This window comes from Hemitrygon akajei, chromosome 5 (assembly GCF_048418815.1).
Source record: "Hemitrygon akajei chromosome 5, sHemAka1.3, whole genome shotgun sequence".
In the NCBI taxonomy this organism is placed as follows: Eukaryota; Metazoa; Chordata; class Chondrichthyes; order Myliobatiformes; family Dasyatidae; genus Hemitrygon; species Hemitrygon akajei.
In genome coordinates this window covers 182,576,563-183,089,185 of record NC_133128.1, presented here as the reverse complement: position 1 = coordinate 183,089,185, position 512,623 = coordinate 182,576,563, and the positions used below count along the sequence as shown (strand labels likewise).

Genomic DNA, 512,623 nt, shown 5'->3' with positions numbered 1-512,623 from the left:
AATTTCTATACTTGTACCATGGAGAGCATTCTAGCTTTCTGCATCATCGTTTGGTATGGGGGAAGGGGCTACTGAACAGGATTGAAGTAAGCTGCAGAGTGTTGTAATATCAGTCAGCTCCATCATGGGCACTAGCCTCTGTAGTATACAGGGCATCTTCAAATAGTGCTGCCTCAGAAAGGGAGTGTCCATCATTAAAGACCCCCCCATCACCCAGGACATGTCCTCCTCCCATTGCTACCATCAGGAAGGAGATACAGATTCCTGAAAGTGGACACTCAATGATTCAGGAACTGCTTCTTCCCCTCTGTCATCCAATTTCTGAAAGGACTTTGAACTCATGAACACTACCTCACTACTGTTCCAATTCCTATTTTTTGCACTACATATTCAAATATTTTATATAATTGATGTAATACACAGCTTTTCCCTCTACTATTATGTATTGCATTGTAATACTGCCACAAAGTTAACAAGTTTTATGACATATGCCAATGATATTAAACCTGATTCTGATTCTGAAATGAAATAACCAATATGAATTCTAAAGAAGCTATTTCTAAAAATATTTATTTCTGGTTTGCAATCTGCTGCACTCCAAATAATTTTATCATTCAAAGTGATTCTACGCGAGGTTCAATAGGAACAATCCCATGACTTGACCAGTATGATGGAAATGGTCTGGCAACCTGTTCCAACAGTTAGGATTTGGACTTGTATCCATTCTAGTTAAAGTATTTTTTTTATCCTAGTGAAGCACAAGTGTTGCCTATTTCATCCTGTCCTACACCATTCATAAATACCAGACGGTCAGTTCAATTGGCCCCTAACTAGGTGGCACAGGAGTGGGGAAGTTGATAGTGAAGTGGGCAGACAAACTGGAATTAGTGTAAATTGGGTTTAATGATTAGCAGGAACGTTATGGGCTGAAGTGTCTACTTCTATGCAATCTGTTTCTAAGATTCTATGACTTAAGTCTTTGAGTAACTAGACTGACTGTTAAAGATATATGCTACAAGCAAATGCCCACCCCAGATATTCTCTCATCTAGGCCTCATATGGAGCCAGTGATCATTAATGGAGAATGTGTGGAGCAGGTTAAGACCTACAAGTATCTGGGAGTACAGTTAGACGAGAAGCTAGACTGGACTGCCAACACAGATGCCTTGTGCAGGAAGGCACAGAGTCGACTGTACTTCCTTAGAAGGTTGGCGTCATTCAATGTCTGTAGTGAGATGCTGAAGATGTTCTATAGGTCAGTTGTGGAGAGCGCCCTCTTCTTTGTGGTGGCGTGTTGGGGAGGAAGCATTAAGAAGAGGGACGCCTCACGTCTTAATAAGCTGGTAAGGAAGGCGGGCTCTGTCGTGGGCAAAGTACTGGAGAGTTTAACATTGGTAGCTGAGCAGGCTACGGTCAATTATGGAAAACTCTGAACATCCTCTACATAGCACCATCCAGAGACAGAGAAGCAGTTTCAGCGACAGGTTACTATCGATGCAATGCTCCTCAGACAGGATGAAGAGGTCAATACTCCCCAATGCCATTAGGCTTTACAATTCAACCGCCAGGACTTAAGAACTTTTTAAAAGCTATTATTAATGCTTTTTGAGATAGTGATTTAGATGCATATCATATTTTTTACTGAGTTAAGTATTGTATGTAATTAGTTTTGCTACAACAAGTGTATGGGACATTGGAAAAAAAGTTGAATTTCCCCATGGGGATGAATAAAGTATCTATCTATCTATCTATCTATCTATCTATCTATCTATCTATCTATCTATCTATCTATCTATCTATCTCCCACTCCTATTGGACAGAAGAAACAAAAGCCTGTAAGGGTGTACCTATGGACTCAATGACAGCTTCTAGCCTATGTTATCAGTCACTTGAATCGATCTTTTGTATGATAAAATGGACTCTTGACCTCACAGTTTACCTCATCATGCTTATACTTTATTTTGCATTGTTATTTTTTACCTCATTCTACCTTAATGCACCATATCTGATCAACATGAACTGTATGCAAGACAAGCATGGTACCTGTGACAATGATAAGCCAACACCAGATGGTCAGACAGCATCCATAGAGAGGCTACATTTTAAGATTGACAGCTATCATCGAATTTGGAAAATATTTGGCATGAAGTAAGTTTAATGTTTGGTAGCAAGTGAACATAGTCAGAGAGAGAAGATAATGATAGTGGAGTGGGAAACAAGATAGCATTTCATGTCAATGCCCCTTCATGATAAGTTTTAGATAAACACAAAAGTTCTTCATCATACTCATTTCATTCAACAAGAAGATATTGATTTGGGAACCTTTATGAAACACTTCTGGGTTCTCTCGGTGCAAGGATTAAAGTGACGAGGGACATCGAAGCATCAGAGTGAGTACTGGCTGCTTGCCTTTTGATCAGTTGCTCTGCACCGGGGAGGGGAGAGCCTGCCACTGTACAGAATGGTGTCCAGGTACTTTTCTGTGTTTTGGATTTGGACATTGGACTGTAGACTCTTCTTTTCAGTCTTACAGTTTTTATATTCTGCATTTTTTTCCCCGATCTTCTTGGTGGTTTTTTTTGCAAGGAGGGTGTTTTGGGGGTTGATGTGCTTTGTTCACTTTTTTTGTGTGAGATGAGGAATTTGGGTTAATATGCCTGATCTGTTATGCTTAGTATTTTTGTGCGGGAGGAGAGATTTGGGGGTTGATGTACCTGTTTTTGTTCACTGTTTTTAGCAGTGAGGTGGGATTTGGGGGTTGATGTACCTGTTCCATTTTTGTTCACTATTTTTAGCAGTGAGGTGGGATTTGGGGGTGGATGATTGTCCTGCCTTTCACGTTCATGGATACCTAGAGAACTGAAGACTTGTATACTTTGCTAACAAATGAACCTTTGAATCTGAACAACAGTTACTTTCCCGTTGTTAACAAGTCACTTCTTCAAATCTTTGTATTAGTTTATGCTCAGGAGATAAAACATTTGCCCTTATTTGCATTAAGAACACATTTGAGCATTATTTTAGAACTCTAATGTACCAATCTCATAGAAGTTTTAAACACAAGAAAGTCTCAGATGCTGGAAATCCAAAGCAACACACACAAAATGATGCTGGAGGATCACAGTAAGTCAGGCAGCATCCATGGAAGTTAATAAACAGTTGAAATTTCAGGCTGAGACATTTCTTCAGGACTGAGAAGGAAGGGGGGGAGACTCCAGAATAAAATGGTGGGAGGAGAGGAAGGAGGCGAGCTGGAAAGTGATAGGTGAAGCCAGGTGGATGGGAAAAGTCAAGGGCTGAAGAAGAAAGAATCTGATAGGAGAAGAAAGTGGACAATAGGAGAAAGGGAAGAAGGAGCTGACCCTGGAGCAAGTGATCAGCAGGTGAGAAGAGTTAAAAGACCAGAGTGGGAAAAAGAAGAAGAGGTGGGGGGGTGGAGAAATCAATATTCATGCCATCAGGTTGGAGGCTAGATGGAATATAAGGTGTTGCTCCTCCAACTTGATGGTGGCCTCCTTTTTTTTTTACAGACTGAAGTTTCTCTGGTGCATACTGATGCCACTCTCTGCTGTTACCCTGAAATAATGAAGTATACTTTCTATTTCCATCCTTCCCTTGAGTTTATTTATGGGATTAGACTAACAACCAACTGTAGTCTTTTGTAAATCCAGAATATCCTACTGCTATTTAATTACCTTTTCCTGCTGTCCACTTAGACTAAGGACTCCATCGTAGTCTTCTTAGCGTCTGTTCTGGTGTTTTTTTTCTCTCTCACAGAGTGCAGATATTGTGAATAACAGCAGCTCTTGTTGCTAATTGCACCTGAACTGAGCAGGTTGCCAACTGCATTTTCTTCCTTTTCCTTCAGCTGCTGATCTTTATCACCATAGCCGGTTTCATTTCAGGCATTTTTGCTTTTACCCTCTCCCCTCTCTCAAACCAGCATAAAACCCATTTCATCCTCATGAGCCATGCCATTTACTGCCACGTACAATGGATAATCATCCTCCACTTCTAGTTTCTAAAGCCCGATGCCACCAAACTCGATGGGCCGAATGGCCTATTTCTGCTCCTATATCGTATGGTCAAACAAAAGCAACTGCTCTTCCATTTTGCTTCCAATATCCTGGTCCACTTCTCAATCACCCATAACACCCTGCTTCTCCAAGGTGCATTTGTCCATGTGAATCTAGGAGATGCTACACTTGTCCTTGTACCTCCTCACCTCCTGCCAAACCAGAGATCCAAACGGTATTTTAGTGGGATCTAATAATAGCCAAGGTAGTAGAAAGAGTACAAAGCATTGAATACTATGTACTAAACCCAAATAAGAACAAGCAAGCCACTGTTTGAGACACTGAGTAGTGAAAGGGAAGGAGATCAAAAGGCAAATGTGGCATCTCCTGAGCAAGTATAGCAAAATAATGCCATAAGATATAGGAACAGAATTAGACCACTTGGCCCATTGATCTGCTCCATCATTTCATCATGGCTGATCTACTTCCCTCTCAGCCACAATTTCCTGCCTTCTTCTCAAATCCCTTTATGCCCTGAGTGATCAAGAATCTATCAACCTCTGCCTTAAGTATACCCAAGGGTTTGGACTCCACAGCTACCTGTAGCAACAAATTCCACAGATTCACTTCTCTGTGGTTAAAAGGAATTCCTCTTCATCTCTATTCTAAAAGGATGGCTGCTCTTTTCTGAGGCCGTGTCCTCTGGTCTTAGACCCTGCCACCACAGGAAACATCCTCTAAACATCAACTCTATTGAGGCCTTTCACCATTTGATAGGTTTCAATGCAGACACCCTCATTCTTCTGAATTCCAGAGAGTACAAGCCCAAAGCCATCAAACACTCCTCCTATGACAAGCCTTTCAATCACAGAATCATTTTCGTGAAACTCCTTTGAATCCTCTCCAATGTTAGCACATCCTTTCTTAGAAAAGGGGCCTAAAACTGCTCACAATACTCCAAGTGAGGCCGCACTGGTGCTTTATAAAGCCTCAGCATTATACCCTTGCTTTTCTATTCTAGTCCTCTCGAAATGATTGCTAACATTGCATTTGCCTTCCTCACCACCGGCTCAACTTGCAAATGAACCTTTAGGAAACCCTGCCGAGGATGTTGCGGAAAAGGCTTTTTATCTGCACGTAAGCTATTTTCTTTCTGTCATCGACTTGAAACATTAGCACTCCTTTTGCAAATACTGCCTGACCTGCTTGGCATTTATAACATTTATCTCGTTTCATGTCTCCAGCATCCACATTACACTCAGTGGCCACCTTATTAGGTATTTCCTGTACTTAATAAAGTGGCCAGTGAGTGTATGTTCATGGTCTTCTGCTGCTGTAGATAATCCACTTAAAGGTTCGATGTGTTGTGCATTCAGAGATGCTCTTCTGCACACCACTGTTGTAACACATACAGTGACTATTTGAGTTACCGTTGCCTTCCTATCAGTTTGAACCGATCTAGACATTCTCCCCTGACCTCTCTCATTAACAAGACATTTTCACCCACAGAACTGCCACTTACTGGATGTCTTTTTGTTCTTTGCCCCATCCTTTGTAAACTCTGGAGAATGTTGTGCATGAAAATCCTGAGAGATACTCAAACCACCCCATCTGGCACCACCAATCACTCGACAGTCAAAGTCACTTAGATCACATTTCTTCCCTATTCTGATGTTTGGTCTGAATAACAACTGAACCTCTTGACCACGTCTGCACGCTTTTATACATTGAGTTGCTGCCACATGATTGGCTAATTAGATATTTGCATTAACAAGCCAGTGTACTGGTGCACCTAATAAAGTGGTTATTGAATGTATATTGCACATATTTAATTTTTTTGTTAGTATTAAAACTCTTGCTAACACTTCTAAGCCTTTTCATACCTGATGGTATGTAAAGCTAAGATAAAAAATCAGCGAGATTTTTACAATAGAATACATTTGTATTCTAAAACTGTTTTGCAAATGTATACAGTACATTTAGTGCTAAGATAATTTCTTCATCTATTTTGTTATAATCTTTATAATTTAAAGATTTGTGAATTTTACAACATTGCTATATACTACAAAAAGAAATCCATGAAGATTAACTCAGGAATTATGCGTGTGTAGCAGTTAGCGTGACACTATAACAGCTCAGGGTGTCGGAGTTTGGAGTTCAATTCCGATGTCGTTTATAAGGAGTCTCTGTATGCCCTCCTTGTGGTATACCCAAGATCCTCCAGTTTATTCCCACAGTCCAAAAATATACCAGGCAGGTTAATTGACCGTTGTAAATTGTCTCATAATTAGGTTAGGGTTAATTGGGGTTGTTGGGGGTTGTGGTTCGAAGAGCTGGAAGGGCCGTAATGCTAAATTAACAAATTAATTTATTAAACATACTAAATATTCAATATTAAAATCTGAAACACAATGAGACAAAACAAGCAGAATAAATATTTCACAAGCTGGAAATTAATAGCAGTTTTTACTCTTGTTATTCTAGTGAATGATCATAAATATGCCTAAACTGTTTTAAGAATGTGTTATTTCATGTATTTAACAACCAAACTAGAATTTATCACTATAACTCTCCGGGTTTATGTTGGGTGGGCATCCGTCTGTCTCGAAGAACAATGAGTGGTGGTGATCTTCATCAGAAGCCTGGGCGGAAGGTTATGGGGATCCTGAGATGCCCAGTTGTCAAGATCCCCCTCACAGCCTCACCACTGTAGTCTAAAGGAAAGCTTATGAAGCAACACGTTTGGCCCAGCTTGGCTACAGGAGCTGCAAGAAGGCTGTTCAATGATGTCCAGCCGCCTTAGCGGCTCTACTGCTGATTTGCTATCTGGGTTTACTCCCATAGCCTTTGTCTCTCCCAAGAGTGCCCACAAAGCAGTGGGGCTATTTACCCACAGCTGGAGATCTGGTTCACGAGCACCAGATCATGTCCACACGCCGGTGGGCTTGCATGCTACATTGTGCAAGGGCCAGACCTCCTCACCATCTTCTGTAGTTCAGCCCGAGTCTGAAGGGAGTTCAGTTTCTGTGTGTCAACAGCGAGGAAGCACTACATGAGGCTTGCTGTAGGAGAGGCCACATACTGCCAGGGAAAGACTGACACATTCAGCTCTCCTTTTCACAAGACTGCTAGTCAGTGGTGGAAGCCGAAAGTGAGAATGACAAGCACTACGCACTACACTACCACACTAGACGTGTCACAACAACCATTTTCACACAGGTTTATGTATGGTCAAATTTAATATTGATTTGTTGATATGAAAAAAACTGAACATGAATTGCACAGCAAAACAGACAAAATGCTGGAGGAGCTCAGCAGGTCAGGTTGTATCTATGGAAGTGAATGAACGGTTGATGTTTTGAGCCAAGACTCTTCTTCAAGACCGAAAAGGAAGTGGACAAGTCTGATAAGAACATTCTTATTCTCTCTCAACTTTCTTTCCAGTGCTGCTTTTGATTTCCAGCATCTGCAGATTTTCTCATGCCTGTGACATTAATTGCATATTTTACTTGTGTCAATGTTCAGATTAATTGAATGGAACTGTTTTCAAATAGAAAATAAAAACAACTTTACTCCCTTTGTGCTATCTGTTCTGTTTAATTATCAAAACAGAAACGGTCTTAGGAACACATATATAGCTGAGGTGTCTATTACTTTTGTAGTAATTTTATGCATTGCGCTGTATTGCTGTCACAAAAAAAATTTTCATTTCGAGTGTAATGATAAACCTGATTCCTGTATGGGTCTCTATTGTGGACTGAGAGTGGGAAGGGGGCAAGGAAAGGGGAATCATGGTTGGGAAAAGGGGAAGGGAGAGGGGAGAGAGTAATGATCAATAAACCAGCTGTTTGGGATCAAATGACTGTGCCTGGTGTCTCAGGACTGGGTGTGTCTGTGCCCGCACCACCCCCCCCTGCCCCTGGCACTCCTTCTCTGCCACCTGTCCCACACCCCACCCTCAGTGTTCCACCCTCACCATTCCCAACATCTTTTGCTTCCACCAGATTTACAAACGCATTCTCTGCTCCACATAGACAAATATAATACTGTGCAATACTCTTAGGCACCTACTTATATATACATGTGTGTTTTGCACAATACTGTATATCCAAAAGAGCTTTTCTATGTAAGTGCTCAGTGTTTGTAGTGAAATTAAGTCAGTCTTTTTAAAAGTAAAATGTAAATTTTCTACTGATGAAGTCCTGATACACATTCTTGACCAGAAACATCAACTGTTTACTTCCTACCCTAGATGCTGCCTGACCTGCTGAGCTCCTCCAGCACTTTGTATGTTGCTCCAGATTTCCAGCATCTGCAGTCTCTCTTGTGTCTAACTGTTCAACTACTTCTTTGCAAATGCCAATTTAATTTCAAAGCAACACACACAAAATGCTGGAGGAACTCAACAGGTCAGGTAGCATCTGTGGAAATGTATAAACAGTTGATGTTTCGGGCCGAGACCCTTCTTCAAGTCTGGAAAGGAAGGGGCAAGATGCCAGGATGAAAAAGATTCTTCAGAAGAAGGGTCTCAGCCGGAAAAGCCTACTGTTCATTCATTTCTGTAAAAGCTTCTTGACCGAGTTCCTCTAATATTTTGTGTGTGTTGCCTTGAATTTCCAGCGCCTGCAGAATTTCTTGTGTTTGTGTGTTTGTCTGTTTACTGAGATATAGCATAGAATAGGTCCTTCCAGCCCTTCAAGCTGCGCTGCCTTGCATTCCTCCCGATTTAATCCTCGCCTAATCATGGGATAATTTACAATAACCCGTTAACGTTCCAACCACTATGTCTCTGGACCACGGGAGGAAACCCACGCGGTCGCGAGGAGAATATACAAACTCCTTCCACACAGTGGTGTGAATTGAACTTGGGTTGCTGGTACCGTAGAGTGTTGTGCTAATCACTATGCTACTGTGTTTTCCATATTAATTTATATTAATTTTCCCCATCCCCTCATTATTTATTGGTAACTGTGGGTATAATGTTTTGATAGTCTGAGAAGTCCGTTCCCTAGATGTATCACTTGGTTTCAGAAACCACAATTGCGGCTTCATCAGCACTCCCCACTAACTCACTGGTTTTCCCTACATCGTCAAAATCACTGAACACAAACATTACACAATGTAAAGAAGCGGAATGGCTTTGTTATGCACCATTCACTTTGAGCTAAAAGCGTGAAATTGTTTGGAAAATAGGAAGTCATCCGGAAGAGTAAAAATCTTAAGTGATTTCCCTGAAACTTTTCAAATCAGGTGGAAGGCAAAGTTTACAAAAAAGGATGATTCAACAATTGGTAATCTAAAATGTCAGAGAAATGAGGATGGTAGCATCACAAATTGAGTTTCTCTAAATGGAAGTGATGATGTTTTCCCCTATTGCTCAACCACCCTTTTTCTATATAAGGGGACTAGGTGCTGGCAGAAGCACAGATAAGCTTTAGGAACCATCAACACCTCTTGGAGGAAGAGAAGCTACGGTTTCTCTCAAGGGTTCATTCTGATTGTAAGTGGTTCATCTGGAGGTAAGGATGAATTTAACAACTCTGAAGACGTTATTAAGTGAAGTGATTCGATACTGTAGCTTGTCTTTGAAAAACACTGGCACAAGCACAGGGTTGGCCCATGACCTGCTGTGAAGTGCACTGCACTGCTCCAGCATGAACGAGGCTGCAATATGCCTAAAATAATACTAGATTTTTTTTATTTTTCAATAAGCTTCTTTAAAAATAAGTTTGTAACTACTTATTTCCTCTAGTTAACCTATTTATCATTCCTTATCCAATTCAACTGCATTGGTTTGATTCTGCTTGTTTGGAATATTGTTTTCAAAGTTGCTTACATTGGATATATCCCAAATGTTTTTTGTGCTGTACTTGTTAAACAGATTAGACTATTACCTCTTTTTAAAAATAAAGAGAATAGATACGGGAGTTCATGTTTCTGGCACTCAGACTGTTGGTGGGGTGATAAGCTTGATTCTGAGCAGTAACTCCAAGCATTTTGCTGAATAATTCCTTGATATCTTCAGCAGGTTGAAATCAGATGTCTCTCTTGTACCTTTTTGAACATTTGGTTTTTTTTTCCCCGCAGCAGAATAAAATGAAAGGCTTTGCCTCTGTCGCTGCCCTGCTGCTTTTGATGCTGGTACAAAATAGTTGCCAAAAGCCGATGCACGACACAGAAGAAATATCAAGGTAGGATATAATTTAGAAAATTAAAGTGCAAAAGCTAGTGCGTACAATGAACATTGCAAGACCATTATTCATTAAATTTAAGCACCCTATTAAATTGACGAATTTATGAAAAATTCATCCATTGTTCTGACAAACTGTATTTCATTGGCTCAAGCACCTGCTGAGGAAGTTGAGCATTTTTTATTATTACTTAAATTAAATGTAATATCCTTAACCAGAACTAACATTCTTATTATTTCATAAATGTCATGAGCCGCCGTGTAACAACAAAATGTCATGATTTATGCCAGTATATATTAAACCTGATGCTAATTCTGATTCAGCGTCTCATTGATATTTGTCATTCCAGCCACTGTTGTAATAGTTAGGGATTCCAAATGTCCTTTAGTCTTGTTCTGTATTCACTTATTCATAGGTAGTTGAGGCATAAAGAAAGGGGGGTGTCGGAACTGCTTTTCTTTGTGCCATTTATCTGTGTAAGTCATTGCAATCTCATTAACTAAGTTAAGCAAATCCAGCTTTCCCCTGCTCCCTCCAGCACTGGACTGGAGACTTGGAGATGTTGTTCATTGATTGCTAAATAAACCCAGTCAAAATTAAGTTTCTACTGATTGCACATGTTTAGAACTGTTTGAGAATGCTCCTCAAATCAAATTTTAGGTGAAAAAGCACTCATGGGTGTGATAAAGATTTTAAACATTAAATAATTGTCTAATTTTATAACTATGCCTTAATGATTTGAGTCATTTTCAGTGGGTTGGTCTACTAGAGGCTGTGAACTCCGTTTGAAATGCTTGTTTATAGTACTAAGAATCATTTCTGGTGTTTTAGTAAGCCTAAGCTCATTTCACAAATGCATTAAGGTACTGTGTGTTTTTTAATGTGAGGGATTAGTCAATTGTAGTGGTCCATGACACACTACACGTTTGCAACTAAATTTGAGCTTATCTTTGAACTGAAACTCACCCACTACGTCGAATGCATATTTTCTCCTGAATGTACACTGAGTGAGATCCGGAAAACAGAATTACATGAATAACCATTTAATTTGCTATTGCCGCTGTTGTGGTTATAGGAAGATTGTTAGGCATGTAGTATAAGTGACTTCATGCTTCATGGCCAATTAGGTAATGATACACAGCTTTATTTCTCAGCAGTACATTGCAGACATCAGAGAAACAACTGGATACATCCAATTCGCTGCAGGATGTGAAACGCCATTCTGAAGGCACTTTCACCAGTGATTACAGTAAATATATGGACAACAGACGAGCAAAAGATTTTGTACAGTGGCTGATGAAGGCAAAACGAAATGGGTAAAATATATTCCTTAAGCATTTCTTTGGACCTTTAGATAAATATCATTAGTAATGTTCAGCAACTTGCTGAGATCATTTCTGTGGGTGATATATTTCCTTCACTCTTTTCTTTCTCTTACTTCTAGATAATGTAAAGAATTATTCTTTAGCATTATGCTTCAGTTGCTGGGGTACACCTATTTGATATAAAGTCAATTGTTGAGAAACAGATTTAAATAATGATTTATGCAAAGTGAAGTAAAAAAACTCTCTCCAAATTTCTAATATTAGTAAAATAATAAAAGCTCAAAGAAATATATTCCTTTCAATAGATAAAACTATCTCTTACAATTCTTGCTTCCATCTCTCTCTGGAAATATGTAAGTGCTCAAATTCAGAGAGATCTTATTCAGTAAAAGCTCCGTTGAAATAGTGTAAGTAACCAAAATGCTTGTTTTATACTGTTTACTCATTCGAGGGGTGATTGATAAGTTCATGGCCTAAGGTAAAAGGTGTCAATTTTAGAAAACCTAGCACATTTATTTTTCAACATAGTCCCCTCCTATGTTTACACACTTAGACCAGCAGTTGTGGAGCATATGGATCTTGGACCTTCAGACAGCGTCCGCAGATGGGTGATTGATAAGTTTGTGGCCTAAAGTAGAAGGAGATGAGTTATACAGCTCTTGTTAGATGCACGTGCAGTTCAACTCTTTCAGTGATTATGCAGAAAGTTTAAAGTTAATAACTCATCTCCTCCTGCCTTAGGCCACAAACATATCAATCACCCCGTTGAGTTATTAACTTCCAACTTTCTGCATAATCACTCAAAGAGTTGAACCTCATGTGCATGTAACAAGAGCTGTATAACTCATCTCCTTCTACCCTAATCCACGAACTTATCAATCACCCCTGCTGTGGACACTTTCTGGAGGTCCAAGATCCGTATGCTCCACGACCGCTGGACTATGTGTGTAAATGTAGGAGGGGACTATGTTGAAAGATAAATGTGCTAGGTTTTCTAAAATTGACTCCTTCTACCTTAGGGCACAAACTTATCAATCACCCCTCATATGTTCTTGGAAAGTTCTTACAGAATTTCAGGATAATTTCAATCACTCATATGTGTCCTTCTTTAGCTTCATGGTAAATTATTTTCTCAATCAGTTATCTGAAGAAATATCTCCCTTACACTTCTGTTACTTCTACTACATTTTCAATGAGCATTCTCGGCGATTAAAACAATTACTGTTCTCAACAGTTTCAAAGACTTCATTCTATTCCTCAAAGAACATTAACAGCAGGTAATTACAACACAGAAGAAAACCAATCAGTTAGTAATGACCGTACAAGCAAATTAATTAAAGTTCATTAACTTTCCACCATAATTTAGATTCTTAACATGTAAACAATTGTCTTTCCTTTTGGTATCTGTACATTTTGGTTGAAGGTTTCTTCTTCTCAGAAGAAGATTTATGAACTGATGTTAGCCTCTCTATTTTCACCATGATGCTTTTTGATCTTTTCCGGATTTCTAGTAGTTCATATTCTCATTTTTGATACCCAGCATCTCCAGAATTTGTTTCGCTTTCAATCTTTTAATCCAATCCACTACCCAATCTTTGTGAATTTCAACTGAACACTGGGTTGTAGAGCTCAGAATTACAAGTCATAATCACTAGTCTCATGGCAGTTCTATTTAAAACGTTTACTTTCTTGTTCTCACATATAATACATTATGATTATCTGTGTGAAATTGCATCTAACACCTCCAGTCCCAGTTGTTAGTTGGTTTAAAATCTTTGAATCTTGTTGCTTAATAATCAATAGTAATTTTTAGGGTCCCATATCATTTTCCACTCAGAAAGGTTACAATTTGTGGTTTTCTTGTTCTTCAGCCTATTTTCTATTAGCTGTCATTATTTAAAACTAATGATTTTTTTACACTTTTTGTTCCATCCTAATAATCCAGTCAGCTAAAAATACTTACATTCTTGGTTATTAATAAAAAAACAATCTAGTCATACTGTATCTTCACTTGCTGTATAAATCAAGATTTAAGAAGAGCATTTAAATAACAAAATCTCAGATCATCTGCAAACATTTCACTTCATGAGAAAATACCTTTTCACAGTAATGTCGTAGCTATTAAAGACGTCAGTTTACGTTACGAATGTTGCATCTCTAGAACAGTCCTTAAATTCTGAAAGTTGTAAAGGTGCTACTTCCTGGGGTAAATGTTATGTGCTACTTATCAGTAATTTAATTTCTGTTCAATCAGTGACAAAACAAAGAGACATGCGGAAGGAACTTACACAAGTGATGTAGATTCACTTTCCGACTACTTCAAAGCAAAGCGCTTTGTAGATTCACTTGCAGGTTATGGAAAGCACCAAAATGGGTAAGTTATTAATCACTGAAACATTCAATATGTCGCTCTCAATTGTGATCATACTTGCTGTTTCAATGGGTGCAATTAAGCCTTCTGAACAAATCATATTTGCCGTGCGAGTGGATGCCACACAAATCTCTTGCATTCTTAATTTTAGTATTTTGTGTTGTTTTCAACTGGTATCATATCTTTGTCAAAATGTGCATGACATGTTAATGTTATTCTAAATACCAGTTCCACTCATATAGAGAAATTTTTCATGAAATTTTTCAGGGGCATTTCCAAGAGAAGCATTGAATCTACCTTCTCGGAAGAAAGTTACAAGAATGACTTGGATTCTTTCCTGGAGGTGAAGGCTGCAAAGGACTTTATTGACTGGCTAATGAAGGGACGTGGCAGAAGGGAGTAAGTAATCATTAAATGATTCACAACTGACCGTCAGAAACAGCATACTTTGTCACTGCTAAGCAACTGCTTTTTAAACAAAGCCCCATTAAATAGGTGTTCCTGATGCAGCTTCCTCTACTTCGGTTATACCCATGTAAATTGAGGGAACGCTTCCTCAAACAACTCCGCGCCATCCCCCAAAAGCGGGACTTCACGGTGGCCAAACGGTTTAATCCCCATTCCCATTCTGACGTGTCAATTCCTGGTCTCCTCTTGTGCCAAGATGAGGCCACCCTCGTCGTGGAGGAGCAACACCTCATATTCTATCTAGGCACCCTCCAACCTGATAACATTAATAGCAATTTCTCCTTCCGGTGAAGAAAATTTCCACTCTCCACCCCCAACTTCCTCTATTCCCCACTCTGACTTTTTACTTCTTATTGATTATTTCCCCCGGGTCCCCTTCTCCTTCCCTTTCTCCTATTCTCACTGTTGTCTCCTATCAGATTCTGTCTTCTCCATCCCTTCACCTTTCCCACCCACTTGGCTTCACCTCTCACCTCCCAGACAGCCTCTTTCCATTCCCCCCACCTTTTCATAGATGCTGTCTGACCTGCTGAGATCCTCCAGCATTCTGTGTGTGTGCGCTGTTAAATAGGAAAAATAAATTACTATGTAAAAGTAATAAGTTCTATTGATAATGCAAGTTCAGTTAGGTAAATTCAATGGTTAAAATTATGTCACTGCTAAACAGAAGGTAACATTTAATTATTATTACTGTTCACCCGAGTGCTCCGGTTTCCTCCCACAGTCTAAAGATATACTGATTGGTAGGTTAATTGATCTTTAGAAATTGCCCCACGAAGCTAGGACTGCTGGGTGGAATGGCTCGAAGGGCCGGAAGGTCCTATTCTGCACATTATCTCAATAAATAAATAATATAATGGTGATGGAGGAAAGGGTTTTTATTACATAACTGAAATTAAGTTGTCCTTGTAGTTATGTTATGATAGTGTTGCACAACTTTAACTAGAAGGCTAATTGTTGCTCAAATTACCATCTCATTTAATGACAATCCTGTAAAACTATACACTCTTAATTTTACGTTGATATTAGTGGTCTAACCCCCTTGCCATATTTTCAGATATCCAGAAGATGGTAAAGAAAATTTGAATGGAGTGATTTCTGAGGACTTGGACAGAAGGCATGCTGATGGAACCTTCACTAGTGAAATTAGTGTTGTCTTGGATACCATGGCTGCTAAGGAGTTTTTGAACTGGCTTTTAAAGTCCAATCCCATCCAGTCAAGGTAAGAAGCAACACCTGCTTCGTAAAAGTTCAAATCTGAAATGTTAAGTCTCCTTCCCTTTTCAACGCTGCCATGCTAAACTACTGCTACATACATTCATAGTCTGGAATTTTCTCCTTGTACTTTGCATACTGTGGAATGGGAAATAATGGATATGAAAAATTGCTCCTTTAGTTAGACTATTTTCATTTATAATAATAGATCTGGGAAAAGCCATTTAAATAAAAAAATCAAATTTGAATAGTTTCCAATTTAAGATTTCCAAGTAATACTTTTATTCAAAACTTTTCATTCATCTCTTCCCAAGCACATCTAGCCAGTTCAACAAATATACAAACTACGCCTGAACATGTCATGAAGTTTATATTGGTATCAACGTTTTTCATACCACATTAACTAACACAAGGAAAAAGTATCGAGTGTAAGGGAACATTGTCGAGGTGCTCTCATTGAAATTTATTTAAATTTTGCATATTTTGCTATGGGTATGCTGCCAGCTTACTCTCTAGATCAAGTTGAAGATTATCCCCAAAATTAAGTGAAACACAATATTATTCCATATCTTTAATGCAACAATGCTCTTAGAGTCAAAGAGTCATAGAAAAGTACAGCAGAGAAACAGGCTCTGCAGCCCTCTTAGTTTCACTCATTAAATATTTTGCTATATTGTGATTTTGTAATGTGTAATGTGGCGTTCATCATTAAGAACCACCCTCCCAGGACATGGCCTCTTCTCATTGTTACCATCAGGAAGGAGGTACAGAAGCCTTAAGGCAAACACTCAGTGATTCAGGGTAGCTTCTTCCCCTTTGCCACCTGATTTCTGAATAGACATTGAATCCATAAATGTTACCTCACTACTTTCTTTTTTATTTCTGTTTTTGCACTGCTTCTTCAATTTAACTATTTTATAGACTGTAGTTATATACTATGAACCACACACTGTAATTCAGAGTTTTTTTAAAATATTATCATGTATTGCATTGTACAGCTGCTGTAAAGTTTACAAATTTCATGACATATGCTGGTGATATTAAACCTGATTCTGATTCAAGTTAAACAGATCTCATCAGCAAACATGTTGGATATTAGATTTGCTACATATTCAGGTTCAAATAATTTTCTGTGGTGCCTTTGATCTTAAATGTCCATGATTTGCCTATATCCAATCTGGCCATCACATGTTTGCTATTTTAATGAGATGAGATCTAAAAAATATATTACAATTATTAATATCACATTCACTGTTTGATTTGATTATTCACAGATCTTTATGCAGCTTTATTTTCCAAATGTGACTTGTGCAAAGATGCTAACTGCTGCTCTCCCCCACAGGGACTCCGAAATCGAATTTTTCAGCGAGTTCAAGTAAAGAAGAGACTGATTTTGGTTTAGCATGTTTGTGTTGTAACATTGGCCATGCCTCGATAAAATATTTACAGCTTTTTGTTGTGCGAGTGACACAATGTTATATGAAGCCATATTACTTTGCATGCAAAAGAATTGACTTAAAGTGTAATGTGTGTTGAAGTAGGAACTTAGGTAAATAAACATTATTAAAAGGATAGTTAAAAGGAAAAGCATTACAACTATAAGATTCACCACAGCAATTCTGTTTCGTACAGTACACCAAACTACCTGTTCAGATCTATTTTAGGAAATTATTTTTCTAACAAGTAATTTGTATATATTTGAACAAATAATTGTAATCAATATCTATTTAAATCTTTTGGTTTAATTTAAGCTCCATTTTTTAAAAAATGGAGTCTAATATCCCAGTATAAGATTAGTATGTTTTCAGCAGATAACTAACGCAAAGCTTTTAAGGTAAAAACAGTAAGCATGAATAAAACTTTACATGATATTAAATTCACAGAATCTTCATTATGTTCAGGATGCAAAAGTATGAATTTTCAACTCTATATTTTTAATCAAAGGGCACAGTGCAGAACAACACATTAGTTTCTTTAATCCTAACAATATTCATGGTAGCTTAGTGGTTAGCACTATACTTTACAGTATTGATAACCTGGGTTCAATTCCCGCTGCTGCCTGTAAGGAGTTTGTATGTTCTCCCCGTGACCTTGTGGGTTTCCTCTGGGTGCTCCAGTTTCCTCAATAATCTAAAGACATACTGGTTGGACGGTTAATTGATCACTATATATTCCCCCACCATTAGGCTCAGATTAAATCGAGGGAATTGCTGAGCATGCAACTGAGAGAGAGAGAAAGAGAGAGAGTGCAACATAATTGCAAAGGTTTTAGATATATACATTTAGGGGGAACCAGAAGATTTCAGGAAAAGATGAAAGCTTTAGATTTAGAACAGAAAAAAACAGGGAAAAAAATCGTACACAATGTCAAAAGGCCTCTTGCTATTCTTCACTTCAATTGAACAAAAACAGAAAAGGAAGTAATTCTAAAAGAATAAAAATAAAGCTATGAAATGAGAGGCCCTTTGAGCCTATGTCCCAATGCGAGAGGTGGAAATGTGTAAGGCCGGCCAACAGGGCTCTGATAAAGCTGTGCAGGCCAATCCCCTGTACAGTGAATACAATGGCTTGCAGAAACATTGATGAACTCCAACAATACCACTCACTTTGGACAATGGAGACGGGAGGTCATTGATGGCCAATGCTCAACTGGGAGCTAAGTGCCCAAGAAGAAGAAGGATCTTTGAATTACACTTTAAATATAATGATATTTGATATCCATGCAAATGCATAAATATTCAGCCTTATGTCGATCAAGATCCTTCTAATAGTTGCACAATGCCTTTGGCTGGCTAAGAGGTAACCCTGTACAAACGTCAAATTGTACCCCTGAATCTTTGATGACACAGGATCCCCTCAACCCACCAGGATAATCCTTTACATTATGCAGACCCAAGAGATTCAGTAAATGCTGGAAACACAAATTATGTTGGAGGAACTCAGCAAATTGGGCAGTATCTATGGAAGAGAACAAGCAATCAACACTTTGGCTGAGATCCTTCATCTGGAGATCCTACTATATGTATTCAGGCTCTAAGAGTAGGGTTTGAACTCAGCAATAATTCTAGCGTGGATGAGCCAAGCTAAGGTAGTTGGGCTAGATTATCTTGGTCCTGTACCACAGCCTGGAATTGGCATTTGCAGTCCTCCCAAGAGCAGAATTACCTAGTCAGGATGTGGAGAGCTTAATATGTTGACCCTCTACCTCTGACGACCCAGTAGCATAACCTGAATGGCAATTGAGGCTCAGTGGGACAGTAAGATGGTCCCATCACCCAAAATAATCCTGGTAATCTCTGACGGTCTACAAATAAGGGGTGGGCTTTTGGTGATTGTAGATGTCATAACTTAAGTGCCAGGCCAGATTGAAGTGGTCATGGTATTGGGGTCAGAGGAGAGAGATGATCCAGTTCAGCGTGCTGCAATATGCCTGGATTTGTGAATTTCTATCAGATTCTTGATTGGTCAGGGCATGAAGGGATACGAGGAGAAGGCAGGAGACTGTGCTGAAAGCCATGATGAAATGGCAGAGCAGACTCAAATGGGCTAAATGGCCTAATTCTGCTCCTATATCAAATGCTGTTATGGTCTTAAAGTTTAGATATGAATCTCAAGGTTGTATAAAGTATACATACTTTGATGATAAATGTACATTGAACTTTGGACTTACAATTGGTTTTAATAATTTTGTATTGAATTCAGAGAAATTTAAAAACAATTCAAACAATAATGAAAAAAATTAAAATGCTTGACCCCGGTGCAACTGCAATATAGATTTGGGAAAAGAATACCAAATGTAGAGACTAAATGATGAGAACAAGCCACATAAATATAGCCTGTGCCTTTTTTGAGAGTGAAAGACTGAGAGATAATTTGATAGATGAAACTGAAATGCAAAGGAAGTTGAAAAGCTGAAAAGCTGAAAACCTAACCCAACATATCGATGTAGCTATAAAGAAGGCACAAAAGCAACTATATTTCTTTAGGAGCTTGAGGAGATTTGGTATGTCACAAAAACTCTTACAAATTTCTACAGATCTACCATGGAGAGCATTCCAGCTGGCTGCATCACTGTCTGGTATTGGCTGGGGTGGAGGTGGATGCCACTGCACAGGATCAAAGCAAGCTACAGAGAGTTGTAAACTTAGTCAGCTCCATCATGGGCACTAGCCTCCGTAGTATCCAGGACACCTTCAAGGAGTGATGCCTCAGAAAGGCAGTGTCTATCAGTCAGTATGCCATCACCCAGGACATGCCCTTTTCTCATTGATACCATGAGGAAGGAGGTACAGGAGCCTGAAGGGACACACTCAACGATTCAGGAACAGATTCTTCTCCTTTGCCATTCAATTTCTGGATATTGAACCCATGAACACTACTTTGCTAATTTTGTTATTTCTATTTTTTGCACTACTTATTCAATTCAACTATTTAATACATATATACTTATTGTAATTCGGCTTGTTTACTCTACTATCATGTATTGTATTGTACTGCTGGCACAAGGTTAATAAATTTCATGACATATGCTGGTGATATTAAACATGATTCTGACTCTGAGATATGAAGAATATTTTCTCTGATAAGTATAATCAAGAATCAGTGGGTCAGCCATCCAGGACTAAAACCAAGAAGCATTTTCCAGTCAAGAATTAGGAAAAAAATTGAAACTTTTGCATGTTTACTAAGGAACAGGGTTCTCAGAAGGCTAAATAGACTTAAGGTACAGAACAGTAGCTGGTGTGATTGGTAAAGGAGGATCAGGAGAATGATCCCTCTGCTTCAGATGATTATAATAAAAATTAGAATTTATTTTCTTTTATTTGAAAGTAGTACTAACAGCATTTTGGTACAGCACAATACAAAAGTCTTAGCCACATATATATATATAGCTAGGATGCATTACTCTTTTGCACAGTACTGTATTTGTCAACAAGGAGTGGATAATGAGTTTGCAAATCTGGCGGGAGCAAAGGTTGTTGGGAATAGTGAGGTTGGAGGACAGGGGCAGGTGGATGGTGCAAGAGCAAGACAAACTTACCCCGAGACACCAGGCGAGGTCATTTGATTGCAAACAATTGGTTTATTCATCATTACAGAATGTCTTTCTGATGCTTCCCGCTCCCTCTCCTCTCCCTTTCCCTTTTCCCAGCCACGATTCCTCTCTCCTTACCCCCTTCCTACTCTCAGTCCACAATAGAGACCTGTATCAGAATCAGGTTTATCATTATTCACATAAGTCGTGTTTCTGTAGCATCAGTACAGTGCAATACATAAACTTGTGTTAGTACTCGGCAAAGGTCTGATGCACCCTAGCTATATACATATGTCACAGAGTCATAGAAAAGTTCAGCACAGAAACAGGCCCTTTAGCCCATGTAGTCCATGCTGAAATTGCCTAATCTCATCGACTTGCACCAGGACCATCGCCCTCCATACACCTATGTACCTCTCTAAACTTCTCTTAAAAGTCTAAGACTTTTGCACAGTACTGTCTATATTTCTCAGAAACAATACCTTCTGCATTAGAGATGTATCTTATGGTACATTCTAACTGGCTGTTGATGAGCATGCAATCATCTTCAACCTTTGGTGAGAAGCATATGATTCACTTTGTCCTCCTCCCGATGTACTGAACACACAAAAACAAACAACTGTTCATGGACTTCAGGAAGGGAGAGTTGAGGGATCACACCCAAGTCCTCATCAACGGCTTAGCAGTGGGAAAAGTGAGCAGTTTCAGATTCCCGGGATGTCAACATTTCTGAAGATCTATCCTGGGCCCAACATACTGATGCAATTACAAAGTCAGCAGCCATATTTCATTAGAAGTTTGAGGAGATTTGGTATGTCAACAAAGACTCTCGCAAATTTCTACCGATGTACCATGGAGAGCATTTCAACTGGTTGCACCACTGTCTGATATGGAGGAGCCACTGCTCAGGATTACAAAAAGCTGCAGAGGGTTACAAATTCTGTCATGGGTACAAACCTCCCACCATCCAGAACATCTTCAAAAATGGATGCTTGAAAATGGCAACATCTTTCATTAAGGACCCCCATCACCCAGGACACGTTCTCTTCTTATTATTTCCATCAGACAGTAAGTACAGGAGCCTGAAGACACACACTCAATATCTTATGAACAGCTTCTTTCCCTCCACCATCAGATATCTGAATAGACAACAGCACTACTCTCTATTTGCACTACGTATTTGATTATATATGTGTGTATTTCTTATTGTAATTTATTGTATTTATTATGAATTGCACTGTACTGCTACCACAAAGCAACAAATTTCACATGTCAGTGATATTAAAGTTGTAGTCATGTAAAACACAGCAGAACCCAAATCAGAGGAAATGGCAAAAATTGTTTACTCCGTTTATATTGCCCTGAGGTCCTCCGTAGGTTGAGGTTGACCATGCTTGTCACGTCCCAGTTGGCTACGTGATACGCAAGCCAGGGCAGTACAATATGGAGAGCAAGCTGTTGCCCTCGTAGCAAGCTCCCCCTGTCCATGCGGCCGATGAATCCAAAGGAACTGCTGAGACCGATACAGTTCAGCACCAGCGGTGTCACAGGAGTTACCCGTCAGCATTGAACTCAGCATAGGACTGTCTTAGGGACTCCAGTTCCGAATTTTTCCTCAGGGGTTTACCATGAGTGAGGAAAGCTCTGGAAGCAGTGGAAGTTTGAGATCAGGGTTTCCCTTCCCCTTAATGAGCTGCCAACCACGGCTGATAAACCCCATTTGTCAGAAGCAACTGATTTTAAGGTGCCAGTAATCTGCCTTTGCCCTTTCTCCCGATAGTGGAAACGGCTTTGCTGGGCTTAGTAGCCAAGCCACACATGAAGGTCAGGAGCTGGACTTGGTTGTCAGAACTACTGAGACACATTCCATTGGGAGCATTTAATAGGTAGTGGGAGCTTGTCCCCATTACCATCCCTGGCAATAACAACCTTAAGGAACTTAAATATCCTCTTGTATATTGTTATACAATATAGTCTGTTATACTCAATAAAAGTATCCAATGTTTTACCAGATGGGCTTCTTTTAAAACTAAAAGTTTTTTTTTCTGAATATAATTTACTAACTTGGATTTGGTATAGTACTGTACAAGACTTAATTTAAAAATTTCTGGCTACACAAATTTAGAAATGGAATTAACAGCAAGGAAGTCAGGAATACAATTCAAGAAGATACACATTATTGGGAAAATGACAAATAAGTAAAGTTTAATGGAGAGAAGAGTACAGTGATTTGTTAGTAGTAAATACAAGGAGGAAAAAATATAAATAAAGTAATGCTCTTTTGAAGGAAATAATGGAACAGAGACCCTCTGGGTATAATTGTGTAGAGTTCTTGAAGGTGTAATACAGATGAAAACTGTTAAACACAGGGGTTCATTGGCTTTGCAATAGGAGCCATAGATTGCAGAACAAGGCATTTATGCTAGCCCTTTCAGACAATGAGCACTGCTTAATCTACAGATGGAGCACAGAAACCTTGCTTTGGAAAAAAACATGCGACAAAACATTCCATTGGAGTGTAAGATTTCTGTTAAGGTAATGAACTAGTAGAACGTGTATCATTCTGAAGGAGAGATTTATAGTGCTCAAATCTTGAAGGATTTTGATAGAGGATAGTAAAGTTAAAGTCAAGTCAAAGTTCATTTATTATCAAAGTATGTATTCAGTGCACAACTCTGAGATTCATCTTCCTCACAGACCCCCATGAAACAAAGCAGAACCATGGAACCCATTCCAAAAAAAACCCTACGCCCCCCCCACACAACAAAAAAAATCACGCAAATGGATACAAGAAAATGAGTGAAAACACAGAATACAAAGTCGAAAATCAGAAGGCATATTCTGTTCAGCGCAGTGTTCATTATCTGCAGTCTGGCCCGTTTCTAAATTGCCCAAACAAGCAACAAAAATAGGAGTGACCGGAAAAACTAGTGAAACACTCGGGTTCTGATGCCTGCGTTAAGTCTAGAGAAGACAATGTCTGGTCCTGCCAAACGTGTGAGATTGAGGTGCCAGCCCACCCCCAAACCCCCTATCTGTGTGGACTCTGTGCGAATCATTACCCTGTCACAAGTACCACAAAATAACAGGCGGTGCACTGCATACAATTAAATGATTTAGCTTTATAATTCTTAATTTGACTAATGGGTTAGTAAAGAAAACTGAAAAAAAGATAAGTGCCTATTTTAATGAGACAGTCTGATGTGCACAAGTTGGAGCTCATGGTTTCCCCTTCTCCGATCCTCCTTCGATCTCCCCAGGTTTCATCAGATCACGGCCCTGCTTCGGGTCGAGTCCTACGACCTCTTCTCTCCCGCGTCTTTCATCTCCTGCCAAACGAAAGACCCAGCTCACCCCAGTGTCAGGCACACAGAAAAACACGTTCCCTTCATTGGACGGCTCACATTCCAAAGCACCCATTATCTCTAACCATAACCCAAACACTGCTTCCACAGAAAGACCATTATGTTAGCAGTGAAACTTTTCCCAGGTGTTACACTAGAAACACATCATACATGAATTAGAGTCCATAATCTATAAACTGCATCAATTAAACCTTGCTCTGGCACCGTCCTCCAACAACATCAAGAGATTTTGTGTGTTATGTGTACTACTGTGCTTTACACCCTGGTTCAGAGAAACGTTGTCTTGTTTCTATATACATTATATGATTATGTACGTTAAATACTTGTATATAGTTAAATGCCAGTAAACCTGACTTGACTTGAAATAGTTGGGGGGGGGGGGAACCCATAGGTTACATGAGAAGATCAAGTGAATAAGGGGGATATCTTTCAGAGAGATGATACAGCTAAGGTGGATTGAGTGCCTCTTTACAGTATTTGTGTAACACACGAGTCTCTATTCACAAGATTAGTAGAACAAAAGAATTCAGAAGCCAATCTTTTGTAAATAAATTTTAATGGTATGTTTTGGAGAATTGTGATTACACCTACATTTAATTTCTACTCATTTTAAACAAAATTGTGTTTACGATGCACAAGAACAACTCTTGCGATAGCTGTTAACAGACTCTTGTCAATTGTATTGCTCAGATAAACGTCCTCTGATGTGATACAAGGCAGCGGGTTTTGGAAATACTCAGGCCATGCAGCACCTGGGAAATTAAAAGGCAAGAAAAGATTCAGTGAAGGAAATGCCTGCAAATTCAGGATTTCCTGTGCAAGAGTCCTTAATTTGCTGGCAGCTGCTCATGACTTCAGTGGAGTGTGTTGTGTTTCTAGTTGACCAGGTGCAGTAAAGAACCCTCCATTGACTTTATGGGATTAACTAAGACTGTCTTTAAGATTTTTTGATTGTTTGGCTTATTTAAATGGTTTTTATGTTTTAAATTTCTTGTGTTTGAATGTTCACAAATACTTCTGCAATTTAAAGCAATTAAACTGATTTTAACAGCTTTAACTACCTCTTAAGATTTGCTCCAGCACTTTCAGTGTCAATACTTATTCTACCTCCTGCTGCTTTCAACGATACAAACAAGGACCCATGGGTCCAGCAGTTAATTGACAATAAACTCAGAGCCCAGGTGTGTATCTTCTTCCAAGGGTGGTGACTGGCCCCAGCACTCCAGTGCAATTATGAAGAACACACAGCAGTGCCTCTACTTTGTAGAAGTTTGTGAAGATTTAGCATGACATCTAAAATTCTGACAAACTTCCGTAGATGTGTGGTGGACTGTAGATTGACTGGCTGCCTCACAGCTTGTATGGAAATATCAACGCCCTTGAATGGAAAATCCTACAAAAAGTCGTGGATAGGGCTCAGTCCATCAGGGATGAAGCTTTCACCTCCACTGAGCACGTCTACATGAAACGCAGAAGCAGGAAAGCAGCATCCATCATCAGGTACCCCCACCACCCAGGATAGGCTCTCTTCTCACTACTGCCATCAGGAAGAAGGTACAGGAGTCTCATGACTCACACCACCCGGTGCAGGAACAGTTATTACCCCTCTAACATCTGGCTCTTGAACTAGCGGGAATAACTTCACTTGCTCCATTATTAAAACGTTCCCACTTTCCAGGGCTCTTCATCTCATGCTCTTGATACTTCTTGCTTGCTTGTTTGTTTGTTTAATTATTTATTGTTTTTCTTTTGTATTTGCAGAGTTTTGTGTTTTTTGCGCACTGGTTGTTGTCCCTGTTGGGTGTGGTCTTTCATTGATTCTATTATGGTTATTGGATTTACTGAGTATGCCCGCAAGACAAGGGTCGCATATGGCGATATGTATGTACTTTGATAATAAATTTACATTTATTCTGTATTTCTGCGTTATTATCATCTGTAGGTTTGGTATACCTTTTGAAATGCCGAGGTGATGACTTCAATTACAAACAGCGGAGCAGAACACGGAAAAGCGCAGATGTATCTATGTCCTCATTGAACGTGACGGGGCAGCGCAGCTTGTAAATGTCGCTGTGACCTCACAATAGGTGCCCGTGGACTCTCCGCTCGGGGGTAGTTCAGCGGACGGCAGTCGGGGCAGAGACATGGCTCATGTTCCCCAGAGACACGCTGTCAGCTTCGTCCGGCCAATCGCTCGACTGAAAGTCGACAAACAGAGAACTTACTTCGCCGGCACCTATAAAATCAGCAAACTGGCTGCTAACGTGCCTGACCTGGTGGTTTACGAGGGTGTAGACCGGCCTATCCCTGATGTGGAACATTTCCACGGCGTGCTCCTCTTCGCTGATATTTCAGGTAAGAGGCGGCAGGTGGTCGGGAGCGGGGGGTCGCCCTGAAAGGCTGTTGAGTACCTGACGCTTTTTCTGCATTACTGCAGGGTTCACCAGCCTCACCGAGACCTACACGAGGAACAGTAAGAAAGGCAGTGGGGCCGACCATTTGACCCGGACTCTCAATGGCTACATATCAGACATCGTGGACCGTAAGATATCACGAGCTAGCTTGTGGGTGGAGCCCAATTCAGCGTTGATAAAAAAAATCTTCCGTATAAGCAGCGGGGGATTCTGCAGTTGCTTATATTTTCAGATGTGTGCATGCCATTGGAAAGATCAAATTGTCATCTTTCACTTAAAATGGACTTGGGGGTCCCTGTGGAGGATTCCCTAAAGCTTAGTTTGCGGATTGAGTCGGTGGTGGGGAAGACAAATGAGATGTTGGCATTCATTTCAATAGCTCTAGAATATAAGAACTAGGATGTAATACTGAGACTTTGAAACACTAGCGAGGCCTTACTTGGAGTATTATGAGCAGTTTTGGGCAGAAAGGATGTGCTGACGTTGGAGAGGGTTCGGGGAGGTGCAGTGATCACGGGATTTCAAGTTTTGTCATATGTGTTTGATGGCTCTGGTCTGTACTCTCTGGAATTCACAAGAACGAGGGGTGACCTCATTGAAAGGTCTCTATAGAGTGGATGTGGAGAGGACGTTTTTTTTCCTATTGCGGGAAAATCTAAGACTGGAGTTCACAGCCTCAGAATAGAGGGGGCATTCTTTTAGAATGGAGGTTTGGAATTTCTTTACCCAGAGGGTTGTGGATCTATTGAAGTTGTTGCCACAGCAGCTGTGGAGGCTGAGTCATTGGGCACATTTAAGGCAGAGTGTGATATATTCTTGATTAGTCAGGGCATGAAGGGATACGGGAGAATGCAGGTGATTGAGACTGAGAGGGAAAATGGATCAGCTATTATGAAATGGTGGAGCAGACTTGATGGACGAAATCACCTAATTCTGCTCCTATGTCTTATGCTCTGAAAAGAAAACTTAATCACCAATTATTCCCTCACATATATCACCTTACAAGATTTTACTGAGTTTTTCCAACATTTTCTAATTCTGTTTCAAAATTTGAAAGAGTCCTCTGCTCGACCTCATTTGAAGAGCCTGCCAGGTATTTAAGATCAACAATTAGTTTCAGCAACAACGTTTTCACCTAAATACTTGTCAACCTGCAAAGTACAGAGTGAACTTGGCAAGTTAGGCAGCATCTATAAAAGGAAATGTTTCAGGACTTCTCTATGGATACTGCCTGACTTGTTGAGTTGTTCCAGCGATTTGAGTGTGCTGCTCAAGATTTCTAGCACCTACAGAAACTCTTGTGTTTATGATTGCCAACTGAAGAAGTTTCTTTTCAGTTTGACTTGCCATAGTGCATTCAGGAATAGGCCAACTACTCTCTTCAACACCAAAGAAAACAGTTGCCTTTTTCTCTGCCACCATTTCAAACCCAACATGGCAGATTCATCCATTTATCACCAACCTTGTCGGTCGCATAACAAGGCAGCCCAGGGCTACCTTCACATGAGAAGTTCAGTCGATTGGATCGTCACTGATTGAAACATTGAATATGAGTGAGAACATGTTTGAAAGGGTGAGGCAACGGGAGTATACTGCCCCATAGTGAAGACAGGAGCAATTGCAGGCTGAGGGCAGAGCAGATGAGATTTGAGACATTGGTGACCTGGGTTTTTAATAATTGCAATTTTCTGAGCAACATTTTTTTCTAAGCGTAAGATGTAAGTATCACTGGCAAGGCCAGTATTTATCCTAATTGCTTTTGAGTAGATTGTGTTAAACCATTTGAGCAAACATTTTGGTGAAGGTACTCCCAGGTAGTGGGAATTCCTGGATTTGGATTCTGTTATGATGAAGGAACTGGTATTTTTCTATTAACATACCATGCAACTTTCAGATTAACTTGCATTGTGTGAGTGAGCACCTCGGGTGTTTATTTTTGTCGGTAGTGGTCACAGGCTTTGATGGTTCAGTTGAAACCTCGGTTTGTTGCTTGCCTGGATGAATTTAACTCGACAACACTCAGGAATGACCAATTTCTGAGAGATACCGTGGTAGTAAAGTGTTTTGTAGATAGGACCATAAGACATTAAGATATAGGAACAGAATTATGCTCCACCATTCTATCATAGCTGATTTATTACCCCATTCTCCTTCCTTCTCACATTTTTGCCTTGGTAGTTGATGAACAGTGGTGGATTTTATAGGACATAGAACTGTACAGCACAGGAACATCCTCAGGCCCTTCAGCCCACAATGCTGTGCTGAACTAAATAAATCAGGAATGAAATGCCCAGCCTAACTAATCCCTTAGGCTGACACAATATCCATCTCCTTCCATTTTCCTTCAATTTGTGTGGCATCTAAACATCTCGTTTATATATTTAAAAAAAATTCTTAATGCATCTGCCTCTACCACCACAGCAGGTAGTGCATTCTAGGCACCCATCACTCTCTGTCTAAAATAAAAACTTGCCCCTTGCATCTCCTTTAAAATTATACCCTTTCACCTTTAAATGAATGACTCTAGCATTAGATATTTCAACCCTGGGAGAAAGATGCTGTTTGTCCACTCTATCTATGCATCTCTAATCTTATAAACCTCTATCAGATCTCCTCTCGGCCTCTGCCGCTCCAGAGAAAACAATCCAAGTTTATCCAACCTCCCGTTGCAGCACCTGCCCTCTCATTCAGGTAAACCTCTTCCACACCTTCCACACCTTTCTGATGATGAAGTGACCAGAACTCTATGCAAAACTCCAGGTGCGGCATAACTAGAGTTTTGTAAAGCTGCATCCTAACTTTCTGATTAATAGACTCAATGCCTCGACGTATAAAAGGCAACTTGCAATATGCCACCTTAATTGCCCTCCCAACCTGTGCAGCCACTTTCATGGAGCTGTGAACTTGGAACCCATGATCTCTCTGCTCATTAACACTGTTAAAGGTCTTGCCTTAACAGAATACTTTTGCGCGGCACAACCGGCAAGTGTGTTTACAGACATTTTCAATCTCTCCCTCTCCCAGTGTAGAGTGCCTTCCTGCTTCAAAACATCCCCCATTGTCCCTGTACCTAAAAAGGCCAAGATAACACGTCTGAACGACTGGCGTCCTGTCACTCTCACCTCAATAATAAGCAAATGCTTTGAGAGGCTGGTCAAGGATTACATCTGCAGCTCGCTACCACCCAGACTGGACCCCCTGCAGTTCACCTATTGACACAACCCATCGACAGATGACGCAACAGCCACAACACTACATATCGTCCTTGCACATCTGGAGAAGAAAGATGCTTATGTGAGAATTTAACACCATAATTCTCTCCAGGCTTGACAAGAAGCTCAGAGACTTCTGCCTTCACCATGCCTTGTGTAGCTGGATCCTGGACTTACTGTCAGATTGCTGGCAGGTGGTAAGAGTGGGCTCCCTCACCTCTGCCCCTCCACACAGGTGCCACTCAGGGCTGTGTCCTAAGCCCCCTTCTTTACTCTCTGTATACCCATGACTGTTATCATCACCCACAGCTTCAGTCTGCTAATTAAATTTGCTGATAATACCACATAGATTGGCTTTATCTCAAATAATAATGAGACAGCCTACGGAGAAGAAGACATCATCCCTGATACAGTGGTGTCAAGAAAACATCCTCTCCCTCAATGTCGCAAAAACAAAGGAGCTGGTTATGGACTACAGGAGGAATGGACACAGGCTAGCCTCTATTGACATCAGTGGATCTGGGGGTTGAGAGTGTGAACAGCTTTAAATTTCTCAGTATTCACATCACCGAGGACCTCACTTGGTCTGTACATACTGGCTGTCTGGTGAAAAAAGCACAACAGTGCCTCTTTCACCTCAGACTGTTGATGTTTGGTATGAGTTCCTAAATCCTGACTGGCTGCATCACTGGCTGGTATGGGAACAGTACTTCCCTCAATTGCAGGACTCTGCAGAGAATGGTGTGGACAGCCCAGCACATCTATAGATGTGAACTTCCCACTATTCAGGACATTTACAGAGACAGATGCGTAAAAAGGACCAAAGGATTATTGGGACCTGAGTCACCACAACCACAAACTGTTCCAGCTGCTACCATCTGGGAAAAGGTACCACAGCATTAAAGCCAGGACGAACAGGCTTTGGAACAGCTTCTTCCACCTGGGCATCAGACTAATTAATTCATGCTGATACATTTCTATACATACATAAATATACATACATATTATAAATATGTACAAATTTATGTCTATAAATACATACTGTATTTCTATGCTATATTGACCTGTTGTACATACTATTTATTATAAATTGCACATTTAGACAGATGTAACAAAGATTTTTACTTGTGAAGGATGTAAGAAATAAAATTAATTCAATTCAATTTCTCTTTTCATTTGACCTACCAAGTTGCAACACTTCACATTTGGCTAGGTTAAACTCCATTTGCCATTTCTCTGCCCATGTCTGGTAATTGATCTATATTCTGCTGTGTTCCTTGCCAGTCTTCTATGCTATCCACAACACCACCACTCTTTGTATCATCTGCAAACTTACGAATCCACCCATCAACATTTTCATCCAGGTCATTTATATTGGTCACGGTATAGATCCCTGTGAAACACCACTAATCACAGACATTCAGATAGAATAGTTCCCTTTGACCACCATCCTCAGTCTTCTGTGGGCAAGCCAGTTCTGAATCCATGGATCCTATGCATCTTAATCTTCTGGATGAGCCATCCCATGAGGGAGCTTGTCAAACACCTTACTAAAATCCATGTAAGCAACGTCCACATCTCTACCTCCATCACTCACCCTTGTCATCTTGCCAAAAAACTTAAGTTAGTAAGACACAACTTGCCCTGCACAAAGCCACGCTGGCTCTCTCTAATTAGGCTGTGGTTTTCCAGATGCTCATAAACCCTACCCATAACAACCCTCTCCAGTACCAGAGATGTGGAACTCATTTGGTCTATTATTTCCAGGATTTTCCTTCGTTCCCTTCTTGAATAATGGAGTAACATTAGCTACTTGCCAGTCTTCTGGGATCTCTGGTCTCTCACCTATGGGTGGGTGGGTGGGGGTGGGGGGGGGAACACAGTTGTTGGTCATGGCTCCAGTAATCCCTTCACTTGCCTCTCTCAGTAACTTGGGATATATCACATTATATCCTGGGGACCTATCCACCTTAATGCTCTTTAAAAAAAAAACCAATGCTACCACCCTAGTGTATTAATACTCTCAGCACTGATCTCCCTGTCATCCTCATTCTTTTCCTTGGCAAATACAGATGTAAAGTATTTACTAAGGATCTCGCCCACATCATCTGTGTCCAAGCAAATATTCCCTCCTTTATTCTGAATGGTCCTACCCTCTCCCTAGTAATCCACTTGCTCCTGATGTATGTATAGAATGCCTTGAATTCTCTTTATTCCTATTTGAAGAAAGTTTAATTGCCCCTCCTGGCTTTTATAATTCCCTTCTTGAGTTCTTTTCAGGCCTCAAAATTCTCAACTCCTCTGTTTTATTCCCACTTCCTTTATATACATTTACTTTTCCATCTTGACTAGGTTCTTCACCTCCCTTGACATCAGAAGACCACTAAAGGACATCAATTTTCTTTATTTGAAGCCACTCCATGGTTGCTCTGGCAGTGTGTGTTGTGTACTTGCCCTGTTGAAAGATGAACTTCCTCCCCAGTTAAGCTTTCTATCAGAGGTTAGCAGGTCTTTATCCAGGATCTCTCTGTATTTAGCAACATTCATCTTCCTATCAATCGCAACCAGTTTTCTGTTCCCTGCTGCTGAAACACATCCCCATAGCATGATGCTACCTCCTGCATCCTCAGTAGGGATGGTGTTACAATGCAATATTAGATTTTACCACATGTGCCGCTTTGGGTTGAGGCTAAAATGTCTCATCCGACCACATTCTTCCACATTTTTACTGTGTCTTCTAAGTGATGCTTTGCAAAGTCTTTATGGGCAAGATTATGCTTTTTTTTTAAAGGCAGGGCTTCCTCCTTGACGCTCTTCCATTAATACTCTGTGTTCAAGGCTTTGGAGCTTGTGGAATGATGAAATTCATCTTCATTTGCGGCCACTGTCTTCTGTAGCAAACTCAGAGCCCCTCAACCTGCACGCTGGGAGTGACCACCTCAGTCAACATTTAATCATTGAGGGGTTGAGCCTCCCGAGTGGTTCTGACATCTACTTCCAGCTCCAGTTCCTAGACCTTGTCAGCCAGGAGCTGAAGTTGGGTGCACTTGCTGCAGATGCAGTCATCTCACAGGAGGAGCAATTCACCTCCGTAACCATGCTGCCTGTACTGTACTAAGCATTTACAGACAATAAAAAAAATTACCTTCTCTCTGAAACCTTTGAGTTTCACACTTAACTAGATCACTTGTTCAGCCTCTTCTCACTGAACTTGTTATGCCTTTGGCTCCAACTTCTCCAAACTACAAAGTGTTTGTAAGTTCCACAGTTAAAAATAAATGATAACAAATGACTCAGCATCTTTAGCTTCCACCTGTTCTCACCTAACCCTGTTCAGACAAAGCCTGACTACTTTAACACTGGCTGCTCCACTTACACTTCACTACTTTTTATTTGTTTAAATGAAACTCACTCCCAAAGAAACTTATTCTTTTTAAATGGCTGCCACCCTGCAATAACATCACTTTTTCACTTGTTACTTCCGAGTTATATCAAACAAGAAGTCTTGCTCTTTGGATGATGTGCTCCTTAGGAACTGTTGGAGACACATTCATCCAGATATCTCGAGAATATTCCATCACATTACTTGTATATCTTGGAGATACTGTGAATGGTTTGTAGAGGTGGTTAGTGAGTCATTATCACATGATACCCAGCCTTTCAACAGCTGTAATAGTCTTTGTATTTGTTTTTTTTTGTTATTGATAATACAGTGACATAACTGAAAATGGACTAGGGAGAGCCAGTGGATTTAATGTACCTGGGCTTTCAGAAAGCCTTTGATAAGGTCCCACATAGGCGATTAGTGGGCAGAATTAGAGCACATGGTATTGGGGGCAGGGTACTGACATGGATAGAAAATTGGTTGGCAGACTAGAAACAAAGAGTAGGGATTAACGTGTCTCTTTCAGAATGGCAGGCAGTGACTAGTGCAGTACTGCAAGGCTTGGTGCTGGGATCACAGCTATTTACAATATACATTAATGATTTAGATGAAGGGATTAAAATGACATTAGTGAATTTGCAGATGACACAGCTGGGTGGCAGTGTGAAATATGAGGAGGATGTTAGGAGAATGCAGGGTGACTTGGACAGATTGGGTGAGTGGGCAGATGCAGTTTAATGTGGATAACTGTGAGATTATCCACTTTGGTAGCAAGAACAGGAAGGCAGATTACTATCTGGTGTCAAGTTGGGAAAAGGGGAAGTACAACAAGATCTAGGTGTCCTTGTTCATCAGTCACTGAAAGTAAGCATACAAGTACAGCAGGCAGTGCAGAAAGCTAATGGCATGTTGGCCTTCATAACAAGGGAAGTTGAGTATAGGAACAAAGAGGTTCTTCTGCAGTTGTACAGGGCCCTGATGAGACCACAGTTGGAGTATTGTGTGTAGTTTTGGTCTCCAAATTTAAGGAAGGACATTCTTGCTATTGAGGGAGTGCAGCGTAGGTTCACGAGGTTAATTCCCGGGATGGCGGCACTGTCATATGTTGAAAGATTGAGGTGACTAGGCTTGTATACACTGGAATTTAGAATGATAAGAGGGGATCTGATTGAAACATATAAGATTATTAAGGGATTGGACACACTAGAGGCAGGAAACATGTTCCCGATGTTGGGGGAGTCCAGAACCAGAGGCCACAGTTTAAGAATAAGGGGTAGGCCATTTAGAACAGAGTTGAGGAAAAACTTCTTCAACCAGAGAGTTGTGGATCTATGGAATGCTCTGCCTCAGAAGGCAGTGGAGGCCAGTTCTCTGGATGCTTTCAAGAAAGAGTTAGATAGAGCTCTTAAAGATAGCAGAGTCAAGGGATATGGAGAGAAGGCAGGAATGGGGTATTGACTGTGGATGATCAGCCATGATCACATTGAATGGCGGTGCTGGCTCAAAGGGCTGAATGGCCTACTTCTGCACTTATTGTCTACTCGGCGGTTTTGATTATGGGAGATTAATAATTTAATTACAAGGTAGGTAGTCAGACTTGTGTAGAGATCATCAGTTCTGACAGCTAAGGCTTAAATGTTACGAACTGCATCTCATTTGGCACCTGAACATTGTCCAAGATTTCCCGCATGGTGTTATCAATTCTTTCACTTATGAAGAGTTGCAAATGGGACTGAACAGTGTGAGATCATCAATATATATATGTACCTCTGATCTTATGAAGGAAAGTTATTATTCAAGTAGCCATAGAACACTACAGCACAGTACAGGCCCTTCAGTCCTCCATGTTGTGCCGACCCATATAATCCTTAAAAAAAAAAGTACTATACCCACACTACCCCATAACCCTCCATTTTTCTTTTATCCATGTGCTTGTCCAAGAGGCTCTTAAATATCCATAATGTTTTAGCCTCCACCACCACCCCTGGCAAGTCATTCCAGGCACTCACAACCCTCTGTGTAAAAAAAACTTACCCCTGATGTCTCCTCTAAACTTCCCTCCCTTAATTTTGTACCTATGCGCTCTGGTGTTTGCTATTGGTGCCCTGGGAAACAGGTACTGACTATCCACCCTATCTATGCCTCTCATAATCTTGTAGACATCTATCGTCCCCTCTCATTCTTCTATGCTCCAAAGAGAAAAGTCCCAGCTCTGCTAACCTTGCTTCATATGACTTGTTCTCCAAACCGGGCAACATCCTGGTAAATCTCCTCTGCACCCTCTCCATAGCTTCCACATCCTTCCTATAATGAGGTGACCAGAATTGAACACAATATTCTAAGTGCGGTCTCACCAGAGATTTGTAGAGTTGCATCATGACCTCTCTACTCTTGAACACAATCCCCCTGTTAATGAAGCCTAGCATCCCATAGGCCTTCTTAACTACCCTCTCAACCTGTGCAGCGACCTTGAGGGATGTATGGATTTGAACCCCAAGGTCCCTTTGTTCATCCACACTCTTAAGTAACTGACCATTAATCCTATACTCAGTCTTCTGGTTTGTCCTTCCAAAGTGCTTCATCTCACACTTGTTTGGATTGAACTCCATCTGCCATTTCTCTGCCCAACTCTGCAGCCTGTCTATATCCTCTTATAACCTTCGACAACCTAGAGCTCCATCCACAACTCCTCCAATCTTCGTGTCATCCACAAATTTACTCAACCATCCTTCCACCTCTACATCCAGGTCAGTTATAAAAATCACAAGTAGCAGTAGCCCCAGGACAGATCTCTGTGGCACTCCACTAGTCACTGACCTCCAGGCAGAATACTTTCCTTCCACAACTACCCTCTGCTTTATTCCTTTAAGCCAATTTTTTAAACAAACAGCCAAGGTTCCACTTATCCCATGCCTCATGACTTTCTGGATGAGTCTCTCAAGAGGGACCTTGTGAATTGCTTTGCTAAAGTCCATGTAGACCACATCCGCTGCCCTACCCTGATCAATTTCTTTTGATACCCCTTCAAAAACTCAATCAGGCTAGTGAGGCATGATCTTCCCTTCACAAAGCTATGTTGACTATGGCTTTTACCTAGAATTTTCCCTGCGGAACTCTTTCACCGATGTGCTAATGGGATGATTGCCCTTGAACAAACACAACCATCTTTCTAGGTGCAAAGCATGACTCCAGTTAATGTAATGCTTTGCCTTCTAAATTGTGACTTCGGTTTTACTGGGAACTGTTCATGGCATACTTTGTCAAATACTTTCTTGATGTTGAGGGCAGCCTCTGTCACACTGCGTTGGGAGCTGGCACTTTTGACCATATTTGCAATGGACCAAGTATGTGATGAGATTGGGAGCTGTAATCCTCTAAACTCCAGAATGGACTGGAGCAAGCATCATGAAAATGAGCAAGTGCATCTTGATGGTTATGAGTAGCACAATAGAATACTTTCTTGATGTGGGCATATTCAGGCAGTGCAATACTGTCCTGTGGTGGACAGGAAGGCTCTATAATGTACAGTCAAAACTGCCCAACACATCACTGGAACCAGCCTACCTGCCATCAAGGACATGTTTACAGAAAGGTACCTAAAAAGGGCCAGGAACATCATGAAGGATTCCACACACCTTGCTCATGGACATTTTGTCCCACTGCATCAAACAGGAGGCGATATAGCATCCATACCAGGGCCACCAGACTCAATAAAAATTACCCATGTTGAGGACCTCTGGTTTCCTTCCCTTCAAGTGAGCAATCAGCTCTAGGGTCTTGCTGAGATTGAATGAGAGGTGGTTGTTGTGGCAAGAGCAAGGAGCTGATTATAGACTTCAGGAGGAGGAAACGGGAGGTCCATGAGTCAGTCCTCATCAAAGGAACAGAGACGGAGAGGGCTAGCAACTTCAAATTTCCTTGTGTTACTATTGCAGAGGATATGTCCTGGGCTCAGCAAGTGGAATTACAAAAAAAAGCATAGCAGCGCCACGACTTATGTAGAAGTTTGCAAAAATTTAGCATGGCAACTAAAACTTTGACAAACTTCTATAGATGTGTGTTAGAGAGTATATTGACTGGTTGTACCACAGCCTGGTATGGAAGCACCAATGCCTTTGAATGGAAGATCATACAAAAAGTAGTAAGTACAGTCCAGTCTATCACGGGTGAAGCCCTCCCACCATAGAGCACATCTACATGAAGCATTGTTGCAGGAAAGCGGCATCCATCATCAGGGACCCCACCATGCAAGTCATGCTGTCTTCTCACTGCTGCCATCAGGAAGAAGAAATGGGAATTTCAGTACTCACACCACCAGGTTCAGGAACATTTATTACTCCTCAGCCATCAGGCTCTTGAATCAGAGGGGTAACTTCACTCAACTCCACTCGCCCCAACACTGAAATATTCCCACGCCCTATGGATTCACTTTCAAGGGCTCTTCATGTCATGTTCTGTATATTATTTATTATTTTTGTTTCCTTTTATATTTGCAGTTGGCTGTCTTTTGTATGTTGCCTGTTTGTCCTGTCGGTTGCTGTCTTTCATTGATTCTATTACGTTTCCTGGATTTACAGAGTATGCCTGCAAGAAAACGAATCCCAGGGTTGTACATAGTGACATATGTGCTAGGATAATAAATTTACTTTGAACTCTGAACTTTGCTTTCCCCAAGCATTAAGAATGATCAGCACCTTTACCCACTAACTCCACCACTACTTTGTTATTTCCCGTCAGTCACCTTAGGTGCTGCCTAGCAAAACTTTATGAACATAGAATCAATATGTATATAAGCTATCTTATGTATTTATGTTTATTGTGTTCTTTACCTTCTGTGCTCTTTTTAGTGCTCCATCGCATCCAGAGCAAGTTATTTTGTTCCCCTTACACTTGTGCACAGGATGTAGCATCAATCAATCTTGAATCTTCAACGGTGAAGAGAAAGGGGAAGGCACTAAGTGTGCAATGTTCAATTTACCAGTAAAATACTCCCTGTTAATGGCTTAGTCTAGTGTGGTACTTAGCCTATTTATTGTTAATAAAAGACCCCTAGGTACATTCACCACATTGTCTGACAGCTTCCAGATTTTAATAACACTAGTCGGCTTGGCTAGTAGTGCCACTAGCTTTGAGTGTACCTCCAGCTGCAATTATCTGTATCTAGTGTTCTCAGACACATCCTCATCACCTGGAGTAAATTGTAAAGGCCCAAATAAATCAATCACTTAGCACTTGCTGTTGAATATGGATACAAAATGATTCACTCTGCTGGTTGGTTTGAACTGCTAGCTTCATTAAAAACGATTTTTAATCCCTCCAAATCTATGATAATGCAGGAGATCTAGCCTCTGCAACCCTTTTTCTAAAAAAAAATAGTGAGATACAGCACGGAATAGGCCTTGCTGGCCCTTCAAGCCGTGCTGCCTGGCAACCCTAGCTTGGGACAATTTACAATGACCAATTAACCCACCATCCGATACGTCTTTGGACTGGGAGAGGAAACCCGTGCAGTCACAAGGAGAATGTACAAACTCCTTACAGACGGCGGCAGAAATAGAACCCGGATCACAGGCGCTGTAAACCATTTTGCTGACTACTACGCTACCATTCCATAAGGAAGGAACACTGTGGTGATGTGGCCGTTTCATTTTAATTCTCACTTAAGTAATAATTACACATAATTCTTATTTCCCCCAATGTCTTTTAGATATTCTTCAAGCAGGAGGAGATATTGTAAACTATGCAGGTAAGAAATTGCAAATTATCATAAATTTGTAGCTTGTGGTTATTTTGGATGGCACCAGTTTTAGTGTGAGTATGATCATTTTGTTCCCTCACAGGTGATGCACTGCTGGCATTGTGGAGAGAAAGCAGGAAAGTTCTGAGTCAAATACTCACACTGGCTGTAAAATGTAGTCTGAATATCCAAGATAAATGTGACAATAGGGAAACTGAAGTGGGAGTGAAACTCCGAGTAAAAATAGGTAATTGCTAATTATTAAAACTTGCCACTTAATGTTAAATTCTAATTTTAATCGATTTATGCTATACGGTGAAAGTTGAACATTTGTTTATACTGATAGTGTATCTTTTACTAGTAAACCTGATTTATTACTAAGTATAATTTTGTGCTAATGTGATCAGTTGAATGATAAGAGAATAAATTTGAACATCATATCATTACTTAATCAGATGAATTGTTATGTTTTAGCGATGATTATTTAATGAACCACTAATAACTTGCTAATGCCTGTTTTTATGGGTGATGTGAAGATTTGCCTCTACCAAAGGAGGTGTAAGGCGCTTCTTCCCTCTTCTTGCCTGCAGGTCACCCTTAAGCAAGGGGTAGCATCTGCTTAGCTCCTCTTCCCACCCCCCACCCGATCAATGTCACATGAAGCCACGGGAGGAGGTGGTGCACGTCACAAGTCCTGGTTATGCGACAGCTGATGCCAGGCAGATAATCTCTGAAGAGTATTGATAATGGCTGGGGTTGCTCATCTTGTAAAGACACTGCCCAGAAGAAGGCAATAGCAAGCTATTTCTGTAGAAAATTTGCCAAGAACAGTCATGGTGATGGAAAGTCAAAAGATCACCCACGTCATATGACATGGCGCATAATGAATGAATACCTATTTTGTCAATGATGAGGTTTTTGACAAACCTTGTGACGTTTTAACTCATTCCTCTCTTCCATGCTGGACAAAGCTATTTGGAAGCCATGAATCTATATAGGGCACATTCATCAACATATTTCTCCATTCATTTTTGCTATTCAGTGATCCATAGTAAGTCCCCAAATGCATAGTGATTATTCACTTGCTAAAATCTATATTTTGTATCGTGTGGCCAAGTGGTTAAGGCATTGGACTAGTGATCTGAAGGTTATGAGTTTGAGCCACAGCCGAGGCAGCGTGTTGTGTCCTTGAGCAAGGCACTTAACCACACATTGCTACAGTCCACCCAGCTGACAATGGGTACCGGCAAAATGCTGGGGGTTAACCTTGCGATAGACTGGTGTCCTATCCGGGGGGGGGGGGGGTGAGTCTCGTACTCTCAGTCGCTTCACGCCACGGAAACCGGCATAAGCACTGGCCTGACGAGCCTATAAGGTTTGGGATAGACTTTAACTTTAAACTTTAAAATCTAATATAGCTAATATAGCTCTGCCTTCTTAATTGTCTTGTGGCTTCTACTGTATTCTTTCTAGTAGTTACCTTAAAGGCCTTTCTCTTAACGTATAACTTTTAGGCAGCTATAACACATTGAGCATATTGTACATTATGTGTTATTGTACTTGCTCTTATGCCAAGGTGAGGCTATCTTCTGGGTGGAGGAGCAACACCTTGCATTCTATTTGGGTGGCCACCAATATCAACTTCTCCTTCTGGTAAAAAAGTTCTCCCCTCCTTCCTCTATTCCCCACTCTGCCTTTTACCTCTTCTCACGTGTCTAACATCTCCCTCTGCGTCCCCTCCAACTTCCTCTTCTCCTATGGTCCACGCCTCTCCCCTGTCAGATTCCATCCTCTCTAACCCTTTACTTTTCCCACCCACCTGGCTTCACCTATCACCTTCTAGCTATCCCTCTTCCCCTCCCCCCACCTTTTTATTTTTGCATCTTCCCCCTTCCTTCACAGTCCTGAAGAAGGGTCTTGGCCCGAAATGTCAACTTTTTTCATTTCCATAGATACTACCTAACACGCTGAGTTCCTCCACTGTTTTGTTACTTCATTTTTTATGTATCATTACAGCAGCCTTATTTTAATGAAGATTTATTATTTCTTAGAATCTTTTTCTGTTTCTTTTAAAATTCCTTGTACTGTACTACATGACATAAAATAAGAAGCAAAAACACACAAAGCATGGGGGATCTAAATCCAAATAACTGGCAGATAGTAGGTGAAAAGAGAGAAACACATGACATATTTCTGTGGTGCCCACAGGACTACTTACTGAAAAACATATGTATCTGAGAACCCAGAGAGGAGGAGACCACTGTACTCAGTTTGGTAACAGGAGGTTACCTCCAGGACATTACCTCCAGGAGATGGACTCTGCCCTACAAAGTATATGAAAATGGTGTGGATATATGAGACTCTTTGTTATTGTGAATTCAAGGATGCCCTGTTGTTATTAATAGTAAAGGAGAGAAATGTGACATTATCACAATGTTAGCAAATTGTAAAGCATTGATGAAAAGTTTAAGTTCTTCAATCAGTGGACACTCTCTTTACAGGTATTTCGGCAGGGAAACTGTCCAAAGTGGTAATGGGAGATGAAGAATCTCGTTATTATGCATTAATTGGTCGAGCAATAGATGAAGTCCGGAAAGCTGAGGGACTTGCTTCAGCCAATACTGTTATTTTATCCCCAAATGCATGGGAACTGTGTGACAGAAACAATCTCGTCGTTGAAAAGATAGAAAATGAAAGAGCTGTAAGGGTAAATCCAATATTTTCATTTTTTGTTTGTCCTTGTTATTGACCTTGTTTACATTGGTCATTAATATTTGTAATATATTTGAAATAGATATTATTCTTCAATTGAATAAATTGTTCCTATTAACTTTTTAAAACTTGTATTGCAATGATTTCTGTTTTCCCATCCATTTTTGATGGTAGACTGGGTGAGGTGTTCCGTATTTACAGATATAATTTTTTTTATTGTAAATTGTTAAATATGATTTCTGAATTAAATGAATGTGATAATTGTTAGTCCCGTTTCCAATACTGACGTTTTCACTGTTGTATCTAAAAGTCTATTTTTTAAATTTTCACATTGATAAAGATTTGTATTATTTATACCTGTTAAACATAAGCTTAGCAATAATGATGTTGGCAATATAGAATCATAGAAAATTACAGCACAGGAATAGACTATTTGGCCCATCTAGTCCATGCTGATCCCTTTAAAATGACTACTCCCATTGACACAACAATTCTAACTTCATAGAAAAATCATTTATTGTTTATCACAAAACAAATTATACATTTATTTTAAAGAATATGTTTTGCAATGCAGGTGCGATACATTAAGAGAGATCCTCAATTTTCAGTTGAAAAGTATGTAAATAAACAAGGAACACATTTGGAATTTCAAGAAGTTGGTGTGAGTAAAAGTACGTTAATTTTATTGCTGAGTTTTCATCGTTGGCCACCTGTCACGTGGTCATAAAAAACTGACTTTAGATTCATTTTCAGACGCAATAAGGAAAACAGCGAGATTATTGCCAAATCCACAACTCGAAGCAGTTCTCCGTAAATATCTCCTGAAAACAGTTTTACTAAAGGTATGAAATATCAACATTTTTATTTATCAATGGATTTTTCATGTCTGATCCTCAATGTATTATCACCTTAAGGTGTTTGGCAACTGGTGGGTTCCTAATGTATACGTGTAGCTTGTGAAAAGTTGTTTCAGCTTTGTGTGAATATGAATATTGTTTGAAATTCTAATCTGTGTTTTTGATATGAATAATGCCATTGTGTTTACTTCAATTACAAACCTTCTGAGTATATTACTTCCTCTTCTTACTACCCATTATGTCACAGACATTTGAGGCAGCAATGAAGGCCCTCCATCTCTGGCAGGGTATTCAGGGCTTCCTTCATTGTGTCAGTAGCTTCCTCTCGGTTTTCACTACTGTCAGTCATGCAAGTCCTGGGTGGAGATTCAGGAATACTGTTGCACTCAGATGCGGAAGGATTCTTCATTGCTGTTTCTGTAACAATTTTGTTTTAGCAGTCAGGCTTGTTAACCCTGAGCTGAGCCCTTGAAACTGGTTGGCCAGTGGACCACTCTTAGTCTGGCCTCTACCCTTTGACCTATTTGGCGTGGGTGACCGTACTGAAGCACCAAAGAATTAAAGCCCTAACTCCAACCAACAAGCTCTATGGTCATTGAGGCACGCAAGCCTGCAAACCCCTAGAAAAAGCTTGTGGTCCTCTTGGAGATAGTACATGACACTTACTCCTACGCTAATCAGGATGTCACGTGACAGAATAATGGGCCTAGGTTTATATACAGTAATGTAGGTTTAAGATACTGCTGGTGAAGCCAAGTGACTTCTTATCAGTGACAAACAAAACTACTAAATACTTTACTAATAACACTTTATCCATTTCAGGACGTTTACTCAGCTCTGCGCTGAATTGAGGCTGTGTTTCTTGCTCTGGCTGCAGTGATGCCAGGCTTTCTGTCTTTAGTAAACCAGTTCTGAATGCTATTTACTTTCTTTTATTGTTTGCACAATTGTTTTGTCTCTCTCTCTCCACACTGGGTGTTTGTCAGTCTTCTCTTTTTAATGGGTACTGTTGGATCTCTTTGTTTTGTAGCTGCCTGTAAGCTGATGAATCTCAAGGTTGTATAATGTATACATACTTTGATAGTAAATATGCTTAGAACTTTAAATATTACAACTGCTAAACATCTGAGGTGTACTTAGCAATAGCACATGGCCATTGCTGTTATGAAACATGTCTGTTAACTAGAAAATAAGAATGCTTGCACTCTTTTGGTTTTGGTCTAGACATTGTTTGGGAACAGTTGCCTGAAAGCTGGCAAATTTGTCCTTGGGGCTTCAGCATAGGGAGCTTGTTGTTCCAGAGTGCAGTCAATGAAATACTCAACACTCACTTTGCTAACCCCAAAAAGTAGATATTTTACTTGTTAAGTTAATTTAAAGACTCTTGCACATAACCATAAAGATTGCCAGGATATTTTAATTCGTCAATGTTCAGGGAAAACAGTAGATGACTCAAAGTTTCAAAGTACATTTATTATCAAAGTATGTATGCAGTATTCAACCCTGAGACTTGAATTCCTCACAGACGGCCATGAAATGAAGAAAACTGTGGAGCACATGAAGCACAAGAAAAAACAAATCATACAAACAACGAAAAAATGAGCAAAAATCACAGAATATAAAACACAAAATTGAAAGCGTCCAGCCACATTCAGTTCAGCTCGGTATTTGTTATTTGCTGGCTGCCCTGATTCAAAATCACCCAAAATAGCAACAAAAGAAAAGAGTGACCAGACACACATCACAATATGAAGTACAGAATCCAATCCACAAACAGCATTGATGAAACCTTGCAAGAGACCCAGTACTCTGGCATCATTCTCCGATGAGTGAGTGAGAGAGAGACTGACTTCAAGCAGCAGGGAGCGGAAGTTATCTCTGTCCTCTGTCTAATGGGGACCCACTGCAGGGTTGAATAAGAAACAGAAAGTTTACTGCAGATGCTGTGGTCAAATCAACAAGTACAACATGCTGGAGGAACTCAGCAGGTCGAGCAGCATCCGTGGAAATGAGCAGTCAACGTTTCGGTCAACAAGCTGGCTTGACTGCTCGTTTCCACTGATGCTGCCTGACCTGCTGAGTTCCTCCAGCATGTCTGTAAAGGTTGAATAAGGACAGAGAATACAAATCTGAGCAATTGAAAGGAACCAGGAAGAATGGAACAAGGTCTGCAGTATGATTCAGATCAGTGATAGATTGTTGTTTCCCTCCTACGTCTCCTCTTCAGAATGAACTATTGCCTAGTCATAGGCAGAACACATTGGTAGATCTCAGCACTCTAGAAACGTTCTGTCCTCAAAGGAGACATCACTGACTGCTGCTGTGAGACTCTAATGTCAAGCTCCTGACATCACAACTGGCCCCTGTTTGACCAACTTCCAAAGGCAGTAACTATGGAGCAAATAAATCACTCACAAGTATAGGAAGCTTGTCTGTAGGAGGATCAGGTCATAGGTGCAAACTCCTGATGCTCAGACTTTGATAAAACATTGCATCTAGTCACTATCTGATTAAAACGAAACATTCATTTGTCATAGTTAGAGAAAAATACAGCACAGAGGCAGGACCTTTGACCCATCTAGTCTGTGCCGAGCTATTTAAGTTGCAAACTCTCATCGACCTGCACCGAGATCACACCACTCCATAACCCTGCCATCCACGTACCTATCCAAACTCCTCTTAAACATTGAAATTGAGCTGGCATGCACCATTTGTGCTGGGGGCTTGTTCCACACTCTGACGACCCTCTGACTGAAGAGGTTTCCCCTCATGTTTCCCTTAAGCTTTTCACTTTTTGCCCTTAACTCATGATCTCTATTTGTAGTCCCACCCAACTTCAGTGGAAAAAGCCTACTTGCATTTGCCCTATCTGTACTGCTCGTAATTTTGTATACCGGTACTTCTACCAAATTTCATCTCAATTTTCAACGTTCCAAGAATAAAGTCCTAATACATAGAATACAGCCAAAATGTTTATGAATCAAAAATGTATCTGTTTCCTTTTTAAATACATCCAAATTCTAGCCTCCACGACCACCTTTGGGAAACAATCTGGAAATTTGTCATTTCTGGAGAAGATCTTCCCATGCCATCCGATTTCTGATAACCATCAGATCTTTTTTGAGCTTCGTCAGCTGGGGGAAACATCTGAATATCTGCCCATCTTTTGAAACTTGCATGTTCAATATAATTGAGCTCTTATTTCTAAATTCTGAAGAAGTACAGATTGATTTATTCACAAAAATGGGACACTGATCTCATAAGGTGTTCATTTTCAGAAATGAGCATTTCCTACAACAAAGTATACCAAGAGCCATGTATCTGTTTTCTATCTATACTGTATTTTGTGTTGCGTGTTTATTATGGTGGTGAGTCACGTGGGTTGGGGCATGGTAGAAGAAAAGAGTTTAGTTACATGTTCATGCTTTGTCCTTGGGGGTATCAGTCTAGTTTTTGGTAGAACTTAATTATGTTGAAGAAAGCTTATGTACATTTTATATGCTGAGACTTTTTGATATCGCTAATTTTGGTTTCATTAGCCTTTATTGCTTCAAGATCGTTTGCTTTGCTAGCTTAATAAGAGATTAAACGTATTCTTTGACTTTGAAGCCTTGTTATTGGATTGGAGAGCGCACCGTATAGAATCGACCTCCTCACCCCTCCTGCCACTTAGGTTCTAAGCAGTGTTGGTTTGATTGAATAGCTGCTACAAATGATATTGCAAAGGATTGACAGCCTCTTGCTCTCAGACCACTCTGACTGATACTGAAGGCAATTCTGAGACCTTATCTCAGGGATCCCTGTCATTAGTCACTGGTCAGAATACGATCAAAACAAAACTTCCCTGTGGATCAACAGTTCGAGGTTTAATTATCAGGCACATCTTGTTAATAGTCACTTGTACTTGACAAGCCTATATATCAGTGGTCACATTTCAACAGGCTGTTTTGCAATCCTGCAGTCTTTGCTTTGGGAATGAGCTTATGGCTCCATTCATCTCTTCTACTATTAGCTATTCATGCCCGGAGAGCAACACGCACAAAAATGCTGGAGGAACTCAGCAGGCCAGGCAGCATCTTATGGAAAAGGGTATAGTTGACGTTTCAGACAGAGACCCTGCGGTTGTTTGGATCTCCAGCATCTGCTGATTTTCTCTTGTTTATGCCTGGAGAGAATGAGTCAATTAACTCTTTTAGCTGCAGCACATCTCCACCTAAGCTAGAGAGCATGCAGAAGGATGTTGGTGGAATTGGAGGGTTTGAGTCATAAGGGGAACTGGTTAGGTTGCCAAGCAGGAGAAAATCTGCAGATGCTAAAAATCCAAGCAACACACACAAAATGCTGGAGAAACTCAGCAGACTCTGGATAGGCTGGGTGTGGAGGAGATTAAGAGGTGATCTTATCGAGGTTTATAAAATTATGAGGGGCATGATGTGGGTATTTAGTCAGTCTTCCTCCCAGGCTATGCGAGTCTAAAATTTAGGCATAGCTTTTAGGTGAGAGGGGAGATATTTTCCGCATAAAGAATGATGGCTATACAAAACAGTTGTAAAGGCGGTGCTGGAACGAGGACAATTATGATGTTTAAACAATGTTTGAATGGGTACGTGGATGGGAAGGGTTAGATTAATGCATCTCAGGAAGATTTCTCATCACATATCCTAGATACAGGAACAGGATTCAACCATTTGGGCAATCGAGTCTGCTCCACCATTTCATCATAGTTCATCAATTTTTCCTCTCAGCCCCAGTCTCCTGCTTTCTCCCCGGATCCCTTCATGCCCTGACTAATCAGGAATCTATTAACCTCTACCTTAAATATACCTAATGACTTGGCCTCCTGATCATTGACGGAATGCCTAATTTGATAAAAGCCCAACAAAAATTACACAGAAGATATGTTATTGTCAGACATTGGTTTCAGTGGTACCAGATGAATGAATGTTACCCCTGAATATCCTCACTGATCTACAAATGGCTGCATTTTAAAGGTTCATTTTAATGTATGCAGTATACAACCTGAAATTCTTACTCTTCACAGCTATTGGATTTTCAGAAATAGATTCAGGGTAAAGTTTCATTGAGTTCCCCCCACTTAAAAACTGTTTCTCAATTAAAACCACTTTACTCCAGTAGCATGTTACTTTTAATGCAGTCATTCCAAGTTCTTTTCAATTCCATGAAGCAAGGCTCAAATATTTTATCTGAAGGCTCATGTAAATGGCATTCATCAAATAATCTATTTACCATGCTTTCCAAATAAAAGCTACCTAATATAAAAATGCTTTACATCACATTGCTGTGAGAATTTCTTTTTTTAAAATTTAGGTAAATTTAGCCCGCTGCTCCATTCTCTCTACACCTATAACTGTGGCTAGCCACAACTCGAGTACCATCCATAAATTTGCTGATGACTCAACTATTGTCAGCAAAATTTCAGTTGGTGATGAGAAGGCGTACAGGAGTGAGATGTGCCAGCCACTAGGGTGGTGTCACAGCAATAACACTGAACTCAACATCAGTAAGACAAAAGAACTGATTGTGGACTTCAGAAAGGGTTAAATGAGGGACACCCGCTAGTCTTCATAGTGGGATCTCAAGTGGAAAGAGTAGGAATTTCTAGCTCCTGGATGTCAGTATCTCTGTGGATCTATCCTGGGCCAAACATAGCAATGTAGTTACAAAGAAGGCATGGCAGTGGCTATATTTCATTAGGAGTTTGAGGAGATTTGCTATGTCACCAGGCACACTCAAATTTATACAGATGTACTGTGGAGAGTATTCTAACTGACTGCATCACCGTCTGGTATTGGGGGTGGGGGGAACTACTGCACGGGATCAAAATAAACTGAAAAGCACTGTAAACTTAAAGCAGCTCCATCGTGTGCACTAGCCTTTGTAGTATCTGGGACATCTTCAAGGAGCGATGCCTCAAAAAGGGCGGCATCTATCATTAAGAACCCCCGGCACCGAGGACATGCCCTGTTCTCATTGCTACCATCCGGGAAGAGGTACAGGAGCCTGACGGTACACATTCAATGATTCAGGAACAGCTTCTTCCCCTCTGCCATCCGGTTTCTGAATGAATATTGATCCCATGAACACTAGCTCACTAATTTTTATTTTTACTTCTGCACTATTTATTTAATTTAAAAAATGTTTAAAATATATTAACTGTAATTCACATTTTTCTAATGCTACGATTGATGTATTGCATTGTATTCCTGCTGCAATGACATTAAGTTTCACAACAAATACCGGTGATAGTGAACCTGATTCTGATTCTGACTTAGATCGATGATGCAGTCCCTTTGGAATATTTGTCCGAAATGCGACCAGCGACCGTGGTGTTTGTGAACCTGCAGTTTGTGGAGAGTGCAACCATGTATCATCAATGCCAATCCATTCAGGCTTGTTGTATTAGAATTAACAATGAATTCAGAAATTATCAGGGCAGAATAAATAAGGTCTTTATGTTTGACAAAGTAAGTGAAGTCAAAGTTTTGTTTGTTGTTTGTGAAAGTACATGTAGGAGTAGATGAATGAAGAACATATTTGCAGCAGCCTCACTGTTGTAAGAACATTAGAGACATCATTCCCAAGGAAAGCATTAGTTAAGCATTTTTCATTAAAAGAAAGGGGCGCAATCAGAACAAAAAGTTGAAAAATTGTAGAACAAAGTAACCACCAGATGGCACTAATACCTGCAACTTTCCTTAAAAGACTCTAATGGGTAATACTGCGATGTGTGTCCCTCACAACTTAATAAATAAAGCATACAGTGATATGATAGAGATAGACAATAATCCTCAGTTTGTCAAGATGCTTGTCCCATTTTTACCTGAAACAGTTTGTTGACAGCAGAAAATACCCTGAAGATGTGTAACTTTTCCCTTTGGATGTTCAGTGCTTACTGCCTATTACTTAACCCTGAGTTCCCTCTTCCTTCCCGTTCTCCTAGGGTCTGCTCTCCTCTCCTATCAGATACTTTCTTTTCCAGCCATTGACTTTGCCCACCCACCTGGCTTCACCTCTCATCTTCCAAAGTAAGCAGATGATCAAAGCTCGCCCAAAATTCTCTAGCAGCGAAGCTGTTCCGGCATGAAAAATTAAACAAATATCCAGCTCATCTGGTGCGTAGACACTGCTTGAGTAAATGAAAAGGCCTTCAGTACCTTTCACAATCACACCATCAAAGCAAACTAATTGGAATTCCTTTTGTGCATTGACTTTCTACGATAGCAACTGTGTTGTGATTTATAATTTGCATGTTAATACTTTACTCAGGACAGAGATGAGCAATGAGTGATTGTTGGGAGTGTTTAAAATCCGTATATATCTCAATAACCTCATAAATCTCAAAAGTATACTGTTCTCCACTGCAGGTCAGTTGTTGAAACTGTGTTTAAATTTGAGGGTAATATTTGTGTATCTAACAGCTGTGTCATTTTTTTTCAGGGATGTACTTTTCTTTGTATTTTTGGTCTTCCTGGTGACAAAGGGGAAGATGAATGTGGAAACGCTTTACAGTGCTCACACAATGTTCGTGAATTCTGTAATAAACTGAGATATGTCAGGTAAGGAATTAAATTGTTTAGATGTATTAGAAAAGATTCCAGCTGCAAATTTTGTTAATCCATGATAATCAATATAGGTGAGGTGGAGGCATAGTAACAGTGCGGTAGGTGGAGAGAAGTTGGAGATAAATCAGATTTAGGTACAGATTTATTTATCACGTGTACATCAAAACGTATAGTGCAATACACCTCAGGATGTGCTGGGGACAGCCCACGAGTGTCTCCACTAAAATAGCAGGCCCACAGTGTTCAGCAGAACAACGCAAGTGGCAACAACAACAAAAACAACACATCAGTGAAACATGTCTTTTTCCCACCTATAGTCAGGCCTTCACAGCCAGGACAGGCCACCTCCAGGCCTCCATTCCATGCCCTTCACTCTCAGACTCACATTCTCAGGCCTCCAATGTCCAGTCCCTGGCCTAGACTCACAGACGTGCAGATTTCAGGTCTGTAACCAGACAAACCAACCCAGGGACTTCAACCTGTGGACTCACCAACTTCAGACTTTGACCTTTGGGCATTTACCTCCAGATTACACTGGCCCCTCTAGATATCAATAGTGACTTTGTCCTTCAGGTCTCAGCCACAGGACTGATACCTTGACCCTTGGGCCTCACCCTCTGGACTTGCATGGACCTCTGACCCCAGGACTCACTGACCTGAGGGAACACCGGTGTGGTCCTCGTGCCTTCTGCCTGCATGGGCCTCCAACCCAGGATTTGCCAACCTGGTCTCCATCCTCAGAGCCTGACAACCCAACCTCCATTATCATTGTCCTTTGACTGCTCCGACCTGGACTACAAACACCGGCTCCTACCTCTGCCTCTTCATTTACTGTGCTTGACCTCTAACTCACCCTATCTCTGTCTCAAAACACTATCCTGACCCCAAACTTGCCAGGTTATCCACAAAAACATCCCTACAAACCTAAAAAGACAGCTATGTCTGAGCCAGGACCTTGACAGACAATGCAGCTCAGCGCCATGTTGATCGGAAGAATCAAACAAGTTCAGCAGTCAAAGGTGTGCTAGGGAACACGGAAGGGCTGTCAGGCTCGGTGCATTTACTTTCAGCATAGAATATGATTCAGCACTTGAAATGATGCCTCTGTTTCAGACATGACAGCAGGGTTTTAGAAATTTTAGGAATAACATTAGGATTTCAGGTGAGAGAGTTGAGAATACAGGAAGAGTACTCATTACAGAGAATATCATAGCTGTCCTTACAGAGAATATCCTGAAGGGATCATCCAATGAGGCTACATGGGTAGAACTTAGGAATAAGAGAGGGGTAGTAGCTCTACTGGGGGTGGTGGTGTGATGATACATCTCTACTGAGTGAGATATCAGGCACTCCTTCCCTCCGCTGGCCTGCAGGTGTAACGCCTGCTTATCCCCCTCATCAGGGTTACATGAAGCCAAGGGAGCAGGCAGTGGACGGTCGTATGAGCAGCTGGTGCATATCACAAGTCCTGCTTATGCGACCACTGACACATAGAACATAGAACAATACAGCGCAGTACAGGCCCTTCGGCCCACAATGTTGTGCCGACCCTTAAACCCTGCCTCCCATATAACCCCCCCCACCTTAAATTCCTCCATATACCTGTCTAGTAGTCTCTTAAGTTTCACTAGTGTTGTAACGTTCTCGCTCGGGTGTGACGTAACGCCGAGGTAAACGTTGAGATAAACCAGAATCAATGCAAACGAGGCCGCAGTAAGATTAACCATTTACTGTTCACTCTTCACATTAACGCATGGTGAAAACTGTTGAAAAACAATACAAGATTGGTACAGTGTTTGTTTCCTTCTAAATATCACATTTACATTGTGAATACTTGCAAAGGTAAAACTACAATAACTACATTACATTAAAGTGCAGCATACAGTCAGAATCTAGCTGCTCCATTGGCTGCTTTAGATACACTTCAATACAAACTATCCCGACTCTTTAACTGACGAAAAGGTAAACCTTACCGACCGTCGTTACTTTTAACAGAATCGGCGTTAACATTTTAACTCAAAATATCGATTATCTAATGACTTACAGCGTTGCTTTCACTGTGTCTTTGGTGCATAGAGAGACCCTAGTCGGCGTTATGGTGGCACATGTGAGTGACCCCCACCCTTGCGTGAATCTCAAACCGGTAATTTCCCACAAGACGCGGCGAACCCGGATGTGACGTCATCGCAGCCGCGATGTATTACAGACAAATCAATTGATTTAAACAATCCTAACTTTAACTAAAAAAATGCTAACAAATTACTACGCGAAAATATTATAAACTAAATAACAGCCATAAAGGCAGCACAAGTGTATCTGCCTCCACCACTGACTCAGGCAGTGCATTCCACGCACCAACCACTCTCTGAGTAAAAAAACCTTCCTCTAATATCCCCCTTGAACTTCCCTCCCCTTACCTTAAAGCCATGTCCTCTTGTATTGAGCAGTGGTGCCCTGGGGAAGAGGAAAAATCTGCATGGATGGGGGCAGAGGGACCTGATTTTGTGGAGAACAACTCTAAGATTATATTTTCTCATATTTCAGTGTAGCATCTATTGGTATAGCAAGTGGCCCTTTATTCTGTGGTGTAGTTGGTCATCCTCTACGTCATGAATATACAGGTAAACAGAAAATTCGTATAAAATATCTAAACCATGTGGTAGATTTTGTTTATATTTTCTTGTTTTAAATATTGTAATCCCACATCTATATGTAAAACAGATTATCCTATGTTTTAAAAAAAATCAAATTTACTGTATTGCACTAAAATATCCTGTGATTCTATCTGGACATGCATCAGGAAATATGAGTTGAAAAGTATAAATTGAGACAAAATTTATTGTCTCTTTTTCACTGTTTATTTACACACTCACACTCTTACTGGGTAGTGAGTAGTGAAGGGCAAAATTCCTTCATCCTGTTAATGCAGGGGTCGCCTGTAGACTCATTCTCTGCTCTGGGCACAGGAGTGGCAGATAGGATTTGCTCTAGAGAAGTGCGAGTTAATGCATTTGGGGAAGGCAAACAATGCAAAGGAATACGTGATAAATACATGACCTCCCAGTGGCCACACATTTCAATTCTACGTCCCATTCCCATTCTGATATGTCTATCCATAGCCCCCTCTACTGTCAAGATGAAGCCACACTCAGGTTGGAGGAACAACACCTTATATACCGGCTGGGTAGCCTCCAACCTGATGGCATGAACTTTGACTTCTCTAACTTGCGTTAATGCCCCTCCTTCCCTTCTTACCCCATCCCTGATTTGTTTTTATATTCTCCCCCTCCCCCTATTTTTCTCTCTCTGCCCATCACTCTGCCTGTTCTCCATCTCCCTCTGGTGCTCCTCTCCCCCTTTCTTTCTCCCGTCCCATGATCCTTTCCCTTCTCCAGCTCTGTATCCCTTCTGCCAATCACCTTCCCAGCTCTTGGTTTCACCCCACCCCCTCCGGTCTTCTCCTATAATTTCGCATTTCCCCCTCCCCCTCCTACTTCCAAATCTCTTAATATCTTTTCTTTCAGTTAGTCCTGACAAAGGGTCTCGGCCTGAAACGTCGACAGTGCTTTTTCCTAAAGATGCTGCCTGGCCTGCTGTGTTCCGCCAGCATTTTGTGTGTGTTACGTGATAAATGACACCTGTTGCACGCCACAGACCCCGAAGCGACATTAGGTTGTGTTGATGGATAGAGAGTTTAAAAGAAGCAAACAGGGTCAGTCAGCACATTTTGTGTGTCACAGTTTTCAAGAAGACGTCGGATTGCATGTGATTAGGTACTTGAACAGATCTAATAAAAAGAAGTTAGGTGTGAGTGGGCCAGTGTTAGTGGGGAGTTGAGGCTTTGGCAAGGAGAGGCAAAGGTCATAGGTAGTTTTTCTTTGTTATTTATTCTTTCTTTCTTGAATATTTATAGAAGTGGAAATGCCAGGCAAGGTAGTGGACTGCTCTTGTGCAGTGTGGGAGGGCAGGGAAACCTCCTTGTCTTCTACACCTGCACAAAGTGCAGCCAGCTGCAGCTAACAAACTGTGTTAAGACGTTAGAGCTGGAACTGGATGAACTCCAGACCATTTGAAAGGCTGAGGGGTTGATGGGCAGGGAGTGATACAGGGAGGTAATCACACCCAAGGTGCAGGACACCGGTAACTGGGTGACTGGCAGGAGGGGGAAAGGGGAAAGTCAGTCAATGCAAAGTACCTCTGTGTCCATTCCCCTCAACAATGGATATACTGCATTGGATACTGAGGGGGGAGGAGGGTGGAATGCCCTAGCAGAGGAAAGCCACAGCTGTCAAATCTTTGGTAATAAGTCTAGTTCTGGCTCAGAAGGGAAGGGAGAAGAGGTGAGCTATCGTAATAGGGGAATCCATTGGTTAGGGGAACAGAAAGGAGGCTCTTTGGATGCCAATGAGATTCCCATGTCGTATGCTGCCAGGGTAGGGGACATCTTGGAATCTCGGATTGAGTCCGCAGCATTCCTGGCGACGCATGTAAAATGCTGGAGTAACTCTGCAGGCCAGGCATCATCTATGGAAAAGAGTAAACAGTTGATGTTTCATGCTGAAACCCTTCATCAAGAGAAGGAATGTTATGTTGAAGTTATATAGAGGTATACAAAATTATGAGGGGTATAGACAGGGTAAATGCAAGCAGGCTTTTTCCACAGGTTGGGCGGAACTACAACCAGAGGTCATGCTTAAGGGAGAAAGGTGAAATGTTTAAGGGGAACATGAGAGGGAACCTCTTCACTCAGAGGGTGGTTAGAGTGTGAAATAAGCTGGCAATGCAAGTGGTGGATGTAGGGTCGATTTTGACATTTAAGAGAAATTTGGATAGGTACATGGATGAGAGGGGGTGAGGGGTTATAGTCTGGGTGCAGGATGATGGAATTAGGAAGATTAATGGCTCAGCACGTACTAGATGGACCAAAGGGCCTGTTTCTGCGCTGTACTGCTCAATGATTGTATGACTATGATACATTGGTGATACCGTGAAATACAGAGGGGTAAAGATGTCTGCAGTGTATGCTAAGAGTACGTGTTTTTCCAATTCAGACTCATGGGCACTAATATTGTACATAAAGGAATAGCACAGATATTCTATTAATTTTTTTTATTATTGGGGCAGGTGCAAGTCAGTGGGACTAGGCAGAAAAATGGTTCGGCACAGCCGAGAAAGGCCTGTTTCTGTGTTGTAATGTTCAATGGTTCTATGAGTGGTCTGCAGCTCAGACAAGAGAAAGAGGAGCACATCGTTTCCAGTGCAGAGGATGAGGTCTTGCAGATTTTGCTAAGGAGGACTTGGGTAACATTAAACTGGTGTATTGTCATGTGCTAAAATTTCATGCCATCCATACAAGTCATTTCATCAGATCAGTGCATTGACACTGTACAAGGGAAAACAATAAAATAATTAATTATGGCTTTGTATGGCAAATGCTCTGCATGAGACCACAGGAAACTGCAGAGAGTTGTAGATGGTATTCAGCATATCATGAAAACCAACTACCTCTATGGGCCTGTTTATTCTTCACACTGTCTAGGTAAAGCAGCCAGTATAATCACAGACAGCACACGAAACTCTGGAGGAACTCACCACAGTCTTGCCCAGATCTTCTCTCTCATACTGCCCTCCAATCAGGCAGAAGCTACAAAGCAGCTACCGCCAGGCTCAAGGACAGCTTCCAGTCTATTATATGACTATTTAATGGTCTCTTTGTATGTATGGTGGACTTCCAACCTCTCATACTGCTTTATTAAGATTTTGCACTTTATCGTCTGCTTCCCCTGCAATTGTGCCACTTTATTTTGCTTTTTGGTTATTGTGTTTCCCTTGTGTTACCCTGACGTACTGATGTGGTGAAATGATCTCCATTAATGGCTTACAAAACTAAGTTCTTCACTGTGCTTTGGTATGTGCAACACGTAAAAATTTGATTTATCAATTTACCAATTTGTATCACTTTTCATGAAAAAGTTATTGGTCGGAAAGTAAATATAGCAGCACGACTGATGATGACGTATCCTGGCGTGGTTTCCTGTGATGAGGAGACGCATTATCATGCAAAGATGCCATCTTCCTACTTTATTGAACTTCCCAAGCGAGCGATGAAAGGTGTGGCCAATCCAGGGACAGTTTACCAGTACCTGTCCAAGAAACATCAAAAGTAAGTAGTAATTTCTGGCCGCGCACCTGCGCTCCATCTGTCAGAAAAAGTGGGATCTTCTGGTGGCCACCCTCTTCAATTCTACTTCCCATCCCCATTCTGACATATCAGTCCGTGGCCGCCTCTACTGCCACAATGAAGCCACACTCAGGTTGGAGGGACAATACCTTATTCCGTCTGGGCAAGATGGCAAAAACATCGATTTTCTTGAACCTCCAGTAATTACTCCTCCCCCTTCACATTTCCCATTCCCATTTCCCTCTATCACCTCTTGTCATTGCCTGTTCATCACCTCCCTCTGGTGCTCCTCCCCTTTCCCTTTCTTCCACGGTCTTCTGTCCACTCCTATCCGATTCCCCCTTCTACAGCCCGTTATCCCTTCTACCTATCAGGTTTCCAGCCCATTACTTCATCCATTCCCTCTCCTGGTTTCGCCTCTCACCTAACACGTACTTCTTTCTCCTTTCCCCCCACCTTCTTGATCTAAATTCACATCTTTTTTTCCGGTCCTGATGAAGGGTCTCAGCCTGAAACAGCAATTGTTAACTGTTTTCCATAGATGCTGCCTTGCCCGCTGAGTTCCTCCAGCATTTTGTGTGTGTTGCTAATAATTTCTAGATTTAAGTATGAAGTTCATTAATTTAAAAGTTTAAAAAAAAATCTTCATTGTCTTGAGAACAATGAGAAAATCTTCATTGTCTTGGAGTCAAGTTAGGAAAAGGGGAAGTACAACGAGATCTAGGTGTTCTTGTACATCAGTCAATGAAAGCAAGCATGCAGGTACAGCAGGCAGTGAAGAAAGCTAATGGCATGCTGGCCTTTATAACAAGAGGAATTGAGTATAGGAGTAAAGAGGTCCTTCTGCAGCTGTACAGGGCCCTGGTGAGACCCCACCTGGAGTATTGTGTGCAGTTTTGGTCTCCAAATTTGAGGAAGGACATTCTTGCTATTGAGGGAGTGCAGCGTAGGTTCACAGGGTTAATTCCCGGAATGGCGGGACTGTCATATGTTGAAAGATTGGAGCGACTGGGCTTGCATACACTGGAATTTAGAAGGATGAGAGGGGATCTGATTGAAACATATAACATTATTAAGGGATTGAACAAGCTGGAGGCAGGAAGCATGTTCCCGCTGATGGGTGAGTCCAGAACTAGAGGCCACAGTTTAAGAATAAGGGGTAGGCCATTTAGAACTGAGATGCAGAAAGACTTTTTCACCCAGAGAGTGGTGGATATGTGGAATGCTTTGACCCAGAAGGCAGTGGAGGCCAAGTCTCTGGATGCATTCAAGAGAGAGTTAGATAGAGCTCTTATAGATAGCGGAGTCAAGGGATATGGGGAGAGGGCAGGAACGGGGTACTGATTGTGTATGATCTGCCATGATCACAGTGAATTGTGGTGCTGGCTAGAAGGGCCAAATGGCCTACTCCTGCACCTACTGTCTATTAACTGGAAAATGTATAACAGCTATCTTGCTCAGCTTCCCAGCCCTATTGACTTTCTGTTTTATATTCTGAGTTTTCACTCTTCTTTTGCCATTTGTGTGATTTGCTGTTTTTGAACATGTGGTTGATGTTTTTCATTGCATGGTTTCCTTTGTTTGATGGCTAGTTGTGGGAAGATGAATCTCAGGGTTGTATGCTACATACATACATGTTAGTAAATATACTTCGAACTTTGAATCCACTGAGTCCCTCCAGCAGATTGCTGCTCCATATTACAACATCTGTAGTCTCTTCTGTCTCTAGCAGCTCACTTCGTTTCCCCACATCTTCCTACAATATGACAATTACACAAATTTGTACTGTTAAACCCCTAGAACGTCATTGCTATGTAAGATCAATAATTTCAATGGATAGCTTTTGCTGGAGATTTACAGAAATTATATTAAGCCTGTTCTAAGTTACTCAGTAGCAAACCATGCACAAATTTAAAGACCTATTTGACCATGAGTTTGGCTAAGAATCCCTAAATATCTGTAATCTCCACTTTTCACTGGCTGATGGTCATTGAGGTGACCTCCCCAGTTGCATGGCCTCTGATTCTATTATGGTTATTATTCTATAGATTTATTGAGAATGCCCACCAGGAAATGTATCTCAGGGTTGTATATGATGACGTATATGTACTTTGAACTTTGACCTTTTTTGTCCTTTCCTATTTTCTGTCTCAGGTACACATGCTGCCAGATGCAACATCCAAGCATTTGCTATCTCTTGACTTAACACTTCCTATTAGTTATTACTGCACATATCTTAATTCAAACTCATCACTCCTAATCCACGTTGGTTTGTGATTTCCCAAAGCTTTGATTGTAAAATTTTCATCATCCTTGGCCGTGTGTTTTCCATATCTTTGTAGCTTCTGCTAATCCTAGGATTATTTGAAAGCATTGGACCCCTCTACTTTGCGCTTGTGTATCTATCAAATCCTTCTCTTTACATTGACCACTATATCATTTGGTTTATGACGTGCCATTTCTTTCACATCAATTCCCCAGCACATTCCCCTTACCCCTACAAGGTCTCACTCACTAGATACTTAATTAATGCCCTTTTGGATGTTATTATTCTATTTACCCTTAATAGCTTTGAAAAATAAATAACTTATGTCTTTTCTGCTCTATGCAAAACAAAGCAATCCAAGAAGTACAATAATACTACAGATACTGCAGCCGCCAAGGAGCTCCAATAAGCCAGGATAAATACTGTTTTTCCGTGCTGAGTGGAATTTAGACCATAAGATAAGAGGAGCAGAATTAGGCCATTTGACCCATCAAGTCTGCTCTGCCGTTTCATCATGGCTGATCCATTCTCCTCTCAGCCCCAGTCTCCTGCCTTTTCCTCGTATCTGTTCATGCCCTGACTAATCAAGATTCTGTCAACCTGTGCCTCAAGTATACACAGTGACTTGGCCTCCACAGCCACCCTTGGCAACTAATTCCACAGATTCACCACCCTCTGGCAAAAGGAATTCCTCCTCATCGCCTTTCTAAAAGGATACCCTTGAAGCTTCTCCTGTGACCATGGAGGTTTCCTCTGTGTTTTCAACCTCCTTTCCACATTCCAAGGAGGTGCAGATTGAGGCTAATGGGCAACTGAAATCAAAATGATTTGTCACTACATTCATGATAAAAAGAGATTACCGGTGGTAAGATTAGGGGTTAAGAAAAAAAAGCAGCAATGCAGAAGCTGGAAATTCTTCTGGCAGTTCCTGGCCTACAGTGCTTGAGAGTCAAAGCCTTTTATATATTGCTGGAGTGTTGTGTGCAGGCGTCAGTGGAACTGAAGAACCTAAAATAGCATTGGAATGAATTTGAAAACCTTTCAGAATTAGAAATGTTATTTTGTTATAATTATATGATAATGGCTGACTACTTGTTCATAGTGTAGACAGTGCTTTGTTTTGAAACCATATTTTGCCTCAAGAAAATACGATTAAAATTAACCCCTGTAATAATGTATAAAGTGGCCTAATAATATATGGTGTTGGACCAGAAATGTAATGGTTGAGAGTAAGATGCTACCTAACAACTCAATAATGAAATAAATATAAGGATTTGTGTACTTACAGCAGACAATACTGTTTTGGTGTTGTCACATGTAATAGAATTCCCCAGTCCATTTGAGATGACCATCCACTTCCACAACCTCATCCAGTCAGTACTGTTTAATTCTGAAAATGTGTCATGCCCCAGTCAACGTCTCTCACACTTCATCAATCTTCTCATGCACAACTTGGTATGCGTTGGAATTAGTGGGCATGCGTGGTAGTCATATCCTGGTATGATTCCTCTGCAATGATATGATCTGCAATTCTTTCCCAATGTCCTCCCTCATAGCGGGAAGAAAATGTCCTCCTTCCTCTCCGTAAGGTCATCGCAAAACTCAATTCACTTGTTCAGCTTTTTTTTTTGAATAAAGGAGTTTGTTCGTTTATCTGGGACCAGTTACACCTCTCCTTTAATACCTGCTGACTGATTAGTGGGTGTCAGGGTGGAGATGTCTCTACCAAAGGAGGTTTCAGGCACTCCTTCCCTCCGCTAGCCTGCTGGTCACCCTTAAGCAAGGTATAGCATCTGATTAGCCCCCCCCCCCCCCACCCCCAGTCAGGGTTATATGAAGCCATGGGAGCAGGTGGTGGACGGTCATATGAGCAGCAGATGCAGATCACGAGTCCTGGTTGTGCGACCGCTGACATCAGGCAGACAATCTGAGGAGTATTGATAATAGCTGGGGTCACGCATCTTGCAAAGACACTGCCCAGAAGAAGGCAACGGCAAACCACTTCTGTAGAAAAATTTGACAAGAACAATCATTGCTTTTATGGCACATAATGATAATAAGGCACTTGGATGCAAGTCATGCTGCAATGCAGCACTTGTAAAAGCTCAGTTGTACTCTTGTTATAAAGCAGTATCTTCTGTTACCAGTTCAGAAGTAGTCTTAAAGCAGAACATAGTTCATGTTACAAACGCTGCTCCAATTTTAACGCTCAAAATATCCATCAGCTGGGGACAGGGCATTGACCTGACACATTAACTCTCTCCCTTTCTCCATTGTTACTGCCTCACCTGTTGAGTACTTCTAACATTCCCTATTTTATCAAAGAAAAGTTGTGTAGCTTTAGTCAATACTAACAGACACTGCAATAATTAGAGCTAGTGCGCCTCCGATGTTTGCACGGTACTGCAGTAATTTTACATATTCTATTGTATTGCTGCCACAAAAACAAACAAAATTTAATGACATGTGAGTGATGATAAACCTGACTCTGATATGGGTCTCTATTGTGGATTGCGAATGGGAAGGGGGCAGGGAGAGGGGTATCATGGTTGGGAAAAGGGGAAGGGAGACGGGAGGGAGTGGGAAGCACCAGAGACATTCTGTATTCATCAGTAAACGAATCATTTGGAATCAAGAGACCTTGCCTGGTGTCTTAGGGCTGGGTATGCCTGTACCTGCGCCACCCTTAGCTCTGACACTCCTCCCCTGCCACCTGGCCTGCACCCCTTCTGTGGCACTCTATCCTCACAATTCCCAGCATCCTTTTCTCCCCGCCAGATTTACAAACTTCATATTGACAAATACAGTATCGTGCAAAAGACTGAGACACCTTAGCCATATATATGTGTCTAACATATTGCACAGTACTTTAGCTCAGGGTTTGGCTGAACCTCTAAATTGGATTAACTAATATAACAACTGAAATGAAACTTCCATTAGTGCTAGTGCTCATTCTGTTGCAGCTTTCTCCTTGTACTTCCTTAAAGTATGTATGACTTTGAAGTGATCTGCAAAATAAGTTTTTCACTGTATGTGACAATAGTAAACCAATAACGTGGCTTATTTATTAACTCTAATTAACCATTTTGAGCTTGTTACGTATTTTCTTCAGAATACTTGGAAAGCCTCGGATTTCTGTTGAAAAAGAAGATGATTATCCTCTTTTGGGTGAGTTTATGTTAAATTGGAGAGCAAGGGAAATATTAGAAGCAATTAATTGTATTTAAAATATTGACCTTCAGGAAAATGCTAATTATTCACTTGGACCCCTCTGCTATTTCTTTATTCCTACTGGCTTCATTTTGTTGATGATTGAGTCACTGGGCCTCATTCTCCTGCTCTTTATTACCTGGGCTTTACTCTTTATTCATGGAGGGTCATTCTCCTGTGTAATTATTTACTCCGATCTCACTCTGGACCTTTTTTTATTACTCTTAGGTCTGTCAGACTGTAAATTATTTACCAGACCTTGCTTTTTTACTGGAAATAATTTGGAAAATGTGTAGCTCGGGTGGTTGCTGGTTGCGTGGAGTTCTCTGATCTCTCTTACATGCAAATTTCTTTTAGTAAATTGTCAAGATTGGAGAGCAACTCATCTCAACCATTGCTTTCTCTTCTTACTCAAAATTATTCTTCACATATTTCCAACTTTAGGCATAATTTAGATAAGATGAGGATGTTTTGATTTGACTGAACAAATCTTGTTGTGACTTTGACTGAGCCACTTGGAGATTGGGGCTTAGTAAACGATCTTTATTCAGCGTGATGAGCAGGCGTCCTGTAAGAATTTCTCTTGTATGATTCCCAGAAGATTCTCATTGAATTGAAATTGCATTGATAGTAATTGAGGACTAACATAACAGCAGGTGATTAAATACATTGTCAACTTCAATATAAACAGAAAATGCTGGGAATACTCTGCACGTTTGGCTGGTCATTGCATCCACACTGGACTTTGAGGCGAGCAGTCCGGTTTGAAATCTGGTTGACTCCTTGTTCACTTTCCATCCATGCTGGGTTGAGCATCAAGCTAGAAACTCGGCCATGTAAAAAAAACTGACAGCAACAAATACTCTGTAGGTTAGGCCATATCTGGGGGAAGAGAAGGAGGCAAAATTTCAGGTCAACGACTCTTCGTCAGAACAGAGTTAGATAGATAGATAGATACTTTATTCATCCCCATGGGGAAATTCAACATTTTTTCCAATGTCCCATACACTTGTTGTAGCAAAACTAATTACATACAATAGTAAAAATATGATATGCATCTAAATCACTCTCTCAAAAAGCATTAATAATAGCTTTTTCTCCGAAGTGAAGTGTTGACTCTGTTTCTCTTCCCACAGCTCAATTGCCAAGCACAGCTTCAAACATTCAGATACCAGTGGATGGTGTGAAGGTTTCTGAGCACAAAACACTCAAAATATAGTTATGTATCACAGTATTGAGTGACGGCTTGCTGGATATACAAGCACCTCAAATACTGATTAACAGAACGATTATGTCTTGAACAATGCTTTAACTGACAGGATGGTCACAATCTCCACACTGATCTCATCCCAGAAGCTTCAATGTGGGCCAATTAACATAAATGTTCATGTGTTCTTTTGCCCTGAGTAATTTCAAATCCTGCAAACATAGAATGCTGCACACCCAACTGTTGGTTTCAATCTCTTTAACATATTGGTGAATGTTGCTTTGTTCAATAAAATATCTTTATCAATAGAAGCGATTGACTTGTCCGTTTCCAAAGTATAGCACTGTGCAAAAGTTTTTGGCGCATGTAAAAAAAAAATTCTGCACAGCAAAGATGTTTTAAAAAAAAATGAAAAGTTTCTAAATATTGAAACATTTACAACAAAGAGCAGAAAGCAGTAAAAAAAAATCTAAATCAAACCAATATTTGGTATGACTGCCCTTTGCCATTAAAGCAGCATCAATTCTCCTAAGTACACTATCATGCAGTTTTATAAGCAAATCTGCTGGTGGATTGTTCCACTCACCTTGGACAACTTGCTACAGTTTTTCTGCAGACTGTCTGTCTCACTCACTTCTCTCTCTCCAGTAACCCCGGACAGCTTTGATCGGGGCTTTGTGGAATTCATTCCATCTGAAACCACCTAAAAAAATTTAGGGTGCCTAAGACTTTTGTACAGTACTGTATGTCTCCTAATTGATCTTTGACACTGAACAGATTTTGTTTTGAACACTTGTTCTTGTTTGTATTAACAGCTGCCATCACATAGTTCCTAATTAAAATTGATATTCAATCTCTAACAAATCTCCTTTCTTTAAGGCCGAGAAAAAGAGATGAAGATTTTCCACAAGGCCCTGAAAAAATTTATTTCAGCTAAGGACAAGGAATCTCTTAACTGTTGTCAAGTGATTATGTATGAAGGCACAGTTGGGTTTGGAAAAAGCAGACTCCTAGTTGAAATCATCCGTACTTCACAAGCTCAAGAAATAAGGTTAGTGTCTTAATTGCAATCATTTATTACAAGCATCTGGGGGAGAATAAATGAATTACTCACAGATATTTTTTTTCAAATAAATCATATTAGTTTTGTCATAAAAAGAATTAGATTTAGAATTAGATTGAAGTTTTGGCCCCCTTATCTAAGAAAGAATGTGCTGACGTTGGAGAGGGTTCAAAGGACGTTCATGAAAATGATTCTGGAACTGAAAGGCTTGTCATACGGGGTGCGTTTGATGGTTCTGGGCGTTTACTCACTGGAATTCAGAATAATGAAGGGTGACCTCATTGTAGCCTATTGAAAGTTGAAAGGCCTCGATAGAGTGGATGTGGAGAGGATATTTCCTGTGGGGGCTTGGTGGGGGGGGTGGTGGGGAAGAATCACAGGACACCGTCTCAGAATAGAGGGGCATTCTTTTAGGATGGAAATGAGGAATAATTTCTTTAGCCAGTGGGTGGTGAATCTGTGGAATTTATTGCGACAGGCGGCTGTGAAGGCCAAGTCATTGGGTGTATTTAATGCAGAGGTTGATAGATTCTTGATTGGTCAGAGCTTGAAGGGATACAGGGATGAGCAGAAGATTGGGGCTGAGTTGGGAAATGGATCAGCCGTGATGAAATGGCAGCGCAGACTCAATTGGGCAAGTGACTTAATTCTGTTCCTATATCTTATGGTCTTATTTAGTCTTTTGCCAGTTTCTGATGGGCAGTTTATTGGGAAGTTTTAACTAAATCCTGGAATTTTAATTAGTTGAGGTAACTCCTTAAATCTGAGAGGTGGAGTTAGCCATCACACGTGCCTACTCTCAAACCCACACCCTAGGATTCTATTAATGAGTATATAGAAACTCATTAAAGTGAAATGTTCATTTTAATTAAAGTGAATTTTTAAAATTTATTTATGTATGTTTGGTGCAGGGTGTTACCATTTGAACTGGGGAAAATGGACATCACGGTACCCTATTATACTATTCAAACCATGATGGCTCTGCTGCTACATGTGAACCACTGTAAAAGTTATCCAGAACGAGAAAGAGTTTTACTCAGCAAGATAACAAAGCCAGAACTGGTTGAAGATTTATGTCTCTTAAATGATCTGCTTTTTGTAAAGGTACTGAAATAAGCAATCTCATCAGTGAACATTAACTTTAATATATTGTGGCCTTACAGCTTGTGTATCTGAAGACTGATCTTCATGCGCTGGTTCCTTGCAATTCAGTTTTTAACATCTCTCTGCCTTATTGCCCAATATGCTGCAGCAATGAAGGTCCTCCTCCTCTGTCTTCCCTTGGCTATCTTCTCTACTGTGCCCCAGGTGTGGTTCAGCATCTTAATTTCTACTTCTACGGTATGGCACCAAGTTGTCTTTGGTCTGCTGTGTTTCCCTTGGTCTTCGGGAGTCTATTGTCAAGCTGTCTAGATGATGGAGTAGGCCTCTCTGCTCATCACATGCCCAATCCATCTCCAAACTTTTCTTATGATGATTGTGGCCTTGGTGACACCATTGGAAGAGGGTGTGGTCGGAGATCTTTCTTGGACAGAAAATACAGAGGATCTTCCGGAAGCTCGTGGTGTGGAATCTCTCCATTCAGGTTCACGGGCACAAGCACGGCTTCGGCCTTAGATTCCCATGACGGGTTCAGTCGTGTCCTCCGGTGCTGTCTTGGTGAAGTTTGCACTTTCTCCTTGTGACTCCGCCAAGGTGTTCCCATTTTCACCAAAATACAATGGATGTGCTGGTCGGAATGTGATTTGGTTTCTGAAAACTAACCCTTGTGTTGTTGAGTAATAGGAGAATCGGAATGGAGCTGATGTCCACAAGAGAGAATAGATTAAAGGGAATGGGATAGATGAACTGTTCTGAGAGCCAGCACTGGACACAAAGGGATGAATAGCCTTCTTTAACTTAATTCAATAATATAACAGTGAAGAACCAAGAAACGTACACATTCTCTGAAATACTGAACCACAGACATTGAAGTTAATTATACAGAGGTTTGCTTTAATGTATGCAGCACTCTATGCCAATAAGAACCAATTATCTGACCTATAGGACATAGACCTAGAGATATGAAAGCCATTTCAGCATTTTTCTCTTCCCTCTAGTCAGCCGCAGCTCAGGCCCCATGTATTTCAGTATATTTAATCCCATATTATCTTAACAAAGCTGTCATTTTCCCATAAGAGAGATTTAGTTGCAACTCATATCTGAACTATAACTATTGAATCTAAACTCGGTGACCATGTTATCAGGTATTTTGTACCCCTAGTAAAGTGGCCTCTGAGTGTATGTGTTGCCGCTGAAGCCCATCCTCTTCAGGACTCAACGTATGCGTTCTGAGATGCTCTTCTGCACACCACTGATGCAGTGTGTGTTTGTGTGAGTTACTGTCACTTTCCTGTCAGCTTGAACCTGTCTGGCCATTCTCCTCTGATCTGTCTCTCTGTCTCTGTCTCCTCACCCAGAGAATCTCTGCTCACTGGGTTTTTTTGTTTTTTGCACCATTCCCTGTAAAACTCTAGAGACTGTTCTGTTTGAAAATCCCAATAGATCAGCAATTTCTGAGAATCTCAAACCACCCCGTCTGGCACCAGAAGTCATATTTCTTCCCTGGTCAGAGGTCTGGATCTGAACAACAACTGGACCATATCTGCTGGCGGTTTAGATAGATAGATAGATACTTTATTCATCCCCATGGGGAAATTCAACTTTTTTCCAATGTCCCATACACTTGTTGTAGCAAAACTAATTACATACAATACTTAACTCAGTAAAAAAAAATATGATATGCATCTAAATCACCATCTCAAAAAGCTTTAATAATAGCTTTAAAAAGTTCTTAAGTCCTGGCGGTAGAATTGTAAAGCCTAATGGCATTGGGGAGTATTGACCTCTTCATCCTGTCTGAGGAGCATTGCATCGATAGTAACCTGTCGCTGAAACTGCTTCTCTGTCTCTGGATGGTGCTATGTAGAGGATGTTCAGAATTATCCATAATTGACCGTAGCCTACTCAGCGCCCTTCGCTCAGCTACCGATGTTAAACTCTCCAGTACTTTGCCCACGACAGAGCCCGCCTTCCTTACCAGCTTATTAAGACGTGAGGCGTCCCTCTTCTTAATGCTTCCTCCCCAACACGCCACCACAAAGAAGAGGGCGCTCTCCACAATTGACCTATAGAACATCTTCAGCATCTCACTACAGACATTGAATGACGCCAACCTTCTTAGGAAGTACAGTCGACTCTGTGCCTTCCTGCACAAGGCATCTGTGTTGGCAGTCCAGTCTAGCTTCTCGTCTAACTGTACTCCCAGATACTTGTAGGTCTTAACCTGCTCCACACATTCTCCATTAATGATCACTGGCTCCATATGAGGCCTAGATCTCCTAAAGTCCACCACCATCTCCTTGGTCTTGGTGATATTGAGACGCAGGTAGTTTGAGTTGCACCATATCACAAAGTCCTGTATCAGTTTCCTATACTCCTCCTCCTGTCCATTCCTGACACACCCCACTATGGCCGTGTCATCAGCGAACTTCTGCACATGGCAGGACTCTGAGTTATATTGGAAGTCTGATGTGTACAGGGTGAACAGGACCAAGAGAGTACGGTTCCCTGCGGCGCCCCTGTGCTGCTGACCACCGTGTCAGACCTACAGTCTCCCAACCGCACATACTGAGGTCTATCTGTCAAGTAGTCCACTATCCAATCCACCATGTGAGAGTCTACTCCCATCTCCGTTAGTTTGTGCCTTAAGATCTTGGGCTGGATGGTGTTAAAGGCACTAGAGAAGTCAAGGAATGTAATCCTCACAGCACAACTGACCCCATCTAGGTGAGAGAGTGATTTGTGTAGCAGATACGTGATAGCATCCTCCACTCTCACCTTCTCCTTATACGCAAACTGAAGAGGATCCTGGGCGTGCCTGGTTTGTGGCCTCAGATTCTGTATTATCAGCCGCTCCATGGTCTTCATCACGTGCGACGTCAAGGCAACAGGTCTGAAGTCATTCAACTCCTTTGGTTGTGGTTTCTTCGGTACCGGGACAATACAGGATGTTTTCCACTGTCTGGGTACTCTTCTCTGCTCCAGGCTCATGTTGAAGATGCGCTGTAGTGGTTCTCCCAGCTCAGTCGCACAGGCCCTCAGTAATCGTGGGGAAACTCCATCCGGTCCAGCTGCCTTGCTGGTACAGATCTTCCTCAGTTGACCTTCCACCTGTGCAGCCGTAATCCTGGGCGTGGGCAAGGTCTCCTGTGAGTGGCTATTTTCCTGTGAGGGAAGTAAGCCTGGTGTGGATTTCTGCGGTGAGGATGAGATTGAGCTGTCGAACCTGTTGAAGAAGTTGTTCAGCTGGTTCGCTTTCTCCACATCTCCACTTATGTTATATACATTATGATTCTGGAAGAAGGTGGTGCTGGTGAACAAAGTGACCAAGGCTGACACCCTTCAGATAGTTCATGAAACTACTTTCGCTTCTTTGTTTTCTTAAAATGTGGCTGGCTACTGTTGGAGCCTGTGATCTATGTTTTAATGGGGTGCTTTCAGGCCGATTAAGCAATCCGGCTCTTTGCTGTCTCCGAGAGTGTTCGGTGAAGTTTTGAGTGGAAGTGGTGGCCTAGAAGCCAGGAAGCCTGGAGACTAGGCACGTGCCCACGGCTGACTCCATTTCTCGCTGATCGTGCCGATTAAAGCATCGAGGAGGATTGTATTCATCAAGGCGAGAGCAAAAGGCACACGTGTGTTTAGCTGCATTTATCAGCCTCTCACTCGCTGCTGCTGGAGAAAGATGTCTGTGTGTGATGGTCTCTCCCCCCCCCCCCCCCCCCCCACGTATGAATGGTCTCACCCCTTCCCCCTTTGATGCTGTTGCAGGATGGTGCTCGAGTCCTGGGTCTTGGGCAAGGTTTAGTTGATACGGTTTGTGGATTGGACCCTGCAGTTCCTGCTACAGTATGATTCCGGTTTCTGGTTGCTTTTTTTAATTGCTATTTTGTGTGACTTTGATTGGGGAGGACTGCCAATAATGAACGATACAGCACAAGATTTAACTGAACTGAATATGCCTGGACTGGTTAAGTGTTTTATATTCTATGCTTTTTGCTCTTTTTTGCTATTTTTCACACTGGGGAGGGCTTTGATGGTTTTCTTTGAATGGATTCCGTGGTTTTCTTTGTTTCATGGCTGTCTGTGGGAAGACAAATCTCAGGGTTGTATAATGCGTACATACATTGATAATAAACGTACTTTGAATTGAGTTGCTACCAGATGATTGGCTGACTAGATATTTCCATTAGCCAGCAGTTGTACCTAATAAAGCTGGCCACTGAGTGTATAACAAATTTCAGAGCATTGGTGCCAAGCAAAAAAATGCACATAAAATAAGTGATGAGCGCAAACATTGAAAATTTTGCAATTTGTATTTGGAGATGGGCTCATTATCTTCCATTAATCAAAATATATCTTGTTTACAAACTGTATAATGAATAGAAATTTGACCTTGGAGTTAATTTGATATTTGCTGAAAATAAAATTAACAATCATTTAATACTTCTAATTTTTTTCCTTTAGTCAAGCAGTCCAATTTGTCTTCTGGCTTTAGAGGGGGGAGATTGTTAATTGCATTTGTTAATCAAGGCAGTCTGTTCCTGATATTATCATATAACCCCTGCTGGAAGCTCTGATTTTTATCGTAACTGAGATATAGGCATTGGTAACAAGGTCAGCATTTCTTGTCTATCTTTATCTGCTGTGTGAAGACATTGACAAGCCTACTTTCCTTACCTGTCTAACATCTCCTTTATTGGCTGACAGCCACTTTTTAACTGATTCCACACCTGTGAGGAATTTTTATTTGCTTTGGCAAGTAACGCAACACAAAGTACAGGATGTTGATGCTATATTGAGGCAATCTGTCAGGTGAAGGTGCTTGTGCTGAGTTGTGAAGTAGTGCCTTCCAAAATTTTAATCCTCATCAAAATTTTAATTGATGAGGAAATATCGTGTCTAACTAAGAGTGATGTGCAAATTAAATAGTGTCTCTGTGCAGCAGCTGAATGTGTCCTTCTTAAATGATGTAGATTACAAGTTTGGAAAATGCTGCCAAGGAAGATGTGGAGAGCTGCCGTGGTAGTTTCCACACATACTCAATACTGTAGCCATGGCTTGTTCTTTCATCCATCTTGTAGAAAAGAGACAGAATATCATTAATTGTTTTGCAGCCCTCTTTGAAGAGCAGAGACTGATGTGTCAGGAGCAAATATCCAAAATAAAATGTAATCAGTGAATCCTGCATGGACCAGTTGAGTATCTTGGCTTTTCTTGGTGCCCACAAGAAAACAAATCTCAGGGTTGTATATGGTGACATATATGTACTTTGCTAATAAATTTACTTTGAACTTGGAATATTTTCATCCAGTATACATGTTACCTTCAGCTGTGCAGTACATATTACAATGGAAAGTGCTTCATCATGTTTCTTCCTACCATGAACATGTTGGTCCCACTTAGCAATGTTTATTTTGCATTTTGTCTAATATTTTCTAAAGTAGTCTTAAGTCTTTTCCTTTCTACATTAAAATCTACTCCTGTGTTCAATGTGCTCTAAAACTGTTTTAACTGTGTGTTAATACTTGGCCAATGAAAAATGAGAAATGTGCCAAATTGTTAGTTTAGCTGCTATACTGCTTTCTGCCAGTGAGTGTGAAAATACATGAGTTTGTTTAAAAAGTGCAAATGTTATAGAAAGTATTTTTTTAAAAACTGTGGTTTCTAACACTATTGCGACTATTCAATTCAAGTGTAAATCTTAGAGGGGATTAAACAAATAGGTGAGATCTCAATCCAGTGGAATAGCTTATTACTGAAGCTGCACTCTTCGGGGAAATAGGTCGGTCAGACTTACTTGATCTGGTGCCTTGTTAGTGTTATGCCATCATGAATGTAAAGCAAGCTTCTTTGGAAGTCAAGACAGATGTTATTGTGGTCCTGGGTGCCACAGTTGAAAGGGTATCATGGGAATCTACCATTCTAATTCCCAGAAACCATTAGGATTGCTGAGGGAATCTAACAAGTGAGCGTCAGTGGTTCCTTCAGGGAATTTTCTGAGTATTCCTATGAACACCATTGCCAGTCAACCAGGGCCTTAGTTGTATGTAAACTATCTTTATGGGGTATCATGGTAGTGTAGTAGTTAGCACAACACTATTACATATCGGGCTGTCGCAGTTTGGAATTCAATTCTGGCATCCTCTGTAAGAAAGTTTGTACGTTCTTCCCGTGTGTAAAGTGGGTTTCCTCTGGGTGATCTGGTTTTCTCCCACAGTCCAAAGACTTTACGGTTAGTGGGCTAATTGGTAAATTGTCCTGTGATTAGGCTAGGGGTTAAATCGCTGGTTGAGCAGATTGGTTCAGTGGGGCAGAAGGGCCTGTTCTGTGCTGTATCTCTAAATAATAAAAATAAATATAGTCCACATTCCTCTCCTATCAGACTCTTTCTTCTCCAGCCCTTGGCCTTCTGCACCCACCTGGTTTCACCCTTCACCTTCCAGCTAGCCTCCTTCCTCTTCCCCCCACCTTTTTATTCTGGCATCTTCCCCCTTCCTTCTCAGTCCCAATGAAGGGTCTCAACCCAAAATGTCAACTGTTTAATCATTTCTATCGATGCTGCCTGGCCTGTTGATTTCCTACAGCGTTTTATGTGTGTTGCTTTGGATTTCCAGCATCTGCAGACTTTCTTGTGTTAATAAATCATTTTGTTAGGCTACTAGTTCACATTCAGGTGGTGTGGTCTTGTACTAGGCTATCCCAGCTATCTAAGCCACGAGCTAATCAGGATCATCCTGCAAACCATCCAAATCTGACATTTATAATCAGCAGTGTTCCATCTCTTATATCTTGGTCACTTTGTAGATTTGCTTGCTGCTCGGCTCGTCACTGAACTGAGGCCGAGGCCGTGGGCCTGCTCTAGCTGCTCCAGGCTTCATGGCTGCAAGCTCCGTAGTGATGTTCTCCGCTGTGCGTTGAACTGAGGCTGGGCCTGCTCCAGCTGCTCTGAGCTTCATGCCTATGGACTCACTTACAATCCAACTGCTGTTTCTTTATTGTTTGCATGATTTCTGATTTTTTTTCTCTCTCTCTTTGTGCATTGGGTGTTTGTTGCTCTTTTTAATGATTTCTTATTGGGTTTCTTTCTTTGTGGCTGCCTGTAAGGAGGTGACTCTCAAAGTTGTATAATGTACACATACTTTGATAATAAATGGACTTTGAACAAAGGCACATGAAGTTTAATTTTGTCAGAATTGTTCCATAATTTGTCAGAGTCGAATTCATTATCACGGACATATGATATTGCATTTGTTTCATGAATACAGGCGATCCCTACATTACAGCAATTTTCTCATGGAATTGTGCTCATAGGAAATTCAGAAATCACTGCCAAACAATCACCTTTGATACATAATAAAAATCTTCACAAAATTTATGTGGAAAGCGAACTAAATAAAATATTTTTTTTTTCGACTCCAATAACACAATCACCACTCCCCGTAATGTGGGAGTCACACTTCCTTCCACCCAGGTACCACTTTCCAGTTGATTCAAGTTGTGCGGCACGTTGGGGCATGTGTTCGCATTCTCTGTGTTGTCTTTTGAGGCCCCTGAACTACTAACAATGCTGAACTGAACTGGATTAAACTGTACGAACATTCCTAGACTGTTTCAATGGTTTGATGTTTTATATTCTGTGTTTCTCGCTTGGTTTTTGCTGTTTGCGTGACTTGTTTTGTGCGTGAGGTGTTTGATGTCTGAACCAGTTCCATGGTGTTTCTGTGTTTTGCAGCTGTCTGCGGGAAGATGAATCTCAGGGTTGTATACTCCATGCGTACTTTGATAATATATCTTTGAATCTTTGAATTTAGCCAGACGGTCAAGGGAAAGAGGAAAAGATGTATGATGCTTCCCATAGTGCAGTGTCTATCCTGCATTCCATTTGGATATGAGTAATGGTATCAGGGCAGGGCTTGAATAGTACAATGTATTCATTTTGTTTTTCAGTTTCCAATTTCTGAAAGAGTCTCCCTCATGGACAGTAGGGCCAAGCACAGGGCATTTCGAAATTATGTGATTGCAGTGATCAAGCAGGTAATTGTATGATTAGCTTTCAAAAACCAATGCATTTCAGGCCACGTACCAAGTACACAGTAAATTCCTGAACTACTGAGTACTTTGGTTCCTGTCTGCTTAAGAATGTTTTTGATATAGTCATTGCTGCTGATATGCCATGGCTAGAATCAGGCCTTGATGGTTGCTTGAAGACATTAAATATTTTAAATGATGAATCAACACATTTAGAGGGAAATGCTTATATAAGATGTTACTCTAATTATAAAATTAAAGCAATATGTATATTTATATGGTGCAGGATTGGTCTATACTGAATGAGATGTGCCAAATGGTTGTCCTGTTTGTTCGTTCGTTATGTAGCATGTTGTATGACGTGGGTGATCTTGGTCTTTCCATGACCATGATTGTTCTTGGCAAATTTTTCAACGCAAGTGGTTTGCCATTGCCTTCTTGGCAGTGGTTTACAAGATGGGTGACATGAACCATTATCAATACTCTTCGGAGATTGTCCGCCTGGTATCAGTGGTCACATAACCAGGACTTGTGATATGCATCACCTGCTCCCGTGGCTTCACGTGACCCTGATCCGGTTGGGGGGGGGGGGGGGTCGCCAAGCAGGTGCTGCACCTTGTCCAGGGGGCGCCTTGCACAGCCTTTGATAGAGATGTATCTTCACCCCACCACAAATTTCTTTATGATGGTTTTTACACAGAGTTATTGATTATTAAACCAATTGATGTATTGTCAATAATTAAAAGTAAATGAAGTAGTTTAACCAGATGAGATTGCCAAAGGTTTTCTCTCTATTGTAGTCATAACTTCTAAATAATTGTTTCAAGGTGTGGACATTGGGATGAAAGTTGTGTTTATTACCTGACTGGTCATTCTGGAGTGGGTTGCCTTCTTGATATGAACGCACATTTATAGGATCGATTATATGCAGAATCTCAGGATATTGAAATAACGATAATTAAAGCCTAAAAGGAAGAGTTTATGTATAATACCTTTCCCAGTATATATACACAATAATTCTGTAGAAATAATATATAAAAATACTGCATAATCATTAAAATAAGTTTTAGAGATGCTCCAGTTCCAGTAGGTAAATACTTGAGCAAATTGAGTTTTACAAACTGGCAAAACCCTGGAGATAACTGAGAAAGAGAAAGATATATCAAAGAAATCAGATTATAATAGAGCATGCATGAGGCCTCTTTATTAATTATAATATGTAAGTATATAATATATATAAATTACTTATATAGAATATATTATATATACACACACACACACACACACACACACACACACACACACACACACACACACACACACACACGTATATAAATAAATTATTTGTAATCTTGTTTGCAAATATTTCAACTGGAGGTAATTTTCAAATGAATCACTGATCGCCTATTCCTGCTGTATTCTCTGTAGAATGTTACAAATGATACTGTGCTGCTGGTCATTGACCAAGTTCAATACATTGACACACCATCATGGGAGCTTATTTTGCAAATGCGTGCAAGTCTCCCTTTGTTCATGGTCATGGCACTGAGGCCATTCACAGTAGAGAAACCGCCATGCCAAGCTGCGATAATGGTAATGAGAAGCCAGAAGACTTCATATGTAAAGCTTTCAGGCTTGGATCCAACTATAATCCGTCCACTAGCTTGCCAAATCTTGGGGGTCGTTAGTATTCCACGAGAGCTGGAGATGTAAGTAAGGAATCTAACCGTGATATACTGTACAAGCTGAATTAATGAAAACATCTATGTGAAACTTTTTTAAAAATTAAAGGATCAGGCCTTGTTTTGCTATGCTAGTATCATATTTTGCTAATTATTGGTTCTAAAAAATGTTTGTTTCAATTGTTAATTGTTGACTGATTAGCTGCCCCAAAAATTTAAAAAGTGGTCAAATATTCTGTTCAGAAATTGATTTTGATGGTCCTTTACATTACGCAGTAAAGGACTCATTCAGAATGAAAAGTTGATAAGGAAATATGCTTCTGACTCTGTTGCCCTGTATTTAGTCTCCTTCAAGTCATAATACGTACATAGGTCATGCCGAATATCCTGGCAATTTCTGGTCACTGGCTCCCCGAGAAACTGATTTTTGGAAATGCAGTTCATGTAAAATAGGGACCAGTCACAGTTCATGAATCAAGATTTAATGGCGAGGTTGTATTCTGTACCTGTAATTTTAAAAGGTCATGGATTACTTGTGGATTAGTTGGAGAGTCAGGTGGAGTTAAGCTCATTTTCAATGACAAGGTAGATGACCGCATTTAGAAGTACTGAGTAGGGAAATGCTAAGACTATCTTCTCCTTGTTCTGATACTTACGTTAATTGTTTTCATGGTCCTCTGTCTGGAGAAGTGTTAAGAGCAGTGATAATTTGCCAGAGGAGAACGGGAAACGTTCTCCCAAGCATTTTACAGGAGCCACATCCCTCCCTCCAAATGTCCGGAAAATGATGCCTCTAGAAGTCAAGATTTTCAAAGAGCATCCATGCTTCTTGAAATGAATGGAAATTTTAATCAGATCTATTACTTTAAGATTTCCAGCCATTCCTGTTAATTTGAAGTCATTGTCACCCTGAACTGCCGTATTGATTATTTAGGAAGGTGGCTGCTAATAATTTTTTACACATCTCACTGTGCACACAGGAAATCACCGATCCTCTCTACCAGGAAGAGAGGATTTCATCTCGGTGAAGTAAAATTTCTTGGTTTCTTGAAAATTTACAGAGACAGAGATCAGACTTGAAGAATTGAGTGGTCTGCACAGGAACTGAGAGCCCTTCAGGAATCAGTAAGGGTATTACCTGCTGAATACATGGACGATATGTGGGCATCCACAGATGCTCCTTATGGTCGAGACCAATGCCACATTGAGTCATACAGTATAGAAACAAATCCGTGGTGGTATTTAAGTACCCGTCTCCGTGAATCCTGTTGTAAAGCATTCGCCAGTGGTTTTCTATGCTGTGGTAATCCAAGTTCTTATCAATATTAGCTAATTTCTAACTATTTTGAAAAATTTCATTAGCACCTCAAGCAGTGCATTGATGAATTCAATCCAGCCTGCCCCCATTTAATATTGCTCATTTTAGAATTTCAACTGTACCCTCCCTGAATTCTGCAGTTAAGATGTACTTCCCCTGAGAGGTATATGTTAAAGACCTCACCTATGTTATCGGGCTCCCCACACAGGTTGCCTCCTCGGTCCCCAAAGAGCTCTGTATTTGCCTTGGTTATCCTCTTGCCCCTAACAAGATCAACCAAAAAGCTCTTCAGTGGGTGTTCAGGACCACACACAACATCATTGGGACACAACTGCCAGATCTGGAAACCATCTACAGCTCGTGATGTCCATGGCGGGCTAGCAAAATTATGACGGACTCAGCCCTCCCCACTAATCACCTGGTCAATCTCCTACCATTTGGCAGGAGATACAGGAATATCTCTGCATGGACATCCAGACTGGAAAAACAGCTCTTTCCTCAGGGTTGTTGTGCAACTGAACAATGCCCCCACCCCCCACACACCCACCCATAGTCCATAGGTACTATGTGCAATCTCCAAGTACAATACATGAGCATAATTCTTGATTTTATTTAAATTTAATAACTTTATTTTATAACATGGACCTGCACAATACTTGTATGGGAAGCCACTGTTTCTTTCAATTTTAGAGTTTTTTTTCTCAATTCAGTTGTAACTTGGATGTCATTCTAAGTAACTCCGACTTTATTTTTAAAGTTAGTGATAGTGTTTTAGTTATTGAATTGCCAGTCTGCTACTTCACACTGAATGGAGTAGCACTGTAATTCATTGATCTCAGCAACAACAATGAAGCTCCAACTAACTTTAAAATTCTTTGGGATTCTTTTTTAATCGGAAGTGACATTTTGTACCCACACTGCACTGCTAATTTGTTGAAGCACCTCTACTTCTCAATACTCTTTTCCTGCATTTACTAATTTTAATCTTTATCCCTACCACATGCTTCCTGTTTTTCATTGTACTTCTCCCAAAATCTCACCCTGCCCTCAGTAATTTGGACATATTTTCCTTTCTTCATAATGAAAATAATTGGAGTATCGTTTTTTCACCAGTTTAGAATGACTTCCACTTGCTGCCTGTGAGGTGCTGCTCCCAGTCTATTTTTAACAGGATTTGTCTTTTAAGAGGAATTCTGCCTTTCCTCAATTCAGCACCTTGATTGCTGAGCCACCTCTATCCTTTACCATAACCATCTTGAAACTATAGACACTATTTCCAGAATGCTCTCCCATTGATATTACTCATACATGCCCAGCTGCATTCCTAAAGATTAGGCCCAAAGGTACTCCAGTGTAATGAAGGAATTGCCTATATACTTGCCTCAATGTTTGCCTACTTTTAGCTTCTATTCTTTAGAAATTCCATGTAGAGTCACCCTGGTCTTTACCTTCCAACCCGATTGAGGGATTGCTCCATCAAGCGCCTTTGTTCTTCCTTCCATAACAGCCAAGATCACTCAGTGGTCAGACAATTTAATTCCACTTCTCTACTCCCAGGATGAGATTAGACACGGTTTAAGAGGGAAAACACCTCATATTCTGTCTTGGTAGTCTTGAACCTGATGCCATCAACAATTTCTCTAATTTTCAGTAGCCGCTCCCCTTTGTTTCTTCTCCTCAACCCCCTCCCCCCCCCCAAAGCCGGTTTTGTTTCCCCTTCACCATTTCTCTTCAACTGCACCTTCCTCCTCCTTCCTTTTATTTCATAGTCCACTGTTTACTCATGTCAAATTCCATCTTGTTCAGATCTTTGTTTCTTCCACCTATCACCTCTCAGTTTCTCACATCATTCTATCTTCCCCCTCTCAATAGGATTCACTTAATTAACTCCCGCCACCTCATGCCTGCTTTCTTTCCAGTCCTGCTTGAAGGATCTTGGCCAGAGACATTGATTGTCCTTTTCCTTCCGTAGATGGCGCCTGACCTGTTGAGTTCCTCCAGCATTTTATGAGTCTCCACATTCAGTGGATCATCTTTCACAATTTCCACTTTCTGCAGCCAGATTCCACACCAGCTGCATATTCTTTTCCTTTCTCCCTTCAGCACCTTGAAGACATTGCTCCTTCTGTGACTGCCAGTTCCATTCTTCCACCATACTCTGCCTTGTGGTACTTTCCACGCAGCCAAAGGAGATTCAACAACAGTCCTTTCAGCTCTTCCTTTGAACTAGTCCCTATAAAGGGGTCAGAAATGGAAAGAGTAAGCAGCTTCAAACTTCTGGGTGTCAATATCACTGAGGCTCTATCCTGGGTCCAACGTATCGATGCAGCTACAAGGAAGGCTCGACTGCAGCTATTTCATTGGGAGTTGGAGATTTCGTATGTCACCAGAACCACTTGCAGATTTCTACAGACCTACCATGCTGCGTCACTGTCTGGTATGGGGGCGGTAGTCTACTACACAGGATTGATAAAAGCTGCAGAGACTTGTAAACTTAGTCAGCTCCATCCTGGGCAATAGACTCCGTAGTATCCAGGGACATTTTCAAGGAGCAATACCTCTAAAAGGTGGTGTCCATCATTAAGGATCCCCTTCACCCAGGTCATGCCTTGTTCTCATTGCTACCATCAGGTAGGAGGTACAGAAGCCTGAAGGCACACACTCAGCGATTCAGGAACAGCTTCTTCCCCTCTGCCATCAGATTTCTGAAAGAACATTGAACCCATGAACACTACATCACTACTTTTTATTATTATTTTTGAATTATTTAATTAACTATTTAATATTTATGCTTACCGTAATTCAGTTTTTTTTCTCTACGATTATAGGTATTGCATTGTCCTACTGACATATGCTGGTGATATTAATCCTGAATCTGATTCTGAAGAAAAATAATAGCGGAAGATTTAAGGACTTGTGATGTGCTCCATGTCCTATGGAATTTTAGAAGGACAGATAAGACACAATAATGTCACAGATAATGAACGGTGCTGAAGCTGTTGTATTCAGATTTGATGTATCAATAATAAGAAAAATCCATTGTCTCTCTTTATTTTCTGGTGACAGATTGCTGATGGAACGTAGCTACGGTGTGCCATACTACTGCGAAGAAATACTCAGAAGTCTCTATAACAGTGATCTGATAATTTTGGAACCATTAGAAGAGGAGGAGGAAGATGAGAGTGATACAGTACTTACTTACACCAGGAAAAAAATTATTCTAACACGTGATTCATCCATCTTTCAGTCATTTGAATCAAGTCCAAGAAAGGGAAAAAAAAGTAAATTCTGATGATAGAGAGATTAGAGTAATAGTACATTACAGTGCACATTGAAGCCAGCTGGGGCATTATTCCACAGCTGAGTATTCGATGAAAGGTCTCAGGCTGAGATGTCTTTTCCATAGATGCTGTCTGACCTGAGTTCCTCCAGCATTTCGTGTGTGTCACTTTGGATTTCTAGCACCTGCAGGTTTCCTCGTGTTTGTATTTGAAGTTGCCCAGTTCATTAATGCAGAATAAAATCTTTTGAAGAGAAGTGGTGCAGTGGAAGTATAACTTCTGCTTAATGCCGATTATTGGATTTGCATGAAATTTTGGGAATCTATTATGCAGATTGTGAACTTATTCGTTGGTCCTCTACCACATTTTCAGGAACTCCTGTTGGAGATTGAAATGCCTTTAGATGAAAGAATTTTAGGCTCCGGCAGTGATTTTCAGATAAGTTGGACAATGGCTAGAGGGGAAGGTAACTCACACCAGGCAACAGCCAGCAGGGCTATTGTGGTCTTCCCAGCTCCATTTTAAATATTAAAGTATATGTTTTTAACCTACCTTTTTGGTAATGTCTCCTGGCCACATTGCAGTCAGAAAATCCAGATAGAGCATGGCCAAATTCTGCTGACTTTGACACAGGCTATTTCAAGGAAAGGACTTTTAAACAGAGGGTATGGCAGAGAACATAGAAGCTGGGTGTGAAAGGAGAAGGAAGGATTGGAGGGGGTGAGCACGTAAAGTGCTGGAGGAGCTCAGCAGGTCAAGCAGCTTCAATAGAGGGAAATGAACTGTTGTTCTGAGATGAGACTCTTCATCAGGACTGGAAAGGATGGGGTTAGCAGTGGGGTGGGCAGAGGAAGAGGCACTGGAAGGGGTTGCTTGATGAATTATTACAAAGGGAAAGGTAGATAACTTGGATGTTCCAGGCAAATTGGCCTCAGTACTGTCATTGGGCTTGCATATGTACTAGAATTTTATATGTGATACTATCTGAAAGCTCTGAGCATGCCCATGTGCATATCTGAACCGGAAGGTTTGAGTACCATTGCCTTTAATGTTGAAATAAGTGTAAATCATTATTGCCCTTGGTGTTAAAATGGAAATAAGCTTCTCCACTTTGTGCTGTCACAATTTGATGCATTATGTGATTATTATAACTATTGTCAAAATGATGAAGCAAGGAGGTCTGAAAACTGACTAAATGGCAAATTAATACAGCAAAACCTTGATTAACTTGAGATTGTAAGGAAATCAGGGCAGGACAGTGGAAGTTCAGCCATGATTTTATTGTATGAATAGAGAATCTTTAAGGAGTAAAAATGTCTTTTCCTGTTCCACATTCATAATGTTCTTTTGTATGTCGGCTGTCAAATTTCTAAACGCTGCATGTCATGTAAACTGATAATGACAAGGTATACAGATTTATTTTTCTAAACTGTTAAATAGTGATTTTATAAAGCTTTTATTGATTTATAAAGATGAAATATCAGGCTTTCCGTTTTCTTAGATATCTTGCCAATTACTTTGTAGAAGCAGATTCTAAATTGACATTGTGTTTAGCACATAGTTTTGACATTAATTCCTGAAGGCCATAATTTGAATTTGCTTAATGGTGCTAACGAACTCACTTGCAGGTTTGACACACAGGTGCTGATTATCATCAATTCTCTTGAAAGAGAAAAAAAAAGACTTGCACATAACTTTGTATCTTGTGATGCCTCGAGTTGACCTGAAGTGTTTATCGCCCGTAAATTAAACTTTGTCACTTTCATCAACTTTGCCTCTAAGTCCACTAGCCTTTAAATTTACATGGGTCATCTCTGACACTTCACTCCCTTTTCTCAATTTCTCGGTCTCCATCTCCAGAGACAAACTGTCGAGCGACATCTTGTATAAACCTACCAATTCCCACGGTTCTCTTAACTATACCTCTTCACATCTTGTCTCCTATTCCCTTTTCTCAGTTCCTTCATCTCCACCTCATCTCTTCCCAAGATGCAGCTTTCCTTTGCAGGACCCCAGAGATGCCCTTCTTCCTCGAAGAATGGTGTTTCCCTTCCTCCACCATTGATGCTGCCCTCGCCCATGTCTCCTCTATTACCTGAATCTCTGCACTCACCCCATCATCCTGTCGCTTCAAAAGAGTTCATCTTGTCCTTACCTACCACCCCATGAGCCTCCATATTCAACACATCATTCTCCACAGCTTCCGCCATATTGAAAGGGATTCTACCACCAAACATATCTTTACCCACCCCCCTCTCTCTGATTTTCACAGGGATCACTCCCTTGAGAGTTCCCTTGTCCATTTGTCACTCCCCACCCAATCTCTCTCCCGGCACTTAGCCCTGCATGTGGCCATTCACCTGCACCTGCCCATTCACTTCCTTCCTCGCCCCCATTCAGGGCCCCAAGTAGTCCTTCCACATGAGGCAACACTTCACCTGCTGAGTCCATCAATGGTGTCTGGCGCTCCCAATGCAGTCTCCTCTACATTGGTGAGACCTGTCATAAATTGGGAGACTGCTTCGGTGAGCATTCCATCCACCTTAAGTTGAACTTCCTGATGGCTTAACCTTTTCATTCTGATTCTCATTCCTGTTCTGACATTTTGGCCCATGGCCTCCTCTTGTTTCCAGATAAGGCCACCCTCGGGATGGAGGAAGAACACCTTGTATTCCATCCGGGTAGCCTCTGACCTAATGGCATGAATATAAAAATTCCTCCCCCTCCATACTATTATTTCCCTCTGTGGCCTCTTATCTCTCTCACTTGCCTATCACATTACTCCTCTTTCCCTTTCTCCTTTGGTCCACTGTCCTTTCCCATCAGATTCCTTCCTCTCTATCCCTTTACTTTTCCTACCTGCCTGGCTTAACCTGTCAACTTCCAGCTGTCTTCGTTCCCCCCCTCAACCTTTTTATTCTGTTCTCTTACCCTTTCCTTTTTAGTTCTGAAGAAGGGCCTCGGCCAAAAGCGTCGGCTGTTTATTCATTTCCATAGATGCAGCCTGATCTGCTGAGTTCCTCCAGCACCTTGTGTGTGTGTAGCTTTGGATTTCCAGCATCTACAGAAGTTCTTGTGTTTAAGGTTTAATTGGTCCATGCGATAAGATACAGGCAGACTGTTTATGCACTGCAAGCAGAAGTCAGATATTGCTGGATGTCAGTTCACCTGGAGATCATTTACATCTCTTTGAAAGGACAGATCGGGTTGAAAGAATACAGTCTTTATAGCACAATCTATCTTTGGAATTACATTGGAGTGTTAGCCTAGTCAGGGATTCCCAATCTTTTTTATGCCATAAACCAATGCCTTTAAGGAAGGTGTTTGTGGGCACCAGGTTGGGAATGCCTGGTAGATTCTTGTGCTTTGGCCATTTCAAAGGCCATAGTACAGCCTATTGAACCACAGATGACACAAAAACAGTTGTGCTTTAACTCTACTGACCCTATTCATTAAGGAAGGAACTGTGGCTGGTGTGTATTCTGGGATATTTCAGGGTTGTAGATGCAGCATAGAGGTCCTGGCGGAGGAAGTGACTGAAAAAGTAATTTGGAGATAATGTTATTACAATAATTACAGCACAGGATGGGCAAACTAAAAGACTCTATTGCTCACATAAAGAGGTGAGTTCTTGGATTCCTGAAGTGTTTTAAGGACCGCTCGCAGTGAAGCGATTTGGAATCAAAGTCCAGGGGATTGAATTAATTTCTGTTTGATTAAACATTTAATTCATTTTCTGGGAATAATTTCTCTATTTAAAGGCAAATTGAAGACAAGTGGAATGGAGATACAAAAATGTCAAAAAGTGACAACACTGGAACACAATGCAAAATCTGACCATCAGCAGTTTATATGCACGCTTGGAGAAATGGTAAACCTACAGGAAATTACCATTCCACTGACACTTAAAGGTTTGTCTAAGATTAGTAGCTAGAAATAAAACAAGTGTTCTTATGGGTACAGATATAAAGAAAATGAACCTGTCTTGCTTTTTGATTGCTAAGTGAAACAAAAAGTAATCCATTCCAGTATTATGAAGCAGAATTATATTCCTATTTGCTGAAGTGCATAAAAATTTATTAGCCTCAGCCCAGATCACCAGGAGGCTTGCTTGCCACGGCATCTGACTGGCAACTGAAAGTCTATCTTGGCTAGCAAAGTTCTCTGACTTCATCGCATCATCGTCACTGAGGCCTGGAGTCACTTTGTCAGCAACCTCAGAGTAGATGGACATTGTAGAAATGACCGTTTCTTGGGAAGACCTGATTAAGGAAGTATTTGAGTGTAAGAAAGCCAGATACCAGGAGCAGTGTCAGAGACAGGAGTGGACGGCATGATAGGAGCCTTAGAGAGGAGAAGTGTAGACATTTTGCTGGCTGGTCGTTCTGCAGAACCTACTCTCTCCTTGGCATTACGGGGGCCATTGAGATGGCTCTGGCCCAATGGCCCAATACTACTTGGACACAAGCCTGTGCCTCATCAACTCTGGCTGGGTCACTTGAGCGAGGGTGTCTGAGAATATTTCTATTCTCACTGAGCACTCCAATTTGGTGATACAAATTTTCAGTCTTGAATCAGTTAAATGTTGTTGTCTTCTTGGAGATCCACTTCCTTCATTTCTCAGAGAAGGTAATAGAAAACTAGATACTTCTGAAGTGCAAGCCTTCCTCAAGGACATGATTGATCTTAGAGTGGCAAATTATCCTCTCTTTGAGGATTTTGTTTCCATGCTTAAAAGATCAAAGTTCAAAGTAAAATTTATTACCAGAGTATGTCTCCACATCCACCCCTGAGATTCCTTTTCTGTGGGCATACTTAGCAAATCTATAGAACAGTAACTGTAAACAGGATCAATAGACAACAAACTGTGCAAATGCAGATATAAATAAATAGTAATAAGTAACAAGCATGAAGTAACAAAATAAGAGTCCTTAAATGAGTGTAGTTTATCCCCTTTTGTTCTAGAGCCTGATGGTTGAGGGGTAGTAATTGTTCTTGAACCTGGTGATGCGAGTCCTGGGGCACCTGTACCTTCGACCTGATGGCAGCAGTGAGAAACGAACATGGCCTAGGGTGGGGGGGGGGGGCGCGGGGTGGGGTGATGGATGCTGCTTTTCTACAGCAGCGTTTCATGTAGATGTAAATGGTTGGGAGGGTTTTATCCATGATACACTAAGCTAGATCCACTACCTTTTGAGGGATTTTCCACTGAAAGGCATTGGAATTCCCATACCAGGTCATAGTGCAGCCAGTCAGCCCCCATCATCATCACACATCTATAGAAGTTTGCCAAAGTTTTTGATGACATGCCAAATCTCCACAGAGTACTGAGGAAATAGAGGTATTTATATGATGGCTTAAAAGTCTCACAGTTGAGCTTACACACTTTAATTTGTGTGACTCAGTGAAAAGTGTAACATTCCTAGGCTGGCGTATCTAGACAGCTAGGTTTCAGTATCCACGGTCAACTCTGACCAATGGAGACCCTCACCTAGTGATAAGCACGCTTCTTCCTCCAATTTTATACCCCCATCATCATCGTCGTCGTCATCATCCTAATGTGCCATGTCATATGACATGGGCAAGCATGGTCTTTTCATAACCATGATTGTTCTTGGCAAATTTTTATACAGAAGTGGTTTGCCATTGTCATCTTCTGGATAGAGTCTTTACAAGATGGGTGGCCCCAGCCATTCTCAATACTTTTCAGAGATTATTTGCCTGGTATCAGTGGTGGCATAACCAGCTCATAGGACCATCCACCGTGCTCCCATAGCTTCATGTGACCTTGATTGGGGGCTAAGCAGATGTTATACCTTTCCCAAGAGTAACCTGCAGGCTAGTGGAGCGAAGAAGCCTTTATTACAACTTTTAACATGCTGATTATTAAAGCCTTTGCTTACATCTTTATGCAAAAGTCATTACCTCACAGAAAACAATCCTGTTTCTAATTTGAGTGCACATTTTAGTCTAAAATATGTAATTGAAATATAATATATATGATCTGAGCATGTGCTGCCAAAGAGGGAGGATGTTTCCTGGTATGAACTTGTCACCAAAATGTCTTTTGTGTCAATTTTCAATTTTTACTGCAACTAGATTGGTTATGGGATTAAATTTGGAGCAATTTTAGGCTGTTTGTAGGATTCTTAATATTTTAATATTCTCCCCTTCAGTTTCTTCAAAGTTCAAAGTAAATTTTATTTTCAAAGTACATTTGTGGTGCCTTTAAAAAGTTGGAAGATTTCGTGTTTTGTTATTTTACATTAAGTCACGGGATTTAATTTGGCTTTTGTTTTGACACTGATCAACAGAAAAGACTCTTTCATGTCAAAGTAAAAACAAATTTCTACAAATTGGTCTAAATTTCATTACAATTATTAAACACAAAATAATTGATTGCATAATTACTCACCCCCTTCAAGTCAGTATCTAGCAGATGCACCTTTGGCGGGAAATACAGCTTGGAGTCTATGTGGATCGGTCTCTAACAGCTTTGCACATCTGGACACTGCAATTTTTCCCCATTCTACTTTACAAAACTGCTCAAGCACTGTCAGATTGCATGGGGATTGTGAGTGAACAGCCCTTTTCAAGTCCAGCCACGAATTTCCAAATGGATTGAGGTCTGGACTCTGACTTGGCCACTCTAGGACATTAACTCTGTTGTTTTTAAGCCATTCCTGTTTTTATATTTGGGATCATTGTCTTAGTGGAAAACAAATCTTCTCCCATGTCACAGTCCTTTTGCAGCCACCACCATGCTTCACGGTGGGGTCGGTATGTTTTTGATCATGTGCAGTGTTTGGCTTATGCCAAGCATAGCTTTTGGTCTGATGGCCAAAAAGCTCAACTTTGATTTTGTGAGACTATGGAACCTTCATCCATCTGAGTTCAGAGTCTCTCATATGCCTTCTGGCAAACTCTAGCCAAGATTTCACGTGAATCATTTCTGCTTTTTTTAACAGTAGCTTTCTTTTTGCTACCATCCCATAGAGCTGCGACTGGTGAAGCATCTGGGCAACAGTCTCTCCCATCTCAGTCACCAAAGTTTGTAACTCCTCCAGAGTTGTCATAGGTCTCTTGGTGGCCTCCCTCACTAGTCCCCTTCAGTTTTTGAGGATTGCCTGCTCTAGGAAGATTTACAACTGTGTCATATTCTTTCCACTTCTTGGTGATTGACTTAAACTGTTCTCCAAGGAATATTCAGTGACTTGGAATTTTTCTTGTATCCATCTCCTGACTTGTGCTTTTCAATAACTTTTTTTGCGGAGTTGCTTGGGTGTTCTTTTGTCTTCGTGATGTAGTTTTTGCCAGGATACTGACTCACCAGCAGTTGGACCTTACAGATACAGGTGTACTTTCACTACAATCGACTGAAACTCTTTGACTGCACACAGGTTTCAATATAGCTAGTACACCATAACTAATTATGTTACCTATAAAAACAATTGGCTTCACCAGTGATGATTTGGTGCATTGTATTAAAGGGGGTGCGTACTTATGCGATCAATTATTTTGTATTTTAAATTTGTAATTAATTCTAGCACGTTGTAGAGGTCTGTATTCACTTTGACATGAAAGAGTATTTTTCTGCTGATCGGTGTCAAAAAGAAGCCAAATTAAATCTGCTGTGATTCCACTTTCTAAAACAATAAAACATGAAAACTTCCGGATGGGGGTGGGGGAGAATACTTTTTATAGGCACTGTATGTCATCACATACAATCCTGAAATTTGTTTTCCTGTGAGTATGCTCAAAAAATCTATAAAACAATAATTATAACAGGATCGATGAGAGATCAACCAGTAATCAACTGGGGTTCTGCAGTACCCCAGGGTTCTGTGTGAGATAGTGATTTAAAAAAAACATTGTTTTTTTGAACTTTGAGCAACTAATGCTTGCAGTGGTGGGCAGTGACCAAGCAGTCCCATTAGCAATCTCATTAGAGGTCTCTCTGACCAGTATGGCAGTGAGCAGTAGGACTGCTGTTATTTGATTGAATCCTCTCCCTCACGAATTACTTCCCCTTGCACGATGCCAATTGACTTATGGGAGTGAACAAACTCTACCAGTGTAGTAGAGAATTGGATACAAATTGTCATTCCAAAGACAGTCCAAATAGGTGCAAGATGAAAAAGGAGGATTCTAGGCCGAGGCCTGTGAACAATTCTGAAAAGGTTATGAAGAAGAATCACAATCTTGTGAGTCATTTCACTGCATTACTGCAACAACAGACAGAAAAATGTCTACAATGAAGGCTACTTATCAAGGGGTTTCACATGGACTGGTGATCCAAGTTGTCCTATTCCTTTGTGCCTAGTCTGTGGCAAACAACTTACAGATGCAGCAATAGCTCCGACAAAACTGAAAAGCCACTTAACTACAAATCACAGCCAAAAGTGCTGACTAGAAAGAGCATAGCCTGGGTGGTGAGCATCTTTGATGATGTTGTTGCTTTCCTAGACAGCCACTATGCCATGGAGCCATTATGTTACATATAATGCATAATATCATAAAATTAAATGGGTTTTTCTTTTTGTTACAGGAATTGCATTAGCTCAACTTGACAGAATGAACACAACAGAACAGGTGATTGTTAAGTGTGCGTCTATCATTGGACACACTTTCACCACTAAAATGCTTCGGTACATTTTACCTGGAGGTGCTGAGCAAAAATTGAATCAATCACTTATATCGTTGGTGAAATCACGTACGTTAGAATGTGCATCAAGGATCAACAGTAGCTTTGGTGCACCAATCGAAAAAAATGAGGAAACCCATCTCGTCCAGTGTTTTTGTAACCACACAAAAGATTCCAAGGAGCAGCTACAGGAAGAGGATGATGAAATAGGTAAAGTTTTGGAGAATTACATGTACAATGTACTGTGTATGTTAATCAAAATGGCTTCTTTGGTTTGCTAGAGTAGGAATGCTTTTATGTTTGATAAGTGTTTTCTCTCGCAGTTGTTTAGCTTTGGACTTGCTGATATGGGGATTGTATTAATTTTTTAACCAATGGGGAATGTTATTTTGTCTTGTGAGTCTGGGAGCTTGGGGGTTTCGCAGTCTTTTCAGGGGAGGCGGGAAGGAGACGCCGAGGAAGGTGGGCGTGCGCTGCACTGCTCGGTCGATCACCGGGGTGGTCCCAGGTGTGAGGACGTGGAGGTCGGAGGAGAGTGACGAGGGATCGAATGGTTCGATGGTTGAGCTCCAATGATGTACACTAAATTGACTGAACTTTGATAAGTTGGCGCCTTTTACTTTATTTTCTTTTCCTTCATATATATTGTATTGCATAGTACTCTTTTAGTTTTAGTAAAATCTTTAAAGTGTATTCCATAACGGTATTTGGTGTGAGTTTGATATTGTGTGTGTACGTGCGGCATAAACTTGATTCTCACAACACCTGCGTGTACGGGAGGTGGGGTTGGTGAGTGGCTGGATCTCCTTTTCCCCTAGACATATACCAGCCTGTTGGGTAAGTGTTACATATAGTTGCCAATTTCTGTTTAGAGCATGCTTTATGAGAATAGGTTGAGTGAACTTGGCATTTTTTCCTTGGAGTGACAGAGGATGAGAGATGACCTGATAGAGGTGTATAAGATGATGAGGGGCATTGATTGTGTGGATAGTCAGAGGCTTTTTCCCAGGGCTGAAATGGCTAACATGAGGGGGCATAGTTTTAAGGTGCTTGGAAGTAGGTACAGGGGGGATGTCAGAGCTCAGTAGTAGGTGGAATGCACTGCCAGTGATGATGGTAGAGACAGATACAATAGGGTCTATTAAGAGACTCTTAGATGGGTACATGGAGCTTAGAAAAATAGAGGGCTATGCGGTAGGGTAACTCTAGGCAACTTCTGGAGTAGGTTACATGATCGGCACAACATTGTGGGCCGAAGGGCCTGTAACATGCTGTAGATTTCTGTGTTCTATTTGTAAAGCTCTTATCTGGTGTCCAGAATGAACCTTCTGACTTTCATTTTATCGGGATGCAGTGAGGAATAGGCCCTTTGAGTCACTCTACCCAGCAATCCCCTAGCCTAATCATGTGATAATTTACTTCTTGTAATTTATTTTTTTATTGAAGTTCATCAAACAAACATTTCCATAAGATGTATTTCAGACATTGTACATATACATCATATAATCATATATATCACAAAATCTCCACAAAGTATTTATTTGGGGTATACACTTATAGAAAAGAGTGGAAAGAAAAAACAAGCAAAAGGAAAGAACTATGTACAAGTAGGGAGTGATCTTATTTTTTTTTACAACAGATTCATTGATTTGTGAGAATAAAATCAGGCCTATGAGGTGTTATGTAGTTAAACCATTTTTCCCAGTATGAATCAAATTGTTCTAGATTATGATTAACAGATGCTGTTATCTTCTCCATTTTGTAAATGTCCATTGTAATTTCCATCCATGCATTTAAAGTTGGGCTCTCCTGTGATAACCATTTCCTAGTAAGAGTCTTTTTACCAGCCACCAACAGTATATTCATTAAATATTTATCTCTTTTCAGCCATTCTTGAGGTATATATCCAAAATATATGGTCTTACTCTCCTAAAGATGTCTTGTAGGGCATTGTGTATCCCCCTCCAATAGTTTTTGATAACAGGGCAGTCCCAAAAAATATGATAATGATTTGCATTTTGATTTCCACAATTTCTCCAGCATTTTTAAAGTTGGCCAAACCTTATGGCTCTTCTGAAGGGGGTGAGGACTATCTTTGGGAAACTCCCGGTCTCTTCCTGATATGTTTCTCTCGGCCTCCTCCCGTCTCCTGCCTTCTCGATTCTCGCACTATTTCCTAAGCCGAGTGAGACAATTCCTAAGCCAGGCTTTCTTTCGTTTTGGTCATGCTGACGGGCAACCCTCTGGCCTTCATGTCTGTAGTCGCCTCTTCCACTGTCTGGTACAACTGCGTTCTGTTGTCATAAAACACTTGAAGTTTAGCAGGGTATGGAGTTTGAAATCTTAATCTTATTTTGCTTTCGTACTCGCTTTACTTCAGAGTATTCTTTGCGTTTCTGGAGGACCGTGGGGGGGGGGGGGGGTAATCTTGGTCGAAATATATTAATTTATCCTCTAAAAACACTCTCTTCTTACCCCAGGCCCTTTGTAGAATCTCCGCCTTGGTGCTGTACCAAAGGAATTTAATTATAGTTGAGTGTGGCTTTCTATCTCTGGTAGGTTTCAGCACAAGCGCGCGGTGCGCTCTTTCAACTTCCAGCTCCATAGCCGGGGGAAGATCCAGCGTGTCCCGCAGTAACTTTCCAACAAACTCTGTCATAGATGGGCCCTCCACTCCTTCAAGAACGTTGTAGATTCTGATATTTTTCTGCCGTGATCTTCCCTCCAGATCAAGCAGTTTACCTTCTTGGTGATGTATGATTTTTATTGTCTTGCTCAGTATCCGTTCCACGTTTTGAATGTGATCTTCCACCTTCTCAATGCGAGTCTCTGCCACTGCTATTTTTTGATTAACGTTGGCGAGCTCTGCCTTAATATCACGGAGCTGCTGCTTTATATCTTTCTGGACCTCCATTATTTCTTTCAGGATTTCGAAGACATTCACCGCTTCGACTGAACGAGGCCCAGCGGCCGCCTCGCTAGCACGCGGTCGGGTCAGAGAGCCACCCGCTGCGCTCCTCTCGGCCGCAGGCTCCGCAATGTCGCTTTTTTTATTTCCATTTCTTCCCCCCATTCTTGCCCCTCTTTTCAGTTCAAATATTTTTCAAAAAATATTATATTTGACAGGTTAATGGGGCTTAATACGCGTTTTTCCGGAGGAGCTAGTGACTTAAGCTGCCATTCTCAATGATGACGTCACTGGAAAAACCCTCATGTGATCATTTACAATGACCAACTAGCCTATCGACTAGTATGTCTTTGGACTTTAGGAGGAAACCCACACGGTCACGGGGAAAACGCACAAACTCCTTACACCCAGCGGCAGGAATTGAACCCTGATCGTCTGTACTGTAAAATGTTGTGCTAACCACTACAGTTACTGTGCCATCCAGCTTTTAAGGCTGCATATGTTAGCCAAACCCTGATATATGATGGAATTGCTTTTCTTGAACAGTAAAATAAACCATCACATTCTTTAATGCCCAGAGGTAAAGTAATCTAAGGGATCACTTGGCAATATTTGATCTGGCATTTAAAAGTTTGGCATCAGGATATTATTTTAAACATTGTAATTGGAGCTTTATAATAGAGAATAGAAGAACCATTGCCTTAAAATTGTCGACATGTACATCCTCACTTCTAATTTCATGGTGGAAGCAAGGTCATTTTCTTGTGGGCATACTCAATAAATCCAGTAACCATAATAGAATCCATGAAAGACTGCACGGGCAGACAACCAGTGTGCAAAAGGCAACAAACAGAAAGAGAGAAAGGAAATAATAATAATTTAATAAAAAAGCAATAAATATCAAGAACCTGAGATGAAGAGTCCTTGAAGTGAGTGTGTAGGTTGTAGAAACTGATGGGGGCAAGTGAAGCTGGTTGAAGTTATCCCCTCTGGTTCAGGAGCCCTGATGGTTGAGGGTTAGTAACTGTTCCTGACCTGATGGTGTGAGCTCTGATGCTTCTCTACCGTTATCCAGATGGCAGTGGCAGAAAGAAAATATGGCCTGGATGGTGAGCGTCCCTGATGATGGATGCTGCTTTCTTGCGACAACACTCTGTGCAGATGTGCTCAATGGTGGGTGGTCTTTGCTTGTGATGGACTGGGCCATATCCACAATTTGTAGGATTTTCTGTCTAAAGGCATTGGTGTTTCCATACCAGGCCATGATGCAACCAGTCAATATACTCTCCCCCACACATCTCTGGAAGTTAGGCAAAGTTTTAGATGTCCTGCCAAATCTTAGCAAACTTCTAAGGAAGTTGAGGCGCTGCTATGCTGTCATCATAATCGCACTTGCGTGCTGGGCCCAGGACAGGTCCTATGAAATGATAACACTGAGGAATTTAAAGTCACTGACCCTCTCCACCTCTGATCCCCTGATGTGGACTGACTCACAGACCTTCAATTTGGGTGTTCTATTACCGAATTCAAAGAAGGTTTGCTGCTGATGTACAGTAAGTGAAATGGTATGCCACTCGACATTAGATTGGATAGTTTTCCTGTTATTGTGATGCTGGATATTGACGTGTGGCTTTCCCCTGCACTGACACTCAGGGTGCTGCTATTTGAGCAGCTCTTTCTTCTATTATATTTTTATTTCCTTTTTATTCAGGAAGCTCTTTGATTTAGTATAAGGAATTGTTATACTGTGTTCTGTGCAGATAAAATGTAATTTCTCATTTCCTAACTCTTTTTTAAATAAAATGTAAGGCTGGAAGGAAGCTATTCGGACAATCAAGTCGCTGCCAATTCTCAGCGTTCTTTTTTGACTCTTCCACCCACTGAAATGACTGTAATCCATTTTTTCTCAGATACTCACCAACTCTCCCCCAGTTCTCCTGCCACTCATCAACATTTGGGGTAATTTATAGCAATTATAATTTTAGTTAATTAACTTCAAACAGCCAAATTGTATGATCATCAGGAGAATATGCAAACGCCACAGCTGACATCCCAGGTCGGGATTTAACCCAGGTTGCTGGCTGTGTGAAGCAGCAGGGCAACCAATTCCATACAGTACTGTGCAAAATCTCAAGCACACAGAAACATAAAAAACCTACAGCACAATACAGGCCCTTCGGCCCACAAAGTTGTGCTGAACATGTCCCTACCTTAGAAATTGCTGGGCTTACCTGTAGCCCTCTATTTTACTAAGCTCCGTGTACCTATCTAAAAGTCTTTTAAAAGACCCTATCATGTAAAAAAATATGTAAAGTGAAGTTGCTTTCAAAAGTAATGAAAAGTTTCCAAATATCTAAAGGTTTGCTATAAAGAGCAGAAAACAGTAAGCAAAAAAAAACTAAATCCAATCAATATTTCGTGTGACCATCCTTTGCCTTTAAAACTGCATCATTTCTCTTAGGTACACTGTTGTGGAGTTTTATCAGAAAGTGAACTGGTAGGTTATTTCAAGGATCTTGGCAAACTTGCCGCAGTTCTTCTGCAGACTTTGGCTGTCTCGCTTCTGTGTCTCCGGGTAATCCAGACAGCCTCAATGATGTTGCGATCAGGGCTCTGTGGAGGCCATACATCCGAAACTATATGAAAATTCTTGGGTGTTTAAGACTTTTACTGTGTGTGTGTGTGTGTGTGTGTGTGTGTGTGTGTGTGTGTGTGTGTGTGTGTGTGTGTGTGTGTGTGTGTGTGTGTGTGTGTGTGTGTGTGTGTGTGTGTGTGTGTGTGTGTGTGTGTGTGTGTGTGTGTGTGTGTGTGTGTGTGTGTGTGTGTGTGTGTGTGTGTGTGTGTGTGTGTGTGTGTGTGTGTGTGTGTGTGTAGAAATAGTTTTTTCATCATTGTTTAGTAATTGGGGAAAAAAAAAGCACAAATTAATTCCAAAATAAAGAAATAATTCCAAAAGATTAGTGGACAAGATGACAGTGTACGATTCCATTAATTTGCATCAAATTATAAAAATTGGCGTTTCTGCTTTCAGATTTACGAGAGAAGGCTGCTGTCTGGAGCTGCAAAGTGATGCGATTCTGTATTGCTCTTGTGCATGAAACAGCTAACGACCTGTGGCTAAAAGACCAGAAAAAGTCACTTCACTTAAAGTGCACGAGATTTTTGGAGAACGCAACTCAAAAATGCAGCAGCTGTGGAGAGGGTGACTTTATTTATGAGCACCGATCTATGGTGAAGTTCAGTGTTGCTGAAAGTGAAAGCACCAATCAAAGACGAAGAGAATTATATACCACAATCAGTTACGGAAATATACGAAGCTATTCTCCAGAGAAGATTAGTGACCAGGGTAATCAAGTTCTATCCAATAAACCATTAAATATATAGGTAGAGGTAAATAGTGGAGTTGAGCACCTCCGCTCCAACCACCAAAAGTAGAACCTCCCGGTTCCCATTCTCATTGAAAGTGTTGGTCCACCGCCGCCTCTTGTGCCAAGGTCAGGGTGGAGGAGCGACACCTGATATTCGACCTGGATAGCCTCCAACCTGATGGCATGAATAACAATTTCTCCTTCCGGTAAAACAGTCTCACTCCCCCGCCCCTCTTCTGTTCACCACTCTGGCCTCTTATCTCTTCTCACCAGGCCATCACCTCCCCCGGTTTCCCTCCTCCCCTTTCCCCAATTGTCTCCTCTCCTGTCAGATTCCTCCCTCTCCTGCAATACACACAATGTGCTGGAGGAGCTCAGCTGGTCAGGCAGCATCCATGAATGAGAAATTAACAAGCAATGTTTTGGGCCGGGACCCTTCAACAAGACTGGAAAGGAAAGGGAAGAAGTTAGAGTAAGAAGGTGGGGAGGAGGGAGAAAGCAGAACCAGGTGGCAGGTGATAGGTAAAGCTGGGAGAGGGGAAGGGTGAAGCTAAAGGCTGGGAAGTTGGTCGGTGGAAGAGATAAAGGGCTGGAGAAAGGGGGAATCTGACAGGAGCGGACAGAAGGTCATAGAAGAAAGGGAAGGAAGAGGAGCACCAGAGGGAGGTGATGGGCAGGTAAGGGGATAAGGTGAGAGTGGGAATTGGGAACGGTGAAGGAGACGGGGGGGGGGGGGGGGGGCAGTTACCGCAAGTTTGAGAGCTCAGTGTTCAGGTTGGAGGCTAGCCCGATGGAATGTGAGATGTTGCTCCGCCAAACTGAGTGTGGCCTCATCACAGCAGTAGAGGAGAGGCCATGGGATCACACGCTGGAATGGTAATGGGAAGTAGAAGTGAAATGGGATGCCAGCTGGAGATCCTGTTTTTTCTGGCAGACAAAGCATAGGTACTCGGCAAAGTGGTCTTTCAATCTGCATCGGGTCTCCCTAGTATACAGAAGGCCACACCCGGAGCACTGGATAGAGTAGATGACCCCAACAGAATCGTAGGTGAAGTGTCACCTCACCTGCAAGGACTGGTTGGGTCCCTGAATGGTAGTGAGGGAGGAGGTGTAGGGGCAGGTGTGGTACTTGTTCTGCTTGCAAGGCGAAGTACCAAAGGGGAATTCAGTTGGGGGGGGGGGGAATGAGTGGACAAAAGGAGTCATGTAGGGAGTGATCCCTGCAGAAAGTGGGGAGCAGTGTATGATGTGCTTACTGGTGGGATTTCCATATCCCAACACCAAGCACACCTTCCCCTTCCTCCCACTATATATAAACAAAAAAAATCACGACATTGCAGTGATATTAAAGCTGATCCGTTTCTGATTCTGAATACTTCTGGAATTGAAAGAGCTGTGGAAAATCCCTGCGATGGAAACCATCTTGTCCAGGAAAAGGTGGGGTGATTGCCATTTCTAATGTATTTCTCCATCACTCCTGCTATAAGTCTTTCTTCTACATATTATCAAAGCTGTTATTCATGAATAATTGAATTAACTTTATTATTTACATCCTTCATATAAATGAGGATTAAAAATCTTTGCATTATGTCTCCATCAAAATGTGCAATTTATAGTAATTTAAAATAAATAGTACGTACAACAGTATAGTCAATATAATATAGAAATACAGTTGTGTCATCATGAATTAAGCAGTCTGATGGCCTGGTGCAGGAAGCTTTCCTGGAGTCTGTTGGTCTTGGCTTTTATGCCATGGTACCATTTCCTGAATGGTAGCAGCTGGAACAGTTTGTGGTTGAGGTGACTCGGATCCTAAATGATCCTATGGGCCCTTTTTACACACCTGTCTTTGTAAATGTCCTGAATAGTGGGAAGTTCACATCTACAGATATGCTGGGCTGTCCGCACCACTCTCTGCAGAGTCCTGCGATTGAGGGAGGTACAGTTCCCATACCAGGCAGTGATACAGCCAGTCTGGATTCTCTCCATTGTGCCCCTATAGAAAGTTCTTAGGACTTGGGGCCCACACCAAACTTCTTCAACTGTCTGAGTTGGAAGAGGCGCTGTTGTGCCTTTTTCACCACCCAGCTGGTATGTACAAAGCACGTGAGATCCTCAGTGATGTTTATGCTGAGGAATTTAAAGCTGTTCACCCACTCAACCCCAGATCCATTAATGCTAATAGGGACTAGTCTGTCTCTATTCCTCCTGTAATCCACAACCAGCTCCTTCGTTTTTGAGACATTGAGGGAGAGGTTGTTTTCTTGACACCACTGTGTCAGAGAGATGATTTCTTCTTTGTAGGCTGCCTCATTATTGTTTGAAATTAGGCCAATCAGTGTAGTGTTTGATGCACCATCAATAACTCTCTCTGAGACATAAAGGCGAGATATCGGCTTTTATTGACTGGAAGAAGGAACAAGCAGTGGTTGACCACCATACTACATCCTGGAGACTGAGAGGCCGGGCCCAGGCCTCAATCGCCTTTATACCGGGGTCTGTGGGAGGAGCCACAGGAGCAGTCATCAGGGGGCGTGTCCAGACAGGTATATGTAGTTCACCACAGTGTTGTCAGCAAATTTAATTAGCAGATTGGAGCTGTGGGTGGCAACACAGTCATGGGTACACAGAGAGTAAAGGAGGGAGCTTAGGATTCAGGCCTGAGGGGCACCTGTGTTGAGGGTCAGAGGGGCAGAGGTGAGGGAGCCCACTCTTACCACCTGCCGGTGATCTGACAAAAATTCCAGGATCCAGCTGCACAAGGCAAGGTGAAGGCCAAGGTCTCTGAGCTTCTTGTCGAGCCTGGAGGGAATTATGGTGCTGAATGCTGAACTGTAGTCCAAGAACAACATTCTCACATCCTTTGCTGTGCCAAATACTAATTACTTATTTTCAGTTACTGTATCACTATTAATTTTGGTAGTCCTTGTTTTTCAAATAGTGGTAAAATAATTTAAAAATAGTGCTGATATGTATATTCATTGCAAATTTCTTTTTGTATTCTATTTTTAATGCTCTTACTGTAGGCTGGTAATGAGTTGACTATTACTGTGAATTCAAGCGAACAGCAACATAACTCAATGCATGGGAATAATGATGAAAGAGGGCATTTCAATTAAATAAGCATGATTAGGGTAAATATGATTTTGGTATACACAAATGTAGAAGTTTGAATGTTCCTTCCAAGGGAATATGAAGGCAGTTACTATATGAAAATTCACTGTTCGCCAGGAAGCAATAATTTAAACTCACACCAGTATAAACTTAGATCGAAAATGTATTGACAGCATTTTTCAAACTAGAACAAACACAATAATACCATGTAATACAAATATATAAAACCCTATCCTAGGAAACAAATACTCGTGCAACTTCCAAAGGAAAAAAATGCCAAACTTTCTTCAACGTTGTGTTCTCACCAGTTAACTCAAGTTACCTGCACGTCTTCCGTGAGAACATTGTCTGCATGAGGATTTTCCAACATCAGTTTCTGCCCTTTCAAGTGGGTTCTGTGTTCTTCTCTGATTTCCTTTCTCCTTTGATTCCACCCTCTCCCCTTTTTAAAAAAAAATGGCTTCCCCATTCTTTTACCGTGCTCTCTCCAAAAGAAAGTGTTAACTAGACAAATCTTATTGGCTAGTCCAACAAGCCCAACTTAATTGTGTAATGTAATTAAAGGAACCCTTATTCAATTTTGAGAAAACCTGCAGAAAGTGTAAAATACTCAACAGCATAACTATATTAACAAAATAAAACATGGTCTTAAACCAGTGTATTACATATTATTCTAGAATGCTGTAACTGGCTGTGATACCATCTTTTGTAATTTTTGTCTGATCACTAGGATCTTCACTGGACTTTGCCTTCATGTAAATTCTATCTTACAGCTAAGTGTTACCATTTAGTCTATAGTTATCCAAACCAGCTGGAATTGTAATCTGCCTGCTAGAACAAAAAATACTTCATCTTATATATTAAATTCTCAGGTCTCTTCCACAATTTCATCCATTCGCTGATTTGTTCAGCCTACTAGAATAGAAGTCAGACATAACAAATCCAGAAGGCAAAGCTGAGGATGGATGTTGGAATTAAAACTGTGATTTGATGTTTTTTCAATGCCTTTGTAATTCAAAGACATTTAATAACAACTACATTTGAAATAAAAAAAATAAACTTTTTAAATCTATCATAAAATTCAGAAATTTAGGCAGGAAAGTGGGGTTGCGAGGGGAATGGATCAGCCATGATGAAATGATGGTGCATGCTCGATGGGCCGTATGGTCTAATTCTGCTCCTAGGCGTTATGATCTAAATAATTAAAAACATTAAAGCAAATATTATTTCCCTTTTTCCTCTCAATCAGTCGAGCTGAATTCTCCATTAAAATCAGAGTTTCAGATCTTACACCAGGTGTATCTGGTACAGTATCATAATGTAAATCAATCTTCCGGAGTATATTTCATTTGTTAATTTATTTGTCTTTTTAATTTACTTTATGTGTTGTGTATGAGTTATATATACGATGCTGTGCACTTTGGTCTGGAGGAACATTGTTTCATTTGGCAGCGTACATGTATATGATTGAATGACAATGAACTTGAACTTGCTGAAGAACTATGGCAAGACAACAGAATCAAGCACCAGAAGATGATGGCAGATTCAGAGCCTTGAATCTATCAGTAATCAGCAACTGTAAATATGCTTGGGATTTGAGCCAGTTTAAATTTCTGAATGTCTGCATTCCCTTCAGAAACGTTAGTTATTGCTGGCAGATCGGGCTTATTTTGTTCTTTTTGAGTTGAATATTCATGCACAGTTGGGCTGTTACCTTACTCTGGCACTTTGTATATTACTAAATCTAATATGGTACTTGCCTATCACTTCCTCCTCGTGCCCCTCCTCCCTCCCTTTCTCCTTTGGTCCACTCTTCTCGCCTACCAGATTCCTTCATCTCCAGCCCTTTACCTTTCCCACCCAGCTAGCTTCACCTATTACCTTCTAGCTATCCCTCTTCTCCTCACTCCAGCTTTTTATTCTGGTGTCTTCCCCCTTCCTTTCCAGTCCAGAAGAAGGGTCTCTGCCCAAAATGTTGACTGTTTCGTTCATTTCTATCGATGCTGCCTGACCTTCTGAGTTCCTCCAGCATTTGAGTGTGTTGCTTTGGATTTCCAGCATCTGCAGAACTTCCTGTTTTTGGCCAAATTTCTTGTTGGTCTTTAGGTACAACTCAGAATATGATCATGTACTTGCCCCAGAGATGTACTCCCTTTCAGGCCTTAAAATAGAAATTGCTAAAGTGATTGGAGGAAAGCTTGTCAAAAATTCAATATATTATTCATTTTGAAAATAATCTTATCCTGCTTGAATATTTCTGATGTTGAAATTTTATTTTAATAGGGCATTTTGTTTGAAATAATTTCAAAGTCGTTATCTTTTCTCTAGATCTTCCTTCAAAACTTACAAATACAAGTATTGTTAGCATAGACCATGGAGACACATCAATTAACCCTTCCTCCGTTAACATCTCCAAATATTTTGACCAAGGTAATGAATAAAAATAGTGTTAAGATAGAATAAAGGATACAATAGTTAAGATTGCTGTGAATTATGCCCTGAATGCAGGTCGGGTCCGGGTGCAGGTCGATGGGAGTAGGTAAAATGGTCCAGGATGGACTAATAGGGCCGAAGGGCCTGTTACTGAGCTATGTTTTTCTATGACTCTATGAATGCATGCTGATCTAAATTTGCAATATTTGCAGAATTCACATAAAAAAATTGTCAAAAAAGGCCATTATCCTTGTGCAGTGCATCTTCATGAATATTTGTTACAATGCCATTCTCTCAGGTTTCTATAAATTAGCTGTCAATAATTCTTGTTATTTCTTGTTTTAGATCATTAATCGTTCCCCAAACATCACAAGATTATTCATCTCTGCTGGTCCATTTTATAGCTTAAAATATTTAATTCTCTCAATAATTTTCATTTTATTCTGATGAAATAACTTTCATGTGAAGAGAGGCTCCTGTTGGTCAGAGTTGATCATGGATGTTGCGTCCTGTCTGTCTAGCTGTGCAAGCTGGGCCAGTACAATAGGAAAAGCAAGCTGTTGCCCATGTAGCAAGCTCCCCCCTCTCTATGCATCTGATGAACCCAAAGGAATGGCAGAGTCTGATGCACTTTGGTGCTAGCAGTGTCGCATGAGTTGCCAGTCACTGTTGAACTCAATATAGGACTGCCTTGGGGACTCCGGCTCTGCATTTTTCCCCTCAGGGTTTGACCAGTTTTAGCCTTTAATGTTCTGTGGTTCATTCCTGAAGCCTCCCCCACCAGTAGGTATAGCGGCAAGGCAACGGAGTTTGAGATCCATATTTTCCTTCTCATAGATGAGCTGCAAACCATAGCTTAGAATTCCCATCTGCCCAAAATGACTGGTTTCGAGATGCCACTAACCCACCTTTGCCCCTTCTCCTGTCAGTAGAAGTGGCTCTGCCTGGCTTAGTAGCTAAGTCGCACATGAAAGCCAGGAGCCGGACCTGGTTGTCAGAGACTATTTGAGGCGCATGCCATTGGGAGCATTTAATAGATAGTGGGAGCTTATCCCCACTACCACCCCCAGCTATAACAGCCTTAAGGAGCTAATGTAAAAAGAGTATTCAATAAATTATATACATTATGTAGTGTCATATTAATGAGATCTTGCTTTCATAGATCCCTTCTCCTGAAGGAGAAAGAGAATTAAATTCCTCCTACCTATTTGTTCCTTTATAAGGTTGTCAATCTCCACACTGTGTTACTGTTCTAAAATCATTGTCACATTCCAAAGCACCCATTATCTCTAACCATAACCCAAATACTGCTTCTATAGAAAGACCATTACGTTAGCAGTGGAACCTTTCCCAGGTGTTACACAATCTTTGAGAATAAATGAACCTTTGAATCTTTCAACCTTTGATTATGTCTTTGTGGAAGAAAATTACAAAAAAACATTTTTACTTTTCAGCTCCTATCATAACAAGCACAGAGGTACCAGCTGGCAGGTAAAACATAATGTGAAGGCATTTTAACAGTTTGAAAGTTATATTTCATTTTATGGATCAATAATCATTAAAATGCTTCCTTACAGTGGTGATTCAGAATTTATTGAAAGAATAGATAATTTGATCAAACATTGTGAAGGAAAAGAAAGCCTGTATGCCAATAATTGCGATTGTAATCCAATATTGGAAACTGTTTATTGTCCTCTTGTTCGCCACTGGATGGGGACTGGAAATGTGGCAAAGACATTTTTCTATCTGCTTGAAACGTCTGCAGCTGCTTTGTATGTATCGAATAACTTAATGGTAAGTTCTCACTGTATGCATTTTTAAGCAATGGGCAATTCAAGATGAATGTCTTAGCAAATAACTATTATCGAAATCTCAAATTGTTTGTGATTGGAGTTGTACCATCAATTGTTTGTGTGAGGGCAGCTTCATTTATCAGTCAGTAATCTCAAATCCATTCAGTATAAAACTGTTTGTTTGGAACCCTATGCACTGTGTAAACTTTCTTTCATTCATTCCTTCCGTCCCCGTGGCTGCATCGTGTGCCATCTATACAATGCATAGTAGTTACCAAGGTAGGCTACCAGACACCTTCCAAATATGTCATCTCTAATCACCAAGGACTAGAAGGCTTATCAGAATGTCACTTTCCCGGTCATATTCCATTCTTTTCCTTTGTCTCTGGATCTAATTCCTAAAATTCCATACCACCAGAACCGTGGGAGTACAGTACATTCAAAAAGAGGGTTTGCGGTAGTTCAAGAAGGTTGCTGGTGAGCCACCAACAATGGACAATTATAGATGGACTTTAGCTGTTGAGAAGAGAGGAGAACTCCACCATCAAAACCACACTTCATTGGACCCTTGAAAGCGGAGGAAACACGGGAGACCAAAGGCAGAAATGAGGACCCTGAACCACACCTAAAGAAGACAGTAAAGAAGATGGCCAAGGACAGTCAGAGGTGGAGGACCTTCATTGCTGCCTTAACTACCAGCAGCATAGCAGGCAGCAATTACTTTAACCATTAGACTTGCTAATGATGTCTACAACCCACAAGTGAATATTTTAGAAAGGCAAATTTACCTGCTAGTCTGATTGAAGTGCTATTAAAATACTGCAGTATGTGGGCTACAAATTACAATGGGAGATAGGAAACAGCATGTCAAAATGTGCAAGGTTGCAATGGGGAGGAAAGTGTTTCAATATGCAGGTAGATTGAAAAATCACGTTGGTGTTGGATCCCAAGAGAGAATTTGTAGAATGCCTATCAGATGGCTTTTTAGAGCAGATTGAGGTTGAGCAAGTTGGCGATTGAGGTCCAGGTACAATCTGCTAAAAGCCATCTCATGGACAAAGTGACTAAACTTAAATCAACAGAAGGTGCTCAACTGATATGACAGTGTTTGAATGCTAAATTAAGATAAAGGAACCTGGGCGATAACAGGGCTTCACTTTCAGAAGCACTCAATGCCTTCTACGCTTGCTTTGACTGGCGAAATGTGAAGAAGTTATTACGAACTCTCTCAGCCCCTGTGATTTCAGTTACTGAGGCCAGCGTGCAAGCAGCCTTCAGAAATGTGAACTCACAAAATATATCTGGCCCAGACACGGTACCTGGCCAAGTACTAAAGACTTCTGCTGATCAGCTGGCTGAGGTGGTTACCTTCCCCTCGGCCGTCTGAGGTACCCATCTGCTTCAAGAGGACCACGCATAGCAGTGCCTACAAAGAATGTGAAAACCTACCTCAGTAACTAGTGTGGGAAGAATGGGTGCCTGTCTGATTGGCTGCTAGTGACTAGTAGTGTTCCACAGGGGTCAGAATTGGGACCGCTTTTTTAAATAAATTTTTTAAATTGAATTTTCAAATAGGTTACAGAAAGAAAAAAAAATTATCAACCCCTCCCCCCCTAACATATCCCTGTAGAAGAGAAAAAAAAGAGAGAAGAAAAAAGAAAGAAAGAAAGAATGCCTGGATATCGAAAGATCCCCACATGCTCCATGGAGTTCATAATAGCTTTAGTATATATATTTATTTCTTTCCCCAGATAACCAATAATTTTATCTTCAAAGCACCTATATATTTAATCCTATCTTTTGTAAATAAGGGCACCAAATTTTCAGAAATATTTCGTATTTATCTCTTAAATTATAAGTAATTTTTTCAAGTGGAATGCAGCTGAAAATTTCAATCTTCCAACGATCTATACTTAAGTATGAATCCGATTTCCAAGTAACTGCAATAGCCTTTTTGGCTACTGCCAATGCAATTTTTATGAATTCTTTCTGATAGTTATTCAGTTTGGATTTCGGTTTTATCCCTTCAATATCGCCTAGTAAAAATAATGTTGGATTATGTGGAAGCTGTGTTCCAATAATTTGTTCCAATAAAACTCTTAAATTTGTCCAAAAAGGCTGCATTTTAAAACAAGACCAAGTAGAGTGTAAAAAAGTACCAATTTCTTGATTACATCGGAAACATTGATCAGATAAATTTGGGTTTAATTTATTTATTTTTTGGGGTGTAATATATAATTGATGTAAAAAATTATATTGCACTAATCTTAACCGGACATCTGTTGTATTTGTCATACTTTCAAGACATAGTCTTGACCAACTTGTTTCTTCAATTTTAATATTCAAATCAGTTTCCCATTTTTGTCTTGACTTATGAATTCCTTGTTTAATTGCCTGTTTTTGAATCAAACTATACATACAAGAAATAATTTTTTAAAATTTTTCCTTTTCGAATTAAATTTCTATTTCATTAGGTTTCGGCAATAACATTGTTTGACCAAATTTATCTCTTAAATAAGCCCTTAATTGGAAATAACAAAAAAGAGTGTTGTTTGATATTATGTATTTATTCTTTAATTGATCAAATGACATTAATCTACCTCCTTCAAAACAATCTCCTATATATCTAATCCCTTTTTGAAACCAATTATATAAAAGTTGGTTATCCATTGTAAAAGGAATAAGTTTATTTTGAATTAAAGGTCTCTTTGCTAATAAAGATTTCTTTATCTCATCATCAACATTTACCTTATTCCATAAATCAATCAAATGTTTTAATATAGGAGATTCTTTCTTTTCCTGTATCCATTTAGATTCCCACTTATATATAAAATCTCCTGGTATATTTTCTCCTATTTTATCTAGTTCTATTCTAATCCATGCCGGTTTATCTTCATCAAAAAAAGATGCAATAAATCTAAGTTGATTTGCTTTATAATAATTCTTAAAGTTTGGAAGTTGTAACCCTCCTAGGTCAAATTTCCATGTCAATTTTTCCAATGATATTCTTGACATCTTACCTTTCCAAAGGAACTTCCTCACATTTATTTAACTCTTGAAAAAACTTCTGCGTTAATTGTATTGGTAGTGTTTGGAATAAATATTGTAATCTAGGGAATATATTCATTTTTACAGCATTTACTCTGCCTACTAATTTTATTGGTATCATCATCCATTTATCAAGATCTTCTCGGAATTTTTTTAATAATGGTAAATAATTTAATTTATATAAATTCTTTATATCATTATCAACTCTTATACCTAAATATTTTATACCATTTATCGGCCACCTAAATTGAGTTATTAGTCGACGTTGACTATAATCTCCTTTAGTAAGGGGTAGAATTTCACTTTTATCCCAATTTATTTTGTAGCCTGATATTTTCCCATATTCTTCCAATCTAGAAGATAATTTACGCAGTGAATACAATGGGTTTGTTAAATAAAGCAAAGCATCGTCAGCAAATAAATTTATCTTATATTCCTCCTGGTTAACTCTGAAACCCATAATATCTAGGTCCGTTCTAATTAATTCAGCTAATGGTTCTATCGCCAACACAAATAAAGCAGGTGATAATGGACAACCTTGTCTAGTTGACCTTTTTAACTGAAATGATGTTGAAATTTGACCGTTTGTCACTACTTTAGCTTTGGGATTAGTATTTAAGGTTTTAATCCATTTTATAAAAGATACTCCTAATCCATATTTTTCCAATACCTTAAATAAAAAATCCCATTCCAATCTATCAAATGCTTTTTCTGCATCTAAGGCAACTGCCACACTCATTTCCTCCCTCTTTTGTGCCAAATGAATTGTGCTAAGTAACCAAATTACATTATCTGCCGATTGTCTATTTTTGATAAATCCTGTTTGATCCATATGTATTAATTTTGGTAAGTATTTAGATAATCTATTAGATAAAATTTTTGCTATTATTTTATAGTCGGAATTCGACAAAGAAATAGGTCTATATGATGTTGGCTTTAAAAGATCTCTATCTTTTTTTGGCAATACTATTAAAATAGCTGTCGAAAAAGATTCTGGAATTTTATGCGTTCTTTCCGCTTGGTATATTAACTCCATAAAAGGAGGAATTAGTAAATGTTTAAACTTTTTATAAAATTCGGGCGAAAAACCATCTTCTCCTGGGGATTTATTATTCTGAAGTGATCCTAGAGCTTCTTCGACCTCTTTTAATGTAAAAGGCATATCTAATCCCTTCTGTTCTTCCAAATTCAATTTTGGAAGAGTTATTTGTGATAAAAACCTTTCTATCTCGACATTATCATTTTGTGATTCTAATTGATACAGTTCAGAATAAAAATTCTTAATAGTTTCATTAATTTCTAAAGGTTTATAAGTAATTTTATTTACACTTGTTCTAATTGCATTTATCATTTTGGAAATCTGGTCTGTTTTTAACTGCCAAGAAAGAATCTTGTGTGATCTTTCACCTAGTTTGTAATATCTCTGTTTAGTTCTCATAATTGCTTTTTCTGTTTGGTATGTCTGAAGTGTATTATATTGTAACTTCTTGTTAGCAAGTTGTCTTCGTTTTTCTTCTGTCATACATCTTTGAGATTCTTTTTCTAATTTTGTAATCTCTTTTTCCAATTGATCTATTTCTACCATATATTCCTTCTTAATTTTAGAAGTATAACTTATTATCTGGCCTCTCAAGTATGCCTTCATTGCTTCCCATACTATAAATTTATCATCAACTGAATGTAAATTTGTATCTAAAAAAAACGGAATCTGCTTTTTCATGAAATCACAAAAATTTTGACATTTTAATAATATTGAATTAAATCTCCATCTGTAAATCGATTCCTCTTTATCCATCATTATCATTGTCATTGTCAAGGGGGAATGATCTGACAATATTCTTGCTTTATATTCTATATTTTTCACTTTGTCTTGAATATTCATTGATAATAGGAAAAAATATATCCTTGAATAAGTTTTATGTCTATTTGAATAAAATGAGTAATCTCTTTCTTTTGGATTAATTCTTCTCCATATATCAATCAAATTTAAATCTTTCATCAATGATAAAGTTAATTTTGTTACTTTTGATTTTGTAACAACCTTTGTTGATCTATCTAAAACTGGGTCTAGACAAAAATTAAAATCTTCACCTATTAATAATTTGTCATGTGCGTCAGCCAAATTCAAAAAGGCCTCTTGTATAAATTTTACATCATTTTCATTTGGTGCATAAATATTCATAAGAGTCCATAGTTCTGAAAAAATTTGGCAATGTATAATTACATATCTCCCCGCAGAATCAATTAATACATTTTGTATTTTAATTGGTAAAGTTTTATTAACCAAAATTGCAACTCCCCTCACCTTTGAATTAAATAAAGCTGCAATAACATTTCCGACCCAATCTCTCTTTAAATTCTGATGTTCTATCTCTGTTAAGTGTGTTTCTTGTAAAAAAGCTATATCTATTTTCATTTTCTTAATGTATGTTAAAATTCTTTTTCTTTTCACCAGTCCATTAAGCCCATTGACATTAAAACTTTAAAAATTCAGTAAATTAGTCATAATTTTTAACAGGGTATAGTAATACCTAACTTTTCAACTTTCGTAGTACCTTGGGGTATCTTTTTAAAATTCTCCATGTTGCTATGAGTCTCCCCCCGATTGTCCAGGCAAAGAAAGAAAGATAAAAGAAAAATAGATTATAAAGAAAAAAATAACAAAATACCCCCCTACTAATGTTGTGAATAAAAGAAAACTCATTACCCACCTCCGTTGTACGGGTCATGGCAATCACCATGATTACACACGTGAATCCCATAGCAATCGATCTGAAGTTCCCTCAGCTCCCCCATAACATAAAAAAGTATATATAAGAGAAGAAAAAATAATATCACTACTCTCGATTAATATTTCTCAAATTTTTACCTTTCTCCCCCTATATCATATAATTAAGAATATATTTAAATATTCTTCTGTCTTTAAATGTCCATCACCTCCATTCACTGCCCTTGTCTTCATCTTTAATCCGTTTCACTTTTAAATCTTTGGCTGTGGTTTGCAAATATTTGGGAGTTCTTGTGCAAATTCTTCCGCATCCCGATAATCAGTAAAAAAAAATCTTCTTTTTCCATCATCCAAAAAAATTATCAGGGTTGCCGGGTGGTGCAATATAAATTTATAACCCTTTTCCCATAAAACTTTTTTCGCTGGGTTAAATTCCTTCTTTCTCTTCAAAAGGTCATAACTTATATCAGGATAGAAAAGAACTGTTTTCCCTTCTATCATCAATGGCCCATTTCTCTTTCTGGCACGTTGGGCAGCCGCCTTCAGGATCTTTTCTTTATCTTGATATCTTAAACATTTTATCAAGATTGATTGTGGGTTTTGATCAACTTGAGGTCTTGGTCTTAAGGCTCAGTGAGCCCTTTCAATTTCAATTAGATAGATAGATAGATACTTTATTCAACCCAAGGGGAAATTCAACTTTTTTCCAATGTCCCATACACTTGTTGTAGCAAAACTAATTACATACAATACTTAACTCAGTAAAAAAAAATATGATATGCATCTAAATCACCATCTCAAAAAGCATTAATAATAGCTTTAAAAAGTTCTTAAGTCCTGGCGGTAGAATTGTAAAGCCTAATGGCATTGGGGAGTATTGACCTCTTCATCCTGTCTGAGGAGCATTGCATCGATAGTAACCTGTCGCTGAAACTGCTTCTCTGTCTCTGGATGGTGCTATGTAGAGGATGTTCAGAGTTATCCATAATTGACCGTAGCCTACTCAGCGCCCTTCGCTCAGCTACCGATGTTAAACTCTCCAGTACTTTGCCCACGACAGAGCCCGCCTTCCTTACCAGCTTATTAAGACGTGAGGCGTCCCTCTTCTTAATGCTTCCTCCCCAACACGCCACCACAAAGAAGAGGGCACTCTCCACAACTGACCTATAGAACATCTTCAGCATCTCACTACAGACATTGAATGACGCCAACCTTCTTAGGAAGTACATTTGACTCTGTGCCTTCCTGCACAAGGCATCTGTGTTGGCAGTCCAGTCTAGCTTCTCGTCTAACTGTACTCCCAGATACTTGTAGGTCTTAACCTGCTCCACACATTCTCCATTAATGATCACTGGCTCCATATGAGGCCTAGATCTCCTAAAGTCCACCACCATCTCCTTGGTCTTGGTGATATTGAGACGCAGGTAGTTTGAGTTGCACCATATCACAAAGTCCTGTATCAGTTTCCTATACTCCTCCTCCTGTCCATTCCTTCTTCCATTTCCAAAATTTCCAGAATCCATTTTTGAAAAAAAATTATTGGATCCTCTCCCTCTATACCTTCTTTAAGTCCAACAATCTTAATATTATTTTGTCTGCTAAAATTTTCAAGTACATCCACTTTTTCCAACAACCGTTTTCTTTCTGATGTTCAGGCAGAAATATTATCTTCCATTTTATTCACTCTTATCAATGGTGTCTCCCGTTATTTCTTCCAAGTTTTTAATTTTCTTGTCCATTTTGCCCTGTCTTTTCATCATATTATCAAACATAATCTTCATATTTTTAATATTTTTATTACTTTTAATGCTTTTAACTCATGCATTATTTGCACCAAAGATTTTTTTATGTCTCCAATATGAACTCCAACCTCTTCCTGTTGCTCTTCTTTGTCTCTTCATCTTCGTCTGATTTATCCAGAGAATCTGATTCCACCTCATATTCACTTTCACTTTCAGTTCCGATCATAGCCGGGATTTGTAGTTTGGGTTGCTCGTGTTTGCGCATGCACCTTCCTTCACGCATGCGCAATTCCTGTTGCTCTTTTTTTTTGGAAACGGTTGAGGTTGCCGCAGTTTCTTGTTCTGTATCGCCAGAGGTAAATTGCACTTGAGCCTGAGGCTCTTTCATGGTGGCTGGCCTTGATTCTTTTCCAACTTGTGTTGTCTTCAAAGTAGTAGTTTTCTTCTGCTTCTGTTTAGGAGACATATCTTAAGACAATCCTGAGTAGTTTATAAGTAATTTTTAAAAAGTATTTACTAACTTTTCTTCACTTGAACATTATTTTACTGTTTTTTTACGGGAGAGTTGGATTTCCACATCTCGATCCTACGTCATCAAGTGATGTCCCCCCGGGACCGCTTCTTTTCACGTTAAATGGATGACAGAATTGATGGCTTTGTGGCCACGTTTGTAGTTGGAGGGGCTGATGGTGTTGAGGAAGCAAGGAGATTGCAAAGGGACTTGGACATATTGGCAGAATGGGCAAAGAAGTGGCAGATGGAATATACTGTAGTGTAGGGAAATGTATGTCATGTTGTTTGGTATTTTCTCACCATTTAGAAAATATTTTATAGATGGGGAGAAAATTCAAAAATCAGAGGTGCAAATGGACCTGGGAATCCCCGTGGTGACTGCAAGTTCCAGTAAAGTTTCACTTTAAGATTGTGTCAGGCAAATACAATATTAGCATGCATTTCAAGAGGAGTAGAATATAAGAACAAGAATGTAATGCTGTGGCTTTAAAGGGTATTGGTAGGACCTCACTTGGAGTATTGTGAGCAGTTTTGGGCCCCTTATCTAGTAAAAGATGAGCTAGCATTGGAGAGGGTTGGAGAGGGTCTAGAGGAGGTTTACGACAATTATTCTAAGAATGATATGATCAACATTTGAGGAGCTTTTGATGGCTCTGGTGCTGTACTCGCAGGAGTTTAGAAGAATAAGGGGGAACTTCATTGAAACGTATCAAATATTGAAAGGCTTAGATAGAGTGGAGGTGGAGAGGAGGTTCCCTGTAGTGGGTCAATCTTGGACCAGTGGGCACAGCCTCAGAATAGAGGGCTGTCCATTTTGAACAGCTGAGAAGGATTTTCTTTAGTCAGAGGCTGGTGAATCTGTGGAAATCATTGGTACAGATGGCTGTGGAGTCCAAGTCATTGAATTTATTTATAGAGGTTGATGGATTCTTGATTACTCAGGGCATCAAAGGTTATGGGGAAAAGGCAGGAAAATGGGGTTGAGGGGGATAATAAATCAATCTTGATGGAATGTCAAAGCAGACCTGATGAACTGAGTAGCCCAATCCTGCTTCTGTGTCTTAATTCAACTAGAACCTGCCTGGTCTAATATTCTAGGCATTTTTTCAATAAAGGATTGTATCTGGTACACCTTAATGATTTTGCTGATTATCCTGCTATCTCTGGGGAATCTCTGAGCAATTATTCCAATATGCTTCATTTGGACCTTAAGACCATAAGATACAGGAGCAGAATTAGCCCATTTCCTCATGGCTGATTCAACTTCCCTCTCAGCCCCAGTCTCCTGCCTTCACCTCGTATCCCATCATGCCCTGAACAATCAAGAACCTGTCAACCTTTAGCTTGAATATACATAAAGGCCTGGCCTCCAAGGCTTTCTGTGCCAAAGAATTCCACAGATTCACCCCTTTTAGGCTCAAGAAATTCATCCTCAACTCCATTCTAAAAGGACGTCCCTCTATTCTGAGGCTGTCCCTCCGATCTTAGACTCTCCCACCAGAGGAAGCATCATCTCCACATCCACTCTATCAAGGCCTTTCACCATTCGATAGGTTTCAGAGGTCACCCATCATTTTTCTGAATACTAGTTAATACAGGTCCAAAACCATCAAACATACTTCATATGACAAGTCACTCAATTCTGGAATCATTTTCGTGAACCTACTTTGAACCCTGTCCAGTTTCAGCACATCCTTTCTAAGATTTTTTTTTTCTTTTGTGCCATACTCTGCCAGAGCCTCTGCGACCACTATTTTCAAAGCGGTTGTCTTGGAGGAAAGATTCTGTGAGTGGTCCCCCACGTCCTTCTCACAGCACAGTTTTTTTTTTACAAGGCCGAGTTGCGAGCTCGACGCTCAACCCGGCACAGATGGAAAGCGTGTCTGGGAGTGGCCCGACTGGATTCAAACTCGGGAACCTGAATTCACTAATGTACCTTTCTAAGATAAGGGACCAAAAACTGCACATGATACTCAATTAAGGTCTCATCGGTCATTATAAAGTCTCAACATTACATTATTGCTTTTATATTCCATTCCTTTGGAAATTAATGCTAATATTGCATTTGCCTTCTTCACCACAGACTCAACTTGCACTAGGCTGGAATCTTGCATGAGGTCTCCCAATTCAGCTTTTTGTATTTTTTTCTCCATTTGGAAAATAGTCAACCCTTTCATTTCTTCTGTCAAACTGCATGACCATACATTTCCTGACACTATATTTCATCTGCCATTTCTTTGCCCATTCTCCTAATCCATATATGTCAAACTCAAGGCCCGCGGTGGAATTATCTTTGGCCCGCGAGATAATATCTAATTCCTATTAAAGCTGGCCCCAGTAATCGAAGCGCCTATGGCGTATGATATGGCTAATGCTGAGTTTATTCAGGTACCAGGTTTTCAGGGTTTTTAGTGTTTATTCGGCAGTCTTGCTCGGCAGTCTTCTTCATAAGAAACGGAATTTGTAAAGTGAAACACTTTGTAGTTATAGCAGAGACTGAGACACATGAGAGCAGGCTGAAAAAACGGAGGCAACGAAAGCTGCGTTCGCACGCGTCCGACTGATCCGGCCCGCATGAAGCTGCATTTTGCTCAATCCGGCCCATGACCTAAAATGAGTTTGACACCCCTGTCCTAATCTAAGTACTTTTGTAGCCTCTACACTTCCTCAAAGCTACCTGCCTCTCCACCTATCTTCATATCATCTGCAAACTTTGCAACAATGCTATTAATTCCATCTTCCAAATCACTGACATGTAGCGTAAAAAGAATCAGTCCCAACACAGACCCTTGTAGAACATCATTAGTCACCGACATCACTGGCAGCCAACCAGAAAAGGCTCCTTTTATTCACACTCTTTGCCTTCTGCCAATCAGCCACTGTTTTATCCATGCTAGAATCTTTCCTGTAATACCATGGGCTTGTAGCTTGTTAAACAGCCTTGTATGGCACCTTGTCAAAGGCCTTCTGAAAATCCAAGTGCACAACATCAGCAAATCTCCCTTTGTCTATCCTGATTATTGCTTGAAAGAGTTCCAACAGATTTGTCAGGCAAGATTTCCCCTTGAGGAACCATGCTAACTATAGTCTATTTTATCATGTGCCTTCAAATACCCTGAGACCTCATCTTTAGTAATTGACTCCAGCATCTTCCAACCACTGAGGTCAGACTAACTGGCCTACAGTTTCCTTTCTTCTGCCTCTCTCCCTTCTTGAAGAATGGAGTGATATTTGCAATTTTCCAGTCTTCTGGAACCATTTCCAGAATCCAATGATTCTTGAAAAATTGTGGCTAGTACCTCCACAATCTCTTCAGCCACCTCTTTCAGAACCCTGGGGTGTACACCACCTGGTCCAAGAGACCTGCCCACCTTTGACCTTTCAGTTTCCCAAGAACCTTCTTTCTGGTTATGGTAACTTCACACAGTTCATGCCCCCTGACACCTGGAACTTCCACCATTCTGCTGGTGTCTTTCACAGTGAAGACTGATGCAAAATACTCATTTAGTTCATTCACCATTCTGTTCTCCCCCATTACTACCTCTCCAGCAACGTTTTCCAGCAGTCCGATACACACTCTTGCCTCACTTTTACACTTTATGTATCTGCAAAAGCTTTTAGTTGCCTCTTTAATATTATTGGCTAGCCAACTTTCATATTCTATCCTTGCTTTCTTAAAGACTTCAGTAGTTGCCTTCTGCTGGTTTTTAGAAGCTTCCCAATCCTCCAACTTCCCACTAATTTTTGCTGTATTATATATCCTCTCTTTGGCTTTGACTTCTCTTGTTAACCACGATTCTTTTAGAACACTTCTTCCTCTTTGGGATGTATATATCCTGTGCCTTCCAAATTGCTTCCAGAAATTCCAGCCATCGCTGCTGTGCTGTCATCTCTGCCGGTGTTCTTTTCCAATCAATTCTGGCCAACTCCTCTCTCATGCCTCTGTAATTCCCTTTCTACTCCACTGCAATACTGATACATCTGACCTTAGCTTCTCCTTCTCAAATTTCAGGGTTAATTTTGATCGTATTATAATCATTTTCCCCAAAGGGTTCTTTTTACCTTAAACTCTCTAATCAACTCTTTCATTGCACAACACCCAATCCAGAATAGCTGATCCCCTACTGGGCTCAACCATAAGCTGTTCTAAAAAGCCATCTCGTAGGCACTCTAGAAATTCCCCCTCCTGGAATCCAGCACCAACCTGATTTTCCCAATCTACCTGCATTTTGAAGACCCCATGACTATTGTAACATTGCTCATTTGGCATGCATTTTCTATCTCCAGTTGTAATTTGTAGGCCACATCCTTACCACTATTTGAGTGTCTGCTTTACAAAGGCAGAGTATTCCTATGAAACCTTTCTTAAGCCGAAATGGCGTAAACTGAAGAACCATTAATTTATTTGGGAAAAATTTTCGTAAAAGTGAAAATCCTCTTTGTAATGCGAAAACAGGTTACTAATGTAGGTCTTTTGTAAAAGCGAAGTGGCGTAAAGTGAACATTCGTAAAGTGGGGGACACCTGAAATTCCCATCAGGGTCGTTTTACCTGTGCGGTTCCTCAGCTGTATCCATAATGATTCAATATCTCCCAACCCTAGGTCACCTCTTTCTAATGATTTGATTTTGTTTTTTACGAACAGAGCAACACTGCCTCCTCTGCCTTTCTGCCTGTCCTTTCGATATAATGTGTATCATTGGATATTAAGCTCCCAGCTATAATCTTCCCTCAGCCATGATTCAATGATGGTTACAATATCAGTCCCGATGAAGGGTCTCGGCCCGAAACGTTAACTGCTCGTTTCCACGGATGCTGCCTGACCTGCTGAGCTCCTCCAGTGTGTTGAACGTGTTGCTTTGACCACAGCATCTGCAGTGTACTTTGTGGTTACAGTATCATGCCTGCTAAACTGCAGCTGTGCTGGAATTTCATCTACCTTATTCCATAGACTGCCCGCACTCAAATAAAATAACTTATCCTGTATTCACCCTTTTCGACTATGTCTGCCTTTTATGTTGCAAGGCATCCTGTTTACTGCAATTGTGCGTTTTCAACAGCCTCTCCTCACTACACATTGGCTCTGTTTGTAAACCAACTACCTTTTCTTCAGCTCTATTATCCACCTTTCCTACGATACTACTTGCATTAAAATATATGCAGCTCAGGACATTAATTGCACCATACTCAACCTTTTGATTCCTAACTTTGTCTCAAATGTTGCCAACATCTGCCTCCACAACATCTCCACTAACTGTTCCGGCACTCTGTTTCCCATCCCCCCGCAACTCTAGTTTAAAACCCACCATGCATTCCATTTTTTTGTTGCATTCCTCAATATCCGAACTACGTGTATACCATTCTACCAATAGTGATGTAATTTTCTAGATGCAAGGAGCCGACTGTTTACTGGAACTTGCAGTCACCATCCCTTTTTGCTTAACTGCCACTGAGCAAGAGTTGACTCTAATACCACTTTCTCCTGGATCTCATGGTCATTTGCTTTCCTGATCAATTAATGCAAATTGGTTGTGGTAAAGCTTGTTCAATGGCAGTAAAAATCAAACTGCTTATCAATAAATGTGTTATCTAATCAAATGCTTCAGATGAAAACTCCAGCCCCCAAAACCTTAACAATCATAAAAACAATGTTAAGACCTGGAGAGACGAAACAGAAACAATGAGAGGAAAAGCTCTCCTTGATGTTAATGTAATTGTCCAATGTAAGCAGTGGAAATTATACATGGCCAGATTTTTATAACATATGCTTCATCATTTTTGAAAGTTATGGATGTGCCTCTGAATTGGTTAGCATTACCTTCAATATTAGATCTGAAATCACATGTATGAAAAACAGCCAAGTCAGCTAATTCTGTCTATGATCCTCCCAAATCTCACACTTTCAACTCTGCTTCCATATTTGGCATTCGTACTGTGCAAGTTTCCCCAGTCAACATCACTAACTACTCATTTGGTTGTATTGCAAGCAAACTTAAAGGTTTAAAAAACACAAATTAATTCTCTATGCATTGAAGATTTGTGCATTTTTTATTTGTTTACACGTTTGGCTTAGCACATGTAATTGCATGCTGTAAAGAAAACTTGCATAGTATACAGTAAAATAATGGATATAATTTTCTCAATCTGCTGGCCCATATTTGAGTACATCTGTTGTGCTTTGAATTGTTGAAAATTGATGTTCTATTGATTCACTGGTTTCATACAAGGAAATAATTAAATTTTGAAATCAACGAAAGCCAGGAAAGTAAGTAGTGCAAGAAAGGGAGAGGTATGAGATTTCCCATGCCCAATATCCTGCAGTGCCCATAAGCTACGCCTAAAATCCAGGAAGTGCTTTGGAAAACAGTATTTTTCAGGATGGTGGTACTATGGCCATTTCCAGTAGATCTACCATTGGCATGAAGGATAGTTTTATTCCTGTTCCCACACACAATCTGTGGGAGTAAGGAGTGATTAATTCCAAAGGGTATAATCTTAAAATCATATTTACAGATTATGCATGCACGTAGTTAAGCAGAGAATTGTGCAATTTAAGCTCTCCTTAATAAGAAAAGTGGTTCTGAACAAAATAAAGTAAAAATACAGTAGCATTTAGCAAAAAATGCACATCAAAACTGGGTGACTGAGATCAACTGCTTTCAGAAATCATGCTTAGGACAAGTTCCAGAATCTGTCGTAATTGTGCAATTGCAAAAATAATTTGTAAAAATAAAGAAATCTATCAGCCTAAACAGCATACAAGGATGTACAACTGAAGTGTTGGATACTTACATTGATTTGCATGTCTCTCTTTACAGGCTCTGTCTTACATAACACAAGCTGAAAATATGCTTAGTCTATTGCAGAAAGGCAAACCACCCTTTGAATACGCCGACACTACAAAAAATGTTAAGATTTGTTCCTTTGAACGAGCCTGTGTATATATTCTCAAAGGAGAGGTAAGAGAAACAATTTTATTTCTGTATATTATTTATTGTGTACCGTCATTTGGAATTTGTAACAAAGTTCGCCAGGTTCCTTATTGTGTTATTGGTGGAACTTCAGGAGTGATTAAAATGTTTGCCTTTTTGTGGTTCTGCTGAAATTCAGGAGCTCTTTATTGACTCGCAATGTACAAGGATTGCTGAGAAGACCAGAATTTACAGCTCAATCCTGGTTACTGTCAGGAAGAAGCCACTTTTTTGGATGGCTGCGCTCCTTTGGGTGAAAGATTTCCCAAGTATTGTTGAGTGTGAAATTCAAATATTTCGGCCACATGTTGGTATGTGCCTTGGAGAGGACCCTATAATTGGAAATGTTCTGTTTACATTACCTATTGGCCTTGTCACTTTTCATGATTGAGGATTCCAAGATGAATCAGAATCAGGTTTAATATTATGGGAATATGTGTGAAATCTGTTGTTTTGTGGCAGCAGTACAATGCAATACATAAAATTGTAAATTATAGTGAGAAGAGTATGTGTGTTAGTCAAATTAAGTAAGTAGTGTAAAAGAGAGAAAGAAAGGAAATGGTAGTGAGGAATTGCTCAAGGGTTCAATGTCCATTCATGAATCTGATGGCAGAGGGCAAGAAGCTATTCCTGAATCTTTGAGTGTGTGCTTTCAGGCTCCTATGCCACCTCCCTGATGGTAGCTCATGCAGACATGGGATTTTGTGTTTACAGAGAAACTGAGAGTCAAACTGAAAATGATGAAATTGTCAGCATACACTGCCATTTCTAACCTTGTGAAGGAAAGAAAGTTAATCGATGAAGCAGCTGAAGTGGGTTGGATGCAGAGAAATTCAAAGGAACAGTGATTTACAAAGATGTTGCTGGGACTGGATGTTGCAGCAACTTTATTCCTGAGAGCATAGAAGATTGAGGGGAGATTTGATAGAGGTATTCAACATTATGAGGGATATAAGTAGGGTTAATGCAAGCAGGCTTTTTCCACTGAGGTTGGGTGGCACTACAACTAGAGGTCATGGGTTAAGTGAAAGGTTAAAAGTTCAGGGGGAACATGAGGGGAAAATACTTCACTCAGAAGGTCATGGCAGTGTGAAATGAGCTGCCAGCGCAAGTGGTGCATGCAAGCTCAATTTCAATGTTTAAGGGAAGTTTAGATAGGTACATGAATGGAAGGAGTATGAAGGGCTATGGCCCCAGTGCAGGTCGATGGGGTTTGGCATGGACTAGATGGACCAAAGAGCCTGTTTCTGTGCTGTACTTCTCTATGATCCTATGACTCTGAGAACAATATTCTTCATTTGTGCAAGGCAAGACTAAAACCAGTGCTGCATTTTTTCCCCCCTTTGGTTCAGTGACTTAATCTTTACCAGGAGTCTTCGATGCTACAATCAGTCAAGTCCAGGTCTGCCACACTCACTTCAGCTCTTTAGTCCCTGTTCGGAACAAAGCTGTAGCAAGATCATAGACTTCTTCCCCTGTGAATAATTTGCCATATAATCAAGCCTTTGGGTATTAAGAAATATCATGTAAAATATTGAGGGCCACAATTTCCTGCAAGGACTCAAATGTTGACAGAATAACATGTATGTATCTGTGTATGTTCTATGCACATACAAGTTATTGCCAGGTTTCTGTGAAGCTGATGGTTTCTTTGTGCCGGCTTGTACGTACTTTACTGTAAATTAGCTGGTTTGCTTTATTGCTCCCCCACAACACCTACCCAAATCCTTCTTCTCTTTCCTACCTCCTCCTCTTCTTACCATCAGCTTTGTAAGTCAATATTCAAGGATGGGGGTCAACTTGATCATAACACTATATTGGTAACAGTATGTGAAATGCCATTATTTAGAACAGGGGTTCCCAACCTTTTTTATGCCATGGGACCAATACCATTCAGCAAGGGTTCATGAACCCCAGGTTGGAAACCCCTGATTTAGAGGGACTTTACACACTCTCAAGATGGCAGTTATCCATTGTACTTACTGCCCGTTATGCCACTGGCATTTAGGGAGCCAATAAAAGTCATCCATCTCTGGCAGTGTTTAGGTCTTCCTTCGTCATGCTAGTAGTTTCCTCTTGGTTTTTTACTGCCGTCAGTCTCATAAGTCTTGGGTGGAGTCTCGGGAATATTATCGCACTCAGATGTAGAAGGATTCCTCACTGCAGTTTCTGTAACAATTTTGTTTTACCAGTCAGGGTTGTTAGCCCTGAGCTGAACCTGGAGGACCGGTGGACCGCTCTTAGTCTGGCCTCTACCCTTTGACCTGTTTGGCATAGGTAACCCTAAGCATAAAGCTCTGACTCCAGCTCACTGAGTCATTGAGGCAAGCAAGCCTCCAAACCCTATGACAAGGTTGGAGTCCTCCTGGAGGATTTCAAAGGTTCAAAGCTCTTCAAAGCTTCATCCATATAAAAACAGGAATTTTCATGCTATCATATGTAATGGTTTTCTTAACCAACATCAGTCATCATATTGTTTGAAAATGATCTTATGCATACAGGTAGTTTGTTATATGTAGCTTCTGTCTCAGCTTGATCTAGCTAGTTAATTAACTCAATTGTACTTGCTGGTTCACTTTCATTGATTTATTGATCTGTCTCAGGTACAATTTAAGACTGGTCATATGGATGAAGCTGAAAATCTTTTCAAGAAAGGCTTAATGCTGCTGAACAAGAAGTTTCCAAATTTCTGTATGGCACAGATAATTACATGTGCTATCGAACAATACAAATATTCCAAGAGGCCACGTGACAGAGATGTGTTATCAAACTTTGCTAAGTATAAATTATTTTAATATCTTTTGTTTAGTGCTTTTATTTTCCTGGTCTGAGAACATTAATGGACAAGTGCATTTGTAAATTTCAAATATTTATTTATTTATTGCGATATAGCACGGAATTTACCACACCGACCAGCATTCCTCCGATTTAACCCCAGCTTAATCACAGGACAATTTGCAATGACCAATTAACTTATCAACCAGTACATATTTGGACTGTGGGAGGAAATCCATACGGTCATGATTTGGATGCATGAACAGTGGCGGGAATTGAACCCAGGTCGCCTGTATTGTGCGCTACCATGCTGCCCCAAGATACAAATCTCAGTCCTCTTTGGAAGCTATTCAATATTTCCATTTATATTTGAGGAATACACTAGCTTAGCCAGTAGTAGAATATTCATTGATAGAATTTCCACTTTCACAATTGCTCTGGAATTCGACCAAATAATTTACAAGATCCATCATGAGATTGACGCCACGCAGAGATGATTAATATCATGCAGTAACTCAAAGTACCCAACATCTGCCAAACTGAAGAAAAAATTGGACTGATAAAACTAACTTCATTCAACGAAGAAAGACAGGTAGAGTAAATTAGCAGGAAGGTATGATTTGAGTATAACATCATTATCCAAAGAAACAAAGACACGCCTGGCATAAACTGTTTGATTTTGGGATTGAGTTGAAGAAGTGCCCTTACTATTAGTGACATCACCAGGAAAGCAAAATTAAATTTAGAGAGTCTGATGTCACTTGTCCATAATTGCAAGGCATTTGCCTTGGAATCCTTGGGGAATGTATGTCACTATTTAAAAGGTAGAAATTCATTCTTAAAGGAAAAGAATTTACCTGAATTTGCAAGAATGGATAATTATACATGATCTGAACCCCTGGGGGGGGGGGGGGGTGGGCATCAGAAAGGTGTTTTCCCTGCTGCTTCAATAATTTTTATCCTAATCTGCATTACACTTGTACTAAATTTTATTTCTAGAGTATCAGTGTTTGAACTTGCTGTATGTGACCTGATCAAAGAGTATCAGCCCCAGAATTGTGATGTGTGATCTTGTTTGACTAATGCAATTTTTTTTTAGATTAAGTGGAATGACAACAAATATCTATAAATATCATCACACTAAACCATAAGTTAAGGGTTGCTTTCATATGTGTTGAGATTTGTAAACACAGCTATCTAATGTTATGCCCAATGCTTATTCCAACGAACCGTAAGAAATTGGTCATTTTGTTTAGTTCAATTTCATAAGCCAATCAACGCCCTCCTTGCAAAGATAGGATGATGTAGTCTTTGTCCTCTTTCAAAAGTTTATTTGCCTCCTTACTACCGTGAATCATTTACGCATTTATCTAGCTAAGAAGTTATGGATTACTTGTTCTTTTCTCTTCCTGCATCTTCATATGCAAAGAAACATTTTCTCTTCTCTAAAGTGCACACTGGACATTATAGCAATACGCTGTAAAAGATGTTTTTACTCACAGCCCATGTAACTGACCACAATATAAAAGCTGAAGCTGTTGTCCCAGAAATCCCACCGTTTGCACTCGAGCTGCAATGTTTACATTCATTAATGATGTTATTTACAATCCTAACATATAGCCTGCAGTATGAGAAGTCTTGCTTACATGTCCTCTTGGCTCCAAAAAAGAATTTTTGGAATTGCAGCCTCATAAGTCTGTTTTGGTTTTCATTGCTTATTTGTATTTTTATTTTTGCTGTTTAAGATTACATATGTTGCAAGATAAATGTGTCATGAGCTTGATATTTCTTGAACTTCCAGTAATTTCCCCCCTTCACCATTCCCCATTCCTGCTTCCCCCTTTCACCTTATCTCCTTATCCACCTACCACCTCCCTCTGGTACTTCTACCCCTTCTCTTTCTTCCATGGTCTTCTATCCTTTCCTATCAGGTTGCCCCTTCTCCAACCCTTTATCTCTTTCAAGTCAAGTCACTTTTATTGTCATTTCAACCATAACTGCTGGTAGAGTACACAGTAAAAACGAAACAACGTTCCTCCAGGACCATGGTGCTACATGAAACAACACAGAACTACACTAGACTATGTGAAACAATACAAAGCTACATTAGACTTCAGACCTACACAGGACTACATAAAGTGCACAAAACAGTGCAAGGCAGTATAATAATTAATAAGAGACAATAGGCACAGTAAAGGGCAAATTATAATATAATAATAAATGATGTAAATGTAAACAATGTTTTAGCAGGAATTGAGAAAGAAATGAGCAGAAGTTGTGTGTGTGTGTGTGCGTGTGTGTGTAAGTTGGTGTCAGGCCAGACTCTGGGTATTGACGAGTCTGATGGCTTGGAGGAAGAAACTGTTGCACAGTCTGGTCGTGAGATCCCAAATGCTTCAGTACTTTTTCCCAGACAGCAGGAGGGAGAAGAGATTGTATGAGGGGTGCGTGGGGTCCTTCATAATGCTGTTAGCCTTGCGGATGCAGCGTGTGGTGTAAATGTCTGTAATGGCGGGAAGAGAGACCCCGATGATCTTCTCAGCTGACCTCACTATCCACTGCCGGGTCTTACGATCCGAGGCGGTGCAATTTCCGAACTAGGCAGTAATGCAGCTGCTCAGGGTAACAATCAACTTCCCAGCTCTTTACTCCTTCCCCCTCTCCCGGTTTCACCTATCACCTGCAACCCTGTCTTTCTTCCTACCCTCCCCCCACCTTCCCTTTCTTTCCAGTCCTGATGAAGGATCTCAGCCCAAAATATCAACTGCTTACTCTTTTCCAGAGATGCTGCCTGGCCTTTTGAGTATTTTGTATGTGTTGTAAGACTTCTATTCCCAATATCCTTTCTTGAGACATCCCTACTACTTGCTGGTATTTGAAATGAAGAAGCTGGATAAGGCACAGTTCATCGAGGGGAGGTCTATGCTGCTTCCAGATTTGGAAGAGGAAACATAATTGTTGAGAGGTCAAAACATGCATGATTATATCCTGTTGACTAAGAACATATCAGAACAAGTGCTATACCTGCCACTACACTCCCTCTCTCACCACCATTCAGGGCCCCAGACAGTCCTTCCAGGTGAGGCGACACTTCACCTGTGAGTTGGCTGGTGTGATATACTGCGTCCAGTGCTCCCGGTGCGGTCTTCTATATATTGGTGAGACCTGACGCAGACTGAGAGACCGTTTTGCTGAACACCTATGCTCTGTCCGCCAGAGAAAGCAGGATCTCCCAGTGGCCACACATTTTAATTCCACGTCCCATTCCCACTCTAATATGTCTATCCATGGCCTCCTCTACTGTCAAGGTGAAGCCACACTCAGGTTGGAGGAACAACACCTGATATTCCATCTGGGCAGTCTCCAACCTGATGGCATCAGCATTGATTTCTCTCCCTCTGGTGCTCCCATCCCCCTTTCTTTCTCCCTAGGCCTCCCGTCCCATGATCCTTTCCCTTCTCTAGCTGTGTATCCCTTTTGCCAATCACCTTTCCAGCTCTTAGCTTCACCCCTCCCCCTCCTGTCTTCTCCTATCATTTCGGATTCCCCCCCCCACCCCCCCACCTCCTACTTTCAAATCTCTTACTATCTTTTTTAGTTAGTCCTGACGAAGGGTCTCGGCCCGAAACGTCGACAGTGCTTCTCCCTATAGACGCTGCCTGGCCTGCTGTGTTCCACCAGCTTTTTGTGTGTGTTGTCAGAACTACATTTATTAGCCAGACAGCTCATGCTGAAGTTCTTAACTCTTGCTCTTCACACTGGAGGATGCTACCTGTGGAAGGTCCTGAAAGCTAATAAGTAAATAACTTGCACCCAAGAATGGCAGTTCTCATTATGGAAAAGTTACAACTACATTAGGCATTGATTCTTCTGTAAATGTGTATTTCAAATTATTAATTATTCCTTGTATAAATGAGGTATTAATCTAATAAAGCACAAAGATTTTTTGGACGCACTAAAGAGGAGGTCATGTGACCATCAGGCACTTGTGCACTTTTATCTATTCCTGCTGGAGGAGGGTGTATGCTTATGAATGGATTCCACCTCCCCCTCTCACCCAGTGGTGCCGGCGTCCTGGGCCTAGCACAGGTTTTAACCGATGTGTATTGTGGGTTCACGTTAAGATGAGTTTCTGGTAGGTCGTTGTTTTGGTATATTTTTGTGCAGGTTTGACCAGGGCAGACTGGACCTGCAGTCTACAGATAAGATACGGTGCTGGGTTAGGCTGAAATGAGCTGGAATGACTATGACTGGACTCTTTTTATAATCTTGTGATTTGGTGTTTTATATTCTGTTTTTTGCTCATTTTTTTCCATTTGCACAATTGCTTTTTTTAAATGTTTCGTGGCTCTCTGTGGGAGGATGAATCTGAGAATTCTATATGACATACATGCTTTAATAATAATTTACTTTGAAATTTTGGATTCTAAGTAATTGGAAGCATGCAACTATTTAGAATTTGTATGTTGGAGAAATGCCAAGACCAATTTGGTCTTGGTTTCTCTGGGTACGTAAGCATGACTTCTCATACTTCAGACTATATGGCAGGATTGTAAATAACATCATTAATGAATATCTTATGGCTTTATAAAGCCATCCCAAGCACTTCAGCTCGGTTGAGGACCCACTCTGAGGATATACAGGCGAAGGCACTGAAGTGCGTATACTCAGCGCAATGACAAGGCAAGGTTGCGCGCATGAATGCGCGTACGTAAACAGTGCGTCTACCGAGTGCTCGCTGACATCCATTTTCATTGGTAATTTTACTATAACTGACGATATTAGAATAAAACAAACTGATCAATGCATTCCGTTTCTTGTTAGTAATGTTTGAATTTGTTATTTGCCCTCCTTTTGCAGTGATGACATCTCGCCTGTGGTTTATCAGCAGATTCATTGCCTATCATATTTATGGCAGACATTCTGTCTTAAAAAGAACTTTCAGTGCAAATTGCCTGCAATGCTGACGATATTAATGGAAATTAACTGTGCTGAAGGTTATAACAATGAATTTAAGGTTTGTTTCATCTGTTAAGGTGGTCTTCTCAATATGCTAAAATATTAATTACAATTAATTATTGTGTATTTTTTCAATAACGTATGACTGATTTTTACTGTGAAGATCTCCAAATGTGAACTGTTACTGACAGTACAATCAGTTGTTACAAAACATTGTTAATCCCCTGTAATAAAAACAAAAGAGAAAGTCCCAACCCCTATAGCTGAACTGCAGGGGAACCAGCGATGATAGTGGAGCAAGGCCTCAGCTTGTTGTCATGAAGTCCCAAGCAGAATTTGCTTTCTGCTCTGCAGCATATTGAATGGCAGAACAGGAACATATTTCCCAGAGAGGTTAAGGAGGGCTTTTCCTCCATGATCTTAAGGCAAACAGCAAATTATGGTGGCAACAATTTCCTGGTTGCACAGCAGGTCATATTCTCTACTTTCTGATGAAGTTTTTTATTGACATAGTCATTGGAACTTTGTGAAAACAAGACCATAAGATATTGGAGGTAATATTAGGCCATTTAGCCCACCTAGTCTGATCTGCCATTTCATCAGGGCTGATCCAATTTTCCTCCCAGTCCCAATCTCCTGCCTTCTCCCCATATCACTTCATGCCCTGACTAATCAAGAATCTATCAACTTCTGCTTAAAATATACTTAATGACTTGACCTCCACAGCTGCCTATGGCAACAAGTTCCACAGATTCACCACTCTCTGGCTAAAGAAAGTCCTCCTCATCTCTATTCTAAAAGGACATCCCTCTATTCTGAGGATGTGTCCTCTGGTATTGGACTCTCCCACCATAGAAACATCCACTTTATCTAGGCCTTACAACGTTCAATAGGTTTTAATGTACCCCCTCATTCTTCTGAATTTGGAACTGAGGTAAGAAGAAATTTTCTCATCCATAGGGTAGAGAATCTTTGGAGTTTCGTAGAGGCTCAGTACAGGAATGTGTTGTTGAGGTTAAAAATTGACCAAGGTCCTACTCAAATGGTGGAGCAGAGATAAGTCCCAAGAACTTTTTCTGCCCTTGATCCTCTTTGAAACTTCATGAACTCCAAGAGGCATGAACATATTTTGATGCAATTTCCTGATATCAAGAAATCATCTCTTAAATACATGATATCTTATGATGCTGATGATGTGGTCAGGAAAATGTTGCTGGCAAAACTGGAGCTTGCCCCAGATGGTAATTGCAGTGAGGAAAGTATAAAAACTTAGACCTGTGCTAATTTTCAAAGACATTCTGAGTGCTGTTTAGTTTCTTGCTTCATGTTATGAGACTGCACACGGGGGAAATTCTTTCTGAAATTTCTCAGTAAGTCCATGTTGATGGGGTTTAATTTGTTGACCTATGGGCACTGTTAGAGGGTGGCAGACAGCAATGCCAAGCAGGAAACAACATCTTCCTGTAAATCTCATTCAGCTACATCTAAGCTTATAGATTCAATTTTAAAGGTAATAATTAGTTAGACTCATCCTTCCTTTCTACAGAGCCCTTTGGACCTTCTACTCCATTTAGATTGTTTAGACAGCAGGATGACATAAAGGCATCATATTCTCTTTCTGTATTTGGGGGCTAAAATCTATGGGTAATCACAAAGTCACAGTGTTCATTTTAAGTTCAGGTCAGTGGTTTTCCAGATACAGAAAAGAAATCCAACCAGTGGGCCCCTTTAAGTGGATCACTTCCACCTGTCTGATCTGCTCCTGGCAAAGTTATCCCTTGTTTATCTGCTGTAAGTAACGCTGACGGAAATGTTCCATGGGATCAAATGATGGGACATCTGGTACCGTATGACATCCATCTAATTTGCATGTGGGAGCTGATGAAAGGTGAGCCAAAGCAGAGCTGTCTCTGATCTGCATCCAGAAAAACCATTAAAATAAAAAAAATGGGCAGAAACCTCTTGGATGTGAACCCCATCCTAACTTTCTCAGAACTAACTTATCCACATATTGTCACATACGATTTTCAACAGTTTTATAATTATAATGTAATGGTTTATACTTACAAAGCAAATGAAATGTATGTTTAAAAGTATATTCTTTAGCCTGTATTTCTAATGGTTTAATTATTTAAACTGAGTGGAATTTAGACTTGGGATACAATCGTCCAAAAATCCACTGCTTTTAAAACTGATATTTCTCACTTCTACTGAAACTCATTTGCATGAACATTAAACCTGCCAATATGTGCAATCAGCAGCATTTAAAAATAAATTTGAAAATACGGCTTTGAAAAGTATTCCATAAATTATTTAGAAATGAAGTTTGTTTAATGCAGCTGAAATGATTTTATTGCAAGAGATTTTTCTTTCAGCAAAATGGTTTCCGTTTTAAAACATGTTCTCTGCTTCCTTCTGAGTTTCCAAAAAAACGTATTTACATATCATTAAAAGCTGAATCTGGCATCGCTACTCCTACAGAAATCATTTTAAAAGATAATTTCAAGAAAAAAAACTGCTTTAAAAATTTCCTCCTTGCATTTAAATTATAACCTGGTGAAAATTAATTTAAAAAAAACTGAAATTTGGTTTAAGGGAAAAAGTGCTAACATTTTTCATCATGATGTTAGTGCACTCTCTAAATAATAATGATTTTAAGTTGCTAGAAAGGTGTTTTAAAAAGTATGCAGAGCCACAGATAAAGAAAAATCATTAAAAGGCTTTGGAAGTGTTCCTATTTATATAAAATTATTCACATAAATGTGCTTGGATATTAAGTGAACTGAGGTATATGGGATTAGTTGGGAGTGTGCTCCTGAGGTAAAAGATTAGCCTTGATCTGATAAAGTGGGGAAAATGGGCATGAGGAGCTGAATATCCTACTCCTGCTTGTATTTTTGTTCTTTTTAAGTTCTTCTAACTAAAAAGAATTCTTGAAACCTCACCAAAGGCTTGCAGGTGGGGTTACAGCTAATGCACAACCGTGATGAACTCAGCTGATGAACAGGTGGTTGATACAGACGGCCTTCTTCCAAGGCAATGTTTTTAAGCTAGCTCATTAAAATTTTTAAATTCACTCATTTGGAATTTCTTAAACACATTTTTAGTGGTATCAATACATTTATTCTTCTTTTGAAATTCATTCTATTTTTGAAGCCAATGTGTAAGACCTTGACCCATACCATGAAATCCATTCAGCACTGATGACAATTTATGGTTGGGTTGTGCTAAATAAAAGCGATGCAACTGTGTAGAAGCTCCAGTCCCACTTTACTGATCAGTTTTTGTTCATTTGTATTCCATAGATAATTAATGCCTATATAGATGCTTTCCGCTGTTATCAGTTAATGGGCTTGAGAGAGAAGAGCACTAAAGTGCAAATTGTAGTTCTACAGAAGTGTTTATCTCTTAACAAAAACCAGGATGGAGTATTGGCAATTGGTCGTTTAGTATGTGCACTTTCAGAAATAAAGCTCTGTGTTGGACAACTTGCTGAATCTATTGAATATGGTACGTATAGTAATCACTGTTATTACTGATGATGATAGCATACAAAACTACTGACTCACTGTTGCTTACGTAAATTTCCTGGAAGTCTTACCATATTTCTTTTGATTTTTAAGGACACCAGGCACATAAAATTGCTGGAATATTAAATAAACCCAATTTGGATGTTTTCATAATTCCTATTCTGGCCAAAGCCTTTCTCTTTACAGGCAGGTAATCTTATTCTTCTTCAATAAGTTAAAAACTTTGCATGCCTAAACAGTTATTGAAAAATCAAATTCAAAATCAGTTAACATTTTTGTAATAAATCCTGATCACGTGTGTGTATATATTGGTCTGTTTATTTTTACTTAATTTTTATCTAACATCCTCTCTCCCCCCCCTTTCTCTTTATCTCACTCTTTTTCTCACACCCTCTCACTTTCCCTCTATCTCTCGTTTTCTCTCTCTCTCCCTTTCTCTCTCCCTTTCTCCTATTTTCTTTTCTTGTTCTTCCTCTTTCTCTCTCTCCCTTCCACTATCTCTCTTCCACCCTCTCTCTCTTCCACCCTCTCTCTCTCTTCCACCCTCTCCCTCTAACCCCTCCTTTTACCCCCTCCCCCCTCCCTCTTCCCCCTCCCTCTTCCCCCTCCCTCTTCCCCCTCCCTCTTCCCCCTCCCTCTTCCCCCCTCCCCCCCTCCCTCTTCCCCCCTCCCTCTTCCCCCCCCTCTTCCCCCCCCCTCTTCCCCCCCCCCTCTTCCCCCCCCCCTCTTCCCCCCTCCCTCTTCCCCCCTCCCGCTTCCCCCCTCTCCCCCACCCCCTGCCTCTCTTTCTCACTCACCCTATCTCTCTTGCTCTTAAGCTAGCCTGTCACAAACTGCTGGAGTAGGTGGTGATAAATTCTTGACTTGATAATGTTGCTGATGCTAAGAGTACTCTGCTTGGTTCTGTTCACTTCATTTCAAGGAAGGATGGGGCAGCTCTAATGAGGGTGGAGAAGAGTTTACCTGGATGTTATCTGGATTAGAGAATATGTCTTGTGAGGAGTGGATGAGCGGGCTAGGGCTTTTCTGTTTGGAGTGACGGAGGAAGAGAGGTGCCTTGATAGAGGAATATAGGATGATGAGAGGCATTGATTGAGTGGAAAATCAACACCTTTTTCCCAGAATAGCAGTAGTCAATACCAGAGGACATTCATTTAAGGTGAGCAGAGGAAAGTTTCAGGGAGATAGAAGAGACATTTATATTTTACATAGAGATTGTGGGTGTTTAGAATACACTGCCCAGCAGTGGTGGTAGAAGGTGATACAATAGGGACATTTAAAAGACACTTAGATGGTTATAAGAAAAAATAGGAGGGAAGGGTTAGATTGATCATGGAGTCAGTTTATATCGGTCAGTACATTGTGGGCCGAAGGGTATTCCTCTAAATTCAATAACCACCTTTGTGAATCTATGTAGTGTTTGAGCGGTATTGTCAAAGGAGCCAGGCAAATAAATGTGGTGCATTTTATAAATAGAGCATATTGCAGCAACTGTGCGCAGTGGTTAGCAGAATGAATGTTTAAGGTGTGGGATGGGGTACCAGCCAAGTGAGCAACTGTGTCCGAGATTGTGTTGACTTTTTGGAGTGTTGTTGAAACTGCACTCATTCAGGCAACCTTGAGAGTATTTCCCCACACTCTGACTTGAGCTGTTTAGGTCATTTTTGGAATGCTGGGAGTGAGAATGGGAATCATGGAGCCCAAACAACTCGGAAATTTTATTTTTGCGAAAATGCCTGCAACTCTGCAAAGACCTCCTGGCATTTACCTCCAGGTGAAGGGTGTCAACCTGAACTGTCAGTTGTCCATTTCCTCCCTAGGTCCTGCCTGACCTGCTGTTGTGTGTTGCTCGAGGTTCCTTCCAGAATTTGAGATCTACCTCTGCAGACGTGCAAAATGTGTAAATTCTGGATTCTGAATGGGAAACAACTTTCATGCCAATAGTACACTGGACTGGCCATGCGTTCTATCTCTGTTGTTATTGTTGAGTGCCATCGACTCATCGTCCAGTCATGGCAACCTTGTGGATAGTGTAGTTGTCCGTAAGGCGTGATAATCAATTACTACGTATTTGATTCCCAGAATTGACACTGTTGTTGATCATTCAATCCAAGAGTTAACTCAGTAGGGAAGAACTAGAAGATTCCTTATGTCTTTTAGGTATTTGTATAAAGCTAATACAGATCATCTTCACCTCTCCATTGATAGATGAAATGGTGATTGGTATTATAGTGTCTAAACTGGATGATTTATTCCATTTTGTTGGCTTAAATCTTCAAAGTGTGTAAGTATGGTCACGTGTATATCATAGTTGACAAGTGGAAAGTGTTTTACCCCTGTAAATTATTCTGGGTTTATTCTAGTTACACAAAACACTGGAGGAACTCAGCAGGCCAGGCAGCATCCATGGAAAAGGGTAAAATGTCAGCTTTTTGGGCTGAGATGCTTCTTCGGGAATGAGAAGGAAAGGGAAAGATGCCTGAACAAAAAGGTGGTGTGGAGGGGAAAGAAGCTAGCTGGAAGATGAAAGGTGAAGCCAGGTGGGTGGGAAAAGTTAAAGGGCTGGAGAAGAAAGAATCTAATAGGAGACGAGTGTGGACAATAGGAGAAAGAGAAGGAGGAGGGGACCCGGGGAAAAGTAATAGGCAGGAGAGAAGTGAAAGGTCAGAATGGAGAATAAAGGAAGATGGGGTTGGGGGAAAATTCCTTCACTGGAAGGAGAAATAATTATTCATGCAATCGGAATGGAGGGTACCCAGCGGGAATGTAAGGTGATGTTCCTCCACGTCACATTGCAATGAAAATAAGTGGTGTCATAGAGTGTGAAGATGGTTCTCTGGATTTACACCATAAGATATAGGAGCAGAAGTAGACCATTCAGCCCATTGGCTCTGCTCCGCCATTCAATCATGGGCTGATCCAATTCTTCCAGTCACCTCCACTCCCCTGCCTTCACCCCATACTCTTTGATGCCCTGGCTAATCAAGAATATATCTATCTCTGCCTTAAATGCGCCCAATGACTTGGCCTCCACAGCCACTCATAGAAACAAATTCCACAGATTTACCACCCTCTGACTAAAGTAATTTCTCCGCATCTTATTTCTAAATGGACGTCCTTCAATCCTGAAGCCGTATCCTCTTGTCCTAGAATCCCCTACCATGGGAAATAACTTTGCCATATCTAATCTGTTCAGGCCCTTTAACATTCAGAATGGTTCTATGAGATCCCCCCTCATTCTCGTGACCTCCAGGGAGTAGAGCCCAATAGAAGGATTTTGATCAGTTGGGTAGGTGGAGCAAAGACTGAGAAATTAATTTTAATTTGAATATGTGTTAGGTGCAGCATTTTAGAAAGACAAATGAGGATAAAATTTTCCCAGTGAATGGTTGGGCCCTGGAGAATGCTTTAGAATAGGGGGACCTAAGTGTACAGATACCTGGCTCCCTAGAAGTGGCGTCGCAGGTAAACAGGGTGGTGAAGAAATCTTTTGGCAGGATGGTCTTCATCAGTCAGGCATTGAATATAGAAGTTACGTTAGGACGTTGGTGAGGCTGCATCGGGTGTAATGTTCACTTTTGGTCATCCTGCTGTAGGGAAGATGGAAGGAGTGCAGAGGAGCATCACAAAGATGGTGTGGGAAGAAGTTGAGCACTTGTTCCAGTGGAGCTTGGGTAAGGTGTATCACCTGCTTAGACTCCCGATCAGGGTCAAGTGAAGCCATGGGAGCAGGTGGTGGATGGTTGTATGAGCAGCTGGTGCATATCACTAGTCCTGGTTATGCGACCTCTGATGCCAAACAGACCATCTCTGAAGTGTATTGATAGTGGCTGGGCTCACCCATCTTGTAAAAACACTGCCCAGAAGATGGCAATAGCAAACCACATTTGTAGAAAAATTTGCCAAGACCAATCATGGTCATGAGATCATAATTGCCAATGGCATGATGTGACACATAATCATGATGATGATCTCACAATGGCAAGAGACTGAATATTTAAGTTTTTGCTTCTTCTATGACTTCAGACCTAATAATGGTTTTACTGTAATTCTAATATCCATTATGTAGCTCAGGGATTTCAAACCTGGGGTTCACAAACCCCTTAATGGTATTGGCCCATGGCTTTAAAAAACAGGTTGGGAAAAGGTAGAGCATATTTTGTGCATTAGCAGATTGTACTTCTGGCCTGACAAAGAGGTAGAAGGTGGGACCAGTACAGAAAGGACAGTTTGCACCTTAACTGGAGGGGGTCTGTTATCCCAGCAGGAAGGTTTGCTGGTGCTGCACTAAGGAGGGGGTATAAATTACCGTAGCAGAGCGAAGGGAACCAGTGCCAGAACTGATAATGGCATGGTTGTGGAGAAAGATGTTGTTAAACCTACAGACAAAGTCAAGAATTGAAAGGCTGAGCGCAGTGGGGCTAATGTTCTGAGTTGCATATATTTCAGTGCGAGGAATATTGTAGGAAAGGCAGATGAGCTTTGGGCATGGATCAGCATGTGGAATTATGACATTGTAGCCACTAGTGAGACTTGCTTGCAGGATTGTTCTGGGGTTCCATTGTTTTAGATTTAAGAGAGTGGGATGGATTAAAGGGGGGAGGGTTGGCATTACTAGTAAGGGACATGTCATGGTTGTGCTCAGTCACAACAGACAGGGGAGCTCATCCAGTAAGGCTTTATCAGTAGAAATAAGAAAGGTATGATCATGATAATTGGATTATATTATAGACCAACCAACAGTCTGAGGGATTTAGAGGAGCAAATTTGTAGAGATTGCTGACTGTTACAATAAACATAAGGTTCTGATAAAAAGTGATTTTAACTTTTCACATGTTGACTGGGACTCCCATACTGTAAAAGGGCTGGATGGGAAAGAGTTTGTCAGATGTTTTCAGGAAAGTTCCCTTAATCAGTGTGTAGGAATCCCAACAAGAGGGATTGTGATATTAGATCTCCTATCAGGGAAAGAGACAGGGTGACAAAAGTTTGTGTAGGGGTACACTTTGCATCAGGTGATCATAATGCCATTACTTTCAAAGTAATTATGGAAAAGGAAAGACCTGGTCCTCAGCTTGAGATTCTAAATTTGAGACAGGCTGATTTTGATTGTATCAGAAAGGATCTGGTGAGTTTGCGCTGAAATAGGGTATCTTCTGACAGAAGTGTAAGTGGCAGGCCTTCAAGTAAAATTTTGAAAGTACGGTATTTGTATGTTCCTGTGAGAATAAAAGGGAAGAACAACAGGTTTAGAGAACCTTGCTTTTTGAGAGACATTAAGAGCCTGGTTACACAAAGATTTGGGCTGGAGTGGAGAGAGAGAAAGACTATCAAAGTTTGCAGCAGGATCTAGACCAGCTGGACAAAATAGGCTAGAAAATGGCAGAGGGAATTTAATGTAGACAAGTTTGAGCTGTTACACTTCAGGATCACCCAACAGGCTAGGTCTTAAACAACAAACAGAAGGGCACTGAAGAGTGTGGTAGAACAAAAAATTCTGGGAGTACAGATCCATAGTTCATTGGAAGTGGTGTCACAGGTAGGTAGGGTTCTAAAGAAAACTTCTGACCATTTGGCCTTCGTAAATCCATGTACTGAGTACAGGAGCTGGGATGTTATGTTGAAATTGCATAAGATATTGGTGATGCCTAATTTGAAGTAGTGTGTCCTGTCTACCTACTGGAGAGGTGTAAATATGATTGAAAGGCTGCAGAGAAAACTTCCAAGCATGTTGCTGGGACTTAAGGACCTGAGTGATTGGGAAAGATTGAATAGGTTAGGACTTTATTCCCTAGAACGTAGAAGGTTGAGAGGAGATTTGATAGAGGTATACAAAATTATGAGGGGTAACGATAGGGTTAATGCAAGCAGGCTTTTTCCACTGAGGTTGTGTCAGACTGCAACTAGAGGTCATGGGTTAAGGATGAAAGGTGAAATGTTTCAGGGGAACAAAAAGGTGAACTACTTCACTCAGAGTGTAGTGAGTGTGGAATGAGCTGTCAGTGCAAGTGGTGGTACATGTGAGTTTGATTGGAACATTTAAGAAAATTTTGGATAGGTACATGGAAACGAAGGGAATAGAGGGCTACGGTCCAGGTGCTGGTTAATGGGACTAGGCAGATTAATGGATTGACATTGACTAGATGTGCTGAAGGGCCTATTTCTATGCTGTAATGTTCTGTAATTTGATGACAAAGTGCTTTATTCATTTTTATATGTCGAGGAGATTCTTGGCTACTTTGTATTTGAGAGCAATGCAGTGGTTTAGGATAGAATTTCCTCCTGCATATACCTGATGCAAACCCTCTGAGCTCCATGCTGACACTTCAATTTGACTGCATTTCAAGAAAATTAGAGTCTGTCATTTCCATTCAGTTTGAAAAAGACAGCTTGTTACTGAGAAGAAGCTATGAAAATTGGCGTATAACCAATCCCCTTTACAAGAAAAAAACTCTCCAAACTTTGTAAAGGTAAAGCACACAGGGCATCATTACTCTGATGTCAGAGAGGAGTCAGGTACGAGGTCTGGTTTGTAATTCTGTATCGTGCAGGCCTATTACCTCTTTTGATGAATACTAACAACCCAAGCTCAGGTAGAAGAGATAATTTCTAGGCTCCCAGTGACCCAAGGCATCAAAATACATCAAACAGTGAATACTATAATTAACCAGGAGGATATGCATCTTGATGAAATTGAAATGTGAAATAAATGTTGATGAAATGTGCAGACGGATGGAAAATAAAACTTAATATAAAGGAAACTCGGTGAAGACAGTGCGCTCCACTGGGGGCGGTGAGGTGTGGTGTCCAGGCTGGAGTCAGTGCTGCCCCCTAGTGTTCAATTGTCAGAAGACAAGCTCTATTGTGGCTTGAGTCTGGACTTGCTTATTGTGTGGCTGTATATTACTGATATCTTTATGGACTTGCTATCATGTACGTGCTATGTATGCTTTGTGCTGTGTGACTTGCACCTTGGCCCTAACGTAACACTATCACATTTGGCTGTATTCATGTATGACTGAATGACAATTAAACTTGAATGGAATTGAAATGAGTTGAACTATAAGATCCAAGATGAAGAACTGTGTGGGATGGGGGTGCTTGAGCCAGATACAGAGCTTCAAAGCTGGCAGGACATGGGTAATGCTTTTAAAGAGAAGCTGACAGGATGCTTTGTACTGTCACAAAGAAGTGATTGAGAAGCTCATTAATTCATTGATTAAGCCTCAAAGTATTGTTCGCAATTCTGAGCACACAGCCCAAGAAGGATATGCGTGGATTGCAGGCTTTCCAGGATGATCCCTGAAATGATCGAATTTAATGGCATGGAAATAGTTGGGGAGAAAAACAGTTTGTCTTTATTAGAGGAGTTTAAGAAAGATATATTCAAAATTATGTGTGGTTTTGATGAGTAGTCAAGATTAGTAGTTGGGGACATGTGTTGTAATGTGAGCAAAGTCACCAGAAAGATGTAACTGCTAGATATGAAGTAGTATTTTATTTGACAAAGTGAGACACAGAAGGCATCATGTTGAGATCCTTTTGTAGGAAGAGGCCTGCTCGACCCAATATCACATGACATCTTATAAGCTAAAGATCAAAGGACAATTGTGTGTTGACAATGCTTTCTTTGGATTATGGATAATTTTCACAGCTCCTTCTTCACTTCCACCCTACAGACACCAAAATGAATGTTAAATCGACATTGTCTGGTCTTTCAATTAACTGCGGTTCATGGCTCTTAGGAGCCCATTGTCCAGAGCTGCATTTTAAATTTAATCTGCTGTCAATATTTAGATCTAAAGATTGCTGGCTGAAGTTAGCTACTGAAGTTCACCCTGAGTCCAGAATAATCTCGAATAATATGAATTTTAATTAATTACAATAAAAAAAGATACAGATTATAATAAGATGTTTTGGGAGATAACATTTTAACATTTAAGTCTTCAAAAGATAGTGATAGCAGATTCAATAGTCACTTTCAAAAGGAAATGGATATCTACTTGATGAGGAAAATATTTGGAAGAAAAGTTGAAGTAATTAGATAGTTCTTTCAAAGAAAGACCAGAGTGGTAACAAACTTTCTTTATTTTAGAATATGATAATTGGAAATGTAATTATCCATATTATAAGCTGGAGATAATGTATAAATGTATTAGTCAGCTCTTTATGATTCATCATCAGTCTGCTAAAATAATCACACATCATTATGATATAAAGTATTTTTTGATTCGTAGACTCACAGAATACGTTGACCTGATGACATATTTGAATGGCTCTTCAGTCTCAGCATACAACATACTTGGTCAGGCTACATACTATGCAGCTTGCCTTGATCTTGCACTCCAAGAAGGTAAGTATCCTACTAAAGGGTACCATAAAAGTCTAAGTATTTATTTGCATACAGTATGTGCAAAATTCTTAAGCATACTAGATTTTTATGTGGTTTCAGATGGTATTGTCTCCACAGAGCCCGATCTTATTTTAATCAAGGCTGACAGAAACAAATGAGACAGCCAAAGTCTGCTGAACGACTGTGGCAAGTTCTCCCAAGATGCTTTGAACAACCTACCATGTGATTTTTCCTATAAAACTACACAACGGTGTACCTAAGAGAACTGACACAGTTTTAAAGACAAAAGGTGGTCACACCAATTATTGATTTAGAACATAGAAAATAGAAATCTACAGCACATTTTAGTGTTCCACGGTGTTGTGCCGACCATGTAACCTCCTCTAGAAATGGCCTAGAATTTCCCTACCACATAGCCCTCTATATTTCAAAGCTCCATATACCTACTTAAGAGTTTCTATTGTAACTTCCTCTACCACCATTGCTGGCAGTGCATTCCACGCACCCACCACTCTCCGTGTGAAAAACTTACCTCTGATGTTCCTCTTGTACCTACCGTAATTTCAAGCACCTTAAAACAATGCCCTCTCATGTTAGCCATCTAGGCCCTGGGAAAAAGCTATCTACACAATCAATGCCTCTCATCATCTTGTACACCTCTATCAGGTCACCTCTCATCCTCCGTCGCTCCAAAGAGAAAAGGCAAAGTTCACTCAACCTATTCTCATAAGGCATGATCTCCAATCCAGATATCATCCCAGTAAATCTCCTCTGCACTCTCTCTATAGTATCCACATCCTTCCTGTAGTGAGGTGACCAGAACTGAACACAGTACTCCAAGCGCGGCCTAACTAAGGTCTTGTATAGCTGTAACATTATCTTGCAACTCTTGAACTCAGCTCCCTGATTGAATGTCAACACACCATATGCCTTCTTAACAACACTGTCAACCTGTGCAGCAGCTTTTGAGTGTCCTATGGATACAGACCCCAATATCTCACTGGTCCTCCACACTGCCACAAGCGTTACCATTCATATTATATTCTGTCTTCAAATTTGACCTATCAAAATGAACCACTTCACACTCATCTGGGTTGATATAGTTTTTTTTAAACTGTTTACTGCTCTTCATAAAAACTTTTAATTATTTTTGAAAGGATCTTCACTTTGCAGAATGTTTTTTGCATGTGCCTAAGACTTTTGCACAGTATTGTATTTTTGTAAATGGCTTTTTTGATTCTCCTTTCTATATCAAAGCTCTAAAACATTAGGAATTAGAAAATATTTTGCCAAAATCTGTGATTATTTCTATGGAAAAAGGAGAGTATTTGGTCCATTTTGATTGCATCATTGTTGGTGTCAAATCAGATTAATCAAATTTGATATTATTTTCAATTTCTTTTTAATGGCCTGAATTTTGTTAACCTGTCTGCGGGAAGCTGTCCATGCAAACACAGAAGTAGCAACATTCTGGTTGGTTCTTCTTGGTGATTTTAGTAGCTGCACTCCAATGCTGGTTGTCCCACTTACAATGGGAAATCCACTCTATTAAAACAACTCTGCCTGAGTGGTATAGAGATACCTTGTCCTTTTTTATGCTAAGTATTAGTTTAAAATTTTTAACTGTTTTAAGTGTTTTTTGAATGTTATAGTAACTTAATAAACTTTTAAATAATTTGTAAAGCTTTAATTTTGTCTCCCTAGGCTAGTTTAACTGTTCTAGGAAGATATGAAATTCACATACAATATTTCTTTTGCTTTAGGTATTGCAGTAAGGCCATTTGAAGAATGCCTTTCATTTGTCAATGGAGCGATTGATGATCCCATAATAAAGTCTGAAAAGAATTTAATGCTGTCACTTCACTCATCAGTTGCACTCTGGTAAAAAATAATATTTATTGCTAATAAAGAACAAAAAGAGAAAATTAATACTTTGGGTCTTGGAACTTTACCAGAACTGAGAAAAGCAGTGCACTGAAAAATGGAATAGACTGTTCTCCACTCTGATAGGATTCCAAGTCCTGAAAGGTTGTGTTCTTTTCGCAGATCCTGTTTGACCTGCTGAGTTGATCTGGTTTGATAACATCAAATAGTGATTTAGAGCATTGTGAGGAGTAAGAATCTGCTGGCGTTGGAGAAGTTTATGAAAATAATCCCAAGAATGAAAGGGAGGAATGTTCGATGGCAAGGCCTGTTTTCTAATTGCAAGACACATTTCATAATACCGAGCTCCTCAGTAACAATTGCCAAATTTGATGCATAATTGAAATATTGCCATTTTAAATGGTGATAAATTAGTAAATTGGTTTTTGATTGTCATATTTACCAAGGAACAGTAGAAAACTTTTGTAACCCTCAGGCTCGGCCAGCATGCGTTTGTCTAGGGGAAGACAACCTCTGGCCCAGCCAAACTGAGAAATCTCGTTTGTGTGGATGCTGCGTGATGTGTTGCCCAGTTACAAATCTCAGACAGTACACCATATGCAATTAAATGATTGAACTTTTTAAATCTTGATCTGACTGTAGGGTTAGTAAAGAAAATAAAAAGGGCCCATTTTAATGAAACAGTCGAATGACCATGTTGGAGCTCATGGTTCTGTCCATTCGTTCCCCTCCTCCAAGCGTCATTGACCGTCGGACCCTCGCCCCAAGTCCGCTCTGTCCGCCAGTCTACCAGCTCTTTCCATTTGTCTCTTCTCTCTTCATCTCTCGCTGACAAAAGACTGCAAAATCCCTGCTCCCAGATCCACAAGAAAGATAAACGTGCCTGTCATTGGACAGTGCGCATTCCAAAGCCCAGTTATCTCTAGTCATAACCCAAACATTGCTGCTACAGAGAGACCAGTACATTAGCAGTGAAACATTACAGAGAGACCAGTACATTAGCAGTGAAACATTACAGAGAAACCATTACATTAGCAGTGAAACCCTACAGCGTGTTACACTTTGTTTTGCCTGCCATCTATACATATCATTTCATCACATTAGTGTAGGGTTACCAACCTGGGGTCCGTGGCCCTTGTCTAATGGTATTGGTCCAAAGCATAAAAACGTTTGGGATTCTTACATGAGTGCATTGCGATAGTACAAGGGAAAACAATAACAATTTAGAATAGAATGTTACAGTTACAGATAAAGTGCAGTGCAGGCAGACAATAAATGCAAGGCCATAATAAGGTAGTTTGTGCAGTCAAGAGTCTAGCTCATCAGACTAGGGTCTCATTTTGTACCTTCTGTCTGATGGGATGGGGGAGAAGAGAGAGAGTCAAGTGTAGACTGAGTTCATTTAAACTTTAAAGCTGAATAAAAGTTGTTTGATTTTTTTTAATTGTAATGTTTTACATTGCTAATATTTAGTCATGGTCAACACAGGTTTTTTAGGTTGTCGCAATGGAAAAAGGCTATTCCATCATTTAAAACTTCAAAACGATTGATGACTCACACAAATGCTTCTCTGTTCTCAATGTATGGCTATGCCAAGTTCTTGGAGTGTCAGATCTTGGTGTTTAGAAAAGCATTGTGGGAAAAGCAGGAAACTGTCATGGAAGTCTACCAGCAAACAAAGGAGGTTTGATTTTATTCTTAAAGTTCTCATTATTAGAATAATATAGCAAAGCCAAAATTGAGCTTATTGTCAAGTGCAGAAGTACGTGTATGCACAAGTGCAATTACAATGAAAAGCTTAATTGCGACAGCATCACAGGCACAGAACATCCTATCAGTAGCATTCACAAGAAAACCATATATTAAATACAAATTATATACTATTTTTGTAAGAAAGTACACACACAGTACAAAAACAACAAAATGATCTAAGTTATCATAGTGTTTAAATGTGAGTTTTGCCATTTTGTTCAGGATCTGATGTAACTTTATTAAAAGCTCTTTCAAAAAAGTAGAGTTGTTTTCCAAAAGGATCAAGGCCACAAGTCGTACTTTAAAAGTATTGATTTCCTAGACATAATCTATCAATGAATCAGAATCAGGTTTATTATCATCATCATGTGATGTGAAATTTGTTAACTTAGCAGCAGCAACAGTTCAATGCAATACATAATATAGCAGAGAAAAAATAATAATAAAGTAAAAATAATAGACAAGTAAATCAATTATGTGTATTGAATAGATTCTTTAAAAATGTGCAAAAACAGAAATACTGTTTTTTTTTTAAAAAGTGAGGCAGTGTCCAAAGGTTCAATGTTCATTTGGGGCAGAGGGGAAAAAGCTGTTCCTGAATTGGTGAGTGTGTACCTTCGGGCTTCTGTACCTCCTACCTGATGGTAACAGTGAGAAAAGGGCATGCCCTGGGTGCTGGAGGTCCTTAATAATGGAATCTGCCTTTCTGAGACACCACTTCTTAAAGATGTCCTGGGTACTTTGTAGGCTAGTACCCAAGATGGAGCTGACTAGATTTAGATAGATAGATAGATAGATAGATAGATACTTTATTCATCCCCATGGGGAAATTCAACATTTTTTTCCCCAATGTCCCATACACTTGTTGTAGCAAAACTAATTACATACAATACTTAACTCAGTAAAAATATGATATGCATCTAATCACTCTCTCAAAAAGCATTAATAATAGCTTTTAAAAAGTTCTTAAGTCCTGGCGGTTGAATTGTAAAGCCTAATGGCATTGGGGAATATTGACCTCTTCATCCTGTCTGAGGAGCATTGCATCGATAGTAACCTGTCGCTGAAACTGCTTCTCTGTCTCTGGATGGTGCTATGTAGAGGATGTTCAGGGTTTTCCATAATTGACCGTAGCCTACTCAGCGCCCTTCGCTCAGCTACCGATGTTAAACTCTCCAGTACTTTGCCCACGACAGAGCCCGCCTTCCTTACCAGCTTATTAAGACGTGAGGCGTCCCTCTTCTTAATGCTTCCTCCCCAACACGCCACCACAAAGAAGAGGGCGCTCTCCACAACTGACCTATAGAACATCTTCAGCATCTCACTACAGACATTGAATGATGCCAACCTTCTAAGGAAGTACAGTCGACTCTGTGCCTTCCTGCACAAGGCATCTGTGTTGGCAGTCCAGTCTAGCTTCTCGTCTAACTGTACTCCCAGATACTTGTAGGTCTTAACCTGCTCCACACGTTCTCCATTAATGATCACTTAATTAATTAATTAATGATAATTACAACCTTCTTTCAGTCCTGAGCAGTACCCCCTCCATACCAGACAGTGATGCAGCCTGTCAGAATGCTCTCCACAGTACAACTATAGAAGTTTTTGAGTGTATTTGTTGACATGCCAAATCTCTTCAAACTCGTAATAAAGTATAGCCGCTGTCTTAATTTCTTTATACTACATCAATATGTTGAGACCAGGTTAGATCCTCAGATCTTGACACCCAGGAACTTGAAGCTGCTCAGTCTCTCCACTTCTGATCGCCCTGTGCGGATTGGTATTTGTTCCTTCGTCTTGCCCTTCCTGAAGTCCACAATCAGCTCTTTTGTCTTACTGACGATGAGTGCCAGATTGTTGCTGTGGCACCATTCCACTATTGGCATATCTCACTTCTGTATGCCCACTGGTCAGCACCTGAGATTCTACCAACAATGGTTGAATCATCAGCAAATTTACAGATGGTATTTGAGCTGTGCCTAGCCACAGAGTCGTGTATGTAGAGAGCAGAGCAGTGGGTTAAGCACACACCCCTTATTATTTATTTATTAAGATTCAGCTCTGAATAGGCCCTTTTGGTCTTTGAGCCACATTGCTTTGCAATCCTCCAAATAAACCCGAGCCTAACCACAGGAAAATTTGCAATGACCAGTTAACCTACTAACTGGTACATCTTTGAACTGTGTGAGGGAACCGGAAAACCCAGGGGAAACTCACACCATCACGAGGGAGAACATACAAGCTCCTTACAGGCAGCGTCGGGAATCGAACTTGGGTAACTGGTACTGTAAAGTGTTGTGCTAACCACTACACTACCCTGCCGCCATTATTATTATGCATTCCTGAAAATTGGTTGTTATTAAAGTGCATTAAAAATAGGATAATGTTTTCTAAAAACCATGTCAAGATCACAGATCCTTCGGTTAATAGAACCATAGAACATTACAGCACAGAAACAGGCCTTTTGGCCCTTCTTGGCTGTGCCGAACCATTTTTCTGCCTAGTCCCACTGACCTGCACCTGGCCCATATCCCTCCATACACCTTTCATCCATGTACCTGTCCAAGTTTTTTCTTAAATGTTAAAAGTGAGCCTGCATTTACCACTTCACCTGACAGCTCATTCCACACTCCCACCACTCTCTGTGAAGAAGCGCCCCCCAGTATTCTCTTTAAACTTTTCCCCCTTCACCTTTAACCCATGTCCTCTGGTTTTTTTCTCCCCGAGCCTCAGTGGAAAAAGCCTGCTTGCATTCACTCTATCTATACCCATCATAATCTTATATACCTCTATCAAGTCTCCCCTCATTCTTCTACACTCCAGGGAATAAAGTCCTAACCTATTCAACCTTTCTCTGTAACTCAGTTTCTCAAGTCCCGGCAACATCCTTGTAAACCTTCTCTGCACTCTTTCAACCTTATTAATATCCTTCCTGTAATTTAGTGACGAAGACTGTACACAATACTCCAAATTCGGCCTCACCAATGCCTTATACAACCTCACCATAACATTCCAACTCTTATACTCAATACTTTAATTTATAAAGGCCAATGTACCAAAAGCTCTCTTTACTACTTTATCTACCTGAGACGCCACTTTTAGGGAATTTTGTATCTGTATTACTAGATCCCTCTGTTTTACTGCACTCCTCAGTGTCCTACCATTTACCTTGTATGTTCTACCTTGGTTTGTCCTTCCAAAGTGCAATACCTCACACTTGTCTGTATTAAACTCAATTTGCCATTTTTCAGCCCATTTTTCCAGATGGTCCAAATCCCTCTGCAAGCTTTGAAAACCTTCCTCACTGTCCACTACACCTCCAATCTTTGTATCATCAGCAAATTTACTGATCCAATTTACCACATTATCATCCAGATCATTGATACAGATCACAAATTACAATGGACCCAGCACTGATCCCTGTGGCACACCACTAGTCATAGTCTTCCAATCAGAGAAGCAATCCTCCACTACCACTCTCTGACTTTTCCCATTGAGCCAATGTCTAATCCAATTTACTACCTCACCATGTATACCTAGCAATTGAATCTTCCTAACTAACCTCCCATGTAGGACCTTGTCAAAGGCCTTACTGAAGTCCATGTAGACAACATCCAAGCCTTCCCTTCATCCACTTTCCTGCTAACTTCCTTGAAAAACTCTAATAGATTAAACATGACCTACCACACGTAAAGCTGTGTTGACTCTCCCTAGTAAGTCCGTGTCCATCCAATTACTTGTAGATCCTATCTCTTAGTACTCCTTCCAATAAGTTACCTACTATAGATGTCAAATTTACCGGTCTATAATTTCCCGGATTACTTTTTGAGCCTTTTTTAAACAATGGAACAACATGATCTATCCTCCAATCCTCCGGCACCTCACCTGTAGATACCGACATTTTGAATATATCTGCCAGGGCCCCTGCAATTTCAACACTAGTCTCCTTCAATGTCCGAGGGAATACCCTGTCAGGTCCTGGGGATTTATCTACTCTGATTTGCCTCAAGATAACAAGCACCTCCTCCTCTTCAACCTGTATCGGTTCCATGACCTCACTACTTACTTGTCTCATTTCCATTGATGCCGTGCCAGTTTCCTTAGTAAATACAGACACAAAAAACCCATTTAAGATCTCCCCCATTTCTTTTGGTTCCATATATAGCCAACCACTCTGATCTTCAAGAGGACCAATCAATTTTATCCCTTACTATCCTTCTGCTCTTAATATACCTGTAGAAGCTCTTTGGATTATCCTTCACCTTGACTGCCAAAGCTACCTCATCTCTTCTTTCAGCCCTCCTGATTTCTATCTTAAGTATATTTTGCACTTTTTATACTCCTCAAGTACCTTATTTGCTCCCTGTTTCCTATACATGTCATACATCTCTCTTCTTTTTCAGAGTTCCAATATCCCTAGAGAACCAAGGTTCCTGATCCTTATTCACTTTGCCTTAATCCTGACAGGAACATACAAGCTCGGCACTCTCAAAATTTCTCCTTTGAAGGCCTCCCACTTACCAACCACATCCTTGCCAGAGAACAACCTGTCCCAATCCATGTTTTTTAGATCCTTTCTGATTTCTTCAAATTTGACCTTTTTCCAGTTTAGAACCTCAAATCTAGGACCAGATCTATCTTTATCCATGATCAAATTGAAACTAATGGTGTTATGATCACTGGAACCAAAGTGTTCCCCTACACACACTTCCGTCACCTGTCCTAACTCATTTCCTAATAGAAGATCTAATATTGCATCCTCTCTAGTCAGTACCTCTATATATTGATTTAGAAAACTTCCCTGAACACATTTAACAAACTCTAACTCGTCTAGACCTTTAACAGTATGGGAGTCACAATCAATATGTGGAAAATTGAAATCCCCTACTATCACAACTTTGTTTCCTGCAGTTGTCTGCTATCTCTGTGCAGATTTGTTCCTCCAATTCTTGCTGACTATTGGGTGGTCTATAATACAACTCCATTAATGTGGTCATACACCTGTTTCTCAGCTCCACCCATATGGCCTCGGTAGACAAGCCCTCTAATCTGTCCTGCCTGAGCACTGCTGTAACATTTTCCCTGACTAGCAATGCCACCCCCCCCCCCCCCCCCCCACCCTTCATCCCTCTGCCTCTATCACGTCTGAATCATCAGAACCCTGGAACATTAAGCTGCCAGTCCTGCCCCTCCTGTAGACAAGTTTTACTAATGGCTACAATGTCATAATTCCACGTGTCAATCCACACCCTCAGCTCATCAGCCTTCCCCACAATACTCCTTGCATTGAAATAGACACACCTCAGAGGATTATTACCACCACACACAGCAGTTCTATTTTTGACTTTGCATGAAACTTTAACATGTCATTTTCACCCCGGCTCCACTACCTACTCTGTCACTCCGGTTCCCATCCCCCTGCAAATCTAGTTTAAACCCCTCCCCCCCCCCAATAGCAGTAACAAACCTCCGTGCAAGGCTATTGGGCCCCCTGTAGTTCAGGTGTAACAGTAGGGGTCCATGGCATAAAAATGTTTGGGAACTCCTGGCTTTGAGGGATATAGGCTGAACAAAGTAATTTGCAATACCTAGGACAAGGGGGAGAATTCTATTAGAATTCTGACTTTCCGCAATGTGTAAGAGCTTTGGGTGCTTGTACAGTACATTACTTAGCCCAGTATACCCAGTCTCTGAACTTCCATTGCAATGCAGAGTAATTATGTGACTCTTCTGATTGAGTATCAGGCCAGTGCTGAGGGTACAAAGTCGATCGTGAGAGAGTGAGCAAGGAGAAGGCATTGACTGTCAAGGTTAGGTATTTAGCCGGTCTTTCATTGTGAGTAGACATCACCTGTGCCCAAAAGTAGGGGCCAAAACCGAAGGGGAAAGACTTAAAAGGGACCTGGGGTCAATCTTTTCACACAGAGGGTGATGAGTATCTGGAATGAGCTGTCAGTGAAAGTGGTTGAGACAGTTACAATAGAATAATTTTAGTCATATATACAGGGGCTAGGCTTAGACCAGGGGTTCCATGGACCTCTCAGTAAACGGCAGTGGTCCGTGGCATAATAAAGATTGGGAACACTTGGCTGAATACAGTAACTTGGGACTAGCTGGATGGGCACTTGCTCGGCATGGATTTAATGGGCTAGTGGCCCTTTGATAGGAGACTATCCCTAACATCAGTCTACATTTTGTTGACCTCTGCATTGTATGACGACTGGCAATGGAAGTGAGCACTGTAATCTTCAGTGAGCTTCTAAGCACATGAAGTAACAGTCATTAATAAAGCAGCTGACCACGACTGGACGTGGCAGACTGATGCCCTGGCGTGAAAGCACTTTGTCACAACCATAACCATTTTCTTCTCTGCTTATTCTGATTCTACCTCAGCAAGATCTTTCCCTTCAATTTCCATAAGCTTGAATTTCGTTAGGGTTCCTCGTTGGCATTGTTGCAGACTTGATATTAAAGGCAGTAATGTGCAGCTCTCATGTTGATATTTGAAATGTTGTAACGAGGTCTGGGAAGGAGTAGTAAATGTATCGTGTGAGTGCTGCTGACAACAATTCTTATCATTTTGCTGATAATTGAGAGCAGATTGCCAAGGCAGCTTTTGGTGAAGCTGAATTTGCTCTAATATTTGTAGATTGAAAGTTACCAGATATGGCCAACCTTACACCATTGTACTTACTGGCATTGAGGGCTGCATGAAGATGCCCCATCTCTGGTGGTGTTCAGGGCTCTCTGCAACATGTCAGTTGCTTCCTTTTGGTTTTCACTACTGTCAGTCATGCAAGTCCTGGGTGGAGTCTCAGGAATACCATCGCATTCAAATATAGAAGGATTCTTCATTGTTGTTTGCATAACAGTTTTGTTTTGCCAATCAGGATTGTTAGCCCTAAACTGAACCCCTGAACCTGGAGGACTGGTGGACTACTCTTAGTGTGGCCTCTATTCTTTGACCCTTGTTTGGCATGGCAGAAAGCCATGGCTCCAGCCAACATATCTCTGAGTCATTGAGGTACACAAGTCTCCAAACCCTATGAGAAGGTTATGGTCCTCTTGGAGGTTTTACCATTGAGTTACTGAGCGAGAGGCATAGTAGGTTCTTGAGCGTATGTCTTCAGCACATTGGCTGGAATGTTGTTGCAGTCCACTGCCATATCTAGTGCGTTGTACTATTTATTGACTTCATTGGAGTGAGTGAAACTGGCAAATTTTGGCACTAATGATAACAAGGCTGAGACCAATGTGGGTTGTGGATCTGCACACACTTAATTGCCTGTACAATTTGACTTGCTGCTGCAGCAGCTTGGCATTCTTTCATTTTAAACAATGTATATGTGAATTTGTGTATATGTCAAAGAGAATAAAACTAAGAATAGTGTGATAGTGTATTTGTCGTAATTGTTCTTCAAAGGTATTTAGATGTTAGAAGTAGTGCAGACAACATTGGTAAGAAAATGAGAAGCCTTATAAGGTTGGAGGATAAAGGAGTCTTTCTCTGTTTGATACAAAAATTACTAATGGAACTGTTTCAGGGTGTTGTAAATTTGGGCAATGTGTCTGTCAGTGAGTAGTGCTGTGAAATATGAAGATGGGCAGAAGAGATGTAATATATGATCCCGGACGTGCATGAATGTTGGTTTGGTTCTTGATTGAGATTGTTGGTAGTTGAGCAGACACAGTATGTAGCATCTGATAGTTCATGAAGGTGGTGAGACGGAATTTGTGAATATATTAGTTTTGAATCTCAGTGCTGAACATTATGAGACAAGTTAACTGATACATGAAATCTTCCAGATTACTAAAATAGAGTTTTAATAATTATCTTTGGCCAGGTGGCATTCTATCAGTATCACCTAACATGACTATTGAAAAAATCCTATTGCTGGATACATTTGCTAAATGAAAGGGAGCACCTTGATGTGGTGGAGATCTTGGCTATGAAATTGGGCTCATAAGTATAAATTGCTTTCAATTGAACGTGTAATCTATAAAATCATAACCAAAGAAAACTTCCATCTCTTGATAAATTATGAAATGTATTTGGATGCTGTAAACCATGTGGGCTCTCTCCGGGTCCTCCAGATCCTTCAGACAGGCAGTTAGGGGTTGTTTGTTGTGGGCATACCCTGTTGGAAGCATGGCAACCATTGTGGGCTGCTTGGCACAGCCCTTGCTGATTTGATTTGACGCAAACACCACATTTCACTCTATGTATAGATGTCCATGTGACTGTTTAAACATACCAGCTCCTATCTCACCACTATTTCCAGCATGACAATTAGGCTGGACAATATCTATCTATTATCCGCACTTGGTCAAGCTAGTGTATGTTAAGCAATATTCCAATGCAGTTCTTCCATTTCCATCCAATATCTCTCACCTTTCTTAAATGATAGACTATTCTGTCAGTTTCTTAGATAGTGTGTGTAATATTTTTAACAATATCTGGGCTGTCTCAAAAGAAATGCAGGATATTTAGAAATTATTAAACCCTGAAAGAAGCTGGGTTTTGCTCTATTATAAAAATAAATTATAAGTTTGAAATACTTTTAAATGGTATAAAGTTATTCTGCTTAATTGCTAAGTTACATTACCGCCTCTTCTATAATTCTAAGGTCCAGTTGGTTTATGAGAATTTGAACCGAAACATTTTTGAAAAGCATTTTTGAAATGTATATTTAGTTAACATTTCGAATAGAAATTATTAACCTGAATCAGACAGCTGATTCCTTGTTCAGTGTGAAGAGTTTGGGAATTATTGTGTCTTCTTTAGTAAATATAAAATTTAGTAAAATATTGTATTTTATTTCAATAGTACCTACGTGAGTTCAGACGGCGATGTAACACCACTCCAGTTTTTTATGCTCGATTCTTGCACCTTAAAGCTTATTGCCATGTATTGGCTGGCCAAATGGGACATGCAAACCAACTTCTGGAGCATGCTTTAGAACTGAGCAAAGCACATGGAAATGTACTAGAGGAAGAATGGATAAAAACCAATCGAGTAGGTATTATTTCCATGTAGTTCAGGAACTGCACCCTACATGAAAATTTGGCAAAGAGGTTAAGATGTTCATTCTAATCCAGACTGATATTTTCATTAATGACTGCCTTTTCCTGAAACTCATTGCAATATCTGCAGGCAACCTCTCAACACTTGCCCGACGTGGCCTTCAAATTATCTGACACTCCTAGCCCTTCAAGCTGAGTTGCCACAGCAACCCCACCAGCCTGACTTAACCCTAGTTTAATCATGGGACAATTTACAATGACCAGTGAACCTACCTGGTGTGTCTTGGACTGTGGGAGGAAACCAAAGTATCTGGGCAAAAGCCCAGGCATTACAAGGGGAGGACAGACATTGCAGGAATTGAACTCTGAACTCCGGAACACCCTGAGCTGTAATAGTGTCGCGTTAACCGCTACGTTACCGTGGTGTTCAATTTAATTTTGATCTTGATTTTTCCAAAAATGTGCTTACTCTCTACAACTCATCTCTCTGTTGATATAAAATGATTGGGGAATTATTATTAACATTGCTTAATATTGCAAGGCATCAAACTTCAATGAACGTTGTAAAATTCTTACAATTTGATTCAAATGTGTTATCAGGGGGCATGGTTTACTGAAGAAAAGGACCAACAGCATGAGAACTTATGGCTGGCCGTAGCTGAAAACATGCCAACCTGGGAAGAAGGAGCAGGTGTAACTCGGTACCTTCTACTGCCAATAACAGACATGCCTGATATCAATTTAGATGGAAGTCTACTAGAGAATGAGTCGGAAAGTGACTTGGTATGCATACCATACTAATCAAACACAGTATTGTGAGGCCTCAAGGTGATCAATTGTCACTGACAGTTCAAACAATTGTTACTCTGTGATATTTAGTAGTAATTTTCATTCCGTAAAATAAAGTGGATTTAAAATGAAAGACAAGATTCATAGCTCGGTTTAGCTGCAAGTTTGTAAGGTTGTTTGCTGAACCTGGAGGTTAGGTCACAAACGTTTCATCACCAGTCGAGGTGACATCATCAGTGCTCAATTGAGAGTTGTTTCTGTTGACTGCTCGTGTTTATATTGGTCTGACTCTTTACTCTGGTTGGTTGACTATTGCGCTGGACTCTAGTCTCCATGGGTCCCGGCCAACTGGATAGCTGAGTGATCTCTCCTGGTCTGTTTCCCTGTTTGTCAGACATTGTGAGCATTGGTTCCTCAAGTGTCCGTAGCTCAACTATTTGGCTCCGATCTCACAGATGCATAGGTCTGTAAATTGTGTCCAGTTCAATATGGTTGTGAATAGAGTCTTCCTTTGAGAACCATGCTTCTAAAAATTCTCGATCTCTTGTTTTGTGGTTCTGCCAGGATTTTTGTAACAATGGATTTAATTTATATATGTTTGTTGACTATAACTCAGTGTTTAACACCATCATTCCTATAATTCTGATCGATAAGCCTCTGTACCTCCCTCTACAATTGGATCCTCGACTTCCTAACCAGAAGACCACAATCTGTGCAGATTGTTGATAATATCTCCTCCTCACTGATGATCGACACTGGTGTATCTCTGGGATGTGTACTTAGCCCACTTATCTACTCTCCCTCTTCCCATTACTGTGTGGCTAGGTATAGCTCAAATATCATCTGTAAGTATGCTGATGATACAACCATTGGTGGTAGAATCTCAGATGGTGATGAGAGGGTGTACAGGAGCAAGATATACCAGCTAGTTGAGTTACAGCAACAACCTTGAACTCAATGTCAGGAAGACAAAAGAGCTGATTGTGGACTTCAGGAAGGGTAAGACGAGGGAACACAAACCAATCCTCATAGAGGGATCAGAATAGTGAGAGTGAGCAATTTTAAGATCCTGGGTGTCAAGATCTCTGGGGATCTACCCTGGTCCCAACGTATCGATACAGCTATAAAAAAGGCAAGGCAGCAGCTATATTTCATTAGGAGTTTGAAGAGATTTGGTTTGTCAACTAAAAACTCAAAAACTTCTACAGATATACGGTGGAGAGCATTCTGAGAGGCTGTATCGTTGTCTGGTGGTGGGGGGGGGGGGGCTACTGCACAGAACAGAGAGAAGCTACAGAAAGTTGTAAAATTAGTCAGCCCCATCTTGGGTGCCCAAGAGCATCTTCCAAGAGTACCCAGGAACATCTTCAAAGAATACCCAAGAGCATCTTCAAGGAGTGATGCCTCAGAAAGGCAACATCCATTACCCTAGGCATGCCCTCTTCTCATTGTTACCATCAGGAAGGAGGTACAGAAGTTTGAAGGCACACACTCAGCTTGTTCCCCTCTGCATGATTCCTAAATGGACATTGAACTCATGAGCACTACATCACTTCTTTATATAGATATTTCTCTTTTGCACTATTTTTAATCTATTCAATATAAATATATAGTTACTGTAATTGATTTGCCTATTTATTTATTTCTAAATTATCATGTATAGCATTGAACTGCTGCTGATAAGTTAACAAATTTCACAACACATGCCAGTGAAGATAAACCTGATTTTGATTCTGAATTATTTTGTTACTGCTTATATCAATGGCAGGGATCTTTTGACGTGGGTAAAAATAGATTTAACACTTATTTTCTTTATATTAATAGTTATTAGTCTAACACTTCTAATGCTATGACAGATGGGCTGTGGTTGCTAATTTTTCTTTGACATATTGGAAACAACTCCAAAGCAGCTCTAATGATTTTTAAAACAATGAAGACCGAAAAACAACACAGTGTTAAAGTTATTTAAGATGTCAACAATTTCTAGCAGTGTTCATATTTTTGGAGCAGCCCTGTTAAGAATTACATTAAGAGTTCCCACGTTAATGATTGTCCTTTAAATTTTGTTTAAGGATGTCTTTCACCCAGTTGATTGTGTTCTATGGCACTAAGCCTAGGCATTTGTTTGCAGTATTAGAAAATTTATAATGATTTAGCCTTGTCATGTAATTTTAGCTCCCCACCCTAACCAACTACAGAAATGATGCACAGATTTGTTGAGAACATTTTTACACTAATTTCATTAGATGCATTAAGACAGTCACATTTGATAACTTGCTTACTTAAATTTCTCTCTGAATTCATCTATCAATGCACTGGACGACAATTTTTTTCAAAAAGTGAGGCTTCCTCAGAAACTTTTTTTGTTTATGATAGACGGCTTGAAGCTGAACACAAGTATAATTTCAGACTACTTGTATCACAGGGATTTGGAGAAACAAAAAAATTAATTGTTATTGAATAGAATGCATTTAATTGCATAATGGTGCAGATGCTTTGCAATAGTTCAACTGAGCTAAAAATAATATTTTGATGATTTTCATTTGTATTCAGTGTCCGAGGCTTCTTGCTTAAGTGTCCAACACTAATCAGCCTGCTCTGATGGATTCCAGTTGCCCTGATACTGTTTCTCCATGACCGCAATATCCTGGTGAAACCTTTCACCATGCTCGTCACTGACAGTGCCAAGATTTGCAGGGAAGGAATCCAAATGAGAATGCAGAAAATGAATCTTTAGTGACATGTTGCACTTCATGCTTTTGTATGGTTAAAGCATGTTGTCAATCAGATGCATGTAGTTTGGAGTTCTGTAGCTGCTAAGAAAATCCTCAGCAACATCCTTCAATGCCTTCCATGTGATTTTCTCCAGTCCCACTAGAAGTCCTGTGAATTGCCTTTCACTGATGATGTAGTTAATTTGTGGACTAAGAAAAATGCCACCTTTAATCTTTGCATCAGTTATTCTGACTTGAATTGTGAATTAAAATAACAAATATAGGTGATTTGATGCCTGATAGGGATTTTTTTGGGTGATTTTCATGATCAGCAGCCCAAAATCCATAAGATACACCCAAAAGTCTTCAGGAAGCAAGATCTTTGTTGTCCAGTGATGTTGATTCAGAAGTCACATAGTACATTGAAAAGTGTTGTGTACATTGACAAGGGTGTGCTGGGGGTAGCCCACAAGTGTTGCCACACATTCAAGTGTCAACATAGCATGCCCATCATGTTCAGCAGAACAACAACAGTAACAAAACAAAGCCCTTTACTGCCCCCCCCCCCCACTTATCTAGTCACAGTCACAGACAGGCCTCCAACTCCAGGCCAGGCTGCCTCTAGGCCTCCAGTGGACTCACAGACATTGGGCTTTTGACTTCCGCAGAGGACTCGCAGACCCAGGGCTTCACCCATCAGGCCTCAAATTCTGGACTCACTGACCATAATCTTTGACATTTGGGCTTCAGTTTTCAGAAACAACCCAAGATTCACAAATGACAAGACCCCAAACTCCAGGCCCCAGACCTGCTGGCTTGCTAACCTACTCCTACCTGCATGGACCCTCCAATCCCTGGATTTGCTGACCTGGGGAGGGACTCACCCACCTGGAGGGACACCAGCCTTCTTTCATGCTGGTCTTAGTCCACAGTGCTTGCTGACCCTACGTCATTCATGGGGATCGATGGCGTACAATGGCAAAGGTTTCTCTGACCGATAACTCCCACAGATCTCTGTCCATAAACCCTAACCTGCAATGATGCCTAACTTCTGTATTCTATCCCCAAAACCATCTCTATGAATGGAAAAAATTGTAAGTCTGAGCCATCTTGCTGTAGATTTAGCCAACCTTCCTTGCTATCTGCAACCCCACCAATTTGTGGTGTCGCCCACATGCTTACTAATAAAACCTCAAAGTTGTCTATATACTGTATATCATGAACAGCAAAAGGCCCCAGCACTAGTCACATGCTTCCAATCAGAAAATTGTTTTTCCACCAGTACCCTCTGCCTCTTTCTACTAACATATTTATCATGAAGTATGGAATTAGCAAAAGCACAAATTATTTAGCTAAAAATTGTGAAATACAATGAATTCACATCTAAAATTCCAGGTTTGAAGATTCAGAATCTTGAGCAAAGTGGCATATCTAGCATAAGGAAACTAGATAATACCTTCTTGACCATCTTGAAAAGCTAGATTCAAAAGGTCCTAAAAAAAAATAGCAAATCCATAGTAAAATAATTGGAGAGATTAGCTAACCCACAAAGTGTGACCATTAAATTCTATAGCATCAGACAGTGCAGTGACATGATAGAACATAGAACAGTACAGCACAGGAACAGGCCATTCAGCCCACAATGCTGTGCCAAACCAGCGAGAAAGCAAATCAAAAAGACCAAAACACTAATCCCTTCTACCTGCACCATGTCCATATCTCTCTATCTTTCTTGTATCCATGTGCCTATCGCAACACCTCTTAAAACCTCTCATGTATTTGCCTCTACCACCATACCAGGCGTGTATTCCAGGCTTCCATAACACTCTGAGTAAAATGATGGCGGATGGGGCAAATGCTTTACAGTTTCCAAACACCAACAACCAATCCCATGAAGGAATGGTAAAAGAAAACAAGTTTACTTAATTTAAAGCTAGACTTTGCACAGCCTTATGTATTACATAAGGTATTTGGTATTTGTCCATTTTCTCATAGAATAACAGAAATTTGCATTACCGAGGCAGGAGCCAGCTCATTGTGCCGATGTCGTCAAAGTTCAACTTAAATTTATTATCAAAATATGTATATGTCACCATATACAACCCTGAGATTCATTTTCTTGCAGGCATACTCAATAAATTGATAATGAATAATAACCATAATAGAACCAATGAAAAACCACACCAACTTTGGCATTTAGCTAGTGTGCAAAAGACAACAAACTGCAAATACAAAAAGTAATAATAATAAATAAATAAACAGTAAGAATCAAGAACCTGAGATGAAGAGACCTTGAAAGTGAGTCCACAGCCTGTGGGAATAATCCGGTGATGGGGCAAATGAAATTGAGTGAAGTTATCGCCACTGGTTCAAGAGCCTGATGTTTGAAGAGTAGTAACTGTTCCTGAACCTGGTGGTGAGAGTCCTGAGACTCCGGTACCACCACTTTGATAACAGTAGTGAGAAGAGAGCATGACCTGGATGGAGGAGGTCCCTGATGATGGAAGCTGCTTTCCTGTGACAATGCTCCATGTAGATGTGCTCAATCAGGAAAGTACTTTACCCATGATGGACTGGGAAATATCCATTACTTTTTGTAGGAATTTCCATACCAGGCTGTGATGCAGCCATTCAATATACTCTCTACCACACATCTGTAGAAGTTTGTCAAAGTTTTAGATGTCAATCGAAATCCTTTCAAACAATCTAAGGAAGTAGAGGTGCTGCCATGTTTTCTTTGTAATTGCACTTGAATGTGGTGCCCAGGTCACGTCACCCAAAATGATAACACCGAGGAATTTAAAGTTGTTAACCCTCTCCACCTCTGATGAGGACTGGCTTATTGTCCTCTGGTTTCCTCTTCCTGAAGTTAATAACTAGTTCCTGGGTCTTGTGAACATTGGGTAAAAGGTTGTCGTTGTGGCACCACTTAACCAGATTTTCAGTCTCCCTCAATATGCTGGTTTGACCTATGACAGTGGTGTCATTAGCAAACTTGATTATGGCATTGGAGCTGTGCTCTGAGATAACTAACCACTGTGATCCTGCCTTTCTGCATATGGTCCCTAGCATTGTAGGTTCAAACAGCATCAAGTACAGCGGGTTCCAGTTAACTGGTCCATCTAAACTAATCAAGATAATAGCCAAGATTTCCTTCATTTCTTTGGGAGACTATGCAGCTTAACTGGGACAGGAGACTGTTGCCAAACTGTTTCTAACTACTGTTAGTCGCTTGCATTTGCAAGGCTGTTGAGCACTACACCATGCTTTGTGTGAACAGTTTATAAATAGCACCAGTTGCATGCGGTTGTGTTCCAAAGCAGTATTTTTTCTCACTGATAATTGGTAAGAAATCAGCAGTAAGACAATTCAGAACTGTTTTGATCACTGCGGTTTCAAGCATTCAGGTTTGGAGAAACCAAAAATGACTGGGAGTGGAAATGAATTGAATTCACTGCTTCAAGTTAGAAACTATTAACAATTTGAAGATAATGGCAATCACCTCGAATGTTACAATGAAAATGAAGATTTGGAGGATGCAGTCATCAACAGCATTGCATGAAGGCAGTCCACCATCTACATGAGATGTCTGTGGTGATTTTGTTCATTTACACTCAAAAGAACATGACGTGGATGAATTCTTCCATTGGTAAGTGTTAGGTAACGTGACATGGATGAATTCTTCTATTGGTAAGTGTTGGGTAACATGACGTGGATGAATTCTTCCATTAGTGTTAGGAACTAATACAGTTTTATAGGATTGCAGTAGTACAGTGGTGTTCTAATTTGTTCTGTATTTCATTTAAAGACATAATTTGTTACTCAGTTTGTATTTTTGTACCTTTTTAACTATTTCCGTGAAACTTTGATTAATTGTAGCAGCCACTTAATTGGGCCAAAATATACTGATCCTGATGTGTCCCATATAAGCCAGAATCCATTGAGAGATTGAGAGCGATTAGCTTTGTCACATGCACATTGAAACATACAGTAAAATGCATTGTTTGCGCCAACAACCAACACAGTCCAAAGATGGGGTGGCAACCTGCAAGTGTTGCCATGCTTCTGGCATCAATAGTGCATGCCTACAGCTCACCAAGATGGAAAAACGAGGGGAAAACCCACATGTTCATGGGGAGAACATTTTACAAACTCTGCACAGACAGTGGTGGGAATTGAACCCCATCAATTATTGCTGGCACTGAAATAGTGTTACGCTAATCACTATACTGCTATACTGCCCCCATTTTTACATATAATAAAGGCTTCTGCATCAACCATCCTTCCTGTGAATAAGGTCCAGAATGTCACTAATTTTTTCAGGGAAAAATAATTTTTCTCAGATTCCTTTAATCTTTCTGTTTATAACTTCAAATTGAAGGCACCTGAATAATGAATTCTTTGTTATGAACAGGATCTTTCTATCCAATTTATTTAAGTTGAAATAATCTTATTTGTTTCATTTAAGTCTCCCATTTCACTCAGTCTATACCAAAGAAATTATCCTGGCTGTATGAGTCTTACTTTGCAACTTAAATGTTCCTGTCCTGGCAACATCATTGTAAATTGCTTCTGTGATGCAGTTGTATTCCTCCTTGTAATGTGGTAACAGAACAGTAATACACTGGAGTGATAGAGAAGTACAGCTCAGAAACAGGCCCTTTGGCCCATCTAGTCCATGCCAAAACCATTTAAACTACCTATTCCCATCGACCAGCACGGGGATCATAGCTCCCCCATACCCCAACCAACCACGTACGTATCCAAACTTCTCAAACATGTTCCCCTTAAACTTCTCATCTTTCACCCTACACTCATTATTTTGTATACCTCTATCAAATCTCCCTTCAATCTTCTGTGTTCTAAAGAATATAGTCCTAACGGATTCAATCTTTCCTTGTAACTCAGGTCCTTCATACCTAGAAACATTCTTTTAAAACTTCTCTGTTCTCTTTCTATCTTATTTACATCTTTCCTGTAGGTAGATGACAAAAACTGCACACAATGCTCCACATTAGGTCTCAACAATGTCTTATACACCTTCAACATAACATCCCGTCTCCGGTATCAGCTTACTTCAGTGGTTGGTAAGTTGATAGAGAAGATCCTGAGAGGCTGGATTTATGAACATTTAGAGAGGTATAATGTGATTGGGAATAGTCAGCATGGCTTTGTCAAGGACAGATCATGCCTTATGTGCCTGATTGAATTTTTTGAGGATGTGACTAAACATTGATGAAGGAAAAACAGTAGATGTAGTGTATATGGATTTCAGCAAGGCATTTGATAAGGTACCCCATGCAGGACTTACTGAAAAAGTAAGGAGGCATGGGATCCAAGGGGACATTGCTTTGTGGATCCAGAACTGGCTTGCCCACAGAAGGCAAAGAGTGGATGTAGACGGGTCATATTCTGCATGGAGGTCGGTCACCAGTGGTGTGCCTCAAGGATCTGTTCTGGGACCCTTACTCTTCATGATTTTTATAAATGACCTGGACGAGGAAGTGGAGAGATGGGTTAGTAAGTTTGCTGATGACACAAAGGTTGGAGGTGTTGAGGATAGTGTGGAGGGCTGCCGATGTTACAGCGGGACATTGATAGGATGCAAAACTGGGCTGAGAAATGGCAGATGGAGTTCAACCCAGATTAATGTGAAGTGGTTCATTTTGTTAGGTCAAATATGATGGCAGAATATAGTATTAATGGTAAGACTCTTGGCAGTGTGGAGGATCAAAGGGATCTTGGGGTCTGAGTCCATAGGATGCTCAAAGCAGCTGCACAGGTTGATGCTGTGGTTAAGAAGACATATGGTGTATTGGCCTTCATTAATCATGGGATTGAATTTAGGAGCTGAGTGGTAATGTTGCAGCTATATAGGACCCTGGTTCAGACCCCACTTGAAGTACTGTGCTCAGTTCTGTTCACCTCAATAGACAATAGACAGTAGGTGCAGGAGTAGGCCATTCGGCCCTTCTAGCCAGCACCGCCATTCACTGTGATCATGGCTGATCATACACAATCAGTACCCCATTCCTGCCCTCTCCCCATATCCCTTGACCCCACTATCTATAAGAGCTCTATCTAACTCTCTCTTGAATGCATCCAGAGACTTGGCCTCCACTGCCTTCTGGGTCAAAGCATTCCACATATCCACCACTCTCTGGGTGAAAAAGTTTTTCCGCATCTCTGTTCTAAATGGCCTACCCCTTATTCGTAAACTGTGGCCTCTAGTTCTGGACTCACCCATCAGCGGGAACATGCTTCCTGCCTCCAGTGTGTCCAATCCCTTAATAATCTTATATGTTTCAATCAGATCCCCTCTCATCCTTCTAAATAACAGTGTATACAAGCCCAGTCGCTCCAATCTTTCAACATATGACAATCCCGCCATTCCGGGAATTAACCCTGTGAACCTGCGCTGCACTCCCTCAATAGCAAGAATGTCCTTCCTCAAATTTGGAGACCAAAACTGCACACAATACTCCAGGTGGGGTCTCACCAGGGCCCCGTACAGCTGCAGAAGGACCTCTTTACTCCTATACTCAATTCCTCGTTGTAAAGGCCAGCATGCCATTAGCTTTCTTCACTGCCTGCTGTACCTGCATGCTTGCTTTCATTGATGTACAAGAACACCTAGATCTCATTGTACTTCCCCTTTGCCTAACGACTCCATTTAGATAGTAACCTGCCTTTCTGTTCTTGCCACCTCACATTTATCCACATTAAACTGCATCTGCCATACATTTGCCCACTCACCCAACCTGTCCAAGTCACCCTGCATTCTCATAACATCCTCCTGACATTTCACACTGCCACCCAGCTTTGTGTCATCAGCAAATTTGCTAATGTTACTTTTAATCCCTTCATCTAAATCATTAATGTATATTGTAAACAGCTGCGGTCCCAGCACTGAACCTTGCGGTACCCCACTGGTCACAGCCTGCCATTCCGAAAGGGACCCGTTAATCACTACTCTTTGTTTCCTGTCAGCCAGCCAATTTTCAATCCATGTCAGTACTCTGCCCCCAATACCATGTGCCCTAATTTTGCCCACTAATCTCCTATGTGGGACTTTATCAAAAGCTTTCTGGAAGTCCAGGTACACTACATCCACTGGCTCTCCCTTGTCCATTTTCATAGTTACATCCTCAAAAAACTCCAGAAGATTAGTCAAACATGATTTTCCCTTCATAAATCCATGCTGACTCAGACTGATCCTCCTACTGCTATCCAAATGTGTTGTAATTTCCTCTTTTATAATTGACTCAAAATCTTTCCCACCACTGACGTCAGGCTAACCAGTCTATAATTCCGTTTTCTCTCTCCCTCCTTTCTTGAAAAGTGGGACAACATTAGTCACCCTCCAATCAGCAGGAACTGTTCCTGAATCTATAGAACATTGGAAAATGATTACCAATGCATCCACGATTTCTAGAGCCACCTCTTTAAGTACCCTGGGATGCAGACCATCAGGTCCCAGGGACTTATCAGCCTTCAGACTCAACAGTCTATCCAACACCGTTTCTTGCCTAATATAAATTTCCTTCAGTTCATCCTTTACCCTAGTTCCTTTGGCCACTATTACATCTGGGAGATTGTTTGTATCTTCCCTCGTGAAGACAGATCCAAAGTACCTGTTCAACTCATCTGCCATTTCCTTGTTCCCCATAATAAATTCACCCATTCCTGCCTCACTACAGGAAGGATGTAGAAACCATAGAAAGGGTGCAGAGGAGATTTACAAGGATGTTGCCTGGATTGGGGAGCATGCCTTACAAAAACAGGTTGAATGAACTTGGCCTTTTCTCCTTGGAGCGATGGAGGATGAGAGGTGACCTGATAGAGGTGTATAAGATGATGAGAGGCATTGATTGTGTGGATAGTCAGAGGCTTTTTCCCAGGGCTGAAATGGTTGCCACGAGAGGACACAGGTTTAAGGTACTGGGGAGTAGGTATAGAGGAGATGTCAGGGGTAAGTTTTTTACTTAGAGAGTGGTGAGTGCATGGAATGGGCTGCCAGTGAATTTGGTGGAGGCAGATATGGTAGGGTCTTTTAAGAAACTTTTGGATAGGTACATGGAGCTTAGAAAAACAGAGGACTATGGGGAAGTCTAGTAATTCCTACAGTAGGGACAAGTTCAGCACAACTTTGTGGGCCAAAGGGCCTGTATGGTGCCGTAGGTTTTCTATGTTTCTAACACATTGATTTATGAAGGCCAATGTGCCAAAAGTTACATACTACTTCAGTATGGTTCAACCAATGAGTTATACAATTGTAACATCATCTGTGTTTTTAAATTCTGTTGCTTTGGTCTGTAACAGGGTCTGTATACCTTATTGTCCCACTTTAAATTCTTCATACTTCTCTAGCCTGAATTCAGTTTGATACATTTATACTCAGCTGATTATTTCATTCATATATTCATGGAAGAGGTTAAGTGGAGTAAACTGCACCTCAATCGAGAATGAAGATGAGGCGAGTTTTTTCAGAACACTGAAGGAGAAGGAAAGAACAAGATTTCATCAGCATACATTTGTAAGTTACTCCTTTATTTAGTTGATGATGCTACAGAGGAGGATGTCAACGAAATACAGAAAGAGACCCTTAACTGGTACTTAGAACAACACAGGCGGTGATGTGCTCCATTGGGCCCAAGCCTGGAAGGGATCCTCAGCAACACACACAAAATGCTGGAGGAACTCAGCAAGTCAGGAGGGAAATAAGCAGTCAACATTTCAGATTCTGATGAAGTGTCTCGGCCTGAATCTGTTTATTTCCCTCCATAGATGCTTCCTGACCTGCTGAGTTCCTCCAGCGTTCTGCATGTCTGTTGCTGAAGACTTCTAGTATCTGCAGAATCTCCGGTGTCTCTACATTTCTCTGTACTCCAGCAACTCAATCTTTTGTGAAAATACCAACCAACATCCTCTGATTGCTTTTGCTTATTGACTAATGTAAATTATACTAGTGGTAATTTACAGTAGCTGATTTACCCATCAGCACATCTGGATGGGTAAAAAATCCAGCACCATCAGGTGGAGAACATGCAAACTTGGTGCAGGCAGCATAGAGGACAGCAGTGTACCTGGCTCTCTGGAGCTGTGACTCGGTAGCACACAGTTCTGTACAACTGTACTATCTAGAGGGCTTGAAAGGGAAAAGACAGGCGTGGTGATTGAAACTGTTGAGAGCTGCCTGCAATTAATGCATAAACAGACTGTCCAGTTTGCTGGTGAAGAGAGAAAAGATGTGTAAGAGAGTGGTGTTGACTTCTGTATCAAATGATGCAGATAGATTGATGAGATGAAGGAAACGATGCATCATTATGATTCTATCAAAGAATGTATTTTGCATATGTTTAGGTTCATTTTAATGGCATTATACTGCTGGGTAAAAGGTTGTCAGAATAAAGATGGAGTTTTTAAAATGATAAACACGAACATCAAAATCATTGAGAGATGGTCACTTCCAGCCACAGTGGGTGAAGGGCAAGTTTTCTTTACAGAGGAGGTCAGACTAATAGTTTCTAAAGGAGGTGGACAGTCATCTGAGAACCAACTGGCTACATTAGTTAATATGAGAGTCAGGAAGAGGAGTTCACATCACTTGAAAAGAAAAATACCCTTTTTATTATTTGGATAAATAGAAACTTCTGTTCTCTGTTGATATAAATAGATTTTTACAAGTTTAGCAGTTTAGAGTTTGGAAATTTGGTGTACACAGTCTTTATAACGGTGAATTTGGCCGACCTTGCCGTCCAGGTGGTGATAAAGTGCACTGTTAAAGTGGCTTCAAAATATTTGCCATGCCATTTGCCAACTGCCCTTTTAATAATCCACTTCTTTACTCAACCAAAATAGCCAAGAGAGATAGAGTCCTCACAGTGCATGCAAGTAAAGATTCGAGTGATGCAAAATTAATACAAGATATCTCAATTTTCAAATGAGTGGCTAAAAAAAACCTTTCAGGACCATGGATAGAGTAATGAAGATATTACTCAGCACCAGCCATTGGGATCTGTGTGCAATTGTGCTCGTCAGTCATTTACAAGTTCCATGTTTTGACTAAGGATTATTGATATGAAACATTAAATCTGTTTTTCTTTTCACAGATGCTGATCCGGAGTGTCTCCAGTATTTTCTGGGGGTTTTTGTTTTAATTTTAGACCTCCAGCAACTGTAAGTTTTTGTGTTCCAACTTGCACATTAATTCCTTCTGAGAATTACCTTTTCCCTAATTTCAATTAAGCTCTTGTAGTTAATCACAAGTTTCAGTGAATGTGCTTAGATTTTCAAAAAATATTAAAAATTAGCTTTATTTGTCACATGTTCATTGAAACTTTGAGAAATACAGTGAAATGTATCAATTATGTCAACAACCAACTGCTGACAAAGCATGCCCATAACTTACTAAGCCTAACACATACAGTACTGTGCAAATGTCTTAGTCACGTGTCAAAAAATCTGTAAAGCAAGATACTTTCAAAAATAATGAAAAGTCTCAAAATGTCAAAAAATTAATATAAAGAGCAGTAAACAGTAAAACACTAAATTAAATAAACATTTTGCCTTTAAAACTGCATCAATTCCCTTAGATACACTATCATGCAGTGTTACAAGATGTTCCAAGCATAGAAACATAGAAAACCTACAGCACAATACAGGTCCTTCGGCCCACAATGCTGTGCCAAACATGTACTTACTTTAGAAGTTCCCTCGGGTTACCCATAGCCCTCTATTCTTCTAAGCTCCATGTACCTATCCATGAGTCTCTTAAAAGACCCTATTGTATCTGCCTCTACCACCGTCACTGGCAGCCCATTTCACGCACTCGCCACTCTCTGCGTAAAAAACTTACCCCTGACATCTCCTATGTACCGACTTCCAAGCACCTTAAAACTGTGCCCTCTCGTGTTAGCCATTTCAGCCTTGGGTTAAAGCCTCTAACAATCTACATGATCAATGCCTCTCATCATCTTATACGCCTCTATCAGGTCACCTCTCATCCTCTGTCACTCCAAGGAGAAAAAACCAAGTTCACTCAACCTATTATCATAAGGCATGCTCCCCAATCCAGGCAACATTCTTGTAAATATCCTCTGCACCCTTTCTATAGTTTCTACATGCTTCCTGTAGTGAGGTGACCAGAACTGAGCACAGTACTCCAACTGGGGTCTGACCAGAGTCCTATACAGCTGTAACATTACCTCTCAGTACTTAAACTCAATCCCACAGTTGATGAAGGCCAATACACCGTATGCCTTCTTAACCACGCAGTCAACCTGCGCAGCAACTTTGAGTATCCTATAGACTTGGACCCCAAGATCCCTCTGATCCTCCACACTGCCAAGAGTCTTACCATCAGTAGTATATTCTGCCAGCACATTTGACCTAGCAAAATGTACCACCTCACACTTATCTGGGTTGAACTCCATCTGCCACTTCTCAGCCCATTTTTGCATCCTATCAATGATCCACTGTAACCTCTGACAGCCCTCCACACTATCCACAACATCCCCAACCTTTGTGTCATCAGCAAATTTACTAACCCATCCCTCCACTTCCACAGCCAGTCCGGATCCACAAAGCAATGTCCCCTTGGATCCCATGCCTCCTTACTTTCTCAATATGCCTGGCATGGGGTACCTTATCAAATGCCTTGCTGAAATCCATATACACAACATCTACTGCTCTTCCTTCATCAATGTGTTTAGTCAAATCCTCACAGTTCTGCAGACTTCGGCTGTCTTATTTGCTTTGTCTCTCCAGGTAATCCCAGACAGCTTCAATGATGTTGAGATCAGGGTTCTATGGAGGCCAAACCATCTGAACCCATATTTTAAAAAAATGCAGGGTGCCTCAGATTTTTGGAATGCAGGAAGAAAATGGAGCACCCAGAAGAAATCCACGTGGTCAAGGATCGATGTACAAACTCCCTACAGAGAGCAGCGGGAATTGAACTCCGATTGTTGGTGCTGTAAAGCTTTGGGCTAACCACTACACTGCCATGCCACCCTAGAAGTACCTAGAGCAACAGGAACAGAATCTGGAGTGACTGAAATGATAAGCAGGTGAGTCCATTTATAAATGTGGGGTTACTTTATCTGAGGAATTTGTAACAGCCGTAATGGTTTTCTCGTAATCTACAATGAACATATTATCACTGAGACAGCAGAATGTCAGAATTCCTTAGAAACAGGAAGGCCTACAATGAATTAATGTTTTGTTAATGGCAAGTGGACAGAAGTTTATTGAAGTTTCCCAAATACTTTATTGTCAGGAAGTGGTCGCAGAGTTTTGAAGAAAATAAGTGGAAAGTAATAGGTTAAGGCTTTGGAACTGTCAAGTCTCAAGATATCAAATACTAAAGTTTCATATAAAACTTAAAAGCAGCAGGTAGTGTTTCCAATGGAATACATAAGAAATATCAAAATGATCCCAACCTCATCTGTAATGTCAAGTAATTATACTGCATTTTATACCTCTTGATTTTGCTTTCCTCTTTGTCCACCCTTCCTCATAGACACCATTCACCTTTCAATCTGTCCTGATTTCCTCCCTCTCACACCATAATTTTTGTTTTCTTCTCCCTTCTATATGTGTTTTATCACTAACTTCTGGCAAATCTGAAAGTCCACCAATCTAAAATGAACTGTTTATCTCTGTTCAGATTCTATTGAAACAGCAATACTTTTTCCCCAAAAGTTTCAATTTATATTTCAGATTCCCAACATAAGTTATGCTTTCCTTTGTACTCCTTTAAGGGGTTACCTCTCATCCAATAATGGATACTGGCAAGCAAAAGACAAGAGCATCACTATGAGATATAGTCAAGTGTTAACTCTTAGGCACCCTAGCAACAGTATATGTGCCTCAGATGGTAGTGATTTTATATATTGCACAGTACAGCTGCTTACAGGGAAAAAAATCATGGCATATTTGAGTGACAAACCTGATTCTGATACAAGACCAAAAGACATAGGAGTGGAATAAGGCCATTTGGGCCATTGAGTTTGCTCCACCATTTCATCATGGCTGATCTATTTTTCCCCTCAGCCCCAATCTCCTGCTTGGATCTCTACTGTGGACTGAGAGTGGGAAGGAGACAGAGAGTAGGAATCATGTTTGGGAAAAGGGGAAAGGAAAGGGAAGGAGCAGGAAGCACCAGTGAAACATTCTGTAATGATCAATAAACCAACTGTCCTTCCCTGGTGTCTCATGGCTGAGTGTGTTTGCACCCCCATGCCCTGGCACTCCTTCTCTGCCACCTGTCGCACACCCCTCCCACAGTGCCCCACCCTCGCCTCTCCCAACATCCCTTTCTCCTGACGAAGGGTCTCGGCCCGAAACGTAGACTTTTCTTCCTATAGATGCTGCCTGGCCTGTTGCATTCCACCAGCATTTTGTGTGTGATCCTTTTCTCCCCCATGATCTCTGATCCGTGTTGACAAATACAATACTGTGCAAAAGTTTTAGGCACCCGAGCAATATATATGTGCCTCAGACTTTAGCACAGTGTGTGGTGTAAGTTGTGTTTTCAGATGAGAAATGTGAATTTCTTGTTCACAGAGATATTTGGAAAGTTGTTAGAAATTTAGGATTAAATCCTAAATTTTGTAGCTGTAATGATGGATAGCAATTTTTAAATATTTAAAACAGTTGCTGAAATTTTTCATAAAAATTATACCATGTTGTTTTAACATCTTGTTAGGAAAGGAAATTAAAATGTCATCAGTGTTTCGGATTCTCTTACGCTTTTCCAATATGGGATGTCCATAAAAGATCACAAGTAATGATCAATATAGAGTAAATCTGTATTTATATTTCTCCATAAATCATGATGCTAGTAACTCTAGCTGAATTTTATCAAGAAATTACAATAATAGTTTAAAATAAAATGGCTTATCAATTTTAATTCTACTCAATCATCTTATACATGTTTTTTTTCTGATTCACTGCAAAATTATTCACACTAAGTTTAAAACAATAATAAATTTATAATTAAAAATCATTATGGAATGAAGTGAATCTCTAAATTCAAGTAACCATAGAACACTACAGCACAGTACAGGCCCTTCAGCCCTCCATGTTGTGCCGACCCATATAATCCTTTAAAAAAAAAGTACTTGTACTTGTTATGAATAAAGCAAAGTACACAACACCAGAAAAATATTGGTAATTCAAAAGTGTTTGCTCATTCTTCTTAGTACTTTTAAACACTTCAAGGATGTTGCTGTTTGTCCATGTCAAGACATATTTACAGAAAAATGTTGATCCCTTGAGCTGGTGTCACTTCATCTGCAGATCTTTAGAAACAGTTTTACCACCCAGAGAAAATGTACTGTACTTTAGACATGCAAACGAAGCCACTGCTTAAAAATTACTGTTATTAGTATTATGTAATTATTACCAGGGTACAACAACAACTGTTGAATTCTCCCAGCAGAATTTGGAAAAGGGGCCAAGAAATTAATTTTCTTTGTGCTGAAAAAATTACAGTGTAGTTAAAAAGGGTTTAATCTGTGCAAAGCAAAAGTGCGATTTCAGAATGTCATCAGTCTTGAATTATTGGTGGAAATGCTTCCAGCATAAAGCTAATGACATAATTCATAGTCAACCTGTTTATAGGTGTGTGACCTCACTGTCTAAGAAGAGCAGTTGAGTACTACTTATTGAGTAACCAGGTTATAGCTGGAATGAGATTATTAAATAGCCAATCACAGTGAAATCACAGTTTTTACCGGGCTATTACATAGCTTTTAGCAGTGTCACTGACTATTCTTCAAACTTCAACACATAAGACCCTTCCTTATAACTTCCATGATGTTTCTACAGTGTTACTTCCAATTTGTCTGCCTATGGGATGGAGGAGGAATAACTGGCAACTACACTGAGAGAAGGCACAGGAGGCCTCATCAACAAAGACTTCATCAATTCAAGGCCTAATCAGATCCACGCTCATATCAAGAGTTCTGAGGAGCAACAAAGTCTTCAGGTAACACTTAAATATAGATGTCCTCACAGATTTATGAACTCTTGTCACATCATTCATGGTCACATATGCACTAGTTACCTCTCAGCATCAATGTTAGTCACCCTGAACATCCTAGTCTCAGGATTATTTTGGGTCTCAGCAATCTGTTCTCTGCACTACCATACAATGCTGTTTGCCGGTATGTTAAAGAGTCACCCAAGCTTTATACTCAAACGTATATGCCTTTCATTTAGCTCACAAGGACAGGTAAGTCAGACCAGAAGATTTGCTAGCATTGCAGATTTTTTTTTCAAAGAGACACTTGTGAATTTAATAGTGTAAAACTTTTAACTTACTAGGGACCTGCTAACAACTCCTGCCAGGAGCACCTGGGTGTAGCTATGGAATATTTCAAAGACTCCAATGTACACATTTCTCTTACTGTTTTTTTTCATTGCTTCCCGCTAATTTTTAAAAGCTTCTCAATCTTCTAACTTCCTACTGATTTTTTTTGCTATATTGCATGATCGCTGATGATATTATGCTCTTTAAACCCCCCCACCGTCAGCCACATCCTCCCATCAGAATGCTTCTTCTTTGCAATGTACCTATCTTCTGTCTTCTGAATATTCCTAGTAACTCCAGCCATTACTGATCTGCTGTCATCCCTTCTAGTATCCCCTTCCAATCAACTTTAGCCAGCTCCTCTTTCATGCTTCTGTAATTTCCTTTATTCCACTGCAATACTGATACATCTGTTTTTAGCTTCTCCCTCTCAAACTGCATGCTCCCTCCCCTCTTCCAGCATGCTGCAGCTATTGTTCACGTTGCTGCATTGCTTTTCAGAGGGTAAACCTACCTAGTGCAGCTAAGTGCCAGTGCCTATGTTTGAACATATTGAAGCACACCAGTCTATGAGTGGTAATGAAGTGGAAACTATGCATCTCCACCAGGGAAATTTTTTCAACATTGCCTAATGGTACTTCTGGCAACGCTTCTTCAAACAATGTTAGCACATCACACAGTACTCTTTTAATGCACAAAGTCAAAAAGGAATTTCAAGGCCAGTAAATTCAAGAAATTCCCATATTTAAACAATGCAGGCAATTTTACAAAATGAAGTCCATCTCATTGTTATTGTTTCAACTTAATGCGACATGTTACCTTGATTTGTGACCTTTAAATCCAGTTTGGATTGATTTAGGGATGAACTAAAACTAGGAAATATTAATTTTATATAACTATAATTCTGTGAAAACCTATACCTATATTTTAGTTCTCATGGATAAAGTTTTTAGATACTGAGTAATACATTCTTACAGAATATGAAAAGCATCTAAAAAGATATTAAGTTTTGAATGGGACAGTACCTAAACACAAATCATTACTTTTAAATATTAAGACTTAAATATGAATTTGTAAACCAATATAAAGCAATGTGTCATCAGAGCAGATAATCACATATTTAAAATGTCAAATCACAAACACTGACTTTCAAATTACAGGTATAAAGTCTAAATGAGATATTTGACCAGAACATTACAACAAATTGCAGTCTTCTAACATTAACTGCACATTGAATACACTAATAGTTTTATATTTAAAATCTTTGATTTTAGTTAGTACCTAATGGAAAAACATTGCAGCCAATGTAAATTATTATACGCTGGTTTCAATAATAAACTGTTACATTACAACACTAATAGATTTGGAATTGAATCGAAGGGATTTGTTAAATGTGGCACTGATTTTCAATCAGCAGGAAAACATGGAACCAAATGCAAAATAGATTAAAGACATGTTTCCCTGTCGATACCCTTCCCTGAGTAAGCTTTCTTCTCTTGTCTCATTTCATTGTAATCAGGGCAGCTGAAAAGTGGAAAAAAAACAAAAATAAATTTGCCAATGTTCGGTTATAATGAACCAGAAACACAATATAACTTGCAGTAACAACAAGTGGAATGACCCATGCGGTTGTTTAGGATGCTGTGCAATTCAAATGTAATTTAGCTTTTGTAAATCTTGTTTCATTCAAATTAATAATTTAAGGAAACAACATATCAGCAAGCAAGAGAACAAAAAAACAAAATCCAACCTTTTACACTACAGCTGTGCAGATAAAAATTAGTTTACTTTGTGTAATTTGTGCCTGGTTTCTCAGAATATTTAAAGGTTCCTACTTCATTAGGTTCTGTAGCTTCTACACAGCTTGTGTAAAAGAGTTAACAGACAAAAAACTTTACACAGTAATGATGCGTCTAGGTTGAAAAGATCAAAGGGATGATGGACTTACCTTTTGGGGATTTGGCTTCTAGAGAGGTAAGGAAGGGGAGCTTATGACAGAAATGGAATGGAAAAGGTAGGTTAAGAAAGATGCTACTCCTTAGACATTCAACACTTCTAGAAATTTCATTGCATTAGAACATAGAAGAGAACAGCACCAAAAGGCCATTCGACCCAGAATGTTGTTCTGAACCAGCTAAAAAGCAAATCAAAACCACCCAAAACACTAATTCCGCCTACCTGCACCATGTCCATATCCCTCCATCTTCATTACATCCATGTACCTATCCAAACACCTCTTAAAAGCCTCTAATGTACTTGCCTCCACTGCTATACCAGGCAACACATTCCAAGGATCTACGACTCTGAGTAAGAAAAAACTTACCCCGCACATCCCCTTGAAACTACCCTTTCTCAACTTCAATGCATGCCCTCTGCTACAAGACATTTCAACCCTGCCAAACAGATAGTCTCTGTGCACTCTATCTATGCCTCGTATAGTCTCTATCAGATCTCCCCTCAGCATTCTGGCACTCCAAAGAAACAACCCAAGTTTATCCAGCCTCTCATACCCTCTAAACCAGGCAGAATACTGGTAACCTCTTCTGCACTCTCTCCAAAGCCTCAACATCCTTCCCATAGTGGGGCTAGATGGTTGACCAGAACTGTATGCAATACTCCAGGTATTTTCTCTAAATCTAAGCAACATCTACAGCAGAATTTTACTTGGCATGATGTTTTAATTTGATTTTCATTTGAACTTCCCAGCAAGACTCAGTATTTTCTGTTACTTAGCTTCTTAATTTTTTTCAGCTTCCCACTCTATTGAAATTCAATGTACAGTAATTTGGAAACTAGCCAGAAGAATGGTAAGATTAGGAACTGTAGGTTGATGAGAAACTGGGTTTGCAATTGCTGGTACCAAATGAGTATTAGTTCTTCATGTAAACATTGAACAGAAAGGTTCTCACCATGGGGTAGCCTAGCTGTAAAGGACTAGAGCCTAGCAAGTTAGTGTGAGGATACCACTTCCATGCTGGAGTGATATAGAACTCTCTTCTTCAATTTCTTGTGCCTCAGCAACAACCTATTTGAGCATATGGGAGCTTAGGGCTACCTAAAAGTGGAAAGTAGTAAGACCATAAGATATAGGAGCAGAATTAGCCCATTGAGTCTGCTCCACCACTTCATCATGGCTGACCAACTTCCTTCTCAGCCCCAGACTCCTGCCTCCTCCCCATATCCCTTCTTGCTCTGGCTAATCAAGAACCCATCAACCTTTGTCTTGAATATATCGAATGTTCTGGCCTCCACAGACACCTGTGACAACAAATTCCACAGACTCACCTCTCCCTGCCTAAAGAAATTCCTCCTCATCTCCCTTCTAAATGGACGTCCCTCTATGCTGAGGTTCTGTTCTCCAGTCTTAGACTCCCCCCCCCCCCACCACAGGAAACATCCTCCCCACATTCACTCTACTGAGGTCTTTCTACATTTGATAGGTTTCAATGAAACCCCCTCTCATTCTTCTGAATCCCAGAGTCATCAAATGCTCCTCATATGATCAGACTTTAAATCCTGGGATCATATTCCCTTGACCCCTCTCCATCGTCAGCACATCCTTACTTAGATAAGGGGCCCAAAACTGCTCATAATACTCCAAGTGAGGTCTCACCAGTGCTTTATAAAGCCTCAACATTACATCCTTGCTAAGGTTATGGATGCAGTGAGTGGAGAAGAATACTAAGAGTTATAGGTGTATCTGTCTGTGTTGTGCATCAAAGAAGCTACAGAATGGAGTGTAGGCAGAATGTCTCTAGTCTACTTGACTGTTTTCATGACAGCAAAGTTGTGCAACATGCCAGTTATTTCAACAAACCCTGGCAGATGCTCAACTATAAGCGGGCTCAAATGAAACCAAGCATTATAATTGTTTCAGGATACCAAGGCTCAACAGTTGTCAGACTTATTATTGCTATAGGACTCTCCTTGTGTACCCACAGTGCACCTGGGCATGGTGGTGCCACAATTTTCTTAGAATTGTAAAAGAAATTTGTGATTATTGCTTGTTCTACAAATCTCCTTAATATCATCTTTTTTCCCCATATAAACTACTAAAGCATAATGGAGCCTAGACATGAACAGCCTTTCCAGTGACCCTCCCTCTAAGTTCTGGCAAGATAGTGTAGTGGTTAGCACAACATTTTACAGTACCAGTGTCTCGGGTTTATTTCCCACTGCTGCCTGTAAACAGTTGGTACATTCTCCCCGTGACCACAGGGGGTTTCCTCCGGGTGCTCTGGTTTCCTCCCACAGCTAGGTTAATTGGTCGTGGTAAACTATCCCATGGTAAGGCTAAGATTAAATTGGGAGATTGCTCGGTGGCACAGTTCGAATGGACGGATGGGCCTCTTCCACGCAGCATCTAGATAGATCTAGGTAGATAGATGAATGGATTCATTTTGTCTGGGCTAAGCTGGAAACAGGAAGATATTTCCTCTGGCTAGACGATCTACAACAAGAGGTTGCAGTTTCAGGCGCCAGGGTAGGAGATTTTTGGAGTGAGATGGAAAGAAATTTCTTTACTTAGAGCATGGAATTCATGAACACAGAGTTGTAGATGCTGTGACTAAATATATTGAAGTAGAAGAAAGAAGTGCAAAAGGCCTCCATGGGTAAGGGAGAGAGCAAGAATATGACTTTGAGATTGATGACCACCTATGGATATCTTGGAACGGCAGAGTAGACTTAAAGGGCATAACATTTCTCCTCATGTCCAGGTGGCCATTCAGCCCATCAATTCTATACCATGTTTCAGAGCATTTCCATTCCCCCACTAATAATCAGTCAAATCAGCAACCCCTTCCCACCCACCTCTCAGATTTCACTAGTAACCTACACACTAGAGACAGTTTAGTATGTGTACCCATTAAAACATCAGTTTTTTCCCACATCCCAATGGAGCACTAGAGGAAACTACAGGGAAAAAGTGTGCATCGAAATCAGAATCAAATCCAGGTCTCTGGTGCTGATGCAGTAGTTCTCCCAGCTGTGACCCCCCACTCCTTTCTACCAGAATGACCCACTCTGTACCCATTTTCTATACTTCACTGTGATTTAGTCTTAGGCCACGAGCCAATGTAAGTTAAGTTTGTAACAGCTGGTTGTGAGGGTGGAGAAAATTAGCTTTGAATTGTTGGATCAGCTACTTATTCAACAGCCTGCTAAATTTTCAGTAAAGGTAAGTAAACAGATTTAGAACTTTAGAAACACCCTCGAAAGATTTTACAACTTATTAGATGAGATTTGAATCTTTTCCATTGCCCCACAAACCCACCTTCTGCTGTAATTTCAGTTCCAATCTATTTTCAGTGTGGAATTAAGTGCTTTGTCAGTTGCTTACGTCCCCATTTCAGATCCTGTTCAATAAGACCATAAGCCATAGGAGCAAAATTGGACCATTTGCACCATCAAGTCTGCTCCACCATTTCATCATGGCTGATCCATTTCTCTGTTCACCTCAATCTCTGCCTTAAATGCACCCAGAGACCTAGTCTCCACAGCTGCCTGTTGCAACAAATCCCACAGATTCACCATCCTCTGGCTGAAGAAATTCCTCCTGTTCTAAATGGCTGTCACTCTATTTTGAGGCTGTGCCCTCGGGTCCAATATTCCCCCACCAAAGGAAACATTACTCCTCTGATTGATAACTACCGTAACTCAAAGACAACCTTGAAAATGTAGAATCAGGCACACCTTTTAAGAAAAAGTAAATGACCTTTTATTTTCCTATAAAAGTGAGCTGCTAACTATATGGACAGTAAGCAAATGATTATCAAAACGTGTTACCATCCTTCTCATTATCTAAAACACCAAACTACTCCTTATATACTGAGCATCCATTGACTAAAATAGTGTTATTCCTCAACTTATTTCAGCTTATTATGGAAGTAACTGTAGATAAAAGTACCTTTTTGATTCAAAGAATGGATTCTTATTTTTTGCATTTTCGGTGTTCATGGGGAGGGCTTTCCAGACAGAGGTTTTGGCCATTTCATCAGATATGTTAATATCAGAAGGATCATTCCTTTTAAAAAAAAGTTAAACTTTGAAAAATATATCTACTAAAAATGAATATTTTCCTGAAATAATCCTTAACAGCTGACATTTAATATTTAAAATATTTTAAAATTCCTTTTACTTATTGTAAAAGAAACAGTAAACATTTACAGAATAAAACAAATTTTAAAAAATTCATACTCTAGTAGAAATGACAGATTAATTTTACCACATTTCAAATCAGTTCGTTCATAGCCTTTACCCAGGGTGACCAACCATATTACCCTTTTTCAGGATTGCTAATTTCACACCAAGGAGTTAGACCTAAGGTGTGGCAATAAAAAGGTAAAGAAATGAAGTATAATGGGACAATTTCAGCTCTCTGATCTCAGTTTCACCGATGTAAGGGAGGTCACTAAAAGGCATTAGAAGTTGGTGCTTAAACTTATGTCTGGCTGTCTTTGGGACCAGAAGGGATTGAAGTAATCAAGAAGAGAATAACGGATCGAACTGGAATAACCTTCAAATACTATTTCTGCAAAACATTACTATTCTGAGGCTGGCCACTACTGTCTGTGGAATCACGCCCCTTCTAGGTGTGCCACTAGGTCTAAAATGGGCTATAGAATTGTATGCCCTGCCTCCCTCCTTCCCAGTACCCCTTCCACCCACTAAACCTGTATATGGAGACCAAAACAACCGTAATGTACTTTGTACACATAGTTGCTTTTTCAGTTCCCAGTGGGGCAGCAGATCGTCTTCCCAAGTCACAAAAATAACAATAAATATCTCCTTATAATTAAGCTGCATGGTACCTCAAAGAAAACCTGTAACATAAATACTACCTGTAAGCTCCTTCCAATGGTAAATGAATTGTTCCTTCCTCTGCTAATGTTAGCATTATTTGTTCTTCCTTTGGAATTAAGAAATTTTCTATTAATAAATGATTATTCACTTAAACAAATAAATTGTATACAAGCCTGACTGCGTGGCTATTATTTTCTTCCCCCTCTTTAGCCCAAAGTTAGTTATTGTGCTTTTCTTGAGCAGTAAAGTTGATCTTGAATGAAACTAGCCATCTTGCTGGGATTTACTACCTTAAATAGGGGACAATAAAAAACTGGGCAGCAGCATTGTTGGGAAAATGAACCCTTAAGCAAGGTGATGTTGACACCTATAGGTCTCCATCCTCAAAGAGCAGGTGTGCTGTACTCATACATAGCAAAACAATAGCAAAGTAAGCCCTTACCTGCCTTGGTCAGAAGTTGCTGGCTGGCTCCCATTCAGATTCTTCAATCTGAATGGGCAGCCCTACAGCCTCTAAGGGACACCTTGCTTGAGGCAGATGTCTGCCCAATGGGATCCTAGGAAAATCACATAGGAGGTGTTATGATGTCACTCCCAGCTTATTAATACACTAGTTAAAGTTAATTGCACCAACCTGAGGCAAGCAGACAATTCCTTTACCAGGAATTCTTCAGAACTATTCAAATAGGGCAGAAATGTGGTCATAAATTTTCTACCACTCTGCTCCTTGTAAACATCCCATACGCTAGTTCAAATAACCAACAGAGGAAAATCAATCCCTACATCCACAATGCAGTAACTAGGTTAAAGTTTTTAGTATATACAAGAAAGAAACCATAATTCTGTAAGATAGTTTAGTCTTACATATTTAAGACTAACTACACAAAATGTTCATTGGGTTAAGGTGGTTTACATGCATGCACACAAACCAGTACGTAACTTCATTTCCTTCTGTGAGTCTACTACCTATTTAAAATTGGTATTCTCTCTTTCAATTATATTTTAACTCAAGATAATTTGTTCAGTGAAGTATTGAATTTCTTTGAAAGGTCAAGATCCTGGATCTCCCTCAATGCTACCATTTAGTCTACAGTAGTTAAAGGTCTACCATCCCTTCTGAAGGGCAAATATGAATGGACTATATATAACATTATTGCTGCGGATATTCACTTGGCAAAAACAAACAAAATAGGACACTTCAAGAATGCACTAGGCCAATAAATCTTCATTTATCTTTGGGTATTCATACCCCTGAGGCAGCCTAAAGCTTTTTCAAAGAATATGTATTATTTAACACAAAGTAATATTGCTGTCAAAATCACAAACTACTACCGATTAATCATCAGGCAGTTTATATTTCTGATACTGGGTGAGAGGTAACTAAGCCCGGATACCAGGTGAATTATTTTTGCTCTATTTTAAACATTACAATGGGATTTTGCAAACTTAGGCCCTCCCCAGGTTATGAACAACCAACTTATGGACACCCTAAATAAGATCCTTAAATTTATTTAATTTGGAAATCTGACATGTACAGTGCATGTATTTGTCCCCATGAATTGCAGAATTTGTTTTCCGCCTTTCTACTTTTAGTGATTGTTCTTATTGGTCAAACGGGAACCAGACTTGAGGGTAAACAGTCGTCTTCAGAGCACAGCCTACCAGTTTCATCACCAGAAGCAACTTAAGTGATGTGCTCTGGAAACTGATAGCCAATTGCTTGTATTGATACTTGTGAAAGATACTCAATAAAACAATGTAACACTCAATACCGTCGTCTCAAAGCCATGGAAACCAGCCAAAGAGTTTGGGATGTCCTAATTCTGTATCACTTTAACAAAGTGAAAAATATTCTGCAAATTGGCACTTAACAACATCACTCAGTCCAGTACTGTGAAGGTATGGCTACCTTATCAAGTAATTGCATATTTTCAATTTATGGACAAAATTGAGTGATTGGGCACCCATAATTCAGCTGTAACCCAAGGATGCCTGTATGCTGAAAGGGCAGGCATTTGGATAGTCCTGTTAAAACGTAGTTCCACACTTCCTTTTTGAGTGACCCAGACTCTGAGAAATTAGGTCAATGTGGCTGTTGTTGGGAGGATGAATCTTAATCTATATTTGGTGTTGCTGCCAATTTCAAATGATGCCCTTTGTGATTACACTATTTCTTTCCAACAGGACCACTGAGGACCTGCTTTGAATATGGCAATTTTGAGGAACCGTTCAACACTATGGTTTGTCAGCCATTACTTGATTAAGCTGGTTCTGTTAAAAATATATAATATTATTCACTTGCCGGGTTTAATTATTTTATATTACAATAAATCTACTGGGCTTTCAGGAAGTCCGTTGACGTATGTAACTCTACCAACAGAAAATGGATAACGGTCTTAAATAATTGCCAGACAAATTTGAGAAACCAGCAGCCAAAATAAAAATTTTAAATTCAATTTTTAAAAAATGGTCAAATACTTTAATTCTTCCACTGCTGTATGTGTCCGATATCTCATGAGAGCATTTACTATTGGCTGGCAACACTGACTTCAAAGACTAAGGAATCTAATTTCCTGACTTAACATCACAAGACACGCACAGGTCAAACACATCCATTCAAGTAGCAGCAGTATCACTCATCTGAAAACATAAACCACTGCTACATTTCCAGCTGGTTCAGATTCTGCCCAAGCGTCTTTGTATGGTGTCAAACCCAATCCACAAATTAGGCATTGGTGATATATATGTTTCTTACTTCCTTTTCTTCATCTTCTAACTTTTTCTTTTTACTCTCAGGCATCAAGTCATCCAGCCAGCTCAGCTCTCGTTTAGTGAAAATGAAATCCATCAGCTTTCGGATAAACACAAGTGCCAGAACCTGCAAATTATGCAAACTTCAGTTATCAAGAGAACTAAAAAAAAGTGTTGCCTAGGCTGAAAAAAATATGATGAATTGGGAAAAAAAATTCTATTTTTGTATTTTTAAAATATTTTATATGTTTCCTATGTACATTCCCAAATAAATGGTCAAGATTCTTAGGAAGTTTACTTGTAAGTAGGACCACTATCATAAAGCACAAAAATAGGCCCTTCAGCCATCATCCACTTTTGTCTAGTTTACATTTTCCTGGGTTAGGACCTTTACCCTTTAAAGCCTTGCTTATTTAACTTTTATCTAAATGTTTTCAAGATGGAAATCACACCTGATTCTATCACCTCCTCTGTTAGCACAATCCCAATAGTAACTATACTGTGTAAAAAACAAATTCACCCCTCAAATTTCCTTTAAAGCTCATTCCTCTCACTTTAAACTCATCTTTTAACTCTCATCTTTTAATACTCATACAATAGCCAATTGATTTTGATTATCTACCTGACCTCTGCATCCCATTCTGGTCCACCTGTCTGGTCATCCTTCAGAGTGAACAAGCACAGCCTATCCAGTGTCTCCCTAGAACTAAAGTCATCCAGTCCAAGTAATATCCTGGTGAATATCATTTGCATTCTCTCCAACACAATCACATCCATCCTATTGTGTAGCACCCAGAACCCTACACAGTACTCCCAAGTGTGGCCTAACCAGTGTCTTATGAAGTTGCAACATAATGTTTTAGGACTTGCATTTAATGTCGTGACTAATGAAGACACGAAATGCCATATCCCTTCTGCATCGCTAATGACCTATGTTGCCAGTTTCAGCAAACGATAGACTTGGACCACTAGATCTCTGTTCATCAACATCTGAGTGCCAACCATTTACTGTGCATGTCCTAGCACCATATTATTTCCCATCCTGCATCAGCTTATGCCCGTCAAGCTTAAATTTCATTTGCCAATGCTCTGCTCAGCTTTCCATCTGATTTGCCGGAGCTTCGGACAATTTATTTATTGAGACACAGCGTGGAATAGACCCATCTGTCCCTTTGAGCCATATTGCCCACCAATCCCCCAATTTAACCCTGATTTAATCATGGGACAATTTACAAAGATCATTTAAACTACAGATTGGTTTACCTTTGGACTGTGGGAGCACCTGGAAGAAACCCAAGAGTCACAGGGAGATTATACAGACTCCTTACAGGCAGCAGTGGAAACTGAACCCAGGTCACCTGTGCTCACCACTATGCTACCGTGCCAGCCCTTGGCATTTCTCACTATCCACACCATCAATTTAGACATTGTCTGCAAAACTTACTAATTACACAACCTAGACTCATATCCAAGTTGTTCATCCATATCTCAAACAACAGTCTCAGCACTGGTTTCTACAACTTGTCACAGGCTTCCAATCAGGAAATTGGAATCGAGCCAGTTTTGGATTCAATTAGCCAGCTCATCTTGGGTCCTTATGGGCCATGACTCTCCGGACCACTTTACTATGCTTCCCTCTCTACATCAATCTCATTTACCATGTCTTCAAAAATAACTATCAAATCAGTGAGACCGGATTTATCCTGCACAAAGCCAAGTTGACAATCCATAATCAGTCCCCGTCTTTCCAAACGTATACAAATCCCGTCCCTCAGAATATTCTTCAGTAATTTCCCTGACATTGATATAAAGCTTATCGTAAAGCCTGTAGTTACCAAGTTTATTGCTGCTGCCCTGAAATAAAAGAACATTAGCTATTCTCCAGTCTCCTGGTAACCGCTCTGTGACTAAAAATGATGAAAAAATGGATATACAGAAAACTTTAATCTTAACTTTAAAGCAGTATTACCAAAATAATTTAATTAAGGAGATAATATTCACAATTGATTTAATTAATAAAATAATTTAAGGGTTATCTTCATGATCATAGGTTCTTACCATCATAGGAAAAACAATGGCAGCCCGAGAAGCTTTTATTACCCAGAGAATGATCAAGCAAGAGGCCTGGATCACAGTAAAGAGATGTACTTTCCGTAGGGGCACATGCCGAAGATAGATGAAATCTGGTTGGTGTTTTGCAGGCATCCCAAAGAGCTTCAACCGATCAAATAGCTGTACAAAAAAAAAGAAAAATTTGATTGCAATACTCAAAAGCCACCACACCTGTTTTGTTCATTTACAGTATCAATTATATACAATCAATTCCAGTCAACTGAAATGCATCGGGACAAGTACATTTTGGCTCAATTAAATGCCTGGCCCAATTAGCCGAAGTTCCATGGAAATAGTTAAAAAGGTTAAATAATGGCAAACTATAGTTTAACTGAGTAACAATTTGTGTATTTAAATGAAATACACAACAGATAAGAGCACCACCAATACCTCTACAGTACTGTAAACCTGTGTATTAGTTTCTAATAGTTATCAATGGAGGAACTGATCTGCTGTTTTCATATGATTGACTAAGTAAACAAAATCAGAGCATACACCCAGTGCAGATAATGGACTGCCTTCATACAATGCTTTAGACGATTTCATCCCCAAAGCTTCATTTTCATTGTAACATTCAAGATGTTCAATGATTTGATACCTTCAAATTCTTCATAATTTCTAACTTGTTGATCTAGTCGAATCGTTTCTTTTTCACTCCCAGCTGTTTCTGGCACATTCAAGCCTGAATGCTTGAAACTGCTGTGAGTAAAACAGTTCTGGATTGTCTTACTGATTACTTCTCACCAACTATCAGTGACAAAAATCACTGCTTGTTGACCACAAAGGCACACAACAGACATTATTTAAAAACTGATTGTTCTAAGCACAGTGTAGTGTCTAACAGCCAAGCAAGTGCATATAACTGACGCTGACTAGAAACTGTTCGGCAACAGTCTCTTCCCCCAATTAAGTGGCATAGTGTCCCCAAAAAGGACGGGAATCCTGGCTATTTTCTCAATTTAGTTTTTGTTCTTCAGCAGTTGTCCCAAATAAGTGGCTCAATTAAATGGAATTTACTGTATTATAATTACACTGCTAAATACATACATCTACATTTAGAAATGACCTAAAGCACATAAAAAATAAAATACATAGGTCAGCTCACATTCCCGTGAATGAAAATATTGTATAACCTGTAGCCCAAACATATAATCCTAATCTAAGGCAGAAAAAATTAGGGCAAATTAGGGTGGATAAATCACCAAGGCCTGAGAAGGTGTTCCCTCAGACCCTGTGGGAGGGAAGTGCCAGAAATGCCGGGGCCCTAACAGAGATACTTATATCATCTCTAGCGACTGGAAGATTGGACGATAGCTAATGCTCCACTGTTTAAGAAAGGTTCTAAAAATAAACCAGTGAATTATAGGCCAGAGAGCCTAACATCAGTAGTGGGAAAGTTCTAAGGGACCAGATGCATGAGTATTTGAATAGACAAGGACTGATCACAGAGAGTCAGCATGCCTTCGAAGAAATAGACTGATATCAACAGTGCTTGATATAGGTCAGCCACAGGCAAGATGAACCTGAACTTTTGGCAGTACTTTGAGGAACAATGACAGATGGCACGTACAAACAAGCTGGATGAACTCAGCAGGTCAGGCAGCATCCGTTGAAATGAGCAGTCAACGTTTTGGGCCGAATATGATTCCCACATTTCCATTTGGATATGTCTATACATGGCCTCTTCTACTGCCATGATGAGACCAAACTCAGGTTGGAGGAGCAACACCTCATATACCGTCTGGGTAGCCTCCAGCCCCTTGGTATGAATATCGAATTCTCCAACTTCCGGTAATTCCCTCCCTCTCCCTTCCACCATCCCATTTTCACTCTGCTTCCTCTTCTAGCTGCCTATCACCTCTCTCATGATTCTGCCTTCTACTACTACCCATAGTACTTTCCCCTTACATTCCTTCTTCACTTCTCCGGCCTATCCCCTCCCTGCTTCCCCTCCCCCACCCCTCGATCTTTCCTCTGATTGTTTTTTTCACCTGGCACCTTCCACCCTCCCCTCACCTTCTTTACGTTGCCCCTGCCCCCCCCCTTTCAGGCCTGACGAAGGGTCTCGGCCCAAAAGGTGACTGCTCATTTCAACGGATGCTGCCCGACCTGCTGAGTTCATCCAGCTTGTTTGTACGTGTTGATATGACCACAGCATCTGCAGTGTACTTTGTGATGACAGACGGCAGCTGTACATCGAATGGCCATTGCACTTGCCAAAGAATGTGGGTTCTGAAATTACACAGGAGTATTCCCACTTTGACCACAGAAGTTCGCATTTTGTCTCTTGCCCTTCTGACAGCAGTCGATTTCAATGGGACTGAATTGTGGCAGAACAGCACAAAGCTCAGCCATTACCATACATGAAGAGAAAAGCCAGCCACATGTATTTTTATCTCAATATCGTAGTGATTAACAGCACCAGAACCTTCATGCCTTCCTCTACAGATGTGTAGTGGTGAGTGTATTAACTGACTGCATCACAGCTTGGTATGGAAACACCAATGCTCTTTAGCAGAACATCCTATAAAATGTAGTGTTTATGGCCCAGTCCATCATGGGCAAAGCCTCCCAATCAGCACATCCACACGAATTGCTGTTGCAGGAAAGCAGCATCCACCATCAGAGACCCCTACCAGCCAGGTCATGCTCTCTTCTCGCTGCTGCCATTAGGAAGAAGGTACAGGACTCTCAGGACTCACACCACTAGGTTCAGCAACTTTTACTACCCCTCAAGCATCACTCTCGAACCATAGGAGATAACTTCACTTGCCCCATTATTGAAATGTTCCCACAACCAATGGACTCACTTTCAAGGACTCTACATCTCATATTCTCGATATTTATTGCTTATTTATTTATTATTATTGTTTCTTTTTTTATTTGCACAGTTTGTTGTCTTTTGCATTCTGGTCAAAACGTCCAAATCGGGCGGTCTTTTATTGATTCTGTTACGGCAATTATTCTGTAGATTTATTGTGTATGCCCACAAGGAAACAAATCTCAGGGTTATATATGGTGACATATATGTACTTTGATAATAAATTTACTTTGAACTTTTGAACTTCAATAATTGTTATTGGAATGCCATAAGGGATCAATAGCCAGCTCCCCAACTGATTATATTAATATTGGGTAATAATCCAATGAACTTCTCGGCCCCTAAGCTGATGATGGCAATACGAAGTTATATCAAATAGCTATGACAGTTCGTGCTAGGGTAGAATGAACTTCTGCTTATATGGACATGTTCATGTATGGGACCTATATTTAGCTTAAGAACGAAATGCACTGGAAACCAAAACAGCTACATAAATTCTAGCAATAATTTAATTATAAGAGTACAACATTCTTCCAATGATTTGGCTGTTTTCCAAAGGGGAAATTAATTAAATTTCTGAATTAGATTAACAAGATGAGTCACCTGCTAAACGCAGCTGTACACTGCTCATTGTCGAGTTTGACAGATTTGCCACAACAGAAGTGGTAGGAAAGTTGAAGATAATAGGTAAATGATATTAACTGATATAACAAGATTACAATAACTTTGAAGGCACTCATAATTTGTCACATTTATAAAATAGAACAATTTGCTTCTCAATGACATTTCTCATACTGCAGAACATCCTCACATCCATCCTCCCATTCTGTTTGTAGTAATTGTTTTGGAATTATCACCCATTACTGTAAATCAACCAGCCAAAGATATCCACTGAGTCATAAGGCCTGTCATGATGGGTTACCACACAACAAAAGAAACAAAGGTTTCTCAGATTTCTGTCCTGACAGGAATATTGTGACCGGCGTCATAACAGTCCAGCATTAATGAACTGAACCCTTTTGCAAATGATAAGAGTCAGGAAATTAGACCACAAGACATAGGAGCAGGATTAAGCCATTTTGGCCTTCGAATCTGCTCCACAATTTCATCATGGCTGATCCATTTTCTCTCTCAGCCCCAATCTCCTGCCTTCCCCTCCATTATCAAATTGGCTTTTGAGTAATAAATGCTCCTTGTATCTGTGTAAATCTAACCACTGATGGAATGGAAAATCTCTTCCTCCCCTCTCCCACCTAGTGGAATATGATTTCGAATGTTGTGTCATGCACTGCTTAGCACCTTGGTAAAGATCACTGGAACCATCCTAGTAGAAAACACAAAGAAATGCAAGGCAGTGTTTGTAATACTGTTGAGGGTCATCTTCTGCCATTAGTGGGTCTTCAACTAGATTCGGAGGCTGACATATTCCCTAAATAACCTCTGATGAACGCCAAGGGGTAGTCGTTAGACACATAGATATACAAGCCATTGCCTTGGAGTCTATGTGCTAATGAATGGATATAGATCAATATTTACAAACTTCATGACCTAAATCTAGGCCTTGAAATGTCATAGAGTCAGAGAGATAGAGCACAGGAACGGGCCCTTCCGCTCATAGATTATTTGATAACTTTTCAGAAACAATATTAAGCACATTTCCAACACCATTTCACTTTCAATACACTGCAGGTAGACTCTTAAGCCTGTGTCTCTTCCTCATTCTTATCCTCTTTGTGGAATAGATATCTATCCCTGATGAAAATCCGCGGCCATGGGTAAATTAAACTGGCAGGTTTGACTAACACTTACCAAACAGGCAAGTATTCTGAATTTCCAAAGGACTAAACTAATGAAGTAAAAGCAATCTTTACAACCGCCACACAAAAACTTTGGATGACTAAAAGCACCCCTCCCACACCCTAAAAATAACCAAGGTTTACAATCCATTTTTTCCCATGAAGGTGAATACATCATAACAAACCACTAAATTAAAACTGTCAATCTCAATGTGAAAAAATATAGTTAGAAAGGAAAATGCAAAAAAAAAATCAGACCATTGATGACATTCACTCCAATGGAGGGGGAATTTTCCACATCCAGTCTGGGCCAGATTCTGATCTCGTGCTGATTGCTGTGCAGAATTTCATTTCCAAGAGGGTAACTATTCCAGACCAATATATCACTCATTTATTCGTTCATTATGTGCCGTGTCATATGACATGGGCGATCATGGTCTTCCTACGACCATGATTGTTCTTGACAAATTTTCAATGTAAGTGGTTTGCCATTGCCTTTTTCTGGGCAGTGTCTTTACAAGGTGGGTGACCCTCAGCCATCATCAATACTCCTCAGAGATTGTCTGCCTGGCATCAGTGGTCACATAACCAGGACTTGTGATATGCACCAGCTGCTCATACGACCTTCCACCACCTGCTCCCATGGTCAGGCAACCCTGATCGGGAGGCTACACCTTGCCCAAAGGTGATCTGCAGCTATTGGAGACAAGGAGCGCCTCACACCTCCTTTGGTAGAGACGTATCTCCACCCCGCCACTCACAATGTATCATTACAAGTACAACATTTTGTTTAAATGATAGGTACACAGTCACAAATCAGAATCTCTACCTGAATTCCTCCGAGAGAAGATGCACCCATATAAAGGAATACTCCGTACAATACTGGCATTGGAATGAACTAGAACAAAGACAAAATATGTTTTGTTATAATTTTGGTCCACAGAATTTTATGCTAATAATTTGGACCTTCATTATCAAATATTAATATACATTAGCTACTTGCAGTATTTTTGTTATTCCTGGTCCTTGCCTAAAGACCCCTGTTTACATTCAGAAGTTCAGGCTCTTTTTTTTTTAAATGATGAAAACTATTTTTGAAAAAAAAAAGTTGAAATTAAACTCAGCAGAGAGAACCACTTTACAATGACAGAAAATCGCTCAATCTCAGAAGATTATGCTATTGGCATGGCAAGCCAATATCTTATCTCCATTCATTGAAGCTGTCAAGACTGAAGTACTGTACAGAACAGAAATACTAACATGGAACCAAGGCTCATTTCGGTACACGTTAATTTGATAATAATTTATTTGATTAAACTGAAGAATCTTAATATCCTGAGAACTAGGTAATGTAATTCAAGTGATTAACCGAATTGCTGAACAATGTCTGTAATTATTCTGAATGAACATTACCTTCTGATTAGAAATCTGGATGGGGTTCACAGGAACACAAACTTGGAAAACTTCCTCACAAGACTGGTTTAAATAATCTAGACAAGCATACTACTGAGCTTGAGTCCAGTTGAAAAAGGGTTAATTCCATGATTTTAGCAATGGTAAAACACAATATATTTTGAGATTCATGTGTTGAAAAATAGGTGTAGGCTCCTCGGAAACTTGGCAATGCCAGTCAATACGATCATGGTCAATAATTCCGAGGTCTCATTTCAGCTTCTACTCTAGTTCATCATGACCCTCAATTGATTTTTCAAAAACAGAATCTTCTTTAGATATGTTTGCAGTATACTGTACACCTAGACTAAGGCTACGTCCACACTACACTAGATAAATCCGTAACTGAATCTTTTTCTCTTCGTTTTTACCCTGTCCACACTAAAAAAGTGTTTTCGTCCCCTGAAATCAGAGCTTTTCAGAAACACTCTCCAAAGTGTGTATTTTTGAAAACGCCGGATTGGCCGGATCAGTATGGACGGGGTAACCGGAGAAATCTGAAAACACTGTCAGACGGCAGCGCGCTATTTCATTGTTTTCTTGAACGCAACCTAACAATTTCAGAACAGACGGCAACGAAACTGACGCCATAAGAGTTAGAAATGTACTCACCAAATACTTTGACCCATAACTTACTGAATAAATAAGTATACTCACTTTGCCGTTTTCTGTCCTTGCTCGTATGAAGGTGGTTTACCTATTTATGCAAGTACTTCTTTGACAATAGATGTGTAACAGCCTAATGTAACATTGTATGGAAATACAAGATAACACTGATGCAGACAAGTTTTATACATTTAACAAGGTGCTTTATTAATGCAACAGAGTTAGTCAGTTTTTCAATATTCGTCATCAGCCGGGTCAATCTGTCCATGAACTCCCTGTCGGTTGCCTCCGTACGCTCCAGTATTTGTTTTTTTTTACTTTAAAGTTCTCCTGCGCGAAAGCCAACAGCTGTCCATTGTTTTAAGATTTTCTAGTCTGTAACTACATAAATGCGCACTTTTATGGCGAGATTCAACACCGAACATTTTGCTTGTTTTCGGTAGATGTGTCCTGCACATGCGCAGGAGGAGGAGATTCACCAAAATCTCCTTTTCAATGTGGACAGAGATATTTTTTAAAACGCATAGTGTGGACGCCTATCATTTTTACGTGAAACCGGCATTTTCAAAATTATCCCGTCTAGTGTGGACGTAGCCTAAATAGACAGAGTAAAACAAAAACTCTCTATTCATAAGTTTCTGTTCTGTATTACACCTTTTGCTACCTTTTTCATTCTTGTTCTATAATTAACACCTTATTACTGGATTATTCAAACAGATTATTCCACATCTGACGCACAATAATGATGTTCACTGTTCATTTGAACACGTTCATTTGAAGTGATTATAATCTAATAGATAGTTAATGGATTGTAAAGTATTTTTTTTACATGTATTGAACTTGTGAGAAGAGTAGATGTACATTGACATTACCTGTAAAATAGAAGTCATGAAGACAGATGAGCCCATAAGAATAAAAATCATAAGGCCAGTGACTCGCTGTTCACGAATACCCAAGAATTTTGGCTGTTCACCAGGTGCTGAGCATTCAGATTCCAACCTCAGACTGTTGACGTGGGATATAGAAAGGACAGTGGCTGCGACGAACCATGGCAAACCCATTATAGAGCAAATTCCAAGCATGATAGACATAATAATTAAGTCCAAATGATAGCCAGATCCTTTCTGTAAAACAATAAAAATATTCCAGATTGTATCAAATACTAATATACAAAAATGGAAAATATTTATTTATAATTTCAGAAGTGAAATTTATATAGAGATTTTCATACTCTACAGCTGTAAGTAACAATACCACTTTTATAAAACTGACAAAGTTGGTCAAATAGCAATGCAATAGGACAGTACTGATTAATTTATTCTGGAACTCTTAATGCCTCATAGCTTTATGAGGAAACAAAATTATTTTAACCAATTTTAATCTGTTATTTTAAAGGCAGATTTTAAATGTGTTAACGTAATCGGGGAACAATTGAATTCCTACACAATTGCAATTGAAGATGCGTCAATATTTCATAAAATTGATTTTTAAATGAAAAATGCTACAAACCAAATATTAAAGATATATCAATTTTGCATGCATTACATCAAATCTTCTAAGCCAAATCTAATGGGAATATGCTGGGAATTTAATTTAGAACTTACCGTATTTATCCATGATAGTGTAAATGGGGTGCATGGGATGCGCAGGGAGGGGTAGCACCTCTGGTGAAGGGGCTTGTCATGTCCATTCTGGGGCAGCTCACTCACCTTTGGGCCCCACTGGACATTCAGCTCCCACTTTGGGCTCCAAATAACTGTTTGCATGTGATATTGGCCACACCCCAGTACAGCGCTTCAACAAGTGGGCTAAACCAGGTGATGATAGCTGAAAGGCTTCATACCCTTGTGACATAGGGACATGCCTGTCTCAGCATGTAAATTCAGCTCTAAAGGACTGGGTGGACGAGATCAACAGTCAGACTCAATGGAGTGGTTCTGCAATGCTTCCTTGAGAGTGAAGATCATGACAAGGCACAGAAGAAGTCATGGTCAGCCACTACAACCAGGAATACACTCAAAAACTTCTATAGTTGTACCGTGGAGAGCATTCTAACAGGCTGCATCACTGTCTGGTATGGAGGGACTACTGCACAGGACCAAAAGAAACTGCAGAGGGTTGTAAATCTAGTCAGCTCCATCTTGGGTACTAGTCTACGAAGTACCCAGGACATCTTTAGGGAGCGGTGTCTCAGAAAGGCAGCATCAATTATTAAAGACCTCTAGCACCCAGGGCATGCCCTTTTCTCACTGTTACCATCAGGTAGGATGTACAGAAGCTTGAAGGCACACACTCAGTGATTCAGGAACAGCTTCTTCCCCTCTGCCATCCGATTCCTAAATGGACATTGAAGCTTTGGACACAACCTCACTTTTTTTTTTATACAATATTTCTGTTTTGCACATTTTTTAAATAATCTGTTCAATATACGTAATTGATTTACTAGTTTATTTGTTATTATGTTTTATTTTATTTATTTATTTTTCTCTCTCTGCTAGATTATGTATTGTATTGAACTGCTGCTGCTAAGTTAACAAATTTCACGTCACATGCCAGTGATAATAAACCCAATTCTGATTCTGGGTTTGCAAAGACTGTTTTCTTCCTCCTTTCTTCTTCTACCTGTCAGCCGTCTGCCTCTGTCTCCCAACTCCACCCCTCTCCTTTCTGTCTCCAGCTCCACCATCCATCCAGAATCCTTGGCCCACCAATCCCCCAGGCCCCCATCTCACCCCTCCCTCTCTTCTCTTCGTTCTTGCCATTTTGGAGAGGGAAGATGTCAGCCCTGATACCTGATCACAACTTGAAATGCTGACAATTCCCTTTCCCCCACAGACTTGTAACTCTACCTGCTGATTTCCTTCAGTGGACTGTTTGGTGCTGCAGATTCCAACATCTACAATCTCTTGAGTCTGCACACCATCCTAACCTGGGCATATGTCACTCTTCCTTCTTTATGCTTATTTACTGCCCGTTATGCCACTGGCATTTAGGGCAGCGGTGAAGGTCCATCTCCGTCTGTCCTTGGCCATCTTCTCTATTGTGCCCCAAGTGTGGTTCTGCCTCTGCAGGATGCTGCCAAGCTGTATTTGGCCTCCTGCATCTCCTTCGCCTTTCAAAGGTGCAATGAAGTGCTGTCTTGATGATGGAGTTGGCCTTACTTCTCATCACCTGCCTAATCCATCTCCATGGCACGTCCTCTTGATAACACTGAAGGACTAGGGCATGGCTGAAGATCTCTCTTCACCAGAAAATAGGAGGATCTTCCAGAGGCTCATGGTGTGGATTGACAACAGCTTGGCAAGGTCGCTTTAGTGGTCAAACCACAGCTCTAGTACTGTTCTTCCTTCTTTAGAGCTGGGTCTCCCCAACAATGGTTTTGGAAAACATTCACCAAAAGAATTGTACCATTTTAAGAAAGTTTCTTACCATTATTTCCTCAAAATCACTGTGACAGGCAATCAACGGTGCACTCACCAATAATATCCAGATTCCCCAAAAATGCTAACTTTTGTTTTACTATTTGTTTTCCAAAGATTAATGCATTTTAATGGTTTTAATTATCTGGATAGCTTTAATAGTTTTTGAATGTCAGAGATTTATTCTAGCACCATTTTTCCATAAATAATATGCTCATTTCCATCAGAATTATGTTGTGGGTCGTCGTGCCGCCATATGGGGACCTGATACCGACTTTGGATGGCTTGGGGGACACAGTTTGACACTTTTGTACTTACTACAAAAGTCAGAGGCAAGCCTAGACAGATTCCTACTGGCAACAAGTTCTCATTCATTGTGTAATTGTAAATTAGAATGAAGACTTCCAAGGGAAAATCTGAATGCTCTGACGTACTTACTTGAGAAGAGTTATGCATGCTGGCTGCAGTGTTTCCTGACTCTGTTTTCAATAATGACAATATGTTCAACTGTTCTAAGATCCAATTTACTTACCTTTAAAAGAGTTTGGTAAAATGGTGTTCTTTCAAAGAAGGCATAAACCCAGACAAAGTATACATGATTCTATCCAATTTGTTGCATAGTTTTTAAACTTTGCACTAAACAGCAGGCGAAACTCCAATACGGTGACTGCACAGAAACAGATTCTTCATATCAATTTGCAAATATCTATCACTGAAAGCTCACTGTCAAAGTTTAAAACCCAACCAATACAGCCAACCATATTCCACACTAGAGAGAAACGCAACCTCAAGTAGATAAAATATTTAAAAATAATAATGGCACTTAACACTTGTTCAAGGATCACATGAGTGCACTCACCTTCAATTTATGCTCCTTTCTATTAATGATTACTGCAGTTATCTGCTGGTCCATGAAGACTAGAATGGTACAAAGCAATGCTGGAATAAAGGCTGCTATTATAGTCCACCATGGATTGGGACCCAAAGGATTAATCAACCATCCGCGGTCATCTCTGGTTGGCTACAACAACGCAAAAAACATTAATCAAAATATGTACGATGAAGAAAATTCCTAACATCACGGTTATATCCGAAAATTTTCTAACCTATTCTTTACACTAAATGCTTCAGTGAAACTGTTAAATCATTGCTTCAGTGTGACAATAATACTATTGTCCTTTATTTGAAGGAAAGGGACAAGTAGGAAAAAATTATCAGGAGTTATTAATTGCAGTAAAATGTTACATTAGATTGCTATCTGTTTTAAAAATGTAAATTTAAGTAAAATGTGCAAGTACATATAAACTTCAGATGTGCAATGTACAGTACAGACCACTTGTCCCAAATGGTTTACTTTTATATTTATGCTTCATCTATGCCTTACACATCACGTATGGTAGTAATAGAAATGTATTTCCCCAAAGGAGAAAATAATAATTTTGTTAAATGAAGGATTTAACAAAAAAATAAATGATTATAAGTCAGATTTTCCTAGATGGAATTAACGCAAGAGATCCATTTACTTTTATAGCTTGTCAAATTTTCCAAAGAAGTCGTTTGCACAATGGTGACCAAACAAATCCTATCACTGACAAGTGATCCACTTTCATTTTTGCTAGTGGGAATTGATAACATCAAATTTACGGTGGGACATGATTCAGAGGGATTAGTTGAGATGCTATTACTTCTTTTAAAGGTGAATGAAAATATGGAGTGACAGAAAGTTGGTTACACAGTACTGTGCAAAAGCCTGCCCCTTTCCCATTCTCAGTCCACAACAGAGACCCACATCAGCATCAGGCTTATTATCACACATGTAAGTCATGAAATGTTTTTTTCTTTTGCAGCAGCAGTACAGTGCAATGCATAACATTAGTACAGTACTGTGCAAAAGTCCTAAGACATCCTAGCTATTTATATATGTGCCTAAAATTTTTGCACAGTACTGTAGAATAGTATAACATTCAGATTAATTTGTCTTTGAACAAGCAATGTGGTGACAGGACTGATTACCTCCTGCAGTACAGCATGCATTTTTCTAGAAGGATGTAAAGCAAAATGTCATGGTACAGTAACTTGAATTATTTGTGCTACCTTGAAAACACTTGGAACTTGAAGCTTTGGCGAAGGGATCCCAAGACCATAGTCTATTAAAACCATCGTTAAAATGCTAAGAAAGACAGCAAAGTCACTGACTGTTGATCGTACCTGGGACAAGTAAATGATATTTATTATTCACACTTCAGAAAGTTTCAATCATTCAGCAGTTGTAAATGGAAATAGCAGTCAAAATATCTACTTAATTCTGTAAGCAAAGCTGTTGGCTTCAAAACTAATGTTAAAACTGAAAACAAAAGAGCAAATTTTGAGGACTTTGCATGAAGTTAGACTGAGAAGAAGAACATTGTATCAACAGTCAGAGAAATAGTGTAGAGAACAGAACAGCAGGTTTGGAGAACCAAAATTTGTTTTGTTCCGCTACCAAAGCTGCCAGTCACCTCTCTCCCTCTGAAAGTGTTCCCATCTTTTTGAACTGCAAATCAAATGACAAAGAAGTTGGCTCACAAAGACAAGTTCACCATTATTTTAGAATGTGGATGAGCAGTACTGTATCTCCAGATGTCATAGAAACTAACTTGTGAGTAAGCTAGACTACACTTCTCCACGTCCATGGCTGGTTCCTGTGATCACCCACCATTCACACTAATCCTATCATCCCTCTGCCTAACCATAATTCACCTGCCCAGAGCGTGCAGTTAGCTTATCAATAAGGAGACAAAGTTGTTATAATTGATACGGTTCCTGAAACATCTGTCACCCTCCATGCTTGACCAAACAGCTGCCCAAGAGTTAGAATTTGACTCCATGATTTCAAAGGCTTACATTAAGTGAAATGGTCATAATACTGAATTATCATACCCCAATATTTGATCAAGAATTATAAATTCTGTGTAATTCGCCAGATGAAGGTTTAAACACAAAAATAACATTTTCTGAATTTTATTTATACCAAATTCAAATTATAAAACTGAATTGTAACACTATATTTTAATAAAGCATACAAATATAAATTTCAGAAGCTTCCGTTCATATCTCAGTCAAGAGTGGAACACATTGTGTTGGAAATAAACAGGATTGGGAATTTTTTGCTGCTCAGCAACAAAAGCTTACATTTCGCTTGTCAAGATTCTCAAGGTCCTAGTGCAAAAAGCAACACAAAATTTAAAAGTTATTTTGCACCATTCATTATCACATCAATGTTAATATAATCACTTTAATTGTTCCATTTTCAGGTTTTATTTATTTTCAAATGACTGCAGTTCTTCTCATATGCACTGGATGGCAATGCTTTCTGTGCTACTCAATGTCTGGAAAACTTATTAGATATATTAGTTTCACTAAGTCCTCACGCTTTTTCTCACACGGTATAAAGGTGATGTGCAGGTGTATGAGATGTCCAAGGAGGGGTGAAGTGGCTTGTTGTCCATTCTAGGGCAACTCACTCACCTTTGGTCCCTAGTGACACTCAGCTCTCACCTGTATCTCCGAGTAGCTGTCAACGTGCGACAGCGGCCACACCCTAGTATACCACTTTGACAGGTGGGCTAAACCAGGTGAGGGTAGCTGGCAGGCTTCATACCCCGGTGAGATAGGGGCATGCCTGTACTTGCATGCGAAGCCAGCTCCAGTGGACTGGGTGGATGTGATTTACAGTGAGATCCAACAGCCAGGAAGGCGGTACTGCAATGCTCCACGGAGAGCAAAAGGCGTGACAAGGCATAGAAGACGTCATGGTCATCCACTGCAGCTAAGGAAGACAGACCCCAGTGTGTGGTGCTTGTTCATACCACTACACCCAGACTCCTGAGGTCAAGAAAGTAGAGTTACTCCAGTACAATGGCTTTTCCACTTTAAAAACTCTCCCGCACAGGTTTCTTGTCATCATCGGACATGAAGGACAATCACCATTATACTGATGATGAATAGCTGATAGGTCTTAAGCTTCTATAAAACTAGCGTGTTAAGTAGAATTTTCACAAAGACTTCACACTTTATATCATAACCCAACTGTAAAAATAAAACCATGTACCTTGGTAGGAAAATACCGGCTGGTCTTAAATTGCTTCAGAAAGTGTGACAAGGTACACGTAGAAAAGAACAGTATTATCGACCAGAACAGGACATCAGGAACATATGGACCATGATGACCACAAGCTGTTCCAAAAAATGTTCCATGAAATTGTATACATTCCTAAAATAAATAATTATGAGAGTCATGATCTCACAGATTAAAATGAAACAGAGGCTTGCAAACATAATTGTTATGGCAGTCATGTTAGTAAATGTGCAATACCACAAAAAAAACCTCGACAAAACGATTTTGTTTCCTGAATACTTTTGAAACTATCTTGTGGATTTTGGGCTGCTGATCATGAAAATCACCATGAAATATCCCTTCAAGCACTTTTTGTTTTGAAATTGCCTATATTTGCTATTTCAATTAATAATTTAATCAGAACAACTAACACCAAGATTAAGGGAGGCATTTTTGTCGGTCCACAAATCAAGCAGGTCATCAGTAACAGGGAATTCAAAGAACTTCTAGTGGGGCCAGAGAAAATTGTATGGAAGGCATTCAAGGATGTTGAAAATTTTTCTTGGCAACTACAGAGCACCAAACAATGTGCAGCTGGTTGACACCACTGAAATAAGATAACTTTATTCTTATCATCAAATCTTCCAGCAATAAAAGCCATCGTACTGTTTGTCTTTTTAAATGCCTGCTGCACCTACATGTTAGATTTCAATCATCTCTGCACAAAAAGCCCAGTTTTCCAGTTACCCACCATTTTGGTTCTTCTACCAGAAGTGGACAATCTCATGTTTCCACAATGTATTCCATTTGCCCATTTGCTCACTCTGTCCATATCTTTATGAAGCTGTTTTTTGTTTTTTTTGCATTCGGTTTACTACTCACCATCCCAACAAGTTTCATGTCAACAGTAAACCTGGAAATGTTACATTTCTTCCCCTCAGCCATATCACTAATTGTAGAAAGTTGAGGCCTAAGCACCTATCCCTGCAATTCTCTACTAGTCACAGCTTGTAAATTTGAAAAGACCTGCTCATTTCTGTTTGCTGTGTTCTGTTAACCTAATTTCAATCATAGAAAACACAGAAAAACATAGAAAATAGGTGCAGGAGTAGGCCATTCCTCATCTCGGTCAATATTCTAGGTGCGGTCTCACCAATGCCTTGTACAACTGCAGTAGAACCTCCCTGCTCCTGTACTCAAATCCTTTTGCTATGAATGCCAACATACCATTTGCCTTTTTCACCACTTGCTGTACCTGCATGCCCACCTTCAATGACTGGTGTACAATGACACCCAGGTCTCGTTGCATCTCCCCTTTTCCTAATCGGCCACCGTTCAGATAATAATCTGTTTTCCTGTTCTTGCAACCAAAGTGGATAACCTCACATTTATCCACATTAAATTGCAACTGTCATGAATTTGCCCACTCACCTAACCTATCCAAGTCACCCTGCATCCTCTTAGCATCCTCCTCACAGCTAACACCGCTGCCCAGCTTTGTGTCATCCGCAAACTTGGACGTGCTGCATTTAATTTCCTCGTCGAAATCATTATATATATTGTAAACAACAGGGGTCCCAGCACTGAGCCTTGCGGTACCCCACTAGTCGCTGCCTGCCATTCTGAAAAGGTCCCGTTTACTCCCACTCTTTGCTTCCTGTCTGTCAACCAATTCTCTATCCACATCAATACCATACCCCCAATACCGTGTGCTTTAAGTTTGCACACTAATCCCTGTGTGGGACCTTGTCAAAAGCCTTTTGAAAATCTAAATATACCACATCCACTGGCTCTCCCCTATCCACTCTACTAGTAACATCTTCAAAAAATTCTATAAGATTCGTCAGACATGATTTTCCTTTCACAAATCCATGCTGACTTCGTCCGATGATTTCACCTCTTTCCAAATGTGCTGTTATCACATCTTTGATAACTGACTCTAGCATTTTCCCCACCACCAATGTCAGACTAACCGGTCTATAATTCCCCGGTTTCTCTCTCCCTCCTTTTTTAAAAAGTGGGGTTACATTAGCCACCCTCCAATCCTCAGGAACTAATCCAGAATCTAAGGAATTTTGAAAAATTATCACTAATGCATCCACTATTTCTTGGGCTACTTCCTTAAGCACTCTGGGATGCAGACCATCTGGCCCTGGGGATTTATCTGCCTTTAATCCCTTCAATTTACCTAACACCACTTCCCTACTAACATGTATTTCCCTCAGTCCCTCCATCTCACTAGACCCTCGGTCCCTTACTATTTCCGGAAGATTATTTATGTCCTGTCCTCCTTAGTGAAGACAGAACCAAAGTAGTTATTCGATTGGTCTGCCATGTCTTTGTTCCCTATGATCAATTCACCTGTTTCTGACTGTAAAGGACGTACATTTGTCTTGACCAATCTTTTTCTTTTCACGTTATCTATAAAAGCTTTTACAGTCAGTTTTTATGTTCCCTGCCAGCTTTCTCTCATAATCTTTTTTCCCTTTCCTAATTAAGCCCTTTGTCCTCCTCTGCTGGTCTCTGAATTTCTCCCAGTCCTCAGTTGTGCCACTTTTTTTTGCTAATTTATATGTTTCTTCTTTGGACTTGATACTATCCCTAACTTCCCTTATCAGCCACGGGTGCACTACCTTCCCTGGTTTATTCTTTTGCCAAACTGGGATGAACAACTGTTGTAGTTCATCCATGCGATCTTTAAATGCTTGCCATTGCATATCCACCATCAACCCTTTAAGTATCATTTGCCAGTCTATCTTAGCTAATTCATGTCTCATACCTTCAAAGTTACCCTCCTTTAAGTTCAGAACCTTTGTTTCTGAATTAACTATGTCACTCTCCATCTTAATGAAGAATTCCACCGTATTATGGTCACTCTTACCCAAGGGGCCTCACACGACAAGATTGCTAACTAACCCTTCCTCATTGCTCAATACCCAATCTAGAATGGCCTGCTCTCTAGTTGGTTCCTCAACATGTTGGTTCAGAAAACCATCCCGCATACATTCCAAGAAATCCTCTTCCTCAGCACCCTTACCAATTTGGTTCACCCAATCGATATGCAGATTGAAGTCACCCATTATAACTACTGTTCCTTTATTGCACGCATTTCTAATTTCCTGTTTAATGCCATCCCCAACCTCACTACTACTGTTAGGTGGCCTGTACACAACTCCCACCAGCGTTTTCTGCCCCTTAGTCAATCAATACAGTACATAATCCACAATTCCATTTGTACTAAATTTAACCATTAACCTCCTGTGTGGGACCTTCTTGAAAATGTTCTGAACATCCAAGTACACCACTTCCACTGCTGTTCCTTCATCTGCACTACTAGAAACCACCCTCGAGGTGTTTCAACAAATTAGTCAAACATTATTTTTCTTTCATGAATCCATACTGATTCTTAACAGATGTTAAATTCCAATTTAACAAACGGAAGGGGCTGACATCAGTTCTAAGCAATCTAAAAATTGGACTTGATAAATTTAGTGAGGGAGCAAAGATCCACAGGAGAATGCATGTGGAATGAGTTAACAGCATGCCTCCTTTATACTGTTAAACAAAAACAAGTACAAAATAGTACAGTTCATGTTCCCAGCTTTCTTCTCACTATTTCTGTTTAACTGCATTGTTTAACATCCAAGTACACCAACATAACAACACTGTCACTAACTGGGTGAAGAATTCCCTTAGCAAATCATAGTCATCGGGAACAGTAATTTATTTATCAGTATTATTGTAGAAAATGCAGATGGTTCGAAGTAACTCAAAGGAAACGTTAAAGATGATATTTAGAGAGTTGGACAAAACCAACTTTGTGAGTCAAGGAAGGTGAAGAGGGAATGGGATGGAATTCTTTTAGGTGAAAAGCATCTCTAAAATCATTCATTTACTAAACATCAAAATCTTGGGACAATATGGGGACAAATGTGTATCATTTCTCTGTTCATAAAAACACATTTTGCAACCACCTTAATATTAAATTCTCTCTGTCATGAAAGAGTGCTCTCACCCAGCAAACATCCCATTAAACATACAGTAGGTAGTTTCAATTCAAACTTACCGACAGAGTCAGATTTCCCCACGGAATTTCCTTTGCTGTGATATTGTTGTTATTCCAGTATTCTAAAGTTTTATTGCTGGGATTTTGTGGTTCCAAACAAATGCAACTGTTTAAAATAAGCGTATTTTTATTTGAGCAAAATTATTATAAATGATATAATGCACAAAAATGTTATAAAACTAACAGGGCTGTCTATTTTCTGAACAATGTCCTTAAGTGATCCAACCTTAAAATAGAAGACTCCTAATAACTTAAGATCATTAATTCCTTCTAGATTTCCACTAATTGATGCAAACATAACCCATAACTATATTTCAGTAAGAGGATCATTTAAAAGTATGTACTGACGAGTATTGCAAGGAATCTTGATTCACATTTATAACCACAATTTGCCAGTTTTATTTTGCTGATACAAGCAATCCTTTAATCAATTAATTCAGGGGTTCCCAACCTTTTTTATGCCATAGACCAATACCATTAACCGAGGGGTCTGTGGACCTCAGGTTGGGAATCCCTGGTTTGATTTGAATCAAGTGCGGAATTTGTCAAGGTGGAATTTTTATTTAACAGGTAGTCATGATGGACATCTAACAATCTGTAATGTTAGTTCTCCATGAATTCTGCCTGTGTATGTAATAAGTCAACAGAAGAAAAAAGATGTGAAATGAGCTCTAAACTCTTACTTTAACTGAACCCATTGTCTATGCAGCGCACCCTTTGCAATAGAATCAACCAACATTCTAATGGCATGCTTGAAAGGGAAACTGGAAATCTTTGTGCCAAGATGAGTCCGCCCTCAGGGAGGAGGAGCAACACCTTATATTATGTCTGGGTACCCTCCAATCTGTTGGCATGAACAAATTTCTGCCCCCTCTTCCTCTATTCCCCACTCTGACCTTTCACTTCTTCTCACCTGCCTCTTACTTATCCCTAGGTCCCCTCTTTCCCTCTCTCCTATCAGATTCTTCCTTCCCCAGCCCTTGACTTTTCCTGTCCACCTGGCTTCACCTATCACCTTCCAGCCAGCCTCTTTCCCCTCCCTTCCACCTTTCCATTCTGGCATCTTTCCTTTTCCTGAGGAAGGACCTTGGACTGAAACATCGACTGTTTACTCTTTTCCATTGATGTTGCCTGACCTGCTGAGTTCCTCCAGCATTTTGTGTGTTGCTTTGGAAATCCTTATGTTCATTCATGAACTAAATTATACTGATTCAATGTACATCCAGTAGCGATGGTTCACAAATCCATTAATAGCAATACATGAAATTGAGACAGGCGTTCCCAACCTAGGGACAATGAAGCCCTTGGTTAATGGTAAGGGTCCATGGCATTAAACAAGTTGGACTCTCCTGAGTTATATAGAGAAAAAGAGACAAACTGTTTGCAGCAAAGTCCAGGTCAGGAAAAACTTACTGTAAATGCAATTCACGGTAGAGTGGTAGGTATCTGGATGAAATTCCATGGACAAAATGAGTCAATGTGATAAGTAAATGAGAAGGAAAATCAAAAACATTTCCTGGCTGCTTCTTTTGTTAATAAGTAAATGGATTGTGCCATGGTATGTTATAAGAGTGGCCCATGATCTTAATTTACCATACAGTCTTAGTCCTAAATGTCATAAAGAGCATGCTGAAGACGACTGCAGATGTTGAAATCTGGAGCTACAAAGTGTGCTTGAAGAACTCAGTGGGTCAAATAGCATCTGTGGGAGGAAAGAATTTTGAGGGTGTCACGGTAGCGTAGTGGTTAGCACAGATTGGGGTGTTCTGGAGCTCAGAGTTAAATTCCAGCGGCTGTCCTGTAAGGCGTCTCTGTACGTCCTTCCTGTGGAATGAGTGGATTTTCTCCGTGTGCTCCGGTTTCCCCCCAGCTGAAAGACCTACAGGGAAGGTGAATTGGTCATTGTAAATTGTCCCTTGAGTAGGTTTGGGTTGATTCAGTTTGTCGGGGGTTGCTGGGCGGTGTGGCTCAAAGAGCCAGAAGGGTTTTTTCCGCACTGTATCACTCAATAAATAAATAAAAATCGTCAATGTTTCAAGTCAAAACCCTGTATCAGGACTGATACATGCCCTGCTGCAGGGTTTCAGCCCAAAAGGTCAACAAGTCCTTTCTTCCCACAGATGTTGCTTGACCCACTGAGCTCTTCCAGCAGATAGTTTGATGCCAAAGATAGGTTTCCTCTGGAGGTGAAGCAGACTGTAGTTATAGGGGTAAGGAAGCTTGGGCAGGAGTAAGTGACGTGACATGTAAGTAGCACTTGTACTCCATTCTCACATGTTAGTTTCCACATCAGCCTCAAGAAGAAGCAGAAAGCAAGTTATTTGACACCACTTTTTTATTATGCATTGCGTAAATCAAAAAAGAACACGCAAATTGGAAAAGCTCTAGCAACACTGTGCAGATGCCTACACCGATGGATTAATGATGCCACTAATTCTTGGAATAATTTCAGATCCACACTTCCCTCAGTTTCTCCTAGAGGCTTCAATCTGAAAATCCAAAGGGAGAGTAGGATGTTAAACACTTAGAGGTCTGCCCGAAAATAAAAGCATGACCCCACAAGCCCAGAAATGCCCGTTCTAACTGCATGAACCTACCTTCTGCAGATGGACCACAAAAAGCATCCTGACCAACACCATCTGTATCCTCATCATCAAAGGTCTGTATGGCAGCTGGATTTTGTATATGAACTGATGTTATATGGAAAGACCAGATCAAATCCCAACCTACTATGGAACAACTATCACATGAGCATAAATTAGGCCACTAGTGTAGCCGGCTGTTGATCCTACCAAAAACTTTAAATGTTTCTGAATATCTCTGGCATCTAAGAACAATCAAAAGCTAATAGAATAAAATACAACACTTTAAATATTAAAACATATAATAAAAATATAATGAAAATTAAAAATGTTTAAATTCAATTCATTCAAAAAATGGGAGTTTTAATGTAAATTAAAACACTTTAATACATTTTCTTACATCACCATGTCACCCCATTTAAATGAAAATTAATACTGTCAATCTGACACAGTATGCTGGAGGAACTAAGCTGGCCTGACATTGTCTATGGAAAAGAGAAAGCAGTTGACATCTCACCCCAAAACATCGACTGTTCACTCTTCCACATATGGTAGATGCCACCTGGCCTGCTGAGTTCCTCTAGTATTTTCTGCATTCTGTTTTGGTTTTCCAGCATCTGCAGATTTTCAATCTACTGTCAATCTGATGCAACTTTCTAGGTCAGGTGTATCCACTATCACAAATACTGGAGAAATGTCTCAAAATTGTACTCGATGGGTTTCAGTTTCTGAATACAGCGGTAAAGAGCTGGAAATGTCCAGCCAGCATGTTCTGGCATAGGCATTACTGCAAATGTGGGATTATTACACAGAGAAATGCCACAGAAGTCTGTGGATATTACTCTATTAACCTGGCATATACCTTAACCATCCTGTCACCTAGTCATACAGTAACATCTGTGGCCAAGTGAGCACCAGCATACTACAATTAATGGATAGCCCTGGAAAAACAGTATGGCAATCCCTAGGCATGAGTAAGCCTCATTCATTACCACTGCTGCACTGGCTCATCACGTTCACACCATCTTGTTATAGCATTTAGGCAACGTGGTCAATGCCCAGCAAGTGAGAGATTATTCTAAAAGTGGCTGCAGCTGATTAAAGCAAGTCTGCACAACAAAGGCAGTGCCATTTCAAAGGAAAATGAACCAAGTTAGCTGCAATCAATGGAATTGAATTTGACATGAATAACTAGAGCTAATAGGGAAGTCGTGTTTCACCAGTGTTGTTAATATACACTTGCACAATGGTTCAATACCTTAATGCACACACAATGTTTATGTGGTTGGGTTTCAAGGTCAAAAGCTTCCCTATTTTGTAAGGTTATGGCTTATATTTCAAACATGCCCTGGAGTGGGGTGGGGTTCAGGTCACTCTTTTCTACCAGCACACCGCTTGTTCCTTCTAGTTTCATTTTCTCTGCAGGGCTGTTTCCCAACACAAAGAATCTACCAATGGCAGAGGACCCACATGCAGAGCCAGAAAAACAAGAATTTAAGTGGTCAAAGTTATGGCAAAAAATACATTGTCAGAGGATAGGGTGAATTGTTCAAAACCAATATTTAAAACAAATGGGCATAATTGGGTGCCTGTTTATGACCTCAGGGCACTTCAGGAGACAGCATAGAAAACAGTGATTAGGAAAGAGAAATTGGAAAGAAATCAGTTGAAGTTGATATTGGAAAAGCTAAATTAGTTAATACACGCCAAACTCCATAGTGAAATCTAAAAAAGCATGATCAGGATAAACATGAGAAATAGGATGTGGTAAGTATAAATATTGGATGGTAGAGTGGAGATGCGACTCTGCCAAAGGAGGTGTAAGGCACTCCTTCCCTCCATTAGCCTGCAGGTCACCCTTGGGCAAGGTGTAGCACCTGCTTTGACCCCTGATCAAGGTCACGTGAAGCCATACGAGCAGCTGGTGCATATCAGAAGTCAAAGTGATGTGACCACTGACACCAGGCAGACAATCTCTGAAGAGTATTAATAATAGCTGGGGTCAGCCATTTTGTAAAGACACTGCCCAGAAGAGGGCAATGGCAAACCACTTCTGTAGAAAAATATGCCAAGAATAATCATAGCCATGGAAAAATTATGATCGCCCACATCATACGACACAGCACATAATGAATGAACGAAGTATAAATATGCCACTTCACTCATTTTCCTGACAGCATAAAATTCTGGGGATGCAGTAGGGAAACAAAATAGACAGAGAGGGGATGCTTTTATGGATTTTAGTAGCAATGAAAGAATTCTTATGCTGCCATGATTTGAAGTCCTGAGGATATAGCAATAAAAAATGCTCCTGATATGTCAAATCACTTGCAACATTTGGAACAAATGGATATCAAATATGAGCAATAGTGTAGATCTGACAAGTCAGTCTAATGCCTCTTCTACTACCGCAATGAGGCTACACTCAGGTTAGAGGGGCAACACCATATATTCTGTTTGGGTAGCCTCCGACCTGATGGCATGAACACAGATTTCTCAAACTTCCAGTAATTGCCCACCCCCTTCACCATTCCCCATTCCCATTTTCACGGCCTTCTGTCCTCTCCTACCAGGCTCCCTCTTCTCCAGCACTTTATCAGTAATCAACTTCCCGGCTCTTTACTTCACCCCTCCCCCTCTCCCAGTTTCACCTACACCGACCACCTTGTACTTCTCCCTCGCTTTCTGACTCTGACACCTCATCTTTTTTTCTCCAGTGCTGATGAAGGGTCTTGGCTCAAAACATCGACTGTTTACTCTTTTCCACAGACACCGCCTGTCCTGCTGAGTTCCTCCAGCATTTTGTGTGTGTCACTTGGATTTCCAGCATCTGCAGATTTTCTTTTTTTTTGTGATTCAGGTACTAAATATGATGTACTTTTGTCAGTTAAATATTAAAGAAAGAGTAACTCTTGGTACTTTTGTCCTATATCTGCCTCTTTATAAACTGAAGAGATGTTCACTCATTTCACAGAATTAACTATCCACAGGTGAAACAGAGCAGTGCGGCTTTAATTATACATGATGCTTGGGAGAACACTTCCATCAGTGAGTACAATCCCACCATCCTACTTACCTTTGTCTTGTTTTAATTTTGCTTTGGCCCTGGGCTGTGCTGCTGGAAAAACTTAGAACATAAAACATGGCAGCATAGTCCACAGAGTTAAGCTGACCTTTTAATCAATCAAACCCTTCCCTCTACACTGCCATACATCCATTTACCTATCTGAGCTTAAATGTCTCTAATGTATCTGCCTCTACCACTATCACTGCAAGGGTGTACCACACACCTACCACTCTGAAGAAAATCTTGCCTCTGACATCCCCCTTATACTTTCCTCTTTAAACTGATGCCCCCTCTCATAGTAGGTGCTTTCACTTGGGGGTGGGGGGGGGGTGCATATGATCCACTCACATCTTGTGTCAGTGCTCACTTCATCCAGTGTTCGCCATGTATCAGGTTAAAAGTCTCTGCAGGACACCAAGACTTCATGTAGCCTACTCCTTTTCTTTCTTTAACATATGGTACTTTTATTTCTAGGGCTTCATTTACCAGCTTTTTGACCACTCCACCGTCATCTCTATATCCTACGACAAATTCCTGACTTTATTGTCACAGATTGCCTTGCTCCCTAATTTAGCTGAAATGTGGTCATCCATTTTGATTAACCTCCACTTCTTATCTTTTATAGAATCCAATTAAGCTGTATCAGATGGCTAAAGGGGGAGCTTTTAATTATTCAAATTGACTTAATTTTAGATATCACTAATTACTAACAAAATGATATTAAGTGATGAAAGTTCTGGAAATGAGGAATTAGGAATTACATCTATTCACCATATGGCAAATGAATTAAATTTTCAATATTAATTTATCATTGGCAAGGCTATCAGCATTGCTATTCCTAATTGTCCTTGAGAAGTTTGTAGTGGATTAATTGCAGTCTCAGAAAGTTGTTGAGCATAGAGTCCTATTACTTACACTCATCATTAATCAAGGACAGAGCTCAGCAGGCCAGGCGGCATGTGTTGTAATAAATAAACAGCTGACGTTTTGGAGAGGGGAGGGGCAAAAGGCTGTGAAGCTGATAGGTGAAAGAGATAAATGGCTGGAGAAGGGGTAATCTGATAGGAGAGGGTAGAAGACCATGGAAGAAAGGGAAGGGGGAAGAACACCAGAGGGAGTGGATGGGCAAGTAAGGAGACGAGGTGAGAGAGGGAAATGGCAATGGGAACTGTGAAGGGGGGAAAGAGGGGAGTAATTATCAGAAGTCTGAGAAATTGATGTTCATGCCATCGGTTTGGAAGCTACCCAGGCAGAATATAAGTTGTTGCTCCTCCAACCTGAGTGTGGCCTCATCTAAGCAGTAGAGGAGGCCATGGACTGACCTGTTGGAATGGGAAAGGGAAATAGAATTGACCTAGGTTGCCACTGGGAGATCCCGCTTTTTCTGGCAGACAGAGCATAGATGCTTTTGGCAATCTACATTGGGCCTCACCGATATACAGGAGGCCACAGCAAGAGCAGCGGATAGGGAAGATGACCTCAACAGATTCACAGGTGAAGAGCCGCCTCACCTGAAAGGACTGTTCGGAGCCCTGAATGGTAGTGAGGGAAGGAATGTTGAGGGTGGTGGATGGAGTGCTCTTTCAAAAGGCTGCCTTGTCTTCGAAGGTATCAACCTTCTAGAGGCTTGTTAGAACCGTTCATTCAGGCAAATGGAAAATATTCTACCACATTTCTGACACACACTGAAAATGGTGAAAATGCCCCGTGGTGTCTGTAGCTGAAATCCAGCCCTAGATGCTTGTTTACTGTGTTTCTGTTTAATTGTCACCCATGCTCCACCAACCGCCCCACAATGTTGAAGGAAGGGGAATCCAGCAACGGTGAAGCTGTTGGAAGCGAAGGGGAGGTGGTTCGACTCTGTTTTGAGAGATAGTCAAAGCCCAGTACAAATGTTCAATCCATGCCTGAATGGTGCTCAAAGCATGCTTCATATAATGACTATAGTAAAAATAATAGTAATAATTATAATAATAATAAGTACTTTATTGATCCCAAGTAGGAAATTATTTTCTTACATTTAAAAACACACTTAGCAATAATAAATATAATAATAATATTAACTAAGAAAGTACAGAATAATTATATACACAGTAATAATTTACCAATGTGCAATAATGTATGAAACAATAAAACGGAGACTGTTGTACTATGATGTGTGTCCTCCAGTCACACAGAGATAAACTGTTGTAAATGCTTATTGCATTTGGGAGGAAAGATTTTCTGTAACAATCCTTGTGACAGTGGAGCTGAGTGAGTCTGTCTGAAAGGGTGAGGAGGATGTGCTAGATTGTCCATAATGGATAACCGTTTTTTTAGGAACCTCCTCTCCACCACTAACCCAGAAGAGTCCAGATTGTAGTCAAGGACGGATCCAGCCTTTCTGATGAGTTTATTTAGTCTTTTTCATCACCAGTGCTGATGCTGCTCCCCCAGCATAAACCTGCAAAGAAGACCATGCTCGCTACAACAGACTGGTAAATGATCTCCAACATCCTGCTGCACACATTGAAAGATCTCAGCTTCCTTAGAAAATAGAGTCTGCTCATCCCCTTCTTGCAAACAGTCCTGGTGTTGGTTTTCCAGTCAAGTTTGTGGTCGAGGTGAACACCCAAATATTTGTACTCCTCCACCACAACAACATCTTCTCCCAGAATGTATACAGGACTCATCACAGTCCTCTTCAATCACCATCTTCCTGGTTTTGGCCACATTCAGGAGCAGGTGATTCCTCCAGCACCACTCCACAAAGTTGACCACCAGTCCTCCGTACTCCAATTCCTGCCCATCTCTGATACAGCCAACCACCGCAGAATCGAGAACTTCTGCAAGTGGCAAGACCCAGAGTTGTACTGAAAGTCTGAGATGTACAGTGTGAACAGAAACGGAGACAGGATAGTCCCTTCTGGCGCTCCAGTGAGAACTACCCAGCTATACAAACTGGGGTCAATCTATCAGGTAATCAATAATCTGGGAGACAGTATTTGTCTACGCCCATCCTTTGCAGCTTCTTGCTCAGAAGAAGTGGCTGGATTGTATTGAAGGCACAAGAGAAATCAAAAAAGTGATTCTCACAATGCCACCAGCATCATCCCGGTGGGAGTGAGCTCTCTGCAACAGGTAGAAGATGGGATCATCCACTCCCAAGTGAGGTTGGTAGGCAAAACTCTAGAGGGTCCAATGAAGATCTTATCTAGGTATGGAATCCTTTATTTTGCAGAAAAAGTGAACGGAATTGAATGTTGCACGTTCATCAGTGAACATCCCCACTTCTGAAGGACAGGTGATTAATGAAGCAGCTGAAAACGCACAGACACTGTCTTTAGAAATCTTTCAGTGATATCCTGGGGCTGAAATGAGTGATCTCCACAACCACAAACATTTTCCTTCATGTGATATATGAATTATAGTATTTTCCCTCTTACACATATTGGCTTTAATTTTACAGGGTTACCATGATGCCACATTTAGACAAATGCTTTCCTGTTATCGACAGTCTTCTCTGACTTCTCCTGTGAAACTGTGACCTTTGGTCGCTGGATGTATCAAAGCATGATGAATTCTCAGTAGTCTGGATAAAATCCAAACTAGGCATCAGCAAGTTGGTTACTGCTAAATAATTGCCATGATGGCATTGCAGACAACAGCCTCCATCATATTGTTAATGATAGACAGGTGTCTCATTGGGTGGTAATCATAACTTCTGCAGTGTTGGGTGTATCAGTGTTATCATTTTGGGTGACCTGTCCTGGGCACAGCACTTACGAGAGTATATTGACTGGCTGCATCACAGCTTGGTATTGAAACACCAATGCCCTTGAACATAAAATTGGACATTAAATAGTGGATATGGCACAGTCCATTACAGGTAAATCCCTCCCCACCACTGAGCATGGAGCATCATCATGGAAAAGCAGCATTTTCAACATCTCATTGCTACACTCGGAAGTTCCCACTTGCTTCAAAAGGGCAACAATCACAGCAGTGCCCAAGAAGAGCAGGGTGAGCTGCTTTAATAACCATCACCCGGCAGCACTCATGTCGATGATGATAAAGCACTTTACGAAGCTGGTCATGGCGAGAATTAACTCCTGTCTCAGCATGGACCTGGACTCACTACAGTTTGCCTATTGCCACAACAGCTCTACTGTGGATGCAAGCTCTTCTCGTGGCTTTGAGATCACCCGGACAATACTAATTCTTATGTAAGCATGTTGTTTATTGACTATAGCTCAGCGTTTAACGCTATCATTCCTACAGTTCTGATTGAAAATCTCCAAAATCTGGGCCTCTATACCACCCTCTGCAATTGGATCCTTAATTTCCTCACCGGAAGACCACAATCTTTGCGGATTGGAAATCCTTGCTGACAATCAACACCGGCCCACCTCAGATGTGTGCTTAGCCCACTGCTCCACTCTCTCTACACCCACGACTGTGTGGCTAGTCACAGCTCAAATACCATCGATATATTTGCTGATGTAACAACCTTGCACTCAACTTTAGTAAGACCAAAAAAATGGAATTCAAAAGAGCAAGACAAGGGAACGTACACCAATTCTCATAGAGGAATCAGAAGTTGAAAGGGTGAGCAGTTTCAAGTTCCTGGGTGTCGATATTGCTGAGGCTCTATGCTGGGTCCAACATACCGATGCAGCTACAAAGAAGGCAGGACAGTGGCTATATTTCATTGGGAGTTTGAGGAGATTTGGTATGTCACCAAAGCTTCTCACAAATTTCTACAGATGTACCATTCTAAATGGCCACATCACTGTCTGGTATGTGGGGGTGGAGTGGGGGGAGGTTCAGAAAGTTGTGAAGTCAGTCAGCTCCATCACGGGCCTCCACAGTATCCAGGACATCTTCAAGGAGTGATGCCTCAAAAAGGCGACATCCATCATTAAGGACCCCCATCAGCCAGGACATGCCTGTTCTTATTGCTACCATCAGAAGCCTGAAAGCACACACTCAATGAGTCAGGAACAGTTCCTTCCCGTCTGCCAGCAGATTTCTGAATGGACATCGAACCAATGAACACTATCTTATCACTTTATTTGCACTACTTATTTAATTTAGCTACTTAATATATACTTGATGTAATACAGTTTATTTTCTATATTATTATGTATTCCATTCCACTGCTGCCACAAAAAAAAACAAATTTCACAACATAAGTCAGTGATGTTAACCCTGTTTCTGATCCCATCATCAGGGATCCACTGCCCAGGACGTGCTCTCTTCTCATTGCTGCCATTAGGAAGAAGGTACAGGAGCCTCAGGACCACACCACCAGGTTCAGGAATAGTTATTCTCCCTCAGCCATCAGGCTCTTGAACCAAAGTGGATAACATCACTTGTCCCACCACAACATTCAAGGACGCTTCATCTCACATTCTCAATATTGATTGCTTATTTATTTATTATTATTTCTTTATTTTTGTGTTTGCTCAGTGTATTGTCTTTTGCACACTGATCGAACACCCACATTGATGCAGCCTTTCTTTGATTCTATTATGGTTATTATTCTATTATGGATTTATTGAAGTGGCCTATAAGAAAAAGAAGATCAGGGTTGTATATGATGACATACATATACATTGGTAATAAATTGACTTTGAACTTTGACATCAGAGTACCAGCCATTTCCCTGTCACTCACATGCCTTCACTGAGGATGTAGATGTTCATGGAGCTCAAGAACATGAACTTTAGTAAAGACTTTGTCAAGGTCCCATAAGGGAGGTTAGTCAAGAAGGTTCAGTCATATGGAGTACAAGATGAAGTAGTAAATCGGATTAGATATTGGTTTAATAGGAGAAGCCAGAGAGTGGTGGTATATGGCGGCCTCTCTGACCGGACACAGGACAATTTATAACGACCAATTAACCAACTAACCAGTACGTCTTTGGATTGTGGGAGGAAATCGGAGCACCTGCGGAAAATCAATGCACTCCATGGAGAAAACATACAAACTCCTTACAGAATGGTGACGGAATTGAACTACGAACTCCGGAATGCTCCGAGATGTAATAGTGTCACACAAACCACTACCATGGGTGCTCTGGCAAAGATATATCTAGCACGATACTTTAAGTTTTGGAACAATGACTAAGTACTTACAAATAATGTGTCAGCTGTTCCAGGCGATTGTGCATGTTGATGGGGTATGTCTCACCAAGGTGATACAGCTTCTCTAAAGCCTCATAGATGAATATAATGCAAATAAGGGAAGCAAATGCTTCCTCGGTGAACCGGGTGATGTAGCATACCAATGAACTTGCATCCGTAGCAACAAGAAGCAGACAGAGAATAGCTGTCCAAAGTCCAATACACGTTCTCAAAGAAAGATAGGATAAGCCATAGTCTCTGTTGTAAAGGGAATAAAAAATAGATAAACATATGACACAACAGAAGGATATACTGCAAAATCTACATGCAATTTAACAAATCTTAATGCTCTATGATATTCCTATCATTGTTAACTTTAAAACATTCAATGGGATTTGTGCTGGGGCCTCTGTTGTTTGTGGTGTATATAAATGATCTGGATGAATATGTAGACGGATTGGTAAATTTGCAGATGATACCAAGGTTGGTGGAGTTGTGGATAGTACAGAGGAGTGGCAAAGAATACCACACGATGTAGATCAGCTGCAGATATAGGCAAAGATATGCAGATGGAGTTTAACCCAGATAAATGTGAGATGTTGCACCTTGGTAGGGCAAATGCCATGAGGCAGTACATTGTTAAGGGCAAGATCTTTAACAGTGTTACTGAGCAGAGAGATCGTGGGATCCAAGTTCACAGTTCCTTGAAAGTGGCTTTACGAGTCGATAAGGTGATTAAGAAAGCTTGCTTTTATTAGTCGAGGCTTTTGAGTCCAAAAGTCAAGAGGTTACGTTGCAACTTTATAAAACTCTGGTTAGGCCACATCCGGAGTATTGCGTACAGTTCCAGTCACCCCACTATAGGAAGAATGTTGAGGCTTTGGAGAGGGTGCAGAAGAGGTTTACCAGGATACCGCCTGGTTTAGAGGGCATCTGCTACCATGAGAGGCTGGAAAAGGTTGGCTTGTCTTCTCTGGAGTGCTGGAAGCTGAGGGGAGATCTGATAGAACTTTATAAGGTTATGAGAGCATACATAAACAGTAGAGATAGATACAGTAGCATAGAGTGGACAGGGAGTATCTGTTTCCCAGGGCTGAAATGTCTAATACCAGAGGACACGCACTGAAGATGAGAAGGGGATGTGAGGGGTAAGTTTTTTATTCAGAGAATCATGGATGCCCGGAATGCGCTGCCTGGTATGGTGGTAGAGGCAAATACATTGGAGACTTTTAATGGGTGTTTGGTTAGGTACATGGATGTAAGGAAGATGGTGGGTTATCGACATTGTGTAGGTAGGAGGGATTAGTGTCTGAATGTTTTTGATTTGCTTTTTAGCTGGTCAGCGCAATGTTGTGCGCCAAATGGCCTGTTCCTTTGCTACTCAATATTCTACGTGGGTGACGCTGGATTCTTCAATACATTCCTGAGATAATGAAGGGTAAAAATTTTAAATTATTTCTAAATATAGTATATTACCTGTTATATAAATAGAAAGCAGGCATAACCTTTAAATTATAAGTCATTCTGATACCTCTATTCAGACTCTGACAAACTCAGTTTTTCAATCAAATCAATAAATGATGACCAGTATTTAGAATTTCTGAAGTACTGTGCAGTAAGTTTTAATAATTTGAAAAAGTTTGTTAAAAATTATGAAAAATTTTGCTACTTAAATCATGCTCTTCTTGCATAATGATGAACAGCTTATTAAATTATTTACCGTCTTCGAAACTACATCTAATTTTGTCAAATAATGCTTTAAACCTGGTAAAGCAGTTGTCCAGTTATTTTTCAACTGCTTTAAATATTTGCAATAATGCTCAAAAAGCATTGGGTAGATGTTTAAAAAATGCAAGATAGTGAGGAGGCTCAACGTGTTTCTGATGCTACACTGAAGATTTTATTGATGCAGGTGCAAATTAGGAAAGTTATACCATTTCTACAAAGGATCAAAGGTTCCTACTGACTCATTGAGAACACAATGGCAGCTATTATGTCAGTGGAATCTGCAATTCTCCAAAGACTTGGATACTAAGCCAAAAAAACATCAATGACTTCCACACAGGGAAATTACTTTGATGTCACGTAAACTCAGAAAGCTGCCACCAAGGCTTGTTACAACAATGTTCACAACAAGTTGCAGGCAGTCAAAGGAGTCAAGCAATCCCTGCACTAACGGGATGATAGGAGCAGCAGAGCAGGGTATGGATGGCAACTCCACGGAACATTTTATTGATTGTGATACAGCGTGGAACAGCCCCTTCCAGCCCTTTGAGCCTCACTGCCCAGCAACCCCCAATTTAATCCTAGTTGAGCACAGCACAATTTACAATGACCAATTAACCTACCAATCAGTATGCCTTTGGACAGTGGAAGGAAACCCATGCGGTCACGGGGAGAACGTACAAAATCATTCCAGGCAGCGGCAGCAATTGAGCCAGGCCACCTGTACTGTAAAGTGTGATGCTGACCACTACGCTACTGTGCTGTCCTCATGTACCGTTTCTCCTGTTGATTAAAATAGATACAAGGCCATGGGCATGTTCTCCTTTCCATTATCTTCCACAGTTATCAATTGTTCTTGGCCATGGATTAATGCTCTGCTACAATTATTAGATATACAAATCGAGAGCATCAGTGCCACTGTATCCCTTTATATGTATAGAGTGAATTTCAGTTAATTGGGCCATCAGGACAGAGACTTATTTGGGGCAACTCTTAAAGAACAAAACCAAACTGAGAAAATAGTGATTTTTGGCACTGAGAGATGACAATTAATAAACAGTAAAAACAATTCAGAACTGTTTTGATCACTGCAGTTTCAGGCTTGGAGATGCCAGAAATGGCTGGGAGTGAAAATTAAACAATTTTACTACTTCAACAAGTAAGGAACTGTGAAGAATTTGAAGGTATGAACAATCATCTTGAATGTTGCAATGAAAAAGAAGATTTGGAGGGTGAAATTGTCAGAAGCATTGGATGAAGGCAGCCCGTTATCTGCACTTGGTGCCTGCATTGATTATGCATATTGACAGTCAATCAAAAGTACACATCAGCGTACACAGAATGAATTCGGGGTAACAATTAGGAACTAATACATAGTTTTATAGTATTGTAGTAGTATATGTAGTATTCTAATTTATTCTGCAATTCATTAAAATACATAATTTTTTACTCAGTTAAATGTTAGTTTGGCTTTCTTATATATTTTTAACTATTTCCATGAAACTTCAGATAATTGGACAGCCACTTATTTGGACCAAAATGTACTGGTCACAGTATGCTGCAATTAACCAGAACCCACTGTATATTCTGCTTAAAACATTTATTCTACTACACAGTGCATTTTCTGCAACAATCAATAAAGGGGAGGTTTCACACATTACACTAGCTTGTTCAAGACCAGTAAATTTTATTCCCCACCACCCCCAAGACAACTTTTTAATCCATGCAGAAAACTGAAAGTCGTAATTAGGATACTTACTTGCAGAATTTAAACAGTATTTTCTCAAACACCAAGACTGGCCCTGTACTCCCCAAGATTGTCAGTGGCTGCCCGGCAAATAGCGAATATGCTATGCCTGTCATAGACGCTCCAAAGAGAGATTCAATTGCACTCTGGAAACAAAAGAGTAATTTTGATATAATTTACTGTTGATGTATAATTTTCTGATAAATGTAAAGTAGATTAATACTTATCCCTTATTAGATAAGAAGGCATTATCCTGTGCACACCAATTTGCCAATTTTTCAGTAAATACTGTTCTATTTTGAATAGCTTTAGGACCAAAAGTTATTTGTACATATGAGATGATTCATATATATCTGATATACTACAAAACGATTCACACCTGAATATGGTTTTTGAATCTATAAAGTTGTCTGACTTGTTGGATGTCCAGTGCTCCCGATGCCGCCTCCTCTGCACTGGTGAGAGCCGTCGTAAATTGGAAGACTGTTTTGCCGAGCACCTCTGCTCCACCCGCCGCAAGCGGGACTTCCTGGTGACCAACCATTTTAAATCCGATTCCCGTTCATGTTTTAACATGTCAGTCCATGGCTTCCTCTTGTGCCCAAATGACTCCACCATCAGGGTGGAGGAGGAGCACCTCATATTCTGTCTGGCTAGCCTCCAACCTGATGGTATGAATATTCATTTCTCTTTCCAGTAAACAAAATACCCCCCCACCTTCTTCCATTCCCAACTACGACCATTTACCTCTTCTCACCTGCCTATAACTTCACCTGGGTCCCCTCCTCCTTCCTTTTCTCCTATGGTCCATTCTCCTCTCCAATCAGATTCCTTCTCCTCCAGCCCTTGAACTTCCCACCCTCCTGGCTTCACCTATTACTTTCCAGCTATCCTCCTTTCCCTCCCCCCACTATTCTGAAATCTTCTCCCTGCCCTCTCAGTCCTGAAGAAGGCTCAGTCCAAAACATCAACTGCTTTTGATGACCATAGACGGTACCTGACCTGCTGAGTTCCTCCATCATTTTGTGTCTGTTGCTTTGCATCTGCAGACGTTCTCGTGTTTATGGCTAATTATATTTTTGATTACCATAAGAGGTAAGAGCAGAATTAGGCCATCTGGCCCATCAAGTCTGCTCCATCATTTCATCATGGCTGATCCGTTTCCGTTAATTTTTTTTAGGTCAATAGCAATTTTATCACCACCGTACAAAATTATTTCATATCCCTATGAAATTAACATGAAATGTAAACTTCATATTGTATTACTTTTTCTGATGCTGTTTTATTCAGTGCTAAAATGTAAATGCAGAATTTAGTGAGTGATTTTTGAAAATCCTTTGAGTGGGAAATTTTTACCGATGTACCCTGGAGAGCATTCTAACTGATTGTATCTCCGTCTGGTTTGGGGGTGGGAGGCTACAGCACAGGATCGAAGTAAGCTGCAGGAAGATGTAAGCTCAGTCAGCTCCATCAAGGGCACTGGACTCCCCAGCATCCAGGATATCTTCAAGGAGCAATGCCTCAAAAAGGCAGCATCCATCATTAAGGACCCCCATCACCTAGGACATGCTCTCTTCACCTCTTATTGCTGCCGTCAGAAAGGAGATACAGGAGCCTGAAGTCACACACTCAACGATTCAGGAACAGCTTCTTCCCCTCTGCCATCAGATTTCTAACTGGACATTGAACCCATGGGGGGAGAGAGAGGGAGAGAGGGAGAGAGGGAGAGAGGGAGAGAGGGAGAGAGGGAGAGAGGGAGAGAGGGAGAGAGGGAGAGAGGGAGAGAGGGAGAGAGGGAGAGGGAGAGGGAGGGAGAGGGAGAGGGAGAGGGAGAGGGAGAGGGAGAGGGAGAGGGGGAGGGGGAGAGGGAGAGGGAGAGAGGGAGAGGGAGGGAGAGGGGGAGAGAGAGAGAGAGAGAGAGAGAGAGAGGGGGGGAGAGAGAGAGAGAGAGTGTGTGTTGTGTGTGTGTGCGTGTGTGTGTAGCTAGATCTTACTGATGTAATTTACTGTTTTTATTATTATGTATTGCAAAGTACTGCTGCTGCATAACAAATTGTATGATGTGTGCTGGGTAGTTGGCAAATTTACTGAATATATGAAGATACTTGGGAAAGCAAATTGTGAGGAGGATGCAGAGTTTTGCAGATGGACAGAAAAAATAATGAATGAATGGGCAAGAACGTGGCGGATAAGAGTAAAATATGGCAAAATATAAGGATGTCCACTTTGGTAGAAAACAGAATAAAGACAGATAAAATACTGCCAGTGAAATTGATATGATGCCCTTGTATGTGAAACGCAGAACATGAGTGCAGAAGCACAAGTTATTAGAGAGGGAAATGGAGATGTATCTTTATTGCAGGAAGATAGAGCAGAAAAGTAGAAAAAATCTTCCTACAACTGTTCAAGGTTTTACCACCACACTCCAAGAGCACTCTGTTTAGAAGTGATGATGAAGAGATAATGAATAAACTCTTCTTGGGCTTCCAGCAGGGTGCAGGTTTCAATGGCAAACTCTGCCATCTTCATCAGGGATGATGCCCGGGCATGTCTAGTCCGGTGGTATATATAGCCCCATAGTCTGTCCCTCCTGATTGGTTAGTCCTCATCCAATCAGGTTTCCTGTCTCCCACCTTGCTTACAATTGAATACTAATTCTTACTTAGAGTGAGACCATCTTTGTTAAAATTCTTCCTTATAATTGATACCTGTACCCACTGGGAGCCCAAGAAGAGTTTATTCGTCACATATGCTGGGAAAGCACTAGATTCTTTTACAGTACAAGATGATATTATTTTAAAAAAACATTAAGATTCTGAGAGGGCTGTAACAGAATGTTTCTTGAAAAGATGTATCCCTTGTGGGGAAATCTAGAATCAGAGTACTGTTTCAGAATTTAGAGACCATCCATTTCAAATGGAGGAGAAAAGAAATTTCTTCTTTCAGGGGATCATGTCTCTTTGGGATTCTGCACCCTGAGCACTGAGGAGGGTAAATTAACGAATATACTCAAGGTTGTGGAATTTTTAAATCTACAAGAATGGTTATAGCAAAAAATGTAGGTAACTAGAGCAGAGGCTAAGAAATGTTCAGCCATGATCTCATTCAGTGCCAGAGCAGGTTCAAACAACAGGTGGGGCCTATCCCTATTCTTATTTCTTATGCCTTTACCACAAGAATACTGTGGTAGAATATACAAATGAATTATGTCAGTTTTATAATCAAGTAGGAAGACCACATGGCAGATAATGAGCATTGTATGAGTCAATTTTCAAGCTTAGTAATCCAAATGAATATTAAAAACAAGAGAACTATTTGTATATGAACGTGATACAAATATTGAATACCTTTCTGGCCTGGTTACAACTAGAAATAAATAATATGTAATTAAATAATTGCCTTCACCACAAGAACTACAGCAGTTCAAACAGAACATTCATATTTCTCAAGGGCAACCAGGGATAAGCATTAATTATTGGTCGTGCCAGCAATCTTATTTTCTAAAACTACTGGTTGTTATTCTCTCTGCTCACAGCTAATGCAACAAGCATACTTACCACAGTGAACCAAGTACAGAAAAGGATTTACACATTAAGAACAGAAATTAGAATGCGGTATAAGCAAGGCAGCAAAGGTAATTCGCTCCATATAAAATTAATTTTCTAGAAAAATCATCAGACTTACTATGGAACCTTCTGTAGCTTCTCCCAGCAGACCACCAAATGTAATGACAGGCGACATACAGGCACAGTACAAGAATAAGGAAAGATGCCACACATTGCAAGTTTAAAGCGTCCCTAAAGTCACTCCAAAAAAATGGGATTTTTCTTTTGATGTCTTCACATAATCCACCGAATAACCTGGTTTTGAAGGAAATCAAAAGATATTTCAATATGTAAACTTACAAATCTAAAAACATTCATCTGCTTAAGTACAAGCACTGAACCGATTCTCTGCAGAGAACTCCGCCCTGCTACAGAGGTTGTACAGTTTTCAGTTGTATTCATCATGTAAAGACAGATGCTGAGCAGCCCAGGTGGGTGTGTGTGGCTGGAGTTCTTTCCGCAAAAAGCTCTCGCATTTCCCTTGGCAGACAATTCTTCCTCTACCAAAAATCAGTAGCGGGTGCTCGATTTTCCTGCCCATTTTTCATTATTCTGGACTCTCTTTTAGTCCAAAATTTCATGCCAACCCCGAATGTAACTAATGAATGCTCTCTGGAGAAGGAAATTCTCAGGATTTGCATTCACTGAAAGCCGAAATCCCTCATTTAGCCAACGGGATTAACCTTTCATTCTGAGATAAATTCCCCAGTTTTAGATCTCATACATCCTTCTGGTCAAGCACCTCAGAATATTTTATATTTCAACAAGGTCACTTCTTATTCTTCTGAACTCCAGAGAGTTCTATTCCAGTCTATCTCACCTCACCCTCGGAATAAATCTGCTGAAGTAGTATGAAACCGTGAGTACCCCCTGATCCAAATCCAAAATCTTGAAAACCTCTGAAATTTTTTGAGCGCTGACATGACATCACAAATGGAAAACTGCATAGGGAGCTGAGGAAGTTCCCAAGTGAAGCAAAGGTCTTTGTGCACGACAGGCAGTTCTGGGAAATGACCTCACATATATATTGAACAGGAGTTAATAAAAAATGTAACAACACTACATAAAGCAAAAACTAAAGATCTCAACCACGTAGGGTTCATCAGTGTCAGAGTGAAAATATCTGGCCTAATGGTATGCTGATCATGGAACAGGCAAAGCTCCGTCACTACAAACTGAAAATTGAAGGTCATTGTGAATATTCAGCAGGCTGGTTGCAAAAATTTAAGAAAAAGCATGACATTTTATTTTTAAAGATTTGTGGTGATAAAGTGTCTGCTGATCACGAAGCAGCAGAGAAATTCATCGATGAGTTTGCCAAGATCGGCGCTGATGAAAATCTAACATGCTGAATAGCTACATATGTGTGATGAACAAGTGAATCATATCGTGATTATACCCCACCCCACACACACACACACACCGCACACGTGATAACGAGCAAGGACAGGACTAGATTTAGCTGTAGTATCTTATAGTCGATTAGTGTTCAGAATGGCGAAGTAGCGCAAATTGATATCAATGGGCAGAAGAATTTGCTTAGTATGATATTGCATATATTGAATATTAGAAATGTCTTATTATAATGGTGATTATATGTCCATTGATAGTAACAGATAGTTCCTTTATTTTTCATTTTTGTTTCAGATTCTTCCTAGAAATGTTTGTAAGGGGAATAATGTAGCAAAACAACTGTAATGTACACTCATACATATTAAACAGCAGAAGGAAATAAAACACAATTGACATGAATTTGCTTTTACCAACCTTCCTGTTCTCTGCAGCTCAGGTCCTGCGTGCTCCTCATGTGGGTCAGGATCTCCATGAGCTGTGGTTCCATTTGGTATTCCTGGAACCTTTCTTTTCTCCTGCCGAAACAGATTTTAAAAATGTTTTGAAATTTGACACCCAAGAGTGGAAGTGCTAATTCATCAAGATCAGATACAGATGTTAAAGGTGTATATGCTACAAACTTGGACAATGTTTACATCAACAACTGAATGTAGCAAGGTAACATCTGCCCATTACGGATTTGCATTTGAAATTCACCAATATAATATTAGATTGTTAAATCTGCCTTTCTGATTGTGATCAAGGTAATGGGTGTATATTGAATTACAATCTATCACCAACATTAACCCACACTCAGGATAACGAAAGTAATTTTGAAGATAGACAAGGACTTCCTTTCTCTCTACTTCACCCCATAAACGACCTTTTAGCAATAAAGATGGAAGTGCAGTAGACCATCTACGGTAAGTTCTTTTTAAAATTGACTGCAACAAATAACATTTCAATCAAAGCACATTCAAGTGCTATCTGATCATTGTTGGATTGACATTGCCTTTTCATAATGTAATTATGGGCTAGATTCATACCCATCTCTAGGTGTCCCCATTTTAAAAAAGATCAGGATGTTGGATGTCTCCTGAAGAATGCAGGTGTTCAGCTCCACTAAACTTTTCAGGTAAGAGGGTCATACAGCACAGGAACAGGCTGTCCATCCATCTATTTCTCTGTATGCTTTCAATCTGATTGATAATCTTTCCTGTAGGTAGCGGACCAAAACTGCATGCAATACTCCAAATTTGGGCTCACCAATGTCTAACACAAATCCAACATAACATCTCAACTCCTGCACTCAGTTCTCTGATTTGTGAAGGCCAATGACACTAAAACTCTCTTTACAACCCTATCTAAAGGCTTGCCACATTCAAGGAATTATGGATCTGTATTCCAAAATTCCTTTGTTCCGGTGCACTCTTCAGTACCCTATCTTCAATATGCAAATCCTACCCTGGTTTGTCCTTCCAAAGTGAAACATCTCACTCTTGTCTGCACTCATCTGCCATTTTCCAGACCATTTTCTAGCTGGTCCAGATTCTGCTGCAAGTTTTGTTAGCCTGCCTCACGGCTTATCATTTTTTTAAGCACTGCACTGTGCTGCTGGCACAAAACAACAAATTTCACAACATACGTCAGAGATATTAGACCTGATTCTGATAACTACACTCCCAATCTTGGCATCATATACAAATCTGCTGATCCAGTTTACCATACCATTATTATAGGTGATAAACAACAATGGACCCAACACCGATCTCTGTGGCACAAAGCTACAACCAGAGAGGTATAACCAATAAAATGATTCATGTTGGAATAACAGGACTTGGACTGAAGAGAGAAATACAGTAAGAATTTGAGGTAAGGTGGCACCATGGTGGTGTAGCGGTTGGCATGACACTATAATAGCTCAGGGCATCAAAGTTCAGAGTTCAATTCTGCTATCATCTGTAAAGAGTCTGTACATCCTCTGCATGGAATGCATCTGCTTTATCTGGGTGTTCCGTGCTCCTCCCACAGACCGAAGATGTACAGGTTATGAGGTTAACTGGTCATTTTAAACTCTTCCATGATTAAGCTAGGGTTCAACAGGGGTCACTGGGTGGTGCTGCTCGAAGGGCTAGAAAAGCCTATTCCAAACTGTATCCCAGTAAATAAATAAAGAAATAAAGCAGTCCTATAACACGTTATTTTTAATGCACACAATGAATGACATTAAGTACGTTGAATATATGAAATACAAGTGCAGAATCAGAATCAGGTTTGATATCACCAGCATATGTCGTTAAATTTGTTGTCATTACAGCAGCAATACAATGCAGATAGTGTTCTTGGCTTCAAAGTCCAGTCAGAAATCAGATGGTGGTGAGAAGGAGCTGTTCCTGAATCAGTGAGAGTGTGCCTTCATGCTCTGTACATCCTTCCTGATGGTAGATATGAGACCTGGGTGATGGGGCATCCTTAATGATGGATACCACCTTTTTGAGGCATCGATCCTTGAAGATGTCCTGGATCCTACAGAAACCTGTGTCCATGATGGAGCTGACTAAGTTTACAATTCTCTGCAGCTTACTTCAATCCTGTGCAGTAGCCCCCAGACAGACGGTGATGCAGCCAGTTAGAATGCTCTCCCCAGTACATCTGTAGAAACTTGCAAACGTCTTTGGTGACATGCCAAACACCGAATGAAATATAGCCATTGTTGTGGCTTCTATGTAGCTCCATCGATTTGTTGGGTCCAGGACAGATCCTCAGAGATACTGACACCTTGGAATTCTGACCTCTCTATGAGGACTAGTGTGTGATCCCTCATGTTACCCTTTCTGAAGTCCACAACCAGTCCATCAAGTTTTGTAATTAACTGGATTAACATTAGAACTTAATTACTTAGAACTTAATTACTTAGAGGCATTCATTTCTGTTGCTATTTAGAATACCATTATAATTTAGTGAAATCTGTATTCCCAAATCAATTACATTGATCTTGATATGTTTTTTTAAAAGTTATATTATGCTGTGACCATTAACTTAAATTGGTTCTGTAGTTTTCAGTGAGCATTATCAATGTGAGTACATGGCATTGTTCAGTTCTTCACTCTTAAAAGCCACAAAACAACCTATCTTCCAAATCAGAGGTTCCCAACCTTTTTTTATGTCATGGATCAATGCCATTAAGAAAGGGGTCTGTTGACCCCAGGTTGGGAACTCCTGTCAATGAATCAACATATGGTTCTTAAATTATGATGATTCAATTAACACCATTATCTTTCAACAAAAGTGCTGGGTGATAATGCAACAATTACATCATTTTAGTGTACATACCTGGGAAGGAACACTCTTCGGTGGTTCTATTCGGATTGATGGATCCCACTCTCCAGGTGGCAGAACAGTCACTTGATCAAGAAATTCATCCACACCAGCAACCAGGTCATTGCGGTCCTTTGCTTTATATGCAACATCGTGAAATACCTAAAATATAAGCGCATAGATAACTGATTATGCAAAAGTTATTTATATGCCAATTAACTGCAATTCCATATTTGTATTCCTGTATGAAACTTCTGTTTAATTTATTAAGAGCATCAGGTTATAAATTTAAAGACAAAACTTGAGAATCACTCTGCAACTGCAAACAACACCAATGTTAGCATCTACTGTTTGGTGAAAAGAAGGTGCTGAAGTATTGGGTAAATATCACTATTCTGCTATATATTTAACTTAATCAACAGAGAGGTTTACCCAAAACTATATTGCCCCTCATAAATAACTCTTTTGTTATTGAAATGAATTTTGGATGCCTTAAAGTGAATTTTACATCCTTATCTTGATTCAATGAGGTAATGAAGATACCTTTTTTTAAAAGGTAGTTTCATTGAATGGAGACACAAGACTGCAAATGCTGGCATAAGAGGTGAGCATTGGTGCCTCTCAGGGCTGTGTGTTCAGCCACTCCCGTCTCACGACTGCACTGCCAGATTCAGCTCAAACCACATCATCAAGTCCGCTGATGATACAGCAGCAATGATGAGTCAGTATGCAGAGAGGAGGTAGAGAGGGTTGTCAAATCGTGCAAGAATGATGTCTCAACATGGACACGATAAAAGAGATAATTGTGGACTTCAGGAAGGCAAAAGTCCGCCATTCTCAATTTCACATCAATGGTTCTGATGTGGAGAGAGTGAAGAGCTCAAAGTTCCTTGGCATGTACATAACAGACATTCTCTTGGACCCACAACACATCTTCACTACTCAAGAAAACACAGCAGCACCTACACCTTCTGGGGAGATTGAAGCAGTCCAGGATTCCTACCACCACTCTCATAGCTTTTTACAGGAATAGAACAGTGTCCTGTCTGGTTTAATCACTGGATAGCACAAGCTGCAAGGCATCAGAGCACAAGGACAGTAAAAACTGCCAAGAGGGTCACTGGGTTCTCCCTCCTGACATTTGTGACATTTACATGGAGTGTTGCAGACAAAAGGCCCGAAGCATTGTTGAGGATCACTAACACCCATCCCACAATCCCTTTGACCCACTACCATCAGGAGGGAGGTACAGAGCCATCAGGACTAGGACTGCCGAACTGGGTAACTGCTTCTTATGTCAGGCTGTGAAACTAATGAATACCCTGGAACCACCAAGGTCACCTCTCTAGGACAGCAAAGCTTTTTACTGTTTATTGTTTACCTGTGCTGTGCACTACATGCATTTTGAATTATATTTCATTAACTTATTTATAGTAATACCCCCATCCCCGTTATATGCATCTTCAGACAATGCATTTTCACAGTTGTGCGTCAAACCTATTTCTACCAACTTCTCCTTAAATGCGTCCAAAACTCACAGTTATGCATGCGTGTGCGGTGGAGTCTGCGAGGCTGTTGGCCGACCAGTATTGTGTGGGACAAGACACACCGCTTTCCCGCCAAAACAAGCCATGCGCGCACGCCTCACAGTCTCACTACTGCCTGTCTCACACTGGTAGTAGCAGCGTGTGGATGTGCGATCTTGCGCTCTTAACCTTTTGTTGTTATTACCTACGGTGCAGTGATTTTGTGCTTGAATTATTTAACCATGCCTCCTAAGTGTCCTATGTCAAGTCTTGGGCCATCAGCCAAGCTGCAGAGAACCTTTCACGATGAAGAAATAAGTGTGGATGAACTTCTGCGTTTAACTCAGACTGAGGTGATAACAATGGTGAAGAAGAAAGGGTTGAGTTGCAGGTGAAGGATTTTATGGTGAAGCAACTGGCATGAATTTTTAAGACTGGGGAACACTTGGCACAAATGGCGATGGACATGGACCCAAGTTTAGAACGGAGTCAGCATTTCAGTCGTTTCCTGCAGTCAATCCTTCTTCCCTATAAGCAAATTTATGCTGAAAAAAATGCTGCCAAGCAAACAACCCTCACCACTTTCTTCAAACCAGTGTAATCCACACCAACTCCACCTCCACCTGAGCACTTCACACTTGTCGCTTCTCCTGCTACTGGCAGTTCTGAGAGTTCCACTAACTTGCCAGAGAGTTCTGTGAGTCTTCCTTCACACCTTGCTGTCCTTGATGATCCTGACGACCCACAACCATCCACCTCATCCATGTAAAGCTGCCCAGCACCAGAACAACCACTCATCTCCTGGAGCCTACACGCCTGCCACTGTTGGTGAGTACTGTACACCCTAGTATGTTGACTTTCTATGACTTATTATGTTGAATATTACCTTAAATTGATGAAATATAATACAAATGCTGCCTTGTGGTACTGCTTTTGTGTTGTATTGGTATGAAAATGTGAATAATTTACAGATAAAACATATTTAGGAAGCCCTCCAGAACACATCCCTATTTTCTCCATTTAAATAATTATTCACATAATGCATTTTCCATACTATGAGTTGACTCCAGGGAACGTATCCCTCGCATATAACGGGGATAGGGTGTATTTTGGTGAATGAGCTGTGTGTGATTTATGTTTTGTGGGTGCACTGTGGTCTGGAAGAACTTTGTTCCTTTGGTTGTATACAGTTTTGTGCAAAAGTCTCAGGCACCCTAGATTTTTGATATAAATTTACTGTCTTCTGCATTAGTGTGTTATTTAAAAAAAGCACATTTTAGATTTGCAAACATTCATTTTCCAAAAAAAAATTAAATGTTACAGAGAATTTTTTGTATTTTATTAAAGAAAGTAACATATTAAGTAATAGACCACTTTTCAAATAAGAACTGGATTACTTTATAGGTATATAGCCCCATGCAAGATAAAACAAAGATAACAAACAGATCAGTGACATAATGAGTTGAATGAACTAAACTGATTAACTGAAACAGAAACAGATATAGAAATGGACAACCAAGCTAAAAGGTGAGGGTGTGGCAGATATGACAGTTTAACCGTCAAATCATCAATTCTTACACCATGGCAAGAGTGAGCATAGCAACGAGACAAAAGTGGTCATCCTACATCAGCAAGGCCTCTCCTGAGCAGAAATTCTGCAGCAAACTGGAGTTTCAAGATGTGCTGTCCAAACTCTTCAGAAGAAGCACAGAGAAACGGGCAAGGTTGGGGACTAAAAAACATAGTGGTTGGCCACAGAAACTGAGTGGAGCAGATGAAAGATAATCAAACTGATGTTCCATCTAGGTCAGAAGATGTACGGTGCTGCTATCAGCTCTGAACTCACAGAAACCACTGAAACCGAAGTACACCCTTCTACAGTCCGAAGAAGTCTTGTCAGAGGTGGTCTTCATGGAAGAGTTGCTGTCAAAAAGTCATTTGTCCAAAGTTGAAGCAAAGCCAAGAGACTCACCCACACACAAAAACACCAGGACAGGCATGCTGAACAATGGTAGCAAGTGCTCTGGAGTGATGAGTCAAAATTTGAAATTTTCGGCTCAACCAGGAGGCAGTTTGTCTGTAGAAGAGCTGGAGAGCGCTACATGGATAAGTGTCTGCAGCCAACAGTGAAGCACAGCAGAGGTTCCCTGCAGGTTAGCAGCTACATTTCTGCAAATGGATATGGTCAGTATTAATGGAATCCTCAATGCTGAGAAGTACAAGCAAATTCTCATCCATCATAGGAGGCATCTGATCGGTCCCAACTTCATTCTGCAATGGGACAATGACCCCAAATACACGGCCAAGGTCATAAAGAATTATCCTCAGCAAAAAGAACAAGGAGTTCTGCAACAGATGGTATGGTCTCCACAGAGCTCTGATCTCAATATCATCAAGGCTGTCTGGGATTACCTGGAGAAACAGAAGCAAGTGAGACGGCCAAAGTTTGCAGAAGAACTGTGGCAAGTTCTCCAAGATGCTTGGAACAACCTACCAGCCGATTTTCTTATAAAACTGCACGGCAGAAGCACCTAAGAGAATTAATGCAATTTTATGGGCAAAGGGCGGCCACACCAAATATTGATTTAGTTTAGGTTTTTTTTTACTGCATAGTAACGTCTTTGATATTTATAAACTCTTTATTTCACTACTTTTAAAAGCAACTTCACTTTACAGAGGTTTTTTTTTTACATTGGCCTAAGACTTTAGCACAGTACTGTAAATGTACAATCAGATGAAAAGAGACTTGAACTTGATCTGAAAGGTGGTTTTATTTGCCAGCACCTGTAGAAGGCTCACAGGAGGACCTACGACAAATATGGGGGGGCAACAGTAATGGCAGAATATGCAGTAGCAATTGATTGCTGAAAAGTAGTTCATGACAGTACGACAAAGCCGCAGCTGCCTCCAGTGAGGCACACACTCCAAAGAAATTGCTACCATTGACAAAACAATCAGCACAGACAGTAAAATGGAGTAAACAAAATTCAGATGAAGTTTTACAAATTACAGGCATTATTATTGTATTATTGAAACAACTTCATATTTATATCAGAGTTCAAAATTAGACAAAACAATAATGGTTTCCACATAAAGCAAATGGAAGTTGGAAGTTATGGAGGAAGTTTAAAAAGGTCAGGATTTTATTCCCTAAAGCATAGAAGGCTGAGGGGAGATTTGATAGAGGTGTACAGAATTACGAGGGGTATAAATAGGGTAGGGTTGGTTCCTTAAGGTTGTTATAGCTTAGGGTGGTAATAGGGATAAGCTCCCATTACCTATTAAATGCTCCCAATGATGTGCGTCTCAAATAGCCTTTGACGACCAAGTCCAGCTCCTAGCCTTTGTGTGTAGCTTAGCTACTTCAAAGGTTTCAAAGGCCTATTTAATGTCAGAGAAATGTATACAATATACAACCTAAAATGCTTTTTCTTCGCAAACCATCCATGAAAACAGAGGAGTGCCCCCAAAGAATGAATGACAGTTAAATGTTAGAACCCCAAAGTCCCCCCCAGCTCCCCCTCCCTCCCACACACAAGCGGTAGCAAGCAACGATCCCCCTCCCCACACTGGCCAGGAAAAGCATCAGCACTCGCCATCGAGCGCTCAAGCGTGAGCAAAGCAACAGCAAAGACACAGACTTGCAGCACCCCAAAGATTACTTGTACACCCGGAATTTGACATCCCACAGGCTCTCTTAGCTACTAAATGGCAGGACCATTTCTATAACAGAAGGATGAAAGGGTGGGAGGGGGGGTTTACTGGCAGCTTAAAACAAGTCACTTCAGGCAGTTGGGGCTCATCAGCCATGGTTAGCAACTCATCCAGGAGAAGGAAAACTCTGCTCTCAAACCTTTGCTGTCTAACGGCTATACCCACTCACGGGAAAGGCTTTGGGAGTAAACCCTGAGGGAAGAATCTGGAGCTGGAGTTCCCAAGGTAGTCCTATGTTGAGTTCAACACTGACCAATAATTCCCGTAATGCTGCAGGCGGGTTGGGTTAATCAGATGCATGGAGAGGGGGAGTTTGCTACGTGGGCAACAGCGTGCTCTTGAAATTGTACTGCCTGGGCTTGCGTATCTAGACAGCGAGGACACCACATCCATAGTCAACCCTAATGAACTGAGGCCTCAGATAGATAGGGTAAATGCAAGCAGGTCTTCTCCACTGAGGTTGGGTGAGACTAAAAATAGAGGTCATGGGTTAAGGGTAAAAGATGAAATGTTTAAGAGGAACAGGAGGGTGATGAGAGTGTGGATTGAGCTGCCAGTGAAGAGGTGGATACAGGGTGGTCAATTTCAACATTTAAGAGAAATTTGGATAAGTGCATGGATAGAAGGGGTATGGAGGGGTATGGTCTGGGTGCAGGTCAATGGGACAAAGACTAGTTGGATTGATAGGCCTGTTTCTGTGCTGTAGCGTTCATTGACTCAAAAGTGGACTACACATATTTAATCAGCCGTAGGTTTGAATGTTAACATTTTAAGGTTCATGTTTGGAAATACAGTAATATTGTACACAACTCATATAAGATTAACTGAATTTACTTTTAAGTCTTAGGTAAAGTTCTAAAATCATTTTCATGTACATTAAGATTATGAATGTAACTTTATTATGAGTGTGGTGACCAAATATGTTATTGTGTGTGTATTCTGCATACAAATTCTCAGCAAGATAATCAAAGTTTATACGTTGCTATTTTTAATACATCTATTTAATTTCATGATGAATCCATGTTGACTAGTAAGTGTACACAAGCATCTTCTGTAAATATGATTGCCCAGCACAGTTTGCTTCTTTCCTTTTATAGCAGAGATATCAAGGTGAGTGTTTTGTACCCACGAAGGGAATTGCTACCTTAAGATTAGTGAGTTAGTACTGCTTTATGGCACTGTTTTATGTAGTTATACATTGCCTGGAGTTTAATTAAAAAAATGACTGGCTCTTAAACAAAAAATGTTGTAAACACACAACAGATCAGATAGTCTCTGGAGAGGGAAAGAGTTAAAATTTCAGGCCCAAACCCCTTGTTGGAACTGAAAAAGAAAGCAGATATGGTGAAGTTGGGATGATCTTAGGGAATATCTCTGGGTTTTTTTTGTTTCATTTCAGATTTCTGTATCTAGAGTTTCTGTTTGTTTTTTATTGTCACATTTAAAGGTTCTATTTACTTGAAGATAGGGAGGCAGGGTGCGGATACATCTCTACCAAAGGAAGTGTAAGGCACTCTTACCCTCCTGTGTTACTACATTGATACATAATCAGGAACATCAATTCCCAGTGTGCAATGTGGGCTGTTCACCTGGAACAGGAATTGAAGATGGTGAAGGGGTCACACACGCTCTTGGTGGGATGGAGGTCAAAAATGAAATGTGGTTGAGTTTAAGCCATTCTGTAAATCTGTAAGTAAAATAGATCTAGCGTTTTTACCCATGCAAGTTTGTCTTTGTTAAAGAATAAATATAACATGGTGTCAGAAGTCAGTATGAGGTCTAAATACAAAGCCTAGCTGAATAGTGCAAGCAATTAAGAAAGAGATGCTAGACAAAATAGTTTGTGGAATCCCAGATAATGTTCTTAAAGGAAGACTGCTCCATGAAAAAGATTTAACACTAGAAAAGGCTGTGACTATGTGTAGGGCAGCAGAGATCACATGAGCACCAGCTAAGGAGCTGCACAGGGCAGAAACAATAGTCCATGCTATGAAAATACAAGGGCAGAGCACAAGGGGCTTCCCAAAGCAACAGCATGGCAACGAGATGGGCTTAAAACGCAAATGTGGAGGCAGGTGCATTCCAGAGATGTGCCCTACTTATGGAAAGTTCTGGAATAATTGGGAGAAGAAGAATCATTTTGCAAGGCGCTGCAAAGCTGGGACTACCAGAAGAAAAGTGCATACGGTTGCTGAGGAAATGGAGGAAGTCCTTGTCGATTCTCTGCAGATTGCTGCTGCTGATAAAACAGAATGGATTGTTCCAGTGATTGTCAATGAGACAGTAATTCCATTCAAGCTTGGCACCGGAACCCAGATGAACCTGATGTCTATGGATTATAAGACTCTCAAAGTAAAGAGCCAGATGTACTCAGTGATGTTAAAAGTTTACTCCTGAAGCCTTAGCTCAGAGTAGGTATAGCCACTATGGAGGTTTGAAATCAGTGTTTTCCTTCTCCTAGATGAGCTGCCAATCACGGCTGTTGGGCCCCATCTGCCCAAAGCAACTGGTTTTAAGGTGCCAGTAACTCACGTTTGCCCCTTCTCCTGTCAGTAGAAACACTTCCACTTGGCTTAGTAGATAAGCCACATGTGAAGACCAGGAGCTGGACTTGGTTGTCAGAGGCTATTTGAGACACAAGTCATTGAGAGCATTTAATAGGTAATGGGAGCTCATGCCCACTACCTCCTCTGGCTACAACAAGCTGAGGAACTATAGATCAGGAGTTCCAAACCTAGAGTCCAGAGTCTCCTCACATAATGGTAAGGCTCCATGGCATAACAAGGTTGGGAACCCCTGCTATAGATCATCTCAATGTCATTAAATAGCAACGGTAAAGTTTGCAGTAGATGCAAAATGTAAGTAGTGAAGATGGGCAACAATTACATAGAAATACAGACAGATGATTGGAAGAAAAACCTGGCCATATGAGGATGGTGATGATGATGAAGAAGTTGGTCTGAAGGATTGCGTTGCTCAGCCTTTTGGAGGAGACAGCACAATCCTCCAAAAAGGATTGCTGAGCAACAAAATCTGCCGCTGTCTTTAAGGAGTTTGTACATTCCCCCCGTGACAGCATGGGCTTCCTCCGGGTGCTCCAGTCACCCCCCCCCCCCCCAACAGTATAAAGACTAATTGGTTGGTAGGTTAATTGGTCATTGTAACTTGTCCTGTGATCAGACTAGGGTTAAATCGGGGCTGCTGGGTAGTGTGGCTCAAAGGACCAGAAGGGCCTATTCTGCATTGTATCTCAATAATTATTTTTAAAAATCAAGACTGCAGAATTTATTTTAACTTCTTATGGTAAAGGAATCAGGAGGGTTAATCTTAATGCACAAATAAAAAAAAATACAGTTGCTGGAGATCTAAAATAAAAACAAAATGTTGGAAACATTCAGCCAGTCAGGCAGTATCTGCGGAAAAAGCAGAATTAACATTTCAGGTCAAGGGCTCTGTCAGAACTGAGAAAAACAGGAAAGTTACTTTTTATATCGAACTGATCCATCACAGGCTGGTATGTAAACACCAGTGCCTTTGAACTGAAAATCCTACAAAAAGTAATGGATTTGACCCATTACATCACAGGAAATGCCCTCCCAACCATTGTGAGCACCTCTACATAAAGTACTGTCGTAGGAAAGCAGCATCCAACATCAGAGATCCTCACCACCCAGGCAATGCTCCTTTCTCGTTACTAGAAGGTACTGTACGGGAGCCTCATGACTTGCACAACCAGGTTCAAGAACAGTTACTAACCCTTCACCATTAGGTTCTTGAATAAAAGGGGATAACTACACTCAACTTCACTTGTCCCAACATTGAAATGTTCCCACAACCAATGATCTCACTTTCAAGGACTCACGTTCTCATAATTTATTGCTATTTATTTATATTTGCAAATGCACAGTTTGTACTCTGGTGCATTGATCCTGTTACATTTACTATTCTATAGATTTGCTGAGTATGCCCACAAGAAGATGAATCTTAGGTTTGTATATGGTGACATACATGTACTCTGATAATAAATTTTGGACTTTAATCTGAAAAGAAAGTGAGGGGAGGAGTGGATAGGACTAAGGAAATACCTCTGATAGGTTGAAGCTAAATGCACTATGGGGACAAGTTGAGGAGGTCAAGTTAGTGGGTAGGTGGGGGGCTATTGCAGAGGAAGAACATATAAAAGAACTGAAATGAGGTCAATTAAAAGTAAGAAACAGACATCAGAAGTTGTGAAATGCAGGGCTGTGAAACGTACTCAGGAGGGCAAGCTATGAAATGAGAGGATGACTTGGAGAATAATTGGACAGATATGAAGTTGTAGTATCTGATATTGTTAGAAGGCTGCAACTTACTCATCAGTAGATGAGGTGTTGTTTGGTAAGTTTCCATTTGGGCTTTGTTATAATAATATTAGAAGCCGCAGACTGATCAGTCAGTGTGGGAGTGGGATGGAGAATTAAAATGTCAGACAGCAGGGAGCCCTGAATTGACCCTGCCATCTGAATGCAGGTACACCTCAGAGTCATAGATTTGTATAGCACAGAAACAGGCCATTCAGCCCATTGTATCTATGCTGACAATCATACCTATCTAACATTAACCTACTATTTCACCATAAGATATGGGAGCAGAATTAGGCCATTTAGCCCACCAAGTCTGCTCCACCATTTCATTATGGCTTTTCCATTTCTCTCTCAGCTCCAATTTTCTGCCTTCATCCCTTCATGCCCTGACTAAACAAGAATCCATCAACCTCTACTTTAAATATATCCAATGACTTGGCCTCCACAGCTACCTGCAGGAACGAATTCCACAGATTCACTACTCTCTACCAAAAGAAATTCCTCTTTATCTCCACTCTAAATGGACGTCGCTCTGTTCCAAGGCTATGTCCTCTAGTCTTGGTCTCCCTGCACCACAGGAAACATCCTCTCCAAATATACTACATCGAGGGCTTTCAACATCTGATATTTTCCACTGAGATTCTCCCTCATTCTTCTGAATTCCAGTGAGTACATGCCCAGAGCCATCAAACACTCCTCAAATGATAAGCTTTTCAATTGCATAATCATTTTCATGAACCTCCCTTGAACTCTCTGCATCCTTTCACCAAAAGCACATCCTTCCTTCCCTTCACAAGTCGGCATTAATTCCATGCCCCTCTGTGCCCTACTAAGATACCTCTAAATGCTGCCATATAATCCACAAATGGTTCCTCCACGTTGTGCACTATGATTGCAATATGGAAGAAATGCAGTTTATTTGGGAACACTGACCGGGTCTCCGGATTGTGTGTAAAAGAACAAGTGTCACAACTCATATGCCTTGTTATAGCACTTTCCCATGCAACAACTAATGTTCTAATTTGATAAATTTTCTTAAAGGTGCTAATTACTCAGAACAAGAGATATAACAAGTGTGCATACTCACTGCATGAAGATACATAGCCTCATTCAAATTCTAGCAAAGCTGAAAATTTATTCTACTCATTTTTCTCCCAATATTAATAAACTATATATATTTTATGTATTAAAATTAGATTATAATCACATTAGCACGATTTCAATGAAAAATGAAAATGTACAACAGATATTGGAAGGACACAATATTAGTTAAGCACTTGCCTCATCACTCATCAGTGTTGCAATCGACCTGCCAATTTCATGATATTGAGGACCTTTACCAAGAGGACCCAAGAGAATAAACAAAAATCTATGGGAGAAAGAAACAGTGATGTGAGTAATCAACATTGAAATTTTTTTTAAAATCTGGCAGGTACTAATCTCTTTTTTACACTGGTCAGTTCCACTGGAAACATTATTTGTTGATCAACACATACAAAATGGTGGAGGTACTCAACAAGTTGGGCAGCATCTATGGAGGGGAATAAACAGTCGACATGTCGAGCTGAGACCCTTCATCAAGACTGGGAAGGGAGGAGGCAGACTGCTTATTCCCTTCTATAGAAGCTGCCAGACTTGCTGAGCTCCTCCAGCATTTTGTGTGTGTTTCCAGCATCGACAGACTCTTGTGGTTATTATTTGTTGATCATTTATTTTCTAACAGCATTATTTGAGAACCATAATCATAAACAGTACTACAGAATAATTCATGCTAGGTACATACTAAATCCTTTGCTTTCATTGAATGACACTATAATCAAGTTATCAAGTCATTGCTAGATGCTTACACATTCAATTATAAAGTCATCTGAAATTTACTGTCTGCATACTATAATGTTTGTAACATATATTATTTAAATGGTTATTTTATTTATCTTTAATTAATGAATTAAACAGTCTGTTGGTGCTACAGGGAAATCTGACAAAACACCGTGAAGAATATATTATCATCTTCCTATACTTCACACTTTTGTTAGTAATTCCACAAGATTACAGTGCTGATACAAGGAATATAGCCTGACAGATCCATGCTGGTAATGGGCTACTGACTACACAAATCTCCTTCCACATGTCACCTTCAAATCCTCCCTATTTCCTTTACATGGGTGAACTTATCTGGCTGTATTTCATCCATTCTTTTCAACTCAGTTATTTCAAGCACTAACATGTCCATATTTCCATCATTCTCCCAGTAAAATTTGCGAACAGTAATTGTATGTTTGCAAGACTTTCAGATTACAGCGCACAAGTGAAAACATCCACTGCCTGCCCAATCAATCGACTTAGTTTCTCTTCCCTGTCCAAGTAAACCAGACTGATTGTTCAATCTTCCCTAATGGGAACCAACCGTTTTCCCCATCTTGCCTTGTCCTTTGGTAGTGTTTTATGATGTTGAAACTAAATCTCTCAAGTATGAACTGTATTTCCACAAATACAGCACTGTGGTTAGTGTGTTAACTTTATAACATCAGCAATCACCGATGAGGGTTCAATCCCCACCGCTGCCTGTGAGTAGTCTGTATGTACTCCTTGCGACCTCCAGGCATCCCAGTCTCCACCCACATTCCAGTAGGGTTAGGGTTAGTGAGTTATGGGAACACCACGTTGGCGCTGGAAGCGTAGCGGCTTTTGCTGACTGTCCCAGCGCATTCCTCAGTCTACGTTGGTCACTGATGCAAAAACGACTCATTGCACTGAATGCTTCAATATTTTGATGGACATGTGACAAAATAAAACTAATCTGATCTTCTCTATTTAATATAACCTACTTAATAAACTTACAGTCACTCCCTAATATTTAAAAAAATATCAAATTAACTAAATGCACCGTTTCCATGAAATATGTGTAAACAAAGCTAATTTATCAAACTGTTTCACAGTTTTGCTTAATGAAGGTACACCACTCTTCTGCAATTCATTAACTACAAACTAGGAGAGTTCAAATACAGATGGTTAATTCTATAATCCTTCGCTCCCAGCATAGCATTGCAATTGAGGAGAAGTGGGTCAGAGAATGAACACAACACAATATTGTGTTTTCGCATTGACCTGCTCTGTCTGTTCCGGCTGCTGAATTCATGGTCGTACAAATTACCCATTTAGAAAATGAGTGCTTCCAGGAAAATAAATAAGTTTTGAAATTATCCCATGTACAATTCAGATTTATCAACATTTTGTTAAAAGTGGCATAAATTCTGCACTAGATGTAATAACGAAGATTTCAGAAGTCATCGATATTCAAAGGTAAATTGGACAGCAAACATAGGGGTGTCAGAATCAGGTTTAATATCACAGGCATAATGTTGTAATTTGTTGTTTTTGCAGCAGCAGACCAATGTATTACATAATAATAGATATATATCAATATCACTATACATAATTAAATATTATTATACGTCTCTATAAAATAGCTAAATTAACTAAGTAGTGCAAAGATAAAAAGAGAAAAGTAGTGAGGTAGTGTTCACGAGTTCAATGTCTATTCAGAAATCCAAGGGCCGAGGGGGAGAAGCTGTTCCTGAATCGTTGAGTGTGTGCGCTTCAGTGTTCTGTACCTCCTTCCTGTACCGTCCATAAACGATTGCAAAGTTCTCCTCTGCATTACCTTGTTCCTACATCCAAATCTTGCACTGTATTTCTCTAACACCGTATTCTAAAGTGAAGGTATGAAGATGGATAACTTGCATAAGAGACTTAGTAATTATTGCAAAGATTGTAGCCCCTCATCTTAATGGTAGTCTCACTGCTTCTAATTTTAAATATTGTTAGTTTTTTTTAAAAACTGATAAATTGAAATAAAAGTTGAAATAAAGAGTTTTCCTTAAAGTCTCCTTTATCTCTTTCAGTCACAAATTTATTTCCCTCTCTTTATTGTGCATTCTTTTAGATTGAATAAAATATTCCAAATGATAGTTACTAGTTCAGAAACTGTGAACCTCAGATACATAGTTGCTTGCCTTGTTAACATTGGTCCCAAGTTGCTGTTAAAATGACTTGTTTTATACGTGTATCTACAGTGCTGTGTAAAAGTCAGGCACATATATATATAGCTAGGGTGCTTAAAACTTTAGCACAGTACTGCATTTGTCAATGTGGAGCAGAAAGCGAGGTTGTAAATCTGGCAGGTGCAAAGGATGTGGGTAATGGTGAGGGGTATGGGACAGGTGGCTGAGAAGGAGTGCCAGGGCAAGTTGGGGGAGGGGGGGGGGGAGAGAGGTGATGCGTGTGCAGACGTACCCAGCCCTAATACATCAGGCAAGGTCATTTGATTTCAAAGAACTGGTTTACTGATCATCACAGAATGTCTCTCTGGTGCTTCCTGCTCCCTCCCCCTCTCCCTTCCCCTTTTCCCAATCATGATTCCTCTCTCCTTGCCTCCTTCCTACTCTCAGTCCACAATGCAGACCCGTATCAGAATCAGGTTTATCATCACTCACATATCTCATGACATGTGTTTTTGTTTTCACGCCAGCAGTACAGTGTAATACATAAAATTACTACAGTACTGTGCAAAAATCTTAGGCACCCTGGCTATATATATGCACCTCTGACTTCTCCACGATACTGTATTTATTAAAGTATTCAGCGTAACTCTCTAAATTTAATATGTACCTGCTCTCAGAGTTTAACATCCAATGCTAATTGATCAACTCTGCCTCAAGAAGGAAAAGTCTATCAAAGATCCTCATCATCAGGGCCAAGCCATATTCTCACAACTACCATCAGACAGATCCTGAAGTCCCACACCAGCAGCTTCAAGAACTGTTACTTCCCTTCAGCCAAACTGCATCACCCGAACCACCAGCTTAGATTAGCAACTCTGCGATTGCTATGCATTACAATAGACTTCTTTTATTGTTCTAATTATGTTCTTTCTTGGATAATTTTGTATAATTTGGTCAACCAGCAACATATGCCGGTGATATTAATTTAAGTTTCTCTTTTGAATGCTATCTTACTAAAGCTATGTGTGGGTGATGGTGCTGCAGATAAGCTTATTACAGCACTATGCTTGTTCCTGTGCATATATAATAATAACTTGATTTCTATCATCGTGTCGACAGAAACTTAATTTAAGATTCAGGATTATTCCTGTACACTGTTCAAATTAATTTTATTATCAAAGTATGTATATGTCACCATATACAATATTCATCTTTCTTCAGCCATAAACAGTAAATCTAAGTAGAATTAGTAGAGCTACTAGGACTTGATGTTTCAATCCCAATGATAAAGTCGGCACTCTCGATGTTGGCAGTAGGCTTGGAGTGGTGATGAGGAGGGTAGCTACGTCATCGGGTGGGCACCCTCCTTCTTTGACATTTCGTTGATAAGCCCACGACGTCTCCAGAGGGCTCAACTGTGCTACCTGCCGTCCCAGATATTACCTCCCTCAGTTCCGTCCCCTCCTGTCTTCATCTTGCAGCCTAGTTGTTGTCTTTCCTTTTAATCCAAATCCAATTGCTGCTTTTCTCTGCTGCATTTGACAAGGACTTGATTGCTTGTTGGAGGGAGACACCCCTCAACCCCCACCTTCTTCAATAGACTGGTCGTAGTAGATGTAGCAACAAATCCCCTGCATCCCACTTCTACAGGAAAAAACTTGATCTTCCAGCCGTTCTGAGCAGCTTCAGTTGCCAGTTCAGAGTACTTGGTCTTTTTCCTCTCATAAGCTTCTTCAACGCCATCTTCCCATGGTACTGTCAATTCCACAGCATATGCCAGCTTGGCTGTTGTGGACCACAGGACTATGTCTGGCCGGAGTGTTGTAGCCGCAATGTCTGGGGGAAACACAAGCTTCTTCTCCAAGTCCATGTCTATTTTCCAATCCCGAGCAACATGCAGAATGCTTATATCCTTTGATGTTACTTAGTGCTCTGGAGGTTGGCCTGCTGGTACAAATCATGTAATGTGGATATTTCTTGCCGATGTTTGTGGGAGAGCATTTATGGTGGTTTGCCTCTGTTCCAAGATTGATGCCAGCTGTCTGAGAACTTGGTTATGCCGCCAAGTATACCACCCCTGGCTGAGGCTCATGGTGCATCCTGTTAAAATGTGCTTTAGTGATCCAGGTGCTTGATGAAGAGAACAAATGGGGTCTTCTCCCCACCACTAGTTCCGATTTTGAGGTGTTGGGAGGAGGTCATAAGTGGCTCTGATGACAAAACTTAGCCGTGATCCCTCCATCTCCCAGATGTCACGCCAACTGAGTTTCCTCTTTTCCAGGTTCTCACAATTAGTTTATTGGCCCTGCTTGGCCATTGAAACGGCTCTGGCGTGTCGCTCTGCCTCCTCCTGTCTCCTCACCTCCTCCACCACGAACCGTCTTTCCTGCACTGATGTTGCTTTGTGCCATTGAGGAGCCTTTGGGACGAGCCCGAGACCGGCTCTCCCATGTTGGACTTGGCCAACCACATCCCTGAAGTGAAGAGCAGACCTAGCACTCTGAACGGCTTCAGATGGAGTCCACTTCCTCCCCATTTTCACATGGGGGGCCGTTGTTCGAATAACAGTATCTTCAGATTCAGTGAGGGTCATGACTAACCTTGCTTTGGTGCATTTGTATTCTTCCACATATGAGAGATTTTATGTGATGTGTACTCCCAAGAGTTTGAAACATCTTGTTGATCCACTGCTGTACCACCGATGTAAATGGAAGTGTGAGTAGTACAAGTTCTCCTGAAGAAGATAACCACCTCCTTTGTTTTGGTGACATTAAGGTAATAGTTATTCGAGGTCTTCCACCTCCTTTCTGGAGGCCATTGCATCATTGTTGGTGATGAGCTCCATCAACCACCATGACATCGGCAAATTTGACGACATGATTGTTCGAACATTTGACCATGTGATCATGTGAAAGCAGGAGCAGGGTGTACAGCAGTTGGCTGAGCACACAGCACTGGGGGGGGGGGCGGGGGGGCACTCGTGATGAGAATATCAATGTTTCAATATTAATAGTTTCCTTAATGTCTGACTGAAGACCAAACAATCATTAAACTAGCTTTTCTTTGATCAGCAACAGGTATTTCATAAATGCAAAAGACAATTGTACTCCTAAAATCTTCTTTAAATCATGCTAGCTAAATCCATGCTAAAACTGCAAGAAAAAATGTCAGTGCTGTAACAAATAGAAAAATTAATATGGTAAAGTAAATCACAAACTGGAGAAAGTTCGCAGATGCTGGAAATCCAAAGCAACACACACACAAAATGCTGGAGGAACTCAGCAGGTCAGGCAGCGTCATACGAGAAGAGTAAGCAGTCAAAACTGTCTGAGACCCTTCTTTAGGACTGCTTCTGGACCCTTCTTCCTGAGGAAGGTTCTCGGCCAAAAATGTCAGCTGCTTATACTCTTCTCCATAGATACTGCCTGACCTGAGTTTCTCCAGCATTTTGTGTGTGTTGAAATTGCAGCACTGTTACAGAATGGCATGTATGATGTCATAGACATGACTAAATCATGGCTGAAAGATGATTATAGCTGGGAGCTTAACGTTCAAGGACACACATTGTATCAGCAGCACAGGCAGAAAGGCAGAGGGGGTAAAAAACAAAACTAAATCATTAGAAAGAGGTAGCATAGGGTCAGAAGGTGTTGAACCATTGTAGATAGAGCTAAGGAACTGCAAGGGTAAAAAGACCCTGATGGGAGTTGTATACAGACCCCCAAACAGTAGAAGAATGTGGTCTACAAATTACAATGGGAGATATAAAATGTATGCCAAAGGGGTAATGTTACAATAGTCATTGGGGATTTCAATATGCGGGTAGGTTACGAAAATCAGGTTGGTACTGGATTCCAAGAGGGGGAATTTCTAGAGTGCCTACGAGATGGCTTTTTAGAGCAGCTCATGGTTGAGCCCAGTAGGGGATCAGCTATTCTGGATTGGGTGTTGTGCAATGAACCAGAATTAAATTGAGAGCTTAAGGTAAAGGAATCACTAGGGAAAAGTGATCATAATATGATCAAATTCACACAGAAGTTTGAGAAGGAGAAGCTAAGTCAGGTGTATCAGTATTACACTGGAGTAAAAGGAATTACAGAGGCATGAGAGAAGAGTTGACGAAACTGACTGGAAAAGAACACTGGAAAGGATGACAGCAGAGCAGCAAATGCTGGAATTTCTGGAAGCAATTCGGGCAGGACAGGATATCTACATCTCAAAGATGAAGAAGTATTCTAAAGGCAAGATGACACAGCCATGGCTAACAAGGAAAGTCAAAAACAACAGAAAGCCTTGACTTCCCTTGTCAGCCATGGTTCTTCTGATACATAAAGTGTAAAAGAGATATCAAACCACTAGAAAATGATGCTGGAGAGGTAGTAATGGGGGAACAATGAAATGGCAGACAAACTGAATAAGTATATTGCATCAATCTTCACTCTGGAAGACCCTAGCAGTATGATGCAAGTTCCTGGTAACAGAGGTCCTAATGATCTTTCAATAATCACTAGATTCTGGAATGTTTCTAGGAGACTGGGAAAATGTAAATATCACTCCACTCTTCAAGAAGGGAGAGACCCATGACTGTGCTGCAACACACAGCTCGAACCACATCATCAAGTTCGCCGATGACACAACCGTGGTGGGTCTCATCAGCAAGAACGATGAGTCAGCATACAGAGAGGAGGTGCAGCGGCGAACAGACTGGTGCAGAGCCAACAACCTGTCTCTGAATGTGAACAAAACAAAAGAGATGGTTGTTGACTTCAGGAGGGCACGGAGCAACCACTCCCTGCTGAACATCAACAGCTCCTCAGTAGAGATTGTTAACAGTACCAAATTTCTTGGTGTTCACTTGGCGAAGAATCTCTCCTGGTCCCTCAACACCAGCTCCATAGCAAAAAAAGCCCAGCACCGTCTCTACTTTCTGCGAAGACTGAGGAAAGTCCATCTCCCAACCCCCCCACCATTCTCATCACATTCTACAGGGGTTGTATTCAGAGCATCCTGAGCAGCTGCATCACTGCCTGGTTCGGAATTGCACAGAGTCGAATGTACTTCCTAAGAAGGTTGGCGTCATTCAATGTCTGTAGTGAGATGCTGAAGATGTTCTATAGGTCAGTTGTGGAGAGCGCCCTCTTCTTTGTGGTGGCGTGTTGGGGAGGAAGCATTAAGAAGAGGGACGCCTCACGTCTTAATAAGCTGGTAAGGAAGGCGGGCTCTGTCGTGGGCAAAGTACTGGAGAGTTTAACATCGGTAGCTGAGTGAAGGGCGCTGAGTAGGCTACGGTCAATTATGGAAAACTCTGAACATCCTCTACATAGCACCATCCAGAGACAGAGAAGCAGTTTCAGCGACAGGTTACTATCGATGCAATGCTCCTCAGACAGGATGAAGAGGTCAATACTCCCCAATGCCATCAGGCTTTACAATTCAACCGCCAGGACTTAAGAACTTTTTAAAAGCTATTATTAATGCTTTTTTGAGATAGTGATTTAGATGCATATCATATTTTTTTACTGAGTTAAGTATTGTATGTTATTAGTTTTGCTACAACAAGTGTATGGGACATTGGAAAAAAAGTTGAATTTCCCCATGGGGATGAATAAAGTATCTATCTATCTATCTATCTCGGATCGGAAGACCCTGCAGCAGATAGTGAGGTCAGCTGAGAAGATCATCGGGGTCTCTCTTCCTGCCATTATGGACATTTACACCACACGCTGCATCTGCAAGGCAAACAGCATTTTGAAGGACCCCACGCACCCCTCATACAAACTCTTCTCCCACCTGCCATCTGGGAAAAGGCACCAGAGCATTCAGGCTCTCACGACCAGACTATGAAACAGTTTCTTCCCCCAAGCTATCAGACTCCTCAATACCCAGAGAGTGGACTGACACCAACTTACTGCCCTCTACTGTGCCTATTGTCTTGTTTATTATTTATTGTAATGCCTGCACTGTTTTGTTACACAGTCCTGGGTAGGTCTGTAGTCTAGTGTAGTTTCTTTTTTCTGTGTTGTTTTCATGTCGTTCAGTGTAGTTTTTGTACTGTTTCATATAACACCATGGTCCTGAAAAACATCTCGTTTTTACTGTGTACTGTACCAACAGTTATGGTCGAAATGACAGTGAAAAGCGACTTGACTTGACTTGACTTGAGAAGCAGAAGAAAGGAAATATGGACCAGTTATTCTGACCTCATTGGTTGGGAAGATGTTGGAGTCTATTGTTAAGGATGCGGTTTTGGGGTACTTGGAGGCAAATAATAAAATAGGCCACAGACAGCATGGTTTTCTCAAGGGAAAATCTTGCCTGACAAATCTATTAGAAATCTTTGAAGAAATAACAAGCAGAATAAACAAAGGAGAATTAAAGGCTGATATTGTGTACTTGGATTTTCAGAAGGCCTTTAACAAGATTGCTTAACAAGCTACGAGCCCGTGGTATTGCAGGAAAGATTCTGGCATGGATAAAGTAGTGGCTGACTGGCAGGAGGCAAAGAGTGGGAATAAAGGGTGCCTTTTCTGGTTGGCTGTTGGTGACTACTGGTGCTTCACAGGGGTCTGTTGGGACCAATTATTTTTATGTTATTTGTCCATGATTTGGATGATGAAATTGATGACTTTGTTGTAAAGTTTGCAGATAATACGAAAACAGATGGAGGTGAATGGACAAAGAAGTGGAAGATGGAATACAGTGTTGGAAGTGTACAGTCATGCTCCTTGGTAAAAGAAATGAAAGGGTTGACTACTTTCTAAATCGAGAGAAATTACAAAAATCTGAGGCACAAAGGGACTTGGGAGTCCTTATGCAGGAGACCCTAAAGGTTAATTTGTAAGTTGAGTCTGTGGTGAGGAAGGCAAATGTGATGTTAGCATTCATTTCAAGAGGACTAGAATATGCAAGGATGTAATGTTGAGAATTTGTAAAGCACTGGTGAGGCCTCACTTGGAGTATTGTGAGCAGTCTTGGGCCCCATATCTTAGAAAAATTGTGCTGAAACTGGAGTGCGTTCCAGTGAGTTTCAGGAAGATGATTCCAGGATTGAACAGCTTGTCATATGAAGAGCATTTGATGGCTCTGGATTGTTACAATGAGGGGTGACCTAATTGAAACCTATCAGAATGGTGAAAGGCATAGAGTGGATGTGGAGAGGATGTTTCCTATGGTGGGAGAGTCTAAGACCAGAGGATACAGACTCAGAATAGAGGGGTGTCCCTTTAGAATGGAGTTGAGAAGAAATTTCTTGAGCCAGCAAGTGGTGAATACATGGAATTTGTTGCCACAGTCAGCTGTGGAGTACAAGTCTTTATGTATACCTAAGGAAAACGTTGATAAATTATTGATCAGTCATGGCATATGGGGGGGGGGGGGAGGGGGGTGTGGCAGGTGTTTGTGGCTAAGAGGGGAAATGGATCTGCCATGATGAAATGGCAGAGCAGACTCAATGGGCCAAATGGCCTAATTCTCCTATATCTTATGTCCTTATGGAATATAGGAAAGTACTGTTTGTTCTGTTTCTCACAGATTTTCTCATAATTAAACCTATCACACATTTTGGTGGTATGTCATAGGGCTGGTACTAAAGGAAATATTACATTTCTCTCACTCAATTTGATCTTGGAAAGAAATATATCCGATATTTATAATGTGTTTTTGTTTATTATGCAATGAATGGCAACTTTGTATATTTAAGGTTTACAAAATATTAGGATAGAGTATCTCTAACTATGCAATTGATCTAAAACCAAGTCAAAAATTTGAGGTGATTTGCAGAATTAAACTTTTCCATGCAGAATTAAATCGAGGGAGGAGCATTTAGAACACTGATTACCCAGTTCAAAATATCTTCGACATGAAAAGACTATTTCTGTTTCAACAATGTTGCATCATCTGCAAAGTCTTTCCAGTACTTTCTGCTCTGATTTCAGTGCTGAGTGAATAGCATAAAGGTGCTCACTAGGAGGACAAACTATGCATGAGCCGTTATCCTCTCTCCCTCTATATATATATATATATTACACACACACACACACACACACACTCACACACACACACACACACACACACACTCACACACACACTCACACACACTCACTCACACACTCACACACACACTCACTCACACACTCACTCACACACTCACTCACACACTCACTCACACACTCACTCACACACTCCTTACAGGCAGTGGCAGGAATTGAACCCGGGTCACTGGCACTGTAAAGCCTTGTGCCAACCACTACAATTACTGACCTATTATCAGCTGCTGCAATGATACTGTTCCATGGGATAATATTTGAATGGTACTTTCAATAACAATGAAACTTCCATGACACTACATCTCAGATCATTTCCACATGAGCAAAGTAACAGACACACTCTCACAAATGCAAGCAAAAATAAAGTTGAACATGACCAGAGAACAGTAGCCAGAGACAAACTTCCCACTGTTTCAGCAGCTATACTCAGTTTGCCATTTTTGCACCTGGTTATTTGCTCCCTTTCAATTGAAATGAGATTACTATTGAATTTTTTTGTCCATCAATAGCACACCCAGCCAGCAAAATGTTTTCAAAAACATTTCTACAAAGAAATTGATCACTTCCCTGACCACTTGGAAGTAAACAAAAAACTGAAGAGACCCTCCTGGGAAATAAGGTTATTTGTTTCCGATAGAAAAGATGTTAGCTCCATGGAACTCCTAACCACACAACAAAGAACATAAACCACAGGGCAGTAAAACTTTGCAATTGTCTGTACAAAGAAAGCAACATCCTATAATTAGTCTCTAGGGCAATGCCTCACTGAACATAAAATGCACAATCGAATAATTGTAGTGCATGTTACACTGCAGTCATGTGACAGTGAAAAGGCATATGGTTGCTTGCCACACAGAAGCTGTAACTGGGAAACAATGAAGTGGAATATGAAACCCTTCCATAACAGGAGCTCATGCACTGAGGACAACAAGTTTTTTTAAAACTTCAAAGAGTTCAAAATGTAGAGAGAAAAAGCCTGAACAAACTCCATTCCACAAACCCAACTAACAAATCTTCTGCCACAACCTCACATAAAAAGTTGCCAGTTTCTTAACAGATTTGGGCTACCTTATACCTGTTGTTCCAAACTATACAAAACTCTGACAAATCATTTGATCCAGATCTGGTATTCAAACTTGACATCCTATAACTGTTGTAACGTCAACGGAGAGACACTGAAGCTAGTGTTTACAGAAGTGTTTTATTCAACAAAATGAGACACTCTCGGAGGAAGAGGCCTCCTCAACCCAATATTCCATGACATTTTATATGCTAAAGATTAAAGGTTAACAGCAGGACAATTCTATAGTTACAATGCTTCCTTTGAATTACATAAATTTTTCACACACCTCCTTGTTCTCACCCACACACCAGACACGTAAAATGAAAGTTAATCATCAGTGTTTGGTTTTCAATCAGCTAGTGTTAACAGATTCAGGAAAACTATTGTTCAGGGCTGCATCTTAAATCTAATCTACAATCCATATTCATGTCTGAAGAATAGCTGCTGTTAAACTTAATATTTGTTATATACCCTAACTCCAGAATACGTCCTAACATAACTATCAAAAGCACCTGCCACCTTAACAGCAATCTCCTAATCTATCATTTGGTCAAACTTTTTGTTGCTAAATTCTCTATCCAGATTTTATCCGCAGTTTGCAAATCACCAGTATTCAAGTTGTTTTTTCTTAATCAATTCACCTGAAAATTTCATTCCATTCTTCAAAACCCAACAAAATCAGAGTCAGATATTTTATCACTGGTTAATATCAAGTGATTTTTTTTGTTTTATGGCAGTAGTATAGCACAAATAAATAAAATTTACTATAAATTATAAAATAAATAAATAGTGCAAAAAAAGGAATAATGTGTCAGTATTCATGGATCATTTAGAAATCTGATGGCAGGTGGGAAGAAGCTGTTCCACACCCAGTATGGGTCTTCAGACTTCTGTACCTCCTCCCAGATGTATCTATTTATCCATAAGCAATTCCCTTTCAAACCATGGTTTAGATCATTAGAAACACCAATCCAAACTTAAATGATTGTGTTCAATTCTGTTCATTGAATCATTGGAAGGATAGGACATTACAGAAGGTCCAAAAAAAGATTTATAAGAATCATCCCCAGATGAGGGACTATAGTTACAATGGTAAATTGTAGGTACTGGGATTGAATGGAAGTCTGATCACAGTATATAAAATAATGAAGGGTTTGGAACAGTGGAAGGCTGTTACCATTGGTGATCAAGGACTAGTGGTTGCAAGTATAAGGGGAAGACAATTAATTGTAAGAAAATAATCAGGCATAGAGATCATAAGGAAAAATTCATAAAGAAAGGGCCATGAGAACTAACTCTCACAGAAAGCTAGATGCCTTCATTCTCTCTGATAACTATTTTATGATTTTACTTTATAAATATTTTCTAAAGATGTAACTAGCAAGGTAGTTCATGGGAAAACCAGTGAACATGAGACATTTTCAAAGTTTCCAAGGATTTTCATAAACTCTCACACGAGAGCTGTGACAGTAGGTAAGAGTTCATGCGATTGGGATTTGGTGATGAGTTAATGTACAGAAATGTGTATGGTGGCAAACAGAAATGGTGGTTGGTTAGTTTGTCAGTTGAAAAGCTGCTTCTATCAAGCCGGTCATCGATTGGCCTGTTTGAAGGATGCAGCAGCTTTCCCATTGGTTGCCTTCTGTGCCATGGCACCAGTATCCAGTTACAGGTGTCCTTCCTTTGTCTTCAGGGCACTAATTTTCACATTGAGGTCACGACCAGTGCTGAAGATCCATTGAGAAAGTACGCTGCAGATACAGAAGGGCCTACGCACATGCTTAGCTAAGTATCTGTTTGTTGACTGGTCAGTGTGACTTGGCAGGACTTGGAAATTTGGTCAAATGCTTTACTCTTTGTAAATAAATGATCAATGCGGAATTTATAATCAGTGTCTTCCGTCTCACTTAGCAAACCCATGACCCTGCGTCCCTGTGACACAGTTAACTCTAACCAACAACCAATGAAGCAGGAGTAACTGCAATATGCAAAAGCTGCTTGTGTTGCAATCCTCAGTGGGAAAGAAGGAATACAAAATCAAACAGAAAATATCAAAAATGCCCAGACACAAGAGATTCTGCCAATACAGACAATCTTGAAAAAAACAGACAAAAACGCTAGATGGTTTTATCATTTCAGAGGGGCTGTCCTGGGTCCAGCACACAAGTGCTATTAAGAAGAAACCACAGCAGTGCTTCTACTTCCTTTGAATCTTGCAAGGATTCGGCACAACACCTAACATTTTGACAAAGATGTGTGGTGGAGAGTATACTGACTGGTTGCATTACGGCCTGGTTAGGAGACACCAATGCTCTTGAACAGAAAATTCAACAAACATAATGGCCCAGTTCATCATGGATAAAGCCCTCTCCACCACTGAGCACATCTACACAGAGCTCTCTCACAAGAGAGCAGCATCCATCATCAAGGAACCCTCACCATCTAGACCATGCTCTCTCTTCACACAGCTGCCATCAGGAGAAGGTACAGAAGCCCCAGAATCCATACCACCAGGTTCAGGAATTATCCCGCAACCATCAGGCTCTTAAACCAGTGGGGATAACTTCACTTGCCCAACCACTGAATTGTTTCCGCAAGTATGGACCCATTTTCAAGAACTCATCATCTCATGTTCTCTATTTATTGCTTATTGTTTATTATTTTTCTTTTGTATTTGAAGAGTTTGCTGCCTTTTGCACATTGATTGCATGTCTGTTCTGTTGGGTACAGTCTTTCATTGATTCTAATATGTGTCTTGGATTTACTGAGTAAGCCTGCTAGAAAATGAATCTCAGGATTGTAAATGATGACATATATGTAACTTGAAAATAAATTTACTTCGGATTTTAGAGTTCGGAACTCAACAGCTCCGGCTGCATGTATATAGGGAAAAGAACAGTCAATGTTTTGGCTAAAATACCCTGGTTTTGGCCTGAAATGTGGACTATTCATTTTCCTACTCTGCTTAGTTTTTCCTGCATTTTGTGTGTGGTACCAAAAATGCTCAGGTCAGGCAGCGAGTGTGGAATGAGAAACAGAGTCAACATGTTCATCAGCATTCTGAGAGATAAGTTAGGTAAGGGGGCAAGGAAGTTTCAAAGGAGAGGGAGATGGGAAAATGGGTAGAAAGAATGGAAAATCAAAGTTTGTAGATGATGGAAGCCTGGCAAATGTCGATCTTCATCATTATGTACCATGTCATATGACATAGACGATCATGGTCTATCCATGACCATGATTGTTCCTGGCAAATATTTCTACAGAAGTAGTTTGCCATTGCCTTCTTCTGGGCAGCGTCTCGTCAAAGGTTGTCTGCCTGGCGTCAGTGGTCACATAACTAGGATTTGTGACATGCACCAGCTACTCATACCACCATCCACCACCTGCTCCCATGACTCGACATGACCCTGATCAGGAGAGAGGGGCTAAGCAGGTGCTACACCTTGCCCAAGGGTGACCTGCAGGCTAGCAGTGGGAAGGAGTGCCTGACACCTTTTTTCTCAGCCCACCATACATAATGTCCATACGTAATTGTCTTTGAACAAAAAAAGACAAATATACATAGATAACAGGAAGGTACAGAAGGTATGAGCAGACTCGATGGGCTGAATGGCTTAATTCAGCTCCTTATGGTCCCATGGAATTAAGATGACAAATTTGTTAGCATTTACTAGAAAGGGCTGCACTTTAAGAGCAGAGTTAAATTTCGTTCTCCTTACAGAGGAAAGGATAGGCTTGTCAGACACATAGTGGAAATAAATACAAGGAAGTTGCAGAGCTGGAAATGCAGAGCAACACACGTCAAATGCTGGAGGAACTCAGTAGGTCAGGCAGCATCTATGGAAACGGACAAACAGTCAATGTCTTGAGGCTGAGGAAGGGGCTCAGCCAAAACTTCAACTGTTTATTCATTTCCATCAATGCCTGATTCATTAATGGAATTAATGAATTCCTCCAGCTGAGTTCCTCCAGCATTTTGTAGAAGTATATTAAATGGGACTTGCATGTCTCTCATTCCCTCATTCTCGTTCAGGACTGCTCAGACTCTAAAAGATGAACTGTGAGAGATGCAGGAGTACTAAAACCTGACTAGTTTTGATTGACCAGCAGCAGACACATCGTGGATTAACATGACCTACTTTCCCACGAGAAACATGCTAAATGCATTAAGAGCAACATCATTAAATATGCTTCTGACACTGACGATGACTCAGCTGAGCACAATTCTTCTGTGTCAACATCGATAATTGTGGTCTGAAAATCTATGATGGGGAAAAAAAATTTAAAGGATATAAATGTTTCTCCCTTATATCAGATTATTTACATCCAAAACATTGAAGCCCTTGTAACATAGAAGGTATCCTACAAGTAACTTTATCTATCAATGCCACATTAATAATTAAACTTTTCTCATCTCCGTGAATATTAATGTAGCAGCAATCCTTCATGAGCTCATTGTAAAACCTCTGTCTTAATAAATGTCACCAATCTCACCACCACACTCATTACAGTTCTCCGGGTTTTATTTCCTTACACCCAGAATCACATTGTAAACTACATTTGAACAAGGTTAACATTTCTTTCGATGGACTCTAAAAAATTATCCTCTTAAAAAAGTAGTTTTCTGCTTTCGTCAAATCAACCATAAGTGGGAAAATGAAGCAACTTAGCAACACAGGAGAACTTTAAGGGAACATTTTACAAAGGAAAAACAAAATCAATTTTTGGAAATGTAAACATTTTCCATGGGTGGCAGGGTGGAGATACATCTCTACCAAAGGAGGTGTAGGGCAGTCTTTCTCTCCGCTAGCCTGCAGGTCACCCTTGGGCAAGGTGTAGTACCTGCTTAGCCCCTGGGTAAGGGTCATGTGAAGTCATAGGAGCAAGTGGTGAATGGCTGTATGAGCAATTGGTGCACATCACAAGTCCTGGTTTAGCGACCACTGCTGCCAGGCAGACAATCTCTGAGGAGTATTGAGAATGGCTGGGGTCACCCGTCTTGTAAGGACACTGCCCACAAAAAGGCAATGACAAACCACTTCTGCAGAAAAATTTGCCAAGAACAATCATGGTCATAGATCATGATCAACCACGTCATATGATACTGCACATAACTAAAGAATGAACAAAGATTTACCTTCTTTTCAAGAAAATTTTCTATTCTGTTCAATTCAAGCCACAGGGGCTCAGAAGTCTCATTTTGACATAAAATAAGTGGAGCTATAAGGGAGGCTAGAGTCAAAGCAGTCCACCAATCCCTGATAGTTTCATCGGTGTTAGGGGAATAAACAATAATTTCTTATTGGTCTGAGCAGAGGCCCTAATATCTTTCACCTTAGCAATTTGTTCCCAAATGATCTAAAATATTTGGGTTACCAAGATTAGACTTAAAAGAGAACATATTGTGCTAAAGGTCCTTATCAGCTGAAATGTTTCGGGTTCTAATTGATGTTTCAGCACGTTCATTATGAACAGCTGCTTATCAGAGAGTAACAAGCAATGTGCATCTGCAAGACTGACCGTGTTGGGATTGGAACTTCAGCAACTCCAGATAGAACAGCAGCTGGAGATAGACGAACAAATGCAACAATTGATCGATCCAGAAATTCAAGTTCTCCGACTAAGATATTTGAAGCCTCTGCGCCTGGAGGTATCTTTTTCATAAAGTGCATATCCACCTAAAAGAGAACAACATAATAATAAAAAAAATAGTTATCTAGGTGCAGGTCGATAGCAGCCAGGTTAAGTGATTCAGCACGGACTAGATGGGCTGATGAGCCTGTCTTGGTATGATTCTATGTAATTAGGATCAATAAGTCATATCTGAATAAGTGGTAAATATGATCTATAAGAAGTCACTCTATTATAATTTTAGACAAATTCTAGTTTTAGACAGATGGAAAGTTGAGAGACGAAACAGTCAACATTTTAGGTTAATTGTGCTTCCATGTTCAAGCACAAGGCCGTCAACCTCAGGCCAAATGCTTCTTGGCCTGCTGAGTATTTTCAGCATTTCCTGGTTTGTGGCAGATGGTGACTTCATTGGTCAGGTGGAAAGAAGCAATGTAGATAGTGGAGGGGGGAGGTGAGATAGAAAGGGGAACAGTGAGTGTGGCAGCGGGGGGGGGGGGGTAATGACTGATACAGTGAGTGGGCAGACAAGGGATGCAAGGAATAAAGTGATAAAAACTAGCGCAGTCAGAAGGCCGTGAAGAAAACATGAAGATATCTCCAATATAGAACTGAGAACATTGGGATTTGTGTTTTTAAATATATAACCAAAACAAAATCAGCATCTGTTATGCACTGCTGCAATAAAACACCTTTCTTGTGAGTCTTAGAAGTGGCCAGCATTGTAAATCTATAGTGCCCCTGACAACTTCTGTCTCAAAATCAACAGTACTCTGTCCTGTTACTCGGTTGTTGAAATGGGGGTCAAGACTGTGGAGATTTTGCATTTCTGACTGTGAAAAATAGCTTTTCCTGTTGTAAATGGGGCAGCCCTATCTTGCACATTACTCACCACATTAATTCCAATTCATTGTCCCCATCTCACAGAATACTGCTGAAAGGAGCCCCACTTCAGAGCGCCAGCTGAAAGAGCCCTTGTCTCATAAAGCAAGGTGCAACTCAATCCCACATTGTCAACCTAATATTGCAATTTGACAGATCATTAAATACTTTAAAAATACATTTCAAATGTCAAAAAATGCCCACTTAGTTGCAGCATTAAAAAAGAATGGAGAATTATGAAATTAGTTCCTGGAGCTCAAAAGTAATTTTTAAGAATACTGAATAAAAATAAAATTTGATCTATATTCAGTCAGTGCACTGTGCACCCCTAATGTTATCCCTTACACAGCATAAACACCAGGATTATTTTTAGTATCATGTTTTCCAACTAACAAATGGCACCCAAGTCTACTGGGAATATGTACTTGTGCTTAGTAACGTTATTGAAGTGAAAATTTACTTTAAATATATATAAACTACAAAATAACTCCCTCTTTGTTGAAAGAATCTCTAAATCTGTATTTTACAGTTTACAATTTATCATAATTGCATGGAATGGGGATCATCCTCTTCTTTACATTCACATAAAAATGCTACTTAATTTATATGCTGTTCATCTCTCACGATCTACTGCAATGCGTCAAAAACAGCAACATAAGGTGGCAGTCACAGCAAAGAGAACAGTAGAATGGCTGTCCTGGCAACTACAATAGTGAAATGCCTGAAAGGTTTATTCTAAATTAGCCTTAAAAACTGAAATTGCAACACTGTGCTGCATTCTCTCAAGGAGTGTATGGGATTAAATTCTGTCTTAATTAACTGTGCACTTGGCTTGAGTCTTTATTAATTCCTTTCTAATTATTTCAGATATTCAATCCCTCCTCTGTTAACCAGCTTTAAGTGAGTTTGAATCTTCTGTTGCTTTGTAGAACGACTCTTTCAAAAGACATGCAAAATTAGTTTATACATCACATAATATTTCCCATATCTACAGATAAATATTGACACCTGTCTAAGTGCATTAATTGGAAAAGAACCTCCACACATTTACTGTTTATTATCTCATCGTACATCCATTATATTACATCATGTACGTTATCAGCATCATATTGATATTTACAATATTAATAATGCACAGGCTACGTTTCTACGCATTCACATTTGTGACAAACTTGACATTGATTTCAGCTAAAGCAGTTCATACATGTAAAAAAAACCTTTGCTTTTACCATTTTCATTGGCAGGGGGTTGGGAGCTAGAGCAGAGTCAGAAAATGTTGGTATTGAGAGGAAGTTAGATGTCATGTCCAGTAAAAACCAGACAGGAATGAATTAATAGACACAACGGGACAGGCAGCTTGAAGTGTGCGTATTTTAATGCTAAGAGTATTATGGGTAAGGGTGATGAACTTGCAGCTGGTGGAAATATGATGTTGTGACCATTACAGATACTTGGTTGAGAGAAGCTCCGGGATTTCAATGTTTTAGAATAAGTATAGGAGGAGGTAAAAGTGATGGAGGAGTGAAATTCCAAGATTAATCAGGGACAAGAACACAACTGCAGTCAGAGGAAACATAATCAAGGGCTCATCCACTCCAGATTAAATTAGTTCCAGCTGACTCCAGATCATCAGTCTATATGGCAAGAACTCAAAACCAAGGAAGACCTTCTAAAAGCCACTAGGATCATGTATGCAAGCAGAGTTGTGAGAGGTATAAAAACAATAGAGTTGTTGTAATGGGAAACTTTAACTTCCTTGATATAGGCTGGCAGCTCCCTAGTGCAAGGGGTTTAGAATTTGTCATGTGTATCCAGGAGGGTTTCTTAAATAATTGTGTTGACAGTTCTACAAGAAGAAGGGCAGAATCAGAATCAGGTTTAATATCACTGGCATATGTTGTGAAGTTTGTTGTTTTGCAGCAGCAGTACATTGCAATACATAACAATAAAAAAAACTATACATTACAATAAGTAGATATATAATTAAAAATGAAATTAAGTAAGTAAGTGCAAAAAGAGAGGGGAAAATAGTGAGGAAGTGTTCATGGTCCATTCAGAAATCTGATGGCAGAGAGGAGCAAGCAGTTCCTGAAACGCTGAGCGTGTGTCCTCAGGCTCCTATGCCTCCTCATTGATTGTTACAACACCACTCAGCTAGCTGATCTATCTCACTGTTGTGTGCCTCTTCATCACCACCTGAAATTCTGTCAACAATAATTATGTCTTCAGCAAATTTATAATAGGCACAGTCATGGGTGTAGAAAGAGTAGTGGGCTAAACACACATCCTTGAGGTGCGCTAGTGTTGATTGTCAGTGAGGAGGAGACATTATTTCCAATCTGCTCAGACTCCAGTTGAGAATGTCAAGGATCCAGTTGCGGAAGGAGGTGCTGAGACCCAGGATTTGGAGCTTGTTGATAAGAACTGAAGGCGTGATTATGTTGAATGCCAAGCTGTAATCAATGAACAGCAGTCTGACTTGGGTATTACTATTGTCTAGGTGATCCAAGGCCAAGTGGAGAGCCAGTGAGATTGCATCCACCATATGAAGGTTCACCCTCTTGAAAGAAGTTTTGACATCGGCCTTCAAGACAGAGATCGCGGGGTTACCAGATGCTGCAGGGAGTCGCACAGGTGTAGTTTTATTCTCCTTTTCAAAATATGCATAAAATGCATGGAGCTCATCTGAGAGTGAAGCATCACAACCATTCATGATGCTCAGTTTTGCTTTGAAGGAAGTAATGACCTCCAAACCCAGCCAGAATTGATGTGCATCTGATTCTGCCTATAATCTCAATTGGAATTGATTTTTAGCTCTTAAATTGTCCTTCCATTGATCATATATGGACTTCTTGTACACTTGCATTCTACAGATCGAGCCCTCAGCAGACACTAAATCTCCGAGTTCATCCACAGCTTTTGGTTCGGGTTCTCAAAGGCACAGACTCATCCACACAGGTCTTGATGAGTCAGTGACAACTGTGGCGTATTTATTCAGTTTTGAAGATGAATCCCTGAATATTGTCCAGTCCACTGACTCAAAGTAATCCTGTCAGCACTCCTCCGCCTCCCTTAACCATACCTTTGTGGTCCTCACCACTGCTGTTGCAGTCTTTAGTCTCTGTCTACATGCTGGGAGAAGAGGTACAACCAGGTGATCGGACTTACTGCACCTGATGAGCCAGTGGGAAAACACTTAGGTAAGAGTGATCACAACTCGTTCAGTTTTAGGACAGCTCTAGATAATGCCTTCTGTCACGGTCATGGATAGAGAAAAGACCATGATCGCCCACGTCATATAACGCAGCACATAATGATGATGATGATAACAGATGATCAGTATGGACCTTGTGGGAGGGTATTAAATTGGAGCAGGGTAAATTAGGCAGGAACTAGAGAAAGTTAATTGGGAAGAGCTCTTTTTGGGCATGCCCACATCTGACATATGGAAGGTACTTGGAGAACAAACTCCACCAAGTACACAAAAGATATATTCCAAAAGAAGGGTGGACAAGGATGGCAAGGACAGGGAACCTTGGATGTTAAGAGGGGTGGTGAATTTAGTCAAGCAAAAAAGGAAATGCATGTAAGTTTAGGAAAATAAGATGAAACAGAACTCTTGAGAAATATAAAGAAGCCAGAAAAGAACTAAGAGAATTAAGAAAGCCAAGAAATATCCCTGGCAAGTAGAATTAAAGAGAATTCCAAGGCAGTTTATAAATACATCAAGGGCAAGAAAATATCTAGGTCATACAACTTAAGTATAAAACAGGACCATGTGCTTGGAAGCAAAGGATGTGGGTGAAGTCCTAAATCAGTACTTTGCCTCAGTATTAACCAAGGAGAAGGACATGGAGGTCAGGAAGATCAGTGTGTAATGTCTTAATTTCCTACAGCATTTCAAGATAGAGAAGAAGGTAGTGTGGGGTCTCAAAGAACTTTAAGTAGGTACATCCCCCAAGGCTTAAAGGAATATACCCCAGGTGTCTGAGGGGGAAGAGTGGGTATTACTGGGGCTTTAACCAATCTTTGTGTTCCTTCGAAACACAGGTGAGGTCCTGGAGGACTGGAGAGCAGCTCCCGTAGTTCCATTATTCAAGGAAGGAAGCAAGCATGATCCTGGAGATCATAGACTGGTGAATCTCATATCAGTCATGGGGATTGTTAGGGATAAAATTTATGAGCAATTGGACATCTATGACCTAATCAGTGGCAGCCAGCATGGCTTTGTCACCTCCTCAAAAATCTCAGTTAGGGACAAAACTTGCCTCACACAAAGATGACTGATGAAAGTAGAGCTGAGAATGATGTCTGTGGATTAATTTTAGTAAGGTATTTGACAAGGTCCTCAAGAGAGACTCATACAGGCCCTTAGAAGACATAGGGTAGTGGTTGATGGGATTTATTCTGGCTGAAGCTCTGTAACTAGTGGTTTTCTGTAGGGATTAAAACGTGGATGCGTGGGTTGGTGAGAGTGCAGATAATAGGAAGATAGTGTAGAATTCTGGCGAAGGAAACAGTGTGATATAATTCAGTAGCAGATATTGGTAGAGAAATGGCAGATGGAGTTTAACCACAGCCAAATATGAAGTGTTGCACCTGGGAGATCAATTGTGAAGAAACAGTACACTGTTAAGACTCTTAATAGTGTTGATGAGCAGAGAAATCATGGGGTGCAGCTGCATAGCTCCCAACCAGCAGCTACACAGGTAAAGAAGGCATATGGTAGGCTGGCCTTTATTGGTGAAGAAATTGAGTTCAAAAGTCAGGAAGTTATACTGAAGCTTTTATAAAATTCTAGTTAGGCTGCAAATGGAGTATTACTTTCAGTGATGGTCACCCCGGTATAGGAAGGATGTTGAGGCTCTAGAGAGGATGCAAGAGAGGCTTTTCTCAGGATGCTTCCCGGATGAGAGGACATCTATGAAGTGAGATTGGACAAGCTTGGGTTGCTTTTCCTCTGGAACAGCAGAGGCTGATGGGAAATTTGATAGAGGATTAAATGTTTATGAAAGGAACAGATAGTATCTTTTTCCCTGAGTTGAAATGCATTGAAGGTGAGGTGAAAACCTTCAAAGGAGATGCAGAGGACAAATTGTATTCCTTTTTTTACACAGAGGGAATGCCTAGAATGTGTTTGCTTGTGGTGGTAATGGAGATAAATACGCTAGGGGCTGTTCAAAGGGCCCTAAGATGGGCATGTGAATATATTGCAAATGAAAGGACATTATGTGGGCAGAAGGAATGAGCTGAGCTGGGCATTTGATTTCTAATTTAATTAGCTTAGCACAATATTGTTAGCCAAAGGGCCTGTTCCTGTGTTGTCTTCTATGTTTTTCTTCTACACTTAAAGTAATATGGCATTCTGTATATCCTTTGATTTATTCCAGTATGGAATGATGAAGGAATTTTATTAAAATTTAGTTTTAATTCTCCATGTCTTTTCATCCAAAATCTATTTACCCCTACACAGACATAGAAGTTAGAAACAGAAGTAGACCACTCCATTTCTTATATGAATGCCTTAATGTAACTTAAATAAGGTACTTTATGGAAAAAAATCATTTGTTTGTTACGTGCTGTGTCATTTGACCTAGGTGATCATGGTCATTCCATGACTATGATTGGTCTTGACAATTTTTCTACAAAGTGGTTTGCCACTGCCTTCTTCGCTGCGTCTTTACAAGACATGTGACCACAGCCATTATCAATACTGTTCAGAGATTGTCTGTCTGACATCAACGGTCACATAACGAGGACTGTGATATGCACCAGCTGCTTATACAACCAATCACCACCTGCTCCCATGGCTTCACATGACCCTGATTTGGGGTGGGGGCTAAGTAGGTGCTAAACTTTGTTCATGGGTGACCTGTAGGCTAGCAGAGGGAAGGAGTGCCTTACAACTCCTTTGGCAGAGACGCATCGCCACCCCACTTTTCAAAAAAAAACTTTCCTATAAAGCTACACTTTCTACCCATGGGAATACACTGCACCAAAATATCCAGAGTCTATTTCACTCTGTCTTTTTGATATTTGCCCCCATGGATCATATTTACCACAACTCCCTGATCTTTAGCATGGCCATAGACAAGGATAGGAGCAGATAAAACAAGAAAGTATTTCATTTCTGGAGGGCTAATTACATGGCTATAACGCAGAAACTTGGAAACTGGGAAATTGGGAGCAGATGTTCTCAGGAAAATGCACACAAAAAATGTGGAGGTTGAGGGAACACTTGCATGAAATTCTGGTTAAGTTTGTCCCATTGAGACAGAGAAAAGATAGTAGGGTGAAAGAACCATGCTTGTTAAGATAGGTGGAATTTTTAGTCAAGAGGAAGAAGGATTCATATTTATGATTTAGGAAGCAAACATCACACTGGACTCTTGAGTGTTATAAAGTAGCCAGGAAGAAGCTTAAGACAATGCTTATGAGAGCTAGAAGGTCACATGAGAACGTTTTAGTGAGTAAGATTAAGGAGAAGTCCAAAGCATTCTAAGTTTACACAAAGAACATAAGAATGACTAAGGTAGGAACATGCAGGGATAAAGGGGGAAATATGTGCCTGGAGTCAGAGAAGTAGGGGAGGTCACTTCAATGGATTGATCACTTCAATGTTCACCAATAAGAAGGATCTTGTTGAATGTGAGGTCAGTGTAGAACAGACCAATGTGTTGAAATTTGCAGAGGTTAAGAACAAGGCAGTGTTGGAGTTTGGGAAGAACATTAGGATAGATAAGTAACTGTGACCATATGGGATATACTGCAGGTTACCTTGGGAAATGAGGGAGAGATTACTGTGGCTCTTATCTCTAACTGGCCACAAGAGTAGTACCTGGGTTTAGAAGATAACAAATGCTGTTCCTTTATTCAATAAAGGTAATAGGATTAATTCTGGAAATTACAGACTTGTAAATCTTACCTCAGTGGTTGTTAAACTAAAGGAGAGGCTTCTTAGGGACAGTATTTATGGGCATTTGGAGTAGCATAGTCTGATTAGAGTTAGTCAGTATAGTGTTATGAAGAACAAGTGACCTCATGGGCATGATTGACTTTTTCAAAGAAGTATCAAAAATTGATGACAGTAGAATGGTGGATGTATTGAATTTAAGATTCAAGATTGTTTAATGCAATTTCCAGTGCACAAGAGTAAAGGAGAATGGAATAACTGTTACTGTGGATCTGATGGAGCGCAAAAGAAAACACAAAAAGATAAAGAACATAATAATAAAGAGCACAACAAATATAAATAGGTAAGGTAGCTTATAAACATAGCTCAATTGTATGTCCATAAGTGATGATAGACACAGAAGTGTCTGTACATAAGTTGACTCTGACAGGAAAGGATAAAGTGGTGGGGGGAGTATAGCAGGGCGAGTTAGTGGGTGGAGGTGTTGATCAGCTTTCTGCTTTATTGCTTGGGAACAGCAACTGTTCTTGAGCCTGGTGGTCTAGGCGTGGATGCGATATAGCCTCCTCCCTGATGGGAGTGGAACAAACAGTCCATGAGCAGAATGGGTGGGGGGGGGTACCCTCCATGATACTGCTGACATTCTCCCAGCGCCTCTCGGGTCTATACGCCGTGGATGGTGCCAACGATGCATTGCGCAGTTCTGACTCCCCGTTGTAGAGCTTTCCTCTCCACTGCTGTGCAGTTTTGGTACCATGCACTGATGCAGCATTTTTACATGCTATCTGCTGCACATCGGAAGAAGGTCATGAATATAGACGTGCACACTCCAGCTCCCTTCAGCCTCCTGAGAAAGTAGAGGCAATGGCGAGCTTTCTTGAAAATGTAGATGTGTTCTGGGACCACAAGGGTTTATGTGAGATATGCACTCCCAGGAGTTTGAAACTGCTCACAGTTTCCACTGCTGTGCCACTGCTGTAAAGTGGAGTCTGAGTGATGCGAGTTCTCCTGAACTCGTTGACACTGACGAAGAGATTGTTTTCCTTGCACCCAACCTTGAGCTCTTCTACCTCCTCTGTTGGCTGTCTCATTGTTGTTTGTGATGAACCTCAACACTGTCACCACATCGGCGAACTTGACAATGTGATTCCTCGGGTCATTCAGTCACGTGCGATCAGAGTGTACAGCAGTGAGGTCTGTACACAGTCATGGGGGGAAGGGGCAGCAGTGTTGAGAATGAGGAGGAGGGAGGAGCACTGTGCATCCGGACTCTCTGGTTAGAAAGTTCAACATTCAGTTGTACTGTGGTCTATTTAGACCAAGGGGTAGGAGTTTGTTCACCAAGGTTTGTTAGACCATGAATACTGTTGAATACTCTTGAAAAGTCTTAAATACTGAACTGAAATCCAGAAGCAACATTCTGACATAAGTTATGACTTCAAAACATGAAGCAGATTCAAAGGAAAACACAGGAGTCTGAAATGTGAGTCTAACGTCATTCTTTAATTTAAGCGAGGTGCACTGGTATCACGTGGTAGCATGATGATTTATGCAATTCGTGTATTTATACATATAATGCATAATTAATTATTTAAATGAACAAACATACTTAATCAAAAAATAGACACACATATATATGCACATACACATACACACACACACACACACACAAGATTACTCAAACATTACTGAAATATTCAATACACAACTTAAGAGTCCCTTTTTTTCTAGGTGTGTCAGGGACAGGTGCATGCCAGATGCTATGGCATCTGTCATGGAGCAGTTCTGTCGGTAAACATACTGGTGAGGGTCCAGTGTGGCAGGAGTAGAATTTTTGGTGCGTGCGATTAGCAGCCATTCAAAGCTCTTCATGATGATTGGTGTCAGCTACTTTGTTCTGAAGGTGTAGGGTTCTTTGGCACAAGGATGATAGTTGCTGATTTGAAGCATGTGGGGACAGCAGCCTGGATCAGTGAGGTGGCGAAGATATCCATGAAGATGTCAGCGAGCTCTGGGTACTCAGCCTGGGGTGTTGTCTGGCCCAGCAGCCTCACAGAGTTCTTCTCATGTCTGCTGCTGCTACAGACAGTGTTTACTCACCTGGGGGGAGGGTTAGCTTTCGTGGCTGGTGCTGTGCTGCATGCATCGAAGCATGCCATAAAAATTGTTTATAGAGTGTCAGGGAGGAGGGAGTCGCTGGTGCCATCTCAGCTGTTTTTCCTTAACTAGTCAGCAATGCCCTTGATGCCCAGCCAGATACACCGAGGATAGTTATTACAGAGGTATTCCTGAATTTTTTTGTTTGTAGGCAGTCTTTGCCATCTTGGTGCCTAAGATGAGGTTTCTTCTGGCTGCACTGAGAGCTGTTCTGTCTCCCAATATGAAAGCAGTGTCCTATGCTTTTAGTAGGGAGTGCAGATCTGTGTTTAGCCAGGGCTGTGGGATTACTGTTCTTGAGGTATCAGTGTTGTCCATACACTTACAGATGTAGCCAGTGATACAGAACCATAGAACTCTACAGCACAGTACAGGCCCTTCAGCCCTCCATGTTGTGCCGACCCATATAATCCTTAAAAAAAAGTACTAAACCCACACTACCCCATAACCTTCCATTTTTCTTTCATCCATGTGCCTGTCCAAGAGGCTCTTAAATACCCCTAATGTTTTAGCCTCCACCACCATCCCTGGCAAGTCATTCCAGGCACTCACAATCCTCTGTGTAAAAAAACTTACCCCTGATTTCTCCCCTAAACTTCCCTCCCTTAATTTTGTACATATGCCCTCTGGTGTTTGCTATTGGTGCCTTGGGAAACAGGTACTGACTATCCACCCTATCTATGCCTCTCATAATCTTGTAGATCTCTATCAAGTCCCCTCTCATTCTTCTACGTTCCAAAGAGAAAAGTCCCAGCTCTGCTAACCTTGCTTCATAGGACTTGTTCTCCAAACCAGACAACATCCTGGTAAATCTCCTCTGCACCCTCTCCATAGCTTCCACGTCCTTCCTATAATGAGGTGACCAGAATTGAACACAATATATGAAGCATATACCTCAGGGTACGTATCTTCTCCGTTTGTCGCAGATTTTAGTAAAGTCTTTGAAAAGTTTTGCCATGGTAAGTTTATCCAGAAAGTCATAATCCATTGTGAATTTGGGATTGCCTGCCCACAGAAGGCAGAAATCAGTAGATGGAGTGTATTCTGCCTGGAGGTTGGTGAACCATGGTGTTCTGCAGCGATCTTTTCTGGAACTTCTGCTCTTATAAATAACTTGGGCAGGGAGGTGGAAGAGTGGGTTAGTACGTTTGCAGATGACATGAAGATTGATGGCGTTGTGGATAGTGCAGAAGGCTGCCATAGGTAATACCAGGACATGGATAGGATGCAGAACTGTGCTGAGAAGTGGTGAATAGAGTTCAATCCAAGAAAGTGTAAAGTAAATTACTTTGAGAGGTTGAATTTGAAGGCAGAGTACAGAGTTAATGGCAGGATTCCTAGCAGTGTGGAGGAACCAGGGGATTTTGGGATTCACATCCATAGATCCCTCAAAATTGGCACACAGGTAGATAGGGTGGTTAATAAAATATATGGTGTTGGCCTTCATTTGTCAGGGGATTAAGTTCAAGAGCAGAAAGGTAATGGTGCAGCTCTCTTAAACCATTGTTAGACAACACATGGAATATTGTGTGCAGTTCTGGTTGCTTCGTTATAGGAAAGATGTGGAAGCTATAGAAAGGGGGCAGAGGAGATTCACCAGAATGCTGCCTAGATTAGAGAGCACATCTTATGAGTTAAAGCTGTGTGAGCTCTTTGGAACGAAGGAGGATGCAGTCAGTTTGGGGAGGTGTACAAGGTGATAAGAGGCATAGATAGAGTAGATAGCCAGTGTCTTTTTCCCAGGATGGCAATGGCAAAGATAAAAGGTGTTTGGAGGTGGTGTAGGGGTATGTCAGAGATAGTTTTCTTTGTCCCCCTACAGAATAACTGCTTGGTTTCTTATGGTTATTGTAGCCAGTGGTGGTAATGGGAATATGTTCTCACTACCTTTTAAATGCTTCCAATAGTGTGTGCCTCAAATATCCTCTGACAACCATGTTCAGCTCTTGGCCTTCACATGTGGCTTAGTTATGAGGCCTGGCAGAACTGCTCTACTTACAGCAGAGGCAGAGGCAAGTTCCTGGAACCTTAAAACAGTCACTTCAGGCAGATGGGGCTTGTCAGTTGTGGTGGGCACTCAACTAGGAGATGGAAAAGTCTGATCTCCGCTGCCTTGCAGCTATATCCACACATGGGGAAGGCTTTGGGAGTAAACCCCAAAGGAAAAATCCAGAGTTGGAGCTTCTAAGGTAGTACTCTGTTGAGCTTAACAGTGGCACACAATTCCTGCGACATTGCTGGTGCCAAAATGCATCAGCCCCTGCCATTCCTTTGGGTTCATCAGATGCGTGGAGAGGAGGAGCCTGCTACATGAGCAACAGCTTGCTCTCCATATTGTACTGACCTGACTTTCATATAAAGACAGCTAGGATGCAATATCCATGGTCGACCATGACTTACCAAGGCCTACCTCTACTAAGTGCTTGGAATGCACTGCAGGTGGTTGTGGTAGGGGCTTCTACATTAGGGACATTTAAAAGATACTCTAGTTAAGTAAAATGGAGGGTGTGGGCTGTGTCGGTGGGTAAGGTTAGATTGGTTGAAGAGTAGATGAAAAGGATGGCACAAAATCAAGGACCGAAGAGCCCATACTGCACTGTGCTGTTCTATGCTCTATCTTATCCTTTTCATAAGTTGAAGAATGGCTGTTTTGAGAATGATACGCAAGTGGGATCAATAGGAGTGAACTTGTTTTGATATGAGATGCACTGAGTCATAGAAACGGATCGCTGGCCACAAGGAGAGAACTAGTTCTGAATGGGGGAGTAATAGAGACATTGAAGTTCAAAGTAAATTTATTATCAAAGTACATATATGTCACTATATACAACCCTGAGATTCATTTTCTTGAAGGCATACTCAATAAATCTATTGAATAATAACCATAACAGAATCAATAGAAGACCACCCAACTTAAGTGTTCGATCAGAATGCAGAAGATAACAAGCTGTGAAAATACAAAATAAACAATATCGAGAACATGAGATGAAGAGTCCTTGAAAGTGAGTCCATTGGTTGCAGCAACATTTCAATGATAGAGCAAGTGAAGATGAGTGAAGTTATCCCTTTGGTTCAAGAGCCTGATGGTTGAGGAATAATACTGTTTCTGAACCTGGTAGAGTGAATGCTGAGGCTCCTATACTTTCTTCCTGATGGCAGCAGTGAGAAGACAGCATGTCCTGGTTGGTGGTGGGGTCCCTGTTGATGAAGGCTGCTTACCTGCGACAGTGTTCCATGTAGGTGTGCTCAATGGTGAGGAGGGCTGTGTCACTACTTTTTGTAGGATTTATTAGTGTTTCCGTTCCAGGCTGTGATGCTGCCAGTCAATATATTCTCCACTACACATCTATAGATGGTCATCAAAGTTACTTTACAAGTAAAGAGACCTTTTCAATTCTTTTAATATTATTTCACATAAAAATTGAGCATTCTACAGCAGGGTTATCAAATTAGCAAATATGGGGTTGGAGAAGCATTTCAAGCCAGCTTCATCAGTAATCACGATTAAGTCAATAATCTATTCAATGGCATTTTGTTACACAGTGAAATTTGATGGTGCAGAGACAATGGAGAGGCAAAAGATGTAGAGCTAGATGTCATTAGCATGTGTTCTGAAGCTGGCAAGTGTCAGCAAGGGACAAAATGGAATGGCCAAAATTCAATCCTTTTCCTGATTTGATAAGCAACACCTCATGTATTCCGAACTATTTCATCTTATGGTATATCCAACTAAAGGTATTTTGCAGGGTTAACAAAATGCTGTAATTGTAGTTAACAACTGCAATATTTTTGACCAACCACGTTGCATTAAGTTATTTCTAGGAAGGGAGTAAATGTTAGTGCAGGTTGCAAATCCACATTCAAAAATGAAACGCAAAAATAAGAATGCAGTTTAAATTATAACGATCAGATGCAACCCTTGGCACTCACCTTACCAGGAGAATTAACAAAGATTAAGTATAAGAACACCTGCCTGACTTTACAGCCAAGTAATAATGAGAGCAGATTAGAAAGGCAAAAGAAAAGTACTTTAGAGAAAATAAGATGCCTCTTTAAAAGATGCTCCAGATAAAAGGTCTGATGGTTTGCAATGAATGGTATTTATCCAAACCATGCAGCAAGCATAATACATCCCCTTCTCTAACTAGACCATCCATTGAACAAAATACCACTAAGAATGTCTATGCTTTGGGTTATAGTATGATCAAATATAAAAGGGGATTAGAATAAACCTGATTTGAAGCTGCTTAATGTGGCTTAATGTGGGTTGACTTGAAAGTCACATTTGCTAACAGGTCATTTTATTTCAATTACAATTATTTCTATCCATCTTAAAATCAAATCTGCAAAAAGCTTAGCAATACCATTTGTTAAAAATTTCTGTCCCATACATTCATGTTCTTTAATTTGTACTCTGGAAAACAGCAAACATTCTCTGATGCATTATAACAAATTTGTTAAAAGCATGGAAAGTGCTTTTCTCATTTCATTCATGCTCCATCAAGCTTAGAATGTTGACTTAGCAAATACAACTCACTGAAGAATACTGTATTAATCTACATTTAAAACTTCCCACAATTTCTACTAGGGGCAGATATTAAAATTTGCACCCAAAATGAATTTGAGACTGAAGTGAGCAAGGTAAACTAAGTTTTGGGCAAGATCAATTTACATAATCAGAAACAAATGGATGGATAAATATTCATCAGTGTATAGGAAGTGCACGAAACGCACAGAAAATCTGATGTACAAAGATCTCTACTGAGATATGCAAAAGCAGCGCAATTTGTCGTCTTCTGTGGTTGTATCTCAATGTAACTTCATAATTTAAGGCAGCACTGTTAAAGGACCTGTACTACACAATAATAATGCCTGGGATGCTTAAAGTAGCAATGCTCAACTTCAGCCATTACTGTGTAGCATTCGGTAGCTGAGCAGGAACTAATTAGAAGGGAGAGATTGGAGGCAAGCACCACGTATCTCAGATGCTGATTTGTCATTGTGGTGGTAGAGCGAACACAGAGAGATGAGGAACTCATGGGACAGAGGCAAAGAGTGAGGATACCCCCCCCCCCCCTTCAAGTAGTCTGGGTCTCCCCTGAATAACAAAAGAAAACTGTTCCATCATTTATGAAAACACACTTCAAAAGTCTGAACTAACAATGTATTAATACCAGATAAGTAATTTGCATGTTGCAGTTGGAATTGTTTTGTTTCTTACAACTTTACCAATGAAGCAACTCACCTTACTAAAATCAACAGTGCTGTTCTCTCGACTGACATCAGTTTTGCCTTCCAGATGAGCAGGAGCAGATTGCGGAGAGATCATGTGACCTGATTCAGAGAAAAGCATTAGAGTCCTTCAGGAGTAACTGAATCCTTACAATTGACTTTATCATATTGCAAACAATATAACCAGAATAAATTAATTCATTGGAAAATCTCTCAATTCAATTAATTCATTGGAAAATCTCTCAATTCAATTAATTCATTGGAAAATCTCTCAATTCAATATCATTCAATTAGATTGTGCAAGTCATTCACAATAGTATTTCTGTGATACAATTCAACACCTTACAAAATCACAAAAACATTAAGCGAAAGGCACCTAATTTGAAAACAATGAATACATTGTCCTGACATAATGCATTAGGGATTCATTAATACCCTTAACCTAAAGGCTATTTACTATTATAGGGAAGACATAGTCACCATTGTTGTCACAGAGCTCCAAAAACAAGGGATTAATCCTAACCTCAAGTTTTGTCTATGTGTAGTTTGCACATTCTCATCATGACATATGCATTTTTACTGGGTGATCTGATTTCCTCCCACCCAAAGACACAATCATAGGTTAATTAGCTGCTATAATTTACCACTCAGTATAATCATGTAGAGAAAGAATCAAGGGTTTATGAGAGAGAATAAGTTGCGGAGCCAAAAGGAAATAAAGCGGGGGTGCATAGTAGTTAATGGATTGCTCTGGTGGGAGATTGCATGGGCCCACTAGTTAATAAATCCCATTACCTGAAAGCTACAATGGTATTCAACACTGACCAGCCGTGCTGATCAGGGATCACAGCCACAAAAGTGTTCACGCTAGAGTACATCAGAAACATGAAAGTGATGGGAATAAACAATGAATCACCTGCAGCTCTTTGAGGAGAGATTTCAGCATGTCTTGAGGTCTTCCCTCCAGCTTTCAATGGGCCAAAAAGAAAGAAGTAAGAGAAGCAGAAAGAGTTGAGCCTGTTAGAGGTAGGTATAAATATGAAAATAAGACATAGAAAACATGTGAGGACTTATGAGGGTATGAAAAAGCAATGGCAGATGTAAGACAAATTTATAGACAAATACATAAAAAATAAAATTATGGAAATTGAGGACACAAAGTAATACACCACCTTTTGGCCGGAATACAAATTGTGCAGCCCTTTGCAACTGTTAAGAAAATAAGTATTGTGAATGTCTTTTCATGGCAATATTTTCACCCTGTGAACAAAATGGCAACTATTATTCTTTGTTGCCTTAAGTTCAATAATTGGCCTATGTGTTAAGGGCACTACTGTTTTTCAATGATAAGAATGGGTTTCTGTTAAAAAAAAAATACAAATATAAGACCATACGACACAGGAGCAGAATTAGTCCATTTGGCCCATCGAGTCTGCTCTGCCATTCAATCATTCTTTTTTTCCTGTTTCCTCCTCAACCTCATTTCCCGGCCTTCTCCCTGTAACCTTTGATGCCATGTCCAATCAACAGCCTATCAATCTCTGTCTTAAATACCCCATCCACCTGGCCTCCACAGCTGCATGTGGGAACAAATTCCACAAATTCACCAGCCTCTGGCTAAAGAAATTTCTCCACATCTCTGTTTTGAATGGACGCCCCTCTATTCTGAGAATGTGCCCTCTTGTCCTGGACTCCCCCACCATGGGAAACATTGTTTCCACATCTACTCTGTCTAGGCCTTTCAACATTCAAAAGGTTTCAATGAGATCCCCCCCCTCATCCTTCTGAATTCCAGCGAGTACAGACCCAGAGCCATTGAACGTTCCACGTATGATAACCCTTTCATTCCTGGAATCATCCTTGTGAACCTCCTCTGGACCCGTTCCAATGCCAGCACATCTTTTCTAAGATGAGGGGCCCAAAACTGTTCACAGTACTCAAGGTGAGGCCTCACCAGTGCCTTATAACACCTCAGCATCATATCCCTGCTCTTGTATTCCAGACCTCTTGAAATGAATGCTAACACTGCATCTGTCTTCCTCACCAGTGACTCAGCCTTAGCACCTGCATCCTCAGACTTTGTTTGAAGCTGGGAAAGAAATTGTGGAAGGCCTTGAGGAGATCCTTGCTCATCTGTAGCCAAAGGTAAAGTCGTTAAAGACTGGACGATGGTTAATATTGTACCATTATTTAAGAAGGGTAGTCTGACATCACTGGTGGAGATCCGAGGGACAGGATTAACCAGCATTTAGATAGGCAAAGTCTTTGTGCGTGGCATATCCTGACAAATCTGTAAGAGTCTTTTGAAGAGGTTCCAAGAGGATAAATGACATTAGATGTCATCTGTGTGGACTTCTGCAAAGCCTTTGACAAGACCCAAATGGTAGGCTAGTCTGGAAAGTTAGGTTGTACAGGATCCAGGGAGTGCTTGCTAAATAGATTCAGCTGCATTGATGGTAGGAAGAAGATCGATAGTGGAAGGTTATTTCTCAGACTGAAGGTGGTGCGCTACAGGAATTTGTGCTTGTACGTTTGCTTGTCATTATTGTAATTAAATGATTTGGATGAAAATATGCAAGGCAGAGTAGATTTTCAGATGATCCTAAAATAGGTGGTATCATAGTCAGTGAAGAAAGTTATCAAAAATGCCAGAGGGATCTTGATCAGGTAAGTGAGTGGGCCAACAATTGGCAAATGGCTTTCAATTTGGCTAATTCAAGGTGTTGCATTTTGGAAGGTCAAATCATGGTATGATTTATACAGTGAATGGTAGAGCCCTGGGGATTGCTACGAAGAAGAAACCTGGGGATACAAGTACATAGTTTGCTAAAAGTGATGTCGCAGGTGGACAGTTTGGTGAAGGTTATATACAGGCCTTTATCAGTAATAGCATTGTATATTGGATTTATGACATTATCTTGCAGATGTACTAGATACTAGTGAGGTTCTGCCTGGTGTATTGTCTACAGTCTTGGCCACCACTAAATTGAAAAGGGTGCAGAGAAGATTTACAAGAATATTGGAAAAATTCGAGGGCTTATGTTACAGGGAGACAATGGATAGGCTAGGAATTTACAATGTTGGAGACTGCACGGTGAGGTATGTAAAATCATGAGAAGCATAGAAAGGGAGAATGCACAGTATTTTTAGCAAGGTGCAGCAAAACTAGAACGCATATAATTAGGGTGAGAGTGGAAAGATTTAAAAGAGAATTGAGGAGCTGCTACTTCACTCAAAGGTTGGTGCATATATGGATTAAATTACCAGGGAAATTAGTTGAGGCAAGTGCAATGACAACATTTAGAAGTACATGGATTGGAAAGGCTTAAGATTGAGGGTTCCTATCCTGGGGTCCATGGACCCCCCAGTTAATGATAAGATCATGGCATAAAAAAAGGTTGGAAACCCCTGGTTTAGAGGGATATGAACCAAATGCGGGGAAAATGGGACAAGCATAGGCGGGCACCTTGGTCAGGATGGATGAGTTGGACTAATGGGCCTGCTTATGTGCTTCATTACTCTATGATTCTGTGACTCCGGTAAATTTACTTGCAGACATTAAGAATTATTTAAAAAATGAAGTAGAATGGATACTGATAATTGCTTAAAAATGTAAAGCAGGAAGATAGTTAAAGAGGCAATTGGAATTCCCTTTATTAACCGAGGCATAAAATGCAGGAAACTCTATAGCTAGATAAAACTCTGAAGAAGCCACAGTATATCTGGGTCAACATATTACTAGGAGGAATATTTCTTCTGGAGAAGATTTATGAGGACATTGTCAGATTAGAGATTTAGTTATTTATGAGGCAATATTTAGCAGTGCTTGGGGTACTTTCTTTATAAAGAAGCAAGCTGCTGGATGATTTAATCAAGGTTTATTAAATTACAAGATAGAATGAACAGAAAAGTTCTAAGAATCATAGAATGATCACGTAATATCAAGCAAGGTAGAAAAAGGAGAATCAGTTCATGTTGTGCCCTTGGATTTTCAGAAGGGCTTTGACAAACTGCCACAAATGAGGTTGCTTAACAAGCTAAGGGCTCATGGTATTACAGGAAAGATTCTAGTATAGATAAAGTAGTGGCTGATTGGCAGGCGGCAAAGTGGTGTTCCACAGGGGCTGTGCTGGGACCAATTATGTTTACGTTATATGTCAATGATATGGTTGATGGAATTGATGGCTTTGTTGCAAAGTTTGCAGATGATATGAAGACAGGTGGAGGGGCAGGTAGTTTTGAGGAGGTAGAGAGGCTACAGATGGACTTGGACAGATTAGGAAAATGGGCAAAGAAATGGCAGATGGAATAGAGTTTTGGAAAGTGTATGATCATGCACTTTGGTAGAAGAAATGAAAGGGTAGTCTATTTTCTAAATTGAGAGAAGATACAAAAAACTGAGGTGCAAAGGGACTTGGGAGTCCTTGTGCAGGATTCCCTAAAGGTTAATTTGCAGGTTGAGTCGGTGGTGAGGAAGGCAAATGCAATGTTAGCATTCATTTCAATAGAATATAAAAGCAAGGATGTAATGTTGAGACTTTATAAAGCACTGGTAAGGCCTCATTTGGAGTATTGTGAGCAGTTTAGGGCACCTTATCTTAGAAAGGATGTGCAAAGGAGATTCAGAAAAATGATTCCAGGTTTGAACGGATTTTCATACGAACAGCGTTTGATGGCTCTAGCTCTGTATTTACTAGAATTCAGAAGAATGAGGGCTGAGTTTATTGAAACCTATCGAATGATGAAAGGCCTTGATAGAATGGACATGGAGAGGATGTTTGCTACAGCAGAAGAGTCTAAGACTAGAGGGGACACAGAATAGAGGGGCGTCCTTTTGGAATGGAGATGAGGAGGAATTTCTCCAGCCAGAGATTGGGGAATCTGTGGAATTTGTTACCACAGGCAGTTGCGGGGGCCAAGTCTTTATATTTATTTAAGGTAGAGGTTGATAGGTTTTTGATTTGTCAAAGCATGAAGGTATACAGGGAGAAGACAGGAGATTGGGGCTGAAAGGAAAATTGGATCATTGTGATGAAATGACAGCAGACTCAATAGCCAAATAGCCTAATTCTGCTCCTACGTCTTATGTTTTTATGGTTTTATGGTCTATAAAAAGCATATTTTAAGGAAATATAACATCTACAAGATAAGACAGATGAGAAAATTATTTTAACCAAATAGTGATGAGGATCTGTGACGCAGTCCTTGAAACAGCAGTTGAGGCAGAAACTCTTGTCACATTGAGTACTTGATGAGCTGTAACATTTAAGCTGTTGGACTGAGTGCTAGAAAATAGAATTACTCAATAGCTCTTTTTTTAAGCTACCATAGATACAATGGTGTGATCAGCTTCCTTCTATTATACCATACATCACACAAAATGACTCAAGATGTTATATTGTAGATAAATGAAATGTATAAATTTAAAATTCAGCTAGTGAATTTCTAAATACATTTATTATTTCCTCTTTATTTGGGGCATGCTGACCCATATTCTAGAAGTATCAGATAGGTTTCAATTTCTTTCCAGTAATTATTCTTCATAAGCAAGCCTGAATTATAGGTCGTTAATACTGGGAGCAACAGAACTGAAGGAGTTTGCAAGGTCATAGGTGTCTCCATCACCCAGGTCACGCTCTATTCTCATCGCTACCATCAGGAGTGAGGTACAGAAGCTGGAAGGCACACATTCAATGATCCAGGAACAGCTTCTTCCCCTCTGTCATCTGATTTCTGAATGGACATTGAACACAACTTCACTGCAACACACACAAAAATCTGGAGGAACTCAGCAGGCCAGGCAGCATCTATGGAAAAAAAGCACAGTTTATGTTTTGGGCTGAAAGCTTTCAGCAGGACCGGGGGGAAAAAGCAGAGGAGTAGATTTAAAAGGTGGGCGAGGGGAGAGAGAAACACCGAGCAATAGGTGAAATGAAGGGTTTCAGTCCAAAACGTCGACTGTTCTTTTTGCATAGATGCCCAGTGGCTCTCACATCTGGGGAGATGAAGTGCTTTGACAGGTTGGTCAAACTCAATCAACTCAAGCTTTGGCAAGGACCTGGGCCCACTGCAATTTGCCTATCGCCACAATAGGTCTACCGCAGATGTAATCTAATTGGCTCTCCACTCGCCCTGGGATCACCTGGACAATAACAATACCTACATGAAGCTGCTGTTTCTTAAGTACAGTTCAGAGTTCAACATACTCATATCCTCAGATTTAATCAATAAGCTCCAAAAACAAGGGCCTTCTCACAGGGATACCACAGGGATACCACATCTCCTCATCACTGACAATCAACGCTGGCATACCTCAAGAATGCATGCTTAGCCCACTGCCCTTCTCTCTCTAAACCCACGACTGTGTGGCTAGGCACAGCTCAAGCACCGTCTATAGACTTGCTAATGACACAATATTGTTGACAGAATTTCAAATACTGATGAGGGCGCCTACAGGAATGAGATAGATCAACTGGATTGAGTGGTGTTGCAACAACATTCTTGCACTCAACGTCACTAAAACCAAAGAACTGAATGTGGACTTCAGGAAGGGGAAGTCGAAGGAAGTCCTCATCGAGCGATCAGCAGCAGAAAGGGTGAGCAGTTTCAAGTTCATGAGTGTCAACATCTTTGAAGATCTATACTGGACCCAACATATTGATGCAAAAGAAAGCACAACAGTGGCTATATTTCAACAGGAATTTAAAGAGACTGGGTATTTCGCCAAAGACAATTGCAAATTTCTACAGATGTACCGTGGTGAGCATTCTAACCGGTTGCATCACCATCTTGCATGGAGAGGCCACTGTATAGGATCAGAAAAAGCTGCAGAAAGGTGTAAACTCAGCCAGCAGCATCACGCGCACTACTTCCCCATTACTGAGGCCACGTTCAAAAGGCAATGCCCCAAAGAGGCAGCAACCTACAATAAGGACACCAATAACTCAGGACACGCCTTGTTCTCAATGCTATAATCAATGAGGTGGTACAGGAGCCTGAAGACACATACAATGTTTCATATGACCATAAAATATAGGAACAGAATTAAGCCATTCGACCCATCAAGTCTGCTTCACCGTCTCGTCATGGCTGATCCAATTTTCCTCTCAGCCCCAATCTCCTGCCTTCTCTCCACATCTTTTCATGCCCTGAACAATTGAGAACCTATCAACCTCTGCCTTAAATATACATAAAGACTTGGCCTCCACAGCTGCCTGTGGAAAAGAATTCCACAGATTCACCACCCTCTGGCTAAAGAAATTCCTCCTCATCTCTGTTCTAAAAGGACACCCCTTTATTCCGAGGCTGTGTCCTCCAGTCTTAGACCCTCCCACCATTGGAAACATCTTCTCCACATCCACTCTTTCAAGGCCTTTCACCATTTGATAGGTTTCAATGATGTTATCCCTCATTCTTCTGAATTCCAGTTAATACAGGCCCAGAGCCATCAGACGATCTTCATATAACAAGCCGTTGAATCATGGAATTATTTTTGTGAACCTCCTTTGAACTCTCCAGTTTCAGCACATCCTTTTGAAGGAGTCCAAACTGCTCACATTGCTCCATGTGAGGCCTCAACAGTGCTTCATATTCAAGTCTCAACATTACATGCTTGTTTTTACATTCTAGTACTTTTGAAATGAATGTTAACATCACATTTACCTTCCTCACCACAGACTCAACCTACAAATTAACCTTTCGAGAATCCTGCACAAGGGCTCCCAAGTCCCTTTGCACCTCAGTTTTTTTTTTGTATTTTCTCTCCATTTGGAAAATAGTCAACCCTTTCATTTTCTCTACCAAAGTGCATGACCATACACTGTATTCCACCTGCCATTTCTTTGCCCATTTTCCTAACCTGCCATTCAGGAGCAACATCTTCCCCTCCGCCATCAGATTCCTGAATGAACAATGAACCCGTAAGTACTACATCATGATTTTATCCCTATCTTTGTATTACTTATTTAATTTAACTTGTGTATATACATAGTACCATACAAAAGTTCGAGGCACATATATATAGCTAGGGTGCCTAAGACTTCTGCATAATAGTGTAACACACTCAAAATGCTGGTGTAACGCAGCAGGCCACCAGCATTTTGTGTGTGTTGCTTGAATTTCCAGCATCTGCAGATTTCCTCGTGTTTGCCTCTTAAATTCACTACTGTGAAGCCTCTCCCAGTGATGCCTACACTGAAGAAGTTTAAATCTTAAGTCCTGACGAAGGGTCTCGGCCCGAAACATCGACAGCGCTTCTCCCTATAGATGCTGCCTGGCCTGCTGCGTTCCACCAGCAGTTTGTGTGTGTTGCTTGAATTTCCAGCATCTGCAGATTTCCTCGTGTTCGCATAATAGGGTATTTGTCAACGTGGAGCAGAGACCAAAGGATGTTGGGAACGGTGACGGCGGTGTGCAGTGGGAGGGTTGTGGGACAGGTGGGAGAGAAGGAATCCCAGAGGCGGGGTGGGGGGGTGCGTGGGTACAGTCACACCCAGCCCAGAGCAGGCAAGGTTGTTTAATTACAAACAACTGATTTAACGATCATTACAGAATGCTTCCTGTTTCCCTCCCTCTCCCTTTCCCTTTCCCCAACCTTGATTCCCCTCTCTCTGCCCCCTTCCCACTTTCAGTCCACAAGAGAATCCCATATCAGAATCCGGCTTATCATCACTCACACGTCATGAAATTTCCTTTTTTTTGCGGCAGCAGTACAGTGCAATACATAAAAATACTGCAGTACTGTGATGAAGTCTTAGGCATCCTAATTATGTATTTAAATTTGCCTAAGACTTTTGGACAGTATAGTATATTCTTCTTACGGTCATTTATAGTTTTTTGTTATTATATATTGCAATGTACTGTTGCCACAGAACAGCAAATTTCACAACAAAGGCCAGTGATATTAAACCTGACTCTAATCAATCGGTTTAAGCACTGGATAAGAACAATGGTAAAGTAAATAGAGTGAATAAATAAAAACAAATTGGATACATAAAGAGAACTAGAAGGCACAGAAATGGATTGAAAGGAAATCTGTGTTTTACTTGCTCAGTTTTTAAGTTATTACACGTTAACTGAAGATAACTGATTCTGTAGATTGGGGCGCTCTTTTGTTGATCAAATATAGGTCGCTTGTTCCAAGCTGTGTCATGTCTTAGAAAGCTTGACAAATAAAATGCTTGTTTCTAAAACGAGAAGCATTTTCTTACATCCAAGTTCCTTAACATCTTGAGCACATTAAAACCAAAACAAAAACGTCAATGTTTTCTTCCTTTTGAGTAGTTTAAAGACCTATTGGAAAAGCTACATTGCATTTAAGAACAAATACAGAAAGTATTGTAAATTAACCTTAACAATGTGGGTTAGAAAACCACTCTAGATTAAGAAGCTGCATTTCCTAAACACAAGAGATCCTGCAGATGCTGGAAACCTAAAGTGCCACACAAAATGCTGGAGGAATCGGAAGGTCAGGCAGCAGCTATAGAAATGAACAAACAGTCGACATTTCAGGCCAAGATCCTTCTTCAGAACTGGAAATAAAGGGGAAAGATGCCTGAATAAAAAGGTGGGGAGGAGGGGAAGGAAGATAGTTGGAAGGGGATAGATGAAGCCAGGTAGGTAAGGGGCTGAACAGGAAGGAGTCTTATAGGAGAAGAGAGTGGACTATAGGAGAAAGGGAAGGAAGAGGGCCCCAAGAGGAGGTGATAGGTAAAAGGCCGGACTGGGGAATAGAAGAGGGGAGAGGGAAATATTTTTTTTTACCAGAGGAGAAATCGATAGTCATGCCATCAGGTTGGAAGCTAACCAAATGGAATATAAGGAGGCCACATCAGCAGCAGCGGACACAATAGATGACCCCAGTTGATTCACAGGTGAAGTGCTGCTTCACCTGGAAAGACAGTTTAGGATGCTGAATGGAGGTGAATGGACAGGTGTAGCACTTTAGCTGCTTGCAGGGATTAGTGATGGAAGGGAGATTAGTAAGAAGGGATGAATGGATAAGGGAATCATAGAAGGAGTGATACGTGTGCAAAGCTCAGAGTTGTGGGGGGTGGAGAGGGAGAGGATCCATTTGAAGATGGCAAAAGTTGCAGAGAGTGACGTGTTGGATGTGGAGGTACAGGGTGGTAGGTAAAAACAAGAGGAACTCCTATCACTGTTAAGGCAGCAGGAAGATGGAGTGAGCACGGATGGCTGGGAAATGGAGGAGATGTAGGTGAGGGCAGCATCAATAGTGGAGGAAGGGAAAGCCCGTTCTCTGAAGGAAGAGAAAATCTGTGAAGTCCTGGAAAGCCACATCCTGAGATCAGATGCAACAGAGACAAATGAACTGAGAAAAAGCAACAGCATTTTAATTTTTTTACAGGAGAGAGGGTGGGAAGAGGTATAGTCAAGATAACTGTGGGAATTGGCAGGTTTATAAAAGATGTCAGTTGACAATTTGTCTACAGAGATGGAGACAGAGAGATGAAGAAAGGGGAGGCAGGTGTCAGGAATAGACCAAATGAATTTAAGAACAGGGTAGAAGTTGGAGGGAAAGTTGATGAAATTGACGAGCTCAGCATGGGAGCATGAAGCAGTTGGGCGCATTACCGAGGACGGCTTGGAACACAGGCTGTTCTATGAGCCAGGGCCTATGCGGGTGTCCATGGCTACCCTGAATCTAAAGAAAGTGGAAGGAGCCAAAGGAAAAATTTGTTGAGGGTCAGAACCAATTCTGTCATACAGAGGAGGTTGGTTAAGAGGTAGCAGTTGTTCTGATGTAATTATCACATGAGTCTATGGAAACTAAAGGTGGGCAGCATGACTTCATTTTGTTTTACATTAGCCAACACTTTCTCATCTAAGTTACAATAACTCGTTCTATAGTGGGCATCCATCCACAACTGGCTTGTCTTCATGATATTCAAAATGTTAGGGTTCAGGGATCGGGGCAAGTTGGCAAATTGGGTCTGATATTGGCTTGACAATAGGAGACAGAGTGATGATAGAGGGTTGTTTTGCAATTGTATGCCTGTCAATAGTAGAGTCCCACAAGGACTGATGTTGGTGCTTTTTGTAATATACATCAATGACTGGGATATGAATGTAGGAGGCACAATCAGTCAGCTTGTGAATGATACAAAAATTTGTTGATTTTTGAAATGTAGTTAAGACTACCAAGAGATATCAATGTGTTGGGCTGAAATGTAGCAGATTGTGTTTAATTCAGACAAACATGAGATGATGCATTTTTAGACAGATACTAAAGCCAGGCAGAACAAAGACCATGAATGGCTGGGTTTTAGGGAGTATTTAGAACAGAGGAACCTTGAAATACAAGTCAATTGATCCTCAGAAGGTGGAAACACAAGTAGATAATGTGGTTAAGAAGGCATATGGCATATTGGTCTTCATCAGCCATAGCATCACGTACAGACAGCAGGAGCATATGCTCCGACTTTATAAAACATCGGTCAGACTTCAGCTAGAGTTCATTCGTTCATTACGTGGCATATCTTCTAACGTGGATACCTTGGTCCTTCCACGACCATGATTGTTCTTGGCAAATTTTCTGACAAAAGTTGGTTGCCACTGCCTTCTTCTGGGCAGTGTTTTTACAGCATTTTGGAGAGGGAGGGAGAGCAGCCAGATGTCTTGGACGTAGGAAGGAAAAGTAAAGAGGTCCTGAAAAGAGGATTTAAAGAGCTAAGGAGAAAGCTGAGAAACAGAACCCCCAGGGTAGTAATTTCTGGATTGCTGCCTGTGCCATGCACCAGTGAGGGTGGAAACAAGACAATCTGGCAGATTAACATGTAGCTGAGAAGCTGATGCAGTGGGCATGGCTTCAAGCTCTTGAATCATTGGGATCTCTTCTGGGGGAGGTCAAAAGTGAGGGATTACACCTGAACGAGAGAGACGAATATTCTCGTGGGCAGGTTTTTTTTTTAAAAGAGCTGTTGGGGAGGGTTTAAACTAAATTGGCAGGGGGCGGATGTGGGAACCAGAGTGAAGGGGCTCAGGATAGGACGGATGGTAAAAAAGCAATGACAGCGTGCAGTCAGACTGTTGGGAAGGGCAGGCAGACAACAGGACAAAATTGCATCCAACAGGGTGATTATCAGTGCATTAGGGATGCAGAATCAAAAAGGGTAGCAAATACAGCCATCAAAGTGTTGTATTTCAATGCAAGTAGTATAAGAAATAAGGTGGATGACCTTGTTGCACTATTACAGATTGTTAGGTACGTTGCTGTGGCCATTGCTGAATCGTGGCAGAAGGATGGTAGTAGTAAGCAGCTGAATGCTAGGAGTTGTATCGGAGGGATAGGAAGGTAGGCGTGGCTCTGCTGGTAAAGAATGGTATCAAATCATTAGAAAGATGTGACAAAGGATCAGAAGATTTAGAATCCTTGTGGGTTGAGTTAAGAAACTGCAAGGGTAAAAGGACACTGATAAAAGTTATATACAGGCTTCCAAACAGTAGCTGGGATTTGGGCCACAGATAACAATGGGAAATGGAATAGGCATGTCAAAGGGGCAAATGTTATGATAATCATTGGAGATTTTAACATGCAGGTCAATTACGAAAATCAGGTTGGTAATGGATCTCAGGAGAGTGAGTTTGATTTATGCCTATGAGATGGCTTTTTAGAGCAGTTTGTCTTTGAGCCTACTAGGGGATCGGCTTTACTGGATTGTGTGTTAATTTAAGAATTGGAGGTGATTAGGGAGCTTAAGTTAAAAGAACCGTTAGGACGTAATGTGTTTGAGTTCAATTTGAAATTTGAGAGGGAGAAAGTAAAGTTTGATGTAGCAGTATTTCAGCGGAATAAGGGAAATTACAGTGTTACGAGAGAGGAGCTGGCCAAAGTAAATTGTAAGGAGATGCTGGTAGGGATGACAGTAGAACAGCAATGGCTTGGGTTTCTGGGGAAATTAGGGAAGGTGCAGGATAAATCTATTCAAAAATGAAGAAGTACTCAAATGGGAAAATAGTACAAATGTGGCTGACAAGGGAAGTCAAACTAATGTAAAAGCAAAAGAGAGGGCATATAACAAGAGGATAAGACGTGAAAGAATGGGACCCATCAAGTGAGACGGTGGGAAAGTGGGTATGGAACCGGAGGAAATATCAGAGGTACTTAATGAATACAGTAATGAATCCTTATCCGTGGGGGATTGATTCCTGGTCCACCCACGGATAGCAAAAAACATGGATGCTCAAGTCCCTTATTTAACCTGGCTCACTGCGGTGGTCTTTAGGACCCAGTGGAACCCCAGACTTTATTTAACCTGTCTCAGTGCGGTGGGCATTAGGACCTGGCAGTGCAGCTCTGAATCCGCAGTGTTTCTGTTCATGAAAATAATCATGATCACGATTTAAAATAAGGTGGAAGTAATGCGATCGGAAAGAGGTGAAATGACATCAGTCATTGGAAAAACGTTAGGCTACAGTCGGTCAACGATCGAAACAATTTTAATGGAGCATGAGAAAGGCCCTGCCCCAATGAAAGCTACAATTATTACTAAGCAACGCAGTGGTTTAATTATTGAACTACGTATGTTTCTTAAGTGTTTTATATGCATAGAAAGGTAAAATATGTACTATATGCTAAGACAAACGTTTGACTAACTGACGCTAAATAATACCGGATGTACCTGTTCCGACTTCAAATCCAACTTAAAGATGGACTCAGGAACGGTACTCGTTCATAACCCGGGGACTGCCTGTACTTTTAAGTCATTTCTAGATTACTTATAATACCTAATACAATGTAAATACTATGTAAATAGTTGTTATACTGTATTCTTTAGGGAATAATGACAAGAAAAAATAGTCTGTACATGCTCAAACATGGAGTGCTGGAGAGAGAACTTGCGGGTTTTCCCAATCTGCGGTTGGTTGAATCCGCACATGCGGAATCTGCGGATAAGGAGGACTGACTGTACTTTACTTCAGTATTCACTATGAAAAAGGATCTTGGTGATTGTAGTGATGACTTGTAGCAGAAAAGCTTGAGCATATAGATATTAAGAAAGAGAATACACTGGAGCTTATGGAAAGCATCAAGTTGGATAAGTCGCCAAGAACAGATGAGATGTACCCTAGGCTACTGTGGGAGGTAAGGGAGGAGATTGCTGAGCCTCTGGCGATGATCTTTGCATCATCAATAGGGACGGGAGAGATTCCAGAGGATTGGACGGTTGTGGAAGTTGTTCCTTTATTCAAGAAAGGGAGTAGAGATAGCCCAGGAAATTATACACCAGTGAGTCTTACCTCAGTGGTTGGTAAATTGATGGAGAAGATACTGATTTATGAACATTTGGAGAGGTATAATATGATTAGGAATAGTTAGCATGGCTTTGTCAAGGGCAGGTCGTGCCTTATGAGCCTGTTTGAATTTTTTGAGGATGTGACTAAGCACATTGATGAAAGAAGAGCAATAGATGTAGTGTATATGGATTTCAGCAAGGCATTCAATAAGGTACCCCATGCAAGGCTTATTGAGAAAGTAAGGAGGCATGGGATCCAAGGGGACATTGCTTTGTGGTTCCAGAACTGGCTTTCCCACAGAAGGCAAGGAGTGGTCGTAGACAGGTCATATTCTGCATGGAGGTCAGTCACCAGTGGTGTACCTCAGGGATCTGTTCTGAGACCCTTACTCTTCCTGATTTTTATAAATGACCTGGATGAGGAAGTGGAGAAATGGGTTAGTAAGTTTGCTGATGACACAAAGGTTGGAGGTGTTGAGGATAGTGTGGAGGGCTGTCAGAGGTTACAGCAGGACATTGATAGGATGCAAAACTGGGCTGAGAAGTGGCAGATGGAGTTCAACCCAGATAAGTGTGAGGTGGTTCATTTCGGTAGGTCAAATATGATGGCAGAATACATTATTAATGGTAAGACTCTTGGCAGTGTGGAGGATCACAGGGATCTTGGGCATACGGTGTATTGGCCTTCAATCAATTGTGGAATTGAATTTAGGAGCCGAGAGGTAATGTTGCAGCTATATAGGACCCTGGTCAGTCCCCACTTGAAGCACTGTGCTCAGTTTGGGTCGCCTCACTACAGTAAGGATGTGGAAGCCATAGAAAGGGTGCAGAGGAGATTTACAAGGATGTTGCCTGGACTGGGGAGCATGCCTTATGAGAATAGGTTGAGTGAACTCAGCCTTTTCTCCTTGGAGCGTAAGAGGATGAGAGGTGACCTCATGGAGGGCTGAAATGGTTGCCACAAGAGGACACAGGTTTAAGGTGCTGGGGAGTAGGTACAGAGGAGATGTCAGGGGTAATTCTTTTACTCAGAGAGTGGTGAGTGTGTGGAATGGGCTGCCCTGTCATGTCATGTACTTTGCTGGAAGAAATAAATGTGCAGGCTATTTTCTCAATCAGGTGAAAAACCAAAAATCTGAGATGCAGAGCGACTTGGGTGTCCTTGTGCGGAACACCCTAAAGGTTAACTTGCAGGCTGAGTAGGTGGTGAGGAACGTAAATGCAACATTAGCATTCATTTCAAGAGGGGGATCTCATTGAAACCTTTCGAATGTTGAAAGGCTTAGACAGAGTAGCTGTGGAAAGGAAGCCCCCATGGTGGGGGAGTCTAGGACAAGAGGGTATAGCCTCAGGATAGAGGGGCGTCCATTTATAACAGAGCTGCGAGAAATTTCTGTAGCCAGGTGGTGATGAAGTTGTGTATTTGTTGCCACGTGTAGCTATGGAGGCCAGGTTTTTGGGGGTATTTAAGGCAGTACTTGATAGGGTCTTGATTGGACACGGCATCAAGGTTACAGTGAGAAGGCTGGGGAGTAGGGCTAAGGAGAGGAAAGTAAAAGGATCAGCCATGATTGAATGTTGGAGCAGACTCGATGGGCCAGATGGCCTAAATCTGCTCTTTTGTCTTATGGTTTTAAGACAGGTAACCCCAACCATTATCAAAACTCTTCAGAGATTGTCTGAATGGCATTAATAGTCACATCACTAGGACTTGCCATGTGCACCAGTTGCTCATATGACCATTCACCACCTGCTCCTCTGGTTTCACGTGGCTCTGAACAGGGAGCTAAGCAGGTGCTACACCTTACCCAAAGGCGATCTGTAGGCTAGCAGAGGGAAGGAGGGCTCTACACCTTCTTTGGTAGAGATGTATCTCCACCCTGCCACACAAAGCTCAGCAATTCTGGTCACCATGGTACAGGAAGAATGTAATAAAACTTGCACAGGCTGTGAAGCAGATTCATTGGGATACTGCAGATCATGATTGAGGAGAGAATGGAGAAGCTAAATCTATTCCCCCTGGACCAGAGATAAAATGGAACATGATAAGAGATATATACATTTATGAGGGGTATAGATAGTGTAGATTTTAGAAAACATGTCCCTATACCAGATGTAGTTAAAACTAGTGGACATTGACATAAAGCAAGGGGAAGAGATTTAGAAGGAATATGAGGGAAACCTTTTTCACCCTGAAAGTGGCAAGTGTACACTATCTGATTGAGTGCATGAAACTCCGGTTACTGGAGAGATTGTCTACAGAGTCTCTGTGGGTCTAAGTTAGGAATAGGAAAGGGTCAATAACTCTACTGGGTGTTTTTTTTATAAACCACCCAATGGTAACAGGGACATCGAGGAGCAGATAGGGAGACAGATTCTGGAAAGGTGTAATAAAAACAGGGATGTCTTGGTGGGAGATTTAAATTTCCCAAATATTTTTTGGCATCTCCCTAGAGTGAGGGGTTTAGGTGGGGTGGAGTGTGTCAGGTGTGTTCAGGAAAGTTTTCTGACACAATATGTAGATAAGCCTACAAGAGGAGAGGCTGTATTGGTATTGGTAAATAAATCTGGTCAGGTGTCAGATCTCTCAGTGGGAGAGTACTTTGGAGATAGTGATCACAATTCTATCTCCTTTACCATAGCATTGGAGAGGGATAGGAACAGACAAGTTATGGAAGTGTTTAATTGGAGTAAGGGGAAATCTGAAGCTATCAGGTGGGAACTTGGAACCATTAATTGGGAACAGATGTTCTCAGGGAAATGTACTGCAGGAATGTGGCAAATGTTCAGGGGATATTTATGTAGCATTCTGCATAGGTACTTTCCAATGAGACAGGGAAAGGATGGTAGAGTACAGGAATCGTGGTGTACAAGGGCTTTTGAAAATCTAGTCAAGAATAAAAAAGCTTAAGAAAGGTTCAAAAAACTAGGTAATGATAGAGATCTAGAAGATTATAAGGCTAACAGGAAGGAGTTTAAGAATGAAATTATGAGAGCCAGAAAGGGTCATGAGAAGGCCTTGGTGATTAGGATTAAGGAAAACCCCAAGGCATTCTCCAGGTATGTGAAGTGTAAGGGGATAAGACGTGAAAGAATAGGATGAATCAAGTGTGACTGTGGAAAAGTGTGTATGGATCCAGAGGAAATAACAGAGGTACTTAATGAATACTTTGTATTAATATTCACTACGGAAAAGGATCTTGGAGATTGTAGGGATGATTTACAGTGGATTGAAAAGCTTGAGCAGATAGAAATTAAGAAAGAGGATGTGCTGAAGCTTTTGGAAAGCATCAGGTTGGATGAGTCTCTGGGACCAGATGAGATGTACCCCAGGCTACTGTGGGAGGTGAGGGAGGAGATTGCAGAGCCTCTGCCAATGATCTTTGCATCATCAATGGGAACGAGAGAAGTACTGGAGGATTGGAAGGTTGCAGATGTTGTTCCCTCATTCAAGAAAGGGAGTAGAGATAGCCCAGGAAATTATAGACCAGTGAGTCTTACCTCAGTGGTTGGTAAATTGATGGAGAAGATCCTGAGAGGCAAGATTTATGAACATTTAGAGAGGCATCATGTCATTAGGAATAGTCAGCATGAGTTTGTCAAAGGCAGTGCTTACAAGCCTGAGTGAATTGATTGAGGATGTGACTAAACACATTGATGAAGATACAGCAGTAAATGTAGCGTGTATATGGATTTCAGCAAGGCATTTGATGTACCCCATGCAAGGCTTATTGAGAAAGTAAGCAGGCATGGGATCCAAGGGGACCTTGCTTTATGGATCCAGAATTGGCTTGCTCTCTGAAGGCAAAGAGTGGTTGTAGATGAGTCATAATCTGCATGGAGGTCTGTGACCGGTGGTGTGCCTCAGGGATCTGTTTTGGGACCCTTACTCTTCGTGATTTCTATAAATGACCTGTCTGAGGGATAGGTTAGTAAATTTGCTATTGACACGAAGGTTGGGGGTGTTGTGGATAGTGTGGAGGGCTGTCAGAGGTTACAGCAGGACACTGATTGGGTGCAAAACTGAGCTGAGAAGAGGCAGATGGAGTTCAACCCAGAAAAGTGTGAGGTGGTTCATTTTGGTAGGTCAAATATGATGGCAGAATATAGTATTAGTGGTAAGACTCTTTGCAGCGTGGAGGATCAGAGGGATCCTTGGGGTCTGAGTCCATAGGGCACTCAAAGTTGCTGCACAGGTTGACTCTGTGGTTAAGAAGGCATATGGTGCATTGGCCTTCATCAACCGCGGGATTGACTTTAAGAGCTGAGAGGTAATATTACAGCTCTATAGGACCCCGGTCAGACCCCACTTGGAGGACTGTGCTCAGTTCTGGTCCCCTCACTGCAGGAAGGATGTGGAAACTATAGAAATGGTGCAGAAGAGATTTACAAGGATGTTGCCTGGATTGGGGAGCATGCCTTATGCGAATAGGTTGAGTGAACTTAGCCTTTTCTCCTTTGAATCACAGAGGATGAGAGGTGACCTGATAAGAGGTGTATAAGATGATGAGAGGCATTGATCGTGTGGATAATCAGAGGCTTTTTCCCCAGGGCTGAAATGGCTAACACGAGAGGGTGTAGTTTTAAGGTGCTTTGAAGTAGGTACAGAGGAGACGTCAGGGTTAAGTTTTTTTACTCAGAAATTGGTGAGTGAGTGGAATGGGCTGCCGGCAACAGTGGTGGAGGCGGATACAATAGGGTCTTTTAAGAGACTCCTGGATAAGTACGTGAAGCTTAGAAAAATGGAGGTCTATGGGTAACCCTGGGTAATTTCTAAGTAAGTACATGTTCAGCACAGTATTGTGGGCTGAAGGGCCTGTATTGTGCCGTAGGTTTTCTATGTTTCTATAACAACATATGATCACTTGAATTGTACAGACACAGAAGTTTATAGACTAAAAACACAAAAAAAAAATCAAAGCAAATGGTTGGCCACTGTAGTCCTTCAATTCTGACCTTGCAATAGGGAACTACCGATGCTAGTTCCCTACAGCCCCAATTTCACAATGTTTCAAGAAATTATCTACTTCCATTTTATTTACCCACAGTGATCTGGCCTCCAGAACCCTAGAGAATAAAGATTTCAAGATATTCATCAGCCACTGCCACGGTCTCCTTGCCTGAGAATCTTCGACTAGTGGACATTGTGGTAAACCATGTATATCTGTCTGGACACGCCCCTCTGCTGACTGCTCCTGTGGCTCCTCCCACAGACCCCTGGATAAAGGTGATTGTGTCACTGCTCCTCCCACAGTCCAGGGCAGTCACTCAGCATGGACGTGCTCCATTTTACTGCTAATAAAAGCCTTTCAGTATTTACTCTACGTCCAGTCTTTTGGAGTTATTGATAGTGCAGCAGACATACGTCATGATTTCCCTTCTTTCTTCACTGGGGTCTTATACCTTTCAAAAGATCATCCCTCATCAGATTTGCAAAAACCTCTCCTCCTCAATTTCCATCAGCATAGCTACACCATAGGGCTGTGTACTTAACCCCCTGATCTGCTCACTTTACACCTATGACTGTATGGCGAAGTACAGCTCCAACACTATATTCAAGTTTGCTGTTTACGCAACTGTTGTGGGCCGTATTATAGGTGGGGATAAATCAGCCTACAGGAGAGAGACTGAAAATTTGGCTGAGTGGTGTAATAACAAGAACCTCTCATTCAGTGTCAGCAAGACTGAGGAACTGACTATAGACTTCAGGAGAGGGGAACCGGGGTCAGTAATTTTAAATTCCTGGGTGTCTCTCTCTCAGAGGACCTGTCCTGGACCCATCATGTAAATGTAATTGCAAAAAAAGCAGGACAGTGCCTCTGCTTCTTTAGGATTCTGCAGAGGTTCAGCATGTCATCAAAAACCTCGGCAAACTTCTATAGATGAGTGGTGGAAAGTGTATTGGTGGTGGCATCCGTCGGTCTCGAGAGACCATGGATCTGCGCCTGGAGCAATGTGTTGTTAAGTGCCTTGCTCAAGGACACAAACACGCTGCCTCAGCGGAGGCTCAAACCAGTGACCTTCAGGTTACTAGTCTGATGCCTTGCCCACTAGGCCACACGCCAACACAGAAAGTGTATTGATTGGCTGCATTGTGCCCTGGTATGGGAACACTGATGCCTTTGAATGGAAAATCCTGCAAAAGGTAGTGGATTTGGCCCAGTACATCACGATTCAAGCCCTCCCAATCAGCACATCTACATGAAACTTTGCCATAGAAAAGCAGTATCCATCATCAAAGATCCTCACCACCCAGACCATGCTCTTTTCTCACTGCTACCATCAGGCAGAAGGTACAAGAGCCTCAGGACTCACACCACGAGGTTCAAGAATAGTCAGTATCCCTCACCCATCAGGCTCTTCAACAAAAAGGGCCTACACTCATCCTATTTCTGGTGTTCCCACAACCAATGATCTCACTTTAAGGACTCTTTATCTTGTTATTTTATGCTCTCGTTATTTATTGCTATTTACTTATATTTACATCTGCACAGTTTGTTGTTCATTGATCTTGTTCACACTTACTGTTCCATAGATTTGCTGAGTATGCCACCAGAAAAAACATCTCAGAGGTGTATATGGTGACATGCACGTACACTGAAATCAATTTTACTTTGAACTTTGGAATTGGTTACTCTCTCCACAGGAGCTGCTTAACCAGCTCGATGCTTCCACCACTTTTTGCTTCCATTAGTATAAAAAGGTTTTGAATCACACACTCGTTTGCTTGTGGTTTCACAATACACCTGTAACTGTGAGAACAGCAATGATAGCCATCAGTCATGCACTAATGAAGACTGTATGTTCACCCAAACCTTAAAAAGAGCCTTAAGGACAGGAAGAAGGCTTGGTCAAGTACTTTAGAAGTGCAATTTTTATCCAAACCAATGTACATGACAGAAGATGCTCATGGATTCCTTTCCGAAGCATAATTTTCAGGTGGAGATGTGAAGTGAGATTAATGGTTCTAATTCTTGCTCCAGCTAAACTCACATGACATCTAGTCCTAAGCTAGAGAAATTGGATGCAATTCCACTGGTTCCCACCACTCTAATACACAGTCAGCCGGTTGAGCCTCAATGCTGACAACAGTGACTTCCCACTGAAAACCATGGCGTTAAGAGTTCCCAGTATAGTGCAGGAACTGGGGGCGGGAGGAGCAGCGAGATGGGATAATTGGTCACTGGTAGTTGTGAGGAATATCATGCCTTCAGGACTCCTGAAATTATACCTTTATTATTCTTAACAATACTAATACAATTCTTACACTTAAATATGATGTTGGTCTTATGTTTGAAGAGATTCAAAAGACATTGTATAAAGTGCAAAAAATATAAAATGAAGCAAAATTGGATGACACAGAACTGGGAATAAAAATTTGAATATTCTTAACTCAAAAGTTAAATGGAATATCTAAAACTTCTTCAGTTATTATTTACAATTGATAAATAATGCTTGCTGGTCTTCTATAGTTAGATTGATAATTTTTAAACACATTTACATTACATATTTAACATACATTTTACATTGCTTTGCGGATTTCAAGCATTAGATGCTAGTGTCTCACCATTTTTATCCAGAGAATGTGGGTCAGAGTGCTTCTTTCCAATATCAGCAAAAGATCTTACTATAGGAATTCGATTGCTAAACTTCTTTTGACTTTGATGATGATGCTGTTTCAGGAGCGCCTGATGCACTTTTTGACGAATTTCATCACTCAGCCCTGAGGCTACTTGCTGGTCCAGAATTAGATCTGTGAAAAGTAAATTGCAATCAAGATCAAAAAGAGATGAGGCAGATTTTCGAGTGACAAGCTTATATTTTAGTTTGCAGAAAGTAGTAACTTCCATTGTGACTTTCTTTCACATTCATTAATGCCCCCACTGGGATCACGTTATTCAGAAACATACAACAGACAGGTACATTGTGGCAGCCATACCATCTGAAACCATATGAAAAACCTAGCGTAGCTAAGGCTTTTGCTCAGTACTGTATCTGCACAGCTTACTTGCATGAGCTGCAACAAAGTAATAATTAAAGTAATAATAAATATTCTGATCATCAGCAATGCCATTGAATAGTCAAATAATGGCAAGATAGTGGTGAAAATTATTTGTTCTTCTTAGAATGATGCCATGAGATCCTTCCCATCCACAGAACAATAGACTAACATCTCACCAACTGCTCTCGGATAGGATCATTGATTCCTTATCAACAAATATAAAATTTCAAAGAGCAAGTGGACATGTTATGTAAATGTAAAATGTAAACGGGCAATTTAAATATTGGCCTTATTCCCCAGAACCCAAGTCAATGGAAATTTTATTAAAAATGCAAATGCTAAATACCCAAAATAAAAACAAAAAAATTCTGGAAAAAATTGAACAGATAGACCACATCAGGAAAGAGAAATTGAGGTACTGTTTTCAAATTGTAGACCTTTTGTTAACTGAAAATCTACCAGCATTTGGAAAATCAGTTAGCAGGAGTTAGTGTGACTATGCATGATGGAAGTGATGCGTGATGAATCCTTTGGAGTTTTTTTTTAAAAAGGCAACCAAAAAGATAAAGCAAGACCTTTGACAGGATCCTACATGGTAGGCTGGTCTAGAAAGTTTGGTACTGTGAAATCCGGGGGGAATTAGTTAGGTGGATTCAAAAATGATTCATGTATAGGAATCAGAGGGTGGTGGTTGAAGGTTGTTTCTCTGAATGGAGGCAAGTGACTAGTGGTCGGTCACAGGGGTTGGTACTGGGGCACAATATTTATTATTTATATAAATGCTTTTGATGTGAATGCACAAGGCTTGATCGGTAAATTTGCGGATGACACCAACAGGAAGTATTGTTAACAATGAAAAAAGGTTATCATAAGGTTATCAGGAACCTTGATCCATTAGGGAACTGGGCCAAGGAATGGCAAATAGATTTTAATACTGTACAGATAAGTGTAAGGGGGAAAAGTCAAATAGTGTAGGACTTGTACTATGAATGGTAATGCACGAGGGAGCGTAATCGAACAGGGGCTTGGGAGTAGAAGTGCAAAGTACACTGAATGTGGCAGCATCACAGGTAGACAGGATGGTGAAGAAGGCATCAGTCAGGGAATTGAGTATAGCAGTTCGGGCATTGTGTTGCAACTGTAACATCATTGCTAATGCTGAACTTGGAGAACTGTGTACAATTCTGGTCACCTTGATACGAGAAAGAGTGCAGAAAAGATTTACGAGGATGTTGCCAGGACTAAAGGACCCGAGTTACAGTAGGAGGTTGGCCAAACTAGGTTGCTATTCTTTGTGGTGTAAGGAATTGAGGACTGATCTTATAGAAGTTTATAAAATCATGTGGGGCACAGATTAGGTAGATGGTAGCGGACTTTTCCCTAGGAAAATTAAACTCTGTATTTAATCTGCTACTTCTTTGCCCTTTGTCCCAACTTGGCCAACTCCTTCTGCAGATTCCTTGTTTCCTCAATACCACATGCTTCTCCATCTACCTATGTATCATCTGCAAAAGTGGCCTCAAAGCCATCAATTCCATCAACCAGATCATTAACATATAACATGAAAATTAGCACCAACCCACAACACCAAATCCAGAATTGCCATTTCCTTCATGGACTTGACCACAAGTTACTCTGAAAAATCATCTTGTAGAATTTGAACAAATTTCTTCTCCTGGAATCTAGTGTCATCCTAATTTTCCCAGTCTACCTGCATATTGAAGTCCTGCATCACCAGGATAACATTCCATCTCTTATTCTAAATTGTACTCTACATCCCAGCTCTTACTCAGAAGACTGTCTACAAACTCAGATCAGCGTTTTTTTAACTTTGCAGTTTCTTCATTCTACCCACAACGATTCTATATCTTCCAATCCTATGTCACTACTTGCTAAGATTGGATTTCATTTTTTTAACAAAGATCCACCCACACCCCTCTGCCCACATGCCTGTCTTTTTGACAGGATGTGTATTCTTGAATATTTAGGTCCAACCTGTGATTTTCTTTCAGCTACATCTCCATGATGCCCACAACGGCATATTTGCCAATTTCTAGACACACCTTAACCTTAACTACCTTGTTTTGTAAACCATACACGTTCAGTTTTGTATTTACCGCCCCCTTCTCAAGTTTGTCTCCACTTTGTCTGAAGTGAAATCCTTATCCCTTTCTAGACTGTCTTATTTTTCTATTCAGGAAACTTCAATAACATCTCCTGCTCTCTTTCCCTTTTACTTTATGAATATTTACCCAAGCTGTTGAGCTATCCTTTCCTTCATCCTGTTATGCCGCTGGATGTTAGGTCAGCAAAGAGGGTCCTCCATCTCTGTCTGTTCTTGGTCATCTTCTCTATTGTGCCCCAGATGCGGCTCAAGGTCCTCATTTCTCCCTCTGCAGTACAGAACCAAGTTTTCTTTGGTCTCCCTCATTCCTCTGCCCTTCACAGGTCCAAATAAAGCGCTATCTTGATGATGAAGTTGTCCTCTCTTCTCATTGCTTGCCCAATCCATCTCCAATGTTTCCTCATGATGATTGTGGCCACGTCACTCTCTGTCACGTGCCAGCATTCCAACCCGTACAAAAGTATGGACAGATCACAGCTCTGGTACAACTTCACCTTGGTGTAGATGCTGCACATGGTTGATCCACATATGATGCTCATTGATCTGAAGACTTTTCTAGCTTTGCTGAGTCTATACATAGGTTGTCATCCTTGATCCCACTATCCTGCCAAATGACATTGCCCAGGTAGATAAACATGTCGGTGCTGGGTAAGTCGACGCCATATGCCTTAACAGGAGGAGCAGCTGCTACATTGAGGGTCATTGCTGTTGAACTGATGCCCTTACTATTTCATTTAAAGCTCTATCCACACCCAAGTTATGCAATTTGCCAGGACCCTGGTCCCTGCATCGTTTATGTGAGTTAAGTGAACAGCATAGACTTGTGGGCTGAAGAGCCTGTATCTGTGCTGTACTACTCTATGACTATTTCAATCCTGTCATAAAACTCAGCTGGTTTAGTCAGAGAATGCTTTAGTTAAGATTAATAGGTTACCATATGGTCCAGTGAGTTCAACATCAGGATATACTATGCATTGTTTCTTGGGTGTCATTGGCAGAACACAAAAAATATTCCTTTTTCGTCAGCGTCCAGCTCAATCGCAGGCAAGGAAACTTCCATTCACGTCAATGTTCACCATCCTGACAGAAGTCCCAAGGCAGTCTGCTCTACCTATTGCATTTCATGCTCTGCAGCGAAGCAGATTGCAATGAGTGCTGTCCACACCTCGTGCACAACCCAAGTACACGACACCATGATAGAACGCACCTTATCATCAGATATGCTGCAAATGACTGACAAAGAAAACAATGAAAAGCAGGATGGTAAGTAGAGGAGGAAAAGAATGAGAAGGTCCACTGAAAAGCACATCCCACAAAAATAAAAATAACTGAGTTCACTATAGATAACCACAAACATAGTTTGTTGTACTTGTGACAGTGAACATACTGCACTCTTTATCCATAAATGTCTACCAGAGGCACTTCACATAGACAGCGTTCCTCTCGATGGTGAATGCTGGAGGACTGTTTGCCCATTATATCACAAGGGTCAAGCTAAGTCACCCACCACTCAGCATGCAAATGTGATCTTGAAAAAAGAGTCAATAATTGCTCACACGAGGAAATCTGCAGATGCTGGAAATTCAAACAACACACACACAATGCTGGTGGAACACAGCAGGCCAGGCAGCATCTATGAGAGAGGGGGAGAGGGGGAGAGAGGGAAGGCTAAGACTTTTACACAATACTCTATATTATACCTTTCCAGTTACCAATTAACACTTAATACTACTGAGCTAATACAAAGCTAAGTTATTTTATTTCTGTTTCCCAACCACTTTCCTATTTTAACCAATATACAGTGCTGAGCAAAACTCTAAGGTACCCTAGCTATATATATGCCTAAGATTTTTGCACAGTACTGTATGTCATATACATTTCACAACCACATCCCTCAATTCCGCAAATAAATCAAAATGCTTTTAAATTATAATCTACAAGTCATTAATTGGGTATTGTGTTTCAGTTATTTTTGAACAATCATTGCCTTATTATCCATCTGTTAGCATACCTCCAATTTCCTCAATGGTGCTGGCTTTCATGTCCAACAGGACTGTTCCATTGATGATACAGCTCCTCAACTCAAACAGACTATGCAACGATAGTGTAGCGACATACGGTTTACTCCATCGATCCCCTCCATCTTCAACATCCTCTTCAAATTTCAGCCATCTAATTTCACGGATGAATAGTTAAGCAATTCAGCACATTTAAAATATTTTCCATGTCATATATTAAATAAAGTTCCTGTACCATGATGACAATCTGAGAACATGCAGTACTCATTAGCCCATAATGATTCTCTACATTGGAAAATTAACAAGCATAAACATTTTCTTTTCATAATAAAGCACACCTCCAGTATTCAATGCCTACTTATCTTTATCCTATGTGGCATAACCCCCGAGGCTGTTACATAGATCATACTCTCTTGTCATCAGAAATATTTTCCATATACCTAGTCTGTCATGGATGCTAGAACTTTATTGGTTTGTGTGAGATGCTCTCCCATTCCTCTACATTCCAGGCAGCATAGGCCTAACAAACTTTATCTCCCCTCATATGTCACTCAGCTATCACATGAATCGGTTTAGTAAATCTTTATCCATTTCTAACTGTCCCATCCTGTACACATGCTCAACTCTGGATAATAATTAGCAGTATGATAATTCAGTGGGCAAGCATCAAAGATGAGCCCATTCAAGACTTCAAACAATGCCTAATTGGCTTTTGGAATAAAACCATGGTTGGTTTCTCTTTAACCAGTATAAAAAAAGGCCATTATTCTGTTTATTGACTACAACTCACGTTCAACACAATCATATCCTCATTTCTTTTTTTATTTTTTATTAAATTTTTAAGAGAATTACATACAATGAATAGAATAATAAAGTAATGAAAATTAATATTAGCCCTTCCCCCTCCCCTTAACCCTTCCCCCCTTAACATCCCTGTCTAAAAAAAAAGAAAAAAGAAAAAAAGAAGAAAGAAAGAAGAATTGCCTGGATACCGGAGGATCCCCACATGCACCATGGAGTTCAGAATAACTTTAGTATATATCTTTATTTTTTCCCCCAAATAACTAATAATTTTATCTTCAAAGGACCTATATATTTAATCCTATCTTTTGTAGACTGGGGTGCAAAATTTTCAAAAATATATCATATTCATTTCTTTTAAGTAATTTTTTCAAGTGGAATGCAGCTATACATTTCATTATTCCAATGGTCCATAGTTAAGTATGAATCTGATTTCCAAGTAACTGCAATAGCTTTTTTGGCTACGGCCAATGCAATTTTTATAAATTTTTTCTGATATTTATTCAATTCAGGTTTCGGTATTATCCCTTCAATATCGCCTAATAAAAATAATGTTGGGCTATGTGGAAGTTGTATTCCAATAATTTGTTCCAGTAAAAGTTTTAGATTTATCCAAAAAGGTTGAATTTTAAAACAAGACCAAGTAGAGTGTAAAAGAGTACCGATTTCTTGATTACATCGGAAACATTGGTCAGATAAATTTGGGTTTAATCTATTTATTTTTTGTGGTGTAATATAAAATTGATGTAAAAAATTGTATTGTACTAATCTAAGTCGGACATTTATTGTATTTGTCATACTATCAAGACATAGTCTTGACCAATTTTTTTCATCAATTTTAATGTTCAGATCAGTTTCCCATTTTTGTCTTGACTTCTGAATTCCTGGTTTAATTGTCTGTTTTTGAATCAAATTATACATACAAGACATAAATTTTTTAATTTTTCCTTTTTGAATTAAAGTTTCTATTTCATTAGGTTTTGGCACTAACATTGTTTGACCCAGTTTATCTCTTAAATAGGCCTTTAATTGAAAATAATAGAAAAGAGTGTTATTTGTTATTTTATATTTATTCTTTAATTGATCAAGCGACATCAATATACCTCCTTCAAAATAGTCACCTATATATCTGACCCCTTTTTGAAACCAGTTATATAAAAGTTGATTATCTATTGTAAAAGGAATAAATCTATTTTGAATTAGGGTTCTCTTTGCTAATAAAGATTACTTTATCTCATCATCCACATTTACCTTATTCCATAAATCGATCAAATGTTTTAATATAAGAGATTCTTTCTTTTCCTGTATCCATTTGGATTCCCATTTATATATAAAATCTTCTGGTATATTTTCTCTTATCTTATCTAAATCTATTCTAATCCATGCCGGTTTTTCTTCATCAAAAAAAGATGCAATAAATCTAAGTTGATTTGCTTTATAATAATTCTTAAAATTTGGGAGTTGTAACCCTCCTAGGTCAAATTTACATGTCAATTTTTCCAACGATATTCTTGACATCTTACCTTTCCAAAGAAACTTCCTCACACATTTATTCAACTCTTGAAAAAACTTCTGGGGCAGTTGTATTGGTAATGTTTGGAATAAATATTGTAATCTGGGAAATATATTCATTTTTACAGCATTAACTCTACCTACTAATGTTATTGGTAACATCATCCATTTATCAAAATCTTCTTGTATTTTTTTCAATAATAGCAAATAATTTAATTTATATAAATTCTTTATATCATTATCGACTCTTATACCTAAATATTTTATACCATTTGTCGGCCATCTAAATTGAGTTACTAATCGACATTGACTATAATCTCCTTTAGTAAGGGGTAACATTTCACTTTTATCCCAGTTTACTTTATACCCTGATATTTTCCCATATTCTTCCAATCTGAAAGATAATTTATGCAACGAATGTAATGGGTTTGTTAAGTAAATCAGAACATCATCAGCAAATAAGTTAATCTTATATTCCTCCTGGTTAACTCTGAAGCCCACAATGTCTGGATCCATTCCAATTAATTCAGCTAATGGTTCTATCGCCAATACAAATAGGGCAGGTGATAATGGACAGCCTTGTTTGGTTGACCTTGTTAACTGGAATGATTTTGAAATTTGACCATTTTTCACTTCTTCAGCTTTGGGATGAGTATTTAAGGTTTTAATCCATTTTATAAAAGATTTTCCTAACCCATATTTTTCCAATACCTTAAATAAAAAGTCCCATTCCAATCTATCAAATGCTTTTTCTGCATCCAAAGCAACTGCCACACTCATTTCCTCCTCCTTTTGTGCCAAATGAATTATGCTAAGTAACCGAGTTACATTGTCTACCGATTGTCTATTTTTAATAAAGCCTGTTTGATCCATATGTATTAATTTTGGTAAATATTTAGATAATCTATTAGATAAAATTTTTGCTATTATTTTATAATCCGTATTCAACAAAGAAATAGGCCTATATGATGTTGGTTTTAAAGGATCTCCATCTTTTTTTGGCAATACTATTAGGATCGCTGTCGAAAAAGATTGTGGAAGTTTATGCGTCCTTTCCGCTTGATATATTAATTCCATAAAGGAAGGGATTAATAAATCTTTAAATTTTTTATAAAATTCAGGTGGAAAACCATCTTCTCCTGGAGATTTATTACTCTGAAGTGATCCTAAAACTTCTTCAACCTCTTTTAATGTAAAGGGCATATCTAATCCTTTCTGTTCTTCCCAATTCAATTTTGGAAGAGTTAATTGTGATAAAAAAAATTCAATCTCAGCAACCTCATTTTGCGATTCTGATTGATATAATTCAGAGTAAAATTTTTTTAAAGTTTCATTAATTTCTAAAGGTTTATAAGTAATTTTATTTGCACTTGTTCTAATTGCATTTATTGTTTTGGAAGCCTGCTCTGTTTTCAACTGCCAAGCAAGAATCTTGTGTGATCTTTCACCTAATTCATAATATCTCTGTTTAGTTCTTATAATTACTTTTTCTGTTCAATATGTCTGGAGTGTATTATATTGTAACTTCTTATTAACAATTTGTCTTCGTTTTTCTTCTGTCATATATCTTTGGGTTTCTTTTTCTAATTGATCTATTTCTACCATATACTCCTTCTTAATTTTAGAAGTATAACATTATCTGACCCCTCAAATATGCTTTCATCGCTTCCCATAATATAAATTTATCATCAACTGAATATGAGTTTGTATCCAAAAAAAATTGATCTGTTTTTTCATAAAATCACAAAAATCTTGACGTTTTAATAAAATTGAATTAAATCTCTATCTGTAAATCAATTCCTCCTTCTCCATCATTATCATTGTCATTATCAAGGGGGAATGATCTGACAGTATTCTCGTTTTATATTCTACACTTTTCACTCTATCCTGAATATTCATTGATAATAGGAAAAAATCAATCCTTGAATAAGTTTTATGTCTATTTGAATAAAATGAATAATCTCTTTCTCTTGGATTAATTTTTCTCCCTATATCAATCAAATTCAAGTCTTTCATCAATGATAAAGTTAGCTTTATTACTTTTGATTTTGTAATAGCCTTAGTTGACCTATCTAGAACTGGGTCTAAACAAAAGTTAAAATCTCCACCTATTAATATTTTATCATGTGCGTCAGCCAAATTCAAAAAAACTTCTTGTATGAATTTTGCATCATTTTCATTTGGTGCATAAATGTTCACAAGAGTCCATAATTCCAAAAAGATTTGATAATATATAATCACATATCTCCCTACAGAATCAATTAGTACATTTTGTATTTTAATTGGTAAGGTTTTATTAACCAAAATTGCAACTCCCCTCGACTTTGAATTAAATGAAGCTGCAAGAACACTTTCAACCCAATCTCTCTTTAATTTCTGATGCTCTGTCTCTGTTAAATGTGTTTTCTGCAAAAAAGCTATATCTCCTTTCATTTTCTTAATATATGTTAAAACTCTTTCTTTTCACAGGTCCATTAAGCCCATTAACATTAAAATTTTAAAAATTGAGTAAATTAGTCATTCATAATACTTTGGGGAATCTCTTTAAAATTCTCCATGTTGCTATGTGTCTCACCCTCAGTCATCCAGGCAAAAAAGGAAAAATAGAAGAAGGATAGATAGTAAAGAAAAAAATAACAAAATACCCCCCCACTAATGTTGTGAATGAATAGTAACACAACATTACCCCCCTCCGTTTTACAGGTCATGGCAATCGCCATGATTACACACGTGAATCCCGCAGCAATCGATCAGAAGCTCCTCCAGCTCCCCCATAACAAAAAAAAAAATATATATATATGTGAACAAGAAAAAAAATTAATATCTCTACTCCCAATTAATATTCCTCAATTTTTTTATCTTGTTCCCCTTCTATCATATACTTAAAGTATATTTGTATATTCTTCTACTCATAAATGTCCATCAAATCCTATCCCTATCTCAGTCTTCATCTTTAATCCATTTCATTTCCATAATTCTTTACCGCATCTCGCGAATATTAGGAAGTTCTTGTACAAATTCCTCCGCTTTCTGATGATCAGTAAAAAATCTTCTTTCTTCGTCATCCAAAAAAATTATCAGTGTTGCTGGGTAGCTCAATATAAATTTATAACCCTTTTCCCATAAGATTTTTTTCACTGAATTAAATTCTTTCCGCCTCTTCAAAAGGTCGTAACTTATATCAGGATAAAAAAGAACTCTTTTCCCTTCTATCATCAATGGCCCATTTCTCTTTCTGGCACCTTGAGCAGCTGCCTTCAAGATCTTTTCTTTATCTTGATATCTTAAACATTTTGTCAAGATTGATCGTGGATTTTGATCTTGTTGGGGCTTTGGTCTTAAAGCTCTATGAGCCCTTTCGATTTCAATTAACTGACTTCCCTCTTCCATTTCCAAGATTTCCGGAATCCATTTTTGAAAGAATTTTATTGAATCTTCTCCCTCTATACCTTCTTTATGACCACAATCTTAATATTGTTTAAGACCAACAATCTTAATATTGTCTGCTGAAATTTTCGAGCACATCTACTTTTTCCAACAACCGTTTTCTTTCTGATGTCCAGGCAAGGATATTATCTTCCATCTTATCCATTCTTTCAGTGTTGTCTCCCATTTTTTCTTCCAACTTTTTTACTTCCTTGTCCATTTTCTTTTGTTTTTCCACCACCTTATCAAGCTTAATCTTCCTATATGTCTAATATCTTTTTTTATTACTTTTAATTCATACACTATTTGTATCAGGACTTCTCTTATGTGTCCAGAAAGTTTTCCACCTTTAATTTCCTCCTGTTCTTCTTCTTCTTCATCTATTTCTTCATCTGTGTTTTCCAGAGAGTCTGATTCTACTTCTGATTCACTTTCATTTTCACTTCCATTCGCAGTTGAAACTTGTAGTTTTGTTTGCACCTGTTTGTGCATACTCGTTTCTTTGTGCATGCGCAGCTCCCGCTGTTTCTTCTTAGAGACCATTGATATTGTCGCAGCCTCCTGCCCTGCACCATCAGAGGCGACATGTACTTAGCTGGGAAGAGATCTGGCTTGAGTACAAGGCTCCGCCAAAACGGCCAGGCCTCTTTCCCCGCCAACTTGCGCTGTCTTCAAAGTAGTAATTTCTGTTTAGGAGGCATATCTAAAGATAGTCCTGAATTGTTTATAAGTAGTTTCTAGAAGGTATTTATTAACTCTTCTTCACTTAAACTTTGTTTTATTGGTTTTTACGGGAGAGCTGGATTTCCACGTTTCGATCCTACGTCATCACGTGATGTCCCCCCCATATCCTCATTTCTAATCACACGCCCAAAACCTGGGTCTCTGTACCTTCTCTCTGTAACTGGATCCTTAACTTTCTCATGGGAAACCACAATCTGTGCGGATCGGAAATAACATCTCCTCCTCGCTGATACTCAACACAAGTGCATCTCAAGAATACATGCTTGCCCTGCTCAACCCTCTCTACACCCACAACTGTGTGGCTAGGCAAAGCTCAAACACCATCTATAAGTGTGCCGATGACACGACTATTGTTGGCAGAATTTCAGATGATGGCAAGGAGGTGTACAGGAGTGAGATAGATCAGCTGGTTGAGTGGTGTCACAACAACCTTGCACTCAACATTAATAAGACCAAGGAATTAATTGTGAACTTCAGGAATGGGAAGTCAAGACACATTAGTCCTCAACAAGGGATCAGAAGTGGAAAGGGTGAAACTGGGCACAAAATATTAATGCAATTACAAAGAAGGTGTAGCAGTGATAATATTTGATTAAGAGTTTGAGTATGTCACCAAAGACACTCACAAATTTCTACAGGTATACTGTGGAGAACATTCTAATGGGTTGCATCACCATCTGCTATGGAGGGGCCACTATACAGGATCAAAATGAGCTGAAGAAAGTTATGAACTCAGTCAGCTCTACCATCAGCACTAGCCTCCCCAGCATCCAGGACAACTTCAAAAGGCAATGCCTCAATAAGGTGGCATCCATCATTAAGGACGCCCATCATCCAGGAGATGCTCTCTTCTCATTGCTGCCATGAAGGGGGATGTACAGGAGCCTAAAGACACACATTCAACATTTGGGAAACTTCTTTCCTTCACCATCAGATTTCTGCACACATAATGAGCCAACACTATCTCACTATTTTCCCTCTTTTTTCAGACTACATATTTAATTTAATATGACAGTGATATGAACCAGATTCTGATACAGCCATGAGTGCCCCAGAAGGTTAAGAAACAGGAAAAAAAAAGTTCTTTCATTTCTTCGGGTTCCTGCAGTACGTCTCAAAAAAAAAACGCACAATAGATGGTGTCATTTTGGTGCAAGATATGATCCAAAATCTCAGGATGTTATTGCCATTTCTACTAGAGTTGCATTTGAAGTGAAAGAGTGGGACAGTGGGGGGGGAAGAGTGGGAGAGTGACTGGGTCCGTAAAGGGACCGGCCGAGGGGCAGGGGGAGAGAGCACGGGGTCAGAGTGGGAGAGAGCGCAGGGTCAGAGAAAGCCCGCGAGCAGTTAGAGGAGGAGGGAGGGGGGGAGAGAGAGGGGGGGGAGAGAGGGGGGGAGAGAGGGTAGAGAGAGATAGGGGAGGCAAGGTCTAGGTTGGCAGTGCAAAGGAAGTGGGAAGTGCAAAGAAAGAGGATGTAAAAAGAAAGCTGCTGTGTTTATATCCATGAGTGTGCGTGGGTGTTTTCTGCATGTAGTTTGAGTGTGTCTAAGGATCTGTATGTGTGAATCTGTGTCGGGGGCCGATGCTAACCTTGTGTAGTAGATCCCGTTTTTCAATCTTCTTGGACCTCCTTGTCATTAGACTAAGTCTTTGTTACTTGACTCTTTTAAAACAATCTGGAAACTGGTGTACAATGTTCACTCCACATAAGACAAATTCAAACACAGCAATTTTTACTCCGAGAAATAATGCTCATGCATTTTCCACCAACTCCCACTTAAATCATACATTTAAATCTGGATTTAAGAAGAGATTTTTCCCTTCTGTATGGGTCAGCTTATCTATGCTTTAATCAGCTCAACCCAGAACAGCACATAAATACTACAAGCTTTCATTTGTTGAATCAGTGTTTAGAAACACAAATCACCTAGCAGTCTCCTTCCATTCTGTATCTTCACCATTATGCATGCAAATTTCATCAAGTTCAGTGAAGAGATCGTGCGGAACATGTTCTTCATCATCATCCTCTACTCCAAGAATGAACTGCACACGTTGGGATGGAGTATCTGAAGGACATTGAAAAATGAAATTAGAAAACCAATGTTATAAATTATTTCTTTTACAACAAAAGGAGCATTTCAGGTGAAAAATAATCTTCATTATTAGTCTATTTCTGTCCATCAGACATTAACTAATCAGGGAAAGTCCCTCAGGCATTTATGGTCTCTCATATAGGCAAAAGTATTCACTAGTCGGGAGGCTAAATAGAGGTCAATAATTTACTCCAACAGCATATCTAGGAAGACTTCAGAAAACCTATCAGTCATTCACTGTTGTGCCCTAATTTACAAAAAAATATTTGCTTCTAAACAGACATAAAGGCTTTCACAAACATCCAAAGTGGCTTTAGAGCCTGCATGACCATTCAGTTAGCCAAACCTATCATAAAAGAATAAAATCATAGAGTCATAGAGAACTACAGCACAGAAGCAGGCCCTTTGGCCCATCTAGTCCATGCCCAACCATTTAAACTGCCTACTCCCAATGACCTGCACTGGGAACATGGCCCTCTAAGTACCTATCCAACTTCTCTTAAGCATTGAAATCGAGCTTGCATACACCAGCTTGTAATGGCAGCTCATTCCACACTCTCACGACCCTCTGAGTGAAGAAGATTCCCCTCATGTTCTCCTTAAATTTTTCACCTGTCACCCTTAACCCGTGACCTCTAGTTGTAGTCCCACCCAGCCTCAGTGGAAAAAGCTTGCTTGCATTTACCCAATCAATACCTCTCATAATTTTGTATACCTTTATCAAATCTCCTCTCAATCTTCTATGTTCCAAGGAATAAAGTCCTAACCTGTTCAATCTTTCCTTGTAACTCGGGTCCTCCGGACCAGGCAACATCCTTGTAAATTTTCTCTGTACTCTTTCAACTTTATTTACATCTTTCTTGCAGAAGGTAAAGCTTCAATACGATTATGAGAGTCTCTTACTAAGATCAGGAGGATATAAATCACCCCCATACAACACACACAAAATGCTGAAGGAACTCATCAGGTCAGGCAGCATCTATGGAGAGGAATAAACAGTCCATGTTTCAGGCGAAGACCTTTCATCAGGACTGGAAAGGAAGGGGGATGAACACAGAATAAGGTAAGATAAGGGGATGGGAGGGAGTACAAGCTAGCAGGAGACAGGTGAAACCAGGTGAGGGGGAAGCTGGGTGGGTATAGGGAGGGGTTGTGAAATAAAAAGCCAAGAGGTGATAGCTGGAAGAAGAGCTGAAGAAAAAAATAATCCGATTGGAGAGAACAATAGACTATGGGAAAAAAGGAAGGAGGAAGGGCACCAGAGGAAGTTGATGGGCAGGTGAGGAGAAAAGAAGGAGTAAGAGGGGAGTAAGAGATGGGAAAAAAGAGAGAAGAGGGAAAAAGTACTGCAAGTTCAAGAAATCGATGTTCATTGCATCAGGTAGGAGGCTGTCTAAACAGAATGTGAGGTGCTGCTCCATCTCATCGTGACAGTAGAAGCGAGCATGGAACAACATGCTGGAATGGGAATCGGAAGAGGTGGCCACAGGGAAATCCCGCCTTTTGTGTCAGATGAAGTGAAGGTGCCCAATGATGCAGATCCCTAATCTAAATCCAGTCTCACCCATGCAGAGGAGACAGCACCAGAAGCAACAGATATAGTAGATGACATCGACAGATTTGTTGGTGAAGTGTCACAACACCCAGAAGGACTGTTTGGGACTCTGAATGGTGGTGAGGGACGAAGTGTAGGGGCAGATGTAGTACTTGACCCGCTTGTAGGGATAAGTGTCAGGAAGGAGATCAATGGGGAGGGATGAATGGAGAAAGGAGCCTTCCCCCATCTTCTCATTCTAGCTTCGTCCCCTTTCCTTTACAGTACTGATAACGGGCCTCGGCCCAAAACATCGACTACTTATTCTGCTCTATAGATGCTGCCTGATCTGCTGGGTTCCTCCAGCATTACATGTATGTTGCTTGGCATTTCCATCATCTGAAGAATCAAGTGTGTTTATAAATAGTCCCAGTCTTATTGGGGTTTCTGATGCTCTTGTTTCCTGATTTTTTACCAAATTTTTGACTTAGAGTCATTAAGTACTACAGCGCAGAAACAGGCCATTCGTTTCTTCTCATCTGTGTCAGACAACTATTCTGCCTGGACCCATCAGCGGCACCTGAACCAAGGGATACCCCTTCTATCCATGTACTTATTCAAATTTCTCTTAAATGCTGAGATCAAACCCGCATCTAACACTTCTGATGGCAGCTTGTTCCACACCTTCACCACGCTGTGAGTGAAGGAGTTTCCCCTCAAATATGTCACCTTTTCACTCTTCACCATCTAATTCTAATCTCACCCACCTTCAACTGAAAGAATCCTGTTTGCATTTACCCTGTCTATACCACTCAAAATTTTGTATACCTCTATCAAATTTCTAGCCAATCTTCCTCTATTACTCTGGTCCTCAAGTCCAAACAACATCCTAGTAAATTTTCTCTACACTCTTTCAATCTTAATTTGGATTCATTATTTCAGTCTAAACATCACTGCCACATGAAAAACAGAGCTATGTTTTCTGAAGTTCTGCAGTGACTCTAAATTTGTGCAATGGAAAATCTGTGACATTAATTACTCATGACCCAATCATGGTTTTAATCACACCTCAATGATAATAGGATATTAATACTTGTGAACAGTGCTACAGGGAGGAACAGAGAAAACAGAGAGTGTTGGGGGCAGGAAAGGAGCAGAGGGGAAAGAGGAGAAAAGATCATACTCCTTTGTGTTTAAATCTCACCATTCTGAAGAAAAGTGCAGTGAATAGGCAAACGTGTACTTCATACATATGAACCACCAGTGATATAAATATATCAACATTTTGATGATTGTGAAAAGCCCTTCTTTCCAAGTGGCCTCTTTTAAATCTGACTCCTTCAAATTAGAGTAGGATTCAAAAATCCAAATTGCGAACCTCTGCTCTTGCGCTTGCTCTTTTGAGTGAGTGACTGGTACAAGAAATGGCAATTGAAATGAAAGTGTGTTCCAATAGTAATTAATTCTTGAATTTTTTTGAAATTATTTCTTGTGCATTCATCAATTTTGTACTTATTGTGCTATGTGAACTGAAAACACTATTTAACCTTGCTTAAATAAAATCGGACTGTAAAGCTAAAAATACAAAGTTGGTTCCCTTGCATGATGTTAGAACTGGAGAGACTCAGTGTCCTGTAACGTCATATTTAACCTCTTCAGATTGAACAATGTAGTATATTGAGTAGGTGTTCTATGGAACAAGTAAAATTTCATGCTTTAAGAAAAACATACACTTTCAGATGACCCCAAATATTAAAGAGTGATATTAGACCATAAGATATAGGAACAGAATTACAGCATTTGGACCATCAAGTTTAACCTGGCCAAATGTGCAGTGTTGCACCTTGGTACAGCAAATGTAAAGAGAGAGTCCAATAAGACCCTTAACAGTGTTGAAGAGTAAAGGAAGCTTGGGGTCAAGTTAATAGCTCCCTGAAAGTGGACACGCAGGTGGATAAGGTGGTTAAGAAGGCGTATAGCGTGCTTGCCTTGATTTGTTGAGGCAGTGAGTTCTAAAGTCAGGAAGTTATGTTGCAGCTTTAGAAAGCTCTAGTTAGGCTGCATCGGGAATATTCTATACAGTTCTGCTCATCCCATTATAGAAAGGATATTGAGGGCTGAAATGTTTAATACCAGAGAGCATGCATTTAAGGTGAGAGGGGTTAACTGAAGATGTGGGCCAAGTTTCTTGTTAACACAGAGAGTGCTGGGTCCCCGGAATGTGCAGGCTGGGTGGTGGTAGAAGCTGATACATTAGGTACTTTTAAGAGACGTTTAGATAGGCACATGAATGTGAGGAAAGTGGAATGATATGGACATTGTGTAGGCAGAATTGATTACTAATTTAATTGGATTAGTGCAACATTGTCAACTGATGGGCCTGCTCCTGAGTCAGAGTCATGGAGTAATAGAACACTATAGCACAGACACAAGCACTTTGGCCCATCTAGTTTATGCAAAACCATTAATTTGCCTTGTCCCATCGATCTGCATCTGCACTATAGCCCCACCCCCCCATAGTCCGCTCCATCCTTGTACATATCTAAATTTCTCTTGAATGCTGGAATTGACTTTGCACCCACCACTTGCACAGGCAGCTAGTTCCACACTCTCACTACCCTCTGAGTGAATGTTCCCCTTCATTTTCCCCTTAAATATTTCACCTTTCACCCTTAACACATGACCACTAGTTCTAGTCTCACCCTACCTCAGTGGAAAAAATCTGTTTACATTTACCCTGACTATACCTCTCATAATTTTGTATACCTCTATCAAATCTCCTCTCATTCTTCTATGTTCTAGGGAATAAAATCCAAACCTATTCAATCATAATTTTGTATACCTCTATCAAATCTCCCCTCATTCTTCTATGTTCTAGGGAATAAAATCCAAACCTATTCAATCATAATTTTGTATACCTCAATCAAATCTTCCCTGTTGTAGGGAATAATGTCCAAATCTATTCAACCTTTCCCTATTACCCAGGTCCTCAAGTCCCAGCAACATCCTTGTAAATTTTCTCTGCATTATTTCAATCTTATTTACATCTTTCCTGTATGTAGGTGACTTAAACTGGACACAGTACTCCAAATTAGGCCTCACCAATATCTTACACAATTTCAAAATAACATCTCAACTCCAATTTGCAATACATTAATTTATGAAGCCAATGTGCCAAAAGCTTTCTATACAACCCAATCTACCTGTTACACAACTTTCAAGAAATTGGGACCTGTATTCCTAGATCCCTTTGTTCTACCACACTCCTCAGTGCCCCACCATTAACTGTGCAATACCTACCCTGATTGGTCTTCCCAAGGTGAAACACCTCACACTTGTCTGCATTAAATACTATCTGCCATTTTCAGCCCATTTCTCCAGCTGGACCAGATCCTGCTACAAGACTTGATACTTTTCCCCGCTGTCCACTGCACTCCCAATCTCGATGTCATCCACAAATTTGTTGATTCAATTTAACACATCATTATCCATATCAATGATACAGATGACAAACAACAAAGGACCCGGCACTGATCCCTGTGGCACACCGCTGGTCACAGGCTTCCAGAGAGGCAACCATCTACAACAACTTACTGGCTTCTTCCACAAAGCCAATGTCTAATCCAATTTACCTCCTCATCTTAAATGGAAAACTACTGAACCTACTTGACCAACCACACATGTGGGACCTTGTCAAAGGCCTTGCTAAAGCCCAAGTAGAAAACCTCCACAGCCTTGCCTTCATCAATTTTCCTACTAACTTGAAAACCTCGAAGACTGGTAAGACAGAACATACTGACATACACATGAAACCATGCTGACTATCCTTAATCAGTCGATTCCCATTCAAATACTTATAAGCCCAATTCCTTAGAGTATCTTCCAATAACTTTCTCACTACTAATGTCAAGCTCACCAGCCTATAATTTCCTGGCTTTTTCTTAGAACCTTTAAAAGACGTTTGCGAAAAAAAAATTTCAGATGTATATTGTATACATTTCTCTGGCATTAAATGTACCTATTGAAACAATGGAACAACATTAGCTATCCTCCAATCCACAGGACCCTCAACTGTAGCTAAGGATGTTTTAAATATCTCTGCACGGGCCCCTGCAATGTCTGCATTAGTCTCCCACAGTGTCCAAGGGAACACAATGTTAGGCCCTGAGGATTTATCCACCCTAATTTCCCTCAAGACAGCAAATATCTCCTCCTCTGTAATCTGCATAGGGCCCATGACCTCACTGCTGCATTGTTACACATCCACAGACTCTGTGTTCATCTCAAAAGTAAAATCAGATGCAAAAAATCCATTTAAGATCTCCCCTCTTTCAGCACCTTGCTTAGATTAACATTCTGATCTTCCAGAAGACCAATTTTGTCCCTTACTACCCTTTTGCTCTTAATATATCTGCAGAAGCCCTTTGGATTGCCCTTTACCCTGCTTGCTAGAGCAATCTCATGTGTTCTTTTAGCCCTCCTCATCTCCTTAACTGTGCTCTTGCATTTTTTATAAATTCTCAAGTACCTCATTTGAGTTAGTCCCTTGCTCTCTCTGTCCCTCCATTCCAACTGCAATCTTCCCTTCTGTACAGTCCCACTTTCCCTGGAAAAGAGACAATTGACCAAAATCTGAAGCCCTCCCTCCTGCACCAACTCCTTAGTCATGTGTTGAATTGTATGCCCTTCCTATTTCTGGCCACACTAGCACATGGCACTACTATTCTATGCTCTACAGTACTCTGTAAAGGTCTTAGCCACTCATATATATCTTGGGTGCCCAACATTTTTTTTTACACAGTATTGTAATGTTCTTTATGTATTGCACTGCACTACTGCCACAAAAAAAACCAAATTCCATGACATGTGAGTGATGATAAACCTGATTCTGATATGGGTCGCTATTGAGGTGTGAATGGAAAGGTTGGGAAAAGGGGGAAGGAGAGGGTAGAGAACACCAGAGAGACATTCTGTAATGATCAAAAAACCAGTTGCTTGGAATCATATGACTCTGCCTAGTGTCTCAGGGCCGGGGGTTTCTGTACCCATGCCACCACCTACCACCGCACTCCCCCCCCCCCCCCCCCCCCCCATCCTGGCACTCCTCCTCTTCCACCTGGCCCACACCCTTCCCATTCACAACATCCATTGCTCCTGCCAGATTTACAAAAAATCTTAGGCACCTAAGCCTAAGACTTTTGCACAGTACTGAATGCTCTCAGTCTTCCTTTGATAAGGACTACGTGTGTAGAATCCCTCTGCACAGACCCCACGATTTTACACAAGATTCTCTTGACGAAGCTTCCATGACAATCGGACAGCCTCCACCATAAATTTAAAGGGTGTACTGAAAATCAGGAAAGGAACACTGAAACAGCATTAAAATAATGACACAAAGTTAAAAGTTAACAAGATCATGACTTTTGATTTCACAAGGGCCTTCAATACCGTACAGCCCTCATTGCTGGGGGAAAGGCTCCATTCAATGCAGGTTGGCACTTCCACTGTATCCTGGATAATGGACCACCTGACTGGCAGAGCACAGTTTGTGCGTCTTCAGAGCTGTGTGTCAGACAAGGCTATAAGCGGCACTGTGGTCCCAAAGGCTCCCTTCCTGTTTACCCTGTATATCTGACTTTAGATACAACACCGAGTCTTGCCACCTGCAGATACTCTCTGATGACTCAGCAATAGTTGGGTATATAAAGGGAGGACAGGAGGATTAATATAGGGCCCTGGTAAAGGACTTTGTCAAAAGGTGCAAGCTGAATCATCTGCAGCTCACCATCAGTAAGACAAAGGAGATGGTGATGGACTTTAGGAAGACCAAGCCTGCACTGCCCCGTTACTATTAATGGTGCTGAGGACCTACAAGTACCTGGGGGGTGCACCTGGATGACAGGCTTAAGTGGAGCACCAACACAGAGCCAGAGTCACCTCTACTTCCTGAGGAGACTGAGGTCCTTTGAAGCATGCAGGCCTCTCCTTCACATGTTCTACCAGTCTGTTGTCACCAGTACAGTCTTCTATGTGGTGATGTGCTGGGGCAACACATCAACACAGGTGAAGCCAACAGGCTCAATAAACTGTTTAGAAAGGCTGGCTCTATTATAGGAGTCAATTTGGACATACTTAAGGCTGTGGTAGAACAAAGGACCCTACAGAAAATCCTGGCAATTCTGGACAATGTTTCTCACCACCTTGGTTGAAAAGAGAAGCACTGTTAGTAGAAGACTAAGACAACTGCGCTGCTCCAAAGAGCGCTATATGAGGTCATTCTTACCTTTGGCCATTAGGCTCTATAATGAATCAACCCATAGCCAGGCAAGTGATGAATCCCTCCTGTTAGACTGTTATTAATCGCTGTTTACCACACCCCGCCATAGCAGACACCCTGTGCAATATTACTATCACTTCTTATCTGGATGGTGTGAATGTGCACCCATTACTGTATAATATTACAGTACATCTTGCACTACCACCTTATCAGAGCGAACTGGAACTCTTGTAATTTTTGACTTGTAAATCTTGTACATCTTTTTAAGGTTTTTTATTCTAACTTACTTCTCTTCTAATATTTGTATATCTGTGCACTTATAATTCTACTGTGACACTAATGTCCTTTGGGATCAATAAAGTGTCTATCATCATCAGTTTATTATCTCCACTAAATCATACAAATTTGCTCATCAGGAAATGAAAATGAAAAATGGAAAAAGCTTCTGATGCTGGACATATGAAATAAAACAGAAATGCTGAAAACACTCAGTGAGTCAGTCAGTGCAGTTCTGCTTGCTTTATATCCACAGTCACTGTTCACGTGAGCAGTTTTGGGCCCATTATCTTAGAAAAGATGTGCTGACACCAGAGAGGATTCAATGGTGGTTCACAAAAGTCATTCCAGGATTGAACTATGTCATATGAAGAGCATTTGAAGGCTCTGGCCCTGTTTTCACTCGAGTTCAGAAGAATGAGGGGTGACCTAATAGAAACTTAGTGAATGGTAAAAGGCCTTGATAGAGTGGATGTGGAGAGGATACGTCCTATGGTGGGAGAGCCTAGGACCTGAAGACACAGTCGCAGAATAGAGGGATGACCATTTAGAATGGAAATTAAGAGGAAATTCTTTAGCCAGAGAGTGGTGAATCTGTGGAATTCGTTGCTGTAGATGGATGTGGAGGCCAAACCTGCAGGAATGTATTTAAGGCAGAGGTTGGTAGATTCTTGATTAATCAGGGCATGAAGAGATGTAGGGAAAATGGATCAGCCATGATGAAATGGCAGAGCAGCCTCGATGGGCCAAATGGCCTAATTCTTCTCTTAAATCTTATGGTCTTAAATTCCCAGAATGTTCCCACAATTAGACGGAACTATCAATAGTTATCTGTTTATTGGCTAAGGAGTAACCAATCAGCCAGTCACAGGAGAAGAGATAATATCAACCATCACATCTCTACAGATCCTTAATGTGAAAGTTAATGTGAATGTTAATCCATTACCATAAGTAGGAGACTCCCTCCCATCCTCTGTGCTCGAGTCTCTTTCTCGATCACGCTTGCGATGTTTGTGCCCGCGATGCCTGTGCCGCCGGTGGCTTCGCCTTTCCCGTGGAACATGAACACCGATATACAGAGTCCGATGACCTACAGATGTGGAAAATAAATAATTTTGTGCACAAGCTTTGGTACATTTTTGTTGATTTTAGTATTTATATCAACAATAAATTAACAGATAATCAACAAGTATAGATTAATTTGAGTTTTGTTGTCACTCTTGAACATCCAAAATCAAAAACATGGAATCAAAGAATGGTTGAAGTACAAGAGGTCATTTTGCCTATTGGTAGGTCTCCATCTCTAGTTCTACCCACTGTCCCTTTCTCCGCAGCTTTGTGTATTTTTCTCCACTATTTATCTATCCAATTTCCTCTTAAACCCAAGATCAGATCTGTTTCTGATATAGCTACTGGCAGTGCAATCCAGATTTCAACCACGTTCTATGTAAAAAAAAACAAGTGTTTCCCGTGCTACTCTAAAATTCTGTTCCGTGCTACTCAATTCCTGTGACTTCCAGTCCAAGATTCCTCCAGAAAATGCAAGTTTTCCCATTTTGCCTAGATCTATTAATATTCTATAAAATCCTATCAAAATTCTATTCTCTCTCTCTCTCTCTCTCTCTCTCCTCTCCCCTCCCTCCCCCCCTCACTCTCTCCCCCTCTCTCCCTTCCCATAATGAGACTGGAAATTAACACAATATACCAATTAAGGTTACAGCAATATTTTACAAAGATGTTGCACAATTTCCTGCTTTTAGAGAAAAAACCCAGAAAGGAGTATGTCTTAATAAACTATTCTTAACGGGCAAGATGGCACTGGCAACATTTTGCATACAGCACACAATATTAATAGATATTCTAGCAGATATACTTCTGAACTGTGATCGCTGTAGTCTGCAGTAATTTCCTGTTCTAGGATATACTTTTGAACTGACTAAACTGTCGGCTGCTTTTGCAGCCTCTTGGGGTATTCAACGAACTAGGATCTCGAGTGTACAGGTATGGCTGGGGTGGTCACCACTCCAGCTGGACTCTGCGTCAAGACCAGATGATGGAAGACAAACCTGTGCTCGGCTCATAATGAAAAAATGATCCTATCTTTTGCCTTTCCTCATATATCTCCACAGTAAATTTCATTTTCCTGGTGTTCACACAATCAGCCACCCTGTTTTTACAATGTAGCAATATATTTTTACCTTTATCAATAACTCAATACTTTGTTAGGTTCCTTAAGGTTGATATAGCTGGGGGAGTGGTAATGGGGACAAGCTCCCACTCCCTTTAAATGCTCCCAATGGCGTGCACCTCAAATAGACTCTGACAACCAAGTCCAACTCCTGACCTTCAAATGTAACTTAGCTACTAAGCTCAGTGAAACCAGCTCTACTGACAGGAGACCACGATCTGGAAGAGGGGACAGTGAATAGTGTATCTAAGTTTGCTGATGATGCAAAATTGAGTGGGAAAGCAAATCGTGTACAAGATACGGAGAGTCTGCAGAGAGATATAGATAGGTTAAGTGAGTGGACAAGGTTCTGGCAGATGGAGTACAATGTTGGTAAATGTGAGGACACTCACTTTGGAAGGAAAAATGAAAGCAGAATATTATTTAAATGGTAAAAAATTGCAGTATACTGCTGTGCAGAGGGACTTGGGAGTGCTTGTGCATGAATCGCAAATGGTTGGTTTGCAGGTGCAGCAGGCTATCAAGAAGGCAAATGGAATGTTGGTCTTCACAGCTGGACAGATTGAATTTAAGAGGAAGGAAGTTATATTGCAACTGTACAAGGTACTGGTGAGGCTGCACCTGGAGTACTGCGTGCAGTTCAGCTCTCCTTACTTGAGGAAGAATACACTGGCTTTGGAGTCGGTGCGGAGGAGGTTCAACAAGTTGATTCCAGTGATGAGGGGGTTACACTACGAGGAGAGATTGAGTCATCTGGGACAGTACTCGCTGGAATTCAGAAGAATGAGAGGAGATCTTATAGAAACATATAAAATTATGAAAGGGATAGATAAGATAAAGACAGGAAAGTTGTTTCCACTGATAGGTGAGACTAGAACTCGGGGACATAGCCTCAAGATTCGGGGGAGTATATTTAGGACAGAGATAAGGAGGAACTGCTTTTCCCAGAGAGTGGTGAATCTGTGGAATTCACTGTCCAATGAAGCAGTGGAGGCTACCTCAGTAAATAAATTTAAGACAAGATTAGATAGATTTTTGCATATTAGGGGAATTAAGGATGATGAGAAAAAGGCAGGTAGGTGGAGATGAGTCCATGGCCAGATCAGCCATGATCTTATTGAATGGTGGAGCAGGCTCATTGGACCAGATGGCCTACTCCTGTTCTTATTGCTTATGTTCTTATTAGATAGGGCAAAGACAGGTTACTGGTGCCTTAAAACCAGTCACTTTGGGCAGATGGGGCTCATCAGGCAGTGGTTGGCAGCTCATCTAAGAGATGGAAAACTCTGATCTCAAAACCCTGCTGTTTGCAGCTAAACCCACTCATGAGGAAGGCTCATAAATCCTGGGAGAAAGATCCAGAGCTGGAATCCCTAAGGCAGTCCTACCTTGAGTTCAATGCTGATTGGCAAAACCTGTAACACTGCTGATACCAAACTATGCCAGTCTCTGCCGTTCCTTTGGGTTTATCAGATACGTGGAGAGGGGGAGCCTACTATGTGGGTAACAGCTTGTTCTCCACATTGTGCTACCCAGGCTTGCATATCTAGATGGCTAGGATGCAACATCCATGGCCGACCCTGACTGATGCCAGCTTTTATGCCTATGGAACATTTCTGGATTCACATTTATATTGGTACGTAATCTTTCCTCGTACACTCTCTTCGCTATTAACAAATCTCACTTGCAATCTGATTCTTTTGAAATTGGAGTGAATTCATTTTTTTTCTTGTTCTTCATGATGTTAATGGTTATGACGTTCTGGGAATATCAAAACCCAATTTTCATCACTATTAAGCTACGACTAAAAACTATGTTCAAATTTGAATGGAGGTTCAGCTTCAGGTTGATTCAAATCTCTGACATCAGCCATCATGATGTTATTTTCCTGCCTCAATTAAGAGAACAGTTCATATCGAGTAGCTGTCAAATACGCTCTTTGTGTTTTCAGCTGTCTTATATGCCTGTTCACCCAATCCCTCCATTCTGCAATGAAATCAGTATTATGAGTCATCTGTTTATTCAGCAAGATAATGTTAAGAGCAGCAAGGCACTTCATGTTAGACTAGCCTTTCTGCTTACATCTGTGGTTATTTTATGCTAAACACTGCATTAATATAAACACAAAAAAAATCTGCAGATGCTGGAAATCCAACCCCATGGCCCCAGCTATGCCTGACTCTTTGGTGGCTACGTAGAATAGTCCATGTTCCAAGCCTTCCCCGATAATGCTCCCCGACATTGACAACTGCATTGGTACTGCTTCATACATCCATATTGAGTTCATCAATTCCATCAACTTTGCCTCGAGACTCCTAGCTAAGATGGCGCCGGTGTACAATGCTCCTTCAGTCAATGTCTTCTGGATAGATCACATATTTCAAATCTTTTATCTCTTTTACATTCAATTTTCATCTTGAATGTGATTCTGGGACTGTTTGCAGTTTGGAGATCATTTGGGTGTTTCAGCTGTTATGCCCGCAGCCCCCTCCTTTGTGAGAATCGCAAGATCACTATTGGGTTGGGTTGGGGGCCCAGGAAATGAGAAGGAGACGTGCGGACTGTCTCGTTCCCCGGCGATGTAAAGCTAGGGGAAATGGCCATTGTCTCTTGGAGACAAACTTGTGGATTGAGATCCTATGCTACATGAGAGCCTTCGGGCAAAGTGGGCTGGGTGAAGGGAAGAGATTGCATCATCCCCCAACCTGACTGACATCTACGACCCTGCAAGTCAGGATAAAAGAGGGGCTGTAGGAACGGCCCCTCAGACGCACCAGAAGAAACGCTAGCGATCCCATAATAGCGGGAAGCCATTTGAAGGAAGCCACGTGCGTTCAGTTCCATTGCCTGGAACTGGTGGCTGGTACCACGGAAAACAGCTTTGAACTAACAACGGGGAACCAACTCCCCCGACTCAACGGATTGGCCTCATAAAAGACCCGGGCAAGTTTAAAACCTTCTCTCTTAAACCCAAAGAGCTGCAGCTTGAATGACAGTGACTTTTATTTTTCCATCGGACAATACAATATCCCCTAGACAACGATAGAGCTATTTCTTATTGATTATTATTATTATACCCGCGCTTTTAGATTGAGTATTGACGACATATATTATCTGAATGTTTGTATTAAGCTTATTTTTGTGCCCCTTTATCAATAAAGACATTTAAAAATAGTACCATCAGACTTCAACGGACCTCTCTATCTTTGCTGGTAAGTGACCCAGTTACGGGATACGTAACACAGCACTCTGCAGTCTCCGAGAGGATTCTAAGAAGAAGAGGCAGCATGCGCAAACCCTGTGGCGACAAAGCTGTGGGACGGGGTGCAAGCCGATGTTCGACTCCATTTCGACTCCACTTCACTGATTAAAGCGACAAGGGAGATTGAAATATCGCGGCGAGTGTGGATGGTGAGTGCCAGTTGCCTGTCTTTTGATCACTGGTGGGATCGTTCTGCTACGGAGAAGCGAGACTGCCTTTTGATCACTGGTGGGATCGCTCTGCTGCCAGAGAGGGGAGACTGCCTTTTGATCACTGGTGGGATCGCTCTGCTACAGAGAGGGGAGACTGCCTTTTGATCACTGGCGGGATCGCTCTGCTATGGAGAGGGGAGACTGCCTTTTGATCACTGGCGGGATCGCTCTGCTACGGAGAGGGGAGACTGCCTTTTGATCACTGGTGGGATCGCTCTGCTGCCGGAGAGGGAGGTCTGTGTGGCCCGCCAAAGAATGTTACCCAGGTTTTCTGTATTTTGAATACGGACTTAGACTGTGGTCTTTTTTTTATATTATGTGTTTCTTGCCCAATTATTCTCATTTTTTTGTGTGTTTGGGAGGGGGTTTAGTGATTGATGTACCGATTCCATTTTTGTTCTTTTTTGTGTAGGGAGGGGGGGATTTCGAGGTTGATGATGCTGCCATTCTTTTCATGGCTATCTGGAGGAGAAGGATTTCAGAGTTGTGTACTTTGCACCTCTAACTTCCACCAGGACATTAAATTCACTTGGTCCATTTCTGACACCTCTCCTCCCTTTCTCAATCCCTCTTTCTCCATCTCTGGAGACACACTGTTGCCTGACATCTTTCATAAACCTACTGATTGCCACACTCATCTTGACCAGACCTCTTCCCACCCTGTCTCCTGTAAAAATGCTGTTCCCTTTTCTCAGTTCCTTCATCCCAACCATGTCAGACTTGGTGAAGGGTCTCAGCCCAAGATATCAACTGTTAATGCACTGCTTTGATATAGTGGTTCTGATATTGCTCCAATTCAAATTATCTCAATAGAAATAGGAATTGAAGCCTCTTCAAAAATAATGGCTCAAAAATCTACATATCTGACAAATTTGCTGTTGTCGTGGTGGGAGATGCTAATTTCCCAAATATTGTTTGGCATCTCCATAGAGCGAATGGTTTAGATGGGGTGGAGTTTTTTTTTTTAGGTGTGTTCAGGAAAGTTTCTTGACACAATATGTACAAGAGGAGAGGCTGTACTTGATCTGGTATTGGGAAATGAACCTGGTCAGGTGTCAGGTCTCAGTGGGAGAGCATTTTGGAAATAATGATCACAATTCTATCTCATTTACCATAGCGTTGGAGAGGGATAGGAACAGACAAGTTAGTAAAGAATTTAATTGGAGTGCGGGGAAATATGAAGCTATCAGAAAGAAACTTGGAAGCATAAGAATGAAATTAGGAGAGCCAGAAGGGGCCATGAGAAGGCCATGGCAGGCAGGATTAAGGAAAACCCCAAGGCTTTCTACAAGTATGTGAAAAGCAAGAGGATAAGATGTGAGAGAATAGGACCAATCAAGTGTGATGGTGGAAAAGTGTGCATGGAACCGGAGGAGATAGCAGAGATAACTTAATGAATACTTTGCTTCAGTATTCACTATGGAAAATGATCTTGAATGATTGTAGGGATGACTTACAGTGGACTGAAAAGATTCAGCATATAGACATTAAGAAAGAGGATGTGCTGGAGCTTTTGGAAAGCATCATGTTGGATAAGTCTCTGGGACCAGACAAGCTATACCCCAGGCTACTGTGGGAGGCAAAAGAGGAGATTGCTGAGCCTCAATGCGGACGGGAGAGGTTCTGGAGGATTGGAGGCTTGCTGATGTTGTTCCCTTATTCAAGAAAGGGAGTAGAGATCGCCCAGGAAATTATAGACCAGTGAGTCTTACTTCAGTGGTTGGTAAGTTAATGGAAAAGATCCTGAGATGCAGGATTTATGAACATTTGGAGAGGCATAACATGATTAGGAATAATCAGCATGGTTTTGTCAAAGGTAGGTCATGCCTTATGAGCCTGATTACATTTTCTGAGGATATGACTAAACACATTGATGAAGGTACAGCAATAGATGTAGTGTGTATGGATTTCAGCAAGGCATTTGATAAGCTACCCCATGCAAGGCTTAGTGAGAAAGTAAGGAGGCATGGGATCCAAGGGAACCTCGCTTTGTGGATCCAGAATTGGCTTCCTCACAGAAGGCAAAGAGTGATTGTAGACTGGTCATATTCTGCATGGATGTTGGTCACCAGTGGAGTGCCTCAGGGATCTGTTCTGGGACACCTTCTCTTCATGATTTTTATAAATGACCTGGATGGGGAAGTGAAGGGATAGGTTAGTAAATTTGCTGATGACACAAATGTTGGGGTGTTGTGGATAATGTGGAGAGCTGTCAGAGGTTACAGTGAGACATCGATATGACGCAAAACTGGGCTGAGAAATGACAGATGGATTTCAACCCAGATAAATGTGAGTTGGTTCATTTTGGTAGGTCAAATATGATGGCAGAATATAGTATTAATGGTAAGACTCTTAGCAGTGTGGAGGATCAGAGAGATCTTGGGGTCTGAGTCCATAGGACATTCAAAGCTGCTGTGCAGGTTGACTCTGTGGTTAAGAAGGCATACGGTGCATTGGCCTTCATCAACAGTGGCATTGAGTTTAAGAGCTGACAGGTAATGTTGCAGCTATATAGGACCCTGGTCAGACCCCACTTGGAGTACTGTGCTCAGTTCTGGTCACCTCACCACAGGCAGGAGGTGGAAACAATAGAAAGGGTGCAGAGGAGATTTACAAGGATGTTGCCTGGATTGGGGAGCATGCCTTATGAGAATAGGTTGAGTGAACTCGGACTTTTCTCTTTGTAGAGGTAGAGGATAACAGGTGACCTGATAGGGGTGTACAAGATGATGAAAGGCATTGATCATGTGAATAATCAAAGGCTTTCTCCCCAGGGCTGAAATGACTAACACAAGAGGGCACAGTTTTAAGGTGCTTAGAAATAGGTACAGAGGAGAATGTCAGTGGTAAGTTGTTTTTTTGTTTTACGCAGAGTGGTGAGTGCGTGGAATGGGCTGCCAGCAACAGTGGTGGAGGCGGATACGATAGGATCTTTTAAGACACTCCTGAATAGGTGCATGGAGCTTAAAAAAATAGAGAGCCATAGGTAATTTCTAAGTACGTACATGTTCGGCACTGCATTGTGGGCCAAAGAGCCTGTATTGTGCTGTAGGTTTTCAATGTTCTGTGTAGTTATTCCCCATGGAGATCTGCTGCAGAGGATTCCTGGCAAGGTCAGCATGGAGGTTACTATCTGCACTGGATCTTGATGAAAAGAGCAAGAACCAGGATGGGGCAGGAAGCAGCAAGAGCCTCTTGCTGGATCTGGAGCAGGTGAGAGGATTTGGCTGGAAGTCAGGAGCAGATGGGCAGTGACTTGGCCACCACTGTTGCCTTGCCAACTGGAGAGTGTAGTGGATAACAGTCAAAGCAATCTAGGAATGTTGGGCACCGCCTGACAAAATCTGCTCCTGGCCAAAGGCTACAATTACCTCATCAGGTAACTGAAGAGAGTACCCGATGTATGATGCAAGCAGGTTGATTCTGTGGTGAGGACAGCAAATGCAACGCTACTATTCATTTCAAGAGTACTAGAATACAAAAGCGAGGATGTAATGTTGAGACTAAAAGCACTTATAAAGCACTAGTAAGGCCTCACGTGAAGTATTGTGAACAGTTTTGGGCCCCTTATCTTAGAAAGGATGTGCTGAGACTGGAGAGGGTTTAAAGGAGGTTCTCAAAAATTATTCTAGGACTAAACGGCTTGTCAAATGAAGAGCATTTGATGGCTCTTAGCCCGTATTCGCTGGATTTCAGAAGAGTATGGAGTGATCTCCTTGAAACCTATTGAATGGTAATAGGCCTTGAGAGAGTGGATGTGGAGAGGATGTTTCCTATGGTGGGAAAGTCTAGGACCAGAGGAGACAGCCTCAGAATAGGGTAGTGTGCATTGAGAAGGGAGATGAGGAGGAATTTCTTTAGCCAGAGATTAGTGAATCTGTGGAATTCTTTGCCACAGACAGCTGTGGAGGCTTATACTTAATACAGAAGTTAATAGGTTGTTCCGGGCATCACAGGAAATGGGAAGAAGGCAGGAGATTGGGGCTGAAAATTGGAGCAGCCATGATGAAGTGGCAGAGCAACTCGATGGGCCAATTGACCTATTTGTGCTCCTATATCTTATGGTCTAACATCTAGAATTTACATCAAGCAAGAATTTCAACCACTTTGGTCCAGATCATGACTGGCACTGTTCACTCACTGAAGAAACAACGTTTACAAACATTCAAGAATCAGGCTGGCAGACAGAATCATCCTGAAATCATAGAAAGATGCATCATGAGCAGATCTTTACCAAAACAATTCCAGGTGGACTGAACAAAGCTGTCATCCCAGTCACCATAAACATCCTGGTGAATTCAGCAGCTTTTCCCTCAAGTTCACAGATTAGAAGAAATCTTCCAAATAGAGAAGTCGTTCAAAGTCAAGGTTAAGTTTATTGCCTTATGCACAAGTACACAAATGCACAGGTGCAATGAAAAACTTATTGCAGCAGCATCACAGGCACATAGCATTATACAAGCAGCATTCACAAGAAAAAAAAACTAAATTATAGGCATTTTTGAATGAGAAAAAATACAATTAGAACAAAAATTAAATTTGTTTTATTGCAAAGTGATCAGAATGGTCATAGTGTTGCTAAACTGCAGTTGTGATTATGATTTTGTGGGTTGATTCGAAAACTGAGTGTTTGAAGGGAAGTAGTTGAGTTTAAAAGTTGAAGAAAAAGCATTTGGCAAGAAGGGTGGCATTCATGGCAGGAAGTGACTGTAAAGGTCTACACTTTTGGTATCCCTGCAATGCATTCAAGTAGTGTCTGCAGCTGCAAATTCGTAAGTCACATTAGTCAAAATGGACAGCTTACCACTTTGTCAGTGAACTTTTAATAAATTCTGTAACACGGCAGTGAACGAGATGTCAAATGTGACATATATCAGCACAAAATGCACACTATGATCTTGAGATAAGATTTCTGAGAGCTGGGATGACTTTGGCTCTTGCTTTAAGAGGAGCATAGGCATTTGTAGCTGTATGTTAGATAACACTTTAGCAACCAAGCAAACAGGCTGCTTTGCTCTGCACACTATACCTCAGAAACTTGCAAAGGTTCCTCTGCTCTGACCCCCCCATTTTTGTAATGTACTTTATTTGGAAACATAGCTAGTTGATACATGCGTGCAGGGTACACTGTAGTGACTAACTGAAGCCAACTTCCTGATGTCAGGATCATAAACAAAAAATATGCTGTTGACACAAATGTGACCCCAAATGTTGAAGTTCTTAAAACAATTAGTTTTTCACAATAGGACCCACTAATGTTATTTTGGAACTTGGACAAATAAATTATCCGATTTTTTTTATGATATGTTTTTCAAAATATCATGAGCCAGATGGCTAACACTGTTTTAACGTTAGAAAAAAATAGTTGAGACAAATTTCTTGCCCTTTTTGACAAATGTTAAGTTAGTTATTAAATAATTACATTGGTATTTGTTTTCTTAACTAAACTTATGAATATGTTGATGAATAATATAGTCCATTTTTAAAAGAGGGGGAAAAAACCTGTGTAAGAACTCAGCAGGTCAGTCAGCATCTGTAGAGGCAAAGAGAGAATGTTGATGTTTCAGTCCTGATGCATAGTTTTGAACCAATACAATCACCCTTCATTTCCACTGATGCCACCTGACCACTGAGTTCCTCCAATAATTTGTGTTTTCTTTTTGCTAAGAATGAGAATCTCTGCAGTCTCATCTCAGTTTTAAAGAAATTGCACAAATAAAGACAAAGAGTTCACATGAACAAATCCATGAAGATCGCAAGACAAGATGATTGATGTTAACGAGCATTCAATCACTTTGGCTGAATTTTGCAGGGAAGTGTGATATTTCTGCAATGAGCTGCTAACCAGCAGACTACACCACGCAGAAGGACAGTGCTGGAGCCCAGGGTCTTGGGTAAGGTTTAATCAATACGGTTTGTGGGTTCAGCACTATAGTTCATATTATGTGTGTTTCTGGTTTTTAGTTACTCCTTTTTTATTGCTATTTTGTGCAATTTTGAACGGGGCAGACTGGCTCAATGAATGACACAGCACTAAATTGAAATGAACAGAATTAGACAAAATATTCCTAGACAGCTTCAGTGACTCTGCAATTGGATATTTTATATTCTGTGTTTTTCACTTGTTTTATGCCATTTGCACGATTTGTTCATTTTTTGGCACATTGTGTGTTTTATGTTTTCCTTGAACGGACTCTATGATGTTTCTTTGTTTCGTGACTGTGTGGGTAGATGAATCTCAAGGTTGTATACTGAACTTTTAAATTCAGCAACTCAACACTTGGTTTTGAGGAGGATGGCTCTTCGCATTTTTTTCTAAATTTCCAATGTTATTGATTATTTTGCACATTTCAGTAGGGCTTGCAAATTTAATAATAAGCAAATCATTAATATTTCAATCAACATTTTAGGGTTTGGGCCGCTCAAGTCTTATGATGTTGGAAACATTCAGAAAGATTCATTTTTGACACCTCTGATAGGCAGAAAGTAGGTGAGGTTTATACAAAGCTTTTTTCAGCATTTTCTTGACTGCTGCTGATGTTCACATAATTCAATTCACTCCCATACGCTCAATATGTGCAAACTTTTCTGCCATGGTTCATAGCTCTGCCACCAAGGCTGGCACTAGCACTTTCTTATAAAGCGAGTATAATCATATTTTGCAGAGCAGTGGTGAATGCAGGCGGGTTATCACTGAAAACAATTGCCTTCATAAATTGGGACTTTTGAGCATTAAAGCAAAATGGCTTTCCTTTACAAGTCAAAGCTATTGTAAAAGCAAAAGAGAGGGCAACAATTAGTGGGAAGATAGAAGATTGGGAAGTTTTTAAAAACCTACAGAGAGCAACTAAAAAAATAATTAGAAGGGAAAAGATGAAATATGAAAGCAAGCTAGCAAGTAATATCAAACTGGATAGTAAAAGTTTTTCAAGTAGGTTAAAAATAAAAGAGAAATAGCAGGGGTGCATAAAAGGCTAGCCACAATTTTCCAAAACTCACAACTGAGTCAATTATTTGATTATATCTAATTTTTAAACTTATTTTGTTAATAATTTATATGGATTTATTTACTCCATTTTCATAGCTTTAAATGCATCTGAATGTCCGGGTCACAACGATGGGTACAACACAGGCTTTCATCAATCAGATCAAGGACTGTATCAGCTAAGAAATTCAGCTTTGCAGATCTGACTCAGCTAAGAATGGTATATATTAGTTACCTGTGTGGTGAGTGTGGACAATATCTGCATTCTGCAAATCCTGGCTAATGATAACAGATTTCCTACAGCTTCACGCGTGCAGCATGAAATAAAACTGTACTTTTCCTTTCAGTGAAATTCAGCAAACCACAATGAAAGGTGTGGAATACCAAAGGATGCAGCATTAATAAAATCACTGATAATAATACCTTAACACTTGTTAAGTGCTAATGAGATACTCTAGGAGTATAAATGATGTAAAACAAGTTAATACAACTGTGCAATAAACTTGCGCACTATAAAAGAAAACTCAAGCAAATTTACTGAAAGACTCAGCTGACTGTTGTATGTGAACCAGATGGTTGCACATTCATAGAGGATCCAGCTTCCTGCCAGCCACCTTTAAACTTGTCTGCTGTCATGGTCTCCTTTAAGATCCCCTACTAAGTATTCAACACCATTTGTGCACCACAGTCCCGAAGAGACAACGGATTGTGTAGAGGGAGTGAGAGTTTAAAAGAAGTGATCAGGAACTGTCAGCACATTTTTGCATGCCACAGTCCCAAGTAGACACCAGATTACATAGAGGGAGAAAAAGCTTAAAAGAAGCAAGCAGGGACAGTCGGCACATTTTGCATGCCAGTCCTGAAGGGACACTGGATTGTGTAGAGTCACAGAGAAAGAAACGGTTTGCACATTTTGTGTGCCACAGTTCCCAAGGAGACAAGTGTTTGCACATGAGCAGGCACATGGCTAGGACCAATGTAAAGACATTAGGTTTAAACAGAGCGGCCATTATGTGAGTGGAGAGTTGAGGCTTAGAAGAGAAGCCGTAGGTAGATTCATTTTTGTTATTCTTTCTTTCTTTCTTTCTTTCTTTCACAGTTAGAGCAGTGGAGAAGACAGGCAGGATAGAGGAATGATCGTCTTGTGGGATGTGGGAAGGCAGGGAGACCTGCAGTGTCCCTGGTGACTACACCTGCAAGAAGTGCATCCAGCTGCAGCTTCCAACAGACTGTGTAACTGAGCTGGAGCTGGAACCGAATAAACTACGGACTATTCAGGAAGCTGAGGGTTTGATGGATAGGACATAGAGGGAAGTAGTTACACCCAGGGCACAGTACACACGTAACTGGGTGACAGTCAGGGAGGAAAAAGGGAATAGGCAGACAATTCAGAGTACCCCTATAGCCTTCTTCCTCAACAACAGGTTTACAGCATTGTTGGGTGGGGATGACCTAACAGAGGAAAACCACAGTTGCCAGATATCTGGCAGTGAGTCTGACTCTGTGGCTCATAAGGAAGTGGGGAGAAGTAGTTATGGAGGATTGAATGGTTAGGGGAACAGAAAGGAGGTTCTGGGGATGCAAACAAGATTTCTAGATGCTTTGTTTTCTCCCGGGTGCCAGGGTCAGGAACATCTCAGGCTGAGTCCACAGAATTCTTAAGAGGGAGGATGAACAGCTAGGGGCCGTTCTCTACATCAATACTAATGACATGGATGGGTGACGAGGACCTGCAAAGTGAGTTCAGGGAGTTGGGTGCTAAGCTAAAGGACATTATCCCCAGGGTTGTGATCGCAGGATTGCTACCTGTGCCACGTGCTAGTGAGGCCAGTAGTTGGAACATCATACTGTTGGTGCAGGAGGGAGGGCTTCAGATTTTTGTATCACTGGGCTCTCTTCCAGAGAAGTTGGGAGCTATACAAAGGGATAGTTTTGCACTTGAACTGAAAGGAGACTAACATCCTAGCAGAAAAGTTTGCTAGTGCTGCACAGTGGGGCTTAAACTAGAGTTGCAGGGGGATGGGAACCAGAGCACCAGAGCAGATAGTGGAGTGGATGTGGAAGAAGATGTTGTTAAGCTTACATACAAAGTCAGTAATCAAATCATGGGACTAATGTTCTCAGCAGCAATGCAAGGAGTGTTGTAGGAATGACAGATAAGCTTTGAGTAAGTGGAAGTATGACATTGTAGCCATTAGTGAGACTTGTTTGCAGGAGGGGCAGGACTGGCAGCTCAATGTTCCAGGGTTCCGTTGTTCAAGATATGATAGAGCAGGAGGGATCAAAAGGAATAAGAAAGGTATGGCCATGATAACACTATTATGTAATACACCACCCAATGATCCACAGGAATTAGAGGAGCAAATTTGTAGAGGAATTGCAAACTGCTACAAAAACATAAGTTTGTTTTAGTAGGTGATTTTCACTTTCCACATATTGACTGGAACTTTCATACTGTAAAACTGCTGGATAGGAAGGAGTTTGTCAAATGTATTCAGTAAAATTTAATTAATCCCAACATAGAAGTCCCAACTAGGTAGAGCGCAATACTTGATATCCTACTAAGGAATAAAACAGGGCAGGTGACAGAAGTTTGTGTAGGCAAACACTTTCCATCTAGCGATCACAAGGTCATTAGTTCCAAGGTAATTATGAAAAAGGACAAGTCTGGTCCTCAGCTTGAGATTCTAAACTGGAGAAAGACCAATTTTGTTGGTATTAGAAAGGATCTGGCAAGTGTGGATAGGGACAGATTGTCTTCTGGAAAAGATGTACTTGGTAAGTGGGAGGCCTTCAAAAGTGAAATGTTGAAAGAACAGAGTTTGTATGTTCTTGTCAAAATGAAAGGCAAGGATAACAGGTTTCGGGATTCAAGGTTTCTGAGAAATATTGAGGCACTGATTAAGAACAAGGAGGTGTACAGCAGGTAACGGCAGGCAAGAACAAATGAGATAATTGAGGAGTACAAGAAATGAATCAGAATTAATTATATAGGCATATGTCGTAAAACTTATTAACTTTGCAGCAACAGTACAATACATGATAAATACAGAGAAAAAACTGAATTACATTATGTGTATATTAAATAGTTAAATTAAATAAGTCGTGCAAAAACAGAAATTTAAAAAAATAGTGAAGTAGTGTTCACAGGTTCAATTTCCATTCAGAAATCTGATGGCAGAGGAGAAGAAACTGTTCCTGAATCGTTGAGTGAGAGCCTTCAGGCTTCTGTTCCTCCTTCCTGTTGGTAATAATGAGAAGAGGGCATGTCCTGTGTGGTGGGGGTCCCTAATGATGGACACCATCCTTCTGAGGCACCGCTCCTTGAAGATGACTCGGATACTACGGAGGCTAGGTCCCATGATGGAGATAACTAATTTTACAACTCTCTGCAGCTTACTTCAAACCTGTGCAGTAGACCCCCCCCCCCCCACCCATACCAAACGGTGACGCAGCCAGTCAGAATACTCTTCACGGTACATCAGTAGAATAGTTTTCAAATGTTTTAGCTGACAAAATAAACCTCCTCAAACTCCTAATGAAATATAGCTGCTGTCTTGCCTTCTTTACAGCTGCATCAATATGTTGCATGTGGGTTAGGTCCTCAGGAACTTGAAATTGCTCACTCTCTCCACTTCTCATCGCTCTGTGAGGACTAGTTTGTGTTCCCTCTCCATCTGAGATTCTGCCAACAATGGCTGCAAACAAACACTGAGGAAAGGAAGCCCACAAGAAGACATGGGTTTGCAGTAACAGACAAGGCGATAGAGAATCCCAAGGGATTCTACAGATGTGATAAGAGCAAAAGGATTGCAAAGGACAAAATTGGTCCTCTGCAAGATCAGAGTGATAAGCTATACATGGAGATAGGGCAGATCTTAAATGGACCTTTTTGCATCTGTATTTACTTGGGAGATAGACACAGTATCTACAGATGTGAAGCAATACAGCAGTGAGATCAGGGAACCTATGCAGATTACAGAAAAGCCTGTGTTTGCTGTCTTGAGGCAAATTTGGGTGGAGAAATCCCCAGGGCCCTGACAAGATGTTCCCTCAGATCCTGTGGAAGGCAACTGCAGAAATTGCAGGGGCCCTAGCAGATATATTTAAATCACCCCTTAGCCACAGTGAGGTGTCAGAGAATTGGATGACAGCTAATGTTGTTCCGTTGTTTAAGAAAGGTTCTAAGAATAAGCCAGGAAATTAAAGGCCTGTGAGCTTGACATCAGTATTAGGGAAGTTATTGCTCTAAAGGACAGGATGTATAAGTATTTGGATAAGCAGGGACTGATTAGAGATAGTTAACATGGCATTGTGCATGGTTAAGTCATGTCTAATGAATCTCACAGATTTTTTTGAGGAAGTTAGCAGTAAAGTTGATGAAGGCAAGGCAATGGATGTTGTCTATAAGGACTTTGACCCACATGGACGGCTGATCAAGAACGTTCAGTCGCTGGGCATTCAAAATGAGGCAGTAAATTGGATTAAACACTGGCTTTGTTGAAGAAGGTTGCCTCACTAACTGGAAGCCTGTGACTAGTGGTGTGCCACAGGGATCAGTATCCAAATAATAATGAGGTAAACTGGATCAGAAGATTTGCAAATGACTCCAAGATTGGGGGTGTAGTGGACAGCCAAGAAGACTATCAAAGCTTGCAGCGGGATCTGGACCAGCTGGAAAAATGGGCTGAAAAATAGCAGGTGAAATTTAATGCAGACGTGTGAGGTTTTGTACTCTGGGAGGACCATCCAGGGTAGGTATTGAATGGTGAGCAGTAGAGCATTGAGCAGTGCGGTAGAACAGAGGGATCTGGCAATACAGGTCCATAATTCCTTGACAGTGGTGTCATAGGTAGACAGGGTCATAAAGCCTTCATAAACTAATATACTAAGTGCAGGAATCAGCATGTTATGTTGAAATTATTAAGATATTATTGAAGTCTAAATTGCAGCATTGTGTGCAGTTTTGGTCACCTACCTACAGAAAAGATGTAAATAAGATTGAAATAGAGAAAATTTACAAGAATGTTGCCAGGATTTGAGGATCTGAGTTATAAGGAAAAATTGAATAGGTTAGGACTTTATTCCCCTGTACGTGGAAGATTGAGGAGAGATTTGATAGAGGTATACAAAATTATGAGGGGAATAGATGGGGTAAGTGCAAGCATGCTTTTTCCACTGAGGTGGGGTGAGATTAAGGTTAAATTAAGGTTAAGGGTGACTGGTGAAATGTTTAAGGGGAACATGAAGGGGAACTTCTTCACTCAGAGGGTGGTGAAAGTGTGGAAAGAACTGTGAGCACAAATGGTGGATGCAGGGTCAATGTCAACATTTAAGAGAAATTTGGATAGGTACATGGATGGGAGTGGTACAAAGGCATATGGTCCAGGTGCAGGCCAATGGGATTAGGAAGATTAATGGTTCAGAACAGACTAGATAGGCTGAAAAGTTGGTTTCTGTGCTGTAATGTTCCTTGACTCTATGCCCAGTTTTACTGAATCACTTTTCATCCATTGACCCCCATAAAATATTACATTGTCTTCCTGTCTCTACCCAGGTGTTCTCCTCTTTTACAACACACGTCACTATGCTTTTGTTGACATCTCAATTGTCCCCTTTCCCCTCCAGACATGCAATTTGTGCCTGATGCTTTTTCTTCCCCCAACTATTGTTTTTGTCACAATACCCACTTCTTCAGTAACCTCATCATTGTATTTTCCTTAAGTATAGAGTTGAGCCAAAAATCCCTAAAGAACTCAGTTGTGTAGTTCCAATGGAATCAAATGTACACAGGAAGCAGACAAAACCCACAGCTGATTCAACACTAGTTACCAGTGACATATGTATCTCCAATAAGTGCTGATCTTTGATGAATTTTCTATTATTACTCAATTCTTTTTAAAGTATTGTAGCAGGCTAATCATCACTATCCTTGTTCTCAAGACTGTTTTCAACAGTCTATTCCCCTCCTATTTTCTTGTAAACTATTCTTTCAAACATGCTCATCAATTCCCTCCTGATTTTTCTACTGCACATTTAGGATTTAGAAAGGAACCAGAACACCCAGAAGAAATTGGCAGCACCGGATATCACACAGGAAATGCTGGAGGAACTCAGCAGCCCAGGCAGTATCTATGGAAAAGAGTAAACAGTTAAGTGTTTTGGGTCGAGACCCTTCCGCAGGATGGAGGAAAATAAATGAGTATATGTTAAAAGGTGGGGGAAGGGAGAGAGAAACACAAGGTGATAGGTGAAACTGGGAGGGGGAGGGGTGAAGTAAAGAGCTGGGAAGTTGATTGGTGAAAGAGATACAGGGCTGGAGAAGGGGGAGTCCAACAGGAGAGAACAGAAGGCCATGAAAGAAAGAAAAGGGGAGAGAAGCACCAGAGGGAGGTGATGGGCAGGCAAAGAGATAAGGAGAGAGAGGGAAAAGGGGATGGGGAATGGTGAAGGCGAGGGGGGCATTACTGGAAGTTCAAGAAATCAATATTCATGCCATCAGGTTGAAGGCTACCCAGACGGAATATCAGGTGTTGCTCCTCCAACCTGAGCGTGGCCTCATCTTGACAGTAGAGGAGGCCATGGATTGACATACCAGAATGGGAATGGGAAGTGGAATTAAAATGGGTGGCCACTGGGAGAGCCTGGTTCTTCTGGTGGACAGAGCGTAGGTGCTCGGCCAAATGATCTCCCAATATACATCAAGTCTCACCGAAATACAGGAGGCCACACCGGGAGCACCGGACACAGTATACAACTCCAACAGACTCACGGGTGAAATATCACCTCACCTAGATGGACTGTTTGGGGCCCTGAATGGTAATGAGGGAAGTGGTGTAGGGGCAGGTGTAGCACTTGTTCTTGCAAGGATAAGTGCCAGATGGGAGATCAGTGGGGAGGGACAATGCACAAACAAGTCAAGCAGAAAACTGAAAGTATAGGTTGAGGGAAAGAGGTGATCGGTGGTGGGATTCCACTTGAAGATGGCGGAAGTTCCGTAGAATTATGTGCTGGACGTGGAGGGTGGTGGGGTGCTAGGTGAGGACAAGAGGAAGCCTATCCCTGGCAGGGTGGCAGGAGGAGGGGGTGACGGCAGACATGTGTGAAATGCAAGAGATGCAGGTGAGGCAGCAGAGGAAGGGAAGCCCCTTTCTTTGAAGGAGGAGGACATCTCCTTCATTCTGGAATGAAAAGCCTCATCGTGAGAGCAGATACGGCTGAGACGGAGGAATTGAGAAAAGTGGATGGCACTTTTACATGTTACAGAGTGGGAAGAGGTGTAATCCGGGTAGCTGTGAGAGTCTGTGGGTTTATAATAGACATCAACAGATAATCTGTCTCCAGAGATAGAGACAGTGAGATTGGGAAAGAGGTGCCAAAAATGGACCAGGTAAATTTGAGGGCAGGGTGGATGTTGAGGGCAAAGTTGATTAAGTCAACAAGCTTGGCATGGGTGCAGGAAGCAGCACCAATACAGTTGTTGATGTAGCATAGGAAAAGTGGGGAACGGACACCAGTGTAGGCTTGGAACATAGACTGTTTCATGTAGCCGACAAAAAGGCAGGCATAGCTGGGACCCATGCAGTGTGGAGTGGAGAGTCCTTGCCATAGAAGTAGGCTCAGAGATCGAGGCAATGGAAGAAAAGCTCAGTGCCATGGCGGGCACAGAACTCGCTGAGGTGTGGCCACATGTGGACAAAGGTGAGGCCCTTACTGAGGACAGAAACGTTCTGCCTCAGAGAGGGGAAGGTCAGAGGGAATGGTGAAGACCTGGCACAGATGAGAGCTGGGATCGGAAAGGGGGAAGAGGGTTGGTAGTGTCTGAGGAGAACGGAGGTTTGGGGTGTTCAGGAATAGTAGGGTGAGAGAAAGATGGACCCAAGAGCTGGTGGGGGGACCTGAGAGAGACGGGATTGTGGAGTGATGGTGGGGGAAAGGGAGATGGTGGTTCCAGCAGCAGCGCGTGAAGACCCGGCCTGGATGTCAGGATTACAACTGGCTTGCTAAAACAGGCATGCAGCATCGCTACTCACTTTTGCAATCTGTTCCTTTTAATTCACACAAAAAAAAACTAGAAAATGCATAACTTGTTGTAAATTTCTTCTGGTGTGCAAATGGCCAAGCCCAAAATTGTAGAGGTTAAGTGTCAGCAAGTGTGGAGCTCACTCCTTCCTACAAACATTAACCATCTTGGGTGCATGTGTATGCATGTACTTGTACTCTATGTCTGCAAGATTGCTCCTCCAAAATAGTCAAATTTTAATTCAGTCTATATCCCAAAATTAACAATAAAAGACATTCTGATGTATTGTTGAATGCTATGTAGATTTTAACCAAGATAATCACAGGATTGTGCATCTCAAAGCTGCATTTACACTAAAAACTTGTTATGATTATTTAATCAATATTGATTTTCAAGCCCTGAAGCCCAATTTATTCTTAAACACAGAATCTTTCAATTAAATAAAATGCTGAAAATTAATCTCTTTCAATACAATAAGCTGCACTGAGATATAAACACGAGAATCCAGTTACCGAAGTGCACTTCTTAAACCCACATAAAATGTATTGTAAGATTTTATAATTGCTCCATACAAACTGAAACCTGTAACTAACCTGCAACTAAGATCAAATGTGTATCTTAGATCACCACTGAACTTGGTAATACCAACACCAAATAATGGAATAATATGATTCCATCAGAAAGACAGTACAGGAGCTTCAGGGCTCACAGCACCAGGTTCAGGAAGAGTTACTACCCCTCAGCCATCAGGCGCTTGAACCAGAGGGAATAACTTCCTTCGGCCCATCAGTGAAGTGTTCCCACAACCTATGGACTCACTTTCAAGGACATTTCATCTCATATTCTTGATAGTTATTGATTTTTTTTCTTTTTGTATTTGCACAGCTTGTTCACTTTTGCACATTGGTTGAACACCCAGTTGATGCTCATTGATTCTCTTATGGTTATTATTCTATGATGGATTTACTGAGTATGCCAACAAAAAATGTATCTCAGGGTTGTACATGGTGACATGTGTACTTTGATAATAAATTTATTTTGGAGTGACGTTTGACACCATGTCAAATATAGAACCTGCACCTACTGGGTTCCTATATTTTTAAGTAGCCTCTGGATACTGTTTTAATCCAAACAATATTTATGGTGTTACAAAATGCATGCACTGTATGGTATCAAGTTTCCTGTCATTGAGGATGCACTCAGCCAGGCAAATGGAGAGTATGCCATCACACTTCTGAGTTGGGCTTTATAGTTGGTGTACACGATTTGGGGAGTTAGACAGTGAGTTATCTGCCTCAGGATTCCAATCTTGTTTTCTCTCTTTCTCATTTCAGACTTAAATGTTAATTGTTTCTCCTTCTGTAGATACTACCCAACCTACTGAATTTTTGCCAAAATGTTATGGTTTCATTTCAATTAAATTTATGTTATCCTTTTTTTACATACTCATCTCAGCCTCTTGCTCCACTCTTAGACACACCCCATACAACTTTCTGCTTTGGAAAATAACAGAGTGAAAGGGTTGATATTCAGGAATAGTTAGTCTGAAAAACTTTATGATCAATTTGTCTAATACAGATACAGAAAAGAATACAATATTAAAAACCAAGGAACAGAAATCTAAAAGTAAAGTCTCTGTTTCAATACCAGGTTGCAACCAATTAAAATGCTCTCCATGCTGCTAGACCCTTCAGTGACATACCAAATCTCCTCAAACTCCTAATGAAGTAGAGCCACTGGCCTGTCTTCCTCATCATTATTTCAATGTGTTAAGCCCAGGATAAACCCTTTGAGATGTCAACGCTCAGGAACTTGAAGATGCTCATCTCATTCCACTGCTGACTACTCAAAAAGGATTGGTATGTAATGTCCTGAGTTCCTTTTCCCGAAGTCCACAATCAGTTCCTAGGGCCTACTGATGTTGAATGCAAGTTTGTTGCTGCAACAACACACAACCAACTGATCTCTCTCATTCCTGTACACCTCCTAGATGCTATCGGAGATTCTACCAACAACAGTGGTGCCATCTGCAAAATTTATGGACGGCATTTGAGCTGTGCCCAGCCATACAGTCTCCACTTTGTCACCTCTGTCTACACTTCTCACTGACTCAGTAAAGCAGACAACATAATGAAAAGACCTGCCCCAGACATCCTTTCCTCTCCCTCTCCCAAATTGGGTAGAAGATACAAAAGCCTGAAAGCACATTCCACCAGACTCAGGGACATCTTCTGTCCCTCTTCTGTAACACTACTGAACAGTCCCCTAGTATGATCAGAGAGTTTTCACCCCACAATTTACTTCATTATATCTTTGCACCTTATTGTCTACCTGCACTGGACTTTCGCTATAACTGTTACATTTTATTCTGCATTCTGTTATTGGTTTCCCTTGTGCTACCTCAATACACTCTTGTATTAACATGAACTCTATGGATGGCATAATTTTAAAAAACCTACTGTACCTTAGTGCATGTGACAACAAAAAAAACAATTTAGTAATTTAATTTAGACCAGATTACCCTGATGCTAACTATCCATTTAGTAAGAACATGGCTGATCTTTTATCTTGACTGCACTTTCACCCATTTTCCAATGTCTTTACTATCCAGAAATCCATCAATTTCAATCTTGAATATACTCAATGACTCTTGGGAAAACAATTCTGAAGATTTACTACCACCAACTGAATTTAAAAAAAACACAAAACACTGGATTTTATCTGCTGATAAAAAGTGTTTGCAAACAGGTGATTTCTTTGTGAATAGAAAGGAAGCATAATACAAACTACTGTGGAGACAATTGTTTCCTATCCTGCTTTTACCAGCTTTAAAGTCATTTCTCAAAAAACCCCACATGCGCAATATTCAATTTGGTTCAGTAAATTCAAAAATTCAATATTCAGAATTGTTATCTAAATGTGCTTCCTTTACTTCTACACCCCTGCAAATTCTACATTTCTAAGAATTCTACATTTATTAGATTATTAAAAGTGCTCAAGACAGAATTTTCAGTGCCTTCCATTTGATGCCCAAGCTGGCAGAATGACTGGAGTAACTCAGTAGCATATGGACAGGCTGAGCAGACAGCAAGGGTACACTAAGGGGTTAATGAGGGAGAAGGAAATTGAAGGAAATAGAATGATGAGATGAAATAGGATTGCAGGAGATTGTTGACAAGACCCATGTGAAACTTGCTCATAACTATCAACCATCTGTCAAGTCATCCCTCAGACACCTTATATCCAGAGAACAGAGCTCCACTCTATTCAATCTGTACAGAAAACTTCATTCTTCTTTGTTAGTTTTCATTATTTTAAATTATTTTACATTTTCTGAAGTGATTTTTCATCGCTTTTGTAATATCGAAACAAAAGTTACATTTGCTACATTTAAATACAGTCAGACAGGTTTCTGGATAATTATGACATAACTGCTGCTTATAAATTTTATTCCTTAGGAATGATATTCACAACATTGTAATTCCTTGTGAGTTTTGCTAATATGCAACCCTTAGTGTGGACCTAAGAAAAGCTGGTGATGACACACATCAACTCCTGCCTGAGAAGCAACTTAGATCCGCTCCAATTTGCCTACAGGGGCAACAGGTGCCATCACAGCAGATGCCATCGCATTGGCTCTGCACTCAATACTGGAATATCTGGACAGCAAAGATGCATATATCAAGCTGCTCTTTATTGACTACAGCTCAGTAGTTAACACCATCCTTCACTGAAAACTTATCAATGAGCTCCAAGACCTTGGCCTCAAAACCTCCTTGTGCAATTGGATCCTGAATTTCCTCACTTTGTAGACCCCAGTCAGTTCAGATGGGCAACATATCCTCCGGAATCTCCATGAGCGCAGATGCACCACAAAGGTGTGTGCCTAGTCCCCTGCTCTACTCACTTTACACTTATGAGTATGTGGGCTAAGGACAGCCCTAGTGCCATATTCATCTTTGCCAATGACACCACTGTCGTAGGCCAAATCAGCACATAGAAAGGACATTGAAAGCTTGGCTGAATGATGTCATAACAACAACCTCTTACTCCTTGGTCAGCAAGACCAAGGAGCTGATTATGGGCTTCAGCATAAGGAAATCAGGAGATCCGTGAGCCAGTCCTCATCAAAGGATCGGGGGGGGGGGGGGGGGGAGGATTTAATCTTTAAATTCCTTGGCATTATTATTTTAGAGGCATAAGCTCAGCATGTAAGTGCAATTACAAAGAAAGCACAGTAGCACCTTAGGAGTTGGTGGAAATTTGGCACATCAACTAAAACTTTAACAAACTGCTCTTGATATATGGTAGAGAGTATACAGACTGGCTGCCTTACAGCCTGGTATGGAAACGCCAATGCCTTTGAATGAAAAACCCTACAAAAATTAGTTGAATTGGCACAGTCCATCATGGGTAAATCCCCCCAAGCATTGTGCAAATCCACATGAATTGCTGTCACATCAGACTTCCAATATAACTCGGAGTCCTGCCATGTGCAGAAGTTCGCTGATGACACAGCCATAGTGGGGTGTGTCAGGAATGGACAGGAGGAGGAGTATAGGAAACTGATACAGGACTTTGTGATATGGTGCAACTCAAACTACCTGCGTCTCAATATCACCAAGACCAAGGAGATGGTGGTGGACTTTAGGAGATCTAGGCCTCATATGGAGCCAGTGATCATTAATGGAGAATGTGTGGAGCAGGCTAAGACCTACAAGTATCTGGGAGTACAGTTAGACGAGAAGCTAGACTGGACTGCCAACACAGATGCCTTGTGCAGGAAGGCACAGAGTCGACTGTACTTCCTTAGAAGGTTGGCGTCATTCAATGTCTGTAGTGAGATGCTGAAGATGTTCTATAGGTCAGTTGTGGAGAGCGCCCTCTTCTTTGTGGTGGCGTGTTGGGGAGGAAGCATTAAGAAGAGGGACGCCTCACGTCTTAATAAGCTGGTAAAGAAGGCGGGCTCTGTCGTGGGCAAAGTACTGGAGAGTTTAACATCGGTAGCTGAGCGAAGGGCGCTAAGTAGGCTACGGTCAATTATGGAAAACTCTGAACATCCTCTACATAGCACCATCCAGAGACAGAGAAGCAGTTTCAGCGACAGGTTACTATCGATGCAATGCTCCTCAGACAGGATGAAGAGGTCAATACTCCCCAATGCCATTAGGCTTTACAATTCTACCGCCAGGACTTAAGAACTTTTTAAAAGCTATTATTAATGCTTTTTGAGATAGTGATTTAGATGTATATCATATTTTTTACTGAGTTAAGTACTGTATGTAATTAGTTTTGCTACAACAAGTGTATGGGACATTGGAAAAAAAAGTTGAATTTCCCCATGGGGATGAATAAAGTATCTATCTATCTAGAAAGCAGCATCCATCATCAGAGACCCCCACCACCCAGGTCATGCTCTCTTCTCACTGCTGCCATTAGGAAGGTGGTACAGGAGCCTCAGGACTCACACCACCAGGTTCAGCAACAGTTATTACCCCTCAACCATCTGACTCTTGAACCAAAGGGGTTAAGTTCACTCCACTTCCCTTGCCCCATCATTGAAATGTTCCCACAAACAATGGACTCACTTTCAAGGACTCTTCATCTCATGTTCTTGACATCTATTGCTTATTTATTTATTATTACTTCTTTCTTTGTATTTGCAAAGTTTGGTGTCTTCTGCACAAGTGGTTGAATGCCCTGAATGGGTGTTCTTTCATTGATTCTGTTATGGTTACTTTTCTATAGATTTATTGAGATGCCCACAAGAAAATGAATCAAAGGATTGTATATGGTAACATATGTACTTTGATAATAAATTTACTTTGAACTTTGACCTAAATAATAGAACCAATAGCATAGGTACTACCTGGGTGTCACAGGATAAAAAAAACAATTAATGTTAATCTCCGATCACCTGTGAACAGAGTGATGGTTTACCTAAAGAATCAACCACAATGCTACAGATCTGGATTCATGCTAGCACAGGGTTGGGGATTCAATGCAGGAATAAAAAACAACATCTCTAAGACAGCAAGGGGTGGGCATCGTTGGGACATAAAATGAGAAAGTTAACAAAAAGACAATAGGACACTTGAAAATGCCCAATTCATGTACCCTATTTCACAAAATGCTCTGCTCTGTGGTTATCCACAATTGGTCTTAACCCATACTGTACATGTAGCATAAAGATCAACTGCATGTAAAGGAAAGCCCTGAGATCCATCTAAAAATGATAACCAAACTGATCTTTAGTAATACGTCTTGTGGTTGGCATGAAAGTATATTTTAAAGATGTTTATGTTTATTTTGGATTTAATGTCATTTTTCTGTCAGGTTATCCTGATCCTTATATCACTAATGCAAGAAACCTTCCTTCCTTTTTATAGTATCATCTTTAAGCAAATGATGCTGACTGTACTAAGTTAATCTGTAACTTACTAGATCAAATTTCAAAGTAGATTTATCAAAAGCACATACATGTCCCCACATACAACCTTGAAATTCATTTTCCCGTGGACATACTCAGCAAATCTATAGAATAGTAACCATAAATGCATCGATGAAAGATCAACCAGAGTGCAGAAGACAACAAACTGCAAATATAAATAAATAACATCAATTGAGAACATGAGATAAAAAGATTAAGAGTCCTTAAAGTGAGATCATTTGTTGTGGGCAAGTGAGTGTAGTTATCCCTTTTTTTCCAAGAGCCTGGTGATTGTGGGATAGTAATTGTTCTTAAATCTGGCAGTGTGAGTCCTGTGGCTCCTGTACCTTCTACCTGATGGCAGCAGCGAGACAAGAGGATGGCCTGGGTGGTGGGGACCTCTGAGATGGGTGCTGCTTTTCTACCACATATTTCATGTAGATGTGCTCAATACTCGTGATGTACTGGGCCAAATCCACTAACATTTGTAGGATTTTCACCAAAGACATTGGTGTTTCCATACTAGCTGTGATGCAGCTAGTCAATACACTCTCCATACACATTTATAGAAGCTTGTCAAAGTTTTGTATGTCATGTCGAATCTCTGCAGACTCCTAAGGAACTAGAGGCACTGCCATGTTTTCTTCCCAATTGCACTTACGTGCTGTGTCCAGGACAGGTCCTCTGAAATAGTAACAGCCAGTAATTTAAAGTTACTAAACCTCTCCACCCCTGATCCTCCGATGAGGACTGGGACATGGACCTCTGGTTTCCCTCTCCTGAAGTCTACCCTCAATTTCCCTCCCGCATGCTGATTGATCACCACCTTTGATACGGCCCACAACAGTGGTGTCATTAGCAAACTTGAATATGTAGTGTTGGAGCTGTGCTTAGCCACATAGTCATAAGTGTAAAGTGAGTAGAGCAGGGTGCTAAGCACAAAGCCCTGTGGTGCACCCATGCTGGAGACTAGAGGAGATGTTGTTGCCAATCCAAACTGACTGAGGTCTGCAAGTGCAGAAATCCAGGATCCAATTGCACAAGAAGGTGTTGAGGCCAAGATCTTGGAGCTTATTGATTAGTTTTAAGTAAACTAGTGGATACAACAGAAGTCCAAGATTTTTATAAAATTTGTCATGTGCCAGCTGATTGTCATATTATTTAATATAAACAGTGTTGGCGCATGGCCAAGTGGTTAAGGCGTTCATCTAGTGATCTGAAGGTCGCTAGTTCGAGCCTTGGCTGAGGCTGCGTGTGTGTCCTTGAGCAAGACACTTAACCACACAATGCTCTGCGACGACACTGGTGCCAAGCTGTATGGGTCCTAATGCCCTTCCCTTGGACAACATCGGTGGCGTGGAGAGGGGAGACTTGCAGCTTGGGCAACTGCTGGTCTTCCATTTTAAAAAAAAAACCTTGCCCAGGCTTGCGCCCTGGAAACTTTCCAAGGTGCAAATCCATGGTCTATCAAGACTAACAGAGGCCTACTACTAATATAAACACAAGAATTTCTGCAGATGCTAGAAATCCAAAGCAACACACACAAACTGCAGGAGGAACTCAGCAGATCAGGCAACGTCTATGGAAATAAATAAACAGTTGACATTTCGGGCCAAGAACCTTTTCCAGGACTGAAAAAGGAGAGAAAATGCCAGAAATTATTTAGCATGGTGATATGAATTGTGTAGCTCCCATTTTGGTTCTATGTCCCATGGTGAGTACAAATTAGAATCTTTCTCAGTAAATGCATCATAGCTTAAATTCCTCTGAGGTATAAGCCCTTCAACGCCATCAGCACAGTTTGACTGCAGAGCATAACTACTTTGCTATGACATGTGCCATGAGCAACACAGCTTTGAGTATAATGCATCAGCATCTGGTGTGAAGGAAGTGCAATCAAAATGATTTACTGGTATAAATTTCTTTCAGGCTTTGCTTCATTTCTCATGTAAATATTTGAATTGTTAGTACTACTTAGTCTGCATGATTTCTATAGTTCTACTGTGAATGGCAGATTGTGAAACCATAAAGAATTTTAAATTAAGCTTAGAACGAAAATAGAAACCAGAACAATAAGTTGACAAAATGAAATAACGACAAGATCAAGTTCAAGTGGTGAACACAGGGGGCTAAGTTGGACGTTATCCAAGAGAAACAGACAGAGAGATAACAATGTAGAATTCCGTCACACACGTAGCTTCTAATGCAGGCAGCCGACTTTAAACTGCCTGCTTATTTACTTGATTGCTGCATGCAGCCAGCACTTAGCCACATTGTTGAGTCCCTGAATGCCATAGCAGGGAGCAAAATTCAAAAATAGTTAAGGTGACACACACATCTTAAAGACAGCCAACAGCACTTAAAATAGGTGAAGGTTAGTGTAGGTGCTGGCAGATGCAAGAGAATTTGTTCTGACCTAGGAGACATTAAAGAGAATGAGTAAAGCCTCCAAGAGTTTTCAGTACTTCACTAATAACTATAACATAGAAGATGGAGGATGAGAGGCACAGGAATCTACAGCACATTACAGGCCATTCAGCCCACAACATTGTGCCAATCATGTAAACTTCTCTAGAAACTGCCTAGAATTTCCCTACCGCATAGCCCTCTAACATAGAAAACCCACAGCACAATACAGGCCCTTCAGCCCACAATGCTGTGCCATAAATGTACTCTTTAGAAATTACCCAAGGTTATCCATGGCACTCTGTTTTACTAAGCTCCATGTACCTATCTAAGAGGCTCTTAAAAGACCCTTTGTTTCCGCCTCTACCACCTTCACTGGTGGAGCATTCCACGCACCCACCACACTCTCTGTGAGAATCTGACATCCCCCTTGTACCTACTTCCAAACACCTTAAAACTATGCCCCCTCATGTTAGCCATTTAAGCCCTGGGAGAAAGCCTCTGGCTATCCACATGATCAATGCCCCTCATCATCTTATACACCTCTATCAGGTCACCTCTCATCCTCTATTGCTCCAAGGAGAAAAGGCTAAATTCACTCAACCTGCTTTCATAAAGCTTGCTCTCCAATCCAGGTAACATCCTTGTAAATCTCCTCTGCACTCTCTCTATAGTATCCACATCCTTCCTGTAATGAGGTGACCACAGCTGAACACAGTACGCCAAGTGGGGTCTAACTAACATCTTATATAGGCGTACAAAAAAGCTGGATGAACTCAGCAGGTCGGGCAGCATCCATTGAAAGAAGCAGTCAACGGATGCTACCCAACCTGCTGAGTTCATCCAGCTTTTTTGTACATCTTGATTTGACCACAGCATCTGCAGTGCACTTTGTGTTTACATCTTATATAGCTGTAACATATAAGCTATATAAGCATGTTTAAAATATAAATCTTATAAACACACAGCACAGCACAGGATCTTCACCCCACAACATTGTGCCGAACTTTTAACTTACTTCAAGATCAATCTAACACTTTCCTCCCACATAGCCCTCCATTTTCCTGTCACCCATGTGCCTATCTAGAGTCTTTTAAATGTCCCTAAAGTATCTGGTTCTATCATCACCCCTGGCAGCGCATTCCATACATCTACCACTCACTATATAAAATACCTAGCTCTAACATCCCTCTATACTTTCCTCCAAACATACCCCTTTTGTGTTATATATTTCTGCCACAGAGGTAAAAGTCTGTCCACTCTCTCTGTGCCTCATCACTTTGTACATTTCTATCAAGACACCTCTCATCCTCCTCCTCTCCAAAGCAAAAAAAGCACTGGCTTTCTCAATCTCTCCTCAAAAGATATTCTCTCTAATCTGTTCAGAAATGTACCAAGAAATGACACAGCCCGGCTACCAGAATGGCAGTGACACAAAACTGACCCCAAAATCTAATGCTATAAAATCTAATGCTATAAAATGTCTACTAATTTATTCCTGAACCCTAGATCAGTAATGTTTTGACAAAGGTGGACCACTAGTCTCAATGTAGATATTTTGACTTTTGTTTTAGAATCTGGATGTCATCAACAAGACAAAGGGTCTTTTATTACCCTTCTTAAATGCCGTAAATTAATGGTAAATGGCATTCTTGAATGTCCAATCCTCCTGGTGAAAGTACTCCCAAATTCTTATGGGGAAACAATTCCTGAAATTAGACCCAATGGTGTTATACAGTACTGCAGCCAGTTGTGGTGGGAATAAACTTTTAGAGGAGCTACAAGGCTCCAGTCAGGAATATTTTCCATTTGTCAGGATAAATGCAACTTCTCTGACATCCAGCTTCACAAAATTCGGATATGGAAGCCCACTTGAGATGTCTCCACCAACAACACGCAGCAGCTTCAGATTCACTTCAGCAATTCACCAGGATTCCATCGATGCCGACTTTGACTTGCTAAAAGGACAAGGGCAGCAAAAGCTGGGATATTTTGTTGAAGGTAAACAACGTCTTACATGTTGGTGCAGCCTAATTTGGAGTATTGTCTGCAGTTTTGGTCACCTACCTACAGTAAAGATGTAAATAAGGTTGAAAGAGTACAGAGAAAATTTACAAGAATGTTGCCGGGACTGGAGGAACAGAGTTAAAAGGAAAGATTGAATAGGTTAGGACTGTATTCTTTAGAATGTAGAAATTGAGAGATTTGATAGAAGTATACAAAACTATGAGAGGTTTTTTTTCTGTTTCTTATTTTTATCTCTGTTTCTCAGTTTTATGTTTTCCTGTCATGGGATGGTGTGTAAATATGCTGTACTGCATCTGCTCTATGATACGCTGTGCTGCTTTGTAAAATAAGAATAAATAATAATAAAAATTTGAATTACAAAAAAAATTATGAGTATAGATAGGGTAAATGCAAGCAGGCTTTTTCCACCGAGGTTGAGCGGGACTACAACCAGTGATCATGGGTTAAGGGTGAAAGCTGAAAACTTTAAGGGGAATATGAGGGGAAAATCCTTCATTCAGAGGATGGTGAGAGTGTGGAATTAAGCTGCCAGTGCAAGTAGTGCATATGAGCTTGATTTCAATTTTTAAAGAGAAGTTTGAATAGGAACATGGATGAAAGGGTAGGACCATGTTCGGATGCAGGTCAATGGGAGTAAATAGTTTAGCATGGACTAGAGGGGCTGAAGGGCGTGTTTCTATGCTGTATTTTTCTCGGATTTTTCTATGACTATCATCTGGAAGTTGCCCTTCAAGCCATACACCATCCCAAACCATCACCATTGCAGATTAAAATCCTAGAAATCTCTCCTTATCAAGGACTACAGAGGTTCAAGACCGTATCAAGAGCAATCAGGGATGGGTAGTTAAATGCTGGGTCAGCCTGCAAAGCCCACATAACTTGAATGAATAAAGAAAAAAAAGTTGGATACAGTACTAATAAGGCAGGCTGCTTCTGTCTGGATGGGGATGAGCTTTAAGAGTGGCACAGTAGCATAGTGATTAGCACAATGCTTTACAGTACCAGCGACCCAGGTTCAATTGCCGCCACTACCTTTAAGGAGTTTGTACATTCTTCCTGGGTGCTCCGGTTCCTCACATAGTCCATAGATGCACCAGTAGGAAGGTTAACTGGACATTGTAAATTCTCTATATGATTATTCTAGCATTAGATCGGGGGATTGCTGGACACCATGGCTCAAAGGGCTGAAAGAGCTTATTCCGCACTGTATCTCGGTAATGAAGTTGACAGAACTGTGTCCAGGCAAGTGCAGGGTAATCCATCCACTCACATTTTCTAGATGTTATCAAGAGAATACCCTGCTTCTGACCTGCTCTGCTATCTACAGGCTAATCCAGATGATGCTCTAATCAATTAAGTCCACCATGAGTTGATGGTGGATAGAATAAGGCTTATGAATGACTATGATGTTGAACGTCAGAGATACATGGTCCATCACTGAAGAGTTGGAATGAATATTGCACAAAATTGCAGTAGAAGAAAATAATGGTACAAAAGAGGCTTAAATCCAAAGAAAAGGAAGTAGGTGAAAACATTTCAGAAGTCCCATTTCACACAAGTTTTCTTGATTTAAGAATTATTAACTTAGACCTGGAATTTGCACAAAGTACTTTGCTATTAAGAAACCTGCAAGAGGGAAGCGCACGAATTATAAACCTTGCATCTGCTCTCTGTACATCACTGTTCTATAATTAGAGAAAGAATGCCTAAATATTTTCAGATGATCAGAAGCAGCTGGTACAGATTTTTTAAAAGTAGATCATGACTGACAAATCTGATTAATCTTTTGGAAGTAACGACTATACGTGTGTGCACATTATTTTCACAGTCTTGCATACAAATCCCCACAGAAAATTTTCCGAGTAGTAGCTTTCCAGTAAGGAACAAAGAAAGATTAATCACTGTACTACAGACTTGGAAGAAACAGTGGCCATCATGACTGAGGAGACTGTCAACTGTGTGGGAAAGTAGCAGAAGATGATACTTTGCACATTTCTAATCCCCCTTCTCAAACCCACTTCGTCCTTGTGGGGAACTACATATACCTGTCTGGACACGCCCCTCTGCTGACTGCTCCTGTGGCTCCTCCCACAGACCCCTGTATAAAGGCAATTGGAGGCACTGCTCTTCCCTCAGTCTCCAGGATGTTGTATGGTGGTCTCTTGCAGCTAATAAAAGCCTATCGTTCGCCTCCCATCTCTGAGAGTTATTAATGGTGCATCAGTCCTTATCTCACAATCTCTTCTGATTTTCAAGCAATGGATGATGTTAGCATGAATCGTGTATTTTCTTTCCACCTTTCAGCATAATGCCATCCTTTTATGTACTTTTACATATGGCTATGGATACAACTAGGCCGGGCGGTGGACGAACACTGTGATGAGAAAGAAGGTGAAGACACACTATCATTGGATTTCAGACTCACAGTTACAAACTCAAATACTAAGTTCACCTACGAAAGAGGACATCAAAGGGACAGGTCAGGCACAACAGCAGAGCCGCTAGCTCATTGGAGGGTGCAACTACATATGATTCTTCTCACACAGCCACAAGGTTGTATCTATGGCACAGACTATATTAAGATTCTGATGGACATGCACAAAATCCTTGGCAAATTGTCAGGTCTGAAGAAAGCCCACGTGCGCCATGAAGGACATGAAAATTTGATTTTGTGCAAGCATTTGCTCAGAGCTTGCTACCCTTCACTTCCAAAATGGAAATAAGATAGAATCCACTACAGCCCAACTGTAATGATCGAGTAGCCAATACCATAGTTTACTCAGCCTATCAAACGATGTTTTTTTTATTGCCCATTACACTGCTGGTGTTTATGGCAACAATGAAGGTCCTCCATTTCTGGCAGAGTGGAGGGCTTCCTTAGCTTTCATACCGTCAATCATGCAAGTTCTGGCTGGAGACTCAGGAACACCATCGCACTCGGATACAAAGGAGTATCCTTCATCGCTTTTTTCATTTTTTCTTTTACTTGTCAGGGTTGTTAGCCCTGAGCTGAATGCCCAAACCTGGAGGACCAGTGGATCACTCTTAGTCTGGCCTCTACCCTTTGACCTGTTTGGCATGGGTGACCCTATAGAGAGCTAAAGCATAAAGCCCTGACTCCAGCCATCATAGCTCTCCGAGTCATTGAGGCACACAAGCCTCCAAACCACAACAAGGTTGTGGTCCTCTTTGAGACGTCAAACAGAAACTCCATCTTTATAGCTTCTATCACAGAAACTCAGTTTGCAGTCATGCAATTGTAGAATGGTCTCATACAAATGCAACTTGCTGGCATCAATGGTCAAATAAAGGCATGCAGTGTGACACAGTTGTCCTCTAAAATATTATTAGCTCCACTGTGGTGCCGTTTGGAGGAGACACAGTAGCTCCAAAGAGTTTTGAATTAACCACTTTCTCTCTGTATGGTTACAAATGTCCTCCCAACACTCCAATTCCATCTGTTGCCTGTCCCCCAATCAGCATCCCATGATGCTGTCTACATTAACGGTGCTGAGCCCAATTAGCATCCGTTTACAGCACAGAATGCAATTCTGTCAGGCACTCTACCTCATGGGTTCTACAGTGATCCAGCCAAGGTGGCACAGCTCACTGTTAGACTGTATAGGTCCACCACTTCAAGGTTGCCCTCCAAGGACAACAACATCGTTTTATTAAAAGTTACCCACTTTTTGGTAACATACTAGTCATATAAAAACAATGAGTAAGATACACATAAGATAAGCGTTCAAAAAGTGAACAGGAGGAATTAATGCTTCCGCACAAAATGATGGTGTGATTTATAAATTTATTATAAGTATTTAATTTTAAATATTTGTTGAAAAATAGTGCAAAACAACATGTGTAAGTGCAAAAGGAAAAGGAGAAAACAAAGAATATGGGCCCTTTTGAGAGGATTTGAGTAACAGAGTAAAGATATCATAACGCAATCATATAGAGCTGGTGTTCCCAACCTGGAGCTCACAGACCCCACAATTAATGGCAGGCGCCCCTGGCATAAAACTGGTTGGAACTCCAGTATAGTGCCTTGATCATGTTACATCTGGAATATTATGTACGTGATTCGTCTCTTTGCTAGAAGGACGAACTTATTCAGAGAGTGAAATGCAGTTACACCAAAGGTGACAAGGAAAATTTGAGTAGAGTTGTCCCTATTCATCCAAGTTTAAGCCATAAGATATAGGAGCAGAATTAGGCCTTTTGACTCATTGAAATGATGTATAGTCAATCATTTCCATTTCCTTCTCAGCCCCAATCTCCTGTCTTCTCCCTGTATCCTTTCATGTCCCAACTAATCAATAATCTAGATAGATAGATACTTTATTCATCCCCATGGGGAAATTCAACTTTTTTTCCAATGTCCCATACACTTGTTGTAGCAAAACTAATTACATACAATACTTAACTCAGTAAAAAAAATATGATATGCATCTAAATCACCGTCTCAAAAAGCATTAATAATAGCTTTTAAAAAGTTCTTAAGTCCTGGCGGTAGAATTGTAAAGCCTAATGGCATTGGGGAATATTGACCTCTAGCAACTGCTGCCTTAAATATACCCAATGACTTGAGCTCCACAGTCACCTGTGGCAACAAATTCCATAGATTCACCACTCTCTGACTAAAAAAATTCCTCCTCATCTCTCTTCTAAAAGGACATCCCTCTGTTCTGAAGCTGTATCCTCTGGTCTTAGCCTCTCCCACCATAGGAAACATCCTCTCCACAACCACTCTGTTGAGGCCTTTCAACATTCGATAGGTTTCAATGGAATTCTTCCCCCCCGTACACATTTTTCTGAATTCCAGCGAGTGCAAGCCCAGAGGCATCAAATGCTCCTCATATGATAAACCTAGCTGAAGAAGTCAAATTCTGGTAGAACACAGAGTAAATTGGTGAAACTTTAACAATATTGCTATACTGAGGGACCTGGTTTACAGGTCTATAGCTCCGAGGTTGATAGAGGAGTTGAGGAGGCATTTGCTATTAAGCATTGGGTAAAGAGTTAGGATGTCATGTCACAATTGCACGAGCTGTTGGCTCGACCTCACTTGATGTATAGTCCAATCACTGCACAACAACACTAGAAAGAACAGAAGAGATTTACCAGCAAGTTGATTGAAATGGAGGACTGTAGTCATAAGCAGACATTGCACAGGCAGAGTTTACCCTCACCAGAACAGAGGAGACCAAGGAGTGACATAATAGAGGTTATAAAATTATGAAAAGCATAGACAGGATAGATAATCAGGGTCTTTTCCCCCATAGATCAGAAGAAACTAGAACTAGATTGCAGAAGTTTAAAGTGAGAGAGGCCTACGACTCAACACCTCCCTTTGTAACTGCATTCTTGAATTTTTGAATGACAGACTGCAATCAGTATCACCTCCACTGCAACTATTCTCAATACCGTTGCCACACAATACTGTACCCTCATTCCCTATCCTGCTCACTATTCACACAAGACTGCATGGCCAGATTCTGCTCCCGCTCCATCAACAAGTTGGCAGATGACATCACAATAGGGGGCTCCATCTCAAATAATGACAAGTCGGTGTGCAGGAAGGAGATAAAGGACATAGTGACATGGTGTCATGACAACAACCTGTATCTCAGTAACAACAAAAAAACTGGTCATTGACTTCAGGAAGCCTGGGGGTGGGGGGAGGGGAAGTGATTCACTTGGTTCTGTCTACAATACGGTGCTGAGGGCGAGAGGGGTGAGTGTTTCAAGTTCTTGGGAGTAAACCCCAAAAGCCTGTCCTGGTCCAAACATATACATACCACGGACTGTCCCCATCAATCCTCACCAATCTTTCTCGATGCACTATGGAAAGTATCCTGTCTGGGTGTGTCACAGTTTTGCGCGGCAACTACTCTGCAGAAGACTGCGAGAAGAGCAGACAGAAGTGGACTCAGCCTAGCACATCATGGAAACCAGCTTCCAGTGTGGATTCTGTCTATACTTCAGTCTTGGTAAAGCAGCCAGCATAATCAAAGACCTCACCCACCCACGACAATCTCTTTTCTCCCCTCTACCATTGGGCAGAAGACACAAAAGCCTGAAGGCATATACCACCAGGCTCATGGACAGCTTCTATCCCACCAATTGAATAGTCCTATGGTATGATAACATCGAATCTTGACCACTCAATTTACCTCTTTGTGGCCTTCCACCTTATTGTCTACTTGCACCACACTTGTCTGTAAATGTAAAACTTTATTCCGCATTTCAACCCGGAGAAGTGTGAGGTGGTACACCTTGGAAGGACAAACTGCAAGGCAGAGTATAAAGTAAATGGCAGGATACTTGGAAGTGTGGAGGAGCAGAGGGATCTGGGGGTACATGTCCACAGATCCCTGAAAGCTGCCTCACAGATATATAGGGTAGTTAAGAAAGCTTATGGGGTGTTAGCTTTCATAAGTCGAGGGATAGAGTTTAAGAGATGTGATGTAATGATGCAGCTCTATAAAACTCTAGTTCGGCCACTCTTAGAGTACTGTGTCCAGTTCTGGTCGCCTCACTATAGGAAGGATGTGGAAGCATTGGAAATGGTACAGAGGAGATTTACCAGGATGCTGCCTGGTTTACAGAGTATGGATTATGATCAGAGATTAAGGGAGCTAGGGCTTTACTCTTTGGAGAGAAGGAGGATTAGAGGAGACATGATAGAGGTGTACAAGATATTAAGAGGAATAGACAGAGTGGACAGCCAGCGCCTCTTCCCCAGGGCACCACTGCTCAGTACAAGAGGACATGGCTTTAAGGTAAGGGGGGGAAGTTCAAGGGAGATATTAGAGGAAGGTTTTTCACTCAGAGAGTGGTTGGTGCGTGGAATGCACTGCCTGAGTCAGTGGTGGAGGCAGATACACTAGTGAAGGTTAAGAGACTAGCAGACAGGTATATGGAGGAATTTAAGGTGGGGGGTTATATGGGAGGCAGGGTTTGAGGGTCGGCACAACATTGTGGGCCGAAGGGCCTGTACTGTGCTGTAGTATTCTATGTTCTATTCCTTAATGCATTGCTATAATGAAATGATCAGCATGGACAGTATGCAAACCAAGCTTTTCACTGTACCTTTGTATGGGGTGTTATTTTTGTACTGCATGTGACAAAAATAAATAAGTTACTATTGAAGTATATCCCAAAGTTCCACATGGAAGGTTAGTTAAGAAGGTTCAGTCGTTAGGTATTAATGCTGGAGTAATAAAATGGATTCAACAGTGGCTAGATGGGAGATGCCAGAGAGTAGTGGTGGATAATTGTTTATCGGGATGGAGGCCGGTGACTCCTCAGGGATCTGTTTTGGGCCCAATGTTGTTTGTAATATACATAAATGATCTGGATGATGGGGTGGTAAATTGGATTAGTAAGTATGCCGATGATACTAAGGTAGGAGGTGTTGTGGATAATGAGGTGGGTTTTCAAAGCTTGCAGGGAGATTTATGCCGGTTAGAAGAATGGGCTGAACGTTGGCAGATGGAGTTTAATGCTGAGAAGTGTGAGGTTCTACATTTTGGCAGGAATAATCCAAATAGAACATACAGGGTAAATGGTAGGGCATTGAGGAATGCAGTGGAACAGAGAGATCTAGGAATAACAGTGAATAGTTCCCTGAAGGTGGAGTCTCATATAGATAGGGTGGTGAAGAAGGCTTTTGGAATGCTGGCCTTTATAAATCAGAGCATTGAGTACAGAAGTTGGGATGTAATGTTAAAATTGTACAAGGCATTGGTAAGGCCAAATTTGGAATATTGTGTACAGTTCTGGTCACCGAATTATAGGAAAGATATCAATAAACTAGAGAGAGTGCAGAGACGATTTACTAGGATGTTACCTGGGTTTCAGCACTTAAGTTACAGAGAAAGGTTGAACAAGTTAGGTCTCTATTCATTGGAGCGTAGAAGGTTGAGGGGGGATTTGATCGAGGTATTTAAAATGTTGAGAGGGATAGATAGAGTTGACGTGAATAGGCTGTTTCCATTGAGAGTAGGGGAGATTCAAACGAGAGGACATGATTTGAGAGTTAGGGGGCAAAAGTTTAAGGGAAACACGAGGGGGTATTTCTTTACTCAGAGAGTGATAGCTGTGTGGAATGAGCTTCCTGTAGAAGTAGTAGAGGCCAGTTCAGTTGTGTCATTTAAGGTAAAATTGGATAGGTATGTGGACAGGAAAGGAGTGGAGGGTTATGGGCTGAGTGCGGGTAGGTGGGACTAGGTGAGATTAAGAGTTCGGCACGGACTAGGAGGGCCGGAATGGCCTGTTTCTGTGCTGTGATTGTTATATGGTTATATATGGTTATATAAGTTGCATTGTTTGCTGTGTAACCAAAACTATGTAGTCTGAGTTTGCTATTTGCTATGCATGTATCCAATTGAATGTAGAAGACAATGGTGTGTTAATGAGAGGTAGCTAAGAGATGTTTTGCTTTGAACTTGTTTGCTGTGTAACCAAAACTATGTAGTCAGCTTTGATGTAGATTATGTAGTTTGAACTTGCTACTTGCTATGCATGTACCCAATTTAGTAGGAGAACGAAATCTTAACAATGTAGAAGACAATGGTGTGTTAATGAGAGGCTAGCTAAGAGATGTAGATTAGAACATGATTAAGTCAATGGGTAGAAACAATAGTGGCGGATGTACTTGTGATATGCAACTGTAGACCGATTGGATATGCTAATGCAACTAAACCAGGAGATTGCTATAAAAAATGCTATGTACAAGGATCGGTGGGCAATCGGTGACTAGCTCAATGACAGTCTCAGCTTTGATTTGCAAATTAAAGTTTAATACTTTTTGAAGAATCTTCTGCGTCTCCTGGTCGTTTGTGGGGTGCGAGAAACCACGACATTACCAAGTTAGCAATATCTGAAGAACCAATGGATATGCAGTCAAAGACAAAAAAAAATTATTGGGGTTAAAGATCAGCCATGTATTATTTGATCACTTTGACCGTCAAAACATGGAGGAACCATCAGAAACCCCTGATGACCCTGTGATTTCAGTCTCTGAAGCCGACAAGTGGGCAGCCTTCAGGGAGAGGAACCCATGAGAAGCATCAGGTCCAGGTGGGGTACCTGGCCAAGTACTAAAGACCTGTGCTGATCAACTGGCTAGAGTGTTTACTGAGATCTTTAACCTCCTTCTTCGGCAGTGTGTGGTACCACCTTCAAGCAAGCTTCAGTTATACTGGTGCCCAAGAAGAGGTAGTGATCTGCCTCAATAACCATTGTGCAGTAGCATTTACATCCACAGTGATGTAGTGTTCTGAGGCTGGGTGATGAACATTAACTGCCGGTTAACTGTCGGCTAACTATTACTTGGATTGCACTACCTGTATGTATAATCTATATTTTCATTTATATTTATCATTATTATTGTTATGAGCAGAGAGACAACATCTGCCGGAAGTAAATTCCTTGTATGTGCATAGGTACTTGGCGATTAAAGTCTGATTCCGATTCGTGATTCTGATTACCTCCTGCCTGGGAAGCAACTTAGATTTACCTCAATTTGACTCCTGGGGCAACAGGTCCACAGCAGATGCCATCTCATTGGCTCTTGTATATGATAGAGTATGTGTACTTTGGTAATAAATTTACCCTTGAATTTTGAGCTTGTTGTATGTTGGATCAGGCTTGAAGAGTTGTATGGTCTACTCCAGCTTCTAATTTTTGCTTTTAAGTATTTTAACTTAGAATTGTGACCTCCTTGATTAACAACAGAAGAAAGATGAGTTGTGGGGTTATTGCTGAGCAATGAAATGAAATTACAAATGTTAATATCACAATCATTCATGTTGTTCCTTGCCAGCCCACTCAAAGTGCCTTCCTGTGTACATCCTGGTGACAAGGCTATACACTTATGATGAGTTGTACATTACACTGCACATTGACATCTGCTAAATGCTGCTCCTCCATTGTGGTCCAAGAAGCAGAACTCCTGCGATTCTGCACCACCTGTTCCTCACAGAACACCTCATCCAGAGAAACACTTCTGAATATCACAGATCTACAAGGCAGAGAACTGCACAAAACATCAGAGCCCTGCATGGAAAGAAGATAACAGATCCCATTTGTGATTCTCTGAGCTCTCACTGAAATTACTTGGCAGAATACCTCATTACCACACTTCAAAATCAGTACTAAGACTTTGTTTCAGCTGATGGTGAGAAAGGTCAGATATTTCATGTAAAATTGGATTGTTGGCCACAGTCCACTCTAACCTCACAATGGCTGCACTGGAAGCAAGACAATTACCCACCTCTGAATAATATGCATAAACTATACACTTATTATATGCTTGCATCAACGTACTCTGTAATATGCTGAAGTTTGCAATTCTTCCAAAGCCATATGTCCATTTGGTCACCTACCGTACGGGACAAAGGAAAAGGAAAAGGAAATGTAGAAAGTATTTTTAAGTAAGGAGTTCAGTGACCTTCCTTAGATGGCAATGAAATAAATACTTTCAAATATTTCCATTTGCAGCCTAGAATGAGCAAGGTCATCACTAAGGTCACCATGATATCCAATGCAGTTTTCACTTTCTTTAGGCTGCAACAGCTGACCTAATCTAGTGAGAAAAGCTCTACCAAAACATACAGTACCTATAAAATATATTCATTCCCCTTGGAAGTTTTCATGTTTTATTGTTTCACAGTGGATTCAATTTGCCTTTTGTGACACTGATCAACAAGAGAGGACTTTTACATCATAGTGAAAGCAGATCTGTACAAAGTAATCCAAATTAATTGCAAATATAAAACACAAAATAATTGATTGCATGAGTATTCACCCCTTTCAATTCAGTATTTAGTAGATGTACCTTTGATAACAATTACAGTCTGTGTGGATAGGTCTCTATCAGCTTTGCACACAACAATTTTTCCCCATTCTTCTTTACAAAACTGTTCAAGCTCTGTCAGATTGCATGAGAATCATGAGTGAACAGCCATTTTCAAGTCCAGCCACAAATTCTCAATTGGATTGGGGTCTGGACTCTGACTTGGCCACTCCAGGACATTAACTTTGTTCTTTCTAAGCCATTCCTGTGTAGCTTAAGAGTCATTGCCTTGCTGGAAAACAAGACTTCTCCCAAACTGCAATTCTCTTGCAGACCACATCATGTTTTCCTCCAGGATTTCCCTGTATGTTTCTGCATTCATTTCACCCTCTACCTTCCCAAGCCTTCCAGGGCCTGCTGCAGTGAAGCATCCCCACAGCATGATACAGCCACCATCATGCTTCATGGTAGTGATGGTGTGTTTTTGATGCTGTGTGATGTTTGGTTCACTCCAAACATAGCATTTAGTCTAATGGCCAGAAAGACATCAGACCGCTGAAACTTCTTCCAGCTGACCTCAGAGTATCCTACATGCCTTCTGGCAAATGCTAGCCAAAATTTCATGTGTTTTTTTTCCCCCCAATAGTGGCTTTCTATTTGACATTCTCCCATAAAGCTGTGACTGGTGAAGCTCCCGGGCAACAGTTGTTGTTTGCGTAGTCTCTCCCATCTCAGCCACTGAAGCTTGTAACTCCCCCAGAGTTGCTTCCTCACTGGTCCCCTTCTGGCACTGTCACTCACTACTTGAGGGCAGCCTGCCCTAGGCAGATTTACAGCTGTGCCATATTCTTTCCATTTCTTAACTGTACTCCAGAGAATAATCAGTGACTTGGAAGTTTTCTTGTACCCATATGCTGATTTGTGCTTTTCAATAACCTTTTCGTGAATTTGCTTAGAATGCTCTTTTGTCTTTCTGGTGTCGTTTTTGCCAGGATATTGACTCACAAGGAGTTGGATTCACCAACAGGTGTATTCTTAATGCAATGAGTTGAAACACCTTCACAGCACAACGCTCTTAAAAAAAAACAGAACTCCATTTAACTAATTAAGTGACTTCTAAAACCAATTGGCTGCACCAGTGTGTCATATTAAAGGGGATGAATACTTATGCAATCAATTATTTTGTGTTTTATATTTGTAGTTAATTTAGATCATTTGTAGAGATCTACTTTCACTTTGACATGAAAGAATCTTTTTCTGTTGATCAGTGACAAAAAAGCCAGATTAAATCCACTGTGACTCAATGTTGTAAAACAATAAAATGTGAAAACTTCCAGGGGGGGAGACGGTGAATACTTCTGATAGGCACTGTAAAAAACTCAATGTTATTAAGAGCTTCAAGGTAATTGCTCACTTCTATATCGGAGCTGTACAACCGCCCTCCCCTCCCCACTACCAATCGTCCTTCCTTCAGCATTGGATTCTTTACTGCATGCTTCTCTTATTTTCCAAATGACCCTGCATTCCAAGAGAATATCTGCACTAATGTCCCCACGCTTGAAGTGACAGGTATGTTCCATACTCCAGTAATTAGAACAAACAACTAGAAACAGCTCTAGACCGGGAGTTCCCAACATTGTTTATACCATGGAACAACAGCATTAAGGGGTCCGTGGACCACAAGTTGAGAACCCCTGTCCTAGACACTGTGCAGTCATTAGAAGTGATTTGTTTCAAGAATTTCTGGAGTCAGGAATGGTACCGGAGCACTGAAAAGTATAACCATATAACAATTACAGCACGGAAACCGGCCATCTCGGCCCTTCTAGTCCATGCCAAACGCTTATTCTCACCTAGGCCCACTGGCCCGCACTCAGCCCATAACCCTCCATTCCTTTCCTGTCCATATACCTATCCAATTTTACTTTCAATGACAATACCAAACCTGCCTCTACCACTACTACTGGAAGCTCATTCCACACAGCTACCGCTCTCTGAGTAAAGAAATTCCCCCTCATGTTACCCTTAAACTTTTGCCCCCTAACTCTCAACTCATGTCCTCTTGTTTGAATCTCCCCTACTCTCAATGGAAAAAGCCTATCCGCATCAACTCTATCTATCTATCCCCCTCATAATTTTAAATACCTCTATCATTCCCCCCTCAACCTTCTACGCTCCAAAGAATAAAGACCTAACTTGTTCAACCTTTCCCTGTAACTTAGGTGCTAAAACCCAGGTAACATTCTAGTAAATCTTCCCTGTACTCTCTCTATTTTGTTGACATCTTTCCTATAATTTGGTGACCAGAACTGTACATAATACTCCAAATTCGGCCTTACCAATGCCTTGTACAATTTTAATATTACATCCCAACTCCTATACTCAATGCTCTGATTTATAAAGGCCAGCATACCAAAAGCTTTCTTCACCACCCTATCCACATGAGATTCCACCTTCAGGGAACTATGCATCATTATTCCTAGATCACTCTGTTCTACTGCATTCTTCAATGCCCTACCATTTACCATGTATGTCCTATTTGGATTATTCCTACCAAAATGTAGCACCTCACACTTATCAGCATTAAACTCCATCTGCCATCTTTCAGCCCACTCTTCTAACTGGCCTAAATCTCTCTGCAAACTTTGAAAACCTACTTCATTATCCACAATGCCACCTACCTTAGTATCATCTGCATACTTACTAAACCAATTTACCACCCCATCATCCAGATCATTAATGTATATGACAAACAACATTGGACCAAGTACAGATCCCTGAAGCACACCACTAGTCACCGGCCTCTAACCTGACAAACAGTTATCCACCACTACGCTCTGGCATCTCCCATCCAGCCACTGTTGAATCCATGTTACTACTTCAATATTAACACCTAATGATTGAACCTTCCTAACTAACCTTCCGTACAGAACCTTGTCAAAGGCCTTACTGAAGTCCATATAGACAACATCCACTGCTTTACCCTCGTCAATTTTCCTCGTAACGTCTTCAAAAAATTCAATAAGATTTGTCAAACATGACCTTCCATGCACAAATCCATGTTGACTGTTCCTAATCAGACCTTGTCTATCCAGATAATTATATATACGATCTTTAAGAATACTTTCCATTAATTTACCCACCACTGATGTCAAACTTACAGGCCTATAATTGCTAGGTTTACTCTTAGAACCCTTTTTAAACAATGGAACCACATGAGCAATATGCCAATCCTCCGGCACCATCCCCGTTTCTAATGACATTTAAAATATTTCTGTCAGAGCCCCTGCTATTTCTACACTAACTTCCTCAAGGTCCTAGGGAATATCCTGTCAGGATCCGGACATTTATCCACTTTTATATTCCTTAAAAGCGCCAGTACTTCCTCCTCTTTAATCGTCATAGTTTCCATAACTTCCCTACTTGTTTCCCCTACCTTACACAATTCAATATCCTTCTCCCTAGTGAATACCAAAGAAAAGAAATTGTTTAAAATCTCCCCCATCTCTTTCGGCTTCACACATAGCTGTCCACTCTGATTTTCTAAGGGACCAACTTTATCCCTCACTATCCTTTTGCTATTAATAATACTGTAGAAACCCTTCGGATTTATTTTCACCTTACTTGCCAAAGCAACCTCGTATCTTCTTTTAGCTTTTCTAATTTCTTTCTTAAGATTCTTATTACATTTTTTATATTCCTCGAGCACCTCATTTACTCCACGCTGCCTATATTTATTGTAGATATCTCTCTTTTTCCGAACCAAGTTTCCAATATTCCTTGAAAAACATGGCTCTCTCAAACTTTTAACCTTTCCTTTCAACCTAACAGGAACATAAAAGATTCTGTACCCTCAAAATTTCAACATTAAATGACCTCCATTTCTCTATTACATCCTTCCCATAAAACAAATTGTCCCAATCCACTCCTTCTAAATCCTTTCGCATCTCCTCAAAGCTAGCCTTTCTCCAATCAAAAATCTCAACCCTGGGTCCAGTCCTTCTCCATAATTATATTGAAACTAATGGCATTGTGATCACTGGACCTGAAGTGCTCCCCAACACATACCTCCGTCACCTGACCTATCTCATTCCCTAACAGAAGATCCAACACTGCCCCTTCTCTAGTCGGTACCTCTATGCATTGCTGCAAAAAACTATCCTGCACACATTTTACAAACTCCAAACCATCCATCCCTTTTACAGTATGGGCTTCCCAGTCTATGTGTGGAAAATTAAAATTTCCCACAATTACAACCCTGTGCTTACTACAAGTTATCTGCTATCTCCTTGCAAATTTTCTCCTCCAATTCTCGCTCCCCATTAGGTCTATAATACACCCCTATAAGTGTTACTATACCTTTCCCATTCCTCAATTCCACCCAAGTAGCCTCGCTAGATGAGCCTTCTAATCTATCCTGCCAGAGCACCGCTGTAATATTTTCTCTGACAAGCAATGCAACACCTCCCCCTCTTGTCCCTCCGATTCCATCACACCTGAAGCAACAAAATCCAGGAATATTTTGTTGCCAATCACACTCCTCCTGCAACCATGTTTCACTAATAGCTACAACATCATATTTCCAGGGATCAATCCATGCTCTAAGCTCATCCACCTTTCTTACAATGCTCCTAGCATTAAAATAAATGCATTTAAGAAATTCTCCACCTCTTCCTCTCTGTTTATCTCTAACCGTACAAAGAACTTTACTGTCTTTTTCTTCCTTCTCCCATACATCTGTTCCTACACTCTGGTTCCCCTCCCCTTTCATATCTAGTTTAAATCCACTGGAGCCTCTCTCTAGTAAACCTACCTGCAAAAATATTTGTCCCCCTCCAGTTCAGATGTAAACCGTCCCGCTGGAACAGGTCCCACCTTCCCTGGAAAACTGCCCAATTATCTATAAATCTGAAGCCCTCCCTCCTGCACCACGTCTTCAGCCACGTATTGATCTGCACTATCTTACTATTTCTAAACCTGAGATTGCTATCCTGGAGGTCCTGTCCTTTAACTTGGCACCTAGCTCCCTAAACTCACCTTTCAGGACCTCCTCACTCTTCCTACCCACATCACTGGTCCCTACATGGACCATGACATCTGGCTGCTCAACCTCCCTCTTGAGAATACTGAGAACTCGATCCGAGATATCGCGGACCCTGGGACCAGGGAGGCAACAGGCTATCTGGGATTCTCGATCACTTCCACAGAACCTCCTATCTGTCCCCTTAACTATTGAATCCCCTATCACTACTGCTCTCCTCTTTTCCCTCCTTCCCTTCTGAGCTGAGGGTCCAGTCTCGGTGCCAGAGACACAACCACTGCAACTTGTCCCTGGTGGGTCGTCCCCATCAACAGTATCTAAAACGGTATACTTATTGTTGATGAGAACGGCCACAGGGGTGCTCTGCTCTTCCTGGCTATTCCCCTTCCCTCTCCTGACAGTCACCCAACTACCTGTCTCCTGACTCCTAGGGGTGACTATCTCCCTGAAACTCCTGTCTATTTCTGCCTCTGCCTGAAAAATGTGACACCCCTGTTTAAGAAAAGAGAAAGAAATATGAAATTATAGGTCTGTTAGCCCAACCTCAGTGGTTGCTAAGATTTTAGAGTCCATCATTAAGGTTGAAATTTCAGAGTACTTGGAAGTCAGCAGAGTTTCATTCAGAGATCTTGCCTGACAAACCTGGTTGAATTCTTTGAGAAATAACAAGGAGGAAAATTAGTGGATGCTGTTTATTAGGATGGATGGAAGACTAGCTGACTGTCAGAAGTCAGAGAGTGGAGATAAAGGGGTCCTTTACAGGAAGGCTGCCAGTAACTTGTGGAGTTCCACTGGGGTTGATGTTAGGACCACAACTTTTCCCTTTGCACATTTCTGATCTGGGTGAAGGAACTGATGCCATTGTGGCTCAGTTTGCAGACAATATCAAGATACGTAGAGGAAAAAGTGATGTTATAGAGGCAGGGAGTCCCTAGGACATATACATATATATCTCCCTCTCCCACTCCCCCTCCACACACATTCCCCTGGCTTCTCCCCATAACCTTTGACACTAACTTAACAGGCACACCTATCAACCCCCACTTTAAATATACTCAATGACTTGACCCCCACAGCAAATGTGGCAATGCATTCCATAGATCCACCACCCTCTGGCTAATTAAATTCCTTGTTATCTCTATTCTTAAGGGACATGCTTCTATTCTGTGTGTGTGCATTCTGGTCCTAGACTCCCCCACTACAGGAAACATCCTTTCCCTATTCATTCTACCTAGCATGGGTTCCCAACCTGGGCTCCATGAACCCCTCAGTTAATGAGTCCATGACATTAAAAAAGACTGGGAATCTCTGCTATCCAGGCCAATCAAGGTTTGATAAGTTTTGTTCAGGGGTTCCTAATCTGGGGTACAAAGACGCCTTGCTTAAAAGTCCTGACGAAGGGTCTCGGCCCGAAACGTCGACATCGCTTCTCCCTATTGATGCTGCCTAGCCTGTTGTGTTCTACCAGCATTTTGTGTGTGTTGTTGTTTGAATTTCCAGCATCTGCAGATTTCCTCATGGTTGCTTAAAAGTATTGGTCCATGGCATTTAAAAACAGATTGGGAACCCCCGGTTTAGATAGCTGGAATATAATGTAGGAAAATGTATGGTAATGCATTTTGGTAGGAAGATTAAACTTGTAGGATATTTTCTAAATGGGAAGCAAATTCAGAAATCAGGGATAATAAGAGACTTGGGAGTCCAAATTCAGAATTCCTTTAAGGTTAACTAAGTCTGAGTTTACAGAAAATAATGCAAATGCAATGTTAGTATTCACTTCAAGAGGATTAGAACATAAAACCAAGGATGTCCTGCTAAAGCTTTACGTGACACTGGGCAAACCACATTTGAAATATCCTTAAGAAACTTTGTACACCGTATCTGTTGGACCTACAGAGGGTGCAGAGGAGGTTCACAAGAATGATTCCAGGACTGAAAAGCTTAGTGTAGGAGGAACACGATGTCTCAAAGTCTGTACTCAATGGAGATCAAAACGATGAAGTGTGCAAGGTGGTTTTGGGGGGGGGGGGGGGGGATCTCATTGAAACATACCGGATATTGAAAGGACTTGATTAGAGAGGACGTTTCCATTACCAGGAAAGTCTAGGAACCGAGCGAAACACTCAGAATAAAAGGGCATCTCTTTAAAACTGGGATGAGGGGTTTTCCCTCCAGGGTCTGGTGAATCTGTGGAACATTGCCAAGTCATAAGGTAGATTTAATGTTGAAATTAATAGATTCTTTATTGGTAAAGGGGTTGTGAGTAACAAGAAGAAGGCAGGACAATAGGGTTGAATAAAAATCAGTCATGATTGAGCAGACTCAATGGGCTGAATGGCCTAATTTGGTTCCTATATCTTATGATCTTCCACCTGTAATATTACTTTCCACAGATTTCAGCAACATTTACACTTTCTATTCATTTTCAAATACCTGAATAATCAAATCATCTGTGTCATCCTTATATCACAGTTGTATCACAGCCTGGTATGTAAGCACTAATGCCTCAGGATGGAAAGGTCTACAGGAAGTGATGGATACAGCCCAGTCTATCACAGGCAAAGCCTTTCCCACTATTGAGCACATTTACAAGGACCACCCACCATCAAGGACACCTATCATCTAAGCCATGCTCTCTTCTCGATGCTATCATTGGGCAGGAAATACAGCAGCCTTAGGTTCCACTCAACCAGGTTCAGGAACAGTTATTACCCTACAACCATCAAAGCTCCTGAACCACTGCGGATAACTTCACTCACCTCAACTGACTCATCGACCTGCCGACCCACTTTCAAAGTCTCTGAAACTAATATTCACAGTATTATTTATTTATTTGCATGATCTGTCTTCTTTTTCACATTGGTTGTTTGTTAGTCTTTGTTAATGTATAGATTTTCAGAAATTCCATTTTTTAGTTTCCTCTAAATTCCTGCAAGAAAATGAATGTCAAGGTAATATACAGAGACATACAAGTATTTCGATAATCTCTTTAAATAGCGGTGGTATGGAGAGTTTCTGTCTTTCTACTTAAGAGTGCACTCAGGAGAAAATATTAAGAGAGAGTGCATTAAATCCAAAATGGCAGTATTTGTGCCAAACTGACTGACATCACTATTTTTCTACTTCTCACACACCCAATGGGTATTACTATACCAATATTATGTCTGCAACTCACAAGTATATGTACATTTTTTTTAAAGAATGGATAATACAATCACGAATTTCTTTCAATACATCATAATGGTATAAACAGAGGAGGAATGTCATAGCAAATTCATTTTATCCATCCCAAGGGATCCCAAAATAATTTTAGCACAACTTAGCTCTTCTCCATCCAGAAATGTACACCAACACACTCATCTCCTTTACTTTGCTTCTTAGTAAAGGAGAATTTTTTAATCTACCTCCAACAGTTATTTCTTTCATGTTTTAACCTGTACCGTGGATTTCAATGAAAACTGCTTTGGTCCGTGTTTTTCTTTCTCACATCCTTGACAATTCTTCCTATGTCCATATGGTCACCTAGCAGCCAGCTCCTTTCCTGGCTTTTCTCACAGCCATTGCCACTAGGATTTAGCATTTTGATTCTGCACTGTGCTGCCATGGGTGTGTGAATATTCCTCCTGCTTCTTTGCGACCAAAATTATATGCCATCTTTCTGCTGCACTGAAACCTTTCCAGTTTGCTTATCATTAAAAAAAAAAGGTCAACTGACAATGCCTTAGACTCTAATCTCCACTCCATCCTGTCCCACCTGGAAAATGGTGCCTCATATACCAGGATGCTGTTTATCGATATCAGCTCAGTGTTTCGTACGATCATCACTCAGAAACTGGTCGGTAATCTGCCCTCGTTGAGTCTCAACACCTCTCTCTGTAACTGAATCTTGGAAGTCTTGACAGAATGACCACAGCCTGTCCATGTTAGCAGCATCAACTCTCGCTCTATCGTGCTGAGCACCGACACGCCCCAGGATTACGTGCTCAGCTCACTGCTGTCCACGCTGCAGATGCATGACCGTACTGTTAGATCCAGTTCAAATCGAATCATCAACTTCACTGAGGACACAACAGTGACTGGCCTCATCAGCCATGATGACAAGACGATGTACAGAGTGGAGGTAGAGCAGCTTATAGAATGGTGTGGGCACAACAACTTGAGTCTCAATGCCAGTACAACGAAAGAGCTGATTATGGACTTCCGGTGTCAAGATCTCCAAGGATCTAACCTGGTCCCAACATATCAATGCAGTTATAAAGGCGGCAAGATAGCGGCTATACTGTATTGGGAGCTTGAAGAGATTTGGCATGTCAACAAATACACTCAAAAACTTCTATAAATCAACCATGGAGACATTCTGACAGGCTGCATCACTGTCTGGTAAGGGGGGGGGGGCGCTACTGAACAGGACCGAAAGAAGCTGCAGAGGGTTGTAAATTTATTCAGCTCCATCTTGGGTACTAGCCTCCAAAGTACCCAGTACATCTTCAAGGAGTGGTGTCTCAGAAAGGCAGTGTCCATTATTAAGGACCTCCAGCACCCAGGGCAAGCCCTCTTCTCACTGTTACCATCAGGTAGGAGGTACAGAAGCCTAAAGGCACACACTCAGCGATTCAGGAACAGCTTCCTCCCCTCTGCCATCAGATTCCAGAGTGGACATTGAACCCTTGGACACTACCTCACTTTTTAAATATATAGTATTTCTGTTTTTGCACAATTTTTAATCTATTCAATATAGGTATACTGTAATTGATTTAGTTATTTATTATTATTTTTCTTCTATATTATGTATTGCATTGAACTGCTGCTGCTAAGTGAGCAAATTTCATGTCACATGCCGGTGATAATAAACCTGATTCTGATTCTGACAAGACTAAAGAGATGATTGTGAATTTTAGGAAGATGCGGACTAACCACACCCCACTGCACATGAGCAGCTCCTCCAGAGAGAGAGTGAAGGACACCAAGTTTCTGGGAGTGCACATAAAGCACCCTGACCAGCCCAGCTGCATCATTGTCTGGAACAGGAATAGTAACACATCTGACTGCAGGACCACACAAAGGATTGCGAGGACTGCTGAAACGATCATAATGCGTAGGTCTGTCTTCCACCAATCCGAGATATTTATTAGGAGTTTTGCAAGCAATGGACCCTTAGCATTGTCAAGGATCCATCCCATCCATCTAACAATCTCTTTGACCCCCCCCCCCCTACCATCAGGCAGGAGGTACAAGAGCATTAAGACAAGGACTGTTAAGATGGGAAAAAACTTCTTCCCCTAGGGATTAGACTGCTGAACGTCCTGGTCTCAACACTTTCGAAGTGCCAGAAGCATTTCACTTTTTAGACTTCTCATAAGTACTCTTTATGCTAAATATCAATCTACTGAAATGTAAGTTATTATTATTTAATTTATTTCTGATATTACTTTATGTGTTGCATATCTGTTATATGTACTGTATCATGGACCTTGGTTCAGAGGAACATGGTTTAATTTGGCAGTATAAACATACACGGCTGAATGATAATAAACCAAAACTTGAGTTTTTAATCAGTTTTTATCAAACCATCTAGTTAAAGCAATATAGTTTAATTCTTCCCTACTCCTGCAACAAAGAAATACTGAGATGACTTGCCTTATAATTACTAGAGTCAAGAATTAGAATTTGGGAGTGGTGATAATTGTGGAAGTGGGAGCCTGAAAAGAGGCAATAACCTGGAGAGGTTTTAATATGTAGGCTTGTCATTCTTTTCAGCTTCACCTTCAGGAAAGTAGATGTGAAAAAAAAAATCCTTACCTTGTAAGTCACAGATAGTCCCTGATTTTTGGATACTTCATGCAGGACAATCAATTTTTAAGTGCAAGATCCAACACAATGCATTGGGTCCATTATTGGCCTAAGATCAGAACCAACATTTATTTTTTTTTACATGTATAAAGGATGCCTCACTTTTCATAATATTCAGTGCACTCACTGCCAGAAATATGTTACAAATAATCTAGTTAGGACCCAAGAAAGACAAAATCAAAGGAGACAAAATGTTCTTCCTAAAAACCATTGTTACTGCAGATTTCCAGCATCTGCAGAATTTTATATTTCTGGAGAAATCGCCCTTTTCTCTCACATACATTAATCGTAATGTCAGAACAACCTTAAATGGAGTTAACAAAGACTAATTTGTAAAGAATCCCAAGATAAAATAACCACATAACTAAACAAGTATTGATTTAGAAACAATGATTTCTGTTTTTCCCTAAGAATACACTGTGTTGCCGCCTTTCAGCTAATTATAGAGAAATTTTATCCTAGTAAAGTTCATGCTCTGTTTTCACCTATGTATTTAGATAGCTTCTGACATAATTCAGTGCAGTAACAGAAAACACAAATCTCAGTTGCCTACAAATTATACTTTTAACCCAATTTGGGCATAAAAGAATCTTTTGTTCACTGCTTCAGTTTGACATTCACAATGAGTCAGAGCACAGAACTGGCTAGAACTGGTCACGACAGGTTTCTGAGGCATCAGGCTAAGCTTACTCAGCCCTCTGTCAATCAACACAAAACTGGATGTTCCCTTCCATCTTTTACACAAAATTGTAACATAGCTCTCAGCTGACACCAACAATTATCCAGATACACTTGAATCAGACTTGAAATAATTAGCTAACAATAATTCAATCAGCTAGCACATGGCGTTCACACACGCAGTTCACAATCCACACGCAAGCTATATTCACATAAATACTGTACATAATTTCTTTGAGAAACCATAACACTTGTCAACCAATTATTGCAGAAGACATGCAGACAATACAACATCAAGTGCAGTTTGAACAGCTCTATCAGAAATGTCTTCTAAGATTACACATTCATATCAAACCCATTACCTCAATAGAATTTGAATGATTTCAAATTGAATTTAAAAATAAAATCTAAGTTTCAGTAATCCCTCTTATTACACTGGCTCCCAACCTTTTTTACTCCATGGATCAATACCATTAAGCAAAGGGGTCCATGGATCCCAGGTTGGGAACCCCTGCTCTATTGCTTATTTAATCATTAAAATCATTTTTAATAATTGCCATCTTTGAATCTGTTAAGAACTTATTTTCTTCAAAATTTTGATGATAAAGCCATAAAATTTCCAATAATTTATTGTCAATAATTACATCCAGACCACCACGTGTACAGCTCCAAGAGGAGCACAAACTTGTTGTTGGGTTTGGAGGCAGGGGTTCAGCTCAGGGCTAACAATCCTGGCTGGCAAAGCAAAACTGTTCTAGAAACAGCAATGAAGAATTCTTTTACATATTCTAATGTGACAGTATTCCTGAATCTCCACTCAGGACTTGTGTGACTGACAGTAGTGAAAAATCAAGGAAGCTACATGGGGAAGGAAGCCCTGAACGTGTTGTGGTCTATCGTGCCTCACAAATGACCAAGAGACGCAGAAGATTCTTCAAGAAGGGTTAAACTTTAATTTGCAAATCAAAGCTGAGACAGTCATTGAGCTAGTCGCTGATTGCCCACCGATCCCCAGACACAGCATTTTTTATAGCAATCTTCTGGTCCAGTTGCATTAGCATATGTAATCGACCTATACTTGCGTATTACACGTACCTCACGTACATCATGTCCCTATTGTTTCTATCAATTGACTTAATCATGTTCTAATCTACATTTCTTTAGCTCTTTAGCTACCTCTCATTAACATACTATTGTCTTCTACATTTTTAGGATTTCATTCTCCTACACATGCATATCAAATAGCAAGTTTCAAAACTGACTTCATAGTTTTGGTAAATTTATACTTTTATACTCCAATATATCCCCCCTTACAGAGAAAGAAGACCAAGAGTCCGCGCATAAAAGCCCAAATAAACTCAAGCACTTATTCCCAAATCTCGGGTTAAACTATAATTTTCTGCGCCAAGACCTCAAAGTATTCTCACCCTGTTACCCTGGGCCGCTGAGCCAAAAACCTGTCCCTCTGTATCTGAGACAGGGAAAAAGACTCAGCAGCCCTTACAATCTACTCCAACAATGTCGTTTTGCTCCTGTTCATCCTGCAGGTGTTGTAGGCTGTAGCGATACATTTTCGGTGTTTCCTTCTCCACTAAGCTTGCTTCAGTAATTGCCACGAGCATTGGAAATTGTTTGGTTGCAGCACGCACTACAAGAGATTTGAGACAAGGAACAAAACAGCACAGCACAAACGCACAGCTCAACAATATAATACTGACAGTTATTGCTATTTTAGTCAGCCATGCTCCCCATCCTCCGAGTCTACTTTCTAACCAATCAAAGAACTGTTGTCCGAACCCTGCGTTCTGTTTGACCTCTGTCTGCAGATTCTTTAATTTATTCATTGCTCTGGTGAAAGACCCTTCTGGGCTAGTATTGTTCGGTATGAAAGTGCAGCATTGTTGCATCTAGCTGTTACCCTAAGGCCTCCAGTGCATCATCGGTGTAGTTGATGAACCTCTGTTGATTGTAGTATATACAGTTTAATCCATTCAACATTTTTGCTTACCCCTATCACAGGTATGATAGCTTCCCAGCCTGCAGCAATCTCATTTCATGCCTTGAATTCGTTAGGTATACCTCTCGGCTGCCCTATACTGTCAATCCGGATTGTCGGATCCGGGTCATATTTTCTCTTCTGCCGTAGCAGAGTCTGCTGCTCAGGGAAGTTAGCATTGGACTGTACTTCAGGGGACATTATAACTTCCTGAAGCAGCATGACACGCGTACATGTTCCTGCCCACCTGAGGGGGAGCGTAGATCTCAGACCTCCTTCCTGTCCACACAGCCACCAAGTGTCTGCTAATGATAGATAGATACTTTATTCATCCCCATGGGGAAATTCAACTTTTTTTCCAATGTCCCATACACTTGTTGTAGCAAAACTAATTACATACAATACTTAACTCAGTAAAAAAATATGATATGCATCTAAATCACCATCTCAAAAAGCATTAATAATAGCTTTTAAAAAGTTCTTAAGTCCTGGCGGTAGAATTGTAAAGCCTAATGGCATTGGGGAGTATTGACCTCTTCATCCTGTCTGAGGAGCATTGCATCGATAGTAATGGGATAGTCTGAGAGTCCATTGCACCCTCAGGAGGAGGGGAACCCGTCAAGTGTCTTTTACCTAGGGTTACATCCCATGTCTGAGTGCAGTTGCCTCGGAAATGGCCAACCGGGTGAGTGCCCACCCACATGAAACATTCATAATTCAGATGGTCCTGCATTATAGGCTGTTACAGTGTAGGTGTCTGGCTTCTTTTATTTATAGCCCAGGGTCTGCTATAATTACAGTGATAGGCAAGCTTGTTTTGATCAAACTGCGAGGACGCTTGATATAGCATACACCCATATGGGCACATTGGTGCATTGTTCATACAGTTTTGATAGCAGGAATCTGCTTTAACGCAAATCCTCATGAAACAAGCCCTACCCGGACCTGGACACTGTCGTTCGCATTGTTCCCTGTGCTCTCTTCGCCACCGCGTGCAGGTGGAGGAGTTATAAGGCATGGGAACTACATGCTGAGTGGGGCTTTCCCTTGAGCACAGATAACAATTTTGTCTCTTCATCATTCCTGCCGTGTAAGTTGTCCATTGATACCACTGATTAGTACGTGCCTTTAACCATGGCGAGGAGGTAAGTGTTGTGCTCCTCTTACTTCTTTTCTGCAGGTTACCAGTCCCATTCCATATCTGCCACACTAATGGTTTCCAAGTCTGCACTGGAGTATGTGGGTGCTTTGTTCCCGGGGGCCACAACTGGTCGTTTCCAGCTCATCCCCATTATCTGAAGAAGCCCTACTATCCACCACCACATCCTGAGGGTCTTGAGGCCTGTCCTCAGAATCAAAAATTTCCCTTACTAATTGATCAAACTCCTGCGGTGCAGTGTCAGCTTCTTGTTCCTCCTGTCTCTCCTGCTAACTGCTCTTCTGCATCACTTACCTCGGACACCTCACCTGATTGCCCTTGCAGGACTGCCCTCGTGCAATGGTTCAGGTGGTACCAGGTGGAGCGTCCTTCTACCTGAAATGCGGTGGATGATGCCTTGGTCACTGTAAAGGGTCCCTTCCTTCTTGGCTAGTTCCACTTTCTCTGAAAAACTCGCAGGTAAACCTGGTCTCCTGGTTTAATCCGGCCTTCCCCTTGTACGGTCTCCGGCTCTTTCTGTTTTTCCTGAGCATAAATAGACCTATGTATCATAGTTAGCTGCTGCATGTATTGTTTCAATTCTATTTCCAATTGTTCCAAACTAGGTCCCTTATACGGCCCTCTCCACTGGGGCACTGGCATGGGCCTCCCAGTGAGCATCTCATGCGGTGTCAGGCATGTTATTCGATTAGTTTGCATGCGGCAACTCATCAGTGCTAACGGTAAAGCATCGACCCAATTAAGTCTAGTGCCTGCACAAATTTTGTTTAGTTTGGCTTTCAGGGTTCCATTAATTCTCTCTACCATGCCCTGTGACTGAGGGTGGTATACACATCCAAATCTTTGCTTTATCCTCAGCGCCTGTAGTACCAGTTTGACCACTTTCTGGATAAAAGCTGAACCATTGTCTGAGCTAACTTCTGTAGGTATTCCAAACCTTGGGATCACTTCATTTGTCAGGAATTTTACCACTGTCTTTGCCCCTTGATCTCTTGAAGGTACCGCCTCCACCCATCTGCTAAATCTATCAATTACTACCAGCATGTATCTTTTCCCTCTCACTGTCTTTATCATGTCTACTTAATCGATCACTAGATGTTTAAATGGTCCTTCAGGTACAGGAATGTGACCTATTGGGGTTGTAATTCCCTTCCGAACATTATTTTGTACGCATACCTCGCACTGTGACAAGACAAAGTCCACTGAAGCCTGTAAATAAGGTGACCAAAAACCATCCTTCTTTATTTTCCTTATCACTTCCCCTCTTGCACAATGGTCCATCTCATGCGCTTCATGTGGTTCACGCCACAACCAAAGGAGTTGAATGACTTCAGACCTGTTGCCTTGACGTCGCACGTGATGAAGACCATGGAGCGGCTGATAATACAGAATCTGAGGCCACAAACCAGGCACGCCCGGGATCCTCTTCAGTTTGCGTATAAGGAGAAGGTGGGAGTGGAGGATGCTATCACGTATTTGCTGCACAAATCCCTCTCTCACCTAGATGGGGTCAGTGGTGCTGTGAGGATTACATTCCTGGACTTCTCTAGTGCCTTTAACACCATCCAGCCCAAGATCTTAAGGCACAAACTAACGGAGATGGGAGTAGACTCTCACATGGTGGATTGGATAGTGGACTACTTGACAGATAGACCTCAGTATGTGCGGTTGGGAGACTGTAGGTCTGACACGGTGGTCAGCAGCACAGGAGCGCCGCAGGGGACCGTGCTCTCTCCGGTCCTGTTCACCCTGTACACATCAGACTTCCAATATAACTCGGAGTCCTGCCATGTGCAGAAGTTCGCTGATGACACGGCCATAGTGGGGTGTGTCAGGAATGGACAGGAGGAGGAGTATAGGAAACTGATACAGGACTTTGTGATATGGTGCAACTCAAACTACCTGCGTCTCAATATCACCAAGACCAAGGAGATGGTGGTGGACTTTAGGAGATCTAGGCCTCATATGGAGCCAGTGATCATTAATGGAGAATGTGTGGAGCAGGTTAAGACCTACAAGTATCTGGGAGTACAGTTAGACGAGAAGCTAGACTGGACTGCCAACACAGATGCCTTGTGCAGGAAGGCACAGAGTCAACTGTACTTCCTTAGAAGGTTGGCGTCATTCAATGTCTGCAGTGAGATGCTGAAGATGTTCTATAGGTCAGTTGTGGAGAGCGCCCTCTTCTTTGTGGTGGCGTGTTGGGGAGGAAGCATTAAGAAGAGGGACGCCTCACGTCTTAATAAGCTGGTAAGGAAGGTGGGCTCCGTCGTGGGCAAAGTACTGGAGAGTATAACATCGGTAGCTGAGCGATGGGCGCTGAGTAGGCTATGGTCAATTATGGATAACTCTGAACATCCTCTACATAGCGCCATCCAGAGACAGAGAAGCAGTTTCAGCGACAGGCTGCTATCGATGCAATGCTCCTCAGACAGGATGAAGAGGTCAATACTCCCCAATGCCATTAGGCTTTACAATTCAACCGCCAGGAGTAAGATATGTTAAAGTGCCGGGGTTGATTGTATTTAATGTATTTAAGTAAACTACTTAAGAACTTTTTAAAAGCTATTATTAATGCTTTTGGAGAGAGTGATTTAGATGCATATCATATTTTTACTGAGTTAAGTATTATATGTAATTAGTTTTGCTACAACAAGTGTATGGGACATTGGAAAAAATGTTGAATTTCCCCATGGGGATGAATAAAGTATCTATCTATCTATCTATCTTCTGAAATCAGAATCGTCAGTAGAGGGGTGGGTGCTACCAACAAACCATCTTCCGTGCTCCACAAGCCTTCCAGGTTCTGCTTGGCCCCCCTTTTTCTCCACATTGTCTGTTCTGCCAAAGTTGCCTTACCTTGTATTTCAATTAGGTCCTCTATCACAGGTTCTGGAGCTAGGCTTACCTGGAGGGCAATGACAGCTGATGTACACCCAGACGCTTTTCTGGCTGCCTCGTCCGCAGCTTGATTTCCCTTTGTTATTACATCATTTCCCTTTTTGTGTGCCTGGCATTTTACTATAGCCAATGCTTTAGGTTTCATTATGGCTTTTATTAAGTCTAGAATTTGCTGACAATGTTGCATGGGATCTCCATTACCTTTTTTAAAACCTCTCTGCTTCCACACTGCCCCGAACAAATGGCATACTCCATGAGCATATGCCGAATCAGTATAGATATCTACTTTCTCACCTTCCATCATTTCACATGCAGCTGTCAAGGCTTTGATTTCCACTGGTTGGGCGGAACACGGTTGGGGGCAGGACTCCATCCTAATAATCTTATAGCTCGACTGATCCTGCTGCACCACTGAGAATCCTGCGTGATTTCCATCATAATCCCTATAACAAGAGCCATCTACGAACAGAACCTTTTTATCTATATCCTCTAGTGGTTCTGACCGTAAATCTGCTCTCAATTTGGCAAATGCCATCGTCTTCCCTACACAATCATGGGGTTCTCCTTCATAGTCTAAAGGGACAAAATCGGCTATATTACTGATAGTGCATCTCTGTATAGTTATGTCAGGAAATGTCAATAGCATCTGATACGCTGCTATCCTGGCTGGCGTCAGCACAAATTTCCCTCTTTCCAGCAATTCTGCTACTTTGTGGTGTGTGTACAGAGTCATAGGATAGCCCAGGGTTACCGATGATGCCTTTTCATATGCATAGTACAGCGCCGCCAATCCCTGATAACAGGGTGGGTACCCGAGCCACCTCATCTAGTCTCGTACTGTAGTATGCTATCGGCTGCTTTGCTTTTCCTGTGCCTGTCTCCTGTGTTAGAACCGCTGTGACATAACCCTCCTGTCGGTTGGATACATACAAATGAAAAACCTTCTCGTAGTCAGCTGGTGCTGACTGCAATTCCTGCTTAATAGTATTGAAAGCTATCTCTGCCTCTCCATTCCACTGTAAGCCGTTCTTCAAATTTGTATGTCCTGCTTCTTTCATTATCTTTCTCAAAGGTGCCACAATCTCAGCATATTCTCCTATCCAATCTGAGCTGTACCCTGCCATTCCCAAAAACGTCATCATCTGCCCTACAGTCTGGGGTTTTGGTGCCTTAGTCATTGCCTCAATCTGATCTGGTGCTATCGCCTTCACTCCCTTGGATATTACCCTGCCTAAGTACTCCACTTGCTGCGTGCAAAATTGCAGCTTCTTTTTGGATACTTTATGTCCTCCGCGTGCTAATTTCTCTAACAGAGTTATAGTGTCCTGCTTACACTGTTCCTCGCTGTGGGAGCAAATCAACAGGTCATCCACATACTGTAACAATGTACTTTCCAATGGCATGCCCTCTAGGTCTGCCTTCAATACCCGATTAAAAATGTGTGGTGAATGTTTAAATCCTTGCGGCATTCTGGTATAGGTATACTGAGCACCTCTGTAAGTAAATGCAAACAAATACTGACACTGATCGGCTAGAGGAATGCTGAAGAAAGCCGAACACAAATCAATCACTGAAAAGTAACTTGCTTCTGGTGGAACATTAGTCAAAAGCATGTGTGGGTTGGGGACTACCGCTGGCCAGTCCTCTACCACATCATTTACCGCTCGCAAATCATGCACCAATCTCCACTTAGAGTTATCTGCTTTTAAGACCGGCAGCAACGGGGTATTGCATGGACTGTTTGTTCTTTCAAGCACTCCTATTTCAAGCAACCCCTGCACTGTTGATGCTATTCCCTCTTCTGCTTATGGTCTTAGTGGGTATTGTGGTTTCCTGGGTGGAATTGCTCCCCTTTTCAGCCTTATTTCCACCGGACTAGCTGTTTTTATTTTCCCTACGTCCGTGTCATGCTGTGACCACAGAATAGACGGCAACTCATCTAACCTTTTATCTTTCTGCTAACCTCTTTCCTTTCCCAGCAAGGGCAGGTGTGGTTGGGGAGTTATTTCGACCTCTCTCACTGTCCCTACCATATCTACACTTATCATTATTTTAATACAATTGTTGTCTTCTGATCTCCACAGAAGAGGGTGGATTTTCTGGCGTGATTTTCCACCACACTGTTACGGTTTCAGCACTCTTAACTAAAGGTCCTAAGTCTTTAGACTGATATCCCTTGTTTACCAACAACGTTACGTGGGGCGCAGCCTCCGGTATCCTGTACCATTTTTCTAAAAAGGTGTTCCACTTAACTTGTAAAGCTGCCCCTTGCTTTCCAATTATCACAGCCTCCCCTTCCAGGTGCTGCTGGGTACATGCTTCCAGGTGCCATTTCTCCTCTAACTCCCTGTTCTGAGTCTCGTCAAAAATCACTGTACAATGTAGCTCAGATTTGGGCATTACAGCCCTGGGTAATATAGCCTGCACGCCCTTTTTCCATTTTTCCCAGGTTTCCTGAATCTGAACTGCGATGTCTCCTATCCAAAAGACATTAGCCTTCTTGTCTACTTGCACTATCAATTGAGCCCCTGCTCTTTCCATACGCAGCCCATTTCTGGTGCATTCTAATTTTAATTCCAGTTTCAGTAAGGCATCTCTGCCTAACAAATTAATCGGAGTTCCTTTAAATACTAGCACCGGCAAAACAATTTCTTTATTTCCCATTCTCAACTGCACTGGAGCCGTGCACTGTGTCAACTGTGTTTTCCCCGAGAACCCTACCGTCTTAATAAACTTTCCTGACATGGGAAGGTGAAGGGCATACTGTGGCTGTACACAAGTGTACGTGGCTCCAGTATCTATCATCATTGGTGTCAGTTGCCCTTCTAACATAACCTGAACAATGGGTTCCTCGTCTGCCTCCCTTGTTATCATTGGGTAATGTCCCTTCCCACTCAAGTTCTCGGGGCACCCCTAATACCTCGCATAGGGGTTCACAGGTCCGCTTGGGCCTGTGGGGGCTGGTCCTTGGCTAAACTTTATTTCCCTTCTTATCGGTTCCTGCTGGTGTGTGACAGGTCATAGTACAAACGGACAATCTCTTTTCATGTGACCTGGCTGATTACACTCCCAGCACAATCTCTCTACCTCTCTTTCCCACTGTTTCCTCACTGGTCCCCTTTGCCCATAGCTCCTCTGTCCTCCTCCTTGGGACTTCCAGTCCTGTCTGGGCTGTTTGAATTTAGTCTGTCCCTGATAGGGCATTTGTGGGAATGCTCCCTCAAAGACAATTATTGGCATGGGGTTTTCCAGCCCTTGTCTTACAGTATGATCGGACACTCCAATAAGCAGTGCTTTGTCCAGTTCGATGGCTGTACTCGAACCGGTGGTTGCTGGCAGCATCTTTTTGTCTTTCTCTTTTTCCTTCTTTTTGAGTTCTTCGAGCTGCATTTGTATTAACTTTCTTTGCACCTCTTGCTGCTGCTCAGCCAACCTTCGTTTGTCTTTCCGGTATTTTTCAACCGCATGGACTACATGGTCGCTAAATTCTTGTGGAGGCATTGCACCCGAAATGCTATGTCGGAACAGTGAGGTCATAAATAAGCTATTCTCCACCTCTTGCTCAGTCTCCAGTCTCCACCTTTTCAACTGGTTTTCTACGTAGGCTGCTGGGTTTTCAGTGTCTCTCAGTGGATCCCCTTTTAAGGCTTTGGGGTCCACTTTGGGTGGATAAAGCTTTCTGAGGGCCTGCCATACCCTCTGCCTCACTCTGTCAAACCCATCTCCATCAGTTCTTGGGTCGTTCGAGTTTACTATGCCAGCCATTTCCATTAGTTCGTTAAATTTGGAGGTTCCCATCAACCTTTTCAACAGTGCCTTCAAATCTCCCATAACCAATAATCGTCCCGCTGTTTCTTCTTCAAAGGCTCTAATCCATTTCCCTGCTCCTTCATGTAAATTGGGCAGAGTGTTTTTCAGCCCTTCTAGGTCCTGGGATCCCCAAGGGATATACTGCATTTGTCCTAATCCTTTTACTAACAACGGCATCATTCTTCCTCCTTCTTCCCACCTGCCCTGGCTCTCCTCCCCACCTGACTCCCCATCTGCCTCAGGGTATGTCTTTACTGCCTCCCACACAAATGTCTCCGGGTCCTGCTCTTCCCTCAGTCTCCCTGTGGAGTCCTTCCTTTCTGTCTTGATTCAATACTTGGTTTGCCCCTAAAGTATTTTTCGCATCTCTCCTGGCAATCCCCTTTCAGTAACTTATCTAGCTCTCTCTCTCTACTTCTGCAAGTCGCTCCCCTACCGCCTCCTTCTGCTCTTCTAGGCTTCTGCCTCCTACCTTTTCCCCACAAATTCTCGTATCCTCTCTCTTTCCACTTAACTCTTGCTCCTCCAATGAGCCACTTTCTTTTCTAGTCTGTTTATTTCTATGGTATAACCGATACTCCTCATACTCCTTTTCCTCTCTCAAGTATTTCATCTGTTCAATCTCTTCTCCCATTTCTCTCTGTACCTGTTCTATCTTTATCCTTTCTGCCTGTATCTCCTTCCATATCGCCGCTTTTTCCTTCTCATATTGTTTTTTTTCCTCCTCATTATCCCAAACCTGTACTTCTCCCTGCATGTTTACTGTTCCCGTCAGCAGGGGGCATTGCTTAGGGGTTCCTTCCTCATTATAGGGAGGGGGCTTTTCTGTTTCTTTCGCATCCGGGTACGGAGCCAAAGCCAGCTTCTCACCGTACCCTTCTCTCTCTCTAACAGGCTGTTTCTCCAGCACCTTAGTGTTTTCCTCGCTTGTAATCAATATTCTACCTGTCCTCCTCAACCTTTCCCTCTCTGTTCTGAAGAGTTTTAGCACTTCCATTTCTCATTCTCTTTTTTGCCCTCTTTTCTTAGATTTATCTTTTGGTTTGTAATTTTTAATTAGTCCCTCCATTTCTTCGCACAAACTTACATCAAACGTTCCTTCTCTTGGCCACTTTGTGACCAGGTTCTTTTTTCCCATTTTTCTGAAGTTTTTGTGATCTCATTTTTAATTAACGGGAATTTTTTGCTCAGAATCTCTACTGCTGTTCCTTTACCTGTCATGTTATTCTCTCTTTTTAAGGTATTTCAGAGATTCACAGTTTGTTTACTGGATAATATTATTTACTCTAATTCTACACCTAGTCCTAGTCTAACACCACGTGGACTTTTTCTTCCTATAACACCATGTGGACTTTTTCTTAACTAAACTTACTCTAATTCTACGCCTAGTCTATTTTCCTTTCCCTGCCCGTTCAGCCCTTCGTTTCATATGAAGCGGTACCCACAGGGATTTACCAACACCACGTGGAATTTTTCTTAACTTAACTTCTTATTAACTTATTTGTACTTACCCTCACTGCAGTGTTCTTGATCAATCCTCTGAGCCTCCTCTGTTAACCCCCAATTCTGCCAGATTCTTTGGACCGGAGAGACCCTTCGGCAGTGGTTCCACACTTCTGAGACTCCAAGACCAGACCTCCCCAAAGCCAACAGAATTCTTAGTCCAAATTGTCGCAAAAAGCGCTTACCTTTTGTTTGGGTGCACCCTTAATTCTGTTAGCCTTGTGGGGGTCCCTAGAGGACCGGGAAGCATCCCCAATCTGCCGTTTCCTTTCCGCGGGTCTCTTTCCAGTCCTGTCACGGTCGCCAATTTTGTCGTGGTTTTTCGTGCCTCACAAATGACCAAGAGACGCAGAAGATTCTTCAAGAAGGGTTAAACTTTAATTTGCAAATCAAAGCTGAGACAGTCATTGAGGTAGTCGCTGATTGCCCACCGATCCCCGGACACAGCATTTTTTATAGCAATCTCCTGGTCCAGTTGTATTAGCATATGTAATCAATCTATAGTTGCGTATTACACGTACCTCACGTACATCATGTCCCTATTGTTTCTATCAATTGACTTAATCATGTTCTAATCTACATTTCTTTAGCTCTTTAGCTACCTCTCATTAACATACTATTGTCTTCTACATTTTTAGGATTTCATTCTCCAACACATGCATATCAAATAGCAAGTTTCAAAACTGACTTCATAGTTTTGGTAAATTTATACTTTTATACTCCAATAAATGCTGCCAGAGATGGAGGACCTTCAATGCTGCCCTAAATGGGAGGGGCATAATGTAAGAAGATGACCACCAGGTGTACCACATCCATGTATGAACACAAGGAATCTTCATAAAAGCATTAATGATAAATACCACACTTTCTGCCATTTGGCTATGCTGCTTACAATGATCACAACATAGAAGCTGCCATTCACTGTACATCTTACAAATTAAACTTCACACGTCAAAGATTTCATTTTTCATGACAGTTATGAAGTGCTTTTTTTTTGGAAATGTAATTAGTGGAATATAACCTCACGAGGTAATAGCTAGGTAGAGGATTGCCTAAGAAAGAAAATGAAGTCAGTGGATAAAAAGATATTGACAACCAACAACTGTATTGAGAAAGGAATTAACAGACCAGAGGAGAGGGGGAATGATTACAAGCTCATCCGCAATCAGTGGCAATAAATAGGAACAGAAGCCTAAAGAAACTGTGTGCAAATAGAAGGATGCCAACAACTTTCTGTGGATCAGTGGACTCCTGCTCCTCTGCAGGAGCAACAAAATGCAACTGCATGAGGAAGTGAGCAGGTCAAGCAGCATCTACTGAGATAAATATTACATTATAGTTTTACATTATAGGTTGAGACCCAACTCCAGTTTCTCCAGCAGCTTGTTTTATTTTTTGCTCCATCTGCTGCAGAGGTTCCTAATCTTTATCGTGCTACGGACTCGTACAAGGAGTCCATGGTCCCCAGGTTGGGAACCCTTGATCTATAGTCTCGTGTTAAGCAGAAGGTAGATTAACTGCTCTGATGACCTGGGGAGAGGTTGGGGGGTAGAAGGTGGTTGAGGGTAGCAGAAGGTAGTGCTTTGTCTTTATTTGGGCCATTTTCCTCAGATATTAAGCATTTACTTGACATTGTTTAAGTTGTTGATACTCATTACTAATCACTTCCAACCATTATTATTCTGAACATGCACTCTTTCACTTTGAAAGGAAGGTGCTATATCTGCTCAGTAAACATGGCCCAATCAGACTCACTAGAAAATTGCTGAATAAGGCAAACGGCAAGAGTCCGATACTGAACAAGGGAGAGAGGATGTGAGGAGTACGAAAGTGCACATGCTGCATATTAGAGGATCCGGTTGCGATGCAGTGGCAGGATGGAGATATGTCTCTAACACAGGAGGTGTAAGGTGCTAGGTGCTAGCCTGCAGGTCACCCTTGGGCATGCTGTAGAACCTGCCTAGCCGCATGAAGCCATGGGAGCAAATGGCGGAAGGTTTCATGAGCCGCTGGTGCATAACACAAGTCCTGGTTATGTGACCATTGACGACAGGCAATCTCCGAATTGTATTGATAATAGCTGGGGTAATCTATCTTATATGGACATTGCCCACTACCACTTCTGAAGTAAAATTTGCCAAGAACAATAATGGTCAAGGACCATGATTGCCAACGTCCTATGACACATAATGATGGCAATGATACCATACTTAGCTGTGGAGGATAATGGCTCACCAACAGGGACACTGGGATACGAGTTCTTGCTCATATTGGAATCAAATGATAACTCAGGGAGATTTAGTTTTGATGTACTTGCTTTGTACCAGGATACAAAAACCTTGCTCTGCTTTGAAAACAGAAGAGGGTAAACAATGTTCAGAGTCATGCAATGTAAGGTAATGCCACACTATCTTTAATTTCTCATACACTGACACTACTGTTTCTTTTGGCATTATGAGACCACTTTCATATACCACAGAGGTAAATATACTATTCAGTAATGATCAACATTGTGCTCAGAACAATCTATACTGGGAACTAAACACTGATATAAGGCCCACAAATCTGATGCTGAACAGATTCAACAGTGAAGACATGAGAGGCTAGTCTCCTGGAATCCAGATTTTAAAGTCCTTACAAAAAGAAAGAACAATCTATCCAGGTAATCTGCATTCACTAATGTGGTGATAGAGTCAAAATGCTCTGAAGTCTGGAGAGGAGAAACAGCACACCGTTTTAATTCATAATGTGTGCTTAGCCTATGGAAGTCATGCATGAAATTCTTCCTCAGCTGTTAATATCATGACTATAGCAACCAAACATAATTACGCTATTATATATAGAATATCAGAGTAACAAGCATCAAATAGAATGAGTTAGTGAATCCCACTTCCAGGCCTGCACCTTATACAGAGAAGGTGGAAGCTAAATGTCAGTGTTCACATCTCTGCTAAGCATTGTGCACTATGTTGATTAATAAGCTCAGTTTGGCAGGGTTGGTATCAATTCACACTACAAGAGGGTTACACCATCAACTGACTACGTTCCTCTCACATGAGCACATAATCCTCTTGCCGCCATGGACATATTCCAATTAGGAGCAGAATTAGGCCACTTAGCCTCTCTAGAGACTTCCTCCACTGCTCAATGAAAATGGCTGAATCTCTACATCAGCCCCATTTTCCAGTGGTATGCCCTTAACTTTCGTTTCTCTAAGAGCCCATAAACCCACTAATCTAACTTTTGACTAAAGAGAATGAGTTTCTCCACTCTCTGGGCAAAGGTTCACCACACTCTGAATGAAGACGTTTTTCCTCATCTTTATCCTAAATTCTCCAAGAGGACCACCACATTGCCATAGGGCTTGCAGGCTTATATGCCTCAATGGCCCACAGAACTATGTTGGCGGGGATCAAGGCCTCAGAGGAGAAGCTTAAGAGAGTCAATGGCACCTAACGGCGACTCCTTTGCTTGCAACTTCAGAAACAGCTCTATTTCTATCTTTAGTATCTCTATTTTTTCTCTTTCAAGGTACTTTTGAAGACCCTGACCTGGAGTTACACGCTGGCCATCGTTCTTTGCAGGAATGGGACCCGCTCTTGGGGTTTCAGGACTAGCCATTATTTGGCATGACAAAGGCGTGGTCTAAGAGTTCAGCTTGCCTTCGGAGGTCCGAAATTTCATGGCTCTGGAAATGAGGGGATCAAAGGTCGGTGTCTTGGCAGGAGATCGGTGTGGCATGGGAGTCAGGAGATCCAAGGCTGTGTGCCCAGAGACCTGAGATCTTTGGGCACAGAGCTCAGAAAAAACAACATAATGGACTTTTAACATCGTAAACCAGTGAGTTGTTTGTTCTGTTTCCCCTCTCGCTGAGACAGAGAGAGAAAAAGAGAGACAGAGACAGATGTCCAATACCGGGTGAAGTAGTCTTTAAGGTACTGCAAGTCTGTGCCTTTGCTGCACACTTGAGTGGGTGCAGATGCTTTTTTTTGCTGGTAGAGGGAGGGGGGAATTTTTGCTTGCTGGCACTTACTCGCGGGAGGGAGGGGAGCTGGGGGGACTTTGGGGTTCTAATGTTTAACCGTCATTCATTCTTTGGGGCACTCCTCTGTTTCCGTGGATGGTTGCAAAGAAAAAGCATTTCTAGATGTATAATGTATACATTTCTCTGACATTAAATGTACCTTTGAAACCTTTGGTCACCTATGCCAAACAGGTCAAAGAGTAGAAACCAGACTAAGAGTGGTTTACTGGTCCTCCAGGTTCAGGCGTTCAGCTCAGGGCGATCAACCTTGAGTGGTCAAAAATGGTTATTGAAACATAAATGAAGAGTCCTCTATCGAAGATGGAGGATCTTCATTGGTGCCCTAAACATCAGCAGCGTAACAGGCAAAAACTAACCAACTATCCTAAATGGACTACACTGTTTAGTAACTTTGTCCCCTGGTCCTAGACTCCAGTTAGAGGAAGCAAACTCTTCGTACCTGATTTGTCAAACCCTTTAGAATTCTGACTGTGTTTTAAGAACTCCTCTCAAGCTGAACCTGTGAGAATACAAATCCAGTCTGTTCAGTCACCTTTCACACGGAAAGCATGTCATCCCTGGAACTAGTCTAATGAATCGTAGCGCACTCCCTCTGAGGCAAGTACATCCTGTCTTATACAAGAAAACCAAAACTATACACAATACTCCATTATTCATTAAGGCCATGGCTGATCTGACTGTAATCACAACTCTGCATTCCGGTGTTCCCTGGCAACCTCCACCGCCAGCCCCCTCACCCTCTTTATAAAGAATCCATCTAACTCTGCCTTTAAAATATTCAAGGTCTCTGGTTCCACTGCCTTTTGAGGAAGAGAGCTGCAAAGACTATTGAATCTCCAAGAAAAAGGAATTTGTCTTAATTATTTAAAATGAGCTAACCCTTACTTTTTGAACTGTGACCCCTGGTTCTATAGTCTACAATCTTCTCCACATCCATCCCCTTCAAAACAACTTAAGATTTTATATGTTGACCAAGTTACCCCTCAACTCTTCTAAATTCTAAATACAAGCCCAACCTTCCCTCATAAGACACCCAGCCTTTTCCAGCTTACAATCTTGTACCTGCTTACAATACATTTACATCCTTCGATAAAAAAGAGACAAATACTCACAATATAATTTCATCAGTGTCTTATAGAAATGGAGCATAACCTCACTATTTTAGTATCCAGTTCTCCTTGCAAACAAATTCTGTTAGCTTTCCTAGCTATTGCATATTGGTTTTTGCAGAACTTGAACCAGTAAACACCTGGCTCTCTCTTCATTTCAATACTCTGCCATCTACATTTTGGCAGGAATAATCCAAATAGAACATACAGGGTAAATGGTAGGGCATTGAGGAATGCAGTGGAACAGAGAGATCTAGGAATAACAGTGCATAGTTCCCTGAAGGTGGAGTCTCATGTAGATAGGGTGGTGAAGAAGGCTTTTGGAACGCTGGCCTTTATAAATCAGAGCATTGAGTACAGAAGTTGGGATGTAATGTTAAAATTGTACAAGGCATTGGTAAGGCCAAATTTGGAATATTGTGTACAGTTCTGGTCACCGAATTATAGGAAAGATATCAATAAATTAGAGAGAGTGCAGAGACGATTTACTAGGATGTTACCAGGGTTTCAGCACTTAAGTTACAGAGAAAGGTTGAACAAGTTAGGTCTCTATTCATTGGAGCGTAGAAGGTTGAGGGGGGATTTGATCGAGGTATTTAAAATGTTGAGAGGGATAGATAGAGTTGACGTGAATAGGCTGTTTCCATTGAGAGTAGGGGAGATTCAAACGAGAGGACATGATTTGAGAGTTAGGGGGCAAAAGTTTAAGGGAAACACGAGGGGGTATTTCTTTACTCAGAGAGTGATAGCTGTGTGGAATGAGCTTCCTGTAGAAGTAGTAGAGGCCAGATCAGTTGTGTCATTTAAGGTAAAATTGGATAGGTATATGGATAGGAAAGGAGTGGAGGGTTATGGGCTGAGTGCGGGTAGGTGGGACTAGGTGAGATTAAGAGTTCGGCACGGACTAGGAGGGCCGGAATGGCCTGTTTCCGTGCTGTGATTGTTATATGGTTATATGGTTATATGGTTGCACCAATTAGATCGGGGTTCCCAACCTTTTTAACGCCATGGACCCTTACCATTTACTGAGGGGTCCCTGGATCATGGGTCATTATATGCTCCTTTGAACATTTTTTCCTGCCTAAATGGGATCAATTTACCATTTATCATGATTAGCAATAAAATTTACACTGCTAATTGTAAACATTTTTCCACACTGGCCATTGAAAGATACATTAAGGAGGAATCCAATTTCCTCCTCATAAGTTATTCATTAACAATGGAATCCAAATTAAATTATCAGTGCAAAAGATGCAAATTCATGAATATACATCCAATACAAATGAATAGCCCAACTATTTTAATTATAATAGCAGTTTATGTCTTTCTCTCTATTGACATGATGAAGATATACAGCTGTGTCACAGTGCCTGTGGTCTTATTAAATAGAAGCCTGAATAAATATTTCCTAAATAAAGTCTAAGAGAATTATATTGAAATGTTGCTAGTGAAAATTCTTACTTCCCACAAAAGGAGAAAGAATTAGGCTTAAAACGTCTTGCAGCATACAAGTTTCTGGGTATCAAAGTCTGGACATTTAGAAGCTATCAGTTCCACAGCAGTACAAAAACAGTCGAGTTTGTAGCAGTTGACGTTTCAGTCTGAGACCCTTCATCGGGACTGGGAAGAAGGGGGGTAAGTCACCAGAGTAAAAAGGTGGAGGGAGGGGAAGGAGGACAAGCTAAAAGGTGATAGGAGAAGACTATCAAATTAGCTGCAGAGGTAATAGAACATTTGGGATCTATATAAAACAGAAGTAGGAATACTGCTTCCACTATTAACTCCTCTGTTAAGAATGTGGTTTCTATTCAACCACTATTGATGCTGCCCTCACCCGCATCTTCTCAATTTCCCATACATCTGCGCACACCCATCTTCCCTCAACCTTAACAGTTCCTCCTGTTCTTACCTGCAAACCTGTTATCCTCTACAACCTCTGCCATCTCCAGAGGGATCCTACCACTAAACATATCTTTACTTCCCAATCTCTCTCCACTTTCCACAGTGATCACTCTCTACATGATTCCCTTGTCCATTTCTCCCTCTGCACTAATCTCTCTCCCTGTACTCATTCCTTACAAGCAGCCCAAGTGAAATGAAATGAATGAAATGACATATCTTTATTGTCATTGCGTAGTACAATTTGTCATGCACCAATACAGTGAAAATGAGTTTGCAACTCTCGTACTCAATGCTATAAAACAATAACATAAATAAACAATAAATAAAATCAAGTAACCAGCCAGTACAAGCAATGTCCAGCAGTACAAAAGTGCAACTTAGATGCATGACAGCCATAAAACCAGTATTAAAAGTAGCATTATAACAAATCTATGGACGATGCTTGATCGATTGGTTCAGAGCAATTATAGCTCTGGGGAAAAAGCCATTTTTCAGTCTGGAAGTGCGGGCATAGAAAATCTTAAAACATCTGCCAGATGGAAGAAGTTCAAACAGATGATTGTATGGGTGAATATTGTCCTTACAGATGCTTGTAGCTTTCCTTAGGTAGCATAAGCTGTAAGTGTCCTCCAGGGCTGGGAGCTGTGTCCTGATGATCTTCTGTGCTACACCTTCTCATTCACCTCCTTCCTCACCTCCATTCAGGACACTAATCAATCCTTCCACGTGAGGCAATACTTCACCTACGAATCTACTGGGGTCGACTATCGAGTCCAGTGCTGCCGATGTGACCTCCTCTACACTGATGCCTTGTTGAGCATCACCACTCCATCCACCAAAAGCAGACCTTCCCAGTGACTAAATCACTTTAATTCTAATTCCCATTCCCGTTCTGACATCTTAATCGATGGCTTCCTCTTGTGCCAAGATGAGGCCACCCTCAGGATGAGTGAGCAACACCTTATATTCTTTCTAGGCAGTCTCCAATTTGATGGCATGAATATCAAGTTTCTCTTCCTGGTAAAAAAAATTATTTCCCCTCCCCCTCCCCTCTTTTATTCTCCAAAGTGCCCTCTTACCTTTTCTCCCCTGCCTATCAGTTCCCCTGGGTCCCCTGCTTCTTCCCTCTCTCCAATGGTCCACTTTTCTCTCCAATAAGATTCCTTCTTCTCCAGCCCTTTATTTTTCAACCCACCTGTCTTCACCTATCACCTTCTAGCTTTCCATCTACCCCCTCCCACACCTTCATATTCTGGCATATTCCACCTTCCTTTTCAGTCTTGAAGAAGGGTCTTGGCCCAAAACATCGAATGTACTCTTTTCCAGCAGGCTGCCTGGCCTGCTGAGTTCCTCCAGCATTTTGTGTGTGTTGCTTAGGAGAAACCAGGTGAGTGGGAATGGTAAAGGGTAGAGAAGGAGGAATCTGATAGTAAAGGAGAGTGGTCCATGGAGAACAGGAAGGAGGAAGGGTGCTAGGGGAGGTGATAGGCAATTGAGGAGAAGAGGTAGAATTCAGAGAGAGAAATGGCAGGAGAAGCAGTCAATCGAACCTGGGGACTTCAGTGGGTCCAAACTGGAAGACTTCCAGCTCTGTTTTCAGAGCTAAAGGTAAAGTTTTACTCAATATTTCCAAAGTTACCACTATTCTTACCATATAAATAAAGTGGTGATCATAATGCAAAGCATTCACAATGATTAATACATTGGACCCAATTGAACAAAATTGCTAACTGTTTAAGATTGCTTTGGATAGGGATAGTATGGTCCTTTGGGAAGAATACTAAATTGTAGCAAAGCAAGTTATGAGAGTATTAGCCCAGGAATTTGGGAGAGTTCACTGGAAGCAGTTCTTTTTGGCCATGTCCATATCTGACTTGTGGAGGATGATTAAGTTCCAACTGCACTAAGTACAGGACAGGTATGTTCCAATAAGAAGGAAGGACAAGAATGGTTAGGTAAAGGAACCTTGGATATTGAGACAGATGATCAATTTAGACAAGAAGAAAAAGAAGCATATGTAATGTTTAGAAAGCTAAAATTAAATGAAACCCTTGAAGTTTATAAAGAAGTCAGAAAAGAACTGGGAGAGTTAGGAGGGGCCAGGGCAAGTCCTTAGCAAGTAAGATTAAAGAGAAACCCAAGGCACTCCATACATACATCAATAGCAAGAAGATAGTTACGGAGCTGGTAGGATCACTCAAGGACAAAAGAGACAGCATGCTCTTGGAGACCAAGATAATAAGAGAATCCCTAAATTAATACATTGCATAAGTATTTACCAAGGAGAAGGATGTGATAGATAGGAAGATCGGCGTGGAGCATACTAATATGCTCAGGCATCTGGAAATAAAGAAGGTGGTGGTGTTGGGTTTCTTAAAAAACATTAAGGTGCATAGCCTCTCTCAATAAGCTGAGGTACATTTCAGAGCCAGAAGAAATAAATAGAAATAAAATAAATAAGAGCAGAAGTAGGGCATTCAGTCCATCAAGTCTGCTCTGCCATTCAATCATGGGTTGATCCAATTCTTCCAGTCATCCCCACTTCCCTGTCTTCTCATACCCTTTGATGCCCTGGATAATCAAGAGCCTATCTATCTCTGCCTTAAATACACCCAATTGCTTAACCTCCACAGCCACTTGTGGCAACGAATTCCACAGATTTACCACTCTCTGACTAAAGTAATTTCTCTGCATCTCAGCTCTGAAAGGACATCCTTCAATCTTGAAGTCGTGCCCTCTTGTCCTAGAATCCCCTACAATGGGAAATAACTTTGCCATATCTAATCTGTTCAGGCCAATGTTTCTATGAGATCCCCCCCTCATTCTCCTGAGCTCCAGGGAGTACAGCCCAAGAGCTGCCAGACGTTCCTCACACAGTAATCCTTTCATTCCTGGAATCATTTTCATGAATCTTCTCTGAACCCTCTCCAATGTCAGTATATCCTTTCTAAAACAGAGAGCCAAAAGCTGCAAATAATACGCCAAGTGTGGTTTCATGAGTGCCTTATAGTGCCTCAACATCACATCCCTAAACCACAGGTTTTGCAGAGAAACAAGAGATGAGATTTAATGGGCCTTGACCAAGATCTTCGTGTGCTCTCGAACCACAGGAGAGATCTCAGAGGAACAGTGAGTAGTTAATAATCCATTTTTCAAAGGAAGTGGGAATAATCCCAGAAACTGTAAATTGATGAGGCTTGTGTCAGTGGTAAAGAAACTGAGCATACTCGATGAGCTGAATAGCCTAATTCTATCTTATTAAGGTTTCTTAATGATAGGATTTACGAACCTTTGGAAAACTGCAATCGAATTTATAGACCATTGAGCCTTATGTCTGTGGTGGGAAAGCTGTTGGAAAAGATTCTTAGAGATAGGATCTATGGGCATTTTGAGAATCATGGTCTGATCAGGGACAGTCAGCATGGCTTTGTGAAGGGCAGATCATGTCTAACAAGCCTTATAGAGTTATTTGATGAGGTGACCAGGCATATAGATGAGGATAGTGCAGTGGATGTGATCTACCTGGATTTTAGTAAGGCATTTGATGGTTCCAAGGTACCACACGGTAGGCTTATTCAAAAAGGCAGAAGGCATGGGATCCAGGGAAGTTTGGCCAGGTGGATTCAGAATTGGCTTGCCTGCAGAAAGCAGAGGCTCATGGTGGAGGGAGTACATTTGGATTGGAGGGTTGTGACTAGTGGTGTCCCTCAAGGATCAGTTCTGGGACCTCTACTTTTTGTGATTTTTATTAACGACTTGGATGTGAGGGTAGAAAGGTGGGTTGGCAAGTTTGCAGATGACACAAAGGTTGGTAGTGTTGTGGATAGTGTAGAGGATTGTCGAAGATTGCAGAGAGACATTGATAGGATGCAGAAGTGGGCTGAGAAGTGGCAGATGGAGTTCAACCCGGAGAAGTGTGAGGTGGTACACTTTGGAAGGACAAACTCCAAGGTAGAGTACAAAGTAAATGGCAGGATACTTGGTAGTGTGGAGGAACAGAGGGATCCGGGAGTACATGTCCACAGATCCCTGAAAGTTGCCTCACAGGTAAATAGGGTAGTTAAGAAAGCCTATGGGGTGATGGCTTTCATAAGTCGAGGGATAGAGTTTAAGAGTCACGAGGTAATGATGCAGCTCTATAAAGCTCTGGTTAGGCCACACTTGGAGTATTGTGTCCAGTTCTGGTCACCTCACTATAGGAAGGATGTGGAAGCATTGGAAAGGGTAAAGAGGAGATTTACCAGGATGCTGCCTGGTTTAGAGAGTATGGATTATGATCAGAGATTAAGGGAGCTAAGGCTTTACTCTTTGGAGAGAAGGAGCATGAGAGGAGACATGATAGAGGTATACAAGATATTAAGAGGAATAGACAGAGTGGACAGCCAGTGCCTCTTCCCCAGGACACCACTGCTCAATACAAGAGGACATGGCTTTAAGGTAAAGGGTGGAAAGTTCAAAGGAGATATTAGAGGAAGGATTTTTACTCAGAGAGTGGTTGGTGCGTGGAATGCACTGCCTGAGTCAGTGATGGAGGCAGATACACTAGTGAAATTTAAGAGACTACTATTCAGGTATATGGAGGAATTTAAAGTGTGGGGGGGGGGGGTGTTATATGGGAGGCAGGGTTTAAGGGTCGGCAGAACATTGTTGGCCGAAGGGCCTATAGTGTGTTGTACTATTCTACGTTCTATGAATTAGCAATAGCCAGTATGACTTTGTGCATCTTGCTCATTTGATTGATTTTTAGGGTAGAGCTGTGGAAGTTGTCTGCATGGATCTCGGAAAGGTCTTTGTATAAAGTTCATCCAGAAGATTAAGACCATAAGACAAAGGAGCAGATTTAGGCCATTTGGTCCATCGAGTCTGTTCCACCATTCAATCATGGCTGATCCTTCCCCCCCCCCCTTTCCCCATATCCTTTGATGTCGTGTCCAATCAAGAACCTATTAAGCTCTACCTTAAATACAGCCAATGACCTGGCCTCCACAGCTGCCAGTGGTAGCAAATTCCACAAATTCACCACCCTCTGGCTAAAGAAATTTCTCCGCATTTCTTTTAAATGGACACCCCTCTATCCTGAGGCTGTTCGCTTTTGTCCTAGACTGCCCCACCATGAGAAACATCCTTCCACATCCACTCTGCCTAGGCCCTTCAACATCCAAAGTGTTTCAATGAGATCCCTCTCATCCTTCTAAATTCCAGTGATTTCAGACCCACAGCTATCAAACATGCCGCGTGTGATAACCCTTTCAGTCACAGAATCATCCTTGTGAACCTCCTCTGAACCGTCTCCAATCCCAGCATGTCTTTTCTTAGATGAGAAGCCCAAATGCTCAAGGTGAGGCCTCATCAGTGCCTTATAAAGCCTCAGCATCACATCCCTGCTCTTCTATTCTAGACCTCTTGAAATGAATGCTAACAGTGCATTTGCCTTCCTTGCCACTAAGATGCCTGTGTTCCACAGAGACTGGGCAGTTTGTATTCAGAATTGGTTTGCCAATATAAAACACAGGTTAGTGGGTAGGTTGGAGGTCTGTGACTAATGGTGTTACACACGGATACAACCTATACAAAGCCACATAAAACCTAGATGGGTAGGTAGTGTGGGCAGTAAATTCAGAAGCAATACGAAGATTTGTGCTCTGGGTAGAGTAAAAGATTGCCCAAGGATACAGCTTAATGTAAATCAGTTATGGACAGAATGAGTTTAATCCAACCAAATGTGAGGTGCTGTACTTTGGGAAATCAAATGTAAAGGGACAGTTCATGGTTCATAGCAAGACCTTTAAGAGTGATGATGATAAATGAATCTTGGAATCCAAGTCCAGAGCTTCCTGTAAGTGGCCGCACAGGGTGATAAAGGCAGTGTATGGCAAGTTTGCCTTTATTAATCAATGTCCCGAGTCTGCAAGCTATGATGCAGCTTTATAAAACTCTAGTTAGGCTATGTCTGGAGTATTGCATTCAATTCTACTTTCCCCATTATAGGAAAGATGTCGATACTTTGAAGAGGATGCAGAAGAGATTTACCGGGATGCTGCCTGGATTAGTGGGTATATTTTATAAGGAGAGAGTAAGGCCATGAGACACAGGAGCAGAAATAGGCCATTTGGCCCATCGAGTCTGCTCCACATTCAATCATGGCTGATCCTTTTGTTTTTAAAGCAAACATGGGTTGTTTTCACTGGAGAGGTAGAAGCTGAGGAGAGATCGGATAAATTTAAGAGTAGGAGAGGTATAGAGTAGACAGCTGTGTCCTTTCCCACCGTGGTGTAGCAGGGCACTTTTTTTTAAAAAACAGAGTGGTGGTAACATGGAATGAGCTGCCAGGCAGATATGATAGAGGCATTCAAGAGACACTCAGATAGGTACAAGATTATACACAGAATAAAAGGATATTGTAACATGGACATTGAGTATACTATAAGACATAGGAGCAAAGTTAGACCATTCAGCCCATTGAGTCTGCTCCATCATGCCTGATTTATTGACCCACTCAATGCCATTTTCTTGTCTTCTCTCCATAACCCACTCTTATAAACCAAAAATCTATCAACCTCCACTTCAAATACTGTCGATTAAATCTCTATGACTTGGCATTCATGGCCATCTGTGGCAATGAATTCCACAGACTCACCACTCTCTGGCTAAAGAAATCCCTCCTCAGAGCAGGCAGAAGGGATTAGTTTAGTTAGGCATTTAACTAGTTAGATACAATATCATGGGCCAAAGGAGCTGAACCGTGCTATACTGTACTGTTCTGTTTTATATTCTCACAAACATTCATGGCAGAGTGCGGCACCGTGTAGCATTATCAGAGTGACTATGCAGCAACAGTACATAAAGTCCCACTTTAATATAAAAGTCTGGAAATCAATGCCGATGTAAGCGTTGTAGTTAGAGCTGGTGAACGGAGAGTGAAATACCAAAGGCAAATTAAATAACACCAGTAGTTGTTGCAGGTTCAAGACTAAACCTATTGTGCATGTAACACTTGCCCAACAGCCTGGTATATGTCTAGGGGAAAACAGTCCAGCCTCTCTCCAACCCCGCCTCCCGTACACACAAGTGCTGTGGGAATCAAGTTAATGCCACGTTGCACACACAATATCAAACTCACACCAGACACCGTTATGGAATATACTTCAAATATTTTACTAAAACTAAATGAGTACTAAAAATACAGTATATACGAAGGAAAAGAAAATAAAGTAAAAGGCGCCAAACTTATCAGAGTTCAGTCAGTTTAGTGCACATCGTTGGAACTCAACCATCGAACCATTCGACCCCTCGTCGCGTTCCTCCGACCTCCACGTCCTTGCACCTGGGACCACCCCCGGTGGTCGACCGAGCAGTGCAGCGCACGTCCACCTTCCTCGGCGTCTTCTTCCCGACTCCCCGAAAAAACCCCGCTCCCTGACCCACAAGACAAAATAACATTTCCCCATTGGTTAACAAAGGAATACAATCCCCGTTACCAGCAATTCTAAAGTTAAACAACTGCGAGAGAAAGCACTTATCATAACAAAGAAGCATTCCTACTTTTAAACAAAACAAAGAAGCCATTTTGATTAACATACGCAGTGCATTGTACATGGTAGTTTGAAAGATGGCCAAAGTTGGGTAGACATGTCAAAGCTTCCAAATGTGAACTGAAGCAGCTGAAGGACACCCAAGGTGAAATTCATGATGCTCCACTGCAGATCGTAAAGTCAAGGTCACCACCTTGTGTAATGAAACCAAAACAGAAAACTGGAATTGAAATAATTCCTTTAGAAAAAAATAATTCAACCTATTAAGCATCGTGAATGAGCAGGATTTATTGTGCTCATGGTAAAACATGACAGATGCATTAGGGTTTATGATGATTATATGCCAATTGTTAACTGAGACTCATTCCTGGAACAGTAAACCATTGCTAGAATATAAAATATTTTCAGATCTGTCTGGAGGGCATAAGTTCATGAAGTCAGATATGAATCACATTTGTCAACTGTGCATTAGGCAAAAAAAAGATTCTCTATCAAAAAATGTTGTTACATACTGTAGAATCAGCTTGAAAGATTGGAATGCAGTAATGTACATTCAGTGGCCACTATATAAGGTACATCTTTCTAGTACTGAGATGGAACCCTCTTTGTACCCCCAAACCACCCCTGAACAGCCCAAATTCTTCACGGCATAGATTCAACAAGGTGCTGCAAACATTCCTCAGTGATTCAGGTTCATGCTGTTGCTGCACCAGGCTGAAACGTTGACATGAGATGGGATTCATGTTCTTTATTTCTTTTTTAAAAATGCCAAATTCTGACTCTGCCATCTGCATGTCAGCAGAAATTGAGATTCGTCAGACCAGGCAATTATTTGCCATCTTCAGCTGTCCAGTTTCGGTGAGCGTGTGCAAACTGTAGCCAAAGCTTCCTGTTATTAGCTGACAGGAGTGAAACCTGTCATTTTATTTAATACATAACCTTTAACATCTGACTCCTACATACTGTACATTTACCTTTCCAAAGTGCTCCCTCTTTGGGAGCCAATAGTAAGGGATTCTTATGTGTGTGCACTGTGTAAACACCACAATCGTTTAACATGGTATGTGCATCAATAACAGAGAAAGGAGAACTCAATCAAATTAAAAGTTCTTGGAGGATCGCCCATCAGTGTTGGATTACAGGAGTTTTACTGTGTACTGTCCAATTACTGGGTAAAAATAGAAACCTGTTAGACTAATCTCCTCACTAAGTACACTCTTGTTAAACAAGCATCAGGCCAATTACAACAACTAAAAATTTTTAATATTATTATAGTATTTTAATTTTTTTTTTTAAACAGAAAATACTGGAAATCAGAAACACATGAGATTCTGCAGATGCTGGAAATCCTGAACAATACATACAAAATACTCAGCAGGTCACGCAGTTTCTGTGGAAAGAGAAACAGAGTTAACATTTCAGGTCAATGTCCTTACATTAGAACCTGCTTTAATACCCTACAAATATGGCAGTAACAAAGTGGAAGTACATGAGAGACAGTTAATGGAGTAAGTCGAAAAAGCAAAATTTTAAGGATGCATGGACAGGTTAACTGAAGGGGAAAAACTTAGATAAATTGAGCTGAATATAGGCAAGCAGAAGTACATTGATTTTCAGCCCAATAGAAAGTCTCAATAATCTCTAATTAAAGAGAAACCAAACAGAGATGACAAAGTGCCCCAGACCTGAGACATTAATACTCTTTTCACAGACGTTGCATGACCTGCTGACTGTCTGCAACATTTTCTGATGTTATTATGGAAAAACAAATGCTCAATTGTGCAAGGTGCAAGTTGTAGATGAATCTTCCACTACTAATGGTAACAATTAGCAACAATATCCAATTACAAAATTAAATTGTACATTCAGCCGAAGTCATCCTCATGGACTGGAGGGTAGTCATCCACCTTCACAGCTTTCTATGTCTAGGAAATTCAAGTGTTAATCCAGAAGAAGAGAAGAAAGCCCTCAACTCCAAGTGGAGTCATCAGGATGCTGTCGTGATGGCGTTTTTTTTTTAAGCAAACTTTCTTGTTTTTACGAAGCCGAGTTGCTAGCTCAACGCTCAACCCAGCACAGATGGAAAGCATGCGAGGGAGTCAGCTAGAATCGAACTCAGGAGCCTTCACTCCGAAGTCCGGCACTGATGCACCGGCCGGCTCAAGTGTTCATCTAGATACTTCCTAAATGCTCTCAAAAAGCTAGCTTCAAACACTCCCTCTCAGACGATACATTCCAGATCCTTACAACTCCCTGGGTGAAAGTGGTCCCCCTCATATACCTTTTAAACTTCTTCCCCTTCCCACAAGTACATGCTCTCTAGAGTCATATACTTCTGACAGAATGTTTTCCTAAAGTTTACAATATCTATACCCAAATTTTTTATACCTCCGTCTTTTCCTCTCTTCACCTCCTCCACTCCAAGAAGAGTAGACCTAGCTTTCTAGCCTCTCCTCATTAATGAACTGCTCCATGCTAGAAACACCCCGGTGGATCTCCTCTGCACCCCTTAGTGCTTTAAATCTTTTCTATAGCACAGCAACCAGTACTGCAAGCAGTACTCCAGATGAGGTTTGATCAAGGTTTTATAGATGCAAGGGGCTTCTTCTTTATGTTACTGCGTATGTTAATTAAAATGGCTTCTTTGTTATGTTAAAAGTAAAAAGGCTTCTGTTAAGTTAACTGGTGAGAGAGTGCTTTCTCTTGCAGCTTGTTTGGGTTATAATTACTGATAACGAGAATTGTATTCATTTGTTAACCAATTGGCATGGATGTTATTCTTTCTTGTGGATCTGTAAGCTAGTGTTGCGCGGGCTTTTGGGGAGTTGGAGGGGAGATGGAGAGGAAGATAGACGTGTTGGGAGTGCTCTGGTCGATCACTTCGGGTGGTCGCGAGCTACGAGTCGTGGGGTGGGAGCGGATCGCAGGGGAAGAAGGAAGGTCCTGAGCTCCAACTGTGTGTGCACGAAGAAACTGAACTTTAATAAGTCTGGCGCCTTTTTTTGTTTCCATTCATTCCTTTTTGTATTGTACCTTTATTAATCCTACTTGGTCTGAGATTTATAAAGTGTAATTTGTAAAATGTACACTGTGTGCTGGCTGATGATTGATGTTTGAGGCCGTATCAGGTGGCATTGCACAGCAACCAACGCAACCGTGAGACAAGGTTGGGCGGGGGACGGGGTCTCCCCTAGATACGTACGAGCCGATATAGCTGAGCGTTACATTTGTGGAGGCTGACGTCCGGGATTGAACTTTCTGTAAACTGTGTAAATCGCCGCGTTAAGTAGTGCGGAGATGGATCGAGATAAGATTGTAAACTGGTGTGAGTTAGAGGACGTACCGGTGAATCATGCCTGTGTGTTAAGCGGGGTGGCTTTCTGCATTTCGGGAGATGCGTTAGTGCGGGGGTTGAGTTTGGTCAAAGGTATGGGGCAGGCAGAACTGGTAGCTGGAAGGTGCGGTAAAGAAGTGGAGTCTAGCTGGGTGTTGGTTCGTATGAGTGCTGACATCATGACGTTGGAACCGCCAGCGACGGTCAGCGTCCCGGGGGAGGCGGGGCCATGGGGCCTCCACACCCCTCTCGGAGGAAGAAAGTGAGGAGACAGGGGAGGAGGAGCTAGATGAGACCCCAGGGGAGGTGCCAGTAACCAGTGGGGGGGACCTCCGAGCTAGCAGCCACCATTACCTCCCTGGTGAGAAGGGCCGAGGGGCTACGGCCAAAGCTGAGAATTTTCTCAAAGCCACGCCTACCCCAGAAGAGGAGGATGACTACGAGACCCGAATTGAAAACACATTCCCGTTGTTAGAGGCGTGGCCAGGCTCGGATGAGGGAAAGAGACAGCGATTGGTGGGAAGTTTGAGGGGCAGAGCGGCCGGAGTCGTCCAGGAGCTGAAAGCTGAACAGCCCTCGGCTTCACTGGCGGAGTATTTAGAAGCTTTGGAGGGAGCATTTGGAGTGTCGGGGATCCCTGGGAGCTTTTAGTGGTTTCTCCACATGAGGCAGGGTAGAGGGGAAACGCTCTCAGAATACGTATTTCGGCTGGAGAGAATGCTTACTGGGTTGCGGCACCGGGGGGTAGTGAAGGATCATGAAGTGGCGAGGGTGAGGATGAGTCAGATATTTAGGTGTTCCCTGGAGGAGGACAAGGTGGCTTGGAGTCTCTGGCAGTCCTATAAAAAGAGCCCCCCTCCATCATTCGGGCAGCTGATTAGAGAGGTGCGGGGGGAGGAGCGCGCGCTGGGCCAAAAATGGGGCTCGGGCCACCGGGGGGCGATCCTCAGCGGTACAGGAAGTGGGGGCCAGGTTGAGGACCAAGGGAGTAGGGAACCCAAGGGGTCCCAAGGGAGTAGGGACCCCCCCATTTGAGGGGATGGACAGGGAGAGTACCTCCTTCGGGGAATGACCCATGCAGTGGGGTGGTAGAGGCGGGCGTCCCGGGAGAAGAGGGGCGGCAGGTAGCGTGTGCTATAACTGTGGGAAAGAGGGGCATTTCTGGCGGGAATGCGAGTGGCCAGAAGCGTGCTACAGCTGTGGGGAAGAGGGACACTTTTGGAGGGATCGTGAGAGACAAGCCGCCCGGCAGAGGGCAAGCTCCCGGGCGACTAAGAAGGGAGAGGTGTCGGGAAACTTAGGAGAGACTCAGTGAGAGAATGGACTGGAGTCTCTGGAGGAACACGTTCCCAAAAATCAGCCAGGGGACCACCAAAAGCCCAAGCCTTTATTCCGGCTGGACTGGTGGGACCCCGTTCCAGCGTGTGCCTACAGATAGAGGGAGTTAATGCAAAAGCCATCCTCGACACAGGATCGCAGGTTAGCTTATTGTACCGGTCGTTCTACAACAAATATCTAAAGCACTTGCCAGTAACCCCATTCGACAAACTGGAGATTTGGGGTACAAGTGATGGTGATTATCCGTACGATGGGTACCTATCAGTGAGATTGGAGGGCGATGTGGGAGTGTCTGAAGCTCTTGAGTCGTTGGTGTTGGTTTGTCCGGACCCGGTGGAAACAGGTGGCCTTGCCCTTCTGGTGGGGACTAACTCCCCTCTTATGCAACTGCTCCTGGGAGCCTGTAAGGAGAAGGCGGGGGGGAACTTTCTGGACACCCTCTCGGTACACCCAGTGTTTTGAGCGGTGTGCGAAGAAGTGGGTGACCCCCAGGGGCTGGATCCTGAGTGCAAACGAGGGACAGTGTGGTGTACGCAGGCGAGGCCAAAAGTGATACGACCAGGGGAGGTGGCACTAGTGATGGGGACCCCCAGATTCCCCGGAGTGCCGGCGGGCGAGGTCCTGTTAGTAGATGCCCCGGAAGACCTTGAGGGGGACCGCTGGGGTGCTGGTGAGACCCTCAGTTCTACAGGTATGCCGAATGGGGGTGATTGTAAGGAACACAACGGAGAGAGAGAGAGAGAGAGAGAGAGAGATCACCTTTAAGCGCAGGATGCCCCTCGCACACTTGTTCCCGGTGACGGTGATGTCTAGCGCCCCCGTGAGGCCCACTGGAGGAAAACTACTGGAAAACTGGGGGCGGCTGACCGAGGAGGCCTTTAATATTGAGGACTCCCCCGTACCACCGGAGTATGAGAGCAGGCTGGTGGAGAAGATGCTGAAGCTAGGGGATGTCTTTTCTCAGGGCGAGTTCGATGTGGGCTGTTCCAAGAGCACTCGTCACTCTATCCGGGTGACAAATGACACCCCGTTTAGAGAAAGGTCGCGGCGGTTGGCCCCAGCAGATGTGGGAGATGTACGGCAGTTGAAGGAAGCAGGGGTTATTGAGGAGTCCTGGAGCCCCTATGCATCCCCCATAGTCGTGGCTGGGAAGAGAAACGGGAAGGTACACATGTGCGTGAAATACAGGACTCCGAACCGGCGCACTGTCCCCGATCAGTATACAGTCCCGAGGGTTGAGGACGCATTGGCCTGTCTGAGCGGTCAGTGCGCAGTGGTTTACTGTTTTGGACTCGCAGAGTGGGTATTACCAGATTCCGATGAGTGAGGCTGATAAAGAAAAGACGGCCTTTATCTACCCACTGGGATTCTTTCAGTTCGAATGAGTGCCCCAAGGCATATCGGGGGCCCCAGCCACCTTCCAGAGGCTCACTGAGAGGACAGTGGGGGATATGAACCTGCTGGAGGTGTTGGTGTATCTGGATGATCTGATAGTGTTTGGATCTACTTTGGAGGAACATGAGGAGTGGCTGCTGAAGGTATTAAGCCGGCTGAAAGAGGAAGGGTTGAAACTTTCCCTGGACAAATGCCAGTTCTGTAAGCCGTCGGTCGGCTATGTTGGCCATATAATTTCATGAGAAGGAGTGGCTACTGACCCAGCTCAGATAGACGCAGTGACCACCTGGCCGAGACCAAGTGAGCGCCCTACGCTCGTTTTTGGGGTTCTATGGGTATTACCGGCGATTCATGAAAGGATATGTTAAAATGAGTCACTCGTTGAACCAGCTATTGTGTGGCTATCCACCTGTGGGGAGGAAAAGGAAGGGGGACTAAGGGCAGGAAGCAGGAGGATACTGGAACCTGGCGGAGCCTTTTGGAGCGAGATGGGATGCTCAATGTGAGGAGGCGTTCCGATCTCTGAAAAGGGCGTTGACCCAGGCCCCGGTGTTGGCTTTTGCCGATCCCAGGAAGCCATATGTGCTGCATACTGATGCCAGCCGAGAGGGTCTAGGGGCTGTCCTGTGCCAGGAACAGGGCAACGAACTGAGGCCGGTGGCACTTGTCAGCCGAAGTTTGTCGCCATCTGACAGAAACTATCCCACTCGCAGGTTGGAGTTCCTGGCGCTGAAATGGGCAGTGGTGGACAAGTTGAGCGACTATCTATATGGGCTCAAGTTTGAGGTGAGAACGCATAACAATCCTCTCACTTATATTCTGACCTCGGCAAAACTGTATGCTACTGGGCATCGGTGGTTGGCGGCCTTGTCAGTTCAACCTGAAGTACCGGCCGGGAAGTCGGAACAGCGATGCAGATGCTTTATCTCGTCAGGCGCATGAGGGGTCGGGCACGGATGAGGAGTGGGAGAGTGTCCCTGCCCTGAGAGCAAAGGCCATGTGTCACTTTGCGAGCGATGCTGAAGCAGGAGTTCCGATGGGGCCGGATCGGGCAGTGGATCTTTTGGAGACTGATGAGGACGCACTACCCACTGTGTACTGTAACTTGACTGCTCTGAGGAACAGGCAGCTGCCGGAGGTGAGCCCCCAGGAAGTGGGGGCGGCTCAGCGTGACGACCCGAGCATTGGCACTATCTGGTATGCAGTCAGAAAGGGGGATATGGCCCAGGCAGAGAAGGCGAAGCACGCCTCCGTGCCCTTACTACTGAAGGACTGGCCTCGGCTAAAGTTGAAGAACCAAGTCTTGTACTGGGTCACGTCGCCCACGGACCACCCCGTCGTTGGCAGCTGGTCATGCCTGAGAAATATCGGAAGACTGTGCTCCAGGCACTGCATGCTGATTCTGGGCACTTGTGGGTGGAAAAGACCTATGGATCACTCAAGGACCGGTTCTACTGGCCCCGGATGAGGGGGGAGGTTGAAGAATACTGTAAGAAGTGCAGTCGTTGCATCAGGAGGAAGACCCTGCCTGCGCAGGCGGCTCCTTTGTCACATCTGCAGAGTGCGGGACCCATGGACCTGGTGTGTATGGATTTCCTGTCTATTGAGCCAGACACCAGCAACACCGTGAATGTCTTAGTCATCATGGATCACTACACTCGATGTGCTCAGGCGTTTCCCACTAAGGACCAGAAGGCGACGACAGTGGCGAAGGTGTTATGGGAGAAGTACTTTGTTCATTATGGCCTCTCCAGGCAGATCCATAGTGATCAGGGGCAGGACTTCGAGAGCTGGCTTATCCATGAATTACTGGGTATGCTTGGGGTTGAGAAATCCAGGACCACACCCTATCACCCACAGGGTGATCCTCAGCCCGAGAGGTTTAACCAGACCCTGTTGGATATGCTCGGGACTTTGGAGATAGGTCAGAAAAATAAGTGGATTCAACACATTGGGCATTTGGTTCACTGTTACAATTGTCCTCACAATGACGCTACAGGGTACTCGCCTTATTATCTGATGTTCGGGTGGGAAACGAGGTTGCCCATTGACTTGTGTTTTGGGGCTGAGGCTGGTGAATTACTTTCGAAGCCATATCTGAAGTATGTGTCCCGTACGAGGAGAGAGTTGAAAAGGGCGTACGAGTTGGCCGAGGCGGCGGTCGCCAAGCAGAATCAGAGGAATGAGAGGAGATATGATCAGAAAGTGAATTTTGCCCAACTACTGCTGGGAGACCAGGTCCTTATACGGAATTTAGGACTCCCCGGTAAGCACAAGTTGGCGGATTGCTGGGCGGCCACCCCCTATGTGGTAGAGAGGCAGATGCCGAATCTACCTGTTTACCGGGTGAAACCCGAGGCTGGGAAGGGGCCTGTCAAGGTCCTCCATCGGAACCACCTGCTGCCCCTGGGTCAAGAAGTGCAGGCGGATCAAGAGTCCGAGTGGGAGGTTATGCCTAGTACGAGGACTCTGCGAGGGCGCGGGGCGAGGGAGGAGCCCGCTGCGAAAGAGATGGGACTGGTCCTCACCCCGGAAAGGGATACTGCTTCGGAAGACGACGATTCAGATGTGTGGCACCTGCTTCCGTTCACTAATTCCCCCACCGGAAGAAGAGCCTCCTAGCCCTTCCCCCACTGAGTTAGGTGAAAGGAGGGAGGGTGTTGAGGGGCAGACGGAGATACGGTCGGCATTAGTTGGGGTGGGGGGAGGGTGGAACCCAAACACGAGACAGAGGGTTCTCAGGTGAAGGGATCCCAGTGAGGGAGAGGGTGAGGGTCCGACAGGTAGACCCGGGGTCTCCCCAGTGGTGTCTGGGCTGGAAGGGTCGGGAGAGGAGGTACGGAGGTCTCAGAGAAGTAGGCACCCCCCGGAGCGGTTGACCAATGCAGCGCCAGGAGAACCGAGTGTGATCTCTACCGCCCTGGGAAGTTATGTCACAGCTTTATGCTCCTGGGTTGGGTTTTGTGTCTTGCAAGGAGCATTGGGGAACTCTGTTAACGTCATGAGGGCATGACTTTTGTTGCTGGGGGGAGAGTGTAAGGAGTTTCTTCTTTATGTTACTGCGTATGTTAATCAAAATGGCTTCTTTGTTACATTAAAAGTGAAAATGCTTCTGTGTTATATTAACTGGTGAGAGAGTGCTTTCTCTCACAGCTTGTTTAGGTTATAACTGCTGATAATGAGAATTGTATTCATTTGTTAACCAATGGGGATAGATGTTATTCTTTCTTGTGGATCTGTAAGCTAGAGTTGCGTGGGCTTTTGGGGAGTTGGAGGGGAGATGGAGAGGAAGACAGACGTGCTGGGAGTGCTCTGGTCGATCACTTCGGGTGGTCCCGAGCTACGAGTCGTGGGGTGGGAGCGGATCGCAGGGGAAGAAGGAAGGTCCCGAGCTCCAACTGTGTGTGCACGAAGAAACTGAACTTTAATAAGTCTGGCGCCTTTTTTTGTTTCCATTCATTCCTTTTTGTATTGTATCTTTATTAATCCTACTTGGTCTATGAGATTTATAAAGTGTAATTTGTAAAATGTACACTGTGTGCTGGCTGATGATTGATGTTTGAGGCCGTATCAGGTGGCATTGCACAGCAACCAACGCAACCGTGAGACAAGGTTGGGCGGGGGACAGGGTCTCCCCTAGATACGTACGAGCCGATATAGCTGAGCGTTACATAGAGTTGGAGCAAAACCTCCCAACTTTTGCATTCAATGCCATTAAAAAAAAAATGAAAACAAGCCCATATGTCTTTGTAACAATGTTATCTACCCGCATTGCAATACTCAAGTATCTATGAACTTGTATTTAAAAAGGTCCTCTTTCCTCAATACTCCAAGATTATGCCACTTATGGTGTATGAACTAGCCTCATTATACATAGCCTTGTATAAGACATCTGGGACACTCCACCTGCCATTTTTCAGTCCATATTCAGAAATGCATATCTCTTAGCCTAAGACTGGCTTCCACATTATCGACAGCGCATAACGCTTAGCTGAAGCCATCTGGAATACAGCTTTCAGTTTTGCTAAACTGCTTAAGAAGGATATTTTGCCTTAAAAGAGGAATGATGTTAATTCATCATAATAAATGGCTGTCAAAGTCAAACCCCACAAAATTGGCACTTGAAGGCTGTGTGTGATGCGATCGAGAATTTTAAATTCTGAAGCAAATGACAAGCTGGAGGGATTCAATAGATCAGACGAAGGAAAGCTGACAGTCAACTCAGCTTCCATTTCCTCTACAGATACTGCCTGGCCTACCTCGCTCCACCAGCAGCTTGCTTTCACTCCAGATTACAGTCTCCATTTAAAATATTGAAGCTTCCATAAAGCTAACTCAGTAAATGGCTTCAACTTTAATCTCGGAAAGGACAAAAGGGGACATAACCCTTTAAAATTCATTCAGAGGGGAAATTAGGGCAGACTTATTACATGCAAAGGATCTTACAAAACTGAAACACTTCCCAAAATAATTGGAACCATTAAGGAACAGAAATATATATTTTTGTTTGGTATTACTATCATAGCTGAAGTAGTAAAATGCAGAAATGGAGTTGTAATCTATAATTTATTCCATTAAATGTTATTTTCCTTTTTCTATTATTACTCCATAATTGTTTGCTTTATGAGTCTGAAAGATCCAAGTTTCATTTTTAAGAGAAAAATTATGTGAAACCAGAAAGAACAGGAGAGGTCTATTACAGTAGTTTATAGCCTAACCAATTTTCGACCTTATCCCCAGCTTTGCCTGAATATTGATTCTTCCAAGCAATTCAAAAGCTGATAAAATGTCCTCCACTTGCTTGGGTAGAGCAAAATGGATATAGAAATATACAAGACATCTACATTAATGTCCAAGCAATTGCTTCTTTTTCTACCAATGTAGGCATCCATCTTATTCACCAAGTGTTACATGGCTGCAGAGCTTACCATACACAAGATGCAGTGGAGTAGCTAGCAACAGAGAGCACTACTAACTTTGAACTATCAATCTTTTTAAAAGGTGAAGATATTTGGGCTTCCATTTAGCCAGCAGTTCCACTGAATTCATTGGGTATCAGCCACTTCAGAATATGAAAAGTCAGGACTGCTCAAGGCATGAGCTCCCACTCCATCTCTGGACTCACCAAGTTTGGCAATGGTGCAACATAAATTCAAGCAGAACCAGATTCTTAGTGCATCTATCCCCTCAGCTTTATGTCAGCATGGATGGACAGCAAGTTGTCAAAAGGCCCCAGGTTTTTCCTGGAGCAGAACCTCAGAATATGTCAGCTGAGGTCAAGATGAAACATATAACCTGTACCACTTCATAGAACACCGCTCAGGAAGAGTTTCAGCACAGGACATCCAGAGAACTGATAAAGCAGAGAGAGACTTAGCTAGACCAAGGTGAATGTATTAAAATTGCAAACATTGTATTGTTATAATGCTTACACAAGAATCTGAATTATTTAAGTAGGGAGTTTGTATTTCAAAAGGGACAAAATAGAATGAATAACAGAAACTTATTTTGTTCCAGTGACAGGTGGTCTTGGTTAAATTTCACTAACATTTAAATAGGAAATATAAATAACAGAATCAGAGTTCCACTGGTTCTAAAAATCTTATTCACAAAAACTGGAAGAAATGACCCAAACCTTCCTTGGACCTTCAGCTAATCTAACAAGTGATCAAGAGATCCTGCAGAAATTAATGGTGCAATTATCTTCACACGCCCTGAAGAATTCACCAGTATCAGAGATTTTATTTTGCTAACCTGTCAATATGAATACAGAGATTTGAAACCCCATCATTAACGTGATTAATAAATGTTCGCGTTGAGCAGTTTTGTACTGCCACTCTAACTTATTGTTACAACAGACCTGAATTCAATTCAGGTTTTGAGTTACTCATTAAGTTGGAGAAGTCTTCAATTTACTACAGTTTTTTCATTATTGTGTTTTTTTGTGTGTTCTTTGTGCTTATTGCGTTTTATATGCTGCATTGGTTCGAGAGGTAACAACCATTTTGTTTCCCTTTCCATTCATGTACCGAATAATAACAATAAACCCAATCTTGAAATACAACAATTACCTGGAAACAATGAATGAAACATTTTTATACAAGCATGAAACTAAAGTGATTCATCACCTAAATATTGGTACATTTGGAATTATAAATACATTGTGGAGAAGCAATGTGCAAATTGTATGCCATTGACCGACACTGTTGGTTCACATCCAAGACGTTCAGATGAAAAGTTGTGAAGACGAAGCTAAGATCAGGTATTACTATAACAGATAGCGAAGGGAAATTCAAGAGATGGATTTTTACCACTCTTCCCCGTGCCCTGTGATTTTGCTTTACCTTCCAAATCCTCCTTTTCAAAATGTGTTTCTGAATGCTGTATGTTCCCCTCTATCCACCACAGCCTCTTCATCGTTTCTCTGTCAAAATATAACAATTGGTTCCTTATTTGCAAAATTATCAAAGAGAACTATCATTTACCTAATATACATATTCAGAGATAAAATTTAAAGAATATTTACAGCTGTAATTATCAACTCCAATTCTTCACGGCTGTGGGTTCCCGCTCTCAGAGCTCACCAAGGGACCAAGCGTTTTTGACATTTCCACAAACCATCTGGAAGATATGCACCTTCGGAGTGTGGCCCCGTGGACGACCCAATTCCTCACCGCTGTCCCTGAATGAAGCCCCGGGAGATCGGAACATCGAGACAGCAGCGTACGCTGCTGTTGAAATAAGCGGCGCTGCAGACTGTAACACTGAAACTGTGGAAGGAGTGATGCCTCTCCTTCCCTCGTTAGTGACAGAAAGAGACTGGCTTGTCGAATTGTTGGGATGAAAAGTGGCTTCTCATGCACTCTAGATCGTGGCCTCTTTGGGGGCTTTGCTATTGCTTGTATGGCGCGAGGCAGGGGAGGCTGATGTTTTTGCTGAAGCTGGTGAGGGGAGGGAGGAGAGTAGATGCTTTGCTGTTGTTTGTGCATGGGGGGAAGGAGAGAGCTTTAGGGTTTTCACATTTTGCAGTCATTCATTTTTTGGGAGTTTTCTTCTGTTTTGTGGATATCTGCGGAGAGTAGGAATTTCAGGTTGTGTACTGTGTACATTCTCTGATATTAAATGGAACCACTTAAATATTTATAGGATTCAATAGCATTTGTATAATGTTCAGCCAGTACTATTTTCATTCCTAATTCAATCTCTATTCATTGATCCAATTTCTTTCCATGCAATAACCCCACCCACAGGTAATGCGATTTCTAATGGCCCAACTTTCTAACAGACTATAGTTCCTCTTGGTTCATTTCCCACCTTCAGTGATAGTCCAACCCCCCCCCAATCAAATGCAGTCCTCTGCTGATTTAACACCCATCCGTTGTATGATCTCCCAATACAGAATGACTTTAAACTGTCATGAACATTTTTGTTGTAACAGTAGTGTAATATTTAAAATATTACAAGTTATGGTAATATAAAAATAAATAACTGTGCAAAAAGAGAAGAAAAGGGCTAGGTAGCGTTCATGGGTTTGTGGCCCGTTCAGAAATCTGATGGCAGAGGGGAAGAAGTTGTTCCAAAAGCAATTCAGGCTCCTGTACCTCCTCCCTAATCGCAGAAATGAGAAGAGGACATGCCCTGGGTGGTGAGGAGCTTTCTTGAAGCATTGCCTTTTGAAGATGTCCTCGATGCTGGGGAGGCTAGTGCCCACGATGGATCTGGCTCTGTTTACAACCCTCTGCAGCGTTTTCTGATCCTGTACATTGCCGCCTCCATACCAGATGGTGATGCATCCAGTCAGAATGCTCTCCACCATGCATCTGTAGAAATTTGCTAGAGTCTTTGATAACATACCAATCTCCTCAAAATCCTAACGAAATATAGCCGCTCTCATGTCAGCTTCATAACTGAATCAATATGCTGGGCCCAGGATAGATCTTCAAAAGTGTTGACACCCAGGAACTTGAAACTGCTCACTCTTTCCACTGCTGACCTTTCTAAGAACTGGTGCATGTTCCCCAACTTCTCATTCCTAGAGTTCACAATCAATTCTTTGGTCTTACTGACACTACTCAATCAGCTGATCTATCACAGTCAAATTCAAGAAGAGGTCAACCCTCCCTGCTTCAGGAATAATCAGGAGCACAGGTGATGTACTTGGAGCATGGGACAGTGTATTGAACTGTAACATTGTGGCCATTACAGACACTTGGCTGTCACGAGGGCAAGAATGGCTGCTGGATGCTCTCGGGTTTAAGAGGTTTCACAGAGGACAGGGACGGAGGTAAAAGAAGTGAGAGAGTGGCATTGCTAATCAGGGATAGTATGACTATTGGGGGAAAAAAGGGGGCAGTCTTGGAAAGTTTATCTGCTGAGTCCTTTAGTCCCAGACTTTTAAAGTTTCCCACACAGGATTATCAATGGTCCAATTTAATATCAGAGAGCATAAACAATGTACAACCTGAAATCCTTGCTCTTTGAAGATATCCACAAAACAGAGGAGGAAAAAACCCCAAAGAATTAATGACAGAAAATGTTAGAATTCCAACGCTCCCTCCCACACGCAAACGGCAACAAAAGCATCAACCCTCCCCCCACTTGCTCCAGCAAAAGCATCAACCACCCAAGATGCAAGCAATAGCAAAGCCCCCAAGGACCATTACCTAGAACCCTTCAAAAACTATTGTCCACCCCAATACTTCCACATCTCAGACAGGCTCTCTCCCTCTCACTAGTGATGGAAGAGAAAGAGAGAGAGAAAGATGCAGCTAGAGGGAGACCAGCAGTTCACTGTTTCGATGCCTTGATAGTTTTCCTTTCAATGATGTGCCAATTACTATAACTAAGCACTTTTCTCACACTCTTTGGCAGGCAGGCTAAGATAATGGAGAGATTAGCATATTAAATTGGCACTCAAGATACTCTAGGCTCAAACATGTTATGAAAAATCGTGACATTAAAAATAATTCTGGTAATTATTTGCTTATGACTCATCAACATTATGTGCTGTGTCTTATGACATAGGCGACAATGACCTTTCCATGACCACGATTGTGGTCTGCGACTGCCTTCTTCTGGACAGCTTCTTTACAAGACGAGGGACCCCAGCCATTATCAATAGACTTTAGAAATTGTCTTCCTGGTATCAGTGGTCACATAACTAAGACTTGTGATATGCACCAGCTGTTTCAATAGCTTCATGCAACCCTGATCAGGAGGGCAAGCAGGTACTACACTTTGCCCAAGGGTGACCTGCAGACTAGCAGCCATAAACCTCCTTTGGTAGAGATGAATCGCCACACTGCCACCCACCCTGTGAGTATGAAACTTATTATTAGGATCCAAAGGGAATTTCTAGAATGCCCATGAGGTAGCTTTGTAGAGCAGCTCAATCTTGAGCCCACCAGGAGATCAGCCATTCTGGATTGGGTGATGTGCAATGATCCAGAATTGATTGGAGACCTTAAAAGTAAAAGAACCTGTAGGGGCAAGTGATAATAATTTTTTTTGAGAAGGAGAAGCTAAAGTCAGATGTATTAGTACTACAGTGAAGGGAGTAAAGGGAATTACAGAGGCATAAGATAGGAGTTGGCCAGAATTGATTGGAAAAGAACACTGGCAGGGATGATGGCAGAGTAGAAATGGCTGAAATTTCTGGATGCCATTTTGAAGGAACAGAATACATACATCCAAAAAAAAGGAAGTAATCTAAAGACAAAATGACCCAATCAGGGCTAAGAGAAGTCAAAGCCAACACAAAAGCCAAAGAAAGAACATAAAATAGAGCAAAATTTAGTGTGAAGTTAGAGGATTGGAAAGCTTTTAAAAACCAACAGAAGACATAAAAAGTCATTAAAGGTAAAGATGAAATACAAAAGTAAGCTAACCAATAGTATTACAGAGGACACCAAAAGCTTCTTCAGATAAATAAGGTGTAAAAGAGAGGCGAGAGTGGATATCAGACTGCCGGAAAGTGATGCTAGAGAGGTAGTAATGGGAGACAATGGAATAGCAGACAAACTGAATAAGTATTTTGCATCAATCTACATGATTGAAGATATTAGCATGAAGTGTATGAAGTTGTTATTACTAGGGAGAAGGTTCTTGGGATATTGAAAGGTCTGAAGGTAGATAAGTCACCTGGGCCAGATTGTGTACAGCTCAGGGTTCTGAAAGAGGTGGCTGAAGGGATTGTGGAGGCATTAGTAATGACTTTTCAAGAATCACTAGATTCTGGAATGGTTTCGGAAAAATGGAAAATTGAAAATGTCTCTCCAATCTTCAAGAAAGGAGAGTGGCAGAAAAAGGGGAAATTATAGGCCAGTTAGTCTTGACCTCAGTGGTTGGAAGATGCTAATGATGTTGTTTCAGGGTACTAGGAGGCACATGATAAAATAATCCATAGTCAGCATGGATTTCTCAAGAGAACATCTTGCCTGACAAAAGACGTAACAAGAAGGATGGACAAAGGAGAATTGGTTGATGTTGTGTATTTGGATTTTCAGAAGGCCTTTGACAAGGTGCCACACAGGAGGCTGCTTAACAACCTACAAGCCCATGGTATTACAGGGAAGGTCCTAACATGGATGGAACAGTAGTTGATTTGCAGGAGGCAAAGAGTGGGAATAAAGGGAGCCTTTTCTGGTTGGCTGCCGGTAACTAGTAGTCTTGCAGAGGGGTCTGTGTTGGGACCGATTCATTTTATGTTTCATGTTAATAATTTGGATGCTGAAATTGATGGCTTTGTTGCTAAGTTTTCAGATGTTATGAAGACAGGTGGAAGGAGTAGGTAATTTTAAGTACAGAGGCTACAGAAGGACATAAACGGATTGGGACAATGGGCAAAGAAATGGTAGATGATGGAATACAGTCTCAGGAAATGTATCATCCTGTGTTTTGGTAGCAGAAATAAAAGGGTTGACTATTTTCTCAGTGGAGAGAAAACACTAAAAATACTGAAATGCATAGAGACTTGAAAATCCTTGTGTGGGATTTCCTAAAGGTCAATTTGCAGGTCGAGTCTGTGGTGAGGAAAGCAAATACGATATTAGCATTCGTTTCAAGAGGACTAGAATATAAAAGTAAGGATATTATGCTGAGACTTTATAAGGCACAGGTGAGGCCTCACTTGGAGTATTGTGAGCAGTTTTGTGCCCCTTACCTTAGAAAGGATGTGCTGAAACTGTAAAGGGTTCAAAGGAGGCTCGTGAAAATGTTTCCAGATTTGAACAACTTGTCATATGAAAAGCATTTGATGGCTCTGGGCCTGTATTCACTAGAATTCAAAAGAATGAGTGGCGACCTCATTGAAACCTATCAAATGATGAAATGCCGCGATAAAGTCGATATTTCTTATGGTGGGAAAGAAAGACCAAAGGATACAACCTCAAAATAGAAGATTGTCATTTTAGAACAGAGATGGGGGGGGGGGGGGGGGGAGGAGTTCCTTTAGCCAGGGAGTAGTGAATCTGTGGAGTTCATTGTCACTGGCAGCTGTGGAGGCAAAGCCTTTATTTAAGGCAAAGATTGGTAGATTCTTGATTGGTCAGGGCATGAAGAGATACAGGGAGAACGCAGGAGATTAGGGACGACAGGAAATATGGATCAGCCATGAAGAAATTGCGGAGCAGTCTCAATGAGCCAAATGGACTAATTCTGCTCCTCTGTCATATGGTCTTGTCTATACTCAGTGACCAGTTTATTCAGTATCAGAGGGGAACCCAGTGTGGTCGTGCTGCTTCTACATCAAAGTTCAACGTGCTCTGCATTCAGATATGCTCCTCTGCACACCACTGTTGTAAGGAGAAGGTTCGAGTTACTACCACATTCCTGTCAGCTTGAACCACTCTGGTCATTCTTCTCTGACCACTCTCATTAACAAAGCATTTTTGCCCACAGAACTTAAACTCACTGGATCTTTTTTCTTGTTGTTTTGCAACCACTCTCTGTATACCCCAGAGACTGATACTCAAGCTACCTCATCTGGCACCAAACATTCCAAGGTCAAAGCCACTTAGAGACATTTCTTCCCCGTTTCTGAAGTTTGGTCTGAACAACAACTGAATCTCTTGACCATGTCTGCATGATTTTATGCAATGAGATGCTGCCACATGATTGGCTGATTAGATGTTTGCATTAACGAGCAGTTGGTCAAATGTACCTCAAAGTGGTGACTGAGTGCATTTCTGTAGGGTAAGGGTCGTCATGTTGAGTTCACAAACCAATTGTTCCTACTTCAATATAGAGTAGGACCAGGTAGTTAAGAATGCATATTCACGGGCATGAAAGCTAATTATTAATGTACTGTGTTAAAAAAAAAATAACCCAGGGATTGCAAATTCAAATGCCATGTGGTGGTATCCGTCAATCTCGAGAGACCATGGATCTGCGCCTGGAGTTTCCAGGGCGCAGGCCTGGGCAGGGTTGTATGGGAGACCGGCAGTTGCCCAAGCTGCAGGCCTTCCCCTCTCCACGCCACCGATGTTGTCCAAGGGAAGGGCACTAGGACCCATGCAGCTTGGCACCGGTGACATCACAGAGCAATGTGTTGTTAAGTGCCTTGCTCAAGGACACAAACACGCTGCCTCAGCTGAGGCTCGAACCAGTGACCTTCAGATTACTAGTCTGATGCCTTGCCCACTAGGCCACGCGCCAACACACAAATGCCATATGACCATCCAAATGGCTGTGAAACATCCTGCTGACATACTTTCATCTATGATGCACTTCTCCATCTTAGTCATTTTTTTCTTTTAAGCACTGTGCAATGCATTTCCCAAGCAGACTTAGCACAATTATAATGGCAATCCCAAAGGTAATCATCAAACGTGAATAAACTGGCAAAATATACAAATAACTTCATTAATTTACTGAAAATTAGTGTTCATTAGTATGTAATAAGCAGAGTTATGAAAAGAAAATAAATTCTTACAAACCAAATTTGACCAGCTAAAATGCAGTGAAGTGGAATTCAATTGCATTCATGACACGTAGCATATCAAATTTGTGCTTCCTGTCATAATTGCTATATGCAACAGCTGGAGGCATGGTTCTTCTTCAAACCAAGCTACACCTCCTGAAGGAAAGGAGCAATATAGTTAGCAGTTTCAAATGCTGCCTTTTCAGTCTACAGTGCTCATGGCTGAGGATACCATGACCTACAGGATATCAAAAGATACAGTGGAGTCTTTTACGTAGAATGGACCAGCTGGAAATACGGTCAGAGAAATGGAAGGTGGAGTTTAATCCAGGAAAGTGAGAGGTTTTGTGCATTTGACCTCCTGAAGTGCAAGTGATGCAGGACCCTTAAAAGGACTGATTTAGAGAGGGATTCGGGGGTGTATCCATAGTACCAGAGTAGTGAAGCAGGCAGAGAGCACACTTGTTTCATCACTCAGGCTCTTGTGTATAAAAGCTGGGAAGTCGTGTTGCAGCAGTATACAACATTGGTTAAGCTGCATCTGGAGTATTTTGTGCAGTTCTGGTTTAAAAAATTGCAGGAAGAATGTGGAAGCTTAGGAGAGAACATGGAAGTTTACCAGGATGTTGTCTGGATTAGAGAGGTTATACAGATTGGAACTGTTGGAGGCTAGGAGAGGCATAGAGTAGATATTATGTTTCTGAGGTGGAAGTGTCATATACTAGAAGGCATAATTTTAAGGAACTTCAAAGTGAAAGGTGAAATGTTTAAAACAGATGAGAAGTTTTTTTAAATACATACAGAGATTGGTACATGCCAAAAACATCAGTAAATTGGTTTATATCAACATATGTATCAATGTAGAGTGAAAAACTTGTGTTGCATACTGTCCATGCAGATCAATTGCTCATTGAGGTAGTACAAGGTAAAAACAGTAACAGAGTAAAACAATAATAAAGTGTTACAAAGTTCAATGATGGTGGACTGAGGTGCAAGGCAACGAGTTAGTCTGCGGAGTCAAGAGTCCATCTTATTGTACTGGGGAATCATTCAACAGAATTATAACCCAGGACAGAAGCTGTCTTTGAGCCTGGTGGTACTTGCTTTCAGGCTTCTGGCCGACGAGGGGTGTGGGTGAGGTGAGAAAATATCTGTGGTGGCCAGGACTTTTGATTATGCTGCTTTGGAGGCAATGAGAAGTGTAGAATTGTAGGTTTCCCTGATGTACTGAGATGCGTCCGTGACATTTTGTGGTCAGGGAAAGAGCAGTTTACATACCAAGCTGTGGTGCATCCAAATAGATAGATAGATAGATACTTTATCCATCCCCATGGGGAAATTCAACATTTTTTTTCCAATGTCCCATACACTTATTGTAGCAAAACTAATTACATACAATACTTCTCAGTAAAAATATGATATGCATCTAAAATCACCCTCTCAAAAAGCATTAAAAGGAAGGTGGTATCTGCCAGACCTGTTTGATCAGTGGGCCAACTGCATTGGGCCAAGGCTGTCTGGGAGGCTAGAGTTAATGCAAGTCGTGACCAGCCTCTTGAAGCAATTAATGGTGGATATCAGAGCCACTGGACAGATTCGGAACAAGAAGGCTGTGAGTGAACGGCTGATTTTGGGAGTGAAGGCAGTTTTTCCCCACTCAGGGTAAAATAGAGGCAAGACTGCGCAGGTGGGTGGCATCAGCCAGTAGAGTGCGAAAGGTTTAAAAAGGCAAGGAATCTTCAATGATACTAGATTCAGAGTGAGAAGGCTGCGAGTGAACAGCTGATTTCAGGAGCAAAGGCAGTTTTTAACCACTCGGGGTAAAAGAGAGGCAAGACTGTGCAGGTGCGTGACATCAGCCAGTAGAGAGCGAAAGGTTTAAAAAGAAGGCAGCCATATCCAGCGGGCAGCGGAGTGATAGGGCTTTGACTCAATGGGCTTGGGCGGTAATGATACGAGGCGAGGTAGGTCTACCCGTGTTATTTGTGGGAAGGAAGTAATGTGTGTGAGGCCGGTGTTCGGCGCTCGGTGTCGGATGTGGGAGGTCCTGGAGTCTCCCGGCCTCCCCGACGGCCTTATCTGTGCCAGGTGTGTCGAGCTGCAGCTCCTGAGAGAACGAGTTAGGGAACTGGAGATGCAGCTCGATGACCTTCGCCTGGTCAGGGTGAGCGAGGAGGTGATAGAAAGGAGTTATAGGCAGGTGGTCACACCAGGGCCACAGGAGAGAGACAAGCAGGTCACAGTCAGGTACTAGAGAGTACCCCTGTGGCTATAGCCCTTGACAATAAGTACTCCTGTTTGAGTCCTGTTTGGGGGGGGGGGAGGAGGAGACAGCCTACCTGGGGGAAGCGACAGTGGCTGTGCCTCTGGCACAGAGTCTGGCCCCGTGGCTCAGAAGGGTAGGGAAAGTAAGTAATGATAGGGGACACTAATGATAGGGGAAGTAATGATAGGGGACACTATAGTTAGTGGGTCAGACAGGAGATTCTGTAGACGAAGGAAAGAAACTCGGATGGTAGTTTGCCTCCCAGGTGCCAGGGTCCAGGATGTTTCAGATTGCGTCCAAGATATCCTGCAGTGGGAGGGAGAACAGCCAGAGGTCGTGGTACATATTGGTACCAGTGACGTAGGTAGGAAAAGGGAAAAGATCCTGAAAAAATGACTACAGGGAGTCAGGAAGGAAGTTGAGAAGCAGGACCGCAAAAGTAGTAATCTTGGGATTACTGCCTGTGCCATGCAACAGTGAGAATAGGAATAGAATGAGGTGGAGGATAAATGCATGGCTGTGGGATTGAAGCAGGGGGCAGGGATTCAGATTTCTGGATCATTGGGACCTCTTTGACCTCTTTTGAGGCAGGAGTGACCTGTACAAAAAGGAGGGGTTGCACTTGAATCCCAGGGGGACCAATATCCTGGCGGGGAGGTTTGCTAAGTCTACTATGGAGAGTTTAAACTAGAATTGTTGGGGGGGGGGGTGGGAACAGAACTGAAGAGACTGAGGAAGAGGCGGTTGGCTCACAAATAGAGAAAGCTTGTAGACAGTGAGAGGGAGTATAGGCAGGTGATAGGGAAGAGACGCGCTCAGACCAAAGGCTTGAGATGTGTCAATTTTAACGCAAGGAGTATTGTGAACAAAGCGGATGAGTTTAGAGTGTGGATCAGTACTTGGAGCTATGATGTGTGGCCATTACAGAGACTGGGATGGCTCAGGGACAGGAATGGTTACTTGAAGTGCCGGGTTTTAGATGTTTCAGAAAGGACAGGGAGGGAGGCAAAAGAAGTGGGGGTGTGGCACTGTTGAGAGATATTGTCACGGCTGCAGAAAAGGTGAACGCCATGGAGGGACTATCTACGGAGTCTCTGTGGGTGGAGATGAAGAACAGGAAGGTGTCAGTAAATTTACTGGGTGTTTTTTTTTAGGCCGCCCAATAGTAACAGGGACATCGAGCAGCAGATAGGGAAACAGATCCTGGAAAGGTGCAATAATAACAGAGTTGTCGTGATGGGAGATTTTAATTTCCCAAATATCGATTGGCATCTCCCTAGAGCAAGGGGTTTAGATGGGGTGGAGTTTGTTAGGTGTGTTCAGGAAGGTATCTGGACACAATATGTAGATAACCCTGCAAGAGGAGAGGCTGTACTTGATTTGGTATTGGGAAATGAACCTGATCTCTCAGTGGGAGAGCATTTTGGAGATAGTGATCATAATTCTATCTCCTTTACAATAGCATTAGAGAGAGATAGGAACAGACAAGTTAGAAAAGCATTTAATTGGAGTAAGGGGAATTATGAGGTTATCAGGCAGGAAATTGGAAGCTTAAATTGGAAACAGATGTTCTCAGGGAAAAGTACGGAAGAAATATAGCAAATGTTCAGGGGATATTTGTGTGAAGTTCTGCATTGGTATGTTCCAATGAGACAGAAGTCATGGTAGGATACGGGAACTGTGGTGTACAAAGGCTGTAATAAATCTAGTCAAGAAAAGTTTACAAAAGGTTCAGAGAACTAGGTAATGTTAGAGATCTAGAAGATTATAAGGCTAATAGGAAGCAGCTTAAGAAGGAAATTAGGAGAGCCAGAAGGGGCCATGAGAAGGCCTTGGCAGGCAGGATTAAGGAAAACCCCAAGGCATTCTACAAGTATGTGAAGAGCAAAAGGATAAGACGTGAAAGAATAGGACGTATCAAGTGTGACAGTGGGAAAGTGTGTATGGAACCGGAGGAAATAGCAGAGGTACTTGATGAAAACTTTACTTCAGTATTCACTATGGAAAAGGATCTTGGTGATTGTAGTGATGACTTGCAGCAGACTGAAAAGCTTGAGCATGTAGATATTAAGAAAGAGGATGTGCAGGAGCTTTTGGAAAGCATCAAGTTGGATAAGTCGCCGGGACCAGACGAAATGTACCCCAGGCTACGTGGGAGGCGAGGGAGGAGATTGCTGGGCCTCTGGCAATGATCTTTGCATCATCAGTGGAGACGGGAGAGGTTCCGAAGGATTGGAGGGTTGCGGATGTTGGTCCTTTATTCAAGAAAGGTAGTTTTGATAGCTCAGGAAATTATAGACCAGTGAGTCTTACCTCAGTGGTTGTTAAGTTGTTGGAGAAGATCCTGAGAGGCAGGATTTATGAACATTTGGTGAGGTATAATATGATTAGGAACAGTCAACATGGCTTGTTAAAGGCAGGTCTTGTCTTCCGAGCCTAATTGAATTTTTTCAGGATGTAACTAAACACATTGATGAAGGTAGAGCAGTAGATGTAGTGTACATGGATCACAGCATGGCATTTGATAAGGTATCCCATGCAAGGTTTATTGAGAAAGTAAGGAGGCATGGGATCCAAGGGGACATTGCTTTGTGGATCCAGAACTGGTTTGCCCACAGAAGGCAAAGAGTGGTTGCAGATGGGTCATATTCTGCATGAAGGTCAGTCACCAGTGGTGTGCCTCAGGGATCGGTCCTGGGACCCTTACTCTTCATGATTTTTTATAAAAGACCTGGATGAGGAAATGGAGGGATGGGTTAGTAAGTTTGCTGATGACACAAAGATTGGAGGTGTTATGGATAGTGTGGAGCGCTGTCAGAGGTTACAGAGGGACATTGATAGGATGCAAAACTGGGCTGAGAAGTGGCAGATGGAGTTCAACCAAGATAAGTGTGAAGTGGTTAATTTTGGTAGGTCAAATATGATAGCAGAATATAGTATTAATATGGTAAGACTCTTGGCAGTGTGGAGGATCAGAGGGATCTTGGGGTCTGAGTCCATAGGACACTCAAAGCAGCTGCACATGTTGACTCTGTGGTTAAGAAGGCATACAGTACATTGGCCTTCATCAATCATGGAATTGAATTTAGGAGCCGAGGGGTAATGTTGCAGTTATATAGGACCCTGGTCAGACCCCAGTTGGAGTACTCAATTCTGGTTGCCTCACTACAGGAAGGATGTGGAAGCCATAGAAAGGGTGCAGAGGAGATTTACAAGGATGTTGCCTGGATTGGGGAGCATGCCTTATGAAAACAGGTTGAGTGAACTCAGCCTTGTCTCCTTGGAGCGACAGAAGATGAGAGATGACCCAATAGAGGTGTATAAGATGATGAGAGGCATTGATTGTGTGGATAGTCAGAGGCTTTTTCCCAGGGCTGAAATGGTTGCCACAAGAGGACACAGCTTTAAGGTGCTGGGGAGTAGGTACAGAGGAGTTGTCAGGGGTAAGTTTTTTACTCAGAGAGTGGTGAGTGCGTGGAATGGGCTGCCAGCAACGGTGTTGGAGGCGGATACCATAGGGTCTTTTAAGAGACTTTTGGATAGGTACATGGAGCTTAGAAAAATAGAGGGCAATGGATAAGCCTAGTAATTTCTAAGGTAGGGACATGTTCATCACAACTTTGTGGGCCAATTGGCCTGTATTGTACTGTAGGTTTTCTATTTTTCTATGTTTCTTGTCATTAAAGCAAGTTACTTTGTTTTTTTTGGTACTGGGATGACAGCAGTCTTCTTAAAACAGGTAGGAATGTCAGACTGAAGCAGGGAGTTAAACACTTCTGCATGGACAGGGACACCATTTGGGCCAACTGCTTTCCACAGGTTCTCTCTCCAGAAGGTTGATCTTATAGCCCCAACAGTGACTGTGGGTTCAGCTACATTGCAGGCTGTTGGGTGGGGTGGAGGTGGCAATCCAATCCCCTTCTGTTCAAAACGTGCATGGAAAGCTTTCAGCTCATTGGAAGGGATGCACTATTGCCAGCCACAAGGTGTAGATCTCCCAGTTTTCCAGTTTGGGAACAGCTGTACCGGCAGGGAAAGTGGTGGAAGCTGATATGCTAACATTTAATCAAGCACGTGAGTAGACAGGGAATGCAGGGGTATGGATGATGTTTATGTAGATCAAACTAATTAAACCAGACATCATGGCTGGCATTAACGTTCTGCACTGAAGGCCCTGTTCCTGGGCTGTATTGTTCTACGACAGCCATATTTACATTAATTATTCACCAATTATTGTGAAACTAGGTCATTTCTCCTCCTGCTCCTCCACTTGCAGTTGTGAACAAAGACTCTTACAAAGCTGAAGTTGTACACAGGATGCAACAAACCATCTTGACCCATGCTACTGGAACACTACAGAACCCTTCCCGAATACTCGAGGAAATACAGTTCTTGTTTCAGTGATGTAAACACCATCTCAGCCCATCAGAGTCTGCACTTCGATTTTCCATGTGGCTTCCACTGTGTGCATGTTCCATACATGTGCACCTGTATCAGGACACAAGGCAATAGCAGATATCATTCCACACCTCCACCCCCCCCCCCCCCCACCACTTGAAAGCAAATTGTGCTGTAACCTACTGCAACATTAATGCATTACAGCTACAGACAGGAAGGCCATTCTGCAGAATGGCCACATACCCATCAGCTGAACGTTAAAGGGGTGGAGTTCCCTTCAGTTGGGGTTGACTCAGCTCAATATCAGCAAGACCAAGGAATTGATTGTGAACTACAGGAAGGGGGGCACGAACCAGTCATCATTGCAAGGTCAGCAGTGGAAAGGATGAGCAGCTTCACGTTCTGGGGAGTCAACGTCACAGAAGATCCATCCTGGGCACAACCCATTCATGCAAATACAAAGGCGTCACACAGAGCTTCTATATAGTGCCTTGAAGTATTCAGCCCCCAAATTATGTTCTCATTTTAACTGTCTCATTTTCTAAATTTAAAATATATTGGAGTACAATTTTTGAGCTAATCTACAAAACATAATGCATCAGGTTAAACCAAAAAAAATTCCAAAACTTGGCAACAATTTACAAAAAATTTAAAACTAATATTGTGGGGCTGAAAAAGCATTCAACCCCTTTGTAACTATGAAGCTAACTTGCCTCAGGTGCAAAATATTACCGGTACCTTACAAACTCACTCAATTATTGATGTAGAAAAACCAAGGACCACCTGTTTTCAGTGAATTCATAAGAATAAATGCCCCCTCTCTGTCAGGTCTAACAGCAGCATAAATTTTCAACAGACCAGACCAAAATTAAAACTAAAGAACATTCAAGACAATCAGAGAAATAATGGAGAAACGCGAGGCTGGGGAAGGGTACAAGCCATCTCAAAGCGCAGTTCAGTACATCGTGAAAAAAAAGGGTAAAATATCAACCACAGCCACACTGCCAAGGTCAGGCCGCCCTGCTAAACCTAGTCACCGCAGAAGAATGGCACTTCTGTGACACCGACAGTCACTCTGAGTGACTGTGGAGGTCAGTGGCTGCAACTGGAGATGAAGATCATGCCTCAACAATCTCAAAGGCCCTGCACAAAAAGAGCATTCATGGAAGAGCAGCAAGGAAGAAATCCTGGCATTAAAAAAAAACAGGCACATCTTTGCCCCCAAAGACTTTACAAAGTGTCACATAGAAGATACTGTAAAGATGTGGAAGGTTTTGTGATCAGATGAGATGGAAGTGAAACATTTTGGCCTCAACGCAAAGCAGTATATGTGGCATCTAATTCTGCGCATCACCCGGGTTATATCATCCCCACTGTACAGTATGGTGGAGGTGGCATCATACTACGGGGATGCTTTTCAGCAGCAGAGACTGGAAATCTGGTCAGGATTGATGGGAAGATGAATGCTGCTAAATACAGAGATCCTGGATAAAAACCCGCTAGCCTCTGCCAGAAAGCTTAATCTGGAGATGAAATTTGCTTCTCGACATGACAACAAGCCACAGCAACCATGGAGTGGCTTCAAATGAAGGAAACTGATGTCCTCAGCTGCCTCAGTCAGTGTCCTAACCCTAACCCGACTGAACATCTCCAGCAAAACCTCAAGACTGCTATCCACTGCCACTCCCTAACTAATCTGGTATACTTTAAACAATACTGCAAAGAGAAATGGGCAAATCTTGCTCCATCACATCGTGCAAAGCTAATACAGATTTATCTAAAAGACTACTGGCTGTAATAGCTGAGAGAGATGGTTCAGCTAAGTACTGAGCTTTTGGAATGCTACCATTTCAAGTTTTTGAATTTTTAATTTTAACATAAAGCCCAAAAATACAGGGAAAATTATAAAGCATGAAAAAGGAGCATGTGATTCACAAATAACAATTCTCAGTTAAATTGTTCAAAATCCCTGGTACAAGGGATAAACAAATAAATAATTCCTGCCATCAAGGATATCTTCACGAGTTGCTGCCTCAAGAAGGTGGCATTGATCATTCTCAGCATCAAGGAGACCTACTCCCCTCCCCAATGGCAGTAACAGGAGTCTGAAGACCCACACTCAACTTTGTAAGAACAGTCCTTTTCCTTGCCATCAGATTTCTGAATTGTTCATGAACACAACCTCTATTTGACTTTCACACTATTTGATTTGTAACTTACCATTTTTATGCCTTACACTGCACTGACGCCACAAAACAACAAATTTAATGACATACATTTGTGATAATAAACTCACTTCTGATTCAGGCATGTGGTACCCTATGTAACAGGAAGATCTACAATCCCCACAAAGCCCTTTCCTGGTCGCTGGCAAAACAGAATGAAATTTAAGCAGCCATCAATTCAGAGTGTGAATGACAAACATCTCCAAGTCCAGCCTGAATGAAGCACAATACAATCCTTTGAGCCCATGGTAACCTTGACAGATGCTAGCAATGTGGTTCACATCCCATTCAGGTGGTGTGGTTGTGACTTCCACATTCAGCAAACGCAAGTGAAGACATCCTAAATGAGCATTGTTCAGATTGGAGAATTCCTTTATCACACAGGAGCTTTGGCTGCCTATCGAAAACGCCTCACCTCATACATTTCCTACATTTCTGTGCTGTGCATCCTTCTCTGCATGTTCTCTACTCCATCAACCAACCGTGCTTTGGTTACATGAAACACATTTTCCCCATATTTATAACAGCAGGCAGAAGAAATCAATGAAGCTATATAGTTGTTTATCACAAAGTATCACTGGCAGAGCAGGAGCTGTTACTTCCTACTGATGAATACAAGTTCAACTGTACATTATGTATAACACCGAACTGATGTCAAATATACATTGGATAGTTATTAATGACATAAGCAACTCTGTACTCATTGGAAATCTTGAGCAATTCATGCGCAGCACATAGCGTAGTGCTTAGCACAATGCTTTACAATATCAGCACCCAGGGTTCAATTCCCACTGCGGTCTGTACGGAGTTCGTACTGCATGGTCCCCATGACCAAGCGGGTGTCCACTGGGTGCTCTGGTTTCCTCCTACATCCCATAAAGATGTACCACTTAGCAGGTTAATTGATGATTGTAAAATTGCCCAGTGATTAGGCTAGGATTAAATTGGGGGTCTGATGGGCAGCACAGCTCGAAGGGCGGAAGGGCCGACCGAGAACTGGATCTCAACAAATAAGTAAGTAAAATGCTAAGGATCTCAACATGTCCGACAACAGCTACAGTATGGATCAGAATAAACAGTCAAGATTTGGGTCCAAGACCCTTCATCAGCACTGGAAAGAATTGAGACAGGTGACAGAATAAAAGCTGGGTGGGGGGGTTGGGGTGAAAGAGTACAACCTGATAGGTGAGACAAAGTTAGAGGGAAGAGAGGTGAGTTGGAGGGGAGGGGGGGGGGGGGGAAGATGATGTGAGAAGCTGGGCATGCTAGATACAAGATATAAAAGGCTGGAGGAGGAGGGATCTAGTAGAACAGTGGGAAAAAAATGAAGGTGGTGGGGCACCAAGCCAGGTATGGACAGCTCGAGGGGGCAAGGGTGGTCAAGAAAAAGGTGTGAGGGCCACCAGAAAGAGAGGAAAATGAAAAGGGGAGAGGGAAACAGAGGAGGTGATTACCACAAAGTTTTTCAAAAGGGAGACAAAACTATCTGATTCAAATGCAAATATTAAATGCTTTGAGCTTCCTTTTGAATTTATTAAGCCACTCATTTTTTGGAATTGATGAAAATGTGTAAGGTGGTACTTAAGCTGACGTCTGGCCTGCCTGAAAATCATCACGAGATATCAAAGACCATGATAAAACTGAGCTTCCATTTTACACAGGGCTTTGCACAAAACCTGGAAGCCATCCTTTCCAGCATACAAGTGGTGATCAGCCACCATTTCAACACCTACAGACTTCTGACAGCAGTCCATAGCAACCAGGCAGCATTACCAATATCCAACTGTTGAGATGAAAGCTGGGTCTTCCGCCCACCAAGTTCAGCTCATTGCCAGTCATGCTCGCAAGGCTATTCTGGATCTCAGTATTGCTCAGGGCTTCAATACTGTCATGGCACTCTGACAATAGACAATCTACTTCCTGCAGATTACGAGGTCATCTGACTTCCCAAGCTGGAACACTCTTAGCCTTTATGTCCTCACCTCCTGCTCTTGGTTGGTATTAAAGAGACAAATTGTAAAGCCAAACATGCGGAGCACTCCAAAACCAGCTCAAAACTTTTTCCTGTATTTTCCTCATCTTCAAAATGAACTGCACTCTGTCCAACCCAACTCCCCCATCCAAACCAACTCACAATTGGATGATCTCCTGATTTTCTATGCAAAGAGCTGTGGAAGTTTGATACTGGCCTACTCTATAACCACACAAATTTTCAATTAAGGTGCTTCTGCATTGAATAGCTGCAGTGACTAACTCAGTTAGAAAGAGATGCATGATCTGCAGTTGGTGTTCCTAGATCAGTTTCACAAGGCAGCTGGCAATCCAGTCTATAGACAAACAAGTTACATCCCAGATAATGCTGCAGTTGTTGCAGCAGGCTGACTAAATGCAATTAAAACTGTGTACAATTCCCTGAATTTAAATTTCCATGATTTAACATTTAAATTCACCCAGACAAGTTCAAAGTAAAATTATCAAAGTACAGATGTCCTACCATATTCAGACCTGAGATTCATTTACTTATGGGCACACACAGGAAATCTGAGAAACAAATACAATCAATGAAAGACTGAACCCAATAGGATAGGCAAACAACCAATCTGCAAAAGACAACAAACTGTGTAAATAAAAAAAGAAAAATAACAATAAATAAGCAATAATTATTGAGAACAGGAGGTGAGGAGTCATTGAAAGTGAGCTCATAGGTTGTGGGAACAGTTCTGTGATGGAGTGAGTAAAGTTATCCCTCTGGTTTAAGAGCCTGATGGTTGAGGGTAATATTTGTTAGTATATTTTAACCTTTATCAAATTAAACTTTTGCAGCTCAAGCTCATCAAAATTCAAAGGGCACACTATCACTAACTTGAGTTCAGTTGATCTGCTCTGCCTAGTCAGTTCATCTGTGGTGCATTCCAACAATTTATATTGTTGATTCTGTATTGTACTGCAGCAGCAAGGGTTAGAGGGAGATAAACAGGGAAAGAAATTACCTGATTATAAGGTCATAAATTGTAATTTGTCACTGAGAGCAGAGACTAAAGATTTTCACTCGCACAAATAATTGAGGGCAGAGACGATCAAATGAAAAACAACTGGTACGAGAAGCAGATTAAAACGTAATGCAAATGCGGTGAAGTTGAGTCATTGACGAGGGAGAACGTCATAACAACATGAAGAGGACAACTTGGAGGCTCCTCCAGCAAGGCTGCATGGATGGGAAATAAGAAGGGAGGTGTAATCATTATGATGGACTTGTGATTCACGACAGCCAGAGGGAGCTGGAGGAATGATAGGTACCTGCATCATGGAGAGAGAGTTTTTTCTTTACTCCACTGAAATACTGCTACATCAGACTTTACTTTCTTCCTATCAAATTTCAAGTTGAACTCAATCATATAGTGATATTTAGCTCCCAACTACAATTGGAATTCAGTGATGGCCACAACATCATACCTGTCTATCTGGAATAGTGCAACAAAATCATCCAGCTTATTTTTTTATACTCCGTACGTTGAGATAGAACAATTTGAGTACTCTATTTGCTATACTTTTTGATCCTGGAACCCTTAGGGAGCAGTAATCATAATATGATCGATTTCACATTGAAATTTGAGAGGGAAAAAATAAAATCCAATGTGTCGGTATTTCAGTGGAATAAAGGAAATTACAATGTCATGAGAGGGGAACTGGCCGAAGTTGACTGGAAAGGGATATATGCAGGAAGGACAGCAGAGCAGCAATGCCTGGAGTTTCTGCAAAAAAAAGAGGGAAGTGCAAGACAGATATATTCCAAATAAGAGGAAATTTTCAAAGGGAAGAAGGACACTGCCATGGCTGACTAGTGAAGTTGGAGCCAAAGTAAAAACAAAAGAGAGAGCCAGAGCTAGTGGGAAGATAGAGGATTTGGAAGCTTTTAAAAACTTGCAGAAGGAAACTAAGAAGGTCATTCGGAAGGAAAAGATGAATTATGAGAGGAAGCTGGCGACAAATATCAAAGAAGATACTAAAAGCTTTTTTAAGTACATAAAGGGTAAAAGAGAGTCGAGGGTAAATATAGGACCAATACAAAATGACGTTGGAGATATTGTAATGAGAGATGCAGAGATAGCAGAGGAACTGAATGCATATTTTGCATCAGTCTTCACAGTGGAAAACATCTGCAGTATACCGGACATTCAAGAGTCAGGGAAGTGAAGTTCGTGCAGTGAAAATTACAACTGAGAAGGTGCTCAGGAAGCTTAATGGTCTGAGGGTGGATAAATCTCCTGGACCTGATGGAATGCACCCTCAGGTTCTGAAGGAAGTAACTGGAGAGATTGCAGAGGCATTAACGGTGAACTTTCAAGAATCGATAGGTTCTGGCGTTGTACCGGATGACTGAAAAATTGCAAATGTTATTCCGCTATTTAAGAAGGGTGGGAGGCAGCAGAAAGGAAACTATAGACCTGTTAGCCTGACAACAGTGGCTGGGAAGTTGTTGGAATTGATTGTTAGGGATGAGATTATGCAGTACCCGGAGGCACATAACAAGATAGGTCAAACCTTTCATAGTTTCCTGAAAGGAAAATCCTGCCTGACTAACCTACTGAAATTCTTTGAGGAAATTACAAACAGGGTAGACAAAGGAGATGCAGCAGACATGGTGTACTTGGATTTTCAGAAGGCCTTTGATAAGGTGCTGCTTAGCAAGATAATTGCCCATAGAATTACAGGGAAGTTACTGGCTGGTCAGCAGACAATAGAGAGTGGGAATAAAGTGATCCTATTCTGGCTGGCTGCCAGTTACCAGTGGAGTTCCACAGGGGTTGGTGTTGGGCCCACTGCTTTTTACCATGTATGTCAATGATTTTGGACAATGGTATTAATGGATTTGTGGCTGAATTTGCCAATAATACAAAAACAAGCGGAGGAGTGGGTAGTGTTGAGGAAACAGAGAGCCTGCAGAGAGACTTAGATAGTTTAGGGGAATGGGCAAGGAAGTGGCAAATGGAATACAATGTTGGAAAGTGTATGGTCATGCACTTTGGTGGAAGAAATAAACAGGCAGACTATTACTTAGATGGGGAGAGAATTCAAAATGCAGAGATGCAAAGGGACTTGGGAGTCCTTGTGCAGGATACCCTAAAGTTGAACCTCCATGTTGAGTTAGTTGTGAAGGCGACAAATGCAATGTTGGCATGTATTTCTAGAGGTATAGAATATAAGAGTAGGGATGTGATGCTGGGGCTCTGTAAGGCATTCATGAGACCACACTTATTGTGTGCAGTTTTGGGCTCCTTATTTTAGAAAGGATATACTGACATTGGAGAGGGTTCAGAGAAGATTCACGAAAATGGTTCCAGGAATGAAAGGGTTACTGTATGAGGAACATCTGGCAGCTCTTGGGCTGTATTCCCTGAAGTTCAGGAGAACGAGGGGGGAATCTCATAGAAAGATTTTGAATGGTAAAAGGCCTGAACAGATTAGATATGGCAAAGTTATTTCCCATGGTAGGGGATTCTAGGATAAGAGGGCACAACTTCAGGATTGAAGGATGTCCTTTTAGAACTGACACGCGGAGAAATTACTTTGGTCAGAGGGTGGTAAATCTGTGGAACTTATTGCCATGAGCAGCTGTGGAAGCCAAGTCATTGGGTGTATCTAAGGCAGAGATAGATAGGTTCTTGATTAGCCAGGGCATCAAAGGGTATGGGGTAAAAGCAGGGGAGTGAGGATGACTGGAGGAACTGGATCAGCCCATGATTGAATGGCAGAGCAGACTCGATGGGTCGAATGGCCTACTTCTGCTCATACATCTTACCATCTAAATCCATCTGATAACAGTCCCATTAACAACTGTCATCACCTTGCTCGTCATTGAAATTGAGAATATAGGGTGGAAGACACACTGCATGCCTAACAAGTGATTATATACAAGCATGTACTGCAACTCAAGTTCAATCTTAACTGGCATTTAACTATACTTAAACACCAGCAAACAAAACACAAAACCAGGGCCAAAGCGCAAAACACAGTACCATAGTCATACACAGTAAAAGGCACATAAGATAGCAAACACATACAAGATATCAGTAAAATACAGTCACGCAATAAAATATATAGTCCAAGGCTCCGAGTACATGAACGTTGCAGCGGTCTGGAGTCGTATACAATACAGCTAGTCTTCTGCCGGGTGAACGCTGGGAGGTAGTACTGACTCCAGCACAGATGCAGCACCACACCGCCTCCAGCACTCCAGTGCTCCAATATCTGCCCCTGAACAGCTGCAAACAGGCAACAATAAGGCTCGAGGTCTAGTCCTCACTACCACTGAGGCCACACTGCTCCCCTACCATCTGCCTCCATCAATAAACCAGATGAACTGGGTATGCAGAATTTCACACCACCAACATTCAACAGGGTCTCATGATCACAAGAAAAGTGACTACAATGATTGGACTGCACAACTCCTTCAAGCACTGATGCCCCTCTGTCACAGGCATCATCACGGCCCACACCAAGTACAACTCTTTCAGTTTCTCCACCAACGAGCAACTCGCTGATGGAGTAGACCTGCAATGTTTTTAAAGTTCTTAATGTCCAGCAGGTTTTTGCAATTGTAAAAAATACTTCTAAAAAAGACATTAACACCTTTAGTTGACCCCATAGAAGCCACTGTGTCTGAACACGCAATCATCTTACCGAAATAACTGGAAAGATGTCTCAAACTTCTTGAGCTACACAAATTCACGTCTGTCCTGTTTTCATGATTAACTCAAAAACTACATTATTCACTTGCATAGTAAATAAATGCACAATAGTGGCAATCTAATTTCTAGGCCACAATCTTCTAACAGTCAAGCATCAGACAGTAATGAGCAGAGCAATAAAATGTATCTTCAGGCTACATTTCAGACAATGCATACAGAAATGTACACAGAATAAAATTGATTCAGAAGGACATCAAAGCTACAGATGTCAACAGAATTAATCCTCAATGTATGATGTCAAGAAACATGAATGCATAGGCACAAGGAAAAGGCAGTCTGGTTTACAAACCCTAAAGAAAATTTTCAATCTGATCCACATAATTTGATGCACTAGGCTTTTGCAAAACGAAACGATAAAGTGTTTGAAAAATCATGGCCTATATACCTGAAAAAAAACCAAAAAATATACGAAAGTTCATTGCCACGGCCAGATGCAAGGCAGGATGGGGCGGGGGAAGACTCCCAGTCAGGCTTTAATGCCATTTGTTTCAGCAAGTATTCTTGAACCATTTCTTAATGCATTTTGAAAAGTTCAGCATCCCTTCAGCTTTTTCGATCAGGCCAAATCTTTGCCTGTGGAACGAGGATTGGGCCCAACTCCATTTGGTCAGGGCAGATGTAACTGCACTGTGAAGCCATGCAGACTCCTTGTTCAACAGCAGACGGGCTGGAAGTTCAAGCCTATGGAATTCTTGTTCCTGCCAGGGTTCCAGAAACAACCCAAGATTTTCCCCACACATTAAACAACTGGCAGTTTCTGATGGAAATTTGATCATTAGGTGTTCAAGGTCAGGGGAACACAAGTTCGACAAAACCACCATATTTGAGCACCACAGAGAGTTTATCATGAAATACACACCTTCATTGCTTGCCTTTTCCAAATCAACAGTTCAGGCCATCCTTTGAATCAAGGCAGCTTCAGGTCTGATCACCATATCTGGCACATTGAGTAAGCAATGTCTCAGTAAAACACAGAACACAATTCCTCAATTCCTGACAATAAAGCATCCTGGCCCTTAGGTCCTCAATCTTGTTCTCCAGCGACTACACCTTTGCTAACAAGATGCCGGGTAGAGAGGGCATTAAAAAAAATGTTCGAAATTGGCTGTGTGGGAGAAGACAGAGAATGGTAGTGGGTGATTGCTTCTCAGACTGGAGGCCTGTGACTAGTGGTGTGCCTCAGGGATCTGCTGAGGACCACTGTTGTTTGTTGTCTATATCAATGATCTAGATGATAACGTGGTAAATTGGATCAGCAAGTTTGCTGATGACACTAAGATTGGAGGCGTTGTGGACAGCGAGGAAGGCTTTCAAAGCTTGCAGAGGGATCTGGACCAACTAGAAAAATGGGCCAGAAAATGGCAGATGGAATTTAATGCAGACAAGTGTGAGGTGTTGCATTTTGGAAGGACAAATCAAGGTAGGACACACACAGTAAATGGTAGGGCACTGAGGAGTGTGACGGAACAAAGGGATCTGGGAGTTCAGATACATAATTCCCTGAAAGTGGCGTCACAGGTAGACAGGGTTGTAAAGAAGGCTTTTGGCATCCTGGCATTCAGAAATCAAAGTATTGAGTATAGGAGTTGGGATGTTATGGTGAGGTTGTACAAGACATTGGTGAGCCCAAATTAGGAGTATTATGTACAGTTCTGGTAATCTAGCTATAGAAAGGAGATCAGTAAGATTGAAAGAGTGCAGAGAAGATTCACTAGGATGTTGCCGGGTCTTCAGGAGTTAAGTTACAGGGAAAGATTGAATAGGTTAGGACTTTATTCCTTGGAGCGTAGAAGAATGAGGGGGGGATTTGATAGAGGTTTACAAAATTATGAGGGGTATAGACAGAGTAAATGCGAGTAGGCTCTTTCCACTTAGATTAGGAGAGATAAATATGAGAGGACATGGCTTTAGGGTGAAAGGGGAAAGGTTTAGGGGGAACATTCGGAGGAACTTCTTCACTCAGAGTGGTGGGAGGGTGGAATGAGCTGCCATCTGATGTGGTAAATGCGGGATCACTCAAGTTTTAAGAATATATTGGATAGATACATGGGTGGGAGAGGACTGGAGGGTTATGGACTGGGTGCAGGTCATGGGACGAGCGGAATAAAGTTTCGGCACTGACTAGAAGGGCTGAATGGTCTGTTTTCTGTGCTGTAGTGTTCTATGGTTCATTCCTCTGCATTTCAGCCTGGCTGGGAGTCCCCTCCCCATCCCACCCTGCCTTGCATCTGGCCATGACGATGAACCTTCATCTGCTTAAAGATGCCATACCTGCTTGCTTGAGAGTCAAGTCAGCTGCATCCTTCAGAAGATAACGAAATTTGTAGTTCATTAAGTCAGTTCAAAAATGTGTTGCGTAAAGAGAAACTACATGCTATATTAAATAGATCAGAATCTGTTTTAATGTCACTGGCATATGTTGTCAAATTTGATGCTTTGCAGCAGCAGTACATTGCAATACACAACTATAAATTACAATAAGAAATTTATAATTAAACTAAACAAATAGTGCAGAAAGAGAACAAAGAAAAACTGAAGGTGTAGATGAATTCATAGTCCATTCAGAAATCTGATGGCACAAGGGAAGAAGCTGTTCCTGAACTGTTGAGAAGAGGGCATGCCCTGGGTCTTTAATGACAGATGCCACCTTTTCAAGGTATCACCTTTTGCAAAATGTCCTTGTTGCATCCATATCTTATATTTGGGAAAGAAAGTGGGGAAAAAATATTTTGTTGAATTCCAAATCATCATTAGTCATTGACTAAATGAAATACAAGAATCCTAACTTCAAACAGACAATGGGACAAGGAACACATGCAAGGTTTTATCACCAGGGTAGCATAACACTGCTACAGCATCAGTGGCCCTGGTTCAATTCTATCGCTCTCTACGATGAGATTGTACGATTCCCCGTGACCATGTGGCCTTCCTCTGGGTGCCCTAGTTTCTTCCTACATTCCAAAGATGTACAGTTTAGTGGGTTTATTGGTCACCTGGGTATAATTCAGCATCGTGAGCTCATTGGAGCAGAAAAGCCCATTACCATACTGTATCTCCAAATAGAGAGGAGGTGCATCTCTACGACATTTCCCACCCTTATTACAGAACCAGGAAAATAGGATACAAATTATCCAAATCAAGGATTACTGAATCCATCCTCCAAAACAAGATCATGACTCTCTCTGGGATCCAGCATGAAAATAATAAAATTTGGGAATCAAAACCTCCCAATCAAAGCAAAGGTCATACATGAATTTAAATAGCATCTCAGATGCAACCCTTCAGAGAATTGATACCTTACAGTATTTTGCACTGACAAAAAGATTCCAGAACAGGGAAGGAAAAAAAAGCTGAAAAGACTTAGGTCACAAAAGAAAATTGAATGCCATCAACACTTGAGTATTGAATATTTCAGTAATATTTGAGTAATATTGTATATACAGTATATTGTTTCGTTAAGCATTGTCTGATTAAATAATTCATTACAGGTGATATGCAAAAGTACATGCATGGCATACATCATTATGCCCCCACATTATATGTGCGTCCTCACACAAGAGTAAAAACAAAACTAAGACAGATTCTTCTGAGCTCCTATCTTTTTGCTTTCAATCAGTTTTGGAGTTACAAAATATAACAGCAGCGACAAAGAAGTATTAAACAATCCCGAGACAGCTACCTACCTGTTGAAGTGCAGCAAGATGTTCCTGTTTTTAAAAAAGAGTAAAAAGGCAGAAAATTGACAAATTCACAGGTTCATACATACAGTGGCATGCAAAAGTTTGGGCACCCCAGTCAAAATTTCCGTTACTGTGAATAGCTGAGCAAGTAAAAGATGACCTGATTTCCAAAAGGCATAATGTTAAAGATGACACATTTCTTTAATATTTTAAGCAAGATTACTTTTTTATTTCCATCTTTTACACTTTCAAAATAACAAAAGGGCACAAAGCAATAGTTTGGGCACCCTGCATACTTAGTGACGCTCCCTTTAAGTATCACAGCTTATAAAAGCTTTCTGTAGCCAGCTAAGAGTCTTTCAATTCTTGTTTGGGGGATTTTCACCCATTCTTCCTTGGGAAAGGATTCTAGTTCGGTGAGATTCTTAGGCCGTCTTGCATGCACTGCTCTTTTGAGGTCTATCCACAGATTTTCGATGATGTTTAGGTCAGGGGACTGTGAGGGCCATGGCAAAACCTTCAGCTTGTGCCTCTTGAGGTAGTCAAGGTATTGTGAATTTTGAGGTGAGTTTAGGATCATTATCCTGTTGTAGAAGTCATCCTCTTTTCATCTTCAGCTTTTTTAGACAGTGTGATGTTTGCTTCCAGAATTTGCTGGTATTTAATTAAATTCATTCTTCCCTCTATCAGTGAAATGTTCCCTGTGTCAATGGCTGCAACACAAGCCCAAAGTATGATTGATCCACCCCCGTACTTAACGGTTGGAGAGGTGTTCTTTTCATGAAATTCTGCACCCTTTTTTCTCCAAACATACCATTGCACATTGCGGCCAAGAAGTTCTATTTTACCTTCATCAGTCCACAGGACTTGTTTCGAAAATGCTTGTTTAGATGTTCCTTTGCAAACTTCTGACGCTGAATTTTGTAGTGAAGATGCAGGAAAGGTTTTCTTCTGATGACTCTTCCATGAAGGTCATATTTTTGCAGGTGTCGCTGCACAGTAGAACAGTGCACCACCACTCCAGAGTCTGCTAAATCTTCCTGAAGGTCTTTTGCAGTCAAACGGGAGTTTTGATTTGCCTTTCTAGCAATCCTATGGATTGTTAGTTCTCCCGGGAAGTTTTCTTGGTCTTCCAGACCTCAACTTGACCTCCACTGTTCCTGTTAACTGCCATTTCTTAATTACATTACGAACTGAGGAAACTGCTACCTGAAAATGCTTTGCTATCTCCTTATAGCCTTCTCCTGCTTTGTGGGCATCATTTATTTTAATTTTCAGTGCTAGGCAGCTGCTTAGAGGAGCCCATGGCTGCTGATTGTTGGGACAAGGTTTGAGGAGTCAGGTTATTTATAAAGCTTTGAAATTTGCATCACCTGGCCTTTCCTAACAATGACTGAACAAACCATAGCCCTAATCAACTAATTAAGGTCCGAGACTTTGGTACATTATCTGAGAGCTCAAATCTCTTGGGGTGCCCAAAACTTTTGCATGGTGCTCCTTTCCTTTTTCTCCACTCTAAATTGTACAAAACAAAAATAATACACTAATCTTACTTAAAATGTTGAAAAGAATGTTTCATCTTTAACTGTATGACTTTTGGAAATCAGTTCATCTTCTACTCACTTAACTATTCACAGTAATGGAAATTTTGACCAGAGGTGCCAAACTTTTGCATGCCACTGTAGCAGGTACTGGGGATAATAACCAATTTTTTTTTAAAAAGCAGAAATGGCTCATTATATCTGAAAGATAAACATGCTCAATTGCACAAGAGATAACTGGATATTGCATATTGAGCAAATTTGAGCCAACCTAATGAAGGGTCTAGGTCCGAAACGTAAACTGTTTACTCTTTTCCATAGATGCTGCCCTGCCTGCTGAGTTCCTCCAGCATTTTGTGTGTGTTTCTTATATCATGCCTCTGGTTTGTGTGACCATACTACAACTTTTTAATTCAGTCTCTTTTGAGGCTCTGAGCTTTCTCTGTAAAACCCAGCATATATTGTCCATCCCAAATTTCTCTTGAAAAGGTGGTCTGAGCTACCCTGGTAAGGCTCTGAAAACCTGCGCCAACCAACTAGCAGAAGTATTCAAGGGCATTTTCAACCTCTCACTGTTACGGGCGGAAGTTCTCACTTGCTTCATAAAGACGCCAATTATACCTGTGCCTAAGAAGAATAACGTGGCCTATTGCCCAGTAGCACTCACTTCCACAGTGATGAAATGCTTTGAGGGGTTGGTCATGACTAGATTGAACTCCTGCCTCAGCAAGGATCTGAACCCATTGCAACTTGCTTATCGCCACAATAAATCAATGGCAGACACAATTTCAATGGCTCCCTACACGGCTTTAGACCACCTGGACAACACAAACATCTATGACCAGCATCCTGACATTGACTATAGCTCAGCATTTAATACCATCATTCCCACTGTCCTGATTGAGAAGATGCAGAACCTGGGCCTCTTTACCTCCCTCTGCAATTGGATCCTCGACTTCCTAACCTGAAGACCATAATTTGTGCGGATTGGTGATAACATATCCTCCTCACTGACAATCAATACTGGTGCACCTCAGGGATGTGTACTTAGCCCACTGCTCTATTCTCTATATACACTTGACTGTGTGGCTAGGCATAGCTCAAATACCATCTATAAATTTGCTGACAATACAACCATTGTTGGTAGGATCTCAGGTGGTGACGAGAGGGCATACAGGAGTGGTGCCACAGCAACAACCTGGCACTCAACATCAGTAAGCCGAAAGAGCTGATTGGGGACTTCAGGAAGGGTAAGACGAAGGAACACATGCCAATCCTCAACAGGATCAGAAGTGGAGAGAGTGAGCAGCTTCAAGTTCCTGGGTGTCAAGATCTTTGAGGATCCAACCTGGTCCCAACATATCGAAGTAGTTATAAATAAGGCAAGACAGTGGCTATACTTTATTAGGAGATTGAAGAGATTTGGAATGCCAACAAATACACTCAAAAACTTCCACAGTTGTACCGTGGAGAGCATTCTGACAGGCTGCATCACTGTCTGGTATGGAGGGGCTACTGCACAGGACTGAAAGAAGCTGCAGAAGGCTGTAGGTCTAGTCAACTCCATCTTGGGTACTACCTACAAAGTACCCAGGACATCATCTTCTTCTTCAGGTGTCTCAGATAGGCAACATCCATTATTAAGGACCTCCAGCACGCAGGGCATGCCCTTTTCTCACTGTTACCATCAGGTAGGAGGTACAGAAGCCTGAAGACAAACACTCAGCAATTCAGGAACAGCTTCTTCCCCTCTGCCATCTGATTTCTAAATGGCCATCGAAGCTTTGGACACTAGCTCATTTTTTTTAAATATACAGCATTTCTGTTTTTGCATATTTTTAATCTATTCAATATACCTAATTGATTCACTTGTTTATTTATTTTTTTCTCTCTGCTAGATTATGGATTGCATTGAACTGCTGCTGCTAAGTTACCAAATTTCACGTCACATGCTGATGATAATAAACCTGATTCTGATTCCCATTCCCTCTTTAACCACCGCTATCTTTCTGGTGAAGGTACTCCACAGTGCTACTGCATGGTGACTCCAGGATGTTGACCCAGCAACAAAGAGACAGTGTACATATGGATAATATACAACCAGCAGGCAGTATTTGCCAGCTTGCCCTGCAATCTTCTTGCAATAAATGCCGGAGAAGTGGAAATTGCAGTCACACCCCCAGGGAGTAACAACAGTGTATTTTATAGATAGAATATACAGCACTGATGATAGACTGTACTTTGTCTTACTCCCTAAACATTCACACAACCAAGCCAATTGCTGATGATATTTTGGAATATAAAAGTTGCATTGTTTGCTGTGTAACCAAAATTATGTAGTCTGAGTTTGCTATTTGCTATGCATGTATCCAATTGAAAGTAGAAGACAATGGTGTGTTAATGAGAGGTAGCTAAGAGATGTAGATTAGAACATGATTAAGTCAATAGGTAGAAACAATAGTGGCGGATGTACTTGTGAGACGCAACTATAGACCGATTGGATATGCTAATGCAACTAAACCAGGCGATTGCTATAAAAAATGTTATGTACAAGGATCAGTGGGCAATCAGCGACTAGCTCACTGACTGTCTCAGCTTTGATTTGCAAATTAAAGTTTAATACTTCTTGACGAATCTTCTGCGTCTCCTGGTCGTTTGTGGGGCACGAGAAACCACGACAATATCAAGCTTCTTAAACATTGGAGCTGTACATCTGTACTAATCCAGACAATTGGGGAGAATTCCATCATGCTCCCATCTGTGCATTATAAAGGCTCTGGGTTGTCTGGGTATCTAGTGTCCGATCATCTCTTGTAGCCATTTTAGTTATGTGGCCAGTCCAATTGTGGAACGCTGACTGTGATAGACTCAGTGACAGTAATCCCACTGAATATATTTTGGATATGAAGTTGAAGACAAGACTGTGGAAGAGATCAAGAAACCCGGATGGTCTGTTGCCTCCCTGGTGCCAGGGCCCGCGACATCTCGGATCGAGTTCTCAGTATTCTCAAGAGGGAGGGTGAGCAGCCAGATGTCGTGGTCAATGTAGGGACCAATGACGTGGGTAGGAAGAGTGAGGAAGTCCTGAAAGGTGAGTTTAGGGAGCCAGGCGCCAAGTTAAAGGACAGGACCTCCAGGGTTGCAATCTCAGGATTGCTACCAGTGCCATGTGCAAGTGGGTTTAGAAATAGCAAGATAGTGCAGATCAACACGTGGCTGAAGACATGGTGGAGGACGGAGGGCTTCGGATTTCTAGATAATTGGACAGTTTTTCCAGGGAAGGTGGGACCTGTTCCAGTGGGACGGTTTACATCTGAACTGGAGGGGGACAAATATTTTTGCAGGTAGGTTTACTAGAGAGAGGCTCCAGTGGATTTAAACTAGATATGAAAGGGGAGGGGAACCAGAGTGTAGGAACAGATGTATGGGAGAAGGAAGAAAAAGACAGTAAAGTTCTTTGTACGGTTAGAGATAAACAGAGAGGAAGAGGTGGAGAATTTCCTAAACGTATTTATTTTAATGCTAGGAGCATTGTAAGAAAGGTGGATGAGCTTAGAGCATGGATTGATACCTGGAAATATGATGTTGTAGCTATTAGTGAAACACGGTTGCAGGAGGGGTGTGATTGGCAACTAAATATTCCTGGATTTCGTTGCTTCAGATGTGATAGAATCGGAGGGGCAAGAGGGGGAGGTGTTGCGTTGCTTATCAGAGAAAATATTACAGCGGTGCTCTGGCAGGATAGATTAGAGGGCTCGTCTAGGGAGACTATTTGGGTGGAATTGAGGAATGGGCAAGGTGTAGTAACACTTATAGGGGTGTATTATAGACCACCTAATGAGGAGCGAGAATTGGAGGAGCAAATTTGCAAGGAGTAGCAGATATTTGTAGTCACAGGGTTGTGATTGTGGGAGATTTTAATTTTCCTCACATAGACTGGGAAGCCCATACTGTAAAAGGGATGGATGGTTTGGAGTTTGTAAAATGTGTGCAGGATAGTTTTTTGCAGCAATACATAGAGGTACCGACTAGAGAAGGGGCAGTGTTGGATCTTCTGTTAGAGAATGAGATAGGTCAGGTGACAGAGGTATGTGTTGGGGAGCACTTTGGGTCCAGTGATCACAATGCCATTCGTTTCAATATAATTATGGAAAAGGATAGGACTGGACCCAGGGTTGAGATTTTTGATTGGAGAAAGGCTAACTTTGAGGAGATGCAAAAGGATTTAGGAGTGGATTGGGACAATTTGTTTTATGGGAAGGATGTAATAGAGAAATGGCGGTCATTTAAAGGGAAATTTTGAGGGTACAGAATCTTTATGTTCCTGTTAGGTTGAAAGTAATGGTTAAAAGTTTGAGAAAGCCATGGTTTTCAAGGGATATTGGAAACGTGGTTAGGAAAAAGAGAGATATCTACAATAAATATAGGCAGCATGGAGTAAATGAGGTGCTTGAGGAATATAAAGAATGTAAGAAGAATCTTAAAGAAATTAGAAAAGCTAAAAGAAGATACGAGGTTGCTTTGGCAAGTAAGGTGAAAATAAATCCAAAGGGTTTCTACAGTTATATTAATAGCAAAAGGATAGTGAGGGATAAAATTGGTCCCTTAGAGAATCAGAATGGACAGCTATGTGTGGAGCTGAAAGAGATGGGGGAATTTTGAACAATTTCTTTTCTTCGGTATTCACTAAGGAGAAGGATATTGAATTGTGTAAGGTAAGGGAAACAAGTAGGGAAGTTATGGAAACTATGACGATTAAAGAGGAGAAGTACTGGCGCTTTTAAGGAGTATAAAAGTGGATGAATCTCTGGGTCCTGACAGGATATTCCCTAGGACCTTGACAGAGGTTAGTGTAGAAATAGCAGGGGCTCTGACAGAAAATGACAATGACAAATGTCATTAGAAACGGGGATGGTGCCAGAGGATTGGCGTATTGCTCATGTGGTTCCATTGTGTAAAAAGGGTTCTAAGAGTAAACCTAGCAATTATAGGCCTGTCAATTTGACGTCAGTGGTGGGTGAATTAATGGAAAGTATTCTTAGAGATGGTATATATAATTATCTGGATAGACAGGGTCTTATTAGGAGCAGTCAACATGGATTTGTGCATGGAAGGTCATATTTGACAAATCTTATTGAATTTTTTGAAGAGGTTACAAGGAAAGTTGACGAGGGTAAAGCAGTGGATGTTGTCTATACAGACTTCAGTAAGGCCTTTGACAAGGTTCCGCACGGAAGGTTAGTTAGGAAGGTTCAATCGTTAGGTATTAATATTGAGGTAGTAAAATGGATTCAACAGTGGCTGGATGGGAGATGCCAGACAGTAGTGGTGGATAACTGTTTGTCAGGTTGGAGGCCGGTAACTAGTGGTGTGCCTCAGGGATCTGTATTGGATCCAATGTTGTTTGCCATATACATTAATGATCTGGATGATGGGGTGGTAAATTGGATTAGTAAGTATGCAGATAATACTAAGGTAGGTGGCATTGTGGATAATGAAGTAGGTTTTCAAAGTTTGCAGAGAGATTTAGGCCAGTTAGAAGAGTGGGCTGAGCGATGGCAGATGGAGTTTAATGCAGATAACTGTGAGGTGCTACATTTTGGTAGGAATAATCCAAATAGGACATATATGGTAAATGGTAGGGCATTGAAGAATGTAGTAGAACAGAGTGATCTAGGAATAATGGTGCATAGTTCCCTGAAGGTGGAATCTCATGTGGATAGGGTGGTGAAGAAAGCTTTTGGTATGCTGGCCTTTATAAATCAGAGCATTGAGTATAGGAGTTGGGATGTAATGTTAAAATTGTACAAGGCATTGGTGAGGCCAAGTTTGGAGTATCGTGTGCAGTTCTGGTCACCAAATTATAGGAAAGATGTCAACAAAATAGAGAGAGTACAGAGATTTACTAGAATGTTACCTGGGTTTACCTAAGTTACAGGGAAAGATTGAACAAGTTAGGTCTTTATTCTTTGGAGCATAGAAGGTTGAGGGGGGACTTGATAGAGGTATTTAAAATTATGAGGGGGATAGATAGAGTTCACGTGGATAGGCTTTTTCCATTGAGAGTAGGGGACATTCAAACAAGAGGACAATAGTTGAGAGTTAGGGGGCAAAAGTTTAAGGGTAACACGAGGGGGGAATTTCTTTACTCAGAAGGTGGTAGCTGTGTGGAATGAGCTTCCAGAAGAAGTGGTAGAGGCAGGTTCGGTATTGTCATTTAAAGTAAAATTGGATAGGTATATGGACAGGAAAGGAATGGCGGGTTATGAGCTGAGTGCGGGTCAGTGGGACTAGGTGAGAGTAAGCGTTCGGCATGGACTAGAAGAGCCGAGATGGCCTGGTTCCATGCTGTAATTGTTATATGGTTATATTTAGTGAATGGCAGAGCAGGCTAAAAGGAAATGCTTGCTTTTTGCCGCTTCTATTTCTTACTACTAGTCTGCAGCCCTAAAAAGTTCTATCCTGCTGTCAGGAATTCTTCAGTTAACTCATATTAATGCCTACAACATATCAATTATTTCAGAAGCTCAGAAACTCAGAGTTAGCTTTCTACTATTTAAAGGGCTGAAACAACTATTTGCTAAGAAACAGAACCATCAGAATTTAAGCACACTGAGAACAATTTTTGTTTTCTTTCAGCAGTACGTGTTAAAATATGCCAGAAAATTAAAACACTTCAGTTGCATAACTACACATAGCACAAGATTTATAGTAATTTTAAGGTTAAATGAATTGCAGATAATTATAACATAGCTAAAAGAAAATGAACAATAATTTCATTTAAAAATAAATAATGCTTTCAAACACAGCAATTTCTTGGCAATGTAAACCTTTGCTGTGCAATTATTAAAATTTTGAATTGAACTCCAATTATTACGGAGCCAATTTACGAAAACCACAACTCAAAGAACAGAATAATCCAGTTAATCCAGCTCAAACAAGTGCAGGCAGTACAAGATCAAAAGTTGGCACATTTACAATACTCACCCACATGGCAATACAAACCTTTAATTCAGATGTAATTAATTTGTGGGTTTTGCTGGGTATTCATTTTCAAGATTTTACCCTCATTACACTGCACTTTCTTTTGCTGAGGCATTAACTCACATTAGTTTAAGAGGCAACTCATGCTTCCATACTTATCACAAGAGTCCTTCATCCATGGGTACAATTAGATCTTAACTGCTAGCGAGAACAGGGATGAGATATTTGAAGGAAAAAATGCAATTATGAAAAGATTTTGCAATAATCATCACCTGACGTGTGGTATAACGTGGGTAATCATGGTCTAGCCATGACTATGAATGTTCTTGGCAAAATTTTCTACAGGATGGTTTGTCTTCGTTGGGCAGTGTCTTTACAAGATGGGTGACCCTCAGCCATTACCAACACTCTTCGGGGATTGTCTGCCTGGCGTCGCTGGTCACAGATGCCTTGTGCAGGAAGGCACAGAGTCGACTGCACTTCCTTAGAAGGTTGGCGTCATTCAATGTCTGTAGTGAGATGCTGAAGATGTTCTATAGGTCAGTTGTGGAGAGCGCCCTCTTCTTTGTGGTGGCGTGTTGGGGAGGCAACATTAAGAAGAGGGACGCCTCACGTCTTAATAAGCTGGTAAGGAAGGCGGGCTCTGTTGTGGGCAAAGTACTGGAGAGTATAACATCGGTAGCTGAGCGAAGGGTGCTGAGTAGGCTACGGTCAATTATGGAAAACCCTGAACATCCTCTACATAGCACCATCCAGAGACAGAGAAGCAGTTTCAGCGACAGGTTGCTATCGATGCAATGCTCCTCAGACAGGATGAAGAGGTCAATACTCCCCAATGCCATTAGGCTTTACAATTCAACCGCCAGGAGTAAGATATGTTAAAGTGCCGGGGTTGATTGTATTTAATGTATTTAAGTAAACAACTTAAGAACTTTTTAAAAGCTATTATTAATGCTTTTTGAGAGAGTGATTTAGATGCATATCATATTTTTACTGAGTTAAGTATTGTATGTAATTAGTTTTGCTACAACAAGTGTATGGGACATTGGAAAAAATGTTGAATTGCCCCATGGGGATGAATAAAGTATCTATCTATCTATCTAACCAGGACTTGTGATGTGCACCAGCTGCTCATACGACCATCCACCTCCTGCTCCCATGGCTTCCTGTGACCCTGATCAGGGAAGCCAAACCGGTGCTACACTTTACCCAAGGGTGACCTGCAGGCCAGCGGAGGGAGAGCGGGCCTTACACCTCCTTTGTTAGAGGCACATCTCCACCCCACCACCCATTCTGCAATAATACCATGTTTAAAATCTATAAATTTCCTACCTCATTTATATCAGGAGCTTTTGGAGTTTAAGGCATTTTAAAATCATGTGTAGAAAATGGTAGTGTATTCTGGACAATTTAAATGATACAAGGATATGTGTATTTCTTTCCTATCCCTCCACAAATATTGGTGAAAACAGTGGAAAATAAGCTCCCTGTACTAGATTCATCACTGCAACCTTAATTCTCTTGACCCTGATCTCAGTACAGATAATGCACCCTTTCTTGCTCCAGTCCTTTAAACTGCAATGCAAGATGTTTTAGTGGGACATTGTTACCCAAGGAAGGCACACAAATCAGATCAGCTGAACAGTAGAAACCAAGGTCTTAGCTACAAAATATTCTCCTCCTTAAAAAAAAGTGTTAAATTTCAAAAGAGTGCTACTTTGTAAAAATAGCATGACTTGTGTATCTAAATGATAATCACTTGATGGCTCCAACATCCAACAGCATGAAGTGCTTTAAGCTGTTGGTCATGGAATTCATCAGCTCCAGCCTCATGGACCCACTAAAATTCATGGTGGATGCCCTCTTCCTGGCCCTATATCCAAGAAAGTCTCCTATTTATTGCCTACTGCAGCACCTTCAATAGCAAACTTATCTCCAAATCCCAATTTGCAACTGTATCTTTGACATCCTGACCAACAGTCCACAAACCTCCACCACTATCCTCAGCACTGTGTCCCTCAAGGCAGCGTCCTGAGCCCCCTACTCAACTCCATACTAACTCATGGCTGTGTGGCCAGATTCTAACTCCATCTATGCGTTTACAGATAACAGCAACATAGTGGGTCTATACTCAGTTAACACAAGATGCAGAACACAGAGGATATGGAGAGCCTAGTAACATGGTATCACGGCCACATTCTTTCCCTCAGCAAAACAAAAGAGCTGGTCATGACTTCAGGAAGCAGAGCAGAGCACACATCCCTGTAGGCATCAATGGTGCCAAGGTAATCATGATTGAGGGCTTTAAATTCATAGGTGTATTGGTACCTCTACTTCCTTAGAAGGCAAAGGAAATTCAGCTAGAAAAAACACACAATGATCAAGGGCAACTTGTATCCCACTGTTAGAAGATTGTTGAACAGGCATCCTGTACAATAAAGACAATCCCTTTACCTCATCATGACCCTTGCCTACTATCTACTAAACTGGATGTTCTATTTAATAGTAAAACTGTATCCTGGAGTCAGCTGTTGCATTTCCACAACTCACTAAGTTCACCAGGCAACCAATCAGCAATGAGATTTTCCCCCTACGTCACAATTGAGTTCCCACAACAACGACCAATCCGACAATTGATAAGAATATAAAGACACCACCATCAACAGCGCACAGATGATGTCTCCTCGCATAGTGAAGAAACATTTGCAAATGGATTGCCTGGATCGGAGAACTCAACCCAACCGTCAATCATCCGAGCTGCATATTTGCTGAATTATTTCCACCTCAATACACATTTGTGAAATCTGTATAGTCAACATGCAAAGCAAAGTTCTTCCACTGTATCACAGCACATGTGACAATAACAAACCAGTTCCAGTCACAATCCGCTACAGAAATTAGTAAAGTTATCAATTTTCTTCCTGTGTATAATGTCAGAGGCTGTCATTCTTACCCCCAAATAAAACATAGTTATGCGCTGCTTTGGCTGCAAAGATCTTCTAAATCTTAAATTCCGACCACACATCGCCACCTCTGCCCATTCCGACATGCTCTGATCACAGAGTCATCCAATAATGTACTCTATCACACCCCCTGGAGGTATGATATGGAATTTGCAAGACTCCTGGAAACTGACCCTTCTGTAACATTCTCCTTTCATCAGGGAACCAAAGCCAAAGGATGTTTGATACATCTGGAGATCACTGGTGAAAAGAAAATTTGGGATAAGGAGTCAAAGGTAGGAATCATTGCTTCCGCTTTTTACATCATTATTTGTGGAGAGATAGCAAGAAAAATATCCTCTTATACGATTTGTATTTGTCAGATATACTAGCATTTTCTATGCATAATTCTTTAGAATAAAAGTACACACTTTGGGGAGGCATCCCTATCCCCTCCATGATTGCATTTTCTTAAACTTCTGTCCCACTAAATCTGTTATTTTTACACATATATAACAGTTGTTAAGAATACTTCAGCCCACAATGACAAATTACTTGCATCCATTCAAGTACTATTACATTCCCCAATCCTCAGACTCTCTTGACCTCATGACCCACTTTTTCCACTTAGTCTAAATGACATCTTTATACTGCAATCCTATCTTGCATTAAAGATCTTCATAAGAACTTGTGCAAAGATCATTACCATAAAGGCTGGTTTTCTGCCTCAGTGGTAATAAAAGTTGTAAATTTTACTGCCAAAGACTTATTTCTTTTCAAATAGCTTTATCCATCCCATCTAAGCATGTAAAAGGCACCATTTAAAAGTACAATACAATCTTGAAACAGAGGATTTATAGATTGTGCCATTTATAACAGATGAGGAATCAAGCTCAGAAGTCACAACAATAACTTCAAACATAAAGCCCAAAGGATTACATACAAGCAGTAAGGGACAGGAAATCAGAAACATAGTTCCCCCCCCCCCCCCCGCCATGTTAGAGGAGTACCTTGGAGAAATTCCCTTAAAAACAGCACTAGAGAAATATTAGAACAACCTCTCCCTGCATTTGTAACATACAGACATACCTCCAAGCAAAAGCAATATAACAATTCAAAAGATATTCCTAGAATTGATGAACTGGAGTTGGTAAAATAAAGATCCATTAAATCTCAATGGAATTGTTATTTTGATAGTATGCTTTTGTTATGCATTTCAACATTGGAAGAATGCACAAGTCACCAGAAATTACACATTTATGACCAAAAAAACACTCAAATTTAGTGACCAGACAACTTAGAATTTTACCATGAACAAAATAAGTTTATTTTAGATACTGGTGATCAAGTAGGTAATCACTTACATATATTTAGTTAAATACCCAACCAAACCGAACAAGTTCTATGGAACTGAATCTATCCAGTGTGCTTTATAAAGTACTATTCAAAGGGCTTTGGTTATTAAATTATCTACTGAATGTTCTAGAGTCAGAACACGAGGTTGTTGTAATCAGAGGTTATGTACTGAGAATAAAAGACTATTTACAGAGTTAAAAATTTCATGCAAGTTGTATTCTTCAGTCCAAAGAAGAATATTCAAATTCTGGTATTGACTGCAAAGAAGGTCTATCAAACATTACAAGGGAATCTTAATCAGCTAGGTAACTGGCCTGAAGAAAAGGAAATGAGATTTCATTGGGGTAAGTGCGAGGTCCTGGATTTTGGAAAGTCAGTGGGACTTTCACAGTAAGTGTGATTGGGAGTGTTGTTGAACAGATGGACCTTGGAGCTCAGCTCCATGGTTTACTGAGAGTGGAATTACTGGTAGAAAGGATGATGAAGATGGATTGTGGCACATTGGCCTTCATCAGCCAGGGCACTGAGTTGGGGGTTATGTTGTTCAGTTCTACAAAACGCCTGTGAGGCTCACTTGAAGTACGGGTACAGTATACAATTTTGGTAACCATGCTATCAGAAAGATATTATTAAGCTGGAAAGAGTGCAGAAAATTTTGCCAAGATCTCATCAGGATTTGAGGAACTGAGTTATAGAGACAGGCTAAGTCTTTCTTCCCATCCCATGGAAAATAGGTAATTGAAAAGTGACCTGATAAAGATGTATAAACTCCTAAGAGACAGTCAGGGTGAATGCATTCAGTCTTTCCTTCAGGAATCAAGAACTAAAGGGCATAGGTTTGAGATGAGAGGGGCAGATTTAATAGGAGGTTGTGGGACAACTTTTACACACACACAGAGTAGTACACATATAGGAGCTGTCTGAGGAAATGTTTGAATGTTAATTTGTTCATTCACTTATTTAGAGATACAGCGCAGTAACAAGCCCAAAGAGCCCACACCATCCATTACACCCATGTGACCAATTCAGAATGTGGAGGAAACCAGAGCACCTGGAGGAAACCCATGTGGTCATGGGGCGAATGTACAAACTCCTTACAGACAGCAACAGGAATTGAACCACAGTTGCAGGCGTCATAATAGTGTTATGCTATAACAGAGCTGCCAAAGTAGAACAACTTTTAGAAGATTGTTGGACAGGTATGTGACAGGAAAGTATTTTAAAGGTTTATAAAAATATGGGACAAACATAGGATAGGTATCTGACTGGCATGAACCAGCTAAGCCAAAGGGCCTGTTTCTATGCTGTAAAACTCCATAATGAAGACACTAATCAAGCAGACATCAAGATAATTTGTGCTATTTATGCAAAATGTTATTGGTTCTTTTATTAATAAAATGTAAAAGTGGTTATATTTTTTGCAAAAAGGCAGACGAACTGATTTTTCTCTTCTAAAAAATGTTAGATTATGAGATTAAATGAACCAGGTATGATTTACACAACAAATTTCACTACATCTGCCGGCGATTATTAAACCCGATTCATGTTAATACAAAATAAAGTTGGCTTAAGGGGAAACTTGAACATTAATTCACAGGGTAACAGTACATCTGACAAACCCAAATCGATTAGTATCTTAGCAAAGATAGCTTATTTATCTTACTGTACAAAATTACTATTATTCTTACACCAGAAGTTAAAATGGCTACCTGATCACTTTATCAATTCAATTTTGACTAACGCTCCAGATTTACCTATTTAAAGATTCAAAATGATTAATTCAAATCCCCATATACATTTCTAATTTTACAGAAACTTAAATTTAGCAGCTTGTAGGTCAAGACATATTTTAAATTAAATAGACATCTGATTTATTTTAAAATCCACATTGTTTATTTCAAATGCTTGTTACAAAACTTAATAATTTGTTTTCACGTGCGCATCAAGGCAGAGAGAAAAAGTTATATTGCATTTTACCCAATCTTGGCCATGCATAAGATTTTAAGGTTAATGTGAGTAATTTATAAATAGTGTTGCTTGGGGGAAAAAACATTAGCAAGTGTTTACGTAGCAAGCTCCCATGAAAATGTATTACAATCAGGATCAGTTCTTTTTTTAAGTACCGTTTTAAGGGCAAACATTGCCGATAATGTTCTCTTTGAAATAATGTCAAGGGATTTGTCGGCTAAGTTTATATATTTTTAGATAAGTGATTAATCCAAAAAGACACCTCAACAGAGCTGTACTCTCCTAGGTTGCCACTGCACGTGGTAATCTGGGTTATTGTAGAAGACTTGAGTGGATATTGAGCACGCAACCTTCTGCGTCGACAGAAAGAGTGTCACGTATGACATCAAGTTTAATAAATGACTTGTAGTATTTAAGCTCGTAAGAAAATCGAGTATCAAAGTATCGCAATAATGAAAAACAATTTATAAGTAAATCTTTCTTAGTAATTCCAAGTTTAAATAGGAAATGGGAATCAAGAAAACTATGTACAAGGAGCAAGATAAATTAACCATGAAAATAAATTAACCATGAAAATGTTTTCTTTATGTTAAAAACTTTTCAAAAGGCTCACTACAAAACCCTTTAAGGGCATACTTAACGTGACGATTCATTTGCGAGACTCGATATTCTCATGTAATCGCATCGGAAATATGTCATTCCACGTTAATTGTCAACAAAAATTAACCAAGCAGGTTTACGAGCCCTAACCTGCTTGCAGCTGTTTGTTTTACAGTCTATCGCTGCGTCAAGTCCACTTCTGAGTTTTTTCCACCGTTAGAAGACTTGCGTCCTCACAATGTCTCGACCCTCACCTTGGCAAATTTTCCACTTCATGAAAAAGGCAGGTGGCCATTCACAATTCAGCGGGCTATATTCCGCATTCATGACTCATGCCACTGCCGTGAACTTTAATATCTATCTATATTTGCATAGGGTCATAAAGATGTTATTTTTTTGCGCGAACAATGAATATGCCTCGAGCATTCTGCCGGGTCGGGTGGAATAATTTTAAATCTATGTTGCGGAAAAAAACGCATGGTACCAAAACAAATAAAAACTAATTATTTAGAACAATTTACATCAGTACGATACGCAAACCACTACCAAAAAAAAACCTGTCCCCCGGCACCCTGCTCCGAAGAGATAAACATCACCTCTAGACCCACGAAGGTAAAGAAATTACTGCAAATGTATTTTCAATGACTGAAAATGTATTTTAACTGTGCAGAAGATGCAATGAAGAATTACCGTTGGTAATAATGGCTCCATTTGGGCTCCTTGCTCCTTGGTATCCATGCCTATTCCACGCAGATACCTAACTCCAACCTCTCCGTACAGTCTCGCTGCTTGATATTCGTATCAGGTAACACGGACGCGAGCGGCCAATCATACAGCGACCGCGTGCCCGCGCCCCAAAGCCTTGGCCAATGGAGAAAGCGGAGGCGATTTTTCGACCAATGATCTCGCAGCGGCGAGGGCGAACGCGCAGGATTATTGGACTTGTAGTTGGGATGTTGGTCCTTCTGGCCGGCTCGGCCGCGCGCTTCACGGTTCCGCGAGCAGGGGATGGGAACGACGATCTGTCCTCATTTCTGATGTGTTTGTAATTTAATCCCTCGGCATTTTTATCTGATATTTTTTAGACCAAACTGAAATTGAGGTTTGGGTGGAATACATATGCTGGGATGACAAGGTGTAGTTGCACCTCGAGAATTTCTCTCATCACCAGTTAGAGGTCATCAATGACAATCTGGATAAAATGAGAAAGAGAAATGCCGGCGAGGTGTGACTGACTCAAGGCAGCCCTCATCAGGAGAAGGCTTCGCAGGAAAGAAAAGTAACTGCACGTATTTATGCTCCCGTGTATATGCCACGGGGACAGCAATAAACACGACAAACGTGCCAAACAGCGGGCATATGCGAGTGTTTTCCTAATACCTTGAGGTCGAGTTGAAATCAGACATTTGTGTACGATACATCATTATCTGGAGAAGGAGATCTGAATGGATTTCCAGTCGGATGCATAAACTATTTGAGTTGACAGAAGCTGAGTGAGCTATCTCAGAAAAAAAATGTCGCGAAATCCATTCGATATTTTAATTTCCTTAACCTACACATTAAAGGAGAAAAAATCCGAACCGATTGTTTCTTGATCCGGATCCCAGGTTCTGCGGTCTCTTGAGTGTGCAGATCTCAGACGTTTGTGCTTTAAATCGAGCCACTGGAAGAGCTGTAAAAATGTTCTGGGGAAAATACACTGGCCACTCCAGCGCGATGCAGCCCACGACACAATCACTAAAATAGCATATTTCGGCGTGAATGTTGTTTCCCCGTACCACGCATCAGCTGTCCGGATAGGTACATAACAATCCAACAGCAATTTACAGTTGTCGTTAATGTAGTAAAACTTTCCAAGGTGCTTATTCAGTCAAACAAAATTGACTTTAAGGCACTAGGGCAAATAACAGAAATTCAGTCAAAATAAATGCGGGTGTTTTTGGGGTCAGGGGGTACCTGAGTCGGGTCGATTAAATTCTGGAATGGATTGAAGGCCAGAATTAAAGGACTGCAAATATCTTGAAGGATTAGAAATCTGGCAGAATGAAGAGTTAAAACATTTGAAGTCCAGGATGCAAGTTCAAGTTGAAACTTCAGGGTAAATTTATTATCAAAACACACGTGTTTCACCATGCATGATTTTCTTGCGGGCATTCACAGTAGAACAAAGAAGTACAACTGAATCAATGAAAAACTTCACACAAAGACTGACCAGCAAGGAATGTGCAAAAGAAGACAAATGCTAATATAAAAAAATGAATAATGCTGAGAACGTGAGAATAAGTCAATCAAGGAAACGCAGGTGGGATAGAAGAGGGGACTAGCAAAAAAAGGCATTGAAATAATCAAGTCCTTATCTTTCAAAAGAATCAATAAGACATTTGGCTGCTATTGAGGAGATGGGTAGTATTCAGCAGTAACAGAGGGGGAAGTAGGCAGACTTAGTGAATGCATATTATGAGATACAAAATTCAATTCGGGGTAAGCTTATGAACAGGTTGTTCCAAACCAATGTTAAACCAAGGTAAGAAGTGGCCAGGTACAGACACTGTGACTTGGACAAGAGACAACATTATTGCTCATCCCTAAATATTGCCATGATTTGCTTCTCACCTACTATTGGATGTAAAACAAGCAATATGACAATTTAGAGACAGCTGGGGAGGAATGTCAAGAGAAATCATGATGTGCTAAATGCTGAATATAACCGTTAAACCAGTGGAATCAGATGCTGTATATTTATGGCATTGTGGGCCAACATACACCAGATTGTTTTAATGAATTTGAACATTATTTTCATATTTACAGTTTCTTGTGATGCAGAAGAAGGCTATTTGGCCTACCTCATCAATGCTGGCATTCAAAGGAATCCCATCACCAATGTTCCCTCTAATACTTTTTTACAGCAGTGCAGACCAACCATTGCTCCAAGCAGGAAAATTTTACAGGATTTGAAAACTATGCGACACTTTAAATGTGCTCTTTTTTGACATATGCAAACTATGAATATTTAGAATGAAAGCTGAAAAATCACATATGTTTAATTTTATTTATATTAATTGAAGTATAATGAAATACAGTCTGACAGAGAAAACTTCTTACATTTTGCAAACTTTTTCTAGCTGTGTCCAACTCCAGCTATGTGTGAGGGGGTATCTCAGTTACTGAGTAGCCACGCACCCACGCGGCTTCAAGGGAACAGATTCCATCTCCACAACTCTTCATTGATTCGTTGTAACCTATTCTCCACCACTGATTCTCCACCTTGATTTTCCTTGCACCCTCCTGCACCAGAGGTAATATATCAACTTGCTGGCCCTTGGATTGCGTCCGTAAACCAGAACACCCAGGAGTAATCCCTATATCGCAGGGAGAACATGCAAATTTCATTTAGAGTCAGAATCAGGTTTAATACCACTAGCAAATGTTGTGAAACTTGTTAATCTAATGGCAGCTGTACAATACAATACATGATCAATGTAGGAAAAAAATTAATTACCGTGAGTAATTTATCACCAAAGATTCGGACTGACCCCAGGTTGCTGGTATTGTGTTCGCAGTACAACATGCCACGCTACTGTGCACCCCTTCCAAATTAGGTGTAAAAAGGCAAAGAAATTCAGTAAAGTATAGCAGTACTTACTCAATAATCAAGTTTTCTCTGTTTTTTTTATGTTGCCAGAGTACCAAACCTGAATCATTATCACTCCTTCCTCATCCATTAATGCTCTCACTTCTATTTCAATGGTTGGGAAAATTGAGTGTCAAGCACAAAATCTACATGAATACTTCTTTGTGTGCCACCTTCAGGGCAAAACATTAAATGGAAGAGTTATCTTTCCTTTGCTGAGATTACCAAAAGATTCTGTGGCAGTACTTTAATGTAGGGTAATGCAACCCTTGGGTGTCGGGGCGGAGAAACGTCTCCACCAAAAGAGCTGCAAGGAAATCCTTCCCTCTGCTAGCCAGCAGGTCACCCTTGGGCAGGGTGTAGCACCTGCTAAGCCCTCCCAATCAGGGTCACATGAAGCCATGGGAGCAGGTGGTGAATGGTCATATGAGCAGCAGATGCAGATCACAAGTCCTGGTTATGTGACCACTGACACCAGACAGACAGTCTCTGAAGAGTATTGATAACAGCTGGGGTCACCAGTCTTGTAAAGACACAGCCAGAAGAAGACAATGGCAAACCACTTACGTAGAAAAATTTGCCGAGAACAAACATGGTCATGAAAAGACCATGGTCGCCCATGTCATTATATATGGCACATAACGAGCCAGGGATACTCTCTCCCGTATCTTCAGCAATATTTATCCTTCCATTGATGTCACTAACAAACATGCTACTTTGTCATTATCACATTGCCCGCGAGATCTCCCACATTACCATCATCACTTAATTCATTGTAAAGCACTTTAAAAAGAGCTATATAAATGTAGCTTTTTTTTGCAATATAGAGGTTGCATCTCTATGGTAACAAGTGGTTATACACGGATTTCCTGTAATTAAGCTGATGCAAACAGAAATAAATGTCACTTGGAATTTTAGATGCAAGGTCAACTTCTGGCAATTTTTAAAATTTGTTTAGTATTTTATCACTGAGACAATATTACTGCTACCTTGCATTCTTGCCAAAAATATTGTTGCATGGGTGTTACTAGTAGTTTTAGTTGTGTTTTAGCTGTAAGAGGCATAGGAACCTGAATGTTGATAAAGACAAAGAGGGTCAAAGCTTGAAATAGAATGAAAATGTCAGTCTCTGGCCTCCTCTTGTGCCGTGATGAGGCTGCTCTCAGGGAGGAGGAGCAACACTTCACCATGCCTCCAACCTGATGGCATGAAAATCAATTTTTCCTTCTGGTCCCTTCCCTCTTCCTCTATTCTCCACTCTGGCCTCTAACCTCTTCTCACTGCCTATCACCTCCTCCGGTGCCTCTCCTTATTCCCTTTCTCTTCACTTACTCCCTTTACATGGCAAGATGAGTAGTAAGTTTGGAAATTTTGAGTGAAACTGGGAGGCCTGAAAACAAAGCTTGAAGCCTTGTAGAACAATATGGAAGTGAAGCCTCCTAGTTTGGACCCACTGAGATCCCAGGTATCTGTGTTTAATTGCTTCTCCGACCACTTCTCAAACGTTATGTGGATTTTCTGGTATAGTCTGTTTTGTCATATTGCTTTTGTGATATCATTCTGGAGGAATGTTGTCTCATTTTTTAACTGCATTGCATTTGTGGTTTCTAAATGACAATAAACTGAATCTGAATCTGAAATTTTACCTCTTCTACTCATCTGTCAATTGCCTTCCCCTGTTGCACCTCATTCTTCCCTTTTTCCAATGGTCAACTCCGCTTTCCTATCAGATTTCTTCTTTTCCAGCCTAACTTTTCCACCTGGCTTCATCCACCTAACACACACACAAGTTGCTGGAGGAACTCAGCAGGCCAGGTAGCATCTATAGAAAAGAGTACAGTCGACGTTTCAGGCTGAGACCCTTCAACAGATTTTCTCTTGTTTTTGATTAGCTTCATCCATCACCTTCTTGCTGGTCCTCCTTCCCCTCCCCCTGCTTTTTATTTTAGGATCTTTCCCCTTCCTTTTCAGTCCAAAGTAGAGTCTCAGCCTGAAACATCAACTGTTTATTCACTTCCATAGATGATGCCTGACCTGCTGAGTTCCTCCAGCAATTTGTGTGTGTTGCTTTGGATTTCCAGGATATGCAGATTTTTTTGTATTTACAAGTTAATGAGCAAGTTTGGAAAGCAACGGAAACAAATGCTGGAGAACACTAAGGTAACAAATGAGTATGGCAGTAGTTATTTCCTTCAGTGCAGCTTAACCAGTCAACGACAGATGTGCTGAAGGCACAGTTGGCATATGGAAGTATGACATCATGGTATTACTGAAACCAAGCTGAATGAAGAAGAGGAATAGTTTATCTTTGCTGGTTACGGGATATTTATAGGGCAGAGAGGAAGTGATTTAAAGTAGAGAAACCTGCAAAATTGGTTCCTGAATGAAAAGGAATTGTAACTTATCCAAAAGTAGGTATTGAATACTGCTAGAAATCTGGTAACATCTACCTAAGGAGCAATTGCAGGTCAATGGCAGTATCCAGGACATCTTCAATGAGTGATGTGTCAAAGAAAGGTGGCATCCATCATTAAGGACCCCCATCATCCAGGTCATGCCTGGTTCTCACTGCTACCATCAGGAAGGAGGCACCCACTCAATGATTCAGAAACAGTTTCTGAATGGACATTGAACCCATGAACACCACCTCACTAATTTCCATTTTTATTTTGCATTACTTAATTTAACTCTCTAATATACATATATATATATACACTGATTGTAATTCATGTTTTTTCTATTATTATGTTAAAAGGCCTGAACAGATTAGATATGGCAAAGTTATTTCCCATGGTAGGGGAGTCAAGGACAAGAGGGCACAACTTCAGGATTGAAAGACGTCCTTTTAGAACTGACGTGCAGAGAAACTACTTTGGTCAGAGGGTGGTAAATCTGTGGAATTTGTTGCCACGAGCGGCTGTGGAGGCCAAGTCATTGGGTGTATCTAAGGCAGATATAGATAGGTTCTTGATTAGCCAGGCATCAAAGGGCATGGGGTGAAAGCAGTGGAGTGGGGATGACTGGAAGAATTGGATAAGCCCATAATTCAATGGCAGAGCAGACTTGATGGGTTGAGTGGTCTACTTAGGCTGCTATGGTCTTATGGTCTTGAGTTATGCCAGCGATATTAAACCTGATTGTGATTCAAAGGACAGAATTCATATAAGGGGTTTATTCTGTCTCTAACCAAGATTGAGATCAAGGTTAACTTAATTCTGCTCTGGTTTTGTGGATTCTGAAGTGGTTAATGAGGCAAATTTGAGAACCACATATATTTAGCAGAAGGAATAGGTGATGGCTGACAGGGCATGTGAACTAGTACACTTCGTCCACTCCTTATGCGGGACATCTAGATTGCACAACCTTTCTCAATCATCATCATCAGCATCATCATTATGTGCCATGTCGTAAGACATGGGTGATCATGGTCTTTGGCAAACCACTTCTGTAGAAATTTGCCAATAATGATTTGACCATGATTGTTATTGGTAAATTTTACTGCAGAAGTGATTTGCCATTGCTTTTGTCTGAGCAGTGTCTTTTAAAGATGGGTGACCCCTGCCATCATCAATACTCTTCGGAGACTGTCTGCCTGGCATTAGTGGTTGCAGAACCAGGATTTAATGAAATGCAACAGCTGCTTAAACAACCATCCACCACCTGCTCCCATAGTTTCACGTGACACTGATTGGGTGGGCTAAACAGGTGTTACACCTTGCCCAAGGGTGAACTGCTGGCTAGCAGAGGGAAGGAGCTCCCTACACCTCCTTTGGTAGAGACATATCTCCATTCCCTACCACCCCACCCAGCTTTCCCAATACTATCTTTACTGCTCCTTTCCACTTCGAGAAGTATACAGAGACACCAGGAATCAGTGGGGATATTGTAATTCTTCCAGGAGGCTTTGATGGTTCATCATTTCCATTGACAGTGTGCCGGAATGGAGTAGATGTTTTGGGAGCCCAGTGTGACATGACTTGCCCAATGAAGATAGTTGAGTACTGAGGGGGTTGGCATGGGTGAGGATACTGATACTGTTTACCTATCCTACGAGTGAACTTGAAGGATTTTGTGGAGACAGCATGAATGGTGTTTTCCTGGTGTCTTGAGATGCCTGTGGTAGGTAGTGCTGGTTTCAGAAGCACGTGCTAATACAGAGGTTGCGTGGTAAGCCGCAAATATTTTGCCAGATCTGTGGTCCTGATTTTCAGATTCTCTTCTCCTTGATCAACAAATGGCTGTGCTGACATTCAGAAGATAGTGGTGGATTTAATCATTAATATACCCTTTTGTCAGAATATAGCAAATATAGAAAGCAGTCCATGTTCTCCAGATTTCCCCGTGAAGATTTATTGCCAAGGAACAATGTGATACAGTAGGGATAAGCTGAAAGAGGAACTCGATCATGTGGCTATTAGGCACCAGTCCAACATTTTATATTCTTACATCAATGACTGCTTGGAACAGAAGCAAACACATTGCAGCTTCTGAAGGTTAGGAAGCTGGCATCAGGGATGTGGTGTGATGTTAGTCTGGGAGCAGAGTCTGGGACCAGGGTCCAATATGTAGGTGGGCTCAGGAACTGGCAACCAAATCATAGTCAGGAGCATGGGCAAGAAAGGCGGAGAAGCCAAGATGGAGGCATGCATTTGAACCTGCATGTTTAGATAAGCAGGTGAAGGGCAGTATCTACCCATATCCCACTAATGTGTGAGCATTAGAACCTGTGTAACACTCCTCTTCTCCAGTTGCATCGGGCTCCCTTCCCACTAAATCATGACCTTGCTCCATGATGCCAAAGCGATAGCTGATGTGCAGCAGCCACTTCACATTAAAGGGAACCATACTCTGGCATCTTCTACCAGAGCAACAGACACAAAATGCTGTAGAACTCTGGCAGAATCTATGGAAATGAACAAAGGGTCAACTTTTCAGGCCGAGACCTTTCTTCAAGACTGAAAAGGAAGGGGGAAGACGGCAGATTTGACAGGTGGGGGGAAGGGAAGGAGGATAGCTATAAGGTGAAAGGTGAAGCCAGGTGGGTGGAGAGGAAGGAATTTGATAGGAGTGAAGATTAGACGATAACAGAAGGGGACCCAGGGGAAGTTACAGGCAGGTGAGAAGAAATAAAAGGCCAGAGTGGAGATTAGAATAAGAGGGGAGGGGTAGCGAAAATGTTTTTACTGGAAAGAGAAAGCAATATAAGGAGAAGGTGGGAGTGGAGGATGCTATCACGTATTTGCTGCACAAATCACTCTCTCACCTAGAGGGGGTCAGTTGTGCTGTGAGGATTACATTCCTTGACTTCTCTAGTGCCTTTAACACCATCCAGCCCAAGATCTTAAGGCACAAACTAACGGAGATGGGAGTAGACTCTCACATGGTGGATTGGATAGTGGACTACTTGACAGATAGACCTCAGTATGTGCGGTTGGGAGACTGTAGGTCTGACACGGTGGTCAGCAGCACAGGGGCGCCGCAGGGAACCGTACTCTCTCCGGTCCTGTTCACCCTGTACACATCAGACTTCCAATATAACTCAGAGTCCTGCCATGTGCAGAAGTTCGCTGATGACACGGCCATAGTGGGGTGTGTCAGGAATGGACAGGAGGAGGAGTATAGGAAACTGATACAGGACTTTGTGTTATGGTGCAACTCAAACTACCTGCGTCTCAATATCACCAAGACCAAGGAGATGGTGGTGGACTTTAGGAGATCTAGGCCCCATATGGAGCCAGTGATCATTAATGGAGAACGTGTGGAGCAGGTTAAGACCTACAAGTATCTGGGAGTACAGTTAGACGAGAAGCTTGACTGGACTGCCAACACAGATGCCTTGTGCAGGAAGGCACAGAGTCGAATGTACTTCCTAAGAAGGTTGGCGTCATTCAATGTCTGTAGTGAGATGCTGAAGATGTTCTATAGGTCAGTTGTGGAGAGCGCCCTCTTCTTTGTGGTGGCGTGTTGGGGAGGAAGCATTAAGAAGAGGGACGCCTCACGTCTTAATAAGCTGGTAAGGAAGGCGGGCTCTGTCGTGGGCAAAGTACTGGAGAGTTTAACATCGGTAGCTGAGCGAAGGGCGCTGAGTAGGCTATGGTCAATTATGGATAACTCTGAACATCCTCTACATAGCACCATCCAGAGACAGAGAAGCAGTTTCAGCGACAGGTTACTATCGATGCAATGCTCCTCAGACAGGATGAAGAGGTCAATACTCCCCAATGCCATTAGGCTTTACAATTCTACTGCCAGGACTTAAGAACTTTTTAAAAGCTATTATTAATGCTTTTTGAGACGGTGATTTAGATGCATATCATATTTTTTTACTGAGTTAAGTATTGTATGTAATTAGTTTTGCTACAACAAGTGTATGGGACATTGGAAAAAAAGTTGAATTTCCCCATGGGGATGAATAAAGTATCTATCTATCTATCTATCTATCTATCTATCTATTCATGCCATCCAGGCTACCCAGACGGAACATAAGGTGTTGCTCTTCCACCCAGAGAGTGGCCTCATCTCTTTTATATCCAACACGGAATGGGCCCCTGTAACCCTTCAAACGACACTGCCCAGCAATCTCCCAGTTTAATCCTAGCCTATACGTGGAACAATTTACAATGACCAATTAACCTACCAACCTTCGGACCAACCGGAGGAACTCTAGCAGTCACGGGGAGAATTTACAAATTTTTCACAGACAGTAGCCGGAATTGAAGCCAGGTTGCTGGTACTGTAAAACGTTGCACTAACCACTATGCCACTGTGCCGTTAGATTTTACTGCTACTAAATATAAAGATCAGGACCTGGAAACTCAGGATCTTCATGAACAATCCCAACAGCGTCTAACCTGACAAACTTGTTCTCACAGAAGTGATAGTAATTGCAAAAGTACTTTCCTGTCTAATGTCTAGCATTTGCCATTACGTGGTAACTATTTGCATACTTTTCCCTGATATGAGTAATGCACAACCACCTTAAAACAATAGCTTCATGGGAAATGACTATTGGTACAACTATGACAATGACTCATGCCCTGTGTGGTCACGTGATGCTGTCCTTATGTTTTGCATTAAACCTTTGATTATAATTTATCATGGTGGGCACAGAACAGAGGTCTGTCCTCTCCATACAATTTGCAGCAAGAGTTGGAATTAATAAGAACCATAAGATATATTAGTAAATAAATATAGGAAACTCAAAGACATTTGATAAACACATAAGATGACTAAAGAAGAAGGGTCACTGACAGGTCCTATAAATACAGTATAGTTTGGGGTTCTATTTTGGATGAGTATTGACGTCACAAATTGCCTGCTCTGCATATTCACAGCACAGCCCAATTTGTCAAGTACTGTAAATTATATTAAAGTGGGCATCCATTTATTAAAAACAAATTAACACCTATCATATTAGCAGATCCAGTCCCAGGTAACCAATTTTACAACCTTTATCTTACAATTGCAAGTTGCAAGTTGCAAATAGTTTAATATAAGTATTATGTCAGAAAGCTAATCCGCCTAGCTGCTGAGGAATAAAATTTCTAATGTCTCCTTATGAATAAGTAACCCGCTGACAAATATGCAGTCCCATGTTCCAAGTCCAACTGTGTTTAATTTGTAAATGGTGATTATATTGATGTTGAATTCTTAAACAAATAAAATTACTCAATCTTGTTCTGGATTTAACTATTAAGTTATATATTCTGGTAGAATTCTTCATTACTGCCTTGATGAGTTAGTGATCACAGTTATCAGAACAGTGCTTGAAGTTAAATTTTAATATATGGGTTTGTAAAAGCATCATAGTTAAATTGGGTTGGAATTAAATTGTTGCATATAGATTTTTCGGGAAATCTGTTGACTTAATTCTTGTAATTCTATTCCATTTCAGCTACACTCAATTCTATTTCTTTACTTTAAAAGTGTAAAGTAGAAGGGTGAATTTGAAAGTTATTTTAATATGTTGGGGGGAGGTTTAAGCTGCTATTAAGAAGGTTTCCTACCAGCTTGGAGTATTTAGAAGGGATGTGTGTAGCAGGAATACTGAGGAGTTGTTATCTAGGAATACTTAGGGGCAGGGAAAGAATTCTTAAGTCTGCACAGGACCAAGGGAATCTAAAGAACAAGTAGGGAGATTGATGTTAGTTTCTCTGTATGCTTCATAGTCTAAGATTACACATACTGTACATTTGCTGATCAGGCAGTGGTCCTCAATGGGTTCAGGTAGGAGCTAGTCATCTGAAACTGAACCATAGTCTGGAAGGTATCTTCACTAAGGCTAATGTAGTCTTGAAGGCTCTGTGCTCAACTTAATTTTCTAAAGTTATGCTAGTGTTTAGACTTAAAATTGACTTTGAAAATGTACTAATATTAATGGATAAATTGATGGGGCTGTTGACAGTGAAGAAGGTTGTCAAAGGATGTAGCAAATTGTTGATCAATTACAGATGTGGGCAGAGGAATGGCAGATGCAGTTTAATTCGGGTAAGGGCGAGGTATTGCACTTTGATAGATCAAGCTTAAGGGGAAAGTATACAATTAATAGCAATACTCTTAACAGCACTGGTGTACAATGAGATCTTGGGGACCAAGTCCATAGCTTCCTGAAGTGGCCACGCAAGCAGATAAAGAGACTGCAATGAGTTCTTCGGCCCTGTGCAATGCATCGGAAACCATTGAGCTCCAAGGTTTTAGAGAACCTGAACTGGTTAATTGCTGTTTCATGACAATCTATCATCATTCAGAGTTCCTTGTGTTTTTCTCAAGCGACTCGCTCTTTGCATTGCGGTCTCCTGGTGACTTCTGTTTACGCTTGTTAAGTATATTTTGATAGACTCTGGGATTCAGTGTTACTTGTATTATTTAAGTGGATGACCAATTAGTGATAATCACAGGATCCTTGTTTTGAGAAATGTAAACAGAGTCCATGGGGGGAGGTGGGGCACCTGGTTTCTGATAAAGTAGAGACACTGGTGAGATCCTTGGCTATAGCATCTACATTGTTGTATTAGGACAGACTATTGATGGTGTTTGTTTCTTGGAACATGAAGCTCTCAATCACTCTCAACCTCAACACCACTATTGTTTACAGGAGCATGTGCACTGCTTCCCTTCCTAAAGTCAATGGCCAGCTCTTCTGTTTTGCTGACACTGAAGTTACAGTTCAAAGTTCAAAGTAAATTTATTATCAAAGTATATATGTCACCATATTCCACCCTGAGATTCGTTTTCCTGTGGGCATACTCAGCAAATCTATCAAACAGTAACAATAACAGGATCAATGAAAGATCAACCTGAGTGCAGAAGACAGCAAACTGTACAAATGCAAATATAAATAAATAGCAATAAATAATGAGATCATGAGATAAAGAGTCCTTAAAGTGAGATCACTGGTTGTGGGAACATTTCAATGATGAGGCAGGTGAGTGTTATTATTATTTATTATTCAAGAGCCTGATGGTTATCGTGACACCATATCACTAAGCTCTCCTTTCTGTACTCAATCTTGTTATTGAGATTCTGACCACTATGTTGATATCAACTGCAAACTTTGAGATGGAGCTTGAGTGGAACTGAGCCACACAGCCGTGTGTGTTTTCGGAGTAGGTTACAGAGGACACAGCCTTGAGAATAATCGTGGTGAAGGTGTTGCTGCCTATTCTTACTGACTGTGGTTGTTGGTCAGGGAGTTCAGGGTTGTATTGTAAGTAGGGGTGTTGACTCGCTGGTCACAGAGTTTGGAGTTGAGTTAGCTTGGAATTACAGTATGGAAGGTGAAGCTGTAGTCAGTCAACACTAGTCTAACCCTGAAAAAGGGCTTTGGCCTGAAACATTGACTGTTTATTCGTTTCCATGGATGCTGCCTGGCCTGCTGAGTTCCTCCAGCATTTGGTATGTTTTGCCTTGGATTTCCGGCACCTGTAGAATTTCTCGTGCTTAGTTCTGGACTAACGTTGGTGGCCTTACTGTCCAAATACACCAGAGGTGTACCCTAACTCACAACGTGAACCTAATTGGGTTATTTTCCCAAACTCAGCATTATTATCTTTTCCAATAATCATAGCTCATTCAATGGCATTATGTAGTCGTGTTTTGAAACTGTATAGAGTCAGTAGAATATCCTGCTATCCTGTGACCTCTTGCATCTACTTCTTGACAATGAATCATAGCCACAATATGAGGATGCAGGTAATTCTTAAGAGTTCCTGTAGAAAATATTTTTTTAATGAAATACAGCATTTCCCTTGAAATCAAAGATTGCAGCTAAACTTGCTGGCAATAATTATAGGCTTGGGATTTAACAAGTTCAAACCAAAATCCATTTTATATTATGTCTTCCTGTTCACCCCGCTGGGAGATTTCTAGTACGACGCTTCAGAATTTCAAGTGCTGATTACATCTTCATCTTCACTAAAATAGATACTCTATATCCAGTAACTTGAGAAACCATAATGATTGCGAATAGATAAATAAAGAATATTGTTTGCTGTGCAAGAATTACTCTCCTGATAATACATTCAAAATCAAGCTCAAGATTGCTTCCATGTAATAATTATTAAATTTTATTCAGTATCTTTGTTATTATAGTTCAGCAGTCAACATTATTGTCCCACAACATCAGAACATTCAGACATGCCCCAAGAGCTAAGAGAGATAGAGACGCTGACAAGGGTCGACAGTTCACCGACTTTATTAAGAACTGTTGCATAATTTAAAGAAAAAGGAAAACGACAAATGCTGGGCCAACAGGGCCTTGAACTAAATCCTTCAAACTAAAGTTAACGCTAGTAATACGGCTGGAAGCAATAACTAAAACTACATGAATACCACTCCTTGACAGTGTCAGTTGAAACAGAAGGCTTCTTTCCCCGACAATGATAAGGGTAAGCAGGGAGTGTAACTGTTGCTGTGCATTTGATCAAGTGTTGACAAGACCAGAGCAAAAAGAGAGGAGTTAAATACCACCATAATGAAACAGTAATTAGCTGGAATGCGCATACTCACAAACGCAATTGCTGAACATGACGAGTAGCTCACCTGCGGGGGCGCATGGACCCCACGGCAGAGTCTGTGGTTGGGACACACAGACCTTGGTGAACTAATACCTACACCTCGGTCTAAATACACCGCTGGGCAACTGGGTGATGGACTTCCTAACCAACAGACCTCAGATAGTCAGGATGCACAACTGCTCCTCCCTCCCCAACTGTCCCCACACCAGGACAGTGCTGAGGACACAGCTGTACTCTCTGCCCACACACCTTATCAAGTTCACTGATGGCATGACTATAGTTGGGCCCATCACCAACAATGATGAGACGTCCTACAGAGAGGAGCTGGAAGAGCTCAAGGACTAGTGCCAGGCAAACAACCTCTTCCTCAATGTCAACGAGACAAAGGAGATGGTTATTGACTTCAGGAGAACTTGCCAAAGCATGCCCCTCTTTACAGTCGGTGCCAACAGTGCAAACTGCAAGCGGTTTCAAACTCCTGAGAGTGCATATCACACTCAACCTCTCATGGTCCCAGAACACACCCTACACAGTCAAGAAAGCTCACCAATGCCTCTACTTTCTGAGGAGGCTGAAGAGAGCAGGACTTTGCACATCAAAACTCACGACCTTCTACAGATGCAGTAGAGAGTATCTTAACATGCTGCATCACTGTGTGATACAGAATCCACTCTGTGGCAAATGAGAGGGCTTCACAATGGGTAGATAAAACTGTCCAACACATCACCAGCACCAGCCTACCCATCATCAAGGACATATATAAAAAAGCTTCCAGAAAAGAAAACAAGCAATAACATGAAGGATCACACCTACCCTACTCATAAACTGTTTGTCCCACTCCCATTGGTGAAGAGGCTACATGGCATCCATGCCAGAACCACCACGCTCATAAACGGTTAATTTCTTCAAGTCATTAGGGTGATTAACACCTCCACCCAATAACCCACCACAACAACCCCCCACCCCCACCACCATTTCCTGGCAGTTGCCTTTTGTACTGATACTTCTGTACGTAGCACCATTTTATGTACATGCAATCAGTGTACGTATATAAGCTAATCCTGTGTATTTATATATATATTGTGTTCTTTATGGTTATTTTGATTTTTTTACGCGGAATTGGATCTGGAGTAACAATCATTGTGTCCTCCTTTACACTTGTGTGCTGAAGAATGACCATAGCCACTTTTGAATCTTGAATCTTGAATTTAATTCTACTGGTTACTTCTTTCGTTCTTCAAGAGGATGTGTATGCGTGTGTGAGCGAGAGAGATGAAAACAATGGAATTCAAGCCCGAATGTCTAAAATCCGTTTTCAGGATGTTAATGAAGTCAATGGTTGAGAAGGGAATCTGAACAATTAGAGAAATCTGAGCTGACAAGGATCTATCTGTCATGTTAAGCCAACCTGGTCTTTTTTTAAGAGGAATAAAATAGCATAAGAGCTGAGAAATAAATTCTGAGGAAGAACTTAATTAAGAGATGGCTTGACTTGATGTGCGTTTTCTGTTTTTATTTTAGATTCACGGCATTTGTGGCTTTTGTGATTTTCATTCACTCAATGTAGTTCAAATTGACTTAGTGACAGCAGTTGATAAAGTCCTATTCATTAAGTCTGTTAGCTAAAACAAGAGCCCATGGATTTTAAGACAATTGCTTAAGCAACTGTTTAAACATTTTGTGAAATAGAGTGGTGTTTGAACTCAACTGGAAAGAAGTACCTGGAGATGACCATTAAGAATGAGTTCTCAGTTCACCTACTCATTAATGACGCTGTTGAAGTGAGGTATTCCTATTCAAATTTTTGTTGATGCAAAGAAATTGTGACATCACTGTTCTTGACACATTGGCTGTTTAAATGAGTAGGAAACAATTTAGTGGAAGAAAGGGTGATTTCATCCACTTTTCAACAAAAATCCATAATTAGTTTTTTTTAATGTGAAAAAGTAGAGGAAGATGCAAAGAGATGTAACAGTCCAAGTATACAATTCACTAAAATGTAGAAAATGAGTACAAAAAAAATTGTGAGGCCAATGAATTATCAGAACAAAAGGAAAAGGAGGAAGTATATATACCACTAGCTCCTCTCACCTGTTTTGCCATTCAGTAACAACATAGCTAATCTAATCTTCCCTTCAACGTCACTTTTCCACTCTCTTCCCATTCCTCTATTTGAGTGACTGTTTCCACAACTCTCTGGGAAAGAAAATTCCAGAGTATTAATCCTCTGAGAAAAGAAATCCTCCTTCTTTCCATCTCACTAGGAAACTCCTGATTCTGAAACAACTTCTTCTTCTTCTTCTTAAGCCTCTTCACCCCTTCGGGGGAACAGGTCACTGACAGCAGCTCACCAGTGTCCTCTGCCCTGGGCCAGTCAGATGGTGATCCTGGATGATAGAAGCTTGATTGGCCCTGTGGCTTCCACTGACTTTTGGCTTTCACCATGTAACTTCCTGCATCTTCTAAGCAAAAGTCCTTCCTCGCCCAGGAATGAAGCCTTTGGAGCTTCTGTTGGTGTTTATCCAGCTCATGGGCTTTCATGGGATGGGGCTGCCAACCCCATTCCTAACCCTCGTTTCCTTGCCGGGTTTGGGACCATCCATGGCAGAGTTCTGAAACAACTGGCCTTTACTACGGAGAGATAGAATATTAAGAGGAAGTTACATTGTTATAATAACTTCAAACCTTAGATCATATTTTGTGCACTGTGTTCCAATAGGATATGACATTTTCAAAGAATACGATAGTCTTGGAAGGATTGCACTGCAGATTCACTTGGATGTTACAATAACTCCAGATCATAAAGAGAAATTACATAAACTAAGCTTTAAGTCCTGGCACCTGCATGATTAGTGAGTGCCCCCTTTACCCATCTACTGGGTGACATCTGCAACTATCCCTATAGCAAATCTGGCCTCCTCCTCTCAAAGATATTCCCCAAAGAGTTGTCCTAGCAATCTTTCTGCTACCTTCTCTGGAGTTTCAAATAAACATGCTTTCTCTCTTTTCAGTTCTGCCAAATGTCTTCAATCTGAAGTATCAACTCTGTTTCACTTTCCACAGATGCTATTTGACTTGCCGTATTTTCTCCTTTTTTTATATAATGGAGTGATTTGATTAAAGCCTTTGAGACTTAGAATGGAATGACAGTAGAAAGATTATTACCCCCTCAACCATCAGGCTCTTGAACCAGAGGGGATAATTTCACTCGCCCCATCACTGAACTATTCCCACAACATATTAACTTATTCTCAAGGACTCTTCATCTCATATTCTCGCTATTTATTGCTTATTTATTTATTATTATTATTTATATTGTTAAAATTTTTCTTTTTCTTTTTGTATTTGTACAGTTTGTTGTCTTTTGCACATTGATTGTTTGTCCTGTTGGGGGCAGACTTTCATCGAATCTGATAAAGGGTCTTGGCCCAAAACGTTGACGGTTTATTCCCATTCATAGATGCTGCCTGACCTGCTGAGCTCCTCCAGCACATTGTGTGTACTGCTCTGGATTTCCAGCATCTGCAGTACCTCTTGTGTCCCTCACTGAATCTATTATGTTTCTTGTTTTTACTGTGACTGCCTGCAAGAGAATGAATCTCAGGGTTATATATGGTGATAATAAATTTATTTTGAGCTTTGAACTTTGAGGGAATGACAAGGGAATTCAAACTTTAGATCACAGCCAAGCTGTTCAGGAGAGGAGTAAGGGAACACTTCTTTGCACAAAGGCTACAGGAGATGTGGAACAATCATCAGGTAAGAGCAGCAGATGCTGATTCAATTAATAATTTAAATCTCAGATTGATAGATTGATAGACTTTTTTTAAACAGTGAGTGATTAAAAACAAAAGCAGCTGTTTAAAATTAGAATAGATTTCAGCCATAATCTCATTGAATGATGAGACAGGCTCAAGGGACTGAAGAAGTTATTTATGTCCCTACATGGTGTATTATTTACTCCCATAGATCTCTCTTTCCATTACACCAACACGTCCACCTTGGTTTTAATGTATCATGTGACACATATCAAATAACCCCAACCTAGGTGTTAACACGAGATGATCAGGTTCCCAGGAGTGCTGTAACGTTTTTCAGCTGCCTTTCCAAAGTGTTCAAGCGGCTACTTTTGTATTTGAGGAAAGAGCAATATTATGTGTCTTAAGATGTTCATCATGCAATTCAATACAAGTTTTTGATACGTTTATTTGTCATCGCACTAATGAACTGATAAAATCTGGAATTTTCTTGCTTACTAATATATTTTATGAAGGTTATAGCACTTTAACACTTTCTAAAACACAACATATGCAATTTTATGGGCCAATGGGAAGATTTGTTTTATTGATTTGATTTAATATCCAAAATGCCCATTTCTCAAAAGAAAGATTGAGTTAAAGTTCAAAGTTCAAAGTAAATTCATCATCAAAGAACATATATGTCACCATATACAACCCTGAGATTTATGTTCCTGCAGGCATATTCAATAAATCCATAATAGAATAGTAACCATAACAAAATCAATGAAAGACCACACCAGCTTGAAACTTCAACCAGTGTGCAAAAGACACAAACTGTGCAAATACAAAAAGAAAGAAATAATAATAATAAAAACTATTAAGCAATAAATATTGAGAAAATGATGATGAAAAGTCATTGAAAGTGAGTCCATAGGTTGTGGGAACATTTCAATGATGGGGCAAGTGAAGCTGAGTGAAGTTAGCCTCTTTGGTTCAAGACCCTGATGGTTGAGGGATACAGCTGTTCCTGAACCTGGTGGTGTGAGTCCTGAGGCTCCTGTACCTTCTTGTTGATGGGAGCAGCAAGAAGAGAGCATGTCCTGGGTAGCAGGGGTTGCTGATGATAGATGGTGCTTTCTTGCGACAACGTTTCATATAGATGTGCTCAAATGTGGTAGGCTTTACCCATGATGGGCCATATTCACTACTTTCTGAAGAATCTTCCATTCTAGGGCATTGGTGTTTCCATACCAGGCTGTAATGCAGCCAGTCAATATACTCTCCACTACACATCTATAGAAATTTGTCAGTGCTTTAGATGCCATGCCAAATCTCCGCTGACTCCTAAGGAAGCAGAGGTGCTGTCATGCTTTCACCGTAATTGCATTACATGCTGCACCCAGCAAAGGTCCTCCGAAACAATAACACTGAGGATTTTAAAGTTGCTGACCCTCTCCACCTCTGATCCTCTGATGGGGCCGGGCTCATGGACCTCTCCTGAAGTCAATAATCAGCTCCTTGGTCTTGCTGACTTTGAGCATGAGGTTGTTATTATGGCATCACTCAGCCAGATTTTCAATCTCCTTCCTACATGTTGACTTGTCATCACCTTTGATTCAGCCTACGACAGCGGTGTTGTCCATAGACTTGAATATGGCATTGGAGCTTTACATAGTGTAAAGTGTAAAGTTGAGTAGAGAGGGGGCAGAGCACACAGGCTTGTGGAGCATGTGTGCTGATGGAGATGTTGTTGCCAATCTGAACTGATTGGGGTCTGCAAGTGAGGAAATCCAATTGCACAAAGAGGGATTGAGGCCAAGGTATTGAAGCCTATTGATTAGTTTTGACGAGATGATGGCATTGAATGCTGAGCATCCTGATGTACACACCTTTGCTGTCCATCTGTTCCAGGGTTGAGTGAAGAGCCAGTGAGCTGTGATACACCTGCTGCGTATCTGTTGCTCCGGTAGGCAAACTGAAGTGGATCCCAGTTGCTTCTCCAGCAGGAGGTGATATTTTTCATCTTCAGCCTCTCAGATACTTCATCACAGTGGATACAAGTGTGACTGGGTGATAGTCATCCGGGCAGGGGACCATGCTCTTCTCAGGCACTGGAATAATTGAAGCAGCTGGGTAACTCAGACTGCTGAAGCAAGAGGTTAAAGATCTCAGTGAACACTCCAGCCGGGAAAGCAGTGCCGGTTTTTAGCACTTTGCCAGGCATACCATCTGGGCCAGATGCCTTCAACAGGTTCACACGTCGGCCTCAGAGATTGAAATCACAGGATCATCTGGGCCGTGGGAGTCCATGATGGATCCTCCATGTTCTGACAGGCAACGCGAGCATTGAGGGCATTGAACTCCTCTGGAAGTGAAGCCCTGTTGCCGCCTATGTCACTTGACTAAGCTCTATAAGAGGCCTGCCACAACTGTCGAGCATCCTTTGTTGATTCAAGTTTGGTTCAGGAATTGACAGTTTGCCCAGGAGGTGGCTTTCCAGAGGTCGTACCTCGACCTCTTGTAACCTTCTTGGCCACCAGTCTTGAGAGCCTCTGATCTGGCCCTCAGCAGATTGTGGATCTCTTGGTTGATCCAGGGCTTCTGGTTGGGGAAGACTGAATGATTGTGTGTGGACGCAGTCACCTCCTAATAAAGTCTGTGACAAGAACGGTGTAATTCATTCAGATCCACAGATGTGTCCTTGAACACGGCGCAGTCCACTGACTCAAAGCAGTTCCATAGCAGCTGCTCACAACCAAATTGTTGTTGTCTCAATCTCTGAAGCTTTGCTTTTAGCCTCAAAGACTCTATATCAAGAGACCAATTACAACAAACATTGGAGAGATTTCCAAAGTCTTCCATTTCTGGCTCCCACCACTAGATAACCACAAACTCTTCACATTCAGCAGATGATTTAGAAGCATAAATTATAATTGCAACATTGACATTGCAACAGCAATCTCTAATACAAAAAAAATGTAGAACTACATTTCTGTTTTCACAAGGAAAAAAATTAATGTTTGGTGTTTTTAAAATATAGCTAAGCTGCTAACAGAAACATTGAAATACATAGTTTGTAGCATTTCTTCCCTTCACAAAAAATTATTAACAGTTACAAGTAGCAGGTATTCATGAAACACTTGCTTCAACACATTTCAAGCAGTTAACGAGTTATTTAACTGATATAAATAGCAAAGCCTTAATTAGTGCTGCTGTAAGCAGAAACAGAGTGGCAGAGTTATGAAAGAGGGTCTGGAATAGTGATCTTTAAAGAAATATGGAAGTGACTCAATTAATAATGAAGGAGAATGCCTAAATTCGCAAAGATGGAAACAAATATCGAAGAAGGTCCTAAAAACAAAAAAGATTTCAATATTGAAAATTAATGGGTTAAAGCAAAGACTAAAACAGTACTGAGGTATGGTAATAATACTAAACTATAGCACACACTCAAGTTGCAAAGAAGTAATGTTTTTACATTAAAGCATTGAAGGAGTGTATAAGGGGTTGAAATGAAATGGCCTGTTAGATGGTCTTGCTCAGCACAAGCAGCAATAGAATGAAGTGATCTGGAAACGAGGAACTTTGATAGACGGAAGGAAAAGAACATAGGTTCTGGTAGCAAGGGCCTTTTAATTAAGAGTCTTCAGGGGGTAAGATTCATGTTTCTACATGTCTAAGGGATAAAATTTCCAGAGTTCAAAAACCAATGTTCCCCAAGGTTGGTGACTTGCTGAACTAATCACATTCCTGCATTTGAAGTCGCAGTGATGCTGAACCTCTTAGCTCCAAGATCATTTTAAGCAGATATATAACCCCAGAAAATGGCTTCTTTTGTGGCACGATGGTTGCTCTGCACGTAAGGAAAGGGGATGTCAATCCCTTCTTAATGCCAGTGGGACTGGCAGGGAAGAAACAAGGACTTGACTAGATCAGGACTTTCTAACCTTTTTTATGCCATGGACCCCTACCTCTAACCGAGGGCTCCGTGGCCCACAGTTTGGGAACCCCTAGTCTATGGAGCAGGTTTACTAAGGGTGATAGGTGACCTGTAAGTCGATAGCTCTAGCTCGTCATCAGTACTATCAGGCATTAGTTCCTGAATCTGACCATGTTCAAACTATCCTAAAGGTCGTGGACTGGGAAACAAATGTGACTAATCACTTCAGAGACCATATACCAGTGGGCACCAACCTTCTTAAGCCCAAGATCCCCTACCTGGGCCTTAGTAAAAGGCAAGATCAACCCCACATCAATTAGTTACACGCATGCACACCGGGGCAGAAAAGACCAGAAGTAAAACCCCACAACCCGGAAGTAGAAATGTATGAACACCAGGGGTACCCAACCTTATTTTGCACCACGGACCGGTTTAATATTGACAATGTTCTTGCGGACCGGCCGACGGGGGGGGGGGGGGGGGGGGGGGGAGGGTGTTAAACACGACAGGAATACAGCGATACTCGAAGCAGATTCTTCATGTCCAATGTAGTTCTTACGACTCTCGGCACTTAGGTTCTGTCCCGCTTGCTCACGTTTCTTCCACTGAAAACACTCAATGGGTTTGTCTTTAAGTGCTGGGTGCTTGGACTCAGGGTACCGAAGCAGTTTTGAGGGCTTCATTGCCTCATTAGACAGCCTCCGGGCCCAAACTCCAGCTTCAACCTGCCTGCTGCCAGACGCCTTGGCCAGGTGTGGCTGGTCATGGGTCAGGTGAGAGGACAAGGTCAGGGCCAGAGGTCCCCATGCCGGGGCCGTGGCGGTCACAGTCCGGAGAGAGCGACTGACCGAGTGAGGAGTGCGACATGACGCGCGCCCGCCCCCCTTGTAGGATCCATCAGCCGACAAAAGTTTGTTTCAGTAGATCACAGCAAGGTAGCTGCTCTGATACTTACGAAACACAGCCTGAATTAGGTCGTCTGCGAATATTTTAGCATCAGATTCCCCACTAACATTTGGTGTGTTAAACAGGTTTAGAGGCAGCGCTCCAGCCCAGTAACAACGGCACTTACCGCCGGCCGCCTGAGGCCAACCAGTGATCCCTGGCACGAGGGTATCACTGCGCTTAGGTGACTGATGACCTCGCATGGGTTCAAGTTCAACAGTCGGCGTGACAGGGAACGAGGAAAGGTGCAGCTGACTCACATCACTTCCTCACGGCCCGGTGGTTGGGAACCACTGAAGTACACTGTGTAGTGCAGGGGAGCTACACGCATGCACACTGGGCAGAAAGAACGGAACTAAAACCCCACAACCCGGAAACAATCTCTCAACAGTACTTGTGTATTTATTTTTCTTTTTTTTTGGGATCTACTAGGAAAGTCTCAAAGATCGACTAGTCAATCGCGATCGACGGGTTGGCGACCACTACCATATACTCTACCCGGCAGAAGACTGGAAATGAAGATGTTTCACTATCAGATAATGAATGCTTCTTATTTCCGTACAGTTTTCTGAAAGGGCTGGGAAACAAGGCCAAACATAAAAACAACAAAGAGAGATTTTTATGCCTGGACCAGTCAAAGGATTAAAATATACAGTATGCTGCTTTTTTCCCATTTCCCATTTCCCATTTCCCTTATTTCTAACCCGAGCAATCCAAAGCCCAAAAGGAATTCAAAGAGATGTAAAGAGCTGATAGAATATATGAAAATGGCCTATCCAATGCTCCAATGACACTCACTGTTCCCTCTAAGATGCGTGGATGCGCAACCACGCATGAACTGAAATGCTCCCACGCACATAGCCTTTGTTGCCACGCAGGTGGAATTTCTTTTATGTAAACATTTAAAAGAAAGCTCAGCTTTCAGGCCACATTAAAACTTCCTGCTCAAAGCAATGACTGGTCCACGCAGCTATAAAAAGAATTACAGGGAACGCTGCTGACACTACATGTTTTATAGGCATCATACAGTACATGAATGTCATATGTTTATGTATCTTACACTGTTTTCCTTTTGCACCATTGCCATTGTATCCATATGAGGAAGCTTCCACTTCTTGGCTTGATCCAATAGAATTTTGTCTCATTTCTTCCACAGATTTCGTACAATCATCTTCTGGAAAATAATCATAATGTTCTCAATATTTCAATATTCTTCTCTCACTGGAATTAATTGTTTTGCATCTATGCTACTAATTTTATCTTTTATCTTCACTAGATATATTTATACTACATACTTCAACTATCACACTAACATCCCTTTTCCAAATGACAGATTTGGTAGATGGTGTTAACAAACAACTCTATCATGTTATTTGAAATATTCCCCTCTACAATTTGAGTCATAATTTTTTATGCTTCTCCTCCCTCTCCCTACAAGATTTAGATGAACTAAGCTCGTCGTGTTTTGGCCACAGGGTCTGACTGGTAACTGAATGTTGATTTGGGCAAGCTATTAGAGCTCCCCTATTAAACACAAAGTACACCGCAGATGCTGTGGTCAAATCAAGACGTACAAACAAGCTGGATGAACTCAGCAGGTCGGGCAGCACCCGATTAAATGAGCAGTCAACGTTTCTGGTCCAGACCCTTCGTCAGGACTGAAGAAGGAGGGGGCAGGGGCCCTCTACATCGGCCTCCTCTACATCGGCAAGACCTGACGCAGATTGGGGGACCGCTTTGTCGAGCACCTCCACTCCGTCCACCACAACAGACAGGATCTCCTGGTTGCCACCCACTTCAACTCTGCTTCACATTCCCATTCGGATATGTCCATACATGGCCTCCTCTACTGCCATGATGAGGCCCAACTCAGGTTGGAGGAACAACACCTCATATACCGTCTGGGTAGTCTCCAGCCCCTTGGTATGAACATCAAATTCTCCAACTTCCGGTAATTCCCTCCCTCTCCCTTCCACCATCCCACTTTCACTCTGCCTCCTCTTCCAGCTGCCAATCACCTCTCTCATGATTCTGCCTTCTTCTACTACCGATAGTGCTTTCCCCTTACATTCCTTCTTCACCTCTCCAGCCTATCCCCTCCCTGCTTCTCCTCCCCTACCCCTTGATCTTTCCTGGTCAAAATGGTCATTCTGTCTGAAACTTTGAGATAAGTGGACGTGGTAGAACTGACAGTGTGTTGGGAAGACCAGATTGAGAAGGAGTTTGAGTGTAAGAAAGCCAAATACCAGGAGCTGGTAGAGCAGTGCCAGAGAAAGGGGTGATGCGCGTGATGTGAGCCTGAAGAGGTGCAGTGTAGTGGTTTTGCTGGCTGCTCACCCTGTAGAACCACTCTCTCCTTGGCATTATTGAGGTGGCAAAAAAAAAGCCTATCAGGATCATCACAGAGGCTGCTGAGCATGCCTCCAAATGGCTACAGATCAAGAGGTCTGACCTGTAGACCAATGCTGCTGGGACACAAGCCAGGGCCTGATCAGCCCTGGCTAGGTCACTTGGGAGTGGCCAAAACACCCTATGACTCCAGGAGACACCACTGATAATATGTCCCAGCACATCCCAGGATGTCTCTCAGCACAGTCTCCTATACATTAGTAACTAACTAGGATTTAAAACTGTTGTTATGCTGATCTCTACTTGATCAAAATGTTTGCTAAGCAACGTCCCATTAAGTACCTTTGTAACACTTCAAAGATAATGCTTCTTTGCAACTCTCACTGAACCCTCAGTTAAACATTAGATAACACAATAAAATAAGTTCCATTTTGTTTCATGAAAAACTCAAAACAGAAATGTACTGAATGAAGACACCGCCCCAGAAGAAGACAATGGCAAACTTCTTCTGTAGAAGCACTTGCCAAGAACAATAATGGTCACCGTGATCTCCTATGTCATCTGACATGGCACATAATGGTGATGAGAACAGAAGTAAAGGCCATTATCTGAAACTAATTTCTCTCATAAGCCATAGGCCTATCTAAAAGCAAGCTGCATTGCAGTACAGAACTCTTCATGTTTCACCGTGATCCATTTTCAGTGACTATCTTTGAAGTTATCAGTCCTCTTCATAAAGGTCTCATTGGCCATTCCCGAGGTGCTTTTATTTGCATGAAACACCATTCTCAATTTACAGAAATCTTATCTACTTGTTGCTCAAAATCCTTATCTGTTTCTGGTCAATTGTCCCCAAGTTCACAATACTGGAATGTTCAGTGTAACATTTGTGCTGTTAATTCTCTTGGTATGACACCAGAAGACATGAGTTACACATCTGTTAGTAAAAGAGAACATCAGTCATGGTACGGTTTCATGTCTTCATCTGGGCATTTTCTGTTTTATTCAATCCTTTTGAAGAATTTCCCTATAAACATATTATATGATACTGTTTTGTGCTTCTCATCTACATCATTTGCTATAACTAGAAAATCATCTTCTACTAATTCTGTTGTAAAAATTACGGTACTGTGCAAAAGTCTCAGGGGCGCGCGTACACACACACACACACACACACACACACACACACACACACACACACACACACACACACACACACACACACACACACACACACACACACACACACACACACACACACCTTTGCACAGTAAGGAGCTTGTACGTTCTCCCCGTGACTGTGTGGGTTTCCTCTGGGTGCTCCAGTTTCCTCCCACAGCCCAAAGATGTACCAGTTGGTAGGTTTAATTGGTCATTGTGATTAGGTTGGGATTCAGTAGGGGGATTGCTGGGCAGCACAGCTCGAAGGGTCTGGAAATGCCCAGTCCACGCTGTATCTCAACATATAAATAATGCTGCTTAAGTACATAATCAAGTCAGGTTTATTGTCATTTAACTATATACATTTACACCATCAAACAAGACATTTCTCTGGACCAGGATATAAAGCATAGTAGTACACATAACATACATATAACACACAATAACTTAGGAAAGTAAGGATAAAATCTACAGTTGTATAAATAAACAGTAAAATGCATAAATTAAATATTGTCAGGTACAGAACAGATTAACCGGTGACACTTCGAATGCGATGCAGCAGGGAGTTCAGAAGCCTAATGGCCTGAGGGAAGAAACTGTTTCCCATCCTAACTGTCCTTGTCTTTGTGCATTGGAGTCTCCTGCCTGATGGTAGAAAGTCAAAGAAGATGCTGGATGTAGCCAGAGTGGACATAAATCATTGAACGAGGCAAACATACAAGCTTCAAGCACTAGAATAAATTAGCATGAATCTATTGTACCTTGTTATGTTGGGGGTTGTTTCCAGCAAAATGATAGTAAACAAGTGTTAAAATTACCATCTGAGCAATAGATACTTACAAAAATACATGGCAAATGAAATGAAGAACTTTAACCTCTTTACAATGATGAGTACAGAGAACATAACTCTTAGGATTTTACTTAGATTAAATAATGCTTCCTATATCCTCAGTAATGTTCAAAGAGGAATGGTTTATAACAAGAGTGTGAACTGAAACAGATGGTGAAGACCTACACAGAAAGTTCTAACCTTCCATAAGAATTTGATCAACAATCTTTTTTTGGCAAAAATAGTTTGGAAGCAATAAGTTCTTCAGATGAAAGGCAGATCCAAGTACATGGAAAGAAAAGGATATGAAGTTATGGGGCATACTCAGGTAAATGGGACTAACTGGGATTTTGGTAGCACGCACCAGATGGGCTGGGTCCACAGAAAACAAGTCACCATGAAACACAGTGACTGTGTGGAGTGATACTGAATCTCCAGAATACATTGGACTATATGAATCTAAAGTTCAAAGTAAATTTATTAATACCAGAACGCAGACATCTCTCAACTTAAAATAGACCACAACCCTTTTGCAAAAGGGTTCCGAGACAACTTTGACCTGTAAGTATATTTAATCAAGTGACTTCTACAGGGGCTGCAAATTGTCTTTATCTTTCATGCACAGAACTGAAAGGAGTGATGCTTTTTAACCACATTGGCCTACATCCAGTGTGCAAGATAGAGTTAAAGTGTGAGGTGAAACTGTGAAATTCATTGCCACAGCTGGCTGTGGAGGCCAAGTCACTGGGTACATTTAAAGTGGATTTTGATAGGGCCTTGATTGGTAAAGGCCTCAAAGGCTATGGGGAGAAGGCAGGAGATTGGGTTTGAGAGGGATAATAAATCAGCCATGGTGGAATAGTGGAGCAGACTTGATGGCCTAATTCTGTTTCCATGCCTCGTGTCTTATATATGTCACCATATACAAACCCTGAGATTCATGCTTATGTGGGAAAATGAATGCTTTATGCGCAAAAACGGGGACACCTCTTTCTCCCTTACTGGGGAGAGAGAGAGCCTGTGGTATGTCGAATACTGGGTGAACGAGTAGTCTTTGGGGTACTGCAAGTCTGTGTCTTTGCTGTCACTCTGCTGCACACTTGAGTGCTCGGTGGTGGGTGCCGATTCTTTTTTTTGCCGGGGGGAGAGGAGGGATCGTTGCTTTGCTGCTGCTTACGCACGGGAGGGGGGAGCTGCGGGGGGGGGGGGTGGAATTGGGGTTCTAACATTTAACTGTCACTCATTCTTTGGGGACACTCCTCTGTTTCCGCGGATGTTTGTGAAGAAAAAGAATTTCAGGATGTACATTGTGTACATTTCTCTGATATTAAATGTACCTTTGAGACTTTTGAAAAATCTGTGTTCGAGCCTGGTTGTGACATGAATGATGTTGCGTATCTGGAGCGCTTGAAAGTGGTGAGCAGGGGAGCAAGTGAAAGCTGCTGCAACAAGTTTACTGACAACACACCGTTCCGAAGTGATTTGCCAGCACCACACTCCACAGCGTGAAATATACATAGGAAGGCCAGTTTAATTATTGGTGATGTTTGATGTTGGTCTTCACCGAGCTTGGCAGTGACGGTGTACTGTATACTTACTTCACAGTTATAACAAAGACTGACTTCTACAAATGTCAAGCAACAGCACAAAAATGGCATGCAGGCACATAGTGTTAGACCCTCGTGCACACATCAGAAATGAACAGAAGACCTTGAAGGACCTTAAGTGAACAGAGGACCTCACTTTCCCAACTTGTTGTATATCATCACTACATACATCACAAATGGCCCCATCATAAAAAAAATTAAGTGGACGAAAGTTGAGCAAACCTTACTCAACACACATTGAAATGCACGACCTTGCCCTACATCAAGAATATCTCAGAAATGACAACAAGACTGCTTGAATCTCACGGCATCACAATTGCTCACAAACCAATGGTGACTTTAAGGAAGTTTGTTTCCAAAACTAAGGTACCAGAAAGTTTGAAGTTAATAACATCTCCTTCTACCTTAGGCCACAAACTTATTAATCACCCCTGATGAGTTATTAACTTCAAACTTTCTGCGTAATCACTCAAGGAGTTGAACTGCATGTGCATGTAAAGAGAGCTGTATAACTCATCTCCTTCTACCTTTGGCCACAAACTTATCAATCACCCCTGCTGTGGACACTTTCTGGAGGTCCAAGATCCGTATGCTCCATGACCGCTGGACTAAGTGTGTAAATGTAGGAAGGGACTATGTTGAAAAATAAATGTGCTAGGTTTTCTAAAATTGACTCCTTCTACCTTGGGCCACGAACTTATCAATCACCCCTCGTAGAGCTACCTTCAGCTGGCCATCCTTACATCATGATTTTATAGACTTTTGATAATGTCAGGTTATCCCTTGTTTCCCTTTGTTTTTCAGAATTTGTTACCAGCAACTGGCCCACCAATGTGGTGTGGAACACTTCTGCTGGGTCACAGTATGAAGACTTCTCTTCTTCAGTTGCCAGTAGTAGAAGACATGACAAGCCATCAGTGTTGCTGTGTTGTTTGGTACCCTTGGACTCTATGTCGTGAGAGTGGGTTCCCAGGAATAGTGCCCAACATTGTAACCAGGTAGTAGTCACCACTGGCATTCCCTTCCTAGGACTGAAAATGGACGCAAAAAGCTGGTGATCTGTCACTACTGTAAACATCTGTCTGTAGAGATAGTGGTGGAGCTTCTTTATTCCCCACACTAGACTAAGGGCCTCGCAGTCAATCTGTGCATAGTTGCGTTCTGCACTTGTCAGTGATCTTGAAGCAAACACAGTCAGGTGCTCAGATCCATCTTTCATAATGAATGATAAAACAGCTTCAATGCCATAAGGGGATACATGGCACGCCAGTCTGATGGGCAGGGATGGGTCATCATGGACGAGCAGTTCACTGGATGTTATTAGTCTCTTTGCTTTCTTGAATGCTCTTTCACATCTTACTGACCATTCCCACTTTGCTCCTGTCTGTAACAGTGTGATCAATGGATGCAGCGCTGTAACAATATTTGGGAGATACAGATGGTCGTAGTTTACAAAGCCCAAATATGACCTGGGTTGTGACTCATTTTCCAGTTTGGGTTCCTGTAGCACTGCTTCAGTCTTCTCCTGTGACTTATTGAGCCATGTTCGTCAATGATATGGCCACTATATGAGATTTAATTCTTGAGAAACTCACATTTCTCTCTCTTTGCACACAGACCAATAGTCACTCAGCTTGGTAAGCACTTTGCCAAGGTTTGGAGGTGCTCTTCATCATTTTTGCCAGTCACGATGATGTCATCAGGGTAACATTGTGTTCCTGGGATATCTTGGAGCACTTGTCCATTGCTCCTTGCCAAGCTGCTGGAGATGGTGCGACACAAAAGACGAGATGATTATACTGGAACAGACCCTTGTGAGCATTGGTTGTGAGGAACTTCCTGTTTGACTCCTCAATCTCGACTTGCAGATAAGCTTCTGGCAAGCCAAGCTTGGAAAACCTCTCCCCACCTGCCAAAGATGCAAAGACGTCTTCTATTCACGTCAGGGGATACTGCACAGTACGCTGCAATGAACGGATGCTCACATTGAAATCCCTGCAAATGCCAATGGCTCCAACTGCCTTTTCTTGATCACTAGAACAATGGGTATGGCCTAATTGCTCCACTCAACCTTGGCAAGAATTCCAGATGCCTTCAAATTTTGCAGTTCAGCATCCACTTTAGGATGTAGTGCATAAGGCACTGGACAAGCTTTATGGAATCTTTGTGTTGCTGTTTCATCCAGTTCAATTCTGGCCATCAGTCCTTTGAGTTTACAAATCCCCTTCTCAAACACCTTCTCATTAGCATTAAGCAGATGTGCCAGTGTTACCATTTGGGCTGCATTGCGTCTTGATGCCACACTGACAGCTTTGATTGTGTGCCAGTCTAGTTCATTTTTTCTCAACCATTCACATCCAAAAAATGCTGGCCCTCCACTTTTCAATACATACATCTCTAGCTGTTGTGTTTAGCCTCCATATACCACATTTACTTTCATTTTGCCTTTGGGAGACAGTTTTTCACCTATGTAGGTCTTTAGCATCACTGAGGTCTTCTCCAATGGGATCTTAGAAAACAGTCTGTTGTAGTCAGCCTCTGGAATTAGAGACAAAGCTGACCCTGTATACAGTTCCATTTTCAGTTTTACACCAGACATATCTACTGTAATCCATATGATTTTGTGATCTGCTTCAGTGATGCCATACATTTCTTGAAATGACAGCTCACCTTTGTCAGACTCTATATCGTCTGATTCTGTTTTACATTCAGTAACTTTATGCATTTGCTTAGTTTTGAAACTTAGAAAACCTACAACACAATACAGGCCCTTTGGCCCACAATGCTATGCCAAACATGTATTTTAGAAATTACCTAGGGTTACGCACAGCCCTCTATTTTTCTAAGCTTCATGTACCGACTTTTCACTGGGTTGTGTTTTTTGTCTGCCTTGCACACTCTCTCTCCGTGACCTTGTCTTTGACACTTTCTGCAGACATTTTCTTTGAACCAACAGTCATTTGCATCATGGGAAGATTTGCCACATCAATAACATTTTTGGCTTTTTGCACCATTCAGAGATGTTTTGTGCATTTCACATTCTAACCTCCTTTTCTGCAGTTCTGCTGCATTCTTTGCTGCCATCTCTAATAATATTTCAATGGTCAATGCCCGTTCTAAGGTTTTGGTCTTGTTTGGACAGTAGCCTCTTTTGAGTGCTTTGACTATGCATGCCGCATGCAAACATGTCCCTTAATGCATCAGAAAGTCCATCTCTAAAGTCACAGTCCCGGGAAAGTTTGTGCAGTCCTGCAACATATTCAGAAATGCTTTCATCATCTGACTGGTTCCTGTTGTAAAATCTAAATCTCTCAGCTAATACCAGCAGTTTAGGGCTCAAGTGAATTGGTAACATTGTACCAATTTCATCAAACATCTTGCTTGCTGGCTTTTCAGGGGTACTAGGTTGCATAAGAGACTGTACGTCCTTGCTCCCATTAAGCTCCTCTGCATTGTTTGCGTTACAATACAGTTCAACCCTCTCGATACACCCAGTCTTCATTAGCGCTATCAAATTCGTCAACTTTCCCAACTGAAGCCATCGTCATGTTATTTTCACTTTAAACTTAGCGCTGTCATGACCCCAGCCCCCTCCTTTGTGAGAATCGCAAGAGAGAGAGAGAGCCTTACGGTTTGGAATGTGGGCTGGCCGCTCAGCAAGACAAAAGCCACGGACATAGCCATTGTCTTGGGAGACACCTTTGTGGAATAAGGAACTGGACTACGTGAAAACCCTCAGGGCAATGTGAGATGGGTGATGGGGGAAAGATTGCCTCGCCCCCACCCTGATTGACATCTACAACCCTGCCAGTCCAGATAAAAGGTGGGCTGCCGAGGCGGGGCCTCAGACGCACCAAGGAGACACACGAAGAAGACACGATAGTGCTTCCCGTTGGAGCGGGAAGCCATTCTGAAGGAAGCCACGTGCGTTAGATTCCGGATCAGGAGTCTGTGGCTGGACCCAAAAGGAAAAACCGCTTTAACTAACAGCAGGGATTTGCTTCGCAAGGACGACGGGCAAGTGTTCCTTCTCTCTCTCTCTCCAACACGTGAAATGCCAGCAGTTCCCGAAACAGGGAAGCCTGCAGACTTTGAGTGACACTTATATTCCATTGGACTCAGTATCCCCTAGACAACGATAGAGCTTATTTTTGATTGATTATTACTATACCTGTGCTTTAGATTGAGTTTTGACGATGTATATGATCTGAATGTTTTGTATTAACCATACATTTGTGCCCCTTTATAAATAAAACGTTTGAAAATAGTATCATCAGGCTTCAGCGGACCTCTCTATCTTTGCTGGTAAGTCACCCAGTTACTGGGGAACGTAACAGCGCATTTTTCATTAATTGCCATGCATCCTTTGGCTTCCTCGTGCTGTTTGACTCTCGCTGTTTCGTCCCGTAACTGTCGGTGCGGATCATGACATTCTCTGACATTTAGGTTCATATCATTCATGTCAGTGCACAACTACGTATATATTAAATGAAAGCACACACCTGGGAGATGGCTTCAACTGATGTATTCACATTGCAAAGAGAGAAAGGGAGACAACAATGGATAAGCATAGACAAAAGCAAACGATTGATCAATACGTAGTGCTCAGGGGTTGCTCATTGCTCTAAATGAAATAGATCCACTCGTTACAGTCCCCCTCTTTGGTGAAAACAGACACAAGATATCCATTCAGAATCTTACCCACTTCCCCTGTCTCGGTGCATAGATTGCCTTTCTGATCCCTATTGTGTCTACACTGTTCTTATTTATCATCTTGGTTATATAAAACATATATAGATTTTCTTGAAGAAGGGTGTCGGCTCAAAATGTCCAATGTTTACCCTTTTCCATAGATGCGGCCTGGCCTGCTGAGCTCCCCCCATCATTTTGTGTGTGTTACTTTAGATTCTCTTGATTGTACTTGCCACTATTTTTTATACTCCTTCTTTTCTTGTCAATTTTAATTCTACACCACACCGAGGATCTTCACGTGGTCTGTACACACAAGCTGTGTGGTGGAAAAAGCACAACAGCACCTCTTTCACCTCAGACGGTTGAGGAAGTTTGGTATGGCCCCCCAAATTCTAATCACTTTCTATAGTGGCACAATTGAGCGCATCCTGACTGGCTGCATCACTGTCTAGTATGGGAACTGTACTTCCCTCAATCACAGGACTCTGTGGACAGTCTAGCGCATCTGGAGATGTGAATTTCCCACTATTCAGGATATTTACAAAGACAGGTGTGTAAAAAGGGCCCAAAGGATCATTGGAGACTTGAGTCACCCCAATCACAAACTGTTCCAGCTGCTACCGTCTGGGAAACATTACCGCAGCATAAAAGCCAGGACCAACAGGCTCCGGGACAGCTTCTTCCACCAGGCCATCAGACTGATTAATTCATGTTGACACCACTGTATTTCTATGTTATATTGACTATCCTGTTGTACATAATATTTATTAAAAATTACAATAAATTGCACATTGCACATTTAAACGGAGAAATAACATAAATATGTTTACTCCTCATGTATTTGAAGGATGTAAGTAATAAAGTCAATTCAGTTTAATTCTTTCCTCTTCCAGGAGTGTCCGATATATGATTTTCTTTCTTGCTTTCCTTAAGCTCCATTCACCGTATCATCCAAGGGCCCAGGATTTATCATATCCTCCTTTTTCCCTCATGAATCCCAAGAATCTACTGCTTAAATACTTCCCATTGCCATAGACACATTGATCTTCCAGTGCACCTTTGCTAAATCACTTCACAGTCAAGTTGAATCGATCTTGCCTAAACTTTAAAATAATCATACCTTTCTCTTTTTCCCTAACTTGGCTAAATCTGACAGATTTGTGATTACTACGACCAAAGCTCTCTCCCGCTGATGTTCAATCCACCTGCTCCACGTCATTCCCTAGAATTCATAAACATGGAAAATCTGCAGATCTGGGAATCCAAAGCAACATGATAATGCTGAAGGAACTCAACAGGTCAGGCAGCATCCATGGAAATGATAAGCAGTCAACATTTTGAGCCGAGACCCCTCTTCTGATCTCCGTTCCCTAGAATTGTCCTTGAAAGCCTCTGCTGAACACACTTTGATAATTTGGTGTCCTCTGAATCTATTATACAAACTGTACCAGAGCTAATGTACAGCTACTGCAGCTCGGGCCATCAAAATTCAGTGTTCAAATACGGTGTCCTTTGTAAGGAGTCTGTATGTCCTTCCGTGGCATGCATTTCCTCCTGGCACTCCACTTTCTTCCAACAGTCCAAAGTTATACCAGTTAATAAGTTAATTGGTCATTGTAAGTCATCCCGTGAGTAGACTAGCGGGTTACTGGCAACGCAGATTAAAGGGCCAGATGGGGCTATTCTGCGCTGTATCTCAAAACAAGTAAATAACCAACAAACAAACAAACAAATAAATAAATACTAAGATACAATTCGCCCACTGACACAACCGATCAACAGATGACACAATAGCGACAGCCCTACAAACCGTCCTTACACATCTGGAGAAGAGGGATGCTTATGTGAGAATGCTGATCTTGGACTACAGTTCAGCATTCAACACCATAATTCCCTCCAGGCTCGACAGGAAGCTCAGAGACCTCGGCCTTCACCTTGCCTTGTGCAGCTGGATCCTGGAATCTTTGTCAGATCACCGGCAGGTGGTAAGAGTGGGCTCCCTCACCTCTGCCCCTCTGACCCTCAACACAGGTGCCCCTCAGGCCTGAATCCTAAGCTCCCTCCTTTACTCTCTGTGTACCCATGACTGTGTTGCCACCCACAGCTCCAATCTGCTAATTAAATTTGCTGATGACACTACACTGATTGGCCTAATTGCAAATAATAATGAGGCAGCCTACAGAGAAGTCACCACCCTGACACAGCGGCTTCAAGAAAACAACCTCTCCCTCAATGTCGCAAAAATGAAGGAGCTGGTTGTGGACTACAGGAGGAATGGAGACAGGCTCACCCTGATAGACATCAATGGATCTGGGGTTGAGAGGGAGAACAGCGTTAGGTTCCTTGGCATCCACATCACCGAGGACCTCACTTGGTCTGTACACACCAGCTGTGTGGTGAATAAAGCACAACAGTGCCCCTTTCACCTCAGATGGTTGAAGAAGTTTGGCATAAGATCCCAAATCTTTCTACAGGGACACAATTGAGGCCATCCTGACTGGCTGCGTCACGGCCTGGTATGGGAACTGTACCTCCCTCAATCACAGGACTCTGCAGAGAGTGGTGCGGACAGCCCAGCGCATCTGTAGATATGAACCTCCCACTCAGAACACCTACAAAGACAGGTGCACAAAAAGGGCCCAAAGGAATTGTTGGGGTCCTGAGTCAATTAGTAACCAAATGGCTAACTAAACTAATCTCTTCTGCCTACATATCCCTCCATTTTCCACACATTCATGTGTACATCTAAATGTTTCTTAAAAGTCCCTAATGTATCCGGCTCTACCATCACCACAGGCAGGGCATTCCAGGCACACACCACTCTCTGTAAAAAAACTTACTCCTCTTATCTCCTTTAAAATTACTCCATTTCACCTTAAATGCATGCCACCTGGTATAAGAAAGACATTTCAACCCTGGGAAAAAAATATTATCTGCCTAATCTCCCTATGCCTTTCATAACCTTATAAACCTCTATCGGATCTCCCCTCAGCCTCCGGCACTCCAGAGAAAACAACCCAAGTTTGTCCAACCTCTCGTTACAGCACATGCCTTGTATATCCAAGCAGCATTCTGGTAAACCTCTTCTCCAGCCTTTCTAAAAGCCTCAACATCCTTTGTTTAAATCGAAGCAAGAAGCGGAGAGAGAAGAAGTAAAGGCATCTCGGAGAGAAGTCATTTTTTTTTAACTGATCGGGGAAAAGAGGCCAGACTGTGCAGGCGTGTGACGTAGCGCGCCAAAGGTTTAAAAGAAAGACTGCCATATACAGCGGCCATCGTCGGAGTGGACTGAGGCAGAGTGGGACGGCTTTGGCTCAATCAGGCTTCGGCGAGATCAGGCAGAGGCGAGGTTTGAACGGGGCACGACTGCGCAAGCGCATGAAAGTCGGCCTCTGAGATCAGCGGGAGAATTTAAAAAGCGAGCAGAGGCTGAATACGAGCTTCACTCCAAGTGAGGTAAGGCCGGATAAGCTCCTTTAATTAATCTAATTAGCTTAGGAGTAGGTAATGGAGGCAGCAGTTAGGGCAGTTGAGTGCTCCGTTTGCAGTACGTGGGAAGTCAGGGTGAGCACAATTGTCCCTGATGACTACACCCGCAAAAGGTGCATCCAGCTGCAGCTCCTGACAAACCGTGTTAGGGAACTGGAGCTGGTGCTGGATGAACTTCGGATCATTCGGGAGGCAGAGGCAGAAATAGACAGGAGTTTCACGGAGATAGTCACCCCTAAGAGTCAGGAGACAGGTAGCTGGGTGACTGTCAGGAGAGGGAAGGGGAATAGACAGGAAGAGCAGAGCACCCCTGTGGCCATTCTCATCAACAATAAATATACCGTTTTGGATACTGTTGGTGGGGATGACCTACCAGGGACAAGTTGCAGTGGTTGCATCTCTGGCACCGAGACTGGACCCTCAGCTCAAAAGGGAAGGAGGGAAAAGAGGAGAGCAGTAGTGATAGGGGATTCGATAGTTAGGGGGACAGATAGGAGGTTCTGTGGAAGAGATCGAGAATCCTGGATGGTCTGTTGCCTCTCTGGTGCCAGGGTCCACGATATCTCGGATTGAGTTCTCAGTATTCTCAAGAGGGAGGGTGAGCAGCTAGATGTCATGGTCCATGTAGGGACCAATGATGTGGGTAGGAAGAGTGAGGAGGTCCTGAAAGGTGAGTTTAGGGAGTTAGGTGCCAAGTTAAAGGACAGGACCTCCAGGATAGCAATCTCAGGATTGCTACCAATGCCACGTGCAGGTGGGTTTAGAAATAGTAAGATAGTGCAGATCAACACGTGGCTGAAGACATGGTGCAGGAGAGAGGGCTTCAGATTTATAGATAATTCGGCAGTTTTCCAGGGAAGGTGGGACCTGTTCCAGTGGGACGGTTTGCATCTGAACTGGAGGGGGACAAATATTCTTGCAGGTAGGTTTGCTAGAGAGGCTCCAGTGGATTTAAACTAGATATGAGGGGGGAGGGGAACCAGAGTGAAGGAACAGATGTATGGGAGAAGGAAGAAAAAGTCAGTAAAGTTCTTTGTACTGTTAGAGATAAACAGAGAGGAAAAGGTGGAGAATTTCTTAAATGTATTTATTTTAATGCTAGGAGCATTGTAAGAAAGGTGGATGAGCTTAGAGCATGGATTAATACCTGGAAATATGATGTTGAAATATTAGTGAAATATGGTTGCAGGAGGGGTGTAATTGGCAACTAAATATTCCTGGATTTTGTTGCTTCAGGTATGATAGAATCGGAGGGACAAGAGGGGGAGGTTTGGCGTTGCTTGTCAGAGAAAATATTACAGTGGTGCTCTGGCAGGATAGATTAGAGGTCTCATCTAGGGAGACTATTTGGGTGGAATTGAGGAATGGGAAAGGTGTAGTAACACTTATAGGGATGTATTATAGACCACCTAATGGGGAGCGAGAATTGGAGGAGCAAATTTGCAAGGAGATAGCAGATATTTGTAGTAAGCACAGGGTTGTGATGGTGGGAGATTTTAATTTTCCACACATAGACTGGGAAGCCCATACTGTAAAAGAGATGGATGGTTTGAGTTTGTAAAATGTGTGCAGGATAGTTTTTTGCAGCAATACATAGAGGTACCAACTAGAGAAGGGGCGGTGTTGGATCTCCTGTTGGGAATGAGGTAGGTCAGGTGATGGAGGTATGTGTTGGGGAGCACTTTGGGTCCAGTGATCACAATGCCATTAGTTTCAATATAATTATGGAGAAGGATAGGACTGGACCCAGGGTTGAGATTTTTGATTGGAGAAAGGCTAACTTTGAGGAGATGCGAAAGGATTTAGAAGGAGTGGATTGGGACAATTTATTTTATGGGAAGGATGTAATAGAGAAATGGAGGTCATTTAAAGGAGAAATTTTGAGAGTACAGAATCTTTACGTTCCTGTTAGGTTGAAAGAAAAGGTTAAAAGTTTGAGAGAGCCATGGTTTTCAAGGGATATTGGAAACTTGGTTCAGAAAGAGAGAGAGATCTACAATAAATTTGGGAAGCATGGTCTAAATGAGGTGCTCGAGGAATATAAAGAATGTAAAAAGAATCTTAAGAAAGAAATTAGAAAAGCTAAAAGAAGATACGAGGTTGCTTTGGCAAGTAAGGTGAAAATAAATCCAAAGGGTTTCTACAGTTATATTAATAGCAAAAGGATAGTGAGGGATAAAATTGGTCCCTTAGAGAATCAGAATGGACAGCTATGTGTGGAACCGAAAGAGATGGGGGAGATTTTGAACAATTTCTTTTCTTCGGTATTCACTAAGGAGAAGGATATTGAATTGTGTAAGGTAAGGGAAACAAGTAGGGAAGTTATGGAAACTATGACGATTAAAGAGGAGTAAGTGCTGGCGCTTTTAAGGAATATAAAAGTGGATAAATCTCCAGATCCTGACAGGATATTCCTTAGGACCTTGAGGAAGGTTAGTGTAGAAATAGCAGGGGCTCTGACAGAAAAATTTCAAATGTCATTAGAAACGGGGATGGTGCCGGAGGATTGGTGTATTGCTCATGTTGTTTCATTGTTTAAAAAGGGTTCTAAGAGTAAACCTAGCAATTATAGGCCTGTAAGTTTGATGTCAGTGGTGGATAAATTAATGGAAAGTATTCTTAAAGATCGTATATATAATTATCTGGATAGACAGGGTCTGATTAGGAACAGTCAACATGGATTTGTGCATGTAAGGTCATGTTTGACAAATCTTATTGAATTTTTTGAAGAGGTTACGAGGAAAATTGACGAGGGTAAAGCAGTGGATGTTGTCTATATGGACTTCAGTAAGGCCTTTGACAAGGTTCCGCACAGAAGGTTAGTTAGGAAGGTTCAATCTTTAGGTGTTAATATTGAAGTAGTAAAATGGATTCAACAGTGGCTGGATGGGAGATGCCAGACAGTAGTGGTGGATAACTGTTTGTCAGGTTGGAGGCCCGTGACTAGTGGTGTGCCTCAGGGATCTGTACTGAGTCCAATGTTGTTTGTCATATACATTAATGATCTGGATGATGGGGTGGTAAATTGGAATAGTAAGTATGCAGATGATACTAAGATAGGTGGCATTGTAGATAGATAGATAGATAGATAGATAGATACTTTATTCATCCCCATGGGGAAATTCAACTTTTTTTCCAATGTCCCATACACTTGTTGTAGCAAAACTAATTACATACAATACTTAACTCAGTAAAAATATGATATGCATCTAAATCACTCTCTCAAAAAGCATTAATAATAGCTTTTAAAAAGTTCTTAAGTAGTTTACTTAAATACATTAAATACAATCAACCCCGGCACTTTAACATATCTTACTCCTGGCAGTTGAATTGTAAAGCCTAATGGCATTGGGGAGTATTGACCTCTTCATCCTGTCTGAGGAGCATTGCATCGATAGCAACCTGTCGCTGAAACTGCTTCTCTGTCTCTGGATGGTGCTATGTAGAGGATGTTCAGGGTTTTCCATAATTGACCGTAGCCTACTCAGCGCCCTTCGCTCAGCTACCGATGTTATACTCTCCAGTACTTTGCCCACGACAGAGCCTGCCTTCCTTACCAGCTTATTAAGACGTGAGGCGTCCCTCTTCTTAATGCTGCCTCCCCAACACGCCACCACAAAGAAGAGGGCGCTCTCCACAACTGACCTATAGAACATCTTCAGCATCTCACTACAGACATTGAATGACGCCAACCTTCTAAGGAAGTACAGTCGACTCTGTGCCTTCCTGCACAAGGCATCTGTGTTGGCAGTCCAGTCAAGCTTCTCGTCTAACTGTACTCCCAGATACTTGTAGGTCTTAACCTGCTCCACACATTCTCCATTAATGATCACTGGCTCCATATGAGGCCTAGATCTCCTAAAGTCCACCACCATCTCCTTGGTCTTGGTGATAATTGATACTTCATTGTGGATAATGAAGTAGGTTTTCAAAGCTTGCAGAGAGATTTAGGCCAGTTAGAAGAGTGGGCTGAAAGATGGCAGATGGAGTTTAATGCTGATAACTGTGAGCTGCTACATTTTGGTAGGAATAATCCAAATAGGACATACATGGTAAATGGTAGGGCATTGAAGAATGCTGTAGAAGAGAGTGATCTAGGAATAATGGTGCATAGTTCCCTGAAGGTGGAATCTCATGTGGATAGGGTGGTGAAGAAAGCTTTTGGTATGCTGGCCTTTATAAATCAGAGAATTGAGTATAGGAGTTGGGATGTAATGTTAAAATTGTACAAGGCATTGGTGGGGCCAAATTTGGAGTATTGTGTACAGTTCTGGTCACCGAATTATAGGAAAGATGTCAACAAAATAGAGAGAGTACAGAGGAGATTTACTAGAATGTTACCTGGGTTTCAGCACCTAAGTTACAGAGAAAGGTTGAACAAGTTAGGTCTTTATTCTTTGGAGCATAGAAGGTTGAGGGGGGAATGATAGAGATATTCAAAAATATGAGGGGGATAGATAGAGTTGACGTTGATAGGCTTTTTCCATTGAGAGTAGGAGAGATTCAAACAAGAGGACATGAGTTGAGAGTTAGGGGGCAAATGTTTAGGGGTATCATGAGGGGGAATTTCTTTACTCAGAGAGTGGTAGCTGTGTTGAACGAGCTTCCGGTAGAAGTGGTAGAGGAAGGTTCGATATTGTCATTTAAAAAAAAATTGGATAGGTATATGGACAGGAAAGGAATGGAGGGTTATGGGCTGAGTGCAGGTAGTTGGGACTAGGTGAGAGTAAGCATTCGGCACGGACTAGAACGGCCAAGATGGCCTGTTTCCGTGCTGTAATTGTTATATGTTTATATGGATATGCAAGAACTGAATGCCATACTCCAGATGCAGCCTAACTGGAGTTTTAAAGAGCTGCAACATATCTTCCTGACTGTTGAACTCAATGCCTCAACTAAAGGCAAGCATGCCATATGCCTTCCGAACCACCCTACCAACCTGTGTAGCCGCTTTCAGGGAGCTGTGAACCTGGAGTCCAAGATCCTTCTGCTCATCAACATTGTTAAGGGTCTTGCCTTAAACAGTGTACTGTCACTTTACATTTGACCTACCAAAGTGCAGTACTTCACATTTGGCCATGTTAAACTGCATCTGCCATTTCTCCGCCCATATCCACTACTGGTCTATATCCCATCGTATTCATCACTAGTCATCTACGCTATCTATAACACCACCAATCCTCGTTATATTTCAAATTTACTGACCCCCACCCATCAACATTTTCACTCAGGTCATTGATATATATATGACAAATAGCAGAGGTCCCGGTACAGATCCCTGCAGCACACCAGGAATCGCAAACTTCCAGCTAGATTAAGTCCCTTTGACCATCTCCTTCTATCTTCTTTGGGAAAGCCTGCTCAGAATCCAAACAGCCAATTTACCGCTGTTCCCAAGGATAACCTCCCACGAGGGGCCTTGTCAGACACTTTACGAAAATCTATGCAGACAACATCCACAGCTCTACCTTCATCAATCACCTCGTCAAAAAACTTAATCAATTTGGTAAGACATGACTTGTCCCACACAAAGCCATACTGGCTCTCCCTAATTAGTCCATGGTTTTCCAAATGCTCGTAGTCCTATTCCTATTGTTTAAATTAGTGAGTGAGAGGACAGCACCATTTCAGGGCAGGAACCATTTGAAAAGAACAAGGCTCATTGGGAGTGAGTTTTATTTGAGCCAATAAAAAGGGAGGTGTAAGCAGAGCAGCCATTGTTGGAGTGGGCCAGTGTTAGAGTGGTCGGGCTTTGACTGAACAAGCTCTCTATTACTCTGTCTTGGACCTTTAGTGGGTCCTTTTCTCCTTGCACCTCAAAACTATTGACTATGCTTTCAAAATATTATATCCAGTTTCTGAACTCTTGCATCCTCCTTATCTATTCTCAAGTCTTTCATTGGGATCCATCTTTTTAAATAATTTTGGTCTTATTTTTCAAATGCTTTCTTAGGTTACACATCTGTGAAATGGTTTAAAATACCTTTGAAGATTAAAAGTGACTAACAGTCAACATTGCATTGTTGTCATCACAGCACAGTTCTGTTTAAAGGAAGGGCAACTCCACTGTTCATTTAACTATCCCTGTCTCTCAGACTGTCTTTTGGAATCAGTGACAAATTCCATTTTCTGAGTAGACTGTCTGCATTTTGATGATAATTGTGCAATGCCTCCACCTAGTGGCTATTTATTTACCTACATAAAATTTTCACTGAAGATTTCAACAAGCTCTGTCTTGCTCAAGTAACATAAACGAGATAACAACACACTAGCGATTTAACATCAGAAATATTTTAAGGTAAAGGAATTACACAGTTTTGAAGTCCATAAAATAGAGCTAGCTAGATAATACTTCCACTACACTGACTATGGCAGTTCAAGAAGCCAATTCACCACCACTCTCTCAAAGGTAGTGACCTGTGTTATTTGTTGGCCTTGCCAGCAATCCAAGGAATGAATTTAATAGATAAATAATTATAGTTTCATAATGGAGTCTTGCTTTCAAAATAATCCAATTTATTCTGTTACTTCTAACTGTTATTTTGTTTCTGTACCAGCCCCATTGCACACTTTTCCAGTTATTTTCACTTTTTATCCACTTACACAGCCACTTGCTGACATTTTATCTCTTTCATTTTTTACCTTATCATATGCATTGCTTTCTGCTCTATTTCTCCTCTCTCATTTCTCTGCATCATTAAATGTGTTTACCTCTTAACCTTTTCCAGTTCTAAAGGGTAACAGACTGGAAATGCAAACTTCCTCTCTCTCTCTCTCTCTCTCTCTCTGCAGATGCTGCCTGGGGTGCTGAGTATTCAAAGATCAAAGTTCAAAGTAAATTTATTATCAAAGTACATATATATCACCACATATATTATGATTTTTGTTTTCCTTCATTTTCCTGTGGGCATTCTCAACAAATCTACAGAATAGTAACTAAAACAGGATCAATGAAAGATCAACCACAGTGCAGCAGACAACAAATTGTGCAAATGCAAATATAAAAAATAGTAATAAATAATGACAACATGAGATAATGTGATAAAGAGTCCTTAAAGTGAGATCATTGGTTGTGGGAACATTTCAATGATGGACAATTTTATGTTACTTCTGTTTAAATGTACCATGGGTTAACAATGAAGAATCATATTCTGGAAGAATGAGAGAACTTTTATTTACAGTAATAAACAAACACGTCTTAACCCAGCCACATGTTGGAACATTCTAGCAATCCTGCACACACTCAGTGCTCTGCCCAGTCACGTACTGGCACATCATTGCATGTGATATCACCACATCTTCCTTTCCTTAAAAGAAAAAGAATTAACAACATGAATCAAAACACATCTATATCAGATAACTGAAACTCTGAAGTTGGCTCTTTCTTGAGGTCTTTGCAATTCCTTCCTAACACTGCTCCCTCCTCTGTTTGGACCATGTATAATCTGGTTCGTGTCCATGTGTTCATTTTATCTTGTATCCTCACTTTGTCTCCTTGTCCTTCAGAAAACGTCTCCTTAGATCAGTCAATTCACATTCCACTTCCATTTGTAATGAAATATGAATCTTCTTTTCTTCATCTAATTTATTCATTAACTGTGTAATCTCTTCTTTATGCTGAGATTTCATCATTTCAATAAAACTTCTCAATTCCTTCACTTGTGCTTTCACTTCTTCCTTACACTGTGCCCACTGTGAGAGTTCTTGCTCTAGATGGTGATGAAACTGAATCTCATATTCTCTCAGTGTCTCCTTCATTATTGCTTGCATTGAAGCAACCTCCTCCTGCCATTGCTTTTTCATAACATCAATTGCCTCCTGTTTGGTCGTCTCAGACACTGCAGCTACTGCTTTTATATTCTCCATGTCAGCATTTGCCTCCGTGAGCTGGACCTGCAATCGAGTTACATCACCTGCTGCTGACTGTAATACAACATTCTGTCACTTCAGCTCTGTGTCACCATCCAAGACTAATACTCTTTTCACCAAATTCATTCTTTCACAGGCAGATAAACCCAGAATTGACTGTACATTTTTTGGCACTGTCACAATGAAAGCGTGTGCACAATATTTTTGCCACACATGTTCCTTTAACTGGATTGTCTGCACCTGAATACCCAGTCACTTTCATATTCGTCTGAAGTAACTTCAGTCTTGGCTTTAAAGCATTAAACTCAGATTCTGCAGGAACATTTACTTGTGCTCCAGTATCAAGTTTAAACAGAATATTGTTTTGGTTCACTTGCAATGGAATAGTCCAGTCATTCTTACTTTGTTTATTTTCACAAAGCACATTGATATAAAATTCCTCACGTTCATCTTCCAGCACAGCATTTACTTGTTTATTTTATTTTCCTTCTTTCAACTTTTACAACAGTGTGAAAAATGATTAATCTTACCACAGCCATTGCAAATTTTGCCATATGCGGGACACTAATTTGGACGATGTTCCCGCGCACAGCGATCACATGACTTTTCTCTTTCGAATGCCGTCTTGCTCTCTGTTGGTTTTGTTGGCGTATTATTATATTTCTTGATATATTTGCACTTTTTTACAGCATTTACTTTGCAGTTTTTGACAAAAAGCTCTTCAGCCTGCAACGTCACGGTCTCAAAAGCTTTGCAAAGCACCAAAGCTTTTTCAAAATTTAAATCTTGCTCTCTCAACAGCCTTACTCTCAGAGCATTATCTCGAATGCCACAAACAAGTCTATCTTTAAAGTCTGTGAGCACGTTCTACTACGTTTTCTTAACTCAGTAACATACTGATCAATTATTTCAGCAGCTCTCTGAGCACATGTGAAGAATTTATATTGCTCATACGTTAAATTACGCTTAGGTATACAGAATACTTCAAATCTGTCCATTATTGACTTTAAATTGAAATTATCTGCATCTTCAAAGACAAAATTATTGTATACCTCTACTGCGTCATTCCTGATTACATGGAGCAGAAGCGCAGCTTTAGTTTTTCCCAATTTTTCTTCATAATTGATTGCCGCTAAGTACAGTTCAAACTGCTACTTGAATATCCTCCAATTCTCAGCTACATTGCCGGTCAGCTGAAGTTTTGATGGGGGTTGTAAACCTTCCATTTTACCGTTTACAGTTCAAAATTTTTTCTTCTTCTCTTTTTTTCCCGATTATCTTCGATTTTCTATTCTCCTGTATTATTCTTCCAGAAACACTTCTGACACCATGTTATGTTACTTCTATTTAAATGTACCGTGGGTTAACAATGAAGAATCATATTCTGGAAGAATGAGAGAGCTCTTATTTACAGTAATAAACAAACATGTCTTAACCCAGCCATGTGCTGGAACATTCTAGTAATCCTGCGCACGCCCAGTGCTCTGCCCAATCACGTACTGGCACATCATTGCATGTGATATCACCACAGACAAGTGAATGTAATTATCCCGTTTTGTTCACAAGCCTGATGGTTGAGGGGTAGTAACTGTACACCCTCTCCACCTCTGATCCTCCAATGAGGACTGGCTCATGGACCTCTGGTTTTCCTCTCCTGAAGTCTACATTCAGTTCCTTGGTCTTGCTGATGCTGAGTATTTTCTGCAGCTCAATTATTTTTGCCTTATTTGCAACTGTTGCAGAAAGGAAAGAGTGGCAGCTGATAAACATACTTGGGGCATAGATGCAGCAGGAAAGAAAACCCTGCAACGTTTGTTTTAGTCAACATATAGCCTAGAGGACCACAACCTTGTTTGGAAGCTTGCATGCCTTAATGACCCAGAGAGCTATGTTGGCTGGAGACAGGCCCTGTGCTTTGGTTCTTGGTAGGGTCACCCAAGCCAAACTGGTCAAAGGGTAGAGGCCAGACTAAGACTGGCCCACTGGTCCTCCGGATTCAGGGGTTCAGTCCTGACTCTTCAAAACAATTGTTACAGAAACAGCAATGTCCGTGTGCAACGATATTCCTGAGTCTCCAATCGGGACTTGAATGGCTACAGTAATGAAACCCAAAGGAAGCTACTGGCACAATAAAGGAAGATCTGAACACTGCCAAGAACAAGACCAAAATTAGTTTTGGCCATGGACAGACAGGGATAGAGGACCTTCATTGCTGCCCTGAATGTTAGCGGCGTAACAGAGTAAGTGTAGCCTGATTATTTAATTAATGACGATGACATAACATAGTTGTGTATAACGCAAGTTTTGCGGTTGAGTAATTAAACACTTTTTGAAATAGTCTATGAAACAAGGTAATGACACAAGGGGCGGCACAGTAGCGTAGTGGTTAGCACAACACTTTACAGTATCAGCGATCGGGGTTCAATTCCCACCACTGCCCCTGAAGGGGTTTGTACATTCTCCCCATGACAGTGTGGGTTTTCTCTGAGCGCTCTGCTTTCCTCCCACGGTCCAAACGTTGGGAGGTTAACGGCTCATTGTAAATTGTCCCGTGATTAGGTTAGGGTCAGATCAGCGATTGGTGGGCCGGCCCTCAAAGGCCGAAAGGGCCTATTCCGTACCTCACGTCAATTAAAAATAGATATCAGATCATACAGTGGCTCAGCTCGGACAGTGCGCACTGATGGGATGCAGCCCGAAAGCTCATCTGCCACTTTCTGTCTTTGACTATTCTATTCTATAAGGCATGAGAAGGCTGTTTTCAGCCTTTTGGACGTATCTGATTCAGTGCAAGACTGGCCTCTAGTGTCTGAGATGGAAATTACAGTTTCAGAATCATGTGAATGGAGTTACAAGGGAAGTTTTAAAAAGCAGCAAAATCATAGTCCTTAGCCAAAATCGTGGTCCTTAGCCACAAAACCAAAGACATTAATGAATTCATAATCTTTTCAAACGTTGTATTTTCCATATTCGGTTTTACTACATATAGTAGATATTACTCATACTAAAAATATACAGGGTTTTTAATGCATGAGTTATATTTAGCAGCTATATATTTTTGCAGGTTGGGATTAGGATGGTTAAATGTTATTCCTGCCATATGATACAGAAAATTAAATCTGCAATAGGAATACAAGGTTACGGGAGGTATTTTACATCATTTGTCAGGGTCATGTTTGATTTATATAAAATATATGCAATTCCCAGCAATTCTCATAAGGCAGAGTATATACAACTTTGATTTTCATCAGAATATCTCAGCAAACCATGGTTACAATAGAAATGGTCTTCAGCCAATCCCACCCTCCTGTTCCTAATGGCATCCTGGGGTTGCTCATGTAAAGAAAGTGGTTCTCCATGTTAAATTACATGTTATATAGAGTTGTTAAATTTACGATAGACTCTCAGGTGCATTAAGAGACCTGACCATCTCTCCATTTTGGGATACTCCCATGATTCATTGCAGGAACCGTGGCAGACAGAAGAATAAACCTTGTACTCCGTGCAGTGATGACTAACTAGATGATTGCCTGGATGAGGCTAGTCCATCCATACTGAGAAAAATATTACTAAGAGTTGCTAGATTAGAGTGTAAAATTGTTATTTTCTTGAAGTTTAATCTTTACTATGCTTGTATAATCATGTATATGTATGGAATTGTTGAAGGAATTTTCTAATAATTGTAGTATAGCTGTTTCTGTCTTTTTTCTCGAAAGTTCTTAGTTTTTCTACAGCAGGTGAATCAAATCAATCGATTTTGTAGGTTAATTGTTATCACTGGACTTTTTTAGCCTGAGCTGTTTTTTGTGCACAGTAGCATAGTGGTTAGCACAATGCTTTACAGTACCAGCAACACAAGTTCAATTCCCACCACTGCCTGCGAGGAGTTGGTTTTCCCCATGACCGTGTGGGTTTCCTCCGGGTTCTCTGGTTTCCTCCCACAGTCCAAAGATGCGCCAGAGGTTAAGTTGATCAGTTATTACAAATTGCCCTGTGATAAGGTTAGGATTAAATTGGGGGATTGCCGGGTGGTGTGCGACAATTTCTAAACCTCACTCTTGACTTCTGAACCTCTGGGTTGCAAAGTCTCCAGGATCCGACAGAGTTTAGAAGGCTGAGGGATGAACAATTCTGGGGAGATTGGCAAGAAAATGTGAAGCAGCTGTTTTGTCCTAAGAATCCAGAAGTAGGTGCACAGTCACTGGATAAAAGGTTGGCCAGTTATGGCTGATATGTAGATGAATACAGACCTTTTCGCTCAAAGTGCTGTGAATTCTCCACTCCTGTAGGTTGTGTATGTTTTTTTTAAAGCTGAAGTCAAAAATATTTTGAACGCAAGGGGAATTAAGTGACATGGAAATTAGGAAGGAAAGTAAACAGGTGATGCCCGTCTGTGATTTTACAGATGAACAAGGAAGTTTAAAGGACCTATTCCTGCTTTTATGATGGTCCTATGTACTTATTTTCTCCCATAAGTCTCACCAAACACTTTCGCCCATCACTCGGAGGGTGCTTGATATCTATAGGTTCTGATATTAAAAGCACTATCTTAAAATATATTTGTACCTTGGAATTTTTAAAATATTAAAGCCCTATATAAAGTCAAGTTGGCATTGACATCTTCAATTTATTTGGAGAAAGGCAGTTACTGTTAAATTTCTTTATATTAAAAAGATTTGAACCAGAATTTATTGAACTATTCTGGAGATAAGTGGATTTCTCAAGATATAAAATACGAAGTAAATTTTAGACCATAAGATACAGGAGTACAATTAGGCCATTTGGCCCACCGAGTCTGCTCCACCATTTCATCGCGGCCGATCCTTTTTACCTCTCACTCCCCAATCACCTGACTTCCTCCCATACCACTTCATGCCCTGACCAATCAAGAATCTATCAACCTCTGCCTTAAATATTCATAGATTCCACAGCTGCCTGTGGCAATGACTTTTATGATCAAAAAACGTATATAGAACCCTGAGATTCACTTTCTTGTGGGCATACTCAACAAATGTTTAGAATAGGGACTATAACAGAATCAATGAACGACCGCCAAACTGGGGCTTTCAACCAGAGTGCTGGAGACAACGAACCGTACAAATGCAAAAAGAAACAATAATATAAATAAATAAGCAATAAATATTGAGAACGCGAGAGGAAGAGTCCTTGAAAGCGAATCTATTGCTTGTGGGGACATTTCAATGGTGGGGCAAGAGATGCATTTCAATGAGAAAGATGACCAGCTTATAAAGCCATTAAGTGGGGGCTGTCAATCATGGTCACAAAACATACAAAAAAATCGCAGGCTATTTCTATTCCTTAATATAAAATGATGAGAAGCAGTTACTAGTGGTAATTAGTAAGGTGATCCTTTTTGAAATACAATGGTGTTAAGCATCTGTTATTGAGAGCTGAGGTGTAATTTGTGGTTGAAATAATGAAGATCACAAGATGTCAGCACAGGTGCTGATATCTTGTGATCTCCACAATTTCAATCACAGCCCAAATCAAAGAAGCCTTTACCTTAACACGTGACCTAGCAATCTCTTAGACAGATTGCATCTGGTCTTCCATTTTAAACTTGGGAAAAGCACAGTGTCTATTTCAATCTAGGTCACTGCAGCGAACTGCAACACTTAAACACACAGAATTAATCAATTATTTTTACTTCACTGACGACATTTAGAAATTTATGAGGGAGAGTATTTCTAAGAGATTTAAAACGAAAAATTATTTGAGGTAATTTAATCTATCTGTCCATCTATCAAAATCAAAATTTTAATTAATTCTGCACTGAATAACTATGTGAACAGAAGGTAAGGCAGAAGTTGCACAAAAATAGTTACACTTAAAAAACCATGATTTTATATATCTCACATAAAATTAACCTAATTGATCATCCTGACCTTTGATCTGGAAGAACAATATTCTTGTGTATATATGTGAAGCAATAAGGCTACAGGGACTCCTACCACCTATCATATCTTTACCTCCCCCTAACTCCGCTTTCTGCATGCATCCCTCATTCTGTGATTCCTTTGCCCAATTGTCCCTCCCTACTAATTCCCCTCCAGGCACTCGTCCCTACAAGTGGCCAAAGTGCTACACCTTCCCATTCAATTCTTCCCTACCTCCATTCAAGGCCCCAAACAGTCCTTCCAGGTGAGGCAACACTTCAGCTGTGAACCTTCTGGGGTTGTCTATTGTGTCCAGTGCTCACGGTGCTCTCCTCTGCATTGGTGAGACCCGTCGTAAACTGGGGGATCGCTTCATCAAGCACCTCTGCTCCATCTACCAAAAACAGAACTTCCCGGTGGCTAGCCATTTTAATTCCTATCCCCATTCCTGTTCAGACATGTTGGACTATGGCGTCCTCTTTTGTCAGTCTCAGGGTGGAGAAGCAACACGTGATATTCTTTTTGGTTACCCTCCAACATGAAGGCAGGAGTATTGATTTCTCCTTCCAGTAAAATAATTTTCCCCTCCCCTTTTCTATTCCCCACTCTGGCCTCTTACCTCTTATCACCTCCCCTCAGTGCCCTCCTCCATCCCTTTCACCCATGGACCACTCTCCTCTCCTATCAGATTCTTTCATCATCAAACCTTTACCTTTCACCTGGCTTCACCTATCACCTTCTAGCTATCTACCTTGCTCTCCCCTCACCTTTTTATTCTGGCGTCTTCCCCTCTCCCCCCCCCCCCCACCCCCCACTTCTTTCCAGTCCCAAAGGAGAATCTCGGCCCGAAATGTCAACTGTTTATTCATTTTCATGGATATAACCTGGCCGGCTGAATTCCTCCAACATTTGGTGCGTGTTGTTTTGGATTTCCAGCATCTGCAGACTCTCCCATGTTTAATCTTTACATGAGTTGCCCACCTGTTGTTTTTTTCCGTCCTGGCATTTTTCTGAGGTTCAGATTTCATCTGCACTTTCAGAGGGTAAGAGTGACCCCCTGATATTAAATAACAGGGGTTACTCATAACTCCTAATCCTGGTTGGATTTTATTGTTGGTGGGGAAAGTGAGGGGTATATATATATATATATATCAAGAACTTGCCATACAGCAGAGATTGAAAAGACTGATTTCTTATTTGTCATATGAGGAGAAATTAAGCAAACAAGGCTAATATTTTCTAGAATTTAGAAGAATGAGAAATAACTGCAATGAAATATACAGAAGTCCACAGTACTCAACAAGCTAGATGTAGGGAAGAAGTTTCCCCTAGCTGAGGAGCTGAAACACTCAGATCATAAATTCAGAATATCATCTTCAGTAGGTCTTCATCCAAATGGTTGTGAAACTTTGGATCTCTGTATCCTGAACAGCTGTGGAGGCTCGCTCCCTGAGTTAATTTAAAATGGCAATTGGCAGATTTCTGGATGGGAAAGGAATCAAGGAATTCTGGAATATGACAGGAAAATGGGATCAAAATAGAAACCCACATCCATAGATGGGCATATCTGAGAAAGCTAGCAGAAGGATGAAGCCAACACTGTCGAAGTTCAGAGTTCAATTCCAATGTAATCCAGAAGGAGTCTGCACGTCCTCCCCGTGGAATATGTGTGTTTTCTCCGGGTGCTCCGGTGTCCTCCCACAGTCTAAAACATAGCAGTTAGTAGGTTATTCAGTCACTGTAAATTGTCCCGTGATTAGTCTAGGATTAGTCAAATTATCCCCTTCAGCTTGCCGTTTGATTGCATTTGTTACATTATAGCCAGAAGATCCAATTTATTTAAATGGAAAGATTCTAATCCCCCTACTACATTTCAATGGTTTTCCCAAACTATAACATGCTTAAACTTGGAAAAAAAAATTAGGAGTGGCACTATTGAGTCTTCGATTAAATTTGAAGAAACTTGGAGACCATTGGTTCAACATTTTTATATGATGCAAGCTGACCTTTTTCCGAATCCTTCTTAATAACTTTTTGTTTGTGTATAGAGGAGCGGAGTTAATGACAAATAACAATTTTAACCGATGAAACAAGGCAACCCAGCTTTTGTTTTGTTTTGTTTTGTTTTTATTCTGTTTTTTTTGTTAGATTTAGGGCGAATTTTTTTCTTGTTAAAATCTTTTTTCTTTGAATCTTTCTCATGTTTAGTTCCTAAGAAATTGGGAGGTTTAGATTACTCACGTTACTCGGAGTCTGTGTCTGTATACGTTAACTGTTAATAATGTAGTCCCCATCTCTTTGTATCACTATCATTGTTATGTTTATATATTTGAAACTTAATAAAAAGATTGATAAAGATTAGGCTAGAGTTAAATCGGAGGGTTTCTGGGCAAAAGGCCAGAAGGGCTATCTGCACTGTATCTCAATAAATAAAAAATAAATAAACTGAATTCACTGTTTCTATAGATCTGGAAAGCTCTCAGCAACTACACACAAGGCCATATTTCATGAAGGGCAATGCTCACTGCACACGTAAGACTCCTCTAGGGATACAATTGCCATTAAAACATGGCACGATAGAGGTTTCAGAGTAAGCCTGTCCACCGGACACCTGAGCATGATGTGCCTGTCCAGTGCCAGTCATTGGGTGGCTGGACACTCACTCAGAAAAATCAACTCCAATGCTATAAACTCACTGAATGAGCTCCAGAAAGAGTCATTGCCTACTGCAAAGGCTGTTTTATTAGCTTGTTGGCCACCACATCTGTTGCTATGTTATCAATATATTTCATGTGTACATTCCATCTTATTTGACAACATCTTGGCATTTTTGGCAAGATAATCATGTTTTCAAACTGGCACCAACATAGTGGAGAGAGTGTCCAGTTTCAGGTTTCTGGGAATACACATCTCAGAAGACCTTACTTGGTCCACTGACGCCACAACAATAGTTAAGAAAGCACAGCAACGCTTGTTTTTCCTCAGGACGCTGAAGAAAGCTGGTCTACCTGAACAGATGCTGGTGACCTTTTACCGCTGCACCATAGAGAACATCTGAACATACTGCATCTCTGTGTGGTATCTCTGGTGTACAGCAGCTGATAGGAAAGCACTTCAGCGGGTCATCTCTAGTGAGCAGAAGATCATCGAGACACAGCTCCCAGCCCCGGGGGGTACCTACAGCTTATGCTACCTAAGGAAAGCTACAAGCATCTGTAAGGACAATATACACCCATGCAATCATCTGTTTGAACTTCTTCCATCTGGCAGATGTTGTAAGATATTCTATGCCCGCACTTCCAGACTGAAAAATAGCTTTTTCCCCAGAGCTGTAATTGCTCTGAACCAATCGATCAAGCATCATCCATAAATTTGTTATATTGCTACTTTTAATACTGGTTTTATGGCTGTCATGCATCTGAGTTGCGCTTTTGTACTGCTGGACATTGCTTGTACTGGCTGATTACTTGATTTTCTTTATTGTTTATTTATTTTATTTGTTGTTGTATAGCATTGAGTACGAGAGTTGCAAACTCATTTTCACTGTATTGGTGCATGAAAATTGTACTACTCAATGACAATAAAGATATGTCATTTCATTCATTCATTCACTTTCTACACACCTCTGGATCCTCAGTATCTGGTCTGATCTTCCCTCTTAGGTCCAGACCTGACTGATCATTCCTTGTCATTCATAACTTTAGAACTGGTGAATCTAACCTTTTGTTGTTGGAACCACAGACATAATGGTGTGAAGTGCCAGTGGAAATTTGCAAATTTAGTGAACATACAGTGCTGTGCAAAAGTCTAGGGTACATATGTATACATATAACCAGGGCGCCTAGGACTTTTTACACAGTACTGTACTTGTCGATGTGGAATGGAGAGCAAGTTTGTAAATCTGGTGGAAGCATGGAATTGGGAATGGTAAGGGTGGAGCGCCAGGGGAGGGGTGACAGTGAAGGAGTGCCGGGGTGGGGGGTGGTGTCACGGGTGTAGACACACTCAGCACTGAGACACCAGGCAAGGTCATTTGATTCCCAACAATCTGTAATTAATCATTACAGAATGACTCTCTGGTGCTTCCCCGCTCCCCCCACTCTCCCTTCCCCTTTTCTCAGCCATGAGTTCCCTCTCCCTGTCCCCTTCCCAGTCTCAGTCCACAATGTACACCTGTATCAGAATTTGAGTGGTGAGGTGGAGATGTGTCTCTATCAAACGAGGTTTAAGGAGCTCCTTCCCTCCACCAGCCTGCGGGTCACCTGTGGACAAGGCGTAGCACCTGCTTAGCTCCACCCCCCCCCCCCCCCCCCCCACCGATCAGGGTCACGTGAAGCCATGGGAAGAGGTGGTGGATGACTATATGAGCATCTGGTGCACATCACAAGACCTGGCTATGCAACCTCTGATGCAGACCATCGCTGAGTATTGACAATGACTGGGGGGGGGGGGGGGTCACGCATCTTGTAAAGACACTGCCCAGAAGAAGGCAATGGCAAACGCCTTCTGTAGAAAAAATTGTCAAGAACAATCATGGTCAAGGAAAGACCATGATCACCTATGTCATACAACATGGCAGATAACAAACAATCAGAATCAGGTTTGCCATCCCTCACATATATCATGAAATTTTATTTTATTTTGCAACAGCAATACATACAATTACTACAGCAACATACAAAAATGCTGCAGGAACTCAGCAGGCCAGGCAGCATCTTTGGTAAAGAGTAAACAGTCAATGTTTCAGGCCAAGACCTTTTGACAGGATACAATTATTTAGTACTATACAAGCACCCTAGCTAAATGTATGTGCCAAAGACTTTTGCACAGAACTGTAAGAACATAAAAATGTAAGAAATGGGAGCAGGAATAGGCTACCTACCCTACAAGCCTTTCCTATTTAATATGGCTATTAAATAGCTATTCTGCTATTTAATATGGCTACTGCAAATCTACTCCAAGCCTCATATCCTCTTCTGTGCCAATCTCCCATTGCCCTCAATTCCCTGAGTTAACACTGTGGGCCAAGGAAATACTATGAAGGTAGGAAATATACACGTGAGTAAAACAGTTTTCATGACCTGAAAATATTGGTAAGCTCATTAAAACAAGTAGTCATTGCTGCGATATAGGAAACACGCCAGCTAATTTTCACACTACAAACCACGAACTGTTATGTGATAATGACCAGATAATCTTTCAGTGTGGTACTTCAACATCAGCGATAAATTGGTTGCTCATTATCATAACAATGCTCAGGAATTTGTACCTGATAGATCAGCCCGGGCTTGCAAACTCAGATGGCTCCCATAGAGCAGCAACTAGATGCTGAAACCTCAGTTCAGACTTTGGGAATGGAATTTGAAGCCAGCACATTCTAATTGTGCCACCAACTGAACCACTGTAGACGTACAATAACTAGGAACAGCAGAGCAAGTCAATTCATCTTAAACACAAGGAAGTCTGCAGATGCTGGAAATCCAGAGCAACACACACACACACACAATGCTGGAGGAACTCATCAGGTCAGGCAGTATCTAGGAAAAGAGTAAACCATCCACGTTTCAGGCTGAGACCCTTCTTCAGGGCTCACTTAATCCTAACCTGGTTGGGTTCACAGCTGAACAAAAGAATGTTTAATTCCTTCATTTTACTCTCATCATCAACATTATGTGCTGTGATGTATGATGTAGGCGATCATGGTCTATGACCGTGATTGTTCTTGGCAAATGTTTCTAGAGAAGTGCTTTGCCGTTGCCTTCTCCCGGGCAGTGTCTTTACAAGATGGGTGACCCCAGCCATTATCGATACTCTTCAGAGATTGTCTGCCTGGTGACAGTGGTCACATACCCAGGTCATACGACCATCCTCTACCGGCTCCTATAGCTTCACATGACCCTGATTGGGGGCTAAGAAGGTGCTACTCCTTGTCCAAGGGTGGCCTGCAGGCTAGAGGAGGTAAGGAGCACCTTACACCTCCTTTGGTAGAACCGTCTCTCTGCCCCACCAGCTGAGCTTGCTCTACCACTTAAAAAGATCGTGACAGATCATGACCTCAGTGTCACCTGTAATAACCACATACACCCGAAAATCATACTGATCTCTGTCATGAACGTATTGACAATTGATACACTATAATGCTCTTGAGCAGAAGTATGGACTTACGCAGCGTATCACTGATGGGTTTCATCAGCAAGGTCGGTTGCATTCTACAAAGTATGAGGATACCTGACCGTGCAAAATGTTCAAAGTTCAAAGTGCATCTATTATCAAAATATGTATCTAATATACAACCTTGAGATTTGTTTCACTACAGGCAGCCACAAAACAAGGGACCCAAAAGAGACCATTTAAAAAAAATTGTCAAATACCCAATGTGCAGAGAGAGAGAGAGAAAAATAGTGCAAACAATAAAAGTAAGCAATTAGCATTTAGAACGAAAGTGAGTCCTCACAAATGCAGCCGGAATGGGCCACAGCCTCACTTCAGCACATAGCAGAGTGAACTTTGTGGAGCAGTAACCCTCGCCCAACCCTTGCCTCTGGTCCCAGCGTCCTGCCTTTTTAATTCATCTCTCCCAGCATTTAAACTGTTCAAATATCAGGTCATCCCTCACTCTAAGACCCGGGCCCAGTCGCAACAATACACTCTGGACCTGGACCCCGCAGCCACATTTTGGTCTGTACCCAACCTTTCCAAATTGGCCTGACTTGTGGCTCTACCATCATCATCATCATGTGCCATGTCGTATGACGTGGGCAATCATGGCCTTCCACCTGTCTTTAATCTGAGAAGTTCTAATAAACTCCTCAGAACTTTTGCCTACTTATCCCTTGATGTAACTAACAAATGTCACGCACTGTCGACAACGACTTTTCATCCATCAGTTTTTCCCATCACTGCAAGATGTTCGAGCTTCTCTTTCCTCAGTACATGTTCCAGAAATTCCAACTGCCGTTTTCCTGATTGATGACATCAGCTCTCTTCTTATTCCAGCTTTCGCAACACTTCCTCAGGAATTTTTGGCTCTATCAGGGCTGATTATAATTGAAGCAAAGCACTTCTACTTTTGGACTCAAGTCCTCTTGCAGTAAGAGCCAACATGGCCTTGGTCTTCCCAATCGAAATGCTAACCTTTGTCGATTTGTGTATGAGGTCATCCAGGCACTTTTGAAATCAGCATTTTTCAATCATTCCTAAAGATCTTCAATCTTTATAGAACGGTACAGTACAGTATAGGCCCTTCGGCCCACAATATTGTGCTGACCCCTTAACTTATCCCAAGACCAATAGAATGTGTGAGGACATAACAGATGGAAATCTAACATTTCCTCCCACATAACCCTCCATTTTTCTTTCATCCAAGTGCTTATCCAAAAGTCTCTTAAATATCACTGATCTATCTGTCTCTACCACCAGCCCCTGTCAGTGCATTCCATGCCTCAGATATTCTCCTATACTTCCCTCCAAACACTACATTTTTGCCCTCGTTATAACCATTTATAAAAGCATATGACCACATTATACTTCATGTGTTATATCCTCACACATCCTGTGAATCCCCATGAAGCCTTTCTGAAATCCTCCTCAAGTCATACACTGTCACCCATCTTCGCACTATCGTATCACTAAACTCAATTATACTCAATTTTATTTTCATCCAAACCCTTGGGGGCATCACGGTAGCCTAGCAGTTAGCATGACACGATTACAGCTCGAGGCACCAGAGTTTGGAGTTCAATTCCAGTGTCGTCCATAAGGAGTTTGTACATTCTCCCTGTGATTGTGTGGGTTTCCTCTGGGTGCTCCGGTTTCCTCCTACAGTCCAAAGACATACTGCTTAATTGGCCATTGTAAATTGTTCTGTGATTAAGCTCTTGTTAAATAGGAGGGTTACTGGGAGACGCAGCTCATCAAGTCAGAATTGCCTGTTCCGTGAACATCTCAAAACTAGCTAAATAAATGTAGATTGAGAACAGTTAGAATCCTGGCCCAAACTGATTCCCCACCGTACGTGATCTCCTAACGCAAAAACTACCCAGTTATTACCACTCTCTTTAAGCAATCCTCAATCAATAGCAGTATGTTACCCTCAATACCACAACTCCAATGTTGTTTCTGTGTGACATCTTTTCTGAAAGTCCATATACACTGTATCAGCCGACTCACTTTTATCTATTCTGCTGGTTGCAACCTCAATACAGGTGTGTTAAACATAATTTCCCTTTCAAAAATCCACGTTGACTTAGCAAAATTCTAGTTTTTGTTATAATTAGCAATTATGGAATTAGTGTAGACGGTTAGATAGGTTGGCAGATGCAATGGGCTTCACACCCATTTCTGTGAATATAACTTTAGGATTCTATACCTCTAACTTTACCGACAAATTGAATTTCTGTAGGAGAGTTGAGACTTCTTTGTGCAGTTAAGCCATGCTATTCATATCTGCTCAGATTAGGTGCAAGTTTTGAGAATTCAAGGTCGCTTTTAAATTGTTATTTCTCAATAGAGACCCTACACAAAGTGAAGTCACGCACTAACTATTCAACCCATCCCTATGTGTGTTAGTATTAAGACTACAATCCTGAAAGAAGACTTTCCACTCAGTCAGAGAACCGCTGTAAGTGTTTTCCAAAAGACCATAAGATATAGGAGCAGAATTAGACCATTTGGCCCACCAAGTCTGCTCCGCCATTTCAACATGGCTGTTTCATTTTCCTCTCAGCCGCAATTTCATGTTTTCACCCTGTATCCCTTCATGCCCTGTCTAATGAGGAACCTATTAACCTCTACCCAATGACCTGGCCTCCACAGCCATCTGTGGCAACAAATTCCACAGATTCACCACTCTCTGGCTAAAGAAACTCCTTCTCATCTCTGTTCTAAAAGGACACCCCTCTATTGTGAGGCTCTGTTCTTAGCCTCCCCTACCATAGCAAACATCCTCTCCACATCCACTCTATGGAGGCCTTTCAACATTTGGTAGGTTTCAATGAGATCACCCCTCGTTCTTCTGAATTCCAGTGAGTACAGACCCAGAGCTATTAAACACTCCTCGTGTGACGAGCCTTTCAATCCCAAAATCATTTTCTTGAATCTCCTTTGAACCCTCTCTAATGTCAGCACATCCTTTCTTAGATAAGGGGCCTGAAACTGCTCTCAATACTCCAAGCGAGGCCCTCACCAGTGTTTTATAAAGCATCAACATTAGATCCTTGCTTTTATATTCTAGCCCAAGTCAAAGTTGAGTTTGTTGTCATGTGCACAAATACATCTACATAAGCACAGCTGCAATGAAAATCTCACTAGCAGTAGCAGTTTAGTGCAATGCTGGACAACGCCAGCAATCACCGATTGGGGTTCAATACCAGCTGTTGGCTGTCAGGTTGTACGTTCTCCCCGTGACCATGTGGGTTTCCTCCGGGTTCTCTGGTTTCCTCCCACATTTCCAAGATTCAGCATGTCATCAAAAACCTTAGCAAACCTCCATAGATGTGTGGCGGAAAGTGTGCTGACTGGCTGCGTTACGGCCTGCTATGGGAACACCAATGCTTTTGAGCAGAAAAGCCTACAAAAGGTAATGGATTCAGCCCAGGTCATCATGGGTAAAGCCCTCCCAACCATTGAGCATGTCTATGTGAAACGTTGCTGTAGAAAAGCGGCATCCAACATCAAAGACCCTCACCACCCAGATCATGCCCTTTCCTCGCTGCTGCCATCAGATAGAAGGTACAAGAGCTTCAAGGCTCATGCCACCAGGTCCAAAAGCAGTTACTACCCCTCAACCATCAGGCTCATGAACAAAAGGGGATAACTACACTCATTCTATTTCTGGTGCTCCGACAACCAATGATCTCACTTCAAGGACTCTTTATCTTGTTATGTCATACTCATTATTTATTGCAAGTTATTTTTGTTTGCATTTGCACAGTTTGTTGTTCATTGATCCTGTTTACAGTTGCTGTTCTATAGATTTGCTAAGTATGTCCACGGGAAAAAAAATCTCAGGGTTGTACGTGGTTACATGAAAGCACTCTGATATTTGAACTTTGAAGACATACCAGTTGTGGGTTAGTAAGTTATGGACATGCTATTCATGCTTGAAGCGTTGAGACACTTGCAGGTGAACAGGACTGTGCTGGTCGTTGATCCAAACAACATAATTCACAGTATGTTTCGATGTTTCATTGTGCACGTAGCAAATAAACCTAATTCCTCTTTCTTTCAATCCCAGGCACGCAGCATCATATAAGCAACATTCACATGAAAAACATAAATTAAATATAAATTATATATACACAATTTTTGCAAAACAAGAACACAATCAGAACAAAAGAAGTAAAAATCCCTTTTGGTGCAGTGGTCAAAATGGTCATAGTTTAACCAGTTTGGTTCTAAATTCAACTGGCTGAAGAGAAATGACTATTCTTGTACCTGATGGTGAGAGATTTCAGGTTCCTGCCTGATGATAGCTGTGAAAAGGTGGCATCACCCGGCTGGTGGGGATCTTTAGCGTTTTTTTGCATTTTTGAAGCAGAGCCTCCTGTCGATACTTCCAAAGGTGGGGAGTGATGTGCTCCTGTTGTAATCATCAGCGTCCACTTCTCTTTGCAGCTCCTTACATTCCTGCACATTTGACTTGAGCACTTGCTGTACTAGGCCATGATGCAACCAGTCAGAATACTTTCAACAGAATATCAGACATTCTGTTTTGATACTGGCTGCAGGAGACACTACACATAAGGAAGACCTGACCCCTGCTTTACAGATTCTGACATGAACACCTTGGTGAATAAGGCGCAGTAAAAGAACTCTCCACACCAGGCGGGAAGCCAAACAGAAACAAAGAAGTGGGAGCAGGAAAGGGCAACAGTGCTTTGCCTCGCACTCAGCCACAGTGAATGAAGAAATTCCATGAACTCACAAGATGCGTAAGTGCTCAGATAATTTGAATTATATCTTTCTGATGCTTCTTTGAAACAGACCCATCATACACCCATAGATACAGAGGCCTCTCCCACTAGGAGAGAGATTTATCCAACAGCTCTCTTACACCCACAGGAATACAGGAAAACAAAAGTAGGACTTGGTCTCTAAACCCTCAAACTTGTCCTGCCATTCAATATGAACATGGCTCATCAACACTGGCCTCAGCTTCTATGAGAGTTCCCCTGGGCCCTCAATTTCCTGGACTTTCAAAAATACAACTATGTCTACCTTAGATACTTTCAATGATCTAAACTCCACAACTCTTCACGGTAGAGAATTCCTGAGATACATCATCGAGTACCAAAAAAATTGACAAACTCCCTTTTTAAATGTTGACCCTTAATCATGTAATTATAAGCCTTTCTCAACAACTCAAATCTTCAAAGTATGAATAAGAAGGACTGTTGTGTATTTTATATTTCAATGACATTTGAATTATTTTCTATATATATTGTTTGAGTAAGCATTCTTGATCATTTAAGTAATTCATTACAGGTTCTATGTGTAAATACATTAATTGCATACGACATTTCACCTTGTGAAATGTGCACGCCTCGCTTAAGGTAAACTCGAACCAGTCCCATATTCCTGGACTCTCCAGTCTTCATGTGAATTAATTTTAATTAGTTTTGCTACAACAAGTGTATGGGACATTGGAAAAAAGTTGGAATTTTCCCATGGGGATGAATAAAGTATCTATCTATCTATCTATCTAATATAATATTTTGAGGTTATAAAAAAAATTACAAGGACAGTCATCACAATCTTGTTACGATGATCACATCAGGACCAGATCAGCCATGAAATGCATCAAAGGGCAAACTCACCAGTTGCAGGGGTCCTGCTTGTGAGCACTGGGGTCATATGTCACATAACTGCAATCTTCATTCGATTGATTGGTGTAGGCCAAAGTACTGAGAACCTACATTGCCTGGATACTAGGGCTCAGCATATACAGTATTAATTTGCTCCGAGCAGGTAAGAATTAGCTGAAATATTCCTCCAGATTCGCCTTTACCATTGTATTGAAATAACATAAAAGTAGTGCAGGGACACACCTGTTGAGCCTGTTATGATTTAGCTGACAAAGTCACAGAACTAAATCCTTGAGCAATGGTGTGACAAGCAATTGTGTGAATGGTATTCCCATACCGTGCCTGGAGATTTTCAACATATCACTTTTTAAAAAGAGTTCCTCAAAGAAACCACTTGATTTCACTGATAAATTCTTGTGGGTAAACAAAGAAATCCTCTAGAGCAGGATTTCCGATGAAGAAGGTGTGTCCATGGTGTCTCTCAGTAACTAAGAACTGTCAGACCTAGCTGGCTGCTTAGTCAAAGAATGATGATGTTATCAGTGCACAGATACCCTGATGAGTACAGGTAAAAAGTGGTCAAGTATCACGAAAGCTGGCTCACTGACCTGGAAATACAAACATGAATCCTATCAGAAGACAATCTGCTGGAGGAACCTCAGCGAGTAAAGCAGCAACTGTGGGAGGAAAAGATTTGTTGACATTTCGCAGCAGCAGTACAGTGCAATGTGTAAAATTACTCCAGTACTGTACTGTGCAGAGGTCTTAGGCCCATATATAGTTTGGGTGCTGCACCCTAACTATATATGGGCCTAAGAGTTTTGCAAAGCACTGTAGTTATCTTCAATTTACTTCAAGTATGTTTCTTACAGCCAGTGCTAGGCTGGTTGGCGTATAATTATCTGATCTATTTCTCCACTTTTTGAATCAGATTGAAACAATTGTCCAAACTGTGAAACTTTGGCTACTTGGTTAAGGAAGGATATTTGACCAGGGCATTGGGAATTCAGAATCATGTTTAATATCACCAGCATATTTCATGGGACTTGTTAACTTTACAGTAGCAGTAAAATGCAATACATGATAATAGAGAGAAAAAGAAAACTCTCAGTTACAGGATATTAAATAGTTAAATTAAATATGTAGTGCAAAAACCAGGAAATTTTAAAAAGTAGTGAGGTAATGGGGTAGATAGATAATGGGTTCATTATCCATTCAGAAGTCAGTTGGCAGAGGGGAAAAAGATGTTTCTGAATTGTTGAGTGTTTTTCTTTAGACTTCTGCACCTCCTCCATGATGGTAACAATGAGAGGCCCTTAATGATGGATGCTGCCTTTCTAAGGCACCCCTTCTTGAAGATGACCTGGATACTGCAGAGGCTAGTTCCTTTTTTCTAATTTTTTATGGTGTAAAAACATCTTTCCAAAACACTGCAGCTGAAGCTTGGTTCAACGGCTCATCCAAAAGAATGCAGCCAATGCGACATGCTTTTAGTATGTTATTGGAATAAAAATTTAAATTCTGTCCTCTAGCATCTTGGAATGAAAGCTGGTGATTAAAATAGGTAATTTAGTTCCTGCTTTGCTTTGCTATGTTGGCTGTGCTTTAAGATATTGTATAAAGAAGTAATACATAGCAAAGAAATAGATATTTATTTATAAATGTCACCGAACTGAGCTTGATGGCTGGGTAACTGGAGCATGATGAGATTGCTTTACTAAATTAGTTTTACGTCTTTGAAACAGAAGAAAACAATTAGCAACTGTCACATCAGATGGCTGATCACAGCTACCACATCAACTTTGAAAATTCATTAAACGATGTTCTTGAGACACCTAATCTAGATATGTGAGATTCAGCACTTCCGAAACAGAAGCTAAGCCACCCAAATAAAAGAACCAGAACGCAGTGCCTGAAGATGTGGGAGAAGAGATTTGTTCTCATTAAGTCTGTAAACTTTCGGTAGTTTAAATCTATGCCTGGTTCATTTGCGAAGAATCCGATTCGTAGAAGTCAGCGAACAGGTTAAGCCAAGTTATACCAGAGAGCCAGCTGTGATACCAATATTATATCCAAATAAAAAAATATAATATTATTTTTATAAAATAGATTTTTTAATAATTCGATTATGTTCATGTTCTAAAGCACAAGGGAGTTATACAAACTTGATAATTACATAAACATTTCTCCCACCTTTGCTCTCTACCAGCATTTACAGTGTGAATCTGGTTTCCCTTTACTGCCTGTTATCTCACTGTCGTCTAGGAAAGCAATGAAGGTCCTCCATCTCTGGTGGTGTTCAGGGTTTCCATCATCATGTCAGTAGCTCAGTTTTCACTACTATCAGTCATACAAGTTCTTGGTGGAGACTCAAGAACACAATTGCCCCCCAGATGCAGAAGAATTCTTCATTGCCGTTTCCATCATAGTTTTGTTTCACCAGTCACGGATTTTAGCCTTGAGTAGAACCCCTGGACTTGGATGGGGGACTCTTGGTCGGGCCTCTTCCGTTTGGCCTATTTGGCATGGGTGACCCTACCAAGAACCAAAGTTGACTCCAGGCAACATCGCTCTCCAGGTCACTGTGGCACACAAGTCCCCAAATCACAACAAGCTTGCTACCCTCTTGGAGGCAGTGTCCCAAAACAATTTACTAAACCAAGGTGTCTTCCCATTTTTCCCTTTATCTCGTCTCTTTTCATCTAATAGAGTTATAATAAGGTCTGAAGTAGATGCTTCTGCACTGTGTAGAACAATAGATTTTATGGCATTATAGACAATAGACAATAGACAGTAGATGCAGGAGTAGGCCATTCGGCCCTTCTAGCCAGCACCGCCATTCACTGTGACCATGGCTGATCATACACAATCAATACCCTGTTCCTGCCCTCTCCTTATATCCCTTGACCCCACTATCTATAAGAGCTCTATCTAACTCTCTCTTGAATGCATCCAGAGACTTGGCCTCCACTGCCTTCTGGGGCAGAGCATTCCACACATCCACCACTCTCTGGGTGAAAAAGTTTTTCCGCATCTCTGTTCTAAATGGCCTACCCCTTATTCTTAAACTGTGGCCTCTAGTTCTGGACCCACCCATCAGCGGGAACATGCTTCCTGCCTCCAGTGTGTCCAATCCCTTAATAATCTTATATATTTCAATCAGATCCCCTCTCATCCTTCTAAATTCCAGTGTATACAAGCCCAGTCGCTCCAATCTTTCAACATATGACAGTCCCGCCATTCCGGGAATTAACCTTGTGAACCTACGCTGCAGTCCCTCAATAGCAAGAATGTCTTTCCTCAAATTTGGAGACCAAAACTGCACACAATACTCCAGTTGGGGTCTCACCAGGGCCCTGTACAGCTGCAGAAAGACCTCTTTACTCCTATACTCAATTCCTCTTGTTATAAAGGCCAGCATGCCATTAGCTTTCTTCACTGCCTGCTGTACCTGCATGCTTGCTTTCATTGACTGACGTACAAGAACACCTAGATCTCGTTGTACTTCCCCTTTTCCTAACTTGACTCCATTTAGATAGTAATCTGCCTTCCTGTTCTTGCCACCAAAGTGGATAACCTCACATTTATCCACATTAAACTGCATCTGCCATACATTTGCCCACTCACCCAACCTGTCCAAGTCACCCTGCATTCTCATAACATCCTCCTGACATTTCACACTGCCACCCAGCTTTGTGTCATCAGCAAATTTGCTAATGTTACTTTTAATCCCTTCATCTAAATCATTAATGTATATTGTAAACAGCTGCGGTCCCAGCACCGAACCTTGTGGTACCCCACTGGTCACAGCCTGCCATTCCGAAAGGGACCCGTTAATCGCTACTCTTTGTTTCCTGTCAGCCAGCCAATTTTCAATCCATGTCAGTACTCTGCCCCCAATACCATGTGCCCTAATGTCGCCCATTAATCTCCTATGTGGGACTTTATCAAAAGCTTTCTGGAAGTCCAGGTACACTACATCCACTGGCTCTCCCTTGTCCATTTTCATAGTTACATCCTCAAAAAACTCCAGATTAGTCAAGCATGATTTTCCCTTCATAAATCCATGCTGACTCAGACTGATCCTTCTACTGCTATCCAAATGTGTCGTAATTTCCTCTTTTATAATTGACTCCAGCATCTTTCCCACCACTGACATCAGGCTAACCGGTCTATAATTCCCTGTTTTCTCTCTCCCTCCTTTCTTGAAAAGTGGGACAAAATTAGCCACCCTCCAATCAGCAGGAACTGTTCCTGAATCTATAGAACATTGGAAAATGATTACCAATGCATCCACGATTTCTAGACCCACCTCTTTAAGTACCCTGGGATGCAGACCATCAGGTCCCGGGGACTTATCAGCCTTCAGACTCCACAGTCTATCCAACACCATTTCTTGCCTAATATAAATTTCCTTCAGTTTATCCTTTACCCTAGTTCCTTTGGCCACTATTACATCTGGGAGATTGTTTGTGTCTTCCCTAGTGAAGACAGATCCAAAGTACCTGTTCAACTCATCTGCCATTTCCTTGTTCCCCATAATAAATTCACCCATTTCTGTCTTCAATGGCCCAATTTTGGTCTTAACTATTTTTTTGCTATTCACATACCTAAAGAAGCTTTTTCTATCCTCCTTTATATTCTTGGCTAGTTTACCTTCGTACTTCATTTTTTCTTGGCGTATTGCCTTTTTTGTTATCTTCTGTTGCTCTTTAAAAGCTTCCCAGTCCTCCGCTCATCTTTGCTATGTTATACTTCTTCTCTTTTATTTTTATACTGCCCTTTGCTTCCCTCGTCAGCCACGGCCGCCCCTTACTCCCCTTAGGATCTTTCTTCCTCTTTGGAATGAACCGATCCTGCACCTTCTGCATTATTCCCAGAAATACTTGCATTATTGTGGTTTTCACAGTTAATTTTACTGCCAACACTGTTCCTTCAGAAATCATGACCTTCAAATAAGCATTGCTAAAAGAGGAGAATTGTCTTGCGATAATCAAGAATCTGAACACAGCAGATTCAATAGAAAGAAACTGTATCAGGGAACATACATAAATATCTTGCCAAAGGCCAGCTGCTGATGGGGAATATTTAGGTATCTTAGAAAGCTTTAGACTGACCTTCAAATACAAGAAGTTAAGCAAACAGAAAACCACTTCCTCCACAGGAGAATGCCAAAGTTGGATAATCAGATGGTACACAACGTTCCTGAATACAGTGGATTCCAGTAAATCTGGATGTAGCAGGACATTTTGATGCAATTAAGTGGCTGTCCCATTTAGCTGAAATTTAATGGAAATTGTTAAAAAAAAGTATAAGAGAAACTACCATTTAACTGAGTAAAAAATAAGCATTTAAATGAAATACAGAATAAATTAGAACATACCAATTCTGTTGTTGATTTGTTGAGGCCTCCGTCAGGTCAGAGTTGACCATGGGTGTTGCATCCTAGCTGTCTAGACACGCAAGCCTGGGCAGTATGATATTGAGAGCAAGCTGTTGCCCAGGTAGCAAGCTCCCCCTCTCCATGCATCTGATGAACCCAAAGGAATGGGAGAGACCAATACATGTTGGTACCAGAAGCATTACAAGAGTTGCCAGTCAGCACTGAACTAGGTGTAGGGACTACAGCTCCAGATTTTTCCCTCAGGGTTTAATCCCAAAGAGTTCCCCATGAGTGGGTATAGCCACAAGGCTGTTACTAATACTACTACTACAGTACTATAAAACCGTATTAGTTCCTAATATTATTGAAGGAGGAATTCATCCAATGTGTACTGCTGTGGTGTCTTGATTGACTGTAAATCAATTCACACACCTAGTGTAGGTAATAGACTGCCTTCATACAATGCTTTTTGACAATTGCATCCTCCAAATTTTCATTTTCATTGTAACATTCAAGGTGATTGTCAATATCTTCAAATTCTTCGTAGCTCTTAACTTGTTGAATTAGTGAAATAATTTTGTTGTCACTCCTGGCATCTCCAAGCCTGAATGCTTGAGTAAGACAGTTCTGAATTGTCTTGCTGCTTATTTCTCACCAGCAATCAGTGACAAAAATTTTTGCTTTTCGAACACAAACACACACACCTGTCACTATTTAAAAACTGTTCACGCAAAGTACGGTGTAGTGTTTAGCAGCCACACAAGTGCACATGACTGATACAAGCTAGGAACTTCAGCTACAATCTCCTGTCCCGATTAGGCAGCATAGTTTCCCAAATAAAACAAGGGATCCCAGGTTATTTTCTCAATTCGTTTTTATTCTTCAAGACTTAACCCAAATAGGTGGCTGCCGATGTCCAATTAACCGGAATCCACTCCTCTTCCTCACGGCTGATTACCACAAACGGTATTGTCAAAGGCATGAGAATAGATCACCCACTTGACATATTGGTTGGGGGATGGTGTGTAATGTGGCAACTTAAAAGATGGAATTGCAACCAAAAATAAGGACTCTGTTGGCAACAGACCAGCAATCAGATCACGACCCCAGTAAACAGCAGTTCAAAATTTGTCAAAAATGCATCACTGCCAAGAGTTCTGTCAGTACCTATAAAAGTCTAGAAAAAGTCAAATAAAATCTAATACTATTAAATGAGTATTCAGAAGAAAATCTGCAAAATCTTTGGTTTAATTATGCTCTTGGAAGAAATAGAAATTGATGTTGATATGACTTCTGTGAATAGGAAATATTTAAAAGGATCCCTGGTGGTTTCATTTACTTGTCTGGTAAAAATGAGATTTTACCAAAAATCAGGTGTAAGAATAAGGCTTGAGGCTTGCTCAAATTCATTAAATTGTGATAAGACTGTAAGTATTTGGAGGAACGATAAACATTGTGTTGGACGCAGTGGAGATGTGATGATAGAGTGAGAAGAACCCATAGCCTCACTCGGAAGTGACTAAAATCAGCAGGCTAGCATATCTTCAATGGATTAGTGAAATCAGGAGCTGTTTTTGATAATTTCCTGACACGTTCTCACAGCAGTGGCTACCTCTCACCAGGAAAGTCTGGCAGTAGTTCTGAGGAGACCTGCCAATACGTGATGAGCAGTGTCTAAGAGTCAGGATTTTGTGAAAAGGTCTGTATGTTTACGTTCCGCCCGTTAATCAAGGACTTTTATGTAGAATTTCTCTCCGTTTTGCCAATCTATGTTTTCCTTCATTGCTGTCTTACTCTGATGGAAAGGTTAACTCTTTCCTTCTTAAGCTTTACCTCCTTATCTATTTGAACTGTTAGCACTGTCACTTGAGGTTCTCTCTTTCTCGTTTGACAATCCTACTTTTGAGCAACATTGAAAGCTAAAATCTGTGAAAGATCTAGAAGAGAGGTTATAAAGCCTTGAAATGGCATGGGTGAGTTTGGTTAAGGTAACTATCGAGAAACTCAATTATATGGTGCTCTTTTTGAATACTCTGCAACTGGATTTCAAAGTCCATAGGTGTGAATCATAATGATATTATAATCACACAGTTTATGAAATACTATTTGACACTTTCAGTGCTGATATAGGCAGCATATATGCAGGACTTCACTATGAGAAGTGATATGCTGCACCTTTCACTTGGAGCATCGACCATCACTTTTTTAATTGACCAAGAAAATAAAATAAGACTGTAAAAGTTTATTTTACTATTTTTCTGAGATACAGTGTGGCCCTTCAAGCCATGCTACCCGGCAATCCCCTGATTTAATCCTAGCCTCATCACGGGACAATTTACAATGATCAATTAACCTACCAAACATCTTTGGAGTGTGAGAGCACTCGGAGGAAACCCACACAGTCAGGGAGAGAAACTGGCTCCTCTGTAGTGTAAAGCATTGTGCTAACCACTAGGCGCTACCATGTCTATCAATATGTAAAAAGAAAAATATTAGCTAAGGTTAATATGAGTCCCAGAGTAATAATATTAAAGATTAAGGAAAGGAAGCAAGTATTTTCTATGTCTCTGTGGAAGAAAGATTCCCATTAATAATGGGGAAACATTGGTCAGCAGAGAGTGATGAACTCAAATCACTTAGCATTAGTAAAACAAAAATTAAATTAATGGGACTGAAAACCATTAAAACACCAGGACATGATGACATTGTGAAAGAGAGGCTTTGGAGAGAGTAAATATACTCGTTGTCATCTTCCAAAAGTCTGTATATTCTATTAATTGTCTATATATTCCAGAACAACTCCATCATCCTCAACGTGGATTCCCCCTCGCGCTGTGTGCTGAGTCCACTGCTGTACACTCTGCAGACACACCACTGCACCAACCAAACAGCCGAGTAATAAGACCATAAGATATAGGAGCAGGAGTAGGCCATTCGGCTCATCGAGTCTGCTCCGCTATTCAATCATGGGCTGATCCAATTCCTTCAGTCATCCCCACTTCCCTGCTTTCTCCCCATACCCTTTGATGCCCTGGATGATCAAGAACCTATCTATCTCTGCCTTAAATACACCCAATGACTTGGCCTCTACAGCCGCTTGTGGCAACAAATTCCACAGATTAGCCACACTCTGACTGAAGTAATTTCTCCACA

The 512,623-nt window shown here is 41.1% G+C and overlaps 3 protein-coding genes and 1 long non-coding RNA gene across 7 annotated transcripts; 2 read left to right on the top strand and 2 right to left on the bottom strand.

Moving 5' to 3' along the window:
* Positions 1-9,404: 9,404 nt before the first annotated feature.
* gcgb (glucagon b) lies at positions 9,405-17,462 on the top strand. Of its 4 annotated transcripts, none has more exons than XM_073047410.1 (7): positions 9,405-9,535; positions 10,104-10,207; positions 11,365-11,523; positions 13,787-13,906; positions 14,171-14,302; positions 15,429-15,593; positions 16,929-17,462. In XM_073047410.1, the coding sequence occupies exons 2-7, from the start codon at positions 10,113-10,115 to the stop codon at positions 16,963-16,965; spliced, it is 708 nt and encodes a 235-aa protein (XP_072903511.1). In that variant the 5' UTR covers positions 9,405-9,535; positions 10,104-10,112; the 3' UTR covers positions 16,966-17,462. The 4 variants fall into 4 exon arrangements, with proteins under 4 accessions (XP_072903511.1, XP_072903509.1, XP_072903512.1 ...); XM_073047408.1 differs by having other exon boundaries at positions 11,362-11,523; XM_073047411.1 differs by having other exon boundaries at positions 9,424-9,535; positions 10,107-10,207.
* An 8,601-nt stretch (positions 17,463-26,063) lies between these two features.
* LOC140728538 (adenylate cyclase type 10-like) lies at positions 26,064-149,671 on the top strand. The gene is made up of 33 exons (XM_073047406.1): positions 26,064-26,341; positions 26,424-26,528; positions 38,705-38,743; positions 38,838-38,981; positions 41,236-41,441; positions 42,021-42,117; positions 42,200-42,288; positions 48,597-48,788; positions 49,762-49,880; positions 52,431-52,507; positions 55,860-56,049; positions 61,446-61,501; positions 63,630-63,801; positions 64,725-64,917; positions 72,862-72,948; positions 74,371-74,651; positions 79,009-79,223; positions 82,985-83,134; positions 87,772-88,077; positions 93,807-94,121; positions 99,586-99,687; positions 101,145-101,181; positions 101,268-101,484; positions 116,332-116,472; positions 119,088-119,263; positions 124,120-124,276; positions 127,524-127,728; positions 127,842-127,938; positions 135,986-136,101; positions 137,865-137,982; positions 139,474-139,669; positions 148,565-148,753; positions 149,362-149,671. The coding sequence occupies exons 1-33, from the start codon at positions 26,131-26,133 to the stop codon at positions 149,560-149,562; spliced, it is 5,196 nt and encodes a 1,731-aa protein (XP_072903507.1). The 5' UTR covers positions 26,064-26,130; the 3' UTR covers positions 149,563-149,671.
* Positions 51,601-52,083, bottom strand: LOC140728539 (uncharacterized). Its single transcript, XR_012099102.1, has 2 exons — positions 51,931-52,083; positions 51,601-51,649 (listed from the first exon to the last, which is right to left on the bottom strand). It is a non-coding gene; the product is annotated as an uncharacterized lncRNA (long non-coding RNA).
* A 16,395-nt stretch (positions 149,672-166,066) lies between the features above and the next one.
* LOC140728532 (sodium-driven chloride bicarbonate exchanger-like) lies at positions 166,067-442,018 on the bottom strand. Its single transcript, XM_073047392.1, is given in 27 exon segments — positions 166,067-169,107; positions 173,492-173,608; positions 174,426-174,493; positions 177,143-177,265; positions 179,197-179,370; positions 184,697-184,765; positions 186,798-187,049; positions 190,204-190,365; positions 191,439-191,552; positions 193,435-193,596; positions 197,507-197,612; positions 209,275-209,520; positions 212,747-212,880; positions 216,419-216,496; positions 216,498-216,594; positions 218,107-218,207; positions 221,005-221,151; positions 231,854-231,941; positions 249,205-249,362; positions 264,513-264,601; positions 265,416-265,466; positions 286,322-286,507; positions 290,893-291,053; positions 299,311-299,449; positions 308,510-308,653; positions 399,836-399,915; positions 441,810-442,018. Coding segments are annotated over 26 exon segments (3,318 nt in total). The 5' UTR covers positions 399,909-399,915; positions 441,810-442,018; the 3' UTR covers positions 166,067-169,028.
* Positions 442,019-512,623: the final 70,605 nt, after the last annotated feature.

Bases quoted from the DNA above. Each gene is read 5' to 3' on its own strand.
- gcgb (XM_073047408.1), top strand. From the start codon at position 10,113: ATGAAAGGCTTTGCCTCTGTCGCTGCCCTGCTGCTTTTGATGCTGGTA. The intron at 14,303-15,428 runs GTAAGTAATCAT...CCATATTTTCAG, and splicing joins AAGGGACGTGGCAGAAGGGA to ATATCCAGAAGATGGTAAAG. The intron at 15,594-16,928 runs GTAAGAAGCAAC...TCTCCCCCACAG, and splicing joins TCCAATCCCATCCAGTCAAG to GGACTCCGAAATCGAATTTT.
- LOC140728538 (XM_073047406.1), top strand. From the start codon at position 26,131: ATGGCTCATGTTCCCCAGAGACACGCTGTCAGCTTCGTCCGGCCAATC. The intron at 48,789-49,761 runs GTAAGTGAAGTC...ATTTTTTTTCAG, and splicing joins AGGTCTTTATGTTTGACAAA to GGATGTACTTTTCTTTGTAT. The intron at 79,224-82,984 runs GTAAATTCTGAT...CTCTATTTAAAG, and splicing joins TCCAAGAAAGGGAAAAAAAA to GCAAATTGAAGACAAGTGGA.